Here is a 576,716-nt window from a genome sequence, read left to right as displayed (position 1 = left end):
GATCAAATCTGGATTTTGCCTTCACTGTGTTATTACTAAGGCCAATCCATTTCTGTCATTGCCCCTGCTGCCATGGAAATTATTAACACTTCAGCAATCTGCAAAACTCACTTTCAGAAGATGGCCAGCAAATGGGTTCTTGGAGGCTAATGGTATTTTTGCTAAGAGGCTGACTTGCTTAGATTGTGCTTTAGATCAGGTACCCCAGCCAAGACAGAGTGTATAGTAAGGAATGGTTTAAATCAGGCATCAGTATCAGCATCCTGCTGAACAGTGGTAGGGATTTAAGCAAAGGACTTCAGCAGTCTTTTACATCACCCCCTATCCAGGGTTACAGCAGAGAGCAGCAGATTGAATGTTAGTAAGTGTGTGTGGTCACGACAAAGAAACCCAGTCCTCCAGTCTAAATCCAAGTCTTTTGAAGAAGAGTGCATCTCACTTGAACTAGCTGCAGGTGGTGGTTTGTGGTTTGGGGAACAGGAGCTTGATGGCCAACAGGGAGGGGTGGGAAGAGGAAGTGCTTGATTAGCGCAGGAAAACAAATGCCCTTGGCTGAACTCCGCTCCAATGCTGGGGCCAAGCTCCCTCCTCCATGCTCCCACTCTCCCTGCTGCAGACAAAAAGTGCTGCTTGTAAAACAAAAATGGGAAAGGTCTGTACCTGGCAGACAAAGGTGCTAATGGGAAACTCCTCTGAATGCAAATCCAAAAGAGGGTTTGCACACAGAGGGGATGTTATGCGCCCTTAGAGTGCCCTTAGTGCTGCTGTTCCAGGCAGGTGAGGCCAGTGGCAGCCTGCAACAAGCTGCAGGGAATCTGCTTGGGAATCTCCCCAGCATGAATTTGAGGCTGCTTCTGCTGCTGGGAGCAAACTCCCATCCTAAAGGCACAAAAGGTATACTGCTGTTGCTTTGCCCCTGTTTTGCCTGAGGAGAAACACACAGCTCAGGGCTCCATTCTTCTGCACAGTACCATATATATTACTTCTCCCTCTCCCACCATCTTCCTTTTAGTTGAACTGGGAATTCAGACAATGGTTGTTAGTTCCCTGTATGTTGCCTCTGACTGTGTTCCATTTTTACTCCTCTATAGCATTTAATAGAGCTTTTGCATAAAGGAAAAAAGGATCAGGAAAAAATAGATTAGGAGCTGGAAAGAGGTGTGATGGTTTCAGTCAGTCGTGCTGCCTACATCACTGATACTTATCTTGCTTTGAAAGCTTACGTAGCGCTCTCCCTGCCAAAATGCCCTGTATTTATTTGGTGCCCTTGTGCTCTCATTTGCTAGGTGTAGGCACCAGCGAGAACTTTTTCTCTGTCTGTCTATCTCTCCCTCTGCCTCCCTTCTCGTCATGACGTTCCATTTCTGAATTTGCATTTAAATTAAGTGGGAAAGTGCAAGTAGGAACTGAAACTGCGCCCAGTACAGTAGCAGCCGATGCCTCGGTATGATGCATTCTGTCTCCTAAGGTCACAGGCCAGAGGCAGCCTAGACACTGCTCTGATGCAAGACGCACACGCTGCACAGCTGTCACTGCTGTGGTCCCTGGGGAACAGTGTAGTTCATCAGGATTTCAGCCCACCTGAGCAGTTTGCAAATGTGAGTCTGGGTTAGTTCTGGTCCCAGGCACCTCACTGTTCAAATCAACAGGGCAGACCCTGCATGGGGCAGGTGAGAAACAGGTACTGCAGTGCATGTCTGCCACTGGGGCAGGAATGGTGAGCGAGACCTGTACAGCTCTAGCAGAGTGCTGAGGCTCCCCAGCACCTTGCTGCGATGCAGAGAGGGACACTGGAGGTGCAGGGTGGTTAACGTGGCATGGCCCAGGCCAGAGCTCAACTGATTTAGCCCTCTTGAGAATCTGGCCTTGCTCTGTAGAGGTAGAGGAGCACTGCAGCGAAAGCATTGTTAAATATGCAATTTGGAGTTGAAATATCCTTTATCAGAAATTTATAACCCATTTTAAATGAATCCATTCAGGCCCCAGTGAGGGTCCTGGCTGAGGGAGGAGATAATTTCCCAGGTTTATTTATACAGTTTGATAGCTTTTATGCCAGGTTAGTAAAAAAGAGTCTGCGCCAATAAAATACTTTCTCTGCTTGTAAAACTTGAGAGTGTTTTACCTGTGATGCTGAAATTGTGCTGCTGTTTTAGCTTTTTATGGGAACTGGTGGAGGCAGGCACCAGAATGAAGGGGAGGCCTGGCCCAGTAGGTCTACATTGCTGACAGGTGCCTGTTGTTGAGCCTCTCTCCCCAAGATCCCAAACCATCCCTTGGCATGAGCTTTTCTGATATCTGAACCATCCTTGTTGTCCTCCTTGAGGGCTGCTTATGTGGATGTAAAGAGTGTCTAGACAAATTAATGGCAGGAAAACCCATCAAGGTCTAATCATTTTCTGACTCATCAAAAACCCCTTCACCTGTCCAACGCAAAGATATCACCTGGAAGGCAGGAAGTAAAGGAAGTGAGACGCTGGCCCCTGGGCAAAGTCTCACTCTCTATTTGCCCTAGTCTGAGACCCTTTCTACAGAGACAGGTATTCAGCTACATGGACTGTTGGTCTGTACTGATATGGCCTAGTTTATATTCTTATATTCATTCACTCAACCGCACAGCTTGATGAAGCACTGTGAAGTTTTGATACCAGCTAAAAGGTGACAAGCAACAACAGTGGTTTCCTTCTACTTGTTAAGAAAAAGAAGAAAAACAAGTGGGAGAGAAAGAACCTGAAATTCCAGTCCCCACAGGGCAGATTTAGTCTTGGCTTCTTATGCTAAGCTCTCCCCAGACTGAGTTTACTACTTGTGTAATGAGCACAGCTTTATCGTGGTAGTGATCGTGGGATAATAACAGCTCTAATGACAGTGATTCTATTGTAATACAATTTCTGCTGCAAAAATATTGTTATTATGAAATTTACTGTGACTGGTTTGTAGCTGGGGAAACATTGAATAATCCTCCACAAAGTGAAGTAGCGGGACAAGATGATAGGGCTGTCTGCTACTGCTCAGTTTTGTGACCACCCCATCATGGGGGGACCAGAGACCTACACCTGACAGATACTGCTGTGGCATTCAGAAATGGGGTTCTTCCCCTGCTGTCACACTGTCTTCACCTGTGCTGAAAACTCACATTCTCAGAAGGCATTAGGAAAATTTTTCCCCTGACTTCAAAGGAGGTTTTCACCTAGGAGAGAATGGCCTGCTCAGCAGCTGCTTCCACATTTTCTGTTTCCAGCTGACGGACCTGCTCTGGAAGAGGTCTCAAAGGCTTAGCATCAGAATTAGTTTAAGTAGATAAAGGAAGTAGGTGTGTTAACAGCGACGGTATCCAAGAGAACGGGTTACATGGAAATTTGTAATTTGACATGCTGTTATGTAAGAAGTTTTATTCATGCCTCACCCAGATACACCACTGAAAACAGATGGATTAATGGAAGCATTTATCATTTATACAGAGAAAAATAAGGTGATCAAATCAGAATGAATTTTCCCTTCCTTAGAGATAGGAGAGCAATTACAGGACAATGTAGTCTGTGGAGAACTGAGAGGGGCTATTGTATCCACACAATAGCAAGCAGAAAGAAAACTGTGAATTAAAAAAAGAGCCAGAGGGGGAGACAGTGACAGAGAAAGAAACAGAAGAAACTATATTATCTGTGACAAGGACACAATGTAAACTTGCAACATCAAAGTGACAACAGAGGCTTCGCAGAGAGGGAATTTAAGCTGCACTACCTGCTGATAAGAGGGAACAGTGTGTGTGCCATGGGGCTGCAGGAGCCCGCACAGCACGTGGTCCATCCCTGCAAAGGCAGGTGCCGGGAAGGAATTAATGCTGGTGAAGTGTTTGATCAGCTCCTGCGAGAGACTTGCAAAGGGTGTTGTGTGTTCACGAGGAGTGGTGAGGGGGCTGCCACAGGGAGGAATAGTGATGGGAAGCCTCTGGACCCCCACAATACTAGGTTTCTGTGCATCCCCAAATCTCCTTGGGATCTTGGGAGTACTCTTGACTGCCTGTATCTTAAGGGTGATATTTTCCTTGCAGAGAAAGGCAGCATGAGGCCAAAGCTCAAACTGTATTGTGGAACCAAAAGGAATAGATAGCCACTGGCCACTTGTTTCATCTACTGTCAGAGTTTCCTACCTTTCATATTTTGCTTTTACACCCTAATTAAAATCCTTTCACACCTGGAAAAGTCTGATGTAATCAAAGGCAAAACTGGGACATTAATGGCTTTGGCTACCTGGCAAATGCTTAGGAGGACAGAATCTAGGGATACATGTTGCCTTTTCAAATGTGCAAGAGTTTCTAACTTCTCACCTTTTCCCATTCCAGGCACCCAGTTTTCTTCTAAATCCTGAAAATGTAGTCTAGACGATTAAAAAAAAAACAACCTCATAGGAAATACAAGCATTTTCCAGTGAGAGTGACAGTTAAAACATAATGTGCTCCAATGCTGCTTTTTGTTCTGCAAGCCATTTCTTGCCATCCATGCACACCATGAAAGAATCCAGAAAAGTACAGTTAATGTAATGAGCTACAATTTCTAACTATGGAAAGCAGTCAACCGCAAAGCAAAACCCAGTGAAACTCTGTATTACTGCTATTTTGGTCAATGCTTGAACCCTTGAGTTCTGCATACAGCAGTTTGTGCTTCAGGCTAATAGCTGGATGCAAATGCCCCAATCATTTCACTTTCAATGCTCCCTAATTGTATTTAGACCTGTTTCTACAGACTGTAGCGACATTTAGAGAGAACAATGCAGGGTTTGCTCTGTCACAGTGATTATACTGCTGGGCTGGGTTATCTGCTTGGTGCTGCTCATGTGGTTTAACAAAGCAGTGAGTCTGGCATTACCTTTATTGCTTTCACTAACAATTCAAGTTGTTTTCACCACCTCAAATACAGACCTGTGTAATAAAAGCATGAGGGTAGTGCAAATATTCTGTTGACTTAAAAGAAAGCAAGAAGTAGTCCCAAAAGGGAATTAGGGAGAGGTTATTGGTGCTGGTGACTTGTATTTTACTATCAAACAAATGTGGATTAGGGTTGACATTAATCAGGCTTGTCAGCAGGGATCAGCAGATGTGTCTCCATGAGGATGTGTCTTGTTTTTCCAGAGGAGGAATGCGGTGTCTGTGCCAGCTCAGCCTGCCATGCAACAGGCAGCTTGCTTTAAAATTGTCCCAAGCAAAAATTCTATTTGGATATTGAGGAATAGATGATGTGAACAGAGGAAAATGAGCGTGAGGGGATCTGCAGTCCCTACACAATGGCTTCCAGGATGGCAACTTTGCAGACACTGATAATAAGAAGGGGAAAATGCAGTATACAGATAAAGCAGTCATCCCCCCAAAGGTGTTTAGGAAAGCAGTGACATTTAACAGACTCAGTGGTGCCAGCAGAGCCATTAAAAGTTGTTTATCATGTGGGCTCATCCGATGTTCTGGAGATTTTGGGTCAGCCATTTAATTTCCATGAGAATTTGATTTCAGGGTGGTGAGTTCACCTTGCAATGAGATTTGGCTGTGTTGGTTGTGTATTTTATAATGGCTCTGAAAAAAAATAACTTGAAAAAGCTATCACTAAAAAATCATCTGCCCATTCTGAACTCAGCAGGAAAGGCTGACCAGCTCTTCTATTATTGATGAGAGAAAAAGGGAACAATGTAGCAGAGCCCTCAGGAAGGGTGTTAAACACTTTATTTCTGCAGACTCCAGTAGAACTGGTGTGAGTACAGTACACAAATACTTAACTGGCTTGTCTTCAGTGTCCCAATCTGCAAACCCCCTTCATAGACAGCAATAAGAACCTCTATATGCCCCAGTACACTTGTCCACACCCTGTGCTGGGTGAAATTCCACCTCAGCTCTGACTTGTTTCTTGTGACACAGAAAGAGAACCTCACAGTCCTCTGAAACAGAGGAATATTTTTCATTATGAACCATGGCCAAATTAATAAATTAGTGTGTTTCTCTACTGAATAGCTGGCTGAAATCTTTAGCATTTTATGTTTCCTATCTATCTATATATGCATAAAACAAGTGCTTTCCTAAGGAGGAATGACAGTGCAAGACAGGGATGGTTCATCAGAAATTCATCCTGGTTATTCTCCTCCTCTAGTACTGATGTAGAAGACAGTGCTGGACTTGTTACTTTGTTTCTTACTAGTCCATTATTTGTCTGCAAGGAATCTGGCAGGGGCCCACTCCCTTGGGTAGAGCAGTCTCTTTAACACTGCCCTTTGTCTGTAAGAGTAGTGATTTCTGTAAAATGTGGGGAAGTAGTCCCCACATGTGGGGTAGTCTTAGGATCTTAACTGTTGCCCAGCATTGTGGTTTTGAAGCCACTTTCACATAAAATGGGTAACTAGGCTTGCAGTTGGCTTTTCAGAGTTTCCAGAGTTGCCCTTCTTCCTACATGGTATTAAATTGCTTTATGGTGTTTTTCACTCCAGACAAGTCACAGTTCTCTGCTAGTGTAGGAGCTGCCTTGGGTGGCACACAGAGCTCGGGTCTCAGCGATATGAGTGACCCCAACGGTGGCTCAGTAATAAAAGTAACCTTTTGTCAGTGATGCTACTGAAGCATTCTGGTCCTGAAGGGCAGGTAGAGAAAAACACATGCTGATGGGCCTGTATTTCCAAGCAGTTGACTGGAGGATATGGTAGAAAGGAGAAAAAGGATTTATCTTTCCACAAGCCCTAGTCTAAGCATAGGCACTAGCAAAACCATGGTGATTCTCTTGCCCTGCTGCCTGGCTGTTGTGGGAAAAACAATTAATCATCCTCATCTGATTCTGTTCTGGGGAAAAAAAAGAAAAATCTATTACAATCCCAAGGCAGCTCTTGGTAATGAACAATTTAAATATGTTACCAAGCTGTTTGTGTTTCATAATGAGCTTTCTGGAAAATATGATATTGTGTTTCTAATAATCCCCTTATTGAAGCGTTATTGATTTGGAGAAAAGAATACTACCATGTATTCTTCTCAGGCCTCTGGATAAGGACAGAGACTTGTGTTAGCTATTTCCTCATAAGAGGTTTAGCTGAGCATGGGGTTGCTGTTCAGAAAGCTTTAATATCTTATTCGGGATATTAGTGACTTCAACATTTGTACTGCTGCCTCTGCACATGAATAGCACTCTTCTATTATTTCTAGCCAAATAGCCACTGAGATAATTGTTTAGGATGAAAGATTTCTTCTTTTTGGTAGTATCACAAAATGGACAAAGAGTGGTCCTTCTTGTTTTAGCTGCTGTGTGCACATCTATCCAGAGATGACCCCTCCCTGAAGTGTTTGTGCAAACTATGGTGACAAGGCACAGAAACCAAGAACAAGTAACTTAGTTTGCAGATGAGCCATTAGAGGCCTGCAAAGCTGAGCTGGTGGCAGAACTGCGAGCAGGGTAGCTTCATAAGTGCACAATTAATAACTCCAGAGGTAAGTCCTATCCATGCATCACTCCAGAGAGGATGGGGCTGCACTCATTCCAACCCCAAATTTCACTCTGGCTGTTGTTCTGGATGACTGGGTAAGTGCAGTCTCTCGGGTATCTCAGCAAGTGCCCAACATCACTGTGAGCACGGGGATGCAGCTCCATTGCTCCCACCATGGACAGAAAATAGTCCAGTTCCTGCTCTCAAAGGGCTCAACATGTCTCTTTTTACATAACCTGTGGCAAATCAGCAATAGCACAGAGACCCACACATCCCCCTTGTTGATAGATGGATCCAGTTAGATCAGCCCCGCTGCCAGACCCAATATCCCAGTGGAGCATTAGCCAATGCTGCTTTTTGAAACCTACTGTCTGCCAGCAGTGCTGTTGGTAATTAATGGTGTAGCAGCATGGTGTTTTGGATAAACAAGGTGTTCACAGCACATCTTACTCTGTGGTAAACCTCCAGGGTTGTTTTTCTGCCCGCCTTGAAGCCAGCCAGTGGAACACACTGAGCCTTTCTCCAACTGACCTCTAATTACAGTCTCGTTATTAATGCATGTTATTATTCAGCCTCTTCCTATTACATTGCTCCTCAATTACAGAGGCTTCCCCTTAGCTTCTATGTCCCTTGCATTTGCTTACTGCCATTTACCAAGTATTTTCAGGTGCGAAAAATACACAGAGCCCCAGATGGATAGATACTTTGTTCCCTAATTGAAGCCGCATGCAATTTGATTATTTTTCAGACCAAAATTGCAGGCAGGTCTGGAGAGCAATGACTGTAAAAAAGGAGCACCAGGAGTCAATTAAAAAGCTTGGAGGCCATTTCTGTTAATAGCATGCCAACATAGAAATCCCACTGCCGACAAGGTGGCAGGAGTTCACTCATGGATTGTAATGATGGAATTTTAGAGAATTCCCCACTAAATCAGGAAAAAAAAGTGGAATACATCAGCCTTACCCATCTATATACCTACATTGTAAATCAGGTGCCCTTTAAATCACTGCCAAACAGATGTTATTTGTTATTGTATTAACATATTACTATTACGCTTAGCAGTCCTGAGGTCTGGGAGAGACATCTCCCTCCTTCATGGGCAAAATGCAGAGACAGTCCCAGCCTTGAAAACTTTTAAGACTTCAGAGAGTCAAAAATAGCCATATTTTACAAACACAGAATTGAGACACAGAGACAAAACATGAGTTGGTGGGAAATTTTGATCAAATTTTTTCTTGGCTGAAGACTACTGTTTGGATTTATTGCTGTATTTTGGAAATGTATGTAAATTTCATCCATTTATTTCATAAAGCAGCATAAAAATAAAAGTACCTTGTTTCATCTTTTTAAAAAATTAATCACTGCATTTTAAAGTTAATTTCAGTTGTATTAAAAAAAAAAAAAAAGCCCTGAAAAATGAAGCATTTGTTTCCAGATTGAACATATTTTATTTGACCCAGTTTTCTGTCAGTTTTTTCTTTGCTGGTGATGAATGGAAGAATCCGGTATTAGAATTAGTCTATAGAAGATTTGTCTTCACTGGTGTGGGGACTATGGCAGAACAGAGAATCAGGCTTTGATGCCCTCAGACTCTTCACCATTAATTGTGCTACATCTTCTCTCACTTCGTGGGCATGGGATGAAGTCCATCAGATGTAGAGGTTAAATGAAACATTGCAATCAAACCAAAGGTAGAAGGGTAGTTGAGACTTGGGCTTCCCAAATGCGCTGTTGTGTGCAGTGCTTGTGGTAAGCAAGCTGTTTCAAAGCAATAAATGAAAGCTGCCTGACGTGCAAGCGGCTTTGCTTTCGTGATGCTGAGCACAGAGAGAGGAGATCCTCTAGCCATCTTCTGATGTTACCTGAGTGAATGGACTGGCATCTCTTTCCTGCCCTATTCTCTTTCTCCACTGCAGTGTTACTGACAACGTGTGGTGAATGGAGGCAACAGGTAAACTCTAGCAATTTAGAGAACACAGTGCGTTCCTTAACATGGCTTTTGGAGCTAAATGGTTCCACCATTAAATGCGGAGTTCTGTCTAATGACTGTGAGTGAAAGCACATGGCAAGTCAACATGGAGCACCAACACACTGTTATAAAATTCATTTTTCTAACTATTAAAGTAATAACTATGATCAATCTACTCATTGCCAAAGCACAAGGATCCCTGTAAAACCAATTCTCAGCAAGTAGGTGCAAAATGACTTATGTCAATAGGATAAATATTACTATAAGTGGCACAGAATGACAATGACTAATGACACATTATATACATACTAAAAGACTGTTTATATTTACATCTATCATGACAGTGAAGTGTGCAAGCCTCTGAAACTTCACCAAACCAGACAAATCAGCTCTGGATATTGCTGAGGGCATTGCACAGCTCACAATCTCTTGTAATACATCCATGGGCAGCTTGGCCACCACACAGACACAGACGCAAAAGGGCCTGTCTCCTTTTTTTTTTTTTCCAAAATGGCAGGTTTCTAGCTATAGTTTAACAGCCATTGGGAGAAAAGAAGTTTGTATCTCCTCTTCTATCCCCAGAATGCAAGATCATTTCAAAGTGGGCTCCTTGGGCTGTGCCTAGAACTTAAGATTGCATGTATGTGTTAAACATACATATTCATACAGCTGTCCCCAGCAAACTGAGTCTGCCTCTTCCAGGACAGAGCAATGGCGTGCAGAGCCCACGTGAGCAGACATATCTGCAAGGCCTACTATGCAGACTACCTGCCAGTGTGTTGTGTAACATATCTCACTCAGCAGACATGGGATGCGTGAGAACAGTGGACCCTGAGCACCACAACAGATGTTGTTACACTCCTCCTCTCCCTTGGTGAAGGAGCATACCTGATGAAGTAGGTAGCTTAGACAAGTTGTTAACAGTCTTCCCTGCCTTGAAAGGAAATAGAAGTCTTTACTCCTTGAAATTTGGCATAAGCTGTGAAGCACAACCAATCCTGAGCAACATTCAGTGAGGTCCTGACACTCTTTAATAACCTTGCTATTTTGCTGGAGACTGTGCTCCTTTTAATGTCAAAACAGATGTGTTTTTCAGGAAGTTTGCATCCTTTCTCCAAACAGACTGCTATTGTAGGCAAAAAAAAAATTTCTGTTGCTGTCACCCACATTAGCTTCAATGAGCTTGTAATTGGACACTGGGATGCTAATTGGACTTTGCAATATGTATTTCCTCATTATAGTTTGCCCGATTCTCTCCATGGCTTTCTATTTGTGAGCATAGTACTCACAAACTTGCACGTATTTTAATTGCTTGGTGTTCCTTCTATTGCTATCTGCCCCGGAACTGAACACACTTGTCAAAGGCATGTTATTGATGTGAATGATTCTTCTCCTCTTCTGTGTATGTGAATGATTCTTCTCCTCTTCTATGTATTTAACCTTACGGTAAGAAATAGGAGATGGTCTTATAAAACTAATTCAATATTGAACATGTTACAGAAATACCAACAATATATGCTTAAAATATTGTTTTATGTAGAATAAGGTAATAGGGTCAATGGGAATCACTGGGAAGGAAATTTCATCTAGAGGTTAACACATGAAATGAGGATTTTGAAAGACAGGTTTCACTCCTATTTCTGCCACTGATCTAGAATATGAGTTCATCTCCAGCAAAACTTTCTGTGCCTCTCTTTCCTCCCCAGCTCTTTGTGTGATCCAGCTATTTAAGTTAGGAGCTCTTCAGGGAATTTTCCTGGTTTGCTGCTGTTAGCAGCCTGAGTGAGACACGTCTCCCTCCCCAGGCTTTTACATCTGATATTTGTTAACCCACTAAGAGATAAGGGCTTGTCATAGTCATATGCTCATTACTCAGCCATCTCATTAATTACCACCAAAGCACCATATTGCAACTTCTTTAGCACAAATATCAGGTGTAGCCCCATTTTACTGCTGCTCTATTTTGTGAAATTGGGCAAGCCATTTGACCTCTCTGTCTCACCCCTTGAAACTTGGCATAGCAATTCCGTTGCAAAATTGGAAGCAATTTCTCTGCTTCATGAAGAATTCATTAGCTAATGTTTGTAAAGTGCATCAAACAAGTACGTGTAACTCCACTTGCACTAATTCATCACATGGGCTTCTTTTCATCAACACAATTAGTTCCCACATGGTTAATGTCACGTTCCCTGAATGAACTTTCAGAATTTACTGCTCTATGTTCCTATGCCCAGAGTAGTCCATATACTTTCCCTTAATTAATTTCATATGCTTGCTTTGCAAATGATTTGATTTTTTGACAGGTTCTCAGTTGATCCCATTAGAGTTTGAGTTACCTTCCAAAATGGGTTAGGGAGAAGATGCAAGGGAGAATCTGACAGCGGTTTGTTGTGACCAGAACAGTTTTGACTCCTGAAAGTTTTATTTAATTTAATTTATTGCCAGTTAACACAAACTTCTAATAAGTGATTTGGGTATTAAGAAAAAAAAAAAAACAATTAAACAAATACCTAAGTAAACACCTCTCCTTCCCCTTTCCAGGGTCAACTTAAACCAAATAAGTCTCTTCTCCATGCTTTAGTACCAAGTTTTCACCACAGGTTACACTCAGTCCATCCCAATTTCTCCAGTGAGACAATGGGTAGCACAGGAGGTTGGGATCATGTGAGTCATCATTTCCATCTGCTGATTCTCTGTGCTTAATTCTTTGTGCTTATTAGTACACAGGGTAATGCATGGGTGCTGAGAGCAAAGCAAAATGAGAACAGCCTTTCTGGGCTGAGGACACTTTCTCTTACAAGGTTTTCAGTTGTAAAAAAATCCCCCAAACCTACAGAACTTCAAAGCAAACTTTCCACTCCAGGCTGTTGTGCACAGATTCTTCATTTGGTGCCGGGTGGCAGGCAGCTTCTTGGCGTGCCTCGACACTTGCTTCTTGCAATGCCTTGAACTGGCACCACAACGCTTTCTGCAAGCAGAGTTCAGTTCCAGTGTGTGATGAAACTGAGACAAAGAACACAAGAGATCTCTCTGTTTTGTCAGTACTGGTTTCTTAGGCTTTGTGATTTATCTTGTCTATTGGCTTCCCTAAGCTTGGAAATACTTACTCAGGTAGATCCATAGATGAATTTATATATGCTGACTGGACATAGCAATAGCTCCCACAATGCCTGTCACAAAAGCCACTTGAAGCCAGGTCTGTGCTGTAGCAAATCAGTTCACCTCCTTTGGATTCACCAGAGTGCCCTGGTTTACAACAGCAGAGCAGCTTGGGACTGCACTTGATGGGCCAATGCTAGGTAATGCTGGCTTAGACTCTGGCCCCTGAGACTCCATCCCGAACCTCAGAATGGGGGCTGGGTGGCTGTGAAATCATCTCTCTTTGGCTCAATTTGTGGTGGTTTTGCTTTGATTTCTGGACTCCTCTAGCTAGGTGAGCTTTACTGCTGTGGACAGGTCATTCATGTCAGGCCCACTCGTGCCTACAGAAGTTAAAACCAAAAGACAGAGGTGAACAGATGCATCTATCCAGTGCGTACAGAAACTCAGTTTACTTATTGTTGGGAGTGAGCTGGCACTTCATTTTCTTCAGCCGACTGGAACTCTTGCTAGGGCTGTGATTTTCTGCTGAAACTCATTCCTTGTCTGAACTAATAGAAGCAGAAGAGAGACAATCAATACTTTGGAAATAGCCTATTTCTTCATGTGCTGTTTGAATATTGGTGATATTTCTGACCCCTTCCCAAGCTTGATTCAGAGTCTGTAGCATAGCATGTGTATGCTCTGTACTGTGATGGTGGATGCAAGCAATCACTTGCAGATGAAGGAATAGGCTACCTTGTGTTTCTCAAAGTCAAGTGAGTTTGCACTTGGCTCAGGTAAGGCTCACATGGTTAGCAGCATGATGCATCTTATTGGGAATGAGGTCTGGACTGTATTTCAAAATAAAAGCTGTAATTACAGTTGGCATTTCTGAGTCTCCTGCTGGCAGCAGCCAGCCGCCTCACTGACAAAATGCTGTTATTTGCGACACTGGCTGTGTGTGGGATCCATGGAAGTGGTGCTTAACCAGGTGCACCTGTTTACACAACATTCAACCAGCTGTTAGAAAGAATTCCTGCTCTCATTCCTGTGCCCTTCCAGCATGATGAGGGAAGGAAAGAAAGAACCCCACATTTGCCCATTTGCCCTCCTTTAAAGCCTGTGGTGTGGACCATGGCATCAGCAGACAGTGCTAGGGTGTTGCTGCAGCCTGGGGATGGATTTGGTGTGGAGTAGCCTAGAGCGGGAGCCAGATGTAACCTGAATTTTCCAGGGCTGAGAAGTAGACCAAGATGCAATCTTAAATGAGGTCCAACCTCCTCATGCCTCTGTCACCCAGAAACACCTGGATGCATGATGCAACATGCATTGCTAGCTTTATTAGGATGGGGATGGATCTTCTGTTTTGAGGCTCCAGAGACACGAAACTAGGTATTTAAGCACTGACAGTTCTTGCAGCCATCTGTTCCCACGGGCAGCCCTTTGCCCCTCCTCTATTGCACAGCTAGTTGCAGCAGCCTTTCCCGAAGGCAAGTGCTCTCACTCCCTACTTCAACCAAGGCAGTGATTGATGACTGGCATGCAAAGGGAAAGGCAGCGGAGAAAGTACTGCAGTCGGTGGAGCCACAGGAAATATGTAGAGCAATCCTGGATTCCTCTGCTCTGCCTTGCTGATATCTGGCTGATATTTATGGCACACTGTGCAAGCAGACAGTTTACCCTTTAGTGTCCTTTAAAGGCTTTATGTAAGTGCCTTTGCGGGTTTCAAATGCACTTCTGCTTTACCTGCCTGGGCTTTCTTTGTTGTGACAATCAGACAGTGGTACCATAGATGCCTATATGGCAAAGGTCAGGTCTGCTGTTTCTCCTTGCTCTTCTCCCATAGTGGCCAGTAACCCTTATTCCTGAGTACATAACTGCATCTCAAGCAGCTGCTACTTATGCAAAGATGACCATCATGTGCTGTGATTTGTCAGACCCGGGCTAGGAACAGACCAGGTGCAACAGCTCACAGAGCACTACATGTATTAATGTGGTTGATCATTATTTTCCCTCACCTGTGGAAGCTTGGAAAGCACATTTAAAACAGCCTCATAGCTATAAAAGCAACATCCAATAGAACAAAAACCATAGTAGTAATTAGCATTTGCATAGTCCTTTCCAGCTGTGGACATCATCATGTTTTGCAGAGGTGGAGCCGTTTTATCAGTACATATGCAGAGAGGTTGAGACAAATAGCCTTACACGCCAACCCCTTGGTGGGAGATAGAAAACAGAATTCACTTCCCTTGATTTCCATTCCCATGTGTTATCATTTCCTCTCAGTAATAATCATACTAATTCAAACTATGCTTCTTGTATGGCTAAAGCAACTCATATCTCTTCTGTCTTGCAAACCTTTTTGCCTTCAGTGAGAGAAAGTGAGAATCTGTATTGCACTGTGAACACACAGTCCATTTTGGGGAACTTTGCATTTTATTGTAATTTTTGTTTTGAGAGTCACCTTCACACTGCATAGCAACCTGTGTGAAGGAGGTGAACATCATTTCCAAGAAGGGCTGTGATACAGCAATCTTGAGCCATTATCTCTGATTGTCTCCTAGTAATTAACCAATCCCTGGAAAAAAACAATCTCCTGAGAAGCCTGGCTAAGGAGTTGGCGGTTTTCAGTCTGAATGTAAGGAAAAAGGAGCATGAGACTACATAAGTAGAAATACTCTCTGATAAAATGAGAGGTCACATTTGCAAGCTATGAACCTGGCTGAGGGTGAGGTGTGTTTCAGCGGGGCACCCTGCCTAGCCTTAGCCAAAGAAAACCCCTCAAATGGGTGAGGATCAACTGCAAGGATGATAAACCTCAGATGTCTTGCTTTTCAAGGATGCTGCAGCAATGGGAGTTGCTGTAGATTTGCAGTCGTGTAAAATGACTTTTGTGCTCTGAGGAAGGAGGGTGGCCATGGGGCAGATGGATCACTCTGATGTCCCAAAAAGGTATGGATTCTGACGGGATGGCATTTGGGGAACAGCTAATCAAATGGATTCCACAGCAGATTTTAAAAGAAACAATCTGATGAATAAATTACCTTCATCACTTGCTCAGCTCCAGTGAGAAGCAAGTACATAAAATCTGTGAATGCTGCAGGACAAATGGAAGGCATGAGGGAGACATTTCAACATGGTGTGATGCTGGGGGAACTTTTATGTTTGGGAGATTTAACAAACACATCAGGATGGTTCCTTGGAGCACACCCTGGGTGTAAAACACTGTTCCTGCTCACAAATGCATCATTGCTTTCTGTCTCTGATGTTTCTTTTAATTGCTTGCCTGCCACTTCTTGGTGGTGGTCCCCAGGCAAGGCAGCCGTCTGGGGCAGCCCCTCATTTGTGCTCTCCTTGGGGGCAGTCAGCTAGTCACTAGTGTGTGCCCAGCTAGACATTGTGCTATTGCCAATGATCTGCCAAACATCTTGCCCGGGTGTGAAGGTGGAGGAGAAAGGGGCAGCTGGGCCAAGAATGAACATCTCCATGCTGCACACACAACAGTCCTTTGCAAATCTCTGCTTCCCTGGCATCCTTGCAGAAAGCAGAGCACATGTGCACACCTAGACCTACCGGTGCCTCGATTCCTCTTCAGTTCTTCACTATGTGCAGACCAATTTTCTGATAGAGACTAAACCTGACAATCCCTCATAGCATTGCACTTGCTGTGAGTGTGCTGATTCCCACATGGGACATCCCCACTGTAAGAACAGCAATCCTAAAGCTGTAGAGCTAGAGTAGCCCAAATGCTATTTGCAGTGGCAGAGGAAAAGCAGTAAACACAGACCCAGTAGGATGCCTTCAAGCCGATCTCCAGCTGACCTCCAACATGGCTGTGCTGCGAGGCCAGTGGCAGCAGGATGTACATGGCAGCAGGCACAATCCCTGCTCAGGGAAGCAGCTCTGCCAACAGTGCTGCTTGCGGGTGGAAGCGACAGGATGAGCTTGACTTGCCAGCTTGTTTACATCTAAAATTAGAATGAAATGAGAGAATATTATGCTTACAATTTCCGGACAATTAAATTTAAATATAGTAATTTGCTGTGGTGTTCTGCAAGGTGCAGTTCAGCAGAGCTCTGTTAAACAAGCAGGGGTGTTCTTGTCCTGCTCCAGGGGAAGGTATCATGTGTGACCAAAAAGCTGTCTGGCCCTGGGGATTAATGACCCTACGTAGTCTGAAAGCCAGATTGGGAGGAGAGAGAAAAAACACCGAATATTTTTTCGCCTTTCTTTTATTAGACTCTAAATAATTAACAGGCGAATCCTGCTCTGTGGCTTAACACTGTTTTGCAACCTAAGTGGGCCCTGAAGCAAATGAAATCCATGACTTGCCATTCTCAGTTCCCTAGCAACGAGCCAAAGCACAGAAATGTGCTTGGCCTTATCACAACAAGATGTTAAAGCAATTAATATTCATCACCAGTGTCTTCCTGCATTGGAAGTGAAGTCCCCTGCTCAGAAAGAGCAGCGCTGGTGTAGGGACAGACTTCAAGAGAGATGAAATCATGTTAGTCTGAAAACAAGAACGCACATGCCTGCATAAAGTGACATGTCTGAACGTGAGAGCAGTCACACACTTGCTGGTGTGCACATGGAGGCTACACCCTTGAAAATAAGGGCTTTCTCTAGCACAACAAGCAGGTGAGAGGAGCTGTTGTGCATGAGAAAACAGACACATTGGAGGGTTAAATCTTGTGGTTCCATGTGATTCTGCCAAGCACAGCACCTGCTAAATTACTTTTGCAGTTTAAACCAAGCTCAGAGAACAGATTTCTTAAGCTTGTTTAAGATCCCACACATAGCTAGTGACCTGGTCTGGTAATTGAGTTGTTCCATGCTGTGGCAGCAAATGATCTTTTGGGAACTAACAACCAGGGTAAATGGGAGAAACAGAGTGCTTTGGCTGCCAGGGACAGTGAAAAACACAGCAGCAGCTAATCACTTCTGTGGGCTGAGTTGGTGGGAGGATGGTGAGGCAGCAGAGAACCAACTTCTTGGTTAAGACAATAACATTCAGAGAAATTAAGTCAAGTCACCTGGGTGGTATAGAGGTATCCTTTTCAGGGATGAACTGATTGTGACAGCAGCAAGCAGCAAGACTTAGTGGAGAGAAGGCAAGTGAGTGACCAAGTCTGGCACGTGACGCTGGCATGAACGCCAGAGAAGGAAGGGCTGTGTGTGTTGCATGTTGCAGTGTCCCCAGAATTTTACATACCTGTGTTACAGTGGGTGTAGTTAGGTGATTCTGTGAGACAATGTGTTAATTCCTGGCTGCTGCAGTGAAACCTCATTCCGTATCCTGCTCTGAGATGCACAGGCAGTGCTGTAGGGAGATGGGTAACCTGACTGAGAAATGCATTTTACTTTTGTACAAAAGCTTAGAGCAAACAATGGTATATTTTTTTCCATCAGAATTCCATGAGAAAATTGGAGCATGAGAATGCTAATAAAACAAACAAACAGAATCCACAGGCCACCTGATCTATCTTCTCTCTCTTGTTGCTCTAACTCTGGGCTTGCCTAGTGCAGTGCTGGCCTGTAAACCACCCTCATGGCTGCAGTGAGTAGTATTTCTAATGGCACAATGAGAGCCCTCAGCAGCAGACTTGCATAAGCCCCAGCCTGTTTATAGCCCCATGCTTTGGCGGTGTTTCCACTTGAATAACCACTGAAAACCTGACAAAAAGAGCAGGGAGAGTCAGAGAAAGGGAGACATGTTTTTCACACATTTTATTTGACAGTGCAAGTTCCCAGATCCATTTTCAGCCAAGACTGTAGAAGCACCCTGAGGCTCACTAACAAGTCCTTAGATTTTTCATGTGGCTGGTGTGGGAACAGGCTCTGTCATCAACCTGAAGCCAAGCAGGGCCTTTGTACATGGCAGTGTGCTGCAAATCCCTGCGAAGCCTCAGCTGTCTGATCCTGCCCCTTTTCCAGCACCAGGTGCCATCAGCAATGGCAGAGTAGCTGTGCTGACTCTTAAAACAGACTGGGATACCCAAGAGTCCCTTCCTATTACTGACTTGCTTGCTTAAATACTACAAATGCAATGAGTTTGGGCCTGTATGCTACAGGCAATGCTAGATTAAGGGAAAGGATGGTCAGCTACTACTAGTCAAAAATGTGTTCATAGCACTTTTGCTGCAGACATCTTTTTGAGCATGAGAAGCAACTTCAAATTTCCTGCTGATATGATAAAGGTCTCTGCCTTGTCATGGCAGCAGACTAGGTTGCAGGTTAACTCACACTTAATTGACCCCTGCCTCATTAATTGCTTACAGGGGGAAATAGCAACAGATTTAGAATATTTAATTAAATGCTAAAATTTGGTAGCAAGTTAATTAACATGTAACATTTCCCTCCCTAACAAACACTTCTTAAGACAGGGTAGGCAATGCAACATTAATTGTAACAATTAATTAGGAATTAAACTGATAATGGGTACAGCTGCTAACAATTAAGAGCTAATTATGTCAAGCACTTTAACCATTTCAGAAAAGAACTGAAGGCTGGTGGGAGGTGTAGGTGAGAGAGGTATAAATAATTGGCTTTAGCCTTCTGGAGACCTTTATAAGGAACCACTCCCAAGGGTGTTTGCTGTGTTGCTTCACTCTGTTTGTAAGTAGGCTGGCTGTTTGGGACTTGATGTCTTCACTGCATCAGGAGAAGGTTTGTGCAAGGTAGGATTGAAGTGCTTGTTTTATGTTTGTGTTACCCATGAAGTAATGTCTTTGGTATCTGTGTTGTTCAAGCATGTTGGTTGGTGCGCAGCTATGCTCCAAGATGTGAAGAGCATGGGGATTAAACTTGAAGTATTGTGTATCTAAAGTGTTGCAGACTGTAGGTAGTCAGATTGCAAAGCTCTTCCTGTATTGTATATTGTGTATATGCTTGTGTGGTGTTTGGGCAGGTGTGTCTAGGGTGCCTGGGATGTGTCCCAGTATTCTGTGCTATAATAACTTGACATCCTTAAGAGTTCTCCCTAATGAAATGTGTCCCAGCTGATAGGAGAGGGACTTCTATGCTCTTGTCTCAGTCTCCTGATATATTGCTATGGTCTCCTCTAGCCTTGACCAGATAGCTGCAGTAGTGCTGTTGCTGTATTACAGGGATTTGCTACCCACTAGACTGGGCCTAGGAGGTATATTATTGGTTCGTAAACAAACATTTTCTGAGCTGTAAAGTTAGTCACTCAGTAGGGAAACTGCCCTTTTCCAGTGTTTTTTTTGACTGGCCTCAGTGTAGCTACAATTAGCTGAGCAAGGTTGTAGCAGGGCAACCCAATGTCTCGGGGTCAGTCCGGGATATTGTGAAGGAAAGGAGTTTGCATCCTGTGGCTCACTGTTACCTTTTTCCATGTGGACTTAACCACATGTAAATGGACATAATTTGTCTCAGGTGAATGAATACCTCTCATTAGAACTGAATTCAGATGGAGTAGACAAATTTCCTCTGATCCTAGCATCTCTGCCCTGGCACCTGGTTTGAACAGTCCTGTTCTCCCCTCCTCACTCTTGGAGGAGGCCATCTATGGATGGTGCTGTGGTGTCAGAGTTGGAGAAGAAATAATGAAGAATAAGAAGAAATAACAATCTCCTGTAGAGAGGAAAGAGTGGGAAGAATAGAGCATTGGATAATGAGATGTTCAGGAGCAACTTTAGTGATTGGGATTGGAGGGAATGGATCGGATCTTGCATGTTTCTATGTTTCAAGGAAAACTGACACACCGGAATCTCTTTGGGTTCCAGATGTTTGCTAGTGGATTGTGGGAGCAATTGCTATTCCTGTTATGGTAGAGCTGTACTGAACATGTTTAAACTCTCTCATTGCCTTTGCATGCTTATGTTGGGCTTTATTTGTGCTTGGGATTAATAAACTCTGAGTTGAGGATGGGGACCACAGCAGTATGCTTTTTCCCATAGGAGGATGGAGCCTAAGATATGGGGAAAGACATTCTAAACAGTTTCCAAAAAAACTAAAATCCAATGGGAGTGTGTGGGGAAAATAAAGGGTTGTGTTTGTAGCGTAATACAGAGGTACCTGTGATTTCTTCTGTGGAGTGTCTAACAAATACTATTTTGAATGAAGATAAATGGGCCAGGAATAAACTCAGTCTATAAACTCAAAGGCAGTTTCTAACCATCAGAAGTTCTGAGACACTGATATTATGGGGATTTTTTAGGATCAAGAAATTCGGCTGGGTTCCAGGTAAGGCTGGAAGTTGTGATGACTGAATTAGCAAGGACTGTGAAGAGATCCCTTATAAAAGAATGTGTTTATCAAAGGACTTTAAGGGAAATATGTGATCTTCTTGATCCATGTTTGGAAGGCTTTCAAGCCCTCAGGTTTTAGAGGAACATCAGCATTTTTTATTTCACTTTAATGGGAACAAATATTTCCAAGAGGCTTCATTCAGTGAAAAAGCTGCCATTTCTCAATACTTTGTTTCTTCTTGGTTTGGAAAAACAACAATTTCATTTTTTAAATGCCTCAGGACTCTGCTTGCTTCTAAATCCTAAAGTCAGTTGTGTATCCAATGCTGAAAAAGCAGAAAGGCTTGACACTTAAGGACAGTAAAAGATTCTGTTGCTACTGAGACTGTAATGTCCTGCCACAGAGGGCCTGCCCACTGCTTGTGCCTTTAACTTCATTTATAAGGGAGAGAAATTAATCTACTTCTGTTTCTCTAGCCATGACAGAGCAGGAATTCTTCCACTGCAGAGCACCAGTGCTTTTAACTGTCATGAGAGCGAATACTCCAGGCTAGACATACCAGGGATGCTCTGAAGCTGTGGCTTTGTACTCATGCTCTTGGAAAGCACAATGGTGAAGAAAATAACAGCACAAGGCTTTAATGTGTTATTAAGACCTGGTATAAATTACAGACTATCATTGACACAAAACATTAAATAATAGATATAATACAGTGGCAGTTTTAGGAAGACAAATTGTCACAGAAGCTATAAATAAAAGGAGTATGTGAAGTGCTGGCACTGTCCCAAAGAAAGGCTCTGCTGCTCAGCCACAGAACAGCAGTATTTGTCTGTTAGTTCATGGATAGGGAGCATGTCTGCTGGAGGAAGCCTGCTTGCTGCCAAACAGGCTGGTGGTATTGTAGGGAGGGAGGAAGGGGCAAACAGCAGCTCCCAGGTACTGGCACTTGGTTGTATACTGGAGATTGCCCTTGTTCCTCTGGGAGCAGGTGGGAGAGAGGGAGAACAGAAGGGGACCACAAAGGGCAGGAAAAGTTGCTTGCAGGCTGTCTCTACCCTGGGTGTTAAAACTTTGGTGTTCCATGATGTGGAAAACCAGCTAGGGTCAGGACATAGGCCTCTCATAGCTTGTGCTGAAGATACTACAAGCCAGTTGCTTTTATACCCCTCTCAGCCCTTCTCTGTTTTGGGGGGGTCTCTTGTTAATTTTTGCCTGAAAGTACCATAAAAATTGGGTCTATTTGATACTGTGAGAGCTTTGAGTCCTTCCTGCTGGTCTAGGCAGCTTTTCCCCAGGTCACCCTTGACAAGTATATCCCTGTTTCTTGGAAGTCTGACAGTATCCCAAGGCAGCTAGTCCAGCACAGAAAATGGCTACTGCATTGCTTCCAGGCTTACCACCTTGCTTTTCCTGTGCAGGGCAGATGGCAGGAGCAAAAAGATGAGGCACCCTCTGCCCTGAAGCACAAAGGGTGAATAAACAAGAACAAGGCTGAAGGCATATTCTGAAATATTTTGGAACTTGTTTTTCCACTTCAATGAGGGGAGAGTGAGTGAAACACAAAAGATGGGCTCCAGGTCCTCCAAAACCATGCATGGAAGAATTGAAAAAGGCAGCAAGGTGCTAAAATGTGACAGAGCTACTACCTGAAGTCAAAACAAAAGTGACACAATGCTTTCTCTTCAGAATTTTGATTGGGTCTTCTCATTTTTTCCCTGTGGGAAACCTTAAGTTTTCAATGAAAGCATCCCTAGTGGGCAAAATGTAACATTTTGACTAGTCTGGGCCCCAGGCTGACCTTGGAGCGTTGTCCTCTGGGTTGCACAGAATGCCCCACTTTGTGGTTGCCCACTTGCTTTTCTCTTGCAAAATAACAGCCTGTCAGCAACCCATGGTTGTTTCTGTATCATAATGAAGCTTGGGCTTTGCCAGCACAAGACAATGAAATGCAATAATTCAAGCTGTAAAATCCATCTGTTTGAGCACACTGAATTTTTCCATGATGTGGAATTGCTTGTCCTTTCCATTCATATTTAAATTCCTGCCTGTGGAGATACCTTCCTTTGCCAAAGCAGCAGAGCCTCTATTGCTGGAATGAGGAAATAGCTGTGTACAAGCACTTTTCAGAGCTAAGTGGTACAGACTGTGCATCAAGATTGTTCTGCACCTTGAGGAATGCAGAGAACTTAGTAACTGGTGTCACTTCCAAAGTTTACAATGAACCTGGGAAATGTCTTGTAGGATTGTGGGGAATTTGGGGGCCAAACTGTCACTGGTGTAGATGGTCATCACATTTTGGTATTCACTGAAGTTGCCATGAGTTGACCTGGAAGTGATGTGCTGCTGCTTTCTATCCTTATGCTGTTACATGTTTGGGGGTTTACCACAAGGTAGTAAAAGCAGTTTGTGTAAGTGAAAATTGAAGAGATGTTAAAACTACAGGGATATGCTGCTTCTTCAGATGCACGGTTTCTCATTTAAATCAGCTATTGTGTTAAATAGCTGTAGGTTTTTGCTGTCCCAGCCAAATTTATCCACAGCCACTGTATAGTGTGCATGGATGACTGGGTAACCTTTGCTCAAGACCTTCAACAGGTATCTGTTTGTATGCATTGATGTTAGAGGATTGAGCCAAGCTGGCTGTAGGACTTTGCCAAGAAGGACCCAGTGATATGTTCAGTGAAGAATTATAGGGTAAGTGGGATTGACTTACCAGGAAATATGCAGCATGCTGCAGGGTCTTGGACCATCATATAAAATTCCATGCTTTAGCCTGTTCTTTGGCAATAACCCCGTTCCCTGGCTACACTGATGTTCCTTTGAGCAACAGTTTACTGCTTTGGCTGTGTGTTTACCTATTTGAGGAGAACAGATTGAAAAATTATCCTTAATATTTCTTATTCTGATTCTTCTGCACTAAGCATGGACACCATCGTAGGGAAACTTGTATCTACAGTTTGCAGTGATGCAGGCTGGTATTTGACTCAACATAGGTGGCTGGTTAAATTCAGCTCTTATTTTTTGTCAAGGAAACCACAAATGGCTTTTTCCATTGTGCAGGAGAAATAGATCTATCAGCAGGCAGACAAGTAGGAAAGGAAAATGTGTAGATGTTTTCACATGTGCAGAAGTAATTGGCAAGAAGATAATTCTAAGAGCTGTAATGTACTTAAAGGAGCAAACTTAGGAGGAATAGAAACCAAAAATCCCTGGGTGGCAATCAGGTAGGCCTGGCAGTGTGAAAAAAACAAAATCACATTTTTGTGCAGTGTGTTTTATGAGCTAGAGAGGCAGTAAGAGAATGCAGGAAAACACTGGTGCTGGTTCTGATACCAAAAAGCCGGTCGAAGAAACTCTAAGACTCGTTTTGGAGTTTTAGAAAGCAGGCATTCTTTATTGCAGCACTAGATGCATGGGGGATAATTCCACCTAGCGTGCATGCCACATCTTTAACACTAACAGGTTATATAGAATAACTAATTGCATATTAATCAGATTAGTATACATATACATAAAAATGATTGCAACTGATTATCATAGTACTGCCTACATCCGATCATGCGCAATAAAGGATCCATTTGAGTCGAAGGGCTGCTTTTGCGACCACCGACCCATTTGAAGTTCTTGCTGGCTGTCCTTGAAGTCTTTATTCTTGTCCTTGTTCTTTGATCTTGAAGCTTAACGCAGTTTCAATCACGTGTTCAGTCTCAACATTGTTCTCATCTAGCGTACAGGAACATCTAGTCATAAGAGCAAAGAACTGCAAAACTTGTGAATAATTACTAGTTAATCACTTGACTAGACTTGGTAATTATCTCCCCAGTTACCCTTTGTCCATTGTTTCAACCATAGTGTTAATATATATAATTTATCAAATCTCACTGGCACAGTCACCTAGCAGCAAACCAGTTTTCATAGAAGGTACAAAATATTAAAACCATAAAAGTTTGAACAAATCACATGAAATGTATGGACATATGCTATCAGTTCAAGCTGCTTTCACATTAGTGAAACTGTTGCTTACTGTGAAATTACTCATGGCTTATGCATGGGTGCAGGAATGAAGAGGTAGGCGCAACAGTGGCCTTGAAGTAAAACCTTCCTTTGGCTTGGCAGGCAATGGGGGATCAGCTTGCTGGTGCAGGATACGTGGCTTAATTCCACCCCAGCATGGTGCAGCTGAGCTCCTTGCTGCCCTCCTTAAACTGAGGCTTCTGTGGCTCTCCGCTCTCCAGTGATGTTGCAATAGGATGTCAAATCTACACTGAGGCACCATCAGTGACCAGCAGATTGAGTCTGCAGGGTGGTTAGTTGTGATTCTAGGAGATCTGAGTTCTGGAGCATTAAAAAATACATACATTCAGCTGCTTTAATACAGCAAAACACAAGTAGCTCTCACTGAAGCAGGAAGGTGGCATGTGGAGACTTCTCTCCCTAGCAATTACTTGGTTTTGATAATCTGTTAAAGATACAAAACAAAACTCTGAACACATCACTTTTCACTCCCTGTAATATTCCTTGCTTGTAATTATCTCTCTTGCAAGCACTTAAATTGCTGGAGAAGCACTTAGCACAGAACAAGGAGAATAGCGCTCAGTCACACTTTTGATGTTTTCATCAGAGATGGACTAGCTGCCAGGTAGGAAGGGGACAAAACCAGCTTGCAACTGTCTTTATGAAGTTGGGGATAGACCTCAAAATAAAGATGAGCAGCCTCCATATTTTTCAATATACTAATCTATCAAAATTAGAATAACAATTAAAAACAAGCTTAACACTCAACGTCAGGTTAAGGGAAACGTAGACTTTGTCTTTGGTGTTCAAATGGAGGCACAGTTAAAGCAGTGATAAACAGAAATGGGCCAGAATTATGAGGCTCATCAGTCACAAGTTTGTCAGGGATGTTTGGAGAGGGAGATGAGGCTGCTTTGTGTAACAGAAATGTTTCCTTGTCATGTTCTGTCCCATCTGACATTCACAAGCCATGTGCATGGAGCAATTTAAGTGGGTGACTTGGTTTATCTGTCAGTGATATCAATAACCAACTGTGTTTAAGTGTTTGGGCCCACGTTGCCTTGGTGCAGTATGCTCTTATGCCAGGTTGGGATAGGACTCTTGCCAAGGCAGGAAATTCTTGTCTCCTCAGCTCCTCTCAAACTGAAGTAACCACTGTCACTGTTTTCCATTCCAAATGGTTTGCAGTGAGGGTATTTAAAAGAAACCTATCCCCCTCCTGCTCCTGGCACAATAGATTCACATTCCTAATGAACTTTCTTGCTGCCAGAGCCGTGTTGCAGAGAGTTCATTACTGCATGAGTGATTTCTCCTCCTACTGAGACTCTCCATTAAGAGGCAGTTTACATAATAATTTTAGAGGCATTGTGAGCCACAGTGCATGTTATGTGTTAGCCCTCTTCAAAGCAAGGCAGGCATCAGCTTCTCAGGTTTCCTCATGATATATACCTTCTGTGTGTGTATGAAGTTTCCCCTCTCATTCTCTGTTACCTCAATTCTATTGCTAAAGACAACGTCTGTGCCTTGGACTGTTGATCTGAGGCCTTTATATGTATATAGGTAGACAGGGACTTTCTCTGCAGTAAAAATCTTGAACAGAGCCATGAAATGGGTATGGTTTCTTGGTTCCAGTCATAGAAAGTACTTCTGTGGCTTGAACTGCACGTGTTTAAACATTAAAATATATAACTCGGGTGAATGTGCAGTAAAAAAAAAAAGCCGTGTGAGCTCACTTGAAACTTGGGTTTTCTCTGCTTCTGAAGTTGTCAGCATATGTAAGGATGCTTTGTGGCCTTGTGCTTAATATTGCCTTAAATTTTGCCAATATAATTTAGGGCAGAGATGGGATCACTGTGGATGTGTTAGTGCAGAAGAAGATGATATTTGTAGAACATGAGCTTAATGGAGCCAGCACAGGTAATATTGGCAGTGTGGATGCAACAGCATGGGGCTAGGTGTGGGTGAGCAATGAGATGGTGAAAGTGGGATCCTTGGGCAGGCTATACTTGGATTGCTAACACAATGTGTGACACCCTGTCTTTGCTGTTATTCACATTGACTAGGCTGAAAGTGTATGCCAAATTATGCCATAGTTGCAGTTTTACATTAACTGCAACTGTGACTGACTTCTCTGAAGTGGGAGACTTCTGCTAAGGAGGCAAATTTCTTCTCCACTGGGGGAAAAGCATCCAGCTCAAGTAATGGACTTTGGTAGCCAGAACCCTTTAAATGGAGTTTGACTTCTCTGCTCGTGCCTTAAAATACTTGTCTGTGGTGTGTGAAGTTGTCTTTAGTAGGAGGTCTAGTTTCTTCTGTGAGATTATGCAATAGTAACTAATTTTTTTGAGAATGAACTGTCTCTATCTCTGTATGGTACCCAACATAATGCAGGCTTTCTTGGTGCTGCTGTAGTATTAAATTGAGGCAATACCATCAATAACATCCAGTTTACTCATCCCACTTGAATTTACTCCTATTTAGTTTAAGGAGTTTGACCTAATGGTGAATGTCTTGTTTCCTTTTGTGGGGTAACATATCCTATAGGTAAGAGGAGATTTGCTCTTCTAGCATTTACTCTTTGGGAGCCAGAGTGCAAAGTGATTTGTGGTACCTGCTGAGTATAGAAGTTATGTAACTGACTTGTGAAGAACCTGATTAGTCTCATAAGAGCTGCTGGCAAAAGTTGATATGTTTTTGGATGCTGCTTGATAACTCAGCACTGATAACTGTTTTGAAACAGATGCAATCAGTAAAGGAGAATAAGTTTAATTGCTGCTTAATTTAGTGTTCAAGTCTTAAAGTAGCATTTGCAGAAGAGCATGGAGGAGCACATTGCCCTGTGGATTGCAAAAGCAGCACCAAACTGCCAGAGGCTGGTACAACCTTCAGACTACTATCCATTCCTGCACTTTCACATGGGTACTAATGATGTTGCAACAAAAAGTCTGAGGTCAATCAAAACAGATTTCAAAGCTCTGGGAAGAATGCTAAAAAATTTGGGAGGATGCATAGTGTTTTCCTCAATCCTCCTGGTAGCAGGGGGAAACTTTGGAAGGAATAGATGAGCCCAGGATATCAATATCTGGCTCCAGGACTGGTGCTTCTGCCAAAACCTTGGGTTTCTAAACCATGGAAGAGCCTTTGAGACACAAGGTATGCTTGGGCCTGACGGGGTCTACCTGTCCTGATGGGGAAAATGCATCTTTGAGCGCAAGCTGGCAGGACTGATCGAGAGAGCTTTAAACTAGGGTTGACAGGGAAAGGGGATACCAACAGGATTGCAGTAGGTAAGCCAAGGGCTGGCATGGCAATGCTAGTGGGAACATTTACACTGCTTCTGGGAGCATGGAGGGCTCAGGAATATCTGAAATGCTTGTACACCAACATATGCAGTATGAGAAACAAACAGGATGAACTGGAAGTGTTGGCCAACTCCCAGAGCTATGATATCATTGGCATTAGTGAGACTTGGTGGAATGAGTCCAGTGATTGGAGTGCTGGGGTGGTGGGCTACAGGCTGCTCAGGAGGGATAGGCAAGGCAGGTGAGGTGGAGGTGTCACACTGTATGTAAGGGAGAGGTTTGATTGTACAGCCCTTACAGTTAGTGATGATGTGGTTGAGAGTCTCTGGGTGAGGATTAGGGGGATGGAAGACAAAGGAGGTGTGGTAGTTGGTGTCTACTACTGATAGCCCAGCTGGGATGTAAGCACTGATAAGTTCTATAGGCAATTAGGAGAAATTTCTGGATCAGTAGCCCTTCTCCTCACAGGAAATTTCAACTTCCTGGACATCAGCTGGGAATATCATACTGCTGTGATGAGCAGGTCTTGGAAATTCTTGAGGCTTATAGGAGATAACTTCCTGTCACAAGTACTCAGTGAGCCAACTAGGCAAGATACCCTCCTAGACTTGCTAGTTGTGAATAGAGAAGGACTTGTGATGGATGTGATGGTAGGTGGCTGTCTTGGCCACAGTGATCGTGAAATAGTTGAGTTTAAAATTTTCAGTGTAATAAGAAAAAAGGACAGCAGAGTTGCTACCCTGGACTTCAGGAGAGCAAATTTTAAGCTATTCAGGGAGCTATTTAACAGAGTACCCTGGGAATCTGCTTTTGAGGGTTTGCGAGTCCACAAGTGCTGGTCAGTCTTTAAGAACCACCTTTTAGAAGCACAGGAGCAGGCAGTTTGACTGTGTTGTAAGTCAGGCAAGCAAGTCTCTACAGCTTCCTGAGGAGGGGAAGTGGAAAGGGAGGTGCTGATCTCTTCTCCCTGGGATCCAGTGATAGGATGTGTGGGAATGGTTCAAAGCTGTGCTGGGGAGGTTTAGACTGGACATTAGGAAACATTTCTTTACTGAGAGGGTGGTCAAACACCGGAACAGGCTTCCTAGAGAGGTGACGGATGCCCCAAACCTGTCAGTGTTTAAGAGGCATTTGGACAATGCCCTTAATAACATGCTTTAACTTGGTCAGCCCTGAAGTGGTCAGGCAGTTGGACTAGATGACCATTGTAGGTACCTTCCAACTGAAAGATTCTATTCTATGCTTATTCTAATTAGGGAATATACGCCAGTTTTGAGGTTGATAATCTGGCAAAGAAGCACCTCTGAGATGGCAATTGTCCTGATTTCTGGCTCTGATCTCTGGAGGACAAACACCCCCCCCCCCCCGGTAAAGTTGCAAATGCTCACTCAATGATGTTACTTCAATAAAGATATCACAGGCTTAATGATCTTGAGTGATAGCTGGGTTGCAAACATTGATGCAATTTTGAGAAAGCTGTTGATCTCTAAAAGGTTCCTTGCAAAAGCTTCTTCATTAAGTTTCTGTGTCACGTGGCAACCTCTGCTACAGAGTTACCTTAGTGTGAAGTACACAGCCAAGTGTGTCGGCAAAACAGGGCAACATATACTTGCTTTGGGCATATCGCATTCACTCTAACCTGCCTGATGACAACCTCCTATTGTTACTTGCTGACATGTTTTCTCTCATGGCTCAAAGGGCTGAAGATCCTAGAATTGGACCAAACGGGATCTACAAAGACCTTTCTCAAGAGAAAAAAGTTCTTGTTACACCTCCGTGTTCTCTTTTCATATTGCTTCCTTCAGTCATCAGTGTCAAGTCGGCTTTCTGCAGGAGTTAAAACGTATGATCAAAGGGGCATTCTGAAAACTGAAGGAAGAATATCACACTCAGGTGACAGATCAGAGGGTAGTGCCTCTGCATTGACTGTGCTACCTGGCATCCAGCTCTCTTTGCGTCTTACCTTCTCTTCTATTTAATCTGGGGAAAAGAAACTTGGAATGTGAAGGCTGAGAAAGCAACACTCCAAAAGGAGCGGAGCAAAATCTAAGATGAAGTTATAAACTTGCCATGCTTACAGAGAACAGAGGCAAGTGAGATATAAGCCCCACAGACAAAAAAGAAAAGTGATTGTTATGTTAAATCAGCTGCTTCCTGGCATGGCATTTTTCCCCTCAGTCTCTTTGCAGGCAGTTCTAGCAGGGATAATCCTGAACTCTGGGTTCTCTGGGATACTGCTCAGCTGAGGGAGTCAGTAAGCTTTTTTCCTATGAGATGTATATTTGGTACCGAAATACTTCCAGACAAAGTTCTCTTTTTTTGGTCAGAATTTGTGTGTATCCCTAAATAAAGCACAATGGTTATTTTCAATATTCTGTTACTGAAACATTTAACTTTTCATTTTCAAATGAATTGGTCTCAAAATTCTGTGTAACTTTATTTCTGCAAGGTAACAAAAAGCTTAGTGATCAAAAGTACCACACCTTACAAAAAAGACACAGCCAAGTGATTTTTTTCATTAACTTCTGATTCTTTGGACACATTTAAAGTTGATCTTTTATTTCCAGATCAGGATACATTGCATTGTTCATTACAATTTCAAAATTGCTAACAAACTGTAGAGTAATAATCCATGCTTTTGGCCAACTAATTCTTGCATGTAGCATAGAGACCCATTGCAAATGCTTGCAGAGTCCACAGAGGAAAACAGATGGGGGCAGACAAGCAGGAAGAATAGGGTATATGAATGATTTGGGAAAAGCAGTGCTGCATGCAATGTTTTGAACATGTAGTGATTTCTTTCTCTTTAGAACTGACAGTGTAATAATTTCAGGCCTGATCTAATGTTTCCTTTATAGCAGCCATAGAGGATTAACCCTATTTTCAGGAAAGCAGTGTCTTGAAAAAGACTATGTAGTACTTTTGTTTCTAGGATGTGGAGATGTATATGTACAGGGGTTTTAAGACTCTCTAAGGGCTCAGTGCAGTGGGAGCTGAATATGGGAGGGTGACAACCAGGCACTGAACAATGTGTAGTTCTGTTTTACCAGGTGGTGTCAAAGTGGGGGACAATATCCTCTCTAGTTTCTGCTTCAGTAGTGCCCATGCTTACAGGGAGCAATTTCTCCCTTTAAGAAGATTGCTTCCTCCTGCCTGCACTTGGTCCTCAGTTTGGGCCCCTCTTGCTGCCTTTAACAGCATCCTTGTAGGGTTGCTTGAACTGGAGCCACTTGCAGGCATGGATTCAGAGCTCATGCTGATGTGCAAGGGTTTATTTTTAAAGCCATGGATGTTTGCAATTATCTTAAGTGTGAACACATGCTTTCTCCTTGTGAAAAAGTACTAGCCCTTAATGAGATTTATTCTTCCAAGTCTGAATATAAATTAAACATGGCAGCATGAGCTTTTTCTGCAGCAATGCAGTGAAGCTGTAAATATTTCTAAAATGATCTAATTATTTTATACTTTTCTCCTGGCAGTAGCATTTCTAAGTATTTCCCTTTTAAGGCTCCTTCTCTACCCAAATTCCTCTTCCATGCAGTCACTGGTGTGGTTTTGGTCTTCTCTGTTGGCAAAACCCAGGGTGTTTCCCCCTGCACTCAGCACTTTGACAAAAACAGGTTAGAGGGAAGTTTGAGGCCAGAGCCAGGAGGGGAGTTGTGTGATGCCTTTAGGGACATGTTTGATTCCAGCCTTAAATTTCTCTCGTACATGCAAGGTCCCTGGTTACTGGAAGCTGTAAGCATATTCTGGACAGGAGGCAGTGTTGTTGTTTTTTGCATGCTTTCTCGTTGTTCTCAGCTGGCTGAGCTGCAGATAGGATTTAAGGTTGTGGAGGATCAAGTTCTCAGATGATACTATCCCCAAGGCCACATAACTTCAGGCTGTGGTGCAAGGCTTAGCCTCTTGTGCTCAGGAGAGGAGGTGGTGAAGAAGCTACAGCAGGAGGCTCTGCACCAGCCCTGACCTTGTCATAGCATGTATCGCCACCAGGGATGCCTATTCAAGTCTGGGCAAATCACTTGGATCAATCTGTGCCTCAGTTTCTGGTCAGTAAACTGTGGTTAAAACCTTTCCTTTAGTCCCTGTTTCAGACTGCTATAGCTGTAAACTCAGGGAAGAAATTTGTACCACAAACCAGTGACTTGCTGGGAAGGTGACAAACAAGATGAATATAAGCCAGCTAGGGAGCTTAGAAGTTTGGCTTGTATTTTTCCTCCAACTCAGGAAGGGTCCCAGCTGTTTGCACATCTGGGGTCTGTGTATGTGGTTAGATATGATGCTCCTTGTTGTACATGAGATGGCTGGAAAAAAATTGCTCTAGCATGCTTTCCCTCCTGCTGAAAGGTCCAGTGTGCCAGTAACTGCCTCAAGCATCGGCTCTTGTCAGTAAAAGTTTAGGTTGTCTAAAGAGTAACCCTACCACAGGGCTGGAGTGCCCACTGGCTCTGAGTAGCAGAGATGTTCCCTGTGAACAGTGAGAAACAACAGAAGTCCAAAGCAATATGCAAAGATTTCTCATTATGAGGAATAAAATTAATTAGGAACCACATCGGCAGGAATCTCACAGGTCTTAAGAGTGAGTTTAAAAAAAGACAAATGACTAATTCTGGGATGTCATTTGCTTGCAGTGAGTAACTTGATTAATGCTGAGCAAAGGTCTCACCTGATGGAACAGATGAAGTGTTTTTTTAGTAGGGCCTAACAGAAGGAACCCCAGACCCACTGCTTTCTTAACGTTTCTGGCTTGTACTTGAGAAAAATGTTTTCTTTGAACTTATTAGCTATTAATTATGTATCCTTTCTTTTTAAAAAAAAAAAGGCCTTAATAGCTTGATTTTAGATGACTTAAAAGTAAACTGTCAAATTAGGTTTTTGTACCATTTCTTATAAAAAGATTTGTTAGTGTCATAGACATGGGTCTTGCAACCCACTGCACAATTCCTTAAAAATTTTGCCTCGCTTCACTATGATTTAACATGGGCTAACAGTCCCTCCAGATTTACCTACTGAAGATTTTGGGAAGTTTTTAAAGACAGATGAAACATGGCTATAATACATATTGAGTTATTTGCTTCTTCTCTGTAAAATTAACTCCCTTTATGTGTAAATGATTGCTAAACTTTAATTGTCTGGGTTTTTAATGAATGGATTTTCCATTGGCTGTATTGTGTGAGAAATATTTGCATCCTATTGTTGATTTTGAATTTTCATCATATTCAACTACTGAATTCCAGGTCAAAGCAGAAAACCCACCAATTCTGCATTTTTTTTGATACAAAGTATCAGTGTTCTGTGGCATTATGATTCTTCCCACTTTCTAACCAGATTTATTTCAAAAGAATTTGAAGAAAAGCTTTGGGCCAATGTTATCTTTGGTTATACCCTTTGGTGCAACATGGGAGAGTATCAGAGACCCACTGAGTTTGTCAGGCTGCAGTCAGACCTTGCCAGCTGTGTTAATATGAGCAGTGTTGCTTGGATCCAGCCTGGGGATAGTCAATGGCTCTGACATAGTTTTATGGCCAGCCAGAGTCCACCTCTCCTACAATATTGGATCATAGAATCATTTAGGTTGGAAAAGACCTTTAAGATCATTGAGTCCAACTGTTAACTAGCACTGTCAAGTCCACCACTAAACCATGTCCCTAAGTGCACATCTACATGTCTTTTAAACACCTTCAGGGATGGTGACTCAACCACTTCCCTGGGCAGCCTGTTCCAAAGCTTGACAATGACAATGCTTTTGGTGAAAAAAATTTTTCCTCATATCCAATCTAAACCTTCCCTGGTGCAACTTGAGGTGGTTTCTTCTTGTCCTATTGCTTATTACTTGGGAGAAGAGACTGACACCCACCTTGCTACAACCTCCTTTCAGGTAATTGTAGAGAGTGATAAGGTCTCCCCTGAGCCTCCTTTTCTCCAGGCTAAACAACCCCAGTTCCCTCAGCAGCTCCTCATAAGACCTGTGCTCCAGGCCCCTCACCAGCTTTGTTGCCCTTCTTTGGACACACTCTAGCACCTCAATGTCTGTCTTGTAGTGAGGGGCCCAAAACTGAACACAGTATTCAAGGAGTGACCTCACCAGTGTGAGTACAGGGGGACAATCACTTCCCTAGTTCTGCTGGCCACACTATTTCTGATACAAGCCAGGATGCTATTGGCGTTATTGGCCAACTTGGCACGCTGCTGGCTCATATTCAGCTGGCTGTTGACCAACACCCCCAGGTCCTTTTCTGCCAGGCAGCTTTCCAGCTGCTCTTCCCCAAGCCTGTGGTGCTGCATGGGATTGTTGTGACCCAAGTGCAGGACCAGGTACTTAGCCTTGTTGAACCTCATACAATTGGCCTTGGCCCATCAATCCAGCTGGTCCAGATTCTTCTGCAGGGCCTTCCTACCCTCAAGCAGATTAACACTCTGACCCAACTTGGTGTCATCTGCAAACTTATTGAGGGTGCACTCAATCCCCTGGTTCAGATCATAGACAAAGATGCTAAACAGAACTGGCCCCAATACTGAGCCCTGGGGAACACCACTTGTGACTGGCTGCCAGCTGGGTTTAACTCCATTCACCACCACTCTTTAGGCTCAGTCATCCAGCCAGTTTTTTACCCAGTGAAGAGTATACCCATCCATGTATGGCTCCATCAGAGGTAACTGGGTATTTAATCAATGTGTAAACTGCCAATTTTTCATCTGCCTCTTGCTTTAAGAATGGCTTTAGTGTAATAATCTCAACTCAGACTTTTTTTCCTTCTAGGCAGCACTAAACTGCTTTAAGAGTCTTTTCAGTTTGGCTTGTCCCTACTTGCATATAACCCATTTCTCTTGGCTGACTTACTGCCTACCCAGCTCAGGGGCTGACCTCATCTCTCTGAATTGGCTTCTTCCTCCAGAGTTTATCCTCCATGCCCAGGTGAAATCTAATGGGGACACTACTCATGCAGAGATGTTCAGCTTGTTGGAGAGTAGTCCTTCTGCTGACTGGGACTGACCTTCAGTCAGGTCTGGCCTGTTGAGATGCAGTAACTGGAACACTTGCTGGAAACTGTACTGTACTGACAAAGATTCTTTATAATTTGTTGGGGCCTTTTTTTTGCAAACAGGTGCTAATAATTTGGCACTCAATTTCCATTTAAATGGAGGCATTAACCTCAGGAGTCCCATGGAGGCCAGCTGGAGTGTGAAGTTAAATACAGTCCTTATCACTGCACTGTTTTATGCTGCTGGAGGTAAATAAATCCTGATACTTCTTAATGAGTCACTTTGCTTTGTGATACTTTTGTCCCTCTCCCCCTTCCCCTCTACCCCAAGCAGGAAGAAAAGGGCTTAGTGTGCACTCACTGTCCTTATTTCCTTGTACCTTCTCTGCCGTGGGCCCAAACATTTCATCAAATGTCTCCAGATGTCTGAATCTTGCAGAGGCCATCAGCATTCAAGGCAGAAGACAGTATCTGTGACAGTTATGTACCGTTTTCCAGTTGGATGCTACCAGGTCTCCTGGGAAACCAGTTGTCATGGCTAGCAGCAGAGAGGTGCAGGCTGTGGCTGAGAAGCATAATAGGCAAGTAGGTAAAACAGATGTGGCTGCCAGGTCAGGAAACCTGGGCTTAATTCCCAGCTCCAATTGGCAAAGTCTTTGAGGGGACTTACTCAATGTATTGGTTTCTTCATCTGTATGGGAAGGATAACAGCATTCCCTCCTTCATAAAGTCTAGAAGGTAGGCTACTCTTTGCTTTTAGGTTGTGCTTTGTTTCCCCAATGTGGGTAACCTGGGAAAGCTACACATGGATGTATGGTGGATCCTCATACCAGGTTAATCAGGGTGCCACTGACACATGCCAGTCTCAGAGCACTGTTGCTGCTGTTTGTGCTTTCTGGAGCTTCCAGACTCCCCCAGCCATGCTCTCTTCACACCAGTCTTCATGTTCCTATCACAAAGCTACTGGAATGAGCAGTGGGTAGTGCCATGGGCAGCTATGCTGCAATGGTGGCATACCAGGGCAGGAGAGTCTGCCATGCTAAAACCTGGTTAGAGGAGTGGCAAGTGTGAGTTTCCCCTGCTCCAGCATTCCAGGATATTCGGTGATCAGGCTCAGTGAAATCAAGGCAGGCACAGATGGTATCAAAAGGAACTGCAGGAACTTCTAGTCCTTGTGCCTTTTTCCATTCGTGTCCCAGATGCTCTTTCTCTTTAGTCTGGTGGCATGATGGTGGTCTAACTGACTTCAGTAATCCCTCTTAGCCCTGTCTCCTGGGGATCTGAGATCCTGCTGGCCCAGTACCTCTCTCCCATGAGGGGCTTGTCCCACAGAGGCATCTGATGTGGCTCTCTGTGCCTGCAGCATCTGCAAGGGGCAAGCTGTACTCTGCATGTGCCAACAGACCCCTAATGGCAAATCCCACATCTCTAAATAATGCAAACTAGTGTTTGCACTTGGGCTCATCTGTGCTCAAGGGAGCTTGCCATTCTACTTTGAATCCCTTGGCAGATGTTTTCTAAAAACAAGGCCCTAACTGGAGCCAGCTGCTTGCCCTTTCCATTCATTTTCTCATTCTGATCAAATTTATTTTGCTCTGGCACAAGTTCCTGTCCCATTACTGGTTTCCCTGACGTAGATGCCGTGTAAGGAATTAACAGACTTCTGAGAAAAACTAACTCTAAACTTGATGGTTGCTTCAAACTGTAAAGTTAGCTTGGGTGTGTTAAAGGTTTTGATTACAGAGGCATGAGTATTTGTTTTTTCCTTTGCTGTTTTCTTGCATTGGATGTGTAACAGTCTATTTTACATAGCTGACCATGCTCAAGAGTTTAGTAGTGCAGGCTGTCAAGCAAGTGCCTTGCACCTGTCTGAATAACCTGACCCAGAGCCCCAACTCTTGCTTGTGCTTGGTACAAAGTCTGGATTCAAGAGGGACTGTTGCTAACAAAGTTGGTTACAAATGGCTCTTCTATGGAGAGAAGGATGCTGTCAGTCCTCTTAGGCGCTGGCCCCATGATTTACTCTACCCAAGTAAGGTAGCATAGCAGTGTGGAGAGAGGGTGGGAGTAGGCACTGTTTCTGTAGGGAAGAGGACTCAAGTGTTCAGTCCCTGCCTTGGCCCAAATAGGAGCATTATCTCAAGGGAGGAAACTGAGCCTTCAGGCTGCCAAGATTGGAATGCAAACCTCCTTTCCATCCCTGTAGCGCTGATAGAAGCTGCTTCCAGTCCATTCCTTTAGGAGGATGGAGCCACCCCACCAGTTTCACTGCTTGCAAATTCTTGCCATGGACGTTTCCTGCAGAGGTTTGAGACAGGCCCTTCCAAAACCTTTGCTGTTGAAACTAAAAGACAGCTGGAGCTGGGGCCGTAGGGCTGTGCCAGGCCTTTGGTGGGTTTTCCTTCTGGTTGCCTGCTTTATTCCTGACTGTAGGTCGTCTGTAATGGATGGCATCTCAACACGAACTTCAGGGTTTTGGGCAGGCAGGAAAAATGCACTCTCTCCTGGTACAGCTAAGGAAGGAGTGTGGTTCTGAGTCTGCAGCAGAGAGGGCAGTGCAGAAAAGTGCCTTTTGAGTTCCTGTGAGATCTGATGTCTGTCCCTGAATAAAGGCTTTCAGAAATTGAAGGATGTTCTTGCTGTGAGGAGCTGAGCTGTCCATCACTTTGATGCAAAGAGAATAGTGACTAGGTTAAAATGGAGCCAAGAAAGCCATTGCCATAATTGCTGCATTTCTTCAGTCAGTAAGATGCAGTGATTTGCTTACCTGGAGAATGATGATGGCTATTATTTTTAGTGCAGGAGCGCCAAGTGTTACACTGAGCCAAAGGACAATGACAGTTCTTCTCCAAGAACTTATGGTCAATCTTCACAAATATTCTGTCAGGTCCCTCTGCTTGCTGCATCATGGCTCTTCCATGTTCATGTTCTATGCTATAGAGCAAGGAACTGGTACTGACAATGCCTTAACTATTGTCTGTTATGTTCTTGCTTCCTCTGTTTGCATTTTAAAGACAAGCTGCAAGCTGATTGTTTCCTAGGCTTCTGCTTCACCTGCAAGCAGGCTGGCTTATGAGGGAGGACTGGTAACTGAACTTTGAGGAGCTTCATTTAGCAGTGGACAGACAGCTTATTCAGTTTTGAGATGTAGCAGGGAATGATGTGCTGCTTTGCTGCTACCTGTTGAGTTTCGTACTTGGTGCCTCTCTGGGAACTGGGGTGGTCTCCTGTGGGCTGTGTGTGAACACACTGAGGCTGGAACAGTTCTATGAGCTGCTTGCATTATCAATGATGACTGAGATAACCCAGGGCACCATTGTTTCTGTGGCATCTGGGGCCTCCTGTGGTTGGACAGGTGGCTTAATGCTCTTCTATTTTCAAGTCCAGAAGAGACTGTGAGCTCAGGCTAACTGTAAAGTGTGGGCTGATGTTTCATGTTGTTACCTGCATATGGAGCTTGTGAAGGCTGCAAAGAGTGAAAGTGTGTGTGAAACCCCAAAAGTTTTGAAACATCAGTGGTAAAGGAAGCCCCAGGTTAGCTTCCATCTCGTCTTTGGGTGACTATTCAAATTGTATCATCTCAGTCTGAACTGGCTCACATGCTTCTGTCTGCACCCAGCAAGGCTTTCTTGCTTCATTAGCACAAATGATCAGCTATTGGCACAGTGCCCCTTATGGAATTTAATGTCTATTTTTATTGGGATTATTGACTATTAATTAGTCACTCATTGTTGCTAACAGGAAAATCTTTCATTTGGCACTAGTCCTGCTTGACTCAGCTTTTCTTTGAAATCAGTGTGAATCAGCTTAGTAGATGGGTTGCCATTTGATATTAACAGCACCCTTGTCAGCCATTTTGCAGACTATCAGCAATGGGTGGTGTGGGGTGAGCCTGGAGGGCATGTGAGCACCCCTTTACATTCACATGGCACTGCTGTGTGTGTTTTGCATAGCATAAGGAAGTAAATAAGAGTGGAACTGGGACTTCAGCCCTTTTTCTTGAAGGAAAATTTCTCCCCAGAACAAATTCTTGAGCCTTCAAGAGATCATCCGTTTGTAGCATACGGGAAACAATGTCTAGGACTAGACTGTTTTTAAAGAGCCAAGCTGCAAAGTGGGGAAGGTACAGAAGCTTTTTCTCTGGGTAATGCTGGTAAAAGGCATTTTACTAAGATACTTTGGGGATGAAAACTGACTTCTGGATGAAAATGGAATTTTTGGTAGGATCTTTTTTTCCACATAAATTACTATCAGAGAACCTCAATCTTGGAGAATGCCTTTACAACCAAGTCTCAGCTTTTTACTTTCCAGTTTTTGAAAGTGGAAACATTTCAGCCCCTTTTCTGCATAGGGTCAACACATACTCTGGGCTGTATAAGCCTCCAGGTCTCTGCCTTGACAGCAGTCATTCTCTGGGCAGAAGAGTTGGAAGGACTCATTTCATGTTGTTTCTCAGGATGCAGAAATGGCTTCATCCTGTCTTCTGTCATCCATGGGCATTTCTGTTCAACCTTACAAATCTCAGTGAATGGGCAGAGAGATAACATAAGCCTTTCCCTGCATCAAGAAAGTGCTCTTACTTAAATAGGAAAGGACCTTTTGGGCTACAAAGGACTGGAGGAAGTCAGACAGAAGAGGGTATCTCCTCCAGGAGAGATAAGATGGCATCATATGCTGACATCCACAGAATTGATTTTTGTAAGTGGGGCACTTTAACGTCTTCATTTTTAAACAAATATTCAGTGGTTCACAGATAAAGCCTTGGGAGCTGAGTATGCAGCATTGTCTGTGATGTTGTAAAATCCATCAGGTAGAAGGATTTTGGCAGGAAACTTTTTTAAAAAAGCAGCTCCTGAATTGAAATTCTCAGACATAGGGTTTTTTCTTCCTCCTGCCCACAGCATAAGGGAGCTTTGATGCGAGAGCAGACGACAAAACAAGCAGGACGTGTGAAGAATTAAACATCTTGACAGTGTTCCTGTCTCTCCCAGCTGCAGAATTCAGTGCACTTCTCAGTCTTTTAAGGCTTTGCATCCCCTGCGGGTGGGAACAAATGAAATTCACTTCGATCTGAGGCCAATAGTGACAGGAACTGGATTGTACCACGTTTGTCTCAGGAGATTCCTTCTTGATGGCTCTTGTCCTGCCTATTTCAGAGAAGAAAACAGAGACAATAAACACTCAGGAAGGACATGATGTTGGGACAGCTTCCACAGCTCTGGAGAGAGCTCAAGTCTCTGTATCTCTCTGCTACCTGATCTTCAGTGCTAGCGTTTCTGCTAGTTGTGCCTCTGAGCAGGGCTGCAGCCTGGGACCCTTCCTGCATTGCTTTTCACATGCTTGTCAGCACTAGGCATGGCCACATACAAGGCTCAGCTCTACTGGTGAGTTTTAACTAGTCTCCAAATGCCATGATAGCAGCAGGTACATGGGTTGAAGCAGTTAGAGTCTGCAAATGGTTGAGCTCACTCTGATTTAAAGATAAGTCTTAGTCTCAGGGACTTTCATGTGAAGTCCTTTCTTTGTGATTGCCTCACCATTACAAATGCTTGCTCTGTGGCTAGTTTAAAAACAATGTTGTGTGAGCAAATCGAGTACTTTCGACTAACAATCCCTGAGACAAACTATTTGCTATCAGCCCCAGGCCTACATGATGCAATTAAATGGGACCATGGCAGTCTATACCTTGCATATATAGCTCACAGTGGCCTTCTGGGAACAGGAAAATCTAATTTTATTAGATTCATTATCCTTTTCTTAAGAATTAATAGCTTTTGGGATTCTTGGCCTAACGTGGCTGATTTTGTATTGTAATTGAACAGCATCAGGAAAATTGCTGTCTTGACCAAAAGATCAAAACAATCCACAAACCCTCCTCACCTGTTAGTGAGGATGCTCTGTGTGTGCATAAGAGTGAGTTGACTTTTCACTGCTTTGGGGGGCTGCTGCTGCTGCCCAGATTCAGCACAGAGCTCTCTGTGGGGTAGGGCACTTAAATGATTTCTTTCATTTTTAAAGTCTTGTGGGACAACATGTTTTGCAACTAAAGAAATTGGGGCAGGTGAAATGGCTGTCTTATGCTTTGCATGGAGTATGTGGGAGGAGCAGTTTTCTTACAAATTTCCAAGCTATTGCATGATGCTAAGGAGCTGTCTCTGGCTACTGAATGATGTGATGTTTGCTGGCTACTGCTAAGATATGAACAGATTTCACCATGTGTGGGAGCTTCTACTGGCTGAAACTGTGCTAGCTGGAACTTTTGGAGCTTCCTTTTCACATACTGAAAAGCTGTGCAGAAGGGCATGTGTTACCTAACTGGATATTTTAGGCAGGCAGATGCCTTTAGTAGATGCTGTAAACACATCTCTTAAAGTTTACTCTCCTTTGAAAGAGAAATAGAGATGAGGAGGGAATTTATTTTCAATTGAGGTATCTCAGTTCTGAGAGAGGTATTAAAGAGAGAATTTTTTCTGTAGCCTTTGCAGTTGTCTTCCAGATAACACAACCTCAATACCACTGAAGGGTGGAACAGGGAGGGGGGATAGTTATCATGTGGGAAACAAAGTAGGAAAGAGGCTAAAAAGCCAAGGCTGGTTGGTATGCAGCAAGAGGGGAGAAGGGCTCTGTTATAATTCTCCATAGGCCCTTCAGTGTGTTTGGCTGGAGGCAAAAGAAAAGCCAGGGAGAAGTGCACCTTCATGAGAAGGGAAAACAGATTAAAATCTCTTACATGAGAAAGTACAAACTGAGCACTAGGAAATAGGTGTCATTGTATGTAGCAGAAGGCTCTGTTGGGGCCTGATTTCTTCCAGGGGAAGGGTGCTCTGGCTCTGTGTTTGCAACAGCAGCACTTAAACCTCCTTGCTTATGGCTGGGATGAGTTCTTGGTCCAAACTTGCAGAAGGGTAACTGATGCACATCTGTGGTGCACTCGTCTCTTGCTGACCTCCGCTTTCCATTTACTTCACTGCAACTCTATTAAATATACAGCTCTCAGCTAGTGATATGGATTTAAACTGAAAGACACTTTTCAGGGATGACTGCACCCCAGCGTAGATATTGAGTGCATATCCTTGCTGCGGGGAATAGGGGGGAGAAACCCTCTCCATGGGGGAGTATCAGCACCTGCGAGGAGCAGACTTCCTTGATGAAAGGAAACATCACAGGTTTCAGTGGTAATCTGGACTGATTTTCAGCATGCTCTATTGCTATTTCAGAGCAGTAGCACCTGAGAGCCTGACACTTGTGGACAAGGACCCTGTTGTGCTGAGGAAAAAGAGGCAGCTCTGCCCCAATGAATGTGGCATGCATACTAGGGGATGACAAGTGAGTCCAGTCCAGAGACAGCAGTTCACACCTGGCTTTTAGCTAAATGCCCACAGCAGCACATCTGTGTTGTGTGGCATGGGCTTTGCCAAATACTCTTCCCTGTGTTTTCCTCTGTTCCTTCAGTGCCTCCCTGCAGAGCAGTAAGTGTGAGGGAGGGTCTTGCCTGTGCTTAGTGTCTGTGGTGGTCTTTGCCCAGTCCAGGTTCATCACCCATGATATGAACTGGAGATCCTATGAGTTTGCTGGTTGGCATAAGACTAGGTCTTGTGTTGGTTGCCTGAGGTGACCAAAGAGGGAACAGGAAAGGAGGGAGGTCTTGAAATCGCTACAAACTGAAGCTATGGAGGAGCCAGAACACTTGCCTCTGCTGCCAGCCACTACTGTTATATGCAGGAACAGGCATTACAGACCTGTTGGAAAAATCTTTCCTTTTTTGCTGTTGCGCTGGGTACTCGGACTGGGCTGTGGGAAAGCCAGCTTTGCTCTGCAGACCCAGCTTCTCTGACTCCTAGTTCCTGATGGCAGATGCTTGGGAAGCGATTAAAGTATGAAGAGTGAACTGGAGGTAGCGAGGGGAAAATACAATGAGGCAAGCGTTTCCTTGAGCCTCAGGGCTTCACAGACCAGGAACATCTGCATCATCCTAAGGCAAAGAAGTCTGTCAAGTCTAAGACAAGCCAAGAATCTGTCCCTAAAAGTTTCACTACACAAAACATCACAAGCTGCAATTGGATGTCTGAAGTCAGATTAGGACAAAGCCAGGCTTTGTGCATCGATTGGGTGGAACCTTCTGAACTGTTTATTAGTTCTACCCCATTTGGGAGAACTACTTTGGAGTTGAGAGTCCCTCTGTGTAGATTAGGTGGGGTTAAGATAAGTTGCTATTGCTGATCGTACTCTGTAAAGAAGTTCTTGGCTTTTGCAGGGCTGAGCCTTTGGGCCAAATCTTAGAAATGTATAGTAAAGGAATGAGCTGAGCCTGGAAAGTCGAAGTGTGTACTGGGACAGCATCTCATTGTGGCTGACTTCTGAATTTTAAGGGCTTTTGCCTGAACATCTAGGTAGAAAAAGAACAGGAATATTTACAGGAGTGACAGGAATGGAAGATTCATGGACACTGGAAAAGTGAAGACACTAACGAGGTAGAAGAGCTGTGCCTGATGAGTCACAGGCCAGGGGAGCAAGATTTTAAAGAGGAATAATGGAACAAACTGATTAAAAGGAAACAGCAAAGATGACTATTAGCACAGATTAATCCATTTTAATGTCTGAAAAGACTGTTACATCATCTAGACTGTTCTGTCACACACAGGCTATCTGAGGAGCCCTGCTTTGATCTCAGTGCAGGTTTCTTCCAAGAAGGTACCCAGGACCTTGACTCCAGGATCTCAGCAGCAACAGAACTCTCCACTTACTACTTTGGGCAGCCTGTTCCACTGGCTGACTGCCCTCATTATAAAAATGGGTTCCTCATTCTCTTCTAAGCTTGTGTAATTCTGCTGTCCAGCTACTACTTCATATTCTATCTGATCCAGGAGCAACCTGGTATCCTGTGCCAAATAACTGAGATATCTTTTGGTTCTATTTTCCCTAAACAGCTCCAAGGCCTACCATCATTGCTTTTTAAGAACTGTCTCCTGTGTGACCAACAACCCACTTGAGTAACATAAAATTCTCATGTAATATCCTAGAGAGCATCTGGTTTATCCAATGTGAAACAGTCAGTTTTTCTTCAGACCTGGTATAAAATGACAGCACTCTCTCAATTTGAATTTAAATACTGCTATGATTGGTGGTCTCTAAAATACAACCAAAATTCTGGTTGGCTCTATGTAAAATGAAGATGGCATTTCTGTGAGCCCAATGCAGAGGAAGGCAGTGCCTCAGGTTTGGCAGTCTTTAAGAATCCTGGGCAGAATGAGAATGAAGTGGTTACTTCCTTTAAAGTCAAGTATCCTTAAGGTGTGGACTGAAAAGGCTGCAACCTGCTTGCCACTGAGGCCCTGGATAAATAGATAACTGTTTGATTCTGGAGAAATGGAGCTTTGTGATTCACTGATATTAGCAGCAGAGCTAATAAGGCAGTGAGAGATTGGGGGCCAATTTCAGAAATTCCTGCCTTGGGAACCAAAGAATTCAGATCTAAAACTGGGGAAAAGGTTGTTAAAACTAAAATCAAAAGATAAGCCATAGCATGCCACAGCAGGAGTCTGAAGGTCTGTGCAGAAGCTGTGGAGACCTTTGCTGCTGCAGGAGAGCTGTGCAGGGGATGGACTGCCTGTGAACTGCTGCAATGAGCTTGTTAAAGGCAAGGGGAAGGTCAAGCTGGCAAAAGGGTTAATTGTCTGTGACACTTAGCAAGTGCAATCTGGATGGCTGAAACATGCATTTGCAAAATTAGCCCTTGCCATGCTACTATGTATGGCAAGAGATCCCTTTGCATTGTTGCCTTGTAAAGCTTCCCCAAATTCAACTGTGTAATTTCAGGGATACTGTGCAGGCAACAAAAGTAAGTGTTGATGGAGAACACAAAGTTATTGCAATAACAGTTGTCTGTGCCAATGCCCAACCACTTGCTCACTCAGCTCTGCAGCAATGGACAGCCATTGTGATAACTGATTTCTGACTTGGAGCAGATGGGAAACAGAACTGCTTTGCCCCCCGAGGGGGGGGAGCTTGGGCTCAGAGCCGGCAACCGCTGTGTGGCACTGTTGCCTTGCACAAATATTGACGGGGCTGCATTGATCTGGGAGGTAAAAAGGGACTGCTTCCAGGGACAGAGGTTTTTGAAATGGCACTCACGCTGGCTTTCTCCCGTCACTATGGCTGGTTCCTTCTGTCATTAATGAAAAGAGGCATTGCATGTGATGGTAAGTGTTCTCCAGCAGGGAATGGCACACAAATCCTTCAGCTTGGGCACATTTCTTATGAAACAGGACACTGTGCCATTTTCCCAGCCTGCATTTGACAAAGGTGCGATTGGCTACCCCTCAAGCTTACAGAGGAAGGCTTAAGAACAGGAGGCAGATGAATCCCAAACCTCCCTTGCATTTTTGGGTGCACTGAGGTGGCTTTAGACCCTGCTTTGTGGTCTATTTTGCATTGTGCTGGGTAGTCAGAGTTTCAAAGACTATCAGCAAGGGCTGGGCTTTCCTTTTTGCTCCCTTTTCAAGTCTGAACCTGATTAATGTGAAAGGAAAAAGTCTGAGAAACACCAGGCAGAAGATAACCTGCAGAGAGAATTGGAAATGACACTTCCTCGGACTGCTCTCAAAGTTTGCAGGTCACCCTCCCTTAGATTCAGTTATGGACCTCCTTCATAGCATAGATACAGCTGGGGTGGGACTTTGGCCCTGGGAGACAGAACAATGATGACAAGTCCAGAGTTCACAAGGAGAGAGAAACTGATAGAAAAACTTTGTGTGAGATCAGCAAATGAAAAGTCAGCCACTTGACCTTCTTTGAACTTACTTCAAATCCATCAGGCATGGAGAAAATCGAGACTATAACTCAGGTTGCTCCTGTTGGTCACACTACCATTTCCATTACACTGGGCTGTTTGTCTTAATTGAGCTAGAGCCTGTCCTATGACTAATTGCCAGGTCACACTGGCCCTAAATTAAAGAACAGTTGTGGGTTTGGTGTTTTTTTCTTTTTTTTTTTTTTTTAACTTTTAACAACTTGGAAGTCCACTTACTGGCATATTTCCTCCAAAAGTCTGTGTCTTTTTCCAGGCAAACTAACTAGTGTGCTAGGTTCAAATCAACCCACGTTTTTATTATTGGGATGTTATTTATATTCCAGTAATGCCTAGGCATAAAACGCCCTGAAGGCTACTCTGAGCCCTGGGAGTTCACAATATAGACAGAAAAAAGGCAAGAGAACTGTTTCCTGCTCAAACAAGCTCCTTGCAAGTTTTTAAAAGAGGAAGAGGAGATAAGTAAAGCTAACAAGTTTATCAAGAGTGGACCATGTCAGACCCATCCAGTCTGCTTCCTTGTGGGGTAGCAGGCCTTCTGCACTAGGGAGGACACTCAGGTATTCGTAGCTCTTGAATTCAGTGTGCCTTATACTTGGCATGACATTTTTATTAGCTGCTGTTAGAAATATGGTCCAAACAAAACTGTGCAGAGGTATGCAAAAATGGTTTGTGCCTGAGAGCAATCATCAACAGTTTCCTGTAAAAGCAGTTCTACAGGGCTGATGTTAGCCAACGTTTTCATCAGCAGCCTTGATGATGGACTGGAAAGTGTGTAGAGGGAACAGGTGAATTGCAGAGCAGCTGCAAACACATCAGGGAGAAGGTCAGAATTCAAAATAGTTGTGATAAACTGGAGGATACTCCAGGAGAAAATGTTGACCAATTGAAGAAGGAAAAGTGCTGAACTGCCAGAAGTGGAACAAGCAACTGAGCAGGGGAGCAGTGGGGTCAAAGCAGATCATGTGCCCAATGAGTCAGCCAGGTAGGTGGTGATGTTACAAAAAGAGCAGGTGCTGGTCAGAAGTGGATTCTGTAGGAGACATGAGGTTATCATTCCATTCTAGTCAGCACTTCTGGGGTCTCACCTGCTATGCTGCATCTGGATCTGGATACCTAGCTTCAGGACAGAGCTGACTAATGGGTGTGAGCTACAGGAATGCTCAGAGGGTTGGAAAGTATGACCTGGAGAGCAGATTGACTAAAATAATGTGGTTTAGTGTAGAAAATAGAAGACAGGATGGACATGGCAGCAGCTTTCAAGCATGTAAAAAGCTACTATAAAGGAGAAATGATCTGTTTTCCATGCTCATGGTGGACAGTGCAAAGCCCACTCTGCGGGGCACTAATACAGCCTCATTCCTCTGCCTTGCTTCATGGAAGTTGTGTGAACAGAATTTATTTCAGACTTATCCCTTTCTGTCTGGCTGAGGAAACCGGCAGTGTGGGGCCATGGACCATGAGTATATTTTCTTAGAAACTTGGCTATAAATGTAACTTTAGTTCAGCCTCTGTCACCATGGATTCTGCTGGATGCTCATGCCTAGGACATTGCTGTGAGTCTTGGGGTGTACAGCTTGTTTCAGTCCCAGTGACATTACTCATAGTGATATCATTAAGCAAACATGCCTGCTATCCTAGAGCTCCAGGGAGATTTCATCACATAGGGTGCCCTAAGGGGCCTTGTCATACCTAGACACCTATGAAACAGTATTTCCTTCCCTAGCCTCAACTATTCTCTTGCCCCAGTGCCAACTGATGAGTCGTTGCCATCAAATTCCATCTGAGATGAAGGATCTGTGGGAGCAAGGCCCTGAGTTCACTGTGGCAGGGGCTCCCATGTGTTCTTCCCGTGTGCTGGTGGTATCATCTCCCAGAGGTTATTCCTCATCAGGTGTGATCCTAGGGTGGGAAGCCCACAAACAGAGGTCCAAGAATGACTCTTTCTTGTTGGGGAATGCAGCCTTATGTAACATGTAAGTACAGTGGCTATATATTAACCACCTCTGCTGTGAAAATAACATGGTTGCAGGGAGCTAAGGAAGGACTGGACTACAGGATTTGGAGAGATTCTGCCAGTTCATAACTGGCTTCACCTGATCCTGCACTGGGCAGCCTGCAGAGTGGTGACACAACCCATTGCTGTGCTACAGGGAAGTTTATACAAATGGCTGGCTCTTGCTGCTTCCCTCCAGCCTGCTTTGTCACCAGTGTGAGTGCTTAGTTGGGGTTATACTTCTCAGAATACCCCTGAGATTAACCCTAGCCAGGTGTGGATGCTACTGGTTTGACTCAGCTAGGCCTGTGAATGTAAGGGTTTATTTTTATTGTGGGTCTGAGCTGCAAGCAAATAGCATTATAGTTACATGTACCACAAGCTCCTGCTAGCCCTCCCTGTCACCACTGTGTTCACGTCCTTTTCAATAGATAGGAAGCTGCATTTCTTCTATGGTTTTTGCTTCTACTTGTTTTCTCTGCTAGTACATCTATCTAGCTATTCTCTCAATACATTGAGATGAATAGTAACATTGCAGCCATTAAGATATGCCAAATCCTTCAGATTGTGAGAGGGTTTGAGATCACTTTGTCAGGCGCTGACAGGACAGGCTAGAAGGGGAATAGAAGTAGCTGTAAAAGAGCAAAACTCCATCTCCACCAGCAGGCAGGGAAGCAAGGTGGAAATGCAGTATAAGTGTGTATAATATGTGCAGCAACAAAAAAATGTTCCTGTAAATCTGCTAGCTGGGCTCTCGTAATAAGCAGCTTTTAAAGGCAAAACCCAAGGAATCAAGTAGATGGTGACATCTGTTCATAGATGAAGTCTGGCCTGCAGAATGTCTTTAAAAGCAGACCAATGAATAAAGTCCAGTCAGGCAAAGGGCAGTGGATGGGGGAAGCTGCTTAACATGAAAAGGGACTGTTTAATCCAGTGATATGGATTGTTCAGTTCATTAAACAAATACAAGGACCCTCAGTTCCCTTGGTGGCATCCTCATGCCCCTGTGGAGATTTACTGCACAGAATGGTTACTGGGATGTCTGTCAACAAGAACAGGGCTGAGCACTGGGTGTTTGTCAGTGTAGAGGGGAAGCCAGGCTGGGACAGAAAAGAAAAGATGCTTCCTTCCCATTCCTCGCCCCCCGCCCCCTTATGTGTATGTGCTCTGGGGTAGGCCAGCAATAAAGCAATATTCTAGTACATGTTCATCTGCAACTGAAAAAGCTTCCAGGCATTCAGTTTGTTGCTAAGGAATATTCAGCCATTGCTTTATGGGAGGGATACGGTGGTGAAGTGTGCAGGGTTGGGAAGCTGGAATAACAAGGGGCTTGGAGCAATAACATCTGGAGTCTTCCCTTTCTGAGCTGTTGGTTTATGCCCAGCCCTAGGCTTGCCTGTGGCTTAAAGGCACTACTCTAGACCTGGTCATACTAACTAGAGCAAGAGAGAGCCTCAGCTTCTGTTCTGGCCAAAGGGCCATCCCAACCACAAAATCAGTCTCAGCAAAGGGTGCAGCTTTATTTACAATATGAGGAAAACAGAGGTCTGAGCTCTGTGACCCAACATTTTCTGCCCCATGTCCTTAGCTGTGCTCAAAGATTTGTACTGCACCCAGGAAGAAGTAGTTGTCCATGGACTGTGTAGCTCTCGCAAGAGCTGTCAGCCTATGCTTGGACCCTTGTACCCACTGCCATGATTGGCTGTTATTAGCCCAGCAGCAGCTAAATCTTGTCACCCTTGAAACTTTTGGTTAGAAGCTCCAACCCTAAAGCTGTTAAGGGGTCATGTTTTGACTTTTCTCCCTTGCACTTATTCTAAGCCCTTGGTGCTGAGGTGTGCTGGGCTACACCTTCAGCTGCTGCTGCTGCAATCGATTATGGTACAATATGGTCTAATGTGCCAATGCACGCTGAGAAAACAGGACCCTGAGTGAGGAGCTTGGGTATTTTCCTAAGGGGTGCCTTAAAAGTGACCGGGGGGGATGAGGGGAGACAATTGTAACTCATCAAGACCTTGCAAAAGCGCATTGACAAAGTTGCCTGTTTGAGCAACCAATTTGCAGGAGCAGGGAATAAATTAGGTGAGCAATTGTGCCCTCTTGTTCCTAACATATTACTCTTATCGTTCTCACCTCTTTCTCCTGACATCAGTTATTTGTGGTACCAGCTACACATCCATACTCTAGCCAGCTTGGCTGACATATAATGAAGCCATTACAATCTCTCCCAAGTGAAAGTACTGTACACAAACTTTAATGGGGGCCTTGCTGGCAAACTTCATGCCTTGGCAGTGAAATTAACAAATGACGCTGTCAGATCTGGGGTCTCAACCTGATGAGGAAACTAATATTGGAGTGCTGTCTCCACTAATAAAATAGCTCATGCTAAGCTGTGAAGCAATAGCTGTGTTCTGGTAAGTGGCTGTGTGTGTTTAGCTTGATGCATCATTACTGATACTTGTTAGCATGATGAAAACTAAAACACTGTCATTGCTCAACCACTCTATGTTGTGAAGGGGCAGCATCAAAGACTCTCAGTAGAAATGATTCTAATGTGAAGTTACCTGTGACTCTTGTGGTGAGTTCTGTGATCTGTATGCAGAGGAGAAATAAGACACGATGGTTATAACATTGCATGAACTTGGAGTTCATGTTTGTGGTCTCACTGTATTGCTTCACTATCTATACTGTTTGCATGCTAGTGTGAACTCTGGGCTCAGAGTGGAGTTAAACTGGTGGCTACCAGTTGAGGAAAGGTAGGCAATGACTGACTTTCATGCAAGTTCTGCTCCCAGAGTAGGTGTGCATGGCTCATGGCCCTGGGCTCTAAGACTGACCTTCAGTACAGTTCAAAAGCAGCTTTTGGTAGCTGTCTGCTCTCTTCAGGGGACTTAGTCTGAAGCCTGCAAAGATCTGTGGTATGGCATGGACATCTGTTACAAATTCTTCTCTCTTCCCAGCCCCCATCTCATGACTGCTGGGACAGTGCTGACAAAAGAGCAGTTTCATTTCCATGTTGGCTATAGCTGTAAGACAAACAGGAATCAGTTCTTACTCCATGGAATCCCTGTTGCATGAGATCTCTGATAGCACTTTGTGGTGTTATTACAACTCTGCTGAATTCTATCTGACACATTCAGTTCCCAGATATCTCTGGGATGAGCTGATCCCTGCTGCTTTGAGACTTAGCGGACCTGTTTATTATCTGGGAAAGCCTGGTGTTATGTTTGGCCTCAGCCTTGCTATCTTTAGTTCTCCATTGGGAGAAAAAGGGAAGAAATGTGCAACTGAAGATGGGGGGGGAGGCAAACTTCCTGGCAGATTAGATGCTGAAGATCTGCCTGAGCTATCCAATTCTAGCTGGCACTTCCTCCTGGGACTTAGTGTGCTGTAGAATAGCAGCCGCCTCCTCCAACCTGGCAAAGCTGGGGGTTGGGGTGTTAGCTTGATTTCACAGAAGTCACTCTAAAGATGGAGGAATAAGTCAAGAGCAGTATATCCTTGCCAGTATTAGGGCAAGCTCTGCAGGCTAGTTGCCACAATGAACAGCAACATGACAGCTGCTGCATGGGACAAAGATTCTCTGCTCCTTATTTCACCTGCTCCATTAGATTTCATTAGGTAGTCTCCCTCTGGGATACAGTTTGATGCAAGAGCTGCTGCTGTACCTGGATAAATCACTCTGGCTGTAGCTAGGAGCTATCAGGAGCACAGCACAGGCAGGCAAAGGAATTTCACATGGGGAAAGTCTGTAATTTTCTGCCTCTGAAGTACATTAGTAAAAGATGCTAAAGTGAGCTATAGGCTCCTGGACCCCTTGCTTCTTTCTCTTCTCCACACACCATCATCTGTGAATGGGATTTAGCTTCTTTCTTATTCTAGATATGCCCCACAGCATTACCTGTGTGCCATGTGGCTTAGGCATTGGAGCAGCAGTCTGGGGGCTGGGATTGCTCTTCAGTGCTCACCTTAGTGGCCTGCAAGGTGAAATCCGCACTTGATCTTGGAGGTGAGCCTCTAGGGACTTTGGATAAGTGCAAGATGCTGCTCAAATCACCATTCTAGATGGAGGGCCTCACCTTGATTCAATATTCAGAGCTCAGAAGTGCCTCTCTTAGAGGTTGGCATTGTCCTTGCAGCTCCCCATGTGACAGTCATGTCTGGCACCAGAGTACATATGAGGGCAAGAGCCAGCTATTCTTAGTAAGCCCATGGTCTGAGCAGGCAGCTATTTCCTACCTACACACCCCTGAAGGCTTTGCAGTCAGTCCCATTGCGTTTGTGTTCCTTACTAGAAAGCCTGTCATACCAAGAGAAAAACGCAGACTTCCCCAAGGTGGGATTGAGCCTGCAGGAGTTATCATTATCTGAGCACATTCATTATGGTTAAAGGGTCTTGTCTCATAATTATTCTCTCTATAAATTACACATTCATTTAAAATTATTATTACAAGATGGCTGGCTAATGATTCTTCCCCTTTGATTATTTATAGGGCATTTATTTCACATTAGCTGTGGCTGCTAGGATGGGTTCCAGGCTTAGCAGCTTTGGAGCAAGGACTGACAAGCCCTTTTCTATTGCTTTCAATTAGGGAGGCATTACAGTACTTCTGGTGGAAAATCCCTGAAGGAGGAGGGGATGGGCTGCTTCCTGGAACAGGGGGAGAGACTGTACTGAATTCTTGCTTCACTGCTAAGTACTCAAAGATGTCTACAGGCGAATAGTCTGCTTAAAGTACACTTATCAGAAACAAGATGAGGTAAAACTTCAGTTCCTTTGGTAAAGACCGAAGTGGCAGTTCTCCTCGGAAGATGATACTAGGCATGCAAAATACTCTGGAGAACGGTTTGTGAGGCTGAGGCAGGATGGACCTCACTGCACAGGGCCAGAAGCAGTCAAGGGTGGGGTAGCCAGGGATGGAGACTGCAGTATCAGGGAGCAAACTTCAGTGCTCATGTCCTTCCCTTGCAGAGATCAGGACTTACTACTTTCAGTACTAGCATCCTTCTGAACATAATTCCCAGAGGAAGGCCATGCCAGTCTCAGACCAGTGCCCAGAGTTTGTGAAGGTCTTGCATTCTGCCACAGGCCTCCTGGAGGATCTTATGTGAATTGCATAACTTCCTAGTGCCTTTGTTTTAGTCTATAAAATGAGGATAGAACTGCCTTATTCTGCAGAAGTGTTGCAAGGAGAGTCTAATCAATATACATGAGGCAAGCTAATATTCCAAAGGAGGGGAGAGCTATATATGCCTTGACTAATGAACATCTGTCATCTTCAACACTTAAAGTTAACAGTAATATGAAAGTGTGAGATATAATGCATACCTGGATACTTAAGGAGCTATCTACCTATTCACACAAAACAAATTAGCACCTGCTGTGTGAAGTGAGGGGCACTTGTTCTGACAAACGTTTTTTTTTTTTTCCATAAAAGATGTTGCTTAATAGATAGATGCAGTCATTTTCACAATTAGGCAATTAACTATGCCATTAAAAGTGAGCTAAGCTTATTGAACCAAAAGGAAGAGCACCAAAAAATTTGAAATTAGATATCAGAGAGGCAGCCCAAGGCAAGGATGGGCTTTACATTCCTGACGTCTATCACTCTGGTACTTGTGATGTGACAAAGAACTGACTATCTCCAAACTTCTTAGAACAATATCAGCACTGACACTACTGCAGCTTTAGCTGCTGAGACATCTGCTGTTTTCTTGCACTTTGGTCTCAGTGGCAAAAACTTGTCCTTCAAATCAAATATTGTTATACCAATAAAAAAAATTAAAATAATCCTGATACTGGATAATGCCTGTTTGAGCAACTTTCAATGTCAAGCGTACTTCCTTAAAGTTTTGCACTTTGGTTAGGCCAAAAAGTCATCTAGTCTTCCTCAGGGTGACACGGGCAAACAAGGTTTGCTGTGCTCTAAATGGATCTGTAATAGAATCATGCAGTTTCTGTTATATCTGAAATGATCCACCTTCTAAAGGGCTTTGATCCGATCCTAACAAGATGAAATAACTGTGACAAAATGCTTCTGAGTTGGACCTTATTCTCTGCTGTCAGAATATTGCATCAAGAAAAAGTTTTGCAGTGCTCCCTCCCACTTCTTTTACTGTCCACTCTTGTTTGGAGTGAGGTTGCTCACAGGCTGGCTGCAATGTGTGCAAGATAAATCGGATGTGTTTTGTTGGTGTCAATGTTAGTATTGACCTCATCCCTCAGGATTTGATGGCACAGAGCATGTTCTTCAGCCTGCTCTACTTCCTCTTAATGTATTGTCTGTGTCTCTAGCAGGCCCTTCTGCTTTGGGATGTGACTCCATCCACACTTTCTGGACTTGCTCCCCACCCCTTCCTGCTCCTCTATCAAACTGATATACCTCCCTCTCCAGCTACTTGTCAAATCAGAGGAGGATTTTTGGGGAGCTCACTGAAAGTCAAAATGAGACCAGATTTGGCCAGACCTTTCTCTGGAGCTGATCTTTTCCAATTATAGCAGCTAGAATAACAAACTATATTGGAGTAGGCTTTTTACAGAGCTGTGATGATTTATGCTAGTTGTGGATCTCTCTTTGTGAAGATATCCTGAGTATATATTGATTAATATAATCCAGTCTACAAACTCCTGAGCACCAACTCTTTTTCTTCCACACTTTTTTTAACATTCACCTGAAGGAAGATAGGTCCTTTAAAAACAACAAAACTCAGAAAAATATCTCACTGCCTAAATCATGTGAAAGCCACTTTACCCCTTACTGTCCCCCGCACTAGTGATTTCAGCTTCACAACAGAGCTTCTCCCCCCTGCCCCACCCCCTTTTGTCCTCACTGAAGCCATACAGGAGCTAAGTGAAAGGCTTAGAAACAAGAGCATGTTCTCTTGAAAGTGAATATGAGTGAGCAAAATCCTCTGCAAGAGAAGAGGTCAAGAAATTATCAATAGAAAAGTCTGTCAAGATGGCAACTTCCTCAGGTTTGATTTCTATGAATGTGTCTTAACCGATTAGCTTTATATCTTCGATCTATTATAGAAGTGTATTGTGTTGGAAGCTGTTCTCCAGACTGAGAAAATGCCTTATTACTTACTTCTCAGGCCCTTTGTGAGAGCCAAGGAGAGCCAATGTTTTGTATCTGGGATTAACCATGGCCTCTACTCTCTTCCTGATGCTTAAGAGATTGTTCTCTGATTTGGATATACTTCAATGGACACTTTTTAATCATACTTTTTTTTCTGTCCATAGGTCTTTTGTACATACTCTTTTTTTCCTTTTCAAGCCTTAAAGCTAGCTCTGAAGATAAGTCCATTTGTCTCCTGCTTTTTGAGATGTATATATTGATTTTTGTTCAATTTTCCTAGCCAGCCCAGTTTGTACCTGAAGTCAACTGGACAGATGAGTGGGGCCAGGGAGAGAGAGAATGATGGATTACTGAAGAGAAAGATGAGCCAGAAAGCAGATGAGACTCCCAGAAGACTTAGTTTCAGCTATTCCATTCTTTTGTTTGTAGTATGAACAAGTTATTCTGAGCAGGTGCGAAAGACTGGTGCTGGCTTCATGCAGTGCAGTCAAAGGCATAGAGAATGTATTATCAACACAGGCAGGTACTTTTCATGCTATTTATACTTTTTATTGACTTCCCCTCCACAACTAGTTCTGGGTTTGATGTTAAATTGATCTGAACTATATTCCTTCTTCATTTGCATGTATGTGTTTGGGGGGCATTTTGGGGGTGGAAGCAATAAATGTCATAAAATGATAATCAGGAGATGCTGAATTCCTTTACTTCTGTATGTCTGGGATGATTATATTCTTGTCCAGGTACAGTGGTTCCAAGAGGATTAAGATAACTTTTTCATACCAGATTTGTCATGATGATCTATAATTGCCAGTTACTGTGCAGAACTTCTAGCTATTTACAGCTCAGCTCATACACTGGGATACCTGGTTGCTAGACAGGAAGTAATAGTTGGGTGACCTTTTGTGTTTGGGGAGTCTTCTGTCTGGCAATGACACTAGTGTAATACACTTATACTGGGGTAAAAGTGTTTTTCTGGTATGGTATGAAACCACATGTTTCACATGTGGAAGTGTTATAGGCTACACTGGCAAAATGTTTTCAGTCTGTGTATCTGCATTAGCAATGTTTATCAGTGTGCTTATGCTATTCAACGCTTTTTTGGTGTGAATTTGTCTTGGGATGCTTGAGTCTCCATCTCGGCATTTTGGTCCCTTTGAGGATTTTCCAAGGAACTTTTCTTTCTTCCTGAGAGACAGGGATGATTATCTGCACATCAGGTAAAAACGTCCTTCTTTAGCAGAATTGTGAATTTTAAGGTGAGAGGAGGTAAGCTGTCACAGAACATCAGCATTGTCTTGGATATGACATTATAACGAAGCTACTATATGCTCTGTGTATGTGTTTTTGTAACAAACTGATGAGCATGTTAATTAGATGCAAATTATGTCTAAATATTTAAACTAAAATCAAAACAAGCCACTTCCCCTGTTCCATACCAAGTATCCAGCTTAACTATGGCATAGCATGTCCAGGAGGTTTGAGGTGGGGTGATGTGTCAGAAGGGATGTGAAGGGGTGTAGGGAACACTACTTTCATGACCTTTAAAGATTAACAGTATTTGTTCAGAGCATGATTTAGATATACAAAGCAGGTTTGACAGTTCTATTATTGAATTTTTATGAACTGTTGTTCCATACTGAAATCTTATAATGGCTTCATTTTGTGATGCCTTGTTTACGTGCACATTTATTCTTTTATTTGGAGGCTGTTGCTCAGAAGGGAGGTGGGAGGAAAGGAAAAAGAGATCAGAGAGGGTAACTGTAGAGTGAATTTGCAGACCCATGCTTGTTGGCACTGCTTGGTGGCGTGTATTTGGCAGAGATGTTAACTACCTGCCCATACAGGCAGAAACACATGCATGCACAAATGAGATCAGACACCTCAAACTTGCTTCCTTCCAGAGAGTCTTTTACATTATCTCCAGGGAAGGGGGAGAGGCATTTTTAAACAAAGGTTATAAACACGTTATGTTGTAGTAAGGTGTTTGTTCTCCCTGTACTTAAAGAAATACGGTGTGTAAGGAGCCAGTTCTGCATAACTGACAAAGAAAGGCACTTACCTCTTATGTAAATTTTGTGAAAGCTTTGATTTTTATTTGAGGGGAAACATTTGTAGCACTTCAGTTTGCCAGCCGTTGCAGCAGGCTAAGAGCTGTACCTTCCTAGCAGCGTCTGCCTCCAGTCAGCTTTGACTCCATGGCAGGCATGGCAAGCGAGGTTGACTGAGGGAACAAGCTGTGTCTTAAAATCAGGGACTAGAATGTGTGGTTTGCTTACACTAGCAAACTGAAGACTGAGTTGGGATGTAATTACACATTTACAAACCTATGAATGAGAGAAACATGGCTGATTCTGTTCCTTTTCCAACCTTTTCTCCTGCTGGCAAGAGTCTGATGTTGAGGAAAGGAAAGCTTCCCTTTTGCTTCTATTCCTGATTTTCCCTTTTTTTTTTTTTTTATTCAGGCCAGAAGCTGTAATTGCTAGGCATGGCTCTCCAGAGCCCAGATCTGTTGATCCAGCCATTATCTCAAAACACAGACATTTGCTCTATCTGTCCATTAGTCGTCTTTCCTCATAACTGTGTCCTCTCAGCTCCTTTCAGTAAAGTACACCTGTCAGGACCACTTTCTAATTTGCTCTGCAGCTGGCTGGAGTTGTGGGCAAAGACTCAGTATGATTTCAAACTTTCACTTGAAACACTGGCTTGTCTGTATACAAGCCTTGCTTGTAACATCCTCTACCCTCACCTGGTGAAATAAAAACACAACAGCAGAACTTGGGATAACCCCAAATGAATGCTTTTCTTGGCCAAAGGGCAGGCCTGCCCTGCACCTTCTAAACTCCTGTGAAACACCCTTTGAGATGAGGTGTCAGATCAGGGGATGAAGATGCCCCTGGATGGGATTGCCAGGTGCCTGGGCAGGACACAAGGCCAGGATGCTTTTCTCTCACAAGATGCTGGCTACTTAGTGTTGCAGCAGCTTCTCCTCCTGGAGTGTCTGCACTCTAGGGGTTCAGCAGATCACATATTCAGTATCTGCAGCATGGCAGGTTTTAGGGGTTCCTGTAGAAGGGGGATGTTAAATGCTCTGCATCCTCAACATCCACAGAAATGCAACATCATCTTCTTTGGTTTATTCAGCCAGATGACTCGGATTGAATTAATCTTTAACTCCAGTTCCTGTGCACACTCTATCAATTTGTCTGCAATTAACTCATGACTCTTACAGAGTTAATGATTTTTCCCTGGGAAAAAAAAAGGCAGCAGTTCATAGAGTCCTGCTTTTTAATTCGACAGCTCAGCTAACTGCCAACTCTTGACTCTTTCTTCTCATGTCTACTAGCAACCACAAGATCTTTTCCTTTGTTAGGTTTTATTGTTTATGCTGGATTGAACAATAACAAAGATGCACCTGCAGCCTTAACTCTTAAATGATGAAGTTATTGCCACTTAATGAGTAACTATGTGTCAGATGAGATGCAGTGATTTCTGTGGGTTGTAACTTTGGACAAACATGAGCAAATCTGACTGAATTTAGCTTAAGAGAAGAAAGGTTTAAGTTAAGCTCAATTATTTTTCCTTTACCATGGACTAGCAGGTTGCACTTAGACAGGTACTGAGGTTTACTTAAGGTATGCTAATTTGTTTAGCTGGATGCATGCCCAACTGTCATGTGGGCTTTCATATAATGCAGAGATTATTTCTGAGGTAGGATTTAAGGTCTGTATGTAATCGATGGAGAGAAGAAAACACTTAACTTCTTTGGACAAGCTTGCATCTCTTTTACAGGTTATGAGGCACCGAGGTTCAGAATTTACACACCTGAGTTAAGTGTTATGATGGGGAAAAAATAAAATGCCTTCCAATTAAATTTTGGTATTGCCTATTGTGCTTTTGAAAGTTCTCCAACCAACTCTAGCAATGGAATTTTATGTGTCTGCGTATCACTGTTAGTATGTTCGTTATCATAAGCCCCCACTGGTAAAAAATCATGGTAAAATTGAAGGGTCGGGTTTCTTTGCTTATCTTCAAAAATCATCTGCCAAACAAGGTCAGCTAGCTGGACACAATTCATGTAGCTGGAATAAGGGAATGATTCATGAACTAGGTCACTCAGTTTTAATTAATTATTCCTCACAAGAAAGAAGAAAAGAAACAACTCTCACCCCAGCCAGCAAGTCCAAAAATGGACAGCTCTGTACAATATCTCCCACTGTTCTGGCTATGACATGAAAGGGACTTTTGGGAGTTGCTCCAGGGAAGGGAGAAGGAATTTATATACTAGATTTTTAAGGCACACACTATATGCATGTTTTCCATGTAGGTCAACAGCTAGTAAGCAGCACTCCCATAAAAAGCTGTCCCAATTCATGGTAATGGGACTCTTCAGAAAGGTTCTATTTCAGTCTTGAAAGCTTCCTTTTCTGTCAAAGCTATTCCCTTTGTAGTTAGTAACTTAAAATGATAGCAAAAGTTCTTTGTGCATGTTACATATTCAACATGTGGCTGCAAAGAAATCGGTGAATGTGATTTAGAACAAAAAGACTGTAGGTTGTGCAGGAAGAGCTAGCAGGAGTCTGAACCCCAGAATCTATCTTCCCTTCCCCTTTCATCTTCCTATCTCGTTACACTCTGGTCAGAAGCTGAAAAATCAGGGTTTCAATGCAGTTTTGAGATTCTCAAGTCAGGTCATCTCAAACATTATTTATCCTTTAAAAGGTTTTTGTATTTAACTTTCCTACATTGAGTCAAAAAAAGCAAGAGGATGTTTTATCACGGTGTACAGATCTTATGTGTGCCTCTTCTAATCCCCCCTAAGCTTTAACTGCATTTAAAACTCTAATTAGTATTTAATTCCATCATAATCTCACTGTTGCTTTTATCTTTTCTCTGATGCAATGAAGATTCCACGCCAATTATAAGAGTCATGAACAAAATTTGTCTTCAGATCTTGACAGAAATTAATCTTGCATGTTTTCCTGCTAATGGGTGAAAGTGGAGATAATTCTAGATAGGAATGTGTGCAGGAAAGAACCTTTTTCAAGGATAGTCGCAGCCAGGTTCCCAGCGTGACTCTGAAGGACACATGCTGTTTGTGATTTTGTTTCTTGGAATGGATTATTTTCTTGGTTGATTCAATCTCCCAGTATCTGTTTTGGTTATCACCTGAGAGAAAATTTTTTAGTGATGGTTTGTTTTTAATGAAAGGAGTAAGTAGCCAAGACTGTTCTAAAAAAATACTAGCCACCCTATCCTGATGGGGACAGACAGCTCATGCTGAAGGCATTTATAAATGAAGACACTAATAAGTATGAGGGCCATTCAAACTAATCAGCCTTGGTGACAGGAATGGTACACGGAGGATTCTGTACTCCTTTGCTGTGCATCTGATCCCCATTGGCTCTGCTGCTGCCTCTGTGTTACATTAGACGCGTATGCCTGGTGGACCATAACACGGGCAACTGGCAGGTCCAGGCACCTACTGAGAAAGGCTTTCAAATGAAAGCAGCTCTGAAACAGATTATTTTCAGAAGCTTGAGTCCTAAAAAAGACAGGCCTATGATAACCCCTTATGCACGACTGATTCTTTCAAAGGCCTATTATCTGAAAAGCAGCTTCTTTCTTTGAGGAGCAAAGCAGTTCAGCAGCCCACTTAGCTTCACATTTCTCAAAAATGCTTAGCTCTGTCCAGGCGCACTTTTAGCTGCCATTACTTATGCCTTTTGAATGAGTTGGCTGCTGAATGCTATCTTCTATGACTATTATTTAGTAGGAAACAGCTAAAAACCGTTATTGCCCCTTCAGATGGTGGAGCAGGTTCTTGGTGTTAGATCAGAAGCTAAGAAAGTAAAGGAGAGATTAAGTAATCTCCTAGGCAAAAAAAACCCAAACTAATGCCCCTCATTGAGGGAGCACTTTATACAGTTAGCTTCCTCTTGCACACATCCTTGTGACTGTCTGATTGTGTTTACTCTCTTCCTTGTGATGCTGAGATATACATCCTTTTCCACCATGGCTATGTCCCCATCCCACATAACTTGGTAGTACCATCTCTATGCCTGTAACTGCATACCCAAGTGTAAAAACTTCAGTTCCCTCAAACTCCTGTCTTTAGGAGGATTTGGCTAGGGAAATTCCAGCACTTAAATCTTAAGATTGTGGACTGAGTTGGAAATGGTATACATTTTGATGTTATTAGCTGGTGAGAAAGATCTGTATGTTACTCATGTGGGTTACACACATGCATTGTCCTGTAGAAGACTTTGGGAGGACCTATTCCTGCAAGAATGATCAGGTGATCTCAGTCCACAAACTTGCAGCATTGAGTTAATTTGGCTGCAGGTACCATGAAGGAAGTCTCTGTGCTGAGCCCTGCAGGACACTTGTCCTCTGCTTGCAATTGCAGAAGAGGCTGACAGTGGAAAGGAAGGAGGTAGAGAGGAGGAGAGTGTGAAATGGAGGGGATGCAAGTGGGGATAACTGAGAAAAGGTGAGATGCTAGTCTTCACTTGATTCTCCTGGGCTGACATTTTCCTGCATTACATACCATAGTGCTAGCTTATTAATCTTTCTTCATACTAATGGAAATAATTTAGTCCTAAAGATGGTGATAATGGTTAGAAGAAGCTTTTACCACTTGGCTGTAACACTGAAGTGTTTCCCTGTGGCAGGAGTCTTCACAAATCACAAGGAAGGCCCTTTTATCCTTCATCTACCTTCATATCCTTGTCCGGCTACTTCACTGTAGTCTATAAGGTAGCCTCTTTACACTGTGCCTAGCTCCAAGATTTTGAGCAGTTTTATTCCCTCTATCCCATCCAACTGCTCCCAAGTGTTTTAAGACCCTATCTACTAAGCAATGTACTCCTTTAAATCATAAGGAGCTGACTTAAGCTAGAGCTGTCCCAGCTCAGATAAACCATTTAAAAAAAGATTCTGGCAGTACAACAGGGGAAAGCTTTTCATAAAGTTCCATCTGAAACATGTCAAAGCCTGTCATCCAAGATGTGATCATGTAGAGGCAGGTAAGGTATGCTATATTTAAAAAGAATTAAAAGCATTACAGATGAGAAAAGGCAGCAAAAAGCTAGGTGTTCTCCCAAAGGCCATGAAAAAAGAGGCAATGGTGGACCAGAAGAGTTCTGCCTCTATGTTGTCACCCCCTTTCAATATAGAAAACATAATCTCTGATGTGCGCAAAGCTAAAAATAAGGGCCCAAGTCACAGCTGTAACCAGAAAATGTTGTCTCTTGCTGATTGAGTCAAGTAAATGAGACTTTAGCAGTTGTGTTAAACTGGAGTACTGGATTGAACCCATTCAGGAAGTTGCTTCCATGTAATGTTTTTTCCCATTGCTGTCAAACCAGGTCTCACCTGCCTGCTGTGGCTCACCCCACATTTCCAGTTTCTTACTATAAGCAAGCTGATCTTGGTGGCTATCAGTATCCCACAATAATCAAAGCCCAGCTTTTTAAGCAAACAGATACTGATTGGAAAACAGAGGAAGTTTTTCCTCTGTGATTACCATCTGTCCTCCTTGTCTCTGACTCTGTGCTGTTGCCTCAGCTTTGCTCTTCTGAATTCTGGCACTATTCAGTGGCCAGGGATTGTTTGTTTATTTTGCCTTCACATTTACTATTGATTAAATATTTATCAATGTTAAAAGAGACTTTGCACTGGGGGGGGGAAAAAATAATCCTGTTTTCCCTGTGACTCTTACAAATGCCATTGAGGGGATAATATATATAAATAGCAAGAGGTCCTGATAGGCTTTGCCTGCAAGAGCGGGTGGTGGTCTGCTGTGGACAATAGGCTTTAGGGTACATCAGTTAAGCCATTTGTATAGCTGATGGGTTTGTGCCAATGTGTCTGGAAGTAAGGATTGAAGACATATGGTGCTGGCCACATAAATCAGACCCTGAGCTGCAGTATTTACTGAAGAAAATGCAGCTTTTCAACACTATTATTTATGCAATTAACCAGACAAGAAACCCAAACAAAGATTTTGTTCCTAGCAAAGTGACTGTGGCTCCAGCTTAGAAGTTTTCAAGTCTTGAATTTGATTAAAACATTTTATTTTGATTGGCCTGATGCCATCTCTGGGTCTGTCAGTCGCTATAGGGAGATCTCTGCAGATACCAGTTCAACTGCTGCATGTATTTTGGTATTAAGTGCTCTGTGCCTTAGCAGGAACAAGTTGCCCTTGGGAGTCTCATAGTTAAAAAAATCAAAGGACTCTTAAGGGAAGGGGGCACTGCTCATCAGAGAAGCCAAGTCCTTTCTTTTTCAAACACATTTCCTTGAAAGAGGGAAGGGGCAATTTGCAGACTGCTCTCCAGAACCTGTGCAAGGCTCAGCCCACTGGGGTTTACTGCTCCCAACACAACAGCTACAGCAGAAGGATGTATCTTTCTACACAAAGCATATGCCCAGCACAGGGAAAAACAGCCTTTGCAGGAGCTGGTTCTCTGCACAGTTAGAAGATTCTTGGCAGCCAATCTGCTCTGCCACAGTGGCTGAAAGGGAATGTTCTGGGCTGACAAATTCAGTCTGGCTGCAACTTTTATCTACCTGTATTTGCTGTTTGTAAAAGTTTGAGTCCCTTTTTCTGTGGCTTGGGGATTGTTTTCTTTGCTCTGGTTTTTTCCTCTCTTGCCTTTACAGTTTGGTTTTACTTGAAATAGAAACATCTGTGGCTGCTCTCTCTCTCTCTCTCCAGAGAACCAGGCCTGTTTATTTTCTTTTTCTGGGCTAGATTGAGAAATTGCTGCTCAAGCCAGGGCCCAGAGGCAGCATCCATATATCCCCTTGGGTGAAGTCCTGACTCCACAGACACCAGATTTCAGTGACTTCAATGGTACAATTTTTTTTCTTGGGTGGGTTTGGTACCTCTCCTAATTCTTGCACTTCACCAGTAGAGAAAATAAGGCAAGAGATGTAGGGAAAGAGAGATACTCTGTAAAGGAATTACATGGAGCATCAGTGTTAGGTTCCTGCTCTGTATTGCTGTCTGGAAGAGCTTCTAATTCAAAGTTGTTTCTAGTTGTTGAGCTTAAACTGCAAAGAATTATCCTATGAGAGCATGCAAAATCTTCCCTACCCTGTCTGCATCTTAATTTTGCAGAAATGTAGCTTTTGGCCTGCTGTTTGTTTATTTTGGTTTTAAGAAAGGAAAGAAGTAAAAGAAATGGAAATGGTCTGAGTACTTTTTCTTCTTGGGGTTCATTGTTCTGACGCCTTGATGAAAAGTGTGCCCCTAGGAGGAGATTGAACCATTTTTCCCTTGACAGCTCTCTTCTCCCCTCCACATCTCCACCCTTCCTCCTGCATCATATCAAAACTGCTCAGGGAGCTCAAGCCAAGCAAATATTGTTTCCAGAGGATTAGATTAGTTATGTCACTCTTGCTTGTCATGGGTTGATTCTTTCTGAAAGGTCAGCCCAGGAGTGGTTTGTGCAATCTAGAGATAATGGAGAGCATCATGCTGTGAGTTTGCACAGGCTTCTGTGTGGTGACTGGACCAAACAGCCCCATGTCACTGTGAGTCCCAGAAAACAAAAACAACACAGGAAACAAACCCCTAATATCACCATGCCTGGGATGCTTCCCAGATGGGTGGTGAATGTCCATTCTGATGAAGGGTAACACAGGACAAGAATATTATAAGATGTCTTTAAGAGCTGTCTCTGCCTTGAAAAAAGTAGGAATGCCAAAAACTTTGTGCACCTACTTGTGCTAATTGGAATTAATTGAAATATTCCCATCCAATAAATTTACATGTATTTCTTTAAATATTTTTATGTTGCTGAAACTAGTGTCCTTTGCTCTTTAGTGAACAAAGGATGTCCTGGTCCTGTCTGGGATGCTGATGCCAATAAACATTCATAAATCAGGAAGACCAAATTAGTTAAGCTAAAGCTTAAAGTTTAAGGGAAGATTTGTTGTACATATTCAGGAATATTAGGATTCTTATCACACTGACCTAGTGCACAAAGGACAGTCTAACAAATGGAAAAAAGCTGGTCTCCAATTGGGTCACTTTTTGTTGAGGAGTCCAAGGGAAACAAGGGGAGAAGCAGACACTTGGGTATAAGTTTGCATGGATCCTTGTTCTGAGTAGGCTTGTGCCACACTTATTTGACTCTGAAATCTCTGGGTGACACTTATCTGAAAGGGAGAGAAACACATTTTTCAACAATTCAGCCATGTAACAGTTCTCTCATTCTTGTAGCATTATTCACTGGAGTTTCAAGATGTCCAGAATTGGCTGTTAAGAAAATGATGCTTCATTCTGGAATAAAAATCCTTTTGCTTCAAAATCAGTGGTATCCTTCCAAACTGGAGCAACACCCATTCTTGCTGGTATAGTGTTCAGCTGTGTCAGAGTAGTCACCTGTCTCAGTTTCCTGAGGTACACAAGTTCTCTGCATCCAACTTGCAAACACTGAGCATCTGGGTCTCCAGTGGACTCAGCAGGAGCTCTTGAAGGGAGACTGAATGAGCATTCAAACTCTTCAAAGCATCACTAGCTTTCTTATTTAAATACTGAAAGTGACAAAATCTGCACGGTGTGACAAGGGCAGTGCAATTCTTCCTGCTTGGTAATTAGGAGAACTGGGTAATTAGGGTGTAAATAAGGGGTCTTGTGCTGACAGTCACTGATCTTGCTTAAAGCACCATGTTTTGCATGCAAAAGCTGTTAATGCAGGGAGGAGGCATTCCTAATGTACCCAACTGCACTTTAATTAAGGATCACATTGTACTGGCTTAAATTCAAAGAATTCTATTTCAATATTCAAGGCTGTAATGGCTTTGCAGACCAGCTAATGGGAAATTAGAAATAAAAATGCAAAAGCAACATTGGAAGAAACACTGTGTGTAAGGTTAGGAGGTGTTTGTTGTGCTTCCTTTCAGAAGAGACATTTAAGAGAAAGCTGGAGTGTATGAGTCACTGTCTCTCAGCCCACCCAGGCAGCTGTGTTACTTGACCCAGTCACTACTTTATTGATGCTCAAATGAAAGTCGTGTAAACACAGAAGGCTATTCAGATGAGGGGGGGGAAAACCCTGCACACTCAGGCAAATGAGATCAATGGGTTCACTGCATGTGAAGAAGATCCACAGCTCATTAAGACTGATTCTCAGCACAGATTCACTGACTTGGCCTTAGGTAGTATGGAGAGACGGAAGCAGGGTGTCCTGGTTTCAGCTGGGATAGAGTTAATTGTCTTGCTAGTAGCTGGTACAGTGCTATGTTTTTGAGTTGGGTATGAGAAGAATGTTGATAACACTGATGTTTTCAGTTGTTGCTAAGTAATGTTTAGTCTAAAGTCAAGGATTTTTCAGCTTCTGATGCCCAGCCAGCGAGAAAGCTGGAGAGGCACAAGAAGTTGGAAGTGAACACAGCCAGGGCAGCTGACCCAAAGTGGCCAAAGGGGTATTCCATGCCATGTGATGTCATGTCTAGTATATAAACTGGGGTGAGTGGGGGTGGGGGGATTGCTGCTCGGGGACTAACTGGGTGTCGATTGTCAGGTGATGAGCAATTGCACTGTGCATCATCTGTACATTCCAATCCTTTTATTATTACTGTTGTCATTTTATTAGTGTTATCGTTATCATTATTAGTTTCTTCTTTTCTGTTCTATTAAACCATTCTTATCTCAACCCACGAGTTTTACTTCTTTTCCTGATTTTTTCCCCCATCCCACTGGGGCGGTGGGGTGCAGTGAGTGAGCATCTGTGTGGTGCTTAGTTGCTGGCTGGGATTAAACCATGACACAGGGCCTGTGGGTCTACAGTATTCTCTATGAAGCCTGGTTAGAAGTAAATTAGTTCAAAAGCTATGGCTTAGATTCTTTAGCACTTTTGCTCTTCTACTCTTTGTAATTAAACATTTCAGCTTTAGTTTTTCCTATCTGCCTCTATACACAGCATCATCTTTTACCCATTAACTTATGTTTTGATACTTTTTCTTAGCTGCAAGAACCTCCAATCATCATATTTCTGTTTTTCTCCTCTGATTCTAACAGCTCACTCTTCCTAGTGAGACATTTAGATTGAAGTCTGAAGTCAAGTGTGAGTTACCTATGAAGAGACTAGGAGAATAATGAAAATGCATTGGATTTGGAGAACACAACCTAGGCCTTGGACTTCACAGCACAAGGCAAAACAGATGCTCAGCCCCCTAGTTACATGTGTTTCTTTGGAATGGGGATTTTGAGAAAGATGAAAATAAACTAATATTGTCTAGTGATCAAAGCTATGAATAGAGATTTCTGAATAATCTTGGGTCTTCCTCCTGTTTTTTTAATCAATTGACTTACCCGGAGCTGCTGCCCTAAAGGCTAATGAGGTAGTAGAGAGATTTATGGATTATATTTTCCTAGCTCTGATGGGACTTTTTTAATGCCTAATTAACTTTGTTTCAAGCCATACCAACCCTCCTGAAATCTGAGCTATTGAGATCCAGTTCTTATTAATTTATACTCAGAACCTATGAAAACTGAGTCTTTGCTTTCCAAACTTCTGCTTTCCCGATTACCTAGTCAGAGCTCAGGGAGACCACCAACATATCTGGTTCTAGGACTAGGCCTTTTGTATGCAAAGACTTGGAGCTCTCCATATAAGTTGTCATCTTATGATGAAAAGTTGAAGGAAAGTGTGAAAAGTAAAATCGATTGTGTGGCTAAGACTGAGAACAAACAAGTGGCTGCCTGGTAGAGTATGTATCTCCTTTTAGATAGTGTAGGGGGAAGACTGAGCCAAATAGAAACAACTTTGGGAAGCCGGAAATACTTTCAGTCTCATGAAAAGAACAATATTTGTGGAAAAGTTGGATAGCCCTATGCTGTATATAAACTGTTCTCTACCATCTCCAGAAGAACAATGCAAGCATCCCCACACAGCTTGTTTTTAAACAAAAGTCACCCAGAGATGTGAATGATGCCTTATGGCTTTGGCTTTTCTGATGGAATGTGTCTGGTTTCAAAGTATTCTCAGGAGACAGAGGCCTTTGGACTTTGAAGTTGATACTGTAATTAAGGCCATATTTATATAAAAGTAAACATTTGGGGGGATGAGAACTCAGAGCTGCTTCCTTTCCTGCTGCTGATGTATGAGACTAGTGCAGCAATAAGTATTTTGATTTTTAGTTCTGAACTTGGCAATTGAGAGACTTCTCTTTAGCAGCATATGCTCAGGGTTGGTATAGATCGGTAACATTCACAAAAAAGCGACTGCCAAAGTTGTTGCTGATGTGGTTCCTAGGTATCACTCCTGGCAAATTCCACAATCCTCTGAGGATGCTTGGGAGAGGACTCCAAGAGTTCAAGCTTAGGGCACTTCTCTTAAATGTTATTTAGAAGCTGGATTACAGTAGCTCCTACAATCTGTCACGTAAAATGCTACAGATATAGAATTGAGGAATAGGCTCTCCCCAAAACCATTAGCACCTTACGCTGTAGTGGGGGGAAGGGGTAAGATGATTGAAACCTGAAGGGAGGGAGGTGGCAGGAGGGAGTTGGGGTTCTGATTTAATCTGAATCCCATGTTCTAGCAGCAGCTGTGCTACACTCTCCTTCTGGCTGTACTTGAGTATTGCAACACAGAGATTGTCTGGCCCTCAGTTTCTGAAAACCAGGTAGTCTTCACTTGCCTAGACCCCTTGGATATGTCTAGCTGGCGTTCTGTTTGAACACATCCAGGCTGTGCTTTTTGGTTCTCTTGAAGTACTTAAAATGTATTTCCCCTTGTGCTTATCAGGAAGTGGTGTACCAAGCTAATAAGCTCTCCCTGCAAGCACTATTTGCTTGCTTTCACTTTCAAGTGGTTATGTATGTTCTAGGTTGCAGCTCACCTCTCTCTGTCATATTAGTAAGTCAGAGGTAAGCATTTAGAAAAGTACTTTGATTCTCCTCAGCAGAGGAAGATGACAAACCCCCCAAACTCCCTAGAGAACCTTTATGTGTAAGTGGCCCCCCATGTGAAGGGGGCACTGCACCAGATGAACCACAATGCATAGTAACTAAACTGTCTCAAAGAGAAAGGAGGCTGGAAGGATGGGAGAAGCACTGAGCCCCAGTAGTTCAGACTGCAACATTTTCTGAGTGTGTTGCTTTCCTGTGGGCAGGAATGGGAATCATTTCACACCTAGACTTCAGCTGGCACGATTTACTCTTCCTTGCAGTCCTGAGGGTGTCATCATAAAATATTCCACTGCCCTTTACCTGCATCATCTGTCCGTGCTGGAAAGGGGAGCTATAAACACTGGGTAAGGAGAAGTAGTTTATTGTCTTACACTGTACAGAAGAAACCAAAGCAGAGTATCAAGCAGCTGCCATTAATATGGCCTTGGAGTGGTAGACTGCATAGTGCTTCAACTTACAGACTGTCGTGGAGATGTATACTTCTCATAACTCTAGGTTTTCAAAGAATACTGAAATAATTCCCACCTTATTATAGCTCAATAGTCACAGGATACTTAATTCCCTTGGTTTCTGTGTAAACTCCAGCCTCTGAGACTTGGGTGTTTTGCACGATGCCCTCTTTGTAATGCCAAGAATGTGACCTATGGTGCCTCTTTCAGCCCAGGAAGCAGAGTTTTTCAGTGAGTAAAAATTATACAGGGTTATAATTAGAATACAAGTTTCTAGGAGCTCTGAGAATCTACAAATGAGAACCAGCCAGTCTGGACTCTGTTGTCTCAGTGTCTGTGTGACAACCTGCAAGGGGCTTCTTCTCGACCATTTTTTATAGAGCTCGGTATGAGTGAGTTTGGGAGAAAGATTGTTGCCTGTTGATGTAACCTTCAAAAGAAGAGAGGGAATTGAAGACTTGAGTACAGGCTGAAATGTCTTATCTCATGAAAGAGGCACAAGAAAAGTTGAACTAATTTGTGTATAATTCCAAAAGGGAATAGAGTTATATTAGAAGAAATGACTGCCAAAAAACCCCCACAAAATCAAACCAACTTAAAATAATTAATACCAGCACCTCCAGTTTTTAAGTGCTATGAAAGATGGAAAAGGAGGAGAATTTATAGTCTGGAGCACAGGAGCTGAATTCAGGGGCCTGTGTGTTTTATTCAAGGTATTGAACAAGCTGATTCTGAGAAGCAGATATTTTACAGTTTCAATTAGCACAGATTACTTTATTACTTTCTAGGCTACCAGACAGTAATTATTTTTGTGATGAGAAAGCTTTTCAGGTTCTTTAATTTGCACTGTACATACAGAATGAAATACAACAATAAACTGTAATGAAAGCAAGTCAGATCTTTTAAGAACTTAGTCTCTCAGAACGGATGGATGGTTCAAGAATACATTGTTGAAAATTAACAGCATGCAAATGTTGTAAACGTATCATCAGGCAAATTAATAGTCTTTATAAGCAAACAGACAGCACTTTAAAATTCCTTTCATTAGGGGGTGTGGTAGGAGAGTAAGTGGAGCAGCATGTGTGTGATACAGCCCCTGTTAGAATGTGATTTGTAAAGGAACCAGCACAAGTTAGAGGATTAATGAATCTGTGTTTCAGGCACTTGTGCCTGAACTCACTCAACCTACCTAATTTCAGACACTTAAATGAGGAATCTAAGCTGGGGAGTATAGTGGTTTCAGGGTTCTTTAATGGGCTCATATTTATCTTTTGATGAGGGTAGAAATGTCCTGGGCCTAAGTGTTGGCCCTATGCTTCCCCTTACACTGGGAGACTTGGCTCTTGTGCTGCAAGTGGAAGGTTTCCACCACCAAATTTGCACCTGCTAGCACAGGCACCTCAGAGAAGCTGCTGGGATGTGACCAGCTGAGCTCTGCCCTGCTAAATCTTTGAGAGAGAGAGCAGCTCTCAGAGCACAGATGGTAGATGCTTTCAAGGATTAATATAATTTAAAATCCATTTCCTCTATCTTTTAGGACAGCCTTATGATTTTTCCATATTTGCCAGTTAAAATGAGAAGAGTCTATTTTCCTGCCACATGTTATGTATTACATGCTTAAGAAGGACAGAAAAAAAAGTTTTAGTAATTATTAGGATATTTCCTGTGCTACCACAGCTGTATAGAAACTCCAAGACCAGCCTCCCACTGTGCTAGATGTTGTGTGTGTATACAGCATATACTGTATGTACTTACATATTTCATAATATATATAATGACAGACAGGTTGAGTAAGAACAGGTAGGATAGGAGATCAGGGTGCCAGGTGACTGGTTGAAAGGGATGTCTGGTGATCTCTCATCTGCTACTTGGAGTTTAGATGTGCCTTTGTATGTTTCTTTCCTTGCTGAGCAATTAAAGATGAGAGGCCCTTTTGATGGTGTCCAGTGGCAGGACAAGAGGCAATGGGCACAGCCTGAAACACAGGGGATTATGTCTGAACATCAGGAAGGTTTTTTTTTTTGTTGTTTTCTTTCTCTCTCTCTCTCTTTTTTTTTTTAAAATTTATTTTTGTATTCTGAGGGTGAGTTAGCACTGGAACTGGTTGCCCAGAGACGTTGTGGAGTCTTCATCCTCAGAAATATTTGAAAGCTGTCTGGACATGATCCTGGCCAACTGTCTCCAGATGGCCCTGCTTGAGTGGAGGGGTTGGACAAGATGATCTCCAGAGGTGCCTCCAGCCTCAACCATTCTGTGATTCTGAGCTCAGAAAACTAGCTAAGGGAATAAAAGCTTTCTGTTTTCTTGAGGAAGCAAAGATCCAGCATTTTGAATGGAACTACCTGTCCATTCTGCAAGACACTACCTTTGCAATAGAAAGGCAGTTCCCAAGATGCATTTCTTTCCACCTTATGCAGTCTGTGACCAAATCTACTATAAGTTAACAGACATGAGAGAGAGGGGAAAAGCGTGCACTGAAGGGAGTACTAGTCTTTTCTTGTGACAAAAACTATCAGTTTGAGGATCTACTTTCATGATTTGTACTGCAAGGCAAGATAACAGAAAGGCTGACCAAGGCATTTCCCAGGTGGTAAAATTATAACTCAGGTTTCCCAGTGCACGTGCTTACAAGTATAAGCTTACAAGCTATGCATGCTAGTCCACTAGTCAGACTGACATTTAATGTAGTGACATGCAAGTCTGTTTTCTGCTTTACCCTGTTATACTTTCCAGCTGTGGGAATGCAGAGTTGAAGGGTAAATTCAATTCCACAGCCTCACTAGCAGAAAATGGCTAGTGACACAAGTGTAATGGATGAGGGGTGTCACTACTTCAAAACCTATCAAGAGACAAGAAGTCAGTTGACATGTACTTGGCAGGTGAAGTGTTTTTTGCCTCTAGTTTCAGGGGACAAGGATGACTGATGGAACACCTCTTGCTGTGATGGTACTCATGCAGCACAGCCCTTTCTTGTGTGCTCTACTTTGCATAGTGCTGGGAAGATAATGAAAAAGAGCTGAGCAGGGATGGATCCCACTTGGATGAGTTAGTTTGAACTGACACCTGTCTCCCATCCTGATGGCATGCCAGGATCTAGCCTGATTTCATGCTTGCTGACAAATATAGATGTACCAACAGGGCTGGCAATGAAAAAAACAGATCCAGCCAGTGACATTTTCCTGGAAGTTAGAGCAATTAGAACAGCAAACTCTTTAGTATTGTTCTCCCTCCACCTCAGTTCTCTTTGAGAAGTGGCCAGAAGTGTAAAGCTGCTACACTTTGATACAGAGAACGCAAACTAATTTAAAGGAAAGAAGATGAAAGGGAAAGCAGTTCTGTGTAGCATTAACTTTTTTGCATCCCCTTGGAAGCTTTTATCTTTGGAGCAATCACCCTTCCTCTTTACAATTGCATAATCAGGATTCAGTTGTGTTTAACAAGCTCATGCTGTGATATTGTTAGTGAATTCATAATACTATGTATTCCAGGGTGCTATCTTCAGGACTAATGATAACAATAGTTTCATACACATGAAGGATTCCAGCCACTAGCGCCCATCAAACAGTGGCAGCTTTTACACTGCAACGTCCTATTGTTGCCATCAACAGGAAGAGCTTGTATCTACTGCTTAAGTGAGGAGGGGACTGCTGCTTCATATATAGATCTCTGCAAAGGACCATGAGCCCTTCAAAAGGAAGGAAATATGAGAATAGAAAGTTTTATTATTTATTTTGTTATTAACACAATCAGCGAGAGTGGTAAATGATTTAAACAAAACTGCCAGAGGAAAGTGATCTCTTGAAGTCATCACTTTGAGACTGGGTGCCTTGCAGGAAGATCTGCTCTGGTCCAGCACAATTTGTCAGGTTCAATAAAGAAGTAACTAGAAGGAATTATTTGCCCTGTGTTAGATGGGAGGTCAGCTTAAATGATCTGATAGTCCCTTTTCCCTCAAAATTGCTGACTTGTGTTCATAAAGCCCACAGCAGCAGCAGACACATACACAAAACTAGCTGCAATTTAAAAGTAGTAGTTGGGAATGTTATGAGCAGTTCTTCTCTTTCTTTTTCCCTGCAGTATGACCTTACTTTTTCTAAGTGGAGTTTGACTTGCTTTGCACTGGTGTAGCCAGGGCAAAAATCAGTTTTGTTTGTATCTAGGTTCCCCAGCAAGAAAATGAAAGTGATTTCTTCTGCAGCTCACTAAGAGGCATTGACAGTGCAGCCTCTGATGCAGAGATATGTCTTTCACTACCACTGAGCTCTGTAACTCACTGATTTGATTATCATGAGGAAAACAACAGACGACTGGCGATGCAGCGTGTAAATTGTTTAAACAATAACAGTGGCCCTTCTTGGGGCCATCCTTGTGGGCTTTCAGAAATTACTCACATTGGAGGGTAGGGAAAATATAGGCAAATATATACATAAAAACATCCCTGCAACTAAACAAGAAAGCACAGAAATGAGGGACCTGAGGACTGTCCATCACTTTGGTTCCAATAGATAGTCAAAGTCCAGTGACATCTTTATAGCCCTGATGGAAAATGGTTTAATCTGGAGAGCTTGTATCTACATAGCTCTCTTAACCTGACTATGTTTTAGGAACACAGAAAATGCCTTTTCACTTAGAACACTAAGAAAGGATGAAGGATGAGGTTCTCCTAATCCTATTTAATGTCTTGTAGAGCTGGAAGTCTCAAGCTGTAGCTTTCCATGTTCTATTGGGCAGTGTTGTGATAAGGTCTCTGATGTTTGCTGGAGTAAGCAATATGCCTGTTCCTTATCACAGCTCTCTCTCATTATCAGTATAATTAATTTTGTACAGTGTTCCAAATGCTTTCCAGACTCTCTGATTATCATCTACTGTGCTAGCTTAGGCCAGTTCTTCATCATTTGAGTAAGCTTAAGCAAACAAGCAGTGCCAAGATACTAGTCCAAGTTGGAGGCTGAGAATGCTAAGGATGGAGCCTCAACTGGCCATGGCAGAAAGGCTGAACAATTATAATTCATTGGGGGGGAAGTAATTTTAATGGCTATGTTTGTGAGTGGGAGCAAACAGGTGTTTCTACCCAACCCATTGAGATGTCAAGGTGGCACTAAAAATGCCTTCTATTTCAGATGGGTTTTAATTTTGATTTAGTTTTGGGGGATGCAAACAGCTCCTGAGCTCAGGCTTCCAGAATCCTCTGAAGAGTTGAAATTCTTAGTTTTCACTAAAAAGCAGTAAATTACATTTTGAGTAGTTATTTCAGAGAAAATATTTTAAATGCATACTTAAGACTCTGAAGAGCACGAATCAAAAGTGTAATTCAGGAACTATAGAATTACAGAACTGTTCACCTATTTACTGTTTAAAAAAAACCAAACCACCTGATGAATATTAAGTCAAATCTCCTTGTTTCAAGGAGTTTCTTCTAATGTTTTAGTGCTTGATGTTTGTATAATCCAGGCCTTCAGAAACTAAGATGGGTATGGGTAAAGAAATCAAAGATGAGACTGTAAAAACCTCAAGGAAAGTCTCTTTTCTTTGGTGTTTGTACAGCATGCACAATGATGTGGTTCTGGTTCATAGCTGTTTGTCTAGGTACCTCCAAAATACAAACAATAATCTTCAGCTGCCCTCAGTGCTGCTTTTACAGCCTACCTGTTTTAGTACTGCCCTTCTGTGTTTCTCTGTGCAGGGATTTCCCTCTATCCACAACAACACTCCCTTAGAAAGAGGAAAAGAAAACCCCTTTATTGTGGAGCTTCAGTGATGTTATAAATCTCACGACCCTGCTGCTGTGCTGTAGGCTCTCTGCTGTGTCCAGCTTAAGAATAATAAGTAATATCTCTAGCACTGTGATTGCACATCCCCCTGCAGCTCTGACTTCCCAACTTCTCTGAGGGTACTGAGGTAGCACATTTCCCATGGAAAACACAAATTTAAAAATTTCTTTCTCTTGTGGACTCAGAACAAAAAAGATTCAAATTGTTCTGCAGTACTGAAGTCTGTGTTACTTCCCTTCTGAAACCCCTCATTGAAATGTTGAAGCCTTATGTATTAAGAAGCAAATGCAGAGGTATTATTTAATAGCTATAAATATACTTTAAAGTATTTTAAAATAAAAAGTCTGCAAACAAAGTGGGAAGGGGGAGAAAACTAAATGGAAAAAACTGGAATGTATCAAAGCCAAATACTACCTTTTTATTTGAACGATCTCCAAATTTTTCCATAGAAATTTGAAATGGACCAAATGTTTCTATTTCAACAACCCTCTATTTTCTTCTTGGAAAGAGTTTGGTTGAGAAGAGATGTTAGCTCAGAAAAGACAGGACTACATGTAATAATAGGCGTTACAGCTGAAAAGAAACTGCTCTGGCCCTGCCCCATTTTCTATGTTCGGGCAGAACTGAGGTTTTATTTTGCTCTAGTACCAATCCATAAAAGTGTGATTAGGAAGTCTGGCTTCAAAGCTGCTATTTAGCAGATGTGCCCATTGTAAAATTAGCTCTTTTATTTATTCCCTGCCTGTTGTTTCCTTTCAAGCATATCCATTGCCCATTACCACAATGCAAACATGCGCATGGCACAGCAGCCATGCTACAAACACCTAGGAAAAAATTGATCTGCCCTTTCTTGTGGTAAAGAATTGAGCCAGAACAATTCCATCTACTTTTCTGGCATCTTGCGGCTGCCTAGTGTTGTACTTAGCTGCCATTCTTCTCCAAGTAAATATGATTACTCTGAGTAGAGCATTAGTAATAAAGGTCTCTGATTCTACATGGTAATTGTGTGTATCCTTATCAGCCTCTTTCCAGGGATTATTTTTCTGGCTCAGAATGTCATGACTTAGTCATTGTGAAAATCCTGCATGGAAAGCATTCCTTTTCTTGGTCCTCTGGCCCAGTCATATGACTGTACAGTTTTGCACAAATAGGAATGAATAATAAAACCCATTCAAATACTACGGGCTGTGTCTTCCTGTAGTAAAACCCAATGTGCTTCCACTTATTTCATAAGCTGTGGTGATTTGCACTACCTGTTTTTTTTTCTCTGATGTCTCTGATGTGGTTTCAATACCTAGGCAAAATAAGGGCAAATAAAGCAGTTTTATCATTTATGGGACAGACATGATGGCCAACGATGTCACTTTTTTCCTCATTTATTATGAAATAGAGCTGAATTTGCAAATACTTCTGATCTTCCTAAAACTCACTCACTTGGCAGAAGTACCACTTGTTAAAGGAAAAGGAGTTACTTAGAAATACACACCATGAAGGCCTGGACTACGGATTGGAGTGCAAAATGCTACTGTAGTGGAAAACCTAAAAATCACTAGTCAATATTAAGTCCCCCTGTCAAGGTTGCACTGGTGAGCTGAGTTAATGAAGCTGTCTATGAAATGATAGCAGCAGGGAGAAGATAATTTATCCTCATTTTGCTCTGCTTTGCATTTGGCAGCGTGTCAAAAAGGCTCTTCTGAGATTGGCTCAGGAATGTGGCTGCTGACAGTAGGAATAGTTTTTCAGGCCTGCTGGGACAGCCTGAACTGTGCACAGGGCTGGGAGCATGCTACTAGGCAGCTGTACTGAGCAAGCAACGTGCTGTGGGCAATGCTGTTATCACTCATCATGATAAGTTGGACCACTTGAGTGGTAGCCACTGCTGTTGGGGCACAACAGGATGCATGGGAACTACAGATTGGGATTTTTAGGCTTAGCTATAATATTTTTATCTCTTTTTATGTCTCTATCTCTCTTTTCCAACTCTGGCAATAATCAGAGCAGATTAATTAGTCAAATGAGATCTATTAGTGTCAGTGGATTACCAGGCTCTAAGCATGCCCTTTGCTATTTTCTCTCTTACCCCTAGTTTAGGTGGCAAAATAACCAGATGTGAGACGAAAGCAGGTGCTGTTTCATGGCTTCTTGGTGTGTAGAGCTATTCTAATTTTATCCTCTGAAAATCAGCTGCCTTATAATGAAGGCTTTGAGCTGTTTTTCTTTGCCTTCCCTTTCTGAGGTCCTGTTTACTAAGAGGAAAATAAATAAGAATGCTCCCAAGATTGACTCTAAAATTGCACCCTTAGAAAATGCTGGGTTTAAAATGACTGTGGTCCTGAAGCTCTTCCCAAGGCCCTGCCTTGATTTCAGTTAAGGGGAGCACTATAAATAAATACAAATAACGGTGAATCTCCAAGTAATATGGTTCTATCATATAGCATAAGCTCTGAAAAACACATCCAATCCTTTGGCTGACCCTGTGACCCTTGATGGTTTTTCAAGATAGTGGTGAGACTTCAGTGTTACATGGCTCTTTCTGTGCAGCATTGAACTTGCTAAATGCCTTCATTACTAACACTTGTTTGTGCTTTCCTGTTACTATCAAACTCCCTGCTACTAATTGCAGACAACTTAGCTGAAAGGGTCAGGAATAGAGCTTTAGACCCTTCTACCTCCAAGGTTACTGGCACAAACCCCACAGAAACAGCAGTGACTGTAAGTCATTTCAGCGTTGCTGTAATCTGATAGCTTTTGTCACTGTGGTGCTCTACTACAAGCCAAACCAGGGCTCCAGCAGCCAAATGATCTCAATAAATACCAGTTCTGTTTCCCGTGTTGCAGAGAGTACTGAAGAGATTTTCATGCAGGACCACTGATGTTGGAGTTGCTTAGTCTAGAGACTGGGCAGAAGATGATGGTATTCAGATAAATAAAAGGCAGTGGAAAAAGATGAGTATACACTGCCATTTGTGCTAGCTAGAGTACAGCAAGAGCCTTTGGCAGCAGCAACTGAGATTTCTGTCAGATATTGGGAAACTCTTCGCCAATTCTGGAACTAAGCAGTGGGGTGAATTGCTTAACCAGGGAACAGGGGTAAAGTGGGTCAAGGATTATTTGCTTTCAGTTAGCATCTGGGCCATCAGAGAGGGAACTGAGGTGTCTGCTTCCGTGTCCCTTGCTCTGCTTGTGTCTTAGTTGAGTAATGCTTCTTGCTGCCTCTGTTTTGCTGGAGCATAAAGATGCTTTGCAACCCAGAAATCCCAAGTGCTGTGTAAAGTACACTAAAGCTAAACCATATAGTAGGTAAAGGCAAGTAATACCCTACAGCCTTGAGTTTAATCTACAGAAGTGTGTTCTGTTCCATGAGTAATAACTTATTACCATAAATTACTGAAATAGATGATTAATTGCCTTGCATTAGCACTGCATTCTCCAGTGAAATTATCACTTCAACCATGGTGTAAAAACATATTTCATCTCTTCTTCCCAAAATGAAAACAGTAGCACCTTCTTATGTGTTAATCAAGTCCTCCATTAATCAGGATAACACACCATAATTGTGATTACAGTTAGAAATCAATTAATGTTCACCTTAAAATAAAGTATGGAGAGGGAAGCAATTAACATAACAGAGCCAGCACACCCAAAAGAGGCAAATATTTTTGATAATACCAAAAGTGTACTTTTCATTTTTGTGTATCACTAAAATTGCACAGAAGCTGCCAAGGAAAGAAGCTGAGCTACTACCTGTCTTTCCTGACAAACCTAGATGTATCTAGAGATGTTTAGGGCTAAGCAGCAGTGCCTTGGCAAAAGCCCAAGAATGATGCATGACGTGCAGCATATGAGCAGTCCGAGGGGGGTGGCCGTTTCAAGCATCGCTACCTGCCTCTGCCTCAGTGCTAAGGATGGTGTGAGCAGAAATGAGATGGATCCAGGTGTCCATCTCTGCCCCTAATGTCATGGGGGAGAGTAGTTTATCAGGAGGGTAGGACATATATTATGCTCACATGTTCCCATTCCCTGCGGTCACATGTGCCAAGGCATGGCTGTGTGGTTTAAATATTGTCCCTTATGATGGCAAAAACCAAGCTGTGAATGCTCTGCATTGGGCCTGTACTTGAGCTAAATTGCACCTGGTTCTTACTGCACAGCAAACATCTCTATTTCTATGGCTTTTCTTAAGCATCTAACTCGGATGTCTAATACTGGAGCAAAGGCTTGATGCAGGCCAGCGGAGAGAGGCAGGTGTCACACTTGGGTCCAGAAATGAAAAGCCTGAATTTTGCAAATGGGAGTTCTCTCTGATGGTGCTTTTGGAAGTACTGTGCTATGCACAGTGCTCTCAACTAGGCAATGTCTTCAGCCTTTGGCAGGCAACCATTTGTGTGCCTTTAAAGCCCTTTGGTCTCCATAGCATCTCAAGCCCTGTCTTGCTTTGTAATCAAATGGACTTATTTGTTGCCTTTTCATTTCCTCACTTCAAAACATTATGGTGCTGCTTCCAGAACAAACAATTCTGTAACTCGGGGATATAAACATTCCTCAAAGGCAGAGAGATTAGCTTCTGCAGCTATTAGAGTGAAATGTTAAATGTGGGTTTTGTCTCCCTTGATCCCTGGAACTAATTCTGTTTTTGGCATCCTGCTTCTCTGATTTGCTTGTCGATTTCTGCAGCCTGATGAATGTTCTGATTTTCCAGGCTCAAAATTCAGTTGAATCTTTCAGTTCAATATAAACATTTGTAGTGCAAAGGAGAGGGACTGGCACCATCAGTAGCACGAGATTGGGCTGTCATACCAGGCTTGAGTAGATGTTTATGTACTTTATATCAACCTCTTTTACTTCCTGTCCAGACCCCTCGAAGATTCAGTCACCACCTTCCTGTGTGCATTCAGTTCTCTTCAGCCTCATGAGAGGCATGACTTAGACACAGTTTGACCACCCAGAGTGTGTGCAAGAGGAGTGTATTCCTCTCTCAGCCCCCTGCTGTGAATGAGGTCTGAGGCAGAACTTTCAGGATCTGTCTCTAATTTCTTGGTAAAAGAAATCAGTAGCTGAAATGCTTAGGGGGCCCTGTTCTTGTGCTCAAAAGAGAGGGGAACTGATGGTCAGTAGCAAAAGGATGTGAACTCACTTCTCTTGCTGGGAGTAACTTTCTTGTCAGAAATGGACTGGCACAGATAGCAACAGAAATTGCTATTTTTGGACTTGCCAGCCTTGCCCACTAATAATTGGGAAACAAGAGATGATAGTAGTTCTCTGAGCAAGGGCTGTTCATCCTTTCTGTGCCTACTAACAGCATCTTGCTGTCTTGTGCCAAAGAGCTTGTAATAGGCTCCACAGGCAATAAGCTGACCAGAAAACACAGAGCCCAAGAGGAAAGGTGAGCTGGTAACAAGGCTGATGCAGGGAGAACACAAGAGTTCGGGACTGTTTTTACAAGGTGAAGCTCTCTTCTTGTGCTTCCTCTTTCCTTGTCAAGTAAGCTACAAAAAGCAAATCCAGTTTAATTTTCAAATCCAGATCTGATGAGCAAACTTGGTTTTGTTTTCCTCTCCAATATCTCTCCTTTTCAAATATCACTTGCTTCAGTTAGGACCGCTGTTATGTGGATTATTTCCCCAAAGTAAACTACCCCTTTTGGCCTCTAGGAAGTGCTAACGAGTAAAGATTGCCCTACCAGCAGAACCAACAGCTTCAGTCCCCTGCCAAAGAACCAGATGGAGGTAGGCTGTGAACAGGTGACATAAGAAAAGGGTAACTGAAAGACTTGGAGGATGCAAGGACTATGAAAGGCTATCACAGCTATTTTTGATTCTTAAAGAGGGAAGATTAATTTAGATCTTCTGATGGACACAAGAAAAAAAATCTGTTTGAAAACAAAGGGGCCCAGTTCTGACTGTTCTTACAGTCTCTGTCATTAACTGCACTGATGAAGAGAGAATGCAAACTGCTGCTGCATCATTACTGAGCCCCTGTCTTTCAAACAAACAGTTCCAGACAGACATTTGTTCAAAGTAAAAAAGGAAGGAACAAATTCCCTGGATGTAACAGAGGCAGATACAAATGCAGTATCTAATGGGACTGATTAGGAAAGACAAAAGTTATGTTACCTTGAAAAATAGTGTTGCTGACTCGCTGTAAAAATCAGTGATGCATATTACCTCAGCCCAGAATAAAAAGTCTAACATTTCAAGGCTTATGAATTGTGAGTCAAGTAAGATGCTTTCAGATTGAACGTTATCGCTCTTAATCAAGGTATTTGTAAAGCAAAGCTTATCAACAACTCTCTCCTGAAGAACCAACCACTAAAATGTTGCAAGCTCTACTCCAGCTGTTGTAAACTGATGAATGGTGGCATGGATAGTAGTGTCATGGAAGAGAAGTCTGCAAGTTAGAATTGTAGTGATGGGGTGGCATGAGGAAAAGCTGGGTATTTGCAGAAGGAAGCAAGACTGAGATAAAATTATGTGATGGGAGAAAAGGTTGACGTTTGAGAGGAGGTGCATTTCCAGAGCCCTGTACATCAGTGTCATATTCTCTTTGCTGTTCTGCAGATTGTCATCTTGGGACTTCTGGGTCTGTTTTCAGCAGTTGCTTGTGTGGTACTTTCTGTGGGACCACAGGAGACTCCATCCTATTCTTAGCTGTGTGGGGAAAGAAGAGCAGAGCATGGAATATTAAGTGAAGAGCAGAGCATGGAATATTAAGTGCCCCCCCCCCCCCCAACCCACCCAAAAGCAAAACCAGATTTTATTTTTACATAAAAGAGCTTTTAGTGTGTAAAGTTGTGGGGGTGGTAAAAAAGCAATCCTTTAAGAAAGCAGTTAACATTTGACAAGATAGAATGGATGTGCAGTTTTCATGGCAATGATGGGAATTTGCAGGGGTTGTGCGAGAGCAGCACCTGCTCTGGAGACTTGTCCTACTTGCACAGATGGGGAAGCCCAGTTTTCTAAGCTATTTTTCAGTGAGAAAGGTGAACATTATGGGGACTGAGTCCCAAAAAGCTCTGCAACCAGGGCTTAGCAGCCGAGAAGCACAGAGTCTCTAGCTGATGAGCTGTGTGATTCTTGCATGGACTGGCCTCTTTACTGATAGGTTTGCATTGGATTTTAGCAGAGGTTGCATGGACATACCTTAGGAAGGGTTTGTGTAGAGTAGATCATGCCTTGCCCTAACTGGACTTACCAATTCCTTCCAAGTCCTATGATTGTTATCTCCCAAGACAGTCACATGCAATGACTTGAGAAGGAGACCCGACAGTAACAGTATCTGTAACACCATCTGTCTAAAACCCAAGAGATTGAAGAGTAAAAACAAGGAAAATGGGATTTGACATCTGTAAGAATAAACTGAAGAAACAGTAGAACAAAAAGAGGGAGGAGGAAGACCAAAAGGAGCAAAGATTGAGTGAAGGCCAATAGACTGAACAGATGCTGAACTGTAAAATAGGTGAGAGGAAAAAAATCCTATGATTTCAGTGATCTTTTTTTCCTGTTGCAACTATTTGAACCTGGAAACATTGATGTAAAAAGTAACGTAGGAAGAATCTAGAAAGGACTGTAAAATTGGAAGAATCACAGCAATTCAGATATTGCTTTTTAAAGCTCAAATAAGTTTAGAGTAATCCTAGTCATTGTAATAGAGACAGTTGAGGGAGTTGCAGCATCAGGTGGCAATGGTGCTGTGCAAGCCCTTGCTAATTTTCTTGCTCCTTTTCTCCTATGTTAGCCGATTTTACTTTTCTGACAACAGTTAATGCGCTGTGTGCTTGGTGAAATGCTGAATGAATAGAAACTGCTAAAAATAAAAGTTCAAATGTTGAAGTAGATGCTAGTGAGATTGGGCCTATTCAGAAGCCAGTTTCAGGAGTTACTAGTCTATTCCTGCTCATCCATTCATCAAACAGGGGTTGGTAATCCCCATATCATTGTGAGAAACATGTTCATTCTGACACAAATATAGTAAATGAAGTGAAAACTGATTCAAACTTACTAGGAGTGGCAAAGTCTTGTAAAGCAAATGAGTTGAGGAAGCACCTTTCTCTCTGAGCAGTGAAAGACAAGACATAAGAGAAAGGTATTGAACTAACCTTTCTTCTCTGGTATTTAAGTTTAGCTCACCCTCTGACCAAAAGGACTGCAAATCAATTAGAGCTGACAAGTCCAAATTCAAGTGCATCAATAGGGCAAACGGTAATGTCTCAGCATTAAGAAAAATTCTCCAGCATTTCTGACCTTGGATGAAGTAAAACGTCCTCTGCTTGTCAGTATTCAGGGTTCACCCTGTATCTGCAGAACTGCCTGTGTGTACCAATTGTGTAGCACAAGCAAAATAGGAAAAAATGTCTATTAGTGTGCATCAGAATTGGAGAATACTTAAGCTACCTAAAGCTTTTTGAAAGAGCTGCTGGATTGCTTTGACTGAGATGTGACAACTTATAAGCCTTTTGGAGAAATAAACTTAATTTATGGCATTGCTTATTTCCATCCTTCCTATAAGAAGGTACATGGAATTTCTCTGATACATCCAAACTTAGAGCTCAGTCCTCCCTGGGAAAATGGTATTGGTCATGGTCATGATGTTCATGATGTCAAATGTCAAGGCACTGAGGCATCCAAAGAGTAAATGGCACGTGTCTGTTTGGATAGCATTAGCTGTGGTGCTAGGGAAACTCAATTCCAGAGTTCCTTCTTTTGCAGTTTTTTAACACTGAAGCTATTATAGTGGAGCAGGAACAGGTCAGCAAGGGACTGAGCATAGAAATGAGAGTTGAAAGGTTGTTAGGCCCATTTATTTATATCTCTGAGGGTAGGTTTGCAGTAAACTTTTCTCAGCATCTCAGGCAATAGCTGTTCTTCCTAACATTTCATTTGAAGACACAGATCACTTTTATTTTCTGAACACTTTTCTTCTACTCAGGCTGAGGTCCAGGCTGTGTAATTCCTACTTTGACATCCACAGAAACCTTTTTGAAGTGTTTCTGTAAGCATAAATGTGACTCTTGGAGCATAACCAGAGAGTCCATAATTTAGTCCTGAACATACTATGTCAAGGTAGTTCATCAGCATGCTCTAGTGTCATCTACTCCAAATGTTTTCACAAGCTTAATTCCATCCCCTCATGCTTTATCTTGGCCCCTGTCCAGCCTAATCCATTTCTCTTCCTTTTGGTGACTAGATCATTCATGTTTATCAGGTTTGCCTCTTCATCGTTGATATTTGTTGGGTGCACTGAAAGATTTAATTTGTCTAATAAAAAGCCGCCCCCCTCATTGCTGGTACATTTTCTGTCTTTCATTTTCCGGTGCTAAGAAACCTTGGGCAGCAGGCAGACTTTCACCTGGATTCACCACATCCACACAGCCTCAGAGGTGTTAAAACCAACCTTTTTGTACCAGGTGAGAGGCAGAGAGAAATCACAGAAGGATGACCAAAAGGGAGCACTGTGTCCTGCTGCACAAAGCAGATGCTCCTGCATGGACTAGACAAAGCAGCTGCATTTCTCCCCACCTTTATGTTTACATGCTGTTTCAGAGAGTTGCTCATTGAGGGCAGGATGATTGTTTCAGCTCCCTGGTTATGACAAATTGCTACTTACTGGTATCACTCTGATGAAATAAGTAAAGCCTTGAAGAACTTAAAACTTCTATTACTTTTTAATATGAGTAACTTTAATAGAAAGGCTTAAATGTTTCTTTCTATTGCAGTGCCTCAGCATTTCTGTAGTCATAAATTCTTCTCTCGCCAGCCTGCTATTACTGATGTATCAATTCTTTCTACTTCTCTGAACACTAAAATTGAAAGAAAACAAGGTTTAGATTTTATGCATTTTTAATTTAATGAAATTCAGCTTAAAGTTTTAGAAAAATTGTTCTCTGCATGGAGTACTCCTGCCTTTAGTAAGTCCTCAATAAACCAGAGCAGCAGGATGGTCAGATGCAGGATTGTACATCTGCTGGGTGGGTTCCCCCCCGCCCCTTTTGCCTTTGTGGCTTTCTGCCTTATTTCAAGCCACCCCCTTTTCCATGTTAATTCTTTCTAGTTGAGTTCATACTACATTTTATCTGATTTAGCCCTGCCCTACCCTTTTCTGAGGGAAGGAGTCATTAGGCTGAGGGGAATTCCACTGCTAACTGGGTGGGGCCATGTTCAGCCACTGCTCTCTCAGACACAGTTGGTGTAGCCTTGGAACTCATGAGCAGCTCAATTATAATAAGTATCTAGATAAGAAAGTATTAATGCTAATACTTAATGAATATAGGAATAAAGCACAGGGAAATTAAAGTCTATATTCAAAGAGCATCGACATCGATGGTGACATTCCCATTGGTTAGATCTTAGGGAAAGGCTGAGGATGCCCATCTTGAGCTAGTAGAAAGCGAGCGCCTTTCTGATTGTACTTAGTTGTCACAACACATCTTGCATGTGAGAGGAGTTGTTTCTTAGATTGTCTCTCCACCACTAGAAATACTGAAAGTTCAATCTTCTTTATCTTCTTGCAGCTAATTTTATTTGTACCAGGTGAAATTCCTGTATATCAAGGAGAACTAAAGGCAGGTACATGAAATAAGGAAAGTGGTAAGGAAAGACCAGGGGAAAAATAACAACCACTAGAAAAGATAAAGCAGGAAAGAACTGAGAGTAGGATGAGACTTCTACAGGAAAAATCTTAGTGTTAGGATGAGATCAAAAGAGGAGCTATAAAGACTACGTTTGCCACAGGAAGCTAAAGGCTAGTGCTGAAAACGTGTGAAGAAAGGAAGAAAAAGTGGTCTGCAAGTTTTATGTGTATAAGTGATTATGCATTTAACATAAATAAGTTGATAACAACAGAATGCTCTCCTGCAAATACAGGCTGTACAAGTAAAACTGGAGAGAAGTTTATTTCTTTTCTCTTTCACTCAGTGAGGGTTTGTGCTTCTGTTTACTCCGAGTTGAGTCCTGAATGGTGGAATCCACCTGGTATACAGGAAGGCAAATAGAAAAATGAAGAAACTAAGCCTTATGTGTTAGACTAAAAAATATTTAAGGTCAGAAGCCTTAGAAGAGCCAGTTACTTTACCACTTCCCTAGCTGTTAATTTATTGTGCTGCTAGTTCTACTCTGCTACTAGTTTTCACAGTGCTTCCTGCAACTTCTACAGCATCCTTGGTGTATCAGCATTATGAACACAGGAAAGGCTTTCACTGATGGGGGGAGGTACAGTGCTCCAGCCATGAGATACCACTTAGATGCTTACACTAGAACATCTATCAACCATCTTTCTAGAAATACTTTGCAGAGTTGTTCACTGAACTTAGAAATAAAAGCAGATCCATATCCTGACTGGTGGATATGTGGAAATCTTGGGTGGATCCATTCTCTGCCAATTACCTGCTTATTCAGTCCCACCTCTCCATTAGGATAAGCACTTTTACTCTTCAGTACAGCAATGCAGATGTACTGCAAAGATCTCTGAAGCTGGGAAAGGAAAAGTGCGGCATGCTCTGAAGGAAAAAAGGTGTCCTACACTCTGGTGTTTATCTTGTCTGTCTTGCTACAGCTGGGAAGGGGGGCTAGAGAGGCAGCTATGGGGCTGGTGTTGCATACAGCAGGCTAGGAATAGTTATTACAGGAAAATCAGCTCATTTCTACCTTGCTGATAAATGAAGGGATACAATTATTGTCTATTATGTGCCCACAGTGCTCTTAGTGATGTGCAGGATAAGAGTAAAGACTCTCTCTGCTCTGAAGAGCTTCTGATTTAAAAGACAGGAAAGACAAGCAGATTACCTCAGGGTGTTAGACTTCTCTCCTCCCACAGAATAATGGGAGCAAGGGAGAAGCCAGTGCATGTGCTCTTGTGTTTGGGGAGATGGTGGTAGGAAGGACAGTGGCTAGAAGGAGCAGGAGACTCTCGTTCAGGAGCGGTTTCAAAGGCTGCTGCATGGCAGCAGAGTTTGAAAGCAATGCCCACGAAGCAGAGAGGTGGGAGGAGTGGATGAAAGGGCATTTGGGCTATTAGACTAAAGTAGCAAAAAGAAGCAGGACTGGAGATGCACTGTGCTTTGCTTTCCCCAGCTGGGGAGTGCTGGGAGGAAAAGTGGGGTTTTGTAACAGATTTAAGTTTCGAGTTAAAGCATGAGGTCTCAGACTTCATCATTGAGATGATGTGATTAGTGCTCCCAATCCTACAAGTATAGAGGATGGGCAGCAAGAGGTTTATTTACCATTTCAGCATAAACTGCTATCAGGGAGCTACTTCTTCGGCAACAGGGTGGCAGGGACATAGGCCTGTGTCCACAGTTGGCTGAGGAGGATAATTCCCTTGCAGTCACTGTGTGGCCAATACAGAGGCCATACTTGGTCTCTCCAGGTTGTGATTATTACCAGTGCAAAGTAAGTCAAAGTACTTCATAGCTCCACTGTTAGAGAACTTACTCTGAAACACCTATAAATCAACGTTTCCAAACAGAGATGGCCACCAAGCTTCCGTTCATTTTAAGTTTTGGAAATGGTTCTTTAAAGCCTGAACAATACTAGACTCACAGCATGCGTGCTCTGTGGTTTTGAGCAGAAATCACAGTACTTATAACAGTATTAAGTGTCATCCTTTCTTGTTTTTAGTTAAGAACAAGTAGTAAAACATCCTGTTCCCAGTAAGCAAGATTTCCCAGCAGTTTTTTTCAGTTGGTCTTCAGAACTGCAGCTTGTCTCAGTTATTCCTAAGACAAGGAGCCAGAGATCTATATTTTAATAAAATTTTTTCCAAAGAGAATTCATGTCCCTTTACAACAGTTAAGCACAGTTGTGGTAAACTGCTGCTGAGGTAGAAAGATCCTATTGCATTCCATGTGTTCCACTGCAACAACAGAAAGATGTGATACGAAGGGCTAGGAGCAAATAGTTTACCTTGCAGTACAGGTGACAAGCCAAGCGTGATATTTGCCGGAATGGCCAGATAAGAGCCTCACCTTTTATGTGAGTAAAGAAGTGAAAGAAAAAAAGGGTTTGCTTTTTGCTTTCTTGAATACCCTTAAGATTCTTTTTTTTTTTGGGGGGGGGGGGGGGGGGGGGAGTGTTTGTGTTTTGAAATGCAGGTGTCTATGTTTGAATTTATAGGGCTAAGTGGTGTTAGTCTCAGTGAACATGGGAAAATACAGGCATGTATGCATTTGGGTGGCTTTGGATGAGTGCTCTTGGTAAGGGAACTGGACTTAAAGACACGGGGGGTCTCTCCCAATTGTACGAGCATTTCCTAGCAGCAAGAAGTCCACCGTAGGGTATGCCTGCACTTTGAAAGTCTTACCAAGGATGAGGCCAATGTGATGGTGAGCATAAATTAAACCACAAACTGTTCCCAAGAGTGCAAAATCATTATTTTTAAAATGACAAGGCAGATAGAGGTGCACAAGACAGATAAAGGGATAGCAGAAAAGTGGATGTGTTAGTGAATTTCTTCAGTTGCTCTTGTTGCAGAGAGAACACTCGGGGCAAAGGTCATGTGTTATAGCCTTTTCTGTTTCCATAATTTTTATTGTTGTTTTATAAAATCATCTTAGTTCCTAAGAGAAGCTCTGAGCTGGTGATTTCTCGTAGAATGTATTCCCCATGGTTCATTTAGAAGCATGGATTTACTCCTATTCTTCACATAGTTTTTTCAGAGGAATTATAGTTTACATAATCAACAAATGTATTGTCCTATTGTCACTGTGTTCACAGTGTGACTGTCTTGGCACTGGGAAAACATGCATTCTTTTATTGTTCCTGATCATTTGAATATTTTAATCAGTCATGAACTAACACCAAATGCTCTCAGCAAGCAGTAATGAGTTTAATAATGATGGACACAATGCTTTTCCCTTTGGAAAGGGATCATGGAAAGAGTAGTTTCTCAAGAAGCCTCTATATCTCGGTGAATCTGCATCTAAATGAAGTTTACAGCATCTCTGGAGTCACTGTATGAATCTCTGAGAACAAAGCATGGGTCCATTTTGCATGCTCCTTATCCAACCTCATCTGCTTAGCAGACATTTTAGATAAAGGGACTTTAGTAGTTCTGTCACTGAAACAACTTTTACATGGAGGAACCTGGCACTAAATAAAGTGCTCCAAGGTGCTCAGTTGACAAGGACCAGGGCAAGCTCCAGGACCCTTTTGTTAGCCAAAGCCTGAGGACTGGCAAGAGAGAGACAGTTTTAGAAAAAAAATTTTTTTTAATGACCTAGGAAACCAGCTACTGAATTTTAAAAATAGCAGAGCTGAGGAAATCTCCCTGACCATCTGCTGCTGAGAGCTGCTCTCAGCCAAGGCAATGCACTCCACACTGTTTTGCAGAACCACGTTTTACTTAAGACAGAAGGAAGAAAATGGCTGAGGTTTGTCACTGCAGGATTAGGACCCCTCAGAAGGTTATAGAGGTACTTCAAAGCAACAGGAAGGCTGCAGAACTCCAAGATCCAAATTATTAGCTTGTATCCCCAAAGAGGAGCTTAGAAGTAGCTCCTGCAGACATGGGGCTTTTCTGGATAGGTTTCTGGTAGAAGTTGATTGACATTGCTAGGCAGGTTTGTTCTTCACTAGGGAGCAATATTTTAAAAACTCATATGATCAACCCTCCCCCAAAAAGCAGATAAAATTTTTTGCTTTGATCAACCTGAAAAGCAGTTTTCAAAAATGGGAAAAAAAAAAAAAAAGTGTTTTAGATCAACCTGAAACAGTATGTTTGATCAAAAAATGTTGTGTTTTTTGGTTTTGTTTTTTTTCTTTTTCTTTAATTTGGGCATTCTTTAATACTTTCTGCTTTGACTCAGGCCAACAAATACTTGAGATATGTCAAAATCTTCACCCCTGAGGATTTGTAAAAAAACTGTAGACAAAACACTTTCAGAAATTGTTTGGATACTGCTGATGGAAATGGACAAGAATGGATTTTCTCAGCATGGTCTTATCTGCGAGAGGTCATAAAACACCTAGAAAGTCTCACCAAAATGCTTGCAGAACTAACAAGCCATATGTGCTAACAAATGTAGGGGAAAACAGTGTAAGATGGGCTGTGATTTCCACCCCCCCCCCCCCTCCCACCAAGATTAACTGGTCCTTAGGTTTTTATTTCTTTTTCCTTTTTTTTTTTTTTTTTTTTTTGGTAAAGTGTTTTGTGCCCTTTTGATTAAAAAGAGAAGCAAGGAATTAGCTGACCTCCCAAGATCTTTCCCAGCCCTCCTGGTGCTTCTAAATCTGATTTTAAGTATCTTTAGTTAGAATCACACACGTCCTTCATGTGTCCATGTGTGAAAGTGCCACTTGCTTCCAAGACTCTGTGGAGTAGCTAAAGGAATAAAAGGCAGGGGGGGAAGAAATGTATATACTCAAACACAACATGTTAACAACTAGTCTACAGGAAAGTATCCTGTGTCCAAATGACAAAACCAGCATGGAAGCAGCTAGCAGTGAGTTGCTGATGAGAGTGTTGTTCTTTCTAATGATGCTGGAGATCCAAACTCAGAATTCATGTGGAGCGCTCATGAAGGACACCCAAATGTTAGTTAGCACATGCAATAGCATCATTACCGGTTTAACCAAAGAAGTCACACAAGTCATGGACCTTTCTGGCTGCCTGTTAGGAGCAGTAATTGCACAAATTGAAGTATCGTGAGGCTAGTGTACTATCAGGTAATGCAGGATGCAAAATATGAGTCATTAGCAATGGCCATTTGGAGATAGAGAACTAGGACAGAGAATAGGATAGCATATGGGATGGAGGAAAAGAGGCCATTATGATGGCTGTTCTGGTATGTGCAGACCTGCTCAGGTCTCATGCATAAAGTGGCACACTGTCCCATATACACACTCACGCTCATCCCTATTTGGTCAGCTCCTTTTTGTCACTGATTAAAATAACCAAGAGGATTTGTAAGAAAGCAGGCAAGATGCATTTCTGATCTAAATGGTAGGAAAAATGATGCCCATATCAAGATGGGAGCATTGGCTAACTGGGAGCATCTCAAAGTCTCAGATTCTATTAAGACCTATTTGAACAGGACGGTACTGAGGTGGTCTCCTGCAGACATATCTAGCCCCTTACTCTGGACCATCTTCAAAGCCTCTGTGTCTTACAGCCTGTCTGAGGGCCTCCTAATTCTGCACTATCTCAGACCAGGAAGGGGTTAGTTTTGTGGCATGAACTGTCTGCACAGAAAAATGGGGGCACGAGCACAGCAAAAGCTAGCGTGCTCCTGCTAACCTTATCAGGGGTGTCTATAACAGAGAGAAGACACAGCATCTTGTACTAATGAAACAGGTGTGCCTCTGGCTACCTACACTTGGTTGTGCAGACATGTAATTGTAAGTATGTGTGATAGAGACTAGGGAAGAGGGACTCTGAAATGGAGATCCCTGCTGTTTCAGAGGAAAGAGACAAGCTGTGACAGGGGTCCAGGGCCATCTGAGAGCCTAGCAAGGTGGTCAGAGAAACTGTCTCTTCCCTTTTCGAGGCAAACACTATGTTTGCACTGCAGGCACCAGACACTGGGGCTTCGCAGAGCCTCCCAGAGGCTTAACCTCTCAATCCCTCATTCTCTGCCCTCCCAAAATGTTACATCTCCCACAGCTGTGTCTGTCCCTTTGCTCCGTATATTATGATCCATAACACTTGTTGGTCCAGAAGTAAAAGCAAACCTTCAATATTTCCAAGCCTGCACTTCAGAGTGTCTCTCTGCATATAGAAATGCTATGCTCTATAAATTGGTAGTCAGCAGTTTAGAATCTCCTGCTCTGATACGATGTAAATCTACAAACTTTAACAATCAAGTTATGGAAGCACAGCATAAAGAATTATGCCCGTTCAGAAGCCACCATGACCCTTGATGCATCAAGCTTTGGAAGGGGGCCAGCCTACCACTTAGTGTGATGTTCCTAGAAAAAAAGGGGGACTAAATGACATTTTTCATATTATGTCTGTTCTTTCCCCTTACCCTAGCATGTTAAATTCAACTTTGCTCTAGGCATGCTAATCCAGGCTTTTCCTTCCATTTTCTAGCTGAGTTTTGGAATGACGTATTAATGCAGAAAAAATTAAATAAAGTCCCAGTGTTATCTGTTAATTATAAGAAAATAGGGAGTTATTTCAGTAATCCTACTATTGTTGTGTTCTAGTTTTGCAGCTTCTAACATAGTTGTGGTGCAGGAGATGGGGAGGAGAAGAGAAATGGATGTTGTTTATAACTTTTGAGTGCTCGGGATGCTTAAATAAATGAGTTAAAGGAGTTAGCTTGATATGAATGTGTGCAGGACTGACCGGCTAGATCTGAGCACAGTGTGATGCTGTGTGTGCAATGCCCTTAACTTCTTGTTGGTTCATTTCATCAGTGAGCTAGTCTCCCATTTGTGCCTCTGTCTGTGTTGGTTCTGCTGCAAGCACCCTGGGCTGTGCCAGTGCTGAGCCAAGCACTGCTCTGATGGCCTGATTCCTCACCTGAGGTACCAGCTGTTCCACCAGAGCTGGGGCATTTGTGAAACAGACTGCCACATGACTGAATGTTGGGATGTCTTATTTGCATGCACGAAAGCAGACTGGTGAGAATATCTCCCAAACTCAAAAGCAGGGGCGTGGGGGGGGATTCTTTTCCTATGTAAGGAATTTGGAGAGCTGAGTGTTTGGCAGACACTTCTCCTGGCAAAGTGAATAAAGGAGGAGCCAAAGGAAGACTCCATAGTAAAAGCCCAGAGCTGGGAACCTCTTGAAACCTGTGGCATATTCTGCTCATCAAAACGGCCACTGCTTTGGTCTCTGATCGGATAGGTGTTTGTGCTGCTATATAGTATTAGTGCTCAGTAATAAATATCAATATCTATAAATGCTTTAGTCAGATGGGAACAGGAGATCAAGATGTTTGGAAGAAATCACAGCAGCCAGGAACTTCCAAACCTGTGGGTGGGCCTCTTTTCCTTTTAGACTTAACCTAAAAACTGTATTTTAAAATTGTGCTCACTACATGATACTTCTTGTGAGCTTCTGTTCCATTTGGTAAGTTTAGCAGCTCGTTAGGGTCTTTTGCTTTTATTTTGACTTGGGTGATGAACACTGCAAAGAATTGTAAGTCTATATTGGTACTAATAAAAATTATAGTGCAAAGGCCAGAGCAGATAAACCCTGGCCTTTGAATGGTGTGAGAATTATGCAACAAAACATATCCTTAGCTGAGGATTTAGCTCTAAGCTCAATCTTGTAGTGCCCAGCTTTGTAAATGATACTCTGTCACTGGTCCAGTGTAACAGGAAGTAAAATTGATCACATCAGATTTGTTCACTGATATTCAGTGTATTGCAGCAGTGTGCAGAGGCTGAGGCATTAGGCAAAAGCACCTTCCCACTAGGCAAAAGCATCTTCCCACTTGCTCTCCCTGTCTCTCTTGCTGTGCTGCTTGTGAGCAGCAGGTGGGGTGAATTCTGTCCCCAAACTAAGCAGATGGCATGGATATTCCTATATGTGAGTCTTTTACCTTGACTCAGTACTTTTTTTTTTTTTTTCCCAGGGTGAATTAGGGACAAGGAAGAAAATCCCTCCTCTCTTGGCTGTGCCTTTTGGTCTCCATTTTCTCTGTTAAGCTACTGCAGTACTGTACTACCTGTGCACTTCTCTAGCACACTCAGCAGCAGCAGCATTTCTCTTATCTAAGCAATGGTGGATTTCACTGTATTGCTATAGCAGTGGTTGCAAGCACATATTTAGCTCTCTGATGTCACCTCTCTCCCTACATAGCGTTTGAGCATGTGTGGCTTCTTTTCTTGCAGCCTCTGCATATAAATATTTAATACCCACAATGAAGCAGTGTTAAGAATCCATTTAATTAGTTCAAATGCCACCATTCCTTCTGTATGTGAGGTAGATTTGCAGGACTAAATGAGGCTTTGTATGCTGAGAGCTGTGGTAAGTGGGACCTCTGCTCTGGGTTCAGTGGCTGCAGTACACACTGTCACTCTGGTGTGGGGTGTCACTGCCCCAGATCACTCTGCAATGTGAACTACTGCTCTTCCTTCTACCAAGGGACAAAGGAAATTCATTAAGATATTCTCGAAAATGCAAAGTCTTACAGGCTACTGTTCACAGGGGCTCTGCAGAGTGATCTCAGTCAGACACTGAATTTCAAAAGCAGGTAGGACACTTCACCTGCAAAGGAAACCAGATTTTTTTTCCCTAAATCTTAGACCTAAGCTGGATCAAATGAGGTCGCAAAGATGCATGGTAACCAAGCTATGTGCATTTCTAAACACATTTTACTTTATCAAGAGCTATTTTCAAAAAGGAGAAATGATGCCTGCACCCCCTTGCAAAGCCCAAACTATTGTGTTTTGCTGAGTTGCCCATTGCTATTTAAGCATCTGCTAGCTTTTATGCCTATTTTAAAGCCCTGTGGGAAGCAGTGGCATGTTATTACAAAGGGCACAGAGTAGCTTCTGCAGGGTGGTGCTTTTCTCATCAACTCCATTCTGTTTTCAAAATGTGCTCTCATGCCTCAGGGAAATGTTAGGCCACATGCAAATGTGCTAGTTTGCTATACTTTGTTGTTCCTAACATTTTAAGTCTAGTCTGGCTACAGTGAGGTCTGGAGCGCATTCTCATCATCCTGTTATGTAAACATAGCTGGATGCAAGCAGGGTCCCCCTGCATCCACCGAACACAGTGATGATGTGCTCGGCTTATTCAAAGGCAAAATGGACAAAACACTTGGAAATGTCTGGAAGAGATTCTCCAAGGATGTGCTAACACAGCTACATGACGTACTGTAAGATGCATGTGCATTTATTTTTGAGGCTTCTGCTAGCTTTGGCTCATATTACTAAGGCTTTCATCTACTGTTCATTTGAAATATCACTTGTTGTCGTAACACAGAAGATGCTATCTGAATCAGGCTGAGTAACCTCCTATAGTTCCCATGGTAACCGGATGCATTCTCCATTATCATAGGGACTTGCTTCAGTTTTAACAACACAACAGAATCAGGTGTACTGTTAAGGAGACAGGCTCATTTCAGTTAACTGCCTTGGAAACTGCTAGTCATGTGGTCCCCATCACACAAGCCCACACAGGTATTTGGTGCTGCTACTTCCCCACTGAAAAGGCAGACCATGAACATCCAGTGACTGTAAGCAAAGGAATAAGGAAATATGTCGTGGTTTAACCCCAGCCAGCAACTAAGCACCACACAGATGCTCACTCACTGCAGCCCACCGCCCCAGTGGGATGGGGGAGAAAATCAGGAAAAGAAGTAAAACTCGTGGGTTGAGATAAGAATGGTTTAATAGAACAGAAAAGAAGAAACTAATAATGATAACACTAATAAAATTACAACAGTAATAATAAAAGGATTGGAATGTACAGATGATGTACAGTGCAATTGCTCACCACCTGCTGATCGATGCCCAGTTAGTCCCTGAGTGGCGATCCCCCCATTCCCCTCAGTTTATATACTAGACATGACATCACATGGCATGGAATACCCCTTTGGCCACTTTGGTCCCAACTTCTTGTGCCTCTCCAGCTTTCTCGCTGGCTGGGCATCAGAAGCTGAAAAATCCTTGACTTTAGACTAAACATTACTTAGCAACAACTGAAAAGATCAGTGTTATCAACTTTCTTCCCATACCTAACTCAAAAACATAGCACTGTACCAGCTATTAGCAAGATAATTAACTCTATCCCAGCTGAAACCAAGACAAAATCCCATTGACATTATGTGCAAAGATGTGGTGAAATGTGCCATGAAAGCAGAGGATCAGCTTCCAGTTAGAAGCGTAATGCTGCAATGGGAACAGGGCACTTCTCTTTCATGACTTACTTCATGGTCACATAACCATTGTGTCGGTTAAGCATAAGCACATTTAGCATGTCCTTATCACAATGGTAGGTAAATTTGGTGTATGTCACGGAGCAGGAACAGAATGGAGTTCTGGTGAATCATTTCTATTTAGATGTTAAGTGTCCAGGGAATTGAGACAGGTGAATGTAGCCATGACACATTGCTAACAAGTCTGACAGTGTTACTGGTTAAATTGCATGTCATGGGTAGGACACAGGATATAACAACGTGGTATTTACTGAAAAGAAGGAAAGGGCCATCTGCAAGACAGAACTCAGCAGCTTCCAAGAAAATACAACCTTCTACACTCCCCTGCAACAACAACAACAACAAAAAAAAACCCAAAGCAAAAAACTAGAAAAGAGAGAAAGTAGAGACATTAAAGCAGATGATGCCAAGTGCAGGCATAGTTAAGAGGACTCAGGTTTGTACATCTCACCTCCTAAGCTGATAAATGAAAAAGCAATCCAATTTTCTGCCAGCCTGAGACACTTGCAGGATACTACAACAGGACAGTCAGATATCATGCAGGGTGCCAATGATACGTCACTAGTTTTAAAGCATAAAGCTGGGCTAAATAGAAAAAACCTGTATTTGTCTGCATCCTCTCTTTTTCACATCCTTTCTTGTAATAAAGTAGTAAACAATCACTGTCTGTGTTCAGGCCAAGCCCTCGAATAATAAAGGCAGATCAGTCCTGGGTGGGGACAGACAATTTGGCAATGTAAGATTGTTTCACTTTTCAGGGATGTTTTGGATCTCTGTGTAATTAGGATGAAGCGCTATAGGTAAATACTGTATCTATCACTTTTATGAGTGACTTGGAATCTAGAAGGCTAGTCCAAATTGTGCCTGTCTTAGTGCACCCTGTGAAATTATGAACAACAGGATCTGGCAAAAGAAAAGGGTCTTCCTTTCTTCCACTGCAGTCACATTTGTAATGGCTAAATCACAGAATAATGGCATTCAGGAATGCCAACAGGACAAATGGGTATTGCTGCAATCTGAATCGCATCAAGTAAATTAATTGAAATCTGAGTGGGGATGTTACCCTGTTGCTGTCACACCGAGATCTGAACCGCTCACTTTCTGGAGCTGAAATTGTGCAATGCTACAGTTCAATAAAATATCCAGAAAGCGAGAAAAACCCTTTCATCCTTCAGGTGGGTCTAGCAATGGATTAAACAAGCATGTTTCTGCTCTGATGGTATGGCCCAATAATGCCTTCTTTGCAGAGGACTTGTGGGCTGTGTGAATCACCATCATGTATCCCCAAATTATACAGAATTTCAGAACAAAAGAGGAAACCTGCTGAGGAAGGGTACCATCTCTGAAGCTAACCAGAAACTTGAGCAGACATTCATATCCTGTTGGTGTACCATGGCATGGCCCAAACTATGACAGTCTGACAGCCTCTAGAAAAAAAAATTATCTTAATTCTCTGAGCTCAAAAAATAAATGGTTTTCTGAGGCTAGAAAGGATAATGCTGTGGCTCTAGTGTGACTCTAGCAGGAGAGGTCTGAATGAGATTTGACCAAAGAAAGGGGAAATCTATTCTGTGTCAGATATGCAGTCATTGGAATGATTGGCAGATTCTCCCCACCAATGCGGTTTTTTTTTTTTTTTCCTTTTCTGTATTTAGGTGAAAATGAGAATGCAAAGTAAGGGATGATTTCAGGGTATGGGGAATTTTGTTTCATTTCTAGTACATAGCCTGTGTCTTTTAGAACGGAAGATCTGAACAATCTGTTTTCAACTGTCCAGAGGGGTTATCAAAACTTCCTGTCTCTCACCTTGTTTTGAGGGGAAATATGGGAAAACAGCTAACTGTATAAACTCAGTTCATTCTTATGGAGATACTGGATGAAATGTCTAAGTACTGTAAATTAATAAAGTACTATGGCCTTTAACAGATCTGAGTCACTGTATACCTCTTCAGGATCTGGCCCATGAAATTCCATTATATGACACTTTTTAATCTCCCCTAAATGTGCTGTCAAAGTAAACATCTGTATAGAGCTATTCTGTTAAATGAGGGTCTGTAACCTCCAACTTCATAGTCCTGGAGACCAAGCGGATTTTCTCTCCAGTTATATTTATATTAAATCATTTTTAAAGCATTAATACCCTGGGTATTTAACTGGTTATGATTCCTCTAAAAAGTATTAAAAAAACCCCCAATTGTGTAAATGTGCTTAGCTCCCTTGTTGTCCTGGGAAAATGTGTTTGAGCTGCAGCATAAATTCAGAGGCTTTCCTGGGCTGTTTAACTCCTTACCTCCTGATCAACGTCCTCCACAGTTTGGTAACATTCTGCTGTTGCCAGGAAAGGAAAGATAAAAGCAGAAAGATCCAGCAGTCAAAGATCCCTGAGGGAAGTCTGCTGGCTCCTAGTTAATGGTATTAGAGCATCGTTCTGAGCCCTTACCCCAGCTCCTTGTGTGCCAAGAATACTTGTGTTATTTTGGAAATCAGACATAATTCATGCAGCTCAGTCTGTAATTCCTAGAGTGCTTTTTTCTGATGCAATTGTGAGTGAGTCTGCAGAGAACTCTTTCTGTTTGCATTAACTCACTGATTGCTGGCACTGGATGTGGAACACATGGCTTTGAAACTCCAGTGGATGTGCTAAACACAAGGGTAGCTCTAGATAATGCTTTCTTCTGTAGTATATTTACCAGACAAGACACTGTCATGGTTTAACCCCATCCAGTAACTAAGAACCACACAGCTGCTCGGTCACTTCCCCCCTCACAGCGGGATGGGGGAGAGAATTGGGGTGTTGGGGGAAGTAAAACTTAAGGGTTGAGATAAAGACAGTTTAAGAGGACAGAAAAAGAAGGGAAAATAATAATAATAATAGAATGTACAAAACAAGTGTAGCACAATGCAGTTGCTCACCACCCACTGACTGATGTAATCCCTGAGCTGCAGTGTCCCCTGGCTAACTTCCCTGGTTTATATGCCGGGCATGATGTAATATGGTATGGAATATCCCTTTGGCTTGTTTGGGTCAGCTGTCCTTGCTGTGTCCCCTCTGAGCTTCTTGTGTACTCCCAGCCTCTGCTGGCAGGGCAGTATGAGAAGCCAAGTCCTTGACTTAGTACAAACACTGCTTAGCAACAACTAAACCATCGGTGTGTTATCAACATTATTCTCATCCTAAATCCAAAACACAGCACTATACCAGCTACTAGGAAGAAAATTATTCCAGCTGAAACCAGGACAGATGCAAATCACAAAGATTTGGCGTAGCTGTCAGTTTTTCAGCAGTTTCAGTCATTTCATATGAAAAGTTCCAGTTTTGAGGGAAAAAGTGATGAGGTGGAAGAAATAGGGGAGACCCTGGGACTTATCCAATGGTGTGTAGGTAGGGCACTCAGCTGAAATATGGGATGATTGGCTATGATATTCTGGCTGACATAAACGTTATGCCTAATTGTATAATCACATAGTGTGGAAAAAATGACCAAAGCTGATGTTTTTCCATGGATTAGTTACTGTCACAATAAATAGGTGACCAAGCCAAAATCTGGTAGTAGAAGTGTGTAAGAAGGATAAAAGTTGTGAGAAAGGAAGGATTCTATATCTCACCATTATATACAGCAGCCTATTTTTCTATGTTCACGTCTGAACTATTGTCATGGTTTAACCCTGATAGGGAGCTAAGTGCCACACAACCCTTCGCTCACTTTCTCCCTCCAGTGGGATGGAGGAGACAATCGGAAGGGTAAAAGTGTGAAAACTTATGGTCGTGCTCACATCTAAGTGCTAGGTGAGGCATCTGGCGCTCTGATGGTGGGACAGGACACAAAGATGGTCTGGATGCCATTGCAGAGAGAGGTTGGGTTTTTTTGGAGTTGTTGTTCTTGCCCTTCAAATGAACATGGTGGATTGAACAACCAGAAGGCCTACGTAGTTCAAAAAATATAAAAGATTGTTATTTCCTTGGCTTTGTGAGCCTTATCTGCCTAGCCTCTGTAGTCCTTACAAGCCTACATCTGTCATGTCATTCCTCTCTCCATCTTTGGCACTGACCTTGATACCAGGCATCTGTTCAATCTCTGGTATATGAAACACATTTGTGTGGCTTTTACCAAGTTAGAGTTTGAGCTGGATCTCCAAAGTCATCACTATACCTGCACTGTTTCAGGCTTCTGCTCTCTTTCTGTCATTTGGTCCCCTTGCCCATGTGACGTTCTGAACTGCATGTATTGCAGCATTCATTGTGTTAGTACTAGTCCTGTATTAGTAATTGATTTTGTTTTGTGTTGCACCTGCCTCTCCTTTAGGAGATTATTTCTGAAGCAGATCTCCTAAAGGACAAATTCTTTATAGCCCAGCTGCATAGCTGGCCAGACCCCAACACACTGTGACCCAGTGGCTGAAGGTCAGCCTATTTTGGGGAGTGACTAGAATAGGAAGAAGTGTTCTGTAAGCATGCATGGAAGGAGATTTCTGATAGTCGAGGGGTCTATTACGTTCACAAAGCAAAAAGTGGGGTGAAGAGGCTGTAACATAAGCTACGCAAACTCATCCTGTATGAGGATGATTTTCAGTTATGTGAAATCATTACATGGAAACTTAGTGCCTGAAAAATGTGTTTTCCTTCCATCAGGAATTATGGCATTGATGCTGGAATTGCAGGATGGATTTAAGCAGCCTGAATTATGCAGCAGATCAGAGGAATTGGTCAGAATGATCTTTTCTGGCCTTAAAAATCTATTAATTTATAACCACACAGAAAAATGGAGCCTTTCAGGCTCTTTACTCATTTTTCAGGAAGGCTTTTTTGTCCTGGCCATTTTTTTTCCCTAATGCTGTTTTCTGCTTTGCTCCATCTACTCACCTGTCTTTCCCTTTTGGAATTACATAAGGAATAGCAATGTTTTCTGGCATTGTTCAAAGCCAGGGCTTGTTCATTCCTTCCCAGGAGTTTCCATGACGTTATCTTTACAGTGTCAGGGAGATGTTTTTACAATAGCTACACGCTCTTCTCTCCCGACCAGTTGATCTAATCTATCAGTTTTTAAAAATCTTTTGTTGAAACAAAATTAGTAATTTTCTCTGCATTTTCTGCCTTCTTTAAAGACAGGGAATAGACTACTGTCACAGAATTGTAATAACTAATCTCTTCTTGTTCCCTTTGTTAGGTATTATTATTAATACTTACCAGTCTATTGCACCTAGGAAATTAAAAGACCTGAAGTAGCCTGATGGGACTGAATGTTTTATGTATGTTAGAAACTCAGCTTAGGGAAATTTGTATCTTGGTCACAAGCATAAGAAACTGGAAGTGATTATGCATAAGTTTGAGAACTATATTTCTCACTGATTTCTTTTCTTGGAAATAAGCACTACAGAGATTAAAAAAAAAAAAAGAAATGCAACCCCCTCTTCTTCCACAGAAAGGGTAGGAAGCCTAAGGAGAACTGTACCCTAAGCAGTGATCATTTGTGTGCATGCCATAAGATAATTTCCTATGTAGGGAAAGAAGCTCTGGACTCAAGATTAATTTCAGCACATACCTCCATGGGTAACCGCGGGACTCTGCTGAGCTTTCCAAAAGGGAGTAATGCATATGTTTGTGCAATATTGAGCCCATTCTGCTTTAGTCAGAAGCACTCACCACTTTTACCAAGACAAGTTCTCTAAATGTTTCTGTCTCATTAAAAGTTCTGACTTTTTTTCCTTCGCTCTCCCCACCTTTCCTGTAGGCCCCCTTTAAATACTGGAAGGCCACTATAAGGTCTCCCCAGAGAGACAGGGCAATTCAATACAGAAGATGTTAAATGTGTATTTAACCGGAGATCCTCTGTACAGAAAGAAGTTATCTGAAGTTACTCTGATTAAATGATGTATTTCAGTCTTCATCAACAACTAATTTTCCTTCACGGAAAATACCCAGAGCAAATGTTACTCTAAAATCATTTAATTACTATTTCTCGCACTGAGTTATTTGTTATGAACTTTCTTTCTGCAACTTCTTCTGTTAAATTAAATCTCATTTTCCCACTCAAATGATGTAGCGTGAATGGAATCAGCACTTTCTGTATTTAGAATGAATCCATTTTTTTTGCATTATTAAAGTGTGATAAAATAGGAAAAATGTTTCTTGGGAATCCTGGAGCATGTTTGACTCTTCTGTTTCTTGTTTACAAAGGCCATAAATGCTTCTCAATTTAGACCTATGCAAACACAATGAGTAGGGTACATTTATTCTCCAATTGCAAAAAGAAAAGGAATCTTGCTTCAGTACCATGTCTAAGTAGGCCCTTCATAACCTTGTCCAACTGACCCAAGGCCACAGCTACTCATAATATGAAATACATTCAGTCAGCAATATTCTAGGCTTTGACCTAAAAGGTTAATATTAGCAAAACTGACCAATTACCTTTAGGTGGAATCTATTGGCACACCAATAGAAATCAACATGAAATATTCATTACTATTTTTGTGGGTGTATAAATATAAATTAGTAGAAAAAAGAGAAAAAAGAAGTAACAAGTCCAGAGCTATGTCCAAAGCTATGCCCAGAGTTAATTCTTTGGCATTTGGGTTTCAATAGCTTGCAGGATTTTGATATGTCTTTGGTGGCTGAATTCCCTTTCTGTAGTTTTTAAACTTATTTTGAGTAGAATTTTTTCAAGGGAGCTGGGGGGATCTGATCTGTGGACTGGTGAAACTATGGTTTACTTTTAAAAGTGAGTCTGGTTTCTACCCCTGTCTGTCTTGCAAGCTGAGAGTCAGAGATGCTTGTTCTAAGCCTAGCATGTATTTCATACTTGTAATGAGACTTTTGGGCTGTGAGAAGAGAAATCCTATTTCCAAAAGACTAAGTTTAAAGATGGGAAAGATGGTTAAATAGTAAGCCTCTTATGATGATGACTCAGTTCTCACTCCTGATGCTGTCAAACTCACTGGATTATTGTGGGAAGGTCATTTAATCTCTGAACAAGCCTACTCTCTTAGTTAGGACTTCTGGATATTACGTGTATATAAACAGCCATTTGGAAAACTAGTAGTGTAAAAAAGAAAGAAAAAAAAACCCAAAACAAAAACTAAAAAAACAAACCCCAAAACCCTCTTCCACAAGAATGAGTTAAAAGCTCTTTTTTTACCATGAGGAAAGATAGCTTTTAGCTGTCCCGAGCTAAGGCAATGGCTTGCAGATATGGCCTCATTCCAGATACCAAACAGAAGTGGAAAATTTCCCACCCTTTCAAATAAGAGCCAAGTCAGTATAGATCTTAGCAGTTTGACGCAAAGCTGGGACAGGATATATTAACTTATATCAGCTAAAAATCTTGTCTCTTAGTGTGCTACAGAAACTTAGGACTGCAGCTTTTGGTGCTTAGCTAAAGGACCTTAGCTGAAAGGGGGTTTTTTTTTCAGTGGTGAAACAAGCTGTCTCCCAGACGTGCTGTCTGACATTGATTAGACAATAGTTGTGCTGAAGCCAGTACATTCTATCAAAGGTTTTGTGCCTTCCAGTAGAGCAGGAAATGTAAAGCACTTTATGTGTAAAAAGAAATATTAATATTTAAGCTAAAAGTCACAGGAAAAAAAATAATCTGATAACCAGAAAGAGCTTTAGGTGCGTATTCTTTTTTCCTGAACTTGCAAAAAGTTTAGAGGCTCTCTGTGTATCTTGTAGTTATTAAAAGAAAAACACTTAAAGCTTTCTAATGTAGCACAGGCTCTGTTGTGTTTGGAAACAAGAAATGTTTGATCACTGCTGTGGGAAAGTCTTTGTCTTGGCTGCCTTGTGCCAGTCTGGTATCAAAGCTGGACTTGATTGCTTTGCTTGTACGCAGTGCTTGGGAGCCTATTAGCGAAACAGTAAGACATTCACTGAACAGCTTTTCTTTGTAAGAGATTCACTGAACAGCTACATTTTATGGCCAACCTTGTTCAGTGTTAGATGCCTTACACAGCAGATTAATGATTCAGCTAGCTACATCTTGACTTTGGTGGGATCTCAATAGGATTTCTTTCTGGATGATTCAAATGTTTGAAAACCCCCGATCTGCCACAATAACAACAGTGTTCATCTCTGGTGTCTTCATCTTGAAAGCATCTCAAAGACCTTAGCAAAATTTCAGAATGCATCTGGGAATGAGAAAATGTTCTTGGATCTGCTCCTCGTGTAATCATCAAAGGCTGAGTCTTGATCCTGTCTATGCCGCCACCTCTGGGCAAGAACTCCAGATTTGTGTCAGTGCAAATTGGGCTCCTGATCCTACCATGTTCTGTGTTAGATGTTAAAAACCAGCCTTGAGATGTTTCTTGCTATTCCAAATGATTCTGAATTTCCAAAAAGTATTCGCACACGTGCACACACACACAAACTATTGTGCTTTTTTTTGCAGCCCTTATTGCTGTCAAGAGGCTTAGCAGAGAGAAGACGTCTATGTAAATTTGTGTTTTAAAAACATGGTGAGACTTCTTGATTTGTATTTTGCTTTACAGTAGGATAGCAAGGGACCCTTAGTGGGGCTTGAATCGTAAAATCAGCACAAGCTTTCCTATTGACCTTATTGATTTTCCAGTGAAACTAGCAGAATAGAGTGATGAAAAATTCATTTTCCTAAAGGTAGTTGCTACTGTTCTGAGCAATTTGCAAGGATAAGTGGTTAGATAGCATCCCTCAAATTTGATCGCTGCATCAGGAGAACCAGACAGAGCTTGGGTATTTTATATTCTTCCTCATTTTCTAAGTGCCTTCCTGAGGAGATAGAAATTCCCTTGTCAAGAATAGAGGTGTGGGGTATAGCCAGAAAAAACCCCTTCAATTAGAGAGCAAAGGACTTCAAAAAATATCTTGCTGATTTCTACACCAGTCTCTGGAGGTCTGCTGTTACTGCTATTGTGCTGTACTGTTAAATTATAGCTGCAATACCAACCAGTCATGGGTCTACAAGGAGTCCGCTATGAAGCAGAAATCAAGATGTGGCCATCAAATCATAGAGAGACCATGAAAAAGAGACAGAGATTTAGCTGAGAAAGTAGAGTTAAACTGACATCTAACTTCCAAGAAGAGACTCAGAGACATTGAAGAGAGGAGAGACAAATGCAGAGGAAGTCTAAAGCATAGCAGAAAAAAAATGTATCTGGATAAGATCAGTTTGAGCCAGCTGCTTAAAATTAACTGTATTTTGCAAGAAGGCATATGACTAAGAATGGGAGGTTACCTTTGTGACTAATATTATTTAGATGTACTTGTTTTACCATGGCCACATTTGTACCTTCAGGAGTTATAGAAAAGGGCCTGTATTCCAGCAGAAAAGGCTATTTCAACATAGCTATTTATGCCCCTGTTTTGTAGTATTTGGTAGTTTTCCCCAGGGAGTTCCTTGGTGCTCACCATCATGTTGTGCATGCACCCACCACAAAGAGACACATCCCATCTGCAGATGAACTTTGCAGGACTGCAGGAGCTTCTTCCTGCTGGACTTTTATCTTCTGTCCCTCCAGAGCAGCCAATGGTTCTTCTCTCTTCTCTGCAACTTGCAGTTGTGCACATAGTCTTTATGACTGACAAGTCCTTTACCGATGTGGACACTCATTAATGAAGGAAACAGAATATCACCTCCCTATTCTTCAAAATTAGCCCAGCAATTGGACAAACATTTTGTTTTCAGCTTTCACCAACCTTCTCAAGGGAGCCTGTAATAATTAACCTGATTGCAAATGCATTTATTAGAATTAAGAATTGTTTCTCATTCACTTATACAGCACAGGATGTGCGTAAAACTTGCCTCAGAACCTGTAAGAGAAGACACTGATTGTGTTATAAAGCCTTCTTGGGGGGTCTTCATTAGGCAAATGTGATCCATCAGAATTGCCTGGCTTTGTTAAATGGAGGTCTGAAAAACCTGGCTATGGATGACATACCTCAGGAAGTGCACAGCTGATGTTCTGTTTACCTAGAACCTGCTGTACTATTTACATTGCGGTGTAACATCAGGAAGATGGCAGGTAGGTGAGGAGACCCTAGGGAGTCATCTGCCATTACAGTACAGTGATCAGTTAAGGCAGCTATACCTATCTGTTCCAGGCCTGCAAGGAGTCCTCTGCGAAAGTGAAAACAGGACAGGAGAAGCAGCAAAGCAGGTCTAAGCTAAGGGTAAGGTTAAGAGATATCTTAAAAGATTGCCAGAGGGAGCTGTTTGTAAGTGGCTTGTGCTGGAGGCAGAGGGAGCTGGCGGGGGGAAGCAGATTTCCAACTCCTGAATCTGTGCAAGACTCCAGCATGTGGGAAGGATGGGCATCCAGCATTTTGATTTGGAGATAGTTCAAGTCTGTAGTGGCCTTGTGGATTGCCATACAGCCCTTCTGGTAGACCACGGGAAGAAGACTTGCACGTCAGCTTGCAGGCTCATTTTTGCATTCTGTGAAACACAGAAAGAACAATACAAGGAAAATGCTACTATTTCACCTGCTGAAAATACGTTTTTTTTTTCCTCTGAATTTGTTATCCTATCTCCTCCCCTCTCTCTGTCACTACTGACATTCTTCACACACTGCATTTGCAATGCTAGATACTAAATTACCTGGTAGCAAATCTTCTTTAACCCTGCTGTTAAACATTTCTCTGTTAACATAAATTCAACCTGATAAACAGATTAAAGTACTGTAAAAAAGCTATATCTAGTAGACAGCAAAAAGGGAAGATAAGGTGATGAATAAGCTAGTCCCTGAAACAGGTGTTTGATCATTGCTTATGTGTTGTCAGAGCAAACAAACCTTTAGAAATAAGTAAATGGACAATCTGTCCCTTTTCATTGGCTTTATCTTGCAGAGCTGTGTCTGCTCTATGCTGTAAGATTCATAACTCACTATCATTGTGTCTTGCAAATTGTTCCTATTATTCATGATTAAGGTCCAGAGCAGAAGGTTCTTGCATATATAAGGAGACAATTGTTAGAGACATACTGATGTTATTAAGACAGATTCAGTCAAAGGTCATTATGATAGCATCCAAATGTAAAGATCATGTGGGAGATAAAGGAACAAATTAGGGCTGAATAGAGAAGTATGAGTGTGGAAGTGCAACTGGAAAGCACAAGGGCAAAGAGGGGGCATGAGCCAGCAGTGCTGCGAGGCACTGTGCTCTCATTAGAGGTGCAGTGCTCACTGGTATCTCAGTGGCCTGGCTCTTTGGTGGGTGCCGCAGAGCTGGCTGGGGCAGGAGAAAGAAGGGTCAAGAGGTATAGCATACTGCTATCCTCTCCTGGGTGGAAATACCCTGTGCAATTTGTTTCAAGCATCTTTAAGATGGGCTCTATCTGGGCAAATCTTAAGTGCAAGGCAAAGCTAGAGCTTATCTATGACACTTAATATAAACCCTTCCATGCCTAATAGGTATATACAGACATTCTAAAGCCTCATAGAGGCTGTCTGTAATGCCAAACCTCAGAATCCAGCTGGAGACTTTGACAATGTGGGAACATGCTGCTGATGGCCCAGATGAGTCCTCCAAGCATGTTATGCAGAGATAAAATCTAATCCCTCTGAAAGGAAACCCTTTTGCAAATGATCACACCTAGGCAGTGAGGTGGGGAAAAGGCAGAGGAAAGGCTGCTGCTGCTGAGGAAGGTTTAATATTTTTAATTTTTAATATACCTATTTAATGTACTGTTCTTTTAGCAATCAAGCTGTTACAGCTCATATTCTTCTATTACCAAGTGTTTTATTCTCAGCTGCACTTCAATCTGCAGAGCTCGGAGGACTTTGTGTTACTCGTTGGCCTGCACTGTGCAGCCAGTCAAGGCACCTGAAGCACAGAGGGAGCAAGTGCCTTCACCTGTTCACAGAAGTGAGCCAGCATCAGGTGTGACTTGGAACTCTTGCCTTGCAGTGCTGTGCTCTACCCACAGCATCCCTGGATAGAGCATAACTGACCTACATGTCAGGTGATTTTTCTGGAGTGATGGAGATGAATGCAAGATAGGATTACATTCCTAATCACTTTTAAGGAAGCAGAGGTTTTATTCTGGTTGATCTTACTTGCTGTAAAACTCTAGGATATTTCCAGCACACATGGCATCAGTCTTTTCTATTTCAAGAGACCTTTTTTCCCCTTCCTTTTCACTGGAGAAGATGATCTTTCTTGGCCCTGTCTGGAAAAACAATTTGTCCTCTATTACTTTTCCTTGATTTCTCCAGCTATGGATGTTAACAGGGCAGGGCTGTTGGAGCCACTGTGCAATGACAAAGTAAAGCCACCAAAATACCACACACCAGAGAATAAAGTCCCCTTAGTCCTGCAGGTGAAGATGAGAAGTTTAGGAGACATTCTTAATGCATGAGAGATTGTATAGGACAAACTGTATCACAATGCGTGAATCTCCCAACCTCCTTCTGCTAAAAGCAGCGTCCTGTCCCTCCCCTACTTGGCTCCATGCACTAATCACACCCAGAAGACTGCTTCCTAGCCAAACTTGAGGAGTTGAGAAGCAAAGTTATTGATTCATTGATGCTTGTTTAGTTGGAACATATCCATGGAACAAGAATAACTGCAGATAATGGAAGTCCCAGTGAATAGCTAGGCAGATGCATTTGTCATGGTGAGGAACATGCTTAGTTAATACGGAGATCTATAGGGGAAATCAAGGTTATTTAGAGACAAGCAATAGATGCACACACACATGCAAGTAGATTTCCTCTCTGATAAGCATCTCCTTCTGTGTCTGTTATGTGACAGGTTTCTGTTACTCAGGCTCTGAAAACCATTGTCCATCAAGTATCGCATCTAAACATGCAGTGGCATAAAATGGGTGATTGGCAAAGGATGGTCTGTGTTTCAAGAATGGCAACATACTCCATGTGCCCCGGCTTAAGGATTTCCCAACATCTGGAGTCAAAATAGGTTCCATAAAAATATGAAAAATAATTACTCAATGGTAGAGGCAGTACCTCTGTGTACCGTGTGGTGTGGTCCTGTGCCAGCCCCCTGCTAAGCTGTGGGAACAGTCCATTTCTTGTTCCAGCTTTCTGTAGATAACTTATCAGACCCCAAAATGTCCCTCCCCAACCCCTCCTTCACTTTTGTTTCTGGATAATGACATCTGACAGCAAATGAAAACACATTGCACATGGTGAACTGCTGCTTTTACAAAGGTTAAGCAGGCATTTTCCCCACCTCTCTTGTGTAATGTAACAGGGAGAGTTCACACACAGAAAGCCCAGCTTATTTTACCATGTGTTAGAGCAGTGTCAGGTTGAAGAAATGTGCTTTTCAATGCCAGTCATGTCATTCAAGTGACCACCCTGATGTTACTTCTGTTTTGAACATATGTTAATGAGAAGTCAGTTTTTTTAGTAAAACTATTTACTTTGCCTAGAAGCCTAGGAAGCCAAAAGTAGATTAGTTAGGCTTTGAAAAAATAATGGTGGGAAAATGTAGGAATGGTTGTCTTTTGCCCAGTACTTTCTAACAGCAACCACTGAATCTGTCCAGCTGTAAGTGTAGGAGTATTTCTTGTTCATCCACTAGTATAAACTAAATCATATTCTCAGTGAGTAAATTTGATTTTTTTTTTTTCCCATGTAGCATTACCTCTTCTTAGTTCCCATTCACTGAATGGATTAGACTTCAGCATTCACTAGTGTAAGTTGCCAAAACTTCAAAGCACAAGAAGGAGCTAATCAACATGTCAGAATTAAAATCACATGCCTTGGTCAGAGGCAGCATATCCTGTCCCATGTTTCAGCATGCTTATAGCAGAGAAGGTGGCTGTGCTGAGTTGTCAGGGCTTCCTGTTTGATTCAAGAATGTGTTTCAGAGTAAGAATATAGTCATAGTGTGTGCATGTAATTCCTTTTAGGTGACAGTCCAGGCTGTTTTAACCAGTATTCCAGAGTAGTAGAGAGCGCCTCAAAATTACATCTTATTAATTTTTCTGAGGCTTTGGGAATTCTGGAGCATCTGGCATCTCAAGTTTAAAGGCACTAGATCTGTCTAGACCAAATATATTGGCTGTTCAGAAAATGAGATTAAAACAAAATGAAATACTATCTGGGGAGAATCCTGTGGGATTTCCCCTAACTTGCATTCTTCTTTTTCGTTGGCATTGATACTGTCACGACCCAGACTGGACAGACTAGAGAGTCGTGTTTAATTCGAAGTTCTCTCAGGCTAAATTAAGGTGAAATGACACCAAACAATCAGTTAAAGTTTATTCATGACTGAAGCAAACTGAACTGGGGAGGTGTGGTAGTAGGTGGCAGGGTTTCTCACAACAGGAGTTGGCATAAGACTACTTCTGTAAACTGTGTAACCCAGGGTAACCATATACATCAATTCAGGGAGTAAGGAGATCCCTCCTGTTGAGTCACGAAGTTCAGAGCAGACCCCCTTGCTTTCCAGACTCCTCCTCATAGAAGGGCCCAGGGGTGGCTGGATCTACTCTTCGTCTCAGACTTGGTCAGTGATTTACGTCTTGAAACGGATGAGGTGTAGGGATTGTGGAAAAGGAAAAGGAAAGAGAGAAGACGGAGAGAAAAAGGGAGAGAGAAAGATTTCACTGGTCCTGGGTCCAGCATTGGTCCAGTCAGCCGAGGGGTCCAGCCCCAGTGCGCTTGCGCACCTGGGGCTTCAGTTTGTGTCCTTTTATCATCCTTGCCCTTCCTTCAGGCGGGCATCCAAACTCATCAGGCTAATGAGCAGTTTGTGAGCCTTTGGGCCTGGGGCTCGTTTGTGGAGTAACTTCTTCCCTGCAGACATGGCCATTGTTTGATCTTTGTATCAGAACAGGGAGCTTCACACCCTCCTGTTGCTGATGTCTGAGCTGATGGGCTTTTCACCTTGGTTCCTTGCTGTGCAGGGTTTGTCTTTAAGCAGAACTTGCCCCACCACAATGTTTCAGACATTAACTCTTTCAGTCTTTCACATATACCCATGTATTTTAGGGTGGTAAAGGCGGCTGAGTGGCATGCTGCTGAAGAGCAACCCTCTCCTGCCTGCACAGCACAGTAGGCGATGGCCCACCTCAGTCTGGGAAGGAGCTGAGGTGACTCTGAGCAGAGAGACCCAGCCTACCTTTTGCCTTCAGTCAGAAGGAGGGTCCTGGTTCTTCCAATGTTTTGTTGTCAGCCAAGTGCTGAGGGGCTGACATGGCTAATGAGTTGGGATCTTGAACAGCATTTTATAATTAAAAAAAAAAAGGGGAAGGAAAGCATTCCCATTCGCTATTAAAAAGGCAACATCAGCCTTTTTTATGAACTTTATCGTACCACACTAAAGGCTGCTTTTAAATTGCTAGTGTTGTTGGCATAGGCATTGTGGTGAGAATTAACAAACGTCCCCACTGACAACAAGCCATTGTCTATGGCATCTTTATAATGAGATTTAATGAAACTGCCAGCAAGTTAAAATTAATGCAAATGAGTGCAAATTCACATATTCCAAAAGGATTAGAATATCATTAATGTTTGCATAAAATATTTAAACAATATCTCTATGAAAGAATTATGAGCCTTCAAAGCTTGTCTGTGTTTTATGGCCACATTAAAGCAGTTGTAATGACATCTTCTATGCTGAGACTAGGAATTATCTTTTTTTAAATGTCAGATGATGATCATGCCCAAAGCCACCATTCTACCCACAGGTTATGGTCTCCCTGTCTGTTGTTAGCCAGATTTCAACTCAAGTAGATGTGTCAGGTTAGATGAGGCAAGGGTGAAAAATGCATCATGGTGAACATGCCCACACCTATTGAAAAGCCAACCAGAATAACCAGCATGAGCTGTCGAGAGTCAATCCGCCACTGGCTTCTAGAGTGAGAGATCACCCATGCACATGCTTTATGCATATTGTAGGATTCAACCTGCTGGAGAGCAGGTTTCTTTTTCCTGGCTATAGTAGACCCTGTCCCTACAAACAGTTTGAAGACTCATCATGCCCAGTGCAAGCCTCCTCAAACCTTGGTTTTATCTGTCTTTCTCTGCTTTGCAAACAACTGCTCATCTTGTGCTTGATCTCCAAAGGGTATCTTCAGCTAGAGCTTTGTACAGGCAGAGTTTAATTTAGTGCCAGCTGCTGGTGCAGCCAGGCAGTGAGAATGCTTGTTCAGTCAGGGGTTTCCTTACTTATATAATTAGTCTCATCTATGCTTTATTTACATATCCAATACTTTGAGTTGTGTCTGATACTGTGCCTTCCTATCTACCTATCCAAATTTAAGCTAAGCAGTCCAGATAGTGATAAAATATGGTCACATTCTATAAGCAGTTAAAGTTACGTGAAAAGTTCTGATTTTTTAAATGCTTCAGAATAATTTGATGGAAACAATGCCTTCCCCTTCTAAGCCCCTCTGAATGTCTTCCTGTATTTAGTTACAACTGCTAGGATTGTGAACATGAACAGAGGGATTTTGAGAATGTCTCAGCTGATAGAATTGTTTGCAGAGAAAAAGGCGACCATGATCAGTCCCCAAGACAGATGGAGATCAAGCCAGTTATTTGAATGGTATACGTAAAATTAACATGAACTTTGAAGGTAAAATACATTGAGAAGTTAATTTTTAAAACTTTCCTTGCTTTGCATAAGCACCATAGTTCAGGAAAACATCTCTCCTGGTTATATATATTTGACTTTATTAAGTCTCAGTTATTTTGTTTGGTTAGAATATTTTTATTCTAAATCCTTAAGCCAAAACCTTTTTGATTGGTTTAAATCTGCTCCTGAGAATTCTGACAGCATGAGAAAGGACTGAGCCACACCAGGGACTGTTCGTGTAAAACATCTTTGTTGCAATGACTGTTGAAGTCACAAAATGGATTTGAGTCTTACTGAAGACTCAGCCTATTGTGAGCATGTCAGACCTTTCTCTGGCTCTCCACTAGAACACATAAGAGCTCATCACGATCTCAATTCTTATTTTCTAGGCATTGTGTGCTGTCGTGGTTTAACCCCAGCCAGCAACTAAGCACCACGCAGCCGCTCACTCACTCCCCGCCCCCCCCCCCCCCCCCCCCAGTGGGATGGGGGAGAAAATTGGGAAAAAGAGGCAAAACCCACGGGTTGAGATAAGAATGGTTTAATAGAACAGAAAAGAAGAAACTAATAATGATAATGATAACGCTAATAAAATGACAACAGCAATAATAAAAGGATTGGAATATACAAATGATGCGCAGTGCAATTTCTCACTACGCACCGACCGGCACCCAGCTAGTCCCCCAGCGGCAATTCCCCGCTCCCACTTCCCAGTTCCTATACTGGATGGGACGTCATATGGTATGGAATACCCCGTTGGCCAGTTTGGGTCAGCTGCCCTGGCTGTGTCCTGTGCCAACTTCTTGTGCCCCTCCAGCTTTCTCGCTGGCTGGGCATCAGAAGCTGAAAAATCCTTGACATTAGTCTAAACACTACTTAGCAACAACTGAAAACATCAGTGTTATCAACATTCTTCACATACTGAACTCAAAACATAGCACCATACCAGCTACTAGGAAGACAGTTAACTCTATCCCAGCTGAAACCAGGATATGTGCTCTAAAAGGATAGCTAACAGATAATTTTAAATATCTGGGATTGTCCCATCACCTACTATGGCATTTCTAAACCTAAAAGGGCCGTGACGTGGAAGTCTACAATGGCATCTCATCACAGCTTTCCACTCCTAGTGCAAAGCACGCTTCTTGACAATGATGCAGTTATTTCAAGCAGAGTGCCATGTGTGTCTAACAAAGAAAAAAAAAATCAAAGTGAATCAAGACAGCAGTGAAAATAATCAACTGCGTTATTTCTCTCAGGAAAAGAAGAGAGAAGTGAAGAACCCACTTGTGCAGGTTAATGCATTTTTTAAAGAGCTCTGATACTACAGTGGGGAGGATTGTATGGGAGAGAGTCACTAGAAGACACAGATCCAAAGCCTGTTAAAGTCGGTGGTAAGATCTTTATTGATGTGAGTGAATTGTTACTGAGGCCCTTGAATTTTTGCTGGCAAGCCACTTAACTGCAAAATGCTGAGAGCTCTGCAGTGGGAAGTACAGAAGAAACATGGTGGGCTGAGATAATTTCAAAAACAACCAAGTACATTGTGCCTTCTGTGTTTCAAGGCTTTGCTGCTTCTGACAGCTTGTTTTAAGTGTTTAAAATAAACTGGTCCTGTAGCTTTGGTTTGATTAAGTTAATTGCCACTGAAAAAATGCAAGTGAGTAGGTAGTTTGAGCTGCCTTGAGATCTGCTCAGCCCTGCTTTACAGGGAGCTAATGCAAGGAAGGTAAGTGAGGGTTTAGCAGATGTTGTATTAGCCCATGACTGACACTTTTCAAGAATGGTGCCTTACTATGCTCAGCAACTGCAGATGACAGGAATTATTGTGACTGCAAAGCACTGATTTTAACACCAACTTCATATCGTGTGAGTCATCAGTGTTTCTTTACTTGGGGCTAGTAGCTTTTGCTGTTTTCTCCTGAGGTCTTGGCAGTCTACCATGTCACAATATGCCTGTAACATAGTAGGGGGAATTGGCTGTGGAAGGGAAGAGTAGGGAGAGAGCAGTAGGAATTTGATTTGAATGCATGGGGCTGGCTTATTAGAATCATTGCAATGTCTTTGTAAACCATCCTCTTCATAAGAAGATAATTTCATTGTGATATTTTAAAAGCCAGTACGTGAAGCATGAAATGCCACACCTGAAAACAAGGATGGTCTGGACTGCTCAACCCTATGACTATCTAAAAGAGATGAGCTGGAAGCTTGTGTTTCATGGGCCCTAAACAGTTTCCTTAGGGTAGGCAGGGATTCAAACATTGCAGCATTGCTTATTTTCATTTTTGACACTAGTACAAAACAGTGCAAGATGTAGAACAATACAACCTGTCCAAGCACTTCAGCTGCTGACTGTTTTTACTTGTTTAAAGATGGTCAGATGCTATGAAAATCAATTATATGACTAATCTCATAAATTTATACATTTATTCCTTTTAATCAGCAATCTGTTTTTTGTAACTACAGGACCCACTAAGTGACCAGCACGTGGTATAACTTAAATACAATTTTTTAATGATCCCCTACATCAATTTGTGATCCTTTAATGAATGATGGAACTGCACCACAACTCTGCTTGATTTGGTTGTGTTTGGGATTTAAAAATTGTTTTCTCTGTTTAATGGCCAGATAATTAATGATGAATCAGTGCATGACACCCCTGTTAAATCCTCGATAAAAACTGCTATAATGCCGAAGAAGGACATCAGCCTCAGCTAAGGTGGCAGAAATTATAATTATTTCAGCTCTTGCATGAATAATAGTTGCTAGGAGGCTAAGCTATAGATCTCTGTTCTCACTTTGCCAGCAATAGGTTTCCTGTTCGTTAGCATATCCACAAGTACAGACAGCAGCTGGGAGTTGGGGGATAAAGTAGCAATGACATCTGAAAGCTAGAGACAGTTATTTAATGTAATGTCAGCTGTGAGATTTTATGTGATCTATTGAAAACCTTGTGGTAAATAAAGACAGAAAACCCAAAGGTTAGAAACAAAGCTTGATGTAACTTGAAACAATTACATAAATATTTATTTATGCACATCTGTTCTTCTTGTGGGTGGCTTGCAGATATGTCTATTAGCCATCCCTACACCAGTGACCATTTCTCTTCCCTTGCTGCACAGTACAAGCCCCAGAGCTTGTCAGGGTTTTGACCACTGTGTTTTTTAATAGTGCAGTGTGCAAATTCAGCAGTGTTTGGTTTCAAGTTTCTAGCTGTAGGATTGTTCAAGGAAGAAACCATTTGAGGAATTGGTAGGATCTTTATCACATAAGGTAACATACTTTCTCAGGAATGGTTCAGGTAAGGCTGATCCTGCCTTGTGGCAGCAAAGAGACTAGATCAGCTCTTACAGCTCCTTCTTGTCCTAGTTCCTAGGAATTTGTCAAATGTTTGTTGAATTTTCTCAGCTGTGTATGTAAACCGAAAAATCCCATCCTGAACCTTGATAAATAGTGTGCCCTCACACGGAAGGCACTGAGTGACACTCAGAACAAGCAAGCTTGAAAATCTGCAGCCCTAATTTCTGTGGTGATAGCAATTTTAGGTGCCATAGAGCCAGGAGGCATATTTGTTCAGAATTTTTTTTACTTTGCAAGTCTGGTAATTGGATTGGGTTAAATTCTTTATAGCTGTTGGTTGATACTACTGCGTAAAATCTTGCTGCACAATCCTTGATGATTATTTTTTGCCTTCTGAAACTTGGATTCCAAAATGTGAGCTTAGCTGTATTTTGTTGGTTCCCATGTGCTAGACAGGCAATGACTGCTAATGCAGCTGTGAAACAAACACAAGTGCAAATCAGCAAAATGCCACTCCTTCATTTGAAGGAGGGGAAATTGTTCATATGACTCCTCTCAATAAATCTATCTCAAGTTGTTCTGCTTGTCCCAGAGGGGAGTTGCTCGTAGCTCTGTTTTCAGGTTTTCCCAGTTGAGATGAGAATGAGCACAGATAATTCGATTGATTTCATCTCCTTGGATCGGCAGCCAAATTTCCATCACAAAGGTTTTTTGGTGAGTGTGCAGGGAACTTAGACTAATCTTATGAACCTGATTTCCTATGCTGCTAAATCTCAGAGAGCTCAGCCCCTGCCTCAGCACAGTTCATCGCACTGCCTCGTCATCTTCAGCTTCATGGACACAAGGAGGGCGGGAGGCACCCTGCGCATCGGAAAACATCCCCACCGGAGAACCTCTGCTGCTAAGCGAAAGCATGCCTTGGATGCTTATGCAGCTTCTGTGTAAGTGCAGCAGCACGGGGACCAGTGCGAAGTAGAAAGTCTAGGCCAAGGAAGGGTTATGAACCCTTGGGTGGTCGCTTTGCATTAAGTTTTTGTAGCTGAAGAGTGTGTGGATACCTCTACAAAAGTTGCAGTCAGTACAATGATGGCTCAGGAGTGCTAGATGCTTGGCAGTCAGGTTTCTCATTTGCAGTCCTCTATAGTGCCCTGTCTGCCCTGCAGAGGATGCATTCAATCTCCACGGGAATGGGTAGCTTTGCTGACAAGTCAGAGAAGCAGCGACATCATTCTCCAGTCTCTTGGCTTACCCAAGCTATTTCTCAGTAGCACTTACCTGACCCTCATCTCCAGCCTTATGATCAGCAATTGCTTTTACCTTTTATGTCAGCTTTTATGGAGACCTATTTACTGGAGACCTTTCATTAGTGCGTTGGGTGATCTGTACTATTCCACTGCAGGCTGCACAACTGCGTAACAAAAACTAGGTCTAAGGAGAGAATCTTTTCTGTGTTTCTTCCATCAGCTTTGCAGAATTGGTACCACTCTGATGTCTCTCACTCCCCTTGTTTTTTTCTTTCTTTTTGTCCTACTATTTCTGAGCTGATCTTTACCACTAATGCTTCTTCTGAGGAGCCTTCTTATGCAACTGAGAGCTGTGGACCATTTTGAAGGTTTTCTCTGTGCACTTTGCAGTACTCAGCAGAGGAATACATCAAGGTTCTTCAGGTCTTCTAGTCTCCTGGTTACTTTTTTTTTTCTCCCCTGATTGTTGTAGATCAGTCTGATTTACAAGTAATTAAATGTTTCTTCTAGGAGCTGTGCTGCTCTGGCAGATGCATTCAGCAAAATAATTTTAGAAAACCTTTTCTATGCTAGCACAGTATAGCTGCTGTAATATAAGAAGGCTGAAAATTGGTAGGACCTTGAGTACGATGTGAGCAGGGAGGATTTCTGAAGCAGTTTCTTGATATACAGCCCATATTACTGTTTCCCATTCATAACTAAGGTAGTTGGTTGCTTGTGCTCTGCCATGACAAGAGGGCTTTTCATTGCTGTTCTGTCTTAAGTGTTACTGATGTCCTGTGGAAAAGCTGCCATGAGAGCTAAGGGAATTTTTGCTTTCTTTATGTGTTCTGTAAAGAAGAGAGTATTACTGTTGCTGGATCTAAGGATCTGAAACCTAAGTCCACTGTGAAAATAGATTTGAGTCCTGATGCCTTATTTCTGCCTGAAAAAGGAATTGAACCTAAGTCCACAACCATACAAAGTCAGTTTACTTCCCTGTCCTTGATAGATCTGAGGAAATGTTCAAACCTTTGTGATGAGTGAAACTGGATCCCAGCTAAGTGAGGAATGGGTTGTGGTGCCAGAGGTGAGCAAAACTCATAATGCTGGCAGCTGCTGCTTCCTGGAAGAGAGATGCTCTCCCAGTAGCCCACCAGTTCTAATTACCCCTTTTCAGTACAAAACAGGACTGTATACAGAGACAGTGTGGCTTTTAGCAGGTTGTCAACATTGACTGCTATGCTATTTTTCTTATTTGTTTCTTTGCTTTCCTACTGTTGATGCAAAGTTGGTTTGCTTTATGCATATATATATATATATATGTATAAAAAACACAAAATAAATTAGGGCAGTACACACTGCCTTTCCTTTGCTTTGATCGGGTTGTAGTTTCTCTAGAGCTGTCCTGATTAAATCAGAATGATAATAAATTGAGGGCTTTTGTCTGATTTGTAAGACTTCTTCAGGTTTTAAAGGGGAGAGAGGAACATCCAAAGAACCAGGAAAAGATGGTTTACTGCTTCATTATCAAATAATACTGTCTCTTGCTAACACAGAGAGGACGTCTTTAGGGATAGGTGCTATAGGATTTTATAAAACTAGGTGGGAATTGCCTATTCTTCATCCTTACTAATCTGTTTCCTGAGTCCAGTATTTCACAGTGAAACACTGCTGTAGTGGAGAGCCCTGTAGGGAAATGCAGGGCCTGGGACTCCTCGCACGAGCATCTTGGTGCCCCTTGACCTTCCTAGGAGAAGGGCATTTGGTGCCCAGCATCCATTTAGCACTCTTGGTAAATGTAAGATGACTGCAGTGAGGATAGCTGAGGCACAGGTATCTAGAAGGATTGGGCTCTGCAATGTCTGGGATATTTTCTCTGCAGAAATGTCACTGTGTCTTTCGGACTGTTCTCTGCCAAGGTCCCCCACGTGCTCAGCTTCCAGTGAGGACACAAGGCTGAGGTGGCATTGTGTTAGCTCAGGGAGGCAAATGAGTGGGAAGAACTTGTCAGGAGAGAATCTGAGGGCTTAAGCAAGTACCAAAACTCAGCTAAAGTCAAATCTCTGCAAGAGCTGCTCCCAGAGTACCCTGGCAGTTCCTATTAATAACCACTACATCTGCAAAGGAGGAAAATAAATCAGATCCCACTGAGGTTTTTGATGCTGTAAACATCAGATTTTTGTCCTCTGTTATGTCTGTGTTCTAAGCAGTAATCCTTGGAGTCAAAGCTGCAGGGCTTTCTGCTTTCATCCTGGAGTGTAGTTCCCCCCATTTACACGACTGTGTCTGCCAGCCCCTGGTGTACCCATCCCCAAGGGGCACAGCACTGACATGCCCTGCAGTTAGTGAGCTCTAGTCCACCTCTGGCACATGATTCCAATGGGAAATTCAGGAAGCCATTTTTATGCAAGTCCTTTCTAATTAAATGACCACAGTGCAGTATGGCATGAGTGTGTGTGTGTATGTAGGGATGTCCTAAATATGTATCAAATCCAGTATGACAGACAAACGTATCAAAAAAATAGCTCATTATGTGTGGAATTTCACATGTGTTTCAGGTGAACATTGATACTTCAAGTGTCTGGGAGCTTTGAGAAGCACTCTCTGTTTCTTTGTTCCCTCCAGAGCAAGCCTCTGAGGGCTGCTCTTCTTACACTTCAGCCAGCATCAGTCCTATATGCATTATCTTATGTGAAGGTGCCCCTTGTTACCACTGTTCTGATGAATAATTTTGGGCTAGTGTCTTAGTCATCTTATGAAAGCCAGAGCCTGATTAATGTCTTATCTGTAAATATTTGCTATCTTGAATCTTTTCTAGCATAAATCTCTCAAGACCAGTAAAAACTCTTCAACTCTATGCTTCACAAGCTGCATCACTAGGAAAAAGCTTGAAGCAACTAATCTAGGCTTTAATAACTGAGATCTCTGCAACACACAGGTCTTGCACAAGATCCCATCTAACTAGGACTAGACCTGCTGTAACGGGAAAAAACCTGTAATGATAATTTAAAAATCTGTCACGCAACTAGTATTACTCCAAAGCTGGCAGTCTGTGACAACTTTTCCATCTGAATGTTTGCAGCAACAAAATCTATCCCTAGACCAAACCTCAACACTTTGCTAATGTTCACCATTACTGTGGGATGGAAGATTAGTCTCAAATTCATCATTTGTCATTCATATATTTTGCATGAAGCACCCAAGGAATGTGTATATTCAACCCAAATGAAATTCACTTTGAAACTAATGAGCTTTACTAATTGCATCCTCATAAACTAGCAAACACTCTAGAAAATTCAAGCACAATGTATGTTTCTGTGGGTATTATCTGCTATGCAGTGTCAAGGTCCTGAGGATCACTTGTGCAGGTTTTTTGGGAAAAGCATATTGTCCATGTGTAACTCATACTGGGATAATCCATACAGAACTGATTTCTCAGCCTATGTAATTACTAGTCTGTAACCAGGTATGCCTACAATGTAAGGAAATTATGCTGTACGCAGCATCCACATTTGGAGCATTGCCTCACAGAATAACCTACAGAGGGAAATGGCATAGTGACACTGGAGCATCACTGAAAATGGTATTAAATTCTGCACAGTGCTCAGGTCCATTCACAGACACCCTAGGCAGCCTCCTGACTTGTAGTCTTGTAAAAAGAGCTCTCTGAGACAGACAAACAACAAATTGTCTTGTAGCCTTTTTAGGTGGCCAAATTTTAGCTGTTAATGATAAGTGGTGTTCAGAAAACCTCTTTATATGAATATAAATATTGACCTTGGAAGCTTTCCCAGAAAAAAAAAAAAAAAAGAAAAGCTGAGGATGAGACTTGCCACTTGTGTGTTTAAGTCTCTTCTATCTATGGCCGGTACTACTACAGTGTCCTAGTCTCATTCCTTCTCCTAGCAACTAGTTTTGTGTCCCATTGCTTATGAAATACCTCTGCATACAGCACCATCAAAAGGAAATATTATTGACATTCAATAGCCTTTCTATCTATGAGAGTCAGCTGCTGTAGCAGAAAAACTAATAGGACTTTGTTGCTGAGGTCCCCAGGCACACTCTGCATGCAGACACGTGGGGATATGACCCTAGTCTGTCCCAAATCAATGCTTCCCCACCACTCCTCATGTCCATAGCCACATTCATAAAACCTGATACAGAACAACTCAAGGTAAGCGCAGATCTCTGAAGTGCTTTCTCTCTTCCTCCAGTGACGATTTGTTGACAGGCAAATTTTTTATGGGGAGAGCTTGTCCTTTCCTCAGTGGATAGGAGAGAAGATCAGTAGCTCAGGTCTCTGGCTTGGTGCAGAAGCAGCTTTCCTTTCATTCTTACAGATACATGACTTTAATTTTTGGGGAAGAGACTCGTCACTTGTGGCTTTAATAGTATTACCTTTACTTGAGGAAGATCTAAAGACATCAAATTACAAATGCTTTTAGCAGTAGCCAGCAGCAATTTTCCTGCTGGCTGCATGACACAGGACAGGCAAGATGTGACACTGCTGCTCCCTGTCTTTATAGCAATGGAAGGAGTAGTACTGATAACTAAGTACCCCTAAAACAGCTCTGTCCCATAGGTTGTGAACTGACTTCCCTACTGCTGTCTCCAGGTTTGTGGGTGTTTGTGCTTTAGGTTCTTGGCAAAATGTTCCCAAGTCAGAGCTTGGGGTGACAAGGACTTTTTTCCTTTAAAGCTCTGTCTTTTGTGGCTCTCCTCAAAGCAACCAGCCTATTAGCCAATTAGAGAGATAGTAACTGGGATTTCTTGTTGAATAGAAATACTCAGCTCTCTTTGACACTGCTGCCTAATAGCCTGCCTGCAGGCACCCCTCCAGCCTGGAGATAGAGGCAGAGATGTTACAAATCCTAGTTAAAACACTTAGTCGCTAATCCTAACTCCAATATTGGTCATGGCTCTGGGCAGGTAATTGCAGTATTTACCTGGGCCTGAAAGGTTTGCAGGTGGGGAGGTACTGTGTTCTCAGAGGAAAGGAAGCTTTGGGCTAAATTAGTTCACTGTGTTGGTGCTGTTTGTACAAAATGGAGAAGAACAAGAGGTGTGGCTGAAGGACTTCAATTGCCCACCTTGGGCTCATTTTAGGAATGTTTTTCTGTCAGTCACAACCTGCCTTTTGGCCTGCATTCTGGCTGGTAGAAAACTGTTGTTGCTCCCCTACTACTACTGTGAAAACTAAAATTAACTGAAAAAAATCTTAAATGGAATCACTTTATCTAAGAAGAGATTAATAAAATAAAAAATTGTTTCCTAAAAAAATTTGAGTTGATCTGGAACAGACAGGCAGCAATGGTGCAGGAGAAAGCCTGAACTGAAAGGTGCATTGGCTCTGTTTACATAAAGATGTTTGTTTTGTAGTGGAAGAGCAAATGCAACAAATGTATCAGCTTGAGTCACAACAGAAGGATGTTTGTCAGCAAGTTTCAAAATACTGATTTAAACCTAAGATTTTTATCTCAACCTCATTGCAGAGAAATACAGTTTCTTCATCAAAGTTCATGTTTCCCTAGAATTAATTTTCTTTCAGGACCCCCCCCCCCCTTTTTTTTTTTTTTTTTTCTGCAGAAGTCTATTTACACTAACATTTCAGGGATCTTAGAGAGTTTGTGCTGGTATTTTGCTGCAGGTGCTTGAGTACTTCAGTTCCAAGCTGTGGCTTCCCTGTGTACTCTGGCTTTAGCCAAAGTGAACATTCTATCACCCAGCTCCTTCATGTTAATGCCCAGTATGCCCACTTGCTGTAATGAACTGTCACTTTTATCTGTTAATTGATTGCCTTACCATCTTGCCAGGTTATTTGTTCTGGATGTAATGCCTTTTCTTTTTTTTTTTTTTTTTTTTACCCTCTGTTAAGAGATTGTCCATTTTAATGCAGCACAGATGAATCAAGGGGTAGTGTTAAGCTATTGACAAAGTAGCAAAGATTTTGGGTGGTTTTCTGTAGGTGATTGTTGCAAGATTATTCTTCTAAGAAAATGACTGCCATGTCAGGGGGCCTTTGACTTTGCCCCAGGCCATCTGCTGATTGCTGGAGTCTTCTCTATGCTTGGTAATTTGACCTACTTTCCACTCAACTATCTTTCTTTGCTCCTCTCTCACTTTCTCCAGTTTTGCTTTGATGCATCTATCCACAGGCCCATACCTCCCCCATTTCCCACATATAGCCCTCAGCTCCTCCTTTCTGCACTGCCTGGGTCAGGTATGCTGTGCTCCCTTTGCAGTTTGTATCATGAGTAAAGCCCTTGCTTGATTTGTGTATGTGCAAGTACACACGTCTATAAAGCTGCTTTAGCTTTTGTTTTTCCCTTTATCTTTTCTCAGCAACATGGATTCAGCTGAATCAGTTTCTTGTGGGAGTGACATTCCTCACTGATCACAATGCCCTCCTTTCTCTGATAGGGCATCTATATGACAGTGCCTGTTCCCACCTCTCACCTTCTCCAGTGCACCCACCCACACACACTTGCTCTTGAATGTGCTGCTAAACATTTCAGCAAGGTATTACAGACAGTTAGCGGCAACCCTTAGAACTGTAATGGTGTATGCTCTGGCTCAGCCGCTCCCCAACTTTTCTGCATAACTACTGGAAATGGAGAGGAGAGTGGAGGAGGATGTGTGTGAAACAAAGATTTGTATCACTTTGGGTTCTCTGCAGCAACCAGGAGGACAAAGGCAAAATACATCTGGGATGAAGTGTAGGGAGTTTGTCCCCACTTCCCTTCTGCACAAAATCGAACGCAGCCAGTGCTGCTCCCTTTCCAAGACTCCAGCTAGCCTTATGGGACTCCAAAGGGCATGTTAAATTGTGTGTTTCTCCTCCAGGAATGGGAAGAAACCTGCTATTGGCATGTCTGAGAGCTCAGGGTAATTACTCAGTGACATTGGATCCCATACAAGGAGTTGATTTTACGGAGCTATTCTTTATTAGAATATGTTTGCACAAAGTTAAGGACTTGTGAGCTAAAACACCTGTCAGTGACTTCTAGCAGCCAAGACAGATAGGAAGACAAGGTTGTATAACCTCCAGCTTTGGCATCTAGTTGAATTAAAAATAATACTGGCCCCTATGCTCTTTGTGTGCAAATCTGCTCTGCCCAAGCCAGTCAACCAGTCAGCCCAGTGGGAATTAATCTTCCTCATGAACCACAGACAGAACTAAGTCTGCTTGAGTTAGGAGTTGTCTTGCAATTGACTTTGAATCCAGATGCTGTCAGGTCTGCTTGGAGGTGGGACCAAATGGGCCGTGATCCAGGCAGCATACAGAGGGGGCCAGGTGGCCTCAATGCATCTCACATGTTAACTTTGTAAAGCAGCTCTTGTAAATATGCTTAGGAAGACTGGGTTACATGGTTTGCTCAGCCAAGACCTCCAGGAGCTTAAGTGTTGTGCAGGGCAAGCTGCCTCAGCAAGCAGCTGGGAGGGTGCAGCAGGATGTCCTGCTGGCAGGCAGGTTGTCAGAACGCACCAGGGCCTGAGATTTTCTTTAGCTCCTCTCCTCTAGACCTGCCAACCTGTCAGTGCTAGCAGTCCTCCTCTCGGGAGTAAGGGTTTGCAGAGCCAGCCTTGCAGAGTAAGGTCTGCTCTTCTGAACACTGTCATAATCTTTAATAACAGTCCCTTTCGATAAACAGCTTCTCTGGTCAAATAAATTATATGACTGTCAGCTCCCACAGCTCTGTCTAGGACTTTTTCTGTTTCTCTATCTAAACACTCTTGGTTATTAATAGAAAAAAAAAAAAGTGTAAATTTCTCCACAATTCTGTTTATTTGCGTCCTTTAAATCCTAGGGCTTTGACAAATTATAAGCAAACCCAAAACTTTGGCTGGTAGCCTTTTTAAAATTCCCACTTCTTGTACCAAGCTCTGGACAGAGTTGAGTTCTTTGCCAGCTCTTTGAACAAAATCTGCTTTTTTTAGTCCTTATTTGCACAGTGCTTAACAGAGGGGTTTCTAGGCCCATTGAAGGCTTGCAGGTGCTGCCATTGGACACATGAATGAATGAATTCCAGTGTTCAGGTAGCAAAGAGTTAATCTGCTCAGGAAAACATTACAGAATCATCAACAGGGAGCTAGAGGAAAGGTAAAAATACTGGCAGGTGACTGAGTACTAAGGATGTGGATTAGAAAAGATGAGAGGGGAGCTCTAATCATTTATTGATGCCTGGAGGGTTTGCAGCCTTGGCAGCAAAATTACTGAAAGCTAGTGAAATACTCAGCTCTGCCCACACTGACCATGGTAGACAGACACCTGGATAGGAATAGGTGGGACGGGTATGTGGGGAGGGCCTGTTGGTCCCAGACAAGAATACATGAGAAAAATCCTACCTGAGCTCACATGTGGTTTCTTGAAGTCATGTTCACTCACATACCTTTGGTCCTCAGTACCCTCAGAAAGGTGGTCCTCACGGGGTTTCTTAAGCACTAGGAGAGGAGGTATGAGTCTGTGCCTACACCACCCCATCAGAGCTTTGCATGTGACTGCTTCATAGCCAGCCCCAGCCCCCATGCCTTGGTGACATTTATCTGTGCTTTGCTCCATGGGGACTTGCCTGGTTTGCAAAGTGTGCGCTGCTTGCCACTTGAACTGTGTTCTGCCGCAGCTCGCTCTCCACAAGGCTCTCTAATCTGACCTGCAGGCCAGTATGGAGTGCACTTTAAGAGATTATGTAGTCATGAGTGCTGTCCTTGGAGCACTAAAAGCTTGAACTTTGAGGCATGGCTGAGAGACACGTGCTCATTGGACTAGGCTTCAAGAGGAGGTGAAGCCTGAGGTCCAAAAAAGAGGGCCAGGTCTCAAACAGGCAGACAGTGTGATGCTTCTAGAATCTAGACTGCAGAAATGCAGCAGTATTCAAAAGCATTGCTGTGGATGCTGGAACAGTAGAGTGATACTATCTGTGAGAAATGGAGGGATTAAAAAAGAGCAAAGCAATTTTACCCTTCCCACATGATTGAGCTTCCCGAGCATAGGCTTCAAGGACCATAGGTGAAGTTAATTAGCAACGTTGCAGTATCATACTGTAGGTCTTTCTATCAGTATTAGCACATCTACCCACAACATGAATATTGAAATCTCTGGGGCAACTCAGAGTCATTAATCTCACTTCCCCATTGTGGACAAAAGATGTTCTATTCCCAGCCACAAAAAGGCTCTGCAGGGATGATTGAGTTACTAGAGTTGCTTAAAAGCTGCCTGCATCAGTGAAAGCCGACTGACAGGCAGGGAGGGGAGGTCAGAGGTGGAGTTCAGCACCTCTCTTAACAAAATTAATCAAGGGGAGAAAATCAGAACACGTTTGCTATTGAATGCTGAGTCAATGCTTACTGTGTAAAGCATCTTGGTGTGGTCCCAATTTAGAATCAGATGGGAATGAGAAAGACTTGGGAAAAGTCTGAGGACAGATCAAAACCCCTTTGTTTCTAGGGAGGGAGGAGAGTGTAAGAGGGAGAGAGAAGGACTGGTTCAGAAGAGCCCCAGAAAGCAGAAATTATTGTTAGATCTCCCTGCTACTTTAACCTTTCATGAGGTCACTAACAGGTTTTAAATCTAATGGAGAAAATTGGAAAATGAGAGAAACAAATAATAATTAAAAAAAAGGTAAATAATCCAGAAGCATACTCACATTCCTTTTGATGACAGCTCAGCCAGGGTTTTTGCCTGCACTTTGGACAGCTGTGTTCCTGTGATCTTGTACAGGGCAGGATAAGCAGAAAGTTTCTTCCCTTCCTCCATTGTTCAGTAACAAGGAAGCCTGAGAGGGTAGATAGGAGCTTTTTCCTTCAACTCTCTGCTTTTCATGTGGCCAGCTGGGCCTCTTACTTAGATACACTTCTAGTGAGGGAGGAGTGGGTTTTGCAGGAGCAGCCTCACTTCTGTGTCTTGTCTGCCTGCCATGGCCCCTTCTCATGTGTATCGCCAAGCCTGGTCCATTACAAATTGCTAAATGCTGATTAGCAGCTAATCTGGGCCATTCAGTTTTGCAAAAGCGATGCTCTCCCTTTCTTGATAATTGCCCAGCAAACTTTGAAATATCACACTCCGATATATAAACCAATTTCTCTTCACTCACTGCTGAATCCTCCCCCCTCACATTGACAGTAAGAGACCCTGACTTGTACAGGCCAGCTAGCTACAGCTTGCAAGGGCAGTTGGTCGGAGCCCAGTCCAGCATGTACTGAAGTCCAAGGTAGTCTCTTTGTTGGCCGCTTTGAACCGCAGGCAGAGCCTCAGCTCTGAGATAGGCAGACATTTCATTGGAAGGGGCAAGAAACCTTCAGAGGATCTTGCCTCTGGGGAAATTTTTTCAGCAAGAAGTTTGATTTTTTAATGTGAAATGGAGGAGCAAAACATTGAATTGAACCTTTTAGTAAAACTGCTGCCGTAGTGCTGCACAATGCTGACAGCCCTGCTCTCTATATGGTTATCCTGAGCCTTTTTGCATCCTATTATTATTTGTGCCCCAGATTTACTTTTTCTCAATGGGTTTCCCAAGATAGAAAATGTGCATTCTTAAAGGAAAAAAAAGAGAAAAAAGCATGCTTCTGCTTTGTAACCAGTCAGGCTCCCTTTAAAGTCTGTTTTTTAAAACTAGAAGCATATTCCAAGTCTGTATGCTGGCTGTCTGATCCTCAAGTTAGATTGTCTGATTCCCAGAAGCTACTTGTCAAAATTATCAAGACAAGGGTAGCAGGCCAAGTTACAGTTGATTTGATTATTAGATGAGCATGCAAAAGTCTTAGTGTTTTCTTCCCCTTTTAAAAACAGTTGTGCATGAATCTTTTACTACTGTATTCAAGAAACTGCATTTGATTAACTTTTGCTAAGCTTCAAGGTTCTGCTTTCAAAACAGAGCACAGTTCCGAGAGCAGTGCAGCAGAAGGCAGAGCTTTTTAGGTTTTCTTTAGTAGCTAGCCACCCATAAAACAGATTTGTTGCAGAAAAGCAAAGGCAAAATGAAGGCAGAACAACTTGCCTTTCCTCACTCTTCCAGGAAAAGCTGGCTTTGGAATGAGGCCACATCTGCTGATTGGACCCAGTGGCTGGAGGGAAATAAACTTGGACAAAGACTCCGTTTGGGAGATGTTCAGCCTGGATTTTCAGGCAGACTGCACACTGCTTGAATTTCTTCTTCATTCCCCCCTTGACTCCGCCATGAAACTTGACAGGTCTGCTTAGGAGATGAGTATGGAATGGAGCCTCTAGCTTGAAAAAACTCCTGAAGTTGAATGAAACAAAGCTTATTAGAGTAGAAAAGAAATGACCAGGCTTTCAGTTCTTGAGAGGGCTTGTATTCAAATAACTTACTACACTGATAATCATATTTAGTAGAACTACTGGAGTACTGAGAATCCAGTGGAAGAGCAAGGCTTCGCCTCACTTTTGGTCTTTAAGCAGATGAGGCCAATGTTTGATAGAGGTCACAGAGCAGGGGTTGTCATAGGGGACAGGAGGACAGGCACCTGGACCGAGCTAATGCCCAGTTGGCTGAAGTTACTGAGGGCTCCTGTTGCTTCAGCTCAGCATTGCTTCTGAGGTGGTCAGCTGCAGCCCTGTGGAAAGGCAGGGCTAGAGGAAGGAAGGGTATGGCTCCTTCTGGCTCTGCATCGGAGACTGAGTCAGATGAACCTGGGTTGGTCACTCCTGTTGGCAGGGCGGGGGCACCGATGTTCATCGTAGGAGGCATCCATCAAGCAGACAAACCTAGACACTGCTGTCTGGTGAGTCTGTCCACTCACGTAAAGTCTAGTAGGATGGAGGCAGCATTGACTTACACATTCCTTAGGAAAACACACACAGTGGGGCCATAGTGGAAGAGATTTCCTTTCATCTGCTCAAGTACTTTCAGCACTAAACAACAGTTATTGGGATTCAACCTCCTGCCCCTGAACTGCCCAGCTTTACATTCACTCTACACAAGGCATCAGATTTACCACTTTTCCAGTTTTATCTTTGGCAGCACAACCAGGGGGGAGGAGAGGTGGAGAGTAGTAAAATATTAAAATATATTTTTTTAGCATTTATACTGAGAAAATATGTAAAGCACTATAAGAACTGGAGCCAATACTTCACAGAAGTGTGAATTCTCTTGTTTTTTCTGCTAATGGTTTGCAGCACATCTGGGCGGCAGGCAGGGAGTGGGCAGGGGCTTCTCTCCATGTGCAGATGAATAACAGGAATCAAAATGGTCTTCTAGCTCAGAAGTCAGGCACTGGATCTTACTAGTCCTTGGGAGAAAAGCTCAAACAAAACCCACCACAACTATGTGTGGACAAGGACTGAACCTAAATCTTGCCTGTGAAGGGCCCTTGGCTTTTCTTGTTTCGAGCTAGACGAGCAGCTCCAGCAGCTGGCAGTAATGGTAGGCTCTTACCCCAGTTGTCAGGACACTAGAGGGAGAACAGACCTCACCAAACAAACCTGCCAGGGAGACAGGAATATTTGTGGAAGCTGCTATGTTTGCTTTCCCACAAGGAGTCTTTGGACCACTGGCTATTATTTCTCCATTTTAGGACCAGTAACTCTGCTGAATGCTCAACCAGTAGATTTGGCCCTTGGTGACAACAATGTAATAATATATTGTGCTAGGAGCCAGCACAAACACACTATTCAATACTGTAATAAATGGAAGTCTAGAGAATATGTTTACCAGTCATACAATCTCTGAGATGTTGCTCCTCCTGTTGCCATGGTTACTATAGTTGTCTGACAATATTAGGAGGAAAATGTTCGCATAATTCCCCCCCCGCCTTGTTTTCCTTCTGAAATAAAATATGATACCTGAGAACTAAATTAATCTGTGGTATAACTGCAGTTCAGTTTCTGGTATAGTACTGGGATGCATATATAGTGATGTTACCCAGCCTGAAGAGTTACCCTGAATTCCCTATTTACCGCTGCTCCTCTCTCCTTAACCCATTGGCTGCTGTGCGTTCCATAAGAAGGATCATGCCAGGTGTAAGGGAAGAAAAATTATCTGAGTGATTTTTTTTGTATAGTAGAAGGTCAGCATGATTTATTTAAAGGCAAAATTTTAAAACAGTGTTGCTTCATTGGTGCTCAAAGGAGTGTGGGATGCTGTCATTTCACTTTATATCTCCAAGTCAGCTGGGAATCAATTTCACCAAAGTGTTAAGCTGAGTTGCCCTGTTGTAAAGACAAGCATAACCATAGTAAATGGAGCTTACCCTTTCTGACCTTGATAATGTAACACTTACTCATGCCTTTTATGGACCAAACAAAGAGTAGCCCATCTTTTCAGTCACTCTTCCATCCTGTGGGTCCACCTGGCCTCTGTCACTGGTGCAATTTAAACCAGCATGAAAACAGATTTAAGCTAAACTGGTAAAAATTTTCTCAGGTATGTGAGGCATTGGTGCTACTATTGCTATCTTTGGAGCATGGTAGACTGATTGCTTTTGTCTTGACTGCACTAAGCAGCTGAGGTGGGTAGTGGCCGTGGGCCACAGACACAGGATGGGCCTGGATATCTTCAAGGGAAATTTAATATACTGTTATTTGTGTGTAGCAAATGACACTATATGTGTGCTCTTCACCCTCAGATTCCTCTTACCTCCTTTCCTACTGTTATGCATTTCTCTTGCTTTGAGTGTCCTGGCTCCCCTCTCCTATGCCGTCTCACCCCCTCACTTCCGTCTTTGTGGACTGAAATTTTCCAAAAGCCAGAACCTCACCTCCTGTGATAGGGTCTCCATTACCTCTGTTTCTGGAGCAAAGCCCAAAGGCCCTATCTGACTCCAAGTTAGTCTGAGATTCAGTCTCCTCATCAGACCTCACAAGTGGTGCAGGGATGGAGGCCCACATGGACTGCAGGAGGGAAGGCTGATGCTGCCCTAAGTGGAGCTGTCACAGAGGACATTCTCCTCTGCTTATAGACCAGTCTCCCAAACCAGCAGAAAAAGCAAGCTTAGTTTCTCCACTTAGTAAGTAAAGTCAATCTTTCCTTTTCTTATTGGAATCTGATAATCCGAAAAGCTTCAAGTCTTGGATGTTGAGGAAGAAAACTTGCTGACTGCAAAAGGCTATTACTTCTGATCCATCCTACCAGCTGCCACTCGTAACCCCCCCTTTAAAAGCAGACAACAGACTACGAAAGTAACATTTCTGCTTCCTTGGTCCTCTCCCCTAAATCAGGAGTTTCATTTTTGCAGCTTACTTCTGAAATGGGGCTAAGTGATATTAACAAGCCACAAAGCTGAGGATAGGGTTGCTTAGCAATACAGCACAAAGATGTCTTTGAATTACTGCTAAGCTCCAACACTTCAGCTCAGATGAACTTAATGTTCCTGTCACAAATTGACATGTAACTCCTTCAAGCGTCACTTTACTGTTAAATTTAAATGTTAAACATTTAGATACAAACATCTTATACTTAAAATTCCCAGGCATTTCTTTTGCTTAATCTTTGTCCTTTAACACTGTAAGAGTCTGTTCCACAATTTATTCCTTCCACACACATTAAATAACGGAGGCAGCAACACAAGATTACAAATATATTGATATTATTTTTACTGTTGCTGACTGCTGCAGCAAATTAAAATCACCTGCTAGTAATAATCCCCATAACCTGAGGTTTAATGATGCCATGAACTCTGCAACTGGAGTTTTTGGTGTTTGATTCAATTATCCACTGCTAAAGTTGATTCATGAAAGAAAGAGAAAAAAAAGCAATGTTGCTGATGGTAGAGAAAGGTAGAAAACAACAATAAAAACCATTAAACAAACACACCACACCTCCTCTTTGTTCCTTCTGAAAATCCCTGAATTGCTGTCTGCCTCTGTGGTCAAAATTAGGTTATTAAAGATGATGAGGGGGGGAAAAAAAAACCCCAAAGTCCTAAGTGGTTCACTTTTTTGTGGTCATGGGAAAAAGATCCAGGACTGAGCAAGTTGTAGTCAGATAGGCAAGTTACAAAGAGAGGGCATCAATACAAGTTGAAAAGCAACCACCTCAGAAACAAGGTGTTGCTGCTGTACAACAGAATGCAGCTATATCAGACATGAGGTACATGACATGCGTGGAATAGACTTCTACTGCAAAACATAATCTAAATAGACAAGACTAAAGGATAGAGAAAGACTTTCTCATTCCCTCAGTTTACCAATGAGAAAATGAGGTGTGCTGATGCAAAAGGACCTTTAAAAGCCAATGCAGTGACAAGCTCAGCTGGAGGATTCTGGGATGGCTGATTTCAATCCTGTCTGCAGAGAGATGCTTTCTACTGTCTCAGTGGTTTCTGCTCTTTCCTTTTGCTTTTAATTTACATTGCACAATTTAACCATTATTATAGGTCCTTCAGGCTATTTGTTCTTTGAGGATAAAAGATGAATGGAAGCAACATGTGCTGGAGCTGTAACAGCTCGCAAACACTCCCTACTGTTCTTGCTGCTATGTAACAGAGTTAAAGACTGCTGTAGCTTTTGAGACTGTACTGAGAGAGGATGGAGGGTAGTCCAGCAACTGGATGTGGGAATGGGCATTCAGACACCAGTCCATTCTGCTTTTGCCTTTTTATCCTACCTGTTCTTTATCCATTATGTCAGCTTAGCAAACTCATCTAATGCTGTAGTTGGTTCTGCTTTGAGCAGGGGCTTGGACTAAAGATCTCCAGAGATCCCATCCAGCCTAAATTGTGCTATGAGCCTAGGAAACCTGCAGGCCAGAGAAAGTTTTCTCTTTTATGTCTGCACAGGCCCATACCATTAGCTGTTGTGTCTAGGTGGTCTTAGATACAAGCCCAACCCCTCCATTCCTTCACTAGCAGGAGGCCTTTCAGGTCCCTGCAGATTTCTCTTTGCTGCTGGCTCTCAAAAGATCTGGCCTCCAGGGACCTAGTCAAATCTCTTGTGGCTTTGCTTGGCTGGTGCTCTCAAACTTTTGCTTCAAGCTGTTCTTTAAAAGGGAGGAACACCAAACCAATGTCAAGACCACTTCCTGCACCAGGTCTGCTTTCCCCACCTCAGTGCCAAGCACCACTTAGGATACAGACTCTAACAGGAAAAAGCTACCCTGATATAGAAAAGCTGTTTGCAATTTCCTCTTCAAATGTATCTGAGAAGAATTAGTATGAAAATCCGTTGTGTTTTCCTCCCCCTTCCTGTGATATTTAAGCTAATAATATTTCTTGAAGCAAAGAGAAAGGTATTTAAATGGAACATGCTCAGCAGATGGGATTTCAGTGCCACTAGCTGATCTAATTACTCTCCATCTTTGCCATACTTCTATGGCATACTTCATAGCCTTACATATTTCTTGTAAATTTTGTGATTTTACAGCCTAAAGAAATGAAACAATAACATTAATTGATTTGGAAAGTTGCCCACTGACTGCACTAATAAAGGTAGCAAGTGGCTAGTGGTGTCAGTAAATGAATGCTAAGAGGAATAGAGAAAATTAAAGCCCATAATTCTACTAACAGCCACTAACTCTTATGACATCGGCACCAGCCCCCCCCTGCATCTGGCTGAAACACATGTCCCTAGAAACCAGAGATTCAAATCCTCTAGATGGTTAATTTCAGGAGGGTTTTCTAAACCACAAAATTTTTCTACAAACATTTTTTCCCTCTGAAAATGACAGATGCAAGTGAAGAATACAAAGGGGAAAAAAGAACTGTTTTGATGAGTAGGCCTCAGAGAATTAAGAGCAAATTTCTGAGTGGGATCACTTGGCCCATGTGCTCAGAACAGAGCATCACTCAATGCCCCAGTTGATTATATATCCCACAAGACCATTTCCCGTATGCTTTCTATCAGCTTTGTCTTTTCTTCTTTAGTTAAACAGGAACATATGCTGTATGCCCATACTGTAATGGCTAGAAACTAGGTGCTTGTCCTGGGTAAAAGCTATCAACTTTGACAGTGCACAACCCCTAAGCTGCAGGCTTTGTTCAGCAATCCAGCTCAAATAACCTCCATCGGCGGGCAGCCAGGGGACCGAGTGCCATTTGTAGTGGAATGGCACCATCACATTGCTTAGCCATGCATCACTGGAGCTTTTTATTCCAAGGGAGGCTGTCAACACTGAGCCAGAAGGGTTAGTAAGGCCTTGTAATCACCAACATCGCTCCACAAGACCTTTCCCTTGCCCTTTGCAGCTCTGCCAGCCCTGACCTGCAGCTCAGTGTATAGATAGGAGCCCATCGTCCATTTTGGGCAGCTGCTGTGAAGCAGACCACAGATGTTGGGCTCCATAATTGATTTATTTCTCCTCAGCATGTTTCATGGAGGCTCACAGTGAAGTCCTAAGTTGTGAGGGGAATCTGCTGGCCCCCTTGACAACTGACATGATGGAGAAAATTGCCATGTCACTGCTTATTACGGACAGCGAATTTCCTCACTACTACAGAGGACTGAGCCTGAGCCTGAGAAGGTCCCAACTGATGACCAGAGAAGCTGGGATTCACCTGGAGCTGGTGGCCCTGGGCTGGGTGGTGAATGTTTGGACAGATATGCTCTGAACCCAGGGGAGTCTGCTGGGGCATGTGGGGTATTACAGCATGTTTTTATGCTTGACCTGTTCCTCACCTCTCTCTTTGCCAAGAGGCACAAGGAACAACGTGCTTCTTTCTAAGTGAGGATGCCTTGATATTTTTGGCTGCTTTACAAGGGATGAGATCACAAAGGGAACTCATAGAAAACAATTCATTTTCTTCCTAACTAGAAAGTATCACCATCTCTGCACCCAACTAGACGTTTCTCTAGGTCTATTCAAAAACACTTGCTGGCTCTTGCAAAGCCCCTTACAGAAGTCCTGTTTTTAGAGACACAGGAGTGGGGTAAGCTGGCTTCAGCTGCAGCCTCTGCCCCTCTCTTTGAGTGACTGTGAGGGCTTCATCTCTCTGTTTATCAGGTCCAGTGCACCCGCCACCACCCCCTTCCATTAACTCAGACTTCTAATGCCTCCACCTGCTACGTCTTTTCTCTATCAGACAGCAAGCACTTTGGAGCCGGGGGCAAATAGCACATTGAAGTCTGCATCTCAGTTAGGCCTAGGAAGCATTCCCATAACAATATATTAACATTCCACCTGAACAGTACCATAGGCAGTTGCAACACTGATTACTTACAGAACAGAAATCTTTTGTGACAGTTTTTAGTTACCTTATTTGCTTACATTAATTGTTTCCCTGGGAGTCTGTAGCAAGGTTAATATCTGTCCTAAGAAAAAGAAAGCATCTGTCATCAAAACTGTCTGTAAACAGTCTTACTTCAGCGATGTGCTTGAACATCCAGATAACTCCTTCACAGCTCCCATTGCTTAAGGAGGTAGAGTTAATATGCCTGCTGCTGAATTTTGTTGGAAATACCCATTGTTCTTCAAAATGAGTTTAACTCTTTTACATAGGCTCTTAACAATGGTGCTTAGAGCTGATGAAGAATCTCACTGGGGTCAAAAGAGAGGGAAAGGGGTGTTTTCCAAATTTTCTATTTACCCCAATTTTCATAGTTCCCAGGGCCCACTCACTTCACTTGCAAATATATTTGTCAGAAATCAGGACTCAACTTCGGTGACAGATGTAAACATAATAATCTAATTCAGAGCTCGTCCTAATCCCCTCCCTCATAATTAGATTCCTTGCTAAGGTGAAGATTCCTCCTGCATTGCAAGCTGCATATGGTTGGGCTGGCTGTGGTCATGCTTTAGACTAAGGATAGCCTCCCCCACCCTATGTACAAGGTACCTGAAAGCATGGGGGAAACCCACGTGCTGAAGCACACTGGACATGCTAGTCACCCCTAGCTGGGCTGGAAGGAAGGGCTGTGTGCAAGGCTCACAGTGGGAGGAGAGGGAGGCTGGACAGGGAGCACATGCTGCCTCTAGCTGTCTGGGGAAGGTCTTTCTCAGTGCTAGAGACACAATGCTGATGCGTTTGGCAGCCTTGTGACAGGATTTTCTTTGCCCTTCTTATCCCATCAACTTTAACACAGAATTTTAACTGCAATTTTAACTTAAGAACCAGAAGTTGTCTTAAGGGCAGTAGGGCAACAGTGCGTGGACAAGGGAGAAAAGCAGAGAACTGGGATGATTGCCAGTAAGGGATGAATGTGCAGGAGTCCTTGCAAGCATCTGCTCCCCTCTGTTCTTAGCTGCTCACAGACTACAGAGACAATTATGATCATAAGGACCAATGAAGGCTGCAGGAACCTCAGCAAAGGAGCAGCTGGAAAATGTTTACACTATCAAAAGACAGCTGTCGCAGAGATACCTGGTTTTGCTTTCCCTTCCCTTTATATCTTCTCTCTTTTAGCTTGTGCCACAGAAACCCCCAGGACAATACAGCCAATTTTTTTGTTCCTATGGGCCCAGCCTGCGGAAAGGAATAATCACCATCAACAGACCAAACAGATTTAAAAGAATCTTTACTACCTGGAAGCGACACTGCCAATCTTTACCATTAGCAAAGCATGACCCCTCTAGGAAAAGCAGCAGTAGACTAAGTGCTGATAGTCAGACATTACATCTGTAGTGAAGAGAGAGCTTTAAAAATATAGATTGCCCTGGGAAGAAATATTTACATAAATATTTTACTTTTAGCTGATATCGCATCTCCCCAAATCCAGCCCTGTCTGGGAAATGAAATGAGCTTTTTTTTGCATGCTATGCACAGCCAAAATGATGGGAGATTTTCTGCTCTAAATGGAGATAGTAGAATCATATTTGGCAGGTGAAAAATTGTCTCTCACTTTCTATAGCCAGTTTCACTATCACGATTCTTAAACAGGGAAGGTGGGCTTGTACAGAGAAATAATCTCTCTCACCAGAAAAGTGTGACAGCACTTTAAATATCAGGCCTAGAAGGACAGGTAAATCATACATAAGAGGAGTGCAATACAACATAGTAAATTCAGATTAATATTAAGCAGAAGCAACTAATGCAACAAACTCTAATACTGAATTTTTCCCCAGAACATTCTTTTCTCTATTTTTCTTTTCCTTTAGCTCAGTTTGAATCCTTTGAAAACAACTTAGATGATTGCAGGTGATTCTTTGCAGATAAAAGAAACGACAGACTTTTTTGGTACTTATGTTTTTACATGTACAACTGACAGAGCAGATTGCCCTGTTGATACAGGTGTAGTTCTAAAATCCTTCCAGATAATTGTGGTTTTTGAAGGAGCCATTATGAAATTCGTCATTCATATTACATATCTGTTGGGGTTTCAGTTCTTTTTTTCCTTTCTAAGGGTTTTTTTTGATGGTTTTAGCCATTTCAAATTTTTTGTTTTGAATTTCAATATGGATACAAGTGTTCATACAAACAACAGCAATAACTCCCCCGGTGACTCACCTAGAAAAAGAAAGTGCATCAGGTTGCAGGTTGTGCCTTTACACTAAAATATGCTGTATGTAGTAGTATCCCATTTTATTTCTTCAGTCCTGCCTGGCATTCACACCCTTGGAATAGACTGAGACTGAGTGTTATCCTCACAGAGGAGGAAAACAGGCCAATAAAAGGAAGTTCTGCATCACCATGTTAAATTGCTGTTATGGTTTAACCCCAGCCAGCAACTAAGCACCACGCAGCTGGTCACTCACTCCCCCCCACCGCCCCAGTGGGATGGGGGAGAAAATCAGGAAAAGAAGTAAAACTCATGTGTTGAGATAAGAACGGTTTAATAGAACAGAAGAGAAGAAACTAACAATGATAATGATAACACTAATAAAATGACAACAGTAATAATAAAAGGATTGGAATGTACAGATGATGCACAGTGCGATTGCTCACCACCCGCTGGTCGATGCCCAGTTAGTCCCCGAGCGGTGATCCCCCCACCCCCACTCTCCCCAGTTTATATACTAGACATGACATCACATGGCATGGAATACCCCTTTGGCCACTTTGGGTCAGCTGCCCTGGCTGTGTTCACTTCCAACTTCTTGTGCCTCTCCAGCTTTCTCACTGGCTGGGCATCAGAAGCTGAAAAATCCTTGACTTTAGACTAAGCAGACTTAGCAACAACTTAGCAACAACTGAAAACATCAGTGTTATCAACATTCTTCTCATACCTAACTGAAAAACATAGCACTGTACCAGCTACTAGCAAGACAATTAACTCTATCCCAGCTGAAACCAGAACAATTGCTCAGTGCTATATAAATATGACAAAGGAAATATAGAGAAATTTTAATCAATATGCCAACATACCTACTGTCATTTGAGGTTGCTGTCCTAGTTTCAGCTGGGATAGAGTTAACTGTCTTCCTAGTAGCTGGTACGGTGCTATGTTTTGAGTTCAGTATGAGAAGAATGTTGATAACACTGATGGTTTCAGTTGCTGCTAGTAGTGTTTAGACTAATGTCAAGGATTTTTCAGCTTCTGATGCCCAGCCAGCGAGAAAGCTGGAGGGGCACAAGAAGTTGGCACAGGACACAGCCAAGGCACCTGACCCAAACTGGCCAACAGGGTATTCCATACCATATGACGTCCCATCCAGTATAGGAACTGGGAAGTGGGAGCGGGGAATTGCCGCTGGGGGACTAGCTGGGTGCCGGTCGGTGCGTAGTGAGAAATTGCACTGCGCATCATTTGTATATTCCAATCCTTTTATTATTGCTGTTGTCATTTTATTAGCGTTATCATTATCATTATTAGTTTCTTCTTTTCTGTTCTATTAAACCGTTCTTATCTCAACCCGTGGGTTTTGCTTCTTTTTCCCGATTTTCTCCCCCATCCCACTGGGTGGGGGGGGGAGTGAGTGAGCGGCTGCGTGGTGCTTAGTTGCTGGCTGGGCTTAAACCACGACAGTTGCTCAGACTGGGTTTATATCTTTTGCTACAGTCACTCTGAGTTCTTCTCTTATAGCAAGAGTATAATCACTTGGCATCAATAACCTATTAATATATTCCTGTATACAAAGCAGCTCTTAATAATTACTGCAAGCCTTAATTTGTTGAGACTCAATTACACTAGCAGCTCATTGACATTGTTAAGGTTAATAACTCAGTGATTCATAAGACAGGACACATTATAAATCAAATTGATTTTAGTAATTGTTGCATCGAACCATACGAACGATAGGCAATGTGTTATTTAGCAATACTGAGGCAACAACTTTCCCCAACACTCAAGTCTCTTGGGAGAACTGTAGTGGTCCCTAGCATAATGCTCTAAGTAGGTACTATTATAGTGAGATTCAAGCAGCGTTGAATGTGAGAGTCTTCCCTACATCATGGGGAATTTCGCAGCCTAGCCCCTGTCTCTGTGCAGGAAGACTGAGATTCTGAACCTCAGCTGTATTCTCTCAGGGAAGTAAAATCTAGACCCCTAAGACTATGTATCCAAGACCCATCTCCTATGCTGTAATTACAAATCTTAAGAAAACACAGGCAGACAGTGCTGGTGGGCTGGTAAGAAATGGCGACTTTTCTTGCCCCAACCCTGATTGTCTGTACTATGGCCCTTCTGCAACAAATTCCTTGGTGGGGAAAAATCACACAGATTATTGGTGGAGTTACCCTAGCAGTGGTTTGACCCTTTGCTCTGAACGTGCCCTTAAAGATTTATGCCTTTCCTTTGCAGAGTTGGAGTGAGATAGGACCACTCTTCTTTCTCGTCATCATCGTCACTGAGCAAAGGAGTGATGGTTTTATGTATGTGTTGAAGTGACTTCTCAAATGAATCTTAATCACATGGGCTAATTAGAGTCAGTGTTTGTTAATCAGATGTGAATAGCAGTCTGATTTCTCTATTTAGATAAATGTCGGCTGGAAAACCTCTTGGCAGATGGGCAAATGTTTGCTACCCACCAGTCTAAGTGGGCATTTTAGCAGGTTGCAAACATAATTTCATAGCTAATTAGGGGAAAATGAAAACAACAATTCTAGTGTCCACCATAGGATCCCAGATGCTTTCCCAAGCATGATGGGAGGTAGTGAAGTATGGTATATTAGGGTCTGTGTTTGGTATTCCTGGTTCCTCCTTAGACTAGTTGTCATGAATTGTGCTAAGTTGATGCATATGACTGTCCAGCTCACTCTCCTCCACAAAGTAAATCAGAGTGAGATTTTCTTGTCTCAGTGCAACCCAGCCTAGTCTTCTATCAGGCTGATAAGAACCAAGTTAAACCTAAAACCTTGAGACAGCAGCTGCAAACGGGAGACTGCAGCTGATCTTGTGTCTAACCAAATTTTTATTCAAGTTTATAATGTCCTCAAGTCCTTAAACCAAGAAGACAGGTACATTAAGCCTTTAAAGGTCTTCTAGGCTCTGTTCCTAGGGGAGCAGATGATGATGGTGCTTTCTCTTCCGTCAAGCACACCTTACGGATCTTATCTGGTGTGGTGGGTTGACCCTGGCTGGATGCCTTGCAGGGACATCACTGTCTTACAATCAACACCATTGGAAGCTGAAACTAGAATGAGATTTTGAGTATGTTTGGGTTCCCTTGCTACTATCAAGAGTTACCCTAGATATACTTAAGTATCTCTCTTAATAATTGCACTAAGTTGCCTGCTACCAATATTCCTAGTAGTTCCTCTGCTAACAGAAGTGCTGAGTATCCTGATTTTATCGTGCATACCTATGGATTACAAATAGATCTTATTAACTGCTCAGAACTGACACATCTATTTGAATAAAGGGGCTCATTTCTTTGCAGGCAGTAGAACAATCTTCCTTCTATGCTAATAAATATAGGCATTTGCATAAATGTAATCAGATGTTGTGTCTTACCGCATATATAGTCTGGCCTTCTATGCTTTGCTCTTGGGTGCTTGAAAGACCTGCTCCTGCAGTGAGGCTGCAAGGGCATTCTAGGAAATAGTTACCAAATGTTTGAACTGGACAGGGACTGGGAAAGAAAAAGGTGAGAGACTGTCCTTCCAGAAATCAATCTCAGCTTCTACAGGGGAATGTAGTATAGAGACACCATATCGTACGTTTTGTGTTCTATTGTATTATACATTGTATACGTTATACATTGTATTACAGATAAGAAAAGGCAATTTTCTCAGTTTTGTCTGGAAGAGCTCTGATTGTGCTGGACTATCCCTTTTGATGAATAATGTACCATGTAGTATTATAGCTTGGTATGTTTGTAAAATATGCAAATACAGCACCCCAAAAACCATGTGGTATCTGGCCCTGACATGTGCTGTTGCTGTATGTGTAGGAGAAAATAGGAGGGGAAAGTTCGAAGCTTTACATAACCATTTTTGCTGTTGTAGTGAATAACCACTTTCCCTTCAACTTCACCTAGATAAAGAAACCAACAAAACATTCTGCAAATTTGGGGAGAGAAGCTACTTAAATGCTGGAAGGACTTGTGAAGACCATGATCTGTGTAACAGAAAAGGATTTTGTGTCTTGGAGAGCTCTGCAACAGGTTGAACTGAAGCCGATTTTTTTACAGGGTAGAAAGGGAGAGAGTTTCTGCAGCCTTCCTTCTTAAGCTGGTTTATTGCTATCAGTGCTAGAAAGGTGTGGCCTCTTTCCTGGTTGCAACAGTATTGATGGCAAACGTATATCCCCGCTTATCACTGCCTAGGGTTGCTGCTTCCCTATTTCACTGTGTGCTCTACCCTTCAATAGTACTGAATTTGCTTGTGGAGGGCAGAAAAGTGCTGTCTTCCCTTTTTAACACATGTGCAAATGCTTAGCAGATGTCTACTTCCCTGTGTGAAGCCTTACTTGGACTGAAAACCAGGATATATTGCACTTTAATAGGGGGAAGCTCATTAGTTTGAGATGCATATAGTTGGCAGGTGAAGTCAAGGTATACGTTCAAGGCAAAACCAGATGCATCCTTCATGCAAACTGAACCTTATGCCACGTCTCCCACGTTGCTTAGCTTCAGATTCCATCTGGACTTCTGGCTCAAGGCATTGCTAATGAGTCCTTTCCCCGCCATTCTTCCCTCCCTTGCTTGCTGAGGAGGCACTTGGAACACAGGGCTGTGAATGCAAGGGCTTATGCAAAGTGTATGCAGTTCTTCAGGCAACAGTCTGAGAGCTATTATTTATTCATTTGAATAACACTTTTCATACATTTCTAAATGCTTTAGAGGCAAAACATTACTACAGGTTCACTGGGGAACTAGCTAGGGACTTTTCATGCATTTTCAAACCATTTATTCCTAACTACAGTTTATAAAACTCTCTTAAAAGTTAAAAAATGAAATATAGTTCCTCCTCTCTTTGTCTTGCCCTTCACCATGCAAGCGCTTGACCTGGTATTGCTAGTTTGCTACTGTAGGGTTGCACACAAGTCTGAGGTACTGGGATTGATTACATCTCTGTGGGAGAAGGAATATTGTAATATTTTCTTACCCTTGTTCTAAGGTAAGGAAGCTCCCAGGACAGAGGCTGATAACTTTGTGTGTGTCACATAAGTGCCAGAAATCCCAACAGAGATCAGGCAGACCAGGCCACTAGAGTACTCGTGCAGGGCTGCAACCAAGAGGCAGGGGTCAGCTCCTTTATCAGCGTCATTGTGTGGTGCAGCATCCTTTTACACCCCAGCTCATCATGTTATAGCTACAGCTCTTTCTGGTACTTCAGACAGAGATACCTTCTTTGTATGAATGTGTACTATGCTAACCGTCCTGAGCAATCACCAGGAACAGGTCTCTTGGAGTAGAAATGGTGCTTACAACAACGGAGCACCAAGAAATATCATTAGTAGTACAACAGGAGTGTGAATAATGAGAACAAATTACACCTCTCTCCAGGGCTGGAGAACCACTTTTCTATCACATTCTCTTTCCAGGCTCAGTGCTGCTCCTAGCTGGTATTTCTACTTGCCTCTCCAGAAGTAACATGGCTACAGACCTCTTGCTTCCTTTCAGCTCACTGGGAGGTTTTCTAATGAACGCATTTCTTTCCACATTGGTACCTTTCCCTGGTATTGTTAGTTTTCCATTTATATTAAATTCCCACCTTTATCCCCTTGGGGATAGTTTAACAGCAGGCTGACCTGCTTACCTAGAGGGTTTTTTTCTCCGCAGCTCTGTCTTTTAGATGGCAGGAACTTCGCTTCCTCTTTGCCTGGTGCCTAAAAATAACTAAATATAGCTTACAGAGCAGAAGACAACTCTGCCAGTTGCTACTAGGAACTCTGGCATCTAAATGAGCAGCCAGTGGCTTCATCAAGGGCATTGGCTTACAACTCTGCCTGTGAGTATCTGAAGGTGCCCCTGCCTGCCTGATGGATTACCTTCAGTTCCTGGTTGTGTTTAAGTGTTAGAGTCCTCTGCCTCTGCTCCCAAAGCAGAGCTAGGAGGGTGAACGTGCTGACAGTATGCCTCCGTATGTTGGTAAATAGTGTGAGAAAATTCAGTTCAAGATCTTATGGAAGGGGAAGGTGATGTAATTTTTATGCAAAATCTCTAAGCACATTGATCCACTCACTTTCACAACCCCATACTTGTAAAGCAAAATATGTGTCCAAGTGGCCTGGGTAGGATCATTTGTGTGCACCACAGAGGTTGGGACGCAGGCTGCTAAGTCCACGCTGTGTCTCCTGCATACCTCTTGGCTGGTGATGACAGACTAATTTTTGGATGGGTTTTATACCCTTTTGCTATAGTCTGTCTTCACATTGGGCTAGCATAAAAAAGCAACAGCACTTGTGACATGCTGCAGCCTTTTTTGCCTTCCTGTTGTCAGAGGGCAGGGTCTGCTGCTGGCAGTCATCTGTGCTGTTGCCTTAGCAAGCTAAAAGTCTTTGGGGCTTACAGAAACAGTGTCCTTGGTTATCAATACAGACTATTCTTTAAACCCTCACACATACACCTCAACTAACACTTAGTTCATACCCATCTTAGTACTTCTGCTACACTCTCTACACCTATACCACACCAAATACTTAAGCCGAAACTGGCCACGTGGCAGGAACTTGAGTCAGAGGGAACAACGCCTGCAGAAAACTGGCTGTTGCCACTTCTCATTTTTCCATGAAGTTAGCATGGCAGAAACTGCTGCTCCAGGAGATGACATAGCTACTCTGCTTGTGCATGGAAGGCAGAGCCCACAGAACCATCTAGTCAAGCTTGTTGTCTCACTGGGGTATGAAAGGAGACACAGCTGGTAACCCAGCTTGTCCAGTATGCCAAAGGCTCCTCCCAACAACATACACTCCTACTGATTAGAGATAATTAGAGACTATTAAGGCTTGCTGCTGCTTTCATTACTTGCCATTACAGTTCCAACACAAGTAAACCAAATTCAATGTTAGCAGTGTTCCTAATCACCCTACCAGACCCTGCCCAGGTTCTGCTAATTAGTCTTATTATCAGGTATTTCCCTAATGAAGGTTTTCTCCCAGCATGCCCTTGTGCAGCCAACTCCTTATAATGACCATAGAGGAGGCTCTAGGGGTTCTCTTTCTGCTTTTTTTGTTTTCTTTTCCCTGTGAAACTTTCTGTTCTGTGTTCATACAGTAGTCAGTACAATAGAGCAGTGACCTGTAAGGCAGGTGTTATCGCAGTACAGATATAAAACCGTAGCTAGCTCTCCTTTCTTCTTTTCTAGAGATAGCTTGTTTTCATGAAGATGAGCAAAAGCCTTCTGTTTCTGTATCCTGCTTAGTGTCAGTCTTCAGCCGCCTACAAGGGCCTTTGAGCTGCTTTTGATAGCTGTGGGGATATACGCACTTCAAGGTGGAAGTTTAGGCTTTCTAGGTTTAATTTTACCTTTCAGAATTTTTGCATCAATCTCTTGTTCATGTTTAAATTCTGCACCTAGTGGAAAGGGCTGATCAGCTAATGGGGAGGAAGAAGCAGAGATGGCAAATTGGGTGATAGCTATAAAAAAATGAAAATCTTATCAGATATGCAACCCCCTGAAGCATTTACTGATCTTTCTGCCTACAACTTTCCCTCTCACTACTCACAGTCCTCCCTTTGCTGGAGGACCGGAATGGATGGGCCCTCCTTATTCCTCCAGGTAGAAAGGAGAGTTCTCTTAAACAGCAGGTGAGCTCCTCTTTGATATAGCACTGTAGTGGCAAAGAGGGTGCTTGTTATTATGATGTGATCCAGGCCACCTGCATTTAGGCATCCCACCTTATGGTAGTGGTTGAGGTACTTGGTAAAAGGATTACAACAGGCCTTTTGCATTCCAAGTTAATTGGGGAGAATGTGCAATAAAATATGTTCTAGGAAGAAACTTATGTGATGAGTTCGTCTCAGAACAAGTAATATGGGACCTCATGTTCTTGAAATCAGCATAAGTGACTTGTGGGTGGACAAGAGAAAAATCTCATATTTGAAATTTTATTTATCTTGAAGGTACAGTAAATCACCACTGGTGCTCAGACATGACAGTAGTTTGACCCTGTGACACCAGAAGCATCAGGTAGGGAGAAAATCTGTCTTATATTTGAAATTTTGTTTATTTAGAAGGGACTGTAAATCACCAGGGATGCTCAGATATGGCAGTGGTTTGGCCTCAGGAGAGAACCATTTGCTTTTAGGTGCTTGAGATCACTAGCCTTGGGAATGTGCATCACTACTTATTTTTCACTTTTCCTCCTGGTAGGAGGGACAGGGAAACATAGCTTAGAACGTAGCACATTTTGCCTTCAATTCTGAAACTCCAATAGCTTTAGAACCTGCTTTTTGCTGGTGAGGATTTAATCCATTTGATCTTTTGTGACTGATTATATCTTCAGTTTGCCATCTTCCTGCTCTGTAAGTGCTTGCTCTGGTTAGCTGAGAAAGTGTCTGCAGCCTTCTCTGCAAGCTGCTGCTGGGAAGGGCAGGCTGTGCTGCTGTCTTGGTGGTCTCCCCAGGACAACACCTGTTTTCTCTTGCTCTGAGGACTGTGGAGTTTAACCATACCTTGTCTCTGAGATGTCAAGGAGATCTATTTATCAGCTCTGCTCCATGTTGTTTTTTATGTTCTAGGGAACTCATGAAAATTTTTCACAAAAGAATTTGAGAGGTTGCTTTGTCAACCAATGTGTTTTTGTAATGCACAACACCTCAATTTAACTCTCCCCCAGATGCAACTTTACTTCTTTTTCAAACTCCAGTGAAGGAAGATGTTGTCACAGACCGCATCTGATACGTGTCACAGATTTCAAAGCACTTTATAGAAGAGATGAGTAGTAATTTTCCAATGGTCTAATTAGGCATAGAGTAGCAGGGTGATTAACTCCTCATTTCCCTTCCCCCCACCCCTTGTAGTGAATCTAGGTCTTCAGTGTTCCTATTCAAGCTCTATCTAGGATGGGTGGAGCAAGCTGGGAATGAAGTATTGTTGGAGACCTTTTACCTCCCAAATACACATTGTCCTTTCCTTATCATAAAAAAAAAAAAAAGCAGACTCAGAAGTATCTTTGCACCTGAAACATACAGCCTTGTTTGAAAGTCTCCATGAATTTTTATTTAAAAGTGATGACAGCCTGGAGACTTTATTTGTCAGGAACTTTTCTTTTTCTGCTAAGTAGCAGCTCTGTGTGTGTGTATGCATGCTATGAAGAAGGGAGGAGGACTGTATTTCCTATTTGGTACATGATTCTTATTGGGGGATGGGACAGGACTCACAGAAAACAAAAAAGGAATTGCGAAAAAGAAAGGGATCCTATTACGTGACTGGAAGGCTTGTCCTCAAGCAGACTTGGGATCTTCCAGCTGCTGGCCTGCAGGGGCAGCTCTCCCAGCAGGAGCTGAAAAGTGTTGCTGGAGAGATGCTAAAGAGGTGGTGCTTTGGCCAGTGGGTAAAACACAGGCTGTCAGCTCCCAAATCCGCTGTCGGTCTCTATTGCTAAGTGAATTGCCAGAGAAATAAATCAGAGGAAGGGAAATTCTTTGAGAAAGAAAAAGGAGGATTTAATGTACTTGAACTATTGTAGAAGAATAGTGCAAAAGCAGTGCTGTGAGGAAGGGTTGCTGGACGAAAGTCTGCTCTTCAAATGTTGTCAATTGCTGCAGAACTTTATAGGCAATATGCAGATTGCTCTGCCAGGCTGGTGGGCGAAAAATCTTTCCTCTGCAAACAAGAATGTGGTATCAACCCAAGCTGAGACTTTCAGAGTGTGTATATTTGTTATAGGGGAGGGAGAGAGGAGAGGAAACCTGTTCTAAAGACCTCCTGCAAGGAAGTCTGTTTACCCTATCTCAAATCTATACTCTGTAGACCCATGCTAGGGCCACTGAGAGGCTTACAGGATGATGCCCTCAGCACCCATAGTGTTGAGTCCAGGGCAGATTTTGGCCTCACTTCTACAAGAGTTGACTTCCCATCTGCTACACTGAAGCCACTGTAGCTACCAGTAATATCAGTAAATTTTAGGTGAGAGCCCAAGCATGAAGGAGAAGTTCTGCTTCCAGGGCCTTGCAGATCTGCAGTCTCTATGGCAAACAAGCTTATTTCAGAATTGAGTAGCTTGGAAACAGTGGTGGACTTGGCAGTGTTAGGTTTATGGTTGAACTCGATCTTAAGGGTCTTTTCCAAACTAAATGATGCTATGGTTCTATGGAAATCTGTTCATGTAAGTGTCTTCTGTGTAAACATGCTGCTGAAAACATTGTCAGCCGGTGACACTGTCTGTTGTGGCTTGTTGGCTGAATTTTGGATCTTAAAAGCATTTAGTTCCCCATCATTGCCCCACCACAACAACTCTTCCTGTAGCAGTTACAGGTCAAACAATAAGTGCAGCCTTAATGTATGTGAAATAAAAGCAATCCTGATCCCCGTGTCCCTACAGAATTCATTTCATACCCAGCCTGATGGAGAAGTAATTTATCCTAGAAATGATGACTTAAAGTTTGGCCATTTGGTATAGTTCCAAGAGGCACACAGTACATTTGGCTTGGAATTAATGCAGGAAAGGACTTTCAGACATTTTAACAGGGCAGAACACTGGAAGGAACTGGAAGGTAATCTTGAGAACATTCAATGTCGGCCTAAATTAGACCATAAAAAGTAAGTGCTTTTTAAAAGCCATTTTGCACAGTAGGGTCTGCATTGTCAGAGCTTCCTAGTGATTTAGAAGTTCTCCTTCCTTGCGACTCCTGCAAAAATTCAAGAAATGGGAGTCTGGCTGCCGTGAAAAATACCCTTCTCTTTAAATTTAGAGGAAAAGCTATATATATAAATGTGATAAACATCTATAAACCAGAGCCCATAAAACTGTGAGTCTGACAGCAGAGGTGTGAAGCACTGTCATGTGAAGAGCAAACCTGGATTTTAACTCATTTGGTTTCATATGATACTGAGTATAAAAGTTGCTAGTGCTCTGATGCTTTTCCCTGGTCTTGATTGTGGTACTTACACTGACTGTGATGAACAAGACAAAATCCCATAGCACAGAAGTGGCTCATTTGTCCATAAAGTTACTTTTTTTTCCCCTTGTTCTTTCTGTTACATCATTTGAGTCACCCTCAAAGCTGCCACTTGGTTTCCAGCATTTCCTAAACACTCATGAAAAACAGTATTGCCAAGGCTCAGCAGGCTATTTCACTGAAAATAAGGAGGAAAGATGAAATGGAGATCCAAACTAAAGTGGTGTAGGGCCTCACTCAAGGACAGCTGCATTTTGTGAGTTTGATAATCCAGAGGTGGATTTTCCAGAAAGATACCCTGACAGGAAAGCTATTGAAACGGAACTGACAGAGTCTTGGACTTGTCTTTTCTGCGACCTTTTCCTGAGGAAGGGCAGCTGGGAATCTTGCATTCCTCAAGGCTGGGAATAACAGGAGAGAAGAAACCACTGGCAAAGACTTAGTCAAGTACAGATCTTTATACCTGCACTTGTGAAAGTCACAGCTGCATTCAACAGGCAGATGTCTAGAGGCATTAAAACTCCTTGAGGCTTAATATGAGCAAGGGCCTTCCTGATTACCTCTCAAGAGAAGACTGCAAGTTAAGGAGAAAAAAAAAATCTGGTTAGGAAATGCAGTTTTCTGGAATGCCTTGGTCACTTGCTCTAATCACCAAGTAGAGTTGTGCAAGCAAAAAGTGTGTGCCACATGACAGGCAACGATTCCATGAATGGCCTTCGAGCTTGGCTTTTGTAAGAGCAGCCAGGGTGAGCAGTGGTTATGCTCCAACACTGATGGATGAGGGTTCCCATTTAAGTACCCTGGTCATGGTGAGGCACAGGGACCAGCACTCCTAGGGTGCTCAGTACAAGCAGAAATAAAACAGGGCAGCTAAGTGGATCTGATGAAACTGCATAAAACCCAATGAAGTGACAGGCATCTAACTGCAATTGGTTTTGTTCCATATAAGCTGGGAATGCTTATGAATTGAATGAACAATCTGCTATGTGTCTGGTCCAAAAGACCTGAAGAGTGCAACAGACTTGTCTCCCAGTGAGCATGTTTTGTGCCAGAATATTGCGACACTAAATGCCATGCGTGATGCTGTTCATCTGTGAAGAACTGCAGGCTTCCCACCACTTTGCTTGCTGCTGAGTCAGGAAACAGAAGGGAATGGTCAGGAGTCGTATTTTTCTTGAATGTATATAAATTGTCCACATGGCTGTTTTCTGTATGGTCTTCATGACATATTATGCTCCATGTAAGACTTGAGAGGCACATGCAGAAGACATCTCAGTGAGTACCTTTTCCATTGTTAGCCCTTACCTCTCCCTTTCTCACACAAGTTGGAAGAAAGAAGTCTAATGCTTTTTGAACCTCTTTTACTAGGAAGTGGGGAAAAGGGAAAGCAAGCTTGTTCCTTCACTATTTTAAAAAAATCTAGGAGCTGGAATAAGTATACATGCACAGCCTACAGTAAGATCCTGCAAGTATCTTTTCCATCAGAAATCAGGCTAAAACCACAACCAGACTTTTATGACTATTATGTTACCATTTATCTGGTCAGACTAACCAGACTAAATTCTCTGGAGCAGGTTTTTGTATTTTGGTAGCACTGAAGATATTTTTCCTTGATAAATGAATAAATGACCTTGTAGATGTATCCTGAAAGTATACATCCTCATCTTACCATTTCCAGTCTTTCCTAATACCTGTTCTTGCCTCTAGGCACTTTCACTAGATCTCCAGATTCTTTCTCCCCCTGACTTCCTCAGGCGTTTTAGCTATTCCAACCCTTGACTCCTTTAGTCATACTTACTGGCTTGTTTGATCAGACATTCAGATTGCAGAAAGCAATCAAAACATTTTCTTGACAGCCTGAGAAATCATATCCCTAGCAACTTTATCCATCAACACCATATTCAAAATAGTCATGAGGACACTTTGCGAATAAAACATCATGAAGAATCTCTATAGGAAGAAATATCAGGCTTTTCTAAAACAGTCTTCTTCTGGGAGAATATGCTGTTAGATGGGACTTTGTAGCTGGTTGGTCCCTGGATTACTTTGCTCTTTGCTAGGAAGTGGTAGTGCCTTTGCTGCTGATCCACATCCCCACATGTGCCTCCTTGCCATTGCTTGCCTTCACCTCCTCTCTCAAGGGTTCCTAAAGCAAGGGGTAGGAGTCCTCTGGTTCATTGGGTGCCCTGCCAGAGCCTCATTCATAGTAAACTGCTATAACCATGAAGTCCCTGCCTTGCTGTCTTCATTTATGTAGCTGCAGATACAGCCCATTCGTGCTGACTGGCAACTGGACCCTAGCAACATCCACGAGTCTGTGCGCCCTGCTGAGTCCCAGATATTCATGCTGGGAGCTCTGGGCCTCCTTTACTTCCCTCCTGTTACTACCTTAACACTCTCTAGAATCAAAGGAAAACATTGGTAACAACTCATTTTTATGTGGCTCAACAGCTTTTGTTAAAGCGTTTTGTTTCACTGCAAAAACAAATGGAGACCATCACAACTGCATGTCCTTACACTTTGTTGTTAAACAGAAGAGTTTGTCTCCTTTGGTGACAGGACTTTGTTCAAATATATTTTTATAAACATATAACTTGTCCCATTGGATCTAGACACAGCTGCCTAAAGCACCCTCTGTGGCCAGCACGTTTCTCCCACTGCCTCTTACGCAGTTTTCTTATCCCCTTAACTTCTCCTTAACTCCTGGCCATCAACTTTAATCTGCTTTTGCATCCTTTGTCTTTGGGTCAGCTCTTATTAGCTACAGTGCCACCTCCCTTGCAGTTCATGGGATACGAATATGAATGGGAACTGGCTCATATATGGGACAACGCTAAGGCTAAGCTCAGCAGAGGCTTCAGTGGGTTAAGAAAACAATGTGGAGAGGAATTAGTGTGGGGCAGCAAGATGCTGGCCTTTCCCAGAGTCTCAATGGAAAGCCCTTTCAGGGCCATCTAATTTCCTCTGGCAGTGGACGGACTGGATGACCCAGGGCACAAGAGACCTCTTAGTTCTAGTGTATACCTTGTTGCTCTGGGTCAGCTTATGGGGTTTAAACTTTTCTGAAATTGTGCACACAGACCAAAAAAAAAAGGGAAAATAAAATCAGCCTGGTAAATAACATTCCCTTCTCCATCAAGTGCTTAACAGAGAAGGACAAGACAAGCACAGCTCAAAAAGCCTTATTCTAATCTCTAATGACATATCAAGCTAGCAACAGGCAGAGGAGGAGCTCTTAAGTACAACAGCCAAAAGCAAAAGAGAACAGAGTAATTTTTTATATCTGTAGTACTTTTGTCATATCTATTAGGGTTGCTCTTAATTGTTACAGGAGTAGCTGTGCCTTACAGCTCTGCTACAATCAGGATCTTTTCTGACTTAATCTCTAAATCCCAGGTATGGTCTATGCATGGGCTTTGTAGCAACACAGCTAAATTAGTTCAAACCAGAAGTGTACATTCATGCTTTACATGACTGTAGTTCAGGACATAGGTAACCAGGCAATCTGCAAACAACTGCGGCAATTAGATGTTTTCCAAAGCACTGCCTTGTTGCTTATCTTATCTCCTGTCCCTCTGGCAAGGGATCAGCAGTGTGAGTGTTCCCCAAACCATGACAGTCAAAACGGGCTGAGTTGGCAAAACCCTGGTAGTAAATGCTGGAAGTACATCCAGAGAGGGAGAGTGTCCTGGGTACAGCCTTGCTGTTACTACTCTTCAGGATATTCTGTGATGCAAGGTGCCATTGATAATTACTTAAACTGTTGCACTTGGGGGAAAAAAAAAAAAATCTGACAACACAAATCTTTGCAAGAGAAAGACAGCAAAAGGTAGGGAAGATACTGCACACCTCTGGGTTAGAGTCCCTGATGAGGAGTAACTTCACAGCTTCATTTAACCGCATGTTGCTGAACTCCATCTGGAAAAATAATTGGGTAAAATTTTCTGGCCTGAGCTACTGCAGGTCAAGAGATCAGAATAAAATGATTGCAGTTGCCCTGTCTAGCTGAAGTCTCTTAGGGAAAAATGTGAAGCTGACAGCATCCAACCTCTGCTTTGCGAGTGAGCCAGAGTGAGCTATAAACAGATGTGGGGAACTGGCTGCCGTTAACATCCTGCTCTGCTCCCACCAGGCGTACAGGAAAACCATACAATTGACAAGTTATTTTAACAAGGTGGTGAAGGGTAGGCAGAAACTCAGCAATTTGCATACAAAGTACTGAGATAATGAAAAAGTCAAATTAAAAGCATAAATCAGGTACCTCATGGTTTAATCATGAGGGCTGGCAGAACTGCAATATCCTTTACAACGGCAGATGTCTCTGCAATAGCAGTGCCTTGAAGGATCATTTTGGTGGAGGAATCGAGATGAATTCTGACACCCCAGACAAATCTACACAGGGCTCTTCCTTTTCCTTCTCCTATTGGCTTTTGTGAACATCTTTAATTAGAATCAGCACTTGTTTCTGTATCAGGAATGAGTCCAAGGATGGTGTCAGTGGTTTGTGTTTTGTGCCAGCTTTGCAATGTCTTGATTGCAAAAGCTGCTCTTTTCCCAGCTTCCTAGATCTTTGGTTCTGGAGCTTTTAATTGGAGGTGAGCAAAGTAATCCTCTGGCAGCTGTACAACCCTTTATTCATCTTCCCCAAAAGAGGAGGAAAAAAAAAAAACCAACCAAAAAACCTTATACAGGAGAAATGAATGAGATCAAACCTGAGAGCAGCATCTTACCTTGCCTATCCTGGCAGGAATTCAGTATATCTTTCATTTCTATCCCCAAGGCTTTCATAGAATGGCAGCTTACAAAACCCACCCCATTTTGCTCTGCTTATGTCTTTCATGAGAGAAAATGGACTCAGCAACAGACCAGGTGCTTTCTGTGTTGTCCCTCTTATGGTGTGACAGGGTGTCCTGCAGTCAGGCACTGAAGGCTAAATGCTTCCAGTAAGGGAGAGGAAGGTCAGGTTTTTTGAAGCTGTCATCAGAAACCACTCCAGAGAACCCTGCAAACAAATCCCTCTGCTGAAAGGTGGTGATTAGAAGTAAGCACACTGTTTGTGCATGAGAGAAAGGTCTTCAGAGCATGTCTGAAAGGTGGAAAAAAGAGTGCTATTTGATGATGCTGGATTAGAACATGAGTTTAGCTCCCATTGAGGGACCTGTAAAGAGTGACTAGGTCTTCAGAAACAAAATTAATGCATATATTGATAAGAGCTTTAAAATTATGAGAGCCTTACAAAATGGGGCTGCTCTTCTGATGGTAGGGAATATGAATTTGATCAAAACCTGACCACTTGAAATTGGTGTAACACCATTTTATGGCTTTTTTTCCTGTACTGTTATTTTTATTATAATGAAATAAACAGCACAAATGTCAAGAAGGCTTGGTGGGCTGAGGCAATAGACACACACCTATTAATTTTGTTCCCCAAAGAAAGATGTGGGTTCAAATCTTACTTCTGCCATAGTCTAAACATTACTGAGAAGATAATGTTCTTTGGCCTTTGCTATATGCATCACAACCATCCCTTCTCGCAGCATAATACATTAAACTGTGCCTGTCACGTAAGGACTCCTAAAGCTTCTCCATTGAGATTTCTTGGCTAAGTGAAGGACTTAAACCTAAGGACTGAAAGGCTGTTTCAGTACACACGTCCAAGATGGGGAAAGGATCTTGTAATTTTGTAACCTACAATTTTAAAACATGATGGTGTTTCAGTGTTATAAAACCTTTTTGTCACTCAAAGGAAGTCACAATCTCTAATGTTAAAGGGATCACCTTCTATAATTTAATTAGTGGGGGTTTTTTTGTTCAAAACACTGACCATTTACCTATTGCAGACTGGGGCTTAATTGAAGTTTCACAATTTCAGTTGTTTCTGGTTTAATTTTGATCTGACCTTGATATTCTTGGGATGGCATGTCTCAGCTACAGTTCAAACCAGTGCTGTGAGCAGCACCTCCAGGAACACCTTCCTTTTTAACACAGGAACACTTTTGGCCACCTGCAGCTCAGTTTACAATCCTTCTTCTCTTTATTTTTTAATGCTGAGCAGGATCTAAGCTGGCCCCATACTTATAATAATCTCCACTGCAATCATCTGTGGGGTCTGCAGAATTTGTGGGTAGAAAATAGCTTGAGGAGCTGTAATCCAAAGGTCACATCCCTGTGGTTTCCTTACTGGCACCCTGTTGCCATCAGTTTTGAGCAGTCTGGTTGCTGGGCTAACAGGAGGCAACTGTTGTTTTGGGGACAGTGCCAGAATCTTTCAAATAAGCCCTGGTCAGACGTGGCTCCTAAAATACAACACAACACAAGCCACCACCCCCAGCCACACAAGCCACAACACAAACCTGCCACCCCCAGCAGACTTAGCATCTGGACATGTTTCAGTTGCATTAACAGGGTTAAGTGCTCAGTGTTAAACATACTGGATATGGTTCCTCCTTCCTCATCAGAGCCTCATAAAACAACGTGGAACGATACTCATTTAATGCATCACAACCTGCAGTGCAAGGTACATTCAAGGGCTGTTTATGAAGAATTCCCATCCTTCATATCTATTACACTGCCTGGTTGCAGAGGGACCAGCCAACCTTGTGCCACGTGCATTGGTGAACTGTATGTCATCATACATCATACAGCATAGGAGGGGCTACGATACCTGTCAAACCCTGAACTGCAGATTCAGACATTGCTGACATCAGAGCAAGGAAGAGAGAGAAATGCTGAAGTGTCAGGCTATGCTGTCTGTAGGGTGGCCTTCGTGACCTCCACAGTCTGTGGAAAGCCTCTTCCGTCTCACACCAAATTTCTGTTTGCACCAAAGATGCAGCAGAGAACTCTACTCTGGGGAGAAAAAGCAATGTTTTAAGCCAGGGAGGAGTTTTTTCTTACAGCTACCCTTTTAGAAGATCTTTTAACTATATTTTTTATTATCATATTATTTAATGTGAAAGGCCACTTCAGCCCTAGGCTCTAGCAAGTAGCACTAATAGATGATTACACAGCAGAGGCACTACATAAAGATGGTGTTCGTTATGTGCGGACACGTGCACCACAGATTTATCTGCTGTCTGCCAACCTGCCACTGTCGACGAACAGCCACTGCCAATGCTGTGTTGCAGGGCCATTAGACAACTCAGACATTTCTGCTCAGCGCTTTGTATGCAGTCATCTGAACAGTCAGCTCTTTTGAAATACGGCTGTATATTTTGCCTGTTATACACACATGCAGGAGTGCACACACACAGAGTAATAGGAAGCCCTCACCCAGGCATAGTTGGATTCCAGATAGCATTTATTTAGTTTACATGTATATAATGACAAAGGCTACCAAGACATGGCAAGTCTTGCTTCTCACGCTGCTCTGCCTGGCAGCTCAGACGCTGACCACGATAAGCACAACCAGAAGCTGGCATTTCCTTTCCTAAGACCTCCCTTCTAGCCTGCAGGTCATCTTGATGCTTTCTGCTGTGCATAGGTTGGTCTACCGTACTAGCAACCAGATATGTTCAGTAAGCCCCCAGTTAAGGTCTGAAGCAATGGTCAGTGCTGGGGGCAGAGGGACAGCAAGGGATATGCCTGCAGCCTGCTGTTGTGCTCAGCATGTAGGGAGGCTGGAGGGGAGGGCATTGGAGCACCCTCACTGGGAGCAAACTATTAAGGGAAATTCCAAGTACCTGTTTCTCTCCTGTGACTATATTAAGCCTCCTAAATTCAGCTTAGAAAATTAGGTAGCATCTTCTCTGTCAGATTGCCTGACTTTGTGCAGGAAGCAGTGCTCTTGGTAGAGATGTACCAGGACTAAAGAGGCTGCCTGCTGCAGCAGTGCCGCTGTAGTCACCGAGGACCTCTTGCTCTGCCTCTGGGAACATGTACCTGCAGACTCAATGCTGTGAGGTGCACCTGGGGCAGCACACTGTGGTGCAGTGCTGGCAGCTGATCTTCCAGCAGAGGCACCTGGAAACAGCTTCTGGAGACCAGGCTGTTTTCTTAGCTTTTTATTGGAAATATGGTTTGTTGAATTTCCAAAAGCTTTTGTATCTGAGAAAATCACTGCGTAATGTGCCAAAGCCACTTTCTCCTCAGCAGCTGAATCCTGTTAGGGAAATGTCTCCAGAGCTTCAGAATGCCTGGGGTGGAAAAAGAATAGCAGCTGACTTGAAGTGTTTACTACACTGGCTGGCACAAAAAGGGTCTTTCCCAGCTCCACTTTGACCTGCTTGTTGGTCTCTGTTGAGTGAGAAATCCATGCATGGGAACACTAAACAGAGTGTAAAACAAATGCAATACTACAGATCCTTCCTGCCCCAGAGAAATATGGCACCAAGTAGGGAAGCAGCTTGCAATGTGCTCTCAGGATAAAAGATGTTTTTCTGCTGGCAATATTCATCAGTCAGGCATTCCTTGGCAAGCCAGAATTAACAGTCATAAACAAATCAGACAAATGAAACAGAATGTTGTTTGCTACATTGGGTAACTCAGGAGGTACTGAGGGAGGACTTTTCCTGTGACAAATTCAGTGGGGAACTGAATTCCTTTCATTCCTACTTTTCAGGCAAACTTCTTCATTTTTTGATCCAGCAGGATCTGAAATTATTCTCATTGTGCATTGCTGGAGATCACAGGCTTATGCACTGTGGTTTTGAACATGACAGACAGAACACCTTTCTGCTTTGGACATCAATGAAGTAGTGGTTACTGTAGCAATTGGAGAGGTGCCCTGGAGCTATTATGAAGTTAGAAGTCCAAGGGTAGAGTCTGGAATAGGAAATTTGCAGTCATTCTTTTCCCTGTTCATTTCTCGTAATGAAGCAAGTTGCTTGATCTGCTGTTGGCCTTACGATGCTCACAAAATAGTGACACATTGAATTTGTAGATCATCCTTCAAAATATCCAATTTGTACAAAGATAACCAGAAGAAGCATTGGGTTTTTTTATTCCGGTTTGGCCATAATATCTCTCTGCTCTCATTGCTTCCCACAGAGAAAAGTGTCTGGCAAAGCTGTTGTTCGCAGAGCAGCATAGCAGCTCTGACTGCTATGGTGACAAATATAAGCAAAGGTGGCAGCCTAAATGTGACAAAGAAACCTTGTAATAGCCTTTGAAACAGGGAAACATTTCATGCAAAGGACTCTGTCCTTAGACTATGTGAAGGGGCAGAAATCTACTTACTCCAGCTGAGCCAGTGCTGTGGATTTGCCCTTGGCTGGATTATATCTGTCTTTGGAACCTAAAACATCTGGAATAAGATTCCCACTCTGCCTGCTTTCAGGCCTAAATGAGGTCTCTTTGCGTTTGGAGTCTATCCTTCTCTCACAGGGTTGAGAGACTGTCAACAGGAGCAGATATTGCATTTCATCCTGTTTAGCTAGGTTCAAATACTGATAGGAATATTTCTTGTTTTAACCTAATTTCCATTCACTATTATTCCCTTCTTATCAGCTAGTTTTGTAACTGTCAGGATAACCCTAGATTTTATGTCTGCCCTATCAAAATCCCACACTCCAACATATGAATGCTTGAGAACAGTGATGTCCTCTTCATAAAGAACAGAAATAAGCAAGTGTATCTCGTTGTTACAGCCATTCGAATAGGGCTGTGTGAGGACACGGAGGCAATGCCTATCCTGGTTTTCTGAAGATAACACGGTTTCTTTCTTACAGGAAGTAATTTGGGAATTTCACAAGTAATTTCTTGATGTTTTTTCCAGGATCTGCTCTCCTTTTCATTTTTACACATATACCCCTCTACAGAGAAAACGTAATAGAAAGCAGCCTAGGAAAAAAAGTGGAATATTAAGTGATTCAGGAATCCTCAGGGGATATCTCTGCTTTAACTGCACAGTCATCACCAGAAAAAATTGTAAATAATTTATTCTCTGCCTTCCTCTCAATGTCTTTCTATTTAAAAATGTAATTAGATCTGCATGTTCCTTGTTTTTAATTTTAATTATGTGTCTGGAACTGCATTGTTAAGGTTGTTCGATGTCAGTTTCTAAATGAAAATAACACTGTTCTATCCTGAGTATCGCTGCACTTTATTCCATTTTAGATCAGGGAAATGCATTATTTTAACAAAAAAAAGCTTTTGAAGACATTTAATACATTTTTTTTTTTTACTAGACTTTTTCCTAGGAATTTCTACCTAGACTAAAGATGTTCATGTTATTTACAGAGAGTTTGCTAACAGACAGACCTTGCAATCCTGAATATTTCCTGTGTTTAGAAAGAATGGAAGACACTGAAGTTGAGCAAAGCATTTTATTTGCTCATTCAGTTATTCACTATGCAGTGGGACCTCACACCAGCAGCTCTGACCTGAGAGTGCACAGTATGAGGAACTGCATAGACACAGAAGGAAAATACATGCAGTTCCTGCCTCCTTATAAAGAGACTAAAATGTAACAAGTTACAGACCTTATAGGTATATCCAAAGATACTTCCATAAAAACTGCCTTGCAGAATTCTTGTTTGTTTATTTAGATGTGTTGATAGAGACCTCAAAAGTTATTGACAGAAGTAAGGTGCTTTGAAGTTATCTGAATCTGTAAGTGTATTAGACGTTTGCAAAACCGTGCTTCTAAAAAAGCAAGAACCAAGGAAGGTAAGGCTGTCATAGGTTTTGCAGATGTCATGCCAGAGGCAGCTTTTAAGGAGGAGCAAAGGAGTCTCTCTCTTATCTTTTTTTGTCCACGGTGATCTGAACTGAGCTAGGATCCTTTGCTCTGGGTATGGAGGCAAGCAGAGGAGATAGGTGACATAGCTGATGGCCCAGAAAGATCTACCATCTTCTCATCATGTTTTTTTCTTAAATTCTTAAATCCCTTGCCTGTCTTCAGTCCTGGCCTTATCGCTCTCCCCACCAGTGTTCTCTGAAACAAATAACATCAGGCTACAGGCTTGTCTGTCTGCAGTTTGAGTCACTCCATGATTCAGTGGGCCTTGCTCTCCAAGTTCTGTGCTATACTTCATTTGTTTTATGCTCCCTAATGGAGTTCAAGCCAGGTCAGTAGCTACACCCAGAATTAAATGTGACACACTTCATGTCACCACGGGGAATTCTAATTCTTTGTGAAATACCACTCCGTACAGGGACCCTTTGGAAGCGGCATACACTCAGCTTCCTGGCCATCTGGCCACTGCTGTCTGCAGATGTTGAATAATAAATATAAACTGCCCACTTATTTAAAAAACTGCAGGCACACGTGACCATGTATATAACTGCAGTTCCCTGAGGGCCAAAGAGGTAGCCTGAGACAGTGCTGGTGGCTCTATAGCCTCCAGACACCATTGTCACATAACCAGCAAGACCCAAATCTTACAGGGTTGCTGCACTGGATGTACATAAACTATGAGCCTTTGCACCCCTATGGATAAAACACATTACAGAAATGCTAGATGTCTCTAACTTCTAAACCCAGGTTCTTCTCAATTTGCATGCTTAAGAAAATACAGAGGTACCCTGTTCCCTAAAAAGCATGGTTGTGGTACAGCTACAACAGGGGGAAAATTGCCAGGGGAACATCTGAGTATCTTTAAGGAGTTACAAACTCCATTAGTACTGCAAGCAAAGAGCGTAAGGAACTCTGCTCATGTCTTAGGCTCTCTGGAAAAACACAGTTTCAGTATATTAATCTCTGAATGCAGTGCCAGTTGAATCACACTTAACTCTGTCATGGTTTAACCCCAGCTGGCAACTAAGCACCACCCAGCTGCTCACTTGCTCCCCACCCCTCCCCCAGTGGGATGGGGGAGACAATCGGAAACAAAAGTAAAACTTGTGGGTTGAGATAAGGACAGTTTAATAGGACAGAAAGGAAGAAAATGATAATGATAATAATAAAAGAATTGGAATATACAAGACAAGGGATGCACAATGCAGTTGCTCATCACTTGCTGACCGATGCCCAGTTAGTCCCCGAGCAGCGATCTGCCCCCAGGCCAACTCCCCCCAGTTTATATACTGCGCATGATGTCACATGGTATGGAATGCCTCTTTCACCAGTTTGGGTCAGCTGTCCTGGCTGTGTCCCCTCCCAAATTCTTGTGCCCCTCCAGCCTTCTTGCTGGCTGGGCATGAGCTGAAAAATCCTTGACTTAGTAGAAACACTACTTAGCAACAACTGAAACCATCAGTGTGTTATCAACATTATTCTTGTACTAAATCCAAAACACAACACTGTACCAGCTACTAGAAAGAAAATTAACCCTATCCCAGCTGAAACCAGGACAACCTCCAAGTGCATTGAGAGGGGTAAAAGTTAATCACTTTTAAAATAATTAGACTGATTAATAAAACCTGTAGACCTGCCAGATAAGTACTGTGTCCATGTACCAGAGTCCTGCCCTCTCCAGTTCCATTCCAACCAGTCACTTCACAAGTCCCCATGCTCATGTAACCCTCTTTGTTATGCAGCTGGCACATCTAGCCTATTAAGCAGAGAATTGCTTTATTTCTTTGAATAAGAGTTGCTCCACCTGCTCATCTAGAGGAGTTTCCCCTCTGAAGCACATCGATGATTTGCAGGGAGATAGGTGGCACTTTGTAACTATTGATTTAATGAACTTATTCCAACATTACCCAAGCAAGGTAAAATTCACATCTCTTATCTTGTGAGAACCCAAGGAACCTGAGGTGATTAGGGCCTCAACTCAGCAAAGGTGTTTTAACGTGGGTCTGACTTCAAGAGATTTGAAGAGACTGCTTTAAAACACTAGGTTGTAATAAAGGAGCTGTAAATGAACTGCACTGCATACTCAAGGGTCTTTTATTCTTTGCTGTTGGCAATGGTGTAGAGGTTTTTTTTAAAAAAACAAAAAAACACCCAACAAAGTGAAATAGGCAGAAAATTTTCAGAGAAATGGATATATGCTATTACTGGAAATGTTGTTACAGCCTTTGTTTGGATGATGTGACTGTTTGGTCCCCAAGGGGCCAATTCTACTCCCTTTGTTCTCTAGTGCAAGAAGTAGAAATGCTGGTCATGCACTGGTAGATTTTAGGACCAAAACAAACGTATTAATAACCTATTTTTCAGCCCTGTAGGAAAAAGAACACAGGATCCTGGTGTGATCTTTCTGCACAGTTTCAGATTTGGAACAATTTTCACGTTAAACAACCACAACAACTACTAAGATTCAGGGCCAAGCTGTGCTTTGGAGAGGCCAAAGAAAAGCTTATTTCTCACCTACATAGCTTCAGCCTCTTTCCTTTGCCTTATTATTTTGTTCTAAACCCTTCTATTCATTGCAGTCAGTGCTCTGATGCAGCCACCCAGTCTCTCTCTTTGTCCTGCCATGTGTCTGCCTTGCACTAGTTTTCCCAGCAAGCTGTCTTAAGCATATACATCTTAATATTTTCCTCTGCATGACCCCGGTGTTATCTGAAATCTTTTTCTTGCCCTGTGATGCCGGTTATATGCAAAGCCCTTTCTTAATCCTTGTAGCTTTCACAGGTTGGTGAGTTTTCTGAATTTATCTGTAGGCTATCAAACGAAGGTATGTCCTCTGACTCCCTCCCCTTCGCCCCTCTTCAATCCTCTCTCTTTACAGAGAAACATATAAAGACTTTCTCCTCCTCAAAAAACCATAACCTAGGAGATATAATAATATTTGCAGGAGGTGTTATAGGAACAAAAAGTAAAGGTACTCAATAAGAGTCCAATGATCCCTTGTCTCTGGGATGCTTCTGGTTTAGGTATTCATGCTTTGCAAGGGTAAGAGAATCAATTGCCACCTGTTAGCAATTCCTCTCATACCCTCTGAGGACAGTGAGATGCCTGAGATCCTGTGGCCTGCTGCACTGAGCTGCACTATGTTTTGTGCCCAGTCATGTAACTTTCCAGAGCTGTCTGCTGTCTCATTTCTCATTATCTGCCTACTTAGAAACAAAGTCTTTCAGGGCCAGGGCTACTTGACTCAGATTTTGTCCAACAACTAGTGAAACAAGTCTTTGGTCTGCTTTGGATTCTCTGGGTAATAAACTTTTACATGGACTTGGAGAGAAACGTTAGTGGAAAGACTTAACTAAGATCACTTGATTAGACAAAGCTCTGGGAAAGCAATCCATGAACATGCAGGTGGAAAGGTAGTGGTAGTCTCCATAAAATGTTCTCTGCCTCATTGGAGCAAGAAGGAAATGGGAGTAACTGCTTTTGGGACGGTGGTTATATTATCTCCTGCCCTGAGGGTGGCTCCTTGGAGCTTGCTCTAAGCCTTTTCCTGGAGCTGGACCTAAAAGCATAATCTAAACAGAGATTTGCATTGAGTTTGTAGTGTTTACCCCATGCAACAAGCATTGTATGTGCCCAGGTGGCTGTTGGAGTGTATAAGGTCATGGATCAGTGCTACCCCAAGTAACTACAACCAAAAGAGAGGTATGCTGTGCAGTACATGGGAAACTTCTCCAATTGCTCATAGCTCCTTTGGAAACAGTACTGTTAAATTTGACCTGTCAGGTAGTGTTGATTCTTTCCTTCCTCCCTGGTGTTTTTTGATTCCTCCCTTCCCTGCTTAACATCTGTCTGCCAAAATCTCTGTAATAGCTATTGAGTCTGTGGAGATTTATAAACAAGGATGTAAGAGGGAGAGGAGAAGAAGAAAAATTATTTATTTTAATGTCTTCTCATCACATGTATGGACTAGGGCTCTGTTTTGGGGCCAGGTTCAGGTGTCAGACATTCTTAGTAAATGTGAAATTTTACTAAGTCAAGATAAGTAAGTATGAGGTATTTGCAAGGCTACTTTTCTTCTAGAAAGCATGAAATTTTCCTAATTGTCAGTTAATGTAAATTATTTGATCGTTTTCTCTGCAAAATGACATACATAAAGTTTTCAATCACAGTCAGGCAAGGAACCTTCCACTTTCCCCTCTGGTCATGTCATAGCAGCTGAATAATTTGGTGTGTCTTTCATAACAATTCTTTCCCTAGTTTGTTTTTCCTCCTCTCCTACTGCTCTGGTACTGAAGGCAAGTTTTGTTCCTTTTTGTGATGAAAATAGTTGGGAACAGAGTTAAAACAAGAAAAATTCTCAGTTTTTCCAAGGAAGGCCAAACCATGTAAAGCAAGAGATTTTGCTCACACAAGGAACAATTCTTCAAGAGCCAGGTACCTCCAGCTTCATAAATTTCTGGGTCAGCAAAGCACTGACATGTGAAAGATCAAGTCCATACAGGATACAATAGTCAGAGACACGTAAATGCTTCTGCAATTACCATTCATCTGTCATGGAAAGCTAAACAGAATGTTGCTCTTTTTTGTCTATATTCACCTACAGTCTGAGAGCTTGGTAATGAAGGGACTAAATCTTTTTATGGAAAAAGAGATTATAATCCTGCCACTGGAATTTTTAGCTCAACTTTTATCCTGGAACAGAACTGCAACATAGAAAGGCAAAATGTACAGCTTCATGAGGCAGCTGCTGCTTTGCATTATAGAGTGTGTCTGGGAATCATTAGTGTACATGACAGAGAGCTTCAGGACCCAAGTCCTGCTTGCAAGTTCTTCCCCACCCCCTCTTTTTATACGGAATTCATTCTACATGGCTTCTTGTGTTACAGATCTAAGTTTATTTCCTCGTATTCCCTACACTCTGAACGGTCCTACCCTGTTGGGGATTAGCCATTCTACCTGAACATGCAGCATTTCAGAGCTCAGTAATGTTGCCCTAGAAAAGAAGATGGTGATCAGGTGTTGTTATGTAATTGTTGTGCCAGTCTGCTCCCAAAACATAGGCTTAAGCTACAGACAATTGCCCCCAAGTCTTACTGATGGATATTGCTTCAGAGAGGCTAACAGTTAGGAGCAAACTTTATCAGTTGCAGAATATCTGGAATATCTTGGGTATCCCGTGATATCCTCATGTAATACAAAGGGGTAAGAGGAAAATTTCTTCCTTCCCCACTCCCCTTACTGTTGTGATGCTCTTCTGAGCAAGAAACTTTCGATGAGAGAAAGCACCAGACTGATTTCTCTGACCCTGGAAACAATGCAGCATATTTCCTTTGCCCCTTCTCCCCTGAAAATGAACTGAGTTCAAGGTTCTTAGTCAATGTGACTTACCTCCCCATCACAGGCACATCAACTCTGCTTTCTTTTAATCACCCTTTTTGTGATGCTTTGTTTCCAACAGCAATATATTCTGATATATTCTGATTTCTTCTGATAGTAAAAGAGGGTGAGAGCATGTTTAGTGACAAACTAACCCTGCCCCATCCCTACTGTTTCTGGTAACACACACCAAAGCCATCCTCACAGAGGTCCTTGGGACTCTTGAGTAGCAAGAAGGTATCCTCAGCTTGCCTGATGCAAGGTCCCTTGAGCAGTATGTGACAGCTCATCACTAGCCCACAACTCCCTCTGAGAAGAATGGGAAAGAGGAATACCTTCCCAGGTCCAGACCTTGGTTTACTGAGCTGTCATTTCACAGGTTTTCCTATGGTGTAACTGTTTCCTTGCTTAACAAGCTGCATCTTAAAACCACAGAATAATATCTTACTCTCAGTAATGGAAAATCAAGCACTAGCAGTCGTTGCTTCTCTTTGGGCAGAAGAAGACACCCTCTCAGTTTGCATTCTCTGTGCCACAGGTTAGTAAAGCTATAGTGCTTATGCAGTAAGTCTGTGGAGGGCAGACAAGACTAAGCAGGTGACTATCAGATGAGGTTGCTTTACTGCCTTCTGCTGCAGCTGACCAGGCTGGAAACAGTGTACACCAAAGGAGAATATCCTGATTTCTTAATACTTTCTTCCCAGTTTTCTGTAACACAAGGGCAGGGAAGAAGGAGGTCTAAGATACTCTTGTCTATCTACACACTCTCTATTACTGACTTATTTAGGTATTTATATTGTGGCTTTATTTTAGTTTACCAAATGTTGCTTTATGGCTCCAATTTATCACAACAATCTTAGCTGCAATGGAAACTGGCAAAGGCCTTATTTAATTTTGCTAACATCCCTCATTTCTAATTTATACACCCAGCTCTATGACAAATTGAATTTGTATAACACAGTAAACAAAAGTACTTTTAACTCTAGTTTCCTGTAATGGAGTAACGTTATTGGAAACACATATTAAGTGGAACAGACAGACCTGGGGAAAGGGCTCAGCTTCCCAGCTCTAATTCACATAGGGTTCAACCTGGTTATTTTGCAATAAAGCTAATAGGAATTTGCACCTGGTGTAATTATTCCTAATGATATTAGCTATTTCTCAAGCTTTATGCAGCCTTCTGGAAGGAAATGGGGAAAAACCCTTTACATATACAGTGAAAAATTAACAGGTAATTCAGTATTATTCTGAGCAGAAAGGCGGTGATAGGGAGTAGTTGGTCTTTACTGAAAACCAACTGTTATGACTATCCCTGTCAGCTGGGTTGTTTGTCATCATGACTGGGTTTTAATACAGTAGCAGTCTACTGAAGACATAGTGTTAGCCATTGGCACAAGAACATTGAGCAAATATACAGTTATCTTGGCAGTGTTTGCTGTAGGTGCAGCCTAGCTTGGATTGCCGCAAGAGGAGGCAATCATAGGCTTATCTTTCCGGCTGAAAGATAAGCCTGTGATCACTTCCCCAGGAAAAGGCCATTAAAGGAAATGCCTGGTGGGTCTATCTTTTCCCTAAATGAAAAATTGCTATGAAACGAGAATAGATGCCTCTGACTCTGTAAAGAATCAGCTCCTTATTAGTACAGCTGAAGTGTAGGCAGACCCAGTGGCAAACATCAAAGACTGCCATGAACTTGTCTTCAGGGTCTCAACAGCTGTCAGTCTCCAAAATGTGCCGATATACCTCCTGACACCAATCTCTCTCTGAGTGGAATCAGACCTAGGCTTCCGAACTCATGCACTTAATAAAAGTACCACTGTGAGGACTGTACTTGCTTCAGGCCCTGACAGGTTCCTCAGGAGCATGATTTGGGCCCAGACAGGTTGAGGGAAGTCAAGGCACATCTATAGTTGATGGAGGTGAAATGTAACAGGGCCTCAGTGTCTCTGTGCAAAAAATGCACAGTGCTACCTGAATGCACCTATATGGCTTCCAGCCACCAAGCACTCTCTCTCTGCCTATGCTCCCTCCATGCTCTTCCCCTGACAGCAATTCATGCTGCTGTTCCATCTATCTTTCCTCACCAGCATGTTTTCACCCTCCTCCTGTGCTCAGCCTTTTATAATCCCTCTGTTTATTATTATTCTCTCCCTTGGGAACAGCATGATGGTGGCTCAGCTTCCTGAGAGTGAATGGGAGTAGCTCTACTGGCTTCCTGATTTAGCACCTGGAGACAGGGTCTGGCTGAAAGCCCATGTCAGTGACAGCCCAGAGCAGCCCCTGCTGATGCTATTGATTAAGCTGGCAACTGTGACCCTAGGATACAATATTTTTTCTCTGTCTTCCTCCCATTTCTGTCAAAAACCTGAGCTGCTCCCACCCTCTAGATGTAGATTATACAGAAAAGAGAAATGCTTGTCACTTCTTTGCATCCAAATACAGAATCTAGGGAGACAAAGTCTAAAATTAGAGCGCATCACAGACAGCAGCATCTGAGTAAACTCATTTAATGTCGCTCCAGCAATGGCCCCTAGGGAGGCTGCAAATATACCTGGAAGCAACTGATAATAAATAACATATGAAGGCAGAAATGAAAATAAGCAAAATATTCTTTTCTATTTATGCCCAGTAGCAGCTTTCTCCCGAGGCAGTCACATTTGCAGGTTTTTTGGTGGTTGAGGACGGCACACAGCTTATGATCTTGAAGTGATATTTAAAGAAGTAAAAATGTATGTGTTGTCTGCAAATAGAAAGGGCATAATTTTGATGGTACACTTCTGTATCAGATCAGGAGAGCATCACAAATTATACTACCCCCAAATTTCATCTCTTCTGGGTTTTCATCTCCATTTGAGGCATTGATTTGAAAGTAAAAGGAAAAAAAAAATCCCAACAATGGACAAGAGATACTTCCAGCCTTCCCAGATATCTGAAAAACAAGATTTTCCTTCTGGAATTTAGACATGAAAATTTTATATATGAGTTTGCTTTCTAGACAGTTGAGATGAGGAAACTTTGTTTTGACCCAGCATGGCAGCCCCGTCTACCTGGGTTTGTCTCTTTCTCTAAGCTAGGCAGCAATGTCACCATGGAAGATGATACTACAAGTAAACTCCTTGGAATAATATTCAGCTGTCTGAAAATCTAGTTGCATTTCAGGTGGAGCAAGGGAATGCTTTTGTGATTGAAGGTACTAATCTGGTGCTCAGGAGCCCAGTGTACAAACTCCCACCTCTCAATCAGATATTCCATGCAAACTTGTTGAAATTTTTCTGACCATCAGTTCCAAAATAGAGCAAACATTGTCCTGTTTTCTACCTTCTCATACATTGTTCTGCGTAAATCATTAAGGTGCTTTGTACTAGCCTATAAGGACGTGTTTTGACACCAGTTATTACGCCAGTGACCCACTCCAAGTTCAGGCTTTAAATCACCACTGTGATACTGAGTAACAGCTCCCCCAGACTAGCCAACATATCAAGACAAAACTATGACAAGGAAGTCACGAGGGAAGGAAGAGTGAGCTAAGGAGGCAAGAAAAAGGAACCAAATCAATGGATGCTGGGAGGGAGTCCTGAGTTTGGTTCAGAGGCAACAGGAGAAAAAAAAGTTATTCTTGGAGAAGTTTCCTTTATTAAAATAGCTTGTCTTCTGCCTGCTTTAAAAGATTACAAACGCTACAATCAGTGACTTTGGAAGAGTGAATAACATACTATCCTTCACCTGTAAATGCACCAGGTATTTGTAGTGCCTATGTACTTCCAAGGAAATTCTCTAGATATTGGATATCCTAAGTTTTGAGCTTTACAATCTGAACAAAATGAGAAGGAGGAAAGGGATATTTGAGAAGACAGCAGTTCGCTACATTAAAATATCTGGGCAGGTAAGGAAGAAAGAAAGAAAAAAACACATAAGATTTGAATGCATTTCACTAGTTTACTGTAGCTTTAAAAAAATGCGAAGATGTTTTCAGCAGCAGCCAGTGCAAGAAGGATAGACTGAGTTTGCCAGCCAACCTGTTAGACAGTTGTAGGCATCTCTCACCTGACTCAGAATTTTCTTGGTTCAAGAGATCTGATTAGTTACAACTGCAATGCCAGTTTCTTCCTTCAGCTACAGGTAGACAGTATGGGTTCATTAAGTCCTGGGTTGTTATAAACTGATGGCCAATTTTCCCAAGAATTTATCCAGGCTCATGTCTAATCTTGGACAGAAACTTGACTGTCTGTTCAAGTCCAATGCCTCAACCTGTTTTTTGTGCAGTATCCAAGCAAGAACAATGCAATATTTTAGTACAGAGATGATGCCAGTAAATACCTCCCTTGTCTCAAACCAGTCAGGAAGTGTACAGGAATTGCGAGGAAAGCAGAAAGCCTGGCAGTCTGGAAATAGCTTTTGTCTCAGAACACAGATACTCTCTATTGTATTATTTCCGGCTTCTCACCATAATTACCTGTTTGTGCTAATGGAAACATCAAAGGTATGCAAATAACACAGCTAGGCATTTCTCCTGCATCTATATGGGGCTAGGGAGCTGTTACCAGCAAGTGACGTCTGCAGACAGAGAGAACCTGTGGGTAAATAAGAGGAAAATAGGATCTTTTACACAGAATTCCTATTCTAACTCCCAGAGATTAAAAGCAGACCTTCCACAGCTTTGAAGTTGAGAACTGTTCTTTCTGCAATTGTTTTAGAGCCAAAGTGGGCTTTGAGTGGGTACAAATATATCTTTAAGACTTAAGACATTTACCACAAGTTCTATTTTATGCTTTTCACATGCCATTAAGTTTCCATTGCATGGGTAAATGAATTATACACAAAATTTCATAGTTTCAGTAGGAAAATGGTCTACAGGGTCTGACTTCTTGTTAATGTGTTGTCAACACACAAAAGGGGATATTTAATGCCAGTGTTGGCAGATTAACAAATTGCCTTGTCTTATATTCCATGGGATGTCAGAAAACTGCTAGGGAAATGCTAAAACTGTTATCTTTAATAGAAGCTGAAAATGAGCTGGCCTTTGGATTATAGGGCAATTTAATCCAAGAAATGTAGGGCAATTTTTTTTTTTTTTTTTTTTTTTTTTTTTTTTTTTAATGTCAGGTGACAAAAAGTTTCCTTACAGTGGCAGGATAGCCTGTATGGATGGCAGCAGCTCAGCATATGCTAGTCAGGGACCTGGTTCCACTTCCACAAGCCACTTCCACAAGGTTTCTCTACCTCTGTGGGAACACCACTGTCTGCAGCTGTTACGTCCAGTTTTCTTTGGAACATTTAAGAGGCAAATCAGGCCTTTTCTTGGTTTCCTTCAGTGTGATTTCTATTATTTTCTCTTAATAGCCATTCAAATATGGATCTGTCCCCTTGTTTTCTGGGTGCATGCATGCTGGGAAAATGTGTTTACCTCTGCATGTGTCAGTTCTGCTTACCTCCTGCTTCAGAAAGATTTGATGAGATCCTGCCTTTGTTTAACAAGTTTTGGATTTTTCTTATGAATAGATGCTTCTATGCTATTAGGAAGCCAGTCTCTGCTCAGGCTCTGTCTGCCAGTGAAGAGAGGCTGGAGTGGTGCCCTTGGACATGTTCTGGAGAAGCCTTGTGTACCAGCTTTTGCCTTGGTTGCAGTAATTGAAATGAAGGGGGTGTGTGGGTGTGTGAGTGGCCAAACACAGAAGTTCATAGAGATATCAAAAAATTTTGCTATAGAATGAGAGGATTTGGCTGAGTTCAGAAAACTGCATTTTCCATTGAGCCCGAGTCAGGTTAGGCAACTTTTTCTTTTGTTTTATTTTCAACACCTTTTTCAAGAACTTGAAAAACAAAATAAACTTCAGCTTCCCCCATTTCCTTTAATTACCTTTACTTTAAGGGTAGATGCACACAAAGATTGTATTACAGAATATTCTGCAATTTTTATTTCTTCCAGTGCATTATTTTCCCACCGTGTTATGTTTTTATTAAACAGTAATCCCTAAGAAATGTAACTCTTGGAGCAATGGTTTGTTAGTTAATTGCTGGAGAGCAGATGTAGGAAGAGTTCCGGTTTTATCATCTATGGACAAGACTGGAATGTTAGGCTGATTTCTCAGGAAGAGTGTTTCCTAATGACTGTAGCTGCTGGTCTAGAGTAACAGCAAGACTATGGAGGAGGGTTGTGTGGGGGGGTTGATTTTTTTTTTATTGAGGAAAAGAAGAGCAGCTGTGGGGAAGCTGAACAACTGCTTTGGCATGTTGTTGATTGCTTTTGGCAATTGCTTTCAGTTAATCTACCTACCTAGTGCAAAACATGCAGATATTTATATTTTAACAAAGCAACATCGTAATGGCTAAACTGTAAGTTCAGTGCATACCCTGACTATAAAAGTAAACATCCAGGGCACATCATCCTGCAAAGATCAAAGCACTCTTTTGCTAATGTATTTTCTGTATCTGCATAACTTTAGTGATGTGAAGGTAATCCTGTTCTCTCCTGAGGTTCTGTTCATACATGTAACAGATGACTTGCAAGCTTATTATAGAAAGAAGAGAGCTGGAAACTGAGAAGGATGGAAGGATTTGCTCAAGATGTCTACAGAATGGCCAAGTTCCAGTCTAATGCCTTTATGAATCCTTCAAAAGTAAGAGCCAGGTGGCATCCTTACATGTTTTCTGCAGTTCATATGAAAGTCATCTGCTTTGCAGCTGAGGTTGGGATGAATCCTTCAGAGATGATACTGGGCTGTCACTCAAGGGCAAAATACCAAACCACTCTCATGCATAAACACATGCAGGAGAACATGAAGACTTTTCCCTGGGGTCCCCGTATACCTAGGGTCTGCCTGACAGGTTTACTGAAAGGCCTTTATTTTACTTTAAATACAGTTAGAAGAATTCTAAAAATATCTTTGAGGCATAATCCACCATTTTTAAAAATGTTTCTGCGGGCTGGATTCCTGCTCTTCTTTCTTTTCCTGCTGTCTGTTTGTGTAAAGGGGAAAGTGGACCATAAAACAGATAAACAAGAGACTTGGTTTGGGTTAAAACTTTAGTATTAATCCCCAAACTCATAGTTTTAAAAGATATTTAGATTTAGCCTGCTAAAGTTAGTTACTTAGCCTGCTAAATTTGGTATGTGCAAAAAGAATGGTAATGACTGATAGGATAGCACCTTAATTCTCCTATCCTGCATCCCTTAGCTGACATCATGCTTCACCACCAAATCATTTAACATCGCACAGAGATTAAAGCTCTCCTTTATCCATGCTTAAACCTCCATCTGCTACTGGAGGATGCTGAAGCATCCCATCATCTAACCTATCCCTGAACATCGAAAACCACAGCAGCAGCAGCTGTCAGTTGTTAAATGCTCAACTTTAAAAGTATTACCCACATAGGAGGGAGGGCAAAGGAAGGAGGGTGGGAGAACAGTGCAATTTACTAAAAACTCAGAGACAGAGACACAATCATGCTTTTGCAAATCTAATTCTTACATCCAAGCACAGGAGGTTTAAAACCTCCTCTCTGCACCCCAAACCCATTTTGTTCCTCGTAAATGGACTGACATCACCCCTTAATCTAATCTCTCCACAATGCAGCCTATTACTCTAGTCGTTATACAGATTGTAAGGTTCTAACCAAGCCATGCTTGAAAGCATTTAGAAAGAAAGTAATTACTGATGTAACATTTCTTCTCGAAGTAAGAGAGAGAGACAATTTTTCCTCCCCTCTTTCCTCTGGGATTTGCAAAAAGCAATCACCTTGCATCAGACACACAGGCTTTCAAACACCAAAGCAAAATAGGTTTGGGTTGCAATTAGTACATGTTCACTGCTCACAAGCTCCCTCTCTCTAAGCTGGGTCCTGGTCCATGATTCCTCCTCTGTCACATGTACTCAGGCTTGTTTTAGCAGATGATAGCTGCAGATTATAGCTGCAGATTATAGCAGTCCAATTAACACATGATAGAAATTAGAAACTGGCTGAACCATTCTAACAGCCTCTCTGTCATTCTCATTCAGAAATTTTTCCCTGAAGTTACACAGTCAGCTCTCAGCCAGAGCAAGTCCACTACAGAGACAGCAGCAGAATTGGACTACAAGACTGTTGAGACATAATTTATGTGCAGAAACCAACGTAAGAGTGTGTTATAGCCTGACCGAATGTGAAGCAGCTGATAGCTGTTTGCCAGGCAGAGTCTGAACTGCAGTTCTGCTCAGTCCTTGATAATGTAGTTCATTCCTGGCAAGACTATAATCTACAGCCAACCTGGTGCCTGCCAGCTCCACACCCCTTTCCTCCTATCAGTCATTGTTGACTGAATGTGAGTTACTGGTGTCATCAGAACCAATACATGGTAAATTGCAATGAGTCAATGACACAGTGCTTATACCTGCAGCAAAAGACAGCTATAGCCAAATCCAAATGTCAAGTCAAATGATAGCTTCAGAAAAAAAATCTGCCAGGAGCATTAGGTATGATGGCTAATTTAAACCAGAATTGGATTATTATCTGTATTATTATCTCTCTGGATGACACTTGGAAGAAGGTGACATTTCTCCTTTCCTTAGAGTAAGGTTTTGCTCTTAAGATAGGTAGGAGATTCAATTTTTTGGACACATAAAGCTGTTGCTTTAAACGACGTTAGCAGAGCTGGCTTAGCAGGCCTACTGCATTTGCTTCCCCTTTTGCTACTAAATAGACAGTTGGGACTTTTTTTTAATACATTTTCTGGAACGAATTTTATTATTGTCAGTTGCTTGTGGAAAATCCTTAGTGTTACTAAACTCTTTTGTTACCACCAACCTGGAAAACTTGGAAGACATACTTTACATAACGGGTTCCTGAGCCTACGCAAAGAAACAATACTTTTGCAGAGTGCATGTGTGCATGCACACACCCACAGAGACATACACACAGACACACACCTCGTTGACACACAAACAGTACTTTCAGAGTGGCTGCTTTCCAGTCTTTATCAAACTGCCAACTTCCAAGAAATCAGACACTTGCAAAGCTAATTTCCCCCTTATTTCATTTCCAGAGTGCTCTGTGATTCCTCAAGGTTTCATGCCTCTCTGCAAGCATGGTTCTGTGTCGTGGGCCAAGGTAACTATGCGGTTTATGACATGCCACAAACACTGGGAAACCAAGCCAGTTTGGAGTACTGTTTTAAGCATGTGTGGGGATTTAGGCAGAGGCCTGTTTAAAGATACTCCAATGCCACTCAATTGCTGTCAGCTGTGGGCTGCGTACCAACCACATGACATCTGAAAGCTGTAACACATGACTACTGCAGAAATAATCACAAGATTAATGAGCCTATTGCAGTTGTTTGATATTATTTCTGCCAGAGGATGCTCTTTTGCAGTTCCAGTACTGGATTATCCCCTTCCTGATCTCTGTTATTTTAAGCAAGACATGCACATCTCAGCTTAAGGATTGCATGAGTTTATGAACAATTCTGATTGTTGTCTCAGCTAAAAGTAAAATGGATAGAGATCTTTTAAAAAAGTCAGAGGAGAACCCCACTGCCCTGGCCAGTATTTTCTCTCCAAAACCTGGAAATGACTGTAGCTTTGCATGAAGCAGAATGAATCCACCTTGAATAGCTTGTGTGTTTCACCAAATGTTTTGGGGGAGCAGGATAGACACAGATGGGATGTTCTCCATCAGTCTGGGATCCAGAGAGCTCCCTTGACCTGTACAGACACTTTACTCCTTGAGGATGCTGATTTTCCACCAGAGTCCCCATGACCCACTGAACTACAAATAGCAAAGTTGAGCAACATTTTTTTGTGGAAACTGTTGTCAGCTAGGCTTTGTGAGATTTTTTTGTATAATGCTTTTAGTCCTTTCTTTTGCTTATGAGGAAATACAATTTTTTTAATGATACTGTGCTTCAGTTCAGATGCACACAGGCTGTTATTTCACACAGCACTCCTCTGTGTGTGCCGCTTATCTCAGGGCATTGCTTTTTACAGTCTTTCCATTATCATCAGCTAGTTGCTTCTCTCCCTTCTGCACTTCCCTTGTATCATCCATGGCAAAACCACTGAGACTGTATGCAGTTGTCTGTGGTCTAACACAATGTTATGAGGAGGGCTCATTCCTTTCTACCTCTATCACTGCCCGCTTACTACTGTCACTGACGTTGTTTAAACAGGCAGCTTGTGTCCAGCGTGTGCCCGTGTTTTTTCCTGGTTAAGCAGCACTATTTATTTAGAAACAAGTTTCAAAGCTAGCTGGGGCCCATCACATGCTATAAGGTTTCCATTCCCCTTATTTACATCTTTGTTGGCAGCCATTAACAAATCCCAGTGCTGCCGTAACTCTCTTCTGAAGAGTGCTGAGCTTCAAGTGGTACTGTCAGCTACCACACAGCTCTTAGGAGGCTTTGTCTTCAAGCTTTCAGGTAGCTGCTGTTACACAACCTAGCAGTGTTACCTAGTGAAGGCTGCTAATCAAAAGCAGAATGAAACAAAGCCTTTGCTCCAACTGACAAGGATTTGTGCAGACCCTGAGTTTAAGAGCTGTGGCTAAGTATTATGCTAAAGTCAGTGCCGAAAGGTGAGATTTCTTGGCCTTGCCCAGCGGAGTGGCCTGTTTTCATCCCCAGAGCTTAAAAGCATTAAGGTGGTCTGCACAAGCAAATGCTGCATTCCTTAGCCCAAAGCAAAGAGCTGCTCTCTAGAGTTTTAGATCAGGAGCCCCTGTGGGCTCTATCATCAGTTTTTAGGCAAGGTGAAAATCTTGAGAAACACATGGTTATTATACAACCAAAGGAGCTACAGTTCTTTGCCCAGCCCTTCCCAAAGTAGTCGGTGAATAAAGAGTGCAAATACAGAAGTAATAATATGAGCAGTTTCTGTTCTGCAGTCCCATTTCTGTTTTACTGCTGGAAAACCGCTGCTCAGAAGGCATCATTTCAGGGAGTGCCAGGGGGACTGTAGCCTCATTTCTTGTATTAGAAGTGAGCATATGCCACAGGTGCTTGCCTCAGATATCACTCACTTCATGAAGGCCTTCTCTTTCTCTGCACTGAGGAAATTACTATTTTGTCTTAGTACATCAGCTTAGATACAACCAGATACCTCCTAAACAGGACTATCCTATGTAATAAAAACACAAGCTGAGACTCTCCTCAAGGTGTGAACTCAAGTCCTGCCAAGATGACAACTGAAGTCCAGAGGAAAATGTATTAGTGCTGAGGGGTGAATGTGCACAGTCTGAAGTACTGTTCTCCAAAGTCTCATCCTGTGCTGCTCTTTCCTCCAGTAAGTGATAAGAACTTTTGAGGGCTTGATACATATGCCATTGACAGGCTATTACGTGCCGTCCAACAAAATCTTGATCAGTCCAATCCTAGCCATAAAGCTTTCCTCAAGGGGGTGCTGGCAAAGATTTGGAGGTTCAGGGGTTTTAAAAGATCATAAGGACTATTACAGTCACACTATCTGAACTCCAGTATAACACAGGCCATTTAATTTTGCTCATTGGTCTCTAAATTTAGACGAGCAGCTTCTTACTGAAGCAGTCTTGGTATCTTTTGGAAAGACATCCAGCCCTGATGTGAAGAGTCCAGGAGATGGAGAATGTACCACATCCCTCGATAAAAGTTACCACTGCTTAATTACACTTACACTTGAAAGTTCTTGTGCCTGTGTCTATTAAACTAAAAAGCTTTCTCATATCTGAAATCTTCCTCCACACAGGTACTTACAGGCTGGATTAAACCACCTTTTCCCTTTCCTATTAGTGTTTGCACTGTGTTAAGCCCAGATGAGGAGGACTATTTCTATGCCTTGATTCAGTCTTGGCAGTTTCCCTGAGCTAACCCTATTTTTTATGCCTTTTTTGAAACAAAGCATGGACACTAGAACAGGAATGGGTTTCCAGAAATGGCTTTGGGCAAAGGTTAGTACAATCTACTTCTCAATGTTTCGTTTTCCTGGAGAGCCTGTTTTAGCTAGGGAAGTTTTACTTAGTCCTTTAAAGGGTCTCTAAACACTTTGGGGAATTAAAAAAACCAATGCTCCTGGCAAGTTCAGGGAAGTTCTGCTGAGTATCAAGAAACAAAATAGAAGCACTGGCTAATGCCTTGTAGCTCATTTTCCTTCTATCACAAAGGAGGAGGGCAAAGGGTTAGTGGGAACTACTTGTAATTGCAGGTTTCAAAGGGTGTGATTACAATTTGTCTCTATTGTGAAAGCTCAAGTTTGGAAATAATTGCTTTGTTTAACTTCAGCTCTGTTCCTTTTGTACTGCATTTAAAAACATTCAAGAATATCTTTAGAGCTGCATATTCATCAGTAACTGGCAGAATGACCCCAATAGCATAGGACTAGCACTCCTGAGCTCAGACTATTTTCTCCGAGTCAAATACAACCAAAAGCTTTACTGATAGCATTGAAACCTGAATTATATAGGCATCAGACAGCCCATCAACAGCAACACAGGGTAGCTAGGCTAAAGACATAAATAGAATTAACAGCCCCAATGGCAGCATTATGTCTGCTGAGCTCTCCTTTCATATTTGCCTGCTTTTAGCTAAAACCTCCACCATCCTATAACAGTTACTGGTGTTTTCTACAAGCATTGATTTGTTCTGATGAGTAGAAGAAACTTGCCATGTATCTTTTTGAGATACGCCTGAGATATTTCCTACAAAGGAAACAAGTAAAACTTCTGAAACCTCATTCTGGCTTAAAAATATACACAAGTTATTCTTGCTCTAAACCTCAGTTTGCATTCCCTTTCTACTAGGGCAATAAAATAAACACATAATTTACTGATTAATTTTGTTACTCTGGCTGCTGACTGCATATTCACCTGTGAATTTTGCTTTCTCCCTTCACAGTTTACCATTCTACTATATCCAAAAAAGCAGTTCACTCCAAGTGCGAGTCATTCCTGTTCATAGGCCCGGCAGAAGGCCTGCATACTACAGGCATACAGTCTGTAAACACCCACTACAACTAATTTAACTTAAACCTTCAACTTATATTTGCTTGTTGGAAAAATAAAAATACATAAACCACTGCCCTTTGGTTTTAAAAGAGCCAGTGCAAACTATTCCACTTCAGATGATCCAGTAACTCAGCATGAGATACAGCCAAGTTCTGCTCTCACAGAGATTTCATGCAGATTTGTGCTGTGCCTGCACCTAATTGATATGGTCCTCTAGAAGCCTGGAGTCTGTTTAAAATCTCAGTCTAAGCTACCATTAGAACTTGCAGTTCTGCTAATAGCCTTTATTCCCTCCCTGTTTTTCATCACACACCTGGGAACCCAGATTTTATTGTTATATGTCTACTGCATGCCATTGTCTCCTGACTCCTCAGTGCTTTGGCCCTTTACCCATCTGGCTGCCTTCAGTTCTACGCAAGAGATATTGCTTAGGGTCATAACAGCCAGGTGCAAATGACTGCAGCCCTAGCAGCTGGCTTAGTGGATTTATCTGTTTTCTTTGCCATTGGGCTTATTCCCATCACCAAGGACTCTTTGGTGCTGAGGCTACAGCATTTGCTTTTGCAAATTTAAATCCCGTTCTCCAGCTGAGTGTCCAAGAGCAACAAAAGCCAGCAGCATCAAAACTGATTAAACACCTTTCTGTAGAATGAATTCTGGTTCATAGTAAAGGTGCAAAATGAATGTTTAAGGTAGAGACTGAACCCCAGTACCAGTCTTCTGCTGCTGACAGGCTTTACAGAAGGATGACAGGCCCACAAACAGCAGACAGGAAGCTGGGCTGTAACCAGTACAAAGGGCTGTGCAGCAAAAGGTTTGCTGCTGGCATCTGAGGCCACAAATGGCTTTGCTGTAGTGTAAACTGCTCTGTAGTACTGGGCACCATGCACTGCAAAGTAGTCCTGCAAATATTAATGAAGGCTCAAGACATGTCTTGTTTATCTCTGTTTTGCAGATGGGTAGGATACAATCAGACCTTTCAGGGACTCCTTCAGGGCTGCACGGAGGCTCTGCAGCATAATCAAGATTAAAGCACTTGCAGTTGTTGTGTCAGTCTGAAACTGTACTGCCCTGCTGGACCAGGGAGCAGAACTAAGGAGTCTAGTTTTTCAGCCTCTAGCTTTGCAGGAGGGCTGACTAGACACCCTTGCTTATAATCAAGGTTAATTTTAGTTAGTCAAAATTATAATTTATTACTTCTCTTCTGGAGCATTTTGCTTCTCTGGGTGGGGGCACTTACGAAGATTGTTTCATGCACAGTGATTGTGTCATTCTCTGAAGCCAAACTGGAAGCATGTCCCTACTTTGCTTCCACTGCTACCATTCATGCCAGGGAATCTTTAATACTTGATCTTTTTTGAGGTCAACATTTTTCTCTCTTCTCTTTTTGTGTTCAGAGGGAAAATGGTGCTTCTTTAGGATCTGTGCAAAGCAACGACGTGCATTTTAAGTACAGATCCCTGATCCCCCAGAGAGCTGCCTAATTAAACGTGAACTCGCTTACCCACCCAAGCTCCATGGCTCAGCTGCTCTCACCCTGCTGTACCGCCCCCAGCCACTGTCTGCTGCATCGCAGAGCGGCTAGTTAAAGGAGAAGAGGCTTTGTCACCTTTGATGTTCACACATCACAGCTGCCACTCTTAGACCACTTGATAATTATTTTTCCTTTTTGTGGATTAGGACTATCAGTGCAATGCAGTTTCTTTACATCTTTCCTGTGAATGGCCTGATTGCATTTGGGGGAACATGTATGGAAGTGGCTCTATTTAAAGCATAGGTGCAGAAGACAACCAGAGTTAAGTTGCAGGAGCAAGGAGCATACTTCTAACAGAGCACATAGCCAGATGCTCATGCTGCAAAGTCAACACCACAGGAGTCAGGAGGTCAAGCTACTACAGACTGTAGCTAACCCATTTCTCCTGTCTACTCAGTGTCTGTCTGCTGTCATTTAAAACATTTTGGTTGTTGCCTCTTCTCTGAGCTGCCACCACTCTGGATGTGATGAAATACCGTTCGAAAAATGAAGTTCTCGCTAAATAAAGCTTTAACAACAACGTGTCCAGCCATTAGCCTTCTGTAGTCTCCCATTCCTTACCACAGGCAGGCATTTAGAAAACCTCTCCAAGCTGTGCAAGCTGAGTTTGTTCAGGACAGAATGTTGTACTGCCCTTCTCTTTTGCCCCGGAAGCAATCCTTTAAGATTAAAGAGGAAAAAGAAAATACAGATTGTAATCTGTTTCACATAGCTGCTCTGTGAACTGTTTTACAGAGTTGCCGACAAGAAAAAGAGCTGAAGCCGGAGAGGAAGGTGAGCCGATAGTGAACACGCACACGCACATACACACACATAGTTTTCTTGTCAACATACCAGGATGTTTTGGGGAAATCCCAAACCCTCCTTTTGCAGTAACAGAGGCAAGTAATGTGCCTCATGGGCAGGCTGGCAGCACTTAAGGTGATCCTGAAAGGGCCTGCATTGCTGTGGCTCTGTGGAATTAAGCAGAAGTAGCTACCCATTTCAGCATGGCTCTGCTCCCCACCTCACAAAACCACAGTGCTCCGGGGCAATCCCAGTGCCAGCCAGTAGTATAACAGGCATGGAAAGTGACCCTGTTTGTCGTGCATTGTCTCATCGCTGGTAACATCTGTCTCAGTCACAAGGAGGAGCGCTTGGCCTCACTTTAGCAAATGGAGATGTTGCAGTGCCCAGGGAAGTAATATTAGCCAGTGACTTCCTTTCCAAGGTCTTGTTCTTAGTTTATTCGCTGCTGATAAGAAGCTTATTTCATCAGAGCACGGTGGGCTGGCCAGTTCACTTTCATGAACCAGTACCTGAAATAAATGTTGCAGCTGTCTACCCAAGAATAGCTATGTTGCTGTAAGGTATCTTCCAGCATAATCTGGAATAAGAGCGCAGACATCCTCAGGAAGCCCCAGTGAGCCAAAGAGAGCCTGGAAATACATCAAGAGAAACAACCTGCAGAAGACATGAATGAAAGCGAAGGAGCAAGGGAGGATGGAACATTGGAGCTTGGCCAGCAATGTTAATAGGTAGTTAGATCTAGGGAAACAGATCTTCTAGAGGGAAAAAATCTTCATCCCTACCACATATAAACTTATATTTATTTTTGTTAGTCAAAATCTGCTTTGTTTTGATTTGGTTGAACAGGCCAAATTTGCAAAATGAAAAAGGATGACAATGTAAAATGTTAATTTTCATCTAAATGTTCCACGGGAACTAACACACACTTAGTGAGCACTCCTCAAGGTTTGCTGGAACCAGTTCTGCCTGCCCAGAGTTACAGTAATATCTGGACTGAAAGGCTGGGGGGGGAAGAGGAAACAGACTGTGCTTCTTGCCTACACTTTGAATTTTAGCCAAGAACATATCTGTTTTACTTACATGTGTTGTTAAACAGGCAATAACTGCCTTCAATGTATTGGATTTTTCTGTAAGGCCCTCATGAAAGTATTTAGATACTGAAGAGCTCAGAGCTGTTTTCTTTTCCCCTTTCCTGTCTCCCCCTGCACTGTTCTCTCTCTTCAAGTGTGTGTTCCATCAAGGTATGGTTTTGATTAACTGGAGAAAAGGCCTGTAAACATTATAATACTGTAACTTGCTCATGCTCTGTCTATATGTTTACATAAATCTTATAGGAAGGGGATCTTGATGTCTAGCTGGGACCTTACAAGAATAAGTAGTAAAAAGAGTTCTCTCTTTTTGCCATCTTTCATTCTTGCCTATAGTTGGCTACTTTTCTCGTTCTCAGTTTTTTCCTTTCAAATCCAATATACTTGTTCAAATGGGCTTGTCCAAACTAAGTCATAAAATCTTCAATTGCTTTAGGGTTCATGAGTGTTTGTAGTCCATGAGCTGTGCAATATTTTCTGCTCCATTTGCCAAGGGCTGGAAAACCATGGTCCACCCTGTTAGGACATATCTGTTTAGAGTGCTCTCTCAAAATATTAAATTAATCCAATATTTATTTCCATGCCCCTATTGTTCTGCCCTCTTAAACGTTAGATAGCAAGATGGCTAACAAGAAACTTGTAACTTTCTGCACTCTGTTACACTATTTGGAAAAAAGATAATAGCGAAACACTGCAGCCGTATCATAAGCCACAGGGAATTAATCTGCAACATGCAAGTAGCATTCCAAAGTGAATGGTTTCTTGATCCTAAACTTTTTCAATTCCTTTCAAAAAATCTCTCCTGCTTTCTTCCTGTTATTATAGCTGTACATATCAGTTTAATATTATAGATCTTAACCCTATTATAGGGCCCTTTCTGCCAAACATTCCAGTCCCATGTATACCAAAGGAGTCCCTTCCTGTATGTGACTGCCTTGAAACAAACACAGGGAAATCCCTTCAAACCATCTGCAGTCTACTTTGCGATGCCTGAAGTATACAGTCTTGCTCCAGCTCCAGGAAAGTTTATGGCTAACAATAGTGAAGGTTTCCAGTGCTGCATCTCACAGTTACATTGTGAGGTTTGCTCAGTGGCTTTGGATGACTTGGCCTGAGATCCTTGGGAAGGTTGGGTTTTTTTTTTCTTTTTTTCCATTCTTCACCCACTGCACAGCTATATGTGCCCACCAGTGGCAGGTTCAGCAGGCACGAAGAACGGAAGAGGCATTTAAAACTTCCTCTGCTAAAGTCAAAACCTGCCATCACAGCAGGTCCACCAGGTAGATGTCATGGTTTATGTGTCTAGGAGAAATATGCACTGCTTTTGCCTACGTTCCTCTTATCCAGGGGTCAAGTAGAGCATTTTAATCTCTAACACTGATTAATCCATCACAAAACTCCCTGAAAATACACTAATGAGAGAAAATTCAAGGAGCAAGTAAACAGCAGAATGGCATTGAGACAGGTGCAAAACCAGTAAATGCCTTCTGACATACTAATAAAATTATGAGGCATGAGTTTCTGTTTGAACTAAGCAAAATAAATACTCTTAACCCAGAAACACTTAGGGGAAAAAATGCCAAGAGACTCATAAAACCATCGCTGCAGTATTTGCATTGATAATTTTAACTGGCATTTTACAGTGTGGTGTTTCATTCATGTGCTTGAGGCAGAAAAACCTATCCCCAAGTCAAAAAAACATTAAAGTAAAAAATGGATTTCAATAAAACAGGATATAAAAACAAGAAATAACTGTAAATGGAATTGAAAGCAAACTGCATAAAGCTCCAGAGTGAGCCTTTTCTTTCTATTCCAGAAACTTTACCTCTTGCAGCTGCAATGTGATCATTATTCATACCTACTTTCCTGTGAATTTACTGCTTATGGTAATATTCAGTGGTCCTTCAATCACAGGCATTTGTCTGTTCATTTCCATATCTCCTAAAAATTAACCAAGAACGGGTATTAAGCCTTCTTCTCACCATCTGATCTACCAACGCTGGAATGAACAGAACGACAATTTCTAGACTGTGTAAGTGTTGAAATGTGGGAAGTGGTATCAGAGGAGCAGAACAGGTAAGGGAGAAAAAAACCCTCACTGAAAACAGAAAATGTGAAATGATTTGCATTCCAGCAATGAGTTTTCTCCCTACAGGCACAAATGTTGGAGTTCACACGATGGTAAAAACACTACTACCACGTAAAAGTTGGCTCTGCTATGAAAAATGTGAAGTGACTTTTCAATGTGAATTCATGGTATTGCCAAGGGGGAAAGTGCTCTCTTTCAAAGCTTTGAAAAAGGCCAAAAGAAAATGGTAAATTTCACCCAGAATCAAATAAACAAACAATAAAAAACACTTTCACATGTGAATCTCACAGAGCTGGCAGGCTTGGGTAGTTTCATACACTGTATATCAGTGTTAACGATGACACTGCTCCATACTTTGTAAGCCAAGGGGCACAGGGACTGAGCTTTGCCAGGATAAGATTCCCGTTTTCAGTCAGTGGCATAGAAAACTACTTTTCTGTCCTTCAGGACCAAGCAGTTACCAGAGTGGGAGAGAAAAGAATACCATCTAGTCCCACCGTCCATCTCCAACAGCAGAAGCAGCAGTCAGGACCAGCTGCTTTAGAGGAAGGTGCTTAACAATTTGCAAAATGCAATTGTGGATGCTTTTCCAGAGACGAACATTTCCTCTCTGGATTTAGTGCCAAACCTGACACAGGTGTGAACACACAGAGCTGCAAATTTTCTAAACTATCCAATCCAGCTTCACTACCCCTTCCTGGCCTCTTTAAACTGTAAACAGATTAGGGCTTGGCCTTATCCATCCAAATGGAAATCAATCTAGCATAGAGAAGTCTGCAGCTGGTGTAAGGTCATTGAATTTAGCTGCTGCTTTAGTTCTCACATCCCTGACTCTGCGTAGTCCAGGGTTTGTCCTGCACTCTGACCATTCTCGGGGACAGTGGGGTGCCTTGCAGCTGAATATCACCTAAAGCTGCCCCTGGCTGTCTCTCATCTGAGATGAGGAGATGGGGAGAAAGAACAGGGAGTTACACTAGCACCCTCTTCACTGCACTGCTGGGACCTCAGCTGCAATGAGGAGTCTGTTCTCTTAGATGTGGGTAATTGTACCAGTCTACGCAGTACCCAGGTGCTAGCAAAGTACCCACTGAAGGGAGACTCTTACGAGAAGATGGTTCCTATCTGTTTGCTTAAGCTCAATAATCCAGTCTCTTCTGTTGCTAGTTCCCTTCACACTGCAATTTTGCTTTTGCCTTTGAAGGAGACTTTTCCAACGCCTGTTACATCAAGGGCTGAATAGTTCCCTTAATTTCTACACTTGAATATAAACTATTTCCAAATAAAGATGGTGCATAATAAGCCTTAATATGAATGATTGCTTAGCTGGAAAGGGAAGTGTGAGTGTAATGGCAGTAGAGAAGAGAGACCAGTAAATGGGTATCTCACACAGGGAGAAAACAGCTCTGATTTCTATTATCTCAGTAATAAATGGCTGTTTGACATTCTTCAGTGTTACTATATATGGTTTGATATTACAATACACACTGTATAACTCAGTTACTCAATGCAAGAGGCTGTGGCATCCTTCCAAAATCTAATATATGTGAAAGAGTAATTTCTGCAAGGAACTCATCTCTGTTGCTGTCATGGATTTGCTGAAGAAGCTGATTGGCAACCAGTTACCTAGGGAGGATTTTTAAAAGAGTATACATTTAATATTTTATCATTTTACATGGATCAAATAGAATGCTAAGTATAAAGTCACTGCTATTGTTAGCCTGTGAAAATGAGCAGAATTTACTGGAAAAATATGTCAGATCCTGAATTAAAAGGAGTGGATGCTTTGCTCAGAAATAATTGCTTTTCAAGTTGATTCTTTATTTTACTTTCTTTCTTTTCCATCTAAAGGTGTATTAAAAAACAGAAATGAGAGGCAAGACTGAAATGTACTCTATTAGCAGATGTGTAGGAGATCACGTATTTCTTGATAAAATACTGTGCCTTGCATTGGATGTGACATTTAAAAGCAATAGAAGACCCTGTGCAAAAGAAAGGTGATATGTAAGGGATGGAAACCTTCTGTAATCACTAAATGTGAGGAGGTTTATAAACAACCTGTTGCAATCTTCAGCGTTTGGAGTCATGTTGTAGGGATAGTCCCTTTGGACTGATACTCAGCCACATCCCTAGTCTGTTGTCATCCTCATCCTTCCTGCAGATAAATATTCTGCACTATTATCTAGGTCACTGATGAAAATGTAGAACAACGTGGGCCCTAATATGGATTCCAAGACATTGGTCATAGATCATTACCCTTTAAGCCTGGTAAGCCAGCCCACTTTTGACCCACTGAATAGCCCATTCATGAGGTCCATCCTTAGCTTCTAAATACAAATGTTGCAGGAGACAGTGTAAAAACCCTTACTAAATTGCATCTTCCTCTCTTCCTTTAGCCTTACTCTCATGTTAGCCACTTTTCTCAGCACCCTTGGAGCCTCCCATCCAGCCCCATGAATTTGAATACATCCAGTTTCTCTAAAGAGTTCCTAGCTTGTTACTCCCCCACATTAGAGGAGATAAAATCACTCTTGGTGTTTCTTCCCCAGCTAGCATGATATGTGCACAGGCAGCAGAATCCATGGTCTGATTGTACTTGGGCAAACATTTGAGCTGGACGGAGGATTCCAGGTTCAGGTCACAAAGCCTTTCCAGGCATGCTTTATAGAGGAATTGTCTTCTTCCTGTCTTCCCCACACCATGTTATATTTAACTTCCCAAGGCTCATTAACCACAAGCCCGTACCTTGTTACCACATCAATTCAGTAGAGTTATTTTTCAGCTGCAGTTATGCTTCAACTTGGAGTATTAATTTCCTTTAACACTTGCCCTATTAATCACTTTAACAATCAAATTAAGACCATTATTTTAATGAGTTAATGGATTATACAGAGCAGACGATACACATTTATAACCACTTATGCCAGAGCACTTTTATAAAAGTCAGCCTTGTCAATAATATATTAGACCATAAATGTACTTCTATAGGGTCGGGGGAAGGGATGGGAAAGTGTTCTGTTTGATAGATTTAAATATGTCTGCCTCATCTCTGTGGGAGCTTTTATGTGCTCTGGGCCTATTAAAATCAAGTGTGAGTCATTGAAAGAAAGAGCTGTTATTTTTTTTTCAGGGATATTAGTGCTAGATGGCAGGGTATTCTCTTTTAGGTTGCCTCTAACCTAGCTGTTCTAGATAAGTCATCAAAATGAAGCTTTATTTGCCACATTTTTCACATATTTTCTCAAGTAGATGCTGCATTACAAAATTCCACCATCTCTCCTTTGGTTCACAGCTCCCTACTCCTCATGTGGAAATTTTGGCCTGAGGAAGTAGGGAATTATTCAAGTACTGAGTCCTGACAACTTTCATATTTCTCTGATTAAAGGCATGATTTCTTGTGGGATTACACCCTGCCGGGGCAATTTAGATTAACATTTACAAGAGATGGAAAGACAGCAAGGTTAAGAGTAGAGGGTCCAAACCCAATCTGTGCAAGAACATATGGACATGCTTTCATCCCACGAGTCAGGGCGGGTTTGTATAGGCTAAGTTTTTGTCACTGATGTTTATAAGGAGTTGAAGAGCTTTAGACAAAAATGTTCTTGCCATGATCAATAGAAGCCATACCTTTTAAAGGTTTCAGTAGCCTTTAAAGAAAAGAACAGGGGAAAATCAGCCACTCTGAGGCACTCTAGTTCCCTGTCTCTCTCAAGCAGAAATTAATAATGACCTCTCTCATCTTACTGTTCCCAAAGATGGGACTGAGTGCAGAATACCAGCATCTACCATTAGAGCTGAAACATAATAAGGGAACTCAAACTGAAGCACTTAATTTCCTTTGGACCAATTTCTGGGCCCAAGTCTTCCACCCACAAGCAGCAGGTGCCTGATTAACAGAAAATATACATTTCTGTGTTGTGCACATTTGCACAGGGACCCCTACGCCACCTGAGAAAATGGTGCAGTCATCAGAATAAGCCCTCATCAGCCCTCATCTGGCTAAACTAGGAAAGCACTTGCATCAGGATTTCCAGACTCATGACACTCAAGATAGAAAGCAACTGTTTAAAATGTCTTTCTAATGGGAGACATATATCAACAAGGCTTTGCTTTCTGCAGCTGAATCCTATGATTGATCATACAATTTCATTGCGCAAAAATCCATCTATATTCCTGAAGCAGTTTCTGCTAAAATAATACTTCAGTTATGTGCTATCTATACCAATAAACTCTGGGGCTTACAGATCTATCGGAATCTTTACAAGGGATATACCACAATGCTGTTGAAATAAATGACATCTTTCCAGTTTAAAGCATCAATTTCCAGAATCAAGGTATGTGTTTGTGGGTGGGATAGGAATATACATCAGAAAGACTAAATCAAAATGACCAGGATGAGTTGGGAGGAGCTGAAATAAATTTTATTGTGACCATAGTTAGAAAGACTGTTTTTCTCATGGTGGTTGTATTTAGGGTGTACATATGGAAGATTCACTTGACTGTCCTTCAGAGAGGAATATTAGGTAATAGGAGACTGCCTGATTATGCACAGTTAATGTGTAAGGACCCTGGGACCCATCCCTAGCTGATTGTTGCCAGCCTGAGAAACGTTAAAGAAATGTGTTTAGAAGAACCTGAGCTGAGGAAGAGATTTTGGCTATGTCTACGTTAGCAAGTAGTGCAGCCCAATAGCAGAAGATCTATAGTGTGAAACAACTGGTGGTGAGGACCCAATATCCATATTACAAGCTTTGATGGCTTTTCTGCAGGCCAGCTCTAGTATGGTCACATTAACTGAATGCCCAGGAGGCACTGCCACACATCATGGGTGTCCCCAGAGCACATTTTCCCATTCAGTTTCTTCTGAAAGGAGTCCAGGCTGCATGCTCTGTGACAATGAGGGTATGTGCTTCAGAAGTGTACTGCTGATCTGAACTAAGATGCTAGCTGAAATGCACCTTCTGTTGGAGGGAGGGAGGAAGGGAACTAAGTACTCACCCTTTCATGAAATGCCAAGGATTTTAAAGGTAACGGCTTTGCAAGACAAGCTCTAATCCTGTATTACTTCTGCTTGATGAGTAGAATCTGAACAACAGAACCCCCCATACCTGAGTAAAGCATTTAGCAAGGAAGGGATGTCCATTGCCTTCTTAACACACAATGGTGCGGTCACTAAAGATTCATTCCCTTAAAACATTTTCATGTCCTTGGTGAAAGGTACATTAGAAATACATAATTTAAACTCACAACCCATTAATCTACATGCAAAACCAAACTAAAAAATGTAAAGTATTTATTATTTGCCAACAATACATCTTTCCTGTTAAGATCATTAAGAGTAAGTGATGTTATTCTCTTTCTGGTTTGCTGGGCAGTTAGGGAGTGAGGGTGAGGCAAGCAAATAGTCAGTCCATTAATCTTTCTTTTAAAAAAAAGAAAAAGGCAGCATTGGTGTCATGACATTTACTGCTCCTCCAGCACATCCGAGATAATGCAGTGGTTACTCCCATGAGCTGACCGAGACGCCATCTGCAAAGCACTACTGCTACATTTCTGAAAAGCGGAATCAATTTCTAGCTCCTGCATGGCCTTGTGTTAATTTGCCTACTTTTCACTTCCCTCCCTGTGAGAAGTGACAATATGTCCACCGTGGGCCATAAGGACTACCTCTGCCTGTGCAGCCTCGCTGCTAATGGCACTGTGCTCTGCCTGCAGACACCTATGTCACAGGTGCCCTCTGGATACTATGAGCAGCCTGGTCCTTCTCCTTGCCTTTGGACAGGACAGGTCAGGTGTGTGCCTTCCTGGACAGGATTAGGATCCTTCAGAGTTTTATTAGCATTCATTTTAAATTAATACTGGGGAGATGTCATGTCCTAGATTTCAGGTGTCAGCTTATGAGTATAGAAGTTCTAAGCCCTTAAGGTAGTTCATTAAATATCATGTTCCAGGACAACGGTCCTTCTCGGGTTGAGGACTGGAAAGTACATCTTTCAAAGCTACTATATTCAACACACAATTTAAGTTCTAATATAAAACCATAATATGATTATATTCAGACACATTTTATTTCCTGCTTTGGTCTTACACACCTATTACTGTTTCAAATCCTAGTTACTTTAGAGTAACTTTTTAATAGCAAAATCAATTTTCTCTAAGCAAAATTTCATTATCATAGAATTCTCATTAAAAAGGTGTCTGATATAAAAAGCAGAGGATGGGAATGAGTAAAGTGCAAATCACTACTGTAGTTTTCTTCCAGATTGGTTTGCACTCTGAAGAGATATCCAGTACTTGTACTGCTACAATGAATAGTGACCAGCACCTAATAGAAATTTTTGGGCATCTAATTTATAGGTTCTTCCTTCAAGTTATGTACTTTCCTATCACAGGAACAGAGAACCAGAAGGGGCCTTTTATTCCATCAAGTCCAGTCCTCTGCTAGATCTAAATATCATTTTTCTCAAATGGAAATACTGGCAATTCCCACAGGGTCTTCTACCTGTCAATTTTTATGTTAAGATTATACTTCAGGGCATTCTGGGTGCACGGGTACTACTTAGGTGAACCTCCTTGCCCTTCCTAGCTGTAGATTCAAATAGCATTTTCATCTTAGATGGAAGTTCTGTGGCAACCAGGAGTAAAGACACCTGATGAGTCCCACACTAGCAGCACCATTGAAAAACATAGGAAAACAAATCCTAGAAGTTCTTGAAAGGAGGATTGTTAATCCAGTAAATAGAACAGTGTGCAAGATTGAGGATATGATTATATTTTAAAATGGAGAATCGAAGTCTATGGTTAAACCATACATCTATTACTATCTGCAGATCTAAAGGAACAATCTAAAGGTGTTTTTTCTGCAGTGTTAGTGCTAAATATGGTGCAGAAACGTGTTTTTAAAATTTGATGAAATTAAGATCTTGGGGTACATACCTTTGACCTCTAAATTGGGTAACGTCACTTTGACAGAGGGCTGTTGTGAGTGTAATTCACGGTAGACACTCATTCATTCTGTGGTGGAGGCCATGCCAGCATTAAAAATTTGGGTACAGAACCAAATTAAAATGAGATGGGCAAAGCTGTGCTCTAAGAATCCAGAAATGCTATTAGAAAGCTAAGTGCATTAAATGCTGCACTTTTCACTTTCTATCCCAAAATGCTTCCTTGCTTCCTTACTTCCTACCATGCACATCTGTGCAAAGACACTATTTCCATGATTTATATATGCTTTATTTTTATTGACACTTCTGCAGAGCTCCTTGCTGAAATAAAGAAGATAATAAAAAATTATTGCCACGTTTATCGCAGGTGTAAGTGTAAAATCTCAGTCATGACTTATTTCTCGCTACCCAAAAAAAGTCAAGCTGATGTTTTCTCATTCTTGGAGCTTATTTGCATGGTGTTTGAAGTTCCCCATCAATGTGGTTTTCTTCAATTCTCTCTAGGGCCAAGATGAGGTCAAAATAATTCCTCCTGCCTTTTCATCTCAGTATTGTCTTGCTGGAGTGAAGCAGACAAAGTCAAATGTTATGGTCTCATGATTTTACTTTACTTAGAAGACAGTCTTCGCCATGTCTTCCAGACTACAACAAATTCTTATTACTAAAATGTTAATGCAGTAATGCAATGAAAGTGATCTGAATTTGAGGACTCGGTACAGAATCTGTGGACCACAGCTGAGGAACCATTCAGCTAGACAGTCCAGACATAATATCATACTGGGATCAGTGCCCTTAATTTGGCTCCCTGCTAAATGATGCCTCTAAGGAGAGCAGTGATATTTCTTCACAAATGGCCTATAATCATGTACCATTCCTGTCCTAAAGGGAACAATGTCCACAGTCAACACAGCAATTCCCCACACCATGGAAACAGTGAAAAGGAGAAATACACCTCAGGAGAAAAGAGGGTTTGGTGGGTTGCACTCTAATTTATGAGCCAGCGGGAGAAATAGGTTGGAGACCTTGCTCTTCATGTCAGCTTGAAGGAGGTTCAGTGAGTGAGGACTCAAGATCATGAGGCTCTAGGACAATAATGGGGCTGTACTACAAGCATTAACTGTTTTCAATTTGTTATGGACAGTTAAAGTTGACTTGAGGTAGGTGGCAACAAATGAAGGGGCAACATACGAAAAATCAAAAACATTATCTGGGATATGAAACTGGTATCAAAGGGCAGGAGCAGACCACAGAGAAAGGAAAACACTGGTCCCAAGGATGACCTAGGTAAGCAGGATGACTGCTTTCCAAGGAAGCAAAGTCCCTCACGCAACATTTGAGATGAGCTGTATTTCCTTGTCAGTGGAATTCATTCATGAAGACTCCTGTTCTTCAGAAATCATCACCATCAGAATCCTCAAAATAAGCCATCTTACTAAAATAAATTATTAGCAAACTCTCTCTGGCTCCCCCACTACAAGCACTCTTAAGCAAATGAAATAGAGGCCTTCAGGCTCTCTCCCTTTTTATTCTTCCTTGTGATTAACTGCATAATAAAAAAAGATATTAAGTGGGTATAAATTTTATACAGGCCCATCTAAATGGCAAACCATTATAACTACAACAATAAACAAGGGCCATATTTTTCTGGAGTGTTTAAATGTAGCGTGCATATGCACTGTGACTATTCCAACTCCACTGTTTCCTCCCAAGCCAACAAGCTGCCAGGAGAACTGGATACCCCCAGCTCCCAGCTTGTATGTGTATAGTAATGCTGGCAGCTCCCTATACACGACTCAGTCCCTCTTGCTTTTCATTTGCAGGCTTCAGCATTCTCAGGGATCAAAATTAAAAGCAGCACTATAAACAAAGCTTCAGCCACGGATTTTTTTTCCTAGATATTGCTCCAAAAGAGGGATGTGTTTTGTTACTGGTATCATTTCTGCTTCTATGATCTGGTTCAATTTTTCTAGAAATGAGGACAATTCAGCAAACAGAACAACATTAGCAAGGCTTAATACTCTTACAATTCCAGCAATACAGAGGGCTACTTAAAAAAACACGATAAATTTAGGTACAGAGAATTCTATGTGTCCGAAGTCCAAAGGTTAAAGCAGGCATCTGTCACAATGTGTCTGCCAGCAAACACGTTTGCATTTAAAAAAAGAAATCACCAATAACATCCTGGAGCCATGTATTTATAAGGGCACATCACAGTTCTTTTCGTCTTATTCACACAAGAACTCTATCCTGCCCAGTGACTGAGAACCTTAACACGATAGAATGGACTCTGTTCACAAGGGTTACATTTACCGTGGCCAGTATTATGGAAACTCATTGAGGTTTTTGTCTTTTCTATAAAACATTTATTTCATAAAACTATTAACAAATCATTATCAGATTCCAAATAGGTAAGACTGAATCCTTTGCAAATGCAGACCTCATAGCGATTTCACAGTATCACAGTATTTCACAGTACTGCATTCAATCAGAATGCAGTAACAAATTTTGGAGGGAGAAGTCACTGAGTTTTAGAATAAAGTCCAACACGTCTACATGTCTTGAATTCCATTCCGAGGTTTTGTGCAGCAGGTGGCCTAGGGCTACTGTCTAAGAGCTGCTGAGCATGGAAGATTTTGCTCTCAAGCCCACTCGCATCAACACTCCTGGTTGTATCTCACAGTCAAAACAACAATGCTCCTCTAGCCGGTACATTGAATGCTGGATTCTTTCTCTCATCTCTTTTCACTAGAGCTTATATTTTCTTTTATGCTGTTGAAGCTACAAATCAATTGCAGAAATAATGGATCTGCCTATATAATGGCTTATGGAAAGTTAGTAGAATGGAAAAGTTTTATTGAGCTGATGAGCAACATGCATCTGTCCCTACTGCATACAAAGATTAGCGTGCAGGAAACGGTACTGGAAATAAGGACACATTTATCCAAAAGTTCTCCTTCAAAATAGAAGCAACTTTTCCTATTATTCCTGTTGTTATTATAGTCTGCATGCATACTGCTGACGCATGCTAACCATTTCATAAAAATAAAGTTGTGGTCTGAAAATATGCAAAGTCACCTTCTCACTCTGCTTCAGAGAAGACCTTGGCTGTAATGCTTGGAGACACATGTATAGATCATTCATTGTAATTTCATTAAGGCTGCAGAATCTTGTTATCAATTCCTCATTTAGTGCAATTTAGAGAAAAACATCAGTTAGGCTAAAATCAAGAGAAGAACTTTTTTCTCAGTTCTTTTTCTTGGTAACTTTCCAATTAGAGTTCACAGTTCAACTCAAGCTGTTTGACTGAGTGCTTGTTCATCTGTAACAGATCAGTCTGTTGATGAGCGTATCCCCACTGGGGAAAGAGCTTCCCAGAAAGGCACTGCTGGAGACAGTCATTCATAGAAATGACTCAAAAAGGTCGTTTTGGCTAAATACCATCTCATAAACTAAAACTGCAATCATCCCACACTACTCCCATATATGGTCTTAGGGACCCAGACTCCATGAAGCAAGGAGGTATCTTTCCCGTTCTTTTATCGACTTGGCCTGAGGCTCTTAATATAGAGTTTAGTGGCTAATAGCTTTTCAGGGAACCTTATGAGAGTTCAGACCCTCTCGGAAAGGCCTTATCTGTGAATATAGGCAAAGGTTAATTTTACACTTGAGGTATAGGATAGAGAAAAAGAAGAAAAACCTGACATAACAAGGTAGGCTTATTATCATTCTCACCTCTTACAGCATTTACAGGAGACAGTCTACAGTCTGCTAAGACAAATGTTTTTGGTCTAAAGAATAAAGCATAACTTTGCTTTAGTATGATACTGTTGCTGGTTCCTGATATTTCTTATGTGGTTCACAGGAAACTCAGCTTGTCTTCATATACCTCCTGCAGTCTGCAGATTATTTGTCCTACTGATTTGACATAGGTTGAAGCTCAGGCACATAAAAAGTAAATTTCTCCCAAGGCTAGAATCAAAAATGGTTTTGGAACATAGGAGCCCATGGATCTGAGGCAGATAGCTTTCTCTTATGAAAAGACAGAGCACTTGAAACTCCTATTATTGTCTCTTGAAGAACTATAGATGGTTTCTATGTTTAGCAACAGAGGAAATGAAGCATCTAGCTGTGGATTAAGTCTAGAAAACTGTGGCTTGCATCCAGCAGCATAGGGAGCCAAGGACTACAGTCAAAAGAGAGCCTTGGCTAGAAGCCAAAAGAATTGGCTTAGATTCCCAGATAAGGCGTTTCTTTCATTCTTTCTGGACAACTTCTGGAGTTAGATGCTAACAGATAGGTTAACAGTGACTCCAATTCCTCCATACCACGTTACACATTCATGTCACATTTTTAATTTTTGTCCTTTTTTTCCCCCCCAACTGTATTGATTCTTCTCCGTGAGGAAGGGACTGCTGAGTTCAGTGGTGGGTTGTTCAGCTGAGTGTTTCCGAAGAGGAGCCAGCATCTTAGAAATCGGAAGGAAGGAAAGTGATCATAAATTCAGGGTGCACTGCCACTTGACATTGTATGTATGTATCATGTGACATGTTTTTACCTTTTTTCTATGCTATTGTTAAAAGGTGAATTAAGTCAAGCAGAGAGAAATAATAGGAAATGTGAGCTTTGGGCATGGTTCCCCTGATTTCACTGTTCTGAGCTTGAATCCACAAAGCATTTATCACAAACACACAAATACCTTTAAGTACCTGCACCCTGATCCTGCAGGGTGAGTTCACCATCATCCTGCAGTTCCTGCAGGTTTTCTCGAGGACTGGGAGCTAAAGATAGTGTCCAATGTGAATACGCTCCCCAAACCTTGCATGAGTGTCAGAGAGGATGCAAGAAGCAGGACCACTAGAATCACTCCTGATACTCCGCATATCTTTGCAGTAGATAGGATATACTCAAGGCCTCAAGCTGATTCTCCATGGCCAGTCTCTCTGCAATTACTGTGTTGCATAACTGCAACATTTTCACAGCCTCATACTCAGCCCTGATGTCAGGCTTACAAGCCAGAGAATCTGGTGTTAGGTGTTAGTTAGAGAACACTGGACATCCTGCATACTCCTAGATAGCAGTTATTTTGACCAAGGAGCTTCTTTTTCTTCTCCATGCCTGTATTTGTTCATCTGTAAGATGAAAACATCATTAATGCACTCTGCAAAGCACCTAAGATGTCCTGGTGAAACATGCTCTAATAGAGTCAGGTATTAATATAGAACTGAAATACAACTACCAGATCATTCTTGCATTAGGAGTCAGTTGTTAAGTTTTGGCTGTGAATCCTCCTTTTCAGATAACTTAGATTTCATCTATTTCTAGCAAAATTACTGAAGGTGCTACTCCCGAAAAACAGTCTGACTAAGCAAACATTCTCCCTAGTGCGATGACAGCATCCACAACAAATTTGGCGGGGGGGGGGGGGGGGGGGGGGGGGGGGGAATAAAAATCACAAGCAAAGCAAACTCCAGGGTCTCTACAAAAGCTGTTTTCTAATAAAACATTGTCCCTCAGGAAATTAATTTGTGTGCTTAATTGGTTCAGAGAAATAATCTTCAGCATGATCCCTTAAGGACTTTGCCATAATTTTCTTTTATTTTCCCATGCTTGCTGATAAGACCTGGAGCATTTCCTGCTCACTTTTGGGATCAATATATAACAGCATTCCTATTTGGTTTGGATCAAATTGCCACAGAGTCAAAGGTGATATATTGGTCAGAGATGTTTGTTTCAGCTAACTCAGCGGAAACATGGCAAGGAGGAACGTGTGGTCAGATCAGAGAGACTAAGGGGGTCTTGGCTCCATTTTTGTCACTGACAGATTAAGGTATTGTAGACAAGTCACTCCCTCCCTGTTTTCACATTTGCTAAAAAAAGGTTGATAATTCTGGATGCAACTTACTTCTTTGTCGGGGGCTAGCACAAAACTGAAGACCATTTAAGCTCTCACATGAATCCATGTACTGTCCCTCTGTCTCAAAGACAATTTCACCTACTAGGTCCACTTCCCCAGGATGTTGTGAGATGGGGGATTTGCTGTCATGTGGCAGCCACACTGTTTTAACTGAATGTAAACTATTGCACCAGTTCAGTTAAACAAGCTCAAGTTGTGCACAGCATTGATGTTGCTTTAAACTTGGCTAACGTTGTTACACCAAACAAGGGTACAATCAAACCTCTCGAGAGAGGTCCATCTCTGCCAGTGAGTGTGTTGCCACAGCAGATACCCAATACCAACGCCATATCAGAGGCTAAGTCCTTCAGATCTGCAGGCAAAGTGGTCTATGCAAGCACTCCCTGACCTGCTGCAGAAGAAATCAGCTATGTGAGCTCAGGTCATCAATTTAATCAGTTTAAGCTACATCAGCTGATTTTGCCTGTAGCAGTACAGGCAGAGTTACATAAACTGCCCTGCTGGTAGACTAACAGTCTGCTACCTCCAGCAGAGTACTACTGAAAAAAATGCAGAGGCAATGAAGTTTTTCAAGTGGCAAAAAGGTTTACAGAGTGAGTATCTGGCTGACACTATTTGCTTTTGTTTTAAACTTTGTTTGATAGCAATTTACATTGCGTTTGTATGAATAAGCTGAAATGATATCAAATGACTTTAAATCTCTGCAGAATTTTCGTATGTGCATAGTTGTTCCAATTTGATGAGACAGCAAAGATACTCAGATAACTAAACCATGTTTGCATGTTATCCAGATCTTGATTTTTCTTTGTGAAGTGCTTTGAGATCTGCTTTAGAAGCTCTAGAAATGTAAAACACTTCTCAGATGTACAAACTACTTTTATTAAGGTTCGTAATTGAATTTATTTATTTTGCAATATCATGTTACTCAGTAGTTGATAATAAAAAGGTAAAAGCAGTAATAAAAACTTAAATTCTCCAAAGAGGGTTAAAATTCAGAAAGTCAGTAACAGGAGCAGACCTTCATTTGCATTGTCAACACAACTTTCAATATTTTTCTTTCTCTGGATGATGATATGGAAATTAAAAGATTCTTTATGCTTTCTTCTAACCAAACCAATAATCTACATACCAGATGCATAGCCCACTGGTTACCTCATACATTGCCAAAAAGAATTCTCTAGTAATTTGATAAAAATTGGGGTTTGGCCTTTGTGTACACAAATGGGGTTTGGTTTACCTTCTGATGTTTAATAAAGATCAGCTATGGAGAACATTAATTGTGACTTCAAGGAAAATAATCTAGGAACATATTGCATTCTATAGCTTTGTATTTACTAAGTAACACTTATTTTCTAGAATAAACACAGCAAATTCATTTCCAGTTGTTTTTTATTGCACTGGTACCTGGAGGCATGAGCCAGGGATTAAGGCCTCATTGTGCAAGGTGTTGTTCAAACATATGTAACAAGTAGGTAATAAACAGAGGGTAATTCTGTTATCAGCCAGCCAAAAACATTTAAGAACATTAGCAGTGCTGTGCGTCTACTTTTACTTAGAGCTGATAAAAATCTGGAATTTCCACTCGCAAAAAAAAAAAAAACAAACCCCAAACCAAAAACCCCAAACCTGTCAATCTTTCAGATTTCTTTAAAAACAAAGAAAACTTTATGCCAAGTAAGAAAAAACTTTCTTCTGCCAGTATCTTGGACCTGCCACACTTGTAATTCTATAGTTGCCAACAGTGCAAGGCAGTAGGTGCTTGCAAACCCCACCCTCTGGCTTGAGAGTGTTTTGCTCATAATTTTCCATGCAATAAAGCTGAAGATAAGAGAAATCAATTTTCTGTAAATGAATCTGCAAGACTCATAATTTTAGGGATTACAGGTGTTCAACAAGGAAAAGAAAAGGAAACAGAATAATACATGTCTGAGGCTAAGAGAAGGACTATCGTTGGAAATACACAAGCGAGAGGATAAGGCTATGTCAGAAAACAAGCTCGTCTCATTATGTCACAGAACTTAGATCAGTGTTTGCTTACTTGCACATGTGTGAATTGACAGAGTTTTTAGCAGGAGTGTGCAGGAGCTTTCCCGCAACTAGCGATTGGTGGGAGAACAGAGGAAGCAGGAAGAAACAAATTTCACTATGAAGCTCAAAAGTATTTTACCTGACAAATTCTGGCAGTGGGTCTGTAGGCTACCAAATATTCTCCTATTTGATGATGGTGCTTGAAATGAGCTGACTGTAATTTCTGGGGAAATATAGATGCTGATTCAACAGGATTTATACAGCTGCTTTCTTTCCTTTTTTTTTTTTTTTTTTTTTTTTTGCAATTGTGTGTCTCTGTCCTGATAGCCTTGCAGAATTGTTCCACTGTTCACGTTTGCCCTTTTGAGGGTAAACAGAAATCCTTGATTTCTGAATATGCTCCATTCCCTCTAGGAACTGGCAATAGGTCAGATGTTTCTGCAGAGCCAGCACAGGTTTGTCAGAGCACACATTTCCAGCTGGGACCAGAAGTTGCCAAGCTGTTGTGCCCTTTTTTCTCCACTTGCCAGAATAATGTCAGGCTGCTGATGGGACCATCTATAGTAAAAGCTCAGAACTAATTTTAGTCTGCCTTTAGATTTGCAATAATGTGGATTCTTTGCTTTGTTGTATTTACCTCAAATTCTTTGGTTAGAAATTAGAAAATTTCTAAAAGTTGCTGTAGCTCCTACAGCTGGGCTCATTCTCTGGATAAACCCCATCCTGGTCCCATTACACAAATTATCAAATTACGCAGCTATAGTTTGGCTCTGAGGAGCTCTCCCAGGGGAGATAGGAGGGCATGGGTTAAGCAGCATGTATCAGATAATTTGTGAGGGGTAATACCTCTTCATTGCTTTGGGATTCTTGAAGCTTAGATCATGTTAGATGAGCTTCTGTAGTGAGCTCTGGGTTTTTGCAGCTTCTGCTTATACCATGACTTTTACTTCCCATCTCAGATGAAATCAAGAAATGCTGAAAATGACAAGACACAAACCCAGACTTTGTTGCAAACCTCCATGCAAGTTCATTCTGAATCACTACATGTTATCACCAAAACAATTGACTCCTTGGTAATTTAAGATCAGATTCAGGTGTTCTTACTTAGGCTTGATATTGTCTTACTCCTTCTGATGAAATTACAGAATACAATTCCATTACACATGAATCAAAACAGCAAGTCTTACTTTTATTAAGTTACAGCAAAGCAAGAAGCTTTAGAGGATTTTACCAGCTCAGGATTGGCTTCCAAGGACACATAGGTGTTTGGAAGACTCAGATTTCATTAACATTCTGTGTTTACTTCTCTGAAGCTCCTTTGAAAACCAAGGCTAAATGCCCTGAAATCAGTTTGTATTAAAACACCATTTGTAAACCAATATAAGTGATTTGAAGATATTTTAAGACCGTTTTTAATCTCCTAGTAGGAAGTCTGATAGATCATAGAATGGAATGGAAATGCCCTGAAGGACTGTCTTTTTTTTTTTTTTTTTTTTTTTTTTTCTTGTAGGAGAACTGTGATTTGATACAATCATTGTGTTCCGTGAAGATAGTTTGATTCTGTTGAAGGCCCACAGGAAAGTGTGCAGGTTCACCTCTCTGATCCCTTAGCAGTCCATGTGAAGCCAAGAGCTTGGTAGATGGGTGCACTACAGATGAGAGCACAAAGCATTTAGAGATACCTTCTTATCAATGACAATCAGAACAAAATATCATTTTGGAATGTCAAAGTTGTTCTCAGTGTGCATTAACCTTTCCCTCCTGGGTAAGTGTGCTTCTGTGCATCTAAAGCATGCATCTAAAACCCTCCTAGTAATGTACCTGCAGATGTCAAGAGAATGGTCAAACCATGTCTGCAGTATCCTTTTTAACTCTTTTTTGACCATTTATAAATAAGAGCTGGCAGTTTAATTTGTGTAAAATAAACTTGCATAAATGCTAACATTAAACACTGGCAGTATTTGATAAAGGCAATGGCAGGGGAGATATGGACAGGACTGCTCAGCTAGAGATGCTCATACGTGGTGTACTGTATTGTCCTTTCCCAAATGACACCACAGAAGGCTATTGACCACTCCCACTATTACCCATTGGAAGAAAATTACTGTCTTCTGCAAAAGACTTGCTTGAAGGTTCATCAGCAGAACCATGTTTGTTCCTCCTGATCCCAAGGAACTGTACTCTCCAGCACTGCTTCTGTGGATTGCTCAGCATTCAGAAATGAAACCTGCTCAGTTTATTATTTTGCCAAACCTGATTAAAATCAAGGTTAGCAGGTCATCTGCAGGCAACCTGCTTCCTCCTCCTTCCCTCAGCCACATGAGACATTAACTGGAAGTGCAGCAAGCAGATCAGCTCCTGTCTTTGAAAGCTGGAGGACTAACTCAGCTATTAGGTAGACAAGCCATAAGTCACAAAGATGCAAAGAACAGGCTTTCAACTGTCTCTTTTTTTTGTTGTTTTTCTTTGAGGGTTTCTTTGCTGGTTGGTGGTTTTGTTTTGGTTTTTTTTGTTGTTGTTATTGTTTTTTTGTCATGTCCCGTGTCCCGTCCCCGTTCCCCCCCCCCCCCCCCCAATAGCTAACCCTTTCCCTAATGGAGCAAATCCATAGGGAAGAATGGTCTTTTCCCTTAACTGATCCTGCCTCACCTTTATTGTAATGCCCTATGTTTCTAACTGTAGCTAATTATATTTTCATAAAGGTTAATTGTTCCAATGAGTTGAAGGAGAGTCAGCAAATACCCAGGGGAAAGTAAGTGCTAAATGCATGACTCTTTGGAGAGCTACTCATACAAAGCACTATGAACTCCCTAATGTGACTTAAACAAAGACATTCTAGCTGCATTGTCTGCACTACCCTAGGCCTGTGTTCATCTCTTCCCTGGAGTTTCTCTCTTCTTGCCCTGTTCATCTCCCTGTGCTGCTTCTGTATGAATATCTCTGGTCTCAGTATTCAATGGATATTTCTCTGTTCTTTCTCTGTCTCTCTTTTTAAAAAAAAATCTTCCCGCTTCAGGGCTGCGTATCAGATAGTCTGTCCTGCGTGGACGTCTACCCCACCCTTTTTGTCAGCACCCAATTTTCCCTGGGTTGTCTTTTTTGCATTCAAGTTGCACGAAAGGAGATTTAGATTGGATATTAGGGAAAACTTCTTCACTGAAAGGGTTGTCAAGCATTGGAACAGGCTGCCCAGGGAAGTGGTTGAGTCACCATCCCTGGAGGTATTTAAAAGACATGTATATGTGGTACTTAGGGACATGGTTTAGGGGTGGACTTGGGAGCATTAGGTTTACAGCTGGACTTGATGATCTTAAAGGTCTTTTCCAACCTAAATGATTCTATGATGTTCTATCTGAGGAGAAGGTTTCTTCAAACAGTGGACAGACAATTAGCCCTCTTCGTGTTTGTGGGTTTTTTTCGGGAAGAGGGGGGATTTGGTTGTGGTTCATGTTTTTTTTAGGGTTTTTTTTGATCTCCACGACAAGTACAGGGACTGCTAGAGTAGAAACAACACAGCTTTCCAGAATTTTTGACAACAGTAACTACGTGGCGGGAAAGGCATCCTTCAAGTGTCTGAAGGAGTGGGATTATGATTGAGATGCACATACAGCAGGGTTTTATTTTTAAAACATTTATACTGAACTTAAAAAAAATATTTTAAAACATAGCTTTTAGTGGTGGGAAATGTACAGTTAAAGGCAGCCATGAAGGAGTGTTGAACAGGAAAGAAAAAAAAAAAAAGCACAAGAGAGTAAAATACCACAAAATGTGTCTAACTTTCATTAGCATTAAAAGCTGTATGGCAAGCAATGATTACTTTAAACTATTTTGAGAAAAGTCTAACAACGTTTCAATTTCCAAGTGTGTCCATGGCAAATATTGTATGGCTGGCAGAAAGCAGTAAGGACACTTTTTTTTCCCCTTTACAAAAGGGAGATACAGAAAGTCCATTAGTGACATCAGCAGGAATTGAGGACTGTCACCTCAGCTTGGCTATTAACTCAATTTTTGGGATGTCCTTGGAGATTTCCCTATGACCAGGGATACCCTTCAGGAAACTGGCTAATCATTCCACTTCTAAGCAGTTTTGTTATGAGGTTTAATCAGCTCATCAGAACATTTCTTACCAAAGTTTGTTCCATTAAACTACTCATCTTTAACTATTTTAGGGGATTATTTCATTTTCATTAAATGTGATGGAAATGAAGTAGGGTTGGATAGAAAACTAGTATTGTATCCTGTGAATAAGCCACAGTTCAGGCAGAGATAGGAGCTTGGAAAGTCTAGGACTTCAAGGCCAAAATAACAATGTAAGGGCTATCAGTTTCTCAGTATCCCAGAATTTTTTTCATTAAACCTATGCCTTACCATTGTACTTCAACAACAACAAAAACCCCAACAACAAAAAAAAACCCCAAAGACCCACAAAACAACTAACCCCCCCCAAACAAACAACACCCCCCTCTCCCCCAAAAAGCTAAATCACAGTGTCCTATTAACTTCTGCAAGTGAAAAGCTCCAGTTCAGCAGGAAACTCTCCAAATAGTAAGTTTTCATTTCCAGATGGAATGAGTATTATTTTAACATTTCAGAGTTGCCATGGAAAGGGGAGTTTTGGCTTCCATCCATCTGTGTTCATACATATGTCTCAATAACTTCATGGCTGTTACATCAAACGGGCTATAAAGGTGTAAAACCTGACGGCAGATTTTTAATCTACATGTTGAATAATAATGTCACACCAAATAAAGTGCTCAGTTAAACTCTGACTGGATTAATACTGCAAAGGTAGCATGCACTTGTGCATATTTACATTTGCTGCAAGGCAAAAAAGTACAGATATTGAGGGAAAGTACAACATGTTCAGGTTTTCATCTGTCAGGAAGCACCAGGTAAACCATGTTCACAAAAAGATAAGGATCAACGGAAAATTTAAGGTGAACCATCCGCAGCCATTCTAGGCTTGGGTTGCCATGGTGACTTGAAGCCACAGCTCCTGGTTGTATTTGATTTCTATTATAAAGACTGAGTTTAGCAGAGCAATTGTGATTGATTTGTGGCTTCTAGAAGAGCAGAACTTCTCAAAGCTATACTGCCTTTATAAGCAGAGTAACTGAGTGGCCCCACTTTTTCCCCTCTCCTGTGTGTTTCATCTAATTTTTTCTTAGTTTGAAACAGTCTCTTGTCCACCAGCAGGCAATTATTATTGTTATTTCTATCTGTCATAGTTTAACCCCAGCCAGCAACTCAGCACCATGCAGCTGCTCATTCACTTCCCCCCCACCCAGTGGGATGTGGGAGAGAATCGGGGGGTGGGGAAGTAAAACTTGTGGGTTGAGATAAGAACAGTTTAATAGGACAGAAAGGAAGAAAATGATAATGATAACAATAATAAAATGACAAAAATAGTAATAAAAAAAGAATTGGAATATACAAAAAAAGTGATGCACAGTGCAGTTGCTCACCATTTGCTGACCGATGCCCAGTTAGTCCCCGAGCAGCGATCTGCCCCCAGGCCAACTCCCCCCAGTTTATATAGTGGGCATGATGTCACATGGTATGGAATGCCTCTTTCACCAGTTTGGGTCAGCTGTCCTGGCTGTGTCCCCTCCCAAATTCTTGTGCCCCTCCAGCCTTCTTGCTGGCTGGGTATGAGAAGCTGAAAAATCCTTGACTTAGTAGAAACACTACTTAGCAACAACTGAAACCATCAGTGTGTTATCAACATTATTCTCATACTGAACCCAAAACACAACACTGTACCAGCTACTAGAAAGAAAATTAACTCTATCCCAGCTGAAACCAGAACACTACCACGTGCAAACTAATGTCAGGGCTAGCTAGCCCAAAACACCCCAGCAGCAGGGCATGTTGGGTGTATTTTCAGGGAGTCCACCCCATGTGAGGGAGGGCACAGAGGAAAGGAGATGACATGTCTGATATGCTACCAAGTAACTGAGAAAACCTGGCACCCTAGGGCTGGCAGGATGTAAGGGGGAAACCTTCATCACAGATAAGAGGAAAAGAGGGATAGGGAAGGAACTCACAGCAGAAGCAGCAGCTTCTTAAACTGTTAGGCAATTCCTGCAACAGCTGCAGGATGAATTGACTATCTACTGCCAAGGAGATTTGTAAACTACCAAGAATGTGCCTAACAGCTAACATGGCCTGGGTTCCTATACGTGCTCTGCTGGCTACACTTTCTTTGCTCAGATGCTTTTCGCACACTGCCTGGTGTTGCCCAGGGCTGTCAGCTTGAGTTGTATAGGTGTTTGTTTCCAAGCAGCAAGGTCTGCATAACACTGTGCAGCCCCTTACAGAGATACCACCATAGGTCCTGGCAGCAGTGCAGTTTCATTAGTGCTGCTTCTCTCTGGAGTTAATTAGGGTAAGTGCTAGAACGAGTCATGGTTGCAGAGCTAGCTCCCTTACAGACAGCTTCCTCGTCTCTGTACTGCTCTGACTGAACAGGGTAGTGACAGCTAACATAGAAAGGAAAATGGCAAGTTGCACATGTTCCAGCTCACTTCTGACTTCAGAAAGGCTTGCAATTCCAATGCACCTCCTACACCAGCCACTCAGAGATGAGCTTCATCTTCCCTGATAAGAAGGTATATCTTCTTTGGCTCTGCCTTCTTTTTGTGCTATAGGAGGAATTAAAAAAGAAAGACACACTGGTCCTGCAGATTGTGAAGGGTTTATCATCTCTGCACAGACCATTTTGGAGAAGTCCAAGCTGTACAGCCTGCAGTGGGCTGAAGCAGTCTCTGAAGTGGACAAGCAGGTCATCTGCTGCATTCAGCCACCTCTGTAACACTGTTATTCCTCTGAACTCATCAACACAACTAAACCAAGGTGGGACCCCCAGGAAATCTCCCACACTGGTTTCTCAGTCACAACCAGCGTGGCTTTTCACTGCCAATTAATTTTCTTGACCAATAACTATAATCTATGCACAACCCAGTTGTATCCAGCTGTCAGAACTAGTAGACTTCTGTACCAGCTCTAGTATCTTCATCCCAGCAGCATGTCTTGTCTTCTCGCTTGGCAGCACTTTGATCTCCTCTGGAGATAGCTAGCATGTTGGTTTGCTTAGGAGGGAAACAGATGTTGTACTGATGAGAGGGTGCAAAGAAGATGGAGCCAGACTCTTCTCAGTGACGGGACAAGAGAAAATAGGTAAAAATTGAAACTCATGAAATTCTGACTGAGCAGTAAAAAAACCAAACCTTTTTTAAACTGTGAGGGTAGTTGATCACCCAGAGAGGTTGTGGGGTTCCATCCTTGGAGATACTAAAAACCTGGCTGGACACAGTTCTGGGCAACCTGCTGTAGCTGCCCCTGCCCAACTAGGGTTTGGACTAGATAATCTCCAGAGGCCCCTGCCAACCTCAACCATTCTGTTATTCTGTGCCAATTATTACGTAAGCCATTTATTCCAGCAGGAAGAAATGCAGAGGGTAGATATTCACCAGGCACAAATCACTGACCTCAGTGGAGTGATGGTACTTCTCACTAGTTGGCAGGCTGAGCAGGACTACAAGGGCAGGAATCTGAGTCTATTCAGTTGCAGAAAAAAACTAAAAATGTGCACACTACTGCAAAGCAATCCAAAATGTTTATATTGCCATTGAAATCCTTTTGTTCTTTGTATTATACAGTATAATGAAGCAAACTTAGGATATAATATCCTTATTGTATGTTAGGCTGTAAAAGAATGATAGAACTATTATGGGTCATGAAATCCCAGGATGTTTAGTGAATTTACAGTTTAGTATTTTAAAGAATGAAATCATCAGCCTTCCGTCACTTTAATTCTGCTGAAGGGCTGAGTTTTATCAGCCACAAAGAGGCTTCCTAGTGATTCCAGTCCAGGATGCAGAAAGTTTTTCCCCTTGTTCACCCTGATGCTTGAATCCCACCCTGCCCTCATCTTTCAGGAAGACATGGACAGCCTTTGGAGAGCTCACTAATCTGTGAGAAAAATGTTTGTTTTCATCATAAGAATAAATTCTGAAGAACCATTAACTGATGTCTTAAAATGTTCTTTTTATAGTGGACCTTCAACACGGAAGCTGGATATTCAGGATGAAAGCACAGCAGAATGTGTTTAAACATGAACATATTTCCTAGCTCTTCCAACCTTCACTGCCTATGGTCAAGAGGAGGGAGTTTTCTTTTCTGGAGCACTGTCACATTTGAGTGACACTGGCTCAGTATTATCACAGCCTTGCTGTTGGGCCCACAGTTTCTTTGGGATTTACATTCAAGGAGGAGATAATGCTCCTGCTCTGACCTGAGAATTCATGTCTGTCCTTGGGAGTCAACTGCCTATTACAAAATGTTCTCAGGAGGGTTTTTTTGACTGTTTTATTTATAAGAGCACAAAGAAAACAGGTTAATAATGCTCAAAAGCTGTGGTTCAAGTCCTGTGACTTTAAACTGACCCATCATGTTAGAAAGTAGCTGGCAGTTTAGACTCAGATCTTGCATAAATTAAGGAGGTGCTTTAGTTCGCTGGCTTCTATCCTCATGTCTTGGGCAAGTTCATAATCATTTGGGAGGTAATCCTGTTTGGTTGTACATAGTTACTCTCTGTCATTCCTAGCTGTTTAAATCATATAATAAAAAATAAACCTCCATCTGTAAAAAAAAAAAAAGGTCTTTCCCCCTCAGGCAGAACTGCCAGGTCTTTGCATGTGAGTTTCCAGCATGGCTTGAATAAGAGATGTTCATCATAGTCCCTACTTGATGTGTTAAAGAAGGAGTTCTCCTGGGGATGCAACCAAGGTGCTGTGGCCATAGGTTAGGCCATCATCTGCACAGCTGGAAGGAGCTGTGGTTGCACTAACAGTCAGATGAGAATGACTTACCTGCGTTGCAATACTCCATTTCTATCCTCTGCATGACAGTTTCCATCTTCCTCTGTCTATCTTTCAGCTCCTGTTGAAATGAGCTGCTTTTTTGTTTTGTAGCCCAGACAGCATCTGTTTTATCTGTGAGATGAAATCATGATAGTGAGATGACGTCCTTATTGCTGGGACAGATTGGTTGGTGTTAGGAATGAAACACCACTACAACATCACCTCCTCCCGCCCAAGTACTTAAAAGCTTCATCACCCGAGTGACACTAGCCAGTCAGAGGGGATGTGGGATGCTTTCATTATGGAGCACACTCTGGTGGGTTTAGGAAATTACTTCTGGTTTTAAGCCTAATGCCAGTGTAAGTGTTCCCTTCATAGTGTCTTCTTTTTCCTTGGAGTACGTTGCTCATAAGTGACTTTCAACAGCCTACAAAGAGCAGCTGATGGTGCCACTAACGGCCAGGGAGGTCCTTGTGCTATGGAGCAGGTTTTCTTCCTGTTGCTTTGTTGCAGCAGCAAAGACTGCTGCCATTCTCCGTCCAAACCCACAAGGCAGCCAGGGTATGGACAAAACTCATCTCAAGAAAGATATACGTCAGGTTTCTGCTTTGCTGAAATGACAGCAAGTGCGGCTAAGTTTGAAGGGAGCACTGACATGCTACATTAAGTATTAGGTATGACAGGCCCATGCCTAGACTCCAGGTTCCTGGAGTTCCTCATGTGATTATACTAGATTTCAACTCTTCTTAACAAAAAAGTAAAAAAGGCAAGAGGGAGACAGAACTGAAGTTGCTTGTAGCTTCCAGGACTTGGAAGAGAATCCCACATGACGTAGGATGCATTTCATCTGCATTACAGCTGCTGTCTTTTTCCTATTTAGAGGTCAAGAAAATACATTTTTGAATCCAGGAGCTGAGACAGTTGCCAAGGGAAACTCAATATTCTAGAGGGAAAATCATTATTACATTTGCAAAACTTGAAGTTTCTGTAACGACTAAATGTAAAACAAATGTGACATAAGGAGGAGGAAAAAGTGGGTGGGAAAATGAGGAGATGAAGTAGAAAGTCAAATCAGGGTTTAGCACGAAGTCCTGAAGTCAGCTATATCCCTTTACAGCACAGAATTTACAACATTAAGTTCCACAGAATACACTTGGGGAGCTCTGCACTGAAGGACTCCCAGGGCACAGACTGCACGTTGGTCTAGTTTTGTGCAACACAGATGTGCTTGGCTCCACTGTTACTAACAGTAAGTAATAATGAGAAGCCATGATAAAATAATATTGGGTGTCACAGACTGAAACAAGGGGCTATTTCAGGTCAAAGTTCTCAAACTATGCTGAGTTTCTAAATATACCAAGTACATTTACACACTGTTTTGGAGGCAGACGTGAGCTCATGCTGCTCATGTTCCAGATTATGAGCCTGCCCCAACACACAAATTAAGCAGCTACATTCAAAGGTACTGAGCTCACTCCAATATTCCTCATATGCAATTCTTGTTCTGCAAACCATCTCGGGAAATGCTGTCACTGCTATTTATAGAATTATCGTTAGTTTTTCGATTTCCAAACAGAAGAAAATTGATGTTTTACCTACAGCTGGAAGGATTAAGCCTTACACGATGAGAAACAGGTAGTGTTTCTTGTGCAGCCAGCCATACATACAATCCACCCACATACCTAGTGCACAGGCACTGAGCTGCTCTGGACAGGTATTTGAGAGACAAGAAATGGAAAGTATATATAAAGTTGCCACAAGGCAGACTCTAATTTGCTGCTGGTTTAGGGTATGTGCCAATAACAATGCTGTCCAGAGCAAGCACGCAGCAAGGGAAGAATGATGCCTTGCAGAGTGGCCACCCGCAGGTTGTAGCAGCTCCAGAGGAGTAAGCCTGCCCCTTCTGGCTTTCTGCAGCAGCCCTTGCCTGAGCCTGGGCCTCAGAGCACAGTGCTGTCCTGAATTGTGACTCTCTACTTTTCCCAGTAGCCTGTGTGCTCTCATATTAGGTTTAAGAGTCAGCAGTCCAGGTGAGACTGCAGGATGAAAGCATGAACAGAGATGTGGTGTCCTCTGCTCTACTGTGACTCAGATCCCAGATCTGGGAGCTGGGGCAGTCTTCACCCAAAGGCAATATGCTGCATGCCCTACAGTATTTTCCATCCTGTCACATATCCCTCAATTGATTTTCACTGACCACAAATGCTCTGCTTTGGGGTTGTGATTAGCTGCAAATTGATCGGGTTTGAACATCAGCAGGGAGGCTCGTTAGATGGTGCAGTACCACTCTCACCACCACCCCCGCCCCAGGACTGCTCTAACTCACTAGTGGTCGCACATGTGTTTTGCAATTTGCCTTTTTTAGCCTGTCTTGAACTGGTTTTCATAACCTGTCCCCATAGTCTCAGCTCTCTGACAGAGACCTGTTTCTGAAGAGAGCCGATAGAAGCTTTTCAGGAAGGGCTGATGTGAACATTAATGCCGGCGAGTGAGCGGGGGTGGTGCAACCTAGATCATAAGATCTGCTGCTGTGTCCTTGCATGCTCTTCCTTCTGACATGTGCTGGGTGAAGAGGCTGAGATTTTAATTTTTTTTTTTTCCATTTTACTATATAATCTAACAAAAGCTTCTGTCTTTGTTGAAATTGACATGTTTTAGAAATATGTGTCAATTCTGACAACATTTCACATATGCATAATAGAAGCAAAGTGCCTTAGTGTCAAAACACACTGTTGTGAGGTTTTCAGAGTAGTTTGGGGGGTTCATTTCAGAAGGTCGTTTCAAAATGACATGCATTTTTTCAACATCAAAATAATTTGAAAAATTTGACAGTCTGAACTTTGTTACAGTAGATTTTTTAAAGACTTTTTTCTTTCCTTTTTATGGAATGCATAAAAATGTGAAAATTTTAATTTCTGCCAGTTCTAAGGAAATGGAAAATCAGCCTCCCCCACGCCCTTTCCCCTGATGTGGAGGTAACTGCATCAAAAAACATTTCTTGTTTAAAACTTGTTAGCTATCCTCTACTAATAAAGATGTTTTCCTCCCTATGTCTTACACCACAGACTATACCATTTATATAAACAAATTAATCTCTGAAGCTTCCAAGATACAAAGAAATATTTGACAGCTGGGAACCAAAGAGATTAAGGAAGAGATTTTGCTGCCTAAAACCAGGTAAGTGTATGATGTTGTTTATAAGAATGTCAAGGTCAAAAAGATTGCATCTTCAAGGATCAAAATACCTCTGAAATCTACCTGTGACTTGCACAAAAATCTATAGTAAGGCTCAAAGCTGGAACCAGATCTTTCTAAGTGCACAGTTTTAACTAAGCAAGCATTAATCTTCCTTTGCTCGTATGCATCAATAACCTTCAGGCCACAGATGAAAATATGAAGACACTTCCATCTAATCAGAGGCACTAAGGGAAATCATACCAACTCCAGTCTAATGGGGAGCAATCTGCTTTACAGAAATGCCACAGTCACTGGCTTCCCTGGTTCATTATTGCAATGACAGCAGGTGGTTTGAGAGGTCCCTTTCATTGCTAGAAGGGGTCAGCTGCGAAGCTTACAGTGAGGATCAAGGGGCCTCATTCACCTCTTGTTTTCACTGGTATTCAGGGAGAAGTTGGAGCTCTGCGCCTGCAGAGAGCTAGATCATTGTGGGATGTGAGCAGGCCCGGTGCTCCACATGCACGCATCTTGCTCTTTTCTAACCGTAGTAGTTCGTCCTGTTCTCTACTCCCAACCTAACTGCATACGTATTGATTTGGCTTCAAAACAAGGTATTAAAAAAAGTCCTCAGAGGTGAAATAGTGTCTCCTCATTGCAGCTGCATAAAATATTCCACCCATATAATTGCACAGGTGGGTGAATTTTAAGCATGCCAACCAGCAGGTCAGTAAGGAGACCAAAGAACAAAACACAGGATGTCGGGTTTCTCTTTCCCAAGGCTTCATATACACAGTTACTTGGCACAAATTGTCAAAGGCATTTGATGGCACAGATAAATATTTGCAATATAAAATCTCAGCTTGAACCCTTAACTGGCTTTATCACCAAAGCTGAGACAATTCAGTGTTTAGTAAAATCTACTAAGCCCAGTTAGCTTTTTGAGGCTGTATTCTCTGGATGGTCCACATTAGGTCATGTTAACCTGACAGCTCTGAAGCATGGAAACATTAATTTGTCCCAGGAACAGACACATTGATACAACCTATGCCCATCCTGCCCCTGCCTCTGAGCATCAACCTATTTGCACAAGGCCAACTATGTGTTAAGTGAGAGCTGTTGGCCAGAGCTAAGTCCTGACCAGCTGTGTGCAGATGCACAAGACAAAGTCTAGTGGGGCATAACATTGTTATGGAAAGGGCATTAAAAGGTTTCTAGAGAAGGAGACTGTAAAACAATAAAAAAAAAAATCCCATAAAGTTTCGGTATTTTTGATACAACAGCAAATTTAAAAAACGATTGACCGGCTGTAAGTGCAAAGAAGTTAATGTATGGTTTAAAGTATGAGATACAGGATAGGTAATACTGCCCCATAAACACTTCGTTTGGGCACAGAGAGACTATTAAATTTCATGATTCTTCATACCACAAGACAGAAAAGTAATCATTCAAGTCATGTATGATGAAATCTAATGTTATGGTATAATTTCTTTCCATCGATCGGGTCCTAGGCTATCTAGGATGATTTATAGGAATAACTAGGGACAGGAACTTACTGCAGTATTGCAAGGGCCAGTTAAGTTTATGTGCTGTGCTGATGTTCAGAGTTAATAGATTTTAAATTATAGTCTATGTAGTACTCCTATTGATGCAAGCTTACCTTGAGGATCTGAACAGAAGAGGTAGGGGGTGAAGCAGCAGCTAGTACAACTGTCAGTCACCTCACCAGTTGCATTTGGATCACTTGGGTATGACTAGTTGTCAGCAGGAAAACAGAACAATCAAAACTTCTAATCATAGCAAAAAAGGACCACAACTCAAGGGTGTAAATCACTGTGTAGTTAAAAATCAATGGAGTTACACTGATCTATGCTAGTGAGGGTCTGGATCAGAAATTTGAAGGCAAAGAGGTTAATATTCCTTTCCTTTAATACAGAGATAAAATATGGAACCAGTGCTCTGTGTCTAGAGCAGTTGAGCAGTCTTCAGAGAAATCAAGTTCCTGCAAGCAGACCTGAAAGATGGCATAGAAATTACAACCACTACCACCATCATTCACACTGTTATCACACTCTGTGCCACAATGGAGACAGTTCTAGAGTCAAACAGGGTCTTGCTTCTGCTTTCTGCTTTTGGTTCAGTAATGTTAAGATGTGGAGAGCCATAAGCATCTATAGAGAGACAGAGGCTTCTGTAGGGAAGCTGGAGAGAAGGGAATGACTCCTGGTTCCATTCTTGAGTATCAACAGGCTGGAGTTAACCTAAAAATGATACAGTCAGAACAGTGCAGCCTGCAATGGTACATTTGCATTTCCATGGGAATCTTCTCTCCCCAAAACAAACGCAGAACCCAGGGGATGACACCAGGGCCAATAGACTTTACAACAAGACAGCATTATGGCTGGTGCTCACTTCTGGTATATCACCTGCAATTACAGGAGCTCAAGATCACTCTGTGATTCATTGTGCAGAAGTTTTCAACGTGGTGCAACCAAAATTAAATAGCAGTTCATATTTTTTACCTGCAATTTTGTTGGGTTTTAACCATGCTGAATGCATAGTTCCTTCCATGCAGTAGAAGCAAGAAGCTGCTTGTTTGTTTGAGGATTAGGTGTGGAGTTCTTTTTTTCCAAATGTTTTGTTGAATTTTGAAAAGAAACAAGCAATAAAATCACAGCAAAAGGGAATTGTAGCAAATGAATGCTTGTGCTCTGAATAGAAAGAAACAAGGCTTCACTTCGTGCACCAGAGCCAAGAGCTATGCTTTTTAAGAAGTTCCAGTGACTCTGCCTGCCATAATGCTTGGATTCCTGTGTTAGAGGATTTTTTTTCTTCCTAACTTAGGCATTGAACTGAGTTTGCTCTAGACTCACAAGAAAGAGATTTTCTCTGGAGGTGTTTTTGTCTTTCTCTTCACTGACAAGAGAGGGAAATTCAAGTAACCACATTCCTAATGAAGGCACTTGGGTCACAGCTCTGGCATCTGTACCTTACTTGATCCAGATTGGTCATGGGTTTGTATTGCTGTCAAATTATGAGATCAGTCTAGAGCTTAGGCTAACTGTATTGCTTTTATATCTGTCAGGACCAACAGACACAAACATAGTACAAGTCATTAATAAGAATATCAATGTAGAAATGCCAAAGGTGTCACAAGATGTGCCTTAAACTGCAGTAAATGATGGCACAAGAAGCAGAGCACAGGTGAGAGGGGCTATTTGGAGCTAGCTGACTTCTGCACCTTGTGCATTCACCCATGTGTGAACACAAATTTTGTATGTCCCTGGGCTTCAGGATATGCTCCAAGATATGTCAGGCAACTTGGAAACAACAGCTGTGGTGTTCAGGCACTGCAAGACTAAGCTGAAATCTGGCAAGTATTCCTGTTCCCTTCAGGTCCTTTTTGATGGCATCTAGGGAGGGTCTGCTGCTGCTGGACTCCCCCTTTCCCCTCAACACAAGCCTGTGACACATTGCAACAGGTCTCAGGTATACACTTGAGCACGGAGGAAGAGTCTATCTGGGAAAGCATTGGGCTATTGCTGAGGAAGTTGTGGTTTGATCCATAGATCTGCTGCAGACTCCTTTTAAGACCTATTACTTAAAAATCTCTGTGCCTCTATCATTTCATTTATAAAGTGAGAATCATGCTCTTTCCTTTGTCTGTCCTGTGTGTTGAGAGTGCAGGAACTAGCTAGCTTCACGCATACACACAGCCTGTGGTATAAAAGGCCCTCATTTCTCTTTGTAGCATTAGGAAATATGGAAAATATATCTAATGAGCTATGATTCCTACCTAGTACTGGTGTTTTTCCCAATCAAAAGGCCATAAGTTCAATAGAGAAAAAGGAAAGGCCAGTGTTTTCTTATTCTTCCAGTTTTTCTGCCCCATTTTCTCTGCCTTTGTCCCCATTTTTGGTGTAGCTTTTATCTCGCTATCTTCTTTGATGCCAAACCTAGAATTTCAATTACTTTTGCTTTGCTTTCTCTCTGTTTTGCTACCTGTGGCTATGGAAATCAGCAATACACAACCTTCAGTTACCTCATCCAAATGATTTTTTGAAACAAAAAGGAATACTTTTTTCATTAGTTGCCTGGCTGCAGCCCCTGCCTGTTCTAGTCTGGGCACATAAATACGTTATTTTTGGAAGAGCAGTGTTGAGGAAGCAGTCAGGAAAGGAGTGATTACATCTGGCCAATAGTCCAAAATATGACTCTCCAGCCATATGCATTCAGGGCAATTTGGATCCCAGCAATTTGGTGGCACTTTATAATAATCCTTCCTCGGGGTTCATAGTTACTGCTGAAGTGTTTTTACCCTTAATGCCACCATTTTGCAAATGCCACTTCCCTCTCTCCTCCACACACAGCCCACACATACCCAAACATCCCCCTTAGAGCCATCATCTGTCAGACATATGATCAGCCTGACAGTGTGCACACACGCATACCTTCCAAAAGGGTAAACGTTTGCATTAGTGTTTCTTCTAGCACTGAGTCAGTCTAACATGCTACAGAATCAGAATAGCAGCATTTTGCACGGCATAAAATGCAAGGGAGAATGGCATCTTTTAAGGCAACAAGTGAGGACTGAGAAAGCTCAACAACCGCACCTGCATACTGAAATATCTCTGCTTTGCATGCTTAATCTCTGCATTGTTTCTAATATACAGCATGCATCAGTGTTCTCCAGCTCTGATCAGCAAAGGGAAGGATAAAGATCATTCTACACTAATTCCTGTTTTTTCTTTCTTCTCCAACTCTTATCTCTTTTTTTTTTACCCCCCAGAGCCTTCTGCTAATCCTCCAGGCATGCCTTGCAAGCTCTGCTGCTTTCATGGTCCAACCCTTCCTGTTTTGCAACAGCTCTGTCATCAGCAATAATGAAAACAAATGCTTTCTTCCCTCCACTCAGTGGCCCATCAGCAGAAGTCAGTGAGATCTCCAGGGAAGCCAGTTGGCAGGACAGCTGCAGGTTCTGCTGGCTTAGTTAACAGGCATCATGCAAGAGGATTAGGCACCCAGTTCTAGAATGGGGCATCAGTCTGCCCTTTCCAGCTCTAAAGGCATCATCCCTTGCTACAGGGCCTATCCATTCACAATGCAAACCAGCTGATGGACCTGGGAACTGCTGTGTTTCTGACTCTCTTTTGTCCTGTGAAGATACAAAGGAGTTAACCTTTGCAGGAGGCAAAGATTATTGCTTCTTGGTTGCTCTGTCAGTGAAGCAATGCAGCATTTACAGTTCCTGGCTGTAGTTAGACCTCTGAAAGATACAACTGCTACTCAAAGATCACAGGTAGCACTCATCCATCACCTGGAGATACAGTAAAGAGAGACAGGCCAATCTGTAGTAAGCAAGTTTATTTCGTCTCTTCTGACATCTATAGATTAGTCAGCTGCCAAGAAGATACAATAATGTGCTTCACCAGGAGTTACTTTCTGAACTCATCAGGAATTGTTGATGAGATGAGCACATGCTGAAGCTGTTGCTGGTCCCTGTCCCAGTGGCCACATCCCCACTAATGAAGGAGCAACGCTGAGCCTTTACTGTGTGTCGGACTTGGGTTAATATACCAGGATTTCTGGCTCGCTCGTGAGAAACAGAGCATGCAGAAAACCCTCTTCATGCTGAGGCTTCAGGCAGGAGACATGTGCCCTCCCTTCCCCAATTGTCATCTGTTCCCGAGTTGGTTCAGGCAGCCACTGATCTGGATGAATGAGCCAGATTCAGTGCAGTGAGAGAAGCATCTGCCTGACTCAGGCCACCAAACAGCATCTGCCACTGGCATTGTTTCTGAGTGATGCCAGAGAAAGGACAGGACCCGAGGGGTAAAAGTTTCTTCTTAGAACTTGAGGATTGTCTTTTTTGCCTCACCCCAGCAGCAGTGCTTTACAGACACAACTATAAACAGCTACTGCATGTTAAGAATCCAGCTGGCATGTCTACCTAGAGGGTAAATTGTTGGTTTTCCCACACACACTCCCCAAAGGTAGCAAAAGAGCTGCTTCATCTGCAGATCTGTGTCAGCACAGGCAGTAGGAGCTGTCAGCCAGCCCTGGCAGACCTGCAAAAAAATCAGGTCACCCTCCCTGCTCACACCTTTGGGTGAGCAGCCTTCCTAGGCCTGGGAAATAAGAATCTCAGGGTTTTCCTCAACAATAATTTTTCCATGGCCTCAAAGTGCTGATTAGGCTGTGCTGTCCATGTAGGGCACAGAAGGGAAGGCAAGTAGATGGAAAAAAAATGCAATCACTTCTTCCAGTGGCACTGTGTAAAATACCCCGCTGGGATTTCCCACCACTAGGGAGTGATCCACTTTGATTATCCTGGCCCTGATTATCTCCTACGCCTCCTTTTACATTAGAGCAGTGTAAAGAGGCCAGGAAAAGATCTGGACACGATCTTCTTCTTAGGGTGCAATTCTTCATGGGGTGCCTTAGCACAAACATCCCAGGAAAGATGGAAAAGGAAGCACATCATCAGCCAGCATCTCAGTGGCTCACAGACAGCATGCTATCGACTGCTTGAGGGAGCACAAATCCATTTTTGTCTTTTTTTTTTTGGCCCAGAGAAAAAAAAGGAGAAAAAAAATGCAATTTAACCTGTGTCTGCATCACTTCAAGCAAACCAGTCCATCCAGGCACACAGTAACTTCACTCACAATTTCAGGCTCAGAACCAGACATTTCTATCCAGGCCATCAATAAGTTTTGGATGGGGAGCCACAGTGGACAACAGCGTCTCATAGCTATTGTGGGCTTCATCATAAGGTGTCAGTATTAAGCCTTCCACTACCTCATCCCCTGCTAGAAAAATAATTTCCTTGCATGGTGTCCGATTACCCAAGTGACAAAACCTCAAAGGCAGTTCAGAGATAACAGGAGTCAGTGCAGGCCAATGCCTTTAAAGAGACTTTCCATCCTGTGTTAAGCTCAGTAAAAATTAATTGGGCCTGAGGGGTCAAATTTTTGTAAACACATTTAGGTACAGTTAGTTATCTAATTCCCAGAGTTGCCTGTGAAAAACTCACCTAAGGCTTATCTGAATCCTTAGGTACTTAAATACTTTTAAATAACCATTCCAAAATCTTGAATTCTGCAGTCAGACAGAACACTTGAGCTGTCATTTACAAATCCTGTTTTTTCCTAATAATGGGATTACTGGAGGAGTTTTGCAGTAGCTTTGAGAAAAGTCAGTCTTTCATATCTGTACTTTCATCTTTTAAACTGGGGGAGGGATGTACAAAAAAATCCATCTTATTAAAATAAACAAAGCCTATTTGTGTGAAGAAACTGAACCAGTTTTCATTACCATCCTGTACACAAAGCAAATATGACAGAGATTCATACAGTTCAGTCACATTCAAGTGACATTGATTAGTTTGCTGTTCTGTGGATTGCACACAATTTTGAGGGCTGTGTTTGCTTCCTTATGGTTTAACGGCAATTTTAGGTAACCTTGTTCCTTGTGTGGTTGCTTTATGTCTAAAATATTTGCAATACAGGCTGGCAACATCATCTCATAGATGCCTAGAAACGTTGCTTAATTCTGTTAAGACACATGGTGGCATTAAACGGCAGCAGAGCTCACCAGGAAAAAGAAATTAGATTGCAGTTTGCAAAGGGAGTTGCAAAAAAGGCTTGCTGGGTGACGATCCCTTTGCAGGGAGATTTGGCTGGACTAGCTTTCCTGAGGGCTGCTGAAGGACTAGGCTGAGGTTATGGATACAAGAATCAGCTCCATTCACTGGCTCCATGAGCTGCTCGGGCAAGTATGATGTCCTTTGCCAGAGAGAGGCGGAGCGGTCTGGGAATGAACGAGGAATTAATACAAGTAAAGCTGTGAGGGTTTCCCCAGGTCGAAAGATGGTTCCCAAGGAAACTCCCCCACTTGACCATGTGACAAATCTCCTGGGATATACGTGACATATGCAGTCTGATGTCTTCACTGCAAGCCTGGAACATGTGGCCAGCAATTGCTCGTGCTGCCCCAGCACAGCAGGAGCTGAGATTAGCGGGCACTTCCCAAAGCTGTTTTTCTGGCAAACTCAATTCCTTGACCCCTTCTGTGAGAAAGCTTCACAGATCAAGGAGGCAGTGTGCCTCCCTCTTCAATGCCAGAAGGATTCGCGTGAGGGAGAAATAAGCGAACTGACTTGCCAAAGACAGAGGAGAGAGCATAGAAATTATTTTCAATCTGTGTTTTTGCAAGTGCAGGGAGAGGCTTCCACTGCTCCACTTCCATGGAGTTGCACACTGCCAGACTCAGGCCAGCTTCTGAAACTCTGCCGGTTAGCACTTTGAGCAAAAAATAATTTTAAGCATCTTGTAAAACTCTTCCCTGAAAGAGAAAGAAATGTTTTACTTTCTCCTGTCAAATTGTAACCATATCTCAGGAGAGAAATAAATGTGTTTTGGCACACAACGAGGTCAGGCTGCATTTTGATGGCACTGTTCACACTTTGTCCCTGAAACAGACTGAGCATTTGGCAGAGCAACACAATTTATTACTGAATGAGAAGATGTGAAGAACATTTGGGTTTAACCTCTCCACCAACAGACGTTTTAAAATACTCCTAGCAAGCTGCTCCTTTCTGATAGCAAAATACTATCAGAAGTTGGTGGTACGCTGCTCTTCCCAGGATCTAGTCGCTGTAGTAGGTCAGAGCAAAAATCAGGCCAGGCTGGGGTCCCTTGATAGGAGACAATGGCTGATGTTTCAGGTAACATGTCCCACAATATGATTATGCACACTGCAAAAATCATTATTCACTCCCTGCCCAATTAGATGGCATGGGGAACTGCAGTACACTCTTTTCTGGCCCTGGCATGAACCATTGCCAGCGGTGTGCAGGTGATTTACTGATGCTTCTAGGAAGCTCCTGTGCACATACCCGTCATCTGAAAAGAGGCCTCTCTCCTCATCCCCTCCCCAGCGTCCCCCTCCATGCCATCCGTGTTACTGAAAACAGAGATTTTTTTGTCCTTAAATGGCTACAGGTGTGGGTGGAGCCTGGTGGGAGCCCTGCTCAGCATCCTGCCCTGCTCAGCATGGGAGCACTTGCACCATGTTCCACAAAGCTAATATGCTCGACATGGCACCATGCCTTTGGCTTTGCTCAGTTGAGCTAGTGCCTGAAAGGAAAAAAAGTGAAGGGAGTGATCAGAGAAAGTGTGCAGAAGTCTCCTACTCTCTTTTCTTTTGTTTATTATCACGTCTCTTTAACACACCCAGGCTGTCCTCAGGAAACCTGTGTTCTCCACCACCACCCTGCACAGTTTGGGGAGAAAACAGGGCATCAGCTCGAATTCCAAAAGCAAGGAAAAACCTGCAACACATGGGCTTGCTAATTATTTAGAGCCTTGAATAAAAGCTTGGCATTTTCAGGCATTGCTAAGGGCAAGGTGGATGCCTGCTCAACCTCTCATTCCCAGGGATTTTTAGGTGCGGAGCATGGCATGTATTTCTAATGTCATTGGGCTATAAAAAGAAGTGTGTGCATCACCCCACGGCTCCCTAGGAGTGAATAAGTGATGAGATTGGAAGTGTCATCCAAGACAGGCTCATGCAGCCAGATGTCACTGCTGCTTCAACACCACCACAGATCCCTCAGTGTTGAAGAGGGTGACATATCTGCTGTTTGCAGATGGGTAGGAGGTATTTCCAGGCTGCTTTAGTATGTGAGTGCCAATAATCCTACGGCCTCCCTGAGCCAGGCAGTGCTGCTGGTTTCTGCCAACATCATGCCTTTGGGAGCTAACCCAAGGCCTGCTTCAGAAGCAGAGGGACTAGAGAAGGTCAGTGGGCGTTTCTATGTCCAATGTGGTCTCTGGGGGCAGGAAGACCAAAGCACAGGTAGCTCAGGGACTGCATTAAGTGAGCTGTGTCTGTTAAACACAGTTTCATGTGTTCTGGGACCACCTAGGGCTCTGTTATGCATCCCACCGCCATCCTGGCCTGGATCTTCAAAGCCCAGTTCCAGAAGGCACAACCAGAATTTCAGCTAAAGACATGGAAATAAGCCTCTTGCACTGTATTGCTTTGAGGTCTTTCTCCCACAGCAGTCTTTCAGAGAAACTAGAATATGGAGCTAGGATTTAATGTGAAAAAGATAGGGTATGAATCTACCAGTCACCCTTGTAGAGCTCAGCGGGTGGGACATCAACACGTTACTTTGTAGCAAGCTGACTTGTGTTTTACCCTCTTTCTCTGCAGAAGAGATGCTGGCCCCCCTCTCTCTCCTTCCAGCCCATCCTTCTCAGTAATGCACTGTAACCCATGACCTCTTGGACAAAAGATGAGAATACTAATTGCTTGGAAACATTCCACAGAAAGTGGACGTTAAGTGGACTAAAGCTGAACAGCAATGGAAATTACAACATGGACATCATCAGAATCCATCACAACTAATGAGATTAGAGGGGATACCACAAGAATTCTTAATGATCTACTCTGTGCCCCAAAATTTTTATCAGTGCATCTGAACCATGCTTTGCTCTTCTCCCGCCCTCTACTTGCACACTTTGAAGAGTACAGACAAGGGAGGACCCCAGGAGCCTTTCATCCTACTCTGTACCTCTCTTATACAACCCTTGTTTCTAATTATATGCAGACACAACAGCAATGGCAATGACTTCATAGTGAACCCCCCTAATGAATAAATCATCCTAATTTCAAGGCAAAGTTAGCACAACCATCCACTGTGTCATTTCCATGAATCACAGTGATAAAGGGCCATGCTTGTTAAGACATTGCTTATGCAAATGCAATACAGCACTAATGAATGTAAGCAAAGTCCTACAGTGCCAGGACAAGGCAGGCTTGTGCCAAAACTCCTAGGAAGCGGCTGTTGCTTTGTTCAAAGGAATAAGTGATGGGCTGGGGCAGAGAGGCTCTCAGGAGCCTGGGACTGTACTATTCAGCTATTTCAGATCCAAGGTTATGGTCCTTATTCTTTAGGAACATGCTTTCATACCAAATATTTCTGATTTATAAGCAGCAAGGCCTCTCTCTGAGTTCCTGGAAATTGTGATAGGGGAGAGGATACTCTGAACCAGGATGGTCCAAAGATCAGCTCCTTTGTGATGAGATAGCAGCTTATTGGGAGTGCAGTGTAAGGTGCTGAAAAAGACCTACAATACTTTGGATTTCTTTCATTATTCTCCAAAGCCTAATCTAATTTAACAGCTCACAAAGCAGGGCTTTGCTGAGGAGGTATCTCTGTTTTCAAGCAGATCTCATTGTTATTGTGTCTGTACTGATATTCGATACCTTGATGTTATTGTTTATATTCTCCAGAAGCCTATAAAAGAGGTCTAGAGCCAAACAAGGGTTAGTCCTGTGGTGCTAGATGATTTATGGGTAAAGTGTAAGAAAAGGCCCTGCCACGAACAGCCAGATGGGCAAAATAGCTGGGTGAGGGATAGGATGGCAGAGAAAGACAGAATGATTTCCTCAAGGTCACACAAGTCACAGCACAAAGCTGGGAATAGGCTTGATGACTCACAGGGAAGTGCAGTATATTGTCCTGCTGATGCAGAAGTCTCTGATATCCCTGACTAACACACCACATGAAATTATTTCATGCTCTGGAATTCTATGGCACCAAGTATCAGCCAAAAAAGGTCTAAAACAATGAATGTAACTCAATATATGCCACCAAAGGTTTTCTGTTCCCAATAGGTGCCATGCACAATTGATTTTCATTTACAGTTGCTTTCTTTGTTAGATGATGTCATGGATTATTTCTCTCTGAAAGCCTTAAATGATACAAAGCACTTGATGAGTCATTGGGAAAACCAGTCTTCATGTCTAGCTGGTGCAAGAAGAAAGGACCATAAATTCCCTACCCTCAGTGTTTCCAAGACTTGAAAGCAATTGCATTGGTCTCATACAGTGAATGCAGCTCTCCCACCATTCCCAAGTCATGCAATCAAGCAGTTAGTACTTCACTGCTTGGTATTTGGTTTCAAAGCCTACCAGTGTCACTCATTGCTCCAGAAATGAGCACCTGAAGGCACCTTGGACTGGTAATATTTGACTGTGCCTCAGTTGGCCAAGGCTGGAGCAGAGGTGCTGTTCAGTCTGCAGCTGAGCCAGTGAAAGGCATAATTTTCCCTTGCATAACACTATTGGAGCGTTTGACCTACTAAGGTCTGCATTGTCACAACACGTGTTGGTACCCCCAACGTAGTTCTGTATTTTATTAGGTTCATGCAATCCCCCTTTGGAGCCTCAAAACAAAGCGAAAACATGCCTCAAGCACACTGATAAAGGGCTTTTGAATGGAGATAGATGAATCACACACCATTTCACAATTAGCACTTTAATTTTGAACATTAATTAGGGCACTGGTGTTTGGAGAGTTTAGTTCTCATCGACCCACTTACATTGTTCAGAGAAGGCCTAAAGAGATACTGAAGTTTGCAGAGAAATCAATAGGAAAAATGAAAAGTCAGTACCAGCTGCAGCCCATGAACTGAATACTGGTGACCTGGGAAATGCTTCACGAAAAAAGACTTGCTTACTAGAGCATGGGAAGAAGCAGTATTTCAGTTACAATACCATGACACTAAAGAAATATAGGCACACTGAAGCAAGAGAGTGGTTTCATGTGCAAGGCACAGGATAGGCTACAGATGGGAATCCACAGCCCAGCTTTGGTTCACTGAATAGTTCTCCTAGGCACTATTACAGTTATCTTAGTGAGCTCTAACATCCTTTGAAAACATTATTCTTGTGCAAGAGAAAAAATGTTACCTATTTGGAGGTGTAAACACAATACCTAAAGCCAAAAGTCTGTAAAGAGGCTTGGATGTGAATTCATTATGAATACACTCTGATGAAATGAGATTTACTGGCTCTTCTTTATGTAAGGAAGTGGAATGAAATCTGGAAATAAAAACAGATGGAGATCAGCACATCCCAGCCATAATATAAGCAGGTGTACTACTAAGCAGTAGCTACAGGTGAAGCAACGAATTTATTTATTCTAAAGAATTACAGACACTGAAAACACCTGCTACTTTCCAGAAAGATAAAAGCCAAGAGAAGATATATCCTCCCAGGCCACCAAAAGAAGAAACTGAATTATGAAGAAGTCAGCTGAACAATACACCTCCATCATGGCAATAGCAGAGTGACCTTTATCATATTCTGAGGACCACCTTGTATATCAGTGAGAAGACAGCAAGGACATCCCTGCAGCAAAAGCATCCAAAGTAGGGTTTGGAATACAGATAGCATGTTAAGTTTTGCAGGTTGAATGGGAGTTTTAGGGAGCAAGGAGGACGTTACCAGGTCACACTTGCTACAGCCTTTCTGGCATGTAAATGAGGACTTTCCTCTTTCAAGTTTCTCATCTCAGTATGCAGGAGGCAATATGTCTCACTCCCTCCCCTTTTTCTGTCCCCTGGCACAGAAAAGGCAAGACCTCAAACCCTGAGAATTTGCATTGGATACCGCTGCTGGAAAACACACAGCAGATTGGAGAGTTGCATGAGTGTACTTTATTTTACTTTATGTAGGGGAAAAAAAAAAAAAAAAAGCTGCTGTAGAGAGCAGTCTTATTACTCAGTACTCTGCATGGTGTTCGACTTGATTTAAGTAGCAGAAACCTTAATTAGGGCTCTGAACAGGCTTTCTAATAGTGCAGTTCAAACTACTGGAAAAGAAACATTTGTCTAGTCAAAGCAAACAGAATTTGATTAGTTTCCCTGAGGGACCCAGGGAGTGAAACAGGAATGACACAGAGGAGACACTAAGTCCAGCAGGACACAGCTGGATGATTCCTCTCAAACCCGTTATATATTTTAAAACATCTGTCCAGACTGCAGTGAGCCTTCTAGCCTACAGATGCAAATGATAAACTGCAAGTGAAATCTGTGGAAGAAATGAAAATTACAAGCTAGATTCTCCCTGGGATCCTGATCTGCGCGAGAGCAAACCCATCAGCTTGAAAGGGTTATTTCAGATTCATGAAGCTGTAAAAGAACTCGGAAGAAGGTCTTAGGAGCAAAATTATCCTGGATCATGGTCATTTACAGAGGCAAAAGCTTGCAACATCAGAGCTGCCTGGTTCAAAGCATCTGTTTGGAGAGGCTTTTTGGAAACATGCCTTTTATACATGGCCTCTAAAACTTTAGCACTGACTGTGCACAATAACACATTCCAGAGCATCTGTAGTTCCCTCAGCTACACAAGAAATACTTGAGAATCAAGCAGAAGAAAAATACTATCTTGCTGCAGTACTGGGAAGAATAGCATGGAGATAGTGGAAAGCAATCAGTGGATGCTGAATCTAACTACGTGGAATGGAAGTGAAGTTGATGTGAAAAGCAAGTTTTATGAAGAAACATGTCCTTGAACCACCACTTACAGGTTGTCTTTGATTTGCTTTGATTGCAATGAACGCCGGGGCAGCGCGAGGAGCACCGCTGGCGGGACACACGTGGGCAGGTAGCGGCTTGTCTGAGCCGGGGGGGGCGTTCCCAAGCAACCGACCCGCTGATTGGACGACACAGACAGCAGGGGGCGGAGCCCGCACCGGATAGCGCGGGAGATTTAAGCGGGGGAAAGCAATCAGCCCAGCTGATTGTAAGGGGCGAGCATAGACGTATTTCCCAGCGGGCAGCGTGGTGACCATCCTCTAAAAAAACCAGTGTCCTCTGCTTCTAGCACCTGGCAGAACCAGTGCAGCCACAAAGAGCGAGCTCCTGTTCCTGCGTGCGACCACCCAGGTTTCTGGCTGTGGGATTTGTGAAGGGATATTCCCAGAGGTGGAAAGGATATCGACATCTGTCTCCAGGACTGGTGCCTCTGCCAAAACTTTGGGATTTTAAACCATGGAAGAGCCTTCGAGACACAAGGTATGCTGGCTTCTGATGGGATGGGGAAAATGCGTCTTTTGGTGTAAGCTGGTGGGAATGATCGAGAGAGCTTTAAACTAGACTCAGTGGAGGGAGGAGATCCCAACAGGGTTGCAGTAGGTAAGCTAAGGGTTGGCATGACATCTCCTGAGGATGTTAATGCTTCTGGGAACATTTACACTGCTCCTGGGAGCATGGAGGGCTCAGGAGTGTACCTGAAATGCTTGTACACCAACATATGCAGCATGAGAAACGAACAGGATGAACTGCAAGTGTTGGTCAGCTCCCAGAGCTATGATATCATTGGCATTAGTGAGACTTGGTAGAATGAATCCAGCGACTGGAGTGCTGGGATGGAGGGCTACGGGCTGCTCAGGAGGGATAGGCAAGACAGGCGAGGTGGAGGTGTTGCACTATACATAAGACAGTAACTTTAGGCACAAATATAGATTAGGAGAGGAATGGCTGAAGAGCAGCCCTGCAGAAAGGGATCTGGGGGGGCTGGTCGACAGCAGGCTCAGTACGAGTCAGCAGTGTGCCCTGGCAGCCAGGAGGGCAAACGGCACCCTGGGGTGCATCAAACACAGTATGACCAGCCGGTCAAAAGAGGGGATTATCCCACTGTATTCAGCATTGGGGCAGCCTCACCTTGAGTACGGTGTGCAGTTCTGGGCCCCACAATTTAAGAAGAATGTGAAGGTCCTTGAGTGCATCCAGAGGAGAGCAACAAAGATGGTGAAAGGGCTGGGAGGAATATCCTGTGAGGAGCGGCTGAGGACTTTGGGCTTGTCCAGTTTGGAGAAAAGGAGGCTGAGGGGCAACCTCATTGCTCTCTACAGCTTCCTGAGGAGGGGATGTGGAGAGGGAGGTGCTGAGTTCTTCTCCCTTGGGATCCAGTGAGAGGGCACATGGAAATGGTTCAAAGCTGCATCAGGGGAGGTTCGGACTGGACATTAGGAAGTGTTTCTTTACTGAGAGGGTGGTCAAACACTGGAACAGGCTTCCTAGAGAGGTGACGGATGCCCCAAACCTGTCAGTGTTTAAGACGCATTTGGACAATGCCCTTAATAACATGCTTTAACTTTTGGTCAGCCCTGAATTGGTCAGGCAGTTGGACTAGATGGTCATTGTAGGTCCCTTCCAACTGAAATAGTCTATTGTATTCTATGCCTATTTCTTTAGGTAAAGGCACTGCAGTCCTGAAAGAAATTTTATTGAAACAAGCACTCTTCACATGGGGGTGACAGCTGAGGTAAGTGCAGGTTAAATCGGTGGTCTTTTCTGGTAGAAGCAATGGCAACTACTTTGCCTATATCACTCATATAAGCTAGTGGCCTCTTCATAAATGCACAGCTTTGCATCTTTCTCAGCCTTGAAATAAAGATTTGTACTTGTTCGTTCAATTCTTATTCTCTTCCTAAAAGTTTTGTACAGCCTTGCTCTGGAAAGGGAAAAATGAGCAACAGTGTATCTGATTTACTGTCTCCAAGAGCCTAGCTACCAATGCAAACAGGCCTGTTTATTTTATAACTGCCTGTACACATAATATTAAAATCAAATATTGGTTCTGGAGTAGGGACTCATAACGGGATAGTTTTTTACTTGATAAATAGCTGGGTTTGTGTGGAGATTCATATCAGGCTCCATACACACAAACCTAAAGTAAATATTTGCCCATCTGTGGTGGGTTGACCCTGGCTGGATGCCAGGTGCCCATCAAAGATGCTCTATCACTCCCCCTCCTCAGCTGGACAGGGGACAGAAAATATAATGAAAGGCTCATGGGTTGAGACAAGGGCAGGGAGAGATCATTCACCAATTAACGTCATGGGCAAAACAGACTTGACTTGGGGAAATTAGTTTAATTTATTACCAATCAAATCAGAGTAGGGTAATAAGAAATAAAACCAAATCTTAAAACATCTTCCCCCCCCCCCCCCCCCCCCCCTTCCTCCTGGGCTCAACTCCACTCCCGATTTCTCTACCTCCTCCCCTCCAGCAGCACAGGGAGACAGGGAGTGGGGGTTAGGGTCAGTTCATCCCACCTTGTCTGTGCCACTCCATCCTCTTCAGGGGCAGGACTCATCACACTCTTCCCCTGCTCCAGCATGGGGTCCCTCCCACGGGAGGCAGTCCTCCATGAACTTCTCCTACGTGGGTCCTTCCCACGGGGTGCAGTCCTTCAGGCACAGACTGCTCCAGCGTGGGTCCCTCGTGGGGTCACAAGTCCTGCCAGAAAACCTGCTCCAGCATGGGCTCCTCTCGCCACAGGGCCACAGGTCCTGCCAGGAGCCTGCTCCAGCACAGGCTTCCCACGGGGTCACAGCCTTCTTCGAGCATCCCCCTGCTCTGGCGTGGGGTCTTCCCTGGGCTGCAGGTGGAGATCTGCTCCACTGTGGACCTCCATGGGCTGTAGGGGGACAGTCTGTCTCATCATGGTCTTTCCCACTGGCTGCAGGGGAATCTCTGCTCTGGCACCTGGAGCACCTCCTTCCCCTTCTTCTTCACTGACCTGGGTGTCTGCAGGGTTGTTTCCCTCACATGTTCTCACTCCTCTCTCTGGCTGCAGTTGTGCAGGGTTTTTTTCCCCCTTCTTAAATAAGTTATCACAGAAGTGCTACCACCATTGCTGACAGGCTTGGCCTTGGCCAGCAGTGGCATTGGCTCTTGGACATAGGGGAAACTTCTAGCAGCTTCACACAGAAGCCACCGCTGTAGCTCCCCCTGCTAGCAAAACCTTGCTGTGCAAACCCAATGCACCATCTCACTTGTGATTTTTCCTGCTTCTGCAGCACCTCTTAAAATGAGACAAGTCATGCAACCTGTTGTGGTCTTCGCTTCGCAAGTTTGTTTCCTCAGGCAGGCAAGGATAGCAACAGAGTCAGAGGCAAGTAGAGAACACAGTTCACTCCTGTGCTGTATCAATATAAATCAAGGAACAAAAATAGAAAACAGGCAAGACTGAAATCACCAACTTGACTGCCTGGAATAGTGTGTTGCCAAAATACTCCAATTCCTCTTTGACCCAGGACAAAGATGCTTTTGCTTTTCTCCTATTACTTTTATTCTTTTTTTTTTTTTTTTTTTTAAACTGGAGAGAGTATGTGAGTGCCTCAGAGAAATTTCACTTTTCCTGACACTGAGTGACTTAAACTTTGTTTGGGTTCTTTGTGCAAAAATTAGCAGCAAAACAATTCTATAATTGTCTTAATACACCAAGTTACTAAAATGAATGGACCTTCATGTTAATTAAAAAAATACATGGCTTAAAAGTCACTTGGCCTTTCTTTAAGAATCACTGTATTACTTGTTCTAAATGAAAAAACAAGTCTCTAGAGGAAGCTAAGGTCTGCAAAGAAATGGGCTGGAATTTAAGTACAGGAGGTTGCAGAGGGAATCTGTTGCTGCCCTAAAACTGAATTTTTGCTTCTTCATTCCTAAAGATTACATCCACTAGTCTCTCTCCTCCCACTCTGCATCTATTTTTCTATACACGGATATATAAATACAGTTACTATTTTAACTGCTTTTTAAATACAAATGTTGCCAATTTGCCAATGTTTTGCATGATGCCTGGAAAACATAAAATCAAAATATTCATCCAGATCCACATATGGCCAGATCCTTAGGTGGTGTCAATGCTTGCAGCTCTGCTAATTTTTTTGGAGCTGGGCCACTTTATGCCTGCTAAGGATATGGCTCAGTAGAATCCAACTGAAAGACTCTTTGGCTTCTCTAAGATATAGATCTAGACCATTGTTATTACAAATGCTTTAAAAAATCTGGAGTATGTTAGATGTTGGGACTGCTACTCTGGTAAACAATCATATGTTGGAATGTTTTCCTACTACCTCAAACTCCATGAAGCAGAAAATGCAAAGCCTGTTCTCTCTCCTCCTGTTTATATTGGGACCAATAATGCTAATTTTCAAATTTAATTTAACATATGCCTGAAAGTTGCCTGATTACCCCAGACAAAAATTGCAATTGGCAGCTCCAGTTTCTGGCATGGCTGATTTCAGAGTGGACTATCTATGCAGATCAAAATGTAAAGCAGCACCACTGGTGAGGCCTGGAATACAAGTTGTTCCCAGATATGTGCCCAAATCTTTGGTGTTTAATCACAGCATAGGTCGGAAAAGTGTGAAAGGAGCTAATTCTGCTACACATTTACTAGGAAATGAGAAATCATCCTCAAGTATGTGACATTACAGGGCTGAATAAAAATAGGAGTTTAACAGAAGATTAAATCTGTGGAAGCTAAGATTTAAATCTTTAAAACACCTGGTCAATTCAGATGCTCTGTATCTTTCCTTAAAAAGAATACTCTCAAGGTGGCAGCATTTGGATAGAGCTTGCTACTGGACCATGAAGTGAAAGTATTCCTGCCTGGTTTCAAACATAGGTTTTGCAACTGTAGGAATAAATGAAGTTGAACACTAGCTGAACTCACCAAAGGGCATTTTAAAACCAAGAGAGGAGGGGAAAATGAAACAAAACAACAAACAGAAGGACAAATAGTAATAATGCCAATGAAGCATGAACAGCCGCACCATGATAGGTGCTCCCTTGCAAAAAAACATTTAAAATAAGAGTGCAGGTAATCCATCCCCAGAAACTTCTCCACACAAAAGTTAATATTAGCATACTGGGGGAGGAGGAGCACCACATTGAACTAGGTCTCATAAGTTAAGGAAGCCCTCTTAGAAAGTCCTTCTTCAAAGGATCAGATTATGGATGCAATTGTAAGCAGCTGGTTGTGGAACAGCCCTAGGGGTCACTTGGCTTTGATGCGGAGTGGCAAAAGAAATGCAGATGAGTTTGCTAAACATGAAGCTGTCACTTCTGAGGGCTTTTATTAATTAGCCTATGACTCATTTGCTGCTGTGAAATAAATAAATAAAGCCTGCTCAGTACCATTTCTTGATTTTGCTTTTTCCACCTGTAGTTTCTGGAAATATCTTTGCATGAGAAGAGCTGTACAGTCTCTTTCCTTGACAATTTTGTCTCTCAGTTGTGTTTTCCTGCAGCCACTAAAATTGAGGGGAGTTGAGAGTCCTTGATGTCATGGTGAATCTTGCTCTCTCCTAGGAGGTACCCCCACAACCCTTGAATATATGAAGTTTTTCAAATTCTTAAATGGTTGTGCCCTAACATCATCCCTGTGAATAGGGATGGTTTAATAGTAATAGGGCAGGTTTAATAGTAGAGCTGGTGCTAACAAGATGTCATTGGGAAAAGGGGAGGAGAGAAACCTGCTATGATTTATAAGAAATGTACTGTGGTCTCAAGGATCCTGGCTGGATTCTTGTTCAACTGTCCCAGAACTCACCTGAACAACAGGATGTCCACTTTCTCACTTCCGTGCCCCCATTGGAGCTCAGTGTGCTTGATTTTTCTTACTGAGGTTCCAGTTTCACACAGGAGGAGCCTTTATGAGCTAGTCATCAAACCAAGGAAATTGAAGTACCTTTGCAAGTCAAAAATTACTTATTTTCCATAGAGTTAATCATGAGATCTATCAACTTCTTTATCTTTGGGTAGAGTCATAATTTGGAAACTGCTTAGAGAAAGACAGAGTTGCATGAGAAAAAAGGGTCATATCTTCAGCAGGGGTAAATCAGTACAGCTCTCTTGAGTCAGGGAACCCATGTTGATTCATGCTGCTGAGAATCAAGGGATAACTTCTTTCAGTGCATGAATACACTATTTGTAATTGGCAAATAAAACCCCATTTAAATAAGAGCCTAATTCCTATGAAGAAAGAAAGTATGAGCATTGAAAACTTGGTTTTTGTTAAGTTCCAATCTCCATTATTTGGAAAGAACAGAAATTAGGTTGCACACAACATATTATTTATTAAAACAATTTTTACCGACAATGCAGTTTGGTCTTGGGGACAATAATGTTGGAACAAGAGGTAATGGCAGCTTTGGGAGGAAGAATATGTACGAAGAGAAAGAAAGTAGACAACCACCCCTTCTTCCAGATTGTGGGGCTGCTTCATCCCTTTCATGGATGGTATACAGGGCACAGCAAACTACCACCACAGGCAGCTGCACTTCCTCTTTTTGCCCAGAATGGCATAGCCTGGGCCTTTGCAGAGTTAAAAGCTTTGGGGTTGAAATTTTGATGAAAGTCTATGCTATAGATTTATGACCCAGGTAGGGCAGTTACTGGTATTATTTCTATTATAAAGGATTCTATACAACTATTTGGGGGGCCATAGGCAAAAGAGATGCAATGCTTGCTCATTGTTTTACGATTGGAAGAGTGTCACATCAGGAGCCGCCAGAAGCAGGTCTTGGCTCAGGTGGAAAGGAAGTGGGAGACAAGCCAGTGTTTAAAAACCCGAAGAGGAGTAATGGCTATAAAACCCCTGACACTAATTTTTGATGCTGACGCTTTGGGGCAGGTTTTGAAGAATGGACCCCCTGTGTTGTACTGCAAATATGCATACATGTTTTGTGATTAAGGCTTGCTATCTCTGTGTATGCATATTTTTATTTATTATTTATATGCCACCAGGAATGTACATGGCACTTCAGAGACATATAAAACTAGCTGTTACCTCCTGTGAATTGCTTCCAATCTAAGTGCTTTGTAAGGCTCTTTAAGCAACTAATTTGGAAATCCAGCTTTTTTAGTGCCACTTTTTAACAACAGACGCACTGATCCAATAGAAATCATTTGTTTTCCCATTGAAATTCTGTGATGGCTGCCACAGACTGGCAGTGAGCAGGTTTCAGGATGAAGTATTCTGCTAGAGTCTTCATTATGGGAAAACTCTTTCTCTTTCTCTGTCCTTTTTTCTATTTTATGAGATGATTTTTTTTATATTACCAAAGACCTTGAAAGCCGAAAACAGAGATGGATTCCTGTTGTGGAATGTACCAAACATGCACAGTGTAAAGATGGCTGTAGTACCAAGCAGCAAAGAATTTATAATGCATTTGTTTCTGCTGGACTGAGTCACCAAGATGACCCTGTCTGTCTAGGTCCAACTATATCACAGCTCAGCTGAAATATGAACAAGAGATCAACCATTTGCAGATTAAGTGGTGAAAGAAAACACCTACGCAGAGCACGTGTCAGAATGGCTCTATCAGGGACTTAAAGTCCTAAGATTCCCAGGAGGACTACTGCTGCACATGCAACATAAATTATACAAGCCACCAGCCAGCTGACTTGGAGGCACTTCAAATAGCTGTAGTTGCAAACCCCATTTTTACTTCCTTAAAGTTCCAGCTGGAAGTCTAAGAGAGGGACTGCTAAGTGGCAGATTCAGCCCCTGGTGCAACTGGAAATGCTTACAGACCTTGGGCAAAGCAGCAACAGTGTGAGGAGGCACAGAGCCCTGGGCAGCAGCCTGGGAAATCTCCACCGCAGAGAGAAAGAAGAGAAATGGTCCCTCTAGTGCACTGTTGTTGCCGGAGAGGGGGGACAGCTCACCGATGCGCTTTTTCCAGGAGCATTTTGGCGGATGTTTCAGAAGCAAGGTAACAGAGGAAGCTCAAGGAGATTTTACAGTCCCAGCACTGGAAGAAAAGGAATTTCCACTACATTTAACAAAGTGCTGGCAATTCCTATTTTGAGACAAGTGAAACAAATAGGGGATGCCAAGCAGATCTGCAGCCAGAGCATCTGATTAAGCTGTGCGCTTGCCACTCCTTTCCCCGGCTTTACATCAGACTCACACCAGTGACGTCAGTGCGTTTACCCCTTGTTTATAACAGCCTGAGAGAGAGAAAAAACAAGCAAGCTGGTTTCAATAAATCAGCCCAGCCTCATTAGCTCTCATCAACTTGCTCTAACATGCCCAGTGAGTATTTGGCTTAGAAAGAAGGTAGCATTCGCAATACACAGGGCAGGATTTGACAGTGAGGATTTTCAGGAGATAACAAGTGCAAAGCTCTATTCCCACAGAATAAAGCCTGTCATAAACACTAGTCTGTTTTTACTGTCAGTTACTGATTAATGCTGTGATTGCTGTGGTCATTTGCTGTGGCTCCCTGAGCATTGTCCGCTTGCAGACTATTGCAATGGGAACTGGGCAAGAGAGGGAAAGTATTTTTTGTCTCCACTGTTAAGAAGCTTTTAAATTAACTCTTTTTTTTTTTTTTTTTTTTTAGAAAAAATACTTGCACCATTTTGCCAGTTCTTTCAGTGGGGAAAAAAGCACTCCTACAGCCAAAAGAGAGATTGACTTGTCATTGAGAAAAATTGAATAATTTAAGAGGCAAAATTATGTCAAAACAGAGGTCATCTTCTTCTAATGAAATGTTCAACCTGCCACCTTCAAGCAGCAAGGTTTCTGTGAACACACTGTCTGTCCTGTGTGTCAGTGTCTGCCTGCCCCTCCTTTCCAAGGCATGGAAGGGAAAGCAGTCCTGTGAGAGCTGGCATTACTGGGCCCTAAACAAATTACACTGGAGGCAGGCATGAATGTTCCTTTCTCTTTTAGCAGATGGATGAAGAAATCCATCTGGTTCTGAAAGCCAGAGGAAAACTAAAACCAGCTTTATGGGGTATCAGACTTAAATCTGGTGGCTGTTTATAATTTCTCCAAATTTTCTCTAGCTCTCAGGTTCAGGAAGACATTTAAACCTAGACTGCCCATGCTGCTACTGCTGCCGCTGCTATATGAGGCACTAGCCTTGCAGCTAGCCCTAGCCATGCAGGGAAGCAGGTTTTGGAGCAGTGCAGGGCTGTGTCTGGGGACGTGAAGTGCTATGGGGATGGAGGAGTGATGAGGGCAACTGCTGCAAAGGCAGAGATCCAGGTACTCTTTGGGGGAAGCTGGAAGAGTGTGAGAGAAGCCATGACAGCACTGAGAGGAGTCTCTGAGGTGACAGAGAGGAGAATGCAGGGTTGGAGAGTGCATTTTAGAGCAGTGCTTCTCCACAGTGGGAGTGGAGGGTGAAAAAGGGCTGACTCTCATGGTGCCAGTCCTGCTCATCATAGAAGGCAGCAGGTAGCGAATGGACAAGAAGCAGTGATGAAGTCTGTCTCTCTTTTTTCTTAGAGTCTGAGCTTGTCATCCTGATTTAGGAAAGCCCTTGGTGGGATGCATGATATGGCTCGCTCTCACAGGTTCCATGACTCAGGCTGTCCTAGGAATAGAAACTAGCACAGGGCTCTCTTGGATCTCACAGTTGTCTGACATAAGCCTCAGAAGTACCAAGGTATTTTTTACCAGTGGTACAGTGCTGCAATTCCCAGAGCCACAATCCAAAGCCTGGGGGACCCGAATGCTGCCAAGGCCCAGGAGTCACAGGCTTCCTTTGAAGGACTGTTTCCCCAGAGGTTTCAATGACGGACCTCTTTCCTTTTGGCTACAGAGCATCCAGCAGGGATGCTGCTATTACATTTGGGTGATGCTTGATGCCATGGTGATGGGAAGCAATGTGAGCCCCATTGCATTCAGTCAACAAGCCCAGAGGCCTGAGAAGGGCCAGGTCTCTGCTGCAAGGTCTGCAGTGCTACAAGTCTAATGTATGCAGGCATATCCAGGCACCTTAAGAGGAGGTGGAATTGGTCCCATCCTGTTACTGGGGAGGGGTGCAGAGAGCAGCTCATACTCGGGATTAGTCCCTTTTTCTGTCCTCTGATATCCTCTGGCTGAGACATATCTTTGCCATGCCTGGGTTGAGGTCAGAGGTGCTCAGCAAGCAGGAGGGAGGACAGTATCTCTTGGGATATGGTCCAGCACGCTCTCCTCATTTACCACCCCTCGAAGCAGCCGTCTCGGGAATCCAGCTGGCAGCACAATGACTGGCTGCAGAAGCGAGTTTTAATGGGGCCAAATGAGAGCTAATTGTGTCTCTGCTACAAAGCACAGGAGGCTCCAGTGGAAAGGTCAGGCTGTTATAGGCTCCAGCACACCGGGTAGGTGGGAGCTATTTTCAGTCAGACAGAGAGATTCCAGCACATCTCTTGCCGCCTTCTTGTTTCTATAGCGATACTGGGGCCAGGCTTCACTGGGATGCACAAGGACTCAGACAGCAAATAGAAACATAGCCCCATAGAAATAAGAGTATCACTGCTCCACACTACCTGGCCTGGGGTGTGGGAATGTCTTGGGAAGACTCTGTATGCTTCATGCTAAATGCTTGATGGAGAGAGCTGTACTGAGTAAAGAAAAATTCTTCATTTACCTACCTGCCACATTACAGAAAAAATGCTATAGTATGAATAGGAGAAGGCAGGAAAGGAAACCAGGAAGGGTCCCAGAATGGAAATAAAAATGTTAACTGGAAATAATACAATCCCTTCTAATTTTTTTTTTTAATATATTGATGAATTTGATGCTAAGGATTTCATTCTCTGAATAATTTTATAGGATGGTCCAAATGGCCTATAGAAAAGCAGCTACGATATCCCCAGGAAACATCTTTTTTTCTCTTCCGTGCTCTTCTCCTCTCTCCTTTTTTTGTTTGTTTTCTGGCATGACTCAGCAACTGCATAATATGTTAGCACCCAAGCATCATTTGGGAAACTTTAAAAGAAATCAGGAAAGCTGACATTTCCTTAGATACATACAGACCAAAAAGTCTGTTCTGTTACCACAGAAAATTCAAACTGTGCCGGGTGCTGTGCATTTACATAATAAAAGACAGTCTGCTCCTAAAAGAACGCAGCATGCAATTAGGAAAAACAAGCAAGACTGGGTGGAAAGAAGTGCTGCCATCTCTACTTTTTCAGCTGAGGAACTGAGATGTACAGGGTTTAAAACATGCTACAGGAATGTCACATAACCCTTGAAAGCACAGATCCCATCCCACAGAAGTGGCAGAACAGGGCCCCAATTTCACGGGTGTCCCACACCCTCCAGCCTACACAAGTTACCTTCCTGCAGTCCCTGTGCTCTGTACGTTTTGTTAGGATGGTAGCATTCACTTCCTAAAGCAAACTGAAGTCTGAGTTCTCAGTCACAGTTAGTGCTTCCCTGGCATTAGCTGCTCCAGGCAGGAATTCAATTAAATCCTCAGCGTTTACTTCAAAGTCAGATGGAGAATTTATTTATTGTTTTTTTGTGGGTTGGTTTTGGTTTTTTTTCTGGTCCTGACAGTTATTTCCCATTCAGTATGGGAACTGGCATTGTTTTCCCAGCCTGACAATACTGCAGTCTGTTCTCACATGGCTTTCTTATCACCTCTTTCCGTTTCCTCCTCTCCCTCCTGTTATGAACTGTCATGTTGTGTTTTGTCACTTCTCAACAGTTCAACTTTCAAATCCAAACATATCCACACGCCTAAGGACCTTAGAAATCAAAGAGAAATTTATCTAAAGGTCTGACTTAGATGAACATTCACCACCAGACTGATCACTCCACTTTCAAACTAGTACCTTCCTAGCCTTGTGGCTACACACAGAGGAAGTCCTCAAGAAATCCTGAGTAGTGACGTTTGTTCTGCTTTAGGCTAACAGTGCCAGTCTCAAACCAGCCATAGCCAGTGTTTCCAGCCCCTGCCTCCTCAGTTGCTGCAGCTGGTCCCTGGGGTCAGAAAGGCGTGAAAACAGTGGCCTTCATTGCTGATGCTGGTTAATTACATGTCCCCCTTATACTCCTGAGGCTTGAAATAAACATTTTTCCATGCCTAGCAAAGCTAAACATAGCATTATGCTCCATTCCCAGCTGATTCCCATTTTAATTTCCCCTTCAGCACTGCTTTTCTGTTTCATTTGCTTGTAAACACCAAGCACTTTAGATGATTGTATAGGGGAAGTTCACTGATGTTGGAAGAACCTTCCTTTCTTCTTGCTTCATTTCCCAGGGGATCACAAGCAGTGCTCCAAGGCAAGCACTGGACAAGTTGATTAATATGAGCAACAGAGGAATGTATTGGTGATAGCTAGTGTGGATGACATATATGGAAGAAAAAGGTCCATTGAATAGTTCCCTTGCCTACTCTTGCCTTGCACCAAATGCTACCCATCATATGTCTAGCAATACAGACAAGTTCCACCTATGTGAGAATAACAAATATTCATGGGGCAACACTGCAGCAGCTTCTCTTTCTCACGCCTCTTAAAATTCTCCAAGCATGACATTTGACAGCCTTTTTCACTCTCCAGTGTTTAGATGCCAGCATTTCTCCTTATCAGACTGTCTTCTCAGGAATGTGTATTTTCTTTGCTTTGTATATTGTGCAGTCAAAGTAACAGACTTATCAGCTTTTTGAATACCTAACTGTAAAACCATTAATAATGTAAGATCAGCCCAGCTGGTCTTACAACATGGTTGAGAGAAAAGATACCTTGTTTTTCATCAGAAAGCACGTGGAGACCTTCTCCACAAATCCAAACCCTTCTTCAGGAGTAAGAATCATCCCACCCTAACAAATCTGCACCTAAGCTGCTTAACAAGATTCCCTCTACAGCCAACAGAAAGAAATAGACACTGAGGAATGTTTTTGGCCCAATTTAGATGCTTTCAGATTAGATGAAATGCATCTTAGAAACAACAGCTTCTCTCAACTGAAAGACAGTCCAGACAACTAGCTCAGGTGAAGACATCTGTACTGTAAATATCTACACATCAACAGCTCAGTCTATACCATTGTGACTATCCTGGCTTTGCAGCCCTTTGAAAAGGCCATTTTTTGTAGCGACTCCAAGTGGTTTCTGCTTATTTACAGGCTGTAGTGATTTTGCTGCCTTTTGCAGTTAGTTTTTGAACATTACCATCCTCTATCCAGGAACTGTCATTGAATTTTAGTTTTGTAAAATGAGAAGAAAACAAGAGAAGACATGCGTGAGGTGAACTCTTGAAAAACATCTTTCTGTTCAGCACTGTGTTAAACAGTCTTAAACATATGACAAAATAAAGAATAAAGCAAGAACTTGAGGATGGCCTGATGGAGTGCCTCTCTGCTTCTGAGATGCACCAAACTGGGAAAGAAGCACCAAGCCCTTCAGGACCTACTTTTTGCACAAACATACTAGAGAACAAAACACAATGCTTTGGAGAAATGTCCTTGTGCACACACATTAAATAACACAGCACAGGCTTTTGAACTTTGTTTCTGCCTCAGTTCTTGCTCTTCTTTTCAAGCCATGTTCAACATCTATCCGTTTTTGATCTGCCGCCAGCCGGGAGCATCATCTGCCAGAATACTGCTCCGCTGGGCTTCAGTTCCACTTGCTCACAGAGCACTGCACAGCCGCATGTCTGTCCAAACACTTCCCTGCTGTGGATCTTGGGGTTTTATGTTTCTTTAGGTCTATTGTTATTATGGTCACCATTTCTCAATCATTCCTTTCTTCATCTGTTTGAGAAGATAACTCAGCTCTTAGTCTGAGCTGGCTCTTGCATCCTGGCCTGAATTCCCATCAATCCTTTCTCCATGTCATTTACCCTCAAGCTGGGCCCTCAAATTCCCTAATAGTGCATTGCCAAAGTTAATAGAAACAGACTTCCCTTCCATTTCCAACATGGGGTTTCTAGTTGCTTTTTTCCTAGTATACAAACTGCAGTCATCATTAGGAGATAATTCAGTTAGATAAGATCAGCTATCAGAGCTAATAAACCGATGCAAAAATGAGCTTGCACCAGCCATCGGCAAAGCCAGATGAGGGGGTAGCTTCTACCCTGTTAATTAGTTTAAGCAAATGTGCATCTATGCGTCCCTGGTGTGAAATCAATACTGGGCAGCCCTTCTGTGAGCCAGGTGTCCCTCTGCCAACCTCATGGGGCCCACCCTGAGCAGTCCAGCCACTCGCCAGATGTAGTTGCGTCTGCCCCGTTGTCCAGCCTGTCATTTAGCCTTGCCTGGGCTGCTCTTCCACCCCATACGGCTGCCTTTGTTCTCCTTGAAAGCAGATTTTATTTATGGCGGGTGCTAAAGCAATATTGAATCCCTGCAGGGGCTCATCTCCAGCTCAAGGAGAGGAGTTATATGGGAAGGGAGAAAGAAATTTCCATCTGCCAGTAGTGGATACAATCAGAAGAGGCAAAAATGAGTGCTGCCTTTTAAAACATTTGCAAAGCCATGCCTTCTGGGGTTTGGTTTTGCAAAATAAAACCCAGGGCTGGGTCAGTTTCAAGGCACCAGAGCGCAGCACAGAAGTGAAAGGATGTTAAAGACACATTTATGCTTTTGACCTGCATTTACATTTTAACATCTCTGTCTCATAAATTCATCTGACTGGGTTTCAGTAGCAGTGTCTGAAATAAGAAGCAGGAAACTTCCCAGAAATACAAAATACCCTGACTGAGAAACAACAGAGTAAAAATTTGCATTGCTGTGGTTGACCTTCCCCAGAATAAGGTACAAGTGAGTAACTTGGGCCACTTTTATTATTACTGTTGATACAAATGCACCTCCAGGATCCCAGGCAAAGGTGAAAGCACCCTCTGGGAGAATGTGGCAGGTGGGGGACATGGATAAGGTGAAGGATGCTGTGGAGGTGGTGCTCAGCTGTGGGACATACTGCTCACTATCAGTGACTGCCCTAACCTGCTCCAGAGAGCTGCATGTGCTTGAGAGAGGCCCCCTTCCTTTTGCAAAATTTCATACTTGTATCTCCTTCTGTTGCTCCCATGTTCCCCTGTGTTCTACTTTCTCTTTAAATCATCTGTTGACACTATGAAGAACTGAATAGCCTTCCCTTAAAACTATTATGAATAATTTATAATAATTATAAACTCATTTAAAGAAGTATTGTTTATCATGCACTAGTGAGGCCACACATGGAGCACTGTGTCCAGTTCTGGGCTCCCCAGTACAAAAAACTATATGGACTTACTGGAGTGGGTTCAGCGAAGGGACTGGAGCATCTTTTGGATGAGGAGAGGCGGAGAAGGCTGACACTCTTGAGACTGGGAAAGAGAAGACTTAAGGGAATGTTAATCAATGTGGATAAATACCTGATAGGAGGGAATCAAGAAGGAAGCCAGGCTTTCCTTAGTGATGCCCAGTGACAGGACAAAAGGCAATGGGCACAAACTGGAACACAGGGAATCCTGTCTGAACATTAAAAAAAAACCTTTTTTTTTTTTTTTTACAGTGAGGGTGGTGATTGAACCCTGGAACAGGTTGCCCAGAGAGACTGTGGAGTCTCCATCCATGGTATTCAAAACACAGCTAGGCACAGTCCTGGGCAACCTGCTCTATCTGTCTCTGCATGAGCAGGGTTTGCAGTAGATGATGTCAAGATGTCTCTTCCAAGCCCTTCTCAGTTTCTGTATGCAGAGCCAGTGCTCTGATGCTTTAACATCCAAGATTTAAAAGTGCAGCAAAACAAAAATCCCAAACTAGGACTAATGGCAGCTCACGGTCTCTCCCAAGTCCTTCAGCAGCACATATGAAGTAGGTATGTATTGACAGCTTGTAAATGTCATAAAAAATTGCCACAACTTCAGCTTGTGGGTTTTTTCCTCACACTCCCTCTTACTGTTTTTGTTGAGAATGTCATTCAGAAGACATATCTTGTCACAAATTCCTTTCCTACTGTCTTTGAACAAGAAAGGCATAGAGAAATCCAAAATAAAGTCCCCAGATCTATTTCTTTTCCCTAGCGCTGTCCACTCAGTTATGCCTTTGTGTCAAAATAGGTAACACAAAACAAGATGAAGATGCCAATAGTTGTGCAATTTCCTTGATTTTCCAATGAATATTCCTCATAAGCCAAAGCATCCATGGACACATCTAGGAGCTAAGTCCTTCCCTGGTCCTTTCACCATGACATATTCTTTGGCTGTGTTTGTCCTTTGCCTTAAATTATTTTAACAAATGAATTGCTTGTCATGGAATTTGTACAAAATCCATCAAGAACTGTGAAGTACAAAGACCCCTCATGTGGGTGTCTTTAAACCACAGCTCACTGGAAGCTGGGAGAAATGGGGAAATACTGGGGGGAATCTACATTCTTGCCCTATTCCTATACTCTTCCTTAAGCATCTGCAATAGCTATTCTTCCATACAGGAGTGTTTTTGCTGAGCACAGGCTGGATCTGGGAGCAGAGGTTTCCTTGAGGGTAATGTAAGGCACTTCATTGTGGGCTGAGCGGCAGCACATGCAGAGAGCATCTTCAGTATTATCTTGCTGCGGCTGAGCCACTGCAACACCCCTGCTGTGACTCCAGATTGCTGTTGTGATGCTGCTCCTGCTGAACAACTAACTGAGGGATCAAGAAGAGAAGGAGTGAGCAGAGCTGTTGCTTGCAAAGGGCTGCCATTGAGAAAGGTTTCTTCTCACCTCTGCCATCCAGATTGCCAGCACACAGAGGGACGACGACTGCAAGAACTGGTAGGAACACACTTCCTCACAAACCCTCAGATCTTTATAGTTGTTCACAGAGTGTGGACATTTCTTCCAGCCTTAGCTTCACACCAACACCCACACCATACTGTTTGCACACACTTTGTCAAAATATTTCAGAACTTCCAAAAGAATATTAAAACCTCAGCAGATCTGGAGAATGGTGACACCTGTACTGCAGACCTCCCTCTCTATCTGTACAGGATGGAATGTCACCTGATGAACCGGGAAGTGCAATAGGAGAATTTTTCAGAATAACAAGAAAAAAAATACAGTTCCCTCTGGAAAAAGAACTTGTTTTGGCTAGTAGTGTATTTGGGCACTTGTTTCTGATCACAAAGCAGCATTTAGCCTAGAATAAAAGTACTTTATTTTAGAATGGACAGTCCATGCAGGGGCATGTCTAGCACCTTGCTGACATGGTTTCTCCAAACGGTTTCCTCTTGCCACTAACACTCAGCCTTCACTTGCTTTGCACTTCTGCTTTACCTCAATACTTACCAGCTCTTTCTTCCCCTTGGCTTTATCAAAGCCACCGTGTGTTTCTGTATTAGGAGCAAACACTATGATTGAACTAGACCTGAGTTGCTTTTCATCCTTAGGTCTCTGACAAGATGATTTTCATTAGCTGGGCTTTCTCTGTGAGAAACCTGGAGGTTTCAAGATTCTCACTTCTTGCATATTTATATCCCTCCTCAACTCATGGACATGCCTGTTTGCAGAAAGGAGCGACTGTGAGTCGCAAGGTGTTTTAGGTTGCCTTTTTAACTGTTGTTGCCCAAGCCCAGCCTCCTTCCAGTGGCTCCCTCCAGAAGTAGTTTTCCTGCAAAAATCTCGTGGGAACCTCAGTTTATAACTACTTGATAAACTTCTCTATAGAAACATGCAGTTGGTTTCCTTTGTGCACTCAGGTCACAGGATGGAAAGGCAAGCAGCGTAATGGTCACTCTGCAGAGCAGAATAGACTGAATGAAGTGGTATTGGGAGCTGACACATAAAATTTGCACAGAAGTTTAACAACAACCAAGGACTGATAAGATCCAAGAGCAGATCTGCTCCTTTACATCCTCCACATCACCAATAAGAGCTACTGAGAGAGAGGAATTGACTTGGATACTTGAAGAAGAGGCAAAAAGTGGAAGAAAAGTAGGTAGCAGCTGGGAAATGAAAAATCCACAAGCCTATATTATAACCAGGCACACTGCAATTCTGATATGGCTTCATCAGCAAGGAAATCAGAAAAATCTCAGCCCTCGGGGGATCTTTATCAGCAATGAGGTGTGAAGAGCAGGTCAGCCCAAAGCCTAGGGAGGAAGGCAGTCTTCACTTCTGCATTAGCCCAAGGGACACAGACTCCAAACACTTCTTCCTCCTGTTAGCAAACGTTTGGGCCATATGTAGGAGAGTGCTTACAGTTCTCATGTTGCTCAATACCAGTACAGATCCCAGAGCATTCCCCTTGTTCTGCTTAAAAACTGAGCAAACAGCACTGATTGAGTCCTAGGCACCTACTTGTAGTCTGTGAACCTTGCATTTCCAAGGTGCAGCTGTCTTTGCCAGGAAAAAAATCCCCAAGGATCGTAGCTCAGGGAAGCAACAGCAAGTTGAGCTGTTTAACTGAGCCTCTGTAAGCTGCAATATGAAGGCGACAGTGTTGCCAGACAACAGAATTTCTCACAAAAATGCCAGTGCCTCCAGACTCAGATGGAAATATTAATGAGCAGCCTGTCACCTACAAGCTCAGAGCAACAGCCATAAGGGGTGAAAGTATCAATCCACCTGACTTTCTTTTTTAGCCTGGACTAAACTGCCTGAGAACAGGTGAAAGCTGAATCCAAAGGAAATACAACACCCGTGGTTTTGCTCTATGAAATTTCCATCATTTCACAGAGTACAGTTTGATACAATGCAGATGACTCCTCAGCTGGAAAACAAGGGCTGTTGCTATAACATTTCAATTGAAAGAAGAATGCCCTTATCAGCTTGGCTGTTCTTTAGTCACAGGCAGGGGAAATTGGCAATGTTGATTCATTTAGCTCTGGCACATTCGGGTCAAAATCAATCATGTCAAAAATACATCACCTGCATTCAATAAGTTTTTAAAAAAGGAAAACGAGACATAGACTACAAGAATAAATCACGGCAGAATGGGGCTTGGTTTGAAACAGACCTATCATTTGCTTGAAAGGATAAATATGTTGTTCACTTTGAACATTTCCCCAATATTTAACAGACGACTTGGCAAAGAGACTAGGCTTAGCTTTGAAATGGCCGTATCTCCAGGTTGAAGAAATGGGATTGAGAAATCAGGGTGGCAGCAAGAGGCCAGGATCGGAGATCCCCCTTTTCCAGACATAGTGCTCCCTCCTAATGCTTCTCAAAGAGGCTTCAATGGCACCTTCCCTGTGGGCAAGGCTTGAAACTGGAGAGAAGAGGATTGTTTCCTCTAACACTGCATGGAAACGGTTGCTCCTATAAAGATAGTAGTCTCTCTTGAGTATTACCAGCCTGGTCGCGCAGAGACCCAAACCACCTGCTCCAGTTGTGACTCCCCCAGTGTCAGTAAGTGTGTCTTACCACAAGGATCAGTTTTCAGGCCAAAATAGCTGTGGTGTGATTCACCTCTGCATGCCTCCATTACACAGCAGTCACGCTATCAGAAATTGACCCAAAGTGTAACTAGCTGAAAGCACATTCTCTTCCTTACAAAAGCATTGGGTGCAAAGCAACGGCCACAAAACACTCCAGTAGACATGAAACAGTAAGTTATTGTCGCTACTCATGTTTGATCAGAACTGAGACAGTGTAAATCATCACAACTCTGCTGATATTGCTACAGTTCACCCAATCTACATCAGCTGAAAATCCATTCTATTTGCATTAGATAAACACAACATTATGGAATTCAAGGGAAAAAAACCAGCTGAGACAGGGCTACAATAAAAAGGATTACTCTGAGGTAGAAGTCAAAAATAAAGAGAGAGAACTGAGAGAGGGATTGTAGGAATAGTAGCTGAGGAACCAAGTCCACCATGAAATAAGAGATAAGCTGAGGACTGGGACTAGTTCCTTCCAAGACCAGCTTCTGAATTTGCAGTCATTTGTGGTTGATTGTTGTCCATCTCTTACATGTGATCTCTAGTGAATGATACAGTAAGAGTAACTCATGGTGAATGTGATCTTTACTTCTGGTCTTCTCCTCTGTCACATCTTCCACCAGAAATTGATACACAGGTTTTATTTTATCCAGAATACTTGAAAGAAGGGTGCCTCCAAGAAAAGAGCAAACACTTCCAAGAGTTAATTTTCCAGAACAGCAACTCACTGGGGAACTGTGCTCCAGTTCAGGCATGTGAGCCTAATTGTCAGGTAAAGATTTCCACATGGATTCAATCAACAGGCTCTGGGAAGAAATATTTCCCACCTCAGCATTCCTGTAAGCTTAGGAAGAGTCAGGGAGCACCAGTAAGAATACCTCTAATGTTCTTAATTTCACAGGTGGCTGAGTGAGTATTGCATCAGAAGAGACTGTTTCTGCAACACTAGTGCTCTGTTAGAACTTGTTCTTCTCTTCCCATCTAGTTCAATTGCAGGGAAAACTTTGGAATAAACAACACATGCAGTTGCAGGAGAAAGATACCATCTTTATAACTTGCGCTCCACTTACACTCCAGTTCTTGTCTTTTCCGTTTAAGGGATATTTCTTTTGCCCCATTGCTGCCAAGTTTCTGTTTTTAACCAGTTTTCTCAATTCATAAATGAAAAATGAATCATGAAGGCTGAGTTAGTCTTGACCTTAGGTAGCTGATTTCAGGACCAGTCCAGAATCAAAGTGCTTGCAAGAACTAACTCCGCACATTTCATGTTTCCCGTGTAAGTAGCCTGAATCCAACCTGCCAGAGATCAAACTGGTGCTTAACGCAGGTGATGTTGGATGTCTTTTTGGAGTGGCACAATTGTAGAGCAGATACCATCCTGAGGGCAGGCATGAAGTAATACAGTGCATACATCTGAAGATAGCCCTTGCAAGGAGTTGTAACATTTGTGGGAATTGTCCCTGTTTCTGATTTGCAGTCAAGAATTGGTTCATTGCTTTGTTTTGCAGTAATTGCTCATGAATCAGATGATGTTTCTGGCAATAAGTGGACGAGCTGGCACAGATGATCCCTCTCAGGATAAAGAGGAGTTTTGTTGTATGTGAGTGGCTCCTGGGTTTCACTGAGCTAACAAGTCATACTAGCAGAAGCAAATGGCCAAGTGATTCAAAATGCATTCTTTCCAAAGCCCTTCTGTAAAGCTCAGCTCAGGAAAGCGAAGAACAGGTGAACATGACAGATGCTCAGTGGTTTAAAAACACTTAGGTGTTGAGGATGTACAGAGTACGACCAAGATCCCACACTTGGGGTATTCTTGAGGCCATATTCAGATAACCTAAAGTCTACCTTGTCCTCTGTGTTTACTGTATAAGGAGTTTTTAACAGGAAATCAGAAGTATTGAGCAGGGTGCTATTTAAACACAGGGATTTAGAACTCACACATGCCATTAAAAATTCTCCTTCCCAGTCTAATATTCACAAAGGAAAGAGCTAAAGGGAACAGGGCATTTTACAAGATTCCAGTTACTTTTGAAAATAATAGAAAAATCAGCTACTACCCAGACACCGAGATGCCCATGCACATTCTTCTTTTAGATTAAAAGAGAGTTCACTCGTCTATTTGTAATATAGCTGTCCAGTATGTGTGAAAAACATCATCTACTGATTCAGAATTATGCAGAAGCTGATGAAAGTTGTTCCAGACCCAGATAATCTCCAAAGAAGCTAAAACTGAAAATCTACTTGGCTATCCCAACCATGAGCTGTGAACCACAGGGCTCAAAGCCTCATGTAACCTTTGTCCAGCACTGATTGATTGCTTCACTTCATTCATAGAGTTGTCATTTGTGATAAAGTGACAAATACATGTAAGGAACTTAGCAGCACAGACAGCAAGGCATAAGTGCAAATATTAGGATGTCATTTCCAGATGGAGCAAAAACTGAAACTGATGAACAAGAAAATGTTATGATTGGGGATGTTCAACCCTGAGAGGAGTTCACCCTAGGTATTAAAAAGATATGTATTGGTTGCTTTGGGCCATGAAAGAGATATCAAGAAGATACTCTAAAAGTGGTACACCATTTATCAAAGGGACAAAAGCATAGGTTACCTTGTCAGAGAGTTCTCCACTAGGCCCAGGGAGTATGAACTGGATTAATATGCTGAACATGCAGCAGTGAAGGCACCAACTCTGGAAACTTAGTGCAAAAAAGCACCAGCAATTGTGGGAGTTAAGCCATCCTTACACCTCTTCTGGCTGTAGGTTTCTCTCTCCATCTGTGGAGCAGGAAGGATTTGGATTGTATGTCCTGGTGATAATCCAGAAAGCCTTGTGGAGTTTAGCAGAAAGCAAAAAGATAGGGAAAATAGCAACATTCTTTATGAAATCTAAAAGCAGTGGGTTTTGGCAAGTGGGCAGGGGGTGGCAGAAGGAAGAAGTCCAGGCTTTCACAACTTTTATAGCTGCTGGTAGTTCTCTTCTTTATCAAATGAGCCCTGACAGCAATTGGTGAAGGCAGTAAACGTTGAACAAAACGGAAGTCCTGCACCTTCTCTCTATTCATTAAACCTTCACACTTGCAAATATGGAGTGGAATTAACCTGAACATAGTTCAGATTGTTCTCATGGTTAATCAGCATCAGCCTTTAATTTTCAGAAAGGACATATATCCAAATATTGCACACCTGTGTGACCCACATAGGCAAGAACCTTCAGCAGAGCCACCCTTGGGGGCAAATTCAGTGTGATCCTACCCTCAAATGCCATCTCCTTGTTTCCATCGCTGCAACTTCCCCCCCATCTCTCTTTTTGCAGTTCTCAGTCTGTGTCTCTCTTCTTCTAGCCAGCATCCTCTTGTGACAGAGACATCAGGTGTCTGAAAAAGTGTGAAAAGTGGTCTTGCTGCAGAATATTGCTCATGATCAGTCCCTCCAACATCCTTCAGCCCTGCATTTCAACAAAAGAGCAGCTGAGGCTCCTTCCCTCCCCAAATACCAGTCAGCATTAACATATCACCGACATAACCAGCTGCTGGCTGGCTGGCATGAGATGTCATGTCATGTCATTCACATTGGCAACATAGGTTAGTGGCATTTTGGAATATTTTCAAGGCTCACCAGACTGCAACTAATCTCCCACTGCCTGTCTGGATCCCACTGCACTTGTGGTGGACTTGACAACCAGGCAGTCAGTGAGTGCAAATAAGCATAGCATCATCATTTTAAATGGGGGCCATATGTTTCTTTGACCAAGAACATCTACAGTCATCTACAGCATTGTACGTCCCAAGAACCTAAACCTCCACCTAGAGAATCTTCTTAAAAATTCAGGAGCTGCTAAAAATATCTATATTGTCTATTACCATAGTTCAATAAATGCAGTTGATTAATACATTTAATAATGCATTTCATTATCTGAGGCTAGTCATATCTTCAGATTAATAAAAGGATTTTAGAAAGTATAAGACGTTCCAGAAAAGCTGGGAAGGGAAGGTGTCCATAGCTCTCCTAACGTCTTGCATTAGAGATGGGGGAATTGGGAGGAGTGAGAGCTGAAAGCTTTTCTATCACTAGGGTGGCTTTTTTGTGATTGGTATAGTTGTTTACATCGCACTGGGGAGGATAACAGATTTGAAGGTGTCTGATTATTTCCAATAGTGGCCTTAACTAACTTTCAGCTACCAAGCAGAGTGTAATTCACATTTGTCAAGGACGGGAATTAACCAGTTTGATGCTTTGTATTACACAAAATGATCATGGAGAATTTGTTTCCCAGTAATAGTGCAGTCACACAAGATTATCTAGGTTATTTACATCAACAGTTACTCTGAAAAAATCTTGAACCATGTTGGTCAATGACAGATACAAAAAGCTCTAGCTCATCTAGAACTATAGATGAGGAAAAAAAGACAACATTAGTAAATCATTCCATGAAGGACAAGAGAGATGTCACCAGTGCCTAGCACCAAAGTGCTGCCATTAGTTCATAGCTTTTCTAAAGTCTCAAGGAATAGTAAAAATTGTCATCTGGTGCTGTTTAACTGCTAAGACCAGCTGGGAGAAAATAAACCGTGGTTTGCAAGAATCAACATAACCCAGTCATTTCATGAGAACAGCCTTTGGAGGATTCAGTTTCTGTCAAACGCGCGGTTCACTGGGGACAAAGATTTTTAAGTGATGGGCCTACTAACAACATACAGATAGTCCCTGGCACAGAGATGATGTGCTGAGTCTCAGCCAAAAACTGTATTTCAAGGTAAGGATGAAAAAAGCAGTGACTGTTTATCTTCTTAATAATTAGGGAAAGTGAATGTCAATGGTCTCCCTGTGCACTGCGAGATATAAGACACCTGTGATATGAGTAAGGGGGCTTGGAGTAGAGCTCAGTGTGAGAGAAATCCAGGCAGGTGGTAGGAAGCATCTGAACAAGATCCACTCAAGATCTGCACAGCTTGTCTTGAGATTCCAAATATTTCCACATCATAAGAGTCACAGGCGGCAGTTTGGGCTCATTTTTGCTTTGACTGTGCCAAGGAAAATGCATTGCTCCTCATCAAGTAACAGAACAGCGCCTTTGTAAAGATCGAAAAAGGTGAATAAATAGAAAGGACAATGTCTTCATTTCACTGCAATGAAAACTGTGGGTGCCCTTGCACTTCTTCCTCAGTGACAATTAGATGCACATTCCTTCCAGCTCTAGGACTACAGGGCAGCATTTCCAAATGCCAGATAGGAGCTCTGCACAGGGAAAGCTTGCAGAAATGGATCATGAAAGAGGCTCTGCTGGGCAAAGAATGAGTGGGAGTGAGGGACTGCATCTTACTGAGCATTTGTGGGACTGTGAGTAGTGTGTAAACAGAGTACAGTACAAATATGTCAAAGTAACCAGGCCTCTTGTTTCAGGACAGGAGAGAAACAACTGTGTTCAGGATTTCACTGCCAGCAGCAGCTGTTAGAGAATTTCATATCTTTTTTCTGAACTCTTTCTCTATCAACACAAAGCAGCTAACCCCAAGCCTGTCATTCAATCAAAATCAAGCTGTCTCCTTGGTATGACAAGGGACTCTGCTTTTCATGTTTTCTAAGCCTCCCAGTACATGAAGTAACACAAACATTATGAGGCATAAATTACTAAATTTTTGAGCTGTATTCAGGTGAAAAATGCATCTGTTGTGGGAGAGGTGACCATTTTAATCAGTAATTTGCATTGCTGAAGACAGCCCCATGCTGTAGAAACAGAAGCACTTGTACAGGCAGTTGTAGCAAAATCCAGCAAGCTCTGTCAAAGGAATCAATTCATTTGCCATAATTATTATATCACTAATTGGATGGAACTGGTGCAGTGTTTGGAATAGCTGCCTTGCTAAAGGAATCTCTGGGTAGTCACTTTCAATTGAAGTGGCATCATTACTGTGGAAATGAAACAAAACAGATGATCATAAGAGGTGATGTTAAATGCATCGTGTCAAGAAAAAGGCTCTAGCTGATGTAAAAAATGACCTCCATTGTGAAATCAAAGCTTCAATCCTGTCCTAAAATCTCCTGTTGCTGACAAAACCATACGAAAAAAATTATGTTTTTCTTCTGATTTCCTAAAACCATGGAAGAAAAAGGGTTGGGGGAGGGGCTTCTATTTAATCTCAAAATTTATTATTGCCTTTAGGGAAAATATCATTATGACTTATGATCACAATAGACCATTTTTTTCCTCTTTTCTTTTAAAAAGGAATGGAAAATGCTAGCTTGCCACTGATTCAGGAGTTTCACCTTGTTCACTTTCCCTGAACAAAGCTCTATAAACTATTTGCCAGGTGTTACAGCAATGACAACATCAAAATCCTTAATGGTAATTTGATTCCCAATGAAAACTCAAGCTGCCTGTTATGTAAACTAAGTTGTACATATATACACAGAGTGCCAAGGAGTTAGTCTGTTACCTAAGGTTGATCACATGTAAAACACGGATTCCCAGCTGCTGATGTTTTCCAAGCCAGATCCAGACCATGTTCCTTCAGATCCCTCCTGAATTAGGTATGAACGATTTTTTCCATAGGTCTTTAGAGTGCTTTACTAATGCAGCTCTCTCCTAGACACCCCAACCCCAGACTAGGCTGAGGGTCCTTCTTCCAGCAGACTTCAGGTTGATGTATTGTTATATAAGGCATGAGGGTACCTGAAAGAGTTGTGAAAATGTACTGTGCACTGAACTGTTGACTCTGCAAATGAAACATTTCTTTTCCAGCATAAGCCTCACTGGTTTTCTGATGCTGGTTGTACAGAACAAAAGCGCCATAATTTATTAAGCAATAGAACTTGTTACCATACTAAAATAGACCTTTCTCCCCTCTGAACTTGTCAGTTCTGTATGATAACAGGGGAATGTTTTGGATGGGGGTTTCAGAATAACTGATCATTTGTTGGGAGTGAGGAGTGGATTTGGTACCTTGGACGGGAAAAAAAACAAGGCAGAGAAACCTCTGGGAAGAGTGCCTTTATTTTTTCTGTATGTGTGTTTGTCCTTAATTCAAAATAAATTTTGACTAGGAATCTTTAGGAAGGCGTCCACTTTTTTCCTTTAAACACCTCTGAATGTCATCGGACTGATTTGTTTGGCCAGCCTGGCTGCAGCACTCTGTCCCTTCCAGAATATTGTAGTTCTAAATGCTCACACACCTCTGTAACTTTGTACATAATTTACACAGTATGACAGAGAACACCATGGCTGAATGATGGGTTCAGTACTTTGCTCCACAAATCTAAGAAAGAAAACTGTGAATGTGGGTACATCTCTTCAAAAAGAGTAGAAAGGACATTTTGGAAAACACAGCTTCTGCATCAAAAAAATGTAACATTTCCAGTTTTTCCTCCTTGAAATTCATTACCTTTTACAGTCAAGTAAAGAACTTTGGTCTTTTTAGCAAAAAGACATTGGGATGAAAATGAAAGAAATAATAATCCAGATATGTGTTTCCTGCAAAGGAAAGCACAGGGTCTTATTATATGGCAAAGTCCATAACTAATCAACGGAAAGACTGAAAGTACTGCAGATTGAAACCTCAAGGAACGTCTTAGCACGGCTGCATACAGGATTTCTATGCATATAGAAAAGATATTTGATACAACAGGGTAAGGCAGTTACTACTCCTCACAGAAGTAAAATCTTCAGTTACCCACTTTCAAACACCATAAACTTTTCTAAGGAATTACCTGAAAAGTCCCCATGCTTAGCTTAGGGAGTGAGTCTGCAAACAAGCTGATCTCATTTATTTACTATTGATAAGATTTTTCTTTATACATGAAGTGGCTGAGAAAAATAATAGAAACTATGTGGCTTAATTTGGGCATAAATTAAGTGTGATTTCCACAGCATGCAGTTATTAAAAGTAATTAGCAACACAGTAGTGGCTATGAAGAATGCTCATCCTGTTCTAGGGACTGTGGCGCACGCAGATTCCTGCATGTGGATCCTATGCAGAGACAAGAAAAGCTTGTTTGCAGGGGACCCTGGTGTTTTTTGAAGAGCTTCTGTTTAGCTCCTCATCTTGTTTTGGCCTCAACACATGCTCTGAGATTCTCTGTCATAGCTGTGCTCCTTTCTCCCCATCTCCCTTGCTTCCAGCTCCAGGAAAACTGGTTTTGTCCTGTCCTGTAGCTGCCAATAATTTTGCAAATAATGGCAGTTTTAGCAACTGAAGCCATGTAATGGTCGCAGGGTTTTCAATAAATGCAGTTTTGCCTTGTAGTGACATAAAAGCAGAGGGAAGCTAGACATGGCTCCATGTCCTGGGTCTCTGCCACTCATCTTCCATCAGTGTTAAGGGAAGCTGCAGAGCTAAGGCTGCAGACACAATCCCTGTACTTTGGCCTTGATTCTATGAAATGAAATCTGACATTTCTTCCGAACCAAGATACTGGGGTTTTTTACCTCAAACAGACTGTGTTGCTTTTGAACACCTGGTTATGACTGGACACCTTTCACAAGAGATGGATTTTCAGTGGGAAATTCCATTTGATCTTCACAGTCTGTTGTTTTGCCAGAACTGATTCTCCTCATTCTCAGTTGAATCAAGTGTAGAAGAAAACTATATCAAAGTCAGCAGAGTTTAGCTGCAGTAGGCAATAAAAGACTTGGTCCTTAAAATCTGCAAACCTTTAGGCCACAGAGGTTCTTGATTTTCCATTTCATCAGCATAGAAATTTTGCTTTGTCTTTTTCTGCCATGCAAATTCTGCTGGGTCTGTTATTGCAGAACAATCACACCCTTTATTTCTCATCTTCCCAAAAGCATACGCATCTCATAATTAACAGGATTAGAAGCTAGAGTCCTAACAGCCAGCTACTGTTACAAGAAGGCAATCCAGGTAACACTGATCTCCTTCAGATCTCCCTTAAGAAAAACAGAGAAAAATTCCTTAAGAAATGTATTTGGAGAACCCCGAGTCAATAGAAGCCTTTGGATCAGAATTGGGTTGTGTTACAGGGAGTCTTTTAATGAGTACCAGCAAGAGATGACAAAAGGGTAGAGAACACAAAGCAATGACCTCCACAAAGCATAATAACGGGTTATTCTCAGTGTCTCCAGCAAAGGTTCCTGGAGTGAAATTATTCTGATGAAAAAAAGGAACATGCAAAAACATGGGCAAGTGAGATCCCACCCTTTGCATGTAAAAGACAAAACCAGGCAGTCTGATACATGACACTGCGGGTGAGGAAGGTTTGGTTATCCATGAGGAAAGCACAAGATCTCTGGGGACACAAGCAAGGTGAAGATCTTGCTTTGGCTGTTCGAGGGCACAGGGGAATATTGCCTTTGAACCACAAGACTTAGCAGGATGACATCCTTCTCATCATCTTTGCTTGTGGTTAGGCAAAACAGTACCCCGTTTACTGCTAGACAGCCCTAGCTTGGAGTGAAAAGCTGTTAGTCAGATCTTAATCAGGTGAATGTTAAAAGAAAGTTCACCCAGCTGCACAGCTGATACACAATCCCCTGAGGCAAGGGACATGGGCAAAATAAGGCAGATTATGCACTGGGAAATAATCCATTCACAGCTGGTGGAGCATAGAAGATAGCAATGTAGAGTGATAGCTTGCCATTGCCTCTGGCTAAATATTCCTGCCAGTTTCCAAGGGAAAATTCCTTAGTGTTAGTATGTTACTTGTGATATATCTTGATTCAGTGGCGATTCAGATGATTCTGTTGAACCTGCTGCATTCAGCCCTCTTCAAGGACATGCATATTTAAGGATGATCTTGTTCTCAAGTGTTTTCAGTCAAACTGGACAGAGGAAAGTGATTATCCTCATTTTACCGCTAAGAAACTGGAGTGCAGATACACAAAATAACTTGCCCTGACTCATATGGAAAAAGTGTGACAGACGCACAAAAAGAGCACTGCTCTTCTAAATCCCAGCTCAAGACCTTAGCCAGACACCAGCCTTCTGATAAACCTGGAGGGGGAAAAGTAATGACAGCCTGCTGTGAAGTGACATGCTATATGGCTAATACCACTGCAAACAAATAAAATAATTATAGCATTTTCTCTTCACCTCAGAAATGAAGCAACACACATGTGGTCTGGGGCTAGGGAATACCAGACAGGTTTGTATTGACTGTGCGTACCAGCACAGACTCCAGTGAGCCTCTAACCTTGGGAAACTGATCTCATCCACAGCTGTCTGACAACCAGGCACCAAAGCCAGCAGGGGGAAGGATATTTGCTTTAATACTGGCCTTCAACTATTTAAGGAATCTTTTCAGCAGCTTTGCAATTTTAAAACGTTTTCAGTGATGCAAACACATTCCCCTTTTGCCCGAACTCTTTACTTGGGCTGCTGTGTATTCAATATCGGTTTTGCCTGACCTGATTTGAAATGGAGGAGGTTTTAAATTACAAAATACATAGAGAAAAGCCCTAGCAAGTCTCTCCAGCAGCACAGTGGTAGTGCTTTAATGATGCACACTCACAGGTGTATTATGTCCCTGGTCTCCAGGGGCTCCCTTCATTTTCAGTTTCCTTACACAAAAGCCCATGCTGCAGGAAGTGGAGTGGCCTAGTTGTTTGGATGATGCTGTTTGGATGATGCAACTAGCATTGCCACGCATCATTCTCTTCTCTAGGGACCAATTTGTTTGGCTCCAGCTTCAAAGCACTGCTTCATTTAGACAGGCAAGGGTGTTAATTAGAAGCATGAGTCACCTGAAGCCACCTGGATCTGAAGCAAAGGCAGCTAATAGCAAGGCCACTGCAAGGTTATTCAGCTGCTGGTGAGTGGCAGCTGGGTTACACTTACACTCTCACATAACTTCTGAAACGTTAGAAGCCAAAAAAAAAAAAAAAAGCTAACCTGGAAAAGCTGTGCTTATGCCCTGCCCTTTGTTATAACCTTCCTGACAGACAAGCTGGAAATGCTTATATAAAAGACAAGTCTCAGTCCCCTTCACTTCTGCTTCAAACAGTGTTCCTGGAAAAGAAGAGAGGTGAAGCAGTGGAAGAGCAGCATCAATAGTGAGCAAAAATAATGCAGATTCTTGTGTCCATTTTGTGGTACTTAAACCTGCCTCTCTTCTAGAGCCTTTCATCATATGCTTACTATTCATAAGCGTCTATAAAGGTTCCCAACACCCTTTTGGAGTATGCATTTTGTTCCTCATGGATAAGCAGAACTGCTGTACCCAAAGGTCTGCAAGTTTCCAGAAATATTGTGCCAGAAATACTGTGTGCTGGCTTTGATTCCTGGTCTTTTGTTTCAAACGTGAGGTCCTTCTTTCTGTATTGCCAGGAGGGCTGTTCTTTCCTGTTATTGATTAGGAGGTATCCAAAAGTGTTGTGTGAAGTCCTGCCTCTTGTTTCAGAGTGAATCACTTTGATTATATCTTTCATAGGATCTATTTTGCGTTATTATTGTGTGTCTGTAGGCTTCAAGTCAGACACTGGCTCCCTAAGGTACTAGGCATACATAAAAAGAGAAATATCCCTAAAGGAATAGATAGACCGAGCCTTATTTCTGCTTTCAAAACTCTAACACAATTAGAAAATAAGTTGATAAATGTTTCTTTCATGAACCTATAGAGTACCTAGTTCACAGATACACACAGCTGCCATGTATTCATGCTTCTTTGAAGATTCAATGGGCCATGGAACAAATAATGGAGGTTAATCAGTCTCACTTGAAGCTAGGTTGTTGGCTTTTTCCATATTTAAAGCTCAAATTCTGTGTATGAGCTACAGTAGTTCACCCTGGCCAAAAATACCTTAAAATCTCCCTGATGCAGCCCTCTAATTTAGTCCATTCTGCAGGCACAGTCTATAAGTGGAGCATATCTGGAGGTCTCCAACAAACTGGAATGAAATAAAGAATAGAAAGCAGATATTTACCAGCTCAGCTCATTCCTAATAAAGTATCCAGCCAAGTACAGCATATACCTCCCTCTGCAAAGCAAGCTTTTCCCCCATCCTTTCTCATGATGAAAGGGCCCACCCACCAAAACAAAACCAAATGCTGCCTTGTTTGAGCACTAGCAGGAGGCAGGGATGACCCTTCTGCCTGATTTGACTGGATCTTTGTAATGGGAAGCACAGGGGGAGATCTGGGAAGATAGAACTGCACATGGCTCTCCAGTTTCTAGTCAAGAGATTTCTTGCCCCATGCATGCTGGCAGCCACAAAGTTGGTGGGACTCTGCCTGAGTCTGCAGTGAATTGCTGTATGGGGTGGAGACTGCCTGGCTTTTTTTATACAACTGGCAGCTCAGGCTTGAACGAGGGTCCAGTGAGGACTGAGCACTGGAATAGAGGTCACATGGCAGAGTCCAGGGCATGAACAGCTTTTTTTCTTAAAAAAATAGGATCCTACTTAAAGCCCCATTTTAGAGATGGGTGCTAAGTGAAGGGTCCAAACCCCATTTAGGAATGCCAGATAAGTCTGTAGGACAGGATAGGCTAGGAGAGCTCTACTCACACTTGCTTGTTCATCTGTTACATGAACACTTCGGGGTGAAACAAAGACCAAAGGTGATTGCTGAACTGATGTGAACTGGATCTGCTGGAATAGTTGGCTTTGTGTTCACTTGGGGAAAAGAACAGATGTTATTGAACCTTAAAAACAAGCCTGACCAGCTCTAAAGAGAGAAGACGTGACTTGGGTATGAGCATGCAGTCCTGCTCAGACACAAACCAGAAGACTGTCAAGCTGATTAGAGTTTCAGGAAAAGGAGCCCTTTAACAGGTTCCAAAGTATAGGGAAGAAGATTCTTGAGCACCAAATCTTTCCTCACAGCTGCATGCTGTTGATGGCATTTCTTAACATACATCTGAGTTTGTATCTCTCCATAGCAGCTGTGTCAGAGCCCCAAAGCCCTGATAAAAAGACAGCTGATGCAGCAGGACCAGATCAGGAGAGACTCTGAGCATCTACTGACAGGGTAACAGACTGCACAGTGGGAAGTGATGGCCCCTGGCCCTCCCACCCCTCCAGGATAGAAAACAAATTACCTGGTTTGCCTGGTGCCTGTGCTGCTGCTGACCTGGCAAAATGTTTAGTGGTTCTTAGTGTACTTGTGTCAGGGAAGTGACTGGCAAACTACAGGTTTACAAGGAACTTAGAGGTTCTTTCATCTTTTGTGGAAGTTCATCCATCCTCCCCTAGGCTAGCCAGATGAGATGAGCAAAAAGCAAAATTCTTTATGCAAACAGGGGACTTTCTGGCCTGGTCTGAGTGGAAACTACTGCCCTTTGTATGCAGTAGAGTCCTGTAGAGCTACACTGGGCCAGCAGGGCTTTATCCCTGGCTGAGCCAGCATGAATGGTCTTCAGCTCCTGTTTTCAGCTTGGGCTCATTACTGACAGGGAAAAGCTGATTCAGTTCAGTGGAAGAACAGAAAGGGAATGAAAGCTGTAGCCACTGAATTGGGCTGTGCCCAGAGCGATATAGCACAGCGTGTGCATAGAAAGTTCCGTCTGTCTGTTGATACATACACACAGCGTGAGCACAGGCCCCCCTGCGCACATATGTTTTGATCTTAGCTTTGTACTATCAGCTCCAGGAGTTGGTCCAACAAGTTCTGGCTGTGCTTCCATTCAAATGCCATACAAGATACGTTCTAGTACAAAGTTTGTGTTTACAACAGGAAGATGGAAAGCCATGGATAGTTTTAATCTCTTTTCTGCCTGTAAGTAACATCATTAATTTGGGCTCTAGCCCTAAATAATCCCCCTAATCTGTCAGATCACAGATTATGAAACATGCAAGTGATGAGCCTGAGCTACCTGGAAGCAAATCAGTGCTTGGGCTGAAAGACTCCAGAATTTAAGACAGGGAAAGCTCATGCATGTGGGGGTTAGGCTGGGACTGACAGCATTGTCAGAAAGGTCCTGACTTCAAAGACTGGAAGTGAGGTGCGAATGGGCAGTTCCTGCAATGTTTGGGGTTTTTTTTCCCCCATGGCAGAAGGAAGGATTTGTGCTCTCTCTCAGCAGCAGAGTCATGAGGCTACAAATGATGAAAAACTAGGGAAGGTCTGAAGCAAGACCCTCACGTCGCAGGAAGGAGTTTGGCAGCACTGGTGTGAGCAAAACTGCTCAGTTAGTCCATCCTGGGTTTAATGTGGTGCTCATTCACAATGGCTGTCACTGTAGTAACACAGAAAGCATTAGACAAGGTATTTTCAGAACCAGAGGTTTAACAAGTCATTGATACAGAAGAAACATGCACAGCCACAAAGGTGTGGGAATAATTTGAAGAGAGAGAGGCTCTCTTGCAGAGCCCAGAGCTGCCGTCCACAGCCCCACCTACACCCTCCTCCTTGAGACATGCTCCATCTCACTCTTTTTGAAGGAAAGGTTTCCTGAAGAAAGTATCTTTGTTTCTCCTTTTAGCAAAAGGAACTAGAAGAGAAGCTCTTATTAGCACAGTCAGTGAAGCAGATCAGGTGTAATCCACAACAGGTGTAACACCACAGCCCCCACTGACATTCGGAGAGCCAAGCTGATCTCTGCCTGCGGAGGATCTGGCCAGATACAGCCAGTGCAATTCCTTAAGTTTCTTTGTGGTTCTTGCTGTTTGTTTAGGGTTCCAAGTTATCCTCTTGCAGGAGAGACTTCCCACTGCTTTCTGGCTCATTTTCTATCCCACATTCATATCTGTGTTTAGCACTCTGTGCTGTATGTGATTATTGGCTTGTTTTTTTGATTAACAAGTTTGCTTAAGTTAAATGGGTGCTAGGAAGACTGGTGTTAGTGTCCTAGGGATAAAGATGATGCTAGGTGGAAATTCCTGTTCTTGTCATACCCATGACTATTCCAGAAAAAAAAAAAAAAAATTAAAAAAGATCCCTCTTTCCTCACCCAGAGACTTTCAGGAATCTATGGGAATGTGTTTTGGTTACTGTCTCAAAAAAAAAAAAAAAAAAAAAAAGCCCAAAGGATCAATTCTTGTACTTCAGTTGTCCTTGAGGATCAGATATGGTTTCCTCCCTCAGAAAGAAGCAATTCAAACTTTCTGAATCTTCCTCTGTCTTATGGTACCTTGGGGGATGTTGCACAAAAACAGTGTTGCTCTGCTTTCAAGATATACTGAAAGGTTTCCTAGGCACCTGCGGCCCATGTTCAAGGTGTCTTGTTTTTACTCTATCTTTGGATTATGTGCTAGCATTTCTGCACCTTAATGATGGAAATGATTGTTCCTCTCCCATGCTACAATGAAGTGAGTTACCACTGATGTGTTGTGCTCCCAGGATCTGTTTGAGTGTAGGATCTTGTCCCTGCCTGCAATAATCTGACTCTTCTCTGGTGTCTGCAATTGCTCTAGAGCAATCCTGCTGCAGAGATCACCTTCCAATCCAGTCCTGGTTTCCCTCTCTCACAAGTGTTGTTTGCAGACTGCAGTAAACTTGTCTTCCTTTAAGCCTGAAATAATTGCACAAGTGCAGACTTCAGCCTTATCACCTTGTATAGTCCTTCTTCTTTCTTTCTGTTTTTTTTGTAATAACTTCTCATTAGAGAAAACAGAGAGAGAAACTGGGACAATGGGAGATTTGAGTCCCATGTTTACCTACTGGTTGCTTGCTTTTCTGACTGTTCTAAAACTTGCTGTCTGGCACCTCTACTGCAGCTTGTTCCTTACTGGACTTTGATTTAATCAGGACATGTCACTATTGCTGGGAGTTATTAGCCATTTTGCCTTCCTGAAAGCAAGAGCTTCCTTGACAAGAACCTAGTAGTGCCACATTTCAAAGGCCTTGCAAACAGTCTTTAGTCCAGATAAGACTTGAAGGGTGGAGAGGCAACAAAAAGCAGCTAATCCACTTAACTGCCAGTGGAAACTTCAGCGGCAAAAAGAGCAAGTTATTTTTTGGAATGACTTCTCTAGTCAAATACTGGGGATTTCCAACAGCTGCACAGTCCTCCCTGCCTGTGTTTTCTAGTAATGAATACTAACGATCCTTCACTTCTATTTTAATTGCCTGCCTATCAAGCTTTGTTAATCTTCCCCATTTTCCTTAATCTTTCATCAAGTGTCACTTTTTTCTGTGTTTCTTCTGTGTTGACAAGGCATTTAAACATTTCACTAAGCAGAAAAAAATATTAAAGGAGGAAGAAAGAAATCCTCCCCTTTGCATCTGGAATGCTCATTTTCCAGATAAGAAAATAAGTGGCTGTGGTATCTAATTAAAACTAATAGGTTAATTAGAGAATATTTAGATCCCCATCCAAACCAAGATGACTGTAGACTGCTTCAAAGTCAGACCATGTTCATAATCTAAACAATACTTGCAGCTAAGACAGGGTTTCTTCCAGAGAGATGCTAACAGCATTTTAGCCAGAAATTCACCAAGTGTTTGATCTGTATTTTGCTGAATGAGACAGGTTTTTTGACTAACAGAGACCAAGAATCATTGCTGTAGTAAATGTTGCCTACTTCTCTTGATGTTTCTTGAAGTCATTGTTTTTACCCAATAATCAGCCTTTAAGAGTTAGTTCCTCGTGAATGTCCCTTAACCCCCTGAGGCTCTGCAGTGAGGCTGCTCTGGTTGGTGGAAATGCATGTTACCTTGAAAGTGTAAGAAAAATGGAAATGCGAATTTATTCATTGCAGCAAAACTCAAGATGAGTTCAGGTGATGAAGGTATCTATCAGGAGAGAAACGGCCTGCAGCAAAACTCTTAAATATATTTGATTAGTACCAGGAGAGTCAAGGAGGCCCTGGGTTGGGCCTGGAATGAAGCCAACATGGCACAGTTACAGACTTTAACCGGCAAAAGTCTGGGTGGTGTGGCCCTCGTTGCCCCATCATTGGACCCATCACAACTCAAGACAGGGCAGTAAGCAGATAAGGCAATCTTCCAGAAAGAAACACCAAACCAGGAGCTTGGACCACACAGATCTTGGGCTTTACATTCCAGGACTCTACAAAGCTGACAAGTGGGGCTGGAAATCTGATAGTGTTATTACTAGAATTTGAAGGGACCTGTTGGGTCACATGTAATTCATAATGCCAGTCAGCCCTGGCTTACCTCCCCTAAAAGCCATTTTCTGAGTGACTGTAAAGGTCTTGAGGAATGAGGAAAGTCCATCAAGGCATACAATACTTCTAAAATACTCTTAATAGCCAGTCTGACCTGCCCTCAGCTTGTACAACCCAATTGTGGGAGCTCTCCTGACTAAGTTATAGGGAAGTGTTAGAGACCAATTAGTAATGATAAATCTCTCAGGAGGGCAGCTTTTCCTTTGGGCTATATCTAAACTGCATGGGAGGCACCTGGTGTAGATTTGCCAAGGTCATCAGCCTGTGGAGATTGGAGGTCATGGCATTATGTGTGCTATACCTCGGGCCCACAGGCCCCGATTTCATACCCACAGAAAGAGTGAACCTGGTATTGTCTGTGCTTACAGACCATATACTGCCATAGTTTCTTATTCCTTGAGGTTGTTTTGAGACAAGCTGAACTCTCGTCCCCCCTGGTGACGTCAGTGAGAATGGTCAGCCTGCAGCCGCTCTGGCACATGGGCCGTGCAGCCTGCACTTAGGGTGCTCTGGCTGTCTTGTTCAGGTGTCATGCCCATGCCTCTTATCACAGACACCAGGGGTGTGAGAGCCCAGGGGTAGCTTTAATTTACAGTGGGTGATGTGAATGTGGTTTTTGTGTCTCTCATTATTTTGGGACTCTGTGAGTACACCACCATAATCACTTCAGAGCATTCTGAGGACAGACTGAGCATCTGAGGCCTCAATGTTGGCTAAAGCGGTAAGTATTCACAGGTCCCCATGACTCTTGCCTCAGCCCCTTGGAGAAAATGGTTGGGGTTTCCAGGTCAGTGCAATGCATCTGGTCACATAGTCCTTACTCATTGTATAGGCAACCAGCCTTCCCGAAGTCTCCATCCTGCTTTGAAAACTACCAGCTATTAAATGTAGCATAACTTTTCTTGTTTACTTGCAACTCTAATGCTGAACATCAGGGCTCAGCCTGGAGAGAGGAGTTCTCCCTTTTTAATTTACTATTCCAATGGGCACATCCTAAGGTGTAGCATATGAGGTGGTCAGCTCAATTTATTTAAACTCAGTAAACAATAAGTTAGTGCAGAAAAAAGCTCATTAAGCTGAGCATACCTGGCTGTTTTCATATGATGATTGCCACATGTCTCTCATCCCTGAACACAGAAGCTTGAAAGTCCATCTAGATAAGGTCTATAGGTAGGATTCTTGTGGACCCAGTCTGTGTGTCTATGTGCATTTGTCATTAGCTTCAAGTCTCTTTCTTTTGCCCTTGAGCATTTTCTCCCATAAGCAGTTTCATCAATGAGATGTTCCCTGCTGCCCTGCTTAAGATATGCCTCACTGTTTACCAGAACATATTCAGACACTGAAAATATGCTTTATCTTTCAAGGGAGCTTTGATGTGTGCTGATTTGAGATCTGCATCAGCAAATAAGATCAGGAAGGGAGAGAGGGAGGGACAAAAATAAACAGGGCTAGGGAAGAAAAATAACTTTGTGCAACATCTAATAATGAAGGTTGCCCAATTACAGAAATCTGATTTCAAAATCTTAATTTTAAGATCCCATTGGTCCAGGCAAATTTCTCCCCTCTCCTCAAAAATCTTTCATGGAAGTCTCAGTTACTGAGCTATTTTCAATGCTTTGACAAGTTTGTTTGTGGAAGAAAATCAACCTTAACAAAAAAACAATGTGAATTTTTGGGGCATGTCTCATCACCTTGTTAGAGCTTTCCAATGTGACCTCACCTTGCTCTTTCCAAAACCATCAGGTGACAGATTTTAAAGCCTAGGGGAGTACCCACACGACTGCTTCCTCCAGCCTGTTCAGAATTTCTCAGGTCACACGCTGTCCCAAGAAACTCAGAGGGAGACATGAACATCTCAGCACAGACCTTGCATAGCACTGAAATTTGAAAGTAAAGAATGATGTCATCCCATATTTATGTTTTTGTGATTAAAATCATGGCAATGAGTTTACATAAAAGTGATAGAAGTCTGTTTCTCAGATGTCCTTTTTTTCTGTAATATTTGGATCATGTTAGCTTCCCACCACTAAGAAACAGGATTCTTCTGTCATACTGGGTTAAATCAGGCATGACTGTATTGAAAATGATGGTGCTTCTGGTGTGACAGGTTAATTGATCCCTAAACTTTAGGTTTCCACAGGGCTGTGCAGAGTATTCATCACTGATCTTTCAGGCCACACCATCAGTGCATTTTTTCCTACAAAAATATAACATTGTTTTAAGCAATAGTAAATTTTTGTTTGAGGGGAAAGGTGGGAGGGGGGTGTCAAACAAAAGAACCTCTGAAGCTAGCCCGGCCTCTGTCCTCTGCTCCAAAGAAAAGTACAAGAATCCTCATTTTAGAAGGATGTGAGATAACAGATGCTGCATGTCAGGTCTGTTCATAGTTGCTAGAAGTTAGAGAATGTTTTTAAACAGGACACTAAATAGCCCTCCTCAAATGTGGGATTATCTCTGACAAGTGCAGATTCTGCGCCCTTGCCGAATCTTGCCGAATCTGGACTGGCTGTGAGGAGTTCCACTGTTTATTTGCATATTGTGTGAAAGCAATATTTCTGTCTACAGCTTAGACTTTTGAATTTCTTCACTGTGCTCTTCCAAAAAGAAAGTAACAAAGATTCCTGGGACTTTCAGGCTGAGGCACTGTATTGCTGCCCAAGCAATGTTGATTTTGAGCCACACAGAAACTGAGGGTTACTTTGGAGACAGACGTTCAACAGCAATAACTATGCAGATACTGGCAAGATTTAAAGTTAGAAATCCTGATTGAAACTGACCCTCTCTTCCCTCTTATGAAGACTTGCCAAAAAGTCCTTGCAGGGAAAGGAGCAAGCAAGGGAGGGAGCCGAAAAACACCCACCATGCATCCCCCTGCCAGTAATCATTGGGAAAACAGGCTAGCTCTCCCTTCTCTTCTCCCATCCCCTGCCTCTCTCTGCATTTGTGCTTGCTACAGCAACCATTGTGACTAACGAATCACACTTCAGTTATAACTGAACAACCTGCCTCGTTCAGCATCAAATCATCTGCTGCCTCAGTGTTTATATTGCACTTATAGTTATGTTGCATCAACAGTCAATCTCAGCTCCTGCTGTGTATTCACATGGATGTGCTCCCTTCTATGAACAAATGCTATGGATAGCTTGGTTTCCCACTTTTTGTGAGGCATTGGGAATTAACCCAAGAAGAAGGAGGCTCACAGAGGAAGTGGGTCAGCAGGCTCTGTGCTGGCAGCAGCTGGGAGAGGAGTGCACAAGCACAATGAGGAGTTGTGGGTAACTGCTATTAAGGACTCTCCATGGAGGAATTTTTTGAATGCTGCTAGCAAGTCTGCTAGGGCAGTTTGTGCAGTCCCTCCCCACTCTGGCAGCAGAGGCAAGCAGCCACGTGAAGGAGGAACTTGGTGCAGAAGTGAGAAATAGGAGATTTTAAAATCCCTCAGCTGCATATTTAGGATGAGGTTTTTTGGTGGTTTTTTGTTTGTTTGTTTTTTCCAGAAAAATCTGAAGGGGTGTTTGTGGCCAAATCCCTAGTCTGCAAAGTTTGAGGTCTGCTGTGTATTGATACAGCCTGGACTGAGCACGTGGTGTGATGCTGAAAAGCTGCTGGCTTCTACTCACAATGAGATCTCAGTGGTGGCAGTGAAGTCTATGAAAAAAACCCCAGCACCTCAGGATCCCACAAGAAGGCCTATGGGGAGCAGTGGCTTGTTTATGCACATCTAGTCTGTGCTGAAAGGCCCTAGGCCCTGCAGGTAGCAGGGATGTATTCTTAAGAACTCCCACAGCTTGCTGTCAGCACTGGGAACCTTTCTGTAGGCAGGCAGCTGCTGCTGTCTTGATTAAACCTGCTTTGACCAGCTCTTTAATGAGGAGTTTAAAGCAGCAGCAATTACAAGCTCTTAATCCATTGCGACGTGGGAGTGGAAGAGTGTTTGCCAACAAAAATAGTTCTGAAAACTGGGCCACAAAGCAGTTAAAGGAGAATCATGGGAAGACCGAAGAAACAAAGTAGCTGATAAGGATATGGATGGTGGTGAGAGTAATACAGCAGAGAGGAGAGCCTTCCTCTTGGGGTGCAAATAGTCAGAGCCAATAGTAACAGCTGGCTCACATTTTCAGCTGGTGTTAGGTCAGCAGAGTCTCAGCCAGTCTAGAAAGGGAACCATAATCATCTATCAATGAAAGCCTATATTTGTTAGCAAGTTGATAAACAGTCAAGATCTGTGATGCCCCTAAAGAAAGGACTGAATATTTACATGAAAAATGCAGTTATAGAATTTACTCTTCATGTCTGTTTCCTCCCTAATTTTTGGTAGTCCAGTTTATCTGACGCACTTCCACCTTTCTATCATCTAGGGATGAATACAAAAAATCTGATGTCAAACATTAACAGAATCCTTGCCATTGTCCAGGGGATAATGTGTGATGGCAGCTAGAAACTTTTACAAGGTTATGAAAGCAGAAAGAATTATTTGCTCTACAGTTTGTACAATTTGTCCTTAGGACTGAAAAATGCAGACAGAAGTTAATCTGTCAAACTTCAAACACACACAATACTTCACCAGGGACCCAATTCTGAGCTGTCAGCAGAAGAGACAATGTTCAGGAGACACTTCTTAAATTTAAAAAGAAAGGGAGAAGAGTGGGCAGAGTTTGCCTTGCTTTGGAGGCTTTTCTGAAGTTGTCGTGAGGCCTTAATGGTACAGGAAAGCAAAGGAGGATGCAGAGTAAGTCTGAAAAGCGTGTGCCCACAGTGAAAGTAAAGCACCTAAAAGATAGTCATCCTGCCTTGGCTCGCTCTATTCACCCTTCATCCAGCACCTGGACCATAGGGAAACAATATCTTCAGCATTACAGGCCCCCTTTCTCGCTATAAAACATTTCCACCTCCACACGGAGGTAGCAGTTCTTCATGTACCCCTAGGAAAAAAACAAATTCATTAGGCAATCTGCACAGGAAATATACAGCAAAGTCCAGTCTCTGGGAAATAATAGGAAAGAAAACCCAAAACCCAAACAGGCTTTGCTTCTTTCCTAGTTTCATCATTGATGAGTTCTTACTTCCTGGCCACTAGGCAAAGGGAAACAGGAGAAAAACCCCAAGGAAACAGGAAGAGAATTATGTGATAGGCAAATCCTTTCTGTTGTGTGGGACATGAGCATAACCCAGACCTGCATCTATCTCTATCTGCTGTTCATGTCACCTAGACAAGATCTTCTGGCACTGAGTGAGAAACACAAATCCATCTTTCCCTTTCTCAACACTTGTATTACTTCTTTTTGCCTTTGACCTCCTGCTCTCCAATAGCTGTTTCAGCAGATCACACTCAGTCCCCTTGCAGACGGTCACAGTTCTGGTACTGTGGTCTTTCCTACCTTTGGAAATAGTGCTGATGCAACAAAACTGTGTGGGCTCAGTGGGCTGTAGGAAGGAAACTTGATGTCTTGTCTCCTGGAATATGGGGACAGAATATCTTCCCCTCCATTATATTCCTGGGACTTGGGCCACCAATCAGCAAAGCAATAAAGCACATATTTAATTTGACATAGGAGGTCTAAGCTCCAGTGACTTTGCTTTAGTCTTCTTGTTTCTCCAAGAATGGGATGAGGGATCTGACAATTTCTCTGGTTTCTTAAATCACTCCCTCTAATCTATAAAGTTTGTTTTACCTCAAAATACACACCATGGATTTCTCCACTGGCTTGTCTTCTGGATGATAGCTCTAGCTTTATTTCTTTTAGATATCACTTGCAGCAGCTAGAAGTGTTTTCCTAACTAGAGTTACTCAGTGACTCTTAATCTATAACTGAGCCACTGTGTCAAGTGTCTCCTTCACAAAACCAAGTCAATATAACATTCAACAGGCAAAATGTGTTAGTTTCTGGGAGAGGTAAGAAATTCAGAGCAGTTAATGATGATTTTGTATTTTAGATATTTAGAAAACATCCAGAATGTGTTTGCACTGATATTTAAACTCTACCACAGACTTTCCCAACCTTCCTGGGGCTGGGGAGAGGGGAGGGGAAGAGGATTTGGCTGTATGTTTACCTTTGCTTGCCATAAAAAAAAAAGGTGTTTCATTTTATCTTGTCGATACATTGCATTTTAATAGAGAAATGCACTCAAATAAAAAGACATGTAAAGCCAGTTCCTACAAAACCATAATTGATTAGTCTCTGTTGCAGGCATGTTCAGAAATAAGGAAAAGTCAACAGCCTTAAATCAGAAGGCCCTGTCAGATACCTCTATCTAATCATCTAAAAAGAATGGCATGTGACACACTGGACATACATCCACTTTCTTATTTCTGGCTCAGTATGCAAGCCAAACCCCAAATTTAACTCAAGATAGGGATCAAGTAGTAACTGTTAGTACAATTTTAGTACTAGATATCATGTCTCCTCAGTTTTACTGTTTCAAAGGCCAATTCTGCTACTTCTGCTGAATAGGAAAGTATAAAACAAAGGCAGGGGGGAGGCCACATCCTCCCCCAAACTCACATAAAATGTCATTTAACATAGTACCTGGTTAACTCCTTTTCAAAAGGCAGAACAAAGGCAATTTGCTACTGGCCCCTACCAGAGGTAGGAAACTGTGCTAGACAGAGCTTTGCTCTGACCCTGCAAGGGCACTCTAACGTGCAATTATGTGCATGTTCTCATCAAAGTCTGCTCCCTGCAAGAACACTTGGACATGGAAAATGCTTGGGTGGCCTGAGTTAGAAGGTTGTTGTTTAGAATAACTGGCATTAGATATATATATTAGAGTGTCTCTATTTTCCTCAGTGTTTGTATCTAACTGCAATCTATAAGCTGTTGAACAAACTGCTCTACCACACGTCTTTGCAGCTGGTATTGTTTCTGCTTTGGTGCATTTGTTTCAGTGATTTGTGGTGTCAGCTGTGTCCCTGAATTTGTTGCCTGCGGCTAGGAGGTAGCCTCCAGGCCACTCTCCATGGACCTGACCCATAGGTTTTAACTATATGAAGATAGCAGGACTGGAACTGCACAATTAGACCACCATTCACATTCTGCAAAGCTGAAACCAGAAACAATCCATCACAGGGGAATCACATTAGACATTTTCCTTCACTGTCCAACAGGTACCACAGGGGCCTTGCTTTATAGGATAGGGTTTAAGGGAATCAGCATGGCCATTATTTTAAATGTTACCATCTGATTCATGTTAAAGGTGTCGAATCTCGGCAACAAAGCAGCCTATCACTCATTCCCTGGGGTTCATGGAGAATATAGCAATATGGAAATCTTCTGAAGTACTGCCATCATTACCGAGGAGAGATTCATTAGCTACCTGCAAATTTAAATCAACCTATGTCACCAAGACAATCCAAAAGCTTTGTACTTTTAATACTATGGGTACCTTAAGGGTAAAACTCTCCCACAAAGTCCAGAGCTCGAAACAGTGAAGGTTAGACCTAAAAGGCAAAAAGAGTCCCCTTCCTGTTTTACAGTTATTCTCTCAACAGCTGAATGTCAGCAAAGGTCTTGAAACAATGTGATACTCACTCGGCTAACCTGCTCCACTTCAGTTCCTAATGTTCTACATCAGATAAATTACTTAGTGCCACAATTAAATCCTTATCAGTCCCGTCGGGGCCTGTGTCATAGCCACTTTAGGAAAAAGGAAGGTTACTTTGAGCTCTTCTTTAAAAACTGAATTACATTAGGAAGTAATTGCAAATTACTATTATTATTATTATTTATTACTTGCATAACAGATAAGGTGTGCATGATCTGAATGCTTTCAAGTCTTCCCTGCACTGAAAGTTGAGTTCATGCAGGCCAGTATATCACCAGTAGTCTCTATGAGGAAGAATACATTCGAAAATGCCAGCTTTATTGCTAGTCCTTTGTTTTTATCACTGAATGGATTCCCTGAGCTTTGCACTCATGTAGTTGTAGAGGCAATTAAAATACAGCTAGAAAGAGGTGAGTAGTCATCCTATAAAACACAGCTAAGCAGAAGACGAGATGTATGCCTCCGCTACTTCCTTGGGCAGGAGAGTAAAGGAGTGCTCTGTACTCCTGCTCTTGGTCTACTCACATAGGTAGAGACAGGGCTGTTGAGTCCTGGGACCTGGCACGCCATGAGCGAGCACTGCTTAACCCAGAAGAGAACATGGCAAGGGATATCACTGCCAACCAGGAGAAGAATGACTGGGTGTACAGCAAGGATTTGGATCCAGAAAAAGTATTTCCAGCTAAAGGCTGCAAGATTAAATCTGCAGGATCATCTCTGCCTCTGAGAAAAGGCCTAAGTATTCATAATAAATTCAGTGTTCATTAGCCAACAGAGGTCCCAGCTGAGTTTAAAGTCCATTATGCTTATTACTGTGGCTTCATAGAAGATACAGTCTCTGCCCTAAATACTAAAAAATACGAAAGACAAAACAGGACTGAAGGCTTTGAGAAGTTGGTCGAAGTCAGGATATGCAGAAAAATAGTTCTTCTTTCACAAATCTCAGTGGAGAGAGACGTGGACAGCATGATATCTCCAGCATAGTGCTGGGTACTTTCCACATATTTGTCCATGTGGAACAATGGTTAGTTTAAGTGCTACACACAGAATGTATCAGAGCATATGTTCCCTTGTGTATAAACTAGTCTGAAAAGGCTCAGTCTCATATATCACAATCCAAATATGAAAGTGACAGATTAAGATGAGATTATCCAATATAATAAAACACACCCCATCCCAAATGGAAGAGGTGCTCTACAAAGCTTATTTTTTAGCTCAGAATGAAAAAAATGAGAAGTAAATCCCACCCTCATATTTATTTTGGGGAAGAAACCTCCTACCCAAAGCCTCTTCTCAATGGGATTTTAAATGGTTTGGACTACAAATATACATCAGGAAGGGGCTTCTGCAGTCACCCAGTCTTGCTACAGCAGGGAGTCATGTCCTGTGATCCCCACTCATGAATTTATGAGCTCCGCAGTAGGGCACACCATGAAATAACTAAAGAAACAACAAAGAACTATTGTCACCAAGTCCTTTCTGACTTGACTTGTATTATGGAGATAAATTAAAGCATAGTAAGGTACAGCTTTCTGCCTGCCTGATAGAATGCACACAACATATAGACTAAGAGAGATACAGGGCTTTGAGTCACTTGTACAACCGCGTTTGCTTCATAAATCCATGCTAGAGGATGGATTAAGGAGAATTTATAATTGCACAAGCCACATGGAGTCACTGGCACATCACTCAATAAGTGCCCCTTCATTACGGTTGAAGTGCCGTGTATTTATCATGACCATAATTCCCAGATACAAACAGGGAAAGGACCTACTGTGTCCATGCAGACGAGTTCTACCTACTCTATCACTTTCCTTGCATAAAAGTGTTCTCAACCTTAACTTCAAAGGTATGTTCTGGTAAAGACAGAAGCCAAATTGCTTAGTGATAGGATAATTTCCACCTGGCTTGGGTAATGTGAATCTTGCCCTGTCCAGCCTTGTAAGAGATTGGACTAGAGTCCTCCAGACATTTCTTCAAACCACTAGAAGAAACTGTGGCTCTGTAGTTCTTTGCTGAGACTGATAATGAAGAAAGCCCTAAGCATCATACAGTAGGCATTGCTGGTAGCCAGGTACACTGAGAACTACCTAACATTGTCATGGGTTTGAAATGCTTATACCCATCTCAACTTGCAAAAGACAGCTGTACTATTTTCCCATGATAGCTGTTCACCAGACATAAGAAAGTTTTATCAAATCAGCATCTCTCTGTGCAGATGAAAAAAAGCCCAAACCCGAAAGGTGTGGGGAGTCATTCATCAAATATTTGAATGTTTAAGGTGTGGAGGATTAACTGGGTCATCAACACAAGGCTGAACACTCCCACCTCGCTGTCTTCTCCACTGATCTTTCTCCCTCTTTCACAGGTATTTCTTATCAAGGTTGGCACTAGTAAGCATCTTCCTGTTCAATAATGTCCATTCTAGCATCTACAGCTTTGGGGATATTGTCTAACACGTTATTCTCTGAGAGGGGACAAGTGGGACATGTATTCCTCTAGGTCCTATACAGCTCTGCTAGTTACTTCTATGTTTATTTGCTTGTAAACAGGGTTGCATTCCTTTGATTCTTTAAAGCAATAGTAATTTCTAACCATCCAGTTTGCCAGCAGCATTATTCTCACCATTATAAAACTCCCAGATACATTTCTACCTCCCCCATGGCTGCTGCAGCTGTTGCAGATCTTGAAATGGTGTTTCAACTCTGACTCAGGCAGGATTTCAATGCACCAGCAGATTTTGGCAAGTGGACTAATCCTTACAATACCTACAGTGAGGAACTCATTATCTGAGACTGCAAAGAACAGTTGAACTCACAGCCTGACAGAAATGACCCTGCAAGCCAGGATGAGAGTGGAGGTTGAGACTATTTTCAACACCTCTCATCCCATCACGTGTAGGTAAACAACAGTGTTCCCTTTGGAGCAGTATCTTGATGTCAGTAAACTGTGCTGCTTACCCAAGCCCTGCCATTTTTCTTGCTCCAGAACAGCAAATACTTTTCATTCCCTCCAGTCCTACTTGTTAGTGTTTCATTTTAAAATGTGTTCAGCCCGTTCTTATTGCAGCAGCCACATCATTTCAGAAGGCATCTGGCTGTTTCTGATCCCCTGTCAGTTACAAATGCTCTGCAATAAGAAACAGAGACACTTTTGTACAAGCTGTCACTTCCCTGATAACAACCGCAGATAGGTAGCTCCAAAGGGAGTCTGCTGCACTTCAGGTATGTTTTCCTAGCATACCATGAAAGCACCTTAGATCTGGCAGAAAGGAGGAACAATCATGTCATAGCCTTGTATTTGTTGTGTCAAAACACTTTGCTCTCAAACGCTTTTAAAGGCCTCATATAAGGACATCAACATATTACATGTGCCATGACATCCTAAGAATTTCTGCTGCTTCTCTCCTGATTAGCCTCTGTCCCACAGCCTGAGGTGACCAATAAACCGGTAATAACATAAATCCACAGCTGGCAGCAAATGATACTGCCTCTGAGGGGAGGAATGCTTCAAAAGACCGGGTGGTGATGCATATGTCAATAGTCCCATTCCTAGCTCTGCCACTGGCTTCTGCAAAGACTCTTGGTAAAGCATCCAGTTCCTCTGAGACTGTCCCCTCTTGTAACACGGCACGGCTCCTTCCTCTGCCTGCCTGATTTTCAGGACAAGGGCTCTCACCATGTAGATGTTCCAGTAAAAGGGGCCTGACCTCTACTGTGGCTGCCAAGACTAACTGTAATATGGGAAATAGTAATGAGTCTGCCTTTCTCCCCCGCCTGGGAACTAGGTAAGGGACATCATCCCACTTGACATTAAAAGAAAAAAGCAGGCACAGAAAGGAGATGGGATTTGCTCCAGGTCACACAGCAGATCAGTGGCCAGGAACAGAAGCCAGCTCCCACTTCCCTTCTCAGACTCCTCTTCCTCCTGCTCTCTGAGGATCTCTTCAATGTGTACTTTAATCACTAGACCATGTTTGTTTTCATGGTCGTGCATTTCTCCCATAAAGCACACCCACATGATATTGGATCCTCTTTGTCTTGGTGGGGCAGGTGGGTGGATAGCAAGGAGAAAATTATCAGTCCCCCAAGTCCTTTCCAATTTAGGAATCCTGCTTGGCTCCAGCACTGTGAATTTCTTAGGGGTGTTTCTAGACTTTCTGACTCCTTGTCCCACTAACATTCCCTTGTCCTGGGGGAAAGGAAGCACACAGAGCAGTTTAAACCTGAACTGGCAGACAGGAAATTCAGTGCACTGTCTGAAGAAGACACAAAGTGATAAGGGGCTGAAATGTGCAGAGTCCTGAAGAGAGGGAGGAAAATAAAACCCTCTTCACAGCATGAGGATGCATCTACATGTCACTGTAGTTTAGCATGATGCTTGCTGGAAAGGCCCATGCACTCATTTGTTAGCCCATATTTGAACTCTAGTGAAAAATGAGTTGGCAGCCTCCCTGCACCTCTTGCTGGGTTCCAAGAAGAACTTTCTATTTGAAAATACAGCACCTTGTACAAACAGGCTTCCTCTATCTCCAGCATGCGGGAGTGGAGGAGATTGTGGTTTATTTTGACACAGCAGCTTGCAGGGCCAGAAGGCTCAAGAGAACAGACTACCACAAACAACTGACTTCAGTCAAACAAAGGAAATTATACTTTAGAAGCAGGAGGCTTGAGGACAGTTGCACTGCACCAGAGGGAAGCAGTGGAGGTAGCAGAGCAGGACAATAAACTTCAGTGAGTGACAGAAGCTCTGCTGCTTCCTTTCACAAGAAAGATGTATGTGACAAGACCAGCCCAAGGAGCAGGCTGTGGTGTATGCCACAGGGAGGGGGACCTGGAAGGGAGAGGCAGGCAATGCTTGACTATGATTTTTAAGTATTTCAAGTTTTGACCCTTAAACACTCAGTTATATGAGTCAATACCTTTTCAATTTAATAATTCAATGTTTTAAAAAATAAATACTGTCTACTTTTCTGACAATCCTTTGAGGGGATAGCATGTAGACTGTGTTTACTTCACCTCTTCTAGATTTATCTTGCAACTATAAAGGCTGGTTTACACTGACAGCTACACTTTCAGCTATGCAGCTCCTGCAAGACTGCCAGGGCAAATATGTCTTCCCACAAGCAGGGGAGAATTCCAGGCCCAACCATCCTTTCACTTAGTTCACTGGTCAGAGACTGTGGGAGGGAGGAAGTCTGCTTTCAGGGAGTCATGGTTCAGCAAAAGAGCACTCTGCAAGAACTGTGCCATGACCACATCTGTAAGGGCAGCTATGCCCATGGGGATTAGGAGTTTCATGATCCAAAGGGCAATGTAAAGTGGCATTGTCTGTTAGCCAGAAACTAGATGTATAAAATAGTTTTACTTCAGCACTGCAGGGGAATCTTGGGTCCTTACTTTATCTGCACACAGGTTTATCTCCCCATTTGGGAAGTCTTAGCTTCACTCCCATGTTGCATCCATGTCAGATTCTTCTGCTCCACTCAATGAAATCCAACAGGGTAGGGAGCCCGCAGGGAAACCTCTCATCATGACCACTCCCTGAAGAGAAAGAGGCAGGAAATGTGCTTAGTAGAGCTGATGACAGTTTTCCAAAAGGGGATTTCAGTCAACATTTACTAAAGCGTCACTAGCATTGCACACAATGCAATCACAACCCAGCATCAAAAATATGGCAAAACTTTGGAATGGTAGAGAAAAAATGCTGCTGGAATCTTTTCTGCTTTGCCTAAAATCAGCTGTACCTGTAGTCTTATTAGTGTACCAAATAAAAAAAAAAAGAAGAAACTGAATTACCAGAATGTGTGCTTGAATACCACCAAGATTAATGAACATCTGTGTAATAAATTATAGATACACTAACTACAGAATCACTCTGTAGAGAGAAAGGATTCAGTGAAACTGTTGATGTCTTCAGCAGTGGGTGTCCTTCCTGCTACTCCTTTGCAAACAGCCATCCAACACTGAGCAGCCATCACAAGAAGATTCAACAGGCTTTGTTACCAGTGGATAACAATCTGAACAAAGAAAACCCAGATTTAGCTCAACTGAGTTGAACTTTATCTCTCAGACCAATGCCTCCTGTGACATGTTGCCATAGCAACAGGAAGGCCTGTGCTAGAAAGGGTACTGACTGCTTACTACCCTTCATCTTCAGTGGTTTTAAACCATCACTTTTTCACCAAAGCCAAAATTTTCTGGGAAAATAAGATGGGATAAGGACATGGAAAGACAGACATTTGGAGCAGCAGAGCTAGGCAGGTATTAAGGAAGATAACCTGTGCCTGTCCCTGGGAGTCCTGCACACTCCTGTCCCTAAGATGTCATTTGCATAGTTGTACCTTGCTTGCTGTAAACTTTGGATTTTCTTTTAAAAAATTCCTCATGTAACTTGCAATTCAATTCAGAAGGACTGAGCGAGGATGAAACTCTTGTCGTCATGCACAAGTGTTTTTCCTGTGAAATGAAGTGTAGTAATTGGAGCTAGTAGGCTTTGAAGCTCACTGTTTCCCTCAGAAATGTATTGATTCCCCAAGGCCGAGTTCATGCAGGTGGGTGCCTTGTCCCATCAGCTGCCATGCTTATTTGTAACCGAATCAAAGCTAATACAAGAGGGACATTTTACAGACATCACTTTTGTATTGTTTCACTGGCTGATTAGAAGCTGATGTGCTCAATTAGAAATTTGGCCCCAAATTGCCCTTTAACAATATGGAGGCTACATGTTTTCTTGAGATGCACACTAAAAAACCCTAGAATCATCGTGACAACAGACTCTGTAAATCTGATAGCTCTTGGATTCTAATGCCAGCAACCCGTTGCAGTTAATTGCAAGTTTTACTTGCAGACTGTAAATGATGAAATCTTTCTACAAAAGAGATTTCTGATGTAGGGTACTATGTAAATATTTATGTTATTTCTGTGGAGGAATGCCTTGCAATCAGACAAACCACACAAAGACAAATGAACTCATCAAAAGAAACCACAACTGTAAGGCAAACGTTAAAAAAAAAAAAAAGAAAGAAAAAAAATCCTCCCTTCTGAAAAAGCCTAGGGCCCAGGTGGCACTGGGGTGTTTTCCTCAAGAGAAGATCCATTTACTAGTTTGCAGGTGCTTCTAGATAATTAACAGGATGGGAAATCTGGCCCGGTCCATCTTAAATCCCAGGAATCTGATTTTCATGGAAGTACAGTGTTTTGTCAGGCACAAATGAGAAGAAAGGCTGTATTTACTGACATAGTTGTTTCAAAACAGTCAGGACACAATCACCACTCACACTCAAACACAACAACTTTCAGCTGTTGTCTTTTATGAAGTTCAGACCTGCTCTGAACCAAATAGTTTGTCTCCTGATCACAGTTTACAGTTTTTATTCCTAAATATTCAGTAGCTGCAGAAAGGGAAAGTCTGTGTTTTGTCAGTTATGGTTCCTTTATTTTAGTTTTATTTTTTAACACTATCAAATATCCCCAGCACCAAAACAACGTTAAAACTTTGTAGGAATTTTGCTGCTGATATCAAGAAATATGATTACATTTCTTTATCTTCTAAGTCCAAATTTTAATAGATTTTTTCATTACAGATAATAACAAGGACACAATGGGCCATAGATGCAGTCACATTTGGCCCTTGAACTGTTTTTCTAATAGTGCATTTTGAGTCTAATCATGATTCCAAAAAATCACTGTCAAAACTTACATCGACTGAAATAGCAGAAGACCGATCCCAAGCAGAACATTTTATTTTTGGCAGTTTTGATTTCTCTCTGAAAGAAAATGCATCAGGATTGTGTTGGTTTGTCTTAAAAGCCCCAGATTTTCTACAGCACCTCTTGGCTTTGTATCAACATCCATTGCTTTTGGAAAGGATTGTGTCCATTTTTGGACTTAGAGCAGAGAGGTTTTTACACCAAGAGGGAAAGAGGATGGTACACATGAGTCAGGAGAACCTGTTCTTCCTACAAGTCAACTGCAACAATACAGGTAAGGTTCCCATTGATGTCACTGGACTTGAAAGCACTATTTTGTCTAAAGAAATTTAAAGCTTTTTCAGGCAAAATTCTCATCTGCCATGCCCAGCTTTCATTAAGGAAACATTGAGAGAAAGGGCAAGTTGTTTCTTTTTTTGCTCTTCTCTAAGACATTTTGCTAATCTGTCAGAATGTAGTAGTCCCCATCTCTTTCTAGCCCCAGTAGTTTATGGGTTTCAGAAGGATTTAGTTGCTCAGGAACTGGGGGTGAGTTTCAGCCCTGTACGTCTGGTTAACACAAGGCTCATGCTCCTGAGGGAACCTGGGATTTAAGTTTTGTTACAAGTCTTGGGTACACTCCTTGTTCTTGGGGGAATTTTGTTTGAAGGAACAATGAATTGAATCCGTTTACTAAACTCATCTTCTAGCCCTTGATATTTCACCTAGGAGAGGGAAGCCAAATTACTTTAAAATGATGACTTTGTCCAGCTTCCCTGTTTGTGTTTGTTCAAATTCTCCTAAAGTAACAGCCAGTTCTGCATTCCCAAAACAATACATATTTTAGATCGCAACGAGGGATCTTGCTTGCAGTTTAAACTACCTGGCATGTGAAAAAAGTTGCTACTGACCACTAACATCTGGCATTGCTGGCAAGTGTTTTTTAAAGCAAAAATAGTCTTGCAGTAACTCCAGCACAAGCTTAAAGTAAGGGAAGAGATGACAGCCAGACAGCATACAGAAGAATAAGACCTTTGAACTGCATTGTGACCTAGAGAGATGCTGAAAAACAATCTGTACTGTCTGCTTTTTTGTGCAAAAGAATGTTGCTTCTTAGAAGCTTTAGGTATACATTAATGTTAGACTATAGCCTATGCAGTAGGTATAGATATGGGCTGCCTGCCAAGCATGGAATTTCCCAGGGGTTTTGCTTGATCACAGTAACAGAAGTTGTCAGCACCAGCAATCAATATCCAGAGGGTCACTGGACTAACCAACAGTGCTCGTGCCTTGTCAACTCTTTGGTATCTGGTTTGGCAAAACTCCATACCAGCAAAATGTAGCAGAGACAGAACTCTTTACATTTGGATAGGTACTAGCAGACACGAACACAGCTATAGCACAGTAAAAACAGGTTTAATAACTAGAGTTAAGGTCCTCCATTACATTCTCTTCACAAAAATCATTAATTTATTCACGTAGCAGGGAATCACCCAGAACAGCTTCCATCCAGATACCTATTCCTAATGCATTAATTAACTACTATTTAACTAACTGTTTTGTTTCACAAAGTTCTTCTTTTGAATGATCTTTTTCTTTTTTCTTCTTTTCCCTGTGTAGCAATTAAGCTTCAGCTATTGTTTTTTCCCCACATGCCCAGCTTTTGGGAAGGGAGTTTTTGAGTGACTGTGACCATAACTGGACTGCTGTCTTCTCACAGAAACCCATATACCTCAGACTGGATACTCAGAACTGGTGGCCACAGCAGCAGGCACAAGAATTTCTGGTCAAGTAGCTGAGTCAGGATTCAACAAATTAGGACTGAAGCATAAATGTAATGTAAAGCCCCATTTTCCTTCTTTCACTTAAGTTCCTCTTGGGAGAAATACAACAAGTAGCATAGTAGGACCAGGATTAAAGGAACAACAGAGGCAAGCTGACATCTGAGCCCACATATCTGTATCCCTGTAGGAAATCTGATTTTACCATGATGACACAAATCATAACTACCCTCCCTGCCAAGGGACTTTGGAAATAATAGATTTCCAGGGCAAAATACAAATGACCTTCATCTCTGCACAGCATATCAGACCGCTCTCTTTCCCCCAGTTTAGGACCCTACCCTCATGCAAGATTATCATACACATCTCAGAATCCATACACTGATGGATGAGCCTATGGTCGTGTTAAGGTTAATTTGAGTTTGTCAGACCAGGCAGAGCTGTGGTACAATGGCTTAATTAATTCCTGGGAAAATGCAAGGAATGTACTCAGGAACTCTGAAAACATGACTGATAGGTTTGTGTAGAAAAGCTTGGAGTGTAAAAGCAAGAGAAGATGGGGGAACTAAAAGGAACAGTAGGCAGAAGATGGTGCTGTGACTCTCCAGGAAGCCAAAAGCCTAGAAATACCAATCCTCAGAAACACTTCAAAAAAATCCCACAGAGAAGCACTGGCATGTTTGGCAAACACTGAAACAAAAATGTCACCACCTTGCCAAGTTGGCAGAGAGAGACATGATGTGTGATCATTATAATGAACGCTGGCTAACACTAATGTGTCCTTAGCACAGGCTGGTATGGGAGGAAGGGTTATTCCTCCATTAAACTCCCCCCCCCCCCCCCCCCCAGCTCTATAAGTAGACTGGCAGTGTTTCTTCATATATTATAACTTCCGTAGCTGCCACATCCCAGCCCAAACCAAGAGCTAAAATCTCAAAGGCCCAGTGGAGACAAGTAAGTAAACCATAGACTGATGATGAAGAGACTTGCAATGTGTATGCTTGTCTGTATTCACCTAAAAACATACTTCATAATATGCACCAGATGAGGCTGGGCTGAAACAATCCAGAGTGTCTCTGGATCATTGTAAGGTATCTGTCAGAGTCATAAAAAATCTTCCTCTCACAGATGAGGGGCAGAGGGACACTAAAACAAGAACAGGGAAGAAAAGTGGCTCCTCAATTACTGACCAAAGACATGGCCAGAGATTTGGTCTCCAAAAGCAATTTCTGCTCTCAGTCTAGCTATCAGCATGCTTCAGGCAATGAGTAGAGCTGAGGATAACAATGTGGCTGGCTGCAAAGCAGCAGAACCTGGCTATGCCTCAGCATGCTCGGAAATGACCTCTTTTCACAGCAACTATGGGCACTGATAACTAATGCCTCAGTCAAGAGAATCCCTTAACCAATGCAGCGTCTGTAGCTGACAAGCATCTTCAGTTTTCAAACTGCTACTTAAACGGTTTTGTCATTGACCTTCCTGCAAGTCACAGTTTCAAATCATGTATGCAGAGAAAGATCTAGCCCCTGACCCCTTCACCAGAGTGCCCCTGGCTATTCCATTTCATGTGTAGGGTCACTGAGAGAGGATGAATCATGATTTTAGTTTTGAGCTGTTATGGCTAGTGGCAGAGAGATATCCGTAAGATGGTTTTGAAAGCAAAGGCACAAACACCAGGCAAGTGTTTCTCACCAGCTGAGAACTGAATTGGAAAATCACAGCCACAGGAGAGACCCCGAGCCTTCCAGCAGTACTCATTCCCCCACAAAGCAAATCTCACTCACAAATAGTAGCAAAATTTAAACCACATTTACAGTTTTGCCTCTTGCCCATTTCTCTGTTGTTGCATTTAAAACAAGCTCAGTATCTTATAAACTCACCTGGGTTTGGACCTTCAAAACCTGCAGATCATTCAGGGCCGAGACGCTGTCTTGCCTACATGGCATGCTAGACATAGTGAACTGCTGGCAGACAGTACCACCTGGCATTGTATGGAGGATCTCAAGTAGAAAAGACCATAGTGTCATGCTCTGGTTAGTCCTCCCCCAAGAATGACATAAGCTAATGCGTACAGTGATTCTTATTCCAAAGGGCTTCAAGCCATTTTCCAGGAGAAAGCACCTGTTCAGGGATGCATAGAAATGCCAGGGCATTAATCAGGAACAGCAGGATAGAAAAGGCAATACATGATTCCTAAAAATGGCTCTGCAGCAAGTAGGAAGGATGGGCAATTATTTCAGTACCTTCATGAGAAGTCTTCAGAAGGAACATTCCCCACTGCTCTTGCAGCAGGGTATCTTGGCATCTTTAGGTGAAGCACACAACTCTACCAAGTCAGTGGGAGTCTTTTTGTTTGCCTAACTGAACTTTGGACTAGCCCCTTATTAGATGCAGTGTTAAGGACCTTGGATTTACACTGCTCCAAAAGCTGGATGTGAGCTTGCCCTATCCCAACTCTCAGCTTTTACTTAATGCAATACTGGAATGGCAGAAACACCAGATACAGATGGTTTCAGTAACTTCTTATATGTCTATAGTCAATCTAACAAATGTTATGCTTTGAGTACCCCCACAATAACACAGCAAAATTCTGGCTCAGGCAGCTGTTTGGAATTGCATTTTACTAGCCTGCCAAAATGCAGTCTGCTTGTAACAAATTCAGAACTTTTCCAAGTTGGCCTATGTCACTTTCTGCAGAGTGAAACCTTTCATTTTTAATTCTATTCTTTTTTCATTGTGTTTTATTTGTTTCTCTGGAATTTAAGACAACTTAGGGTATGCTTTAATGGAATTTAGTCTTACAGAAAGTCTTGCGGATTTGCAAGAGGCTAAACCAATGAAAATTGGAAGTAATTTTCTTTCCAATACCAGAAAATTTGTTGTCTGAATTAATGATTGATTTCAGAGATACATGCGTTAATGCCATACTTCATTAATGAGAGGCTAAATTACTAGCAATATTCCCATTCTTTATGAAATACTTTGGCTAATTAGAATTGGAACATTTGACAGGCTGAAGCACTGTAATGTACTGCAGAAGGTCACAGCAGAAGGCGGCAGGCAATGGATTAGTGAACACAAGAACTCAGCAGGTCTGTTCAGCTCAGTCACAGGATTGCGTTGCTTCCAAAGTCAAAACACTTGAGGTTCCTGGGCTCTCTAGTGCCTTTTTTCTGCCTATAAGTATGTAAAATAAAAGTGAAAACTCTAATTAAGTTGATGATGAAGACCATGAAAATTGTTATTTCTGAAGTGGCTTCTATGGCTGCCAGTCATGCCTGAGAACCAACTGCATTAGAGTCTGTGTAAAAACACAGCAAAACCATGTTCCATAAAAACCCTGGGGCAATTGGCTCAGAACAATACATTTCAGAAATCCAAGTGTGAAATATGGGTCTTTTTCTCCCATGCCTCACCTGCAGTGATCATATAATGTTTGTACAAGTCATTGCAGAAGACTGACTTGGAGTTTCCCTTATGTTCATGTGACCTTCAGATAGTATCTTCCTGAGCAGAAAGCAAGCTGCTTTTTCCTCCATGCAGCACATCCCTGTGCTGTAAGCTTGGAATGCTGCACTGCAGAATGGAACAGCCAGTTCTAGCAGCACCAAGTGCTACCATTGCTATTCACAGTGCATACTACTTTATTTTCCTTTATATAATAGACATAATGCGGGAAGCAAATGCCATGGCTAGACCACTTCAAGGGCTCTGTTTTTTTACTGATCTGAATGTCACAAGTTTACTGTGAAGAATTTATACTAGTCAGCCACTGAAGCAGTGAACACTACTGGCAACATCCTAGACGTGCAGTGAGACAGACAGGCAGCCCACGGAGCAATCTCCTTCCTTCAGTAAACTGGTGGGAATAATATGTTAATCAGTTTAGAAAATAAACTGTCTTTCTATGAGCAGCACAGTCTGAATGGACTCCTGTCCACTGGCAGGAGTGTGTTTTGAGTTGTGACCATGTCCACTCTTGTAGGTTAAACAGTCAGATGAAGCTCATATCAGAACGAGGGAATCCTTCTCAGTGCAAAATATTTTGGTAGTGATGTGAATGGCACATTTTGCTGCCATATGTTGACCTGCTGTCACACTGGTGGGGCTAGAGGTGTCAGCCTATAGACAAAGTAGACACCCTGTGTTCTTACCTCACTAAGTGACTATAATAAATTAATAACATTAAAGATACCATAATGTTATACATGACAAGTACCACATCAATATAATTCTCTTGGCAAAGGCCCAAGCCAGGTAATTATCCTCTGCCTCCCTCAATTTGCTCTGCGTGGGCAGTGGCTTGAACATTTCTTCTGTGGTAATGCTGTTAGGAACTGTTAGCTACCAGTACCATTGCAAGCTACGCCAAAGACAAACATGATGCCTTTAAGGTTTGTTCTATTTCCTTGTTTATAAAAACATGTTTGATTTCAAATGACATCTTTGCTTAAAGATCAGTATTCAAGAGAGAAATGTGTTGAAGCACTCATATGTGATTATTTACGTCAAGCACTGACCAAACAGCTGACAAGTGCTCTTTGTAATGCTAGAGATGGGGGAGGGCAGCATGGAAAGTGATGCCTTTATTCGTATGTAAGCACCAATTTAAAACTAAGATGTTACTCAAGTATCTACAAAGACATCCAGAAATACAAAATTATTTGTTTTGTGAGGACAGTTAAGAAGGTGAAACTCAGTCTAGATGTACAAGAGATCATAAGGTATGCAAAAAAAACTAGGGCAAATGCCCGTGGCTGCATTACAGAAAAATATGGTGAGTTGTACTTTTAGCCTAAATTTCACATGAAACTGATTTCAAACTAAAATTCTAAGAGAAGGTCCTGGGACAAACTCTAGAAATTATTGCTGAATATTATTTTTTTCTCATGAAGTCCAAAAACAGAGAGAAAAAAAAAATATTCTCAGCTAACAATTTTGTCATTTGGCTAATCATAAATTCGATTATTTTCCGGTTCTAGAAAGGTGTCTAAATGTCAGCTTACCAAACCTAATTCTCCGTATCACCAAAATATTTAATGACAAAATAATCTCAAAGTGCAAATCAATAGTTTAAAGATCATCTATCCATCTAAGGTTACGGATGGATGTTCTGTGTTAATCAGATAATATTTGTGTTGTAATATCTAAAGGCTTCTATCAGTAAACCATTTTATTAAATACTCCAACACCAGTCAAAATTTGGTTCCTGCAGTGTATGTATACCATAAGACCAAATCACTAAACCACAAGAACCACAAGATAACAGTAATAATCATAAGCAGAATAAAAAATATTAGCTGCTCAAACCCAGAGGCTTAGACATCACCTCTGAATTTCCCACTATAGTTCTTCTGTATCATTCCTTCAATATTATTGCTTTACAGATTCTGTTGTAGTTTCATGCTCTGAGTGTAAAAGACACTGGGGACAAAGCAGTACCTCAACAACAGAAGGACTCAGTACTTGGTACTTCAGCAACATCTGTCCAAAAATAACTTTTGGAGGGTATGCTAACTCAAAGGTAGAAAATTCTTATCTTCTATGAGTTACTATTTATTGAAATTTTAATAAACATACATTTCACTGGCTACAAGAGAATCTCACATGGCAAGAAAGTAAAGCTTATCTTGTAGGAAAAGTCTACTTATCTTGTGCTGTTCATCCTCAACAGATTTGTTAAAAACATGGACTAAGAACATCTGCATGATGAACTTTAATTTCATCTTGTGAGTCTAGTTTGTGAAGTTAATGCCATTTGTGATGAGCACTATAGCATATAAAGTCATCTGTAAACAAAATCCCACAAGTATCAGAAATACACAAATAGCAAGAGTTTGACCACATGCAGGGGACCTATTTGCTAGGCTGTAGGTATGTTCTTAGTCTTGTTTTCAGACTGAAGAGCTGTGAACTGGAAACAGACCACAGAAATGTGAAACGGAATCTTCTGCTATTGTATTTTTCTTTTATTTGCTCAATTTGTTCTGTGATTTATATGGAGAATGCAATTTGGAAGATTGTATTGTTGTGCTAGCAATAAGACCACACAATGTTCTTTGACTCTCTTAGACCAAGATGAATTATTTTGCAACTTTGTCCATGCTGTTAAATGATGAACTGGGGCAGTGGGCAGAAAATGGATCTGTGATTAAACTGGATTTCCTGTTTCATGTGGTTTTCCAAACTTTGAAATATTTTTTGATTACATAATAGAAAGTACTCTAGAAAAAAACATTAATTTATTACAAAAATATAATTTCTGAGGAAAAAAAATAATTTAGATTTTAGGGGGCATAAATTCTCTTCTGAAGTACCTCACTCCCTCCGTTTAGGGTGAGGCAGAGACAAGTGCCTGACTTGACTGCCTCAGTAAATCATATAAACCTTGGTGAGCTGAATCCAGGCCACAGGCCATGAATGGCAGTATTCACCCTCTTCAAATAACACTATCCTTGATAAAGAGCAGAAATTAATTGTATAAGGAAACTGAAAATATATTTCTATTGATGTTAAATATCTGGATAATTTTCCAGAGTAAAGGCATGGCCTGCTTTGTAAAATAACAACTTCTGGGTTAACCTGCGCAGTGACAAAAGCCAAGCTGTATCTGAAAGCTCAGGCTGAAGTAATCCAAAATTTGAAACCCTACAATAAAGATATTTACACCTATACTACTTCCCCACTGCTCCTCTGACTGGTGTCTCTGTTTGACCTATTGTTGACATCTGCTTTAGAATGGGATTAACCCAGCTGAAATGAATCCCACCCTTAGTGTGCTCCATTAAGGACATTATGTTCCTCTATTTAAATGCCAGCTTTCGGTGTTGTTCTCTCCCTAACACTGCCTGGTAGTTATTCCCTATACAGAGAAATTTAGTAAAATGTTTCAACTGCTTCACCCCATGTCTACTGCTTTGGTACTCATCACAGGAGAAATAGGAAGAATAGCAATTGACAAACAAGTGACTGTAAAGATGTGGCAAGAGCAATGCTGATAATATGGGGAGAGCAAGAACATGAGGTAAGCCAAATGCTGTGGATAGTTTTAGAAGACCACCAGGCTCCTGAGCTTTCACCCAGCACCTTACAGTAGGATTAAGGTAATGTCAAATTTCCTGCTGCTACTCTACAAAATTCTTGGTAGAAAATCTTTGGCAGTCACAGAACCCCAGTGTCCCCTGTGCCTTAGAGCACTTCTACAAGGTATTTTCTTGCAGGCCCTGGGGAAGAGTTTCCTTGGAGGAGTCAGTAATGCTGCAGCTGTAGAATAGAAGCGATTACTTTAGAGAGTCATGCAGGATTTAAAATCCATTTTGTTTTTGAAGTTGTCAGGATCACTGTCTACAGCAAAGGCAAAAATGTAACACTCCTTGACCTCGGTTAGTAAACTATTTCTTAATGACACAACTCTAGGCAGATTAATACCTCATCACTGTGACTCAATGGTTTTCAGATACGTTCCCTTAATGAGGTGTGCTGATGGGTAGAGAGGCTATAGGGATGGACAGACAGACAGACTGGGTTAGGAGTCAGCAGCATTCCCTTCAAGCCAACAAGGCAGGCAGAGAAACAATGCCAAGGCTTCACAGACAGCTTCTTGGCCACAGTACACTGCTGAAGCTGTGCTGAGAAAGGTAGCTATGCCAAAGCACAGAACACATCACGTTACAGGAGTGTTTGTATGGTAGGCAAAATAGGAAAGGGCTTGGATGGATTTAAGTCCTCCTGAGGCTTGTCAAGCTGGACAGCCAGGCAAACTGTTGACCCAAAGCAAACCAGTGTAGTATAAACTGCAAGAGGTGAAAGGCAATGGTAATCTCCTGACTTCAGAGATGTTTTTCAGCCTCTACCCTTTCAGATTTTTTTTATATTTCTATCCTGAGGCTGTGATAATGATGTAAATAACTTCACACACATTACACAGAGCTTAAAGAAGAGTGAGAGGAAGAAGAGCTCTAGAATGGAAGATGTTAATTACAGTTTAAATGTGCAACAAGTATTCTCAAGGAACATGCATGTTCCATATGCAATGCTAAAAGTACTATAAATAAACAATTCTGCTCCCTCTGCTGAATATTTTGATCTTTACTTTGTAGCAAAAATAGGAGCTGCTGCTTGAACCAGACTGGGAGTGTTGCGTAGCAATAGGAAAGGGTCAGCTCCTGCTCTGTCCAGAAGAATAAAACAAAGCTCTCCCTTAATTCCTTAGACAATGCACAGGAACGCGAAGAGGAGTTTTGGGAAAGTTTATGTTCTTATCTGAATAAAAAATATCACGGCAGAAATATGAAGCAATACACAAGCATGAAAGAATGACGGTGAAATCACCATGCCACTAACACTACTGGGATTTTTTTCATTGTCCAAAATGGCACAAGGATCTGACCCTGGAAGTAGTGTTATGAAACTATTGGCATTCACCTTGGGTTTTCTCTGAATGGAATTGAGGCAGTTTTTTTCTTCTTCCTGATAAGACATTCCAGATTTTTCTATTTTGTGGGCATTCTCCAGATTTTCTCATTATGCAGTTAGTTACTCCAACTCATGGGGAAAAGAGAGACAGAGAAAATAATCAGCTTACTGATAGCTGGATTGTACCAGAAGAATTTGGGGAGTACTGGCTATTACAAGAAGTCCCCATCTCATCTACCCCTATTATGGGCCTGTCACTCAGCCGTTAGTGAATGACAGCACTGAAATCTGCAAGCAGAGTTTGGCTAAACATTTGCAGGCTCAGGCAGATGCATCTTTGGAAAGATTGTGTGAATCTATTATTCATGTCACATTATCCACAATGCTCTGTAGTGTAATACCACGGATGCGATTGCAATGTTTTGAAAGCCAGACAGTAAATTCAGGTAGAATTCAACAATTTCTTTCATTTTACACGGGTGTCCAGTTAACTTTAAGGAGCAACTCAAAGGAACTATGTGAAGTGGGTAAATGCCCTGGAGAATGCTGGCTTAGTTGGAATTTTGATTGTGTAAATGTAGCCCTTTAGTGTTTGCTACCACATGGCTGATTTGTTAACACTTTAAGCATGCACATGTACATTTAAAGTCAAATACTGCTAAGCATATATCAACCTGACCCTAGGCACATAGGCATTTGGCTGTCTTCTGGATCAGAAGACTGTTTTGTGGTAGGATTATTTTAGAAATGAAGCTTGGTCAGAAACTTAAGACAGAAATTTGCAAAATTGGCAGTGTGATTTCCTTGCCCAGTGCAACAACTTTCATAACCATTTTACCTTTTATAAAGTAAATGCTGACATCAAACCTAAGCACATTACAAATGGCTATACTTAATGGCCTGATTATATGGACATATCTAACTCTTAGTATTAGTGTGAAAGAAATGCATTGTAGATATTGATGGCTAGTGTAATTATGAGTCATTTCCTCTGATATAATGCTTGTGCCAATGAAGGTTAGGATGCCCAAGGGGCTATTTTAGGCTAAAAAAAAAAAATGGAAATAGAAAGGGAGCATGTCCTGTAGAGTGGCAATGACTTCCATTCAGAAAACATCTTTACAGGATAGCTTCGCTTTGAGAAGAAAATGATTTATATCCCTTCTAACATGGAACAGCAATAATGAGAAACAAAACTAAAAATGGCAAAACAGAGCAAGATACCATACTTTCAAAGGCTTTGTAACATTACACTTGAAAAAACAAATCATGGTTTAGATTTAACTGTCACATGAAATATGACATTTAATAGCCTTTAATACACTTTGATCTGGTACCATCAGGACAGCTAGTATGTTCTGTGCTGCTGCTTCCCCTCAGGAATTACTTTTCACAGATAAGTATCACGTCACATGGAGCCTGTTTTCTCATATGGAGCTTCACACATCTGTTCTAATTGTTCTATCAAAATCGTCTCACTGGTACTGTCAGGGAAATCAGAGATCGCTTATGGTCCTTGCTAGGATGCTGAAAACAAGTAGTCATGCTTGCCAAGTGGTGATCCAATAAATACTTAAACACCAAAACCCTCCTTGATCTAGATCAGACCACGGCAGACACTGTTGGAAACCAATCCCTATTGCAAAAGTCGCTGTGGTGAGCACATAGACCAGGAAAGGGTAGTGGGTAGTAGGGAAGTCGGTGAGTCTACATTCCCTTATAAGACTCCAGTTGCTCTGCTGTCAGCCTCTTAATTACTCACATTATTGTAATAGAGCTTTCTGCAAAGTGGAGGAGGGGAAATAATCTTTTGTTGTTCTTGCATTTAATTCCATCCTACTGCTTTCAATATTGGCCTTTTGGTTAATGGTTTAAACTGAGGCTCAAGAGATCTGTTTTCAGTTTCCTGTTGGCCACAGATTTCCTATAGGGAAGCACAAGGCACATCACTAAATCTAATTTCTCAATATGTTCGGCTAAGGTGACTTACTTTGTTTCATCTATTTAGGCTGTGTGCTATCCCGAGCAAGGACTGTTTTTTACCATGCTTTTAAAAATTACTGAGTTTGGTTCTCCTAAGCAGTCCACTAAAATAATAAGGACTTTGGGAAACCAAATTTTATATTGGCAATCCTCACCAAGAGTAAACAAGAAATATGAAATAATAAAGGAAGGTGTTGAATTACACTATCTTGCTAATACTGCTAATGGAATGCAGTGAAGTCTACGCAATATGAGTTGTAATGGTGTAGGTGTAATGATATGTTTATCTTCATGAGATTTATCAAAATAAGTTAAATACCCTAGGGACAAACTGCCTGCCAAATGCAGTGCTTTTCCCTGATTGTCCTACCTGACTAGGATCTCAAAGTCTTCAAAGAGGATCCTGACTGTTAGCAAGTCTTCTCATTTTTTTTTCCCTCCCATAATGAGCACAGCCCCTCTCAAAAAAAAAAGCTGGTACTGCTGTGCAGATGGTAGACATCTGCAAAAGAAATGCATCATCTTACATCATCTGGTATTGCTCATGTTATCACTATAGGCACAGAGTCATTTATGTGTTACCTAACAACTACCTCGTTAGAGATGAAACTTCCTCTGTGAAGAGAGCTAATACCATGCATCCAAGACATTGCCCTAATCCTATTTTGACAGCTTGATTAGCATTTATGCTAGCCTAAGACCTTTTACCTATACGTGTAGGTACAAACTGCCACATCTATTAATGTGAAATGCTTTATATAACAGACAATGCCCTGCAAAGGCATGAAGTGCCTGTCCACATTCTGTCATTTAGTGTTCAGGAGATTATTAAATATTATGTTAATTTGGATTGGAGATTTACAGTACAAGAACAGCAGTGATAAAAACTGACTTCAAAAATCAAGGAAAGATTCATCAGGCAAACCTTTGAAAATCGTAATCTGGATTGAATGGGCAACAGGTGCATTGGCATCACTTGGTAATTCTCACAATTGAATTTGGCCCCTATATATGCTACCAGACTGGTTATAGCAAAGATTAATATACTAATGTGGTGCCTAAAGATTTCACAGGTGAACTTTAACAACCCAAATAAGGCAACTACCCAGATGTCTCTGGGTAGTTGCCTCAAAACAACCTGATCTGGTTCCAGGATATTACATATCCCAGAGCCTAGATCCAGTCTTTGGTAATAAAGCAGGATATATTCAGTTCAAGAACAATGATTCTGCCTCAACAGCAAGAATTTTTTAGGATCTTTTCTTTTGCACTGCATTTCAGCACCATCTTAAGACCATTATGCAAAGATAGAAACACTACTTTCCTCATATTTTCATCCTCTCTACAATATTTTTAGAGAAATGTAAGGCTGAGATAACACAAAATCAAAGACTGAGATTCTATTACTAGCCTTATTCTTCTATGCCTTAAATCTAGTTGCAACTAAAAATGTTGAGGAAACAGAAGGTAACGCTGAAAGACAAGAGAAAATGCTGCATGTTGCCTTAAACTATGCTCGGGGCTGATTTTTAAATAGAATTCTTCCTTCTTCTGTTTGAGTGACTGTCTCCCTGTGTTTTTTTTATGCAATCAGCATAATCCTATTTAGTTGCCTTTCAGCTAGAGGAAAGTTTAAAGCACAGTACTGCTTGAGTTGTTTCAGAGAACTTGACTTCAGAGGTGGTTGCAGTTCTTTAGCTGGTGATACAACTGAATGGTTTGTGGAATAGCAGAGGACAAAGCCTCCTGATTACTGTTTAAGAGTAGGATGTAAGTAATAGAAATGAAGAGGAACAGAGAAGAAACCTAGTAGAAAGCTGAAGACCCTCTTTCTGGCCAGGTGGAGAGGATTTTGAGAATGAAGCTGCTTAGCACTAAGTCTTGTAAGGGGAAAAATCCCCAGCTATGGGCAGACTTCTCAGGCTACAGTGCAGATGGGTCTTCTCCAAAATACATAAATATGCACTGTGTGCTAGTTATGAAACAATATGAAAACTGTTTGCAGGACTATTATTGCTTCTTTAATGTTATATTTTCTTTACACTACGATATTTTCAAATCTCTGTTCTCTATGCTTTTACTTTCTCCCTCTGATGAAGACAGATGTTTACATTTTATTTATAACTGGCACCCACTCCACTCATTGCATTATTCTCTCTACTATGTCACCTACTTGTACAATTTTCTTCCACAGAAATGGAAAGAATGGCAAGATTCATCTTCTGGAGCCTTGACTTCAAAGGAGCTACCTCTGCCCTCTTCCAAAAGGAGCAGATACCACTCTTGTGGTAAGGAAGAGGAGCAAAGCGTTGTAAAAGAACCTTTTATGCTGTCTGTTGGATAACTTGTTTACTGTTGGCGGATGGGGGAACCTTCATTAAGTTGCTAAGTAGAGTCCACTGGTCATTTATGCTTTAGATCCACTTCTGTGGAAAAATTCTGTTTAGCTTGGGTCTAAATGTGAAATGGAGCTCCACATTGATAGAATGTGGTTTCTCGGAGCATTTGTATGTGCTCGAACATTCCTGTCAGGCGTTTTTATACTTTTAAAATAAAAGCAGATTGACGGATGGATTTTTCCAATTAAGATAACCATTTATTGCTTGCTACCAAATGTTTAGCCAGAGACACCCTAATGTTTTAGTCTCTTCTCCTCTAATTTTGCATATACTGGTTTTACACGTGTATTACTTCACATAATGTGATGGTGAGTCTTCTAATTAACATTAGTAAAAATAAAAGCAGAACTAGAACAGCTGTTATTTTAAAATAGCTAGGTATCAGTGATGGTTGTGCTATTATTTAGAGGCACTGGGTGATGGACGTGCCTTAAATGCCTTGGCTAATCAGAATGCTTCAAATAAAACAAATACTAGTGATACCATGGGAAGAGTGTAAAAGAACAGGCAATTCATCCTGATGTACTCTTTACAGCCCGCTTATTTTCTGTGATTCTGATCAGCTGAGAGTCTTTCTCTCTTCAGAATTGAAACAACAGAGTTGACTGGATAGATTAAAAAGATTAAAATGAGACGTTTGCTGCACACTGTAAGTGTCATGGGTTTATACATGGAAGCATAAACATTAAATTTCAAGATTTAACTTCAAAGGTGGAAGATTTCTTTTATTTCCAAGACTACATGGAAAGTAACTGCCAGGTAACTTCTAGGAATGCCATTAAATTGTTGATGACATTTCCATTGCGAGTCAGACTGACAGACTATCTTCATGAAGTTTCTTTCCCTGGATATTTTCATGAATAAGTTAATGGCAGTTGTGCCTATTTTCTTAGCTCTGTGCACGGAACAATTACCTATTTGCACAGATGTGGCAAGCAAAAACCGCAGAGCAGGACAAATGCTGAGATCAATTCTGGAGTTTGTTCCAGGTACGGAGAGAAAACATATATGTTTTAATGCCAAGATTCTAAATTTCTGGATTGTAATTTTACCTCTCAAATTCTGATGACTTCATCTTCATTCTTGTGGTGTATGACATCACCAGAAGAGCCTTAATAGTTTTGTAAGCCATCTTGCTTAAAGGAGGAAGGGGAGATACTATTTTTTTTTTCTTAAGACTTCCCTACAAAATAATCTGTGACAGAGAAGGGTAATTTAAGGGACTATCTCTGCTTGTATTGCGTATTTGTGAAGAAGAATATTGATTTGAGGAGGATTTTGCATAGTGTTGTTGTCCATCATAATAAATATCTACACAGCATAGAATAACACTTTGACTAGAGAGACTATTGAAGTGCATTCCCTCAGTGTGCCACTAATGTATGCCTATTTTCTGTATCCTACAAATAAGTAATAAGTCTACTTTGTGGTTTATAAATCTGTGTCTAATGGTTCCCACAGAAAATCCCAAGTAATTCTTTGCAGACTACCTTTCCTTAATGATGGGACATAAGGGGTATGTTGATGAAAATTATTTCTGTTGCTTTTCAATGATCAGAAACATACAACATCTATCATTATAGCAACGGTTATTACTGTGCTGTTGCATCAGGTTTGAATCTTGGGATTTGACCTCAGTAGCAATTTTAGATTGTAAACTTTTCTTCTCAAAGACTGACTACAAAGCATAACTGTCTGCTATGTTATTTCTTTTTAGTTTGACAGCTGAAGTCCTCTCTTGACCCCACACGATGCTTTAATGTCATAGAGAATTTCCAGTGCATCCTGTAATAATCCTGCCTCAAATACCAACCAGTGAACAGTTATGTCAGGAAAGGGGGAATGCTCGCTATAGAGAGGGTTATTCTGCAATCTTTCTGTGACACTGAAGCTGCACCTACTCTGTGAAATGCCTGTATAGTTAAAACTCTAGTTCTCTTATTCTCATATTTGCATAGTAGAGGTAGCATTAATTTGATAGATACCATTGCTGCTGATTTTAAACCTGGGACAAAACTTGGTCCAAATTTCCCATTCACTTTTATGCAAAGTACCCAATGAAATCAATAACTGAAACTTGTGTTTTAATTACTGATTTGTGTGATTTGCCCTTTTTATTTTATAGATTAAGGAAATGAAATGTATGGGCATGGCCCATAGATGTCTTAACAGCAAAAAAAGGGGAAAATGTTTCAGGTAACGTACTTAGAAGAGCTCATTCAATTTGGATATGCTTGGGACCGGTCTCTATTGGACTTTCATCATAAAATCCATGATTTTGTTTTTAAATTGCTTAGAAGCTTAAATTCAGACTAGACATTTGATGTCTTTGCTCTGTCAAATCCTTTGGGGGGGGGGGGGGGGAAGCTCAAGTTTCTGCAAGTCCGCTACAAGTGAAATAGTGCCCTCCACAGAGTTGGAGAGGGGTTGGGATGTTTGTTAGACTGCTGACTTCTATGTAAGTACTTCCCTTTACTTACCCTGAGAATTAATACTACTATGCCATGGACTAAGGTATTGTTTAATAGGAATAAAGATATACTAGATATCTCTGACACAAACAACTACTCACTCACGGTACATAATAAATCATGCTATTTGTTGTATGTAACAGTCTGTCTCCCCATATCTTTCTGTTCCAATTTTATGCAATGTCAGCTTTTGGGGAAAAGAGCTGCCTTAATTGATTTAATGTTCTGTACAAGACTATAGTTCAACACATACAAATACTACTATTTTGCAAGGATTTTGGTGGTTTGCTCATTTTTGTAGAGAAGATGACTGAGATTTCATAGAAAAATCTCAGTCACAGTTTCTAAAAATGGACAGTTGCATCTTATAGGGTAGTGTTATAGCTTCCTCATTCAATATGTAATGACCCGTGCACTCACGTGATCTCTTATTATGAATGCTATAAGTGTAATTTTTACAAGGTAACTGTCTATCTAGATGTTCTTTGTAGTGAATGGAAAGAAATAGACACTTGTGTAAGGCCTCTGGGAACTAGAACTAATTCTACAAACTATTTCTGACAGTACTAATAACAGTATGACAGCTCAGTCTCTTTTCTCTCTAGGAAATGATTGGGCACTAATCTGGCTGAATGCAAAAGAGTTTGTTTAACTGCTCGGGGTAGAGACTCAGAAATTCCCTAATGCCAGAAATCCAGCTAGTGGAGCTGGTATTAAAAAAAGACCACATCTCATGGAACCACATTTTGTTATCTTTTAGGGTTAGTTTTACAGGGCAAGCTCACTGAGAAAGTTGATGGCGGAGAGGAAGGGACACCCAAGGAGAAGCAGATGGCTTGCCACTATGTTTATCCACATTTGTCAACCAGCAGTTGAAAGGATGGAGAAACAAGGTGGGAGTCTTGCAAGATGTTCTGGTTTGATGGATGATCGAGATCCTGCCTCTCTCTTCTACAGTCACTAGTTGATTTAATCTGCTAAAGTTGTGTAATAACTGGTGTAAACTCAGCGTGGTCTTTATGATAAGAGGAAAAGTATCTAATATGTATCCAGAAATTGACTTACTATTTTCAGGATAAAGGATACAGTTTCTTCTGAGGTTTTTATCCCCCAAAAATACTCTTAGTGAGAGGCTGGCTTTCTCTTCCAAAATGGTCTGAGCTGAGCATCTGTATGACCTGAAAAACTTTAAATTAATATTGGCATCTCACTGGATGAGTGACCTTATGTTGGGGGTGGGATACAGAGTCCAAGAACCCAAGTCTGCAGGACAGTAGGGATCAGTGTAAACTGGGAGAGCAAGAGGGAGTTGAATAATAGCACATGGCATGGTTGAGCAAGGTTGCTCTCTGCAGATAATCAATCCAATATGAGGCCATGGGCTAGGCAGACCAAAGGAGCAGAGAAGGCATGTTTTCAATCACAGTGTAATAAGTAATTTTGTTGTTTCTTTTAGAGAAGGATTCTTATAAAATGGAAAGGGGGAAGGGATTTCTCAAACAGAAAAGGATAAAATAAAAGAATATGATCTGGCCTGGAACGATCCTTTAGACCACTAACAGCCAAATACTGGAATGGATTGACTATATTAAAATATTGTTGAAATACTGGTGTCAAATTATATTCAAAGGATACTGTTTCTTTATCTAAGTAAGCTATCTTCTGTCTAAATGGTTTCTACATGGCAGTTTTCTGCTAATGATGTCTCTGTGTCATTAGAAGTCCTTCTGTGTTCACAACTACTCTAGGTATTTTTAATTTCATTTTAAAATAGCAACAACAATTAGCCAACTAAGCCAAATTATTTTGCATGTTATGACAAAGGCCTACTTCAGTTGAAGTGCTTTTCTCTAATACTAATGAAATGAAATGAAAACACAGACTGTAGGCTACACCTGCATAAAATAAATGCTTAATTTTAATTTTTTTTTCCTAAGACCTTTCTCCCCCTTGAAGCACAGAACCCAAAGCAAGTGAGTACTATGCTCAAGTAATGAGGGCTCTTAGCAATTCCTGAAGTTTGGGAAGGTGCTGGAGGAGCACTGTTAAGACATGGCAGTCTGAAAAAGGCAGGTTTTGTTGATTGTAATGTAAAGCTGGTTCAAAACTGACTCTGCAACATTATCTTTTTTTCTGTACACCCAGCACCGAACCCACATCATCTTTGGTACTGTGCCTGAGTGCCCACCACCTCTCAGGTCTTGAAGGAAGAAGAGTTGCTGCTGTGGGTGTTGGTGTAGACAACGAGTTGAATGACAAGATATTCTGTATATACAAACATGTAACTCATTAGGATAGCTTTGATGTACTGTCCGTGTGAGTTGGGGGTGGCTGGAGGGTCAGTGTGGAGCCATGCGAAGGGAGGCCTGGCAGAAACGGTTCAAAAGGTGGGCAATCTCCTTCCTTCGGAGCTGAGTCCCCACGGAGCATCTCTTCACCCGCAGTTCCCCCCTGGCATTTGCCCCAGGTCTTGGCTATGGCAAAATGGTGCCTGTAAGAACTCTTGGCTCTGGGAGTCCTGCTAAACACGCTCTGTGGTTTCTGAGCTGGCTCCGGCCCCCTCATGCAAAAATGGAACAAAAGCCCAGCTGAAGGGCAAGGGATAGATAAAATGTTCCTGCCCTTGCTCTCTTCATTTCCCACCTGCTTTTCCGCAGGTACTCCTTCGGGCAGGCGCCGGCCAAACCGGCAAGGAAATCCCTTCCCCAATTCCCGCGGGCCGGTTAATTCGTTAATCTCATTTTTGGCAATAAAGTACCCCCGAAGGGGCCGCCGCCCTGCCCCGGCTCTGAGCGCGGCCGAGCCCCGGCAGGTTCCTCCGCGGGCTGGGCACGGGGCCGGCCCCGAGATCCGCGCCGCGTTTCGTAGGCGGCCGGAGCCCCCCTCGGCGCCCCCAGATCTCTTCTGCGCGGGTTTGCGCTGTACTATTTGAGGCGGGCGCGGGTGGAAGAACACGCCGTGCCAGCCGCCGCGCGAAGCCGGGCGGCGCAGGGATCCGGGCCGCGGTGCTGAGGCCGTCTGTCAGTCAGCGCGGCGGCGCCGGGACGCGGCCGGGGCGCAGCCGGCAGAAGGCGGCGCGGGGAGTACGCGCGGTTAACGGAGCCGGAGGGCGGCCGGCAGCGGGGAGGAGCGGCGAAGGAAGACGCGGCGGGGGGGGGGGAAAAAAAAGAAAAAAAGAAAAAAAAATAAAAGAAGCGAGCTGCGTTTCTTCCGTACTGCAGGAAAAGGCTATTTCAGGAGCGGTTGCCTCTCGCCCAGCCGGCTGCGATGCTGCTAGCCACCGTGCTGCCCTGGACGTTGGTTTTGCTTGGAGCCGCAGGTACGCCCGCCCGGGGCCGGGGCAGTGGGGCGCTGGCTGGGGCGGGGTGGTGCCGGGACCTGGCGGGGCGAACAATGGGGTCGGGCGGACCCCCGCCGCCGGGCTTTGGGGGCTGGGGGAGACAACCCGCGGTGGGGTCCCCCCTCCCGGCCGCGCCCGGTGTGCGTGGCGGGGCGGCTGGTTCGTGCACATTGTTCGCTATCGTGGGAGCCGGAGAGGAAAGATGGCTCGGGCTGTGCGAATTTGACAGGAGATAAGCGGAGGGGAGGAGGGTGGGGGGGTAGGTGAGAAGGGTGTGAGCGAGCGGCTGCTTCTGCGCTCTGGTGCCGCTGTCCGCGGGTGCGAGGGGAGGAATCGCCCCCCCCCCCCCCCCCCCCGCGGAAGCCCACCTCCCCCGGGCTGGGGTTTCGGTGTGCTGTGAATCCCAGACAATGGAGATGAGGAAAAGAGGAGGCGAGCGAAGCGGAGAGGATGCTACGTGCGCTGTGTTAATGGTGTCGCCGGGCGAGGGAGGCGGTGGATTTTTCGTTGTCGCGTCGACTTCATTGTGAATACCGAGGCAGCTACTGCGCTGCTCGGCGGTGTCCGCCCCCGCCCATCCGCCCCGCTTCTTGCAAGCGGTTGCATGTGCGGGGCAGAAATTGCAGCGAGCGCGGCGAGGGAAGAGATGCGATTGCAATTAAAGGCGGGGGCTAGAGCAGCTGTAAAAATAAAAAAAAAAGGGGGGGGGGCGGGGGGGGTGCAGGACGGCTGGCAGTGGTGGGGGGGAAAAGAGACGGGGCGCTGCGGGAGGGGGGCAGCGGGCCGCGCGCCGCTGCCGTTAAGGGAGCGGCAGCCGGGCGCGAGCGCTCCTGCTCGCGGGAGGGGGGGGGAGACGGGAGGGGTCGACGGCGGCCGCGGCCAATGGGGAGCGGGCGGCCCCGAGCGGGAGCGGCCGTTAGTCGCTTGGGTCGCCAACGTCCGTAACGGCCCCGAGCGCCGGCTGCCTGCCTCACCTGCCCCGGCCCGGGCCGCTGGCTCCGGGAGATGACAGGTTGGCTGGGCGCGGTTAGGGCCACACCTGTGCTGGCACCGCCCCCTCCGCCAGCGGGACCGTGGTCCGCCCCGACGTGCCGCCTTCCTATTGCCGTCCTTCGGCGAGCCTCGTCGCCCCAAGCCCCTTGCTCTGCGCTGTCCTTACCTGCACGCACTAGGAAGCGTTCCCCAAGGGCCTTCTCTTGGCTGTATGTTTCCTCCCTGTCCTGTCCTACAGCTCATCAACCATTTCCCCACCCTTCTTTGCAAGCATCGTGGCCTAAGGCACCAAACGCTGATTGTCGCTGCTGCCTACCTCAAAACTGTCATTGCCTTTACTTCTTGCAGCCCCTTCTCAGCTCATCATTTTGTAACTACTTCCCAGTCGCTGCTGCTGTTCTCTCGGTAAAGTTTGCTCTCTGTCTAGATCCCTGCTATTTCTTGGTAGCTCCTGTACCCGTTTCTGTGTCCTTGCAGTGTACCCCAGTGCACTGCTCGTTCCTGTCACTGCTATTACAGACCTCACTGCAGTCTCTTTTCACCGCTCGCTTAGGTGCTGTCCTTAACTACCATAACGCCTCACTTCCTCATTCCCGTACTGATGATTCCTTATCTCCTTAAGCAATTACTTCTGCTGTAGCTCTGTCTACTAACATAGTAACAATTGCTGTCTTCTTGTGGCTTAATTCCAGCTCCCGTCATGGCGGACCATTGCCACCAGTGTGCTCAAGTCTGTTGCCAAATCAAGCCACCTGTTTAACATCAGCACAACACCCATTCTTAATAGTACACAGCTCTCCTGTGTCATAAGCACTACTATATAGCTTCTCTTTATTATAATTTAAAAAAATTATATTATGGCTTATTAGAGGGTATATGTAACAAATAAGGGGGGGTTGTCTTTCCATTTCCAGCACAGGTCTTCCCCATAGCCAGCTCTGCATCTGGCTCAGCCACACCCTCTAATCACCATCTCTGCATACATTCTTGATCTCAACCATTATAAGATGCCAGACTACTATCTGTGATTCTGTAGCTATCGCCTCTCTGACACATTCACACAGGCTTTCTCAGCTGTGGGAGGGCAGAATAAAGCATTTTTTTCAGGGGAAATAGATGGGAGTAAGCAAAGAAAAATTATCTGCATATCATCTGTTGCCCCACTCAAATACATGTTTATCCAATAATAATAATAATTATGAATACATAGAGTGCCTAGGGAGCTGCACAGCTGGAACTGGACTGTTAAATCAGCAGAAAATGGAGAACACAAAACCGAAATAAAATATTAAAAAGCTAGAACAAAGCAGCAGCACTGTTTATGGTAAAAGTGGCACGCAGCACATCAGTTATGTTTTCCACGCTAAAGGATGCTTTGGTCTGCTAAAGCTTGTACCTCCTTTTTTTCCCAGCTGAACTCATGACAGTCTGTGATGGGGGTAGAAAGGCTGTTGCTTTGGGCTTTGGAAGCTATGATGTTGAAGGAGATGTCAGTGAAAGAGGGGGAGCAGCTACGATCACGCTAATAAAGAAACCTAACTACAGCTTTACAGTAGCTTAAATGTAAAAGGAGGGAAGAGATAGATGCTTATTAGTGAAGAATCCCTGAAGAGACTGTTGTCTGAGCGACAGTTATGTGGTAGGTTCAGAACGAAAGCATGCCTTTACATTTTTTAGAACAATTTCACGTTTTGTATGTATTCCTGTGGCCTGGGATAGTGATGATTTATTTAATCTACTATTAAATTAAAACATTCCCTTATAATTTAGAAGCTGATTATTTATAGACACAGCAGATGGCTCATCTCCTTTCATTTACATCCTGAGAACTATAGTTTCTTAAATAATAGTTTTGTATAAACTTTATCCTCTTGACATATGAACTTGAAAAGTCCTGACTTGACTGTTGGATTTTTTGGGGGTGGATTTTTTTGTAGGTTGGTTGTGTGTTGGTTTTTTTTTTTTTTTTTTAGGACATTTAATGTAATTTAATGAATACCTAGTTTTTAAGTGTTAAAGCTTGTGGCTGCTCTCTGGACTGAAAGTGCCTTCACTTTTCTTGGCTCATCTCCAGAAACCTATTCTAGCAATAGACCTTTCTGCCATAGGGTATAAGTGATTGGTTTCTTGTTGATAAGAGAATGGCATGGTTTTTTGGGGGGTGAGTTGGTTTGTTTGGTTTGGGGTTTGGTTTTTTTTAGGTAATGCTATGGGTTTGCCTAGACTGGCTGGCAGGAAAGCAGAACCAATTGATGGGAGAGGAGGAGGGGATACTGCATCTGCTGCTGTCAGTCTGCAAGGAACAGAAAAATAGCTTTAGTAAGAGACAAAAGCACATTTTATTTTCTCATTTAAAAGGCCATCCTGCATTTTTACTCATTATTTAACACACCTGGTGATAATGCTTATATAGAGAATGCACAATTCTAGGGTTTTTTGTTGGTTTTCCTGTGTGGCTTTTGAAGCATTGGTTTTGCAGGGCAGTATACTTCAGTATGATTTGATCTGTCAGTAACAATTCTGTTGTACTCTAACTCACAACCTGCAAATAGTAAGACGGATATTATGAACTCCCCAAAATGCTTGTGTAAGCAGACTGGGAGAAGCTGTCATCTTTGGAAGTGTGTATCATAGCTTTTATGCAGGAAACTATCAGAAAAAAATCAAGTAGGGGCCGTTACAGTATTTTTCAGGTGCAGTGACAAGATGGTGTCTTTGTTGTTTTCCCTATTCTGTACCTTCACAAAGATCTGAAATGTGAGATAAAATAAGTAAAGCAACTCAATTCTGAATATAAAAGTTTGAAGACAATTGGGAGACAAAATTGTGGTGTTTGTCTTCCTACAATACCTTTCTATAACAGGGAGAATGTCTGGGAGTAACTTGGCTGAGGGTGTGTCTGTGAAGAGAACTACAGCTCCCAGGCATCTCCACTTTCCCGAATGCTGTCCTTTGCGCATGTTTTCATAGGACTTGATGTGTTGGTTTTCACCACAACACTCTCAAGTCGTGGAGGGGGGGAAAAAGAGCCACCAGGCAAATAGACTTTGAGACATAAAAATCACAGAATCAAATTTGAGGGTCAGATCTACGCTGGCTCTGGCTCCTTTTGTTTAGGAGAACACATTACCATCGTTTAAAGCCCTTGCTGATGCAAAGGGATGTAAATGAGGTGGGTTTGGCGGTGGTGCCGTTATGCCCTTTCAGTTCATGGTGCTGAAGTGCAGCTTCCCCACTGCAGCTGCTCATTAGGAGCATTGCCTTTTGAAGTTACTGTGAGAGCCAAATGGCAGGCTTTCAGGCCCTTCTGATACATGGCATTTATAAGTGTCTGAGGCAGTAACTACCAAGTACCCGAATGAGATTTTTCTGTGGTTTTTAGTTTACAATATAGGTGCCTAAAGAAAGTGAAATGGATAAAAATCAAGGATAAACTTCAGATTAAAATATTTTTTTCACTTACAGTTCAAGTCCAGTAGCTGCCACTATATCTGTTGATGATGATAAGGCAGATAATTGATATCCGTAGAGTAAATCATACCCGCAGCTTCTAGACCTTCCGAGGATAAATAAAAGAAAAGCTTGTGCCAAAACACGTTGAGGTGTACAGGGTAGATGATGATGTATTTGAAAATGACCAAGGCTACCTGACAGCTTCTGTTACAGCATTTTTTGGACCTCGCTATGGGCTTTAGCATGTGAGGTTGCTTTTGTTTTATCACAAGCAATATATGTATTACAGGTACTTTAGCAAAACTATTGTTTGGACAAATGTAGAACATCAGTAGCCTTAGTCCTGGTAACTTCAGATTTTTAGGCAGCTGCTGATGAAGAAGCTGATTTTTGGGGAGTAGCTAACAATGGAAGGTTTATCCTGCTAAGCAAGTGCAAATTGCTTTAAGATACCAGAGTCCTTCTCTGAAGAAGCAGCAGCTGTGGGGTATATTCACATAGTACTGTACTTAATAGCTGGATGAGTTATCCAAATTCTTAAGCCATCACACTTAAAAAGTGAATAATTAGAATGGATATCTAGTAATAATTTAGACCTGTGTATTTGCAGCAGAAACAAGGGAGCGATGTTACGTTTGAAGAAAATGAGAGGCTTGCACATGAAGATTAATATATCTCAACTTTCTACTGTATGTGCAAAATTAGACCTCAAATTTAAAAATAAGGGGGAGAGATTTTCAGCTCAAGTCTGTAATTGTTCACTTTTTCTACAGTGCAGGTTCTGTGTTTCTTCCCTGTCTAGTTAACTAAGGTACTAAAGGTCTGTAAGGCTCTGACTGTTCACAGAAGTCAGTAGCAAACTTGGCATCAGTTGGCTTAAAGGCAGGTCACAGAGGGACCCAAAACCAGGGAATGGCAGAAACTGATCCTACAACTATTTCTGGTAGCAATTTGTGATGGCAGGGATGAAGCCTTATATCTGTAAATCTGATGCAAGAAAATTAAGTTTAGGCTAGAGACAGTAAAGTGATATGTGTCGTAGTTGATCTTTTAGCTATTTGCATCCTAGATCTTATGACAAGACAGATATAGTGATCTGCAGGGTGTGTTGTGAAAACTGGGAGTTGCCTGATTTAGTACAAACTTGGTAGAAAGATGTGGAAGATAATTTGGAAAGCCATTGAAATGGTTAATTTCTTAGGATGGAGAGACACAAATATCCATCACCTTATCAGGTTATTGTTTGCCAGGACAGAATGCATATAAAGAAACTCGTGACTGTTTTAAGTGTTTCAGAATTGTCAGTCTCATAATGCCTTGAATAAAAATATTTTTTTCTTTATAGAGAACTTTTAAAGACTGTTAAAACAATTGGGTCTTTATAATCAGGATAGCTACTTTTCACAATTTGTTATTGATTTTAAAAGTATGCAAGACAGGTTAATTTTCTTAAAATCCATCTACTCGGCACTGGTGAGGCTACATTTGGAGTGCTGTGTCCAATTCTGGGCTCCCCAGTACAAAAAAGACACAGACTTATTGGAGTGAGTCCACTGAAGGGACTGGAGCATCTTTTGTATGAGGAGAGGCTGAGAAAGGCTGAGACTGTTGAGCCTGGGAAAGAGAATACTTGAGGGGATCTTAGTCAATGTGGATAAATACCTGATGTGAGGGAATTAAGAAAGAAACCAGGCTTTCCTTAGTGATGCCCAGTGACAGGACAAGAGACAACAGGCACAAATCGGAATACAGGAAATCCTGTCCAAACATAAGAAAACAGAACAACACCCCCCCCCCCCCTTTTTTTTTTTTTATTGTAAGGGTGGTAGTTGAATCCTGGAACAGGTTGCCTAGAGAGATTGTGGAGCCTCCATCCATGGAGGCATTCAAAACCCATCTGGACAGACTACTGGGTAACCTCCTGTAGCTGCCTCCCAGTGTTGGACTGGATGATCTCGGGAGGTCCCTTCCAACCTCAATGATTTTGTGATTTTAGTACAGCTACTGCTATAGAAATAGTTATAATAGATGCTTATTTAAATACTTAATTTACTTTTTCATTTTTTGTTTATATCAGTGATACATATTAACCTTGAAATCTTTAAGATAAACAAGAATGTTAATTATTGGTTACTGTTTTATGTTTAATAATAATTTACTGTGTTGGTTAACTTGAAATGCCTTTCCAAAGACGTGGAAGGCAGTGTATAAACCCGTGTGAAAAGGTTGGGAAGTGTGTGAAGTAAAGGGTTAGAATAAGAAATGAGTCAGTGAACATATTCAGACTACATTTTGAGCTCATTTTGGGCAGAGTATGGTATATTGGCACTTGAAAGGTCGTTTCCATAGGTGAGTCCTGGCTGCGTTGTACATAGAAAGTGTAGTTGACCAGGTGATAAACGATGACAAATAGTGATGAAAGTTTTATACAATGGAAATAGAAAACCAGTGTCTCCAAATCTGAATGGGCTTTTCCAGATGTTTCATGTATTGTATCTCTTGTCCCAAAACCAACTGTATTAAAAAATACTTTAAATGTTACTGGAACTGCAATATATTCATAAAGAAGTTAGTTAATTGTCACTGAAATTAGTTTGTAATATTGTAAACTTTCTTGTTTTATTAAAAAACCCCCAACCTTAAATATTTCTTTTAAAAAAAAAAAAAGTACAGTTATTTACAGTGGGTTTTAAATGCTGTCTTTTTAACATGAAGATTGATATATATTAAGGATTCAAAAATTTAAATCCTATTTTTTTCAGTGCCTTCCTATCTAGGATATTCAAGGCTGCATTTAAATATGATACAAAAGATGAACAGCCAATTTGGTGTTGTTTGCACAATATTGGCAAATTGGTCTTAATGTGTGGTATTATTGCATAATCTTATGTTTAAAATAAACACTGGAAATAATTGAAGAAACCTCAGAATTTGGAAATGCTTGTTGGTGGTTCTTCACATCCCACTAAAAAGCAGGCTGTCTTTGCATATTAATCACTCTTTCAAAGGAAGTTTGCCTTATTTGCATTGTGCATGCACTGAGGAGTCCCATAGTGTGCCTGAGAAAAAAAAGGGGGGGAATTGGAATTGTTGTTCTCAAAAGGGTTTTTATTCCATTCAAGTGGAAAGACTGAATGCAGGAGAATTAGCGCAGTGTTTTGTAGAAGAACAGTCCTATTTGGTCATTGCATTTCATGTGGAGCAGTCCTGACTTGTAAGGAGTCTGAATGCTGGGAGTAGGGTTAAGAGGGGAGTGACTCATCATTGTATGACGTAATTTACAGGATGCAAGATACTCTCAATTAAATGTACAAATACTCTATGGATTATCAGGCAATTAATAAAATATTGGTGAAATGTTTAGTGTTTGCCTTTTATGAATACAGTGGCCAAAACTCTAGGCCTTGATACCTTTGGAAAATATGTGGAAGGTGTCAAGATTGGGGAAATTTTCAGGTTGCGTAAATTTTGGAATAGCAACATTTCTTAGGTCTGCATCACTCCTCTGGTAATATGGTTTTACATTACTTCAGCTGTTAACTTTGGAGCAATGTGGGGTCTTGCTACCTTTGTCTGTACTCTTTCTGTTCTGGCTGCAAATCCAGGAAAGGTGAGCTTTTCTGTTACTTTTACGTTGGACATCCTCATATAAGCAAGGAAGATGTCTGACAGTCTCAAAAAACTCAAACCTTTTTATTGAAACATGAACTGTAGCGAATGGTAGAGATGTTTTGATGCGTGATAGCTCTCAAACTATTTTGCTTGTTATCCTAAATGAGAAGATGTACAGATAAGATATATGTGTAAATATATATATATATAGTATGCTATAGTGGGAATTTTATTTTGAAAGGAGCTGTGGCACGATGAGTAAGAGTATTGGCCTGCAAATTGAGTCTGTGACTGTGGTGGTTATGAGTAGCATTATCAATAACTTCTGTTGTAAGTGCAGGTGAAACCTAATCTTTTCCTGTGGTGACATTATTTCTCCATTGCCTTCAGCAGAAACAAAGACATATGTTGGAGGGAGAAACTGCAGCTCAGACATCTAATACAATCACTGTACATCCCAAATCCAAAGATGTTATCCTATGTTTGTGTTTAATCAATAATATTGAGCTCTATGGTTTGCTAAAGTCCTTGGTGTCTTTTTTTCTTTTGCTTATCTTTGCATTATCAACTACTTGGGCGTATTTTCTCACACTGAAATAATGTCATTTTGTTCTGCCAGAAAAATATCAAGTAGTTTCCTGTTAATGTGAAATTCACAAGGTTCCGAGTGAAGTAATGTAAACCAGTAGGAGTTTTAGAAACAGTTATCCTATGAACTAATGAGAGCAGAAAAATCTTGAGTGTTGATGTTCTGGCTGGGGTAAGGTTGATTTTAACTTGAAAAAGTCTTTCCAGAAATTAATCACAGGAATGGGTCTTTTGGTGTTTTTGTTGTTGCCATCTGTAATACAAAATCATATCTTAGCTGAACAGAGTGTTTTTTTTTGTTGTGAGCATGAGGAATTTTTGTGTAAATTTGGTAACGCTATTAATGCAAGAAGATAGGAAGAGCATTCTTCTGATAAACTTTCACAGTTTTTGGTATTTTAGTCAGAATTGTTGGGGTTATGATGTATATATGCAAGTGCGTATATTCCGGGGTAGAAATGGAAAGATTTTCATAATGTATCAAAGCTTTGCCTGTATGTCGTTGCGGTTACCACATCTACAGTCAGAAGGAAAAAAATCCCAAACCATCTATGCAATACACTTTCCATTATTTTGCACATTTATTGTCTTCATATGTTTATATAAAGCACATTGCACTTCCAGTGTGTAGAGGTTAAGTGTAGTAGCAAATAATATATACGACTAACGTTGATGTTATATTTCCATCTGTGATGCATTTTAATGATAGATGCCTTAACATTTAGTTGTTGAATTGTTGTGCAAGCTGTGGCATTGTTACGATAAAACAATGCACTTACACAGTGCACTTCTGCGTGTACTTTGAAAGCCTTATAAATAATCATTTTTAAAACTTTCTCTCTAGCTGTGGGTATAAAACACTTATCAATGTGCTTAAAACATTAATTTTGTGCAGTTCAGGATCTAGCATGCAAAATGCACGCTCACAGTATTGGCTAATTATAATTTTTCAAGAACTTCATTTTGTGTTTTTGAATATGTTAATACTGAGAGAAACAGTCATCAGACACTTGTGTATACCATTTTAGAAAAATATAATCAACAGCTGCTTGTCCAAGTAACTTATTAAATTACAATAAGCCTGCAAAATTCAGAAGAACAGACTACTGTAACCATATTTCAGTTGTAGTGTTTTCAAAAGATAATCCCTTAGAAGTATAACATGCTTTTAGGGGTTGTGAACAGACGTGCAGAATTACTCCATAGTCCCCTAAATCCTGTTGGAGTTTAATCTCTTCATGATCTGCAGGATGCAGCTTGAAGGCATTTAGCATTTATTACATACTCCCTAGTGGTTGGTATTTGTTAGAAAAAAACCAGGCATATTGGAATATTATTAAGAAAATAAAATGTTTATATACATTTGTTATGGACATGTAGTCTTCAAGAACTAACAGATACTAAGAAAGCCATCATAAATGAAAATCTTAATGAATACTATGAAGAGGTATGAATACTATTTCGCTTTTCTCCCTATTGTCATCACTGGAATTCTGGCTGGTCATTTCTCTGTCCCTTCTGTCATGACTGAACTGTAGCTATATATATACACCTTGTTTCACATATGTAAAGCTTCTCTAGCTGTGTTCAGCTTACTAGCATTTTTTCTGTTCTAGCTTTTGTCTTTCTGCAGCTGGATATGTCTACAAGAAAAAGAAATAACGCTGTTTTTCTATCAGTTCTGCAGCAATTGCTTGTTTATTACTGTAGGGATTTTGTATCTACAGTTTAAAAGCTGATTGGCTGCAGAATTTTTTCAGCTTTGGTCTTTAAGCTGAGTTTTGCTTAAGAGAACTCATTGGCCTGTAAGAAGGGGAATGGCATATGGAGTAGAGATTTAATTTAATATGGATTCATTTCCTAGCTTTGCCATTGGCTTTTTTGTGGATGGGCTTTGGCCAGTCAGCTCTATCATTTTTCTCCATTTCTCTGTAAAATGAATATTTCATAAAATACTTAATTTGTACAAGCAAATTTAGAGTAGTTTGTGCTTTATGGACAAAAATAATGCAAAGAATGAAGTACTGTAGTGTATGCTTGTGTTTGTATCTGGGAGAAGACTGTAATTTTCCGCTTCAAGCTAGCATGAATGTTAGCTCTAGATTAAGGCTATACTGTGAAATGTTTCTGTTTAATGGAATAAAAGTTATTTTGTCTTGAAGTACCTTTCAAGGTACTTGAAAATGGGTATTTCTGTTGGTAGGATGCTTTTATTCCTAGCAAAGAAGTGTCTTTTTTATGGTCATGCTCTTGTTCAGTTTTCTTTTGTGTAGTATCAGTCATTAGGAGGTAAATCCTGCACTTAGGCATGCGTGCAAAACTGTTACCTGCATCAGTGAGAGTTAAATGTAATAGCCAGGAAGGAACTTGTCTCACCTGTTCTGAAATACTGTACGGAGGGATCACGTCAAGTGGGCACCCTGTCAACCTGATTACTGCGCAAGATTCAGAGTGATTACTTGAGTAAAGATTAATGTAAATCTGCAGACTGGCCAAAGACCACACTTTTCAAATAAGTGGGCATTCCTGTGAGTTGAAATGAGTTGTGGTAATCTTCCTTACACCTGCTGAAAAAAATAGGAATTTTGTTGAATGAGGAAAAAAATAACCTTATGAGGAAGCATTTTTTTTTTTCACATAGGACCTGCCTTGCTGCTCACACTAAAATTCATTTGACCTGCTGTTTCCAATAATGATTTGCTGTGGGTGATCAGGAAAAAGTATAGAAAACTTAAGTATACAGTGATCTTTTCCTTGCTGGATGCTCTCAGCTCATTTGAACAGTAGTACTGTTAGTATTTAAAACACTTAGTCTGTCAGCTTTTCATAGTATTTCACACTTCTGTTCTGTTGCAAGAACGGAAATCTTCCTCTTCACTTATCATCAGCATCTGAACATCATCAAGTAATGTATTAAACAAACTCATACCTATCATCTGATTTATTCTTTTACTCAGTCTCTCTGCCAGAAGATAACTTGCAGTGTATTGAAGTGTTTTAATTGGACTCTTTCTTTTAAATACACATTTTCTGAAGCAGTTATGTTTCCATTATTTTGCTAAATAGACATTGAATATTCAGGTTAAAAAGATACCCTTTGTACTTGGAGCAAAAGCTGTTGAAACAGTATCCAAAGTATGTTTACCTTGTATTTTTCCTGTACTGTGTGCATAGTCACAGGGCAAACACACTTCAAATAGTTCTCTTTTTATCAATAACAATCGTTTGTGTTTGCTTATACAACAACAGTAGAAATAAACTTGTTAGACACAAGCTTGTTGTTTTTGCACTTGCATCATTTTATTGCTAAAATAATAACTTGTGGTAAATAAGAAAACTCTAAATGCTGTACTGTTCTCATAATAGCAATAAATTAAAGCAGTCACTTTCTTTTTAATATGTACACTTAAATTTCTGATAACCTGTCTCTCTGTTTTAGTTATGGTCTACATTTTGAAAATCTTAAACCCCAAAGAAAAGATGAATATGCCAGTTATCTATAGATGAAAGTCCTAGTGTATTCTGATTTCAAAACTTACTTTGGTTAAAAGAAACTGTGTATGGAAAATACTTGTTTTATGAGAATGGATCTAGATTTAAATGAAATTACAAGCCAAACATGTACCAAGTCATTGACTGTTTCTGTTGCAGTTGTCCATGAACTTAAGGTTCGGGTTTTTTTGTGGCTTTGTAGCTAGCTGCAGTCATTGTGTCAGGTCTACAGAATGGTTAGTGCCATATTCAGAAGCTTTTGTGTATTCCTAGTAGTTGTTTCTCATGAACTTAAATTGGTACATGCACATAAGACTTGAGATAAAAATAGCAAATCCCACACTAACTGATTTCATGTGTTAAGGCACTGCATTATTTATGTATTTCTGCAATGTCTTTTGTGTGCAAATGCAGTTGTGATTTATTATTATTGGGACATATAGAAGTACCTGCAAGTATTAAAAAATAAAGGGCAAAGATACTTTATCAGGTGAATGGTTTTATCTTATCTCCTTTTTCTTGGAGATTGCAGTGAGTAGTGGGACCAGAAGAATTTAGTTGAAGTGGTGAGTGAAAGCAATGCTGCTGATTCCCTTGGAATTCAGCACTTTAAATGGATTAGAACTAAAAATATCTCTGCCTGACACTGCATCAGATCTGGAAGCATTTTAAAGTATCTGTATTTACATATTTGATGTAAATTTAAAAAGATTACCACATTTGAGCTAAATGATAGCGTTGTAAATGTAAGCTCTTTGGGAATCAGTATTCTTACCGGAACATCTTAATGTTGGACATAACTAAAATTAACGTGTATTTTGCTAAAATGGTAGCCCACAGAACAAGTGTTTCAGAAAGAAAATATAATCTTGGTTTTATATACAGGATGTATAATTCACTCCTTAGATATGTGGAAGCCTTAACAAGAATTAACCTCCTTGTGTAACTTTGGGGTGGTGTGGTATCTTTTAGCATCTTGACCATATCTTACTCTTTCACATGTAACTGTGCATTGTACTTACGGTTTTGAAGTACTTAATTCTGCTCTGTTTGTAGTCTTCTGCACCTTTGCAAAATGAGTAAAATGTGGCGACATGAGAAAAGAATGCGTAGCTTACACCAACAAAAAGGAATGGATGGTTGGTTACATGGGTTCTTCTCAAGGAAATTACCATTGTTTTTGCATTTCTCTGTAATTCTAGTGCCAACGTAGCTCCTGTTTTTGTTAAATGATGGTGTGTTAACACTGCATTATGGCTTGAGATGTACTCTTGCTTATAATCACATAAAAACCAGAAATGGTATTTTAACAATGGAAAGTGAAATAATCATATTTTGTGCTTATCTAAAAGCCTGGAATTCCATTACCACAAATTATGATCTTTTGATATTAATTGTGTTATGTGCTCCTGTTTTGTTTGGACTGCGTTCAGTTTGTTAGTCCTGAGATGGAAAAGCACTTTCATCTTTGGTTGCTACACAAATGCCATTGTAATTGTCTTCCATTTTTATAGGTGAGATCTGGTCTTGTTATCCTACAGGATACTGTGGACAGCATATCTAATACCAGATTCCTGTCTTGCTTACAATTACGGGAATTAGAAGCAAGTCCAGCGGAATGGGTGTAGCTTTGATTATGCTGCTGCTTTATATATCATGTTAGACATTGGAAGACTATATTACATCATCTGATATACTTTTTCCTCATTTGGGACATGGCACTTGCATACTAGAGGACGTTTTTGTGCAGCTAGCCTTAGAAATTATTTAATGTTTTGAGATGTATTTGTTTTTTAAGAGTCAGTTGTTAAGAGAAGTAAGGCAAAAGATCTAGAATGGTTTGCGGTTTTCTTCTGCATTGTATTTCTTTCATGTCATGTGTGAAGAATACTGGGTAAGGCTGATTATATTGCAAGGGTATTTCTTTGTATATGTTTCAAACCAATTCTGAACATGAGCGTTAATAATGTGCAGTGTTACAGTTAGACTTAGCATTCTCAGTCTACTGGGCATATAGCAACAATCCTAAATATTAACAGAAGTAGGGAAGCTCATGTAAATGTTGCTTGAATTAGCTCACAGATGGGTGGATTAATGGTAATAGTTTTTACTTTCATATAGCAGATAAATGATCTTGGTGCCCTTGCAGAGGGGCTGAAACAGAGAAATACATAATCACACAGTAAAAGTAAATTTTTTTTTTTTTTTTTTTTTTTTTTTAGGAAGGTGTGATGATATCACTATGTTAAGACTCCCTATGCATTCTTATTTTCAAAACTGCTGGAAAATAATTATAAATTGATGTAATATTTTTTTTCCATTATATTGAACATTTCTGTTAATTTTTGGCCCATATTTATTGTAACTGCAGAGCTATTGGCTGCATGCTCAATAGCTCTAAAGATGAGTTTCTGCTGATGTTGAAGACATGTATTGGTCTTCATTTGTCGCTTCTGCAGATTTCTAGAAGTTGAGGAAGACTTAAGTGCATGTTATACTGATGTGTTTGATAGATCAACTGTGTGCACTGCAGGGAGCAAACATGTATCGAGTTGTTTCTGCTTTCATTTCATTTAGATGTTTATAGAGGTCATAAATTAAAGACAGTGCAGTAAAAGACAGGTAAGATTTGAAAACTCTTGTCCAGGTTAAGATTTTGAACTCCACTAGGTGGCACTAATTTATTGTTCTGTTGATAAAGTTGCTTTTTCTGGAAAAAACACCAAATGCAGTTTGTAAATTATGGCGGGAGATTTTTACTTTTGGAATAGGAAACATGAATAAGATGATGAAGATCAGTAATACTGAATCTGTTTATCTTGCATATACATATATGGTATCTTTCATGACCCTGTGCTTTTGAAGTGGAGTAATGAACTGGTATTTTGGGTGGGATAGGCAAATCATAAGCATATTTTTAAAATATTTAGAACTGGGAAGATATATCAGAAGAAATAATTGCCTAGTTTTTTTATCCTCTTCACTTAAACATCCTCTGCATATGTTAAAGACAAGAAACTGGTCCGATGTATTGGTGCAGGCAGCATTTGATGGACAGCTGGGTTTTTCATAATTGTGTCTCATAACATCTCAGCATTCAGAAGCTTGGTCTGATAAGGAGAAGAAAAGAGTATTTCTGGGGGATTATGATCATACAAGTACTAGCTTTGGTTAGCATCAAAATGATTTCAACATGATAGTGCTGAAGGGCATTGGATATGACATGAGCGTATTTTATTCCAGCACTAAGGCTAGAAATGGCCATAACGGTTATTTTTGTAAAGTTGATACACAGAGTTCTCAGCAAAGATCCTCTGTGTCATGCTGAGCCAAGCTCTATGTCCAGTGTACAAAGATGACAGCATAATCAGAGGAGCTAGACTGGTATGTTCCCCTGCCATCCTTGAAAATGTTGTTCTGAGAAGGATGTTTGGAGTAGTCCTTGACTCATTTAACAGTTGACCATTTTTGGCTTGCTGGGAAGAAATTTCCCTTTGCAGTTGGAAGACTGTGTGGCTGGAGAGAGAACTTTGCCTGCAAAACCTGTAGGTGTTCTTCTATTTACAGTTGTGGCAGGGTAGAAAATTAGCTAGTTAGCTCAGAGCTAGTGCTTGAGGAGGGCATGCAGTAACTTAACCTCTCTTGTCTTTTTTTCTGCATTGTCTGTGCCATCAAATACTGCCTTTCATGGCATTGTAAATGCATGAGTCTCATATGGACCTTGGTTTTAAGCCAGTAGGGGAGATTTTTAGGATGCTATGTGAGAATAAATTTTGAATAAGGCCTTGTTCTACCAAACAGTACCTTATTTTCTTAATCTAATCTTGTTTTCCATCAAGCTGAGGGGGAGCTATAAGCAGTGTTGCAATTTTGCCTCTGTTGACTTTGAATCCAGAACTGGTGGGTGTTTCAATCTGGTGCCGCAAAAGAGAAAACAGAGCTTCTCTTAGGATTTTTGTCTGAACTCAGGAGCCCTTGCTCTTGTGCTTACAGAGTATGTACAGGTGCACCTCCAGTCCCCCTCCCTCCATAAAGTAAAGGCTGTGTGTTTCCTCTGTCTTCCTGGCAAGTGATTTGCAAGTAAGTGGTCTTCCAGAGAAAACAGGCTCCCTGTTTTGTCGTTTACAATATCTGCTTTCTGTCTGGCCTGTATTTGAAGGGATGAAGTATTTCAGGAGAACCTGGAGTCTCAGAGAAGTATAAAATCTGATAGTAAATCTCTAGCCATTTATCAGTATTGTAGTTGTTGAATGGTCTATACCATCAGGCTTCTGATCCTTCAGTTGTACTTTTTGGAGCCGTGTGTAGAACTTACGGCAGCTACCCACTGAACTGTGTATTACCCCGGGGACTTGCTGTGCTGTTGGGATAGGTTGGTGCACTTTTTTCAACGGGTGGTGGCTTTGTCTCCTCCTGTCTGGCACAGGGTTTTTCTATACTCCTGAAAAATGAGTTTCACATCTGAAACCAGTTTTCAGGATCTCAAATCTTACTCCTGTGCTAGCCAGCTCTTTGCTTGAAGTTATTTGTGAGGCAGGGCAAGGGCAGGTTTAAAACCCGTATGACAAGGCTGTGACTCTGCAAAACCTGTATCAAGATGTTTGCACAGACAGTGGCTTAATCAGACAAGACACTACAGTGATGCACATGAGGGAATTGAAATACATTTTTGTTTAGTTGGCAGTCTGCCTTCAGGCATTTGTGTGTTAAGTACCATGAAACAGTTTGATTTATGTGCTGATGTTCTTTGTCTGGTTTAGGGTTTGTTGTGGTTTTTTTGTTTTGTTTTGTTTTTTTCTTAAACTATAGATTCAGTTGTTCCTCTGGCTCCTGATACATAATTGTAGTTATCTTTCACCAAGCATAGCACACTGCGATCTGCCTAGACTCTCTTCCAGTGAAACTGACAGGTTTTTTTAAAAAATCTTTTTCCCTCTTGTGCCATTAATTTTTCATAAATTTATGTGCTTTAAGAATTTAACCCTTTGTGAGGAGGCAGTTGGTGATATGTCATGGCTTTGAGTCTTATGCTTGTCCAAGTGGTTCAGTTTTCATTTTCAGTGTAGCTTTGTTTTAATGATGCAAGGACTTCCCTATTAAATTAAAATGGCCTGTAGGTGAACACTGTAAAAATCCCACAACATACATGGTGTTTTCAGATAGTATATAAAAGGTATGAGCTGATAAAATGTTAATTGTTTGAATCTTATTCAGGCATAGATTACCAAATAAAGATTTTACAGAATTTGTGAAAATAGATTACCCTTCTGGGTTATAATCAGTATATTTCCTAGTGACTTTTTTCCACTGCCATTTTTTTCTCTTCTTCATAATTTCTGTGTCTTGCTTGCTGCATATTGTTTAGCAATTGCAATTTGAGGTTTTGATATTACTGTTCTAGATGTGACTGTATAAATGCATTGTTAATAACTTTGTCATGTCAAGTGTGGCTACAGGTGCTTGGGAATAGTCTCTCTCTGTCCTCTGAGGCTGATGGGGACTGGATGCCTGCTGTTCTTTGGACATATCACAAATCTAATTGTAAATCGGCCTAAAAAGGGGAAATTTACTGAAGCGTATCTAGGTCTGTTTGATTTGTTCTGTTGGGATAATCAATCAGGACTGATGACGGAGGTGGGTAGAGACATGGTGGGGGGTGGGGAGCGGACGATGAGTATAAGGTCTGTTTTCCAGAACAGAAGGTGGAATAGTAATTTATTATCTGACATTCTTTGAAAACAGATGGAAAATACTATGCTTATAAATTTGCAAGGGAAAGAATTTTGGAAGCAGGCTTTGCATATGTCCTTCCCCCCCTTTTTTGCATGCTTAGAAAAACAGAACAGTTAAGTTCTTCCATGTTATTGGAAGCAAACTTGGATGGTGTTGAGCTGAGTCCTGCTGTTGAGATGGATAGCATGTATAAAAAAGTCCCCAAACAATCCAACCTGAATGTGTTAAATAGATTGAAAAAGTGTGAATAAAATAAGAATGGCCGAGAATTACAATAAGCTCTGTGTGTTATGCATAATTCTCATAGTATAATTTGCATTTTTTTTTTAATGTGGCACAGGGCAGTAGCAAAGAACTCTGTGCTGGAGATAATTATCTTGTGAAGAAAGAGGAGTTGTTAAAGGCTAAAAATGCCTACGATTTTTAAAAAATGAACATTTGAATAAATGACATGTGAATCAGTAGGCAGTGTATGTGCCTGTGTACAATAATGGCACATTTGTGTACTGTACTGTGGTTTGATTTTACTTGTTTGTGGCTTTTTTCAAGGTGGTTATTAATTTAGACTAGATTCTTGTGTTACTTTCATCATTGTATTTTTACTTTTATGACAACATGGAAGTTTACTGCTTTGTGGTGGTTTTTTTTCCTGTAGTGAGTGTAAATGACAGAGGTAATTCTCATTCTCTGCAAGTTAAAAGAAACTGACACTGAGTTTAACATCATTGGTGTAACAGTGTGGTCTGCTATAGATGGAGCACAGATAAGAGTATTTGTGCGTTATGCATTTGTTCCTTGTGGCAAGTAAGTGCCCTCTGGGTGTCTGCCTTATAGTCTTCAGACTGTGATCAGACATTACAGAAGTTCCAAAAGGCCACAAAATATTGTATAGAAACAGCAGTAAGCATTTCTGATTGAAGCTAGTTACTCTGCCTGTGTCAGCTAGTGGCTTTTTCTACTGCAGAATTGGGGAATAGTGGTAAAAGCCTTCAGAAGCCAATTTAAAGTGTGGAATCGGACAGATGGTTACTTAACCTAAGTACTCTGAAAACTCTGTGAGGACACTTGTCCCATTCCACTGTCTGGGAAGTCTGGGGACCCTTGGCTCATAGTTTGAGCTGCTGTGTTAAGTGACGTGAATACTTTCTTACTCGTACAACTTGGCAGAGTGGTCCATTGGAGCACCTCGATGGATGAAGTAACTGCTCACAAGATCGTGCAGCTATGGAGGAGATAGTATCAAGAATCTCCCAATTCCTGGACATGTGAAATTGCATCAGAAATGTGTTAGACTTTGAAATTTCAATTTACAACTCTGGAGGCAACTCAAGCTCATGTTTGTTTGTTTGTTTTTTCCTTCTACTTAAAAAAAAAAGAAAAAGGCATAACATGAATATTAACAAGAGATGAAGTAGAAAAATCACATCTTCATGCATTTACAAGGCATTTCCATTTTAATGGAAGGCTTCAATATCAACCACTTGCACTCTATCATTCTTGTTTATAGTATATTTTCATAATTTGAGTGTAAATTTTAACCTCTGAAGCTCTGACTTGCTCTTTTGGTTTTCTATCATAAGAGGTAACATTTCCTTTTTTCTTCTTTTGTATATTTCTTCCTCTTTTGCATGGAAAAAGCAGAAAAGGGGAAAGATGACAATGCAGTCATTTCCAATTAAAAGTTGAGCAGGTCCTGTATGAGCCTTGTCTAATTCATTGTACGTTACTGCTTTAGAATTAGAAAATTGTGTTATAAATCGTGATGTCATTTCCAATTAATCAAATTCAGGCGTAAGCTCACGTGTTCCCTTGAGCGCTTGCCCATTATGAACAGCTGCATCGTGTGCTTTGATGTCTTGGAGAGACAGTGGGATCACTGTTCAAACTGCTTTTCCTTGCTGTTTTCTTCGTTTAGTGTTAAGTTTATGGTATTGCGTAAGATGCAAAGGAGAACACTTAATATAAATCTTTGGCAGGAAATTGCTTAGAAATTCTATCATTTAAACTTCAGTACTGTGTCAGAATTTTAGCAAATATGTGTTTTTAAAAGCAGAAGTCTTTTAATGCTTACAAATAAATGAGAATTAAGGGGAAAATTGCCCTTCTTGAAGGGGGGGGGGGGGAACCAGCTTAATTCAGAGGGAAGTGTACTTGAGAGGGAGAAGAACTTCTAGTGTAAATGGAGAGAGCTGAGAGTTAGTTTTCAGGAAAAGTTCTAATTGGAGTGACATTGCTTGTGCATAGATAAAATTTAGCTATTTGTCTGGTATTTCAGAGAATATGCATGTGTTTTCCTGTGGTATTTTATGAAGTGGGCAGGCCAGAATGCATAGAGAGAACTGGGTAATTCACTCCTGATTTGTGCATGTGAAGGGGGGGGGTCTCTATGCAGAAAATCGTTATTTCTTGCACTGAAAGTTAGGTGCTTTAAAAAACAGCAAGAAGACCAGAGATAATGGATCTATCAATTAATTACATGTTTGTAAGAAGGGGTCTTGCATCTGGGAGGGGCGGGGAGGGGATAACAGGAGATAATAGAAGCACCATCACATTGGTTTGGGTTAAGGTTGGGAGGTGGTGTAAAGTAACAGTAGGAGATGATTTTTCTTTTTCCAACTGCCTGACCAATTCCAAAAGTTAAAGGATGTTATTAAGGGCATTGTCCAAATGCCTCACAAACACTGACAGGCTTGAGGCATCCATCACCTCTCTAGGAAGCCTGTTCCAGTGTTTGACCACCCTCTCAGTAAAGAAATGCTTCCTAATGCTGTCCAGTCTGAACCTCCCCTGACACAGCTTTGAACCATTTCCATGTGTCCTCTCACTGGATCCCAAGGGAGAAGAGCTCAGCACCTCCCTCTCCACATCCCCTCCTCAGGAAGCTGTAGAGAGCAATAAGGTTGCCCCTCAGCCTCCTTTTCTCCAAACTGGACAAGCCCAAAGTCCTCAGCCACTCCTCACAGGATATTCCTCCCAGCCCTTTCACCAGCTTTGTTGCTCTCCTCTGGATGCACTCAAGGACCTTCACATTCTTCTTAAATTGTGGGGCCCAGAACTGCACACCGTACTCAAGGTGAGGCTGCCCCAATGCTGAATACAGTGGGATAATCCCCTCTTTTGACCGGCTGGTCATACTGTGTTTGATGCACCCCAGGGTGCCGTTTGCCCTCCTGGCTGCCAGGGCACACTGCTGACTCGTACTGAGCCTGCTGTCGACCAGCCCCCCCCAGATCCCTTTCTGCAGGGCTGCTCTTCAGCCATTCCTCTCCTAATCTATACTTGTGCCCAAAGTTACTCAGTCTCAGGTGCAGAATCCAGTTCTTGTTCTTGTTAAATTTCATGCCATTGATGATTGCCCAATGTTCCAATCTATCTAGATCCTTCTGCAAAGCCTCTCTGTTTTAAATTCAGGGATTTCTATATGGGATTGGATGGTTGTATCTGACTATTTATTAGGTTTCAAGGAGGCTTAAAAATACATTCTTATTTATATTTTCAACAGTAATAATTTTTTTCAGAGTCATTGAGAGTCATGTTCTCATAGGGTTGTTGTTGTTGTTGAACTAAATGACGGAACTGACTAAATTCATGCTTTCATGCTTATATGAGATACCACGGTTCTTGTACCATCTGTTACCAAACTTTTCAAGTTTGTTTTTACGTCTGCAGCAATTTTAGGAAGAGTAGGGGAAATACAGCAGGTGATTAAAAGTAAAACTCAAGTGGGACTTCAGTGATGCGAAGCGTTGTATGCATTTACTTGGTAGTGTAATGGTCAGAGGAGGCCAAGTATCTGGTTTGGGTTTTTAGTATGTTCATCAGCCGCTCACAGAAGATGATGTTACTCAAAAATTATTCTACAAAAACTGCAGATCACTCACTATATTTACCTTGTCATTAACCAAGTTTTTTTTAAAATTGTTTATTGCTGTAATTGCAGCTCATTATCTCTGTTCTGATGAAGTAAAGGATTAGTATGTTCAGGGAGGTACTGGCTGATAACAAAATCACCTTGCATGTTAGTTCTGATTCAGAAACAGGCCTCCTGAGTGCATTTTTTAATGAGCTTACATGGTAGAAAGATATATTACACAAACAATTGCTAGCTTGTACTACTTTGGAGCTCTTTGGTTGGACAGAACTTTTTGCTTGCTGTGGTAATTGTTACTTGGTTTTGGCTTTTTCTTCAACAGATACAGAAGAAAAAAATAATTAAAATACATATTTAATTATTTGTGTATTAGTGGTATAAAGCTTCCACTTTATTGTTTGATACAGACAATCTTTGAAACAGACTTTTGAGGAAGTACAATCAAAACAAGAATAAACAAGGCTTAGTGTTTTTCCCACAAGAAAATGCTTCTTAACAAAACTCAAATACCCTGTCATTTATAAGTCAGTACTGATTTTAGGAATAAGTTCGATTGGACATGAAGTACCTACATATTACTCCAGAGTTTAAATTATCTGTGGTTACTGTGGATATTTACAACTGTGCAGCTGCATTGCATGTTACAGTGCATGATTGAAGGCAGAAGTATTGTAAATATAATGTTTACTATCTATCAGGTTCCTCTTGTAGCTGCAGTTCTTAGATTCTTCTCCACACACTGAGAGACATAAGTTCTGGTGGTGCTTTGTTTTGAATACAAGTATGCACTCCTTTTTAAAAGGATGTTTATATACTGAAGAAATGCAGTCAGGAGTTGAATCCTCCATTCCTATAAATGTCAATGGCATGATGTTGTCCAGTGTCTTACCAAGCGATTCTGTAGGCAGGGCTTTGTTTAGAGGACAAAGTTACCAATCTGCTTGCCCTTACCTATGGTTTGCCTTCACTGCTATAAGACCTAGAAGGTACCTGGAGTCAGATGAGTGGTGCATGTCTTTTAGTGTAGCTGCACTAAGCACAGTTCCTATCAGTTGAATATCATGCCTGCAGCTGTTGCTTCTGTAGAGCCATTTTTGTCCTCGAATGTAGTGGGAGACTTTTTTCCAAATACTCAGTTACCAACCTTTGATTGTTATCTTTTTCTGTTACAAATCTTTAGCAGACAGATTCTACCTACCATTGAGATTCTCTGACCCTACTAACTTATGCACCCTTATTTTATGGCAGCCTAAGTGCATATGCATTAAACAGAAGAACCTGTCCCCAGATGTTAAGGCTAGGTGTTAAACTGATTTATGTTTCTGTGGTTCAAGTTCATATTTTTGTCTGTTCCTGTGTTGGCATCTGTCCTTGTTTCTAGATAGTTCAAATTGGAATGGTATATAAGTCTTAAGCAGGAGCAGATTGATCTCAGCTGAATAGTACTGTTCACATGGGTTGCTCAGTTTTAGTTTCTTGTTTGCATTTCTCATGTACTGTTGTATAAAACAATGGTATATTGAGCAAAACCCAAATTGTTTGTCCAGTGTAGCAATTTGAATATAGGAGAGGCCAGAGCTTTGTCATGGGCTTGTGAGTGTGATCTACGTACATACTTGTGGTTGAGATGTGATGATATTCACACTTTGCTTTGTACCCTTACTCTACTGGCTGCTAAGCTGTGAGCGTGAACAGCCTCTGATTTACACTGTAAATAGAATAGAGTATTTTTAGTTGGAAGGCATTTCTGTTTAAGATTTGCCAGAACTCTAAGACTTGCTGTTTATGTCAGAACTTAAGCAATTTTGTCCTTGGACATGAAGTCCTAGTCCATATCAGAATTGCGCTACTGTATCTAACACATAAACTGAGGATTGTTGAAGAGGCTTTTGTATACACAGAATCCATAACATTTAGATGCAGGGTAGCTCTGCATGAGTGATTATACCTGCTGGAGAGGGTGGCGGCTAGAAAGGTAGTCCAAAAACTCATGAGGTATCTTTTTAGGAATTCTGTCTCTAAAATCTGGCAGACAATTCCACTCTGTTTAAAAGTGTGGGTCTGGATTTATAATGTGGTGACTACTGGGGCTTCTCAAATTCTGGTTTCAGACACACCTCCCTGGCCCCAAATACACTTAAGCCTTTTGTCTTACTATAGCCTTGACTTTTTTATTTATTCCACCCCCACCCCCCACCCCCCCAAAGGAGGAATACATTTATTATGAGTTATGAATGATCTTATTCACATATTTTTTAAACCTTCAGGGAAGAGCAGCCTGGAAGTTCTTCGTATTATACTTCTCACGTAAAGGATGTGTCAGCTTATGTCCAGATACCTGGGAAATAACTGTATCTGTGATTGTCATATCAATTAAGCTTTGGATGTTCTGCTTCATGTAAGATGTTATTAGCTGTGCGGAGTGTCTTTTGTAGGGTGTTTCTAATTGCCTCCAAATCCATCGGCTAATCCATTTGTTTAAAGAAAATTATAATTCTGCACAGTATTAGGAATCTTTGTTAATATTTCTATGTATATTGTGTGCTTCCTGATTATTTTGGGTTTAACTTGACTAGCCTTAAGGGTGATGGTATTTGCCAGAATGTCAGTAAGCTGTTGGAATGTCATGGGTAAAAGAATTAAACCAATCTATTAGTGACAGCTCCTCTTGCAGTCTGGGGGAAATAGACCTGGCTGGTAGTAATATATTGAAGCTTAACAAACTGAACATCATTAAAGTGTAAGAGGTAATATGTAAAAGCATTGGTCAAAGGAAAATAATGAACAATGTAAGAATTCTTTTTTTTTCCACAATTACACAACTCCTCACTGGGTGGTCTCAGTATGGAAGCCATATAGTCTGGAATTTTATTAGCTGTTCATTAAAGGCAAGACAAAAAAGCTGTTAAGACCTATTATTCCCCTGTAGTGTCTGTAGGAGATGTGCCTGTGTACGTTACTGATATGCTCATAAGAGCAATCCTTTATCTAACAGCTGTGAAGTACTCAGAAAATAGAAGGTATCTTATTGCAGTGTTATTCAGTCCTAAGATAGCTTTCCTGAGCATTATCAGTAGGTGTACCAAGCATTTGAACTGAAAGGTGCTAAGTATCCTGTACTGCTGCTGTCTTTATTGTGCATTGGTGGTATTAAATAATTTACAGTGGCTGCTCTTGAAAGAATAGTTCAAGACAACTTCTTAAAGGTGTGAAAATATGCTACTACCACAGTCTGTGTTGATTTAGTGTGATACAAAGCACTAACTTTATTTTGTCACCTCTGAACTGCTGTGCCTAACTAGATCTGTTAACTATCCAGTCCACTTTTCTTGTATCTGGCAGCAGCTGGCTCCAGGTGTCTTGTCTTGGATGATAAAAGCATGATTTTCCAGTAGGGGCAGTTTCTACCTACACTGGTTCTTGATGGATTTTCTGCTCTGAGGAAAAAAAAAAAAAAAAAAAAAATTACAACTGGAAACATCTTGTAGAGGACGTCTTCAGTATCACTGTAAAAGCATAATTCTATTCTGCGACTTAGTGCATTCTGGGCATTCATTATGTGTTCTGCAAAGACTGATGTTGGAATACTAACAATGTTCTTATGAGCATTAAATGTGTTGTCTTTCTCTGTCCTTTGATATCTTTTTGCTCGTTAGACACAGCTATTAACCTTTTTATAACTTTTTCTCTATATTGTATGTTATTCTATATTACTCTGTTCATCATAACCACAAACCAAATAATCCTAGTCTTTTCAAGCTTTTGTCAGACAGAATCTTTCTAAGGCTCTAGTTGTTTTCATTTCTAAACCCTGTTATTTCTTACCTGTATGTTTGACAGAAAAAGTGATCAAGAACTATTAAGTAGTTTAATACATATTAATTTCAATAGAGAAACAAGATAGAAAATACTCAACTACCTACAGAAACAAACAAAAAAGCTATATCAGGCAATTGAAAGTGGTGTGCAGTTACAGTTAAAGTAAGCATGTCCCCAGTGTGTATAAAGAACAAGACAAAACAATGACAATATTTTAACGTCAGCCTTCTAATTGATGGCACACTCTCAAACAGAATACTGAGTTTGGTTCTTGTCAGACTCTACTGCTACTCTGAAAGCAATACAGGTTTTGGGATTTTTTTTTAATTGTTTCCACTAATGTTTGAGTTAAATAGTGGAACACCAAATGAAGGTCCTTTTTTCCTAGCACACCTAAAATTTTGTAAGACAAAAGGATGTGTGGGCTCTTCCATTGTTTTGAAGAGAACTACTGTCATCTTTGGGAGAGACAGATGATGATGATGATTTTTTTTTTTTTTTTAATGAGCAAATAATGAGTCATTGTCTCTTGGTCTGTCTGTGTCACAAGAAGATTGTTTAGTGCTTTTCCCAAAGAAAATAATTCTAAAACCTGACCATCCTAATTCAATTCCAGAGCTCTATTGAGCCCTTGAATATTAAGATTCCACTTTCAGAAACAGGTCTGATTCAGAAGAGCTGTAAATACACGTAGCTTTGTTAGTCACCTCCATTTTCACAGAGGGCCTAGTTTCTAATAAAGCCAGTATTTTGCTGAGAAGTACTTGCATTGCACAACTTTTGACCAACTAAATATTTAACATGCACACGCTTTAAAAGGGGATTAAGAGCATTTTAGTTTGGTGCTTCTCTATGCCTTTGTGGAAAGACAGTTGAAAGCTGTAAGTGGATATTATCATCTGTGTATTTGTCCAGTGTTCCACAGCATATGTGACATGGTAGAAGACATTAAGAAAGCTGTATTGATACTAAATCATTCCTTTAGATGAAAAGTTGTCTTAATTTCACATTATTTTATATTTGCTATTCATATCACAGCAGAAACTCTGGATAACTGGCATTCAGACAAAGGTTTGCATATTTGTGAACTCAATCATTTCTCCCCAAGGATAAAGTTTGTCCAGAGAAGCTATTACCATCTTTATATGTATTTCTTCACCTTCGGGTACTTCAAAACTCTTTGGAGATCTAATTACCCCTCAGACTGGAGGCCGAACCTGGAACAGTTTGTTTTACAGTGTTTGAATTTCAGTGAAATAGATTGGTCCTCTGGAAAGCCACAGCAGTCTAGTAAATAACCTTCCCACTATGGAACCTAAAGTCTATGGCCAGGTTTTTGTCTTGTCTAACTTGCAATTGCAGAAGCTTTACTAAAAGACTTATTTTCTTAAACGTGCACAGATGATATAAAATGAACATTAAAACACTGTTCAGTACAGGTGCCCTTTTACAGAACTGACATTTCTTGTGCAAGCAAAACTATCATATGCAACCAAAGAACAGAAAAACGGAAATAATTAGATGCCAGCAGCACAAGTCGTATGCAATCCATTCAGCTGTCTACCCACAAAGCACTTCCAGAAAAAGTTAGGGCCAAGACTTAATTTGGTAGCAGTTGCTTGATTTTTATTTTTTTTTTAAATTCATTTAAACGATCATCTCCTGTAAAAAGCTCTTGACTGAATTTCCTTGTTTTAAGACTTGTCAAAACTATGCACACAAGATCTTTTCCATTTGATGTGAGCAGCTTAAAAACATGTGAATTCCCAACTGTGAGTAAGATTTTGTCAGTGTCGTGATTTTCCTAACAGTGTGATGATACTAGATTTTTCCAGGGGTGGGAAAGCTAGTCCTCCTATATCTTTATTGAAAATCAGTCCAAATGGTGTATTTGAAGGGTTGGGAAAACACAGTTCTACTAATATAACTGACAAAAGTTGATGGCTTTGCTTTAATGAATATAATGTGGAAACAAGTGAGTCCACTGGAGTGGGGATACACCTTCTACTCTCCCTGTGATTCTGGGAAGGGCCACTGCAGCATTCTGGTTTTACACCTGTCTTCCAAGAAGATTGCAGAGGTCTCTTGTGACAATACAGAGACTTAGATTCTTGTAACTGGAGGAACAGCTGATTTTATCCAATTTTCTCTGCTGAAAGGCACGTTCCTGAGCTATTAGACAGTCATGCAAGCTGATGTTACTGGAAGCACTATTTTCTCTGTTCTGTGGCTGGCTGTTGTATGTAGCCTCAACGGAGTGAGCTGGGGACAGTGCAATGCTGGAGGGAGTTACTTGCTTGCAAGGTGTGGGGGAGTCTGCATGGCCTTCCTTTGATGTCTGAAGTCTACCAGAGAGAAATGTGTAAACTGTTGTTTTAAAATGATGGGTATAGAAACAAAAGAACCGTTGACCCTTGAAAGAAGAAAGGATTCTGTTTAAGGAACAGAACATGTCTGTTCTCAGTGGGATAATTCGAGTTTTTGGTTTTCTGATTTATTTTTAATTGCTGTAGGTAGTGCCCTGTGTGTCTGTATGGAATACTCATAGGGTTTGTATTGTGTTTAAAACATCTTAGCATGCCACTTGAGTTTCCAATTGATTTCTTTGCTCTTACTTAATTTAGCAAAATGCAAAAGGTATTTTCTTTCTTTTATAATGAGTATAGTATCATTAGTTCAGCATGTCATAGGGATAGATATTGAAGGGGTTTCTCCACATCAGTGGTATTGTTACTGAGACCTGTCAGTCTTTAGGAAGTACAGATTGTATTATTTATGTATGAAACATATTATAATTATCAAGGCATTCATACTAATCTCTATGTAGTTTCTCTTTTTAATAATTGCTGCTGAACAAAATGTTGTGAATTTTTTGCACATGTGCTTGGAAGGAAACTCATTTGAGTACTTGGGGGGGTGGAGTTTATAGACTTGTAATTAGTGGTAGTATTGTAACTGTGGTTCTAATGAAGGCGACCGTGTAATACACCCCACCTCCCCCCCACCCTGTTTCCTTGTTGCTCATCCTCAATTGAAGCTTCCATAGCTTGGTGAAGGATTTGGCTAGAAGCTTGTGCTTCAGGATGCCACAGAAGAAGAGGAGAGCTATTCATAATTAAAATTTTCTTACAGAAACAATGGATATATTTCTTACAAAGACAATATGGAAAATAAAGAAATTGGTATCCCTTCTTGTCCCAAAACATATTTGAGATGTTTGACTTTTCCTTGATTTCCTTTTTCCTGGATTATAAATTATATAGACTCTCCCTTTTTTGGTCACTCCCAAGATATGCATAACATATATTTAAAGAATAGAATGTCTTTGTATATTAAATGCTTTGGTGTTGCAAAAAAGATTGGAACTGTACTGTTGGAATCAGTTGCTGTGTTGGATTAGCTCTTCTGCATTGACCATTGGTTACAGAAGCAGAGGAGTGAGAAAATCTAGGTGGTGGGGTGTTTTTGTTTGTTTGTGGGGTGGTTTGTTTCTTTCCTGGGACTTGTCACAGTTTCTGTTGCTAAAGATCTCTGGCACTAGTGTCTTTTTGTATCTTTGAAAGGAGCGTAACTCCCAGAGATGCTAAGAGGACAGTGCCTTTGGAACACTGTGTACAGTACCCTATTGCTTTCTTTGTGTACGTGAAAAGTGTAACATCAGGTTGGCTTTCTCATGTTTAAAGAAGCCTGGGAAGTAGTCTGTCCCCAGGAACTCACGCAAACCTGCTATTGCAGCCATCAGGAACAGTTTTGCTTTTGAGTTCCCTTTGTTGGTGAATGGGAGTCTTGTATTGTTGGCAAAACAAGTCTTTGTTTTACACTGTTGAGATCATTCAGATGCATGTGTTTTGTATTCAAGCTGATAAAACTTTTAACACTCTGGGGCAAACACAGGCACCTTGTCTGCTGAATATTGAATGATTTGAAGTTGTTAAAGGTTCTGACAAATGCAACCAGTGAAGATATAGTTGCCTGGTCTTTAAGGCATATGAGGAAGATGCATGGTTAGAGCTATGAGGAAGGAAGCTGAAGGTTTTGCAGCATATTCACAGCTGTTGGAAATTATGCATCTTTTGCTAATTGTGTTTCTATTGAGATAGTAAAAAAGAAATATACTTTCTTCTTGCGATTTGATTAGTACAACAGTTCTGCCTGATAGCTGCCTCAATGTATAGCTGGCTTAACTGTAATGATACAGCTTCTCTGTGAAAAACCTGCTTTCTGAAATTTTTTTTTTTAATGAGTTTCATTGGAAAACAAACATAACTATACAGTATTATTTACTATTAAAGGTAAAAAATCCAAAAAAGTGCCCTAAAAGCAATCCAAAACTGCTTTAGATTTTAACAGCTCCAAACCTAGATAGAAAATATGCTTCTGGTAGGAACATATGTGAACTTGTGGAAGGTCCATTGATTATTTTTTTTTTAACTGATTTTTTTTTTCTTTTTTCTTTTTTTTTCTTTTCCCCAAAGCAGCAACAAAACGTGCTCTGCCACACTGTGAGGCTGCCTATTTGTCGTAGATGCAGTTGAAGATCTCTACCATATTTAGCTGTCTGGTAAATACAATGAAAACGCATGAGTGTCAAGAACTAAGCCCTGCAGACAGTGTTGTTGGCCCTTGCAGCGTGAAGGCAATGGAATGTAATTGGCCTCTTTGTTTTTTTTTTTTTTTAGAAAGCGACAGGTAGCAAGCTAGTTTTGCAGATGTTAGAGAATCTGCTTGGGAGGTCTAGATATGGATCGTTTGTAACATGGGACAGAGTCAAATTTTATCAGCAAGTGAAAACAAATGCCTGTGTAGTATTGCTTAGGTACAGGATTTTTCCTTCTCACTTCATTTTATTGCAGCCAATTTTTTTTCTTAGTATTTCATTCTTTATTTGTTTCCTATTCAAAATAATTAAGGAATTAAATATATGATTTACAGCAATTATCTTGCACGTTAGAGGGGGAAAAAATTATCCTATTTGTCTGGTTTCTTCGGTGTTTCAGTTTGCTGAATTGATAAACAGTACCAACTTCATGATACATTCATTTTTTAGGTTTTTTTCAAGAGAATCTGATGTGACACAGTGAACAAGAGACTAATCTAATTTATATTTTTTTCCTCTCTCTCTCATTCCTGTAATACTCCTGGTTGGCTTGATGCATATGTGGATGATTTTTGTGGTGGCATTTCACTTTATGATTGTATATTAAGGCAGATAACAGTGTGTCTCCCCCTCCCTGCTGTGAAGACAGATTTCAGAATAATACAAAAGTACCTCTAACTACGAAGTAAACTGCTCATTTCCTCTAGAGAAAGACTCTTGGTATTTGTAGCCAAGTATTTTCTAGAACACATGATCATTTTGAATAAACAGCATCTGAACTTGATTTAAAATATTCATATTACTGTCTGCTGCTAATACAATGACTGATCTGTATGGGACAGTCAGAGGTGATTAAAGAAAGCTAGGTAGAGTCTGAACCTAATATATATTTTGTACTGCATAATTTTCATTATAATGCTACCCAAGAAAAATAGAAAATTCAGAGACTATGAAGGCTGGATTCACGTTCTTTTTCCATGAAGTGACAGGAAAAATGAGATGCTTTGATATTGTCAGAGAACACTCATACAGGTCTGATCTAGTAGCTAGTTTGTTGGGTTCTAATCAGTAAATTGAGGTATGTAAAATATTTAATAAGTACAGATGGACCGGCGGTCAATACTCTACTACACGACGTTGATATGGGATACAAATGTTATCGGGTAACCTTACTATACATATCTAAATGTTACATGCGTGCAGAAAAATGTCACTCACCAACGCATCCATGTCTGGTGTCAGGTAAGGGATCTCTCAGCCTTGAGAGGTAACCTTGAGAGGTGTCCCTACACAAGGGGAGGTGACTGCTGTGCCGCCAGCTGCTATGGAGGGAGAGCTTAAGGTCTTCTTAAGGCTGCTAATATTTATAGTGTGAAGTAGTTGGCTGCTAGTCAAACTAACAAGTATATGCATCCTTTTTTGTGCTTTGGGGTTGTGCTGGATTTGGCTGGGATAGAGTTAATTTTCTTCATAGTAGCTTGTATGGGGCTATGTTTTGGATTTGTGCTGGAAACAGTGTTGATAACACAGGGATGTTTTCATTATTGCTGAGCAGTGCTTACACAGAGCCAAGGCCTTTTCTGCTCCTCACAGCACCCCTCCAGCGAGCAGGCTGGGAAGGGCACAAGAAGTTGGGAAGGGACATAGCTGGGACAGCTGACCCCAACTGACCAAAGGGATATTCCAGACCATATGATGTAAAGCCCAGCAATAAATGCTGGGGAAAGGAGGAGGAAGGTGGGATGTTCGGAGTGATGGTGTTTGTCTTCCCAAGTCACCATTGTGCTTGATTGGAGCCCTGCTTTCCTGGAGATGGCTGAACACCTGCCTGCTGGTGGGAAGTGGTGAATTAATTCCTTGTTTTGCTTTGCTTGTGTGTGTGACTTTTGCCTTACCTGTTAAAGTGTCTTTACCTCAACCCATGAGTTTTCTCACTTTTACTCTTCTGATTCTCTCCCCCATCCCACCAGTGGGGGGTGAGCAACTGACTGTGTGGTGCTTAGTTGCCGGCTGGGGTTAAACTATGACAGAGATCTCTGATAATCTGGTTTAAACTAGTTTCATGTTCTCATCCATGGTCCAGGGGCTAGTAGGCCCACAGGTTCATGTTTGATCATGAGGCCTGTTGTTCCTTTGTCAGCCTGAACCAAAGTATAGCCATCTTGAAAAGCAGACTTTTTTCCCTTTTAAGGGGTCAGAAATGAAATCTATGTGGAAGTAAGCTCTGGCTGTGTCTATATAGAGGTAAGGGCAGAGAAACGCTGTAAGGTAGGCATTAGCAAGCTTAATGTCTAAATATACCTATACACCCTGTCCCTATACACAAAAATAAAATTGGGAAGAAAGTATAAAGCATTAATATAGAATCACAGAATCATCTAGGTTGGAAGGGACCTCTTGAGATCATATTGTCCGACCCCAACTAATACTGTTTATGTGTTCTTTGTACTCATACTTGGATACAGTCACAGGAAGTAGCTGAGCCCTGAAAATAAAATGGAGGTATTTTTCCTAATCCTGTTCTACCTTGTGGCAAAAATCTATTCTTGCATCTGTTGGTTTTTAACAGTGCTGGCACACAGCCGTATGAATAGCTGCTTCTAAATTTTTATAAATGCCTAGTGACTTTGATGCAAGTAAATTTTATTTTTATTGATGACCTGTCAGAAATGCAGCAAGATTTAGTTTGTGTGTTCATTTCCATAATCAAGGAAATGGCAGTGTGTAGAGATGTACTTGAAAGCTGAGGGATGTAGGGTCTTTGTGTCACTGTGATATGTCTTCTGGTTTTGTTAATAATTATAATTATCTGTATGACAGTAATCTGCAACAGCCTGGCAAGACCAGTGCCCTATTGAACTTGTCACTAACTTAAAAGACATATAAAAATAGCAAGTCAAGCTAAAGAATCATAGGAGAAACACAAATATGTTCAGCATTTTGCCCAAGGTAAAGCAGAATGTCGGTGGCAGAGTTAGGAACAGCTTCATACTTTAAGTAATCCAGTCTAGAACATACTCTCTCTGTTTTGTACTGTTTTACCCTAGAAGCAATCCTCATACTATCTTCAGATATTGTTATCTGAGAAGGATGGTAGGATTCAATGTCTGTTCTTAAAATGTAAAATGCTACAGTTTGGTATAGATAAATAGAACATGTTTAAAGTACTGGAACTAAGGTTTTAAACACCTATGGGGTGGTGTTTATACATAGGGTGGGGTATATTCATAGTGGAATCCCCAGACAGAACTCCTGCATTTAGGAAAGATATTTCAACTTTCTGCATTTAAACAGTTGTTCACTATCTATTGTTTTAAAGACAGATTTTGCTGCTTTTAAGAATCAAATAATCCCCAAGAAATCTCTTCAACATATAGCAATTACTTAAATGGCGGACTTCCTACAGACTGGTTATGTTCATTGGAGAATGCAGTCAAGAGTAAAGGGGCAGTTGTTTCCTTTTCACTTTCAGATTTGTATTGTTGAGTCAGATCTCACCAGTTAGCTGAAGTAGTTCAAGACATACTTCTGTCATATGATAGAATTTGGCAAAATATATCAGAACTTAGAGGAGGTGTAATATAATTCTGATTTGTCTTGAAATCTCTTCTGGCTTGACTGTGTGTTTGATCTGTCAGTCACCTCCTGTCTCTTTTGGAACTGTATACCTACTCAACTTGATTTCCTCTTAACAGTGGGAAGTCCAGGTCTTCCCAACATGTCTTGTTCCTTGGCACTTACAGACAACTAGTAATGCGAGTCTTAAAAATTCAGTGCAGCATCACTGCCTGTTTGAATGCTTGCTTGTATAGAAATTGCCATCTCTGCTCATGTTCATTAGATAAGATTATTTCATTACTTCTATTTCAAACTGCCTCTTGCTTTGTGAAATTTGCCACTTGTGAAATGATTCCATTTAGAAGATTAGTTTCTGTAACTGCATATTGCTTTTCATTAAAATTTCATGGGGCTTTTATTTAACATGTATTCTAGCCTTGTTTATATGGGACCTGTTGAAAGTAAAGTGGATTAGACCATTTGAGCCATATATAATCCATTCCCTGTGGACTTCTGAATGACTGTTTCCTACCATATGTCTCTTCTTAATTTTTTTTTTTTCTGGACTGTCTGTCTAGCTATCTATTCATCCCTCTGAATGTTTACAAGGAACAGGATTTTTGCATTTTCTGTAAAGTAAATTAGCATGGTTTTAATTCCATGATAACAAACTTGTTCCAGATCTCTCTTCAGCATACTCAACAGTTGAGTTCCGATTTTGCTTCTTACTGAAAGCACAGTTTTGGATCTGGAATTATGCCAGTTCTAGTTCTCTTGTTTACAAGATTTGGCTGCCATTAAGATGTAGATTTCTTTATTGTTTTTATGTGATTAAGGGTAGGTGTTTATTAGTTTTGAGACACAAATGTGTTTAATGGTTTGTCCACTGTGTTAGGGCCAAGCATGATGGGTTCGTACAGGAAGAATCTGTGTTCTGCAGATTGGTTCTGACTGCTCATTGATAATGCTGTTTGTTCTGATTTTATTGTTTAAGTAGGCCAGCCTTTTGTTTTCCATTCTCTTCTATTTCTGCCAAATCACTGCATTTACAGTAAGTTAATGCTTGGTTTTTAGTTCTTGCTCTTTCTAAGGGTTTATTGTGCTTATTCACCCATTCACATAGGCCCGTGACTTCATGGCACTGAATTTGCTTCTGGTGAGAGTTTGACCAATTATGGGTTCCACAAGTTTGCAATGCCTTGTTAGGAGGACAGCAGGCGGTTGTTTCATAGTACAGGTAAAAAATTATTCTGCATACATTGAACTATGTTACGATACAAAGCAGTCTTTCATCTGTCTATACTAAGTAAAAGTCATTAACATTCTTTGCAACCTCAGATAGGGACTGTAGTCAGTTGCATAATATCCCATAAATTGAGAGCTGTTTATAATAAATACATTTAATATGTATGGTTGATATTTCAAAATTAGGCTTTTCATCATGAGTCGTTATTCTGAGTTAACATCTTCAAAGGCTAATTTGATCATGAAAATCTAGTTATTACTCTATTATGAAATGTAGTTGATAATTCAACACAAATGTCATGACTCACTGTTTATTATGTCTTAACGCTCTAGCTTTGATTAACTTTGACATAGCTGATCATAAACAGGGGAAGAACAATAAATATGGAGGCAGCCTTTCTTTGGGATTGAAAGGGACATCACAGCATGTTTTTGGCTTTCGGTAAGGAAGTATACAATTCTTTGTTCCACACTTGCAGATATGAGGCCACTTAGCTGTCATGTTTTATTGGCTAAATGTATGAATTAAGCTCAGTAATAACAGCAGCAGGTATTCTGTCCTCTTCTATAATAAGAGCCCTACTGTGTAATTGCTTAGATGGAGATACACCGACTATGCAATCTGTCGATGACTTGCTATTGATCCGAACTCTGTGTTACATTAGGGTATCTTGTTAACTGACAAGAGGAAAAAGAAATGTAAAGCAGATTAAAAGAAGGACAACCACCGATTAATTTGCTTCTCTTTTTTTATCAACCCTGTACTGGTACCGTAACAATTAACATATTGATTTAAACTTGCTGTCTGATGGAACATGTTCGTAAGCAAACATGAAGTGACCAGAAGCCCTCTTAACTTTGGGCAACTGATTAAATGCTTATTTTTAAGCAAATAAGTGCAATATTGATGTTTTATTCTCTGTATGTTGCATATGAGCATTGCTTTTGGTCAAGTAAAGAAAACATTCTTTTAGAGGAATCATTTGAAACAGGGACTGCTTTCTCCAGCCAAGATGTTCCTCTGATAATTAGTTGAGTAACATCATCACATCTTTTTATTGTGGTTACGTTGTTACTGTTTTTAAGTGGAGGCACAGACGGGCATTTGCCTTCTCCTAGCTGCTTCTTAAATCCAGCTCATAGCTATGAGTCAAAGTCTGCAAGTTTGGATCTTTCAGGCTTCTCTCTTCAGAAATTAAACTGCAAATGAAGTGAGAGCATTTTTTTCTTTAGAAAATTTATGTAGATTTTAATGCTGTGCAAGGAAAATTAGGTTCTCCACAAGAGACTTTGGAAGCCTGGAAAGATTCCAACCAGTGATGGAAGTTACAGTCTTGTGGAGTTGGTTTGAAATTATTAAATGGGTGATTAGATCCTCAGGATACTCTCGTGGACTGTACATCTTGGAAACAATGAAATGAAGTCTCTTGCATGCTATTGTGAAGCTTCTGACTTGGCCTCTTTCAGCACTGCAGATGGTCTGTCACACCCCATCACCTAATGGTCCTTAGAAAAAACATTGCTATGTGAGGCATGAGGAAAAATATTATGAAATAAGGGAAATTAATAGGGCATCAGGAAATTTGAGTTTTTTCTTCCTGTTTTACACAGCAGAGCACTACATTCCATAACACAGTGTTTCAGCAAACCTTCCTGAGCTCTCAGTGAGCACATCATGGGCAATGGTGAAAATTATTTGCGTTAAAGGCAGGACTTAATCTCTGAGTGACAGAGAACTGAAATGGCATACAGACTCTTTTATTAACGTTTCTCTGTAGTGGTATGTTTCAGACCACAGTTCAGGATGTTGTTCTCTCTTGGATGTCTGTAAATACTACTGGTTCCAGTCTGGCTTGTCTCCGGAGGACAATGTCTTTTGGCAGCAATGTGGCTGAGTTACAGTGGGCTGTGTTTGGGGCCATTGTAACGTACATGTTTGCACTTTCCAGCTTGTTGAAGGTGCATGGGACCTTGATGATGGGTATTTTGGCTAATACATTTTCTGTATTTGCTTCATGTTAACTCCTTAAGTCTGGATAGCACAGGTGTGTGTCACAGCTCTTCAGTTTGTGTTTCCAGTGAAATGAATAGCATGACTGTGTCAGTTTAACAAGTTCTTCAGGACTGTTAAGGAATCTGCTGTGTAATTTCCTTGTTCTGTTTGCTATTCTCAGTCACTTATAAAAAAAAACGTTTACTATAGCTGTCTCATTTCAATAAGCTCGCTGTGCATTTTCTTTCATAGGCAAGTCTTGTCTTAACTTTCTTCTGCATGGACTTTTCAAATTTGACTCTCAACTTCAACATTGTGGTAAACAGTTCATGTAGTGGTTAGAAATGTGCTTTCACCTGTTGTTCTCTTGGATCTCTGAAGCTTTTTCATTTCTTTGTGAAATGGGAAATAAACAGTGCAGTGGGGATGCCTCTGGAGAAGAGCAGAATGGGGCTAATTCTTCTTTGATCGTAACATTGACCTATAGTAATACTATTAAGTACCTTGCTTGTTGGAAATTTGCATTCATATCCAAAGTATTGCACTGAAGTTAATTAAGGAATCTAGTTAAGAATCATTTCAAGAAGGCTGATGAAATGGAGATTTTTTTCCTATTCTGAGAGGGAGGAAGGAGAGATTGGAAGACAGTGAGAAGTGTTAATCAAATAGAGGATTTGGAAGAGGAGACGGTTTAAGTGCGCAGCTTGCTATTTAGATTTTCATCCTGGAGTTAAATATTCACAAATTTCTTGGTAGGTATAACCCGGTGATCTCTATTTAAGCACCTGTTTCTTTTCTCTGCTTCTCCAACTGTATCCTAAGCGAGTATACATTGTTGTGTTCCTTCAATCAACAAAGAGTTACAAGCATGGCTTGCGTTCTTTTATTTATGTTACATAACGGAGGAATCGGTTTTTTTGCAAGACTGTGTTTTACTAGAAGGTTGGTAAGAGGGGAGATTTCCTTAGATCTACACTGGAATGGTTTAGGTTTCACTTCTCAAAAAAACCTGCTGTGAGAAGGTTTGGTGCTCATGTTTTTTGGTGAGGGGAGAATACACTTCTTTTTCTTTATCTGGGATGAAGTCCAGAGGCAAACACTTCCCTGCATTACACATAGCTCATATACTGAGAAGAGCTCTGAAGCTCGCTCTGCTTGGGGTTTTCTTTGTTAACCAGTGAATGAACAATAAGGCCATAGAAAGGTTCAACTTAAACTTCTGTTAAAAATGGGTGCTTCACCAGTTTTCTTAGGATGTACCTTACAAACTGTACCCAAAAATTGTCTGGCTATAGAACCACTTCAATTTTCAGTATATCTCTGGAGTTTAACACATAATGAACATGCAAAGACTTAAGGAGCTTGGACCAGTGTCACCTGTTTACTTGCATGTTCTTGCCAGACTGAGAAAAACTGTCAGATGGTTTCGGGTTGGATTTCTTCCAATGCAATCCAATGCAACTCTGAACTATCTTCCAGACAAGGGTATTCCAGAGGCTGGCTGGGACCTGCTGTCTGAATCAGGTTAGCATTTCTGTTTGCTTTCTGCCTCAAGGCCATCTATTGCAGTCACAGCAATCCTGTTTTCTGATTTGCCCTACTAGAAGATTTCACTCCCAACCCCACAAAGTCAAGAAGAAACTCCGACTTGTGACATTTCCTGGCACCTGCTCTGAGGAATTCACCCTGGACTGGTGATGGTCTTTTAGGACTGCAGTCTTCATTGAAGCAAAAGGAACTCCTTGATTCTGTGGAGATAACTACCATGTTTTAATACTTCATACACTAATGCATTTGCTGGTCTTTTTTGTTAGAGAAAAGGAATTGCAATGGAGGAAGTATGAGAAAAGGGCCTGTGTACATCTGAGGTGCTTATAAAAAATTTAGATGCACTTTTGCCCCTGCACCACGGTGTTGTTTCTGATCTTTGGGCAAGCGGGGAGATGGTGGAAATTCAGAAGGATGCTACTTGTCATCTGCAGATGCTGCCCTTTTAATGGTGCAAATGTTTGTTTAACTTCATGGTATGAGTCTTAGGGCTTGACAGTGGAATTCATTCCTGAAGCAGCAGGCAGTTATGGTAGCTTAAGGGCTAAAGGTTTCCTAGAGGCAAACAGTTCACAGCTGGGAAAGCATTGCTGTATCAAACGGCTAACACTAGCATTTAGCAGCATATCTGATAAAGGCTGAAGGGTGGCTGAGAATATCCTTATTGTCTGACTTGCTGTTTGACATGTTTGCTAGCAGTCTAAGCTAATGATAAAATGTTCGACTGCCGACTACAGTCTGAGCATGCTCTCTTTTCCTTTGGGAAGAAGCACAGAGGTTGTGCCCATGGAATACAAGTTCAGCTACTTTATTCCCACGTGATTTAATGACCGGTCACGTCATGCGCTGATAACCATTCCATTTTGTCCTAGTTTCAGCTGGAATAGAGTTAACTGTCTTCCTAGTAGCTGGTACGGTGCTATGTTTTGAGTTCAGTATGTGAAGAATGTTGATAACACCGATGTTTTCAGTTGCTGCTAGTAGTGTTTAGACTAATGTCAAGGATTTTTCAGCTTCTCATGCCCAGCCAGCGAGAAAGCTGGAGGGGCACAAGAAGTTGGCACAGGACACAGCCAGGGCAGCTGACCCAAAGTGGCCAACAGGGTATTCCATACCATGTGACGTCCCATCCAGTATAGGAACTGGGAAGTGGGGGCGGGGAATGGCCGCTCGGGGACTAGCGGGGTGCCGGTCGGCGGGTGGTGAGCAATTACACTGTGTATCATTTGTACATTCCAATCCTTTCATTATTGCTGTTGTCATTTTATTAGTGTTATCATTATCATTATTCGTTTCTTCTTTTCTGTTCTATTAAACTGTTCTTATCTCAACCCCTGGATTTGCTTCTTTTCCCGATTTTCTCCCCCATCCCACTGGGTGGGGGGGGAGTGAGTGAGCGGCTGCGTGGTGCTTAGTTGCTGGGTGGGGTTAAACCACGACACATTTATAACGCATAACAATGCAGGATCGTCTCAGGAGGGTATAATTAATGTGGGATTCAGTTTTAGAAAACTGCTGCATCCATTTTGAAGGTCTCTAATTATAGACCCAGCATGTTGTGTCAGAGAACAGGGTAATTCATTTGTTACTGGAAATGTTCCCATTCTCACACAAATACTTATTTTTAGGGAAAAAGAGAGGGGAAAAAAGCTGTCAGATGTGAAATCCACTTTGCAATAGTGTAGTGGAGACAGCACGCATTCCTGTCTTTGTCAGAATTCTTGATAGAAGTAAAGCACCTATCAGTTTCCACGCAGCATAATCATTGTGCAGGAGATTGTTTTCCCCTCTCAACCACTTGCATTAATTGGCTGTAAACGTACACCATTTATTTTAATGGTCTATCCACTTATTTCTGATGTGGCATTTTGCTGTGGGGTTTTAAATAATTTCTTTCGGCTCCATTCTAATGCCCCTGGCTTTTTCACTGTTTTGATCTGAAAGCTTTTTTCAAGGCTCTTTCAATGATTGTGGTTCCATGGAGAATACGGCACTAATCTTGGGGAAATTCCAGCTGTGGTGTTTGGCTTAGCTTTCGGTCACATATGACCTTTCAGGACGTTCTCAATTAAGTAATGGGAAGCTCAGGATCAAGTGTCAAGAGGTAAGTCACTTTCCACAACAGTGCTGTCTGAGGATCTTTGATAGCATTCCCCAATTTACCACAGACATTCACATGGAAATTTCTAACATAGTCTTACTAAGAGTAACAGTTCGTATGCAAGACAAGATCTGTAGTGCTATAAAAACCACTGTAAAATATTAGTTCTGAGATGGGGGTGGGAGGAGGCAATAATTGTCAACCGAAGATATTACAGAAGTGCAGTATGAAACTGTTGTCTTTGACTAATTATGAGATGTACCTGGTGGAATAGTGTGGCAAGGGTTTTTAGCTGTATTGATCCATATCACTGGTGATCGTATGATCTGCAGTATTAATAAAGACAGAATTACTTCCAGTTTGTGTTTTTATTTTGATTCTCCTATGTTCTTGTGACTTCAAAGGTGTAACAGGGGTCTTTGGAGGAGCTCTTTGCTACTGAAATAGTGCAAATAAAATGGTTACTTGTGTGTGCTAATAGGTTAATTGTCAGTTCTATCTCTGCTTGATTTTCAGCTTCTTTACTCTCTGAAAGGTGGTAAAATAAGGCAAAAAAATCCAGAGGCATTTTCCTTTCTAAACCTCTTTTTCTAGGCTTCTGAAACGTATTTATGCACAGGCCTCCGTCCTAACAAAGGACTCTTTGAGGGTCCTATGGTAGTCTAACATTCCCTTCTTTCACATGAAATTAAGGGCTGTGATTTACTGCAGTGACCTGAGTGCCTGAGTGCTCTCATTTACAGCTAGCTTTGTTTTGTTTTGGTTTGGTTTCGGGTTTTTGGTTTGGGGTTTTTTTTTGGTGCCTCCTCTGGGTGCTTTAGTTATGCTAACATATTGCTGTGTATGTGAGGAATGGGCTGGTGTCGCACAGCTCACAGTGATGGTCAGTGGAGTTACTGGGTGGAATTAAAGGAGTAGGTAGTTTTGGTTTGCCTGTTTGGTTTTCTTTCCCTAGATGCTGAAGTCTTTTGCTTTTCATTGAGTGAAGAAGGGAGGCAGATTTCGTGGGTTTTTTTTAATTGGCTACTACATAGATTCATTTTAGATTTTCTTATCTCAAGTGATGGTGCAGGACATGGAGTGGAAAGGCCCAGTCAGCATTAGATGCTTGTGGACAGACTCTGAAATGATGACTGTCACAACTTGCTGCTCAGCATTGTTAGGAAATAATAATTTTTCTTCCCAAAATTCGGGGTGTATGTCCCAGCTCAGTTGTCCAAGCCATTTCTGTTACCATGGGAAAGATATTCAAGAGCACAGAGCTGCTTAGTAGACCTTTATCTACCAAGACAAGGAGATATGCAACTCAGTTCCCCCATTGCTTGTTTCCATCCTTCCCCCTGTAGCATTTTTGATGTGCAGCTGCTGTCCTTGTCTCTTTGCTGTAATTTTGTACATATCCTTGTGGCATTTAATGGTGGACTTAAGTAGAACATGTTCAGAGTTTCACTCCGTAGCTAGAGATTTTTAAATTTTCTTTAGCAGATACTGTTTAGGGTGCTGTTTCATAGAGAATGCTGTTTAAATCAAGGGGCCCTTGCTATTTTTTTCTCGTTGTGCTGAACACACAAAATCCCAGAAGCCTTTATTTTTTCATGAGGACACTGTTGGGTTAACCACAGAAGAAACCCTGCAACGCAGGTGATGCCCAGAAGCACAGGGTATAGCACAAGATCTAGCTTATTCTGTAAGACTGCTAATTAAAACACATATTGGATCCAGTTGGACTTCTTGCAGGAAAATCTTTTTGTAGGGGGATTTGGCAGGAAGCTTGTAGCATGTTGCACAATATGGGGCTTCTTCCACTTTCATCACTCCCTCTGCTGCCGCCGCCGCCTTCTCCTCTCAGAATGTTTCTTCCGACAGGTGGTTACTGTGGAAAGCCCAGGATTCTTTTTTTGCATGAAACATGGTATTACATCTTATTGTAAGGAGAGTAAGGCAGTTAGGGCTGCACAGCCTTCCCTGTACCTCCTGAGATTTCCTTTTTGGACATATTTCATAGACCAAAGTACAAGTTGGACTGAACTAGAATCTTGCTCATGAACTCCCTCAGGAGGTGTATGATGGTCGCCATAAACTACTACACTGTCATGAATGACATCCCTATTCATGGTGAGCACTCCTGAAAACCTGTCACAGAGGTAGCCAGCAGGGTTTCCTAAGCATTGGTGGTGACAGGAGGAGGATACAACTCACAGACTACTCCCTGCTATGGTCTCTGGAACTCTCTTCCTATTTTGGAGTTTCCTTTCTTCCTTTGTTTTTTCTTCTTTTTCCTTTTTCCTTCTGTAGGATCTGCCTTTTCTCTACCAGTTGGTGATTATGTGTGGTGGAGGAAAGCTGGACTGGCTACCAGTCTACAGTGAGAATGCAATAGAGGATTTCAGTTAGACCTTGTTTAATTGGTGACTGTCTTTACTGATTAGCCTGTTTGTAAGAAATTGCACAGGTGCCTCTCATGGAAGCTATTATATTACAGAAAGTGTACAAATCCATCTTAGTAAAGTAAGGGAACTTGTACAATAAAAAAAGTGCTGCCTGAAAAAAAGCCCAAATCTGGAGTGAGGAAGAAGCAATTGATTCCTTTGCTTTCCTTTAATCGTGATCTGGTTTATATTGGATCCAGCTCCCGACCTTGAGCGTTACGTTATTTTTCTGAAATTTTATCCAGCCTTTAGCTAGATTAGCTTCAAAGTAAGAGATGAAAATGCAGGTTTTTTTGCAGAACATTGTTGTGAAACATGGTGTGGTAGTGCAGCACAGAGACAACACAGAGGGTCTGACTGAAAATGTCTTTCTGGCTTGTTCCTATATATTATGCTTGGCATACAGTATAAACCTACTGAAAAGTAATGAAATTACCCTTGGCAATGTAATTCTTTTGCTTAGTGGTCTGTAGTGCTTGCCATTGTTTCAAGAAGTTTTTCCACTCAAATCTTCAGTGTGATGCTCCCTTCAATGCAGCATTACAGTTGCATTGCTTTGTCATCTTCTGTCTCTTTTTCTTCCTCTTATTTTTATCTGTCCTTGTCTGTCTTGTCCTTCACTTTACCAGAAACAAAACATCCTTTGTGGCTATAAACTCAGTGTGCCAAATAGTTTGAATAACTGTAGCACTCCAAGAGTGAATGTAAAACATAAAAGCGACAGTAAATTCCCTTTAATGCCATCCTATAACAACAAGAATTCCTGGTTTAATAATTGGGGCAGTAGAATGGTTGACCTCGTTGTTTGATGCAACCATTAGTTTGCTTGGCTTGGTTCAAAGTCTGCTTGCATTCTGTGTTTAACTTTGCAGCCAGTAATTTAGTGTTAATGATGCTGCATTCATTAACATCCAAATGAGACCTCTTTTCTTTTTCATTCTTTTCTTCATAGGGCAAATCATTCAGTTACCTGAGTCTCTGGCTTAATACATGCTTGCGTGAAGCATGGGTTGTTTTACTGCCCTTGCTGTTCGCTGTGAAGGGAAGGGCCCTGAAAGCAAATCTGTTAGTCATTTCTGTGGCTGCAGTTTGCATTAACACTTCTGTCACACACACACAGGTAAACAAATAATTTGATGTTACAGTATTAAGAATGCTAGTTAGCATTAGCCTTAAGAAGATTCTGCGAAGGTTTTGTTTCATTATTTTCAGACACATTTCCTGTTGTAAGCTCCTAAATGGTGTTTGTTTCTTTGTGATTATTCCCTCCACTCCCTTCACTTATTGTTCACACACGCTGGTTTGCTTCTTTATAAGGTTGTTTGGTTGTTACTGTGGATTCGTTTTGAGCATTACATAGTTAACAGATTTCCCTGCACTAACGTTTTTCCTTAGAGATGAAAGAGCATAGATCACACATGAGAGAAAAGAAAAGAAAAAAGAGAAATTATTCTGTGGGTATTTCAAAAAAAGACTGGACTTCAGTAACCAGATTGAATCTGAGGCCTCACAGCACTTCTAGATCACAGGGAAGAGATCTGCAGTGAAAATAAGGCAGCCCAGCTTTTGTAGTGTATGTGTAGTTTACACAGTCTGTTAACTTTCAGAACATAATTGCATTGTCTGCTACATATTACTGATTTCTGCAGTGTGATGCAGGTAATTGCCAGGGGCTCCATCAAAGCTTTATTTTATATCTGAAATAGTATTGGGGCAGGGGGAGACAGCATGAGTAGGCTCCAGGGGTTTAGGTTAGTAATTTATGTATATGGAAAACATACTACACACCAAGATACGTAGCCATGGTTTGTTCTTAGGACCAAAATCTGTCCTCTTATCAGCGAAACAGGGACCCTGCTGGCATTGGACATCCTGCTGTTAGAGACTTTCTGTGCCCCTGGCTAAGCATGTCTACCTAGACACCAGCTGGCTGAGCTGCCAGACAAAGCCTGCTGACATGCAAATGTAGATCAGGTATTATCTGGCTCCTCCTTCTACTTCTCACTTGAGTGTGCTAGAGATGTCTGTATGGAAATCTGAGCTAGCAGCTGTCTTTGGGGATCTTAGATAAGTGTAAAGCACTATGGCCATTGTTTGAAAGTCAGCTTCTCCTCCTGCCTGTGCCCCTGAGCTGATCTGTGATGTCAGAGAAGCCAACTACAGCTGTTACTGTTTCAGATCGTTCATTCTTTAGGATGTCTTTCAGTGTGTGGCATCTGTAGGGAGGCTTGCAACCCTGATGCCAAATAAGTAATCGTAAATAACCCTAAGACCATAGGCTGGGAAAAGAGAACCTGTGTGTTCAAATTGAGGCTCCATACAATTGTGAGCTGGGAGTCTGCAAATCTGTGGTGAGAATCAGGTGTTCATACGAGGTTTGGTTCCTAGCATCTCGTTAGTGCCCAGGACAGCAAAGAGCTATCAGCTAAAAAGGTTTGTGACATGCTGAAGGCTTACTGAAGTTGAACAGGCAGTTTTACAGAAACTTGCTAAGCTCTTCCTTTTGTTACCTAATCAGAAAGTAACTCCTGAAACACACGAAGTATGTTCAGAGAGGAGACATTGCTTTATTCTGCACAGGGTGCAAGGTGGAAGATTGCCACAAATGAAGCACACCTACTGAGGTTTTCAGTTCGTATTTATACACTACAGTTAAAACACCACGCCTAATACATATGTTCCGCCTAACTATTGCATATTCATTACGTTGAACAAGCATGACATGTTGTTCTCTTGAGTAATCATCCCAGAGTTGTCTATGCCTGCCCGGGGGTCTCTGGTGGTCTTCGGGGGTCTTCGGTGGTCGTTTGGGGAAGAATATCCCTACTCCTTTTGTCCTTTTATGGTCCTGCATCATCATTGGACACCAGGGTCTTTGTTTCTCTTGCCAGCCCCTCGGTTCTCAGTGCCGAAGGAGGATGTATGCCCTTAATTAGCAAGTTTGTGACTCCTTAAGCATCGTCTATTGTAAGCAGAATCTTAAACTAGATAAGCTTTACCTTGAGTATACGTAATCTAAACAGTCCTTGAATAGCAAACATACCACACTTCTCATGTTTTAGGTTTTTTTCTGTAAGCTATCATCTCCTTTTTATTTGTTAATCTTTTGAAGGCTTGAGGCAACACTTTGAGGTTCCTTTCTGACAAGCATCTTGTACCTATTGACATGAGTGAAGTACTAAACGTGAAAGAAAACACTTAGATGGTTGCTTGTGCATTTATGAAAGCACATTGGCCAAATTTGTTTGAACAAAGAACTCATCAGTTTCCTAGTTTTATTGGGTAGTATGGGGAATAGTCACTGAAGGACAGAACTAGGGCTGACAGATCAATTCACCTAATATTTAGCCTTTAGTTTTAGGTCACACTGAAAGCTACCTCATATTCAGAAGCTGGCTTGCCCACAACTTGAACTTGGTGTTAAAAATTTCATTTCCAAGTTACGTGCTGCAGAAATAAGCAGGCTTCTGGAAAGTTTTCACTTGCCAGTGACTTCCCTAGTTGTTGCCTTATCTACTGAGGAGCCACATTGAATTTCACTTATGCAGAGTAATGCTAAGCAGGGCAGAATTTGAAATGTGCAATCTGATTTTTGAAGGACCAAGGAATCTGCATTAGTATCCCATCTGCTGCTTCCTAAGCTCAAGGAGGAAGAGCCTTGTGTCATGCCTTAAGGCAAATTTTGAATGTTTTTCCTATGGGTACAGGAAAGAAGACTTCAAAACAAAAAATGTCTCTTGGTAATCATGAGTTAGTGACCAAGTTTTATTTGTCTGGAAGAATTGGGTTAGTTTTCCTATCAGGAAATTAGAAGGCATTTCGTTGGTTTGTGGCGTGGTACAAAGAAATGCTTAGTGCTTACCTCTCTAAAAGGTATCTAGAGAGTGGACAAAGGCCCTCACCTATGTTTATGAGCATAGCAAAAAATTAATAGGCAGATAGAGCAGTGAATGTAGTGCTGTAGTCCCACCTGTTTTGTTTTGATTTTGTTCCCCCCCCCCCCCCGTTTTTTCTGACAATGCAAATGTAGATCTGTTTTTGGTTTTCTTTGACAAAAATCTGCTCTGGCATTATTGGAGTCACCGTGTCCAAGGTAAGGCCACTATGTAAAGAGTACTTGCTGACGAGCTTTATTGTTGTTGGTGAAAATTACTGCAGCTTTACTTCCTGCTTTGAAAACTTCTGGTTTGGGTATAGCCTTCTTATTGGATTGACCCAAGCAGAACAGAAGCAATTTAGGTTTAGTGGACATGTTTGTCTTCCCATCAAATTACTCTTGGATAAGAAATGTTTATTATTTTACTTCTCTGGTTTGCATTGTCTTCATGCTTCCTGCAGGCTGTACTAGCTGCTTTTCCCTGTGACTTCTGGGGAAGGAGAGTCATCTAGCACATGTTCATAGAATTTCATTGTGGAATACAGAAATACATTGTAGCTCAAAATAAACCCATTCATAGCTCTTGACATTGGAAGAAAGCTTTCCAGACCCACTATGGTCTTCATTACAGCAAAGAAAGCAGTTGTTAGTGGCAGGAGAAATTTATTCAGGAGATTGCTATTTCTGCAATTTCAGAGTTGTGCAGCTGTGTAGGGGGACTTGATAATATACTAGCCAGGGGCCCCATCTGTTTCTAATAAAACACATAGGAAAAAAAAAAAGCAAAAGTAGCAGGCAGGAGCAGTTGTGTAGTGCAGATTGGGAGGCAAGTCCCAGCAGTTGTCTGCTGCCAGTTTCCCCTCCCTCCCTTTTTGTATCTTCATAATGAGAAGTGAGTGTCTAAGGAGGGATGAGAGATACTGCACTTTTTCCTCTTCCTTTCTTTTTTTTTACTAAGAATATGGATTGTTATTTCTGCCCTGAATGCTGTCTGAAAAATGAGCTGTAGGAGAGTATATTGCATTGCTGCAGTCCTGGGAAACCAAGCAGCAATGGATCTCTTTTTAAGCCCATGCAATGTTCAGTACAGTAGCCTCCAGCGCAGGTTCAATCCTGTTTCTACAGATTAAATGTATAGGTTACTTATCTGCTGCTGAACTTCTTGAAATGCCTGGTCATAAGATATACCCAAGAAGATCAGGTGGGAGTTTTAATGGAACATTTTTCACCTCTACAGAAGTTCAAAAATGAGTGGTATAATTTAAGGCACAAGATAATGAGATTATTTTAGGAAAAAATTGAAACTCTTTTTTGCCTTGCTTTCATATGAAAGTCACAGACTACAGGCAGCAGTGTACCAGCTATAACTTATTTTTTCAATTTTTCTAGTTTTGCAACGCAAAGTCCATAACATAACTGTGATTAGTTGTAGTAGAACCAGTCACAGATGGGATGAGAGGCAGTTGAGCCAGAAAGTTTGTGGACTCTGATATCTTGCATTCAAATTTTTAAGGCATTCTGATGGAATTGGGCATCTCAAACCTGTTGCTTTCAGTGGGAGCAAATGAATATTACTTTTCTATTATACTGAATTAGCTTTGATGTCGGTTCTTCCTTCCACACGAAGGCACCTTGAGACAGTGGAAAATGGGAACGTAAGGTCCTTCTTTGCCCTTCCATGGCTATTAACCTTCTGTTGTCTCACTGAGTCAAACCCCTATCTGAATTATAGTGGAAAGTATGCTTGTCCTTGACTGCAGTGATAATGCCTTGATGTGTGTTTGTAATGGATGGTATGTGTTTATACTTGGACTCCCAGGAGATGGATGCTTTCAAGTCTGTTACCATCCTGAGCTTTGATTTTTTGCTTAGAAATGCATGCCATACAAGGATTAGGATCTTAGTATATGCAGTGTTATGTGAACATATGATAAAAATAACAGGTGATGCTTTTGGAAAACTTAATTTCTGTTGGAGCAAAAGAGGGCAGAATTGGAATGGATTGAGAAGTGAAAAGAGAATAAGGAATGGAATGGGTGGAAACAGCCTGGAAGTTGAAGAGACTTTCCTTGTTTCCCTGTCCCAGAGTCCAGAAAGGCATTCTAGGCCTGTACTTTCCCCAAATGGCAGGTAGTCCAAATGAAATACTGGTGGTGATGTCATATTGCCATTTTGGAAAACAAGTAGGCTCCTGGTCATTTCGTCACCAGTGAATTTATGATCTAGAATCTAAGGTTTTGTTAGACAAATCAAGCATAACAGGCAGAACCTTAACTACTGAAACAGATCACTTTGGGAGCAGAGAGTACTTCAGAAGTGCTCTAGTGCCCTTTCAGTAGAAGGAGCAGTCCAGGCCTTGTGCCAGATTGAAATTTGCAGGTGTAATTGGATGAAACCCTGATGCACAGAGGTGAAAGCAGCTGCTGCTGCTTGCATGGCAGTAACATTGAATGAAACCCAGGAGTCCACCCAAGTGATAACTGCATATGCTTTAAGACTGTACAGCTTTACACCATGTAGATATTTAAGGAAATGCTTTACTGTCTTACAGTCTGTGTCATATAGTTTGCAAGGACTTGGAAGTCTAATGGTATAATGAATGAGATCTTTTTGTAATACAGACAGCAAGTCAGTCCAGCTGCAGTGTATGTATGTTATGAATGGCTGACTTGTAGGCACAAGGATATTAGGTTTACGTTCATTGAAATAAGGGCGGTTTCTTTTTCTGTCATGTAGTATCTGAATGGCATAATCTATGAGCAGGTGGCTTCTGTGTGCCAAATGAAATGGAAGCAAGGCTGCTATTGTCAGAGTTATTTATGACATGTTACTCAGGTGTCTCTGTCTGAAGGAATTAGGGATGTGCTTGAGAAACAGCTGGCTGAGGCACCATCCACACAAAAAAAAGAGCAGTGCTGCAAAGCAGAAGCAGCCATTTGTGAAACTGATACTAAGTGTTCTCCACTCAGATGAAGTGTTTGCTCATTTTAATAATCAAGGGGATGTGCAGCTTTGGATTTGTTGGGTTTCTTTTTTTCTCCCTTTGGCTCAGAAGTACACAGGTAATAGCTGATTGCAGCCTAGGAACGAAATTACTGTACCTTTGCACATTAGATCCAAACTAGCCACAATTAATAATGTTGTGGCTGAATGAAGTAATTACTGACAGATTTTGCATTTCTTCCTTCTTAGATCCTTCAAAGGAGGATATAAGCATAGTGGTCCTTTCTGACCTTAAAATCTATGGGTTTAGGAGGAAAAAGAAAAAAATATATAATATTTTTTAATATAATATAATATAATCTTTCTAGGTATAATCCAGAAAATTGGCATGAGTCCTAGTTTTCATGGGCAGTGACAAAGGATTATTTCATGTGCTTGGTGGGCAAGGGATGAGGGAGGATGGCTGAATACATGTTTTTCTTTCTGTGGGAATTTTTTTCTTGATATGTTATTGGTGCTGATGTTTTTGTAATAGTTTTTTGCCAAGTCTCTGAAACCTATTCTTTATGACTGGCATAAAATAAAAATACTTCACAGGAAATAGAAAGCAGCAAATTGTGGTGCTAAGCTAGATGAGTTGAATTCTGATCTATTGATTGGGAACACTGTATATTCCATGCTCTTAAGGCAAATGTTACTATGGCTCTTTTTGTTTCAGTAGGGTTTGTGGAGGTTGCAACATCCCCTCAATTGTAACAGGACATACTGTGATGCTAGGGTCTCCTTTTAAAACAGAAAGGCCCAGACATGTTTAATTAGTGTTACTTGCAAGCTCTAAAGAGTGCATCACACAGCTGCAACAGTAGACACGAGGGATGAGAGACATTTATTATAGCTTCAGAGCTTCGTTGAAGCAACTGGTCACTTCCAGCACGTGTTATTGGGGTGGATTTCGGTCGATGCTTTTTTTGGTACTGTCTCAGTAACAGAATGAATGGGGACTTGCCATGGGGAATGTTCAGTTCTCTGCATTTGTTGCCACTAAGGAACTTCTGGGGCATTGCTTATCCCGTCAAGGTTTTCTTCTACAACCTAGATCTGCTCTTTCTGCTTTCTAGCTCCTTTCTGGCCTTACTTTGCCCCACAGTTTTCCTCAGCCTTATTATGCCTTCAGTTTTGACAATGTCCTCCTACCCACGTCTGTCGCAGCAGTCCACACAGCAGGCTCTGCTGTGCCATAGGTTACATACTCCCTCTCGTGGCTTATTCAGAATGGTGCTGTGTAAGACAGATAACACTGTTCTTTAACAGTGCTGAAAGAGAAGTCATCCAGCCAGTCAGCGATGCAGTTTTCGTCACGCAGTGGCGGCCCTCTGATTAGCATACTGCATTTCAGTAGTGGATGAGCTTTAGTAGATGTAATTATATACTACTGATAGAGATTTTTTTTGTTTTAAAATGCAAAACAAATAAGTAATTGCATTAACCTTTTACTGTTGATTCAAACAAACTAACTCAGTAGATTTACCCCCCCCCCCCCCCCCGCCCAATTTCTCCTTGGAAGGAAAATGTTTAAATAATTTCTTTGGTTTCTGCTAAAATAATTTCTGGTGCCCACAATGAAATGCACTTTATATGCTGTATGTTTCTGAAGACTTTTCTGAAGAGATTCTTGTTTGGTCCTTACTGACATACTGTATGCATGCAGTGGAGACACTCTCATTCAGTGATTCTCAGTGGGAGGCAGCTGCTGCACTAACTGCCCAGTTAACCTTATGCATATTGGAGAACTGAGTAAAATAGATTCTTTGCAGAGATGTCAGCCATTGCTGCTTAGACCTGAAAATTTGTAATGCTGATAATACTTCTAATCAGAACAATAAAAGATCTGGACTGTACTGCAGTCCCTTTTGCTCTTGGTTCAGGTAGATTGCTTTCGATGTTTAAAAAGAACCAGCTATTAGGTTGTAGTGCTATGAGCTGAGCCTTATTATTGTGCTACTCTGCAAATGTGCCCCATTACTTAAGGGTGAAACATGCAAGCTGTAGTTAACCAGTCTTCACAACCTTCTTTAAATATTATGTTTGTTCTCAGTTATTCTTATAGTGTTTATTTGGTTGGTTAGTAAACTGAGAAGCCCCAATGCATGTGAGTGGCTGTAGAACACAGAAATTTTATACCTTTATCTGATGCAGTTGTTTTACTTGTCTCCTGTCAGATGACTTGCTCTGCTGGATGAATCATTGGTCTGTCTTGATAGGGCAGTTTGTTTATAGCCAAGTTTTCTCAGGGAAAAGGTGGCTTGGGGTACTTAATGGAATAGTGATTAATGCACAATGAGGAATGCATGTCCATCTACACTCAGGAATGTATTTGTCATATCCAGGTTTGTTGCTTGTTTGTTGTTTTTTGTTGTTGTTGTTTTTCCCCAGTCGTGGGTTTGGTTTAGACAGGTGCATATTCATTGCTTCTGTGGAAGCTGAAATGAAGTTAATGTCATCTGCAGCTGGAATTGCTGAGGTCTGTCTTTTGCTTCCTTTTGGATTCCAAAGCAGTGACCATGAAAACTCACTGGCATCCTGGTTAAGTTAACATGGTGGAGCCCATACTTAGCTCTTGTTGCTACCCTAAAAGATGGTTGAGGAGACTGAAGTGTAGGACTATGTGAATCTTTATGGGAATGTAAGAGAAAATAATGAAGCTCATGTGCAAACAAGCTAAATTATTTGAATCTCTTGTCATTGTGAAATACAGATAAAGGACTAAGCTCAGTGGCCCTGAGTAGGAGATGGCACTTACAGACATGTCAGTCTTGTCAGAAGCAGCCCACAAGCGATAAACATTATTGATAGAAGCATTCAGACCTGAACTGTGTTTTTTGAGGGATGAGAAAAGGACCTTGCAAATAACCAAAGGACTGTAGATATTAAGGAGCATGCCTTGTTCCATTTCCAGATGGAAATTGTTGGAAACAAGGTGCTCTAGTTTTATACATGCTCTTAAGCACATCCAGAACCTTTTACCAAGGGTAGTCTTTATACTGCCTGTCTTCACATGTATGCTGACAAGAGCCTCACTACATTTTGCTGACTGGCAACATTGTATTCTACCAATCTAAGTTTTGTAGTGTACTATTCAAGTTCCTTTTTAAGTAAATTGTCTCAAGGACTTGAATTGCAACACCTGGGAAAGATGGTGCTTACCGTATTTAATCTTCATGTGTGGTACTTGCATTGCATTGGTCCGAGTCTCTGATAAATGTATCTGCTTTAGCTTGTAGTAGAAGTCAAGTCTCCAACTCTTAACTTTAAAATGGGCTTACTCTTGTTTGGTTTAACTTGACTAAAAAAGCTTCATGGAGAGCAGAATTAAGGTTTTTTGATGTTTCCCTATTTCATCTCCAACAATTAGCACAAAAACCTTAAATGTAGAATATAGCAATTAGTGTAGGATCCTTAGCAGAGAACTCCAGCATGGCGTTTTATGGTATTACAGTGGTGCAGGGCAGTCCTTTGGGCAAGACTTTTGTCCATCCTTTGCAGCTAACATCTAGCAAGGTTATTTGTTTATGTGGTAGATCCAAAAGGCCTGCTAGTGCTAGATATAGACTATGGTGAAATAATAGCTCCTGCACAAAGGTCTCCCATGCTTGTTTTAGTTATTTATCTCGCATCATTTCAGTTGTAGAGTAATTGCTTCCATATATTTATCTATCCTCACAACTCCCTCCATGAGATAGGTCCCTTCTCTCTTTGTTCATCACTGGAAACATCTATGGTCATGATATAGTTTCTGGGTGGGAAGTAGGACCTGCTTGGACCCTAAGACCTGGCCTTACTACAGGGAGGGCTCAGTTAGCTGCCTGGACACACTAACTACTGCTGTTGTGGCTTTCAAAGCAGATTGGTAATGGGAATTATTGATCACCTCTGACAACTTCATTGTATCCATTTAGTTTTTACGTAGTACATCATCCTCAGAGCTTCGTGATAGACTGTTGTACCCTTCATCCCTATAGTCTCTGGAAGGCTCTTTTTGCACTTTCCTGCTCCGCTGTTTCTCAGTCTGAAATGAATGCAAGAATTGGATGGGTAGAGACTGACCTGTCTTAATTTTGGACTCATGTTGCTGGTGATTATTTGCATAGCTGTGGATCTGGGTGAGGTTAGGAAATGTAGTACTGGGACTTTGGCTGTAAAAACAAATATTGGCTCTTGATGATGGGAGATAAAAGGCAGGATATTGTATCTGGGAGATTCAGACGGTTGCGTATCTCCCTGTTCCCTGGGGACTTTTTATAGTAAAGAGCAATTAATAATGGTAACAATGATTCCGAAAGGCTTTTTAGTGGTATATTATCTTTTGCTATTTTTAATCATGGCAATACAATGATACTTAGGTTTATTCTTTCAGCAAGTCTCTACATTGATTACTTTGTGTGTGTTGTTGGTTTTTGGCTTTTGTTGGGTTTTTTTTGTGGTTTTTTTTTTTTCAGTTTGAGGACATTTTTGTTGTTCTTCTACTCTCAGAGGACATTTGTCTTATTCCTACTGCATTTTCTGTTCTGCTGTTATGTAAGAGTGGTGTTTTTTCTTATGCTATTGTTTCATGCCCTGGAAAGTAGAAGGGGTTGTGGAAGGAAAGGTATTTAGCAGGAATCCTCAGGTGGCCCAAAGATCTTTGCCCTCACAGATCACTGCAGCCAGCTTAGGCAGTGCACTCCACCTGAGCATTCTTTAGGCATCCTCACCCTGCTTGCTTTCAGTGTGTAGTTCCTGTGCTACAGGTGCAATACAAACATTGTAAGTAGCAGCAAAATGTGGTAAAGCTAACTACATTAGCCCTGATAGCTGCTGTGTGCAAGATACGTGTGATAAGAGGCTGTCCCCAGTTACATTACAAGCAACACAAGCTAAGAAAAAGACAATACAGTCCCCATTTTACAGTCAGAGAATTGAAACAGATTGAAAGTGAGATGGTAAAGTCTGTATTGCACTGGCATCTGATTGATTTCAGTAAGATGTGGTGAAGAGAATTTGGATATGAGTGAGTGGCTTAGAGATGCACATACAGAGATAGAAAAGCATTAGAATAGACCCAGAGGTTTAGTCTGCTCCCCAGTTGACGGGGGATCCATCCTAGGACTGCAAGGTAACTTGTTACTATACACCCAAATAACTGCTGTGCTGAATGATTGGCTAATAATTCTGCACTCAATGCTAGTCAGAAATAGCTTTCTTTTGTCTCTTTCATCTCTGGTTACAAAATACAAGGTGAATATTCAATTTATGCTATTGCCTACAGAACTTTCTGATCTTAAAGGCTGCTGGCATTTGGCTGGTCACCTGCCCTGCCAAAAGGCATTAGTAGATCATAGGTATGATTGCTGGTTATGCCACGTTTTGAAGAAAAAGAGTAAGTTGGAGAAATCTGCTTTTTAAGACTAATACAGGAGTTGACCTTGGTAGGAGAAGTAATATGAAATATCACATAAACAGAAATGAATTCTTCACTTGGGATTCATTTGGTTGGTGTTTTCTTCCTTGAGCTGGCCGAGCAGACAGGACATAGGTTCTGTTAAAAATTCTGCTAGCTAAATGTCAGTGGGTTCAAAGTGTCATCTCTATCTGCCCTACAGAAATCCTCCTGTAAAGCACTATTTTAACACATTAGTGATAAACAGTATTTTATTCATCTCAGCATTGAAGTTCTAACAGTCTAATAGCATCTTGCTTGTGTTCTCTATTCCAGGACTGGCTGCATTAATATTTCTTCTCATTTTTTATGATAAAAAGCATAGTGCTAACAGAGGGGCAGGGAAGGATAGTTGAAGTAGGAAACTGTTATGTTAAGAGAAAAATGGAAACGTTTTAATTTGCTGTTCTGGCTTTAAAGCTTAGTTAGATCCTCAGGTTTCACAGAAGAATTGAATTGGAAGTGTTCTTTCAGTTGTCTGAAGTTGTTAACATTCATCGGTCAAATGAATGATAAAGCCAAGTCAACATCTTGATTTTTTTTTTCTTTTTTTTTCTTTAGAACAAGAGATAAAGATATATCTGTGTTCAACAATCATCTCTAGATTTTGGAACTCGTAGACCTCTTAGCAAAAGTTACACCAGTGAGTGCTTGTTAGGATTAAGGAAATTAATATATGGAAGGGAGCTTTAGAAGACAGGTAAGTCCTCAGGCTTCATGGTATGCTCCAGGCCCAGCCATTAGTAAGTAGGGGTCAGGTGTAGTCTGTCCCTGGATATACATTATCCTAGGGATTAACCTTGCCTACTTCTATTTCAAAAGCTGGTACTGAATATCATTTGAGACCAGTTATTGCACCTCACTCATCCATATTGTGGCAGAACACAAGGGCCACAGTTACAGACCAGGGTACTGTTGTGATAAGTGCTCTTTAAATCGCAAACAAAACAACAGTCCCTGCCCTAAGGAGCTTAGCTGCAATTTTAGTCTGTATAATCCCTTCTGACAGTTCCTATTTTCCTATTTAGGGAACACATCTCAATAAAAAGATCTGATTTTTGAAAGTGCAGAGCAGGCATCAAACTTTTCTTGATATTAGGTGTTCAGTGCAGAATATTGGGCCACTTTGTGAATCTAAATAAGGATTTGGGGTTTGAGATTTTTCATGGAACCTGAAGGAGAAAAGCTTCTTTAGAGAAAGCCTGCCTGTCACCCTTAATTTAAGCCCCAGTATTCTGAAAATTCTGGTTACCACTCTATGCTATACCACTCTAAGCTTTTTATGTTTAATTATATTACCACTAATTTCAAGCTTTTGCTGTCAGAGTGGGCAGCAATTATAGCTGAGAGCCAACTGAATTTTCACCAGTTACTGAACGGTATCTGATAACTGTTCTTATTTTTCCTGCATGTGAGGCATAGCTTTTTTCAAAAGCAAATGTTGTATCTTATAAAAGCTTGAGGCTGGATTCTCATCATCTTTATTCAGATGGAGTAATCAGCCACTAAATAAAACTATCAGCCAGCTTCATTAAGAACACCACAGGCCTGTCGCATTATTGCAGTAATCAAGACACTTGCAGATTTGCTTCTCCTGCTGATTTTATTACACTGAGGAGATAAAGTTTAGGCAAGGCAGAGCCATTTCTTGGTCAAAATCAATGAAGAAGGAGGGTAAGCAACTGACATTACTATGGAAACAAATGCTGCATCCTAGAAAAGACTTGTAGTGGTGCAGGGAATAACAGTAGCCTACTTCAGAGGGGAGAATGGGCAGAGAAGCGTACTGGTGTTGTGTGGGAGTGTTCTGCAGAACACAGAGGGACTTCATTGCTTGTGACAGTCAGTGAACTTCACAGGCCAAATTGTTCAGATATTACCCTCCTGTGAAGAGAGGTTCTGGAGGAGACGAGTGAGATAGAACAAAAATTGTGAGCGCAGCTGAGTGCAAAGCTAGAAGAAAATAAAAGTGATGGATTAATGTGTGTGGCTTGACCAGGCTGATTTTGCTTCCCTAGGATTATAGATTTGTGCTTACATTTTGATCAGTAACTTTGGTAGAGTTTCAGTGGTTTTAGCACAGATTAGATAGTCCTATTTTATAAAGCCTTTATGGTTTTAATACAAGGCTGCCTCTTTGTAATCTTGGTGATTAGCTATGGCTTAGGCTGAGTTCTCATAATTTACAACCTTCACCTATTATTTTCCTTCCCATCAAAACTGCTTTAGTAGAGAGTTCATTTTGTATGGGTTATTTTATGTGTGCAGTATAAATCATATATGCTGAACACTTGATGCCTGAAGCCACTCCTCTGACTTAAGTCATTCGAACTCCACCCAGAGAGACCAATGTACTGAGGAGATGTAAATCACAGTACAGTACTAAATGAATAAAGGTAACGAACTCTTAACACATATTTGTGCCTAATGTGTTAGGATCTGTGTAGCGGAGTTGCACAGTAGGGTAAGAAGATGAATCTGTATATGTGTGTGACTTCTTTTATTTTGGGTTTTTTTTTCAGAGGGCTGTTATAAAAGCAGTGTCACGTGAAGCACTTGGCAACAGCAGCAGGAGTCTAGTTCCCCATTACCCTGTGTTTTACTGCACAGGAGGAGCTGTGAAAATCCAGTTGCATTTAGAGTGCACTGAAGGTTCTCTTGATGCTTACATGGAGTAAATTACCAGAGGGCATAAAAGGATACCGGATGAAAGAATCGGGCCATACCACTAAGAACTCTTGGTTCGATGGCTCTGTTTGGACACCTGTCTGCCTGGAACATGTTTGTCTGTCTTTAAGGGCTTGAGTCTAGCAAATCTTGGATACACCTGATCATGGCAGTAATCTGAAAGCAACTCAGCAGGAGCTCTGCAAACTCAGCTAAGGCTTGATTGGGAAGCCCAGCAAAACCTTTGAAACAGCAGGATTTTCCTTTATATGGTGCGTGGAGGTGGTGTGTGGAATAGCTGTAGCTTTGCTTAGGGTCTGCCTGTGAACTTTCACTCCCTCCCTTTCTTCCTCTTGGACACACAGTTTAAGGTGACCTATATTTTAATACAGTTTAAGGTGACTAAAAAGTCTGGGGGACAGACTTTTTAGTAGGGCCTGTAGCGATAGCACAAGGGGTAATGGTTTTAAACTAAAAAGAAGGTAGATTCTGACTAGATATAAGGAAGAAATGTCTTACGATGAGGATGGTGAAACACTGGAACACGTTTCCCAGAGAAGCATTAGATGCCCCATCTCTGGAAACATTCAAGGTCAGACTGGATGGGGCTTTGAGGAACCTGATCTACTTGAAGATGTCCCTGCTCATTGCAGGGGGGATTGGACTAGATGACCTTTAAAGGTCCCTTCCAACCCAAACCATTCTATCATTCTGTAATTCTATGATATTTGTTTTATCTATTTTCTCAGTTGCAGAAGCTATGAACAGCCGCAGATCTCCAGCCCTCAGGCTTTTCTGTTTTTCTCTCTCTATACATACAGCAGATAGCTTGTGTTTGAGAAGAGATGATTGTGTAGTGCAGAGGGTGTGTTTTCTAGGGAAAAACTGCAGGCTAGGGTCTCAACAGTAACAGCTGTTTTCGAGTCCAGTTTCTCTTATAATTGACTGTTCCTCACAATCCAATGACAGCTTGCAGCTGTCACACCATAAGCATTTTCTCTGACGATGACACAGATACCAGCCAGTGTAATTGTCCTTGGCCTAAGTGTTCTTTTTGGAAAATGATTTTTAAACTAAAAATGCTTTGCACTTGTGACATTGTATGGCTGTGCATGTGCTTCCATGCTCCAATGTTAATTTGAGTGGCCTCTGGCTGTATTAGCTTTTTAATTCTGATGGCCTCTGGGAAGCAGAAGGGTAACTGGAGTTCAGTGTATCTCAGGCATGATCCTGCTGTTAAATCCAGGGTCTTCATACCAGTATTACAGAAAGCAAGAAAGACTCCTGATAGAGGTACAAGGAAGGATTATCTCTACTCAGTCTATCCTTCAAATTTGAGAAGGACATGGGAGACTTCTAGCCTTAGAATTTTGGACTGTGTTTCTCTATTGTACTTTTTACAGAGACACAGAAGCATCCATTCTCTAATAATGGAGAAGATGGATCTTGTCATCAGCTTATCTATGTGTATACAAAAAGAAATTGTTCAGGATGTTACTTTTAACTGTTTAAACTTTTTTTTTTCTTTTTTTTTTTTCTCCTTCCTCTAGTGTTCCACATCCTCCCCCAATAAAAAAGTAAACAAACTACCTGGTTCTTAACCAGTCAACTCTGAAACATTTTCAGTCAGTCTTTCTTCTTCCAAGGAGCATTTTTAAATGCAAATTACTCATGCCCCTGATCCTGGAGTTAATCTGTATACAGTGTTTTGCTGTGACACAGCTTGTCTGTTTGGGGATAGAAACCTTAAATCATGTGCTTATCAAGGAAATAAGGCATTTTTTCCTCAATGTTATGGTTATTTCAAAAGATTAATCTAGTTCTATTTGTAAGCCATTGAGTAAGATTCATGCTAGAGATGGTGTCATCTACTAATAAAAATCCATTTTCTCAGACCAGGTTTGATGTGTGTGTGGTTCCACTATTTGGCAATTGGTGACCGTTACCTGCTATTGGCATTCATATAAGATTAGATGTGTGTATTTGAGTTCATGATAGTTTAAAAAAAAAAAAAAGTAGTAAAGGTAAGAGATTTTATTCTTGCCCATTGCTCATGTAATGTTACTAAGTCTTGGGATGGGTTACAGAAGAAGATGGAATGTGAGATGAAGAGTTCTACTTTATCCCACCTGTTTTGGTGCTTACAACACAGAGAAGGCATTAAAAATTGAAGAGGCTGTTTGGCCTGGTAATGAATAGATGTGAAAAGAACACCTGATCTCTCTTTCATTCCCAAAGCTGTTGTTATTGCAAGGAGCGCCTTGCTTGTAGTGACCAAGGTCGGTTCAGTGCTAAACTCTGCAAGTTCTCTTAATTTTTGAAGCACAAATACTCAGCTAAAATATTCTTTGTTTGACTTGCATAATTTAGGAGTTGCAGAGGTTCAGAAGAGAAATATAACAAGACTGGAGGCAAGGATTATAGATACCCAAGGAGGACAACGTCAGCATTCACTCAAATTAACTGGCTGATGAGGCTAACTATAACCTCCTTAACAGATGTAATTGTCCCAGTAAAAATCCACTTAGATGCTGTATGTTTTTTAAACCTGAGGTAACTGTGGAAAAGACTCTAAGCTACCCAGAGCTGTGTCCTGTCATTAAACATGAATTAAGTTTCTTATATTTGCTGTCATGAATTCTTACTAGGTTTCCAGGAGACTTCCCAGAGGACAATAGATGAAGCATTTTTTTTGCCTTCTGGCAATTTGGTTACTGTTTATTCTGTCAGTCACAGCTGATGCTGCAAGACCTTTAGATAACACTGGGAGGGCAGGGGGCAGGTGTGGTTGGTTTTATGTTCTTTTTGTTTCTTCCCTGGGATCACCCCTTTTTGAGCTTCTTAGCTGTAAATGATGTCTAAATTTGAGTTGTGTAAACTATGCCTCTTCTATATGTTGCGGTGCCTGAATGAGGAGGGCCACTTATTTGTTGCCTGTAACTTGACGTTAGTCTGACAACTACATAGTTAAAATAGTAATGCAGCAGCAGAAAGAAGGGGCAATAAACAAGCTTATTTCACACTTGCCTGAAGGCATTTTTCATTCCTGTCCTTGTTGAGCAAATAGGCCAGTATATTAGCATGTTATTCTTCATAATCTTTTGGCTTCTGTTTTCATTATATTAATGCTTTAGGTTTTATTCAAGGGAAAGATGTCTTAATGATGCTAACAGTCCTAATGATTTTCTGAAATTCTGGAGGTTCTATCAGTGTGGTAGTTGCAAAAGGTCTTCCAGTTAACACTCTATTTTAAATGTTATCACAGCCTACCCACAAATTACAGTGGTATTTCCAGAGGCACTAGTGTATTTAGCAAGTCACCAAATTCCCAGAAACATCTAATAATCCACCCTATGACAGGGCGTTGTCCTTGGGGTATAAATGGCTAGGCCAGCTTTGTTCACCATCACTGAAGGCTTGTACAAAAATTTAGTAGTGTGAGGATTTCCAGGTATGGTCAGTGGTGGCCTGGTTCTGGTGTTGTTGAAAGTACTACGTTTAGCCTGTTATTTTTGCATTAAAATTTCTCTCCCAGCCATACATGTGTGTATTTTAACCCCAAGAGCACTGAAAACACAATCACTAATGTTTTTGTCTAACACGGAGCTCCCATAACTCACTTTAATAGAGATGCACTGTGTAGCCACTTCATTCTTAGAGGTGTTTTGTTACATTTCTAAAGAAGTCTTCTTTAAAAGTGATCTCTAGCCTCAAACAGAGCACGAGCATTAGACTACATACTATGGTTTTGCAAATCTATCTTTCACTATCCATAAAACATTCCATCATTGAAGGCTTGTGCAAAAAATTAGTGGTGTGAGGATTTCCAGGTATGGTCAGTGATGGCCTGGTTCTACTGTTGTTGAAAGTACTACTCCAGCTTCCACTCATGTGGCAGTAAGATGCTGTAACCAAAGGAGCTGAAAAAAACCAAAATCCAGACTGGTTGGGTTTCCCCACTTCTGAGCAGTTGTGCTGTGCCTCCAGTCTCGTCAGTTTAGTGCTCCCATTATTTCCATCATTTGCTTGGGGTCATTTGTCTCCAGATAGGAAGAGCCAGTGAAGAAACTGAGAACTGGAGTTGTAGGAGGAGGCCAAATGCCACGGGGCTTGGAGTAACTCTTGAAACTGTTTTATACCTTGATTTTTGTGACCAGCTTACTTTACTGTTTCAAAGCTGCCAGCCCTATTATAGTTGCTTCTAGTTTTCTGCAGTTGCTATAAATGCTAAAAGCTTGTTTCCCAAGTTGAAAAACAAGGAAGAGTAGACGAAGTAATCCCTAGAAATGTCCAGTGGTGGTTCCAGTCTGCCTCTGCAGTTCAATCCTATATGTTGTACTTTTTTCTGTTGCAAAATGCACATTTGTTAATTCCTTCTCTGTAAAAATCATCTGACGTTAATGTATGTTTCCTTATAAATACTAACATATTTTCTTGTTCTTTTGCTTTCCTATAGCTTCTACTATTCCAACGTGGCTTTATGTAGTGAAGCAATCTTCCCAAGTTTTTAATGTAAGGGCAAATCATTAAGTTTCTTTTTCACCTAATATGGTGAGGAAAAATGGGACTGTTTAATCTTGCAATATTAGGTTGTAAGACAACACTGATAATTCCTATTTACTGCAGAGGAATCGGCTGTGAGTCAGTGGTACTTGTTCTTGCATTTTATCTGTGTGTAGCTTTGGGACCCTGCTAGCTATCAGTATAGTTCTGCTTACTGTGTCATTTATAAATGATCAGGAATCGCCTTTTGCAAACTGTGTTCTGTGAACGTTATCTGGCCAATGTCTGTTGATTAGCAGCTACAATCCAACTTGGCTACTTCACTTGACAAATCCCGATTTGACTGATGGTTGAACAAGATCTCCAGCAGGAATGTTATGGGCCAGTCTTTCTGGCGAGAGATACGCCAAGACTTAGCATGCTTATACACTTCTTTTGGCTACTCTCGTGCATTTCCCGCAGCTTTGACATTTAGCAAGGAAAAAGCTCGCTAGGCACTCTTCACCAGGTGAAGCTTCCACTGTTAATGTTAACTCTGATTTAGTTGCCTTCCTTCATTGTATTGGTCCAAACTTCTTGTATGCCAAGATTCTACCAGGGTGAATTTTTATAGCCAAGTTACAAATCCTGGAGACTACAAGTTTATAAAACAGATGCTGACACAGCACATCCCATACAGCAAGAACACTTTCATGCATGTAGAAAATGCTTTGTTTTACAAATGTGCATCTATGGACTTTATTGGGTGTAAGCCAAATCAAGTCCTGGTGTAACATTGCTGACTTGGCTCATGTTACACTTGCACTCTGTTTGGCCATCTGGCACTGCACAAGACTTGACTGGATAGCTGTCTCTTGAAATAGTATGCAGTCTTTCATACCCTCCTATTTTCTTAGGGCTGACTTTGATTATGTTCTGTGTAACCAGGGCCTAAGTCAGACCCGATAAGGCTCTTGAAGTATCCTCCTCACTGGGGTAAGTAAGGAAGTTTGAGCAGAAGACATGTATTCTCTATTTTTCTTCAAGGTGAAAATTGTTTTTGCATGCACCAGTACAGGCAACTAGTAGGCTTTTTTAATCTCGTGCAAAACCAGTGATCCCGTGCAACTCCTGAGTACAGTCTTTGGCCACTGAGGGAGTTGAGCCTATTAAGTCATGCTGTATTTGAACATGAAGTGCCAGGTCACTGCGTGATGTCTCAGTCCATTGGTTAGGAGTTTGGATGAAATGTGGTTACTTAAATATTGAGATGAGTAGTAATAGCAAGAGCTTCTTATCTTAATCTGTGGTTAAAAAAAATGCACACTGAGGCATAGTATTCAGTAAAGAAACCTTTCTGCGTAAATTCTTACAGCACACGTAGTTTTGTGGTAGTCCTGAGGTCCTGACTTCAGTGTGGGAACAGTGTGGGAATGCAAGTTCACTACTCTTCTATGTGGGCAAACAGAACCAGTTTTGTTCATTGACAGATGATTAGCCAGGTGGGGTTTTCTGTTGTCGGAAAGCTGACATTTGTCTCAGAAGAGAGAAAGCAAGAAGCGGTGCTAATTTGTACTGGTGGGATGGTTCTCCTCATAGAACTGTGTTGAAGGATCCACAGTCTGTTCCGTCACCAGAGGAATTTCATTGAGAGATTCAGATAATGAGGCAGTAAGCTGGCCACCCTGAACAGCCTAGCAAGTAGTATAAATACTCAGAATGTGCAGGATTAAACAAAAGAGCCTGCCACACTCTGCATTGTTTACTGTGTATCCCAGCAAAGAGGAAAACTAGCATGATGCATCAGGGGAATAGCTACTAGATTATTTGGAAAACTGACTGTTTGCTGACCATTAAACAACAGAGTTAAATAATCAGAAGCGATAGACCATCTTCTAATAAATATTATTGTAAGCTGCATTTCAACAGCAGCTTATCTCTAGGAGGCAGCATTAAACATTACTTTTCCTGTCCTCTGGTAAAAGGAGACATTAGAGCGTACAGACCCTGATAGCTTGATGCTTTATTACCATTAAGCGCAAAACACTGACATCTCGGTGTGAGAGGGGGAAATGTTGACAAAGCCTGTCATACAAACCTTTCACTTAAAACTGCAACTGCAATCAACATGGAAAGTAGTGGTACAGTCAGTAATTCAGCATTTCTGTACCTCAGAAAGCTTTTAATGAAACACTCCAGCTCACAGATTTCCTTAATTTACACAAGTAATTAGGACTCTAGAGGAAATTGTGGTAAGGAAATTAAACTTAAGAAAAAGCCTCAATCTGAGGTGCTGCTTGGGATAACAAGGCTACTTTGCAACAAATGAAACACTTGAAAAACACTTTTATATTGTCAACAGGGCAGAGCTGGGCAGTTCACAGGTTGCATCGTTCTTTTCTGTCTTGCAAGCAACAAAGCAAGTGACAAGGAAGCCAGGGAGAATGTGCAGGGAGAGTAGGTAAATGAAACATTCCTACTGTGTTCAGCAGCTAAAAGAAAAGAAAGACTGGCTCACATGTCTCCTTAGGATCTATGCCAGCTCTGACTTGGGGGCAAGGGGAACATTCTTCTGGAAGGAGCTGTTGAGAGAAACTCTGTATTCCAGATGCAAAGAAGATTATGAAAACATGTCAACAGAGAGGCCAGATGTTTAGGTCAGTCAGCACGAGTTGAGCAGATTCCTGAATGCAGCATGAAGAGTAAAGCGACATTAATCAAGGCTCCTCTGCAACTAGCAGCTGTCAGTGGGAGGGCTTCTTGAGAAGGTCAGGTAGAGCATCAGATTCTTGCATATCACTACCTTTCAGAGTGTTTTCAGCTCTCCACCCTAAAGGTTTGTTAGCCTTATTGAGTGATAGCAGATTGTGAGGTCCTGTGGTCTGATATGTTGTTTAAGGGGAAAGCATTGTAAAATGTAGCTTGCCTCGTTGCCACTGTAGATACTTGCCCTTGACTAAGAGGGTTTCCAAACACTGTGTTACTGATTCTGTTATCCGTCATCTGCAGCTTAAGTGGTCTCTGTAGCATTTTGCCCTGGTGCTGGAAAGCAGGTGCACCCAAAAATTATGTTTTACTTAAGAGTACGAGACCTATGAACTGATTTGGTTCTCACCAAACGTGTCTTCTACAAAATGACACTCAAAGTAGCTTGCAAAACAGATAGTGAAAGAGCTGCAACTGCATGTTTTCATCGTCACATTGTGTGCAGTGCCACCAATGTTTAGCCTAACTTCTTGATGGAGGCATGTGTTTGGTGTTCGCAGTTTGGCAACAGGACAGGAATTTTGTAAACTTTCTTTTCACAAGCATGGCTTAATTTCTGTTTTAAATAGGTTTCCTAATCTTACTGTCAGTTTCTATAAAGCAAAAAAAACCCAGAGAACACTCTTGACACTGCTCTGAAATAAGAAAAACTGCAAGAATGTGTGGAACAGTATGCGGTGAACAGTGCAGGCTTGAATGTCAGGCAAATACAGCCCTGTTGTTTGTCTTATTGTGTAATTATAATGTATGGCAAGAAGAAACTTAATTTTTGTTGATCACCAAATCAGTAAGTGTGTGAGGTTTTCTTATCAGTTGATGAGAAAAGGCCATTTGGATCCAAAATGTTGCTGTCTCTGTTGTCCCACAAGTGGGGTCGTTTACCCCCCATTGGTGTGAAACACCAATACATACACACAGAGCAGAGGTATTTTATTCCAATTCCTGTTTGCGCAAAGATGAGGGCTAGGTGGTAATCCACAAAGCTAGCACACCTCATGCCTAAACGTGCAAGCATTTTATACAGTTCAGTTATACATATTCGATTTCCAAAGTTCTTCCCCAAAACTATCACTGGTAGTCGCTTATCTAGTACAGTTTCTATTGGGTTAAAGTTTCCCCGCTTCGAATTAAAGGTACAGTGCTCTTTTATTCTGCAGCGCATGCTCAAGGAGGGGGCGGCGGTAAGTCTTTTGGTCTTGAATTGAGTCGGTGGTTGTGATCTCCCCCTGCTGCCTTTAGCTTTCCTCCAGTTATCAGAAGATTTTTTCTGACTTCATGCCTATTAGCAATTTTTCAACTTTTCGGCACCTCCTGGGGTAGGATGTTCCCTTCTTATCCTTCTTTTAGTTCTCCTTCAGGGGGCACAGTCTTTAGCAAGGCATGCCTTGTGTATACAAAGGGTGTCTTATTTCACAAGACCTTAATGGTCTTCTTAAGTACATCACTCCTTAAGTACATAATTTCTTAAGTACATAATCTCTGCTTTTTTCCAAATAATTTGGATGATATAGCTGTCCTCATCCTGCCTGAAGATGGGACCAGGAGAAAGGGAGCAGCTGAATGATCAGTTGTCATTTCTTCAATTCAGTGGTGAACTAACTTCAGTTAAAATACTTATGTTTCTTGCATTGTTAGTTCATAGTCAGAACAAGTTTCTGCGAAGAACGGGGACATATGACAACCATCGCTGTCTATGTTGAATACATCGCTATACCCTAACATACCCAAAGCCATGCTCCTTTGGCTTCCTGTGTCCTTGCAGTGGAAAAACCTTTGTGCAGTGCCTTAAAGGCAGTGCAGGAGGTAGGAGCAGACAATCACTTCTGACCTAAAGTTCCAGAAAGTTGCAGCTATTTCGTTAGGAGCACAAACCTTGATGAATCTTTTGTCTGTTTTCTCCTATTTTTCCATGTGTTGTCAATGCTGCCTTTCCTCTAGAAGTCCATAAAGCACTGAACAAAAAGGTATAAGCTCTGGAAAGTGCTTGTTGCCTAAAGCTAAATGCTTCTAGAGAGTGAGTGACAGGATTATCGGAGATAATCATATAGCCAGAGTTATTTTTCTGTTTTGTAGTTACAGAGAGCTGAGTACAAAGAATTCCTAGGGGCTGTACTGAGAGATGTGGTTGTTGATCTTCTTAACATCCATTGCCCTTAACAAACAGCTTGCTGGTAACCATTTCCAAGACTTGATGATAATGGAGGAGTAAAATGTTATGCAGGATGAAGTCACTGAGCCTGCAATAACCATTGTGTAGTGCCTTGAGGCTGTTGGTGAATGCTGCCTTTAAGCATATAGGCTTATTGCAGTGTGAATGTCAGGGTCTGCATAAGAATAGTTCTGTGTCTATGGTAGCTGATGCTGATATTTTTTTAATCTCCATTGCAAAAGAACCGCTCCAATCATCATGCTGTGTAACAGCTTTTGAATAATGCCAGCAAAACCCAGCAGACTCCATTTTAAAATTTTAGGCCGAATGGAAGAGTGGGCAGTCTTTTCCCAGCCATGTTTTCCTTCTCTGATTTAAGCCTTTTCACTGAAAATTATGTTTTCATAGAAAGGTATTATTCCATGCTTCTATAAAAGCTTCTTTGCTGCTGAGAGCATCTACTACATTTCAGTACTGTTAATCTGATGAAGCTACTGAATAGGCCAAACTTCTTGAAAGTCTCTCATCAGACATGTGTCACATGTTCAAGAAGTCTCTGTAGTTCTATTCATCAGACTGCAAATCCTTTGAGAGAGAGTTGTGCATTTTATTTATTTTCAACAGCAACAGACCATTGACTTTGTAGGTATACACAGATGACTTGTCTTAATGTGTACTGAAGCACAAGAAGATTATTTTCTTTCAGCTGTGCAACTCTGATGGTATCTAAAGGTAGGATACTTCAAAGATTCACACTGAAACTAAACTGAGACTGGGATTTTTTTTCTTTGCATTTGAGTAGCAGTAACTGCATATTTATTATTATTGCTATTAAAATTTGTTAAGTATTATGTTTTCTTTCTAAGTCTATGATTTTTTGCTCTTTCTAAACTACACAATGATATTCAATTATCAAAGAATTTGCAGGTCCTACTGGGTATGAAAGATTAATTTATACTTTAAATAAAGTATTGATTTCTGGCACTTTGTACTCGGCAAAAGATGGCTCCAGATACAAATTTAAACTATTAAAATATATAGTACTCTCTCTGAAGCATTTTTGTGAGCCACAATTTATGAGAGGCAGTATGTCTCTGAAATGCATATGGAATATTTAAGGACTTGGGTGCCAGCAGTGCGAAATCATTTCCTAGACAAATAACACAAAAGGCTGTTGGTTTAGTGCTGATAATACAAAATGATGGATTGACATAAAATATGATTTAGAGGATTAGAAGTCATTGTCTAGTAAGTAAATAATTTATTAATCATCTCCAGTTAATTGCCACAAGTTGGACTGCATTGCTAGAACTGGGTATTCTGTGTGTGTGTGAGATCTGCACTGAACAGGGTTTTCCAAATGTGGAAAGAATCTCTCTGCATTGAGGGTAAGCTCTAGATATAGACTGCCATAGCTTGTCAAGCATGGTGTCCTGTCTCTGGATTGATTGTGGGCACTGACCAGAGCTTTTCCCACAGATGACACCTGTGGTTGGTGAGAATTCTCTATTGCCAAGCAAGCTTACCTTCCAGCCTGTTCTTCAACAGGGGCAGTAATAAGGTTTTTCTCTGCTTTTCCAATTCATCTCTGAAGAGCATGGTTTTCTTTGAGACTGTTTCTGCATTGTTCCAGCTGGCTGAAACTTGCGATTACACTGGCTGATGATGAGGGATGGGACACAAACCACAGACATGGGGGGTAGCATTGAAGTTGGTTCACTTTCCTAACGAAATAAAATTGGCATAAACTCAGGTAGGAAGTCTTCAGGGTGCCTTGGATTTGGATGTTTGTAAGAATCTTCTGCAAATCCTAGTATTTTTAAGTGCGGAACGCCTGCCTCAAAACCTCAAGTTGGGTTCCTTGAAGCAACTTAGAAGAGGCATCCAAAAATGAAGACCCTTTAAATTTTTTCTTGCTTTTGAAAAATCATGATTCTTTGTCTTCTCCCTTCAACACTTTGATTGCTTCTGTCTTCCCCTGAGCTGCCACAGGACAGATTCATAGATAATAAATGTATGACCTATGAGTTAGAAATGGCTGTGTGTGCAGCTAGTCTTCCAGGCTGCTGTCAGCAAATCAGAACTACTGTACTATGGGATTGCTTGATTTATGGCAACAGAACAATGCTGCCCAAGTGATAGAATTGATTTTGACATGACCTTTCACATACTGTTGCAGCCACTTCTCTCATTAATTTTGAACAGAAACACTGAGCTCTGAGGAAAAAACCCTGTATAGTCTATAGTGGAAGAGATGTCACAGAATCATAGAATGGCCCAGGTTGGAAGGGACCTTGAAAGATCATCTGGTTGCACCTTTTGTGGAAATGGGAGCCTGGATGTCTGCTCTGCCATATCAGGTCTGTTGATGAGGACTGTAGTGTTCCTGTTACCTTGATATCCAAGTACTTTAGGAAGAGATATGATCTTAAGCAGAAGTCGCTAAACCTAGGAGCAAGCAGGAGAAGCCAAGTCCTATTCTCACTAATGTCAGTAACTTCTACCTGCTGCTACAGCTTGATCAGTGAGACCAAAACGCACCAGTGCCTTTATACCCAATAATACTTCATAAACAAGCATTTAAGAATTAGAGAGCTTTGCTTCTGCCTGTGATTTGACCTCTTTGGAAACAGAGAGGAGAGAGAAACTACATTCCATGTTTTCTTTCTTCTTCCTTGTAACTGAAGTACAAGAAAAAGATTTATTCTTCTACTGAGGCATTCTGGTGCTAACCCATGATAGGTCAGGCAAAGGCAGAAATTATTATACAATATAGGAGTGACAGTCCACTCACGGAATGAATGAGCTAGACCTAGAATACAGCTTCCTTGAGTGAATCTGGTAACTGCAGTGATGAGAATGTTATACTGAAGTTAATTTCTATGAAGTAAATACTTAATTTCAAGCTTTTCAGCTAGTCCAAATTTAACTGTTGCTAAAAATACGTCCCAAAACTAAATCACCATATAAAAAAAGTTGGGAAATAATTATTTTCAAGACTTTAAAATGAAATCTCATGCTAACAATGCTACTGCGTTCACTAAGACTACATGACAGACTCTAGGGGAAATGGAGCTTGCAGGTTATAGGGATTGTTTCATTTTAGGAATGACACAGACATCCCAAGAGCTTCAGCTCTTGCAGTGTTGTTAGCTACTGCCGCGTTGCAAGCGAAGCAATAGTTCTGGTCCACAAAAGAATGCAATATGTGTGCATGGTGCTCAGCAGACTGCCAAAATAAACTAGATGCAGCAAGATTAGACTTGAATCATGAGCTTTTACAGATCCTGTCTTTCTCATCTTCTCTGGGTTCTTAATATACCCACAATGCAATGTCACTCACCCACATTTCTTTTTCAGCAGAAGATTGTGACTTCCTTAGTTTTTAATTAAAATTGTCCATACTCTGATTTAATGTCTCCATAAAGCATCTTGGCTCACTCTGCCTCAGCTAAATGAAAATATTTGCTGTGGCAAATAGGGCTATTAGTTTTATGATCCATAGCAATAAAAAGTTTTTATCAAGAATGTCATCAGAAGAGGCATAAAACTGTGTTCCATGTAAAACTACTGATATGTCTGAGAAGCTTTGGTTTATAAGTTTCAGTAGGAAAAGGTGTTAGTGGTATTGGTTTTTTGCTGTATCTTGTGGCCACTTCAAAAATTTAAAAGCACTTCTGAGCAATGTTTGAAAAGATCCTGTACATATAAAGGATGGTGTCACAGTCTGGGCAAGAGGTCTAGGCTCAATCTGGATTATTCCTTCTTTTCTGGACAGATTGCTTGTTTCAACTTGGGCATGTCACTTTGTCCAGAATCAAAATAATTTTGACTTAATTTAAGCATAGAAGAAATCTTTCCAAAATCCATTTGTCTTTTTGTGGTTACACAGGCTAACTGGCTCACTGATTTCAGCTGCTTAGGCAAGTGTATCTTTCTCTAGCAGGGTGCAGTTTTAAATAATCTACAGACGTTTGCAGAATGGCAGAGAGACTAGTGGACACGGCTTTTGGCTCGGAGAGATAGCTTTGTCCCTTGTAAGGGTGTATTGTGGGTCTACAGACTCACAGGCAGGCACGTTTTTCAATGGCAAAGTTACACTATTTTATATAACAATTTGAAGAATGTTTGCCTTAAAAGAGGACAGCATCTGGTTTTTTTAAAGCAACAAGTGAGTTAGCCCTCTCCCACCCCCAGCAGCCACCAAGTCATTTTGGAAATGGTGTTTTTCATCCCATAAATCCACCTTGGACCTACTATAGATACCATTTTATCCAGCTGAGGCCAGGGTAAAGTCGACAGAAGACTGTGTCTAGCACTGGAGCTGGCTGGGCAGGATCAGAGCTGCCCCTGCTTTTTGCATGCTCTGCAAGAGCCACTGCTGTCTCAGTCATTTCAAAAACCTGTGGTTGAGAGCACTGTGCTCAACTGAAGTGGGATGCTGCAGTGGTGGGCAGGGGAAATGCCCTCTGTGCAACGTGTAGTGCTGCCTGTTTGTGTTGACTACAATATGGCATGTTAAGCAATAGGGTGAAGAGCATCCTCTCACATACCACCTGCAGGTTGCCCCTGGGTCACTCGCCTATGGTTTGTTTTTTTCCAGATGCTTCTCCTCTAACTGTTGCTTTGGTCATGTCTTTGCATTTTGTCGTGGCACTATGGTAAGCTGCTGTTTGCTTCCTCTCTGAATCTTTATGTTCTGATATTCCCCAAAGGTATCAATAACCCTTCCTCCAATTCATGGCAGAATTACTGAGCGGTTACCATGGTGACGGGGGAGGAATTGAATCTGCAGACCAGCTGAGATCAATCCCAGCTGCCTGCCTCCTACTCCTGAGCAGTCAGCGTATTTTTACTAAGTGACCGTGTACAGGAGGCATGTCTTTGTCTTGTTAAGCCTTTGTTGTATATTAAATCCCGAGGGCTTTCACCATAATCTGCTGAACTCGCAAGCTTTACAAATCCTACCCTTACTCAAAGAGCTGTGGGCATTAGACCTAGTAGATATTTTTTTCCTGATCAATTTTGTTTATTTCTGGAATTTAGCATGCACTGCAGAGTTTAATTGGGGAACTGTTGCTAGAAATGAACAGAATTAAAGGTACAGTCTTTAAGAAGTGAACCTAGCTCTGCCTTTAAAACCTATTTTGTCCGTATTGTTTTTTATTTGTCAAAAGGTGATGCATTTTCTTCTGTTAGCTTCACTTACTTGCATGTTGCCGAGGAATGTAATCCAAAGGAAGAGCAGTGGGAACATAAACCTGAACATTTGTGCTGTTAATGGGTTTGCTTCCAGACTTTAACTTTTAGTCTGCATTTCTTTACACTTAACTTCCATAAATTCTATTTGTTTCCAGGTGTCAAAGATGGTGTCAGCAGGCAGGGTGAGCTCCTCTGACAACCCAGTGCTTATATCAGTACCTGAGTGGATGCTGAATCCTTCTGCACCCAGTTCTAGCTGCACATATTTAGGGCTGCTTTTAGATATATAAAAACTGGGTGCATAATTGAGATTCCACAGCCTTGATGCCAGAAGGCCTCAGAACTTCACCTTGTTCCTCTGCACTGTGGCCATAAACCAAGACATCCTGCTGGTACTGTTTCAGTTAGGCTTTTGTTAGCTTTTTTTTTTTTTTTTTCTCTGTTACAGGGTGGATGCAGATTTGGATTGGAGAATTCAGACAGCTGGAAATAGACTTGTGTTGGCTGTTATTTATCGCTCTGTACTTACTTTCCTATTCCCCTATCTCCTTCTCAAAAAAGTAATCCAAATATGTTTAATTTATTTTTTAAGACTATTTTTGGGAAAGCTATGAGGTAGTAAAGGACGGTGTTTTGGAAAGTATTTTTGGTACTCCTTTTAGACAAAGTTTTTTCTTCTAAACAGTCACAGCAGTCAAGTTACCTGCTTGGTGATGCTTCCTAAGGTCTTTGAGAAATGGCCGACCTGCAGTGAAAGAGCATAAGTGGTGGATTCTTGCAAGTGGCAATCCTGTTTGTATTGCTGTTGCATGGCTTCAGGCTTGTTCTTTGCAGTCCTGCCTGCTGTGTTTGTATGAAGGGATGAGCCTAGTTTTCTTTATCTCCTTTACTCTACCTGCTTCAGCTTGCTGCAACCACAGTGACTCCCTCCTCCTAAATACAAAGTGCCCTGTCAGTCTGCTTTATTGGGCTATTGTTAGAATCATTACACCAAGGCAAAGTAGCATCCCAAGCTTTTGGGGAATTGTTTAATGGAGCTTGAAGGTGCTGAAAGCTGTTTAGATCCAGTTGATCCCAATAATTCTTTATCTGGGGGAGTAAAAGTTGGATTCTTGTCAGAGGTGTGGCAGAGGCAATGCTTTGTTCTGTGCTTGCTGTCATGAAAGCAATCAGTGTGACTCAGATTTATGGCCTGGGTCCCTTTTAAGAAGGGTTCAGGGCCATTTTCCTCTGATTTAAAGAAGTAGCTAATCACATAGGCATAGCTGCGGGATGTGAAAAATTCTTATCCAAGGGATTATTCTTCTGCAATTTCTTTTCCTAAAGCCATTCAGCAAGTGTAACAACCAAATGGTTTCATATTTGGATGGCTCTGTATTTGGGTTCACTTCTCTTTGACTAATACCTGGGAAGGAAAACTCAAGAGCTTAGTTAACCTCTAACAACTGTTGGAGGTCTAGGCTGCTTCCTAATATATCTGTTCAAAGGGAGGCATATTGTTTCATGTGTGGATCCCCCACTGTAGTCTCCTAACCTATCTCAAATCTCTCTCCATTTTATTGAAAGCAGGCCTTTGTCTGCTGTGGGTCCTCTTGTACTGCGGTGGCAGTGAATTGTGTACATCTTGTGAAAGACTACTTGCTTTGCTGTGGCAGTTGTCCCAAGCATATCAATGACAGAAAGAGAAACTGTTGCTTTTGGTGTTTGCAGATGTTTGCACTGGATTCAAGCAAGAACAGGTAGGCTAGTAGATGCTAGGATACTGTGGCTCCTGTAAAGAAGCTGTCACATGCCTAGCATGAGATTGCTGGAGTTGTGGGTAGCCCAGGAATTTGAATCATCTGAATTTGACCATAGACAAATAACTCTGTTACACTCAATCTCTTTACATATGTATATATTACCTGTATACTTAGGGGAACATCTTCTCCTAGCAATTTTTTTGTAAAGAATAGATGGTGGGCTTTCAAAAGGAGAAATGGTAGTGAGGTACTAATCTCACAAGAATTTCTTTGAAAGCTATTCTCTGTTTTGTTCACTGTTATTTATTTAGTTGCCATTCTGGTATTGGTCACAGCTCGTTCATATTGTGAATTCATAGTATGCTAGGTAATTGCTGTTTGTAGAGAGCCTGGACCTTCAGAGGGTTGCTACAATAGCTCTTTGTAATTTTAGCGCCTGATTGCTAGTTTGGGGAGAAAGAAATATGCTGCTACTGCCAGAAGGTTACCTGTGATGGAAGTGGCATGAGGATAGGGATTCCTACTACTGGAGGAACTCTGTTGCCTCAAAGGCAAATACTGTCCAAGTTCACCGACTGTATTCAAGTCAATAGTAGTGCATGTTGTATCAGAAAGAGCATTGAGAACTAGGAAGTTTAGCTATTAATGGGACTTAAAAGGTAAACAAATAGATGAAGTGCTCTCAGCTCTTGACAGACAGATAACTGTCTATCAAGAATCTAAATGACCCCTAGTGCTAGAGTGAGGTGATCAAATGTTGAGTAGGATAGCTGTCTCCCCTTTCCCTCTCTGTTGCAAGTTTTACATCTTGTAGTATATGCAATCCTACTATTTTTTGTTTTCTTTATTTCCATTTTGTGTAGTTCTTTCCTTTTCTTGCTTTGTTATATTCCTTCTCGCTTCTCTTTAGTATTGCACGTCTTTGTTTCCTATTTATCTAATCTCCTGACAGCACTATTACTGTAATATAGCCACATCCCTATCTTCGTAAGTCATTCAGCCCTAGAACACCATGAAGAGGCAGATAAAGACTGCTAAGGAAACCCGAGTATGCCTTGGCAGGTAAACACAGCATCATTACGTATCTATCCCAGCTGGTTTTAGAATTGGGTTTTCCTTTCCCCTAACCAGCTGTATGAGTACTACTCTCTGGTCTGGACCGCACAGACTGTTGGGTTCTTCCTGTGAAATCAACAGGACATTCTCGTCAGGAACTTATTCACTGAAAGAATAAATATTCTGTACCTAAGAGAGCATTTAGAGACTGTACTCAGATAGTATGAAGGTTTGAATGTCCCTTTACGCTCCTTCCTCAGATACCGGCATCCTTCCCCCTGCAGCCTGCCCTGGTTTCTCTTTAGGCCGGTGTTACTATGGCCTGTCATTTGAGAATATCCTGGTAACAGATGATTTTGTGGAAGCACCACACAAATGCATAGGCCATAAATCTGCTGGCAGGAGCTGGAAAATGTGTTAGTAATATGCAGACCATTGAGCAAGGTTTCAGATGTGTATACTCTTTTGAAACACTGGAGTCAGAAAGGGTGGTGTGATACCATAAAGGTGACTTTGTGGTATGTAAACAGGATAGCCACAGTCAGCACTAAGTGCTAAAAAAAAGTTAAATTTGTCTCCATCCTAGGAAGGTCAGAAGGACTTTATGTCTTGAAAGGGGGCATTTCCAGAGAGGTGTAAGAGAATTAGGTATTATCAAGTGAGTAGGAATGAGATGTCTTTGGACAGCTGTGCTGTCACTGTGCACTTTGCAGTCATTCTAAGTTGCACACTCAGCTTGTGGCACAGAGAACACTCGGTCAGTGCTCACTCAGAGATATCAAAAGTGATATGAAAAATAAGTGTTTTTCACTACAGAAGGTGTCATGCTTCTCTGCTGAGACACACCACTGAATTGATGAACACTGTATTGTTTCTCCTTGAGGGCATCTGATCATGATGTGCTATATCCTTCCTCCCAAATCTCCAGCCCCACAGACATTAAACCACTTTGGCATTGTGTTGTGAGTACTGTCTCAGTTTGTGCTTCTTCCTGATCTGGCTGCAGGCACAGGTGGGGTTTCATTGCCAAGTTCAAGTTTTATTTTGCCTTTTTTTCACTCCTGTCTGTAGTATTTTTCTCAGTGGCCAAAAGACTGAAAATCCTGCCATATTTAGAGTGAGCTTTTGGGTGTGTGGAGGCATGTCTCTGGACTAACCTGAGACTTGAAGTGTTAATAAGCAGAGACAGATCAGATTAGAAATGAAATGTGGGTCAGTAAGTGTTTTAGTTTGTAATATTATTATGCTGAGAGAATGTTAAGAGTGAACATGGGGAGGGAACCTGATACAATTCCTCTCCCCATTTTTCATCACCCTAAAGCTGAGGTATGTGGTCAACAGGTGTTGATTTAAGGTTAATAGAGAAAAGACAGATAATTCATGTAGAGTCTACCAGCGTTTGTCACAGAGGTTAGTTTTCTACAGATACCCACCAAAGAGTAACTTCCCGTGTGGATTTTCCAAAAGCATTGACAAATTCTTGTATAACAAAGATGGCAGCTGGATAAAGCAGAGAAGCCAGACCTTTGGTTTTCAGCCCTGAGTCTTGTTGAGAAGATAGACAAAGAAGCTCTGTCAGAGAAAGGTGAAGAATTCTGCTGATACTGGCTTAGCTGGGTCCCAGGTTGCAGTTGGTATCTCTTGTCTTTGCTTGAGATGGGCTGTCCCAAAGCTGGAGGGGTTGCATCTTTTCCAAAAGCAAGTACAAAGATAGGAAATTGTTCTGGCAAGAGCCTCTCCAGAAATGCAGAGAGAGGGGCAGACTACCTTCCATGTGCAAGTGTGTCCTGCTGTACATTCCTGCCCACTTTTCACCTATGGAGAAATTGTAGGTTTGTCATGTAGCATGTGCTGAACATGGTAACAATTCATGCTGTGAAGTCAAAAGGATTTAGGTCCTTATTTAGTTCTGAAGCTCAAATCAGAACCTTGAGGGTCGGTGGCAAAGTGGTGTGGAAGGCTAAAGGAGTAATGGTGTTATAGGAAAGGAAGGATGTGGGGGGATGAACTCACATTTATCCTAGAGAGCCATAATAGATATAACCCCATAGTAATTTTGCATTAATGTAAATCTGTAGTTAAGTCTATTTAGTGTTCTGAGACATTCCATTTGCGTGGCCCCAGATAGATCTTCAAGAGCAGTGTGTGCATTAGCCTTCCAGCTTCTTATGTGGAAGGGTGACTGCAGCTCACTGCAGTTCATTCACACTCTGCTTCACTTGAGTCCTTTTGAATTTAGACAGATATAGAGCCAATACCCAGCAATTAACACACTTTCCTCTGCTTAAAGTGGCATGTTATTTACTTAACAGGTAAAGCCTGCTGTTAGCCTCAGTCTAAGCCCAGCAGGGAGACATCCTCCCTGCCTGTTACAAAATCATGGCTTAATTTGAGCTCATTTCTTTTGTTGAAATGCAAAACTAATTATATTTAACTACAGATGAACAGGAAGTTGCATTAGCAGAGTTTTTTCAAATCAATGGGGAGTTATTCAGCATTATTTGGGGGCTGGGGAACTTTGTAACCAGATAAAAGATATGGGGGAGGGCAGAGCTATAAAAAGTGTTATTGTGTGATTATGAAGAGGCCTTTTAATGCAGTTATTATGTGATGCTAAAAAGGCCTTTATTGCTTGAAGTTGGAAGCAGAATACAAATGGGCTCACAGTGTCTATTAAATGAAGAGTGGAAAAAATAGTCTCCATTTCCCTGAACTGCAAAGCAAAAATAACGATTAAGTAGTGATTAAAATCCGTGGCAGTGCTGGGTTTGTTAGTTTGATCATATACTAAGCAATAAAGTTTAGCAAATAGGGAGCAATTGCTTGTGTAATTTAAGGCATAGTTCATTGTTATGATGAACCTGTTTATCCAGGTTATGATGTCAGCAAATTGTTCTGCTGATAAAGGCTGGTTGAAACAATTAGGGTTGAATTTTCCCTGGTGTAAAAATAAGTACAAATGAGCTTGATGTGAATAATTCAGAGGAGCATTTCTTCTCAGACGATAGCTGATTTCCAGAAGTTGTCTTCAGTTTCCCTGGCTGAAGGCTGCTGGACAAACACAGCTGGGCTCTTTTGTGCCTGATTTCACACCGGGATCTGCCTCCCAGCCCTTTGTTAACTCAGTTTGTAGGAGAAAGCCTTAACGTTGTTTGCAAACACATTCAGAACAAAAACCAGGACAGGTTCCAGACTGGAGCAGACCCGCAGCCTATCCACCACCTAACATGAATCTCTTTATCTTGGCTTTTACAAAGAACCACCACCGGAAGAAAACACAAGAGGCTGAAAAAAAGCCAGGTATAATTTTGCTTCTCAACATCTACGGCAGAATAGAAATGTGATATTTATTAGAGTATGTTTCATGCCTTTAATAACTACAAGATGATTGCTTGCTCCACCTAGTGATTAACAATCAGAAGTCTTTCTGCAGGGAGTGATTGCTGACAATGTAAGCAAAGACATGGCAGTCAGACATTACTTTAAGGTTTTTATAGCCATTTCTTAGAATAGTACAGTATCTTGGATTCCCTTGTGCTAGGCACATTATAAATGCAAAACAAATGCTGTGGTTGCTGCCTAAAGACAAACAAAGGATGAGAAGACACGGATGCGTGCAGGCAGATTGACTTCAACTAAGAAGTTCTGAGGAGGAGGTGGCCTGGAGCACTTGTACTCAGTTCTGTAGTCCAGCAGGTTCCCCTTGGTGTGTTTCTGCATATATGAGCACTAGGAGTTTCCTAGCCCAGTGGAAACTGGAGCAAAATAGCACTTGAGGTTGCAGTTACATTTTGATCATTTTACTTCAGCCCTCAGCAAGGAGAGCGTTCTCATGTGAAGGTGGGGCAGAAAAAGGCAATGGGGTTACCTAATCCATGCATGACAACTGTGACAGCTTCTAATCGCTCAGGCTGAAGTGCAGATATCACTAGCCAGACCCAGGCAGGTAATTTCTGCCTCCCTTAAATGGATAAGGGTGTTGAGCTGCCTAGGAACGCTGAGGTCTCTTTTCCTGCTTGTGAACACGTGGTATCTTACAGGCAGCAGCAGAAGCAGCATCTAAATAACTTGGTTTTGGTATATTAAGCTGTAAGTATGTGGCAGGTGATGTGGCATTCTGCCCTGCAAGCGCCTGGCTGGCACATCGTTATGCTGCTCCAAGGACAGGGTAGGGCTGCAGCATGAGTCCAGGTGGCTCTGCACTGTCAGTGGACTCCAGGGAAGAAATGAATGGGCTAGGGCTTTCCCTGGTGCAGATGACTTTTCTGTTGTGCTGCTCTAAATCGGATGAGCTCAAGGTGTGTCCTTTTATTTTGGTCTGTGACTGTTCCTTTTTCACCATCACAGGAAAGAACAAAGTTTTGCTTTTGTGCCGAGCACCTATCTCCAAAAGATCTATTGTACTTCTTCCTTTCTTTAGGTGTGTGGCTTGCTTGCAAATGAGGCTGAGAGTCCTCTCCTTCTCCTTAATCAGTGTAACAAAGCTGATTTTGTAAAAAATGCTTTGACAGAAAAGAATGCCCCACCCAGTGCAAGCAGAGAGGGCCCCAGTCTGGTCATACAGTTCCCCTGTTCAAAACAATCAATACATTTTAAAAATCTTACTGCATTGAAGAGGGGAAAAAAAAGAAAAGGGAAAAAAAGAAAGAGAGGTTTGATTCATTTGGCTGGGACATTATATCCTGGCTGTCACTGAGTATTTCTCATGTAGTCACAGTCTCATTGAAAATGCAAGCATAAAATCACTTTGCCTCTCTGACTTCAGCCAGGGCACTGGGCAGTGGTGCTGGAGAGAGTGCAAGGTCACCTCCAGAGCCCAACCTAGCAGGCAGTTAACGCTTCCCTTGTGAAGTGTTCCCATGTAATAGCAGTATCTTGTCAGCATAGATGAACTTACCATGCTTGTCACTGCCTCCTTGTTGCCATTCCCATCACCAAAGCTGCAAGCTGTCACTTCATTATAGTCATATGGGGAGCTTCTCAAAATGTCCTTGCACTGACAGGACACCATATATGTGCAAGTGGAAATTGCTTCTTTTCTATGCTGACATCATCTTACAAGAAAGGGTGCTGATGTTTATGAAGCTGGAATACACAAATACTGGGTATGATCTTTTCAGAAAGATCTGTGGCATATTTTTTAGGTTGCTAGTCAACGTCGGAATACCAAAATTACTAGATTTTACTGTAGTGGGGAGCTGCCAATAGAAAACATAGTAGCCACAATATATCTCTTGAGTTGCATTTTCTGAGAATTTAAAGCTCTAGTTCTGCAAGAAGTGAAATTGATTATTGCAGCACAGTGTGTGCAAAAGCACCTGGATTATTTGGAAGCCTGAACATCTAAACTTGTCAAAAGCTGGGACTGTATGCTAGTCAGTAGGTATAGGGACTTGGATTGCTAAATGCCAAAATCGATTATTGTGATGGGTTGACCCTGGCTGGTTGCCAGGTGCCCACCAAAGCCACTCTATCACTCCCCCTCCTCAACTAGGAGGGGAGAGAAAATATAACAAAGAGCTTGTGGGTTGAGATAAGGACAGGAGAGAGATCACTCACCACTTACCGTCACGGGCAAAACAGACTCAACTTGGGGAAAATTAACTCACTTTATTACAAATCAACCAGAGCAGAGTAATGAGAAATAAAACCAAATCTCAGAACACCTTCCCTCCACGCCTCCCTTCTTCCCGGGCACAACTTCACTCCCGGCTTCTCTACCAACCCCCCCCAGCGGCACAGGGGGACGGGGCATGGGGTTTACAGTCAGTTCATCACACGTTGTTTTCTGCCGCTTCATCCTCCTCAGGGGGAGGACTCATCACACTTTTCCCTGCTCCAGCGTGGGGTCCCACCCACGGGAGACAGTCCTCCACGAACTTCTCCAACGTGGGCCCTTCCCACGGGCTGCAGTTCTTCACGAACTGCTCCAGCATGGTTCCTTTCCACGGTGTGCAGTCCTTCAGGAGCACACTGCTCCAGCGTGGGTCCCCCACGGGGTCACAAGTCCTGCCAGAAAACCTGCTCCATGGGCTCCTCTCTCCACAGATCCGCAGGTCCTGCCAGGAACCTGCTCCAGCGCGGGCTTCCCACGGGGTCACAGCCTCCTTTGGGAAACCCACCTGCTCCAGCGTGGGGTCCTCCACGGGCTACAGGTGGATATCTGCTCCACCGTGGACCTCCATGGACTGCAGGGGGACAGCCTGCCTCACCATGGTCTTCACCACGGGCTGCAGGGGAATCTCTGCTCCGGCGCCTGGAGCATCTCCTCCCCCTCCTTCACTGACCTTGGTGTCTGCAGGGTTGAGAGTTGTTTCTCTTACATGTTCTCACTCCTCTCTCCGGCTGCCGAATCCCGCCTGTCCCAACTTTTTTCCTTCTTAAAAATGTTATCACAGAGGCGTTACCACTATCACTGATTGGCTCGGCCTTGGCCGGCGGCGGGTCCGTCTTAGAGCCGGCTGGTATTGGCTCTCTCTCTCGAACGCAGGGGAAGCTTCCAGCAACTTCTTACAGAAGCCACCCCTGTAACCCCCCCCGCTACCAAAACCTTGCCACACAAAACCAATACAATTATGTATCAAATTTCTTCAGAATGTGTTGGTGTTGGTTCCTTATATAGCAACGAAGATCTTGCAGCAGAACCTCTGTTGTATGTGTCCGGCAAATATGACTGGGAGCTTTGTGAAAACACCAGTGTATTAGTGGCTTCCTTAAATACCATGCAAAAGAGTAGCAGACATTGAGCAGAGGACTCTGTATTAGAAAATAAAATGTGATTGTTAATGTTGACATAATTTCTGTCAACATTCAGATTGCAGGGAAATCAATTCATGGCGATATGGAGGAGAAAACTATACTTAGGGATATTACTCAAAGGCAAAAGGGCAAAACAGCTGTTTTGTGTGCCTCAGAAGGCAGCCCTGCTTATCTAATCGTGCTACTAATAACGACAGACTAAAACTAAAAAAACCCCACCTTTTGTTAACTGTGTACCTATGGGGGTTTTTTTTGTTTGTTTGTTTGTTTTTTTTTAAATACAAAGCTCCTAAGTACTACTTAAAGACATTTTTGAAATTACCTGCATTATTGGTAGGAGAAGGAAAATGCAAAAAGATTTGTCTAAGTTGGCCTGAAACAATGCAATGCTGTTATCTTTTGTATTTCCACTACAGGCAACCTGCCAAGCCTAGTGATTTTTTTACTGATGTTTGGTTCATTGGTAGGGCAAAACTTGGAGGAGGAACAATATTGTTCATTATTTGAAATATTAACTGACAAACTGTTTTCACCTGATGTTTATCAGGATGCTGAGAAACTTTGAGAAGTAGAAGAGAAAGAGCATTTAGGAACCTATCTAGCTGTTACATTGAGAGCAAAATCATGTCTGTACTGTTAAGCAGTTGTGTATCTGCAAACAAGAGAAAAGACCGGAAGATTGTACTGGTTTTAGTTCACCTACCATGCTGCAGAATGACACTGAAACATAGGGACAGTCTAAATGTCTGATGCACAAAAATGCATATGAGCAGTGAGGTACGTAATAGCAGCTACTGATCATGGTGTCTGGTTTTCTAATGAAATGATAAAGGGCAGGCAGTGGATGTGCTTACTTTGGTCTTGTTTTGCAGAAGTTCAGAGCAGCCAGTAGCAGCTGTGAAGAAGGTAGGCAAGTAATTTTTCAGGTTCTGGACATTAAGAGGATTATTTGTGCCATTTGAGGTCTTGAGCAATTAAGAAGAGGAGGAAGTTTCTCTTGTCTCCCCAACCTTAAGAGCTAATCATTCTTCTGGCCAGTTGGATAATTTAGAGATTGCAGTGCATATTTATGTCTTACCTGCCACTTCATAGATGCCTCTGATTTATAAGAGCTGTTTTCTAAGGATGCTGTTGCCAGTGAGTAATTCTTGGTGACCTGGAAAGCACTGGCTGTATGTAGCAAACTATAGGGGTTTGACCTTTCCTAGAGATGGTTAATATAGGAAAAGTAATTAGCTTGATATGTGATGTGTACAGTACACATGGGCAAGCCAGTCCGTTTCAAGGAATCATATATTATATAGACACTCTTAGACCTTAGATGCAGCAGTGCTGGAGATAACTTGAGTAGTAGGTCAACAGCCTTGAATGTGTCAGATATGCTTATCCTTCCAGTTTCATAAGCAAAATCAGAGTTTGAGCCAGGTCCGAATTCTGATAATCTTCACCTTATTGCCATGGTCTGAGGACATCACTCTTCCGTATTTGTCTTTCCTGTTGTCTTTGTTCCATGGAGAAGATGCTTCTACTGTTTAGCATAGCTGGGGACTAGTCACTGATTGAAAGTGACTTGTCCAATACCACACAGGCAGTCTATGGAGGGACAGGATGTCCAAGATAAATCTTGAAAGCCTAGGCTGGTTCCGTAACTGCAGGATCATGCATTCTCCCAGAATAAAGCCATCCTATGTGCCTCTCTGGCTCACTGTTGTCAATTTTGAATAGTTAATTTGCTTTTACTTTTATAATCTGTGTAGTTATGTATCCTTATTCTTAGCCATATGCTTCACATCATGAAGCCTGTTACCACGTAGAAGTCTCTCCTGTCTTGACTAAAGAAATGTGAATCTTGTCAGCAATGTGTTTCTTCTAGGTGGGTAAACAGATACGCCTTCCTGTAAGAGCTACTTGTGTATGAAAGGTCTTTTCCAACCTAAACGATTCTATGATTCTATGAAAGGAAACCCTTTTGTGCTTCAGCACTGCTGTGCGTTGTGGTTTAACCCCACCAGCCGGCAACTAAGCACCACAAAGCTGCTCACTCACTCCCCACCAGTGACATGGGAGAGGGAATCAGAAGAGTAAAAGTGAGAAAACTTGTGGGTTGACATGAAGACAGTGTAGTAAGTAAAGCAAAAGTCACACACACAAGCAAAGCAAACCAAGGAATTCATTCACTCTTTCCCATCGTCAGGCAGGTGTTCAGCCATGTCCAGGAAAGCAGGGCTCCATCACACGTAACAGTTACTTAGGAACTCTGAACGTTCCCCCTCCACCTCCTTCTTCTTGCCCCAGCTTTATATGCTGAGCATGATGTCATATGGTCTGGAATATCCCTTTGGTCAGTTGGGGTCAGCTGTCCCAGCTGTGTCCCCTCCCAGCTTCTAGTGCACCCCCAGCCTCCTCGCTGGCGGGGCAGGGTGAGGAGCAGAAAAGGCCTTGACTCTGTGTAAGCACTGCTCAGCAGTAACGAAAACATCCCTGTGTTATCAACACTGTTTCCAGCACAAATCTGAAACATAGCCCCATACAAGCTACTATGAAGAAAACGAACTGTGTCCCAGCCAAAAGCAGCACACTGTGTCACTGCAAATTAGGGAACTTCTCAGTATGTGACTTGTGCCTTTGAATAAAGATTGAGTTTATGGAGTTGCTAATGTTGTAGCAAGCTTGGACAGACCGACTTGGAGAAAAATAATGATGATGCCTGTCAAGATACTTTGTGACCTTAACGTCCTAAATTACAAAGAGGTTGAGACAAATGCACAGATAATTCTGTAAGGCCCTGCAAGAGTGCCCTTGATAGGTTGGATGGGTTGCTATAGGAAATCTGCTATGCCCAGCCCTCTATGTTTAGAGTGTAATGAAATTACTGGATACTATTTTGGAAGCTGCTGCTGCTGCTAAGGATCCCCCATTTCTGTCAGCTTAGCAGTAGGATCTAAGCGTAGCTTTGTGTTGGTGCAGAACACTGTCATAGTATCAGTATGTACATTTAAAGCTGTGCCTGTGTGTTTTCAGATACGTCCAATATAGGTATGCAGAGAACATAAACTCTGTGGAGTGTCCCTGTTGGGTTGAAAGAATTAAAGAGGAAGTATTCCTTGCTTGGATGGAAGCTCTGTAATTCACCCTCTGTACAGGACACTAAATGAGCAGAACAGATAAAAGTAGCAGGTACCATCAAAAGCACAGCATACTATAGTAACTGCAATCTTCTATTCTAGGGCCAGCCTAGCACTGTTACTGATATTCTGCACTATTTCCCAAGCCAGCTTAACGCTATAGCATGGCCTGCCAGTGACTGTCACCTTGTCACTGTTTAATAGCAGCGTTCAACAAGACGCTGACATTTTGAAAGACCAAATCAGTGTTTCTGACAGCAGCAGTTTGTTGAATGACACTGGCCTTATCCAGTTTTTCTGGGGTAGGGTAAATCAAGTGTAAAGGGTGTAGATTCATGTGTGTCAGTTCCCTCTGTTTTAGAATAAGCATTTGAGGGGAGGCCTTTTTTTGTTTGGTTTTACAGCTTGTCCGCTGAAGGAAGTAAATGAATGGTAGAGGAGAGATGAAAGCAGGGAAAGCATCTTAAAATAGAAATACAGAGGTTGTCTCAGCAGTATGATAGTTACCCAGAACCATGGACATGTGAGCAAAGTACCACTGGAATACAAGCTTGTAGCATGTCATCTGCCACACAACTACCTATGTGCACCTTCTAAATCAGTCCCATTTCCTAATGTGCAGTAGATCACTGAGTTCTGTTGGTTTTCTTCAAACTGTGTGAACAGAATACTGTATATTGCTGAGCCCTTTGAAAAGATGTGCTTGAGGGGCATCCCTGTTGTTTTGTACACTGCACAGAGATAACATGTTTTAAATATGACAAAAGAGTATGTAACAGTGCCTATGGATTGCTAGTAGATGAACAAGGCAATAATGAAGTTACTGTGTTTAGTACTCTTGTGGTTTAATCCCAGCCAGCAACTAAGCACCACGCAGCCGCTTACTCACTCCCCCCCACCCCGTGGGATGAGGAAGAGAATCGGGGGGGGGGGGGGGGGGAGTAAAACTCATGGGTTGTGATAAGAACAGTTTAATAGGACAGAAAGGAAAAAAATAATAATGATGATAATAATAATGATAATAATAATAATAATAATACAATTACAATAATGATAACAAAAGAATTGGAATATACAAAACAAGTGATGCACAGTGCAGTTGCTCACCACTTGCTGACTGATGCCCAGTTAGTTCCTGAGTAGTGATCCACCACCACCACCAGCCCCCCCAGGCCAACTCCCCCCAGTTTATATAGTGGGCATGATGTCACATGGTATGGAATGCCCCTTTCACCAGTTTGGGTCAGCTGTCCTGGCTGTGTCCCCTCCCAACTTCTTGTGCCCCTCCAGCCTTCTTGCTGGCTGGGCATGAGAAGCTGAAAAGTCCCTGACTTAGTAGAAACACTACTTAGCAACAACTGAAACCATCAGTGTGTTATCAACATTATTCTTGTACTAAATCCAAAACACAACACTGTACCAGCTACTAGAAAGAAAATTAACCCTATCCCAGCTGAAACCAGGACAAGTACGGAGGCAGCAATCACACCACTTTTCTGCTTGTATCAGAAGTTTGCGTCATGTAACTTGCTCAAAAGTCAGCTCATGAAGTCTGGTTAGCAGGAAATATCTATCAATGAGAAGATTTCTCAGGTTAGTATGTTCTTGTAAAAGGGATTACCTAGGCCCTAAGCTGCCAGTGATGCAGATACAATTCTGTATGTTTCAGCAATCTCCTTCAAGAAAAGTCACAAGATATACAGTGTGCATCTGACCTACCTGATCCTCTCACAGAGTACTTCAGCATCTTGTTCCCAGTACTAGATTAAAGAAACTGAAGTGTAGTGTGAAGTAGATCTGTTAATACTGGCTCTCTGGTTCCTGCTACTCATGAGGTCACAGTTTCTGTGTCATGGTAATTGCTAGGTTTAAAAAGTGCATTTCCAGTGTTAGTAATAATATCAGGAGGTTTCTTGTCTGCCTCCCTCATGTCATGGTTGAAGGGACTGCCCTGACGTACAGGGGCACTAGTGGTGTAGGAATTGCTGCCCCTCTGCATAACCTTTCCAGAAATTCTATTACTTAGGCCAGTAATTAGGAGATTTAATGGTAACTTTGCAGCTGGTGGAGCAGAGGGAGTACTGACTGAATGAGGCATAACCGAGGATGTCCTTCCTTCTCTCATTTCTAAGACTCCAAAAAGTTTTGCCTTATTGTGTCCTACGGGTCGTTTCTAGGTTTCATTCTCTTGAAAACCTGCCCTTAATGCATAGAAGGAGCTGAGCCCTTAGGAAAAAATGAGGGAAAATCTTGGGAGCTGGATGTTGTTGCCTTGGCTCAGATCTCTTGCCCGGCCCTTTTGGCTGCATTTACAGTAAGATGTTTCCTGGTTGTGTGATTTCCTCCTATTCTTTGCATCTACTGTGGCACAGACATGCATAAAAAAGATGTAAGGTAGAGCACAAATGCTGAATTCTAGGGTGATGAAAAGTTCAATGCTTTACACAAAGCCTTTTTTTCTCATTTCTAGCTGTAACAGAAAGCACCTGAGAATGGAATGAAAGGCATTAATAACCCCAGCCTTTGCCACTGCCTTCCCAGCATGCAGCAACTCAAAAGTGTACAAGAGGCCCATTGGTGTATTTATATAGTGTAGTGTGGCAAAAAAAAAAAAAAGGAAAGAAAAAAAAGGGTATGAATTTATATTAGATCTCAATTAGCTCAAAGCCATTTTACCAGCACCCCACTGTTTGCTAGCGGTGCTTGGCTGAGAAGAAAGTAAGTTGATGACTAGTCTAAATGCCCTTCCTTGGGCTGATCTGGTTTTCCAAGGCAGTGCTGTGAGGGAATTCAATCACAATTTCATTGTGTTCCCAGTTGATAAAAAGTGCAGGGCTCAGGAGAGTGTCTTGGGCAGGCCAAGAGGGGCTGAAAGCTGCTTCTGAAAGCCTCTTGGCTAGGCAAGATATACAGCCATACATGCAAATGTTGGCCAGAACTAGAACACACAGTGCTCACGAGCTTGGTTTCAATTGAATCTTGGCTAGGTTGTTTCTGTTTACTGCTGTATCCCATTTTTTTGAGATGGAATACTAGTGTCTTTCAGTATAGCCTGCTAAAATCTGGTGAGAGTAAAACTAGAAAAGTGGTGTGGACCTTGCACTATTATTATCCTTTGCAGAGTTTACTTATGAAGAGAAATGCTGTGTCAGAATGGTTGTTGGCTAAAGAAATGTGCTCAGATACCTTATCAGAAAATCCTAATACTTAAAGTCCTTTTTAATGATGGCAGGCAGCACTCCTTCATTCTGTGTATAGCTGTATACTTAATGTCTAACACCCACAGTCCATATGTCTGTTTCCCAAGTACTGTAAGGAATGTTGCTATTGGCACATACAAACAGGTTTTTATTTCTGAAGCAGTGCATGTTTCTTAAAAACTCAGGTGTGTTTGGCAGCTAAAACTAATGCCTCCTGTGGTCTGGAGGTAAAATTAGCTGCTCTGAGAGAAGGATTTTTGTGCACTACAGCATGAAAACACAGAGGGTGACGGACGAAGTATTTGCAGTAAAGTTGCTGAGAAGTGCTCTTGCTACATGGGGTAGAGGAATAGCTTGATTAAGATGACTGTTTTCTGCAAGCTAATGGCTGCAGTTTCAAAATAAAACCTATTCATTTTGGCCTCTTGAAATTCATACTTGACCTGGACTTGTTAGGCCACAGAGCTGCTGCAGCATTAAGCCATAGCTGGAGGAAAGCCAGAATCCAATTACATTTTCTGCCTAATGGTTCATAATTTATGCTATGAAGAAGGCAGTGATGTTGCTGGGGGAAAAGGGCATTGGGCATGCTTGGATATGCATTGTGGAAGGCTGACTGTAAACGAACATGAAAATGGGGAGGTATGCTTTCCCTTCTTACTTGTTTAGTACCAGTGTAATTCAAGTCAGAAAATAAGTAGCCATACTGGACTATATGCAACACAGAGCAGAAATCTGGTTAGCTTTCATCTTGGCCGTCTAACTTGCTTTGCTGTGATTGTTAATTCTCCCCTTACTGTACTAAAACAGGATTGTTTTAATAAATTCAGCATCTTTGACTTTTTGCTTTTGGTTTCTGATGACACTTCCAAAATGGTATGTTCCTTCTCCTTTGTCTATTAAATGCTAATCAGTTTCACTTTTGTAAATAAATGAGGAAAAAATATGTTTGGGTTTTGGTTTTTTTTGGGGTGTGGGGGGGAGTGTGTTGGTTTTTTTTAGTAGTGGGACTCCAAATGTAGGCTCCTAAACTGTGCTTAGGTATTGAGGTAGGAGACTTGCCCTACTTAGAGAGCTGCTCAGAGAGGTTGGTTATTCTTGAACGCCCTACTTTTAATTTAGATACCTAAATACGGATTCAAAAACTGAACTTTGGACTTCTGTTGTCAATGTTGGCCTTTCTTTTTTACTTTGAGTGAAGGTGAGAAGGCTTTTACAGCAGCAATTACCAGAGCCTCTGAACTTTAACAAACATTTAACTGTTCACCCAGGAGCTCTAAATGTTCCTTAATAAATTGTTCTCATTTGGGTGAGACTAAGGATTCTTGGTTCTGTAAATTTAATTTCTAAATGGGAGCTATCACTCACATGCCGAAGATCCAAGATCTTAAAAGATCTCCAAGATCATAAAAGACAGTTTAATTGATAATTTGAAAACACTGTAAAAAGGTCCCATTATTAAAAGGTGCCTGTCTTCCGCTGATGTCCCCAGCTTCTGAAGTGTTCATACTGGAAACTACTGTAATGTTATTCTGGATTATTTGCATCACTGTGCATTGCTGCAGCTGCTGCCCAAAGATATTAATTGAGTTTGTAATATTGTCTATGCTCAAATCTACTTCCATTGTAATGTAGAAGGATAAATGTTTTAGATAGTACTGCAAAGCAGAAATCTGGTCTGGAGGAACTCAGAGTTCTGGATTTGAGGCATTTAAGATTTCCACTCAGTCCATACAGCAGACACCTTCCCAGGAAGAACACCCCAGAAATATGATTGCAAATGTAGAATTCAGATGTTGGAGAGATTTGTAGAAAAACAACAAAAATGAGCCTATAGAAGTAAGCTATTTAGTCCTCACTGCACTGAATCTAATAAACCTTTAGCCTTTTATTATATTTGGCTCTTTGTACTTGCAGTTCTGTTTGGGATTGAATTATATTAAAGTAGTATAGTTGAGAGAAATTAGATTACCTAGAAATAAAACAGGCTGAATGCAGGAGCTAGAAGGACAACTTGTACTTCATTGAAGAGTACAAGGAAGGCAAGGTAGTACCCTCAGACAAGACACGTGAGTTAAAGATGTCTGAAGGGAGATTGAAAACGTCTGGGAATCATTTTGGTTTCTTTCAGCAACTGTATCCTCAAATATACTCTCTGGAATTATTATCTAACTTGGATTATTTTTAAATGATTCCTTCAAGGCTGTGCTGGATTCAGTTGTAGGGAGCACAGAAGGTACAATATCTTTCACTTCCAGGCTCCCTCAATTCCAGACAAGCAAGTAGTAGATGCTTCACTCAGGTCCATGGAACATCTGCTCCATCTCTGCTGCCAAAACACCTTCAGTCTCTTATTTAAAAATAAAATAAAATAAAACAAAAAAATCAAGAAAACAACTAAAAAAAGCTAACAAAAACCCAAAGCACTGGTGATATGCCATGACAAGACATTGGAAGAGACCAAAGTATTGCTAATATTTTCACCTCTGCAGTAGGAGGGAGTTAGGTGAAATGTGCCTGGATGAACTTGGAAGCAAGTCTCAGCCAGTACTGTGAAGGCAGAAATCACAAACTGTCAATAGTCCTTGTCAGTATATACTGGAAGAAATTTCCTTCCTAATCCAGGTGTGCTCTGTCTGCCATAAACATCTCTGATTTGCTGGCTGTTTGGACTAGGTTTCTGACTGGAAGATCAGAGTTAGGAGATCAAGGACCCAGTGACTTCCATTCTGCATTTGTGATGGTTGGTAACTGGGACTTGTATGAATATGGTATCACATACAGCAACAAGTAGTCTCCAAAGCAAAGATAATTTGTATTTACTGCCAGGATACAACTTTGAGCCAGTTCCAGTTTGAATTCAGAGGAGTCCTTACAAGCTGTTTGATGTTCTGGTGCGCACACCAAGGGCGCTCCCTAGTAGTGCAGTGTGGTAGAGATTTGAATGTAAATCAGCCCTTTCTGTATCATTCCATGTGGTTTTATGAAGGGGTGGAAGCAACTCTGAATGTTAGCAACTTCTTTTGGGTTCTAAGGAGTCCATGGCACTGCACATTCAGATAAATACGGATAAAGAGCAACAGTTATGAAGCCAAGAATGCTTGACCCTATGCTCTTCCATTGGATGAGTAAAGGAGCCATGGGATTGGAAGGCTGGCAAAGCTTTTTTGCTGAAGACCATTCCTATTGTCTAACAATCTTTTGCGTGCTCGTTTCTTTTCCAGCCTCACTACAAGTGGACATTGTTCCAAGCCAGGGGGAGATCAGCGTTGGAGAATCTAAGTTCTTCTTATGTCAAGGTGAGTGATGGCTTATGGCATCAGTTGTCTCTATCTGGGCTTGCTGGGAATGTCAATCAGTGTATTAACTTGGGGGTAAAAGCTCCAGTGCCAGGTCTAGCTGCAAGATCTCTTGCTCTTTCTTTCTCATATGCCCTTATGGTTTATAAGGCTAAGGAGCAAAGGCAACACATGCTGTTTACTGGAAACAGTAAATGCATTCTCCCTTGAGAGCTGGCAACAGAAAGCAGCTCCAGCAAACAGATTTTAAAATGAAAGAACAGGTACCGAAGTGTTGTCTCTAAGCTTGAGCAACAGCCACAACAGTGGCACCTTGCATCATTCCACAGCTCTTTGATCTTTTGAATTAAGCCTGTTGTTTTTCCAAGTTATTTCTCTAATCAACTGCTAACAGCAGTAATGGGAGTGCTAGGTGACTTGAGAGTTGTTACTTCTGCAACTACGGATTTTAATGCTGCTGAAAACTTGTATTTCTTGTGAGCCAATTTACTGTTTGTTCAGGCCACCAACTGCCCTGGGCTGTTCTCCTGCACAACGTGGTGCAGTGCTGGCACAATCCATGTGCCCCAGAGTGGGTCCTACAATTTTACAGCATTTTCTAAATTAGCATCTACATGTCCTCTTCAGAGGTTCTCCTGAAAGCAGCTGGCCTGATTTCTAATGGGAGGAATTAGTATGTTGGAGCACTGACATGATAGCATCCTGAAGCATGACACAGAGCAAGTAGGTGCTGTAATGAACTCTGGGAGCAAAATGCCATCAGAGGGCCATGCTTCCTCAGGAGCATACTGACTGGGACGAGTAATGAGGTCATCTGATCCAGGAGTGCTTAACTGCAAAGGAATTTGTTAATGCCAGTGCTTTAAAAATGAAAGTATGCTCTGAGCAAGTGCTGTTGTGATGATATTTGCATTCAGAAAACTGTGGGATCAATTAAAGCCCCTCCAATAATAGGAGTTTGTCCCAAATAACAAAGCCACATTGAGGAATGCAGAGATGTGAGCTGCAACAAAGAGACAGCCTGAAACCACTTAATAACAATTCTGATTCACACTGGATGTAGCAGGAGGTTTAAGCTGATCAATGCCAGAACTGCTGCTACACCAATGTCACCATTTTGGTGTGCAAAGTAGCCCAGCCTGCAAATACAGGTTTTTATTGAAAACATGAAGGAGCCGAAGCAAGAAGAGATTTTCATTTCTTGGGCTGATCTGTGTAGTGGAGGGACTGGGACATGGGATCCCAGGATGCACAGAAGGCCATTCTGGGCTAAAATGAGTGTACCCCTTTAGATTATAAAACCAACCTAATATCGTTTTTGCAGGACAGCAGCTGACCATTCACAGTGCTGTGAGAGAGAATTTTCTTTGGTTGCTTCTCAAGTACCAGAAGCCCTTCCCCTGGGTCAGTCTTCCGCATAGCGCTACTGGTTGTATTTAATTCCCTCTGTGCAGATTTGTTGGGAATTCATTTCAATTTGCTCTGTTTTCTCTTATTGTCCCTAGTGGCAGGGGAGGCCAAATACAAAGACATTTCCTGGTTTTCCCCTAATGGTGAGAAGCTGACGCCGAACCAACAGCGCATCTCAGTGGTGCGAAATGATGACTTCTCCTCCACCCTCACCATCTACAACGCAAACATTGATGATGCTGGCATCTATAAATGTGTTGTCAGTAGCGTGGAGGAGGGAGACTCCGAGGCCACCGTCAATGTGAAAATTTTCCGTAAGAGAGCGGCTCCGAGGCTATTTTCTGGTCTACCTTGCACATGTATGAGGCAAGATTAGGGAGGCAACCATTTTACCTTCCTAGAAAAGGCTACTTTTAAAGGGGAAGCAGGAGGGTGAAAAGAAAGGGGATGTTAAGAAGATACAGGCTTCTCCTTTCTTGGTTTGGAGGGGTAGGTGGGAGCTAAGACCTTGGCCTGTCAGGGCATTACCAGTGTGTCTACTGCTTAAATTCTTCTGAAAGACAGGAGAGGAGGGGTAGAAGGAGAAGGTTCCGGTGCATCATAAATGTCTGGGAGGAGTAAGCAGAGAGAGCAGCTTTTGTGGATGACAGACATGCTATGAGATAAGACTAGTGTTCAGTAAAGAGAATCACACATTCAGAAGGGTTATAATAAGCCATCAGCAGAGCCACGATGGCAGCTCCTCCGCTTCCTGCCGGGAAGCTGAGAAGTTCCAAGTTCACATTTTCTCTTTGCAGTGTGGACAAATTGGTGAGCTAGGTAGAGTATTGATTTGGCCCACTGATATGCCTGGGAGACAGGGCTGGAAAATGGGGTTCCTGTGTTGCAGAGTAGTGCATTGAGTCAGGCATACCTTTATCGTCCACTTGGGAACAAGAAGATTTCTGGAGAAAATGTCCTCTGGAGTTTCTTTGCTTTCCTCAGGCTTGAGTCAGGAGCACAGCTTGAGGTGTGCCGAGAAAGCTGCAGTGACTTTCTCCTTCCGTTGTTTTCAGAAAAGCTGATGTTCAAGAATGCTCCCACTCCTCAGGAATTCAAGGAAGGGGATGATGCTGTGATTGTGTGTGATGTGGTCAGCTCACTGCCTCCTACCATCATCTGGAAGCACAAGGGCAGGGATGTTATCCTAAAAAAAGATGGTAAGGCACAAGAGATGTCTTGGTGCTTGTCCATTCAGGGGTCAAATGTCCATCTCTCATCAGGGCTCAAATCAGGTTCATACAAGGGTTTCAGAAGAACAAAATGGTGGTGGTCACAAGGGAGGAGAGAAGCAATTTGTACCTAACACTAGGTCTTAGGATGTGAATTTAGTTATTCAAGGTGCTGTTTGGCAGTGGCAGGGCAATAATGTTTCCACAGAAATGGCCATCAGGCTTTGACACTGGAATAGGCCAAGGAATGCTAGAAAAATATTTTGGGTAAAAGAAATGCCATCAGACAGAAAAGCTGCATGTTATGACACTCTCCAGTCTTCCTGAGGAAAAGGGGCTAAAAGCTTCTTGCAAGAACCTTTCGCTTTCTTTCAAAATCCTGCAGACTGTCATGCCCGGAGAGGTATTTTACTGGCAGAGGAGACTTTGGAGCCCTGATTCCAGCTGAGCATTCGTGCCTCAGCTGTTTCCCACATCTGCTTGTTGCTAGCACAAGGGAACTGTAGTAAGACTTGAACTCTGCCACCCTTGGGCAAGAGGGGCAAGTTTCAAATTGCTTGTTGTCTGATGCTAATTAAGTGTAAATGTGTTTGTGTGTGTATATTTATTTGTTTATCTCTCCTTGTGTACTTAAAGCATCAGAGCAATTTGCCTGCTACCCACATCTGGTTTCTTTCTTGGCAGTGTCAGATCCAGTTACAGCAGCATCTCCATTAAATGTTGGGAAGGATATTTTATTATGCTAAGCCTTGTCTCAACCCAGAAAGGGCAAGGAGAGAAGAAGAACCTGTTACCTGCAGTGAGCTTTCCTTTTGTCTTTTCTAGTTCGATTTATAGTGCTGTCCAACAACTACCTGCAGATCCGGGGCATCAAGAAAACAGATGAAGGGACATACCGCTGTGAGGGCCGGATCTTGGCTCGTGGGGAGATCAACTTCAAAGATATTCAGGTCATCGTAAATGGTGAGCAGCTTAGAGTAAGGCTAGTATGGGAGCAGGATATGTAGCACCTGCACTCCAGGCTGCTGATGGAAATGTTACTTTAGATTCACACTCACGATTTACCATCAGCTTACTAATCTTTCTCTGCTGTGTCAAATAAAAATGTCCCTGAAATTGACTGAGTGTTTACCAGATGTTTACAGGAAATTATCATGTCAAGAGAAACCTTAAGTGTCTCATGTCTTAGAGTGAGGTATTGATCTTGTTGGGACCCACAAGTGGGTTTGTCCACAATACTGATTTTCTGTGTGTCTCCCCACCCCCTGCCCTTCCTTCCCTGTGCTGATTGCCTTGGAGAGCTCATGCATCAAACCTGTTGATTGAAACCTGCACGTGATGGTATAAGGGTTTGAATTACTAGTGACATCTGTGTGCATTGCAGAGATTTACAGTGAGCCTTCCAGGGCTCACTCTTGCTCACATCTTCTGTCCTTTCTAACTTCAATGTGGATTCCTTCTCTTCTAGTACCTCCTTCTGTGCGCGCCAGGCAGAGCACCATGAATGCCACTGCCAACCTCAGCCAGTCTGTCACTTTAGCATGTGATGCTGATGGCTTTCCTGAGCCAACCATGACGTGGACAAAGTAAGATGCTGCGTGCAATGTCCTGATTGTGTGTGAGCACGGATGTTTTCACCAAGGCCTGGAAAACCAGGCTGGAGGGAAAGCAACATTTTAACTGGAATAAGATTAATTCATTTTTTTCACAAGAGAAAAAATGGCCTCATAATGGAATTGCAGTTAGCTTCTGTGGTGGGTTAACCCCAGTAGGCAGCTAAATACCACACAGCCACTCACTACATGCCCCCTGAGTGGGATGGGGAAGAGAATCAGAAGGGTAACATCCAAAAACTCATTGCTTGAGATAAAGACAGTTTAACAGATAAAGCAAAAGCTGTGCATGCAAGCAAAGCAAAATAAGGAGTTCATTCACTACTTCCCATTGGCAGGTAGGTGTTTAGCCAGGTCAGCTGTCCCAGCTGTATCCCCTCCCAACTTCTTGTGCACTCCCTGCCTACTCACTGGCAGGGCAGTGTGAGAAACAGAAAACCCTTTGACATTGTGTGTATACTGTTCAGCAATAGCTAAAACATCGTTGTGTTATCAACGCTGTTTGGTCACAAACCAAAACATAGCACCATATGAGCTACTATAAAGAAAATTAACTCTGTCTCAGCCAAAACCAGTACAGCTTCCTGGAAAAACAAGAATAACAGTAAAACCAGGAATTTTTAACTGTCCCATTGCATCCTTTGTCAAGGTGCAAATACAGATGAAGCTTCATGCTGACCAGACCTGTCCCATGGGTCAGTTTATTATCATCTGTTGCACTGGTGGTGAAACTTAGGCAAAAGCAGATGCTGTAACTTGCATTTGTCATGCCAGGAGACCTGCATCTGAAGTCTTTCTCTTCATTTCATCAGGTCTAAATTTCACTGTCAGGCAGTGATACAGACTTCAGGTATACTATTCTTGAAATTGTGTAGCCTTTGGCGAAGGTTATGAGGACAAGTTTTAATGTTGAAAAAGCTGATGACAACTTGGAATACTGCCTTGAAATGCAAGGACAGAAGCCACCTTCAATGGTGTTTATAGCTCTTGTATATAGGCTATGACGTGTGTCAGGAGGCAAAAGGTTCAGCTGCCAAGAGCCCTAAGGCAGGAGGGATTAGGAATAGATCAAAATGTAAGCTTTGCAGCCAATAGAGAAAGGAAAAGGTGTTGGTCCCTCTCAACCTGAGGAGTTTCAGTGTAGTAATGCAGTTCTAGCATTAACAAGCCTAAAACAAATAACCTTTGACTGCTGCTCCTCCCCAACACAGCCAGTGTGCTTTGTGCCCTGCAGGGATGGAGAGCCAATAGAAGAGGCCGATGATGAAGAGAAGTACAGTTTGAACTACGATGGGTCTGAGCTCATTATCAAGAAGGTGGATAAGAGTGACGAAGCAGAATACATCTGCATTGCTGAGAACAAGGCTGGCGAGCAGGATGCCACCATTCATCTCAAAGTCTTTGGTAGACATGCTCTTACTGTCCACTCCTTTCCAATCCAGTTGGCTATTGGTAGCTCACTAGAGCAAGCTCGAAGTAACCTACTTATCCCAGATAATGCCTGATGTGGCTTATCTGGAGCTGCTGCTTTCCCAAGTAATGCTGTGCACCTCTGCCATTATGTTGGGCAAAACAGAGTCTGTGTATGTGTCTGAAACAGATGCCAATTCCATTCTGCTTCCTTTCTGATAAAAGAAATGCAGTCCTGTGCAGGGAGTGGTGTGAGATTCACATGCTACTTGAAATATCTTCCAGGCCCAGAGGGCTGAATCTTAATCCAACCAAAGCTGCTATTAAAAGGGCTTTAGTGCTTCAGTGGGACTTGCTATAACCTGGACAGGGAGGTGAACTCCACCCGACCACTGTGTGAATGACCTCAAACTTGCAGGAATGAATCAGCAGCTTTCCTACCTTCCATGAATCTGGGAGTGTTAAGGAATATATTTCTCCCTGTCCCATCCCTCTGCAGCCACTTGACAAAGCTGCTTATGAAAAGGCTAATTTGGGGCAGAGAAAGCAGAGAGGTGGAAGACTTAGCTGATAATTGCAGGGACTGATCATTTGTACACTGTTAAATGGGTTCTACTTCAGATATATCCACTTCTAGTCCTCTCCTACAAACCTCAGCTGTAAGCATGTGTAGAAAAGGTCTTCTAGTTCTGCAAGGAGGTACCCTCTTCTCAAATGTCACTCTGCTCCCTTTCCCATGTGGCAGTAAACCTGTGCCAATTCAGAAGCCTTTTTTCCCCCCAGTGTTGCTTGTTTCAAACATTGCTCTTGAGAGGCAAGCTTCATTCTGAGCACCAACTGAAAGAAGGTTGCTTCTTCTTTTCAGCAAAACCCAAAATCACCTACGTGGAGAATAAAACAGCCATGGAACTGGAGGATCAGATTACACTGACCTGTGAGGCATCTGGGGACCCAATCCCTTCCATCACATGGAAAACTTCCACCCGGAACATCAGCAATGAAGAGAAGGTATAACCCTTCCCAAAACCATGGTCTCATTTGCTGGGATCAGTGCAGCTTGTATCTGCCTGCCTCTGCTGATCCAGAATGCATGACAGCCGCATGCAGATGCACATGGAAATCATGGTGATTCCCCTCTCTGTAGTGAGAACACATGCAGTCCTGCACAGACTGTCTGCTAAAGGGTTAGCTCCTCAGCTGAAGTAATCCCATAGAGGTCCTTTTCTACAAAGAGCCTTCTCAATTTATAACAACTGAGGATATGCTTTTTAATTCCTGCTGGTATCACTCTGAGTTGAATTAACTTGAAAAGCAGTAGGTCCTGGACCCTTTTCGGAGGAGTTTCCAAAGGGACCTACAGTTGCAGGAAGCTTGTGAAAGGGTTTTTCCCTTCAATTTCCAAGCTGAGAGGTGGGAATGAGCACCCTGATTCCAGTGTTGTCCATGCTGCATCATGATGATGATGTCATCTGCGAGGGTGGCAGGTGGAGAGGTGTGGGGTATTATCTCTCAAAGATGCAGTGGACCAAAATGAGCCTGTTAATTTCTTCTTGCCTTTCTGTATTGTATTCTAATACTGCATGTATATGAAGCACAAAAGCCTGGCTGCCTTTGTGTTCACCTGTTTTGTTGATCACATCAATACCATTTTGTTCTTAAAAGGCAAAAATAATTAGCAGTTTTTCTTTTAAAAAAAGAGTGGTTTATTGGCTGCAATTCCCCTTAACTAGACAAGATTAGGATGTGCTGTATTACTGTAGATATTTCGTAATAGTTGTATAAGGTGATCAGGAGGCATAGTGTAGAGCCAAAGAAAGCCTAGACAAAAGTTGGAGTAAGGAGTTGTTGGTTATTAATAACAGGATGCTTGAAGGTTCAGCTAACTTGGACATACCAGAGGTTCTGACTCAATATGAAGGCAGCAGTTGATAGACTATGAAAGTCTCAGAGTGACAGAGGTATCCGCTGTCAGTCATCCACACAGCTGCCATTCTGCACTATAGCCTCCTAAATGAGCTTTTTTAATTGCCTCCATGATGTCAGCTCTTCACCATGATGTTAATGTGTAACTTACTAATTAGGGTGCCAAGGTTTTCCAGCCTTAATTCTTTCTTAACATCTTTTGGATTTGAGGGCTAGTATAAATCCCTGCAACATTTGGAGAGAGATTTTCATTGCCTTCAAAACCTCTTGGCTTGGGCTCTCACTACAACATGACTGGGGGGACCTGTTTTGACAGGGTAAGGTTATTCATGGTCTTGTCTCTGTCTAGGAAAGTGGTGGGAGGAGCTAAGTGCTCTAGCGCTTCTAGCCCTAGAGTTTCAATCGCAGCCACGGAAAAGAGCTTTGACAGGGAGAAGAATATAAAAACTAAAATAACACTAAGTCAAGGAGAAGTCGGTAGGAAAGCCTGTTTGCAGAGAGTCCCATCTGTCCAGCCCAATTAAACTAACAAGATCTCAGTGGCAAAACTGCTAACCATTTTTGAGACTCTCATATATCCTGCTTGATGCTGTTAAGCTGGTGATCAGTATTAAGGAAAATGTTAAAACTCTGATAGTTTCTTTTCTAGATGGGGGGAAAATCAAAGGTTTGAGGTACTACCATGTGTCTCATACTGGTTCAAACTTCAGGGCAGAGATTTTTTTTATCATATACCATGCACTTTCTAGGCAGAAATTTTTTGTGTGTGTGTTTTGGTTTGGTTTTTACTTTTTCCGATTCTCTATCTTGTGCTTTAAGTTTAGGTGAATGGTACAGATGTCCAGAAAATCCTCAGGTCAAAATAGCTCTGATAAACATTCTATTACATGTACAACCAAATGCATATATTTAGTTTACTATCCACTTACTGTCTCTGGGATAGCACAGGGAAATGGATGGTCTTTGATGGGGGACAAATGATACTATTTTTAAAATCATCAAGCCCTACTTTTGAATACGCTTTAGGTACTTAGAATCATAGAATCATTTAGGTTGGAAAAGACCTTCAAGATTATCGAGTCTAACCATCAACCATGGATGCATCTGTCTTGCTACATGTTGTTTACTTTTGTAATCATATTTCAGTCCAGATTTTTAAAGATCTAGAGGTGCCTTAACTCCCATGAACATTTGGTACTTCAGAAAAACCTACCCAAATGCCCAAACAAACAAACAAAAACCTCTCTGGCTTAGAGTTTTTTTCCCCGCTCAGTCTCTGTCCAAGAACAGAGACAGTCTGACATGTGGACAAGGGGCGGGAGGTGCTGTAGCCCAGACACCTAGGTTGACAATGTCAACTATTTCAACATTCCCACACTTCCCTAAGAGACCTGTTGATACCCTAGCATGCATAGCAAAAGATTCTCCTCTCTATGGCTATGCCTACATAACGTGGTACCCCTTGGACAAGCAATCTTTTGCTTTGATGATGGTCTGCAAAGGTAAGTGGTTGTTACTCTGCCCTGGCAAAATCAGATGATTGGCAACTGTATACCAACACAGATGAGCAGACCAAACTTCCAGATACTGGCATGGTGGAAGCTTCCTCTTACTAGTAAGCTGGCAGCTTGCATTCTTCTGCCTGGCAGGGAGTGCAAGTAAAATAAAAGTTTTAAAAAAAATAAAAATTTGCTTATATGTGGTTTACTTCGGTTGTGAATGTAGGAACATGCTACTTAGGAGAAACTTTTGCTCTGTCGGTCTGAGATGCCTGCCTATCACTACTGCAGAACATAGCAGAACAGGCCTGGGAAGTCATCAACATGATGATTTGAAGTGGTTTGGCTTGATCTTTCCTCAAGTATTTATTGCTGTGCCATTGTAGGCAGGAGGAATGCTTTCTCTTTGAATGATACCAGGTGTAAAGCTGATCAAGCCAGTATGCCATATTCCTCATCACCCTCAGTATATTTCATGCCCTTTCAAGAGACATGTTTCTTCTATTGCTCTAGCAGAATACTAACTGTGATTCAGTAAATATAGTTTTGATCTGTTGTGTATTGGTGTATAAAAGTTTTACAATTTTAGTGCAAACATGAGTGTGTTTCCTGTCAGATTTTTGGATGAAGCAATCGCTAACTACCCTTACACATACTTTCATGCAACAGTTGCGGAGACAGACCTAGGTTTCTTACTCCGCAGTACAGCTCAGTGTGTGAGGAATGGGGGGGGGGGGGGTAACAGGTGATGCTTTTATGCAGCTCTTTCATTATCTTGCCAGAGCTGGCAGTAGGTATATCTGTGGCGTAGGATCACACTCAGTACAGCTGTCTGGCCTCCCACGCTAGCTATCAAGACGTGCATCGCGTTACCATTTTCTCGATGGCAAGTCAAAAATAAAGTGAACGTTTTCTTACCAGAATGAAAGAATCAAAGAACAGAGGAAGAGATTAGCTCTGGTATTCTTCCTACTTACAGTTTAACCTGTATAGTGTTATTGGGCCTTTTCCATCAAGGCTGTCCCACAAGGTTCCCTGTTCCTAAAGTAGGAAAATGCAGAAGTCTGACTTCTGAATGGACCAGAGTTTGAGAGGCCCCTTTAGTAGGTGACTGCTTGTCTGAATGACAGATGTCTTTTTGCTCACACCTCTGACAGGTGAATTACAGCACTGCATTGTGCTACCCTGAGAACAGTCCAATGCATCCTTCCACTTATTTTCTGGGTTACTGTTACTGACTAGTAGCCGCTATCAACTCTATGTCATTGGCAGCTAAAGCAAATAGATAGTTGTTAAAAATTCAGAAATCTTTAGATGAAGACAACTTGATTGAATTCCAGCAACATAAGGAGTGCCCCTTTGCTAGGACATAAGCATTGAGTTGCCAGTGTTGCAGCAGCATGCTAGGGCACGATAACCAGAAGATGAGAGGAACTCCTTCCCTTGCACAGTTCACACTAGGTCAAATTTAGCAGTGAAGTAATTAAAAAATTATTTAAAAACAAAAGAGTCAAACAGAGAAGAGCCAAATACTCTGCTGATGCAAGTGAGCATTGTTGCAATATCTTCAGCTAAGTGCTTCTAGATGTGATGCAGCAGATCTAACATTTCAAGATTTAACTTAAGTTTAATTTCCTGATTTTTTTTTTTTCTTTTAAGTGGACAATATACCTTGAATACAATTCCTTGTCTTAAATTTGTGTAGTACTTCGTATCTTGTGGATGTACATGGGAATATCTTTGGATTTAATAAGCCAGGGAGTAAACTACATTGGCAGTTCCCAGGAACTCCCTTGTAAGTGAAGATGCTCCCATTTAACAACTTGCTTCCAAAGGGAAGAGAAGATGCTAGCATGCATGAGGCTTTTGCTTCCCTCTCTCCCCTGCATGGTGCTGAGTAGAGCTTGTGTTTCTCTTTGTCTTGTAAGGGAGAGTTAGTGTGAAACTCTCCAGGATGGAGAATGTGGTTGTGCCTTTTTCCCCCGTGTCCATGAGTGCCATTACAAAGAAACAGCAAACTCTAGGAGTGTGGGAACAGGCTTTTTTCCTCCTTCATCTTCCTTTAGGTTGACAGGTACCGAACATCAAAGGATAAAAAGATGTCTCTCTCTTCCCCCCCCCCCCCCTTTTCTTTCTTTTTTTTTAAATCCCTCTGTGCTGACACCATAGAGACTCAGTCAATAGGATTGAAAAGGGACTTGCATGGGTATAAGCAAGGCAGTTCCCTGGCTAGCCTGGCTTGCTCAGGTACAGAGAATGACTGGTACATCAGAAAGGAATTATGCTGCATTATTATGGTTGCCTGTTCAGCTTTCAAGGAACTTGTGCACAACAGGATATATGTACAAAGAAATGATCAGGTGATGTGAGTGTCCTAGCCCGTGCAGGTGTTGGTGAGTTTCTCTTCAGGTGGCTTCACGTCAGGCCTCTAGTTACAAGCAATAACTTGCTTTTATCAAAGACATTCTGAAATGAGGCTGTCTGTACCATATGTTAATACTTAAGTCTCACAATGTTCACTAGAAGCACTGTGGAAACTACTATGTTTTTTATTCTCATTTCCTAAGCTTTCATCTCCATTTCTGTAACATCACTCTTGTGTATGCTGTTATATCCACACATCAGCAATGCTTGTGCCTCACATTCAATAATGCCATCATGGCTGTGATATTAGCAGGTGATTTTTGACTCCTGAACTGAAATGGATCAAGTTGCAATTGAAATAGAGACCAGAAGAAAAATATTTGAAAGATAAATTATAGGGGAAAAATGGAACCCAGCAACTATGGTCCTTCTGAACCACAGTGAATATGGTCCACACTGTTGGTGGCTTTCTCTGAATGGGAAATGCATGTTTATTGGTAAGGTTCGTGCATGTTTCACTGATGCCTGTTGTTTGGTTGTCCCAAGCCCAGTAAGAATTGGGTGCACACAGCCCTAAGCATAACTAGGTGGACATTATCAACTGGAGGTACAACATTCTGCCCTGCTGTCTCCTGTCCAGGGAGGGGTCATACTGTTTCAGTGCTCTGCAGCTTAAGGTCTCCTACTCCTGGCACAGTATGCATGTAAAAACATGTACAAATGCATGATCACATTAATGATATGAGTGTTAATGTTAATCAGTGTGTTCAGGTGGCTAACAAACCAGTGTTAGAAAACCAGTTCCATAACTATCTTTGCAATTTAGTGACCTAGGTCATCAGAATCACTTCCCCACTATGCTGGGAGCAGGTTTCTAGAAAAGGTGAGATGTGACAAGGGAAATAGTCCCTGGATATGTAAAAACAGAAGCAGTCTCTAGGTGTCGTTAACCTTTGTTTAATCATTTTCAGACCAATTTATAGGATATTTTGAATGCAAATCTAAATTGATGTTATATTGGGAAATGGAAATTGCGATCACCCCGCACACGAGATATACATACAACTTAGAGCCTGCATGTGCACAGAACACAATGTGGTGCATACACTATGATACCTAAAAGCAACCTTTGATAAACTTTTATTGCTTTTTTTCTGTTGTTGTGTTCTATATCTGTTCTCTCCAGGCTTCGTGGACCCGGCCCGAGAAACAAGAGGTATAAGATTACCAGACCTTTAGCAAATTTAGTGTTTTGGTTTTGTTTCTTTTAAGCATTATAGATTAACAAATCTCTAGTCCAGTAACCATGCCAACTAAACCAGCATTAATAATGTGAACAAATTAAATATCAATACATAAAAGAAACAGCTTATAGAGTTAGAAGTTGCTTGGCATGTAGTAATGCATTTTTGGATGAGCAAACTAGCTGTGTTGGGAGTGAGTAATTCTGGTTGTCACTTTAAAAAAAAAAAGACAAATATAAAAGAAAATGTAAAATCTGACAAATAACCATTTTCTTGTATGCTACCAGTGTGAATCGTATCTAGAGCTTTAAGAATTAGCAACAGTGTGTGTTCTGGGAAAGTATTTTTTTCCAAAGATAGCTTCTTCTGCTCCAGCCAACTCATCTGTTTGCTCATGGTACTCCTTAAGTTTGACCTTCTCTTAAAGGACAACTGCATCATGTTCCATTTCAAAATCAATGCAGATAAATCTTTCACAAGTTGTATTTCTCCAGAAAATGCTCCAAATTGCTAAATTACTACGTCTCTTTGATTTGCAAGGGCCAGTGAGGGGGTGTGGGATAATGCAGTAACTCAGTTTGGAGCAAATGTGTTTTGTTGCTGTTTTATTTCACATTCAGTGCTGTATTTTAAAAACAGTAATAATAATCTACCTTTACATGCACCTGATTTGTAGCATTCTTGCTTCAAAATGGAGCAGAAAGTATGTTTCCAAGCAAATAATAGGGGTCAGGTAGAGAACAAAATTAGCCATCAGAACTGGGTGACTTATATTTGTATTTTTAGGATCAACTTTGTGGAGGCTCTGGGTATCCTGAATTCTATTTTTAAGCCATCTTAATCCATAGAGACTGGTGTGGCCTAAACAAAGCGAACCTCTAATTTAAGCACCATCCACCTTTGCTTCATATGGGCCTGAGAAGATACTGCCCATTCTTACTTCAAAATAACGTGTTGGAATAGATGAATCGTGGCAAGTGAAGGCATTGGATATTTAGACCAGTTTGCGTTGAAGAATTTGGAATTTGAGTAGTTGCATCTCTTCAGGCCTCATGTTAATTCCTATTACAGTTGTGTCTGTCTCATCCCCCCCCGGTGTTTTCACTGTTCTCTCTGTCTCAAGCTTTTTATTAATATGAGCACTAATACTATTAAGCTTGTTGTCTCTAAATTTCTTACTGCGTCTGTGTCTTAAAATATCCAAGTGGGGTCCTGTGAGAATGTTGTTGAAGCTTATTTTTGCAGCTTGTGTAGACATATCTTTAACATAGCTAGCATGGGGTCTTTTAGCAGTGTATTCCAGCAGCAGGGAGTTCAGTTCTAAGGAAGCTGAGTGAATACTTGGCATTAAGTGTTTCACTCTTACTAATGCATTAGCTGGTTTAAAGTAAGGAAGTCTCTATGAGCTTCAGTCATAGCAGCATATATGGGTGTTAAATCTTGCTTTCCTTGCTTTGGAGGCATAATTGCAGTTGGCTGCTTCTTCCTCAGACAGTCAGCTCTACTTACTATGCACAGTCCATAATGTCTCAGTTCACCATTCTGGTCCTGCATATACTGGAGAATTGTTGAAAGTCATATTAGCAGCATATGCTAACAAAAAGAGCCCCCACATTGTCCCCAACAGATGCTAAAAAACTCAGTTACAAGCAAAATTACCTCAGTTACACCACAAACTGGTAATGCCTTTCTGATAACTGGGAATTAGTGCAACCTCTTACAAATAGTAAGAGCTGCAGATGAGTCCTGGTTAATGCAGTGTAAGCACAGAGCTAGGAGAGATCAGTCGTCTTCCTTCACTGGAATTTGTAGCTGTGGTCAGGATTTCTGGGTGTTGTTTTGTAATGATGTCCACTGTGTTCAAAGTGGGTGAGGAGAAGATATGACAGTGTGAAATTAAGTCATGGATACTTGTTTGTGAAAGAACTGAAAAATCCAGAATATGGAGGGAAGGGAGCTAAATGCTTTTCCTACTTGTCTCTCCTCTTCCCCTTTCGCACTAAAGTATTGAAATCTAGGCCAGCTTCGTGCATAGCGACTATGTGCCACATGGCATTGTCAGAATTTGGAGAAAAACACCTGCTTTTATCTCAGGAAAAGTTGTAGTAATCAGTGTTATGGAGAACCATTGTCCCCTTTTCTGCAGAGTGGCAGTTGCTATGGCATGAGTTACTGCCTGTGTCCCTTAGGTTGTCTCCCCATTACTATGAAGCATTTTGTTATCCAAAATCCTTAAAATCAAAGAGGCTGGGTAAAGGGATTACAAGTGTCTCCATCTGGCTCACAAGTTTCTACCTATCCTATGTCTCTAATAGCCAGGAATTGTTAGCATCTGATGGTCTGAAATATGAATAAAGAAAACTAGTAGCATGCTTTCTTGGGTAGACATTTTTCTCTTCTTTGGAGTATTTTTCCTGATGTTTTTCTTTCCTTATGCCTTTTGCATTAAGAAACAGAGCTTTATCTTCAGAATCAGTTGCATTACTTGTAAAGTTATTATTTTACCATGACTGCCTAGCACTCTTTTGTTTGTATTAGATCTTGACAAAGTGGGGAAAAGGAAGGTGATGCTGGATGTAAAATTACCTTTGCTGTAATGATCATGTGTTGGTATTTTGCCATGTTTATACTCTTGCCTGCTGGTGGGGTCATAGAGAGAAGTGTTTAGAATATTTACCCAGCTCACGAGCTAAAAGAAGCTGGGAACCTCTGCAGATCTGGAGTCTTGACATTTATGAATCCTACTGCAATAGTTTCAGAAGTGAGCTGGGTTTTGGAGTCAAATCACAAGTCAGACAAAAGGATAACAACATAGTCAGTGAAGAAAGGTAAAAAGCAGAATTTGGTTGTGTAAGATACCAGAGTGGACTAATCTCGTGTTAAGAGATCCTTCCCTGGTTCTAGGAAACGATGCACACAACACCACGTGTACATGAAATAAAGAACTGTTCCCAGCAACATAAGGGACCAAGCACAGGAGAGGGAGTGGAGTTTGCAGCCTGGGGCATTGGTCAGGGATTGCAGTAGACCTGCGTGCAGGGTAGAAGAGAGGCAAAAAATACATATAATTGGTTTTGTGTCATCAAAGGATACTAGTTTTGTGCATATGAAATTTGACTAGCTCAAATGAACTAATATTCAGAACTAACAGAAGTAAGCGCATTTACTTGTAGAAACTTCATCAGTCTTGGAGATTGAGACCACTAGCTCAGAACTGAAGGAGGCTTCAGGCCCAGAGGATCTGACCACTTCAGATACCAGAGATGTACTTTGTGCTACAGCTCAGTGCATTTGGCTGTTCAATATCCTCAGGGTTTTTACTCATAATCTCAGTACTTGTCCTGTATCTTCCAAGAAAATTAATGTTCTTGGAGCATTAATTGCATTAAGTGTGGCAGACTGCAGCAGCAGACACAGCCATGAGGGTACCTAATTTATTCATTTGTGCTTGTGCCACTTTGGAAACTAGATGAGAGAGTTGGTGCTTTAAAGCTTCCAAGCTGAAGCACGAACACCAAGAGCTTGCAGAAGCACCCAGGTGGAGGGAGGAGTCTGTGGCCTTACATGCTTCATGTAGTAAGAGAGCATTTGGGCTTTGGTCACAAATTGGAGACGGGGGCCGGGGAGGGGGGGGAAGAGTGATGTGGGATGGGATCACTGTGTGGCTGCAACCCCTTTGAGCAGATGGTAGCCTGGATTTTACATTCCTTGTCTCTCTGTCATTGACATCCCCATACTTTCTTGCATGTGGGAGCAATTTCTAAACTGGCTTATAACCAATGCAGTTTGCTCTAGAATTTTCTTGAAGCATCACAAGACCTTGAAGCAGGGTTGTCTCTAGAAGGGTCACACAGTTTTCTTGCCCTGTTCACTGTACCTTGCTGTCTTGCACTCTACCTTGCCATGTTCAGGTGAAAGTTCTGAGCTTTCATTTTGCCTGATTCGGTTCTGAGGTCTGGATCTGTTCTTATTAAAGCCATTTCAAGGACACTGAAATAAAACAAGTATCAGTGAGAGAAGAGGAAGGCCTGAATTCTCTGAGTGGAAACACAGTACCTGTTGGGGAGGTTTTCTACAAGAGCACACTGGCAAAAATTTTTGACCAGAGCTGAATCTCTACAATTCTCATTCTGGGAAGAAGCTTGACATTATCCGGCTATCCTGAGACATGTAGTAGCAGCTGATACTTTGGTCCTTCATTTCATTTTTTCCCTTCTCTTGAGTACTTTGAATCGTTGCAGTTGGCCCTGTGTGATAAGGAATCTTCTTGTTGCTTTTGGAAATGCCTCTGTGCCCATGATTTCACCCAGCCCCAGGTGATCATTTCTGAAGTACTGAGCACTGGAGGGTTGGTGTAATGTAGACTTGCATCCCTTTAGTAGTCTGCACCACAGGCTCAGAGCTCAGCCTCTAACTCTATTTTCCTTTCCTGCCAGACCCTGGATGGGCGCATCGTAGTACGTAGCCATGCCCGGGTGTCGTCCCTGACTCTCAAAGAAATTCAGTACACAGATGCCGGAGAGTATGTATGCACAGCCAGCAACACCATCGGGCAGGACTCCCAAGCCATGTACCTTGAAGTGCAGTGTAAGAAGTGGAAGATGGGGCGGGGAGGGTATTCATGTGTTTAGAGGGGGGACTGTTTTGATTTTCTTTCCCTGTGATGAGTCTGAGGCACCTATGGCTAGGGAAATGTGTGTTGTTTAGGTAGAGGGCATGGAAGGCAACTCAGTCTGAAATAATTTTGTTGGAGATGTGTTGCTGTGTGCATACATGCAAATGTTTGCTCTAGCTCTCTCCAGCTGGGGTACTCTTTGCACCTTGGGAAGATTATTGGCCATGAATCTGCCACAGTCCCATTTGTTGGGTGCATCAGAGTTCTTCCCTAGGAGAACTTCCTGGTATGCACTTCCCTAGATGCATAGCATGCTGTCTGCTCCTCCTCCCACACTGTGTTAGGAGCAGCCTTTGGGACTGAGTACGTTTCCTCCTTATGTCCTTCAGCAAAAGACACTGCCCATCCCCCCAGATGAGAACACAGTTCCCGTTTCCTATTTTAGATTCCCTTCCCCACATTAAACTGGACCCTAGCCGAGGGATCCTTAAAGTGAGGCTAACTGGGCTACTTCAGGAGATTTTCTGGCTCAGATTGCCTTCACAAATGTGTCTGTCTTTCAGATGCCCCCAAGCTTCAGGGCCCTGTGGCTGTCTATACCTGGGAAGGGAATCAAGTGAACATCACCTGTGAGGTATTTGCTTACCCCAGTGCTGTCATCTCCTGGTTCCGGGACGGACAGCTGCTTCCCAGCTCAAACTACAGCAACATCAAGATCTACAACACTCCATCAGCAAGCTACCTGGAGGTGAGGAAAAGCAAGGAGGGGAGAAGGCATATGCAGTTAGGAAGGCTCGGTGCTGTCAGATAATTTATGTGCCTGATGTTGAAGGATTTAAGTCTTTCGATAGGGCACCCTGTTGGTAGACAAGAAGTTGTGTGGTGTTTCTGGTACATAAATGCTAAGAAAGTCAGGTAACAGAAGACACCACCCCCTCCTTGCCTTTGACTTTTTGCCCACTGCAGTTCTCCCCTCTGTGGGCAGCTCTCAGAGTGTTAACACGTGTACTTTATTGTGGCTTCTCTCCCCAGCAAAATGCAGAGTGCACTGGCAGAGTGAAAACGGTTTTCTGATCTGAGCATGAGCCTTCATTCCTTCCACAGGTGACACCAGACTCTGAAAATGACTTTGGGAACTATAACTGCACTGCTGTGAACCGCATTGGCCAGGAGTCCTCAGAGTTCATTCTTGTGCAGGCAGGTGAGCATCCCAGGCAGGGAGATAAGGAAATGCATTTGCAGCCCTTGAGCTGAGGTGACAGGGTGACCGTTCTTTTCTAGTTTGTGTTGATGGGGTAGCAGGAGAGCCAGCTTCTACTTTCAAAGAGACTGTTCATAAATTTTTGCATTGGGGTGGGTTGTAGATAACAAGATCCTCAGTATCTCTGTTTCCTTGTTTCTGAAGGGTCTCGTTCTTTTCTGCGCTTCCAGTACATTGTGACAGAGCTGTGGTCTTTGATTTCTGACAGCCATTGCATATGTGCATAGGCGTGCACATGTCCTTCTCAAAATCAGCAAAACATCCCTAATAGTACAGGTAGTGCAAGACACCTCAAGAGCACTGTGTACGAGCGAAAGAGGCCCAGTGTCTGACTTCATGACAGACTGGACGGGCCTCTGCTGTCCTCTCAGGGCTGCAATAGAGACAGATTTAGGAATGGTCAAGATATGTGTTGAAGTGCCCTATGGAAGATGTTGTGGGAACAGAATAGCATCCAGGATGCTCTTGCTACTTTGCTCTGGTTGTCCTCCTTTGAAGAAGGTACTGTAAGTTTCTAGCCTCTTAGAGGAGAAGCAAGATGAAGGTTTCTGCACTGTAATTAGCATTCTTAAAAGCCCTTTTAACAGTCTTCCCCTCCTGAGGGGATCCTCAGGCCTACCCTTCTCCTCTCTTTTATGAAGCCATGACAAGGATGTGTGTGATATTCCCAGTTTTCTGTTTCCTTTGTCACTAGAGCTTGTTTCCCATTGTCTTCTGTATCACTGGTTGTTTTCCCTTCCTCCCCCAGATACTCCGTCCTCTCCTTCCATTGACAGAGTGGAGCCCTATTCCAGTACTGCCCAGGTGGAGTTTGATGAGCCTGAAGCTACCGGTGGGGTGCCTATCCTCAAGTACAAGGCAGAGTGGAGAGCACTGGATGAGGGAGAATGGCATTCGAGGTTGTATGATGCAAAAGAAGGTAGGATGATAAAACAGATGTTACGTCCCCCGCCTGCATCTCAGAAGACTTTCTGTCCTTTAGGGGAAAGTCAGAGTGGAGGGTTCCATAGCTTTGCCATTTCAGCTCCTATATTAAGGCCCCATACAAGTTCTTAAATATTTGCTTTGCAGTGACACCTTGAATTCTCAGTTGGAAATGAGGGCCCTGCTGTGCTGATAGCTCTACGTGTGTGACAGGGCACCAGCCTTCTCCGCCTACAGAGCGTGTGTTGCAGCACTATGTTCATCTCTGTATCCCTTCCTTGTTCACACCATCCTGTCTGAATAAGGTGAAGAACCCTGTGCCTGTTATTGAATGAGGTTTCACGTGCTGACTGGGGAGTGACTGTGTGCTTCCTACAGAAGGCTTTTCAAGCCTTGTCTGTCAGCCCCTTTAGTTACCCTTCATTTTCCCTTGGAACATAAACCCTCCTATTCCAGAAGCAAGTCTAACTTCCATTACAGCCTGTCTCGTTATAGCAGTCTATAGGAATACACACTGCTTAAAATGTATCCTTAAGTCCAGTAAACCAAAGGGATTTTGATTTGGGAGGACTATGAAGAGGACAGTTCTATTTCAGAGCTGAATCTTCCACCGCCAATCCTGGCTGGAACCGAAATTCTTCTTTTAGGTCCCCATTGGAGTGATGTGATCATAGCTAGAGTCAGGTTTATTCTTCTCATTTCTCCCTTTGTGTCTGTGCAGGAAAAATAGAGCTTATTTCTTTCTTCATATCATGATGACCCCACAGCAGGTTCTTTCCCTCTCTTACATTGTGTCTGACCTTCTTATAGATTGTTAAAGGAGATGGATGGGTTTCTCTCCTGCTAAGGGCTTTGCTTTCAGTTGGATCATGCAGCCCAACACATGAGCATGAGTATGTCTACTACAGTCAGAGCCCCACATGACAGTGTTCTTGAAGAGCATTATTCAGGGAGCTCCTTGCCACAGGGCAAAGGCTGATGCCCTCTGGTGTCTACCACAAACTCCACTACATCCCCTCTAGAGAGGCTGTGGCAATACACCTCTCTAATCAGCTGGTTGATACAGGGGTTGTAGCTCTGACCTTTCTCTTTGCACTGTTTATGTGAGGCTGGGCCCAGAAGAGGGCTCTGTTACATGGGGTGAGCATGGCAAAAGTATACGATAGAAACATGGCATTTATTGTTGACTTAAAGCCTGAGCCTTTCTTTGCTTTTCCTCCCTTGTTTCTGCAACAGCAAATGTGGAGGGCATGATCACTATCACTGGCCTGAAACCTGAAACAACCTACTCTGTGAGACTGTCTGCAGTTAATGGCAAGGGCGTGGGTGAGATTAGCCTGCCATCCGACTTCAAGACACAACCAGTTCGTAAGTAAAACTGAGACCTCCCTCTGCTTCTCTTTCCTTGCATCTTTCCAGGGAATCTCTGCCATGCATGGATGACACCTTCTTATCTTGCAGACTTTGCTGCACCCTTTGTTTTTGTTGTGCTTTTTGATTGTAGTGAATTTCATTACTAATTAAAAATCTTCTTTGAAGGTAGGAGGCAGAGGAACTATTTTATTTGCACTAGTTTGTGCCCTGGGTTACTAGTACAAACTTTGTATTGTCAAAGAGAAGGGGCTATGCAACTGGAAGTTTTAATATGAAAAAGCAGCAAGTCGAGAAGGGCATTGGTCATAGAGAATGTAATGTCATTGTCACAAGGCATGTTTTTTTGCAAATCAGAAATTAAGAGGTTCAGCATAGGACTGGCCATAAACTGTGGAAGAAAGGGGAGGGAGGGGGATTTCTCTTTTCTGCAAATAACTGCTTTAAGATGCCCATGCAGCATGTAAGGTGATTTCCACAGCCTCTTGTCTGCTTTGCTTGGGTAATCTTCCACTCCAGTGGCAGGATGCTCTGCTGTGGCCTAACACTTTCCCTCCTGTTTCAACCAGGAACAAAAGAGGCAAGAGTTAAAAACCAGAGAGTTATTCAAGATAGGAATGAGAGAAAGAGGGAAAAAAAGTATGGAGTGTGTAGGGGAGATGTGACAAAAGCAGGCTGGGGAGAAGTGGTCTCTTATCCTTGTACACAGCCTCATCCAAGTATTAGGATCTGTATTCAACCACCCACAACCCCTGGGGTTCTTCTTTCCCATTCTCCTTGCATTTAGATCTACAGCCTATTCTTTCCACCATCGCACCCATACTTGTGCACCTATTTCATAGCTCTTCTGAAACCACTATGCAGGACTTTCCTCTGAATTTAGAGCTGGCAATATTCCTAGCCCAAGTATGTGCATGCTTTGAGGCCCTGTGAGCTGTGCATGGTCTTGATTTTGTCTGCCAACTTCTGCCTCACCAGAATTGCTGAGCAGTATGGGACAGTACACATGCCTTGTTGCTTGGAAGTCCCAGTCCCTGTGCGGTAAGCCAACCCTCACAACTGATGTCCACTCTGTTGTGATAACTCCTGTAACCTGCCCCACTCCCTAGGGTTGGATTTGAGACAGCTCATGGTATTTTGATTTTCCAGCTCCATGTTCTCTATCTCCTCACCTCTTCTACATTTTTTTTTTTTTTTTTTTTTTTTTTTTTTTTTTTTGTGTCTATCTCTGTATTTTCTTTTTGTCTGTGTTCCATCCATGGAAAAACTGCAGGCATCCCTCACTCACGTAAGTGCCTCCCTGCATTTCTTTCACTCTCTTCTTATGTTCCTAGAGTGTTCTTCTAACATACATAATATCAGCTTTTAATCTAGTACCTTTTTCCTCTCAGGGTCTTTAGAAATGAAGTAACTGGTAGTGTCCATTTCCTAACAAGACTGACACTAGAACAGTCATCCTACTACGGGTAATACTGCTCTTTTTAGAACAGAATTAGGGGTTAACATCACTTTGTCTTTATTGTAAAGCATGCAATTCAAATATTTAACTTAGTGATTGTCTAATAATAATAGTTAGCTTGTTAACTACAGAGTGGAGTAGTGGAAGGCTTCCTGTTTATGAATTGATAAAAAATTTTCAAATTTTAATGAAATGTAACTAATTCAGGAAAAAAAAACAAACAAAAAAACAGGAGAAAGCTTTAGCTAAATTGCAGGTCTGGTTTAGACCAATTAAGACCCAACCAAAAACTTCAGAATTTTGAGTATCTTCACAATTTGGAAAGCAAAAACTTCAAGAAAAAATTTACATTTTTTGCCTCTTCTCACTAATACTTTTTACCATTAGTAGTCTTTGGACAGTCTTCCAGCATTTGTGTAGTTTGTATACTCAAATAAATAAATAAACCTCATACTAAATAAAAAAAATGCATGTGTCCTCCTTCCCAATGCAAAATGAGTTAGAGAGATTTGATGGATATGTTTAATTATCAGTTAGGTTCAGTGAAACATTGTATGCTCCGTAGCTTTGTGCCTTTCAGATTGGAGTTAGTCAGTGGCAGCTAAAAGAAACCTCTTTTATCTAAGTGAGCATTATTCTGTTTATTGAAGTATGTGTCCTTGTGGTGAACTGTTGTTATTCCCAAGATTGCATGGGCAAGCTTTATGAAGCTGCTGTCGCATTCTTTGAGATTTCTGAAGCTGAAGTAAAAAAAGGAAAGATTTTTTTTTTTTTTTAAACCCTAATTACAGGATTTGAATCATACTTGTGCTATTTTTCCTTAAAGGTTGTATTATACGAAAGCTTGGACTTAGTGGACCACTAACAGGATGAATGGATTGGTAGTCAAGATGGATGAATGAATGGACAGATGGATAGACAGATTTGCAAATTGCAGTAGTTACAAAGAGTCAACTGGGAGACATGTTTTCAGAACATATGTGCAGTCCGTTGCCTAAAATTATTTGGAGCCTGTTAATTTCAGTAGAAGTAATATATCCCTTATATGAAGTTAATTGTGGTTAGTATTATAACTATCAAGCAAATGAGTTGGTAGGCCCTTCTGAACTGGACGTAGTCTACAATACACAAGGAAGATAAGGTCTTAGGTATTCAGTCTCTGTGCAGATCAGTACCACAGGAAAAGGGAAAAGATCCAATTAAGAAGAGAGGAAAAAGAACATTAAAAGCTTTGTTTCAGCCACATCGACAGACCTGTCTGCTAAGCCTCATGTTCATCACTTGGGGACAGGTACGTGGCTTTGAAGAACATTAAATCACGCTTGTAGAGTTTTTTTGCTATTTTTAATGTGGCAATCGGCTATCAGTCAGTCTGTAGTCCCTAACTCTGCTCCCTTGTAGGGTAAGTTCCATTTCTTTTTTCCTTCTTTGTGGGCTATAACATTTTTTTCATTTACAAATTCTGCTGATGCTCTTTCAGGCACATTTATGCCTTGCAGCTGTGATCCTTCTGAGCATTCGGTTCTCTAATTCTTTCTCTGCTCTCTGGGGTTCTCAAAGCCCATCTCAGATCATGAACTGGGTTATAGCAATGGCGAGGAGATTGTTGACACAACAGAAATGCCTTTTTCATCTGTGCTGGAATTCCAGTCACACAATATTAGCTGTTTGTGGGCAAAATCAAATCAGGAAAAAGTTGCGTGTCCCCTATTCTGCTGTGATTTGAAGATCACAGACATGTTTCAGAAATTTTACAGAAAAGAATATAAAAACTGTGTTTTACACCAGCCAAGACTAGCCAAAGCAACTAGTTTCCTTGCCCTATTATTTAAAGTTTCTACTTGAATGTAAAAAAAAACACCATTTTTTAGTGCCTGCTGGGATATATCCGTAGTTATTTTGATTTTTATAAATTTTCCTCAATAAGCAAAAAGTAATTTCTTTCTATCTTAGAGGCACATGGAGGCCCAAATAATTAGTAATAATGACATACTATACTAGCACAGATGAGAATTGTGGGGTTGGGAGGATATCTGTCTAACTTGACCTGGGTTTGTATTTTCATCCCAACAATGTGCTATTTTTCTGCATTTCCTTTTCCTTATACATCTGAAGACAAACAAAGGCTGCACACAGATCTCGTGAACAGTTTCTTTTTGAGCCCCAGCTGTTTCTTGCTGTTGTGCAGATGGGACCCAAATGTGTGTCAAACCAGGAGAGAGTGTGTGTGTGTGTATGGTGTGTTTGGTTTTGATATCAGAATATCTTAATGTAAAAAAAAAAACCCCAAAACAACACTAAAATAATCCCCGAATTCCACCAGGTCCTAAGCTGGTAATAGGATAGTTAGCAATGGCCTTCACCAAAACAGTGGTCATGTAGGCCGTGTTTTGCTGCCATATACACAGTGCTGGCCAGCATCTGTTTGAACTCCAGCATTGGTTTGAACTCCTGGGAATGTTGGTGAACAGTGGTGTGTGTTCAGTGATCCTGTGTTATGAGGAAGTTGGTTTAAAGCAAGAACTCACAGAGGATCCAAAATGCAGGTCTGGCAAAGTGCATTTACTTTGCTTGAGCTCTATGTCTGGAGAGGCTTCATCTGGCAAAATCTTACCAATTTGTTTTTTAATTTTCCGTCTTTTGGCAGTATTTAACAGCAATCAACTCCCCTCCTCACCTTCCTTTCTCTTTCTTTAGCAAGTACTGCTGCACCCACATCCCGTTTAGCAGAGAGTGAGTATAGTAGAAGAGGCTGTTGTCTTTGATCCACTTTGCTCTGCCTGTATCTCCTCACTGAGTGTGGTGCAGTCTGCCTAACATTCTTCGGTGTTTTCCTTCTTTTCTGTGCGTGTGTGTATTTTTTATAGAGATATATATATGTGTGTGTGTGTGTATATATTTCCGCTTCCCCCCCCCCCCCCGCCACCCCCCTGAGTGAAAACTGAATCTTCTGGTAGAGGAACTACAGATAAGTGTAAGTTTGATTTCCAGGACAGAGAAAACCCACAGAGAGCTCCCAGGTATGCTGGACTCATGGAAGGAGAGAGCTCAAGAGAAAGATATAGAGTGAAACCCTGCCCATGGAAAGTTGGTTGTTGTCACTGGTCTTTGCTGTTAAGATTTCTGATCCGTTTATGTTCCATTCTTGGGGATGTCTCATGGGATGTACTCAGGTTTTGTGGTGTGAAGCTAAATTTCCTGAAATCAACCTAGCACAGCAAATAAAGAGTTTAGTTTCTCAGCTAAGTAGAGCGGAAGATACTCAAGTGATCAGCAGGGAATGGCTTGTGCTTCCCTAAGCCTGTTACTAAAACACCTTCTGGAGCTGTGGAAGAAAACTCATTTCTTTCTATCCTGCTTCATCACTTTTTAAAATCTGCATAATCAGATTTAGGCTGCAAACTGCATGAGGGTCTATCCTGTTCTCCCCTCACGTCAGCAGCACTGATATCACCACGGGAGGAAAAGGAATTCAGAGAATCCTAGAACATCTCAAGTTAGAAGGGACCCATAAGGATCATTGAGTCCAGCTGCCTGCTCCTCACAGGACTGCCTAAAACTAAACCATATGACTAAGAGTGTCATCCAGATGCTCCTTGAACTCTTGACAGGCTTGGTGCTGCGACTGCTTCCCTGGGGAGCCTGTTGCAGTGACTGACCACCCTCTCAGTAAAGAGCCTTACCCTAATGTCCAATCTGAACTTCCCCTGACACGGCTTCATTCCATTTCCTTGTGTCCTATCACTGGTCACCAGAGAGAGGAGATCAGCACCTCCCCCTCCGCTGCTCCCCTTGAGGAAGGTGTAGACTGCAATGAGGTCACCCCTCAGCCTTCTCTTCTCCAAGCTGAACAAGCCAAGTGATGTTAGCCGCTCCTTGTAAGTCTTGCCCTCGAGACCTTTCACTATCTTGGTTGCCCTCCTCTGGACACACTCCAATAGTTTGATGTCCTTCTTATATTGAGGTGCCCAAAGCTGCACACAGTACTCAAGGTGGGGCCACACCAGTGCAGTGTAGAGTGGGGCAGTCACCCAACTCGACCAGCTAGCTATGCTGTGCTTGATGTATTGCAGGACACAATTGGCCCTTTTGGCTGCCACGGCACACTGTTGACTCATATTCAACTTGCCATCAACCCAAACCCCCAGATCTCTTTCAGAGGGGTGGCTCTCCAGCTTCTCAAAACATCTGATTTACCCCTCTCGTTAACTGTAGTTCTCTGCCCAGTCATGAAGACATGACAGTGACAATTCTTTCATTTTTGAAGTTATTATATAGAATAGTAGAGAAATCCCTCACAGCCCATGTCTCTCACGTTGCGTTCTTCCCATGACTTTTGGAAGTAGAGACATTCTTCTTTGTCCTTCTGTCCTGGTAATCCTTGTATTCAGTGCTTGTACAGTCTGCCTTTGCTCTTGGGAGTGGAGTGCTTAGCAGGATTCCTAAGGGCCTTTCAGTCTGTCAGCTTCTCTCTAAACTGCCTTATTTCTCAAGGGTACTCACGCCTTGTTGGGCCATTAAATCTTTTTTCCTCCTCTCTGCCTGTACCCTGGCCCTAGCACGTGGAGGTGAGAAAGAACGGTGTATCAGGAGGGTAAGTTCTCATTAGTCCTTGCTCCTTTGTTTTCTATAGTTGGGCAAAAGCTAGTGATGGAGTGCTGCTCTAGAGGGCCTCCCAGAAATTCCAGTACTTAATGGGCTAGCAACATGTGAACCTAGGTTGCTATTTGGGCCAAAAGTAGGTAAAAATGCTGTAGCTGTCTCTGAAATTGGATTCAGAGCTTCAAAACTCTTCAGGATGAAAAGGTATCAGTAGGAACCCTTGGAGCCATAGCTTGTTGCAAGAATGATGCAGTGCAGGCTGGCTTCCCTGTCACCTGGAGGGTCCTGCATCTGGCAGCACAACTCTCCCTGTGGAGAGGGGTTGGAAAACAGCAGCAGAGCATAATTTTTGCAGCCTTTTCAGGTAATACACATCTGCCATAAGGATTCAGTATCATTCTCGCTCTCTCCTCATTAGACCACCTCTCTTTCTTTTCTAGCACCCCTGCCTCTGCCTCTTACAACTTACTTTATATGGTATGCTTCACCTTTACATGTCCTATCTATCCTTCATGTTTCCATAGCAACTCAGCCTCTTGCTGAATCCGAAAGCTCAGAGCCACCAAGTGAGTAGATGGGAACTGCTCCCCTTTGGTCTGGAGTGCAATTTGTTATGCTGTAGCCCTTCTACTGAGGGAATTAAAGTGCTATTCCGCACTATTTTGATGTCTGTTAACCAACAATCTGGCATTAATGTGTTGTGTGAGCATGTAGCTGTTAAGAACCCAGCATGGTACCACTCTTCCTCCTCTTCCTGTTGTCCTACCAAGCATGCAGTAAAAAATGGAAATACAAGATTTAGAGGAAACATGGAGGGGGAGAAGGGGTGGGGGGGGGGGGAGAAATTTAAATGATTGTTTCCAAAAGGAATGTTTTCCTTTCACATTTTCCATTAGTGATTTTAGTGTTAAAGCTGCCTTTGCAAAAGGGACGTGGACTAAATAATCCTCTTGCTACCCTGCCTTGCTCTATTTTCTGTGAATTTAGGGAGATACAGTTGATATTACAACTATAGATGTTGGATGTTGAAAGAAGATGCAAATGAGGAGGTAGAATATCTTATAGGGGAGAGGACTGTGGGGAGAGGGAGCATTGCCCCATCTTACCACTGATCCCCTGCCTGCATTAAAAGAGGTCTAAGACTTCACAAGAAGTCCATATCTGAAATGGGAATTGGATTCAGATTCCCTCAGTTCTTGCTCAGTACCTTGTTGGTTAGACAGCCATTCCTAGTGAGACTGAGTCAGGTAAGCAGGTGCTTCCATGCTGGATCTCAGTACTCTAAGGAAAAATAGCTAAAATTTGCATTAGTTGATTTGTACGTAAAAGAACCATTTTGAAATGTCTGTTTCAGACTAGCTGTTAAGAGTTCAGTGACACACCTTCCCAATACTGAGTGGATGTATCAAATGTGTGATCTTATTCCCTACATGTAGGAGATCTATAGCCAATCACATGCCAATATGAAAGCCAAGCAAATATTTGCAACATAGTCCTGGAAGATGAAGGAAAACACTTAGGGAAGACATAGGTTTACATGGTGCATATGTGTGTTTTGAACAACTAATCATTTCTACAAAGCCAAATGCTTTTCTTTTGATTTGCAATAATAAAATGTATGTGTTTCTGTGAATATTGTCTTTAAGATAAAGACCTGTGTGTTTACCTGTAGTGGGTTAGAAATAGTTCATCACTTCTAAATGGAAAATACTAAAAGCATGAATTATGTGATTATTTGGGGGTTTGGGATGGAGAGGATAGTACGGCTAGTCTAGACCTGTCAAAGGAATTTAAAAAAAACCCAAAACTACTGCATTTGACTGGCACATTCCATGGTCTTATACATTGCATGAAATGTCCTTTTATCTGCCAGTGACCACAATGAACGCTTTCCTTCTTGCAGTATTGTTCATGTAAACAACATGCCAAGCCATGATTCCTGATGCATCTGAAGTGGTAGTGGTTCTGTATTGCTGAAGAGAACTATTAATTTGAATCAGACTTGAAGGGTGGGTGGAGAGGGCGAAGGGCAGGGGTAAGGTGGCAACCAGCAGGTCTACTAATAATCTTTTATTTCTTAGGAGGCAGAGACTCCATTATGGCTGTTCATATGTGGGGCTAGGAGATAGCGTCACTTTTGAGGGAAAATGCTGTGTTAATGTTTTGCAGAACATTCTTTGTTCCTTAGAAAGAATGGGTGTTTTTACCCAGAAAAGATACTAAGAGCTAGTTCGTGATAAACATTTTCCATGCTTTTTTTTGTTTGGGGGGGGGGGGGTGTGGGGGCGGTGATGGTGGTGTTAGTTGCAGGGGGGAATGTTGGGTTTTTTAAGGGTAAAAGTTTCCATTTTCACCTACATTGAAGTTCAGGCTCTTACGCTGAAGAGAAGCAGATCTGACCTCTCACTGCCTCATTGTCATTTGTGTACATAATCAATTTATACAAATAGTAGACACATTTGTTTTGTATGCTAAGTTGTTCTGTAGCATATGAATATGCTATATTCAAAATCATAAAAGGGCATTGGCACAAGGCAGATAATCTTATAACTTTGCATCATTTAATTATTGATGATGCTACTGAATGATCTTATGTCTTACCCTGACCTAACCTCAGTAGTTAAATGAATGAAACCAAGAGCAATTAGAAATTGAGAGCTGCTGTATAGCATCATGAAGTCAGGAAAATGAACAATGGATCTAACTGAAACCTAATGAAGCTGAAGAGAGTTTCTTCACTGACTTTAGTGAGTTTTTTACTTTATGTGATCAGTAACATATGGGAGATGTCTATAGTCATATAAGACGTTTAGGAGCATGTATCTCCTTTGACTTAATCCTCTTAGGTGGCTTGGATAAATAGTTCTGTTATCAGTGGCAGTAAGGAAGTTTTTCTTGCAGCTTTCTCCACTGTGGAATATGTTTTACCTAGCAATGTTTGAGGTCGCTTGAAAAAAAATTTTTTTCAGTTGAGGCACTAATTTGGGTCTTTCTTCTATCTAGTCTCCAGTTTTTCCAGAATCTATAGGAACTTCTGTCATATTTACTAGATACTGGCCAAGAGATTCAAAAGTTGCAGGATGAGGGAGGTGGAGGACACTATGCAAGAGACATGCAGGTGGAAAGCCAAGTGGGGTTTTTTCTATAAAATCTGTGTTATCTTGCACAGTGCATCCAGTCAATTCAGGATAGGTTGCAGTCTTGGGAAAAAGGTCACATGGGCATCCCAAAGAGCTGGTGACTCTTTTTGCTTTGGAATTTCTTTCCCCAAGAAATGGGCCTGGCCACCCATTATTTGTTATAATAAGATAAACATGGCGGGAGGGGAAGCCTATTTACATAAAAAGTGAAAGTTTGATAGCAGCCATTCATTAATTTGTTTGTCTTTCACATTCCTTTTCTTTTTCCTTTCCCTTTCACTCATTCCAGATTTACCATGATGTAAGCACAGATGTATATATTCTCTGCCACAGCCTATGTCCAACCAGAATCCAAGAGCTACTATTGCAGAGCCTCCAGGCAAACAATGCTGAGGTCCCTGTCTCCAAAGCAATTTAATGTTCAGAGACAACTCTAAGATTTAGTTAGCTATGGAGTTAGGGAGAAGCATTTTCACAGAACAGACAAAACTGCATCTCTCCTTTTCATGCTTTTAAAAAATACGATCTGCAAGTAAGCCTGTCAATGGTCCATATCTCTTAACAAGCCCTGATAATAACAGTACTATAAAAGACATTTTTATCAGGTTCCTTGGTCCAGTAGTCCTGAGAGAGACAGAGCTAACTATGAAAGCCCTTGTGTTTTCAGATTCACATAAGTACTGCCTGTGAATAGAAGCCTATGTGTACCAGGGCCTCGTTCCTCTTGCAAGCTCCAAGAGAGTCAATGTTCTGACTACCTGACTTCTACCCATGACAATAGGGTGAATTTCAAGGTTTTAAGCTAAAGACAGTATTTCCAAATGTCTTCTGTGTCTTAGAAGCCTCATCCAAAGTAGCTTTGGGTTATATTTATACTGCTAATTTTGCCCTTAATCTTTAACTAAAGCTTTCTTTCAGGAGGAAGTGATCTGAAAGGCAACCTCTCTTGCCTGTTTTAAAATCTCATATTAAGCTTACTGGGGATTTGGAAATAAGTTTCCTCATGAGCAGAAGACACTGAATGCCTTTCCAGGCAATCTCACAGTAACTCTTAAACTTCCCTCCTTCCATGATGCACCCACCTAGAGTTCCATGAGTCTGTGTTTATAACTGGAGACAATGGCTTGAAAGCTTAGATGTAACAAATCGATTTTACATTTTGAACCATCACTTCTTTCCCCACTAATGGTATGCCCTTAATCTTGTCAGATAAAAGCACCCAAAAGATTAAGGGTTTAAGTCTCTTTATATCAAATTAACAGGGAAGTACCAGAGCACTGTGAAGTAGCCTCATTAAGATGAGACAGAGGAATGATCATGAAGAATGCAAGTTATAAAGTAGTTAGTAATTTAGGAAGGGAAACAGAGCATGGAGTTAGTGGTGTCCTCCAGTCCAACAACTGATTTTAAAATTTTTTTTTCATTCCCCTGTCATACAGTGTGCATACTTTTCCATCTCTTTCAGCAGTAGCTGTCTTCCTCATGCCATCTTTGTAATTAATTTCCAGTGCAGAGCACTTCTTTCCTCTCCTCATTGACAGAAAAACCCCTTGCACACATGAAATCATTGGTATAATTCATTGTACATGACTCATGCTATTCTTTGAATCTTCAGGCTGAATGTGTTGGACGGAGCTTGTCCACTCTGAGTGATAACTGTCAGTCTGACCAAATTTTGGTTGCAGCTCTTTGATTGAAAACTCCGTCCTTGGAAATGTATACACATAGTAGGTTTTTCTCTTTTTCAGTTGTTATTGTTGTTGATATTTAGGAATACATTTTTTCTGCAGAAGAGAGAATACATCAATATGAAATGCCAAGGTTTGTCTTCACTGAACTGTGTGGGCTGTAATTTTGACCATTTCACCTCTGCTGCCTGGGCTGTTTCTGAATAACAATGTATTCCCTTTTTCTTTCCAACAGTCTTGTGGATTCCTTCAGCTGTCCAAGCTCTGGCACACACTTTACAATAATTTTTGTTTCTTTGACTTGGTATTAATAAGCAGTGATGCAGCTGTTCCTAACACTCACAAGGTCATAACTCAGTGCTTTCTATGGTTTAATATTCTTATATTTCCAGGTGATTTTACTGTCTCCCCAGTGTTTCTGATATATACTGGCTAATTTAATTTTGTTTCTATTTTATTTAGTCTGTAATTCTGTTGTTGATTTTTTTCCCTTGCCCATTGTTTACATCAGTTTTTTAATTTTTTTGTATTTTCCATGTGACCTCCTCCACTTTCCTTTCAACCAATCATGTGCGTGCGTATCATGTGACTTTGTCATGTGGCTTGCATGGTGCTGATGATGTCGTCCACGCTGGTGAACAGAAGGTAAAATACTTTGTTCTGATTGGTTGCCTAGATTTGGGGTGAGGATTCCCCTCTGGTCAGTGACCAGGGATCTCCAAATTCCATCACTCCAAAAATCCTTCTACAAGCCTTTTGGAGAAGTCGCTCACCACTGTCTGCATGTGAAGAACTCGCCTTCAGTCTTCCACATTGAGCTTGAAAAAACTTGGAGGAAAAAAAAAACAAGACAAAATTAATATGGCTCAGTCATTTGCTTCTTTCACTATCAGAATCCAACAGTCAGTGTCCTAGTAGGGTTCTAAAACTCTGGCAGGAACACCAGTGGCAAAAATCCTTTTGCCTTTCAGGGTACCAGTGTGCCAAGTACAGACTGCTCAGATAATGTGAATACCCTATCTCCTGTCGCTTTAGCAACATTTTGACCCTATACAGTATACATTTATATAGATATATATACATACGCACATTCACACTATGCATATTTAGTAGCCTATCAAAAGGATCTGAAATTCCCTATCTCTGAAATTTAGTTATTGGTAAGCATGTCACATTATGATTTAAGAAGGAAATTTTTTTTATCATGAGTAAAACTTAAACGTAGCTAGAGTGGGAACTATGTTTTTATAAAGTAGTGTATGTATAGGCACACACAGAGTACATGACGGGAGCTAGACTTTGCACAACTTGCATCAGAAGTACTATTGCACCTTTCTTGCCAGAGTACCTCATTCCTCCCATGCAGTATCTCAGAGCCTGGCAAGGGATTTAATTTGAACTCATTTACCAGCAACAGTTACAGTAGCTGGTGATCTCCATGAAATCAAGAAGCAAATGATTGACCCTTGATGAAATCAGTCTCCAAGTGAAGTGTGTGGTAGTAAAAACAATTTCTGCAACATTGTGATTTTTACAACTTCACTTAATACTCCGTGCATAATCTAAAGGGGGGAGGGAGGGAAACTCCTGCTTTTCTGCTTCCCCAACTAAACAAATAATTTTGAAAACCAGGAAGCAATTGGCTTTTTTCAATCTATGAATTCTGAAATCACCTTATTGTCTTGGACCACCACCAGGAAAGGATTTAGGCTGGGGTTTGCCAGAAAAATAAAACTAACACCAGTAACCTTCCCACATGACTGCATGCATGGAAGAAGCCCCTCTTCCCCTAGTCTCTTCCCTCTCTGGTCAAAATCCAGGAGGATTGAAGACTTGGTTGTCTCGTTTTTGCATGTTCTTCTGTTTTTGTTCCTTATTTTTGATTGTTGATGTTTGCTTCTCTTGTGTGCTTTCTGAAGATTCCCTACCTATTCTTTCTCACCCGTGTATATTTACCACTTGTAGAGACTTCCCATAGGTATGGCTGATGTTTGTTTCAAATTGTGACACTGTAGGTCACAATCTAGTTGTGTTTACATGATGGTCAAAGATTGCAGAAATCGGCTGCTTCCTTGTTCATGTGTTGCAGAAATTACCATAGATTGCAATTCTGTTCTCTAAGCACAGCAAGGATGCAGGATCTTTCTTCAGTGCCAGCTGGGCAAGGATTTAAGCTCATAGTCTAAAGTGCTACAGTTGTCTAGTAATCAATTTGAGTTGCTTTTCAAAGGTGGCCAGAAGGAGCAAGTTTGATGGAAGTGGAGATGTGATGAAAGGTCTGTCTCATCTGCACTGCTATCACTTCTGGGGTCCAGCATGCATTCAGTGCCTTGTGACTAGGGAAAAGTTTGTGCTGCTTTTTCGTGTTCTGTCCCCACCTTAAGTTTTTACTACAGCTGCATCCAGTCCTGGTGCTTTTGGTGCTCTCTGAAAACCAGATAATTAAAAACAGTTAGCTGCTTCTGAAATCCAACTACATCAGACTAGTATTAGATCAAGGAAGCACTATGAATATAAATTAAACAACAGTGAAAGGATACCAGGAAATATTTACTGCTTCCCTGCAGCAGGAGATTATTGGTGCTAATGGTTTAGCAGGAGTGGATAAAAAATAATTTGAAAATGTAATGGCTCAGAGCACTGTCCTCAGCTACCCTCTCATCGTGTAGGAGCTAACAGGTAGTGATTCAGGCTTCAGGAGCCTGCAGAACAGTTTCTTATTTCAAGTACGTTGGTCAGATTCATTATGAGTTACATCTGAAGCCCAAAGAATGGATGTCTGAGTTTTAACTCCAGATTACCAGGCCTGTGTGTACCCTGACAGGGCAGTGCCATCATAAATAATGCTTCACTTCAGGCATGTACTGTCCTGTATTCTTATCAGAGCAAAGCATTGGCTTCTTCCTTTTTGAGAGTTACAAACTTGGTTGCTGGAAAAGAAAGACCATGCAGTAACACTCAGATGACTCCTGGGAGCTGCACTGTAATCCAGTACAGTGCAGCAACTGGGTAGCCCTCATGGAAGGCAGCAAAATGTTTGTGCTGCTTCCTAGAAAGATAGGAGCTGCAAGGCTGGAGCCACCTAGTCCCAGTGTCTTATGTCTCATACTGCCCAGCAAGATGTTTCTGGCCTAAAATCTGATATTAGGCAAACCAGTGCAGCAGGAGTCTTTCCTGATGTCATCACTGTTTCTTGAGAAGCCAGCCATAAGGAATGTGGAGAGGGATCTGGACATGAGTGATGAAGAGCTTGAGTCTGGTTGGTTTTTTTAGTTCAGCTCTTTGTGGTTGTAAAGATAAAGAAAGAAGAGTTAATGGAAAGAAAAAGTAAGTCCCCAGAACCACAGAAGATGTGAGAGCAGAAACAGACCTAGTTTCCTAAAAGGCATAAAGAGACTGAAGGCTAACTAATTCACAGCTCGTCATTTCTGGGCAATGGTGCCTTTGGAAGAGGCTTCATAGAGCGGATGAGTTGCCTTTCAAAATATAGGACTTCATGAGCTCTCTTGAATTCAGCTCCAGAGAAGGTTTGCTCAAAAAGAGTTTAAATTGCAAGAAGCAGGCAGTGTGCCATGCATGTCTATTAGCTTTTCTCATAGGTAAAGCACCTATTTGATTTACTGTTTTCCTTTGCTGAAGAGTGTCCTATGGATGAAGTTTAAATCAGTGGAAGTGGTCAAGTTCTAACAAAGTATGTAGGGTGGCTGAAACCTGTAAACTTTACACCTTTGAGCAAAATCCATCCCATTTCTCAAGGAGAGTAAAACATAGAGTGAAAATCTCAGTTACTTGTTGTCTTGCCCTCCAGAGGGGGTCCACTTGCATTATTTGATGCTCTTGCTGCTGGGCTGAGTAAGGTGCCATCTGGCTCAGACATAATCACTCAGCATTGTCACACCATAGAGTGAAAGCATAAGATCCTGCATCCCTCCTTCTACAGCAGAGTGAATTCTAAGCAGATAGGTGTTTGTAAACTGATTATACAGAGGAAGTCTGGCATGCTTGGAGCTGTCTGCTCTCAATAAGCTAAGTAGCAGCATCACAAGGGGGGTTCTTTAAGGATCCCACATTTTATGGGTGGAATAGGCAGATTTCTGCAATATGTCCAGTCAGCTCAGTGTAAATGGGAGATCCCCAGGCATGTAGCACACCTTTGTAATGCACTTTTTGCTTTTCAGCCCCCATCCTGTAGGGAGGATGCATGTTCTGTGAGCATGAGTTTTTTCTCTAACCTTCTGATGACAACCTTTTCTCTTCAGCTACTGACATTTTGACTCATTATAGGGATGCTGATTCTGCTGGACTAAACTTTTCCCACTAAACTTCTTCCTCCTTTGTTTGAAACTACATACTAACCCATTTTTAATTTTACAGCCCTGTATCTGGATTACATCTTCCTGCTTAAGATAAATTAAATGTCATGTATTTATGGAGAGAAAACTAACGTATTCTTCACCAGGGCTTGCCCTGCTATACCTGTTGGGTTTCAGCCATTAGGAGTGGTCCATATTCTCCTATTTGAAGAGAATGTTTCTCAGAGCAGAAGTGTGTTTGAACTGTTGGGGAAGGAAGGAACTGGGAGATAGAAACTAGACAATTCAAAGTGAAGAAGAGTTTCAGCAGAGAGCGTAATTAATCATTGGAATGGCTGTGTATAAGGTACAGCAGCATTTCTGACATTTAAATCTGTCAAGGATGAGCATCCTTCCAAAGGATGTTCCTTCACATTTTAGTCTTGGTGCTCAATTGCTGGACAAAATTTCTAGCCTGTGTTAGATAAGAGGTTAACTTCTATAAGAACACCATTCCCTTATCACTTCAAGACCTATTTACGTATTACTAATTGTCTCTCTGAGGTGAGGATGGGAAAGAGTACCAAGGAGATATTGATCTTGTACTGTCTAGTTATCAGTGAAGCCATTCATCAAGTCTACTGCAAATACAGCAACAGTTAAGCATTGCTGCTCATAAATGTTTCAGCAGTGTCAAGTAGCTCAGTGTCCAGCAAAATAAGTAGCCATGAATGCCCTGCCCCCAGTTGTTACTGAGAGCTAGTTTCTTGTGTGAAAAAATGATAGAACCAGACATTTGCTTCTGGTTTCATTTAACTATTGGTTAATAGTCATGACACAATTATTGCAATAATAGCTTCTTCAACTCCAATCAACTCAATAGTCAAAACCAATAACCTTTGCAGTGATACTTTTCTTTGAAGATAGAAAAAAAATACAATTGCTTGGTTAATCTGATATTTTCAGTATGTCTAGGTGAGGTATTTCTGCTCATCTAGAATGTGCTTGTTCCCGTTTAATTTTCAATCTGCAATGCATTGTATGCATTATGAATGCTTTCAGTACTTGTAATTCCAGGAGGAACACGGGCTGGGAAGGGCTTTTCAAATGTGCAGCCTCAGTTAGTTGGCAGTAAAGATAAAAATCCACCCTTTTGTCTACAAAGTAGATGGCAAATGTGGTCATCAGTTAAACATGAAGTTCTCTTGTCTTTTCTCGAGGCATGAATGGCCCTATACTCTGTGAACCAGGAGAACTCCTCAGAGGAGTGCATAGCACCTCTTGTAACGTAAATGGGATAACCTATTCCTGTGTGCCATCTGCTTCAAACTGCACTAGAGGTCCATGCAGAGCACCTCCATGGTCACCTTGAGAGCATTACCTTTGTGTTTTCAATTTCCAGTCACTGAGAAACCCATCACAGAGTGGAATACAGTTCTTGAGTGTCCAGCTCATATCATGGGAGACTTGTAATGGGGATACAGGCAGAAGCAAGGATTTGGAAAAGAAAAATACAACATGGAAAAAAAGCGGCATTCCCTCTTTACATCTTTAAGAGAAGTTACTATGTTGTGAAACACAAATGTATCTATCTCACATCAGAAAGAGCTCTGTGTATCCATGGATTGTAATTACCTTCTTGGAAGGGTTGGTATGTTAGAGCATGTGTTAGCCTGCAAGAAAATCCAATGACTCTTAAATTACTATTTCAGTTAAGGTCTTGCAGTTTTCTCACTGATGTTTCATAAAAAAAAAAGTGCTTGAATTCTTTCTTCGGAGGGGTAAGGGAAGGGGGAAGGGCTTCACATTACTTCTGAAGATCAACTTTGAAAGATATTGGAAGATTAACCTTTCTCTGGCCAGTCAGAAGGTGCATGTGCTCTCCATTAGTAGCTGAACACAATTCCAGACAGAATAGATATAGAATTGAGAATGTTTTGGGGGTTGAAAGAAGATCCTGTAAATTCCCATGACTGATACTGTCTTTCAGAGTTTATCTTAATATTAACTACTGGCTTATCATTTCCTTTCCCTTTTGGTATAATCTAACAGAACTAAGTCTTTTTAAAACTTTGATTCTAGGCAACAGGCTGAGCTTTAAAAAGTCACAAATGTTACTTCAGTGTCCTGGTTTTGTTCTCATTTGGTTACATTCAGGCTCTTAAGTCACAAATGTCACGGCTTCAGAGTTTTGGTATTGTTATCTTTGGGATACATTCAGAATTGGATCATCTTTTTAATTGTATTTAACCACACTTCAGTGTATCTGTGAGCATGTGTTCAAGAAAGCCCATTGTCCAAACCACAAGTGGTGCTGCAAGTAAAGACAAGAGGTGCTTTAGCAAAACTGTAGGTCACCTTGAGCTAGAACGGTAAGGTGTGTGTGCTCAGCATTAGCAAACCTGTGCAAACGTTTGGGGCTGCAAACATTTGGGAAGTGTATTTAGATTCAAGGTGCACAGCAAAACACAGGATGTGCATTGTCTGTTGTATTCTCTGTATATAAATTTCATGTAATCAGCTGTAAATGAGCTATTCATCACTTCGATGAATAAATAGAAATACTTCCAAAATGTGTAAAATATTCATAACTGTGGTTAAACAGAGGTGTAGGAAGTTTTTGCTTTTTAACATTCAACCACTTTAATTGTTATATAAAATACCTGTAAGAATTAGGACCCTTTAATGAGACCAGCCAGCAGAGTGTGATTAATCTCAGGAGTTTGCTGGAATTGCCAACTACAGCTGATTTGTTTTAACTTACAAAAAATTGCATTGTTGGTTTTGCTCAAATTACCCATAAAGAAATAGGGCAGAATAGCTTCCAGAGAATAACAGCTAAAATGGACAAAAGTTCTTAAGAAGCTTTTAAGCCCGGAATTCATGGCTTAAGCACTTAGGCTACATCACAGAGCTGATACTAAAGAAGTGAGTAAGTACTGTAAAATGAACTGGTAAGCTTCAGCAAGATTTATGGTAAATTTTGTCAAGTTTTACTGACTTTGACTAGCGTTTAAACTCTTGAGGCGTTTCAGGGCTGTAAAAATAATAGCTCCAACTCCAATCTCAGATGAGCATTGGTTGAGCATTGGCATAAAGGAGCCTAAGCCTTTCTTGCCTTTACATAAAATGGAGCAAAGCAAGCATCCAGGCACTGACAGAAAGTTAGCAGGATCTGAGCTCTCTTGTGGTCTATGTCACTTTTGAAAAGAGAGACCGGTGCTCTTTTATAATTTAAGTTCTTTTGCTAATTTGATACTTCTGTTGTTGGGGACAGGAGGTTGTTTGGTTGATGGGTTTCTTTTTCCGCAAAACCAAATAAATAGGTAATAATGCCTCCTGCATAGTAAATTCACAGGCTGTCAGAGCACTTCGGAAACAATTGATCCCTGGAGCAATAGGAAAGCAGAAGGAGAAAGCATGTCTCTTGAGCAATTTGCTGCAGTATTTCTGAGGGTGGGGGCGAGGGGGGGACGGTGTGTGTGTAAATATGTAATTGGACAATCTGTGAATTTGACTTTTGTTAGGAGAGGTGTTATAGTAAAGGTACAAGAAGGAAGTATTGAGTTGGGATTGGGGAACCATTCTCTGCAGATTGTGTGCAGGTTATGGAGGAATTGGCTAGAAAAAGCAGTTGTAGAGACACGGGTGTGGAAGGACGTGGTTGTAAATCAGTATGCCCTGCAGAGGCAAATGATATTTTAGTTTTCTTCTGATGTCAGAGGTGCAAATTGGGAAATGATAGCTTTTTCTTTTAAAAACAGTTATTACAGAAGAGTGAAGGGGTCTAGTTCTCTCCAGCCTGTATTCATTGCAATTAGTTACACCAGTGCAAGCTAAGTGAAAAGATGTGCTTTTGTGATTCAGTATCATTTTTTCCATGCTCGTTTAAGTGAGCACACCCGTGAGTCTCTGGTCCAGCAGCTATAAAACCCAAACAACATTCAAAGTGCAAACACAGCTGTGTATGACAAGCATAATGTCCCTTTTCAATGATGCTCTTTATATCTGTTTCACAGGAGCAGCCTGCCTGTTTGCCACATACCTGATCTTGACATTTTCCAGGTGTTTCACATCAGCGTTTTACAACCAAAATAGTGAGGAACTGGTCATTGCTCTAGGATATTCTTGGGGAAGGGTGGGGTGTCTTTCACTTAGCCTCTGACTCTATTCCGGCACACACAAAAATGGTAGCTTGAACTGGTGAAAACAAACTACCAAATGCAAGAAATACTTGGGTCTTGCAAATATTTGTACCCTAGACACACAGTGTCCTCTGTGTCTGGGTCAGAGTGAGGCCGATACCCTGGCAGCTGAGTATAATGAAGTATTTTTCTGATTTTGATGAGTACTTTTTCCCCTATTGATTTTTTTTTTACAAATAAACATAAATCCACCATTGTTTCAGGGGAACCCAGCGCACCCAAACTGGAAGGTCAGATGGGCGAAGATGGAAACTCCATTAAAGTGAATGTTATCAAGCAGGATGATGGTGGCTCCCCAATTAGACATTATCTGATCAAATATAAAGCTGTAAGTATGATTGACGCTCAAGCCTGATTTGTATTTAGCCTGTTCAGTGCTCAGACTTCACTATGTAGGCAGACAACCCTGAAGCTAAGATCTTGTAGGAAGGCCAGTACAGAAATACACACTAAGCAGCAGTGGTGGAATTGTATAGGGTACGAGACATGATATGCACACAAGCAACATTCAAAATCTTTGTCTCATTTTCTTTCCTTTCACTTTGACTATGAAAGATTGTTTCTCCATGCTGTCTTCTGTAGAATGGTGAGCATATGGTAGTTATGTGCACTTAGTACTATTTCATTTCATATACTTCTGAGATGGGATTGACAGCAACAACTCAAATAGCTGGGGACCAGAGGTTCATAGTGTAGAGCATTGCCCACCTTCAGACATGTGTCTAACCATAACTTTCCGTTGGTCATTGAAACTGCCATATTTGATTGAGTAATGGGTGCTTCAGTACCAAATTATTCTGCAGATTATTGAATAAGACATTCAATGTCGTCAGTATAGACACAGATAAAGTGAGAGATGCTATTGGAAGCAGTTCCCCTTCAGGCCTAACTTAATCAGCTCTAATTGTAGATTCCCCATGATTGTAGAATGCATGATTCTCTGAGCAAAACATCTAGCCCTAGTCTTGGGAAAGAACATCGATGTGATGAGCAGCTAATATTGTAAGCTGAACGTGGCCCTTATTTTATGTTAGGTGGTATTTGATGGTTTTTTTCTACAAAAGAACACCCCGTCAGAGAGATTGCTTAGCACATTCTTGAGGAATAGGACCTGGAGAGAGGGTCAGTGAGAACATGAAGCTCTTCAGGGCAGCAGAAAGAATTGCCAGAAGTTATTGAGACTTTTTTCTGCTGTCTGCACACTTTCTCAGGCGCAATACACTTGGGGGCTGTTCAGCTGTACCAGTGTGTTTGAGCTGAAATATGGAAGCTTTCCAGCTATTAAGAAAGCAGGACACTTTCTCAGTGACTGAGTCTGGCAGATGTGGTGCTGAACTAATTCTGTATCGGCTATTAGTAATCTTTTCTTTAGATGCTACAAAAGAACAATCCTTAGAGTCAAGTCACAGAGCAAACTTTGCACTGCAGTCTAGAAATCCCAAGAGTATTCATTGCCACCATCATTTTGTACATTTTAGCTTACTTAGAGCTTCTTAGAATGGGAAGAGTCTTTGTAATGTTAAAAGGACAATCTAGTATCACAGAACCATAAATTCCAGCAGAGACAGAAAAAGCTGTTAGCACACTCTAGTCCCAGAAAACTGCCTAAGACTGTCTTAAGTTACCTTGGCAGTCGGTTTTTCAAATTCGTCTGGGTGAAATGTACATCTGGATTCCCTGAAACTGGAGTAGGAATTATCAAAGTTACTAGCTGTATGCACCTTTTAAAATCTCTCTTAAATGATGCAGAATAGAATGGTAGTGGTAAGCTAGGCCAGACCCATGTGAAGAGGTAAATCTCTGTCTCTCAGATGATTTAAACTTGACATACTAAGACATGAAAGAATACTCTTAAAGTGCCTTGCAGGGCAGACATACAGAAGTTGCTGCGTTTACCCTCTGAAATGAAAGTAGTCTAGTGATGTGGCAAAGATGAAAGGAAGAACTGAGGGATTTTCTTCAGGTGTGGTAGCACTGCAGAAAACAGGATTCAGAGCAGGAAAGAAGCTGCTTCGGTTTCTCTTGTCCTTTCCACTTAGAGCCAACAGCTCATGATGCTTTGCACCCTAAATTAGCTGAGGAGCATGTGCTTGTGTAGAAACCTCCCCACTTTTCCAGTTGTTAGTTAGCCATTACAGTGTACTCAAAGCTGGCTACTAATGTTGTGCTGTGTGTTTTGCATCCCTGCCTGTCATCTCACTGCTCTACAGAAGCATTCCTCAGAATGGAAACCAGAGATCAGACTTCCATCTGGCAGTGACCATGTCATGCTGAAGTCCCTGGACTGGAATGCGGAGTATGAAGTTTATGTGATAGCTGAAAACCAGCAAGGGAAGTCCAAACCAGCTCACTATGCTTTCCGAACTTCTGCTCAGCCTACTGTCATCCCAGGTACAGCAGTCATAAGCTCTACCATTGTTTTCTGCTTCCAATTAATGCAACAGTGCTGCATCCTTTAATGTGCCTGAGTAACCCTGACAACTTGCTTGCTTAAAGCCATTATCACAATTGGTTACCCATCCAAAGCTTAGTTTTTGCCATGTACATACCTGTACTGTAGTCTATGTTACAGTATGTACAGCATTAGCAGTACACTGTTAGGAATGCTATATGACAAACCGTCATCTGACTGTTTACAGGGAATGTTGGGTTTTTGTATCAGGGTAACAGGATTGTCAGATGAGAAAAAAAGTGGAGAGAAAATGCTTTCTGAAACCAGAAAGTAGGATTCCTATTTTAAACTAAAGCGAAAGAGACAGTTCAGATCTCTGGGATGATGCTTTTCACAATGCAGATTTCCCTTCCAAATCTGCTTTGGGCTTGCTTACTGCTCGTTTGTCCGTCCAGCTCAGCCTTTGGAGAAATAAAGGCATAAGGAGTTTGCTAGCAGTTGGAAAGGGAGGCGGTTAAAATCTTTCTCTGAAGGTTTTTTTATTAAATGAAATGGAGATCAAATTACAGTCATTTTAAAACAGCACTGTTCTAACATTGGGTGGGGCATTAGGAAAAAGTAACTACGTAGCATTAGAATTCTGCTGGAAACTTGTTTCAGACAGACTGTACTTATTAGCGTGCTTAAAAAGTGAGGTAGAAGCACAAATGCTACGAAAAACAAGCAGACCCTGTTAGCTGAGATGCTAGGAATTTAGCAGTTCACTGGAAGGTGTTGAAAGGACAGTTAGTATTTCTTTTCTACACAGGTAGTAGTAGTGCACATTAAAAAACGGGGCTGGGGGGGAAACCAAACAAACAAAACCTCAAGGACGAAATTGCTGGACTACCTGTAAATTAAAGTTCTGGTGGGTTGTAGGCAGATGGATGAACTTGAAAGCTGATGAGTCAGTCAAGATAAGTCCTCACTGCACAGCCAGAGTTAAGCGTATTCATGCCAGGATTGGTGCTGATGGTCTATATTGGAGGGAGTGATTTGATTGTATCCTGTCTTCTAGATTATTAACTCAGTCTCATGTTTTTCTTCAGAACAACTAGAGAGTTTTCTTCAGTCTTTCCCTTGCACTGAGAATTCAATCCTTGCTCTGCCCCCACTGCGCCCACTCTCTTCCTGTCTGAAGGAAACAGCTGAGACCTTGTGCAGTTTGCATGCTGAAACTCCACTTGATTAAGCCGGATAATGTTGTTAAGCATACAAATGAGTGACCTAGTTGGTTGGGGCTTGAAAAATGTGTATGGTAGGAAGGAGGAGGGAAATGGGGCAAAAGAGAGGTTAGGATGTGTGTTTGAACAAGGCTATAGTTTTGGGTGGAAGGACCCTCAGTAACTTATTAAGCAATTTACTCTGATTCTCATTTTCAACAGCTCTAATACTTACTATCCTTGCATATTTGAAGGACAACTGTGACTGATGTGGCAGGATAAAGTGAGGGCAATTTGGCAAAGGGTGCCTTAAGGTCAGTTCAGAGCTGAACATTCAAATGTGGTAGGCTGGAAACAGCAGAAAGTGGTTCCTTTGCACTGTGATGTATCTCCCCAGGGAAAGTTACAAGTACTGATCAGTCTTTTTGTTCCTCCACAGTCCTTTCTGTGCAACCATTGTTGCCTTCCTGTGGTGATACTCTCTTTTAGCCTGTTACATGCCCAATTGGGCAACAAAGCTACCTAGGACAGCTGGGATGTCTTGCACAGGTGTATTAGCAAATTTTGAGAACGCTGTAGTCTTTGGAATACACAGTGTTCATACTGTAGTCGCTGGCAATGGGAGGAGCAAGGAGCGCAGATGCCGCTGAGCCCTTTAAATCCAACAGTAACATGGGCAGGGACCCTCTAAAAAATGGGGGGGGGGGGGGGAGCCCAGTTTGTTATCACAGGTGTAACTTCTTTGGCCTCTCTGAAATTATTTCTCACTTAGTCTGGTGTGAAGCATAGGAGGAACCAGATTTTAGGCTGCCACTCAAATGTTGTACTTGGAAATGTTGGAAGCACTTTGAAAAGCAGTTGTTTTGGAGTGCAAATTTGCTGCAGGATTGACCCGACAGATGGATGCAGCTGGTTCTTAGAAAGAATGTGCTCTGTTCAGGGGCAAGTAGAGCACTGTGTGGTGAAATGATTACTGCTGGCTATGCTGGATTTGTGACACTGTTTCTCTAGGTATTTTTCATTTTATAGAGGACTTTGGTTTCTGTTAGGCCTTCCAAGGTGTTTCCAGACCCTTTGGTTCCCAGAGCTGATACCCAAACTAACAACATTGGGGAAATTATTTCCAGAGGGCAGGCTAGATTTTTCTGACATGCAGTCCACAGGCCTCTACTGAAATGAAGGCAAGTACGACAAATTGCAGTAGAGAAGAGTCTCTGTGTGTTGCTTTCCTTTAGCATCTCTTGTTGTTTTTATGGCATTTAGCTTTTACATTTTGATTTCAAAATGAGCTACGTAGGAGAAGTCAGAGCCAATGCCTCTAACATGGCATTGGTCTGCTTAACAGTAATAGCAATTTCCTGCAGACAAAATGTATATTTATTATGTAGAGTCCTTTGTTACTGTCATCTGTACAGTGTCCTTAAAGTGGTTGGAAGGATAAGGGTATTATTTTCAGTAATAATAATAATAATAATAATTGCATTAGAGTAGTTTACAAGCAGCTGGAAGGGTAAATGGAAAAATCAGTCCTGTATTCCTAAGAACTTCTTGCTTCTCCAGGATTTTAGTCACCTGGATCTATTATCCAAGTCCTTCGCACAACAGGCTTTAGGGGATAGACTTGGACAGGCAGGTGGATTGTCTGCTACACAAAAGCTTTTCTTTATTTTGTTCTATATGTAAAAGGCAGTGTTGTCCTTTCAAATACCAGATAACAATTTTCTTGTGTTTCTCGCTGAGCCTTCTGTTCCATCATTTTTAATCTCATTTGCTTGCAAACCCCATAAACCCTGAGTTGGACCCTGCTCTGCAGCTTTGGACATTGCTGAGCTTCTGAACCGGCCCTTTTGTTGGTGTGAATGTGCTAATGCTCTTCTTTAACCTTTAGCCATTTTAATTTACAAAATTAAATAAACCTTTGATTCTTATGTTTTCTATATTTATGACCTAATTTTTTTTATCTATTTTTCTCTCTTTCTCTCTTTCTTTCTTTTTCTTCCTCGTCCTTTCTTCCCTTCCCTCTCCCTTCTTCCCCTTACTCCTTTCCTATGTCTGTCGTCATACATGTCACCTTGGATCTCACGGGGAAACATCCACGCTTGCCACATGCACCAAATTTGTTTTTAAACAACCATATTTTCCCCTCCTGGGAACCATTGTCTGGCACCTGCAGCGACCTTGGGAAGTCCATCAACGTCGTCCTCCTTTGTTTCATTGCTTCTTTCTGCAGTGACTCTGCTTTTGCTCTGTTAGAAACTTAAGATAAAATAAAGCAATATTTGCTTGAAAAGGCCTGGGTCCCACCAAGGCATGAAAGCAGATAACTTTGCTTCAGAGGATCATGTCAGTTCATAAACAAAACAAACACAGAACATTTGAAAAAGAAAAAAAGTTTAATGTGAAAGAGTCAGTATTTTGTAACAAGGAAAAAAGGTTTAAGCCAAGTTTTTTCTCTTTAACATTTTTTTGTTATTTGTAATGAATTTTCCCTTTTTAATGGATGTAAAAAAAGATTTTTTTGTTGTTGTTGTTTGCTTGCTGGTTTTCATCAAAGGAAGGTACAACACTGAAAGCATTTTAAGATACTGCTTTTTACTGATTTCTCTGCACATCTGGTGCTGATCACCACTGTATTGTGCAAAAGGTTTCTAAAGCCCCATTCACAAATCTAACCCACAGACTATAAAAAGAGAAAGAAGATTTGTCAGAGATGATCCTACTGGTGGCCCAAATGTCTCTGTGGGCTTTTGCATGTGGATTCAAATTTTTGGCCATTAGAAGGTTTTCCTCATGTGGTGGTCTGAATATAAGCATCTTGTGGGAGTTACACTGAAGAGATTTCTTTCTTTCTTCTTTATGTCGTTGAATCCTTGCTACTTCATTGGCCCCTTGTGTGCAGTCATGTATCTCATGACCCATAGTGGATCTGGGGCATAATACAGCCCATAAGCATACAAATTTGCAATGGATACTTGTCTAAGATTTTCTGGTTTTCCACTACTGTATTATCAACTTCATAGAGAGATCCCTTTTCTTGCCATTTTAACAAAAAAGATTAGCTTGGATCAAGTTACCTGCCCAGCTAAATAATAATAATAACAACAATAACAATTATTATTATTATTATTATTATTATTATTATTATTATTATTATTATTATTATTATTATTATTATTATTGATCCTTAATAATATTCCTGGTTAACTATGCATGTGACACTACCAGACAGGATTGATCCATGGTGTAAATTGGTGCAATATAATGCATCTTTGTTACCAAGTTCTGTGTATTGTATTTCACTGAACAAATTTCAGTTGACTTTTTTCTTTTCTCTTGTTCGTACTTAAAAAAAAACCCACACCACAAAAAAAACCAACCCACAACAACAAAAAACCCTGTGCTCCTCATGAATTGCCTTTGTGATGGGAAACCCATTTGGCTATGATGCTCCTCTAAAAATGGGTGTGTGTCTCCCTCTAGGTCTCTCTTTCTCTGTGAGTGGGGCTGAGGTTGCCAAGGATGAAATTGTTGACATAGTTGTTGAACTGTCTGTACAGAATGTCTCAAATACTATCAGTTGTCTGGAATGGGATTAATCTTTCTAACAAAATTCTAATGCAAACAAAAACCCCTGCCATCAGTCTTGTCTAACTATGCGTTTATGCTCTGCACTTAAGTCTCTACTGTGTTTATTCAGACCTTGTTCATTATGATTTGTGACCAGCTTTTCTATCTAAATTATAAATGAAAACTTTGTGCAGGTGTTGCACACAAAGGCACGTGGATTTCTTTTAAAAAAACACCTCACTTCCAGTGTTTTAGAGTATAGAAAATTTGTTAGATCTTTTGAGCTTACACCTTAGTGTTACTGAAGTACAGCAAGAGTAATCGTAACACTAAAAAGTTGTGTGACTTTCCCCTATAGCTGACTTTATTAACTTCATCTGTAGATCTGATATCAGCTTGTATTGTGGGTTTCCCCTTATCCACAGATGGAGGTTACTAGCTGAGGTTGAGCTATATCTAACCCAACTCATATGTTATTAAAATTATCTTGCCTAAACTATAACTTTACATAGTGTTGCATGGAGAAGAGAGCAGCACCTCTGGAGGCTGGCCTTCCTATTCAAGGAGAGGTGCCTTAAGGCAGTGGAGATGCATTATGCTCTGAGGGGCATCCTCCCTGTGGTGACTAGGCAAAGCCCAGACAAGTAGATGAGAGATCATTTACATGGCTGAAGCTACTTGAAATGAATCCCATACTCGATGGCAAACAGGAATCCAATCAACATGGAATATATACAAAAAGAGCTTCTGTCCCCGTGTTTGTAAAAATAAGGAGCATAACTGATATTTTTACCACCAGTTTATGCAGATTCGTAACATGTCAGATACTAGGTATACATCAGATCCTTGAGGTCTGACAGTCAATGCTAGACAAGGTCCCAGGCCTTATTCTTGATGTAAGTAAGATTAAAGTTTGCAGAAAAGGCAGCTCTCTTCTGTGCTCAGAGATGAGACATAGATTCAGACCTGGAACCAGAAGCAGTTCAGACACTCAGATTTTCAGTGCACACATGCAGCCTTGCAAGCACATGTTCTATGTGAACAAGTCATACCTACAGAAGGCTGGAACCTCAACCCTTACAAAAGATGTTTCTGTGTGTGATGAACTGCAGAGCCTTGCAGGATCTCACATGGCCCATGGGATTCCAGCAGCTGTACCCCCAGTTTGTTGTTAAATCTCTACGTATTTTCAAAGACATTTGTCAAAGCATTACTTTGGCTGCCTTCATTTTACAGGAAGGCCTTATTTGATAACGTTCTGCTCCACCAGGATCAGGTGCAATTGTTCACACCTCCTAGTGTGAGCAGCCAGTGGCACTGAGATGTGTGCATTGCAGTAGTGTAGAAGGGCAGCTGTGGCAGAGGTCAGACGGCGGATCAGGTGTTCAGATTTACAGTCTTTTTTACTCCTGAAAAGAGGATCTTTGTGTGACTCACTCTTTCCTTACAGTTTTTCCTTTTTGTATGCTCATATTCCCCTTTTCATCCTTGGAAAGGGAGTCAGTCTTAGGAAAATAACAGAGCTTGAAGCCAGGAGCAGACCACTGAAGCCACACAGTCTTGGTGACAATCTAAAAGGAGTTCAGTAGTAGTTTTGGGAAATATCCATTGCCGTCTTGTCTTGGAAGGAATGCTCCACAGACTGCTGCGTATTTCTGCTACCTAGTAGCGAAGTTGAAAGCAAGCATAAATTGTCCAGCCTAAAACTGTGTGGAAACAGAAGCAGTTGTCACTTGGAATAGAAGGTTGCTCACATGTTGCTTTTCTCCACTATAAATTGTGCAGAGTGTCTGAGAAAATGAGGTCTGTAAAATGCAGCACCCCTTGTTTGAAGGATACTTTTAAGTGTTTGCAAATTAAAGCTGTTAGCATCCACTGAGAAAAAATAGCTTTTCTCCTGGTTTTTTTTTTTCCTTCTGATGCATGAAATCAATTTTTATTTATTTTGTTTGTTCTTCTCTTTTTTGCCAAATATTGTAGGACCTTTGAAATGCCTGGAATTATATCTGCTTCTCTCCATTCCTTTTTTGTCTCTGTCTGCCTGTGCCTGAACATTCTTTGCATGCTCTAGCTGAGACCCCACTAGGAAGACACATCTGGGTGGTTTTGCTCTCTCTGACAGGGCAGATGTCTGTACAGAGTTGCAGAAAGTAAAATTGATGGGTAATTTTATTGTACATTGTAAAATAAGGGTGATTAGAAAGGTCAGTCTTGCAGGAAGCTCATTTTCCATTGAAAAAAATAATTTGTAATTAATAAATTCTTCACTTCTTTAGAATTAAGTACTCAAGAAATTTTTTAACATTTTGTGTTTACTTATTTAACCTGTGGAAGTGTTATTGCTCTTAGTCCTGAGAATAGCAAAAGGGAATCACTGGAAAGCTTCTCATCAGGTTGAATGTGCTCCGGATCAGGTCAGAAATGTCCACCATCTATTTACACAGTAACACTCACTGGTGATACACGTGTAATCTTGTCCACACAGTGTTAGCAGCTGGTGCTCAACAACCTAACTGTATTTATACATTTATTTTGTACACTGAATGGTTTTAGGCCCCAGCAAACTCATTAGGGATCTTAAGTATCTGAATATTAGTTTGATTAAATACAGTATAAATTTAGCTATAGGATGGAGTGAATAGTTCTTAAAGTATTTGTAGATCAATTTAATTTAATCAAATGTGCCAGTCTGTGAAACTGAATAATATACTACATGCTTCCTGCATTTTGTAACAACAGAAAAATTCCTTTACAAAATGTATACAGAAAAAAGAAATGCAGCACCAACAGCCTCCAAGTTCATGGGGTCTTTAAGGATTCTTATATTATTCTTCCTTATTGCTAGTCTGTGAAAGATTCGGAATATCAATTCATGTCATGAATTAGAATTTATAAAAGCAGAACTAGTGGAAGAGATTTGAAAGTTACTGAAAATTGCAGGGCTTTCTTGCTAGCCTAGAAAAAAACCATTGCAGGCAATTACCTTGGCCCAGTTTTATTGTCTGAAACATAAAATCTGAGAATAGCACAAACACAAGGGCATTCCTCTGCAGATTTGCCCTTATTCTCCCCATCTCCATACTCTTCTTCCTGGCAGCCTTTCCTGTTGTAGCTGCTCGTGCTCCCTGGGGTGGAAGGGCAGAACAGAAAGATAATTGTTTGGGAGGGAGGGAGAAATATGGAGGGGAGACTTATACCTATTCAGTACTCTCCTTTGGGTGTTGAGAGGGAAAAGAGTTATTTTGCAGCTATCATAGCAGAAATTGGATCCTTGGGAACAGTAGCACTTGGTGGTTTTTATAACCTTGTGCAGTGGGTTCCAAAATTTCAGGGCCAGTCAGTCTACTATGAGGTTAGAGCAGTTCTTGTGGACTGCTGTCCTGCAGCACTTCATGTTGAAGTTTTTTTGACAGCACAGTCACTCAATGGAACTTGGGTGCTCTTTGCAATTTTGTGGATCAGCTGCAGATCATTTTCTGTGGCTGCAAGACCACAGCAGTCTGGGTTAGAACTGCATCTTCATGTTAATTAAACTTCTGAGGAAACTCAAAATTATTTTGTAGTTATATAGGAGCCCTCCCAGTGTAGCAGTATAAATAGTTTATGCCCTTGCTTCCTAATCATAAAAGAGGACCCTGAGACAGAGAGGAAGGATAGCAGGGCTTATCTTTGCTACAAACTTTTGGTTATATTGGCTTCAGCAAACCTCTGGTAGTTCTAGTGGCTGAAGCTTTACTGTTTCACGGGTGCTTGGGGTCACAGAGAAAATGAGGGGCAGAAGAGAGAATTGATGCTAGGTTTGAATGTCTTTATTTGTTGTGTTAGTGATAAAACCATCCTTTCTCTATTATAGCTGATCTTTTCTAATCTTTCATGTGAGAAAAGCCTTGCAGGTTATTTGATAATGTGCCTGTGGTTTGGACAAGTTTCATAAAACCTGGGATACCTGCAACAGTTTTCAGATTTTCTGTCTGTGAACATTTAGATTTTTGTTCATGTTACATTTGTAAGTGTTTTCAGTGCCTCACAAGAAGCTGATGGAAGCTACGTAAAAGCAAAATTTAGACAGGCTGTAGGTCAAATCATGGAGCCATCACTGGGCCTTTGAGTAAGAAGTCGGGCACTTTCTCCATTGTACTCATTGCAATTGGCAAGATCAGTCATTTTGTGGGGCCTGGTGCTTGCTGGGGGTTTTTTTTGCAGAGCATCTGCTGTCCCAATGGATCCTAGTGCTTGCCAAGGGCTATTGGAGAACTAATACTCTGCTTCCCAAGCACTAGTCACAGAAACGCACAGACATGCACACACAAACATATGAGAACCCACCATTGTCATTTTAAGTGGAATGGCAAACGTTGCTTGGAACAGGAACCATCTTTTTTCTTTCATTTTTGCTTTCTGTTATTAATCCTAAATAGAGAGGTGAGTATTCAGACAGGCTTTTCTGCAGTAGTGCTAAATAATCTGCATAAAATCCCTGATTAGAAAGTAAAGCAGATTTCTATTCAACCAAGTCGGGTGGAGAAAGATATGACAGTCTGCTCTCATTTGGGGATTTCTGTTAAAATTTTGTATGTTATTCCTAGCCTAAGCTCATCCACCTTCTGTTTCCAGCTTTTGAATCTTGTATCTTTGCGCAAATAAAGTGCCTTTATTGCATGTACTATTCTGCTGCATATAGGACTACAATGACCTAATTCATCCCTGCACGTTTCTTTTTTGAAGTTATATTGACTGAGTTTCCCAAGTAATTTTTTTTTTTTAATTCTTCAACCACAGTTGTGATATTTCCCTGAATTGTCTTCTTCCTCAGCATCTTTTCTGAACAGCTTTCCCACATTAGTCATACTGATGCCAAAGACAGAGGTATTCTTTCATTTCCAGCTCCTTGTATCCCTGTTTATGCATGTGCCTTGATATTGCCAGAAGTGAAACAGTAACAGGCTGGCCCAGGATCCCGTGGGAATGCCAGAACCTTTTGATCTCCAATGGCACAGTGAACTGACTCCTGCACGGGGAAGAAATTAGTTCCTTCCTTACTATTCATGTAAAGCAGCTTCCCCAAGTCCAATACCATGTGTAAACACCAAGCGGCTTGAAAACAGCCACTGCTGCAATGCCTGCTGAGGATCCAGAAGCTTTGGCTGTGCCCCAGGGGCAGAGGCTGTGATTGTCCTAACAAGTTCACAGTTTATGCAGTTCTTCTTGCAGTTCACATGGGTCATGTGCAGTTGTTCACAGACAAGGTGTGGGCAATGTGTAAGGCTATTGATACTGACAGGTCTTGTAAAAGTTGGAGGAGAGAGGAAGCAAAGAGTAGGACTCTAGTTTGAATGGAATTTTCCAGAAGATGTCTTGTAGCACATGAGAAAATTCCATCTGTCCCAGAACGAAATATTTTGTCTCACTCCAGGTCTGGTGACTGAGATGAGGTATATTTTGGAGGCACATCAAGGAACTATTTTATTGAATTCACTGTCTGTGATGCTTTCCTTAGTGCACCTTTACTAGCCTGCTAAGGAGCTCATTCCCAGAAAGATGATGTAGATGAGAAGAAAAGTTTGACACATCTTTAGCTTTTTCTTCAGGAGCTGGTGTGAACAGGAATATGTTAATTATAGAACAATCCACGCAAGAATTCTGAATACATTAGAAGAGGGAAAATATATGACCTCCTCGCTCCCTGCATCCATTGGAGAATGATTAATTTAATTATGCAGCTTGCTGCAAGGTGTTGGCAGGGATTTGGTCTGTGGCACAAACATTCTGCTGAGCATTTAATGGACTTGCGATGTAAGTGTCAGTCAGGTGCCTCAGAGTGACTTTTAGGTACAGTCAAATGCAGAAATAAACTTTCCTGTTGGAGTCTGGATTCCTTAATACATATCAGGGTCACAAAATGAAACAACACCTATCTGCCTCTCGCTAAGGATGTTCTGTCTCCTATTTCTAAGTTTGCAGAGGGTGTGGCTCGCTGTCTGTGAGCCCTAGAAATGATCTCTCCACCTGTCAAAGTCAACATAGATCAGGCTGAGGGGAAAAAAAGCCTCAGTGCTTTGCTGGGCTTTTCTGCAAAGAAAAGATTCTAAGTGTTTGGGGGTTGTGACATCCAGCAGTAAAAAATGTAGTAGAAATGAATAGAATTGCATCTGAACTGAAAGAAAAAAACCAAAATACTCCTATGGACAATGACAAACATGCTCCTGCTGTCTCAGTAAACATCAGTAAGCAGCTCTGTCAGATGTTACAGGCCTTTGCTGCGTGCACAGTCCCATAGTGAAAGGCAGATTATGTGATGGTTGAGACTAGCAAGCAGGTTTTAAGTAGTTTGGTACATCTAAATCAGTGCTGAACTGTATGAGCCAACAGCCAAATGCTCTGCCTGCAGATCAGCAGCTTGGGAAGAATTATTCTGAATAAAACATGGAGAACAAAAAGTAGTTTGTGTTCAGGGTATGATAGTAAGAGACTGGGAAGCTGCAGCTGGCAACACTCAAGGCTGTGCCTGTTGGTTTTGTGATGGCCAAAGGCTTTGACAGGATTAGCCGATGTGTTTATCCACTCCCTGTTTCTAAGAAAGTACTAAGCATTTTACACACAGGTAGAAAGTTAAAGGCGCTTGCTCTGAACTTAGTACAATATGGGCAACCCCATGGATTTTCTAGGCCTCCGTCACCACCTCTCACCTGCTGTCCTTTGTCTACTGGAAAAGGCAAGGTATTTTTTTCTATTCTGTAGGTGGGGAAACATGGTGGAGATTGGGTGAGGTGGAGCAGGCAGCTGCTGTGACCAGGACAATGTCAGCAGAGTGACAGTCTGCTTATCATTACCATTGCTTCCTCAGAAGACTACTTGGATTGTTGTCTGTACCTAAACCAAAACACTCCTAGAGCATTCACTGATGAGCTCATCTATCTCTGGATAAGACATGAAAAGCTTGCCGCTTTCCAGTTCTGGATAGCTGGGTCTTACCTGAGTGACAGGAAGGGTTTTAATTCCTCCCTTTCTTTTCACTACATAAGGGGCTAATCAACGCTGAGGCCCCACAGATATCACCCAGTATTCTGTGTCCCACCAGCACAAGTCATACTACAGAGTCTGGGCTTCACTTACACTTGTCCTTGTGCCTGGCTGGCAGTGCCAAAGTAACTCTGGACCCTAGACACAGCCTTCATCTTGAGGAAGTGGTAGAGGGAAACGGGAGCCCTTCAGAGTTCCAGCTGGGTATATGCCACAGTAGACGAGTCTGCTGTAGTCTGCTTTCTAGGCCTTAGCCCAACAGAGATGGGAAAAGCCCCATTAAGTCCAAGTGAATCTGTCTTTTCAGGTGATTGTCCTGCATGGTTTTTAGGATAAAGTACTGGTTATAACACAAGGCTGCTAAAGAGAGGGTGTACTTTCTCTAAGTTTCCCATGCTTGCAACCTAAGCATAGCCAAATTTGAGCCATAATTAGCCCCAACTCACTTTTTAACTACAATGCCTTCTTTTTCTTCTCTTTTTGGTCTCTAAAGCTAGTACTAGCCCTACATCAGGCCTTGGGACTGCTGCCATCGTAGGCATTCTCATTGTTATCTTTGTGCTGCTCCTGGTGGCTGTGGATGTCACCTGCTACTTCCTGAACAAGTGTGGCCTGCTGATGTGCATTGCTGTCAACTTATGCGGCAAATCTGGCCCAGGAGCCAAGGGCAAAGACATGGAGGAGGGCAAAGCCGCCTTCTCGTAAGTACTGTCATCACTTACATTGCTCCTTCTGTTGATCAGTGTGTCCCCTCAGCAACTCTGGAAAAGAAACTGTTTTAGGGCATCCTGGGTTCCTCAACACTGATGGGAGGGTCCTGAAAAGATCTGGGGCCACACTCATTCTGCTTTATATTTCCAGGAAGGGCTTTCTTCAGCCGTTTCTCTGTTTTTGTCCTATTCCTGTTAGTAGCCGTCAAATGGCTGGCCCAAATGCTGGACATCACGGTGGTCTTCCGTGCTGTAGGTAATAACTGGAAGGGGAAGTGACAAAAATAAGTAATCTGCTGTTTAGGCTAGTTTGTTTCTGTCATTCACTATTGACACTTGCAGCATGTCTTTGCAGGAGGATATCTAGTGTGAATGGGAACCAATCTCTATGCAATTCCTTTGTTACAGGAAAGATGAGTCCAAGGAGCCTATTGTGGAGGTGCGGACTGAAGAGGAGCGGACCCCCAACCATGATGGGGGAAAACACACAGAGCCCAATGAGACCACCCCACTGACGGAGCCAGAGTATGTTGGCATTAGTCAATCTTAGCACAGGGTCAACACGTTGGCCTCAGTTGCCTTAATCCCTGATCTCTCATGCCCATGACTTAGGGCAGGAAGAGAGGAAAAAAGGTAAAATCGCCACATTCCCTTTGTGATATACCAGTGAGGAAATGCCTCCTCTCTTCCTCAACATTCAGTGACTCCTATTTCCAGCACTGAAAGGGAAAGGGTAGTAAAGCAATCTTTCTTGAAAGGCCTGTCTCTGCCAGGTTCCATCCGGTGTGTAGATCAGGTACCTGTCCAGGTTCACTGCAAAGGATCCAGAGCAAAAGCAGCCCCCACCTAGCACCGACTCCTGCTTGAGCTCTGCTGGATGAGTGCTTGAACGCCACATGGTGAAAGCAGTCCTCTCTACTGATAGTAGCAGAGTAGTTACACTCTGGGTGTTGGGGAGGCATGGCAAGTCTGATTATTCTGTGAGAGGGCTGAGAGCTACCTACAAGCTTTGTTTGTATCGGAGAATTTGTTTGGGGCCTCAGTCTATGAATCCACATTAGCTGGAATTGGCGAGGTTTAAGTATTGCCCGCTGTCTACATTAAGCTCTTTCCTAGACTGTTGCAGTTCTAGTGTCCTCTGAGTACTTCTCCAGTAATGGGAGGAATTCGCTTTAGGAAGCTGCTGAAATGCTTGTTAATATTTGGGTCAGGTTTGGAACTGATGGCACAAGTTGCGTTCCTTTCCTTCAGCAGAGTCATCACAATGGTGAGGTGGTCAGGCTCTTCCACCTGCATACTGCTCACCTCCTTTGGTTAGGTTAGCAGTGGGACCCACTGGTAAAATGGCTCTGCTGGAGGTCTCTGTGAGGTGAGAGGAGAAAGGAAGCTATGTCCACAAGCAGCACTGAAACGTGGATGCGCAGCAGTGAGGAATAGCTAGGATTTATATTGTCCTCATTTTCTTAGCTAGTCTTACCAGAATTTTAACTCAATTATCCTCCTCTATGAAGGTTTTCTTTTTGTTAATAAGCCTGATGTGGTGTTCTCAGGCATACTGGCTTCTCATGGAATAAACCGTTTTGTTTTTCCAGCCTCACATCCATGTACTTGTTAAGGCAACCAGTGCTACATCATGGCTACTAAAGCGTAGATACACTGTCAGACATTGTCTTAAAGCAAACCTCATTCCAGCTAACACTACAGGCTGGAATCTGGTCAAAAGGGCTGAAAACATCACCTCAAAGCTGCACATACGTACGTGTATGTACATATATATGCATTACATGTGTGTATGAGAAAAAGAATTATATTCTGTGTGGTTTGATGAAGGCCTTAGACTTGCAGGCAAAAGGACAGGGCCAAGATGAAGGACTGGATTCAGGGGACCTACATTGGGACCTTGTTGCATGGTGACAGGTGGCGCAGGGCTGCAAGCTCAGGGAATTGGTGGAAAGCTTCCTTGTGAGGTTAGGTGGAAGAGGCTGGGAGGAAAGTTAGGCTAAAACAGAAGAGTCTGTGCAAGTTGATGGGGTTACGTTTGGTTAAGACTTGAACCAAAATCTGTGTGAACAAGCCATTCCTGAAGGTCATGTCCTCTTTGCTCTTTTTCTCTTCCTAGCTACTCTTCAGTTGTCCCAGCCAGCCCTTGCTACCCTTTGCACATTTGACCTCTGAAAGGTTTCTGCTTCTCCGAGTACCTCTCCATGTTCTGTGTGTGTTGTAACCACATGCCATGCTGCTGCTGCACCACCCACTTGCCTTCTCAGTCTTACGCTCTGCTCCCCTTTCCCCTGCTGTCATTTGTGGGCTTCATTGTCTCTATTTCTCTTCTACTCCTGTCCTCTTCACAGGCACCCCACCGATACCGCAGCTACTGTTGAGGACATGCTGCCTTCTGTAACTACGGGCACCACTAACTCTGACACTATCACTGAAACCTTTGCCACTGCTCAGAACAGCCCCACCAGCGAGACCACTACGCTGACGTCCAGTATTGCCCTGCCAGCCACAACCATTCCTGAGTCAAACTCCATGTCGACTGGCCAGGCTACTCCAGCCAAAGGGGCAGCCACCTCAGTCTCTTCACCACCACCCTCCTCCACCCCCAAAGTGGCCCCCCTTGTTGATCTCAGCGATACCCCAAGCTCTACTCCGGCTACTAATAATTTGTCTTCAAGTGTCCTGTCCAACCAAGGTGCAGTGCTCAGCCCCAGCGCTGTTGCTAACGTAGCTGAGACCTCCAAAGTGGCAGCTGGTAACAAGCCAGCTGCTGCAAGCCCTGCAAACCTCACTAGCCCTCCAGCTCCATCCGAGCCCAAGCAGGAGGTCTCAAGCACCAAGAGCCCTGAAAAGGAAGCTGTGCAGCCCAGTACAGTGAAGAGCCCAACAGAGACAACCAAGAACCCAAGCAATCTGAAGAGCGAGGCTGCTTCAGGCAGCACCACAAACGCCTCCCAGAATGAGGACTTTAAAATGGACGAAGGGACCTTCAAGACACCAGACATTGATCTTGCAAAGGATGTTTTTGCAGCCCTTGGCACTACTACTCCTGCCAGTGTGACTAGCGGGCAAGCTCGTGAGCTTGCTTCTTCCACTGCAGACAGCTCTGTACCTGCTGCACCTTCAAAGACCGAGTATGGCTGCCTTTAATCTTCTGTTGGTTGTGTGCTATGTCTCTTGTGCACTGGTGCTTGTGCTGTGTTCTTGTTGGGTGTTCTCTTAACTAATCTCATTGTTTCCTTAGCAAACTAACTCACCTGTGAACCAACTAAACAGGGCTTGGCTTTCAAGGTCCAGCAGGAAAGCAGGAATAGGCTGTGCCAGGGAAGCAGAGAAAAGACAAACCCAGGAATTTACCATAAATGTGTTATTCTTCAGACTTTAATGCAACTTTGTCTATCGTAGGTTATTCTTTTATAAAAGAGATCAGAAACAGTTCAGTTTGGTGCAAAGGAAGTGCTGTCCTCAGAGGTGCCGAGTTCCTTCAGTTCATTGAGCACAGCCACCCAAATTCAATGTCCTAACAGATCAGTGGAGCCCTTCGGAACTTATTTCAGTATCAGGTGGGGCAGAAACTAGTGCCATGTGAAACTGTGAAAGCATGGTACCTCTAGATTTGTCCCTAAACTGGCAAAAGGATAAGGCAATATGATCTTGTTTGAGAGAGAGGGAGCAGTCACAGCACAGTTGGGTCAGGATAATTTGGCAGTGTGTTGTCATGGTATATTAGAGATGAGTCTTCATCCACTGTATCAGGTCTCCTCTTTACCCAGCTGATTTACTCAGAGAGCATCAGCAAGCCCCTAGGCAGGACAACCTGAGGGGTCTTTTGGAGCCTTATGCCATCTGGACAGGATCCACTTTCCCCAACTGAGACGAGTCTGCACCTTGTGCTTGGCAGGAGATGCTGTAACTGGAGACTGAAAACAGCATGAAGTCCTCACCTGGGTAACTGGGGGGAGGGTCCCTATCAGTTGTGCAGATGTTTGACAAGAACAGTCTTGCTGTGTCGTTTTGGATGGCAGTTGCTGACAGAGCCATGAGCACAGAAGCCTGGAAAATGCTGATTGCTAGTGGATAAGCCACCCTTCAGGGGACAAGTACCTAAGGTCCCTGTTCCTTCTGGCTTCCTATTTGGACACCATGTGTTGATAGAGGCAGGATGAAATAGAAGGAGTATCTTGTCTTTCCTGCCTGAGCAGAGCCTGTGCTTTATCATGAGAAACAATCCTGAAAAAGCAGCTCAGATTTGTTGTGGGAGCAGCTCCCAAAACCAAAAGCCCGAGTTCACGCTGCATCTTCAGCTTTTGCGAAGGAAAGTGTATTGAGGACACTGGGCTCTGCACTGTCAGCTAGATTGCTGCCAAGAATCTAACTAGCTGTTCTAGAGCTGGGTTTACAGCTCAGATAAATCTAGGCTATGCTTTAGCAATCACACTGGAGACATACCCTAAGTCACAGCTTTGGTTCAAATTTTTTCCATCCTCAGGTCTCCAGGAAAATTACTTCATTCTGGAAGCTTTGTATTTAATCCAAAATAAAGCATCAGCCTTGATCGTTGGCTTTGACACTATGATTGCAATGTGTATTAGCGCTCACAAAAGAGGAGTCAGACACTCTAGGACCAAGAACCAGGCTCTTTTCCAGATCTGAGTGAAAACCTATGCTGTTTTACTGTATTATTCAGGTGCCTTTATGTCTTATGGCTCTGGTCTCCCTACCGCCCAGCTGTGCTCCCATCCTCCCCTAAGTCAGGAGACATTCCTGCAGTGTGACTCTTCCACAGCATTGCCTTGTGCCCCACACAGCTATGGAGCATCTGGCCCTTCCTGGAAAGCCTGGGTGGCACAGCAGATGCACTAGGGTTGGAGGGAAGCAGGCAGCCTTGATGGGTGCAGCTCTGCCACTCCTAAGCAGAGAAATCCATGCTCACTTCAGTTCACTGCACCTAAAGCCACTGCCCTGCCATGCTGGGTGCTACGGAGTGACAAACAGAATAGAGAATTGTGATCTGGTACTGAGCTGAAAGGAGGTAGGAAATGGTTTGCCCATAGTACAGAAACATTTCAACTGAATTAATGCAACTTGGTCAGTGTCATGTAAGTGAATTCTGGGTATGGTGGAATGCAGAGCTGTGTTCTTTCTGCCAGTCCAGCCACTTTCTTCTACCTGTGCTGCTCATCTGCTTCCTGTGGCGCAAATCAGTATTGCAACCATAGGCTTAGATTCATCTCACCTGCTCATCAGGGTGAATCAAGATTGCAGTCATCTCAAACTAACTTCGTGGGTAATGGCCTGGAACAGGCGCTTCTTCAGGGAGGCCACCAGATGCGCCTTGTGTGGCACTTTTCATGGCTATGAGGAGAGTGTTGGACAAACAGACTTCTGATTCTTCATTAAAGTGCCAAAACACAGGCTGATGAATCTAAGCGTTAGCCTGTGAAGATCTTGACCTCCTTTACACTTGTGAAAATGTGTTTGATAAAATTCACTTCTGTGTTTCCCTTCCTGCAACATACTGGGAAATTCTGGGACTGACTTCCTGTAGGGAAAAAGATTTTCTGCTAAAATGGCAGTCTCTTTTAATAGGACATTTGGGTGATGTAAATGTGTGATGGTAAAATCAAATTCCTTTGCAACTGTGTGAGTTTTCCCTTTTGCTCCTTTTTGCACACCACAACACGCCTTGTGCCTCTGCTGCAGCCTGAGACCTCATCCTACTAGTATGGTAACTCAGGGCAGGAGGAAAATCAGAAAAGATTTCACTAGAGCTAAATGAAGCTGGGGTGGGGGGTGAGTTTGGTTTTACTTAATTCTGCATCTGGAAATGCTCATTTTACTCTAGCAAGGCAATGTATTTGCTTGTTTCCAGAAACATTCTTTCCTTATCACTAATTCAGCAATAGACAGTCTATATTTCTCTGCTTCTAAACTGTGCCATTTTGGTGATTCTTCTTCAGGAAAATCCCAGTAGAAGACAAATCTGAAGTGCAAGCAACGGAATCTAAGACACCTCCAGCAGAAGTCAAGACGGTCCCCAATGAAGCCACACAAACAAATGAAAATGAGAGCAAAGCATGATCAGCAACAGATGAAAGCAAATGACAGAACAACTTCACCCAAGCATTTAAAACACAAAACACAACACACATCTCATTCCTCTAGTGTCTGTTGCCTTTTTTTAAGAAAAACAAACAAAACAGAAAATGCATAAATAGGGGGAGGGGGGGAATCTCTCTTTTTCTTTTCTTTTCTTTTTTTTAAAAAGATTTCTAGAAAGGTTCTATTTGTTTGTGCACTTGCTTTTAAAAAGTAATACATTTTAAAAACAGGGTTAAACCCGTAACCAAATCAGGGCTTAACTGACCCTGTGTATATTCAAATAAGCAAAATTGCAAATACCATTTGCAACGTGGTTGGGAAGCTCAAAATCAACTAGTCCTAGACAAAAAAAAAAAAAAAAAAAAAAAGACCCTGTTCTTTACTTCGTTAGTATAGCGGATATAACCACTGTACTACTTGGTACAGCTGGTACTTAATGAACAAAGTCCACAATTTATTTTTATACTTTTCAGTCGAGTTTGAAATATGTAAAGCCTCATAAATAAGTTATAATTTCTGTTCACCTTGTATTTGTTCAGTATGCAAAGTGTCTTGAGCTCTTTGTGACTGAATTCTGTTTTCCACATTAGACATTTATTTGGGGTTTATTATTATCTTTTTTTAGGAAGAATGCCAAAATTGCAGCTTCGGGGATATATTTCAATTTGCAGTATTCAGACTCTACATTTCTTTAAATTTTATGTTAATTTTTGCCAACTTTTGTTCTTTCCAGTGTTTACAATTGACAAATATTTTTTTTTTAACTTTTGTTGTGTTTAAATGTATGTGTAAAATAGCTGCCTTTTTTTTTTTTTTTTTTTTAAGTAAATACAGTCTATAGATACTAGGTTAGCAGCATGCTTGCTTTGCAAAGGGAGACATTTTAAAACATGGATGTTTACAGTAGTTGTTTCCCCTTTATCTTTTCTTAATTATTGTTGTTGTTGTTGTTGTTATTATTATTATTATTATTTCTTACTGGAGTAAGAAGAAAAGTAATGCTGGGGTTTGGTTTGGGTTTTTTTGGGTGGGTGGGGGTATTCAAACCAATTGTCACCAGTCAAGGTCTTTATCCAGCAATCCGCATAAACACACACTTAACTTGGAATGAGAGAGTTGCTGGTGAGAGTCCTTCTATACTTAAATTTAGTAAGAGTTTAAGTCCCTTGCTGGACCTGGGCCTGACTGCATAAGAGAAATATCATCTCTGCTTTTTTAGGACATTCTCCCCTTTCCTTCATAGAACCTTCCCGGAGCTTTGAGAAGCAGAAGGGAGATTGTACAGTTAGGGCTGGTCTGGTCTTATCTCAGATGTTTGACTACATCAAGTCCTCCTTAGTATGTCAGTAAATACCATTTCATTTGACCCTAGAAAAGTAATTTAAAGGCAAAGACTTTTTGCACAAGAGTGCTTGGCAGCATGCAAGACGCCTCCTGCAAAGCTAGCTCCATCAGCAGTTGGACTAGATGATCGTTGTAGGTCCCTTCCAACTGAACTATTCTATTCTATTCTATTCTACTCTATCACGTATTGAGTTATCCACCTATGCTCTGCAGAATCAAAACCATGAAATCAAGAGCAAGTGCTTGGAAATCAATGCCAAGATTTCCAGTGATTTCACTTGTCTTGGCATATTATTGTCAACAGTTGGAAAAGGGGGCTGATGTAGTACGTGTATTATCAATATGGAGAGGGGGAGCTTATCAATGGCATTTATCATTGTGAGTCATGGAGTAACACTGAGATTTTTGGGGTGAAAAGAAAGGAGGCTTGAGCAGGAGGAAGTCAGAGGTATATAGGGGAAGACCAGCCCATTGTATAGAGATGTTCCTTCTGTTGGGGTTTGGGGTTTTTTTTTCTTTTTTTTTTCTTTTGGTTTCTTTTTTATTCTACTTTAGATCTGCAAGCTTGTGCACTGTGGGTGCGTGACTTTTAGTGTGAAATGTGTTTTTTGTCATAGTATTGAAATAATAAAAGCTTCAACATAGTTTGGATGTGGAAGGTGTAGCGATAGTTCAGATTTGAAAAAAGAATATTCAGGAAAAAAAAAAGAGAACAACTCTTACAAAGAACAGAAGCCTTTAAATGAAAAGTCAAACCGAGCTGACTATGGCATTCCATTGCGCTAAGGTGATGAACAGAAGGATGACGGGGCATGGGTAGACTGCAGTTTGGCTCAGGTAAATTGAGCCACTTTGATCGGTGTATTCTTCTAAGTATGCAGTCTTTTACAGTAGCATCACATAATTTCAAACTGTGAAAAATAATAGTCTTGTCATTTGCTAAGTGTGGGGGGTTTTGCATTTTTTCCTTAGCTCCTGGGATGCAAATGGAGGATGACTGGATACACAGGCATAGACACTCATGCAATACCCATCCCGAGCCAGGATATCAGGGCAGAATATGTCCTCACTTCAAAGCCTTGTGTCAAATTCGGCCCTTGCATGACCCATCACAGCAGTGTTGGTATAACTATGGGGAAGTTTGGCCCATGGTCCCTAGGATTTTTTTTCTAAGAAATCAGTCCATAAAATGCAGCACAAAAAGGTCTGTCTACGGTTGGGGAGAGTCTTTGGGGCAGCAGAGGACTAGTGGGTAGGCAGTGTGTACCTCCATTCCCTTGGATGACCACAAGTATTTGTTTCTCATTTCTGCAATGTCTTTGACTGCTTTTGTCATTTTTGTGTTATACCTTCTAAGTTATAACCCACTAAGAGCTGAGTAGCTGATAGGAAACAAATGCTGCACAATGCTAATGACAGAAACCTGTCCAGTGACACTGGTCAGCACCTGTTGGGTGAAAATGTGGTAACTATCACCTGGATTGGCATTTCTGTCATAAAAGGTAACCAGCTCAAAGCCCTATCCGACACCCAGCTGCATCATTAGAAAGTACCCTGCTGACTGCAGTGGGTTTGTGTTGAGATCAATGGAATGGGCACCATTCCAAGGCAGAAGTGAACCCTGTGATTGCCTGAGCACTGGGACTGTCCATCCAACTCCTTTTTAATGCCATCATGACACTTCCCAATACTTGTAGGTTAATTCTGGAGAGTGGTTTTTTACTTGCCCTTAATGAAAAATAATTTGTTTTAATTTAGAAGTACCCCATTTCCAAGATAGCTTAGGCTTCATTGCTTTTATTTAAACCTTTGAAGAGGGACCAACCTGATGCCGTTTACGCTGTATATGTTTATATATGTATCCATACCATACATATATATCTATATGGCAATGCAGATTGATCAGCTTCTAGTTGTGGAGTGATTACATTTCATGCTGCGCCATACGTAAAGATGATAAGATAATAGTGCATCCAGTTGTTCAGCTTTTAGAGTGGAGTTTTATTTTCACACTTTTCTATGGAGCCTTCAGACCCCAGATTTTCACACTAGGCTGTTTTGATAGTTGTTCTCAGACCCTCCATTGACATCCTTACCCAGCATTCCCTACTTTTGGGGGCCTTCTATCTTGTTAAAAAACAAAAAAACTTTTTACCAAGTGAAACATCGATTCCACCTTTATTCCCATTCTCACTGGTGTAAATACTGATACTAACTGAGGATTTTGACTTTGCATTCTGTCAGAATACTGTGTTCAAATAAAAATTACAAAAAAAAGCTCATGCCTACAGTCTGCCCTTCTTTAGATGCTCTGCTAGGTCCTGTGTACAGACATGGATTCCCAGGGCTGTATTTGCGCGTGAGCCTAACATGAAGCCAGCAGTCCCCTTGTGGCATGTCCACAGCATGAGTTAAGCATCCGTCTGAGGCTCAGGGCTGTAGGCAAGCAGGCAATGCAACTGTCTGCACAGTGATGTTAGTGAAGCAGTCATGCTGCATGCTCTAAGCTGGTACATCTCTGAACAGTGGCAGTGGGCTACAGCAGTGCCTTTTGAAAATTCAGATGTGCAGAAGGAACACCTGCCAGCACGTGATTCCACAGACTGGCTCTTCCGAAGTGCCGAGTGTCACAAAGAGGAGTGTTTTTAAAGTTTGTTTCTCTGTCCCACCGTAGATAATTTCCTTGAGATCACTGAACACACAAATGCAGTTTCATGTCTGCTGTGAAATGGGGACAGCTGCATTTCCCAATAAAAGATGCTCCTCTGTTCGCTGGCTATGAAAGTTGTGTGCGTGTGTGTGCATGTGAGTGTTGGCTTTAAAAGGTGTCCTTAACCCATCCTGAATTGGGTGCCTGAACTTAATTAATGTGGGATGAATCTAATTTAATTCTGTCCTAAGCATTGATCTCCCAGGACACAGAAGGAGAAATGAGAGCTCTGATAGGTATCAATAGCTGGGCGCCAGAATTGTTCACAGAAAAAGAAGAAAGTAAATGGATTGTGCTAAAGTACTTGTTATCGCAAGAGAATACCGTTCTCCTGTCTGCTTCCTCTCCAGCGCTTTGCCCTCTATTCTTGACTGCTGTTCACGCTGTGGTTTGCAGTAAGGCAGTATTTCAGCAAAGCTGCTGTGATTGGCCCCATATGTCTTTGGTACTACTGCTTTAGAAAAGGCTGTCCCAGGAAAAAGGGACAGGAGAAATGCACAGGAAACAATCCATCTTCTTGGTGGGTTCTTTCATCGCTGCAGAATTCCTTTTGAACTCGGGTTCCAGATTCATGCTCTCAGCTCCGTTATAGCTGTCATTTTTCTTTCATTGGAATTCCTGACCTCTCCGTCCTGACTCTTTCTTTTACACAGGTTGCGGAGTTTTCCCAGCCTGCTTTGTACTTGAGAAGAGTTCTTCCTTATTCCAGTCGGTGGCATACAGCGGGCAAAATGGTTCTGTATTCAGATAGCGATTTCTGCTTTGTTATACTGCATGTTTGCAATACCGCATTTTTTACAAGAACCCACCATGAACAATGGAGAGTGGGCGGATGTGGTACAATGTCAGTCCTCGACCAATATACATATGTGCAATTGTATCGTACAGCTTGCTTCTGCAGGAAAGTTGGAAAGTCAAGAGATGCTCTGAAAATAGTTTATTTTTTTTTCTCTCATTTTTTTCTTTCTCTTTTTTCTAAAATTTTGGCTAAAACCTGCCAAAATGCCAAACTTTATTTAATTTTTCTAGCCTGAGGTTGCAGGGTGGTATCTGTTTACTTTTTCTTGAGAATATCTCCACAAATTCAGGCAAAGTAGAGTTTATTTTCACATGGAAGTTTCCCTTTGGCTGAAAAAGAGCTTTTTTCTCACTACCTAACCATTTGAACAAAGAAGTTTCAACTACTTTCAAGTCAGGAAACTTTAATTGATAAAAGTCACTGATTCTGTTTCAAGGGAAGTTTCTGAGGTTGCCTTTTTCTGTGTTCCTGGCTTTAGCAGCTGCTTCCCTGATTCACACCAATGTCACCTCTGCGTAATGCCTGGTAGATGGACTCTGTTCCCTGGTGTTTGGCTTGTTTCCTGCTGTAGCATCTTAATGAACCGTGAGGAGCTCAAGTAGTCTTTCCTTTTCTCTCAGAGATTAATAGAGGAGCCTGGAGCACTTGGCCTAATTTACTGTTGCTGGAGAGCACATGCCCATGTGTGAAGAGTGATGAGTTTTCTCTCCCTGGAGCTGGGGTTGTGCTCAGTGGCAAACAGAACTAAAAAATTCTTTACTAGCCCTTTGTATTTCTTCAGCCATTCATCAATCTTCAGACCTATCTTTTTCAGTAATTTTAACTTGTCTCTCCCTCTGTTGAGGCCATGGCACCCAACTGTCAATGTCAGCTTGGCTGAGTATGTCTGCTTTGACCGCAGGCTGGGCTGAAAGGTAAGCCTAAGCAGCAGGGGCTTAAGGGAGGTGGCTGGAGATCTGCTGCAAACAGTTTCTTCGTTCTCTCATCCCTTCTAGACATTCTAGTTAGTTGGCTTGTCATCAGATATCGGTATATGAATATACATGCACATGCTTTCAGGGCATCATTTTAAGTGCTTCTGTACTGAACTGTATGGAAATACTTAGAGACCTCGTCACCATTTCAGTAGAAGTGGCTCTCCCCTCTGCACATTAGCTAATCGAGCTCTCTACTGTTTGTTGCCAACTGGCAGGAAAATGCTGCACCTAGCACAGCTTCCCAGAGCTCCAGGCAGGGAGCATGTACCACAGCTATGCTCTCTGTAAGGGATTAGCAGATCTTGCAGCAGAGCTGAGCTGAGAACTTCATTTCATTTACTGTAATGAAATCTCTGCCTGGCTGCTAAATGAATTCCAACCCTTATTTTCCACAGCTATGTTATTAGGTTCATCCTGTGCACAGAGGCTCAGGCCCTGCAGGCTTCTCTTCATGTTTCTCTGGCTCACTGGTGCAGCTTGTCGTCACCTCGCTCTGCTGGGGGTGCTGGCACATCAGAGGCCCTACAGTATAGCACCATGCATGCTGGCTACTCTGTAAGTTACTTTATGGAGCATGTGAACAGCATTGGGCGGGAGCAGTGGCTTTCCATGCAGCGCTAGCAAATTACGCTTTTCCTTCTGTTGCCCTCCTGCAGAGCCTGATGAACAGGAGAAGTAAACAATGGATCTGATGGCAGAATGGAACACAACTTCTTGTATGGAGAGAGAAGGGGAAGCTGAATGGGAGGAGCAGAAGTAAAGACCATTTTGATGCAGGTGACTGGGAGTAAAGGCAGGATCTGCCTACAGAGATGCTGTGTCTTTAAGATGAATCAATCTTTCACTCTCCAGGCTACTGAGCCAGTGGGGTATCCCAGAGGCAAGAGAGGACAGTGCAAAGCTGGGAGCTGAGAGTGCATAGGAGGCTGAACTGCAGCAGCCAGTCCACCTGATGTGAGGGGAGAGACTGCAGGAATAGCGCTTGCTCAGTTTTCCACCCATCTGGAGGGAGTTTATCTGTGCAGATTCACAGCCATCAGAGAGAACCTTTCTGACTGTCCTTCCCTTGTCTCCATCAGCCTCTCATGGTGCTATTGTGGGAGAGGCAGGAACTGAGTCAGTCTCTCTCCACCACTGCGTAGGGCTGGATGCTGCTGCTTGCATGCAGCACCCATGGGACAAGGGAGAGGGGTAAGCAAGAAAGACTGCCCCACCACCGCTTGCTGCAAATCTGCAACTCCAAAACAGTCTTTTAATGAACTGACGAGCTGAGCTCTTTGTACTGTGTGGTTTACTTGTAACAGTTTTTCTTCTCTTAGACCTTAAGCATGGATTTCCTCCTCAGATTTTCTAGGATAACAAATAAAGCTAGACTGCTGAGCATTCTAGTGACATAGCTATTGCCTCGTGGGTATTTTTAATTGGGCACCATGGACACTGGATTTGAAACAGCTACATTAGAGGGAAAAAACCCACCTGTGGGATGGAGGCTTACATGAGCGAGAGCAGAGCTGACTTGCAGTGAGAGAAGGCAGCTATTTTGTTTTGGTGCATGAGGAAAGGGGAAAGGGATCTTCTGGCAGTTCCTGCAGCAAAGGGGCTGGAAGGGACAGGAGATCCTTGCTGCCTGTGTAGTCAGGCAGCTCAGCACCTTGTTGGCACACATAGCCCAGGAGACCATTTCTCCTCCCAGGCAGTGTGGCAGCACATTGAAGAGTAGGCAGAGGAATATAGCTGCGATTTGTAACTTCACAATGAGATTTCTAATTTCATGCCCAGCAGACACCAGAGTGGCCAGCCCTTCTTGGTGTCCCACATCTTAGGCAACACTGCCACTTTCAGGAGATTTGCCAGATCACCTCTCTGTTTCTCACCTTTCTCTCCTGAGACGGCTGAGTTATAACGTGTCTGGAATTAAAACATCCTGGCAGTGCAGCAGGGACTCAGTGATGTTCTGACTCCCTTTGGTGGCTGACAGCTTCCATTAACTGCCACCTCTAATCTTCTGGCTCTGAAAACATGGCCCTAGAGCATCTCCTGAGAGTGGTGACAAGGACCCATCTGGCTATTGGAGCCATGTATGCACGTGTGCTTGTCCTGATGGGGACGTGCTTTGTGTGAAGTGCTAATGTGAGGGGAAGCTGGATGCAGAGACTGCTCTGTACCACAAGCCTAACACATCCCAGCAAGGCCACACGGTGTAAAGGAGGGCTAGGATTCTCTTGCAAGGGCAGCTGGCCCTCAGAGCCTGAAAAGGTTGAGCGATGTCTCTGGGCCATTGCACGCACTGCTGGGGATCAGCCAGCCCCTCTGTTTCCTTTCCTCTGGCTTCATGCACCTGGACAGATCGCGCATCCACAGCACAGCTGGGTGGGTAGCTCGGATTTGGCAGCACATGCAGTGCATAAGCCTGGCTGGCAGGAGCATGGAGGCTGATTTGGGAACACAGGCAACAAAGCAGGAAAAGGCCCGAAATCACAGCTTTGCTCCTAGCTGGTCAGCTGCTTTTTGTGCTGGAGGACGATGCCACCCTCTGGCTGTCTCACTGGTGACAGGGTGCATGTCCCACCCTGGGAATGGCCTGCGCTGGCTCCCTGGAGTGGCACGAAGCCTCCCTGGGCACCAAACCCCCCAGATCCTGCAAACTCCTGGCCTGAGCACCCTCATTGTCTGATAGCACAGAGGATACAGAAACTGTCGCTGTCAAGCGGCCCCTTCTCAGACGCTGCTGAGACCCTCTGATCCCCTTAACTTGGAGGGAAGGAGAAGTGCCTGTTCTGAATGAGGGTTTAACCCTCAGCCGACTCCAGTCTCTCTGTTTCCCACTCAAAGACTAAGAAAGTCCCAGTCTTTAAAGGGTATCTTAAAAAAAAGATCCAAATCTGGTATAAAAATCAGGGCAACAGGTGCTAGAGGGTATTGGTTGTGGATGAGTGTTCATGTTTCTTTCTTCATGTTCCCTATCCCAGCTGGCAGGTCTGCTAAACTTTGGCTCAGCTAATCCTTATATTCACCAAAGTCCCTTTCACTGATTTTTTGCCCATGCTATCCCATTCCTGTCCCCTGTGTATGAACAGAAGATGACTTTGGGCATTAAAAAGCCAGACTAAAAGGATCTTAAACGCTCCTTGGAGAAATGACATGCCCATACCTCTGCTGATATGCTCCCTGCTGTCAGCTGCCAGCAGGGCAGCTTGCCTCCTCACTCTGCCAAATCAAACCCAGATGTATGTTTTGATAAAACAAGCAGAAGGGAGCAGCAGCAGATCTCACTTCGGGTTTGCATACATTCAGGCTGCAAGGCAAAGGCTGACCTGTTTAGCAGAGGGAAAAGGAGCGTATTCAGCTCAGTGAAGCATTTCTGAGATTTCAAGCCAGAAATTAAGTGAGGAAAGCCAGGATGAAGATAGGGGCTCTCTAGCTGCTCTGGACTAGGAGCCTCTCTGCAGTGCATGGCTCACCTGGAAGGCCTTTGGTAAAGGGACCCTCCGTAGCCCCTGTCAGGCCAGTCATTCTGCTGCGGTGGAAGTGTAAGCACTACTTGCCATCATCAGAGGGATTGTATCTAGGAGTAGTGGGGAGGAAGAAAAGAAGTCACCTGTTAAATGCTCTGAAATACGTTGCAAGTACAAAAGCACACTTTTTCCCCCCCATTGTAGCATAGCTCTACAAGAGCAATCAAAAGAAAGCTGCAAAAGGAGGAGGTAGGAACGCCCTTTCTGTAGGTCTCTCTTTACCTCGTGCTGAGCATTTGCCTGTTAGGTGTGCACACTAAAGCACGATGCTAAGTTACACCCTCAGGTGCTCCAATTCTAGACTGGCGCTTATGCAGCGCAGCAAGTGACCGTGTAAGGGCGAGGGAGGTCTGGGCGTCTGTAGTCAGTCCCAACTGCTCCTTCTATCCGGCCCTGCTCCTCGCTGGGGCTGCGAAGCCAGCGGCCGCGCTGCCCGACAGCGAGCGGGGTTTTGGCACAGCATCGGCTGCCCGGGCCAGGAGAGGGACCCCTTGCTGCACCCTGCGAGGCGAGGCGAGGCGAGCCGCGAGCGGACGCAGCTCCCGCCGGTGGCCGCGGCCGTTCCTGCCCCTCGCAACGCCCTGCGTTATAGCTTGAGGGCGAGGAAGCCCGTAGGACAGCAGCCGGCTGTGCCCCGGGGGTAGTACTGCGGGGACCGCGGCTGTGACCGGACGGGCGCGGGTTCCACCTCCGGCCCCGGCTCCGAGAGCCGTTGCCTCCCGGCTAGCCGCGAAATGGCGGTCGGCGAGGCACCGCCCCTTCATTTGCATAGCCACGCCCCAAAATAACCCACCCGCTGACGCTGCGTCAGGAGCGTGGCCGGCGGGCGTCGTCCCCACGGTAACGGCGGCGTCGCTGCGCGTCTTCCGGCTCGGCCCGTCGCTCCGGCCGGCCCTCCCGCTCTGGCCATGCTGACCGAGGCGGACCAGGAGCAGGAGGATTTCCAGCGGTTCCTCCGCCGTGTGGACGACATCGGTAAGCGGGGCCGGGGCGGAGCTGGCCGCCCCATGGCCGGGCGTGGGGCGGCATCGCCCGCGGGGAGGTGGCAGGGGCCGGGGGCAGGCGGGCATGCCCGTCCCTTTCCCTCAGGTAAGGGTGCTAGGGGCCGAAAGAAGAAGGGGGTGGGTAAAAGGGAGGCAGGAAAGGAATGGAAGAGAGGAGAACTCTCGCCCCGTTCCGAGTTCGTTTTATGTGAAGTCTCCTTACGAGCTCGGGTGTCGTGGGGCTTTGCGGGTGCCAGGAGGAGCTTCCTAAACCTCGGACGCTTTATGACACAGAAGCTGTAGGTAGCTCTTGGAAGTGAGACGAAGTTGTGTTTGTAAATGTTTCCCTTTACGGAGGCCATCCTGGTCACCAGTGCACAGCTGAGCTCCTGGTCCCACCAGGATCACTGAGACTCGTGTGTGTATCGCTTTTTTTTCATCCCCATTTTAGCCAACTTAGTGCAAGGCTTGAACTCCGCAGACCCAGCTGTCAAGGAAAGAACCATTGCAGAAGCAGAGAAGAGGCTCCATGATCAAGAAACTAGCAGGGAGGAAGAAAGCAAGACTACAGTGAACAGAACAGTCATCAACACACGAGCTTCTGTAAGGGCTTTTTTCCCCTTTGAAGTTAAAGCTGTATGCAGTTTAGGTCTTTTAAATAACACCAATTCACATTCCTTGCCCAGGAGAAAAAATTTTGAACAGTACTTACAAGTATGTTCTGAATGTGACTTTGTTTTTTTCACTAGTTGTCTGACTGGGAGGTGCTTGGTGTCATGAAGACTGCTAATAACAGAATGCTTCTGTTGGATTTGCCCAAGTTAGATGCAAGCACTGAGGTGCCATAATTTGTAGCTTTTACCTGCGCTTCAGGAACTTGAGCAAAGCTAGCTGAAGACAGGAGTCCCCTCATTAATTTCGTTAGGCTTTGATTTCTGCAGTAGGGTTTGGATTTCAGTGACTTGCCTCACTAAAGATACAAAAGGAAGCTTTCCACTAATGTCAAAAATTATTAACTCCTTACCATCCTTTGTTTAAGCGTCAACTTGATATTCCCTGTATGCATCAATCTGGATATTTCAGATGCCCTGTAGCTTTGAACAACTTAACCAAGTGTTCTTCTGCTGCTATGGGTTTTACTAAAATGTCTGTATGTGTACATGCCTGTGCTCTGTTTCTCTTTTTTTAGGATGTGGCAAATGCAAAGGCAGTGAACGCAGGTAGGACAGTGCTCCCTCTGGTACTTAGCATCTCTTCAATCTGTTTTAGCAGAGATGGAGTAAGGATTGCTGTTACTTCATGCAAGGCCTAATTCCACTCCTGCCAAAGTCAAAGCTAACTCTTCTAGTGTCTTTAACCAAAATTCAGTCAGATGTAGGAACACACTCAAGGATCTTACCAGTATGGCTGTACTTGTTCATAGGTAGGACACTTGTTGGTGTAGTTTGTTATCATATCCTGGCCTCTCATCTAAAAAGTTAGTATTCTCAGTTTAAAAGAAACAAGTTTATCTCTAGAGATGAGATACTTCAAGGCAAATATGCAAATCCTGAGTGGTAGTATGGTCTTTATGTGTAATAGCTTGTCATTCATGTTCCAGTTTAATTGTTGAAATGTCCACTTAATATTTTCTTTGTAGAGAAATTACTCAGAGATACCTTAGAAATTACTTTTTTCTCTTCTGTAGATTGATTTTAATGAAGCTTGCTCTTTGTTTGTTTGTTTTAAACTAAAATACCACCAACTCTCCTGGCTCAAAGATGGCTTTCTGGCAATTTTGGAAAAGGATGCAAAAGAACGAACTAAACAAAGGAAGAGAAATGAACACTTGGCAAATGGTAATTGCTAAAGGCTTTTCTAGCTAATGCCTTCAAAAACTACTTTGCAGGAGCTGGGCTGATTTAAGAGGCTATCGAGCTACTCTGTTACTGCCATTCTTATGCACACTGAGACAGTGCTTTGGTAGTCTGAGACCAACGGTCTTGTCCACAGCATTGATTAGCTGGATGTGACAGGGTTATATACTTCACAGAGTTGTTGAAACCTGTTCTTCTCCATACCGTCCTCTTTATGATAAGGGTTTGGGATGGAGGGAGTGAGTTTGAGTATTTCAGAGCTGGGCTGGACAAAGACAAATGCTCAGTTTTCCCTCTGAAAGAGGATTGCGGATTGTGTGGACTGAATAGCTCAGAAGTACCTTGCAAATAATGGCAAATTAAGACAGCTGCAGTGGAGCTGGACTGGAATTTTGATGATTATTCCAACAGGAGAATATGGCCTCTGTTTCCTGGGTCACCATTTAGGGAAATAAAAAACAAATGTTATTTTGAATGCATGTCTGTTGTTTTGCAGCTCTGAAAGAGAAGGGAAACGATGCCTTCAGGAAAGGAGACTATGTTGTTGCCATTCAGAGATACACTGAAGGTCTGGAAAAACTGAAAGATAAGCAGGAACTTTACACAAACAGAGCACAGGTCAGCACATGGAAGTGAGCTACCACTATGCTGCTTTTAGTGTTGCTTTGCCAGGAAAGAACCCAAAAAGATTGTTCTATTATCTAAGTAAATTTCATGTTGCATTACAGAGAGGCTTAAAAAGGAGGAAACAATTTTTCCTGGCCATCCTCCACTACCCAGAATGAATGAGTTCTGCTTTGCTGCCGTGTTATCAACAGTAAATTTTTACTGTGGCTAGAAGTTAACAGCAAGACAGTGCAGACTGAAGGTTTTAATCTTTTTACAAACTTAATGGAAGAGTTGCACAAAGAAGATCATTAGAGGTGTAAATTCTTCCCTCTTGATCAATGTGTCTGAATCCCTTGGAAGCTTAGTTCTGCTGTGGCTAGTCCTTCCTGAGGGAGTGTTCATGTCTCCTCCCTCTTGGATGTGGCACAGGTGAACCCCTGCTCCTCCAGAATAAGTGGGAAAAAAATATTATTTTAGTTCATAGTTTTATTTAAATGCACGGATTTTTTAAAAAAAATTTTTTTAGGGATCACTTTTATAACTGTGGAAAGTTAACATTTGCTTTGTATTCTCTACTTGCCTTGTATAATCCATATGTGTGTATTGAATTTTGTTTTATTAAATTTATTCTAAATTACAAACTCCAAGGAGATGGAAGACAAGTTAAGAAACAGCTGGTAATTATCTTGCAAAATCAATGGCTAGGCAAATCAACAGTTGGTTTTGTTTTTTTTTTTAATTAGCTAATGTTTCCACAATAGTTAGTGGAAGTTGTTTGAAGTATTCTAATTCTTCTGCCTGGACTCTCTTGGTTTTATTTCAGGCCTACCTGAAGATGCATGAGTGTGAAAAAGCCATTACTGACTGTGAATGGGCGTTAAAGGTAACTTCAGGATTCTGTTTTTTTTGACCAGGTCAAGTGCTCCTGGAAGGCGGGTTTGTGTGTAACTGATGCTATGGAGACAACTTGGTAATGGAAATGAAAGAATGTGGTGGTGTTGCACAGATTTCTGCATCCTGAGTGACTTTGAATAGTATAAAGCAGTTAATAATTTCAGTGCTGCCTGTGTGCAGAAGCTTTTCTAACTCTTGAGAGCTTTTAATTAAAAAGTTTGTTATAAGTGATAATAAGCTATTAACTGCACACATTGGCATGCAATATCTTGCCCATCCTTCTAGAAGGGGAAAAGGGACTCTTCAAGCTCACAAAGATCAGATCTGGTGGGAAAGGTAAAGATTATATAAAATGCCAAAGAGCTGAATCCAAATTCAGTTGTGTTACATCAGTGATGCCCATGACTAGCACACTATTAACAGATTGTTAATAATATTGGCAGCATCATTTCAAGAAGTCAATATTTTTGACGCATAATTGAACTGGACAAGATCACCTAATCTGTTAGTGTTGAGCTAGATGTTTCCTCAATTTTTTTTGTGCACAGCTAATGAAAATGAGTACTTATTTCATTCCTGGCAGAACTAATCAAAAGACACATGGAAATTCTGTTGTTATAGAAATGCTGCGATTATAGACTTGTTGATGCAGGCCTTAACGTTACCTAAGTGCATGAGAGTCTGCTTGTGTTGCCTGAAGTACAGTTTTCTGGAAAGGATATTAGCACCAGCTGCTTTCCACCTTTAACCAGACCAAAGCCTATGTTCCTTGCATAGGGAAGGAAAGTCAGTACCTGGACGTAATAATTCAGCATATAAACTTTAGATGCCTCTAGTAGATGGTATGAATACCCTCTTCTGTGCCTACAGTTATTTTGGGCAGCTATAACCATTAATCAGAAAGCTGGAAAAAATATTAAAAGGTTGAAATTTCTAAACACATAATTAATAATTCCTTTTTTAACACAGTGCAATGAAAAATGTATTAAAGCCTATTTTCTAATGGGGAAAGCTCACCTGGCACTTAGGCACTACAGTGAGGTAAGTTGACTAAATCTTGTGGCCATGGGATTATGTTTTGTTCTGCTTTTGATGTGATGTTGTGGGTGAGAGTGAGAAATTTGTGATCTTAAGAGTCGGACAAATGGAAGTACGTTCAGCCTTTAGACTTGAGATAAATTTTCTGTGCTTTGCAAAGACTCATAATTCTAAAATCAAGTCTATTTCCACATCTTAGTAAAATACCCCGTATCTTTTACTTTGGTACGCACAAAAGGTTGGAGGACACTTCTGTGTAGCTGTTTCAATTTGTACCCTAATCAACCTCAAAAGAATGAGGGAATTTTCTATTCAGCATACACGATTTATCTGGTGGGAATTTGTTACCACTTGCGTGTAGGACACCAAGACAGCAAGCTTTACTCCAGTGCTGTGAGGCTTGAGTCTAGACTGGGTGAGCATTTGGGGAGTCTGCAAGGACTGTATATATGCTCAGAGAATCCCATGTTTGGCACTTCTTTTGAAGTGCTTCAAGACTGATATTAGCAATGTGTGTTCAGGGAAGTGGTAGTGCTGGAAGTGCCATATTTCAGCCCGGGTAAGGATCAGAGTGAAGGAATGTCCTTGTAAGGTACTGCAGACTCTTGTGATTGCAGTCTACTAGCAGTGACTACATTTCCATTAAAGAGACAATTGAGTAAAATGTATTTCACTTTTTTTATCCTAGATTGTTCTGTGCAGCAGTTGTTGTTAAACTGTTGCTGCATATAACTAAGAAATGATTGCAGGTCACTTGTGGATAAGTAAAAATCTCTATGTATTTGAAGTTAAGTGAACTGTTATGATGAAAGATGCTAGTGAGAGTGATACCTTTTTTTTTTCCCAAGATCCTAGAGAAATGAATGTCAAACAAAAGATTTAGTTCTGCATTTCATGTGTGAAAACCTAATGGAATCATAATTACTGTTAAAATAATGGAGCTTAATTCAATACTTAAGCTTGAAATAAACTGCCAGATATTTTGGTACAAGCCTGACCTTTCACCTTCAAAAATAATAAAGAGCCTGAAGAGGAGAGCAGCCAAGCTCAAAAGTATTTCTGATCCTGTCAGAAACAATTTCTCTAGAAATAACTGTAGAGCATGGACAATACAAGTCTACAGGAAATCCACCCTGAGGGATTCTTGGCAGCTTGATCTGTGAAGAAGGTTCTTCTCTGTTGCAAGCTTGGTGATCAGTTTAATTCCAAGCATATGCTCAAGATACACAAGATGCACAAATAGAAGATAAAGATATAAGATGCACATGTCTGATCCCTGCCGATAGTTACAGTTCCTGCAGTTTTAACACAATGCCTAATTTTCTCTTTTCTCACTGGAACTTTGCTGGTTTTGTTCCTACTAGTATGTTCCCAGGTTTGAAATTGAAATTTTCCTTTTAATTTGAAATAGCAGGCAGATGTAGGGACTGAGAATAATATTCAAATTACACTTTTAATTATGAAAGTTTTGACTTGCATATCTCCATAAATTTTATTTTTCACACTTATTAAGTACTGTGGCCCAAGAACTTTTGAGCTTAAACAGGATGACTCCGACTAGAATATAATTTTTATCATCTTCCCATTTTTATCTTAAATTGAGAGCCCATTTCTTTTCTCTGTTAAGTCCAGGCAGTGTTATGAGAAGATCTTACAAATTGATCCCCAGAAGGAAACCCTATTTAAAGGTAAGAAGCAGAAATTTTTACACTGCCATCCCTTGTTTCAAGATGGAACTTAATCGAAACCACTGTTCTGCTCTTCAGAACTTTTGATGGAGTCTCTTCATGCAGCTTTTGCTTCTGATTGTTTCTTCTTTAAGCTCTGTTTCACTCACCAGAGCCGTGGGTCATTCTGTACATCTGTATATAGAAGGTAGTGCTCTCTGTGTCATGGAGTCAACTTCATTTTCTGCTTGAAACTTGACAATATCAAAACATTTAACTGCCATGCTTTGTTTTCTTTTGATTTCCAAGATTGTATGAACGAGGTAAACTTGGAGGAAAAAAGAATGAAAGATGAAGAGAGAGCAATGAAGGAAGTTCAGTCTGGAAAGCTTGCTGCTCTGTCCATAAAAGAAATGCTGCAGAAGCTTGATAGGCCTGACCAGAATATCCTCTACTATACAGGAGGGATCAGACTTTTGACAGGAGCCATGAAAGATTGTAAGTATTTGATGCAAAGGTTGTTGATCATGGGAGTTGTAATCCAAGTAGATGAATACAAGTGGAGTAGTTTTTAAAGGAAAAGGAAAAACTATTCCTATATTTAAAACGCAAAATCAGTAGTGTTTGATATTTCAAAATTTGTGGCCAGTAGATATTTACATATATTTTTCAGAACTAGACCAATGTTGTAGCTGAGCTGTTAAGACTTCTTATGGAACTGAGTCTCTTAAGAGCTGTTTCATTTGTTCAAAAATATTTGTAATTCTTTGTTAAAGCATACTGATTTGCAAAGCCAGTCTCATGTTTCAGTCTTCCTAAAAAGCCTTTAACTTGAAGTCAGTTGTTCTTTACAGCACCAGGCATGAATTAGAGCGGTCTTCAGCTTCAAAGCTGCTTCTACTTCAAGTAGCATTCTTGGAGTTTTTCCCCCACTTTTAATGATGTTCTTTCCCCAAAGCTGTTGATCCGGTGACCTTTTCTTTTAACACTGTGTTATAGAAGAGCAGGAGTCTGCCTTCACAATGACACATCAGCCAGATGGATCATAGAGCTGATTTGTTTATCTCTGAATTTTTCAGGCACTGAGCAAACTTTATTTAGAACAAACAATGGATTCAGTATCCTCAAAGACAACGAGATTGTAAGACGGTAAGAGCTCTCCAAAGGAAAACAGTAGGGTGTTACAGCATGAGGAAATGAAAATATTGTTTTCAAGAAACACAATCACCTCTTGAAATGCAGATGAAATGATCAAATGATAATGTAATAACAGATTTTAATGTCTGAAGGGACTGACATATCTGACTCTTACACAAACAGTGCTCTCTTGGATGCAGTGAACAGAATTAATGGATTTCTGCTTCTGTCTCCTGTTTCTGTACAGTTATCCTATCTCACAGTGAGAGCAGGTTTGTAAAAAAAAAAAAAAAATCTGAAAGCACTTAGTTACTTTAAGTATACCTGACTAAACTCCCTGGTACCATTAATTGCCACCAGTAAATATTTGGCCATATAGCTCTGTAATGTAGCCGGTGAAACTCTGTAATCCTGTCATCAAGGAAGAGGATCATCTCTGGGGACCTGTATCTTCTGCCGGTGTGTTTTCTTGGCTGCCATTACATTGTGTTTCAGTAATCAAGAAACAAATCTGACTAATATTTATCTGTATTGCTTTATAAACTTTGTCTTTAGAGGGATCTCTTGTCTGAATGTATATTTGAGTCAGGTTCAGATAGATAATGGAAACAAGACAGATGTGCAAAAGAGGCAATTTGAAAATTTTGCACAACTAAGTTGGTTCAGAACAACACGATCTGGTTGAACAGGGCAGGAGAAGCTATTCTTTAAGGTTGTCAGTGGGACTGCAGTACAGAGACTTCTTTAGGGTTCATCAGTATTTTGGGTGCTGGCTGTAAAGCAACTTAAAGAGATGAAGCACTTCCAAATTTGCACAGTTTTTGCGCCCTGGCTGTTCACAACTATCTCAGCGCAGATCTGAATTTATCACCTGTATTGTGCTGCATAATGCTCGTATAGGGTCTGTGTGTGTTGAAGGTAAAGTAGAGCTAGTGGATCATAAATCTGGTCTCAGGGGAGGTCCTCTGGAAAACAAGTCTGATAGTCCTAAAAATGTTTAACCAATGAGCTGGGTTTAGAGCTTATGAGCTTAAGTGTTCATGTGGCAGATCCTCACATCTGTGGGGCTTTGCTGATTTCCCTAGCCAAAGAGCTAATTGTTTGATCTGTCCTTTGCTCTTTTTACGAGCTAATGTTTCTAATTTAGGGGCTTCTGTGCAGAGAGAAAAAACGCTGCTGAAGTGGATCTGTCTGTTTCTCTTCTCTTCCTTTGGCAAGCTGTCTGCACTGGGAATGGTAAAACTATGTAATCAACATTAATCATTGTTAATGTACTGTTAATATGGCAGTTACTGTGTCTAAAATTGTCATTTGGCATGAACTTCACTTTCCCAGAGCACCTGGGTCTAGACTCTATTGTAAACGAAGTCTTACAGGTCAAATGCAAGTGTTGGATGTATACTGCTAGCAGCAGCCACAATTCTGGTGGTTCTGTGCATCATGAGATGAAATTTCCAGTCTATTTGTGTGAGCGTTTTAAATGTACTGAAGGGGTGGAAGGTAAATTCCCTGTGATTATTGCTGCTCTTAAGATAATATCACCTGTATAATTTTGTCTTTTTTAAGCGGTTATACCAGCAAAAAGCAGAGTTTTATAAACTGCCATTAAAGAAGGCTGAATTCCTTTGGCATTCACAATAATTAGTCATTGGGCAGGTAGCCCTTGCCTCTGTTTCTAGGGGCTATGCATGTAGATGAGAAATGGGCTGGGGTGGTGGTGCGTGGTAAAGTGGTGCAGAGGGCCACACAAGGAAAATACAGAATGCTTGGTGTCGGCGTCTGTGTTGACTAGTATATCACGGGATCCAGCTGATGCCCAAGAGCATATTCATGCTGCAAGGTAAGGAGAAAACCCGTTTTATATTTTGCCTATAGGCAGCAGTAAATGTATGAAGTAATATGCAGGCTTGTGTAGCTTGCATGTTTGCGCTTGCAGTAGTTTGTGTACTATTGTGCCGGAACAGCCTAGACCCTAGCAGTTCGCAGGCAGCTGATGAAGTGAGGAGCACTTTGTGCTCACAATTCTGGTGTGTCTTTGAAGAAGTCCTTGGTGCCTGAGAAGCTAACATGTTGCTAGTGAGAGTAGAAATTCAAACACCAGTGTATGTGTTGAAGTAATGGAGCCGAGAGAAGATCAGTGGGTGTTCTGCCTTACCATTGCTCTGCAGGAGTGTTATGCAAGGTGAACACATAAAAGTGAGTGAGCATGTTAGTGGATGAAATAAAGACATTAAAACTGTTAAATCAGCACCTAGGGAAAAAAAAATATTATAAGAGTAATGGGGATGTCATTGTGTGTGACATAGGTCTGAGATCTGATCTTTTTTCAGAAGAAAATCAGCATCTTCTATTGACTCAACCTGATGTGAATGCACAGCTGCCAAAACTGCTTTCTTCTGGGGTATCGGAGATCCAAAAGGAGACATTGGCACTAATTTCTCTTTACTCAGAGAATGAGAATGGGAGGAGACTGCTGGTCAGGCACCAGGACCTAACCAAGTAATAAACACTACTGTACTTCAGAAAAATTTCCTTAATGCCTGGGTTCACAGATGTTCAGAACTCATTCCACCAGGTGACAGGCTTTCTGAAAGGAACATAATGACATTGAGACTTCTGTCTTTGAGGCCTAGCTAAGCAAAAGTAAAAGTTAGGTGTGGGGGGAAAACTTTAGGAAACTTTGTATCTGAAGATGTCTGTGAAACTAAGTAGAAAGGGCTTATTCCTCAGGATGCTCATGTAATTTTGAGGCATAGTTAACTTTTTTTAAACCAGTAAGTGTGTGTTTGTCTAGCGCTCAATCAGGAGCTTACACTGTTGTCTCTTAATAGCTCATGGTTTCAAGCTGTGACTCTCTCCTCATTTGATAATTGGTATTTATGATTATTCAGTGTTGCCATGACTCACTGAGTGGAGAAAGAAACAACAGTCTATTACCTTTATCCTATTATCCTGCTATTTCCTTCTAAAGTTAAGCAGAGGAGAAATTTTAGTATACTGTTTTGTACTACATGGTTTGAAGAAATGCATGAACAGAAAAGATTCTCCAACAGTTGTACACACTATATTATATACAACATTAGTCCAGAGACATTTTTCCTTGGAGGAAAGGTTAAAGAAATGAGGCACATCTGAGAGAATGCTTTAAAAAGGCAGATAATATTACTGTGGCTTGAAATATCAGGAACCTGAAAAATCTTCTGTCAACTTCTGAAAGAGATCCTGGGCCTGATTGCTTGAAAATAGTTAGGATGTTCAGAAGGTAAACTTGCAGATATTGAGCTTCTCGGCAGTTGGGCTTATCATCAAAAAGAGATGAGACTATAGGTTCTGTTACTGTGCTGCAGAGTTGAAGAGTGGCAGAGAGTTTCAGCTCAGTAAAGGAGCATGTGGAAACCCCAGCACATGTCTGCAGATATACTTATTGTTCGGCAGGGCTTATGGGTTCACAGTGTGAAGGCCTGTGAATTGCATGTAGTTCAAATCCCACAGCCATGAGCACACACTATTTCAAAAGGTGAATGGTATGATGCTCTTTTTATTCAGGCAGGAGATCAATTTTTCTTTGCTACTACAAAGCTTTTTGTTAAGCCCCCTCCAAAGACTGTTGGGTTTGCTCAGCATGTCCTTTTAAGCCATGCAAGCATCATCACTGACATTCCCTGCAGGCCTTTACAATCTGTTGAAGCTGTTCAGTACCGGGCTGTGCTGATGGTGTTCTTGGTCCCAACTGTTGCATTCTACTTGTCTGTCCCTAAGATGTTCGCCAGCAGCAAAGCCGCTTAGCTTCAAACGTCTGTGAAGCTTACATGCTGATGAAATGTTCTAATGCTGACAGAAATCAGTACATGTGTTAAAATCACTGTACTTGTGCAAAGAGGGACAATACTGCGAGAGAATCTAGTGACAAAATATTGTTCTAATGGCAGTTAGGTGACTGAGTATGTTTGGAAGGCCTAGTATATCCAGCTTGGTCAAAACCCTGCTGAACACAAAGGAGCTTAAGGTCATAAATCGTGTAGGTGTACTTAAAGTACAATTTTGATCTTTAATAATTAAACCAAAGCTGACATATGTAATTTTTTTTGGTTTTTTTTTAATAACAGATGGCTGCAGATTTTGATGATGTTTGTCAAAAGCACTGATGCCAGGGCTAGCAGTGCCATGAACATACTATCTGATTTAACTAAAGAGGAAAGGTAACTTACATTTCTTCATCCATTTTTATAAAGTTGTGCTTTGAAATGTACTAAATGAGCTAGTGACAGAGGCTGTTGGCCTTTGCTGTGAGTGTACGTTGCTGACTGATGTTTACCTTATTGTTGCTGCTGTGTTGCCTTTATCTGTCATTTTTGTCTAAAGCTTGAAGTGTCCAAATATGGCTTTTTTTATCCCCCAACAGGTTCAAAACCCAGTGTCGTGTCATGCTTTCCACAGGTGTTTTACCTTTATTCACGCAGTTGCTGGTATGAAAGATCTCGGTTTCTATATTTCTGGTTTACTTTTGTGTAACATGTTATGACCGCTCTTTCCAGTTTTACAGCCAGTTGCTCCTAGACAGAACCCCTCTGTGATAGAACTACAGTAGTTATCATGTCTCTAGTTCTGTAAGCATAAGAAAGCCACTGTTGTCATACACTTCCCTCAGGAAAATGTTCTTAGTCTCCAGTACTTAGTGCTTGGTTTCTACACATTATTAGTTTTATATTCAGTGAAACCTCTGGACTTGGTTGCAGATTCCCACTGGTAATCTTGTCAGGCCATGATTTCACTCTCAGCTTTGTGTTATGCTCCTCTTAATGTGACCTTAATCCACTGTCACCAACTGGTTGTATCTTGGATAGTGACTTTTTCTGTTTCTTTCTAATCTGAGAGATTGGGGTAAAGAGATGACATTCGGTCACAAGGAAAAGATGTCTGGTGGTTCAGATCCCTTTCCTGGTTATCGTTTATTTAAACTACAAATTTACAATACTATTGGTACAGAAACCAGTCCTCAGGAAGAGGGAAGTTGATAGGGAAGATTGATTCTGTTGCAGAACAGCAGATACAGCTGCAAAGTAAAATATTTCCACTTTTCTAAACAAGCACCCAGACAATGCAATAATTACAGCTCTTTTATACTGCTTGTTGCTCTCTCCTTTTGAACATACCTCACTGGACTTACAGCTGCAGCAGAGGCTGTTCTGTTCCATGCGTTAAGTAAGTGATAATAGGAAATATTCACAGTCTGAGGTTAGGGACCACAGAATCCAGTCACTTTTCCCAAGACTCTTAAAACGTCATTGGGAGATTCATTGTGAAAATGAGGGTGATTCCCGAACTTTGGACAGTTGGGATTTAACAAGGTGAGAGAGATTCTAGAATCCCATTTTCAATTGCCAGAGGGATAGGAACGCGTATTTGTTGTTTCCTTATCATTTGTTCTTAATTTCTTCTTCCACTCTTCTGTTTTTAGACCTCTGCCAAGCTGGTGAACCAGGCAGCCCTTGCCCATTGCATTGGCATCATGGGGAATCTGTGCGCAGATGTAGTTATCCGAATGCAGATGGCTGAGTGCAAAGAGTGTTGGCAAGCATGCTTAAAGCTTGTGGTAAAGAAACTTGATGGCTCCCTGCAATAGTGTTTTCAGCCCTATCTTCTGTGGAAACGGCACTTGAGTGATCATGTTTGTCTGCCTCCCCTAATAGCTCTGAACCCTTGACAGGGATCTTTCAAATCTGGTAGTTGGATAAAGGTCTCAAAGCAGTCTGTTTTTCACGTAAGTTGTGGATCGATAGATGGGTGGAGGAGAGTGAGTGGTCCCTTATTGTAAGTGGCCCCTTTCAGGGCAAGGATGCGATATGAACTTGGTTCTCAGAAACTAAAGAATTCAGAGGATGGGAAAGGATCTTGTTAACTGCCTAAACATCAGAAGTTTCGAGTGTGCAGCTTTAGATACCAAAGTGAAACAAACACAAGAGCGAATCTGTATCAAAAAGATGACGTTAGCTCTGGTGCTCACAGGACTTTTTCTTCCTCCTGAGTTCATGGTGCACCAGGGGGACACTGATGCACCATGTAAGTAAGCACACAGAAGGCTGAGGAAGTGCATATTCTGAACCTCTGAATTGAGTGCACTCTTCTCTCCTTTGTACACAGGATGAATGCTTTGATGTCAGCACACCCAAATACCAGGAGTGTTTGTTTGCAGTGCTGGGCCTAATGATGAATTTACTGCTTGAATCAAATGTGATCATCCAGGTATACAAGATCTGTGAATGTCCTTTGGTAGTGTTCTTCTAATAATCACTTCCTCAGAGATTCAGAATTTCTTGAGCAGTTAGAGGATCCTCCTCCCTTGTCACTGTAAACGGGCCTGATGCAAGTCACTGAAGTCATACCAGAACACTTAGGTAGAGTAGGTGAGAGAATGACCATGGAATATTGTGACCTTGCAGTCTGTACAGGGAAAAAGAGCTTGACCGCATTAGATGGATTTTGAGCCCTCTTTCACATCAAGCATGCTGAAGCACTTAAAGGCTGCCAACATTGGATTTTGCTGGTGTTCAGTTAATTTTTAATTTTTATTGGTGTTTAAGGTTATCATTAAGGGTGGTTGACAATTTAAGTAAGCTAAAAAGTGAAAAAATGTACATTTTCTCCTCCTCCCTCCCTCCCCTGCCACCATACACACAGTTATGAGAAAAATAGAGTGTAAAGCAGATATAGTACCTTTCCATAGTGGCATAAATGTTTTGTTTGGCATCAGTCTCCAATCATGGGATATTCTTAGATGCTTGGCACATTCCAAAATTATTTAAAACTAAGGATTCCATCAAGAAGGAAGAATTTCTTAAGTTACATCTGGGTGCTGCGCTGTCAGTAACTTACTGCCACGTGTGCCCTGACCTCTATTGGATTCTTTGTTGTAGAGTACTTTGTCTATTAACCCATTTCTGCTCTAACACTTCCCAGCGATCACCTGGACCTGAGTTTTTCACATTGTTGTTTCAGTATTTTGCTGTGGACATAAGTGGCAGGTGCATGTCTCTCCTCAGGGATAAGGATGGAAGGATTGTGACAGTAAGTGGGATATCTATGGACTAACAAAAGATTGTATTAGCTGACCTGACCTGAACACTTCAGTGCAAACTGCTGCCCTGTGCAAGTCTGCACATTAGGCTTTGAAGCCTAAAACATTCATAATTATTAGTAGTAAAGAAACAATATGCCACTTATATTATTCAGGTTTTTATATTGTTTGATGCAAGAGTTTCTCAATGTTCTCTTGAAATCTACTTAATAGAAGCTCTTACAAATCATTTCATCCTTGGGATGTTTTTCAATATAAAACTCTTTAAAAAAAAAGTCAACCTAGAAGCAAGAACAATTTGGGTATTTAGCAGCTGTTTCTTTTTACAATTCTTGTATGTGAATCATACCTAGGAGATTGTACTTCTATTAATGGGTAGGAGCAGATGTGGACTCGGAGTCTGTTCACCTCTCTGAACTCACATGAATTGTTCTCATCTGTTTTACTTGACTCAATACCAGCAATGCTAGGCTGGTTTCTACTGGGACTTTGTTTCCATAAATAAACATACAGTGAGTTGTCCAGATCTCAGTTTGGTCTCATCTCTCTCTACACTGAGTCTTTAGAAGCTGTGCTGAGTTCGGTTTCTAGTAAGCAATAAAAAAGCCATGTCCTAAAGATGTTCTTTGTTATATTTCTGTAAATTTGTGCTTTTATCACTTCAATTACTTTGGTTTTATTCTGCAAAAACAAAATAATTTGAAAACTCCTTAAAGCTGTTCAGACAAATAAACTTCTTCATTTTTTCTTCTCTCACACTGTTTTCTAATTAAGAGAGCCATTGGAGTGCTAAGTCGCATCCTGCCAGCATCCTCCTCGGCAGTAGAAGAAGTAGTAAAAGGAGGGGTGGTGAAGAAAATTATCAAAGTCTTGAAAGTAAATTAATTTAACAAAATTCACTTTATTTCTGCTTGTATTGTTCCTTAAGAAAACCATAGTTGTCCCTGTGTTTAGCATCCTTTCCCTAGGAGAAAGACCTGTGTAGTCACTCTGGCTGCATGTGTCTGCATCTGTGTTGTCCATTGTAACAGTGCTCTCAAGTTCAATTTTAGGCTAGGTAGCCAGTTTGGAGACTAGACTGCCTTCTGGATTCTGGTCTGTAGCCCAGATTTTTCGGTTGTTTCCATATGAGCCAGATGTCTGTGCACAGCTCTTCTTTTGTCATTTTCAGCCTGTGTTCATCTTGAGATATATACTCTGCAGAGGTCTTAGTTTGGTATTTGGGCTTAGGTCATAAGGAATACCTATCTATCCCCATGGTACCTGAGCTATTCTGTAAACTTGAGTAATTTGGGGTGTGAACTGTATGTTTGTTAATGTATGCTTTAATCAAATCTAGGCTGGAGGACATATCACATCCAATTATGGTATAAAGACCCTTTCCATCTGCACGAGAAGTAATAGACAAGCTCAAGAAGATCTAGTGAAGTCAGACAAAAGTAAGTGACAACCTCTCTAAATAGAGACTGAATGCTGAGGTGTCATCTCAGTGTCATCCAATTACTTTCTTCTCCTCTAGAACAGAACTGAACACTGGGTTTTACTCTTGCAAGACTTTAGCCATGTTTTCCGAGTAATGTGCCAGTTTACCTCCTGAAATAGTGCTTAATGAGCCTTAGCTCTGTGTGTGAAAGGCAATAGGCACATCAGATAATGAGCCTGAGTTAGAGAAATTGTGCTTTACTCTAGTAAAATAGCCTGATATGCTTTTTCAGGGCCAGAAGTATGTATATTTTGAAAAAAGTGCTTGTAAACTGTTACTGAATTGGGTTGTATTGCCTGAAGTTAGTGGCTAAAATAAGAAGCTTCATTTAGATGTCTGACTTCCACAGGTTGAGGCAGTTTATAGTTTCCTTCCATTTACATGTGGATATTTGGTGTGGTATTAAAAGGAAATGGATATGGAGACAGCGTGACAATATCAGACCAGGTGTCTTAGGGTATTTTTGAGTATATTTGCTCTAGTCATGTGGTATAACACTACTTAGATTGCTTTAAAATCCAGGTTCAATTAATGCTAATGCAACTACAACAGAGAATACTTAAGTTTTATCTAAGTGGTTGAACCTGTCAAGAAACTGTCAACTTATGTAGTTCAACTTGAACCCCAAGGATTTCCACTCATTAAAAGCCTCTCAGAGCATCATCTTCCTTTTGTACACCCCATGTTCGTTTCACTGTCATCTGTAGATGAAGCTTTCATTTCCTCAAATTAGCAATAACATTTCACTCTCATTCTTTCAACCAAAACTCTGGGTATTAATCTTGTGAGAAGTCACTATTTCTTATTTTTGTCATCTCTGTTTGCCAACCCAGACATTGCCCTGTTGCTAGGAGCCTGTTGGAATCAAGCTGTAGTCCCATGACATTAAATTTCATTCCAGCTGGGCCACTTGGTTCAGCTTCTGCATTAGCCACTGTTGCTATCTGGAGCAGCACTGCCTTTTCAGAAGATATTGCAGCAGCCAAGGTGGGATGTGATCTGAAGAACAGATGGGACCATGAAAGAAAACCAAAGCAAACTTATGTAACCCCCAAGGAAACTTCATGCATGTGAAAGCCATGGCTGTATTATATTTAGAAAGCTGTCTATCTAAATGTTTCTAGATTCTGTGACCAGAGAAGTTGCTGCTGCTTACAGATGCCAGCAAGAGCTATACAACTCTGTGCCAAGAGCACAGACAAAATACTCTGCTGCTGTACATTAGTATAGGTTACAGAAGTAGATGAGCTGAGCTGCTTTATGTTAGCTAAGGATATATAGAAAACTTTTTAATGTACCTTTTTTCAGCTATTCTTTCCACAACAACATTTCTGTCTTAACACATTTAGCTTGGTGCTATAAGTGCTCTGCTCTCTGTTTGCCCTGCTAGTATGGTGGGATGAGAGGCCAGTGGAAGATCCTGCAAGCAGCAAAGGTGGCATGTTCAGATTCAGAGAAATATTAAACAAATGCAGAAACACCAGCTCCATGCTAGAGAACCTCTTAGAGTGTAGATTCAGTTTTGTGAGAAAGACATCTAGGCAGGTGAAGCTGAAACAGCATCCTGGATCCTGAACCTTGCTATGAAATTCCTTTGCTGTTCCAGGTTTTCTAGAAAAATGCCTGACACAGAACAATGCTCACTCCCTAGGAGTTTAGGTAAAGACAGGAGAAAATATTGGTGCTACTTGAACAAATCTGTGTGCATTCTGTACAATTAATCTCCCTTTCTTCCAGGGTTCAGTGTGCTGCTGAAGCTCTTGGACTCTGAGAATGAAATGATTGTGGGAAATGCTGCTTTCTGCCTTGGCCAGTGCCTTGCAGTTCCTGGAGCAGCGACGTCCTTACTGAATTCCAATGTTGTGATGATTTTGTTGAAACATGCTGGTGGTGATGCTACAAGAACTTCAGTGCAGGAGAATGCAGCGATTGCTCTGGGAAAGCTTTGTGTCGCTGAGTCAAGGTATTGTAAAAAAGACTTTTGTTCTCCTGCACCATCTGATTGTAATTAGGTGATAATTCTTGAAAAACTGCCTAGTGTAAATAAGTTCTATTTGTAGAGCAAGCAGATACAGGGTGAATGATTAGTTTATGTAAATACTCCACGAAATCTATTACCCTTCCTCCAACTAGAATTCCCACTTGTGGTACTGTCCCCACAGTTCTGCTTTAGGGCTCCTGTGTTGTTGTCTGTCTTAACATGTTTCGAGGAGCTCATTTTGCATTGCTTTCTGATGTTACCTGTGCTGGAAGAATGGAAGGAGGAGGAGTGATGCTAGAAGTTTGTAGAGGTCAGAGCAGTAATGAGAGCAAAACAAAAGTATAAATGTCAGCAAAGAATGTCTGCTGCTGCCTGCCAAGAGTATGCCACGCTCTAGCTAGCTGCAACTCGTCAGCTGGACCTTGAACTGCATTTCAGAAGAACTGAGTTCAACTTGTTAATATACACCCTGAACCGCTGCAGAAAGAAAGGGATAATGCATAGGTTCCAAAAGTTTAAGTACCTTGCTCCTGTTGGAGATCCCAAATGAGCAATAGGGAAAGTATCTGCTCTGAGATTTGCAAAACACTCTGGAGATAAGAGAAACACCTTATTTTCTTAGTTTTGTTAATGTGAAATGTCACCTATTTGAACAATTGTCAAGTATTATTTAGAACTTTCATTTTCCTTTTTGTGGGGAATAGTAATCTAAAATTCTTTCTCATGCTACTTTAGGAGGAATTTATCAAATGTAGCATTAAACATCCTTGACAGTTTGGGCATGGGGTATAGCTTAAAACTTTTATTGTTAGTCATCTTATATTCCCCCAGCAACCATTCTGTTGTCTTTTCAGGCATATTTTTCAGCTGCGGAAGCTCAATGGACTGGCCATCCTGAACTCCTCTATGAAATTCATTCATAGCATCTGAAGTCTTCAAGAGAGCTTTGAAATGTGCTGTTAATATCACTTGCTGTTGAGTATTTTCTTCTTTTCTTTAATAAAACTAACTCAAAGCACATCAACTGTTCAATCCCTTTTCAGTCCTCCATAGAAGCCAGTGAAACAATATCAATATAAGTATCAGGAGAAAGAAGTTAATTTATTATCTAGGCTAACAACTACAATAAGAGCTTTCGTTAAGCTTGTCTTTGCTTTAATAAATCATGTTGCCCTCTCTTACTGACAAGTTCCTTGCTGAGTAATCCTTGAGCAATGGCTCACCTAGTCTACTTTCCGGTTTGGGTCCAGTACCCAGCGTATTAGAAGAAAATAAAAACAAATTGTGGGTTGTGACTTTGAAGAATCCTTTCCCTGCGTGCCCCCCCCCCCCCCCCCCCAATATGCTGTCCTCTGGTGGCTAGATTATGTTTCAGTATCTCATGTGTGATATCGCCTTACATTTTGCTTAAACCTTAAATCTCATACTTACCTGCTTAAATACGTTGGTCTTAATTTCACTAGTCTTAGTGATAACTTATGACAATGGGGTTTGTGTATGAATTATGGGCTGTTTATTTTAGTAGTGTTACACTTACTATCTTTGTAAATTTGTAAATGGTATCCCTTGGTCCTTTACTTTTGTGTGGAGTAAGAACAGTAGTTGACCTTCCTGATCTTAAGTATTTTCTGATGGCCCCTTGTCTTCATCTCTAATATCCTCTACAGTTACTCATTTTTTAAACAATAACACAAATGGCACATCCTTCTAGCATCTGTGTTTTCTGGAGAGGTCAAAAATTAATTACTACTAAGGGCAAGTGTAATTTGAAAAGAAAGGCAGTCATGCATTGCTCTTACCTCTTCTGTGTTCTTCCAAAAAAGGCAGTTTAAGATGCTTCTGGAAAGCATATCTGCTGGGGACTCTGGTGGTGGTGCTGACAGAACAGCAGCTATAGTACTGGTGGCAGAAGCCTGTCAAATTTAACGAATAGTCTCTTCACAAATAAACAGATGCACCTAGACACAAACCTATACTAAAAGCTTGTAGAACTTAGGCTAGACAAGGACTTTGGCCATAAATACAATACTTTTTTTTGCCTTGGTTTTGAACACAGGAAACAAAAGGAATATATTACATTTATATGAAGAAGCACAGGCCAGTTATGTTTGACTTTAAAATGTCTCTTCAGTTTGCCTCCTTGACACCTGTGGGTGTCTATTCTGTGTGTAATCTTGTCCCTTCAGAACAGTGGCTGACAAATTATGTATCATCTCCTTTTCAAAATAGCAGCTGAATCATCTTCCCACTTCAGAAGGAGGAAATTCTCTTGCACCTGTTTTTTCTCCCCTCACAGTGAAAAGCATACAATTGATAATCTCACTATCTTTTTTTAAGCTCCTACCATGAAGTTACAACCTGCCCAGACAAATATGTAACAAATACCATGTGTAGGGTTCAAGTCCAAATAAGCCCTACACTGTAAGCCTGACAAACACCAAGCATTGTCTTAAGGAAAAAAAAGTTATTGAATCTTGTGTTTACAGAGGCAGGATGCTGGAGGGGAACAGCAGGTGTAAAGTGTCACCAGAAAATTACAGGAGAATCTAAATCATCTTAAAAGCTAAAGATCTTTCTTGGTTTTGACTGACAAGCTGATTTTTGCTTAATGGAACCTTCCACATACCAGTTGCTGTTGTCCCCAGAAGAAAATGATGATCAGGTCACGGAATTGCTTCTCACTTCCTTCTGCAAAAGGTGTTTGAGAACTGATTCATCCCCCTCAAAAAGAATTACTATCGCAGAATTTTTATGAGCACACCAGGTTACCAGCAGGAACTATTGCCATTTGGGAATGGGAAGTGGACTGCGCAATCAAGCGGTTACAGAAGGGGTATTGAGCTTGTACAAGCCATAGTCCCATTTGAAGAACAAACAACCTGCCAGTAGAGCCTAGCTCAGAGTTGCCTTGGGTTTACGGATCACTTTTGAAGCATCTTTATAGTTGTAAAACAGTTGCACCAGGTTCAGGAATATGTCTTGACTGGTATTCAGGTAGTATAACTCACAACAGTCAGTGGAAAAGACCCATGCCTTCTCAAGGATAAGTAGTCTGCAGAGACTATGAGTGTACTAACTACTGTTTCTAGCAGAATTATTCCCTTAGTTATAAATGTGAAGTTTCATGCTGATTAGTCTTAACAGTACCAGGTTTGGTATCCATGCTGATGTATCATGCTGCTTTCTGTGTCTGTCTGTCAATGTGATATGGGCTGAATTGCAGATCGCAAACTTTGGTCACAGTATCTAGGATGCAAAATAGCATATCTGTTCTAATCTGGGTAACACAGTAATACAGACTTGGCCTCACTATCAGCTCTGTGAAGAGAAGACTAGGCAATCGTTAGACTGTCAACCAGTGGAAGAAGCAGAACACAACTTGGAGATGTGGAACTTCTGGAAATGGAGCCTCCTTGGAAGTGTTTCATGTGTTGGCTAATGTGACAAATTACTGTGTGCTGGTTTTGGGTAGAGGCACTGACTGAAATTAGGGCCCTGTGTGTCAGGTGCTATACAAAAGCCAGTCAGGGTAATCTTCTTTCCCAGACAACTTAAGAGTGGGAAAAAGATGAAGTGACCTGACCTTGGTTACCTCATTCAGGTGAGTGACATGGCTAGGACTGGAAAAGATACCTGTCAGCACCTAATCTGTTGGATTATCTACTAGACTACACTATCAGTTTGCTGAAGGATGGATAATGGTTTATTGTTATTTCCCTCAAGAGCAATCGCCTCATCCTCAGTGTCTTTTGCAGTGCTATTCTGAACTGTCATTATGCTACTTATCTGACTCTTGCTCATTTTTTTACATATGACTTCCACTGCACTCACAACAGTCATGGCTATGTAATAATGTTTGTTCTTATCTCCTTAACTGGCATTGTTCTAAATTTCCTGTCTCCGAGAGTTTAGCTCGCTATTTGTGTGTGTGCAGGTGCCTAGCACTAGAAAGATCCCTGATGTATACTGCTTACTATCTTCAGGTGAGTATTTGCAAGGACACTAGGGCCTTACAGTTAAAGGTAAAAGGGGTGTAACTGTGACTTTGCCTAAGAAGCCTCTGGTCTATTTGGTTGTTATGAAAGTTTAAATGGTGCGCTTGTTAAGCATTTGTTGTGCTTGTTCTTTCACTATGGTTTTCATTCCAGTCTCACCAAAATGTTAGTTCAGGCTGCTCTGAGCCAAATGGGGTTAGTCGCTGTACTGTAATCTTCTCTTCAGTGTGGGCTGGCTTTTCTCCGTGTCTCTTGAATTAAGAGCACACTTTGCCAATGCTTGTAGGCCTAGGGAAGAAAGGATCCAGCAGGCTTGATGGAATGATAGAAGCAGCACCACCAGCAACCTTCCTCTGTGGCCTAACTCTACCTGGAGGGTCATGGGGAGAGAATGTCCATCTTGGGCTCACAGAGCCAAACACCTACATAAATGGATTGCTTTAGTGAAGTGTCTCCATCTGGGATCCAGACTGATCCTTGTGTATATTTGTCTCAGCACAAACTGGCAAAACCTTCTGACCCTTCTTGGGTAGAATTAGAATTATAGAGTTGTTCAGTTGGAAGGGACTTACAACTGTCTAGTCAAACTGCCTGACGAATTCAGGACAGAACAAAACTTAGAGCATGTTATTAAAGGCATTGTCCAAATGCCTCTCAAACACTGACAGGTTTGGGGCATCCGTCACCTCTCTAGGAAGCCTGTTCCAGTGTTTGACCACCCTCTCAGTAAAGAAACACTTCCTAATGTCCAGTCCGAACCTCCCCTGATGCAGCTTTGAACCATTTCCACGCATCCTCTCACTGGATCCCAAGGGAGAAGAGCTCAGCACCTCCCTCTCCACGTCCCCTCCTCAGGAAGCTGTAGAGAGCAATGAGGTCACCCCTCAGCCTCCTTTTCTCCAAAATGGACAAGCCCAAAGTCCTCAGCTGCTCCTCACAGGATATTCCTCCCAGCCCTTTCACCAGCTTTGTTGCTCTCCTCTGGATGCACTCAAGGACCTTCATGTTCTTCTTAAATTGTGGGGCCCAGAACTGCACACAGTATTCAAGGTAGCTTTTTAACTCTTTCTTCAGAGATAAAGAGCTGCCTTGCATAGGCAACCTCTCATGTTTACAATCACATTTTCCACCTTTGCCATGCACTCTCTTCTTTTGTTAAAAATCAGTTGATTCCAATTGGTACAGGGTTGGTGGGTGCTTTTTTTTTTTTTTTTTTGGAACAGACTATTGGTTGCTGTCTGGCCTAAGCTCATATAAAGTAACCCAATCCTCTGCCCTTCCAGAACAAACACAGCAAATGCCTATTGCTAAGAGGCAGCAGTGACTCCTTGGTGAGCTGCTTCCTATCTGAATATATTGTTACTGGACAAGATGCAGGAGAAATTCCCCATCTTTATTCTGATTGCAGCTGGACTATCAGATTTATCTGGTGAGTGATATGTTCTGTTCTAATCTTAATTGCTGTCTTTCTGCCTTCTTTTCCTCTATTACCAGTGAGCAGGAAAACTATGCTAAATATTGTGCTGTCAGTCTCAGGTGTGTGACAACAATGAGATGAAGGAGCAACTTCTCTCTGTGCAGCTGTGCTGTAAATCTCAAGATTTGGTTTAAATGGTTTCTGTTGTGGGAGTACTAGTGGCCCCAAATCAGGGCATAGCTGTGCTACTTACTCAAGCTAAGAGACAGTCCATTCCCCAAAGAATATATTGTCCCCTGCAGGTGGGGGAAAGCAAAGGAAAAACAGTCACTTTTCACAGAGTAGGTCCATAGCAGAACTGAGGATCAAATTCGTGTCTGCTGAAGCCTTGTTCAGAATACACTTTTCCAGTTACACTTTTATCACATTAAGCACGGGCTTCCCTCTTCACCATGTACTAACACATTGTTCTGCATTTTCTTTGGGAACAGCTTTCCTGCCAAATATTTCTGAGAGCATGAAATCAGTGATGAGTTTGTAATGCTGTCATGCCTCAAACGAGTTCATAGGGCTGCTGTCACTGCAGGGAACCAGTCAGTCTTTGCTTTCCACCTCTTCCTGTGTGCCTGTGAGCATACCCTGCAAGTCTACATAAAATTAACTTGGCTAATGAAAGCAGTCTTGTGTCTTCAGGCAGACCATTCTCTTCAGTAAAGATAAACTTGGGGGGTGGTGTCAAAGAATTTTCCACCTAATTAGTAATTCTATTGTTTTTGTGGATTCTGTTTGCTCATTATGTTTTTTTAAATTACCCTGTCCCCCTGCAAGGTGTATTTGTGGATATTTACACCAGTTTCTTTATACAAGACCTTGATTCAGTAAGTGCTTGTCTTTACAGACAGATTGCTTGTGTTGCTTTGCTGAGTTGGGGCTAAACCACGGGAGTTTCATTTGTTTATACAAAACCACACTTCAAAGTATTTTATAGATTTAACATACCAGTCTCCATCACCCATTAACTTCCATTTCTTTTTTAGCAATATATCAGCTTTTGCGGTTCCCTTATATCAGGTTACCCTGCTCACTGTTGACTGAAAGTAGTACTCATTTTCCAAATGACCACAGAATCTCCTCTTAAGGCACACACTTGGATGCCAGCCCAGGGATTTCATCTGGAGCGAAATGGCTAAACCTCTGCTTTGCTTTTGTCAAAAAACACAATTTAAATGCGTAACACTTAAATGCGTTATCACTTTTTAGCTTTTAGATACATGTATTTATTTGCTGGCAGTTGCCTAAGGGAAAATGCTTGAAGTTTTTGGAGAGGAAAGTACATTAATATTTTAGTCCATGGTTTGGAAAGTATACTTGGGAATGTGAAGACAGAAAAAAGTAAATTGTGTGGATAAAACAATAGCCTTTTAAACTGTAGGTCTGCCTCTTTAAATGACAAAGTGTCTGCTTTTGATTTGAGAAGTTAAAAGCAGAGAAGTTACTATGTTCTGTCTGTTCTGTGTCACTTCCACAAAACAAGCCAGCTTTGTCCTGCCTGGTCACCCAGTATGAATCAGGAAACTCATCATAGGACTGGGATATTGGGGGAGGAAGAGTGGTTAAGGAGAGCCAGGTGAGTGAGCTCATTCATGTATATATTAATCTTGCTTTGCTATTAAACAGCTACCAGCCTGTCCTCAGGCAACCTGAGGGTTTCATTCTCCCGCATCTTCTGCTGACATTTATATCCTTGTACAATTAAGATAAAGGGTTCCTCTCTGGCTGTTTAATGCTTTGCATCAGTATGGCAGGAGTATGAAGTGTCATCCTTCATATGACACTGAATATAAACAGCAGAGGATCAGATTTATAGCAGCTGGCTATAAGTGGTGGTGCCAAAGCTGCACATCCTCCCTCCTGTATGGTTCTCAATGGAGCCGGTGACCGCTTAACTTTCCACTTCCTGCTCAGCCTGCTGCAAAGTGCTGCTGCAAGCTGTTAAAAGTTCATGTACAACTGAATAGGCAAAGGGCTTGTTTTCTGTTCACTAGGTGCCTCCAGGAGCAAACATCACGTCAGTGAAGTATTAGGCCTGAGCTTTCCTGGAGAAGCCCAGCCAAGAGCTGAGAGCAGCCCAGTGCCCAGCGAAGTGTTTTCCATTACAGAAGATAACTCAGATGAGGTGACCTTTAATTTTCAGAGTCCAGCAGTTGATCCTACCAATGAAACGACAGCTGAGTTCATTCCTGTCCACACAGAGACAGCTGTAAAAAGAACAGCCTTGCTGCCTAAGGAATTGGTTAGAAACTTGGAGGTGCCTGAGCAACTGTACACAGAAGCAGCAGCTTTAAAACTCCAGGATGGACACATATTTGCTAGCAAGCTCTTGAGTAGCATAAGCACCCCTGTCTCCACACAAGGATCACAGGCTACCATGCGTCTCAAACAGCCAGACAGGTCACTGCAAGGAAAACCAGAAAATATTACTGAGGCTGGTTTCAGTCCTACTAGCTCTAGTGCTGGGCTGCCCCAGCCCTTTCTCAGTGGAAGGACATATCAAGACTCTCCCGAGTTCACAGGTCTCTCTTCCATTCCTGTTATCATGCAGATGGAGGTGCCAAGTCCTAAAATGTCTCTTCTGACTTCAACGGTAAATTTTCATCCTCCAAGAAAAGAAATAGCAGCATCTCCATTTCCCACCAGAGTTAAGGTTGCTCTTGAAAGTGCAAGGCTGGATTGGTTACCAACAGGAATGCCTCCCACTAGCAAAAGGCCAAAAGACACAAATCCGCAAGTCCAGCCTGACAGCAAAGCTGGTGTGACACCTGCATACCTGAAGAAGACTCAGAATATGGATGCTAAATTTACAACTTCTGCATTCCTACAAAAGCCAGCTTCAGGGGGCCTTGATGCAGTCTATTCCAGAATGACACAGACAAATGCTATTCAGTTTTCCCCTATTTTATCTCTGAAGCAGGAGACAACAGGGAGTAAAGCCAGAAACTCAACAATAGCTGTAATAAATGGTTCTGGACACACAACCCAGTTGCCTGCTCTTCAGACGCTCCCACAAGGCAACATACATTCTTCTTCATTATTGATGCATCTGGAAGCTCTAGTTCGTGATGACTTACTTCCATCTCCATTTCAAGGCCCCATTAGCACAACTGTTAGACAAGAGCCCCTCTCTTTGTCCCAGACTCTCAACTGTACTGAACAACATGTTTCCCCACAAACCAACAGGAGCTCTCAAGAAATTGCAGTTCTAGTTTTGCAAAGAGATACTGATCATAGGACAATGACAAGTAAACCTGAAAAATCCAGATCCCCTGAGAGCCCACAGACTTCTGCTAATTCATCCTCATTAAGCCAGTTGTGGATTTCCACATTAAAACTTTCCCAAACTACTGAAGAGCTAAAAGGAGTAACACCTGCACTCTTACCAGGTAGGTCTACCTTTGAGAATGCAGCCCTTCAACCTGTAAGCACTTTTGATTCTGTTCATGCAGGGCTTCAGTCACCAGGTGCATCTTTTCCTGCTTATGTTGGATTGCAGCTAATGGGCATCCCCACCTCTGCTGAGAAAGGACTTCACATATCAACTTCATCCATGTCTACTGGTTCTGGGCCTCAGGTTCAAGGCATTTCTGCCCATCCTGTAACTCAGGAAGCCTTCCCTATGATGCTGCAGATGAGCACAGTGGAAGACTCCAAGAGAAAGAAAAGTCTTCTGCAACAGATAGGTAAAACTGGTTCTCCCCCACTGACTCTACAAGCCAGCCCAGTCCCCACCCCCTCTGGACTGCATGACAATGGCAACCAGAAAGTTCCTCTTCACACCTTTGCCCCTTCAGCCTCCCAGATCCAGCAAGCTGGCAGCCTGGCAGCTTTTGCTTCAAAACTGCCCTCACTCCATGCACAGGGAAGCCAGTCCAGCTCAACAACAGCACATCCCGAACTGGTGGTGCCCAGTGTTTCTGATGAGATCCCAGCATACCTGGCACAAGAACTAGTGCAGCAGATTGATATGTCACATGATGCAGCTACCAAAAACCTCAGTGCTTTTAGAGCTGATCAACTTACAACGCTACCAACATCCCTGTACTTGTCCTTTCTGCTGAAAAGTACTAATGGCATGCTATGCCTGCAGCCCATGCAAGATTCCCCTCTACCTACAAAATTCCAAAATATCAGCTTTGAGGGTCTGGTTTCCATTCAGCAAATCCTGGCAGCAGCAAATTCTTCAGCGCTGGACCTTGCAAACTTACAACATCTGAGTCCTTCTAGCTTAATTCTGGTTAAGCCTGTGTTTATCCTTTTGCCCACTGACAGACCAGATTTAGAGATGGCGCCCTCTCCTGCAGGTGAAGATGACCACAAAACTGCCTTCATGTTCACAAACAAGCAAAATCTGAATGTGGGTATGCCTGAAAGCAGCCATGCTCTCCCAATGAAAACTAGTTCCTCTTATCCCACTGGTAAGTCTTTGAGGCCTGAAACTACTATCTCCACTGCGTCTAACCAACAAGCAGAGAAAACAAAAGTAACTTCTCAGCCAGTGCTAACTAATCCTAATTCTACAGTCATCACTAGTTTGTTTCAAGCTGTTACCTCGGCATCAAATCATTTGCTGGACCCATGGATGAGGATTAGCCCTACAGTGCAGGCCATCCATCTGCATGGGCTGCCTAAAGAGATGCAGATACCTGCTCCCAATTCCCAAGAGGCCAAGGGGACTGATTTGCTTTTACTTAACGGTATGTTAGCAGAGCCCTTCACCTCCACTGCGCCGCCATTAGTGGTATCTGCACAGCATAGGCCCCGTACTTCCCCTGAAGTATTTTTCACCGCTGAAGAGCCACATTATTCTTCTGTAATTCCTTTACTGTCAACAAAGGGACTCCCTGATTTTCAAATGCCTTCCCAACCTCCATTTACTACCACAGGGACTGTAGATCAGGTTCAGCACAGTAAGAAACTAATGCTGCAAACTACTGGCCATCACCAAGGTTTGACGACCGCACCTTCCTCTGTCCATGCACAATGCACAGAGTGTTTGACCTTGCGGTCAGCTAGAACCATAAAATACCCATTAAAGATGTTCACAAGCATCATGCCTTTGCAGTCCACATCGCAAAGTCTCCAAAATACTGAGTCACTTAAAAGGCTGCCATCACGAGTTCAGTTTGTACCCAGCATGTCATCAGCTTTATCAGTGCCTCCAGCTGGAAATGATCACAAAGATTTAGAAGTGGGCAGCGTGGCCTGTTCAGGGGGAATCACTGTGAGTGCTAAAGCAGCACAAACCCACACCACTTCTATAAAATCTGATCTTACTAAACATTTGGAATTTACTCCCATTGTGCCCAAGACCTTTAAAATGACAGAGAGACCAACAATAGCACCAGTGCATTCTCCGTTTTCAACAAAGGTCCAAATAAAAACAACAGTTTCTGGGAAACTTCTGGCTACAATTACCCATCCAAGGATGTATACCAACTCTCCTGCAAGCCCACCTTTGCCTGTGTCTACACATGTTCCCCTGCTATCAGCCATGAAACATGACCACATCCATCAAGGCCCTACTAAACTGTTCTCACAGGCCAACATGGGAGAAAATACAAAGCCAACTGAAATCAGCACAAGTGCAAGAAAAATAGAAACTGGTAAATTCCTGGGAACAAGCATGTCTCTGTCAGCCATGTTTAACACAAGAACACAGCAACCACCCCCAGCAGTTCTTGGGAATAAGGTGATTTTAACTCCGGTACAACCATCTGTGTCTGCAGGATCTATTATTGCTCTTGAAAGACAGCCTAAATTGACACAGACCAAATCACAGTCTCCACTAGCAATCACTTCTCTCTCTGCAGCTAAGAATGATTATATCTCTATTCCACTTACAAACAAAAAAGTGTTTTACCTGCCAACACCAACTATCCGATCTGATCCAAACATGGTGCTGCCTACAATTGCCAGAGTGAACAAATCAACTGTGGTCTCTACATCAACAGGGAAGAGTGAGGACATGTTAGTGAAAGGAGATGCAGCCACCACTAGCCAGCTGCCCAGTCAGGCACACATGTCTTCATTACATCAAGCATCAGCAAGACACCCTTTGGAGAAGGTATCACTGGAAGATAACATTGAACATGAGACTGGTCATTCCAGCCCTGACACTGTTATCTATGCCACTGGGCCATCTACAACAAAAGCATTTTCTGTCTCTGCTAATAGGTTTGTAAATAAGATTACTAATCATTCAGCTGTCATCAACAAAGTAGCTGTCAATGACACTGAGATGCTTCTAGCAAGAGATCTAATCCAGTTCCTTCCAACCCCAGAGAGCCCCTCACATTCTTCTCAGAGTCTGGTAGTGCTTACGCCACAGGGGAATTCCTTGCTGGGTGTTGCAAACACTGGACAATCTGAGAGGCTGTTCTTGAACACAGAGGCAGAGGAGATGGTTAGAACAAATGAAGTAACAGAAGAAGCAGATGAAGGCTTAGTAACTGTTCTAACACTGCTGGATTCAGAGCCCAGTGCACTGCTGAGTGAATCACATCAGAGGAAGGTTTTGCAATCAGATGCCACCATTCTGAATGGGTAATTATCTCATTGTAGTTGCTGTTGCATATTTCTGCTGCGTGATTTAAGGGGGGGGGGGGGTAATATCCAAACTGCTCCACGGGCTCAGTAACATGGGTATGCTGTATTGTGGTTTTAAAAACACTTAGTTTGTTCAGCAATGACATCACATTAAAAAAGGGGGGGGTCTTTTCACATTTCTGGTATTAATACTGTCCTTCAGACCTAGTTTTCTTTTTCGCAATAGCCTTCGACTGTCTGCCTCTCCTACCAAAAACAATCTAGATGCTGTTTTACAAGTGGGAACATGTGATATTGCTCAAGTGATCAAATGCACTAGCAAAGAAGGTGGAAACACTTCCAAGTTCCCCTCGGTTCAAATGATTTGACTGTGCAGAAAGGGAGGAGGTGGTTCTGATCGTGGGAGGCTCTGCCATGCTAGAGTCTACACGTTGTTCATTGGTTCCAACCTCCTGTTTGGTTTCACTGAGGAGACTCACCCTAATGCTCTTGTATTCCTAACAGGCTGTGGAGCTAGCTGGGCCTCAGCTTTTTTTCCTTCTTTCCCTAAAAGCCTTGCAGTTGTGAGTGATGATGTCTGCGGCTCTGGTAACTACACCGTGCAGATGAGCTTGCGTCCTGTTGCAGAAGCAGGCCCTGAGGTTGAAGGGTCGGCTCCTTCCGAAGAGACTTTCCTGGCTTTAATCGCTGTGCAGACTAACAGCAGCCAGCCTGTGCTCCAGATCCAGTCGTGCTGCGTGATGCCTGCCGCCAGCCCGGGGGGACCAGGTGGCATGTGCTGCCTGTTCCGCAGGTCAGACACGGAGCTGCAGGGGTGGGCATAGCTTCACGCTGCTCTTCAGGCCTGGGCTGGGAATGGGCTGATCCTTAGAGGACCCTCTCTCGTAGCCTGTGGCTGCAGTCTGATCACTCTGAAGTTCAGAATAAGCTCAAAGCAGTGGGATCAAGTCTGAGAGTGCTCTGCTCCCTTAGCTGTCTTGTAAGTAATACCAAGGGCTTGATAAGACAAAGAATCCTCAGGGGAAAAAAAAAAAATCTCCCTTTACCCTTTGATTTATGTAAGTAAGCTATCCCACTTCTCCATGTCGTACTGCCACAGATGTCAGGCTTACAGCGTCCTCCTGCACTTCCTGCTACGGGACAGCACAGCCTAGGAGCAGAGCCCAAGGATGGGAGCCAGGCATCTCCACAGGCCTCCATTTCCCCATCATCAGCATTTCACGGCTCTTCTTGCCTAACCTGTCTGGGTTGAGCCCAGGGAAATTGGAGGTTTCATTAGTTGATGTTTGCAAAACCACTGGGGCATGAAATGTGCGTTAGCAGCACTACGCATTATCGTCATCAGTAAAAGAGCTTTCTGATTTGCCCTTATTGGCTATAGCGGGAGATCACCTCTGCAGTGCTTCTGAATTTGTCTAGGTCAGGGAACGATTATCGCACTACAGCAGCCGTTTTAATGGTTGTAGCAAAATCAACCTCCAAGACATAATTCTGCTGCTCTAGGACTGTGGCCTCCACAGCAGGGACAGGTACAGCCTGAGATGCTGACATTTTGTGGATTTTTGTTTAACTCTGATTCTGTAGATGCAGGTACCTGGCTTAGAACTTGTGCAGACCTGTGTCATCAGATCCCCCTCTTCCCTGCCTTTAGTCAGGGAGAGCTGGAATTTGAAACTGTTTGCTATTTGTCCTTGCCAGGTTGCCATTTGAATGCAGACACATCCAGTTACTACACAGCAGTAAGTCCACAGCTGCTAGCTTCACCATCCAGCCGTTCCAGATGCTGAACCACTCAGTGGCCTATTTGCACTGTCAGCTTAATGTCTGTCCGCATGGCAAAACAGGATGTGAACAGGTACATGAGACAGGTCTGTTCTCACTGGTCTAAGGCACTTTTGGAAAGATCGGGTGCTTCCAGCAAGTACAGTCAATTCAGTAACGAATCTTGGTGGTACGTTATAGAGCTCCACCTTCTTCCAGCTCATATAGTTCTTTCTTAATCTCCTGCATACTCTGTGTCTCCTAAAGCCCCGGCTGAATTTCTACTCTCAATTAAGATGAGTTCACAGTGCTTTATTTTCACTTTGCATGTAATCAGCATAAGCATCATATCAACAAATAAGCAAGTAGCAACCTTATAGGAGAATCGCAAGGAAAAGGCTCAGCAGAGCGATATAGTTCTGCATTGTAGAATTACGTGAAAGGGCTCAAATCTGTGTCTATATTGGATTGTCCTGGGTCTGGGATATGGAAGTTTTCAGGCTTCCACAAGCTTGGAGGGCTCAGGGATAAGGCTTCTGTGAAACACTTGGCAGTGTGTCATACTTAGCCATAGGCCATGCTGTGCATTTAAAAGGCACAGTACTACAGAAGTAGTGCAAATAAGTGTTTGAGAGGGATGTAGAAGATCCATGAGATTCATGAAAGTTTGAGTGGTTGAGCTGCATGGTGGAGCTAGAAAAGCTCCGAAAATTCAGCCAGTCAGGCTGAGTCTGCTTTTAAGAAGCTTTGGCAGGAATGAGAAAATCAGTTGCATGGGCATGTGAAGGATGAATGTCTGCATCTTGCGTATGGCCCTGCTTGCTCTAACAGTACTTCCTGTCAGATGCTGCAGACACAGCCATCGGGCCTAAAAAGAGAGCTGGACTCTCTGGGAAAGAACTTGGCCACTCCCTGTAACAAAGGCACCACATCAGGGTCACCCCATATCTGGTCAATCCCTTTGTTAAAAGTCTGGAAGACGACTTAATGATATTAAATGGTAACAATAGTTGCTAATCCCTAGGAACCAGGAATTAGGCAATAGAGATTTACATACAGACTGGTCCAAGCATTAGGCAACTCACTTTTTGGAATGACAGCAGAGCTGGACAAAGACTGAATCTAAGGAGACCTGCTCCGATCAGCGCTGTGGTTGCTGTGGACTGTGCACAGTCACTAGTGCAGGAGATTCTGTTCTGTATGCTTTCAAATGATTTTCATACATCTTTCCCAGGACTGCTTTGAAAGTATGGAGCCACTTCTCCAGCCAAGAGACAGGAACAGCTATGAAAACCTGCACAACCTGATCTCATTTGGTCCGGTTTTGAGAATGAAGAACAGGTTTCTATATAAACCTGTGGAAGGTGGGTCTCCTGTTTTTTCTTCTCTCTCTCTGTCTCTCTCTTGCAGAAGTTTCTGTTCAACTTTTCCCGCTGTAAGAAAAACAGTACACTTTTAACAACTTTCTTGACAGCCATCTGGTATGACTAGATTATATCCCAACAACACCTTTGTTTTGGCCTTCTTAAATCCCAAACATGATGGTTAATCAGCATCAGATCTGATAGACTTTCAGACAGGGGACAAAGCCAAATTCATCCTCTGCAGGAACTGAAGCTTTAGAAGGAGGAGAGGTGATTAAAATAAGGCAGAATGTCCTCCAGCTGAAAAGAATTTTCCTGCATGTTGTAGTATTTTGGTGAAACATGTTGACTGAGGATGAGGAATGTCATTAAAATAATAGTGAGAGATATTCACGAACGCTTTCCTTCAAGTGGCTGGGTTTTAGGTGAGATGAGATGGGAGGAGTCAATGTATAGGGACCTTCTTTAAATATTTTTTTCTGTTAACTTTGCAGCTTTTAGAATGAAAGAGCAATGCAGTCATATTTTATACTGAGCTTAGGGAAGAGTCCCCATATTTAGAGATAGTTATTTGGTACAGCAAGGAAACACCATCCACAGATAACTGGACAAAAATCTAACTTAGGAAAATTAGGTGCAGAATGAGGTTGGTCATGAATCAGGAGTGTTTTCTTTTTTCTTTCTGTTCATAGGTGAAATACAGCAGCTGGTTAATGTTAATTAGATGTTGTCCAGCTATTAGAAAAGAGTGATGCTGAACCTGGTACATCATGAGCATGAGAGACTTCTTAAATCCACTAGCACCATCCCTGAGAGTCACCTAACTTCTTGTGTCTTTACTTCTTTATGCAAAGAATATTTACTGCTGGGATCTTATGGCAAAGAAGGTAGTGTGTTTGAAAAGGCACTACCCGTTCAGACTACTCCATGGAAAGAAACCTAGCTGTACCTGCTTGGCATGCTATAAAGATGAATGGGAGTTTAACCTTCTTTCTTCTCCCTCCCTCTCTTAATGCTGTTCACTGCTTGATTACTTCTTTCTTTCTTTCCAGGTCCTGATTCTGCCATGCTGGTACCCATTCTGCTGGGATCCCTTACTGGCTTTGCTGTCTTGGGCAGTGCTTTCGTAAGCCTTTGGCTGCATCATAGACAGAAAACCAAAAACATACGCTATCCACAACTTGGAGAAATCCATGGCCTGTGAACCATGAGCAGCTGACTGGTCCTGCACATCCCACGGCACTGCTAAAATGATCAGAAAACCAATTGATTTTGCTTTGCACGTGGTATTGCTTTTGTAGAGCTGCTGCTGACCCAGAGAGCAAGATATCCAATCTCTGCTTTAAGCATGTCTCTCCTTCCTTTCTTTCCTTCTGCATGAGCAAGTCCACAAACTGCAGAGTAGAGGAAGAATTGTAGTAGTGGTCCAGCTATAAGGGAGAGCAGAGCTTAAAATGCAGTATGTGCAAGCACCAGCACACAGTCTGATCACAGAAATGGGAAAGCAGACAATAAATCAGTGTGCAGAAGAGCCACGTAAAATAAAGCGCTGTAGACTAGAGCCATGCCATCAAGGAGAATAGATTGTTAGGAAAAATGATGAAACCCAAGTTTGTTGATTGGGAATGTGGACAGGACCCAAGAGCTCCAGAGATCCAGCCACTCAGCTTTATAGCTTTTCTCATGTCTAAGGAGCCAAGTCCCTTTATCCTTTTGCTTTACTCATGTTACTGTTTCCTCACTTTCAGTGGAAGGAAGTTTCCACTGACTGCCTGTTGGTAAAACCCACATAGTGGGAGAAAGTTAAGAATGCAAAAGCGTTGTCTGTAAGGCTGAATTTGAGAGCACATAAAAAGAACTCGCCACATTCAACTTCTAGGTCCAGTTTCTTTACAGTTGTTGCCAGAATGCAGGCAGGAAGGGGGCCACTGCCAGAGCACCTTGTGTCAAATGCAATGGAGAAGTAGCTTGCACTTCCACCTGGATCAGTCTTCCTCCAAGAATTTCTTCAGATCGGATATGCAGCTAAAAATTCCAGGTCAAGACTCAATGACAATTACCCTTCAGAAATACTAATTATTATTGGTATTGCAGTAGCACTGAGGAAACCAGCACCATGTTGTATTTGACATTGACTTACCTACAGAGATAGTCCCTGTGCTAAGTCTTGAAAGACATGTATGCACAAGACCCAGACGAGTGTCATTAAACCCTTTTTACAGCTGGGGAGTCAAGGCATAAAGCAACTAAAAGCATGCATGCATTAATACCCTGATATAGCCAGGAAGGAGTTCAGCTCTCCTGTGCCTCGACCCTGCTCTTTAACCAAAGGACTGTTCTCTTTCCTGAAATAAGTTTGTAAATGGGTCTCTGAGACTGACCTGGCAGGTTCTGTACAAAATACAGCAAAAGGAATAACAACATAAAAAGCCGTACTGCATTTTGCACTAAAATGCACCTGAAATGCAGTTACGTTTGAAGTATAGCAGCTTCTTAGAAAGACAAATACAAGAGCTTTGTGGTTCTGAGGAAGTCTGGCACGTTGCCCAGGTACAGCCACGGGTAGAGTGGGGTGCCGCATCCTGGACACCACAGCTGACACGATGGAGGCCATGACTGGGGGGGGGGAGGGGGGGTCAGCAGCTGCCTTGCAGCAAGGTGTCAGCAATCGTCTTGGCAATGAGAGTTGGCAACTATTTTTGGGGACAGGTTGGGAACTGTCTTCAAGGGGATTGGCAACAGCCTTTTTGGGGACAGTAATCAAGCATCTCAGGGAAGGGCTGTTCAGCATTCATCTTGCAGTGGGGGGAACACACAAGCATCTCAGGGTGAGGGGGTTCACAGTCATTGGGGTAGGGGTGGTCAGCAAGCACCCCAGAGGTTGGTCAGCAGCAACATTTTGCCCTCTTTCTTTTCAGTCAATAAACCAGATAAAGAGCTATGCTGACTCCTGTGATATAGCTTTCTACCACTTTGCAGATGTTTTGCTGTCACACTAAAACTTTTGACTGTCCTAGCAGAATTTTCCTTACTGTCTGGCTTTCCTTCCAGCTCTGCAGTGGATGGGGTGGGACATCTCATCAGCCAAGGAGAGAGCAGCACAACTGCTGGCACATGGTTGGCTGTGGTGGCAAGAGCCAGGTTTGTCTTGAGTTGTGTTCACTCTTTCAACGCAGAGACTGTCCAAGGGTATCAATGTACAGGCTACAGGTGACTGACATATGGCTTTTCAAGTGTTTTCTCTTTTTCCACCTTCCTATGTGCATGATGTCAGCTTTTGGGTTCCTGATGGGCAACAATTTGATGAAGCTGCTTTTCACACAGTTGCTAGGCAGGTGTCAGGTGAAATGGTCGTCTCCGTCCAGTTAATCGATAGTTTCCAGCAGTCCGAGACCGGGCGGAAGAGCCTGTGCTACCGCCTGACCTTCCAGTCCTGTGACAAGGCACTGAGCCGCCAGGAGGTGGCAGGGATGCAGCTGCTCTTTCGGAAGGAGATAAACCAGCGCTTGCGGGTAGCTCTTCGGTAGAGCCTTCTCTGTTGTTTTCAGGGGCTTGAGCAGCGTCTGCGCTTGTTGCCGATCCGGAAAATGTGGCCTACATCTTGTTGGACCTGTGTGTTATTGCAGTGCCTCTTACAAAGGCGGTGTGGACTTCAAGTACCTGCACACATTGTAAATGTGGAAATTCCTGTTAATGCAGACCAAGCACCTTCCTGTTCTGCGTGTGTGTAATGAAAGCTCATCTTAACCAGTGGAGCCTTTCTTTGCTAGGGTCCTGTGAGACTGGGCTTGATCTCCTTACTGATGCCAATTCGCTTTTCCTACTCTCACTTGTGTTTGCCCAGCCCCTTGTGGTGGTGGCAACTGTATCGAGTACCCTGGAAGAGGGAGGATCTTGCTATTTCCGAAGGGTTGCGTACAGTTTGAGCACTGAAAGCACTCTGCGCAGATGCTCGGTCCCTGTGGGAGGATGGTGCGTGCTGGGTTGCCCCACGCAGCCCGTCTCAGAAGGGAGGCCCGTGCCAGGGGTGCACCCGGTGGGGCCCCAGCCGCGTGCACCAGCAGGCTGTTTTCTGAGTAGTACCGATGGTAGTCACAAATGGTGATTCCGTTACTAGATTCTAAAGGATACTAACTGGTCCTAAAGGGTAGCTGTACCGCCAGGAGTGCGTTAATCGCTACAGCAGATGTAACTGCTGACAGAGAACTCCAGTAAGAGAGTGAGTTACTGGGATCTGTAGGATTACACTGGGGAAAGGCAGCAAGAAGCCTTTCTTTTAACAAACGTTGAAGACTCGCAAGACCTGAGGTCACTGCTGACACCATAGCGACTCCCGGACTGTGCTAGGTAATTCATGGCTGCCGCAGACACAAAGAAGCGCTTCCAGGTAGTTCTGTTAGGCTCTTCTACCAGTAAGTAATCCTACTGCTGGAAAGTCTGCTCCCGAATGCTAACAGCGGAGCCCCCCCGGCTCTTTGGGAACGAAATAAAAACCTCCTCGTCGTAAGCGCAAGAGTCTTCGCGGCGGAGCCGAAGGGGGGCCCGTCCGATACTGACCGCTGCCGTCAGTTGCCGACAGACTCTGTCGCGACCTGCCACCGGCGCCGCGTCCCAGCGGAGCCCAGTGGGCTCCGCCGCAGCGGTGGGAGCTCCGCCGCGGCGCGGGGAGCGGGTCCGACGCCGGCGGGAGCCCCCGGAGCTCCGCCGCAGGCCGGCACCGCGCAGACGGTCCCCGCTGCGGGGCGGGCAACGAGGCGCGGGGGCTGCGGCGGGGGCGGGGCGCGTGCCCCCTCTCCCGGGCGGCGCGCGGGCGCCTCGCGGGGGCGGGGGCGGGGCCGCGAGCGGGCGGGAACAGGCGTCGCGCGCCTGTGTGAGGGGGAGAGCGGGCGCCTGAGGGGAAAGGGAGCGGGACCCGCCTGGGGAAGGGGCGGGCGGGGGTCGGCGCCGCCTGGGGAGGGTTCGCGATCGCCTCGGGGCGGGCGGGCGGGCGGGGGGTCGGCGCCGCCTTCGTGGGGAGCGTCTGCGATCGCCTCGGGGCGGGGGTCGGCGCCGCCTTCGTGGGGAGCGTCTGCGATCGCCTCGGGGCGGGCGGGCGGGCGGGGGTCGGCGCCGCCTGGGGAGGGTCCGCGATCGCCTCGGGGCGGGCGGGCGGGCGGGCGGGGGTCGGCGCCGCCTGGGGAGGGTCCGCGATCGCCTCGGGGCGGGCGGGGGTCGGCGCCGCCTTCGTGGGGAGCGTCTGCGATCGCCTCGGGGCGGGCGGGCGGGGGTCGGCCGCCGCCTTCAGGGGGTCTGCGAGCGCCGTGGGGAGGGCTGGGGCTCAGGCGCCGTCCCGGGGAGGCGCCGTCAGCCATCGCCGCAGGAGGTGCGGAGGTCCAGCGCCCGCCGAGAGCGGCCAGGAGCCCGGAGCAGCAGAGGGCACTTGGCACTCGTCCCTGCAGGGAGCACCGGAGCACCAATTCGGTGAGAAAAGCCGATCTGCGAGGCTTTTTCCGGTTGGGGTAGCGGAGGGGGGCTTAGGGTAGAGGGGGTAGGTGTGGGAGGGCGGGCGGGCTTCGGGTGGTGCTGTGGAGAGCTTCCTGCGGGGCCGGCGTCCCTCGGTCCTGACGGCGTGCGTCCTCCTGCCTATGCAGCAGCTGGTGGTGGAGCAGACGGAGGAGGCATCCACCGTGTGGCACTGCGAGGCAAGAGCGAGCAAGAAGAGGAGCGGAAGAAGCCCGGGAGCCTGAAGTGGAGGGAAGAGAAGGGCACTCTGGGCAAAGGGACCTCCCTGTCACCGGGGCTGTGGTCACACAAGGGCGTTGCCAGCACCTGTGGTGCCCTGGCTGGCTTTGTGCTGGAGGATGACCTCCCTGTAACCAGGGCTTGGGTCTTTGCTTTTGTTGGCCTTTTGCCACGTTGCCCCATGGTTAGGCTGCCCAGAGAGAGTGGCAACCCTGTAAGAAGGGTGAGAGCCGCCATTGTCTCTGCACCTGGGGGGGGAAGTAGAGCTCCTGAAGACATGGTGTTGTGCTGCAGCCAGGATGGCCAGCCCATAACTCTGGCGCAGGTCAGAGCCTCAGGCTCCATGGGGCTTTTGAGCATGCCAAGCCGAGGGGGACTGCCCTGTAAGCAGGGCTGTGCACATCCCCTGTGCTCAACGGGCGGTGCTGGGAGGGACCCCCTGTAAGCAGGCAGGTGTCCCTGGCCCCAGCCTTTCAGAGGCGTGGGGCTGAGATGAGTGGGGCTGGGCATGCCCTGCTCTAGCCCTCTTTCTCTCTGCTCTGAGCCCTGGGAGCAGCTTGGGAGAAAGAGGACCACGGGGGAAGGCAGGAGGCTGGGGGGAAGGGGCCCCCTCTGGGGATTGGGGATGTGCCTGCAAAGCGGGGCCCAGGTCCTGCCTGGGCAGCCCTGGCACTGGGAAGCCTTTTTATTTCCTTGAGCTGGGCCACTGCCCTGGAAGCAGGGCTGGGGCCTCTGCTCTTTTGCCTCCCTCTGGGCCACTGGGCACCATGGTGGTGAGAAGGGTGGGTGAGCCCGGGGGGGTAGAGGGTAGGAGGGGGGAAGGATAGCTGGGGGTCGGGGAGTGCTGTGGGGACCTCCCTCCGGGGGCTGGCATCCCGCTCTCCTCCAGGTGGAGGAGCTGGCACTTGACTGTGCCCTCCTTCCTTGGCAGCAGCTCCTGGACAAGAAAGACAAGGCATGGTGTGGAACTGCGAGGCAAGAGCGAGTGAGAGGAGGAGAGGTGGGCTGAAGAGGGGGAAAGAGAAAGGTGCTCTGGGCAAAGGGACCTCCTTGTCACTGGGACTGTGGTCACACAAAAGCATTGCCAGCACCTTTGGTGCTGTGGCTGACTTTGCACTGGACGACCTCCCTGTAACCAGGGCTCAGGTCGTTGGCCTTTTGCCACGTTGCCCCATGGTTAGGCTGCCTGGAGAGAGTAGCAACCCTGTAAGGAGGGTGAGAGCCACTGTCTCCACACCCGAGGGGGAAATGGAGCTCTCTGGACCCCAAGCCTGCCCTGTAAGCAGGGGAGGGCTTTTTCCCCACGCCCCCCTCCTCTGGCCCCGGCGGCTTTCTGCCTGCTGGCAGCCTGGCCAGCGTGACCCCCCTGGAGTTGGGGCGTGTCATGGCATTTGCCCTTTGGCCACCTGTGGAGCCCCTTGGCATGTTGAGGCTCCTCTGGCCTCCATGCAGCCCAGGGGGCAGGTCTGAGGCTCTCCTCTCCTGCTTGGGGGTAGGGAAGGCTCCCCAGAGCTTGGCTGCACAGAGCTCGCTCTCTCTTCTGGGAAGTTCTGGTTTTCCCTGCCTGTGTCTGCGTCCGAGTCCGTGTCTGCGTCTGTGTGAATGAGTGAGCGAATGAGCTTCTTGTTTAGGCCCCTGTTAAAATTGCTGCAGCGTACTTAGCTTAAACTTCCCAGGAGGGAAAGAAGGGCTCTGTGCAGCAGCGGGGGGTCCCCTCTGAGCCCGCGAGTGGAGGGAGAGTCCGGGCTTGCCCCTTCTTTCCAAGGACGGACCGGAGCCGCCTAGTCGTAGCGCGGGCAGCACGACCTGCCTGTAGTCCGGGCCTGGGTCTCTGCCTGCCTGGCTGCCTGTCCTGCTGGCGACCTGGCCAGCGTGACAGCCCTGTACTCGGGGCGTGTGTCACGAGCCGTGGAGCCCTCTGTCCCCAGGAGCAGCCCGCCCTCCGTGTAAGCAGGGCTGGGGAGGCTGCCCTAGCCAGGCACCAGGAGCGAGCCCTCCCTCGCCCTTTAGAGGGTGCAGGTTGAGGAAGCGCTGTGCCAGAGGGCGCAGTCCTGCCTTTGGCGCTGCTTTTGGCTGGGGCCACCTCCCTGCAGTTGGGGTCGAGGTCGCTCCCTGGGCTCCTGAAGACGTGGTGTTGTGCTGCAGCCAAGACAGCCAGCCCGTAACTGGGGCGCAGGTCGGAGGCTCAGTGGGGCTTGTTGGGAGTGTGTGCCGAGCCAAGGGGAACTGCCCTGTAAGTAGGGTTGTGTGTGCCCCCTGCGCTTGGTGGGAGGTGCTTGGAGGGACCCCCTGTAATCAGGTGGGTGTCCCTGGCCCCGGCCTTTCAGAGGCAAAGATTTTGAAGTTGTGTCTTCTTACCACAGAATTGGAATGGCTTCTAAAAATCTAGGGAATAGCACTGAGCCAAGTACCTCCCCCAGACCCATAAAAAACATCCCAAAAGCGCCAAAATGCTCTTGTGTGACCACAGCCCTGGTGACACAGGGAGGTCCCTTTGCCCAGAGCGCCTTTCTCTCTCCCTTTCTTCAGCCTACCCCTCCTCCTCTCGCTTGCTCTTGCCTTGTGGTTCCACGCATGATGGATGCCTCTTCTTTCTTTCTTTCTTCTCCGGGAGCTGCTGCCAAGGAAGGAGGGCGCAGTCAAGCACCAGCTCCTCTGCCTGGAGGAGAGAGGGACGCTGGCCCTCGGAGGGACCTCCCCACAGCGTTCCCCGGTCCCTGGCCATCCTTCCCCCCTTCTACCCCCTACCGCTCCAGGCTCAGCTGCCTTAGACCCGCTTTTCTCACTGTGTGGTGCCCAGCAGCCTGGATGTTTAAAGAGCAGAGGCCCCAGCCCTGCTTCCGGGGCGGTGGCCCAGCTCAGGACAATAAAAGGGCTTCCCAGTGCCAGGGCTGCCTGGGCAGGACCTGGGCCCTGCTTGCAGGCACGTCCCCGGTGCCCAGAACGGGCCCCTTCCCCCCAGCCTCCCGCCTTCCCCCGTGGTTCTCTTTCTCCCAAGCTGCTCCTGGGGCTGAGAGCAGAGAGAAAGGGGACCAGGGCAGGGCAGGGCAAGGCAGGGCAGGGCAAGGCAGCAGATTGAGGGTGGCAAGCACCACTTGCAGGCCCCAAACACCAGTCACCCTACAACCAGCTGCTCCGCATTGAAGTGGCAGCTTCTCCCAAGTGATGAGGAGCCCACCTCTGGAAGTTCTTCTGCCCAAGCCCCCAAAACCTCCCAGGAAAAGCCCTTGCAACAGTCACAAGCCACCACTGCTGATTCACTTGCCTTCAGGGCAGAAAGTGCCCAGCACTCTTGATAGTGCTCAGCTGGCAGCCTGTGTGGGGTGACTGCCCTGTTAGCAGGGTGCGGGTCAGGGTGCCCCTGAATCGGAGAGAAGGAGCCTCCGTGGGCCTTTGGGACCAGGGCTGCCCTGTAAGTGAGGGCCCAGCCAGTGCCCTGGAGTCCCGGGCGCTTTGCAGTCCAGGCAGCGGCTCGAGCCCCCTGTAAGCAGGGGTGCAGCCTCTTTGGCCGCTGCTTTGCATGCCCAGCTGGATTTGCCCAGGGTGCCTGCCTCCGAGCCCAGCTCCAGCACTGGTGGGAACGCCGCAGGCGGCAGTGGTCGTGGCCGGGGGAGCGCCAGAGCATCAATTTGGTGAGAAAAGCCAATCTGCAAGGCTTTTTCCGAGGTGGGGTGGGAGGGGTGTTAGGGTGTAGGGCTAGGTGTGGGAGGACGGCCTGGGGTCGGGTGATGCTGTGCAGAGCTCCCTCCAGGGGCAGGCCCGGCATCTCCTCTCTGTCCTCCAGGTGGAGGAGCGGGTACTTCTTGGTCCTGACCCCGTCCTCCTGCCTTTGCAGCAGCCGCTGGTGGAGAAGAAAGAAGAGGCATCCATCACGTGGCAGGAACTGTGAGGCAAAAGTGAGCGAGAGAGGAGGAGTGGCATTGGGCTGAAGAAGGGGCAAGAGCGCGGCACTCCTGGAAAGGCAATCTCCCTGTCTTTGGGGCTGGGAAGCCTAAAGCAGCCCTGGCCCTTTGGGCAGGTTGTCTGTGCTTCTGGAGCAGGTAGTTGGCTCCTTGCAGTTCTCAAGATTTTTAGAAGCTAGCTGCTCCACTTCTGCGTTAAGGTGACACAACTTCCCAAAGTTGTCTCAGAACGACTTTTTGTACCTTGATGTTGCTGCACCAGCTGTGGGGAGTGGAAGGGCTCTGCAGCCACCCAAAATGTCCTTTGAGGCTGTGCGCGTGCCAGGGGACAAGTACTCAAGAGCAGGGATTTTGAGGCGGTTTCCCCTGTTCTGAATGCTTCTCCTTCAGCACCTGCACGGGGGACGAAGCTGCTGGACCTCAGCCGCTGGAGGAACGCGTTCCTCCTCTCTGTCCCAAAACAGCCTCTGTCCCTGCCCTTTGCCCAGCTATTCAGTGCTGGGGGTACCCAATAAAATGCTTTCTCCAACTGCCTGTTCCCCATTGAGCTACTTTCTTGTTTAACTGAGGCCAGTAAAAATGCACTGCACATGCAATTTTAACCTTCAGCAACCATTGGAATTTTTGCTCTGTGTGTTGGTCCTGGCTGTTTGCAAGGGGAATCTCAGAGACATCCGGTGGCAGTTTCCAGAGACAAGTTTGGTGGTGGGGCAGCGTTGCTGTAGGAGTGATTTATGTTGGTTCACCTTTGGACTGAGCTGTAGCTGGCAGGACACTTAGTTCAGGGGAAGGGGATGGACGTATGAGCTGTTAAGGGCAGAGTTGCAGTTGCATGTATTGTGCAATGGGACCGGTATGCAGAGCAAATTGCGGCTGAGTTTTTGAGAGCAGGCAAGGCCGCAGCCCTCCCTGACCATCTCAGCCTCCATCCTTCTGCATCTCGAGGCTGAGGAAGGCCATCGATAACTGCAGTGTTCTCATTCACTTCAGAGAAGCACCGCTAGCTTGTGCCTTATGAAATTCAAAAGAAAGTGTCACAATTGCAAATCAGTGAGTAGGAGCGCCACTTCCACAGTTAAGGCGTTCTTTGGAGTGGACTGGAGTAAAATTGCTCCCCAGTTTGGGGTAAAACCAGGAAAGGTTCATTTCAAGAAATGCAAGTTGCTGTTGTCAACAAAGGTGTAAATGATGGGCACGACTGCATGTTTTAGGGTGGTTTCAAGGATTCCCAAGAAGGTAAACACACACACTGACTATAAGGGAAAAAGCAAGCATTTTATTAACTACACACATGCGTTACGCTAAGGGTATCTTACAAAGAAAAAAAAAAAACTATTAACATACCAACCCAAGGACTGTGAAGAAGATGAACCATCTGTACATTCTTGTGCCGTCTTGCGCCACAAGCTCAGCCCAGCAGTTGATAGGTGCCAGCTTTACGAGGGCGTCCCCACAGAGGCAACGGTGACCTTGCCGTACACCGGCCCACTGCTCTTCGGAAAACCGCGGTATTTTATACATTTGCGGAGGAACAGGTGTCGATGCTCGTGGCCAATGAGTGCCAAAACACGCCTCGATTGCAACATAGGGAACCTATGGCACATGCGCCCGCTGGCCAGGCGTGCTGCATGTGCCATAGCCATCCCTTCTGTTGGTTCATGGGCTCTGTACCTGCGGCATATTACCATAATCCATCAGTCACATCCACTCTGCTCTAACCAACAGCAGGACTTTTGCAAGGTAAGCAAAATTATGTGTGGTGCCTTGTATTTCTCCATTATTGCAAGTACTACCTCCCCGAACGTTGCCCAACCTCCTTATCCCCATGGTCAGCATTTCAAACAATAGACAATAAACTATCTGTTCCCTGTGCTGACTGCATTTCTTAGTTATATACTTCTTACTCAGTGTTCATCCACACACCAAAATTCCATCTTTTAACCCTTCCATACACACTGCCTCACTTCCTAACCTTTTATTTTAATGCCATTAAAGTTGAGACAGACCCTGGAAAGTGCCTGAGGCAATTGCCAAGAAATGCAGCACACCTGTGAGCTCTGTGGAGGAAGTGAAGCAGCAGCAGCTGCCACTCTGCAACCATGGAGTGTTTTCCTCCACTCCTTCACCTTCTCCTGAACTTTCTATAATAAAACTTGAGCATTTCAGTAACAGTTTGTCCTGCCTGTGCCTGAACACGAGGGAATGGAGCCCCATCATGCTTGTTCTCGGTTCTGAAGTTGTGTTGGGAGGTGAGTGCCAGCAAGCAGGAGTGGAGGTAGCCAGGGGCGGTACCTGGGCCGGAAGCATCATAATTGGTGGGCAACTCTTAGGGAGGAGCAGGGAATCAGCAACAATCACGTGTCAGACTCTAATGCCTTTTCTTTCCCCTAAAAAGCTGCAGAGCCTGGCTGGCTTTTTTCCTTTTTCTTTTCCTTGTTTCATTAAAGCCTTGCAGTTGTGAGTGATGGGCCATTGCCAGAGCACTTCATGTCAAATGCAGTGGAGAAGTAGCTTGCACTTCCACCTGGATCTGATATGCAGCTAAAAACTCCAAGTCAAGACTCAATGACAATTACCCTTCAGAAATACTAATTATTATTGGTATTGCAGTAGCACTGAGGAAACCAGCACCATGTTGTATCTGACATTGACTTACCTACAGAGATAGTCCCTGTGCTAAGTCTTGAAAGACATGTATGCACAAGACCCAGACGAGTGTCATTAAACCCTTTTTACAGCTGGGGAGTCAAGGCATAAAGCAAATAAAAGCATGCATGCTGTTACTAGTGCTCACACAGTAATAGTTAAACTGCTCAGACCAGCTCTTCAGTATTCTCCTGTTTCTTCAAATACCCCTTGCAGGCATTCGACAGCATACTTTATCCCTGAGGTAACCATCCTGGCTCACCATGTTTGTTGTATTTCTGTTTAAGTATTTTCTGAGTTTCATGCACTCATGTTCGCCACATGCTAGTTCTGGGGTCTCCTCTGTTCTTTATCTTTCTGGAGAGTTTTCCACTTCTTCATCCAGGTCACGTGTGCAATGCTGCACAGGAGCCTTGTGGATTTCTCTCTGTGTAAGGCCTTCCTTCCCTTTCAGTATCCGTCTGCCTCACTTTCACCCAGCGTATACTGATGCCTCAGGTGAGGAATCCCATCTTCAGCACGGTGCAATTGCTAAAGGATTGTTGCATTCTGCCATTTTTCATCTTGTATTCTTTCAGCATTTGCGCACCCAGTACTCGACACTAGAGAGGAGGGCAGCCTTATGGAAATGTAGACATATATCCAGCCTGGCCAGGTTCTGCACAGTAGCCTGGCATGAGTGCCTGGAATTAAGTAACGCAGCTCCTCTGCATACCAAATGAGAGTGACACTTAGGATCCACCTCTTGGCAGTAACTAACATGGCTCATCTCAGGTAACTCCCTACCTCCCTATGCAAGTCAGAAGTAGGAAGAGCTCCTTTATTCTTCTCTGATACCGCCTGAGCAGGAGGCAGACAGCCAGGCTGACTTTTCTGTCATGACTTCGGAGAGAGACCGGCAACTGGGCAGCTTAACTGTCTTTAATAAGCAGGATTTTGAAGAAGACTGGGTTAAAGTGGCCAGCGGAGGCTTTGGGCATGTGTACCAAGTCAAGCACAAGAGGTGGAGAACAGTTTATGCAGTGAAGTGCTCCCCGTATCTGCTGCAGGACACCAGCGTGGAGAGGTAACTGCGGTCTCTTCTAGCTCAGTAGTTCAAACTGTCAATTAGAGCCATCTATGGTGAATTAGTGCTAAAACTCTGAAGGAAATGTTCACATGGCTTCTTCTCCCTGGGAAGTCAAGTTTTTGGTACCCAAAGGGAGTGGAAAAACCACTACTGATCTGGAATTTTGCCTCTCTCTCTTTTTTATGTGTGTATGTGCATGTGCAGGTGGGAAAAGAACACTTACTCAGAACAGTTAGTGTTGAAATCTGGAGGCTGAAGTAGGCATCTTAAACTAAACATGGGCACGTGGATAAAAGCAGCCTGATTACTTATTTGCAGCTTTCACTGGACATTGGGACTAATGGGTATCTATTAAACTAAATTAGTCACTAAAATCACCAGATTTAAAGCTGAGGGACAGAGAATTTCCAGCTGGTTTTGCTGGCCTCACAAAGCACTCTGCTCCCTCACTTACCCTCCAGACATGTTCTTTTCTCTTGATGGTGCATCTGCACCTTCAGTTTACTTTTTGCTGTGTCTCTCACCTGCAGAGACTTCTCTGCTGACTACCTTGGGTCTGGAGATAGAACAAAGCCAGGTAATTGCAACTACTGCCAATACCACATACAATATAGGCAATCCTGATCTAAAAACTGAGTCAATGAAGTTACTTATTCTCAAATTTTATTCTGTTCAAGCTGGAAGGATCCTGCCTAGTTAAAAATCACATGCTTGTATGACTTCTTGTCATGTTACTGACAACAACTGAGATGATGGTTCAATCTGAGCAGTGACTGTCCTCTTTCGTTTGCACTGCTTATGCTCTTCAGGTACTACGTTTGATTTCATTTTCTTTTGGGGGAAAAAAAAATGAGTCAAGTTAATCAGTTTTACTTCTGCATATATTAATTCTAGTAAATTTATTCATATGGCTTTCATGGATTATATCAACTCCTAGTGTACACTCCAGAAGAATGGTTGAATGTGAACAGAAACATTAATGGGTTTTTTTGTTGTTGTTGTTTTTAAAAACAACATTTCTGCAATCACCAGGATTTGAAAACCTAAATCTGAAAATCTGAGTTTGGGAAAAATATCTAACAGTTCATGTGCCTTTAATAGTTACTGTACTGGTGTCCTAGGGACTGAAGTTGCACTATTTTGTCATTAAAATAACTTTGCGCTCCAACATAGTGTTATAAAAGGCTTTCCTACCCCTTACATATATCTAAACAGCCTTGAGGCTGCTCTGACTTACATTATACTTTTCAGTAACCCCTGTGAGTTCTGGATTACAAGACAAGACCGTGCTGTCCTGCACTATGGCCATGCCAAAAATCCTTCATTTCTGGGGGGGGTTGTAAGAAGGGCCAGCATTGGTCCTGTAGTGTTGTGCATCTGGGGTGTATGGTTCAATGGCTGTTTCTACTTGCTTTAGAATGTTTCCACATTTGTGAGAGGCAGACCTTCAGTGTGCAGTTTGTCTAATGCACATATACCCACAGAAAACATTTTTGAGTGCATTGCATATGAATCTGTCATGAGCCTTTTCATGTGTATTATAAAATGGTTCTGGTTTATCTGTCAGCACTAAGTACAAGCCCCAAATACAAAACTGAAAGTTTCCAGGCCACTCAGTGGTTTGAAAAAAGCACAGCAGCACAGTTGTCTGGTAAGGGGGCCAAAGGAGGCAAAAGTTCCAGAGGAGCTTTTAGAAGTCCTTAGCACTCCTGTCTCTGGGCTTGTAAAAACAATGTGTCTCGTCAGTAGCTATGAATGGAGACAATGGTGTGGTGACTTCCATCTGCTCGCATTCTTGATGCGTAACCAACTGCTTTGCACTGTTCCTTCAAAATGATGGGGCAAATTGACAGCCAGTTTATTAACCTTGGATGGTTATGCTTGTCAGGAGAAAACAGGAGATGGATTTTGTGGGATGATGGAAGACATCCCTGTGGGCGCATGAAAGCAAGGAGGGCAGGTGCTCAGTGAATGCCACTGAATCTATGTATCACCTGAGAGAAGGAAAGAGAGTGGGTGGAAGATGGCGCTCGCCTCAACTTCTGTCAGCTGCAAAGGCTCATAGTTCGCCGGTCTGTTGAGGCTGAGGAGAGAAAAAAAATCACAGGGAATCCACAGAAAAGAAAATACAGGCACAGATGCAGTCACCGTATTTCCCAGAGGGTTGAAACACTCAGATTCTTATATGGGAATCACTTTGGGGCTCTTGCTTTTCTCCCTTACAAGCCTCATTTCTTGGGGCTCCCTTTGCTTGTCCAACATCCACCTTCTCCCTGTACCTTCTCATGTATCTGAGCTAATGGTGCAAATGCCTCCCCCTGGGCTAATCTCACTCCCTCTGTTACTTCCCACAATGCTGATCCACCACAGGATCCAGCATAACCTTCTGTGCAGGTCAGCTCCCACCAGCCCCTGGGGTGCCTGGGAGGGAGGCACACAGGGGCTGTGCCCAGAGATTCTGTCCCAGGAAGGGAACCAGAAATCATAGAAGTCACTTCTTTCTCCACACCTGTCATTGTCCTGGGAGGGGGAAGAATCAATCTATCTGCAACCCTCTACGCTGCAGGTTGCAACTTCTTCCTGTGTTAACCCTTTCTCCCACAGTGGGAAAGATAATACCTGAGACTCCTCAATACAGAGGTACATTTTACTGTGGGGAGCCTGCTAGAGGAAGTCTGGCAGAAGGATTTGCTTAGCTGAACTATGTTTAGAGCTACTAGTGGCCTGGCATAATGTTGCAAGCTCAGATTCATTCCCAGGGTGCTCTTTTTTAAATGCAGTTTTGGCACTTTACTGCTTGGCTGCTGTCAGCATGCTCTGGGCATCCCAACTCGTTCAGCAGGTTGGGAAATGTAAAAATTTAGTGAAACAGGTCTGCCAAAACTGGCAACAATGGACAGACATGTCTAGACTCCCTTTGGGACCAGATTCACCATGCTCACGGACAGAAAGCTGCAGGCAGAGGTATAGGTATGCCAAGCCTCCATGTACTCAAGCTCAGTACGTTAGTGTGTCTGCCTGCAAGCAGTGTGCAGGCTGTCACTGAGGCTACCCTGTGGACTTGTGGTGTATGAAAAAGGCATGGCTCACCATGTGTCCTGGTTTCAGCTGGGATAGAGTTAATTATCTTGCTAATAGCTGGTACAGTGCTATGTTTTTGAGCTAGGTATGAGAAGAATGTTGATAACACTGGTGTTTTCAGTTGTTGCTAAGTAATGTTTAGTCTAAAGTCAAGGATTTTTCAGCTTCTCTTGCCCAGCCAGCGAGAAAGCTGGAGGGGCACAAGAAGTTGGGACGGGACACAGCCAGGGCAGCTGACCCAAAGTGGCCAATGGGGTATTCCATACCATGTGATGTCACATCTACTATATAAACTGGGGGGAGTGGGGGGGGGGGGATCGCCGCTCGGGGACTAGCTGGGCGTTGATAGGCGGGTGGTGAGCAATTGCACTGTGCATCATTTGTATATTCCAATCCTTTTATCATTACTGCTGTCACTTTATTAGTGTTATCATTATCATTATTAGTTTTTTCTATTCTATTAAACCGTTCTTATCTCAACCCACAAGTTTTACTTCTTTTCCTGATTTTCTCCACCATCTCACTGGGTGGGGGGGAGAGAGTGAGCAGCTGTGTGGTGCGTAGTTGCTGGCTGGGGTTAAACCATGACACCATGCTGTGCCTGCTCCCAACATCATGCTTTCAGGAAGCATCCCTTGGGAATTTCACCACAGTGTGAAAACGAGCACGCGGACAAGGCTTTCTGTGATCACTGAAGGTCTTCTAAGAGCTGGACTAAGATGGAAGTTTTGATCTCTTTCTCTAGGAGCCTAGTGGTTGAATTTGCCCAAACAATCCCCGGCTCATTTTGAAAAGTCGTAACACCTTGTATGTTAGATTTTAGTCTGCAAAAGATCATGATGTGGTTGCATTATCACCAAGGGGCAAATTGGACTGAATCTTTTTGGGGTAGGCAGGGCTGCTTGGAAAGGCTAGATATCACTAACCTACTATACCATAACTTAGCTCGTGAATCGACTGATACCATTTCTTGATTCCACATTTTTTGTTTTGTTTGTTTTGTGGTTTTTTCCCCCCAGGACCAGTATGAACTGTCTAATGGAAGAGGCAACCAAGATGGAGAAAATCAAATTCCAGCACATTGTCACTATCTATGGGGTCTGCAACAGCCCTTTGGGGATAGTGATGGAATATATGGCGAGAGGGTCCTTGGAGAAAATTCTTCCCACTCACAAAATGTCATGGCAGCTCAAATTCCGGGTTATCCATGAGATGGGCTTGGCTATGAATTTCCTGCATAGCATGACACCTCCTTTGCTGCACTTAGATCTAAAACCAGGGAACATTCTCCTAGATGGGAATATGCATGTCAAGGTATGACCTTAATGCTGTGTTTGTAGGGACAGGTTATTTCTCAAATATGAGAAAGCTTATTTTTGCCAAATGAGTCCAGAATCCTAGTAAGTTAGGTTCTTCAGGAACACTCAATGAAAGATTAACTGGTGGGGCTTATAAGAAGCAGCTGGTAAACAAAGTACCTCCAGATCGTACAGGCAATCTGTGCCAGAACTGGGAACTGAAGGCTCCAACTTAGGAGGAAATGCTGATCTGCTGGACTCACTGAAAAGCACTGACTGCAATTTTATCAGAATTTTATCAAGTTTCAGCTGCTAGGCACCTCCTCATATCCCTGATCATGAAGGATGGAGGTATCTCCCAGCTAATATAAGGAGGGTGAGACTGTGAGCATTATGGGGGAGGGTCTCATTTTTTCTGCTTGCAGATCTCGGACTTTGGGCTGTCGAAATGGATGGAGCAGTCTAGCCGAATGCAATATATTGAAAGCTCTGCTTTGAGAGGCACTTTGAGCTACATCCCCCCAGAAATGTTTCTCCAGAACAGCAAGCCCCCAGGAATCAAATATGATGTGTACAGGTAAAGGCTGCCTTTCTGTTCAGAGGTCACACAGGGTTGCCACCTAGCTCTTACACAGAACGAGAGAGACTGGCACATTGCCTCGTTTTGTTTATATTCTGGCTCTCTGCCTTGCATAATGTCCTTGGTGGGGAACACACTGGGACTGATGTGTTACTCCAACCTCAGTGGTGGGGAGTGAGGGGGAGTGGGATTTTCTGTGGATAATCATCTGTCTCTTACCAGATGCACCTCTGTGCAGCACTGATCCCACGGCAGCTGCAGACGTAGACTTACTGCCTTAGGTTCCATCATAGCCTGTTAGGTTGCTGGAAGTTGTTATAGAAAAGGAGTAAGATTAGAGCACAGAACAGACAGTGTCTGCTCTTTCATAGCAGTTGCTGCTTAGATTAATTTTGATTTTAAAGCAACTGTAATATTGCTTGTCGTCTTTGGTATTCAGCTTCATTTTGGTCAGTAACAGGTGGAGAAAAGATTTCAACTTTATTTTTTTCCTTTTGGCCAAAGTGCTTTGCAGGCCACTTACACAAGCTACATATATACATTCTGGAAATTCATCAGTTCCTTACCCACTACACTACACAGTAACCCAAGATAAGAACCAAAGGAGGATTTGCATGGCCACATGAACTTGCAGTAGTCAGGGGCTCTAAAACCCAATGTGAATAAGGTGAAAAATAAGCACTGAGAGCCTGACTTTTACAGGAAATGCTCTAAGTCCCTCATTCACTACACCAACCCTTTTGTTGAGGCATCAGAGATGCACATGATAATTCATAAGATCTTGTCCTTTTGGTGTGGGGGATGAAAACCTTCTATCCTGAAGAACGTCTTTCCTAATTTTCCCATTTCTCAAGAATATGAAAGCAATAAGTGAATTTTATGTTCTTGTATATATGGGAGTGATTGCTTATGATCTCATTGCCTGCAGCTTTGGAATCGTAATTTGGGAGATACTTATGCAGAAGAAACCTTATGCAGGTAAATATGAACGCTTCTTACATGCTCTGCACTTATTAAATGTTTATTACAGTCACCTTCACAGAGATAAAGCCCCGTGCACACTGCTTTTTTTCAGGAGCCAACATGATGGCCATTATAGTCAAGGTTGCAGCAGGAAAGAGGCCCTGCCTAGAACCCATCAGTGATGACTGGCCAGGGGAATGCCAGCAGATGGTTGACTTGATGAAGAGATGTTGGGACCAAGACCCTAAGCAAAGACCAAGCTTTACAGGTGTAGTAGCTGATTGTGATATGGATTAGCCAAGGGTCAGCTGCAGGGATTAACAAGTGGGGGATAAGCTTGCATATAACTCTTTGCCAGTCAAATCGCCTGTTGCCTTGGAAATGCTTGGTACCCATTTGCTGTCAACACATCCTCTTTCTCCCTCTTTCCTTCCACCCCACGTGAAGGATACAGGAAGACTTCCACAACCTTGGGTACTGACTGGTTTCTGAACATCTGGGTAGTCTGCACAGCTAACAGTCTTTTTGCTCTGGTAGATATCCCTGTAGAAACAGACATGCTGCTGTCACTGATACAAAGCCTTGTAGTAGATCCAGAGAACGAGCGCCTTGTTAGGAAGATGTCCCACAAGCCTGCCATCTCTGGGAACCAGCAGGTGAGGAAGGCTTCCCAGTACCACTCAGGAAATTCCACTGAGTCCTTTCCCTGTTCTTACCAGTTCTTAAGAATGTGTTTCCTCTCTCATCACTGTTTATCATCAGACAGCAAGGGCACCTCAGCAACCTTTGCACAGTGTGTTTGCATAGGTTGTACATCTGTAATTCATTTACAGGGACAGAAAACTTGCAAATAAATTTAGAAAGCTGGCCAGTGTGCTAAATGACAGACAGTCCGAGAGGAAGACCCTTCTTTCTATCTGTTCAGATGAAGTGGGTTTATCATGTAGGCCTCAGTCATTAAAAGAAGCTCAGGCAGACACAGAATCACGAGGCTTCTGCTCATAGCACTGGCATATGCACTCAGATGACCATTTTCCAGCTCCATGGAACTGAAGACATTCCAGTTTAAACAACTCTCATGGAAGAAAAAAAGTTTTAAATCCCTGTGTTTCTCTAAGAAAAAAAATCAGGTTTCAGGGTAGTCATAATTTTAGCCCAGCTACTGGAGTGTAATTGTGCCTAGAAGTCAGCTTCATACAGGCAGAAGTAGGAGTTGAGAACTATTGCTATTTTGAGGTTTTGCCTAGTTGTCCAGTCAGCAAGAAATGAGATGCCTGAGTATAGAGGATTGAGGAGGTGGGGGTGTTTGGATTCACTATACAACAAGGAAAATGACTAGCTGGGATGCTGCCATGGGCACGTTCTGCAGTAAGGAAGTAGAATATACGTATGTTTGGGAGCAAAGTAGTAAGAGGAGGCAGGTCTCATTGATATCCAGAGATCATTTTCAGGCTCCCGCATTCATGTTAACATCATGATTTGCTCTGCTGAGTTTTGGACGCAATAACAAGATTGGGTAAAAACCACTTGAATGATAATACAAAATTCTAGAGCAGTAGCAAAGAACTATGTCCGAACCATATAGAATGCAAATAAACAACTTTGTCTTACGGCTTTTTCTTTTCCCCTTCCTGAAAACGAGAGTGACAAAGAAGAGTTCACCTTCCCCAGAGACACCAGAAGTGGTGGTAAGTAGGGGACTTTCTTTATAAATAAAGAAGGGGAAACCTAAAAAAAATAGCCTATTTCCTCGCTCTCCGGTGATATGGATGTGGCTCAAGAAAGTTTTCCATGTGGGTGATTTTTCTTTTTAAGTTAAGGAAAATGAACTATATGGGAAATAGCAGATATAGTTCCTGTGAGGGAGAGGCCAAATGTCTCACTGCTTTCTAAGAGACTGCATGTAGCAGTCTTGCCTCATTTCATATTCCCTATCTCTAAAAATGACTTTTATTTCATTTCATACTATGAAGATTCACATGCTCTCCCTCCCATCTTGTGCACACCAAGCTATTTCACTTGGTCTTACTCTCTTCCTCCTGTTTTGTTTCCCTTGCCTTTAGAAACTGATAATCAGGAGGTTCATATCCCACCTTCTTACAGTGAGGTTGAAAGTCCAGGGGACATCCTGTCTGAGGAAATCTTTAGAGTCCATGAAAATGGCCTCACATTACTTCACCTGATGGTGATCCAGGGAAATGTGGAAAAGGTGAAGTTTCTCCTGAGCTGTAAAGCCAATGTGAACAGCCAGGTAGTCTGTGGCTACACCCCGCTCATTATGGCTGTTCAGAAGAGGTCGCCAGAGATCTGCTCAGTTCTGATAGAGCATGATGCGGACATCAATATGCCTGATGACGATGGCTGGACACCTCTTCACTTCGCTGCTCAGAATGGGGATGATAGAATTGTACGCCTCTTGCTGGACCACCAGGCACAGGTAAATGCTCAGGAGCATGACGGGTGGACCCCTCTGCACTTGGCATCACAGAACAACTTTGAGAATGTGGCCCGAGTACTGCTATCTCGCCAGGCTGACTCCAACACCCAGGAGGTTGATGGGAAAACTGCCCTCCATGTGGCAGCTTGCTTTGGACATGTCAGTTTGGTGAAACTGCTTGCCAGTCAAGGAGCGGACCTGGAGAAAAAGCAGAAGAACCATAGAACCCCACTTCATGTTGCTGTGGAGAGGGGGAAGTTCAGGGTAGTCCATTATTTGCTGAAGAATGGGACCTCTGTCAACAGCCTGGATCAAAATCATTACAGTGCCCTGCACCTGGCTGTGGTGAGAGGGAAGTACCTTATCTGTGAGAAGCTCATCAAATACGGAGCCAATGTGGAGCTGAGGACAGACAAAGGTTGGACTCCCCTGCACCTGGCTTCTTTCAAAGGACACATTGAAATCATCCACCTGCTAAAAGATAGCCATGCCAAACTGAATGCCAAAGGAAGCATGGACTGGACACCACTTCACTTGGCTACTCGCTACAGTGATGAGCCGGTAGTCTGTGAGCTATTGAGATGTGGGGCAGATCCCAACATTGCTGAGAAGTCAGAGTGGGCCCCCCTCCATTTTGCAGTCCAGCGGGGCTCCTTTTTGACTGTCATCAATCTTCTGGAGTGCAAGGCAGATGTCAATGCTAAGAACAAAGTGGGTTGGACACCCTTGCACCTCGCTGTCCTCAAGGGCAATATGGCCATTATAAAGACCTTGATTAAGGCTGGTGCTCTTCTTGACGTGGAAGATATCACTGGCTGTACAGCCCTCCAGTTGGCAATTAGACATCAGAGAGAAAACATCATTACACTGCTTCAAGGCAAGGACTCGCTGATAAATAAATCAGGGAATAGGACTCTGGTGAATGATGCTAAGATTTCAAGACCCAAATTTGTTCTGGGAAGGACAGATTTGTAGATTCATCAAGTGTGGTATTTATGACTTGCATTTTCCAATAACAGGTGCTATGCCTTAAACCAGCATATCCTGTCACCTGGTGATTACAGGAAAATACTTTTTTTTTTTTTTTTTTTTTTTTAATGGAAGTTTCTAAGCATGAGCACTAAAAGAGTAAAAGAAAATGGAGCTGCAGAAGGAAGCCGACAAGTTATTTTCCAGAGTCTGACCAAGCTTGTAGAACATTTTGGCTTGGTGATGCTGGCTTTAGGCAATGCTTTCCTGTTTTAATACTTACAGTGCAGGGATGGAGATGGGTATATGTACTCGCTTTTCATATGGGCAATGCTGAAACTGTGCATAGCAACCCATATATACATGTCTTCCACAGATTTTATTGGGTTTATTCCATGTTTTCCTACAGAGAAAATTGGTGTAAAATGGCCTTGGCACAGGTGGGAATTGAATCATGAGATTCTCACCTGCTGCTGGAAATAGACACTAAGCATATGGTACAGCAATGTGTCAGATTTTCTGACATCTCATTTTTGTAACAAGAAAAAAATAAAACAAGGAAGGAAGAAAAATCACTGGTAGAAAGTATTTAAATGGATACAACACAGAGAAAAAGAAATTCCAGAATAATTCCACTCCATCCCTTCAGAACAAAAGAGCCAAGAGCTTTTTTCCTAAGCATTCAAATTACTTACTGACCACCTCCACACTTCAGACTTTAAACACTGAGGTTGCCATTAGAAAGATGGCTCTAAGGATAAGCCAAAAAGTGGGTGCAGTTCTGAAACCTGTTCCCTGCCACAAGGGCTACAAATAACCTCCAGTCTTAACTACAAAATGCTGCTGTGGGAGTTTCATAGAATGGTTGAAAGAGTTCCTCAGAAAAGCGGTATCTAATTTGGGTTAGCCTTTTTTTTTTTTTTTTTTTTTTTTTTTAGGAGCACTGAGCAGCTGGCAAAGTTAGCAGGTACTTACTCTGTGGAAATGGACAGGTGGGGCTTATAACAGTCAGCTGTGGGTATTACCTTAAAAGGCTAGTCTCTAAGAGCCCTTGTGTAGTCTTTGAGGAGATGGTGTCTTCTGGAAAGCAGTGCTGGATCTATTGCCTAGATTCAACCTTTTCTGCTGAAAATATGTATACCTCTGAGTATGTTTCTGTGGATGAGTAGAACAGCTTTGTGACAAATGCATCCTATTTTTATGTCTGGCCCTATTTGTGGGAGTTGTTTTTAGAGTTGAAGAATCAGGGAAATTGCTCAACACTAAGTTAGGTAGCAGTGTAGGTCACTCAGTATGCTGGCTGGAGAGCAAAGGAGGCATTTTAGCCCCAAAGTAGTCATCACTTAACAGTTGATACACAAGAGAACCGGCTATTTTCAGGTCAAGGTTTAAGTCACATCTCTGCTGGGAAATAATTCTTGATCTCTATCAGGAAGATGTTCTAGAGCTTCATTACTTCTCTGGAGAACATAACGGTCTTCATGGATTTGATTCTTTTGCCACAGTAAGTAGCACTTGTATGCAGCTTATGATAATCCTACCATGATTTGCTAAGCACTTCCAAAATGTGCCTGGGATGATGACTTTCTTTCATCATCTTAGCTGGAAAGATGCTGCAATGTAAACAAATAATCCACAGCTCTGCAGGGGAGAAGATGCGTCTTTCCTGATGGACATTATTAGCTGGGAGTCATTACTTTAGCAAGTGTTGCTTTTTATGCTTTATAGATGGTGAAAGAGAAAAGTCTATTTGTGCATGCAGCGCACTACAGGTCCCAGCAAGCAAGCTAAAGCAATTAACACAAACATGTAATTTGCTTCCTACAGTGAGAGAATGGTGGGCTCCAGACAAATAGGCTTACTAGGTCTGAACAGACAGCTGTTAAAGCTCCAATAACTGTGCTTGGGCTGAAAAGAAATATACCTGTGCTGGAGACCATCTCCTCTAGCTGAATGTCAGTAATTGTTCTTGTTTGCTCTGCTGGTATTCCAGTGTCGTCTTTAGTGTTTTAGCCATGCGGAAATGTTGTACTGGTTCTTTACCTCATGCGAACGAGGGTGAATGGCATATGAAAGGGAGTTCCTTTTCAGCTCTGGCCAACAACTAGAATTGCTCTAGTACCAGCACGTTCTGTTCAGTGTCTTCCTCTAGGCTTGGTGTGTCTAACAAATGCTTGTTGTCCAGGAAGAGCTGGCAGTTGTTTGATCAGGACAAAGAACGTCAGGTTTAAAATGCTCTATTGAGAAGTAAGCTATATTGTGATGTGTGAGTCATAACTATATTTCATTGTTTGATACAGCATGCTTTTCCTTAGTTTAGTTTTAACCCACTGAAGCTCTCTGAACTACGCTAAATAAAAATCAGGAAGGATGATTGTAATGACAATGTCTGCTTGTCGTGGTCGAGATGGACAAACGACAAGTACGTATTCTTATAGTACAAGCAAAGAAGGTTTTTTTATTACTACAAGCCAGCAAATTTATACCCATTATACTTGTTACCTTGTACCTATGTCTGTCCCTTATTGGTCAGAAAGTTGTCAGAAGTTGTTTTTCTCACCCCTCATTGGGTAACTTTTTCAGGTTCCTTATCACAACTGCAAACGGTCAATACATTCGTTAAACTTCGTTTCCCAGGCATGCCTCTCATCCTTTCTTGTTCTCTCACGGGAACACTGCAATCTTGTCAAGGTCAATATCCTCCCCAGGCCCCTCGGTCCAGCTGAGGTCCTCCACACCTGCTATTAAAAATTTCTTAGTCACTTTTCCTGCATTTATTTTCCTTTTGACATTTGACCAGTTGAGCATGTCATGAGGATATTATAAACTGGGTAGAGATGGGGGCAGCCTGCATCCCCAAGGGCAGGCTATGGGCTGCTTTTCTGTGGGAGAGATTGGATCAGCTGCAACTCTGGAGAACTGCAAATGTGGGAGCAACATGCTTTCCTGAGCCACAAAGGCAGGAAGCTGCCCAGTTTACTCTCCCCTCCTATTGCAGGGCATGGAAGTCTTTGGCTGCCAGGCTTGCCTTCTGCTTGAATGGGGGGTCTGCTACCCTGCCTTCCACAGTGGGAATACAATTAGTATCTGCGTAATATGGCCTTGCAATTGTCTGCCTTCAGATGTTGAAGGAAGCCTTCCAAATTTTTTGTATGCCAAAAAGGTTTTCTTCTGGCTGTGTACAAGAGACTAACTTCATTACATTTTGAAGGGATATAGTTGATGCTGCTTTCAATGGAACCATTTTCTGTGGGGAAATGGATGGTGTTACTTATGGAAAATGGTGAATTGATTCATGAAGTGCTGCCTGATAACATCCAAATCTTGAGAAGGTTAAAAAGCCCAACCTCTACTAACTTCATTTTCATTTTTACATTAACTTAAAATATTAATGTATAATATATTTGAACTCTGTTTTTCAGGATGCTTTGACACCAAAGCAAAACCTTTAGATATTATTTTAAAATGTATTATATTAAAATGATTCATTTTTAGCATTTGCAATTGGTGAAGCAAGGAGCTATGCGGGTTATGAATTGAAATGCTGGAGAGGTTTTATTTTGCAGGGAGCTTAAAAATGCACCTTTTTTTCAACAAAAACAAGCTTGAGGTATTCAGAAATTCCTTGAGAATGGAAATAGTATTTGCCTACCTGCTCATGCTGTCTACCTTCCAGAGTCAGCTTATGATGCAAGTTTTCAAAAGGATGGAGGAGGAAAAGGGACGTACAGAGTGGCATTAGAGGCTGCTATAATTGAGGCGAAGGAACTGTAAGCCTGTACACTTCATATAAAGTGGAGTGAACTTTCCATCATCTGTGCTAATATCTCCTCAGTTTTCTTCCTTTCTTTTCTGAGTTGTATCTCCCTAAGGGACACCTTGTGTAACGTAAAGATTGCATACACATAAGCTGGATTATTTCAGACGACTCACAGTTTAGTTCTTGTTCATGGATGATGTTAACTTTTGTAAGAATGGAGCACTATGGACAGAGAGAGCATCTGCAGAATTGCCCTTCAGATGATGGGAGGGTGTCACTTGCTCAATACGGTCCCCATTCTTTTTTTAGTCATTATAGTATTTCCCTGCCAAAGAGCTAAAGCCATCTGTTTAGCTTTGAAGCCTAGCTCTGAAATCCAGAGCTGTTTCCCAGTGTTGGCTGCTAAATGTGCCCTGTCTTCAGTCGAGGGCATGGACACAGGCAGTGTTTTGAAAGAGGCTGTTCTGCTGCTAGTGCTTTTTCTTACTCATCAGTTGAAGTGGGAGAGAGGAAGGATAATGACATCTTTTGCATTAAGTCAGTGCCCAAGGAAATGAGAGAGGGCAGTTAATTGAAGACTAAATGCCAAGGTCTCAAGTGACTCTCAGAATGCCACAATCCTCCAATGGACCTTTCACACACAGAGGTGCCTGGGTGAGGTTATCCATTTCTCATTAATCAGGGAAAGCCTGCAATTTAATGCACTGAAACTAGTCACAATTATTGAGCTCTGTGAAATTATACAGTTCTTGTTCTGTCTGCTTTCTGTGCTTCTCAGTGCCTTGATAAGAGCCTGACATTCAAGATGGTTTTATTACTTGCATCATGTGGGTAGCAGGATGTGGCTAATATCTTCTATTTCTGATGGGTTTGTGTCACAGGAGGATGAAAAAGACAATACCTTTGCACACATCTTGCTGAGGTTATAGTTACCTCCTTGGATTCTGTGGCATACTGAAGGCAAATTGCATTACATGTCATCAACAATAGCAAAATCGGGAATGGATGTCTAGCTAACACCCCCACACGCATTCTGGGGGAAGGTTCCTTTTCATAGTAACACTTGAAATGGTAATAGTTAAACTTTGCCCCCATAAGGGTGTCCTTCAACACCTCGCATTCAGACGTTCTCATGAGGTGCCCTAGCTTCATTATTTAACAGGAGTATTTTGAAACAAGTACATTTGTTGTTTGTTTAACTGCAATTGGGCAGCAGCGAGCTGTCTCCAAAGCTCTCCAGAGAGCATTCGGGGTTGCACAGCAAGCATCCTTTCTCTTAAGTTTGGAAAAATGGGGAGCCTGGGAGACTGGTGGCCCAGCCAGCCTCATAGCTATCAGGCATCTGTTGGGAGGCTCACAGGACATGGCAGACAGGAGAAATCACAGGCCTGGGTTCAAGAGGGGGAGAGAGAAGGAAGAAGCTGCTGAAAAGTTAGCATGGGAAACCTATTTTGCTTTGCCTTTGTGTTAAAGATTAAGATGAGCCTAAACTTGACCTGCTGCTGGTGGCGGCTTCTGTGTGGGGTGGAGAGGACAGGTGGTTTCTCTGTGGAAAGGCCCCATTAGCACCAGTAGCGCTGGCCACAGCAGTGCCTGGGGCTCCGGCAGGGTGAGCAGGACTCAAACCCATGCAGCTGCTGCTGATGCCATGTGCTGTGCTGCAGAAACAGTGCTCCTCATGCTTAGCCTCAAACAGAGGGGTGTTTGTAGCAAATCGGAAGCTTCGCCTCTAATTAAAATGTCATACTTCTCATACTCAAACAGCCTGGAAATCTCTTGCTGAGACCTAAGCTGTTTAGCTGTTGTTAAGCTGTCAAAGGCATAACTTTAAAGAAGTATGAGGCATAGACAGATAGCTCTCCCTTGGTGTGACATTTTTACTCCAATATCATTTTGAAGATGGTTTTCTCAGCAGTGATGCTTGAAATTCTGCAAGATGATGGATGTGATTGGCAGCAGGAATACTCGTCTCCCTGTAGTAGTAAGGTCTTAAAGAAAGAAAAAAAAATTCAACAGCCCAAGTGAGGCATGAAGGACTGACTTCTGCCTGCTGTGCACAGTGCATTTTTCCCAGTTTGTCTGCATTGATCACAATTGTTGCTTTCACCGAGTTGTAGAGACATGAGAATTAAAAGCAGCATGGTTCACTTCCCCGTGCCTTATCCATATGTATGCACCTCTTTGCTGATCTCTGTGTATTCCTACATCTGATGGCATTTGTGATAGGTGAGGGGAATAATAGAAACGCAGTTGGGGAGCATGCTAATGTGATATGGAAAACGAAGGACTTTCAATTTTATATATATATATTTTTTTAAAGTATCAGTATATGTTTTTACATATTTGACCTTAAGGTCAGCTAATGTCACGTGATCTTTTCTTGCTTACCACTCTTCTTGGGAAGTGAAGTTGAAAGGTTTAGGATACCAGAATCCCTCATAAATGCTGAGCAATGACAGGCATTGAAGGTTTAATTATTCAGTAAGGATAGTTTGGGTTTTATTCTTGATATTTATGTCCAGCTCTGAAAATTCTGCAGCTGAAATATAGAAGGCAAGTTGTATGGGTCTTCAGAAACCTGGGCTCAGCTGTGAGTGCTGAGCTTTTGGAAAACTTCTGGCTTTACTGTATCAGTGACTCCACCAGCTGCTTGCCAGACAGGAACAAAGGCAGATGTTCTCAACTGTCACTCCGTTAAAATGGAAAACTGGGAAGAGGGGAGTGTGGATTTGTTTTTCATACAAGACAGCCTAGATCCTGTTTTGAGGACCTCTGCATGGTAACATAAATATTAATTATAATAATATCTGTCTTCAGACTCAGGACACTAGTAATCTTGTGATTTGATAAATATTATCCAATAGTGTCAACTAACTGTATTAAATGAGCAGGATGTTAGAAATAGGGAATTAGCCTAGAGTATATCTTCTCTTTAAAATTTGCAAAGAGAAAACCAAGAAGTGTCCCATTCAAGTTATGTTCTATTGGAACATTGATAATACAGCATGTGTTGCTTGGTAACCAGTCCCAAGTAAAACAAAGAGGACACTCAGAAGAGTCCTCCCTGGCATAATAATACCTTGCAATTAGGACCAGCACAGGAAGAAAAAGCTATCACAAGGAAGCAGTGCTCAGCTGTGCTCTAATCTAGGGAGGATCCTTAAATGGCAATTTCACAACAAAGCATAGGATATTCTTCTGGATTCATTTCTGCTGTGCAGGTTGCTGCACTTGAAACTTTGGTCCTAGAGCTGCTTGCATTTGCCTGGTTTGCACAGAGATAATCCGCTCTTGAAATGTTCTGCAAAATGGCAGCTGTGGGCATCGTCCAAAGTAGGAAACGACTGGCTGGAAGACATACTTCAGATGCTTAGACCTTTTCTGTACAGCTCTTTCTCTTAACTTTAGCTGTATTGATTCAGCTGGGGAAAGTGAATGTCTCCACTGCTTAGTATAATTTGAAATATTTACACAGAAAAAAGAAATCCAATTGCCAATTCAGCAGCTCATTTCTGTCGTCACTCTGACAGAAAAACAAAACTCGGCTCGTATGTCTTAGAATGTTCTCTAGAACAGCTTAATTAAATTTGTAATGAAAATAACAGGGGATTGAGAAGACACAAGGGAAATACATTCCTCTTGCAGAGCATTACAGAGGTGATAGAAGGAATGTGCAGAGAAAATTACCTGTTTGCTGCTCAGTTTCTATAGAAATTAAACGAGTCTTTACAAACTCTGGAAAACAGCCTCCACTTTGTGACTGTGCAACTTGCAGCTTGTTATTTCTAAAATTAACCGTAGGTCTCCATCCCTCCCTTTTTCCCTTGTTCAAATACATTTTAGTCTTTTGTCCCTGCTGATAAATATACTGATGATTGTATCACGTTCTTAACCAAGAACTGCCAACACTGACAGCCAAGGCAGCACATGTCAGCAGTGTCTTTTGAGGGGAGCAGTAACAGGACATAAATCTTCTAAACAGCTCATTTAAGTGCACCATTTAGACTCTTCAAAAGATCAAAATTGTTGACCCTTAGGCCTCACAAAAATAATGTCTTTAAGGTATCCAAAGTTGCTTTGGTGAACAGAGTAGTGTTCCTCACTTTGCCACTGATGTTGTTCGGGAAGGCAAGTGTAAGTGCTTCTCCAGTACAAGATGTTTCTTCTCTCATTAACATTAGCAATGTCTCTCTGGTGAGTCTTGAGTGGACTGAAAGGACTGCCTGTAGCCTTGGACTGCAAGGATAGCTCTGAGCATTGCCTACAGTATTCCAAACTTGAGATGAAAGGCTGAGGGTCATGCTGTGGGTCCTTGCTTGCCCGTGTTAGGGGCATTTGTACAGCACTTTCAGCAGTGGATTGTCGGCACTCTAAGTTTACATGTAAAAATAATATAAAATTTCACATTAATCTCCTTGTTCCATGTCTAATTTTCTGCAGTGTTATTTCTTCTATTGCATGGTGGGGGGAGTAGATGAAGCTTTCCCAGTATCTGGAAAAAAGGTAATTGCTGTGATAGGGTTGGGAAGGTCACTGGTCTACCAATGTTTGTAAAAGGCACTGAGATCTGTAGATGGAAAGCAGAAAGGAAGTGCGAGGTTTTATTTTGCATCAGCCCTATGTAGGCCAAACTTACCCTGGCTCTCTTTGGACCTGTGGTCTTGGATCAGAAGTTTCTCTTCTCAATCTGAGAAGTGCCACTGGCAAACAGTGCTGTGCAGCACACATCTGTCAATGATCTCAAATGGCAGGGCTTCCCATGACGTTGTCATTTTTCATAACAGACCTGACTCAAAAGCAACATCTGCCTCTTGCTCTGAGACTGAGACTGGAGGCTAGTTCGTTAGAGTTTCAGTTTGGTTTGGGTATTGAGTGGGTGGGGTAAGTGAATCTTCTATGACTGAGCTGTTGCTTTTTCCTACCAGTCACGGTTGATCTGGAGGAGAAATTTCAAGCAGCCTAATGCCTAGAAGCGTTTGGATCCGGGGCTTTAGCTGGCAGAATAATGTAGTTCTATAACCCTCCAGTTTGGGTGAAACCTGAAAAAGGGAAGGGAGACAGTGTCTACTGCTGAACAGCCCTTGATTACCCAGTAAGTCTGTATGCAAAGTCTGTGGGCAAATGAATAGAGAATTTGCTAAATACTTTGCTTGTATTTAGTTGTGAAACATAACCGTGAGCGGCTTCCTTCTGTAATAGGCATTTCATGTCAGGGAATTCTACAGAGTGTTTAGTCCTTGCCTTCTGATGGGATGACTCGGAAGTGCTACCCAGATCATCTCCACGTCATGTAGCAATTCCAGCCAGCATGAACCATGGGGATAGTTTCAAATCAATTGCTCTTCAAAACCTTCTCTTTGTTGCTCAAATGCTTCTGAAAATGAAACATCTTACAGCATAAAGGAGCAATGTTCAGCTCACATTAGTTTTGTGCATGGTATAAAAAGGTTTTAACACAGCTGAAACCTGGGTTTTCTGTGATTTGTACTTTTGAAACTGAAAACCGAATTAAAGCTAGACAGACTGAATCTCTGTTATCTGGCATCTTGCAGAGTTATAGACCTGCATGTGTAATTGGTGTAATTCATTACTAATTTGATTTCATGGTGGTTTTCATTTAGTCAGCACTATGCATGGTAGAAGATGATGGAGAATCAGTTCTAGAGGTGACTGGGTTCTCAGGCAATTTCAGATGCCTTTATTTAATGAAACCCTTGATGCTAACATATGGGGAGGGGGGAGTGCTTTTAAGATATTTCTATATGGATCTGGTTAGGAGACTAATCACAGCAACTTTTACTAGTTTTAAAGAAAAAAATACACCACCAGTATGATACTTGTTTTTTTTTCATATTGCTTTACTACTGCCCTTTGTGTTGGGTCGAAGGCAGCACTGATCTGATTCCTGTGTGCACTTTCTGAAGCCACCCCATGCTGTGTTAATTCACTGTCTGTGAACTGTAACTTGGGCATACCGAACCAGCTGTCTGCATTCAATTTCCACTGCTTCTGTCCAAGAGATCCATGGAGGAATGTTCAGGGTGTGACTTTTAACACATACAGTTCTCAACAAACACCACACAAATAAATTCAGTAAAGAGTAAATATATCAACAGAACCAAGGAATGCATCTCACATTCTTACCAGAGGGGTAAAAGCTAGGACTGTTATTGAGTCTTAAGTGCTGTCTGCTTTCTTAGGGCTGTATCTGACTATAAACAATTTTTCACTTGAGAAATTTACAACCTAACTAGCAGAAAGTGAGCAAGTGGAGATTTGTCATGTGTAGCATGGAGCAATAAAATTTCTGATGGAAAAATTTGTTTGCAGGAAAGATAGTTTTGTCATGATCAAAACGCTTTGTGGACATTTCCATAAAAAGTTTAGGTCTTCTGTACAGGACTCTTTACAGTAAAATGTTTTGAAATGAAATCTTTCAGTTTGCATTTATGTTTTGCATTGAGAAAACATCAAATATTTTTGTTTCAATACTACTGGATTCAAAATAATTCTCAGTGTGAATTGACAGTGCTCTGGCATTTTTCTGATCTGAAATGAAAGCAAATATCCCAACTGGAATTTCTTCTGGCTGGCCAGAACTTGTCTCTGAGGTCTTTTTGACAGAAGTGCGATAGGGCAGCTATGAATCTTGTGGGACAGCAGGATTGGTCATAAGGCTTATTCTGGGGAAAAGAGGAAGTGGCATATCATTTATGAAGAGGGATCACCAGAACGGACTTCTCTCGCTGATTCTGCATCCTTGCAATATTTGAATTTCTTCCAGAAGAGAGCTGTAGGAAGTATCTGGCTTGAGGAGTGTTAATTTTAATTTATGAATATGCATAAAGCATGCACCAAGAGACAAGTCTCGTGATCCTCCTAGGAACAGGGTTAGAGGAAAGGATGGGGAAGTCATTGCTATTATCTTGTCCCCTTTCCAAAACTGGGGTAAAAAATTGCATAACTGACTGTTCCCCAAACTAAGGACTACTGTCACTCACAAGTACATGATTTATGGTTCTCCAGCAGTTCTGCAATTTATCCCTCCTAATTCACTGATCAAAATGGCTCTTTGGGAAATAGCATTAAAAGAAAAAAGGCAGTCTTTAATACAGAGAAACAGAGTCCTTCTGGGGAAAAAAATTCCCAATAGATCTCACTGCAGCAGATATCTGTTCATCTTCTGCTGGCCTTTGGAATTTCTCTTACTGTTTTTGTTATTGATACCTGTGACAGATTAGTCTCCACAGTGGAGAGCAGATGGTGAAGACCCCTTGTGCTGGATGCTGAACGGTGCTGGGCACCTGCACAGCCCATAGCAGTGCTTCTTGCCCTGAGGCAACTTTGGTCTAAACAGACAACACATTAAAAGTATGGGAGAAGGGAAGATCAATTGTTCCTGCTAGAAGGAGAAACTGCTCATATGAAGAAGGCATTTTTCTTTGGCTGTCCTTTTTATTTACAGCTGTATCAATCAGTTGCTCCTTTCTTTTAGCCTGAAAGAAAAGTGCATAGTTTGGTATTCACTGCAGTCCTGGAAAGTTCAGAGCCAGAATTGACCTCACAGGTGGCACTTTGCAACAGCTAGAATGAAATCTCTAGGATTTCAAGGCTTTCCAACTTTTTAATCCAGGTCCACCCCCGTGAAACTGTCTTCCCAACATCCCATCATCATCTTGTGTTTCATTTGCAAAGCCATTCATAAGGAAAGACAGAAGAATGGAAGGATGTCAGTGTTTCTTGCCCTTCAGATCATTCAGTTTTACTGCAGAGCCTGGTAGGAGGATGGTCCAGAGTGGGAGAGGGTGAGGGAAAGAAAAAAATCTTTCCCCCGATAACAGATTATCTGCATAAATCCAATGTAGCCAGGTGGATGTCATGCTCTGGGAAGGAATCAAAGAGTTCTAGTCTTTTCTCAGCACGAATTTCTCCAAGGTATTACCTGCATGCCCAGTCACATCTCACTTGCAGAATGATCTCTTCTATTAGTATGAATCTGGTCATAAGATCATATGGTCATAGCAGAGCGTCATTCAAATTGCACCTCCTTCTTGGTATCCCATATGTCTGCTGGTAAATGCATGCTGCTTTTCTTCTCTATAGTGTCTGTTGCTCTCTTCTTGATTTTAAAAATTACCTTCATTAAAACTCAGACTCTGTAATTTTTGTCCTGTCTCCACCCTGGTATAAGACCTCAGATCTTTCAGCTGATCCAAATTTGTCTGAGCCTTGACCTTTTTGTTCCCTGCTGTCTCCAAATTGCTTGGCATACTTTATCACATAAATGGATCTTCAAAGACTCTGTGTGTGATGCTGCCTTATGCTGTGCTACTCCCCAGCTTTAGGGAGTATTTTTGTCCTCTTGCTTTGAACTAAAACCATGTATCACCTCAAAAAGCAGCCCTCCACCCAGTTCTACCATTGCATGCAGGTGTGAGCTAACTTTCATTAGAGTAATGGGAAAAAGTGCCTGACTGGGTATCAAGGAGCACTTGCTGTTTTCTCCTACCAGGCATTTCATCCCCAGCAAGTTTAACATCTTTTGATCCTTTCATCAGCTGCTACTTTCCTTTATTCTGGCTTAGAGCACAGCATGAAACCCTTCTCTTCTGCAATTTGCCACTGGCCTAGTTATAACCCCTCTTTCTCTTATTTGGGGGGGGGGGGGGGAACCAAAAAAACCCAAACATCACCCCAAAACCAAACAAACCACAACCCAACAATGATTGTTTTTAAAGCTTGACAATACTTTGCATTGTTATAGCCCCAGAGAGGCCTGAGTTCAACAGCATGGAGGCAGTCTGGCAAGGAGATATCATGGTTCAGACTCTTGCTTTGGCAATTCAGTCCTCTGTTCCTCACACCCTCTCTGGTCTTGCGAAAAGTCTTTTGTACCCAGACAAGGCCCAGGAAGAGAGATTTATATCCCTGCTATAGTGAGACACATAGGCAGCCTCAGGGGTTCAGAACCATAAAGCTACTTTCCAGCAGAAGCTGCCTTGTGTTTAGGGTGGTCAGCAGCTGATGGAGCTGTGCTTGGGGCATTTGCCATATGTATGGCAAGGACCCTCTGCAAGAGAAGCCCCCAGGCCTAGCCTGCCTCATCAAAAGAAAACAGCTTCTTTTGCACCTCTCACTGGAGCTGGGCTAAAATCCCAGAAATGCTGAAACACCAGAGGAATGTTCCCATTAGAGATACCCTAAGAAAGCCTACCTAGTACAAGAGCTGCCTCATGTGAATGAAGCCAGAGAAGCATCTGTGCTCTTTCTACAGTAAGACCACTGCATTTGTCAATAAACCTGATCAGTGAGCAGTTAGTGGTGATCACCTAACCTGGTTGCTGTTACATCTTGGTAGGATGCATAGTAAGAAGATGAAGCTGCCACCTGGTTCAGTAAAAATGAAGGCCAGGATGAGAGCTGAGAAGACGGATGGGAAAACTGGTGTTAATGGCTGGAGAAGCTAGAAGTATTAAACTGACAGAAGGAGATTGCCTCTCTTGACCTGAATCCAAAAGGCTGATGCAATTGCAGAGTACTGCAGATCTTCCACTTCATTCAGCAAAAACTTGCAAATGCTTTTTCTCATGTCTGGGTTGCAGCCTCTCCTGGCCCAGCAAACCCTGCTTGTTGTTTATGCCAAATTCTGGCCTAAAATACACTTGTTGAACCAGAAGAAAGGAAAATAAAATGTAGGGGGAACTAACAGAACCCCAAACAAACAAAAAAAACCCCACAAAACATCTGACTTGATGTTATGATTTTGGAGAAAGAGGACTCATGTCCCTCAGTTTGAATATGTGTCCTGTTCTGCCTTCAGAATAAGCAGTATGAAATAATGGAAGAAGCAGACTTAGCCATCCCGTACAAACCTTCTCCTATGGACTCAATCCATAATAATTCTCTCCTCTTTAGAGTACTGCTAGCCCAACAGGTTAGCTGACTCAAAACCAGAAGAAATCAAAGATGATGTCTTCACTCAAAATAAATAGCTCTTTTTCTGGCAATCATTGGTGCTACCAAGAACAGTGTTTTGAATACAGCTGGAATGAACCCTGAGAATGGTATCCTGTCCTCCAGATAAAACCATCCCCAAAACACATTGCTCTAACTTGTCCTTAAAAACCATCAGTTACAGAGATCACTTCCAAGACCAATTCATTCCACTGCACTGGTGTTACAGTTTAAAATAAAAAAAAGTGACCTAGAGTTTAATCTAGATCTTCCTTGCTGTAGTTTAAATAAGGATGTAAACAATTGCACTTAAAAATAAGTCAGTCCCAACTAGAAGTATACAAAACATCATAAATTGTATGTTACCAAGTCCTGAATCATGGGCCCAACTCTCTTGCAGAGGTGATTTACAAATAGAATAAAATCCTACAAGAATAGAATTAATCACATAATGATGTAGAGAGGCAGTTGCTCATTGTATCCGTGTTGAAAAGCTTTGTTCTGTTTGGTTAGCAGGAAAGACTGCTGATGCTTTTATGAGTCACTAAGTACTGCTGCGTTTAACAAATTGCTCTCCTTTTGCAAGGACATGATGCAATAGCTTTTCTTTAAGTGACTCTCTCAGATTTACCCAATGGAGTTGGAATTTATGGACACGGGTTACCAGACTGGGAGTTTGGGTCTCAGACCTGCAAATGTGCAACCATTTAATGAATTAACCTATATTTATGTTTAGCTTAAGTTAACCAATTTCCACAAGGGATCAGTGTGAAGAGCTTAACTCTGATTTTATTACAACTCCCTTCTGTCTAATGCCACTTATTAAGGGGAACATGTGTGAAGTCCTGGAATAAATACCCTTGAGCTTTTTTTGCTTTCTAGAATACGAATACCCCTTTATGATATACTGAGTTGCGTGAGTATAACTCAGTTAACAGAGGCAATTGTGAATCACATAACTAACGTGAAGCTATAATGAACTATCATTTATTTAATGAGTAAGTGCTTCATTTCTGTAAAAAAAAAAAAAAATCTGGTTTGAAAAAGCAACAAGACAAAAGATCAAAATCATCCAATGGACAGAAAGCTCAGCCAACCCCCACAGAACATGACTTAACTCTCCATCCTAGAGATACATGGTAACTGTGCTTCTGAATTTAAAAAACCAACCAACCAAAACAACAACAAAAAAACAACCAACAAACAAACCACAAGCCAAAACTCACCCAACCTTGCTAGTGAGAAAATATCACATGAAAGATTCCATCTCCATCTGGCACAATTATAGAGAAGAAGATTAGGCCAGGGTCAACAATAAAGAGGTACAGTAATTAGCTGCAATAATGGATAAAATGAGCCTTTGTTCACTGCTGTTAATCCTGTGGTACAGTGCCATTACTTTAGAAAAAAAGAAACATTATGGATGCTGATAGAATTTAGCTTTGACAGAATTTAAGTTTGGGGCACATCTGGACTCATTCCATGGTACTTTTACTGCTCTTCAGCACAGGCTTATTTCTTAGTAAGGCAGAGGAGTGTTCTTATCACCATGAAGATTTTGTTGCTATTATTTGGACAAACTTTTCTGTCTGCTCCAAGCAGAAAAAAAAAAAAAAAATCCTTGTAAGGAGTTCAGGGAATGAATTTGTCTTTTTGGAAAAGACTCCAGTCTGCCAAAAGGTTTTGCTGAGGCTGACCTGCCTTTATTTTGAAGAAATATTTGTTGTCTAACACCCAGCATGATTTCTCCCAGGAGAACTGAGTAGGTCTATTTGCTGACCAATATGTTGCTCCTTTTGACTGAAAACAGTTGTGTTCTGTTTATGTCTCATCCCTAGAGACTCAGTGAATACAGGAAAATGTCACAGGACATGAACCCACTGAGACATTTTTAAAAAGTAACAGGGAGAAAACCAGCAACAACCACCATCAAATAAACAGACAAAAAGAGAGAAAAGGTGGAACTTGTCCAAAATCTGGTGAAGTTCTTGGAAAAGAGGTGCTTTCAAGGTCATTTTCATGTTAACAAGCTGTTCAGGATGTGAAGACACTTCACCTTGTTGAAGGACTGGGTTAAATGGGCATTTCACAAGCCTAATTGGATAAACATATCCATACAATAGCAACAGAGGAAACCCACTTTAGCCTTTGCATCTGAGCAGGGGAGCTTTTATTAATTTAGAAGTGAATGGCTGCACATGCTAACAGAAGTTGACATTCCCTCCCCAGCTTAGTACAGCATTATTTGGCCTTTTTATCTAGCACGATCAGTTTGCCAAATGAAAGTTGCATGTGACCCCTTGCTGCCCTTGAGAGCCAGCTGCGTACTATAGCTGCTCAGTGTGGCTTGCACTGCATTTACCTTGAGAACAGCTCTATGGTGCTTCCTACTGCATCTCATCGATTGTACGTTAGGGCCCAGCCAGGACAGTGGGGAGGAAGGGATGCAGTACATTAGCACAGCTCTTAGCTTGTGCCCAGTATCCAGACATACAGTAGTATTCAGGTGGAAAATGCATTGCATTATCTGTGGTTCAGCTGGCTCAGCCAAGCATCCCTTCTACAGAAAGACAACAGACTTGTTGTTCAACAGCAATGGGAATGTGAAATATGTATCTGAGCAACAGTTCGATCTAGAGAATGCTATTACTCAAGGGAAGAGGGAATCAGATGAGGAAGCTGACTGCACTGGTTCCCAGGATTTTTAAGTTAGTAGGGGCTGTAAGATCAGCTCATTTAACAGCAAGTCACCCAGATTTGCTATATTAAATCCAAAGGCTTCAGTTAAACCTTTAAAACATTTCCAAAGACACTGATGCCCAAATCAAGCAGGGTCTGTCAGACAAATTTCTCAGGCATCCTCGCGTTTGCATCCTTCATTTCCTTCTGGCCAGAGGAGGTCTTCAAGTACAGCCAAGTTTATCTTCAGGAACCCTTGAGGTCTGCAAGAAGCTGAGGTGATGGCTGCATGTCCTTGCTTCCTGTCTTTGTAGCATATAATGCTGTTCTTTGTCTGAACAAGTTCTATCCTGATGCAGAAAGACAATGCATTAAGAGCAAAGACCAGGAATTTAAGTTGCCTTTTACCCTGGAATAGCTCCTTATTATGATGACCCTGGTTTGGGGCAGGAGGAAGGCCGTTCAGAGCTAGAGTTACAGGCACTTATTTTACATGGGTCAACAGCTCTACAAATATTTGCAAGTCACCATCAAGTTCCTGGACTATCACTACAATGGTTATGTTCACAGCAGACCAGTGACAATATATATATACCATCATAGTTAGTCACTGATAAATATACTTAGTCACAACCCAAATCTTTCCAAAAGCTGTTGGTTTTGAAGACATCAGTGTATTGTGATGAGCTTTGGTGTGTGTGGATAAGGCTGGTCTCAACTCCCAGAGGAAAGACTGACAGTCTGGAGGCAGGAACACAATGAGACCGTGATGTGGACAGACAATAACATCACCACCCATTGCTCTACAGCCAAACACTCAAGTGAACCACATAGTAAGGAGAACCAGTTCTGGCCCCTTCAAACTGTGCTCTTACTTGATGTCCAACCCCCTCTCTAATGTCTGGAGGATGATCACCACAGTGATGAGACCTGAACTCTCCATGGCCAAGATTAACCGAGTCCTTGACACTCCTGCTGCAGCTCCATTTTTGGTGCTAGATACTTGCTCTGAGCACCTGGAGGTGACAGAGTGACTGACGCTTGTTATGATTCATTACTATGGGTGCCAGTTTCCGTGGTCCTCCTCTGAGCCTCTCCTGTGGGTGGGTGCATGTGCTGGTGTGTTGATTCTTGCAGCCCATCAGCATAGACCAGGGTAATTGCAATAATTAATTCTTTCGGCTCCAATTTGGTTTCATGGGCTGTGAAGCTAGGCCTATGAATTTATGAATTGCCTCTTTTATGCAGTATTGATCTGAGCTGGGAGAAAATACAGCCTTAAGCCAGGCAAACAAAACAGATGCTTAAGATTGCCAGGTGTGCTGCTCCAGATGTATCAGCATGAGCACCATGGGCTAAATAGCAAGGATTAGTTCCTTGGGAACTGGAGCTGCACTCTGATTTCAGGAAGAAATCTGCTTCTTTAGATAGCTTTGGCTTTTCTACTCAAATTCAACTGGGGATTTTTTGGCCCTAAAACTGACAGAGGACTTGAGAAGGGAAATTACTCCCAAATAAGTGTTTTTATTGCGTATGTTTCAGCTCATCTCCTCTTCACACTCTCCATGCTGAAAGATCCATGTATTTGGTTTTCAGCAGAGATTGAAAGGTTTAAAACAGGGTATGGGGAAGGGTGCCACAGTGGGTTAAGGCAGCTTTTGGAGAGAGTTAGTGAATGAGGTCAGCAACAGGGGTGTCAGGAAGGTGCTGGGTGATGTGCAGAAAGCATGCAGCACGCAGGAGGTTCAGACAAGTGGATTAGATGAGGTTACGGGCAATTTCAGACTATTTGCCTAGGAGGCTGTGTCTGCTCTTTTCTGCACGCTGTGAAGAGAATGCATTCTCCCATTTCTGGTAGGAGAAGTCATGTGTGCTTTGTGTTCACTGATCATCAGTCATGTCTAAAATTCATCCCTGTGCTGGCCAGCTGTCCCTCAGGTGAGGTTCATTCTTGCAGTCATTCTGCCTTTCTTTTGTCGGTACATGCCAACCCTTCCTGTAAGCATTCAGGCTGTGCTCTCGGGTGTCCTGATGGGATTCTCTGGGCTGAGCTCTCAGGGTGGGACTGTGCCTACACCGTTGGTAGGGGATGAGTTCTCCATCCCTTCATTTAGGACTCACAGATCCCTTTCTTTTCCTCAGTGATTTTTCTTTTTGCTTACTGCATCTGCCAGCCAGAGAGCAGAGGTTTCTGTCTGCAGACAGAGGTCTGGAGTCCAGATAGACCAGGGGTCTGACAGGCTCTCGCACTGCAGCACTACTTTTCCAGGCACTGACTGGCAGCTCCTTGGAAGGTGAAAACTTCCCTGTCAGAGTTTAATTGAAGACTTTCTGCTTTGAGGAATGATCAAAAGAGGAGGGATTTCCCTGAAAAGTCTAAATAACCAGAGGGACTGGGTTTTGTTTGGTTTTGCTCAGACCAGGGCTGTCAGTTTCTTCCACTATTAGTCTTCCAAAAGCCAAACAAAAAGGGGAGAAAACCTAAAATGTTTTCTACACAGATCCCAAAAGAAAGAAGTAAAAAAAAGCCTTTGTACTGCAGTTTGCCATGCTGTGGCACGGACTCCCTTACCCTCACTTTATTATGCCTAGAACATAAGCATGGATTTCAGACTTTTGGGGAACATGTAGTTAGGGTGAAAAGACAGCTGGAGGACAAGTCTTAGTCCAAAAATGTCTTTTCTGCTTATGAATTAAGTTGTCCAGCATGCTTGTGCACATACACACATGCATACAGTCAGCTGCTCCTCTTGTAGGCAGTAAATATACTTCCTAAGGCCTCTGCTCTCACATCTAGCACAAGGATGTGTGGGGATGAACGCCCTGTGAATGGGGGTGCCCTACCCCACTGCTGGCGCCACTTTGGTGGAAGTGCAGTGATTGTTACTGCAGGGTGAAAGCTTTACTCCAAGGCTTTTGGTTTTAAATACCTGTTTCCAAGCACCCTGCTTTATTTAGACTTTCTTTGTCAGACTGGCTGGACAAAGAAGAGCATCTCAAAATTAGTCTGCTTCATGGAAAACTTCCATTTGCTTTTTTTAATTAAGAAGAAGGTAGAATTTACTAGCCTTTTCCCTTTCACTGCTATCTGTGAATCATGTTCCAGTTCCTAGTATATCCTCTCTGTAATCTTGAGTGATTCTGGTTTCATCTTTGAAGTAATTTACTAAGCTTGTTTATCAAAAGGGCAATCAGACATGTTTCTTACAAGATGCCCTGAGAACTGCCTGAGAATAGACCTGGATATTTCCCTTGATAGGTGGGATCAGACACACAGGCATATCACCATGGCTAAGCAGGTTACTGTGCATTAACTGAGCCACCATAAATCACTCTTTGTATAATCTTAACTCATAGCGAGTGCAAAGTAGGCATGTTAATGTAACCATAATGAAGGAATGTAACCTCGAGCATCTGCCACCAGCTGAGAACATGCACAAACTCGATTACGGTAGCACAGTAAATTGCCAAACCACAATAATTCAGTCATAAATGTACGCCCTTAGGTTAATTTGGTGTGACTTTTGCATCTAGATTCCAGCCTTCATATATATTGCAGAAGCTGATTCCCTGTTGTTCTGCACTTGTACTGTCATTTATAGCAAAACAGAGTGCAAAGTGGGCGTACAGTGCTACAAAGGCATAAACATTTTTCCTGATGTCTCTGCTTTTAGCCAACCTACTCATTAGATTTAGATTCTGTAGCCCATTTCCAAACTCACCAGTTTTATTTTGGGTCAAACCCTTTCATTCTGTATCGTTATCTGTACTATTCCCTGCTGGTGAACTCAGCCCATGGCACATAGGGAGGTAGAAGCAGTAGTCCCACTCTTTAGTATCAACTCCATGTGTCATTGAATCATGTCATGTGATCGATTTAATCCAGGCCAGACATGGACACATAAGTATGTTTTTAACCTATTAGTCAGAGCACATGACACTGTATTTATGTCAGCTTCAGACCAGGCATTGGCTGTCCCCTGCTGTGAGCTAAGTCATTCTCATGCCATTACACTGCAAGTCTCTTTAAGGGAACCACAGCAGCTGCTTTGCAATCTTGCAGGTTTTTTCTAGCAAACTAGAAGAATTATGCCTGATCAAAGTCACTTTTATTTTTGACTAAAGCTGTCCCAAAGGGAGGGAGGTATTCTGAAAGAAATGTACAGGCATATTTGTTTAGACTAGCGCTGACTGTCCATTTCTTCCCGCAGACAAGCTCTCAACTCATAACCTGTCTCATTTCCATCATATTTTCAGCTCCTGGGTTTTCCTCTGTAGCCTTGTACATTTTCCAGCTTATGGTTTGACAGAGCTCTTTGAACTCATGCTCACGAGATCTGCACACAGATTTTCTTTGTTGCTGTTTGCTCCTGTGTTGCTGTTATTATTTGGAGACAAGATTAGATTTCTTGCTAATGTTAATTTGGGGGTTTTTTGCTTTTTCCCATGGTCTGAAAAGAAAATCAGCTTCATGGCTGCATTATTAAATAAATATTAACAACGGTTATTATGAAGTGTTTGATGCAGTTACAAAGCCTGAAGTTATGACCCCATTTTCTCCCAAGCGAAGTTTGTAGCCCTTTACATCTGGTCTGCACACAACTGAAAGGGGTTTATGTAGTGGTTAAGCCACAGACGAATACAGATAGGAAGCAGAGATCTCTGTGAGGACACTTGTCTTGAACTGATTTTTTTTCCCCCACATGCAGTAGTCACTATTAAAAGCCCATAAGATCAGTCTCTGATTTTGTTCCAGGGATGCTGAAGTCTGCTCTGTTTATGGGCAGAAAGAAACAGTGCAGCATTTCACGTTGAACAGGACATCTGTGTGTGCCAGGTTCATGAAGGTGGTGTCTGCAGATGAGAAATGCGGCCCTGACTGTGCCTCAATTAAGTCTGCTGCTGTTGTCCATGTTACATGCAATATGTCCCACCGGAGGAAGGATCTGGACAGTGCCTGGATCCTCTGTCCTCTGGCTATACTGAGATCACAGCTATGGGTTTATACGGCCCCCTGTCCTCTGCTCGCTCAGAGCCTGATGCCTGTTTATGTTGAAAAGCAGCATGACTTGCTGTGGTCAGGAATCTGTCGTACCTTAAGATATTCCCTGTCCCACCTCTCTCTGTGGGACAGGCTCCAGGTGAAAATGTGATGCGGCATCTGTCCCCAGCCCCAGGATGAGCTAGGCATGTGACACTGGCCCAAAAGGGCCTAAAGGCAGCCGTTCCATTGGGGCTGGGCAGTGCAGCCCCGCTGGGGCGTGCCGGGGAAAAGCTAAAGCAAGGAAGATGCTGCTGGAATGGGTGTGCGTGAAGTGATGGAGGTGAGGCGGGCAAGACTTGTGGTGTAGATACAGGGCTTGCTGGAGTACAAAACCAGCATGTTGTAGAAGAGTCAGCGTTTCATAGCTACCTCTCACCACTGACTTCTGGGTTAGGCAGGAGACATGCAGACCCCTGCCCTCTTGGGCTTCTCACAGTTGGAGCTGATGAATCTCTCATGTCTGAGACAGGGCAGTGGGCCTGAGAGGCTGATTTACCTCGTCTATTCTATGTCGAGGAGACTCTCCAGTGAAGTGATAGCAGCTGAATTCCACAATAACCCTGTAGAGCCTATTTTAATCAGCTTTCTGTTTATTTTTGGCTTATGTTTTGCTTTACTTTTATAAAACTTGCTGCTAATGTACAACGTGTCATATTCCTGTTACCTGTTACAAACTCCCCTAGCAGTGTGTTGATATCTCTGTAGTTGCTTGGTTAAAAACAGGAGCGATGGCTTCTAATGTAGAGCAAGCACAAAACCTCTGTGCTGTTTGGTTTTTTTTCACCTCAGTAAGTCTGGCATAAAATCCTGCAGCTGAGATTTAAGTGATGTAATCTTTACAGTCTCATCAAAGCTATGGATACAGTTGATTGCATGCAGCAGGGAAGCAATGCTAAGCTTGGTTAAATGTGCTCACTTGTTTTCATTATCCCACTTTTTTTCATGGGCCCAGCATGGCAGCTTGGGAATGCAGAATGTTTTTCCTCATTTAAAGGGCCTGGGTTTTGCTTCCTTCTTAACTCCCTTTAAATGCACTTCTAGCTCTGTTAATTGTTCATTATAACTTAATTATATTTAGTCCACCATCATCAGTCTTTCTTTGGTGAAGAAAGTTGTTATTTATGAGTCAAAAGCTATTTATGAAGCAGACAGTCTGGTATCATCAGAAAGACGGGAGTTGGGGGAGCAGTTTTAATTATTAAAAGAAGTTTTGATTAAAGAGAGTGAGTTAATTTAACAAGTGCATCTGGTTTTCTCTTCTTTTTTTTTTTTCTTTTTTTGCTAGATATGCAAAAGAAAGCATATCTATTAATCTGTCAGGCCTGACCTGAAACTATAGGGCTCGCTCAAATGCCCCAGGAGATGGACAGATCAGTTCTGTTTCATTTCTTTTGAATGGTGTGAACAGTGCTTGCTGACAGTGGTTGCTGGGTTGTTTTGTAGTCCATAGGCTCAGAAATAAAGTTTTGCTGTAAGGGAGAACCTCACAGTAGCTGGCCTTTTATCCTGACAGGCTAGGGCTAGACACGCTAGAAACAAGCTGGTGTGTGTCCCGTTGTTTCATCTTGGAATATCATTTATTCTGTTGTGTTAGGGTCGGGGGGGTCATCTGAGCAACTGCTTTTCCGTCAGTCATGGTGGCATTGAGTTGGATCATACAGCAAGGAGAATTAAGCATCAGTTGGACATAGTAGCTTTGGAGATTCTGGTTACTGTGTAAGCTGAAGACTTCAGGGCAGGGATTATCTTTCTGTTCTGTGTTGGTTCAAGACTGAGTAGATGAAGTCCTTTGGTTCATGCCAAGGATCCAAAATGCCAATAAACTGAAATTGCAGTTTGTTAGTTCTTGGAGATAGTTTTCTATCCTAGCAGTAGGATGGATTTTTTTCTTCTTCTTCTTCTTCTTCTTCTTCTTCTTCTTTTTTGTATAAAGAAAATAATATTGGAGAGAACTATCCATGAACCCCAATTGTGTGGCAGCCTAAGCCGAGGTTTTACTGTTGTGCTGACTAAGCCTGGCTGAGGTTCACATGCATCTATTGGATTAGTTCTTGCATAAATACCAAACATTTCAGTGGGCAGCTTGAGGAAACAGTGCAACAGTAAGTGCAACATAAATGTAAATATTCCTAAATGAAATAATGAAGTTCTCCAGCATAAAAGTCAAGTGAAATGCAGAAGGAAAAAACTCCATGTGACTAGTTACTTAACCTTGGCATAAGCTACTACACAGGGCTCAGCTGCAGTGTGCTGTCTGCACTTCCAGCCCCATGCAGTGTCTCCACCAAAACCTTTTATGCAAGACAAAAGTGGTAGAGGTGGACAGCTGAAATACTCCCACTGATGTGAATTCTTAAGCTGGGTGTGCTTAGCCAAGTGAAGTCCATAATTACTTTTTTGGGGCATATTAACTTCTGTGTAAAATTCAGTGTTAAAAATATTGTACTTCTCATACAAATAGTCTGCAGTGCCATAGTGGTCTGACAGCTTCTATTTATTTTCTCTATGCAGAGAGATTGCGAGTTTGTTGATTCCACACAACTGTTTATTGTTGCCAAACAATAAACAAACTTGTACAGCTTGGTGCTTATGTTTGACTCATATATATTTGTGTCCCTCAACTTTTACAGCTCAGGTAAGCCAACGGTGTCCCAGTGAGAGCAGTGGCTTTCAATCCCCATCTTGAACCTGTACTGCTATGGACCAGATGTGAATGAGTAGTGCCAAAAAGTAAATACAGGCAGCTGTTGTGATGCCAGAAGTACCAGCATGACTGCTCTTGGCTAGGTACTTATCTGTTTTCCATCCCTTCCTCCTCCAAATCCTCCCCAGTCTGCTTCTGTCTAGAAGAGAAGAGAGATGGAGAAATTTAAGAACGTTTTCTTTTCTGCCTGTGTCTTTCTGCGCCCTTTCTTTCCCGTGTCTGATTCTCCTAGCTTCAGTCTAGACAAAAGCTAGGATTCTTAAGGATAGACTGGAATAAGGGAGAAAAAGAAAAAATGTGACTAATCTGAAAAGCAAGTCAGAAACAATACAAGATCTCATCTGAAGGCCATCTTTTCCTGTTACGTGTTTGTACGATGTATAGCATAACCGTAGGTCCCTAGAGTCTGACCCCTTACAGTAAACACCGTTGTTGCTGCTTCTGGTAAAAAGAATGAAATAAGCATATAACATCAGGGTAGCTTGTGCAAGTCTCTATTTAATTACAGTGCTGCATGAAGACATTTGTTGGTGTCACATGTACTTGTGATGGGTATTATACATTCTTGACTCTTCAGGGAGTCATGTTTTCACTGGAGATTTTCACCACAGAAGTAGTGGCTTTTTTCTGCTTTCCTTTTTATTTCAGCAGGACTTAATAAGCTGGTTAGACCTACTGTAATTAGTTTACTCTTCAATCAGGAAGATAAACAGTATCATGACTGTAGTGGGAGCAAGCAGGCAAGCGCCAAATACAGTGCAGGCAGAATTCACTAGCTGCTTAATTAAAACCTGTTCAGGGGGTACAGAGAGCCACGCAGGCTTCAGCAAACTGTGAATCACAGGGAAGAAAAGCAGGAACAGGAAGACTCAATAAGCAGAACTAAAGCTTCAATTACAAAGAATGAATCACAAAATAGGGACTATAGCAAGGATCTTAAGTTTGTCTCAGGAACGAAGAAATGAAATCTTCTCACTAATGTGTTTTAAAAAACGTATCAGTACCCTTACCATTATCAGCATATCCCGCCATCTGAAGTCCTCGGGAATGCAGTATTTTTTCCAGAGTGGAAGTAACAGTGAGGACTGTATTTGCCAGACTCAGCTCTGTGGGCAAGAGGCCTCAGAGTCCTGTATGATGCAACTGACTTCTCATAATTTTCAGAAGTTTCTACAAACACCTTTCATCACAACTATGGGCTGGTTGTCATCGTGCCAGGTGCTGTCCAAACAGATTGCAAAGACTGTCCTTGCTCTTGGCATTAGTTTATTCTTTGCAAAGCCAGAGATCATGATGTATTTTGGTCCTTTCTTGAAAAGAGTTATGAAGGCTTGATTCATGGGTGGAAAGTGCTTTAGTTTGTTGTCTTTAAGTGTAGATGTTTTATGGGAAAGGAAAATCTGCTGCAAAGGAGATGAACAGACATGGCATTACCACCTTTCCAAGGGCAGTGGGGATATAGATATTCCCACGAGATACCTCTTAGTCTGGAGTGTTAGGAACAAGGCCTTAAAATGTCATTGGGATGAATGATGGGCTGCAGGTAATTTCTCCAAACAAATACTTAATCTCTTGGAAATGACACCTGGTTTTTTTGGTCCATGTTAGCAAACATATGAAGGACATAGGCCCTTTTTCAGCAGCTTTTTTCCACCACCACATTTTGGAAGAGTTTTTCATCTAGTAGTTCAGGTGAGTTGAGCTATAAGGTTCTGCATCTAGATTCAGAAACAAAATTTTCGAACAAGGTACACAATATTGAAGATCATGATTTTGTCCTGGGTTAACACTGAACACAAAATAAAATTATGGCACAAAGTTAAGATATTATTCACGTTCTTCTTATTTTGAGGGCTCACACCAGGTTTTACTACAGGGCAAAAATCACCTATGGCAACTTCCAAATGCTTTAAAGCTTTTTTGTCTACATGCATATTATTTTCTATTTTGATTCAACTCCCCATCTGTTAATTTACCAAGTCAAATGGCACCTTTCTGCTTTGCAATTGTAAATATCTTAAAAAATTGAGCAGTAGCTTGTTACTATTTTTCCACCAAAAAACTACTGACTTTACACTATTCTTTGAATCTTTTAAGTAATACCAGTCTGACTTGATTCCCATCACTGAGTGAACTTGCTTCATTAAAATTGGAAAAAAAAGAACAAATAACATGTGCCTGAGATCTCTTGAGTTGGTGTTTCCAATTTTCTGATTAAAAAAGGATTGGAAAATTTCCTGTGCTTCTCTAAGAAGTGTTTTTTCCCTTGCCTATAATCCTATTAACGTACAAAGTACAAAGATTCCCCAGCTGTGCATTACAATGCTAAGACAGAAGAGTGACTGGCCCCATCTTACATGTTCATAATGTTTTGTTCTGACAGCATCATGTAACACCTGGTTCATGTATGTCAACAAAATGTTGCTCTGATAAGCACGTACTCTCCTATTCAGTTAATACATAGGACCTATTTCTGCTGAGGGTATATGCTAAAATCCTTCACTAAGCTGGGACACATTTAGGCATCTGTAGGATCACTCTTCATTTAAAATTATAGCTATGAACAGACCTTGAAGAGCCATGTTCAACTGTTATACAAGTCCATGGGCTAAATACTAGTAACACTGGTTATTGGCCTCTTCCAGGAATACAAGGTTTAGAATGGAAACCTTTGGATCAAGGTGGGACTCTTGTTTCAATTTCACAAAACAGCTGAGAGCATGTGTTACAGCTGCTTGACATAATCTCTTCTTGATATACAGCTGGAACGCATTCTACCAGCACAGTCCATCCCACAGGAAAATGCTTTGTTAGCAATATAGGAAAACCGGAGAATAAAAGAAACCTCCCTTGGCGGCGGTCTTTATCTATTCTGAAGCAAGCAGAAACTATGTGAATATTCCACAAACTGCATAGAGAGAAAGGGATTATATTGCTCTCCAGATTGTGTTTTAACCTCTTTAGAAAATAGCAGGTAACTAGAACTTGGGACCCTGCCTGTGCATATGGCTATTGTAATTATCTAGTTCTCCAGATACTACATTAATTTCTAGCCAGACCTATTTCCATGTCATTTTACTCATCTTACTATAGTTTATTTACAGAGATATTACAAAATGTATTGTGAACTGAGTACAATTAGTAAGTACAGTGTGGATTTGGCAATGCCAGAGTCAACGTGGTGAAATTATGGTGTTACGGGTTTTCAATTGTTTTAAGCCATGAAAGATAGACACCAGAGGGTTAGGGATGCTGGAAACATCTAGACCTTTCCAGAGTCCAACTTGGACACAGGAGCAGGTCCAGCTAGGACTTTCTTGGGCTTTTATTCTGGCTTTTTCCAAAACACACAGTTTTATCTCATCTACTCTTAATTTAAATTAGGCACGATGTTATTCTGCACTCTCTCTATTGAGAGACATAGGCAAATCATATTGAGGTGGTCCTTGGCTTCATGGCACCCTGAAGTTAGGTGAGGAGAACTGGACCTAACTTAGCGGACTTGTTCAAGTTCACATCTGAGGCGGACATGGATGCAGATGCCTCACCTGGCACACTGTCTTCTTGTTTCTACATTCACCACACTAACACTCCTCACCTAGTTTTGTAACTTCTTGTAAGAGACTGGAGATGAAATGCTGGTGGGCAGAAATTGCTGCTGGGCGGGCTGATAGATGATAGTTTGTGTCCTGTTTGATCTGAATGTATACCATGGAATACAAGGTATCACTTCTTTAGTTGCTCTCCATCTATTTTTAGGCTTGGGCTTCTGGTCAATTCATCCTATTTATTCCTATTTACACTGATGTAGTGGTCCCACATGAGACATATGCTCCCCTTCTTCCTTCTGCCCATTGCTTGTAGGCCCACATCGTTGCAGGGATTGGATCTGTAGGTGGCAGAACCTTCTTAGCCCGCTTGGGGATCTCTTGAAGTTTTTTCTCAAGGCTTCAGCAGTTTAATACTGGGTAAGTTAGCTTGAGGTGAAGGCAAAGCTATTGCATGGAGTTTCCACAAGCTTGCTCTGGCTTCTATTGCAAAGCGGAAAAGATGGTCTTGTCTTTGGTGAGAATTGTATCCGTGATGTAACACGCAAGCCAGTAGCGGCAGTGACCTATTGCTACCTTCACATGGCTCTGCGACTGTCTGTGTTTAATGCACTCAAGGTTAGGTGGCCACAGGCAAGAATCAAGTGAGTGTGTCTTGATTTTTGCTTCCGCTTTAAACACAGTGTGAGGGTAGTTCTGAAAGATGCCCTTGGGATTAGTGTCCCAGAGTCCAAAGGTCACCTCGAAGGATGAGAGAACCTCCCACATGAAGGTCCTCGTTACATCCCTACCAAGAGGTGCATGGGCATGGCACTCTTGTGACACTGTAGGCCTCACGCCCAATACAAGAGCTCGAGACCTTTCCATGGCTGCCCATTTGTGTGCGTGAATGGCATTGGTTTCTTTTTTCTCATTCTTAAAAATGTGGTTGCTGTTTTTACTTTTAACAGTGGAGGATCTTCATGAAAGCCTTGCGAAATTCAATGTTGAAGGTGGTGTAAATAATTGGGTTGACAGCACTGTTGACATATCCAAGCCACGTAAAGGCGCTGTACATTGCTGGGGGAATGTTGCAATTGCAGTGCATGTTCAGGATGTGAGTGATGAAAAATGGGAGCCAGCAGATGATGAAAACACCTGGGGGAAAAGGAAAGAGACAGACTTTGATTGCTGAATGCTGGACAAATTTTGAGACTCTGAGAACAGTAAGGTTCTTTTGGGTATAAAGGAAAAATGTTTCCCTGAGGAGTAAGCCTTCTGTTTGTCTGTTAAGTCTCATAGTCTACATTCTGAGTATCCAGGTACTAAAGAACTTCTTTGCTGGTGTAATTAGACCAGTTACATCAAAAAATCTGGCCTTCAGAGGTGCCAGTTTCTTGCTGAGCTATGCTGCCTTTTGCGTTCTAGAAAGCCCATGAGCTCTCTTGCCCCTGCACCCAGCTGTCTTTCGGCAGTCTGAACACCCCACAGATGGACAGCTTTCTGAGCCTTTTTTACAGCACTGTGAACTGTTCCTAGGTGGGAAGGAGGTAGCCTTCCTATTGGCAGCCTCTTGCCTACTTGCCTACACGTCAAGTGAAATTATTTCTGTGGAGGCCTGGAAAAACAGTCCTCACTGGACATTCAGACTGGCTACCCTAATCGTGGGTAGCTATTGGTTTTCTGCAGAAACACAAGAGGAAGCCAATGTGCACTCTCACCGAGTACAATGGCTAGCATCTGAGTGGCTTTCTTTTCCTTCTGTTGTGACAGTTTCCTCCTGCTCACAGTCTTGAGAGATGTCCTTGTCTTGCCATTGGGCATAGACTGGATCTCAAAGACCTTGGCTGTGTGGGGTGTTTCTTTGGCATGTCCGTTCTTCTCTACTTTCCCAGGGCTGTCCAAGGGTGCCTGCAGGGTTGAGTTGGTGCCCTGATTTGAAGCAACTGGCACAACCAACTGATGGCTACTTGGTGCCGCAGGTTTGGTGGTGGTTTTCTCAGGGGGACTGGTGCTGGACACCATCTCCATTTCCATCTCTTCTATGTGGCTCTCTGCCTCCTGGACAAGAATCAAATGTCCACAACATAAAGACAGATAAATATACAGAGAGGAGCAATGAACATTCCTTACAGAGTGAAGCTGGATGATGTTGAAGAACAATCAATCCCTCTTCTCCCTCCCTACATTTTTGGTAGATGCTTGGAGAAAGGGCTGTAAAGTGTTTACAAATAAGAATACTTTTGGGTAGATGGGATCGACAGAACTGCAGCGAATGACTCCCCTTTATTGCACAAAGAGGCTAAGAAATGGGAGAGACACTGTCTCCACCGCCCATAGATTTTATTTAGGTTTTCAGAATATAAATTAAAAAAAAACCAAAATCAACAAGCAAAACCCAACAAAGCCAATGCAGTCCAAGACTTAAAATAAATAACAGAGAGGAGAAGAAAATCAAAGACACAAAATGTTAAAATGTCACGGCTTTTATAGCTGATCTTTAGGTGAGCTTAGTCTGGCTTTTTGAGCTCTATGATCTTAAACCCCCTGCTTCACTCTAAGGAATGGGAAGAATATTTAAATTTTGAGATTGAATGGTAACCTTTGTTCTTAGTTTATTTTTCTCCCACCCTACATAAATTCATTTTGTGTCCTGAGAGGAGAAAAGGGGAACACTAAATGCTCTGAAAAGCTACCACTTCTCTTTAACACTCACCACTTTGCGCTTATTAACTTGGAAACTCCCATTGGACTTCACAATAACTGTGCAGAGCTTGACGTCTTCTGGATGAGTGCATTTGTCCTAAGGGGCAAGCACCAGCTCAGAGGTTACACAAGCAGATAGTAGTTGGGAAGGGAAGCTGGTAAGGGAGGCACGTGGAAATACAGACACAGGGCATGAAGCAGAAATTAATCAGTGTGACTAAGGTGCTAAGAATGATGAAAAACTACTCTGAAGAAGCAGTAATGGAGGCAACTATCCCCTGTGCTTTTCACCAAAGGAAGGAAAACACAAAGATCTGCTTATGTTTCAGTCTATCCCTGTCTCGCTGCCTTCTTTGCTTGACATGGCACTGGCCTCTAAGGCAATGCAGTTTGGAGGTAGTGCCTCTGGGACTATACATTCCTACTGGTTGTTTTGCATGTGCTGCAAGGGTAGCATTTTGACAAGCGGTCTCACACTTAACACGCTCAGCTGGACTCCACTTATACACATATCTTATGCTTTGAGAGGCTGTTTTCACTGCAGAGATATAATTACCAGCCATGTAGTTTGCACCCCAGCCACGCAAACAATTTCCATTGAACTTCTTCATCACAACAGCAGGACTGACACAGAAAATGGTATAACCTGTAGTCTTGGGTACCCCAACCCAAACTCAGCAAAGCCAAAGGAGTACAGTCTGGTTAATGAAGCAGCTCCTAATGCAGATCTGCTGATGAAACATCCCCTGAGATCCAGGGAGGCCTGTGAAGCATCAGCCAGTGACCTGATAATCCAGAGTGTGCAACTGGGACTCCAAAATGGCACAGGACACAGCATTCACCTTCATGATCCAGTATGTCACCTAGTCCGGCCAGTGTCATTTGGGGAAAGGAGGAAGTGCTTTGTGGAATGAAGTGGAGCAGGAAGGGGAAAGGACAGAGACTGCTGAGAGCAAGGCAGAGGTCTAGTTACCTTCAGCGGGGCTCGTGTGTCTGAGTCCAGGCCGTGGCTGCTGCGCTTGGTGTTGACACGCTTCCTGCGCTTCCGGAGCACTATGTAAATCTGCACATACACCAGCAGGGTGACAATGAAGGGAACGTAGAAGGAGACGATAGAGGAATACACGACAAAGGCAGGATTGGCAATGATGCATTCATTCTCATCTGTAAGACAAAAAGTTTCAGGATTGCCGTCCCTGCTGCTGGGAGCTAGCACCGGCTTCCCCCTCTTGTCTCCCTCTTTCAGAAGGCACAGAGATACCCAGAGAGTGAGGGGTTCAGGTTCTAGGGGGGACCACCACGTCAGTGGGGAGTGGTACCAGAACAGCAAACTCCCCTTGGGTCATAAGGAGTCACATATGACCCAAGTCCCTGGCTATTTCTTGCCTTATAACTAAAAGCCCACCGATTCCATGCTGTATACAATCCAGTCTTCCTATGAAACTGATGGCTGAACAGCCAGTTCTTTTCTCTCCTATCTCAGTGAAGCTCTTTGTCCCATGACTTTTCTATTCACGTGTTTTAATATGAGGGATTTTGATTTTGTAGTGGACAAATGTTAATGTAACATTGACGAGTGTTGTGTAAACTTCTACATAACCTCAGTTCTGATGTGTCTAAAATGCTGGTGTGGAGCAGCAAGGGATGAAATGATTCAGAAGCAGCTGACAGAAATAGTCTGGGATGACACTGGGAGAGGACACCTGAAACAGGGATGAATACATTCCAATACACCTAAAACCTGATCCTCATGTTTATTCCTGACTTGTAACAGAAGAATATCTGTGGACCTGGTAAAGCCAGGAAGATGCCAATAGCCAGCTGCTGGTGGCATAACACTCACCTGTGTTGTTGAGGCCAAAGAGGAGTGGGCAGGAGATGGCAAATGAAAGCACCCAGACCACAGCAATCATGACCGTGACCCTGCGCTTCGAGCTGTAGCGGGTATTATACAGCATTGGCATTGCTACTGCTGTGTACCTGCAGTGTGAAGATACAAACCCAGTCTATTGTTATTCTCCCAGTGCTGACAAACTTTGTGGGGAATTACACCTAGTTACTATGTCTGAAAGCCTGGTGCAGCAAGAGAATATAGGGCAAGTCAGGTTTCATGGATCTCCAAGATGTCTGCATTCCCTGTTTTGAAGACATGAGGCTGGGGTCAGCTTAGCATAGCATTTTTCTTCTGCTCTCTCTGAGCTACTGCCTTCCCACTGATGTCTGCTCCACCATTCAAGTACATAAGGAGAAGGACTGAACTAATGGGTACGTTACAGACAATTCCATTTACATTGTCAAGACCAGTGTTTCTATGTCTGCTTCTGACAGAATCCCTGCTCAGACCTCATTTAGGTCCTCGGAATTTCTCTTCAAAAGAGTCAACAACACTAACTCTCACCATTTTCAAGTGTCTGAGTCACAGGTAAAATTAGACCATATAAAGATGGCCGTGACTTGCTACCGTGGATTTGACATGACTTGCTGCCATGGAGCCCTCACCTGTCAATGCTGATGGCACAGAGGTTGAGGATACTGGCAGTACACATCATAACATCAAGGGTTACAAAGATATCACAGTGGATCCGACTAAACCTCCACTCACCAACCACCTGCAAAGAGAGAGAATAAGGTCAGTAAAAGAATTCACTGAGGATATGCTACCAAGAGGGTCTAAAGGGAGAATTTTGCACAGATACAGACACTTGCTGGTAGCTGGAATTTTGTCTACAGAAGTTCCAGCTGGAATGAGGTCACATGCAATCAGTCACATGCTGTGTCAAGTAGGATTGTTTGCCATTGAGTGCCTTCAAGGACTTTGCCCTGTCTAGTCTAAAGGTCTCACATGACAGTACGGCCACAAAGGAAGTACTCTGCTCCATCCAAACCATTCTTTAGAGCATTCCCCTGAGGGCTGGTGTGATTTTTGTCCTTCCTAATTCCATCCTGTTACTTTGTATGGAGTTGGGCAGCCCAAACAGCAAACACAAACCTGGGCTCATATTCCAAGGACATAAGGGAGTGCAAGTCTCCTCAAAGTCAGAGTGAACTATGTAGGAGCTCAAACAGGTCTCTGAAGCATTGCAAAGAAGTATTAGGAAGGAAATAACATTAATTTTATATCCCAAGCACCTCTAATTGTACTTACAGCCTTTTATTAGACACTTTTTTTCAATTATACCTACCAAAGATCAGCAGTAGAGAAGCAGGAGCTTTTCTTCATTTCTTATTTTAAAAAATCAGGGTAGAAATTCCTCACTTTTTTTTTTTTGTGAACGAAATGAATTTAATTCAGAGTGAAAATTCTTTGACACACTACATGTTGTGATAAAGACGAAGAGCTAATGATAACACTTCCAGTTACCAGTAGCCTTTTTCTCTTCACTTATCTTGCTATTGAAACTGAACTTTGCCGATTAAGTTTAATAGCAATTATTAGGAATGCTGTATTTGACATGTGATGAAAAAAGTATATTTCCCTCTAATAAAAATAGAGTCCTACTGCATTTGAAAATAGAATGAATAAGATATCTATTCTTCAGTTATTTCTGCTCTGATATACATAACCATAGGCAGCATAAAGAAGGAAGAAAGAATGACTGCATTGAAGCCTGAGTGACAGATGAATACTCAGTGATTAAAAAAGCACTTAAGAGACAGTTACATCAGTAACTTTGATGAGAATTTGCCCAAAGGCAAAGGTTTCCAGCCAGATATAAGCCTCTGCAAAATCAGTTTCCTGAACGCATAGTCTCGAGTTTATGGGAGATGCTGTAAACTGCAGCAGTTCTTTCTCTTACTGCTTTCATTTATGTAGGCGAAACCTCATAAGTTTGGAGGTAGAAGATTTGTTTGCATTGAGGCTGATTTTTAAAAGGATTTCCTTTTGATATTAATTTTTGTCTGAGCTTGTAACATAAAGCCTAAAAAAAAATATGAAGATATTTACAGAACAAAGGGTTCTGGCCAGTTTTGATTTCAGATTGCAGACCCAGAGAGGGACCATAGTGTGCCTAACCCACATCAGTCCAATGGCTCCTTCTCTGTCAGCAAGTATTTGTCATGTTGTTTGTTTCTTCAAGCTAGCAGTACGTTTAGCAGAGTGTGGATAAGAACAGAAAGGGCAAAAGTAAATGAAAAAAAAAAAATTATTGCTGAGATGCAGAGGCCTGATTGTCCTACTTGGTAGATCAAGGAAGCTGGGGTTCCTGACCAACTCCATGTACACATGAGCCCAGAAAGGGGAAAGCTTCTTACATCATTTGTGCTTTATTCTTCCACATTAAAATAAGAAGTGTCTGAGAGACTCTTATTGCTGGGCCTAAGAGAGCAAGAACTACTCACAGCATAAGCCTCTGCTTAAAATGGGCTGCTGCAAAGGAGGAATGTGATAGAAGAGCGTAACTAGTCCCAGAGGCATTGACTACAATCACAACCAGCCTGTGGTCATTTTAATAAGCTTTAGCAGATGTGTGATGCTTTACATTTTTAAAGTGACATGAAAACAACAATTAACTAGAGTGGTAATTATTATTGTGGCTTCTCAACAGCCTATGTCATGTCAGTGGGTTTGTTTTGCTTTGCATTAATACTTAACGGGCTAATAGATTATGGCTTCTTCCCCTGCTCTCCTCTCTGGTTTATAATTTTCTTTGAAAAACAAGTGCCTGAAAATTAATTGTAAACTCAATATAGTTTCAGTCTTATGCTTTCTCACCACTGTTCATTCTGCCTTGCTTGTGCTTGCCACCAGCATGCCAGCTCTCAGCTAACTGAAGAACACGGGCATCCCAGCAAAGGGGGCCAAGGGAGAGGGGCTGTGTATCTTCTCTTATTCTTTTCTCTAGAGATGCACTTCATTCTTTCAGGCTATTTACTGTTGCAACAGTCATTTGCCATCAAGTAAACAGGTGGCAGTCTTGGGAGTATTTGGTTTTCACAAACCACAGAGCCACTCAAATATGGCTCTGTATGCAGAAGCATAGAGCTCTTTTGTACCGAAGTGACAGGCTAACGGCAGCAATGTGAAAAGTAGCTCACTTGTGATTCTGGTTCTCTCATATATTGCGACATAAAAGTTCTGGATTTACACCCTACTTCTACAATTGCCTGCTCTTCTTACTACTGTAGTCCTTCAGAAATAGGGTTTTGATTACTATTTGATGCAGTTTATTAGCATGACACCCATGATGTTTTTTGCAGACTCATTCTTATGCTTGGGAATGAACAGTTCATCTATGTAGTTTTGAAAATAAAATTGGGGTCCTTTCGCTCTTGACCCCTCTATTTAAAGGCCAGATTTTCAATGCAATTGGACTGTAATTTAGCCCTCCGAACAACAGTGTATTTTCAAGTCAGCCTGTCATCTGCTACCATGTCCATTTCCTGGAAAAATCTGACCAACTGTTAGGAAATTAAAAACAGTTTTGGTTTGGGAAATTCAGGAGGTCTTGAAATAGCTGATGTCCAGGCTGCTAAACCTGCCCTCTCTCTACTCATTCACCAGAAACATTCAGTACTGCAAAAGAAAACTGGGTCACCTACCTCCAGATAGACCACCCAAGGCATGACCAGAGTTGCTACCAAGAGATCTGCCACTGCCAAACTCACAATCAGGTAATTAGTGGTAGTCTGAAGGGCTTTTTCCCTGGACACAGCCATACACACCAGCACATTGCCAAAAACAATGACAAAGATGAGGAGGGTGAGCAGCAAGGCATAGTAGTTATACTGAGGCTTCTGGTCTGCACTGGACTCGTTGAGTGGCTTGCTCCAGTTCCTGTCACCGATGTCACCGTTGTACCAAGAGAGGTTTAGGGGATCCATGGAGGTAAAAGTGCCAGGTTCCAGCTCCACCCTGACACAAAGACGTTGAAAAGACAGTCAAAGGCCAACATGTAAAATAAAAATAAAACAATTATCCACGTGCTACCTCACTCTTGGGATTCTCTAGAGCCTGTTCCTCCTATCCTGAATTCCTGTCTGCAAACGATTGAGTGACTGGAAATGCGATGAAGACCCAGATGGGAGGCTGAACTGATGGTCAGATACCTAGGCAGGGATTCAAGAAGTTAATTTCTACTTTCAGTTCATCCCCCAGATTTCTGTGGCCAGGGATATTAGTTACTCTGTGTTACAGCTGATTCAGGCAGAGTGCTTGGGATTTTTGCATCGGCTCCCCTGACATTCCCTAACCACTAACTGCTCCATGTTAGGTGTGTACAGTTCAGGGCAGATGTGCCATGACCCACTTTGTTTATTTTCCATGTGTTTCATGGGGCTTTGGGCTGTGTTCTTTTTTTTTTTTTTTTTTCCCCTTTGCTTTTCCTTATTTTTTTTCCTCCAGCAGGGAAATAAATAAATAACTAAAACTATGAACCGAATTGTGATGATAATGGAACTTGACAGCAGCAGTTTTGAAGTCAGGGCTGGACTGTGCCTGCCTTCTGCCATTCCCTCAGTGAGGTTGCAGTGCAAAGGGGAAAATGGTGGGGGCATGACTGGGTGCCTTCCTACAGCCCAGCCTCTGCAGCTCCTGGCACTGGGAAGACAGGTCTCCTTGGAAATCTGTGGCATCATGGCAAACCATCATTTTTCCCTGGCCAACAGCCACATGCTATGCACTCTTTCAAATGTAACATATAAACAAATCATGGGTTTTGCTGTAGAGTATCCTAGAACCTATTTAGGTTTTTGTGTTTGTTTTATGCAGGTGTAGTAAAGACAACGGCAAATGTCTTTTAGTCTTTTGGACTTTATCTGTCTCCCAGGGCTGCCTCTGTGCTCTGCTTCCTCAGCTGGGCCATTTTTGGCACACAGTACTGGGGCTGTCACCGAGAGGCCTTCCTTTGGTTTCCACTGGCTATGGATCGGGTCCCAGTCTTACAGGCATTTTTCATGGATGAAGAGGAAGAAGAATGAAAATGAACTGAACAGAGATGAGGAAACAACATTCTAATGAAATGTTGCTGTCTGGATATAGAGGTTTGTGAGTTACTAGCTGCAAATGCAGACAGCAAAAAGCTACTCTCTGCTGAGGAAGATGTGTAAACAAAGCTGAAGTGTGGGATGTGGTGTGTGAAGGGAAGGTCACAGTTTCTGCTCTGATGATACACTATAGTAAAGCTGATATCTCTTAGGTCATAATTCTGTGTGGTGCAGGCTAGTGAAGGTGCATGAATGTCCATGAGGTTATATGGATTTTATGCCAGCAGGTGATGCAAAGCAGTGATATTGGGACTCTGCATACGCCTAGATCATTGGCATCCAAGGGCACATATGTCCACGTTGTAAGAAGCTGGCTAAAAGTTAAGCTACATCATGCAGACCTTGGCAGCAGGTGTCTGTGTCAGGGTCTTTGCCTGGTGCTAGCATATGAAAACCAAACTACATTTGCAGTGAGACTGCAGTATATTTGGCCATTGGCTCTGGCATACTGGAAAGACTTTTTCCTGTCTGTGTAGTGAGACTCTTTTGGCTCTCATTTAGGTGGGCTCACTAGAGATCTCCCAGAGCACGATCTGTGCAGTGGGTGCTTGTGATGATTGGCACCATCTTCTGGGTATTTCCACACCATGTCTGGGTCCTGCTGGAGTTTCTACACACTTAGAAAAAGAAGGGATTTCCACAGGATGTGTGTTTACTGAAGCAGTATGGGCTAAAATATGAGTATTGCCTCAGTCTGCAAATCATCCCTGTCCTCTGCCTACCTGAGCCGGTAGTACAGGCAGAACTGGACATGCTCAGATCTGACTGGCGTGCACCTGAGTCTGCCTTTCAGAGAGCCACAAAGGCCACGAGGAGAGGAGCACTGAGCTGAATTTCACTGTATGAGCTAAGAGGTTCCCTGAGATCACCAGAACCGCTAATGCCAGATGCTCCAAGGACAAGTGAGTGGAGCAGTCTGATCATAATAACACGGCTCTGGCATACAGCAGAGGCAGACAACTGTTAACATCAAGTCATTGCTGTGCCATTGAGCAAGGTGAAATACAGGTCTGTCCTATTTGTTGAAACAGAGCTTCTTTGTGAACTGGTAAATTAGTATAGCGAGGCCAGCAAAAATAGAGTTGTCACCCGAACTGCCACCCACAGCTACAGAGGGTCTGTGGACTGGCATTAATCCACGTTGATCATTTCAGCCCTTTGCCAGGTTTGCTTGTGTGTTTAAAAGCAAAGTATTGAGGTCTGTACCTGGGGCCGATGTAGTCACTACATCAAGAAATGATGACATGTCAGAAAGCATGATCAAAGAGCAAAGGCAAGAGCTGTTTAAAAGCAACTGGAGATTTTGGCTACTTTGGTTTTGGGGTTTCTGGTTTGAGAGATCTCGAGGGGACCTTATTCACTGCTCAGCACTTCCTAAAATCAAATATTCCATGTTTCTCAAGCTGTACCTCCATAAAGACCATTGTGATTTGAAAATCTGGCCATGTTCTCAGACATCCCAAAACAGGCCATTTAAATTTCTTAATAAAAGACAAAGTGAATTCAATTTATTAAACCATGTAAGTGATCAAAATAGCAAAACATTTGCAAATATCAAATTCACCAGGGAACAATGGTTTCTTTATGTTTCACTGAGCTTTTGTGTGCTTTTCTCATTCAAAGAACAATTTGTATAATAATCCTTGGAAATTTGTTGCATATGGGTCCTTAATAGCTGATAATTCAAAAAGTGTCTGTCTGACAGCACTATCAGCGGCACTTGATAGCTCTACAAATGTCTTCTTAGGAACTGTCAAAGTGTCAGAAATTAATTAAATGTTAGCTTATGTGACTCAGAGTGAAGGGGAAAAATCAATGCTAAATGCAGCAACAGTTTTTTCTTTTCTCCTGTTGCCCTTTCATAATGCAAAACTATCTAGAGAAGGCAGAAACATGCATAAAATGCAGGATGAAAAAGAAATGCAAGAACATGGAAAAGTATCTTGAAAGTATAAAAGGAGTGGAATGATTTAATATGTGCAGGATCAGCCCCTTGGTCCTATTCTGGCTCCTTCTGAACTCTGACTGCAGTTCACAAAACAGAATTGTGCTTCATGGAGAAAAGGCAGAGGCAAGGGTGAGTTATGTACACAGTAATTCTAGCCCTGCTCAGTTTACAGGCCATTGGGACTCAGTGGCGGAGTTGAAGGAACCATATACAGCTAATCTCTCATGTCTATCTATTGGGCATTTATTTGATGGGGGTTAGGGAAGATAAAGCCATGGATAAAGTGAGAAAAAATTCTCTTCTGTTTCTTTCTGCAGCTTCTGCAAGATTTTTTTTCCTTTCAGTAGAACTGTTTTTGCAACAATAGTTTTTGTCTTTTCATGCAGCTGATCATCACGAGGAAAGTTAAAAGATTATGTTTTAACATTGTACAAATGAAAAGGTTTGGTGTTTCTATTTGAAAAAAAAGGTTTAGTTTAGGAAAATGAAACAAAAAAGTTCCACGTATTTTGCATGAAATAGGGAAACTATAACACAGAGTAATTTGTGATCATGCAGTTAAAGGCTGTATCTAGTACATATTCATATGGTACAAAACTACAATTACATGGAGAGCTCTGTTAATTCCTAACTTTTGAGAGTTTGAGTTTTCAGTCCTAAAAATAATCTTAATTTCTCCAGACACAGAACTGGCATCATTTGGATGGCCATTAGAGTGTCTTGTGAGTCTTTCAGTACTGCTTTAAGGAACACTTTTTATTTTACTGCTGACAGTTTCTCAGTAGAGAAGAAAGAAGCACTTTAAAAAGCTGACTAGAAAAGAGAGTGCTTTTTACTGCGTTTGTCCAGGCACTTGCGTTTTCACATGGAGGCAGAGGGAAGAGATCATAACTACAGAGAAAAGGTAGTACAAATGGCACCTTGCTATGCACTGTCCTTGTGGGACCTTGTTGAGTTTCGCTATCCCTGTACAGAGTCTCAGTTTTAGCTGAGACTGTGGATGCAGATGTGGGTAGAGTCCTGAAATGGAACAAATTCCTTTGTGAATTAACTGCAGTAAAGCCACTTTAATTCCCATACAGAGTCCACACAGATTTTCAGTATGGCTGAGCTAATCCAGATATGGATTTACTGACAGGTCAAGGGCAGGACAGAGCAGCAAGGTTGCAGCCCTGTGTTTGATGCTAGCAGTGCAGCAGCACGCCTGCATCACACCAAGCATCTCTGCTGCTTTCCCCTTCCATCGGATCAGGCGTATACCTGGGTCTGTGCTAATCCCCTTTATATTAACCTCCTGGAGTGCCCCTGTTCAAGCATGGCCTAACTGGGAAGCAGTTTGCCATCCAGAGGAAAATAGCCACTCTCAACAAGTTCCCATGCTTTCCAGATGTCTTTCAGCAACTGGAGGAAATCTGCTGTCTGGCTGCTACTCCCTGCTGGAAATGATAGGGAAAAGGCAGCCAGGATAGAGGCAGTGAATGCAGAGCCAGAGTTTTTCTCTCCTTTGTAGTTAACTCCCTGTTCTTTTCAGAGAGCAAACCGAAAAATATGTTTGTTTGCAATGCCGGTATTTCTCCTTGGCTCCTCATGATAGATCATCTAATTACGTTTGTGGCAAACAAGCATGACATCTCCCTGGCAAATGTGTAATATTCACAACTGGCAGCAACAAAACCGTTTGTCTTTCTGGCAAGATCTGAAACATGGAATGTGTATTAAGCAGAGAAGCAGAATTTGCTTTATCATATAGAGATAGACGTACCAGACAAGTCACTGGGAAGCAGAGGGTAAAAGGCTCCAGAAGAAACTTGTACCTACAGCTTGCCTGTGTTTGAATGGTATCCTGGGTCTGCCTCTGCTCTTCTTAGTTCTGTGCTAGGTCAGAGATGCCCTGATGCAGTGCAAATGTCTTTTTTTCTCTCAGGAATAGCAAAAGTGTAACACTCTTTGGTTTTTACTCTGCTTGCAAACACCCTCAGGCATAAAATATTCACCGGCCTGATCCTGAGCTAGCACCAGTGTCTAACAGACACTGTGATGCATGTCATTGCAGCATCTGGTTTCTGTTTGGTAAAGATTTGTGGCCTTTGGAGCTAATCTGGGCCTGGCTGCCAAAACATGCAGTCAGCCTTTGCTTCTTCATAAACCGGTATGAAATTCCCTAAGGTTGTGCCCCAGACCTAGTGCATTTCAGATGAAGCCTGGAGCTCAGGCTGGAGCAGGCTGGTGAAGGTAGGAGCAGGAGCTGAGGGACGCGGCTGCGGGAGCTGCTTTCTGCCGTGATGCCGGAGCGATGGCCGAGTCGCACCCGCCCTGGGCAGGCAGCGTGCAGTGGGGGGGCTGCAGGCAGCCAGCAGTGCTGGGGAGGCCACTGCTTCAGCATGCTTTCGGGGGGCAAGCTTTCCTATGGACTCCAGACATAGCCACACTGCTTGGCTTGGGTCTCCTGATAGCCAGAGGGCCTCAGCGACTGAACTCTATGTAGACTTAATAGGAAAACAACAGCAAAAGCCACAAGCGACAATATCCCGAGAGCAGATGTTCCCATAGCAGCCTCAGAACAGTCTCTGCATCCCTTTCCCAAGGTATTTCTTGCATGCAGTTCTTGCCAGATTGCCTATTTCCTTCTAATTGCTGCTACCCAGACATACCCATCAGGTTACTGAAAGTCTAGCCTAGGCCTATGTGAGTGTCCTGGTTTCAGCTGGGATAGAGTTAATTGTCTTCCTAGTAGCTGGTACGGTGCTATGTTTTGAGTTCATTATGCGAAGAATGTTGATAACACTGATGTTTTCAGTTGTTGCTAAGTAGCGTTTAGACTAAAGTGAAGGATTTTTCAGCTTCTGATGCCCAGCCAGCGAGAAAGCTGGAGGGGCACAAGAAGTTAGCACAGGACACAGCCAGGGCACCTGACCCAAACTGGCCAACAGGGTATTCCATACCATGGGACGTCCCATCTAGTACAGGAACTGGGAAGTGGGGGCGTGGAATCGCCGCTGGGGGACTAGCTGGGTGCCGGTCGGCGGGTGGTGAGCAATTGCAGTGCGCATCATTTGTACATTCCAATCCTTTCATTATTGCTGTTGTCATTTTATTAGCGTTATCATTATCATTATTAGTTTCTTCTTTTCTGTTCTATTAAACCGTTCTTATCTCAACCCATGGGTTCTGCTTCTTTTCCCGATTTTCTCCCCCATCCCGCTGGGTGGGGGGGGAGTGAGTGAGCGGCTGCGTGGTGCTTAGTTGCTGGCTGGGGTTAAACCACGACAGTGAGAAAGGTGTTCAGAGACAGATTTGCTCCAAAGGCATTTCTGTTTCACAGAAATCAATGTCTAAGTGAAATTTGCACAGTACAGTGCCTCCCTGAATATTGTCACTTTCCTCTGAAATTTTTGAATCAATGGGCCACAGGAAAGCTGTCAAACTGACATCCTTTCCGTCCTGAAGATGCTTCTTGATGCTGTTTACTGGGCTCCCCTGAGAATGCGACTGAGGCATTCCAATCAAAGGAAATAATGTATTCTTTTGGAGTAGGGAGGTGGTGGAAGAGAAAGAGAAGGGGAAGGTGTGTTTGAGGAGCTGTTTTGTTTCCCTGTTCAGGGGCGCTCTGCAAAGGAAAGCAGCTTCTAGAGTAGTTTCACTATTTTTTGCATGTAAGTCCAGAATTGATAACCTATGCTATGAATTCCTAGTCATGGTTCACTGAAGAGCAAGGACGGTGTGTGACAGCTAGCAGTGAGTATGAACCTTTTCCCATCCACAGGGAACAGTGTCTGCAGACATTGAGAAGGAGGACGAAAGGTCAGGAATTAGGAAAATACTGTAAATTCTGTGTTGACCTGAGAACCATAGTACCCACTGCCGCTGCTAATGCTGATGAAAAATCCCTGCCACCTGCCGTGGCATCTGACACTCTAGGATCAGCCGATACACTGAACACAACCAGCAAAGTCCTAGTGGCTTTAAATAAACCTGACTCCCCCAGACACTGAGTAGTACGTGCAGATACAGCAGGGATTTGACAGTCATGACTGATGAGGTCCTGGCAGTCAGTACATTTGAAGCAGTTTTGAGCACTGACTACATCTCTTCAGGAGGCAGTACTGGGCAAACTTAATTTTCTCCACTCCTTACATTTTCTTAGTGGTAAGTCTCTATTAACAAGTAGATTACACAAGCAGTAGGCTTAGCTACATCAGCACCTAGAGCTACAGAAATTAGAGACAAAGATCCTGACAAGGCTGGGGCTTTTTGGGGGCTGAATTCTAAATTCAGCACTGTGCAACTTTTGTATCTATCTCATACAACAGTTCTTCCCATCAGCTCCTTGCAAAAGCCTCTTGAAAACTTTCCTCCTCTCCTGCCTTTCCACATGGCTCCTCATTCTTCGGATCCTTTGTTATTTGAAATACAAGTGCAAGGCATTTCAACCACAGTCATTGTCCACTTCTGATTCCAAAACACTGCTGCATTTCACTTGGTCTTGCAAAATATCTAATTTAATCTTTCTACTAGAAAGTGTGCGTATGTCCCGCCGGAGTGTATTGTAAAGCACCTAGTCTAAGCGCTTCCTCCTGTAAGTGCCCAGAAGTGCTATTAGCATGGGGTTTGTATATAATACACTCCTGCCACATAGGCTTTTGAGTCACTGACTTTAATCGTTCTTGCTGATGCCACAATATTTTCTATTCACAGCGCTTTACTTCTCAATAATTGCATTGTTCAGAGCTCTCTGCACTAATTCTGTAATGTGAATCACCACCTCCCTAACAGCAGCACAGGGACAGAGGGTGAAGAGAACCACAGCAGCCTGAGCTCCTTTCTCTGGAACACAGAGAGAGTTTCCTTCCTGTGGGAGTGGGTGACAGGATGATCTTATTGCAATAAACTTGTAACTCAAGGACTCCAAGGCTGATTCCCGATTTTAATGCAGGTGCTCTGACGCTTTTGACTTCAGGAAGTCACTTGATTTCTCAGTTCTCCATTTGTGGTATTAGTGCATTAATCATCCCTCTTTCCCTATGATGCCATGAATTTTCGCCTGAGTTTGAAATGCCATTGCAGGGAGGAGAGGGAAGAAGTTTTTTCTTGTTCCCAGAGCACTTGTCCATTATCCCTGGGTACAGTGCTGATGGAGCAAAACGTTTCCCAGCACTGCTTTGCTATAGGCAGAAGTAGCACAAAGGGAACTGAGTGCGTAACTGCCCTCCCTGTTGAAAACCAGTGCACACATTAGTCTGGACCATTTGGAGAAGGATACTCTAAGGCTGAATTTCACTGGGAATTGACTGCCTCCTGCTTGCACATCCTTTGAAAATCTCACCCTTAATTAAAGGCTTGCCAGGTTTTTTTGCAAATCATAATGGAAGGGAAGAATTCAGTCATATCTTCCCTAGAGGTGGAGAAATGCAGATTTAACGGCTTTACCATGTCTTTCTGCTAATAAAAAGGAGACTCCATTTTTTAAAAAGGCCTTCTCTTTATTCAAGATCTGCAGCTCGTGGTAGGGTTTTATCAGAAATTACTTGGAATTTTCCAATTTTAACGTTTTCTCATTCCAATATGTTAAACAGTCAAAACTAATAACTTTTGCAAGGAAAAGTTGTAGTGGGTTGGGTTTGGGTTTTTTTTTTTCATAAATGAGCTTTTCAGGATCTATCAGGATTTCAAACCTGTTAAAACATCTCATGTCAAAATGAGAAAAAAAATAAAAAATATAATATAGCTGTCTACTCTGAAATTTTAGTTAAATTATGCCCTTTTCTTTGAAAAGATCCAACTCAAAATGTTTTGGTTACCCAAGTTCAGAATATATTTTGCAAACATTTTTAGAAAATCCAGAACCATTTCCCCCTCAGATCAGCTTTCCAAGACTTCTAGCGTGGGCATTTAAACCATTGCAGCAGCCATTAGAGCATGTGGTCTCACTGCTAGCCCTCCTCAAAGGAGACTTGACAAATGCACAGACAGTCATCTCGAACATAGGAGGGCAGTTTACATCACAAGTCACTAGTTTTCTTTCCAGAATGGAAGCAGGTATAAATAGTTTCCTCCAGCAATAATCTCCTTCCAGAAAACTCCCATCACTCCCCTACCCACCTGTAATTCAGAAGAGAGGTTTGACTCCTGCCTCGCAGGCTGCTGGAGTAGAGCCATTGATTCCTATTACTCTTTAAGAATATGCAGGTACGGGGCAAGCTTTAATCTTTTGAGCATTTGGCAGATTAAGAATTTTGCAAGCTGGAGCTACTCCAAATGCAGCCCACTTGAACAGTTCTCAGCTTGGTGAAAAGGACGGGCAGGCAAGGATTTTTTTAAAATCATTTCTGACTGTATGTGCTTTTGATTTTGGACACCCAACCAGAAATATTATACACATCTTGATTTTCTGTGTTTAAAGGTGAAGAATTTATTTCTTAAAAACAAAGACCCATTCCAAAGTCTTATGTTGAGCTCATTTGAAAACAAATTGTGGAAGCAATCAGATCTTGCACTGCAGGATCTAATGAAATCTGTAACAGCTGCAGACCAGATTGTGAATTCATAGCATAGGTATTGCATATCACTTCACTCGTGCGTTCTCACATGGAGTTGGCCACTGTCAGAGACAGGTCTTCTGACTAGAAAGACGTTGGTTCTTATTAAGTATTGCATTACTATAGACCTAACATCCTGTTCTGTACAAAAGCCCATTTTTTTTCTTAATTTTTTAATGCGTATCCTAATGCCAAATCTGCCTGACTAGCTCTGAGCCTCTGACTAATCTAATACATTCCTAGCCTTATGATACTGGTGATCTACCTTCTTTTAGAATTTGTTATGTGTTTGAGGCCATCCACCAATGTCTGCAAATAACCCTTAATCAGTAGCAGAGGTAACTATTATTTTTGAGGAACTGAAAAGGTTGACTCTCTTCACTCCCCATCCCCAACAGTTATGTATAGAGGTGGCTGAAATTTGAACAAAATATTTACTTTTAAGTACTGGTTAAAATGTGGCAAATGTTTAAGGATTTTTTAAAATTATTTGGTTTTATCATGTTTAATGTTCACTGTACATTTTGGTGCTTGGCAGTTGAAGTATATAACTTAATTTGATTGCAGAAATAGGTTGTGTTAATTCTTAGCTGAAGAAACCTTTTTTTCCCCCTCCAGTCAGGATTCCTGTGTTTATGCAGCACCTAGCACAAGGATATTTTAGTTCTGAGTCCTTCAGCTGTACTTTATTAAAAGTAAATAATAATAATTCAGATTGAGGAGCTCAAATATTTGCCTTCCACTTATGTCATCTAATGTTCATTTAACATCTGCTCTTTTCATTGCCACTCCTATCACTAAGCTTGTTTGCAAAAATGTTTGCCAAAAGAAGTGAATTCCAGAGGAAAGGAGAGCTCTTTTTTCCTTTCCCTTTCCCTTCCCCCTTTTTCTTAGATTTTGCAGGTGTTTGCCCCAAACCATATATGACTAATATTTGCATGAAGTCCCTTTTAATAGATTCTTTGTAGAAGATCTGATAAAGAACTGTCAATCAGCACAACATTCGTGTGATTCCTTGCTCTAAGTGCCGCTTTCCCTGTATTTGAAACTTCAGGAAAACATTAGATGAATTACTGTCCTGTCCCTTGTGGCAAATGAGTACAAATGCAGGCTACAATCAGCAGAGGGGAGGCGAGGAGGCTCTGTGCATTCCTCCTATAAAGATCAGCCCAGTGCTCCTCAAATTTCAAATCCTAATGATCTCTAATCATTTAATCCCTGACCCAAATCAGGTCCACTGTTCAGCTTAAATTCTGACTTCTAACACCCACCTCTGTCATCTTTGCAAGCCAAATGTGAGTAGAAGAACACGTCTCTGGTTCTGGACCTATTCTTCTACATCTACTCCCACAGAGTGGGCATTCAGCCATAGAGGAATTGGGCTAGATCATCAGCTTCTGTGAATCAGTGTCTGCTATCCTGGTCATAGTGCTGGAAAGGACTTGGAGAGTCCTGTGGTTCCTGCTCTGCACCATGGCTGTTCCATGACAAGCGTTTGTCTGAACTTCTTGATCTAACCTTCTTGAATGTCTTCCAGATATGCAAAATGGTTCACTACCTTTTATATATGCAATATATATTTTCTCTCCAGTTTGTCTTTCCATTTAATGCTGTTGCATCGTGTCCCCTCTCTGTTCAATTTAGTCTACCCATGGAGGCAGAAATTCACTATGCAGCAGATCTTTTTCACTGTTACTTGTTGTGATACAAAAGCTCATTTTCTTGGTCGAATTACTGCTGCTAGGCATGATTTTCTTCCCAATGGGAGTTTTGTCATGATTTCAAATGGATTTGGCCCTCAGCTTGTGTAACAGAGGTACCATATGTATTTGGATCTCAAGCAGACGTACAAGAGAGAGGAAGAGCCACATGCAAAGTTTCAAATAAAATTCACCTGAGAATGTCAGGGAGCCTATTAAAAAAAAAAAAGCAGAGTGTAAATTTTACAGAGGGTGAGCTTGCAGAGAGTTATCATCTTGGCATTGGAACCCCCGATAGGACCCATTTCCTGGTGTCATTCACATTTCAGAGGCTGGGGAAATTGGCAGGCATGTCCTCCTGTGATGATGGTGCAGTGACTCCTCACTCACACCCCTCTTTTCCCTGGGGCACCTGAAGACAGCCACTCCTCTTTGAACATGCAGCAGGGAAGCAGAGTAAAAAGGAGTCAGGCATCTTTCCCCCCCAGCCTTTTGGCTGAGCTAATGAAAGATGCAATGTGACAAGAAGTGTCATATGTGATCAGATAACCCTGTAGGATGTCGATGTTGCCCCCGCCTGACTCACCGTCGAATCCCTCACTGGGATCGCGAGAGTCAAGCACTCCCTTGTGCTCCTGCTATAGCAATCCAGCATCTGCGCTCTCAGCACCCTGTGCTCAGCTTGCATCACAGCTGTGCCCTGATGTGCCTCTCACGGAGACAGAGAGGAGGAAGAGCAACTGGCCTTCATCCTGCCACTGGTTGAGGACAGGATTTTCAAACATGTCTAAAGAAATCCAGTGTTTGTTCTCACTTGCTTTCATTTGTTGAAGCTCCTCAACATTCTATATAGGCCATCTGGTTCTGATTGCTACTTTTTGAACCCTTCACCAGCTAAGTGATTTCAATGGTTTTATCCTGGTTTCCTAAAGAAAGATGCCTATCTGGTTACACTGCAGGGTGGGGGAGAGGTTGTTGTCTATGCATTTGGGGGGTATATTTTTCTCTGCCTGGCCTTTGGAACTGTTTGGCTGGTGTCAAACAAGCTTCCTAAGAGCAGAGGAGTCTTACACTACATGTTAAGTTATCCCACGTTTTGTGAAATTTGGCAGCGGAAGGAGAAGACAGCCATCTTGCTGTGTCTCTTCAAAGACCTCAGACAATCTGTATGGGTGATTCAACCCACAGGAAAGCAGGTGTTTTGCTTCTGTCATGTGTGATACAACTTGTTTTCCAGGTGAATGCCTGGCTACTTTGCCTCCTCCTGAGCTAAGATGTTAGAAAAGTGGTTTAAGATTTTATCTGTCCTGTTTCTTTTTACTAGGCAGAAGGCACTAAACCGAACTTCTCCCATAGGCCTTCATTAAAATTCAGGCAAGCTCATTAGCATCCTGAAGTCTAACTACAGCACATGTGCAGATTGCAGCCTAAGAATAGATTGGTCTCCCAGGTCTCCAGCCTGTTGCTAGAGTATCCCTTGCTCAGTTGATGGCTTTGGGCTGATTCTTCAGTGGGGGAGCAGGACCTGTTCATCTGACAGATGGTAGAAACCGTGAAAAGACATATATTTCCCCCCCGTACTCCACATGACTTCTTGCTAGCATCACTGACAAATCCGTAGCTGGGAGAAAAGGTTATTGGAAGCTTCAGGGCTCAAGAGATGTTCAATTTTTTGAATGATTTGAGTCATTTTGGTTTCAAAATTGCAGAAAGTCTTCTTGGTCAGAGGAGAGAGCTGTTCTAAGTGGGAGCAGGTTACAGGACTTTTACTGCCTTGGCTACCTCTGACAAGATGCCAGCACAAACTAGCTGGTCATTGTTGGACCTGTAGCCTATGTAAATTCTGCCATGGCCATTGCTGCAGGAAGATGACATTTACTTTTAAACACAGACAGGGCTCTGGGAGGGTGCTGCAAATCTCAAGGCGAGGAAGGAGTGAAACACTGCACGTGTTTCATGGTTTTCAGCAGAGCAGAGCCACTTGGTGAGGCCAGCCAACAACCAGGGCTTTTGTCTGTGTTTCTCTGGCTCTCTTAGCCCTGGGATCACTGCACACACCCAACAGCTGCTCCTGTAAGTTTTACCTGTTGACTTTTATACTGTCAGCAAAACTTCCAGCCTGCTGTGAGGCATTAGTATACAGAAGGCTTCAGTATACAAAATACAGCCCTTTTGCCCTGAAAAGTTTGTAAGCTAAATCCACAAAAGGAGCAACAGGAGGGGACAAGAAAGGAAACCTTGTTACTGTTGCTGTTTATATTGTAGTAATACCCAGGCCCCTTGGGAAGGGCTCCAGCTACCCTCTGTGCAAACACGGAGCAGTTTACAACACAAGCAGGGCTTGGCTTGCTTGCAGAATCGATCAGCCCCAGCATCCAGCCCCAGCACCCTTGGCCTGCAACCCAATAAACCTGCAGGTTTACTGGCTGAGGTCACAAGTGGAAGCAGTGAACAGAGTATCCGTGAATATTGTTTGCACTGACAGCTCCTCCAGGAGAATTTATCTGGGCTCAGTTGTCAGGTGTAGTCAAAAAAAGCCTGCAACTGTGAAAAATGGCAAAGAAGTACAAGCTCTGGCTGGCAGGACCCCTTTCCTGCAGTGGGCACATATAGCACCTAATACAGGGAATACTTCATTTTAGCCGAGGCTTTTAAGTGTAGCCATTACATACAACGTCCATAATAAATCCAATTCATAAATCCAGATCTGGACCTGCTCTAGTTATGAAGTCCATATTATTTCCATATTCCTTTAATCCACAAAGTCATTAACAGAGCTCCAGAAAGTCATGAATATTTTCACCCCGTTTGGCAGGGAGCAGATACTCTTTCAGACGAAATTACAAGGAGCCACTAATGTTTTTAATTATGGAGTGCTAGGTACAAGTTATTGTGCAAGTTAAGGCAGGACTAAATCCAGTGCTATCTTCAGTGGCTGTTTAATTCATCAGTCATATAAATAAGGGGGTGCAGAAGACTAAAAGCAAAATGTGCACGATGTGAACACGAGCCCTGCTTGCTGAAGGTGGAACAAGCACGGAAGTCCAAGAAAAACCTCCAGCAGGCACTGGCCTTTGTCTTCCTAAAAAAAGTGCATTGTAACAGTGCAGAGGAGAGATGTTCTCTTTTAAATGTTCCTCCAGCAGACACAGGTCCCCTTCTTGAGACTGTGGTTCTCTCCAGGAAAAAAAAATTGTTGTCTGTAAGTGATGTGATTTGCTATGTAATCATGGGTTGCTGTGGTTGCCTATGACTTTAATTGTTCGCTCACATCAAAATCAGACACACTCTTAGCGGTCAAGGTGTTGTCACACCTGACACATTAAGGATGTCTTCAGAATAATATCTTTGGGGCGGACACTGAATGCTGATGGAAACGTCCAAGTTACTGAACTCCTCCTGCACATATTTTTAATTGCTTTACTTTAACATTTCCTGTGCATGTTCTTTTTTTTTTTTCATTCTTTTTCTAAAGTATGTTTATTGTCTCTACAATGTCTCTTATGCTAAGGTTTTGTGGGTATGATTCTGAGTCCTTGTGAATCAGAAATTCAACAGTAAACTGAATTGCAAAATGTGGCCCCAAAGGATCTTAACTTTATTATTATCCCTTTTTGTCATTTTCTGTTACTGTTGTAATATCCTAATTGATTCTTCCTTCACACTGAGAAAAAAAATCTACAGATAAATAAAAATAACATTTGGAAAGGACGACAAAGGAAACTGCAAAGAAATAGACATTATATGTAGACAAACATCCTCCTACATAATGAATAATTGCACATCATCATTGCATGAATTTCTCCTTTTATTAGTAAAACATCTTTCAAGGGAAATGCATATACTTGTACTCTGGAAAGAATGTTTGGACTTTACTGGTGGTGTGGAACAAGGGAATGGTAAAATGCCAGTGACAGAAATGATAGCTCTTCTAGGAACATTAGCCTCTGCAGAAGCTCTGAACCCAGAACTTTTGCAGCTAAACAAAGTGTGTTAGCAAAAAAATTATTGAATTTGTACTGGGGGAGGAAAGAAAGAAAGAAACCTTGTGAGAAAGCACGCACTTTCTGCAAAATACTGATTCAGTTCAACTTTCAATGGAAATAGTTTTGGCCATGAAGTTTTCAGCTAGCCCTACTTCTTACAGCTCTCCAGAACCAATGTTGTGATCGGGAATAAGACATTTTAAAGGAGTGCTTCCTCTTTTCTAATTTTGTTCTATATGCACACTTTCTTTTGCAACAAGGATAGGAAAATTTTCCCACTTTCCTCAGATCTTACTCAAAAGACGTCTATGCCAACTGAGCTCTTGCTATGATGCAGTCATTGTGATTCTTGTCCTAAAAAGTACTTATTGATTCCTCCAATTGGTTTGAATATAAAACATACTGCATGATGCCACAGACTCTTTTAGGACACAAGGGGCCAGGACAGGTCTGGGAAAGACTTGATGACACTGAAACACGCAACCCTTCGCAATACACAGTTGTGTAAAGCTGACGTTTTACTTCAGCCCGTGAGCTATGTGCTGCTAGTTCAGTACCCAGTCTTGTGTCTCTGAGCGCCTGGCCCCGCTCCCAGGGCCGTCCCTGAGAGTATGCCTGCCTTGCAATGTCAGTGCACTAGCCTACTCTCGTATGATCCGTGCTCAGACGTACCTATAGGCAGAACTCCAGTGCCCACTACTCACAAACAGGTAGGAAGGAAGCCCTGTAGTTAATTCTAAGCTCAGCTTCTTCAAAGTACAGTGCAGACACTTTGAGCTATAGCCAGGGTAACAGCCAGCGATGTGGATGGAAACTGCATGTGACCAAATGTGTTGAAATTTCCTCTCAGGCCTTGTCTTCAGTCTGGAAATAGATCCACACCCAGGGATCCCTTTCACCCGGCAACTCCCTCTCTAGCAGTTGCCCCAGTGCTACCCTTGGAAATACTGAAGCCTACTTTACAACCAGTTGCAAAATTTGAGGAGAAGACTGCTCTTTTAGTCTTGTTTTCTAGAGGGGAAAGACCAGGGGAAGCCTAAAGTTCACTGGTACCTTTGTGTGCAGTTGTAAAATAATAATAGTAACTGTAATGCTTTATAATAACAACTCTCATGCTTTATAATAATAACTCTCATGCTTTAATAACGTTCCGTTACACTGGCAAAGGTCTAGAATCCCCAGTCATGGATCACGACCAGCTTGAGATACATGCTTTATAAATGAAAACAAACCAATAACAAGGACATGTAGGAATCTTCACTAGCATGGAGATTCTGATGTTGACTTTTTGATTCCCTAGTTAATAAGATAATTAAACCCCTCTAATTCTTACTGCCGGTTTGCCATGAAGGAAGTGCAGATAAGGAGCTTATACATGCCTAGCCTGTTCGCTCAGCGTCATGGTGGGCTGAAGTACTCCTGTACCATCACAAACACATTTTTAAAGCATTCATAACCTCACGGGGCTGGTAAATGATTCATGTACTGCGACCAGGGTGAGCCTTGCTGTTTAATGATATATTGGGGGGGGGTGTGTGTTCTATTTTTAATGCTTTTTAAATTAATGTGATCTTTATCATTGTAGCTTTTCAAGCATGGGTGACTAAAATTCGACTCCTAAATCTGTGTGTAAATGTCTAAAGGAAAGCAGGCTGGCTGGAGGCACCCTGTTCTCTCTGATGTGGGAAAGCACTAGATTCCCAAGTGTGTTGATAAGGCTGTAACTCAAAGGTATTCCTGCCTGGAGTGGTCACCACAGAAAACAGCTAAAAAGGTTAGAAATCTAACTTCAGACTTCACTAATCCCGTAGGTAATCACATTTTTCTCAACTGTCATACAAATATCTAAAAGCTTGAAATATGCAGATACAGAGGTAACTGGAGGTCAGAAGAGTGCCTGTTACAGACAGAATCTTAATTTGCTAGAACTCCAAATTGCCTGAGATTATTTAAATAGTGTTTGGGGCAAAGATTCAGTTTAGACAAGTAATTTGCAAGGTATACTATAGTAGGTAATAGATTTAACTTTTCTGATATACTGTCTCAGCTGCAGCATTCAGGGGAGCATGATTCAAAAACCTGAGATGTTGGTGAAGAGTTCATTTTTCTATAAAGCTGCAAATTGCGCAGTGCATTCTCAATAGTGTTGATTTTGCTGATACATCCCCAGTGTTAGCAGTTGGCAACCTGAAGCAGTAAGCAAAATCAAATACATGTATTTATCAACAACTAAGTGTGTTTCCAGCTCCTGGGACATCTCGGATGGAAACAGCTGAGGCTAGAGAGTCTGAAAGTTGGGATAAATAATGGAACACGTACAGAAAGGGAGATACAAATCAAAATGAATGTTAACTGCAGAGGCTGCACAATCGCAGTGGATTTCACTTGCTTCAGCAGGACTGCACTGCACTCTGATTAGCTTTCCCCAGACAGCAGTCCACAGGTTTGGTATGTTTATGTAGCTCCATTAGAAATTTGAAGTGTGGACATCATTGTGATCATCCAGGCCTACCTACAGGGCTTAACACTGTGTTCTATTATTGACTTCTTTTATTGCTCCTTGCAGTCTATCTCTTTTTCTCCAGTCCTACATAACACATAAGGCTGCATTTACATTTTCTGAATGGACTAATCATGGCTCTCTGCTTTGATAAAGAATGTGCAGCCTCCCACATAACCACATGGAAACCAACAGGGAAGAGTAAACCAGAAATAAACCCGTTCTAGGGGGTTGAGAGAAAAATACCCACCAAGATAATTGGGAGGGATGTACAGAGAAGAAGCAACTGAACACATAGTCACATCTTAAAAAAAAAAAAAAAAAAAAATTATGCTAAAAATATCCAGATGAAGGACAGCAAGAGAAAACATGATTGAAGCATAACAATTGGTAGAGGAGTTAATACTTATTAGCAATCATTTTAGATTGAATATAGGTTGGTTTTGTAACAGCACATGGAATGATGCATTTGACAGGACTTAAACAATTGCCTCCCCCTTTCCCAAAGAATCTGGTTAGCAACACCCTGGCACAAATCCGATCAGTCTCGCGTGCTCCTAAAGAGTTAGCCAAAGCAAATACAGGTACTAAAAGTTTTTCTTTGTAAAATACAGTGAAGTTAGATCCCAGACAAATCTTTCAAAACCTTTCCTCCCTATTTTCCAAACCTTAATATGTTTTAACTTTTAGCCTACTGTATTTTCTCCTGTAGCCTTAAAAAAATAACCCTGAGAGGTCAGACAAAGTTCAATCAGTCTGGTATCTTTTCTCCAAGGGTATCCAAAAGCAATTGCCTGGGCAAGAGTGTAAGAACGGAGCAAGCGTATATGATATTTTTGCAGGTACTCTCCTGTCATCCAAGTGTTTGCATCTCCTATATTTCCGGAGCCAGTGTGGTTTCTATGCATTTATTAATGATCAGTGGACTTCTTTCCCATGGAATTGAAATTGCCTAGTGTCCCCTTGAACCTAGGTCAACACCACTGAGGAACATTTAGCATCCAGTCATCCTGTGGCAAGAAGCTTTACAGCTCAATTACATGTTATGTGAACACACTCCCTGTCCTCTTATCTCCTGGCATTGAAATATCAGTTATGTGCATGTGAGAAAGCAAACACTCATTTCCAGACTTCCTAAGTGTTCAGAAGAAATTTGTGCAGAGAGGGTGAAATTGAAAAAGAGTTATTAAGAAAGTATTGTAAGGTTCATGAGCCAAAACCTCCTTATTCATGTCTGAAGAGCTACAAATACTTGTGCATTTGAAGATAAGTATTTTTCAAAGTACCTTGTTGTTTTAGAGAATTTGTATGTAATATTTGTTAAAGACTATTGCTAGTGAGGAAAAGGGTATGTCTAGCATAAGGGTGTTAAAGACAAGCAAGCAAATGCTTTGTCGAAATAGAGCATAGGGCTTCAAGGTCATTGCACGGCTTCTTTCACATGGTGGAAATAACAATGTCCAAAGTTTTCCAAGCAATATGAAATTCTACTTTCTTCTGGAGGAAGCTTGGTGTTTGTTTCCAGCCAAATATTCCCTGCAGTTTCAGAGGTACCTTCAGAAGATAATGCCATATAATACCTTGGGTGTCAAGGGTGAGAAAGCCTAGGGGTAAGTCAGTTGATACCTGGTCCTTAAGGTTTTTAGTCACAGGGCAATTTGGCTGTTAGGTGGTGCAGCCCCTTATCTGTCCAGTAGGATTGAAAGGACCCATTCAGCAGCAAGGGTTTTTAAAATATGGCAATGCCTTGTGAATATTTTTTTTTTTTTTTAATCCTGTGATGAACACAAAGGCATACCAGGTAGTTATACTTTTGGAGAGTAAGTTGTATCATGGAAAGAGCAATTCTCTGTGGCATTTTGACGCATCAAAATGTAAGCATTATAAGCTCAAATTTGAATTCCAAAGTTTAAGTAAACAGAGGATGGGAGGGTGGAGATTTGCTGATTTAATACAAAGGATGGATTTTAGAAGAAGAACACGCAGGAAATTGTACTTTATGTGCTAGGCCTTTCTGTTTCATTGAGGGGGCATATCTAAGTCACAGGTCCTCACTGGTCTCTGCCATCGTTCAGACCTTTCAACCTAGCTGCAGAATACTGCTGTTCTGTTCCAGTTGAATTTATCAGCATGCTTGTAACTTGTGTTACCAACTGACCAGTGCCTCGTGCCTTTGCTAATGGTAGCAATAGCCTGAGTCTGCTAGTCTGAGGAAGCATGAGGAAGAATACATTGAACCAACAATGAAGTGCCATTAAAGGAAAAGCTGAGTATTTTTCCCAGGCGGGTGTCTTATACTTCAGCAAAGCTGGAAAACATTAAAATGCAATCTTTGTGCTTGCTGCCTTGCACACAAGCAGTGCATGCAGAGTGAGTGGTTGTCAAGCTGTGATTCCCTCTTGAGAGGAGCGCGTGTATATAAATCACCTTTGCTTTGCAGATTTATGTGGATGGAACCTACTCACTTCAGTGGGCTTCGCGATGACTGGGGATTGGGTTGTGCGAGCAGTATCAGGATGGGCATGATGGACACTATGTGACTGACCACTTATCTAATCTAAATCGTGACCTAGCCTTTCATGCAGGGTGTGAAAGTGACACAGAAGCAAAATGTAAAGGAAAAAGGAAGCTGTTTGGTTCTGGGCGTGAACCATGGTAGCTCCAGCATAACCTATACTAACTATTAACCCAGCCTCACCAGGCTTTTGAGGGTTCACATACTTCTCTCTAAAGTCTGAAACATGCACTTTTGCTTTATAAGTGCTACAGTGTACCAAGCTGAAGCTCTTTTTTACACACGTGCAATCTCAATGCATGTGTGCCCATGGAAGTTGTATGCAAATGTAATAGCATGGCAGATTTTTACACAATGGATTTACGTACATGTAACTGCATGAAATGCATTTGGGTGGCGTTTTGTAATATGTGACACATCATGTAAGGCAATTCACTGAATTCCTGTCAGATAACTGCTCTATGGCTATCTTTAGAAATATTAAGGGAAAAGGCAGGGCCCAAATTCACAACTTTGTCATCCTGCTGACATGTAGTTGTTATTCCTCCTGATATTACCATTTCAAATGGTCAGGAGATTTGAAGTCTGCCCTTCTCTTTCTCTCTCCATCGTATTTGCCTGTCATGCCTTACACTGTCTATGTAAGCAAAAGATAATCACGTGGTACATACATCAGTGGAAAGTACTTTTACAAAAACTCTGTTGACAAGTATGGGAAGTAAAGAATAAAGGTTCTGATCTAACAGAATTTCTGTAGTGTGAAAAAGAAGTTAAGTGGAAAAAAAATAACAAAAACTACAGTGACAGTGCTCTTTACACTTCCTTGATGGAGTTAGCAATATTGTCAATAGACTGTTTTTTCTAGATTGCTGCAAGCAATTAATGGACTTTACTTTGAAAGAAATAAAACCCCGTAAACACAGCATTATGAGTTCTTAAGACCACTGTGTGGTTAAAGAAGAACAGTTACATGAAACCCTGAATGTGTAAGAAATATAACCCACACTATTTTGCAGTGAATTGCATGTGTAACCTATTTGACCAGTTATATTATAATCTTGTGGCTGGTTATTTATAAAACGATCAAGTTCTTTTTGACTTTGAACTCTACTTGAAGAGCAGTGATAGATGCTCCCCACATGCTGTTAGCTCTGTGGCTCCATGCTTTGGATGTGGGAAAGTCAGGCTGAGAGAGACTTCAGAATTAACATGTGAGGATGTGTTGCCTGTGTAGAAACCACCTACGGTCAACAACCTTGAAGAAAAATACCTCAGCACCGAATAGGACCCAACACAATCCTAGCGTCTGCTTGCTTCCCTGCCCTACATCCCCGTTTTCCACTGGTTTCAAGAAGCCAGATGAAACTTATAACTGAAGGGCAATGGAAAAATATTAAGATACAAACAGGAACGACTCTGACTTCATTGATGCCACAAAGGTTACTGTAAACCTTGCACAAAATCTACTTGCAGCGCTCAGAGGAGTATTTCTGAAAGGTTTCTAAAAGGGCTTCTTCAGGAAAGGGTGACAGACAGATCTCCCACCCTTCACTGGGAAAGACTGTTCAACATCAAGACTGGTGCCGAGAAGGAAATTTTAAGGGACTCAAGTCTTGCCATCTGTAAAAAAATGAGTGTCGTAAGAGAAAAAATAGTGTTTTCCCTCAGACAATTTGACCGAACAATCTTATTCCTTGGGGAAATGGAATGTACCTACATTATAGCCTATCTACACATCCTCCTCCTACAGTTTTCCCTGTCACTCTGTTTCTATCGTGTCTATGTGAGAGCAGTGTTAAGCATCAAACTTCTAAAAATGATCCTAGCTTCTTAGCAACTCTAAGCGCCTCTCTAGCATTTAATAACAATTGTTTATTGGTTTGCAGTTAGTGTTTTCGAATTATAAAGTAACACAGCCTGCATTTTTCATTTTGGAAACTCTCTTTCACCTACTCTATTTCAGAAGAGAACAGCTTAAGGAATCATTTGGTATAATGACAGATATTTTCTTTTTCTACTGTCTTTATTTACATTGCTAGGCAGTGGTGGTTACAGCAGCTACTATTGTCTCTGTTCCCTTACGGGGGTATCCACGTTCGTATTTCCTGAAGAAAAGCACCAACACGCATCTCTTACCTTCAAGCCATACGAATCTCTCGGGCAGAGGTGGCAGGACTTTGCGTCAAATATATCCAAAACGCCACAACTCTCCACCGTGGCTTTTCTCAAGCTCCCCCAGGCTTTCAGGCAGACTTTTTGGCATTCAGAATTCACGCAGAAGCAGAGGAGCAAGAAGAAGAAAAAAACACCTGCCTGACCCCTGCAGCCTGGGAGTCCTGCAGATGAAACTTGCCGTGGTGAACCCCACGCCGAGCTAGCACCTGCTGGAACTTCAGGAGCTCAGGGAGCGCATCGGCTTCCCGGGAAGAGGCGATTTCGGAGGAAGGCTCTCCCGCGGTAACTCGCTGTCCGTTTCCTTCAGCGCGCAGCTGGGTGGCAAAGCGGCAGCTCCGTCTCCCGCTCCCGGAGCGCGGATCTGGCGAGCCGGGGAGCAGAGCCACCCCTTCCTCCCACGACGACAGCCCGACAACCTGCGCCCGCTCCAGCTGCCTTCGCCGGCCGCGGGGCGCGCTTTCCCGCCGCGCTCCCCTTCCCGCCTCGCCTGCCGGGGGGCCGAGTTTCCTCCCACCACCCCCACCACCCCCCGCCGCGTCCCACCGCCTCACGCCCCGGAGCAACCGGCGGCCCCTCTGCCCCCGGGGCTGCGGGACGCGGGTCCCCCGGCGGCTGCAGCACCGGGCGCCGGACAGCGGCGGGAGCGGGCCGCGGGCGGGGCGGAGCGGAGCGCGGCCCCGGGGCCGCTGGCACGGAGGCGGCCGCTCCCGCCGCAGCCCCGGGAACGGGCGGGAGCACCGGCCCCCCGCCCCCAGCGAGGAGACCCCCGGTGGAAATAAGCCTTTGCCCGCCCTGCCCGGCCCTGCGGCCGAATGCCGGCTGCTCGGCGGATGCGGGGCAGCCCGCAGCGGGGACGGGGCAGGTGGCCGGCCGGCCCCGCCCGCCCGCCCGGGTGAGTGGCCCGGGTGAGGCCCCCGCGGGGCCGGGGGTGCCCGGCAGGTTCCTCGCCGCCCCTGCATACGCCCAGCTCCACGGGGAGGGCAGGGGAAGCGTGGCACGACCCTCCAGGATGGAAAGGAAAAAGGAAAGGAAAAGGAAAGGAAGCTGGCTGTACTTGTTATTTCTACCGTAAACAGCTCGTGTGCTGCCTTGGTCGAGAAACGGGTCGCTGCCAAAGGGGGACATCACCCACCTGCATTCTTCCCCAGCGGAGAAGTCCCAGCACGGTCCTGGGTATTTGCTAACCACCCAGGCTAAAATTCTCAGCAGTGCTCCTGGTTTACACACTCTCTGTAATGGTAAATAGATCTCTTTGCAATTCAAATGCCAAGAGAAATCGTTTCCTGAAAGGGTGATGAAAGTGTAGCTGCTGTTGCAATATTTTATATCTTCTTATAGTTTAATAGCTTTAACACTACCCAACTTTCAAAGCATTAGGATTCCACAATTTGAAGGGTGTTTCCTAAGAAAGCTTTTCTTTTTCCCAGAAATGGTTTTCTGAATGTATTTTTCACGCTACCAAATAACACTAGACAAAGAGAAAACAGAATGAAACCCATCTCTATGGTTAGGTTTTAAGAGGCCTCCATTTCTGGAGGATCTTCTACAAAGGAGTGCATCTAGAATACTGTTTTCAACCTTTCCTGACTGTGGAACCCTAAGCATTTTACAGCAGAGCTACCGACCCCTTTAGCGGGGTACTGCATACATGAATTGCTGCGAAATGTACACACACTTGTCTTTCTGAGTCATCTTTAGCGTAAAAGTCAAATTGAATTCTCTTGAACGTTCCAAGTGTTGTTGAAATAGTTTCCTTTTCATCCAAGTAATGTTCCCCTGTGTGTTTTGCAGTGCCAAGGTAGCCAAATGAATACCAGAGCTGACACCTTTAGCACAAACCCCAGAAACAGTCACAGGAATTGCTGTAACACTGCAGTAACCTGGAAGTATTCCTCTGAAGTGCTAAACTGTTCCTGGTGCCAATGTAGGAAGCATCCGACGTTACTGTTTTGGTATAGCTAGAATACTGATTTCTCCTTGAAAGCAGGACAGGAAAGTTTTAGGACATATGACATTTTGCTTGCCTCAAAAGAAATGTATTTATTTAATGGATGGACAACACTTCTTTCAGATGTTTGTGCTTTCTTTGAGGCCAAGGAGAATCTTGTCCTCCCCTAGCCTCCTTGGGCTTCCAGTTGTGTCACAAGTATGCTTTCCATCGCGTCATCTATGAGAAAATCAACTACACTCCAAGTCAGGAAAACAGTAATTTAGTAATTAATAACTGGGCAAGCTATTTAACGGATGAGCTCTGAGTCTCACTGACTCTTTCCCATCTGCCTAGGCCTTTTAATTTACAGTGAAGATGTGTTTAACTGGTGGTAAGCGTCATATCTGTGTGTTGCTGCCACCACATTTTTTCAGTCCTACTCAAGAAAACAGTTTTATTCTGCCCACCAGAAAACTATGTATTAAAGCAATGGCTAATCTGATAGAAGATGGTGTTATACCGCATCTCTTGCCTGTGCTAGAAATGCACCTAGTCTGTTAGCCTGGAACATGAAGAACTACATCCTCAGCTGGTGAAAAACTGCAAGAGGCTTTGATTGGGCTATGTAGGTGTCCTTACGAAGTTTAAAGTGAGATTCATTTCCCTTGAATTTTGTACCAAGAATGTCAATAAATGCCCTAGAGTTACATGAATCATGGGAGTGAATAAAAGACAATAACAAGAAAAACTGACTTACAAAAAAACCCCAACCCTGAACCTGAAGCCAAAGTAAAATGAAAATTCAAAGCCGCAAGTATAACCTTCTTATAAGAAGCAAAATCTTTTTTTTCAGTGCATTTCTGGTTTGTGATTGCTCACTGAGGAAGCTCGGTGACTAGCTCTTTGGTTAGAGGTTGTTCAACAGCAGTTTTCTGCGAGTAGACAGTTCTGGAGAGTTGTTATTGGTTAATATGGAGTAGACACATCATTCCTAGGATATAGCTCCTCTTTGCTCTGAGGGATATAACAAGAGGAGTACAGTTCCTGGGGCAAATATCATAAGTGTTCTGCAGTATTTCTGCAACATGTGTTCTCTCTTTTTGCTTCTTTAACAGAAAACTTACTCATCTGACCAGCACTGGAAGTGGAATAAGGTAAGATGCCTCCTGCACTGCACCATGCAGCTGAAAAAGTAAAATGGCAGTGAAAGAGCAGTCATC

The 576,716-nt window shown here is 42.3% G+C and overlaps 5 protein-coding genes and 2 long non-coding RNA genes across 19 annotated transcripts; 5 read left to right on the top strand and 2 right to left on the bottom strand.

Moving 5' to 3' along the window:
* Positions 1-203,275: 203,275 nt before the first annotated feature.
* LOC115344680 lies at positions 203,276-292,775 on the top strand. Its single transcript, XR_003924593.1, has 5 exons — positions 203,276-204,415; positions 209,490-209,601; positions 214,388-215,165; positions 215,206-224,468; positions 289,960-292,775. It is a non-coding gene; the product is annotated as an uncharacterized LOC115344680 (long non-coding RNA).
* A 2,832-nt stretch (positions 292,776-295,607) lies between these two features.
* Positions 295,608-456,076, top strand: NCAM1 (neural cell adhesion molecule 1). The gene is given in 22 exon segments (XM_041125251.1): positions 295,608-295,954; positions 387,676-387,750; positions 389,256-389,474; positions 390,216-390,359; positions 391,197-391,334; positions 391,840-391,957; positions 393,219-393,388; positions 394,260-394,402; positions 400,367-400,396; positions 404,861-405,011; positions 405,603-405,787; positions 406,144-406,240; positions 407,049-407,219; positions 408,461-408,592; positions 428,185-428,309; positions 430,192-430,372; positions 442,656-442,863; positions 443,281-443,397; positions 445,224-446,006; positions 448,833-448,875; positions 448,877-455,359; positions 455,461-456,076. Coding segments are annotated over 21 exon segments (3,492 nt in total). The 5' UTR covers positions 295,608-295,902; the 3' UTR covers positions 449,087-455,359; positions 455,461-456,076.
* A 3,055-nt stretch (positions 456,077-459,131) lies between these two features.
* Positions 459,132-478,227, top strand: TTC12 (tetratricopeptide repeat domain 12). 9 transcript variants are annotated; one of them, XM_030021376.2, is made up of 21 exons: positions 459,132-459,294; positions 459,754-459,905; positions 460,492-460,522; positions 461,063-461,140; positions 461,655-461,776; positions 462,591-462,650; positions 463,631-463,702; positions 465,327-465,387; positions 465,676-465,864; positions 466,446-466,515; positions 467,651-467,739; positions 468,834-469,002; positions 470,610-470,702; positions 470,906-470,969; positions 471,962-472,096; positions 472,645-472,746; positions 473,500-473,568; positions 474,353-474,454; positions 474,918-475,017; positions 476,799-477,024; positions 477,897-478,227. In XM_030021376.2, the coding sequence occupies exons 1-21, from the start codon at positions 459,228-459,230 to the stop codon at positions 477,970-477,972; spliced, it is 2,127 nt and encodes a 708-aa protein (XP_029877236.1). In that variant the 5' UTR covers positions 459,132-459,227; the 3' UTR covers positions 477,973-478,227. The 9 variants fall into 9 exon arrangements, with proteins under 9 accessions (XP_029877236.1, XP_029877235.1, XP_029877238.1 ...); XM_030021375.2 differs by having other exon boundaries at positions 473,461-473,568; XM_030021378.2 differs by lacking the exon at positions 474,353-474,454.
* Positions 478,228-481,847: 3,620 nt separating this feature from the next.
* LOC115344317 lies at positions 481,848-501,884 on the bottom strand. Its single transcript, XR_003924500.1, has 3 exons — positions 501,777-501,884; positions 496,468-496,475; positions 481,848-481,859 (listed from the first exon to the last, which is right to left on the bottom strand). It is a non-coding gene; the product is annotated as an uncharacterized LOC115344317 (long non-coding RNA).
* LOC115344312 lies at positions 481,941-494,995 on the top strand. 2 transcript variants are annotated; one of them, XM_030021373.2, is made up of 7 exons: positions 481,941-482,087; positions 482,321-482,466; positions 484,500-489,054; positions 489,611-489,850; positions 490,756-490,912; positions 492,053-492,182; positions 493,235-494,995. In XM_030021373.2, exons 2-7 carry the CDS (start codon positions 482,409-482,411, stop codon positions 493,384-493,386), a joined length of 5,292 nt encoding a protein of 1,763 aa, XP_029877233.1. In that variant the 5' UTR covers positions 481,941-482,087; positions 482,321-482,408; the 3' UTR covers positions 493,387-494,995. The 2 variants fall into 2 exon arrangements, 1 of the variants encoding a protein (XP_029877233.1); XR_003924498.2 differs by lacking the exon at positions 490,756-490,912 and having other exon boundaries at positions 493,235-493,347.
* A 3,046-nt stretch (positions 501,885-504,930) lies between the features above and the next one.
* On the top strand, positions 504,931-515,745 carry ANKK1 (ankyrin repeat and kinase domain containing 1). Its single transcript, XM_030021374.1, has 8 exons — positions 504,931-505,517; positions 509,621-509,915; positions 510,325-510,476; positions 511,408-511,457; positions 511,555-511,710; positions 511,980-512,098; positions 513,085-513,130; positions 513,506-515,745. The coding sequence occupies exons 1-8, from the start codon at positions 505,330-505,332 to the stop codon at positions 514,852-514,854; spliced, it is 2,355 nt and encodes a 784-aa protein (XP_029877234.1). The 5' UTR covers positions 504,931-505,329; the 3' UTR covers positions 514,855-515,745.
* Positions 515,746-538,836: 23,091 nt separating this feature from the next.
* DRD2 (dopamine receptor D2) lies at positions 538,837-574,048 on the bottom strand. 4 transcript variants are annotated; one of them, XR_003924499.1, is made up of 9 exons: positions 573,528-574,048; positions 550,764-551,076; positions 547,722-547,831; positions 547,066-547,202; positions 546,196-546,386; positions 545,233-545,319; positions 544,238-544,589; positions 540,000-543,674; positions 538,837-539,128 (listed from the first exon to the last, which is right to left on the bottom strand). XR_003924499.1 is itself a non-coding variant. In XM_030021386.1 (9 exons), the coding sequence occupies exons 3-9, from the start codon at positions 551,043-551,045 to the stop codon at positions 543,481-543,483; spliced, it is 1,353 nt and encodes a 450-aa protein (XP_029877246.1). In that variant the 5' UTR covers positions 551,046-551,076; positions 573,528-573,643; positions 573,773-574,048; the 3' UTR covers positions 539,468-543,480. The 4 variants fall into 4 exon arrangements, 3 of the variants coding, with proteins under 3 accessions (XP_029877246.1, XP_029877244.1, XP_029877247.1); XM_030021386.1 differs by lacking the exon at positions 538,837-539,128 and having other exon boundaries at positions 539,468-543,674; positions 573,528-573,643; positions 573,773-574,048; XM_030021384.1 differs by lacking the exon at positions 538,837-539,128 and having other exon boundaries at positions 539,468-543,674.
* Positions 574,049-576,716: the final 2,668 nt, after the last annotated feature.

Source organism: Aquila chrysaetos, chromosome 8 (assembly GCF_900496995.4).
Source record: "Aquila chrysaetos chrysaetos chromosome 8, bAquChr1.4, whole genome shotgun sequence".
NCBI classification, from domain to species: Eukaryota; Metazoa; Chordata; class Aves; order Accipitriformes; family Accipitridae; genus Aquila; species Aquila chrysaetos.
Note: the sequence above shows the minus strand (reverse complement) of the source record. Positions and strands in the feature narration are given on the sequence as shown.

What these genes read in the sequence shown, in the direction of transcription:
- TTC12 (XM_030021375.2), top strand. Translation starts at nt 459,228, where the DNA reads ATGCTGACCGAGGCGGACCAGGAGCAGGAGGATTTCCAGCGGTTCCTC. An exon ending in TGCAAAGGCAGTGAACGCAG is followed by an intron (nt 460,523 to 461,062) that starts GTAGGACAGTGC and finishes CCTGGCTCAAAG; the next exon opens with ATGGCTTTCTGGCAATTTTG. An exon ending in TTTACACAAACAGAGCACAG is followed by an intron (nt 461,777 to 462,590) that starts GTCAGCACATGG and finishes GTTTTATTTCAG; the next exon opens with GCCTACCTGAAGATGCATGA.
- LOC115344312 (XM_030021373.2), top strand. Translation starts at nt 482,409, where the DNA reads ATGCAGGAGAAATTCCCCATCTTTATTCTGATTGCAGCTGGACTATCA. An exon ending in ATGTGCTGCCTGTTCCGCAG is followed by an intron (nt 489,851 to 490,755) that starts GTCAGACACGGA and finishes TGTCCTTGCCAG; the next exon opens with GTTGCCATTTGAATGCAGAC. An exon ending in TCTATATAAACCTGTGGAAG is followed by an intron (nt 492,183 to 493,234) that starts GTGGGTCTCCTG and finishes CTTTCTTTCCAG; the next exon opens with GTCCTGATTCTGCCATGCTG.
- ANKK1 (XM_030021374.1), top strand. Translation starts at nt 505,330, where the DNA reads ATGACTTCGGAGAGAGACCGGCAACTGGGCAGCTTAACTGTCTTTAAT. An exon ending in ATCAAATATGATGTGTACAG is followed by an intron (nt 510,477 to 511,407) that starts GTAAAGGCTGCC and finishes CATTGCCTGCAG; the next exon opens with CTTTGGAATCGTAATTTGGG. An exon ending in CAGAGACACCAGAAGTGGTG is followed by an intron (nt 513,131 to 513,505) that starts GTAAGTAGGGGA and finishes CCTTGCCTTTAG; the next exon opens with AAACTGATAATCAGGAGGTT.
- DRD2 (XM_030021384.1), bottom strand. Translation starts at nt 551,045, where the DNA reads ATGGATCCCCTAAACCTCTCTTGGTACAACGGTGACATCGGTGACAGG. An exon ending in ACACACGAGCCCCGCTGAAG is followed by an intron (nt 545,320 to 546,195) that starts GTAACTAGACCT and finishes CTTGCCCCTTAG; the next exon opens with GACAAATGCACTCATCCAGA. An exon ending in GATGCTAGCCATTGTACTCG is followed by an intron (nt 543,675 to 544,237) that starts GTGAGAGTGCAC and finishes CTTTTCCCCCAG; the next exon opens with GTGTTTTCATCATCTGCTGG.